The sequence below is a fragment of the Rhodamnia argentea genome, chromosome 4 (genome assembly GCF_020921035.1).
Source record: "Rhodamnia argentea isolate NSW1041297 chromosome 4, ASM2092103v1, whole genome shotgun sequence".
In the NCBI taxonomy this organism is placed as follows: domain Eukaryota; kingdom Viridiplantae; phylum Streptophyta; class Magnoliopsida; order Myrtales; family Myrtaceae; genus Rhodamnia; species Rhodamnia argentea.
The window spans coordinates 5,373,589-5,950,304 of record NC_063153.1 but is presented as its reverse complement, the minus strand read 5'-3'; the positions used below and the strand labels follow the sequence as shown (position 1 = coordinate 5,950,304).

General features: G+C 41.1%; 10 protein-coding genes, 15 long non-coding RNA genes and 1 pseudogene across 27 annotated transcripts; 19 read left to right on the top strand and 7 right to left on the bottom strand.

The window, feature by feature from the left end:
* The first annotated feature begins 10,189 nt into the window (after positions 1 to 10,189).
* LOC115736202 (DNA-directed RNA polymerases II, IV and V subunit 10) lies at positions 10,190 to 11,823 on the top strand. 2 transcript variants are annotated; one of them, XM_030667772.2, is made up of 5 exons: positions 10,190 to 10,365; positions 10,560 to 10,618; positions 11,198 to 11,292; positions 11,393 to 11,455; positions 11,558 to 11,823. In XM_030667772.2, exons 1-4 carry the CDS (start codon positions 10,330 to 10,332, stop codon positions 11,416 to 11,418), a joined length of 216 nt encoding a protein of 71 aa, XP_030523632.1. In that variant the 5' UTR covers positions 10,190 to 10,329; the 3' UTR covers positions 11,419 to 11,455; positions 11,558 to 11,823. The 2 variants fall into 2 exon arrangements, 1 of the variants encoding a protein (XP_030523632.1); XR_004014874.2 differs by having other exon boundaries at positions 10,191 to 10,365; positions 11,393 to 11,522; positions 11,560 to 11,823.
* Positions 11,824 to 19,787: 7,964 nt separating this feature from the next.
* LOC115736201 lies at positions 19,788 to 22,997 on the top strand (annotated as a pseudogene).
* Positions 22,998 to 106,363: 83,366 nt separating this feature from the next.
* Positions 106,364 to 111,282, top strand: LOC115730994 (glutaredoxin-C4). The gene is made up of 5 exons (XM_030661604.2): positions 106,364 to 106,603; positions 108,929 to 109,002; positions 109,328 to 109,426; positions 109,531 to 109,643; positions 111,061 to 111,282. Exons 1-4 carry the CDS (start codon positions 106,446 to 106,448, stop codon positions 109,605 to 109,607), a joined length of 408 nt encoding a protein of 135 aa, XP_030517464.1. The 5' UTR covers positions 106,364 to 106,445; the 3' UTR covers positions 109,608 to 109,643; positions 111,061 to 111,282.
* Positions 111,283 to 118,645: 7,363 nt separating this feature from the next.
* On the top strand, positions 118,646 to 119,240 carry LOC125314674 (disease resistance protein Roq1-like). The gene has a single exon (XM_048277533.1). It carries the CDS (start codon positions 118,680 to 118,682, stop codon positions 119,238 to 119,240), a length of 561 nt encoding a protein of 186 aa, XP_048133490.1. The 5' UTR covers positions 118,646 to 118,679.
* Positions 119,241 to 120,203: 963 nt separating this feature from the next.
* LOC115733716 (disease resistance protein RUN1-like) lies at positions 120,204 to 121,493 on the top strand. Its single transcript, XM_048277532.1, has 2 exons — positions 120,204 to 121,148; positions 121,259 to 121,493. Exons 1-2 carry the CDS (start codon positions 120,204 to 120,206, stop codon positions 121,304 to 121,306), a joined length of 993 nt encoding a protein of 330 aa, XP_048133489.1. The 3' UTR covers positions 121,307 to 121,493.
* An 8,535-nt stretch (positions 121,494 to 130,028) lies between these two features.
* LOC125314673 (TMV resistance protein N-like) lies at positions 130,029 to 546,324 on the top strand. The gene is made up of 5 exons (XM_048277530.1): positions 130,029 to 130,705; positions 131,445 to 132,556; positions 132,677 to 132,949; positions 133,035 to 133,925; positions 545,453 to 546,324. The coding sequence occupies exons 1-5, from the start codon at positions 130,252 to 130,254 to the stop codon at positions 546,008 to 546,010; spliced, it is 3,288 nt and encodes a 1,095-aa protein (XP_048133487.1). The 5' UTR covers positions 130,029 to 130,251; the 3' UTR covers positions 546,011 to 546,324.
* Positions 134,461 to 135,421, top strand: LOC125314523. The gene is made up of 2 exons (XR_007197984.1): positions 134,461 to 134,709; positions 135,029 to 135,421. It is a non-coding gene; the product is annotated as an uncharacterized LOC125314523 (long non-coding RNA).
* Positions 163,469 to 174,859, bottom strand: LOC125314532. The gene is made up of 3 exons (XR_007197993.1): positions 174,848 to 174,859; positions 172,319 to 172,320; positions 163,469 to 163,601 (listed from the first exon to the last, which is right to left on the bottom strand). It is a non-coding gene; the product is annotated as an uncharacterized LOC125314532 (long non-coding RNA).
* LOC125314518 (disease resistance protein Roq1-like) lies at positions 182,083 to 307,562 on the top strand. Its single transcript, XM_048276980.1, has 7 exons — positions 182,083 to 182,127; positions 182,164 to 182,204; positions 215,531 to 215,538; positions 232,038 to 232,341; positions 240,702 to 240,849; positions 259,595 to 259,671; positions 306,934 to 307,562. The coding sequence occupies exons 2-7, from the start codon at positions 182,182 to 182,184 to the stop codon at positions 307,424 to 307,426; spliced, it is 1,053 nt and encodes a 350-aa protein (XP_048132937.1). The 5' UTR covers positions 182,083 to 182,127; positions 182,164 to 182,181; the 3' UTR covers positions 307,427 to 307,562.
* Positions 185,895 to 190,093, top strand: LOC115732907. Its single transcript, XM_030663592.2, has 2 exons — positions 185,895 to 186,055; positions 189,318 to 190,093. Exons 1-2 carry the CDS (start codon positions 185,906 to 185,908, stop codon positions 189,735 to 189,737), a joined length of 570 nt encoding a protein of 189 aa, XP_030519452.2. The 5' UTR covers positions 185,895 to 185,905; the 3' UTR covers positions 189,738 to 190,093.
* LOC125314524 lies at positions 192,705 to 212,519 on the top strand. Its single transcript, XR_007197985.1, has 3 exons — positions 192,705 to 192,714; positions 193,238 to 193,239; positions 211,974 to 212,519. It is a non-coding gene; the product is annotated as an uncharacterized LOC125314524 (long non-coding RNA).
* On the bottom strand, positions 213,904 to 232,169 carry LOC125314529. The gene is made up of 3 exons (XR_007197990.1): positions 232,053 to 232,169; positions 216,228 to 216,236; positions 213,904 to 213,996 (listed from the first exon to the last, which is right to left on the bottom strand). It is a non-coding gene; the product is annotated as an uncharacterized LOC125314529 (long non-coding RNA).
* On the top strand, positions 220,205 to 228,450 carry LOC125314520. Its single transcript, XR_007197981.1, has 3 exons — positions 220,205 to 220,216; positions 223,143 to 223,147; positions 228,114 to 228,450. It is a non-coding gene; the product is annotated as an uncharacterized LOC125314520 (long non-coding RNA).
* On the bottom strand, positions 233,941 to 242,071 carry LOC125314528. Its single transcript, XR_007197989.1, has 2 exons — positions 241,991 to 242,071; positions 233,941 to 234,069 (listed from the first exon to the last, which is right to left on the bottom strand). It is a non-coding gene; the product is annotated as an uncharacterized LOC125314528 (long non-coding RNA).
* Positions 290,415 to 306,237, bottom strand: LOC125314530. The gene is made up of 2 exons (XR_007197991.1): positions 306,124 to 306,237; positions 290,415 to 290,447 (listed from the first exon to the last, which is right to left on the bottom strand). It is a non-coding gene; the product is annotated as an uncharacterized LOC125314530 (long non-coding RNA).
* LOC125314536 lies at positions 383,884 to 398,062 on the bottom strand. The gene is made up of 3 exons (XR_007197997.1): positions 397,935 to 398,062; positions 392,321 to 392,328; positions 383,884 to 383,894 (listed from the first exon to the last, which is right to left on the bottom strand). It is a non-coding gene; the product is annotated as an uncharacterized LOC125314536 (long non-coding RNA).
* On the top strand, positions 395,387 to 408,655 carry LOC125314533. Its single transcript, XR_007197994.1, has 3 exons — positions 395,387 to 395,518; positions 405,315 to 405,322; positions 408,638 to 408,655. It is a non-coding gene; the product is annotated as an uncharacterized LOC125314533 (long non-coding RNA).
* LOC125314526 lies at positions 409,251 to 423,321 on the bottom strand. Its single transcript, XR_007197987.1, has 3 exons — positions 423,310 to 423,321; positions 420,781 to 420,782; positions 409,251 to 409,383 (listed from the first exon to the last, which is right to left on the bottom strand). It is a non-coding gene; the product is annotated as an uncharacterized LOC125314526 (long non-coding RNA).
* Positions 410,244 to 432,982, top strand: LOC125314521. The gene is made up of 3 exons (XR_007197982.1): positions 410,244 to 410,370; positions 425,867 to 425,874; positions 432,789 to 432,982. It is a non-coding gene; the product is annotated as an uncharacterized LOC125314521 (long non-coding RNA).
* LOC125314519 (disease resistance protein RPP2B-like) lies at positions 431,992 to 432,795 on the top strand. Its single transcript, XM_048276981.1, has 3 exons — positions 431,992 to 432,135; positions 432,256 to 432,528; positions 432,614 to 432,795. Exons 1-3 carry the CDS (start codon positions 432,013 to 432,015, stop codon positions 432,683 to 432,685), a joined length of 468 nt encoding a protein of 155 aa, XP_048132938.1. The 5' UTR covers positions 431,992 to 432,012; the 3' UTR covers positions 432,686 to 432,795.
* LOC125314531 lies at positions 433,774 to 439,603 on the top strand. The gene is made up of 3 exons (XR_007197992.1): positions 433,774 to 433,903; positions 438,132 to 438,138; positions 439,592 to 439,603. It is a non-coding gene; the product is annotated as an uncharacterized LOC125314531 (long non-coding RNA).
* Positions 481,464 to 532,769, bottom strand: LOC125314522. Its single transcript, XR_007197983.1, has 2 exons — positions 532,677 to 532,769; positions 481,464 to 481,607 (listed from the first exon to the last, which is right to left on the bottom strand). It is a non-coding gene; the product is annotated as an uncharacterized LOC125314522 (long non-coding RNA).
* Positions 496,326 to 544,293, top strand: LOC115727572 (TMV resistance protein N-like). 2 transcript variants are annotated; one of them, XM_048276979.1, is made up of 3 exons: positions 496,326 to 496,853; positions 542,847 to 543,948; positions 544,059 to 544,293. In XM_048276979.1, exons 1-3 carry the CDS (start codon positions 496,363 to 496,365, stop codon positions 544,104 to 544,106), a joined length of 1,641 nt encoding a protein of 546 aa, XP_048132936.1. In that variant the 5' UTR covers positions 496,326 to 496,362; the 3' UTR covers positions 544,107 to 544,293. The 2 variants fall into 2 exon arrangements, with proteins under 2 accessions (XP_048132936.1, XP_048132935.1); XM_048276978.1 differs by lacking the exon at positions 544,059 to 544,293 and having other exon boundaries at positions 542,847 to 544,051.
* On the top strand, positions 512,139 to 521,562 carry LOC125314534. Its single transcript, XR_007197995.1, has 2 exons — positions 512,139 to 512,256; positions 521,533 to 521,562. It is a non-coding gene; the product is annotated as an uncharacterized LOC125314534 (long non-coding RNA).
* LOC125314525 lies at positions 521,746 to 522,065 on the top strand. Its single transcript, XR_007197986.1, has 2 exons — positions 521,746 to 521,825; positions 521,903 to 522,065. It is a non-coding gene; the product is annotated as an uncharacterized LOC125314525 (long non-coding RNA).
* Positions 546,325 to 562,233: 15,909 nt separating the features above from the next.
* On the top strand, positions 562,234 to 566,712 carry LOC125314517 (disease resistance protein RUN1-like). Its single transcript, XM_048276976.1, has 5 exons — positions 562,234 to 562,889; positions 563,329 to 564,430; positions 564,551 to 564,823; positions 564,909 to 565,066; positions 565,888 to 566,712. Exons 1-5 carry the CDS (start codon positions 562,393 to 562,395, stop codon positions 565,922 to 565,924), a joined length of 2,067 nt encoding a protein of 688 aa, XP_048132933.1. The 5' UTR covers positions 562,234 to 562,392; the 3' UTR covers positions 565,925 to 566,712.
* The last annotated feature ends 10,004 nt before the right edge of the window (positions 566,713 to 576,716 follow it).

Sequence of the window (576,716 nt, the reverse complement as noted above, 5' to 3'; positions counted from 1 at the left end):
GCTTGTTGTGTATCTTGTCATCTGTATGCTTTGTTGCATAACTCGAAGGGGCTAGTGGTCTAGTATAGGATTTGGGTTTACTTGCTAAGATGTGAATCTCACCCCGTAGCGGGACCTTTATTTTCGGACCCTAGGTTATAGAATTGCTGCCGATGTGATTGGGAGATCCGAAAGAGATGACAAGCGTATGGGATGAATTCCCGGCTAACTTAGGAATAGTTTTTGTAAGAAAATGTACTACGGTTTGGGTAGATGTAGGTGGAGAAGATCCGCAACCGCATCGTTATGAAGTGTGGTTCCGTAAAATAGGGAACAGTGGTTTGTTCGGGCCTCTGCAGCCATCCGATGTACCCTGCGATGTAGTTCCGGGATGGTGCCACCCGTCCCGTCAAGATATCGAGGGTGTGGTTCAAGTGTCAGCAGTTGCTTCTAGGAACATAAGGGAGAAGACCCTGACGGCGGAGGAGGATCACAAGGTGATCGTGATATCCGATTCGGAGAAGGATGAGTTGGAAGACGAGATCTTGGAGACAAGCTCCAATACTTTCTCTAAGTACGTTCCGACGGGAGACGAGGCTGATGACATGACTATTAGTTCCTCCGAGTAGTCCGGTTGCTCTTGATAAGTTTCTTTTGGGGTAGATTCGGAGGAATTTGGATGTTCGGTTTTTTTGGGTTGGCTCATATTGTACATGTTATTCTACTAGTATGCATGTGACCACCGTCTTTGTATATATTTGTTGTTGTGTGTTAGTGCCCGTTTTGTTCGTATCTTTATTCTCAAGGTTGGAGTATTCCTTCCGCATGCACATTTCATTTTATGTGTTCGTCGTAGATGTAGTATCCCGGGTTTAAATTATACGGCTTGGGCAGATGTGCGTTCTCAAAGGACGACGGGACGTTACATCCTCGTTTTGGTGGTATCGGAGCGAGGTTAGCTCGATCCAAGGTGATTGAGTATTGGAGTGATAAGGAATAGGGAAATGCGAATGAAGGGGTAGTGAGACCTTAGGAGTAATTTATGGAGCTAGGCACGAAATGCATATCATATGAATTGGCGCTTGTGGTCGACATATTGTGATAGCTGGAATGATCAAGCTTCGTATTTAGCATTGTGTACTGTTTGAGACAATGACTTGATAAGGACTTAATTATTTTTACTTAAACTAAGTCTGCGAAGCATCTAAACCAGAGGTACGAATGAAATTTTCCTTGTTGTGAAATCTCTGGTTGCTTGAATTGCAATGATCGAAATAGTTGTGTATGTTGAAGTAATAAGTAACTTGGAATCACTAGGCTAAGTAAGTGATTGAAGTTCCTAATTCCTTGGTTGAAATTTAGGGTCTCCGAGAATCAGAAAGAATGAGTCAACGTGGTAGAGGTGCTAGATAAGCATCTAGCTCAGGGGCAGGTAGAGGTACTAGATGAGCATCTTGCTCAAGGGCAAGAGTTGTACAGGATCCACGAGTTGATGGAATTCTTAGGGCGCTGGAGCAAATTGGGGAGTTATTGGGAAGGCAAGCTTAGGAAAGAACTACTACCGTTGCTCAACAAGGCGAGGAAAGAGCTGCAATCGTTGCCTAGACTATTGAAGCCGTGGTCGCTGCTATCAATGTGGCCCAAGGGAATAATGCTCCGGGAATTAGAGGTGAAAATGTACATGGTCGGGAGAATCGAGTGATGGGTCGGTTTGTAGAATAATTCATGAAACTAAAGCGGCCAAAGTTTGATGGCAGAGGAGATCTTGAGCATCCCGAGAATGCTCCTAGATGGATCGAAGAATTAGAAAAAGTTTTGCGGTTTTAGGATATATTGAAGTTAAGAAGGTGACCTTGGCGACTTACCAACTTCAAGGAACAGCAAATGATTGGTGGAAGGCTACTAAGGGAACGGTTTTTACCGAAAGGGTTGAGCCGATTTGGAGGATTTTTACCAAGGTCTTCAATGCAAAATATTTTTCTGAGGTTGCCCAAGAACAGAAACCGACCGAGTTCCAAAGCTTGCATCAAAATCATATGACGGTTGATCAATATGAAGCTGAATTTTCAAGGTTGTCGAAATATGCACCTAGAATGGTGGAGAACCCGTGGGATCGGGCGAGAAGGTTCCGAGATGGGTTGAGATCCGATATCCGCAATCAAATGATATCGTTGAATCTAAGAGATTACAATGAGATTTATAGGCGAAGCCCTGTTCCAGCGCTCTAAGGACCCCATCTACTCTTGGGTCTTCAACTATTTGTGCTCTCGAGCTAGACGCTCCTCCGGTACCTCTACCACAATTGCTCATCCTTGCTAGACTCACTGCCCCTCACCCATATAATTCCGTCCGGGAATTAAAGACCGAAGTCATCTACTCAAGTCTAACAATTCTATGCTATCCATACAAGCAGCAATCATAGTCAAAACAATCAATTCACCATAACCAACCAGGAGCACCACACTCAAGAGTTCTCATTCGTACCTCAAGTCCGGACACATACGCAACTTAGTACGATTACCACAACAAGTCGTTCAACAATCAATCATCAGCCAAACGTCACTCATTGTTAAGTACGAAGATTTGTTACCCTTATTCACAACTAGTAATACAAAGCAAGTGTGCCAATCACAAGCGCCAATTCACATGTCATGCAATTCATGCCTAATTCTAGCGAATCCCTAAGTTCTAGCGAATCCCTAAGGTCTCGCTACCCGGTCATCCCAAAGTCATCACTCCTTATTACTCCAAACCTCAATCAACTTGGATTGAGCCGACCTTGCTCTGATACCACTTCAACGAGGATGTCACGTCCCGATTTCCTCTTCGGGCTCGACAACATCCCACTACGATCGTTCGCATATATTAAACCCAGGATTCGTGTATAACTTAACGTGGTATGATATGCACAAGCAGAAGCATAAAACCAAAAATCCAAACAAGTTAAAACAAGATGACTCAAGGAAAGCAACATAACATAGCACATAGTGTTTTACAATACGAGAAATCAAACAAAAGACTAAGGGTTCGGCGAAGACAAGACGGACCTAAAGGGTTTTAGTACCAAACCCAAGGAACATCAAAAGCTAGGTACTGCAACTATACCTAGAGGTCGGGCTCGCTATCCTCAGATAGGTCCTTGTCAGCTCTTGGGTCGTACTCTGCTGAAGCGTCTGACTCGGAGTCCATTGGAACATAATCCTCTTCTTCCTCTTCCACATGCTCGAGATCTGGATGTGACGCCCTAGGATTTTTATGAGCTCAAGACAAGGAAATTCATTAAAATGGAACCCACCTTATCTCTTTAGTCCAAAAATCAGCCGGCCAACCCTATCTCTTTCTTCTCTCTCTTTCTCTCTTTCCCCCACGTAAACCTCATTCTCTGCCGACTCTTCCCCCTCTTTTCTTCTTCTTTCTTCTTCGTTTTTCTTGCGGAAATGCCCCCACCCGAGCCACCACACTATACTACCATCACCATAGAACTCCATCATCACCTTCGAACCACCGTCGCGCCGCCGGAGTCGCCGGAAAACTAGCCAAGACAACCTCGAGCAGCCTCGCCCTTTTTTGGGCCGGGACTACTGTTGCTGTTGTTTCTGAGTTGCCGCCGCCATACTAACCCCACCTCAACCTCCAGCCATCTTCTCCGACCTCCTTCCTTCGCCACCAGCCATCGCCGGGCGTCGGAGTAACCTCGGGAGCCGCCGGTTCTCTTTTTGTCTCTCGGATGCTTTGTTTTCTACCGGTTACGCTCAAGCCGGCCCATTCGAGCCGCCGTGTCGCCTCCGCCCGCCGAGCCGCCGTCCCTCGACCCGGTCCCGACCCCCTCCCATTGCTTCCAAGTCATCTCGCCACCTAAGTCCCACCGTCGCCGTTCGGAGAAGCCGGAGGAAACCCGAAGTCCCCGACGCCCCTGTTTTGGGCTTAGTGCCCTGTTTCACGTCGAGATCCGTTTCTGACGCCCTCCACCGCCTCCCTCGGCTATCAACAACCACCACTGCGATCCTTAGACCCCCACGAACCTCCACCATCAACCCCACAAAGCCCCGACACCGGTGGGGTCTCGAGCAACAACCCAAGAACCTCGATCGGCCCCTATTCCGCATTGCTAATGCCCTGTTTTTGGCAATTGCAGTTGCTGTTCGCGACTGCCGGCGCCTGCTCCGGCCACCACAAGCCACCTCCGGCCACCACAAGCCACCTCCGGCCACCCATTTTCTTCCGATCTTGTCTCACTCCTCCACCTTCAATGCCGGAGTAGGCCGCCGCCTGTAGGCCACCGGAAAGGGCCACAACAGCCCCGACCAGCCAATATTTCCCCTGTTTTTGGGTCGGGACAGATTCTATTGGGCCTAATTGGGCCTATTTTGTGGGCCGGCAAGTTAGGCCAAGGTCCAACCTATTTTTGGCCGTGTAATTGGACCTTATATCGGGCCGTGGACTCATTAAACCGGAGGTTTGGGCTATAGTTCGAGGATTTTGGTTCGCGATCCGTTCAAGCCCAAAGTTCGTGGTAAGGATTTTTCGGAGGATCGTCATTGGCCTAACCTCGCACAATTAACGGTGAGTCGACCTCTAATCCTTGGCTAGGTCGTTAATTACGTTTGGATTAGTTTGATTAGATTATTAGAATGTTTTGGTATGTTAATTAGGGCCGATTTAGGCTAGAGACTCGGTTTAGGTTAAATGGCCCTAATTAATTGGATTAATTTGATTGTGCTAGTTTGGACGGAATAACCGACTAATTGATTGGCATTGGCTGATCGTGAGCGAATAATAGGTCAAGAATGAGCGTATGGTCGATTGATGATTTGGATTTAATTACGTACGATTGGATTGAATGTTTATCATTGAATTATTGATCTACGTTCGATTATAATTTATATGGATTAATTGATGAAATGCCTTAACGGATGGCTAGTCAAATTGATTGATTGGTTGGAGTTCGATCACTCGATTTATGGATGCGAGGTCGCATGGATAACATATGCATTTGTGTGATTACTCAAGAGTTTTGCTGTATGAGCATATCGCGTGAGCATTTGACTAAATGCGGATTATAAATTAGCTATTTGCTGAGTATGCTTGAGTGGTCACAAGATGGATTATTCCTGTCAAGTTCGTACCGTGTCGGGCGTACGGAACTATACGACTTGTCGGATGCACGTCAATTCGTGCCATGCCAGCCGTACGGATTACGGGATTGTCGGATGCCGGTCGCGACTTGTGGATGACCAAAGCCCTTACAGGGATTCCCGATAGTACCGTGTCGTGCTAGTCGTACGAGTCACACGGGCTATCGGATGCCGTCGCCGGAAGTAAGCGACGAAGCCTGGTCTTGCCGATAGACACCGCCAATCGTAGTGTAAAGTCACACCGGTCGTGTGCAATTGGGCCGGATGGCCGTTTATAATCGAACCACGTGTGGTGTCTGCGTATGCGATTAACATGATATCTATGGTTATTATGTGTAGCATATTATATTGAGTATTGCATACCGTGTGATTTTTAACGGATGAGCTGCATGTGATTGGGATATTTATATATCAATATGTGATTGACTGATAAAACCCTCCGGACGAATCAACGCATTAGCCGGGCTTAGGCGTTGACTCACCGAGATTTATACCTCACCCTATCGTTGTTAAACTATTTTCAGATTCTAAGTGATTGAGCTAGTAATTCTTGAAAAACCGATAAGAATGAAAGTGACGTAACCCTATTTGAAGTAGGTGCGAAGTTGATCCTAACTCGTCCCGAAGTATGGGACCAATTAGCGTGTCATTTCGGTTGACTCACGACGTGACAGTGAGTAAGATTATGTTTTTAAATTAATGCGTTTTCCTACTTGATCTATCTCTACCGATCTATCTCTATCTTATATTTTTGTCCGGGAATATTGTATGTTTCCGCATGCGTAGTTAACCTCATAGGTTGGTAGCGTGCTTGGGACGCTATCTTTTTAACCCGAGGGACGAGATGGCGGGGATGCCGCGCGCTCGAGGATTGGGGCGTGACACTGGATCCAGCGGTAAGTTGATATCATCTTCGTCCATGGGCTCCAACTCATGAGGTTCTCCCGGTTCGCCTTCGACATCAGATGGCTCCACGATCTCAACATCGGCGGAAGGGCCCGGAGGATGCGGCTGGCTAGCTACAGGCTCGGTGATGGGGTCAAACACTTCGCCATCGGGAGGCATCGGGTCGCACCACCCGGGAATCACACTCCTCGGTATGTCGTAGCTCCTCGGCGGCCTATAAGTCGTATCGTCATCTCGGTAAAACCATGCCTCATAGAGATGAGGTTCCAATTGTCGCCCCCTTCATGTTCCTAAACTATACTTCCTTTCTTAATATAAACTTTATTCTCTCCCACGGGATACTCGGCGGCCGTCATCGTGATGCCCATCGGCTCCCCAAAACGGATAGGCGGCATGGTCGGGGTTTGCGGTCTGAAAAGGGTGTCCCACAACGGGGTGAGAATATATCTCGATAAGCTAATCCTAAACCTAAACTAGGTTAAGAGTACCTCCAAACACTTACATCATGCAATCCTACTCAATAAAGATACGAGGCAAAAGATACTTTCACAAAAAATCATAACATGCTAGCACTTCATAAATCACAGGCAAATCCACAAAACATGAGTCGAACATCGCAGTCAAACTAAACCAAGCTTCGTACTTCAATAAATTTATAAACCACAAGCTTATAAGGTATCATTCGAATCATCATAGTGGTACTCAATTCATGAGTTCTCAATTCCAATGGCCATGCCCGCATTAATACGCATCAGGCTAATATATTACGTTGCACCTGCGTTAGAACGCATCAGGTTACAATTTGCCATTCATAGACTCGCATTAGTACGCCTCGGGTCGGACCCGCGTTAATACGCCTCGGGTCAAATCCCGCATTAATACGCATCGGCATGTCATAACCCCGCGATTATTGCGTCGGGGCATAATGTGCATATATACTCATATCATGACATTTAGTCGACTATAGACCCCCCGTCAACACGCCTCGGGGTATTCCCATGCACATTATCACATTTCAGCCAATCGGCCAACCAAGCACATAACAATATCAATGGGCATAATTCAATCCCAATTTCACAAATTGGACGCTTAGCCCTTATTTCCTCATTTACGGCCAAATGCCACATTTCAAGTTCAAATTAACCAATTTCATCATATTAGATCACTCATGACTGAACATGCAAGGCTTAACTCACAACTCAAGTACTTGATTCACACGTTCTTCACAAAGTCAAACTTGCATGGATATTGACCTAGCATGCTCATCATCTCCAATAATACTCAAGTCCTCAACTTGGGCTCAAACAAGCAAATAGTTGACTTGATCGTAAGGGTACCATAATAGGTCACATACACATGCTTTCGGCCCCCCTAGGGCAACTCGAAGTCCAAACAACTCAGCATACATCAAGGCCCGACGAAAGTCCATATCGAGCTTACAAGCCATAAAGAACCAATCAAGTCTATGTACACAAAGAATACATGCACGACATGTCATGTAACATTCAAGCTAAACCATACTCTCCATAATAGCCCGAGTGTCATCACAATAGCCCTCAACAAATTGAGCACAAAGTACACAAGTCATGTATTCTCGGGTTTGGAGCAATATCCACTAAAACAGCCCATTAATTCATGCCAAATCACATCCACACTTGGTCTATTAGTAACCTCAAGTCCTAATATGAGTTTAGGGCTAACTCACCACTTAAAATGAGCTTTCCAAGCCCTTGGAACAGCAGCAACTTCCGGCGACCAGAATTAGGGTTTAAGGCAACTGTTTCGATTTTCAACAAAATATCACAAGTTTAGCCACTAATCCACCCTTAAACCTTAGTTAAACGCTAAACCAAGACCTCACAAGATCTAAACCAAGCTTAGAGGATCACATACCTCAAGGATGAGCCAAAACAGCCCACAAAACCGGTGACTAGTCCAAAAAACCGGTGATGGGACGGCGGTTCGCGGCAATTCAAGCCGTGGAAAGGGCGGTGGTTTGTGGCTTTTCGGTGGTGGTGTGATGGTGGTCGGAGTAGCTCACGGTGGTGACGGAAAAGCGGCGTTTGGGGGAGTGAGCAACCGGTGAGAGGGAGAGTGAGGACGGGGAGAGTATGCTTCGGTCAAGAAAATGAAGAAGGAGAGGGAGAGAAAACCGAGAGGGAGAGTGGGGAGAGGGAGAGTATGCTTCGGTCAAGAAAATGAAGAAGGAGAGGGAGAGAGAAGCTTCACAAATTCAAAGTGGTGAGTGGATGAGTTGGTGATGGGATGTACTTGATGAACAAGTGAAAGACAAGCTTGAATGACATGGTGATGGGTTGGTAGAAGTGAATAGTAGGAGTTTTTGGTGGGGTTCTCATGGGTCATTCCTTGTCTCTAGTCAACTCACAAAGATTTCAAGAGCACTTGGGATAACTTTGCCCTTGCTAATCCTAGAGGAATGAGTATTAACACTAGGGATAAACGGCAACTCCAATTTACGGTCCCGATTTTTATTTTCTAACTTTTATCCCCTAATTTCAAATTTCTGACTTCTTGAGAACAATCCTAGAATTTAATTAACCTCGATGAGGCGATGTCCGAACCTTGATTGTTGGAATTCTCGAATCCCAATTCACGTCCGAATTCCGTCGATCTCGATTCCGGTTTATCTCAAACTAACGGGCGGCTCATTAGGTATTACGCGTATTGACCTTGTGATTCTTACCACATTTAAGATTCTCAAGTCGTGGCGACTTTGATTGTCATGTAACTGCGAGGGCTTATCACTAGTTCCGACGGTCGCAATCATCAAGATTCGATTTAAGAAAGTCTTGCGAATTACACATTGGTTAGGCGGTACCACCCACGATCCAATTGTATAACGCTAGCAATGTATTCCATAATCGTTCTTAGATCGGCCTTTAATGGCTCAAGATAATCCCTCGACAATCCTTATGGTTAAAGCCCCATTTCTTATTCGAGTTCCTAGGTCCACGTATCAATTTCCTTATTAGTCTTCCCCCTTTGGTTAGTTAACCCATGAGTGATCAATTTAGGGCGAGATACAACTGAAATACATTATCGAACATTCATTCATTTATAAGTCTCTCGGAATTCAGAATGTCACACCCTTAATATCAATGGATAAGGCATCCTCAAGGTAGTAACACGTGTTTTCGTTGGTTTGAACCGTAACTTATTCAATGAGTTGGGTTGGGCTTTGGCCGTTCCTCAAACCATCTTGCATAACTGAAATTAATACTCTACTGCAATCACTACTTCTAGTTAATTTCTTAGTTAACTTTTCAGTAAAAAAGTCAACTAGTTAGACAAAAAGTATCACACTCAAACATTTAATACTCTTTCCGCCCCCCCTCCTAAGTAAAATTACCATGAAACTATAGAAATCACGGGTCTTCGATTTATTTCTCTGCTTTCATACATCTTATTTTCTTTGCTTAACGCCTCTCCTCTCCACCGATGACAGACTCACGACTCATTGCACGGTCACCAAGAATGACATTCCGACCGCCACAAGTGAAGATTCGAAACATCACAAGCACAATTTTTGCATCGGACTACCGTGGTTTGGATTTTTTTTTCATTTAAAAGAATCCGCTTTTTCATGATGTAATCTTACTAATAATTGAGTTCTTGAGAAGAGATTTTGCTAAATCTCGGTGTGTGTTGGTACTACTCTTCGGCGAGATGTAATTTGTTTTTGGTTAAACAATATTATGTGAAAACAGTTGGCCCTTCTTTCTCAAAGTAAAGAACTTAAAATTAAAGTGAAATGGAAAAAAATTGATATAGCAATTCAACAAATAGATTATTTATAGACGAAATTACGACTTGTTTTACTTTATAGTACGACCTATAAAAAACTCCATCGTATAAATTTTTAACAAGTGCAACAAATGAAATTGCACTAACCCGAAAAAATAATTGATTTAATGGAAGAAAAAAATAAATAAAACAAGGAATCAGTCTGTCTATGAGTGAAATTAATTTGTCATATCATGAGATGCTGTAGAAAGAAGATGGAAGAAGGGGGAGTAGATCAAGTAGTTCGGGCCACAATTGAGAATGAACCCAGGCCCGGCCCGGCCCGGCCGGGAACTAAACGGATGAACCCTAACCCCTTTGTCCTTCTTTCTCTCTCTTGTTTTTTATCGGACGAGGTTTTTGAAAACCTCGTCACACAGGGTCGTCGGACAAACAAGCAGCAGAAGCACGCTTTCGGCTCTCAAATCGCACGCGGTCGCAAGCCGACGAACCCCGGAGAGAGAGAGAGACCGAGAGAGACGGACGAGGGGTGTCGCCGGCGAAGATGATTATCCCCGTCCGCTGCTTCACCTGCGGCAAGGTTTTTGCTGCTGTCTGTTGCAATTTCGCGTTCATTCCTTACTCGCCAGTTCTGTTTCGTTTCTTGTTTTTGCTGGATGATTTTACAAAGTTAGTGTTTTCGACACTCTGTTTTGTGTGGACTTTTGAGGGTTTCTGTTTTCTTGCTGTGATTTGCTCGAGAGGTTATGTGCTTATGATTGCTGCTGGTTTCAGGTGATCGGAAACAAGTGGGACCAGTATCTCGATCTCCTCCAGGCTGATTATCCAGAAGGGTGATGCTCTCATCGTCTGATGTCTTCTTATTTTTTTCTTTTTTGCATGTTATCGAAGGTAAAAAGTTATGGAGGGGGTTGTTCATATTCTTTGTGCCTATTTGATTCTTGATCGTACAATTCATGAAGCTGTGGAAGCAGAAAATATAGATTGAACGCAGGACCAGAGGTGACGCTTAAAAATTTGTGGACTCTTTCTTCGTTAGGCTCCATGATCTGTTTGGTTAGCATGATACTTTGGTTTCCTTGCTGTTTTTATTCAGCAAGGTTGTCCGGATTTCACGGTGTTTGCCAACGGATTTAGAAGGGTAATAGCTATTGTTAAGATATCAAAGAAAGGAACTTGATTTGGTCAGATTGGCCATTTGTTGTTGGCATTTGGTAAAAATGCTGTTAGAAGTGGTTTCGAGTTGGGAGTGGGTGGGACTTCTCTATTTCTGGTTTGTATCTGTATTTGCTTTTGTGCTGACAGTTTTGTTGCCTGATTTCGCTATGAGTTTTGAATGCTTGTAGTGAATGCAGCAATAAATTTTGCGAAGAATTCACCAGTCTTGAAAGTTTGATGTTCGTGGCGTGCAGGGATGCTCTTGATGCATTGGGATTGGTCCGATATTGTTGTAGGCGAATGCTGATGACTCATGTTGACCTCATTGAGAAGCTTTTGAACTACAATAGTAATATTTCTCTGTCTCTCTTAGGCACATTTTTTTTTTTTGTTGCTTCTTTAGATGTTAATTCTGTCTTTATATGTATCTTTTTTCTTTTTTGATGCAGCCCTGGAGAAGTCTGAAACCAGTTGACATGGAATTACCAGTGAAGGATGTTCTGCAGCATGTCGCTTGAACTGTTGGGCTCATGTGTTTCTGCCTAGAAATGCTTTGGTATCTTCTAATTGAATGATATCTTGACAACTAATGTATGAGGTGCATTAGAACTTTTAGTTGAGATGTAGATGTGGTGTTGACATATTCTGGACTGAGTTTCATGCGGTCTTGTGCTTTCTCCTATTGTTCTTTGAAGCGGCACTCGGTATATCATTTGGGTTATTACCCTTTTGTATAAATCCAGTAGCCTGAAAGATGTCCTCATTTTGATTTGTGTAGAAGCTTTAAAGGACCGAGAAGCAGAATATTGAGACAATTTGTGGCATCAAGCAGTCATCTAAAGATTCGAGTCATTAAGGAGGATATGTAGTATGCTTTATTTTTTTGCTTGTAGTTCCAAGCATCGGCAAATAGGCACGTTATATTTGGCATTAAGCAGTCATCTAAAGGTTGCAGTCATTAAGGAGGATATGGAGTATGCTTTTTTTTTTTTTTTTCCTTGTAGTTCCAAGCATCAGCAATAGGCGCGTTATATGGTGATTAATCTGTCTAGGAGTTTTTTAAAACTTAAGGTTGGAACGATTTGACTTGCAACATGCAAAATCCAAGAAGCTTATCCATGATTGGAATTTCATGGTATCATTTGATCTGGCGACATGAACATCATTATCAACCAATCCATTATTTCTGGATAATAGAATTTGCTGCGTTATGTGTTTCCTCTTATAAATGTGTTTGGAATTCAAGGAAGCCTTTTAGAGAGTGCCTTTATATGGTTATGTTCTTTTTGTAGTGTGAAATGCCACAGGTTCCAATTTAAGCTGCCCAATAACCAATTTGGTACTAAAACAAGAAACAGTCCTTAGACATGAGGGGGGTTTTTGAAATATTTTGTTGTTGAGATTGCCTTTAATATCAATTGAGCCAAAGTCAAAAGCAAAGCTGCTAAGCCTCTTCTTTCCTCAAATTATGGCCGCCACTCGATAGATGAGAAATTTTTTGGCGACAATTTGGCTCGCTAGATCCAAGAAATGTGATGTGCAGTTGAATCAGCTGTTCGCCTTGGCTAGAATAGAACCTTACGGATACTGCATTTACGTATGTATGTCATGTCACATCCATTTTTAATGCAATGGATGTTATGGTGCTGCAGTCGCCTGAGCCGGAGGAGATCTGCAGAAATATGCAATTGAGTTCCATAAAGCACTGTAAATTTTTTGACTTAAACTTCCGGTTGGAATAATTGGACTTGCAACATGCAAAATCCAAGAAGCTAACGATGCCATGATGGGAATTTCATGGTCTCAATAATCTCTTGTGCCATGAACATCATTCATCAACGAATTAATTATTGTTGGACGAAAAAAGATTTGTTGCAATATGTGTTTCCTTAGATAAATGTATTGGGAACTCAAAGAAGCCTTTGAGAAAGCATCTTTGCTTGGTTATATTCTTTTTTATAAGGTGAAATGCCACATGGTCCATTTATCATTGCCCAATGACTGATTTGGCACTAAGATAAGAAAGAGTTCTAAGCCACATGTTCCATGATTGGTTAAGTAACGCAAAACTTACGAGCAAAGCAGAGAAGCCTCTTCCTAAGAACTGTGGAAATATGCAGCTGAGTTCCATGAACTACTGTAATGTTGGTTGTGTGGATTTTTTAGCTTCTTTTGGAATCTGAAACTTGTGGAGAGCATTTAAATTTTAGTTCTTCGACTCTTTGTTGAGACAGCCAGATGTGCAATATCGACACCTTAACGGCATAATGCCATATGCATGTAAATGTGCAGATTGCCTTTCAGTAATCTATGTCTCCTGGTACTTGATATTCTCGTTTGAAAGATGTCATTTTATGCATGTTTCTTAGAAATTGATATTTTTCTGCTGCTTGGTGATCGTCTTCTGCCTCTAATATGTTTTATAGCATGTTCACATTAGCATTCTCTTAGTTAATTGCTCGTTTACTAGAATGAGTAGCTTTCATATTCCCTATCCAATAGATGGCGATTGTGCCTTTTTTTGGCTTCAAAATTATCGGGTTCAAACCCCTTGCCAAAGGAGAGTCAATTGGACACACGTTTGTCTATTGGGTTTACTTAATCTTGGTGGACTCTGTTTCGGATCCAAGGCTGCTGGCTTTGTCCTTGCGCTCTTGTTTCGCGGTTTTTTCTTTTACTGAGGTCGTTTAGGTGCTTCTGTTTCTGTGTTCTCCGTGGTATTGAGATAGTTCGTTGGAAAGAGGTTAAGAAAGGGTGTGGTTTGCTGGAAGTTTCGGATCGTCGGCGTTCTTTGTCCTTTGTCATTTTTTATGGCATAGCTGCGAATTTCATGCCTATCTGATTTAATCGTATGTCTTTGTTTAAACTTTTGTTTTTGTAGCTTTGATGTCAGTTTTAGGTGTTGCAAATGCATACTGATTCAAAAGTTTGTCTCTTCGATTCCTTATTATGAAGTTTTTCTTGGACAGCGAATCATAGTTTCTTGCATGGTATGTTCGCTGCTGCTATGGTCAATTGATCTTTTGATCAGGCCGTGCTCACCATGTGCTGTTTGCTTTCCAAAGACCTGCTTCTTCTGCCCTATAGTTTGCGTTTGCTCATTTCTTGATGTTCATACTTAGTCTTTAGAGTGTCCATTTTTTATGATATCCTTTCTTTCTTAGCTAGAATTCCAGTGTTTTCTGTCTATAAACTCTGGAGAAGTGGGCACTGTGTTCTCTGGTGCCCAGGGAGTCATTCCTAATAATATCAGATAGCCAGATGCCCTTTAATAGTTCTTCCGAAATTGAAACAGAATTTAATGCTTGTAGTCCTTTCCTTTGTGCTGCAAGTTTGGCGTTTCTGTAACATTTTTCTGCATTAGAAACAATGTCTCGTGTGCAGATAGAACTCTCTCTCTCTCTCACAGACACTTATCGAACTAGTTCGTTTTGCCTCCCCACGTTTCAATTTTGCAATTTGCCTCCTGAATTTTAGAAAATGGTTTCTGCTTGGAATTTTGTCTTGTATACATATGAATTTACGTGCAGAAAAGGTAGAAGAACAGCTCAGGATTATATTGGATTAAGAGCATGCGACTAAAGTTCCAACAATAAGTTGATGGGATTCAATGCCAAATGTGAGTCGATATAGAATACACTTACTAGTAGTCTTTATATTTTGCCTCACATGAATGAATGATATACGACCAGGTTGCCTTTGGTGGCTAGTTACATGGCCAGATGCGTGAGAGAAAAGTTAGGTTGGAGTCAGCGCGGATATCAGCTAAGATTGTCCTTGGTTGCTTGGTGTTCACGCCTGCTCCAGCCGCAGATTTTGGACCGGTTTGGTCCTTAACTTGGTCTCCAATTTGGGCCTCTTTCAACTCACGTCTTCTGGTTCATTTAGGATTTGGATATGGCTGATTCTTAAGGGCTTAATGATGTGCAATGAGTGGGTCATTAGAGTGATGAAAATGGAAGACGTGCATCTCGAGTCTGGTAGGAGCATACTGCGCAGTCGCGCAGAAGCGGCGGCTACGCGCTCGTTGTTCGTCCAATTGAGCTGAAATTTCGTGGTGAATTGAGTTAACATAGCAGCCTAGCATGCGTTAAAATGTCGCGCCGAAATGGATATTAGGAAGTCCACTTTCAAAGCCCATACAGTCACCGGTTTTCGTCTAGGGGCGTTGGCCGACACCAGATTGGTAAAAGGAAAACCTGGGAAGCTATGCTTAGAGCAGCACACGGGCCATAAATCATTGGAAAATGCACTCGAAGATGCTCGTCGCGACACTTGGTTTGCAATTTTCCGGGTTAGATGGGTCAAATTTATCGTAGAGAAGATTTGAGTCTCTCGAGAAGCACGGATGGGCTACACGACATGAACCCAAGCTATTAATGAACTATCATGCTTATAATATATATACGTGCAGAAGGACGCGGCGAGAACAAAGAATGCAGGGCCATAAATAAGTTGACTGTTTTTCCTTTTTCACATGGGTCAACTCCTATCGTTACGGGCAAACTTGATTCGCGGAATGTTTTGTCTTCGGAAAATGCATGAGAACTCGTCAGCGAAACTTAGGTGTCTTTTTTTTATCGGATGTCTCCGAAGAGACGGTGAAATTTAGGTGTCAAACAGCCATATAAGAGAAAATTATGGACCGTCACAATAATCACGGAACGCATTTCAAAAGTTTGCTCTTCAATCCGATCATAAGTTGCACATTCCTCCAACAAAGAAACATTAAATACGGCGAATCGAAACAAATTTGAATTCTTGGTTCTTTGCGCCCTTCGGTGGATAAAACTTGTTCAGGTACAAACAAATCGTAATGATTTTTGTATCCATTTTCAGTCACCCGTTGATGTCTTGCAATGAATTTGTCCAAACTAGTCATGGCGACATAGGGGCTTACTCTAGTCTTATGAACTGATGTAATATGTTGAGTTTGATACGTTACAAATTGTCCACCATTGGTAGCTTGACGAGTTAAATCCTTTTCAATTATCAGAATATCTAAACTCATTTCTCTCTCTAATAGTGGATACAACATTCAGTCTAAGCAAGAGATAATAGACTTTGGTATTATAGATCGTTCTTTGATTTAATGAATCATCTCATCTCAATTGAAAAAGTAACTACCTTATTAGGAAGAAATCAAAATCTTCTTCTGTGTAACTCTTATATTACTTTTTATTTTTACGTTTTTTTCATATCCGAGCTTGCATAATCTTCTTCGATATATTTTTCTTGGTTTGAGAGAAGTGATCCAAATCCAAGATTCGCTTAATTTTATGCATCTACTCAAGATTGTCTCAACTTGTGGATTCTTTTTCTTCTTAATTATTCTCTAATTCAATCAATTTTTTTTTTTAAAGTTAGACAATTGAAAAAGATCCCTTTTGTTCTTTCAAGTTATGTTTATTTTCGCTAACATTTTCGTTAAAAAACTTCAATCGACATTTCCAACCTCACATTGCATGCATCTAGGAAATTATCGATTAGAATGTGTTCAAGCATCACTTGGAACTTTTCCACTACGACGCTAAGGGTGCGTTTGGCAACGATTTTGATCCAAAAAAATCAATTATGCTCAAAATTGATTTTTTTTTTTTTGTTCTGTTCCCTAGAAGAGTTTTAGAAAATTCGAACGTGTTTGGGGTGCGCATGATAACTATTCGGTTAGTAGAATCAATTTCCAGCTAGAAATAGATTTTTCTATTTTTTGTTTCTAAATGAGTTTTTGATGAAAAAAATGCATTTGATAATGACTTAAAATTTCTATCCTTAGAACAAAATACATTTTTTATTTTTTTAAAATTTATTTAAAAAATAATTTTTATTATTAGAAAATATTATTTACTATTTAAAAATGAAAAAATATTATTTATTTTCTACTCCGGTGGTGGTAGTGGTTGCAGCGGCTGATGATGGTGGGTGGCGAAGGTCGGTGGCGGTTGACGGTGGCAGGCGGTGGTTGTGGCGGTAGGCGGCAAAGGTTGGTAATGGGCGAAGGTTAGCGGCGGGGGGCAGGAGAGGCGGGGTCTACGATTGGCCACGGTGGGATCGACGGTGGGTGGCGGTGGCCGATGGTCGGCGACGGTGGGCGACATAGGGTAGTGTTTTGCAACTAGGGGTGGTTGGCAGGTGGTTGTCGGTGGTGGCGGCCGACTGTGCCCAATGGAGGTGGCAACGGTGGGGATTGTGGCAGTGGCGGCTGGTGGTGGTTGCTGTGATGGTCAGCGGCTGGTGGCAAGGGTCGGTGATAGTCGGCGATGGGCGGGGACGGCTGGCCGAGGTTGGTAGGGGGCATGGTTAACGGCGGTGGGTGACGCACAAAATTTCTGTTCCCGAAAACTGTTTTTCTTCCTAATTCATTTTTCATGTAAATGAAATAATTACGTCTTGTCACTATATAGTCAACCTATATAGTATCACTAATAAAATGAATACAAATCATGCATAATCCATCATTTGTCTATTTACTTCGTGGAACATGAAGACATATGCGGGATCCTCAATAAAGAATATAAGCTCAATAGGTAACTTGCACTCAAATTTTTACCACGAATTTTCACTTAAATTATTTTATGAAAGAACTTTGAACAACCCATGGACTGCTCCACGATGATACTGATCATGTAGAGGCGGATGGAAATGAACATAGTCTTTTATAGTCTAGATCCAAGCACTCTCATTCTCTGACTGAGCTACTCCTTTTGGTCATCGAGCACTATTTTGGGACACTGGATTGATGGGCCAATTACAAGAAAGGCTGACCACATCCTTATAATTGCAGGATGCATTTGAAGCGGGAACAGACACTACCTACACTACCTACACTGTCCCCCACCCCGGCCAAAAACAGATGATTCACATTGGTCGGTGTGATGTTCTCTTGAAAGGCGTGGACAGTCAGAGGGTTATTCAAGTTCCAAGTACAACCACTTCCTTAATTTATGATGTCCTGGTGCAGGTTTTCGATCAATTATCTCGACACCCTAAGAGGTAGGGACAGAGGTATAAACCACCCCACATTATCATAACGAAGAAAGCAAACTAGCCTTAGGATAAAGCTTACATGACGGGAAGCAAACAAAGAGGCAACTCCAATGGCAAGGTGTTTAGCCAGAAATGTCCTTATAATCCAAACAACTCATCTGGATTCTCATCCAAATTCGACTTATGTCACTTTATATAATCAGATAGAGTTAACGGAAGAACTTGATTGAATCAACTTGACAAGTTTAGAACTAGATTACTCTTTTTACAAACTTTAGAATTCAATTGCTATTTCACGATAAGTTGTAAGATTTTTAGTGTACTTATCCTTAACCCTCTCGGTGGAGCTCAAAAGAAGAAAGGGGTGAGGATGATGACGATGACAAGCCATTGTCTCCCCACTTGATTGCCTCACCGCCCATTGGGAAAGTGGATTAGTTGGGGGTCTGAAATGGACATTTGTCCTGGGAATAATGCTTAGTTTAATATGAGCAAATGGTGGCGTGGTGGGGGTTAAGTGTCAAAGTCGGCGAAGGTAGGAAGACGATGTGGGTGACTCCAACTCAGTCGTCACACGACTCCTAAAAGCACTCGATTTGAGGGCAATGCCGCTTGCGGTTTGCTAAAGTGTCGTCCAATCCTCGTTTTTGCTTCGAACGCCGCCTGGGTGGGGGGAAGGTTGCGGGAGAGACGTGAGGAAGCTTCCACCTCTCCTTCCTCGCCCTCCCCCCACCCCCAATTTGCTTAATGTGCGGGTAAAGAAAAAAATCAATAGCTCAAGTCTTTGTTTATATTATCACTTACTCTATGTCTTGGAATTTAATATCTTCGGAATTGAGATACGAAAGTACTATTGATCTTCCGAAGAAAAGAGTGCGTGACAGCCCCAGTTTTGTACAATCGCGATTGGAGGAGCATCTGATCAGTGGATCGGAGCTTACGGCCATTGTTCACATTCGAACTCAATGAGAGAGTGATGTCGATATCCGTCACAAATGCGATTGGAGAGTTGTATTATATGGAGTGGGACAGTGTGATACTCGTGGATGAGAGGGAATTGTATATCAAAGAAACAAGCCGTTGCCATGCCATGCCATGCCATGCCATGCCATGCCTTTCTTGGTTCTAGAGTCAACATATTATTGGATAAGAAAAAAGGGAATTAATTATGGAATATTCGGGCTCAACTCTTTAATTACATTTGGGAGCAGCAATCGCATGTTCCACTTGGCACAAGGAGGGCTTCCAACAACGCGCATGACAATACTTTTGGAGCAGAAATCCATTTGGTAACTCAATTTTTAAAGCAGAAATCCGTTTGGTTACGCAATTTCTTTTTTTCCACTTTTAGAGCATTTATTTGCTCAAGAACTAGTTTTATAGCCACTTGAAGAAGTAAAAACAAAAAATTACTTTTCACCAAAAGTAGGAAAATCAACTTCCGTTCAGAAGCAGAAGTAAAAAGAAATCAACTTTTGATAAAAATAGATTTCTAGAGCAAAAGTATTGCCATGCGTGCCCTAAGATGACCCCGAAAAACTAAATGTGTATTTGGTTTCTAATGAAACATAAATACATGCAGGAATTGGAAGTTGGCCACTGGTCCGGTGGTGGCTGACAGTTTTTTACGAAGTCTAAAGTTCACTTAATATCTAATGATAATTAATTAGCTTATCCTTCCTAAGTCAGAATTCATTAAAGAGAGAGAGAGAGAGAGAGAGAGAGAGAGAGAGAGAGATTACCAATACATTGTGTAATATTAATTGAAATTGATTCTTCTTTAAAATGCAATAGTTACACTTAAAGATAAATATGTATATGAGAAGGTTAACTTAATAAGGGAGGATGGAAAGTTGGTGGGGAGTGCTGTAGCGCTGCTTTCTGGAAACCGACTCCCGGGATCTCCTCAGATTTTTTCTGCCGAGAATCATGGAGCAGAACAACCACCTCAACCCGATGAGTGTCGCCATTGGCGAATCCCGACGCGACCTCCTCTCTCCTCTCCCCGACGATCCTCCTCCTTCCTCCATGGACGTCTTCCGCCGCCACCGGGACGACTCCTCCGCCCCTCCCTCATGGCGTCTCAGCCTCACCGAGTTCCACCTCCCTCCCCGCGATCATCGCCATCCCTCTCGCTTCTCCTGCCGCCACGGTACGCCCTCTTCTCTGTTTGAACTGAAACTGCCTCCGTCGTAGCGTTAAGAATCATTTGTTCGTGTTCTCTGGGCATTCTTATTTTGGCTTGTCACTGCTCAGATTGTATCCAATGATTTAAATTTTAGGCAAAGAGCGCAAGATAGCAGAGTATTACCAGAAACAGGAAAGCCTCCTTGAAGGGTACAATGAGATGGAGGCCATGACTGAATCAGGGTGTTTTCCAGGAAGCCTAACTGAGGTTGTGTAGATTCTTCTCAGCTCATATCTTCCCACGTTTTCATTAGTTTCAGTCCTGGAAAAAAGCAGATTCTTCAGCACAATGAAATGCTTCTCCACTCGGTAGCTCTTGAAGCAAGATAAACAATCGCGAAGACAATTTAGACATTGGATTTCGAGTTTTCTAAGAGGACATCGCCTTATGTTGCTTCTGATCGATGAACTGCGTGCATTTCTGCAGGACGAGTTGAAGCAGCTGGCGAAGGGCGAGAGGTTCGCTGTCCGTATTTCAAACATAGCGAACATGGTGCTTTTTGTCGCCAAGGTCTACGCCTCTGCTGAGAGCAGATCGCTGGCGGTTATCGCCTCAACCTTGGATTCATTCCTAGATCTGTTATCAGGGTTTATATTGTGGTTCACGGCGAAAGCTATGAGGAACCCAAACCATTACCATTATCCCATTGGCAAGAAGCGGATGCAACCAGTGGTATGCTCCCCCTGCTTCCTCGGTTAAACAATTGATTACGATGGAGTGCTCATCATTCGATCGCTTTAGCTACGGTCATAACGCATGTGTCATTCTTAGATAACAGCTGGCTTAGTTGAATTACATCACCAAATTATACTCAATTTACCTTAGTCTCTATGATTAGCTCACCAAAGAAGATAGTGTCAGATATAGTATTTGTATAGCAGCGCTATTGAAGTACAGTGGAATGAAGCGTGATACTGATGATAGGAACCAAATAGCAATGCAGACCAGGGGTATCAAAAACACGATAAGAGTAGAATATTTTTGGTTTAATTTGGCTTCAGGTCGAGATTGTATTGGTGGTGTCGAATGTATCCATTGTTGGGTCACTGTGGTTCGTTACTTACAAAAGCCTGATCAACCTCAAGCTTAAGTCATAGTTAATCCGTCTGTGATATTGATTAACCATGTGAAGTACTTAATACTAAATAGCATCAAAGCTAAGTGAAATTTGGGATGATGCAGTTTTAGTTTCAAATCGGGTTATGGAGTGATAAGATGAATAAAGAGTAGGAAGACAAGGTTTTGGTCATCGAAGTGATGAGGCGATTCAAGCCTTAGACTAGACTAGATAAATTTAGTCTTCAGTGACCACAATGTTACTACCAATAAGAAATTACTCAAAATTTTCTCGATCAGAATAATATGTGCTGACTAATCACACTTTGCTATTAAGCTGTGACTGCAATGGTATCGATGGTTTGAAAATGCAGGGTATCATTGTATTTGCTTCAGTGATGGCAACTCTTGGCTTACAAATCCTGTTGGAGTCTGTTCGAGAAATCATCTCCAAGGCAAGTTATCTTTATGTTGTTTGCTTATTCATGTCACTTGCAAAACAAATTCATACACAGAGCCTGGAATAGACTAGTCTACAGAACAGTTAGAATGGGAGTAGTTAGGTTTCTAGTGATCTAACAATAATGGAAAGAAGGCTTGGAGTCTCCTCTGGGGACTTCGATATTCTAGTCTTACTTAAAACTTTTAGAACTTACCTTAAAAGATATCAACTTCTTCTGATTTTTTCGTCTAGATACTTTAGAAATTTGTGGAAATAAAGATGTTGCTTCATCACAGATTGACGTAGTGGTTCACCCAGTTTTTCTGCCACCTTCCAATAACCAATTGGTTTTAACCAAGCAGGCTTAGGATACCGTTACTAAAGTTTAGACTGTCATCTTATATTCCTCCAGTTCACTGATCTTATTTCATTATATTTCGATCAAATCTACATGCAGTCACGCCCAGACACTGACCGTGAGAAGGAGAAGTGGATGATCGGGATTATGGTTTCTGTTACAGTAGTGAAGTTTGCCCTTATGGTTTATTGTCGAAGATTCAAGAATGGAATTGTCAGAGCCTATGCTCAAGATCATTTCTTTGATGTTATAACAAATTCCGTCGGTCTGGTGACGGCTGTCCTATCTATCCAATTCTACTGGTGGATAGACCCAATTGGAGCTATAATGGTAAGTTCATCTTGAGCAGTCCAACTTAGTTTTTCAAGTGTGTTTTTTGAATGCTATAGATTTACTGCCGCCCCCCGCCACCCACCCCCCCCAAACCCACCCGCCTTTCTTCTTATCCATAGATTTATGTTGCGCACTGCTATTCTTAGCCAAATTATTACATACTCTGCAGATAGCAATATATACCATAGGCACGTGGGCAAAAACGGTGATTGAGAATGTCTGGTCGCTTATTGGAAGAACAGCCCCACCTGAATTTATAGCGAAGTTAACATATCTCATTTGGAACCACCATGAAGAGATCAAGCACATCGACACAGTGAGAGCTTACACTTTTGGTTCACATTACTTTGTGGAGGTCGACATAGTATTGCCTGAAGACATGCTCTTGAACCAAGCCCACAATATCGGGGAAACACTTCAGGAGAAGCTTGAGCAATTGCCCGAAGTTGAGCGAGCTTTCGTCCATATTGATTTTGAGTTCACGCACGCGCCTGAGCACAAGAATAAAGTATGAAGCCGATGATCATATCTGACCATTTAGAATCGGGCGGCTACTCCCTTTCCTTATTCTGTTCATTCGAATGCTTTTACTTGCATTAGGAAGAGAAGCACACGCAAAAGCATTTTATCCTCACTGATATGTGCTGAAAGATCACTGTTTGGTTGAAACAATGTTCTCATTATAAGTAGTAACTGCTTTTGAAATAATGCTTCATTTCATCTTGTTCTTTCATCGTGAGGACTGAACTATTTTTAGAGAGAGATGCTTGAATCTTCGTTTGTCGCGTCGAAGGAAGTGATTGGCTTTTTAAGACCTTAGGTTTTTTTCCTCCAGGTAAGCATTCTTCCCCAGATTAACACTTCCTCGTAATAACTCTACAAACGTCAAAAGAGTTCGAGCCCTTTCGTGGTACAAACGGTCCTGTTGGGCGTACGTTGCTGGCTAGAATGAACCTCGTACCAAATTTGAATGGAATTGTAAAATGAGGAAGAAGATTCTTTTCATTCTCGACGATGCCGTTCCTACTCGAAATGCGACTGCTTGGTCTGGTGACCTCTCCTTTGAATTGAACATGAAGAAAGCATATTTAGACATATCCCTGACTGGGCAATGACCGAGCTCCTGAGGCATCCAAATGCAGTGCGACGAGCACAAGCTGAGGTCAGAAGGATTGCCGGCGACAAACAGATTTTGCGCGGCGCCATTTGGTGTTCTCAATTGTGAACTCCTGATTAACAGTGATGCATCTTTTTATATTTATCTCCATGAAGAGTGGGGGACGGATATTGCCTTGTCAATTTTGCTCGTATAGATGGTTGAGCATCACAACAATGCAGAAGCATTACGAAATATACGCCAATCTGGGGATAAGAATAAATGTTGATTAAGGTGAGTAGACTTGGGCATCCAAAGTCATATAACCAGCATGCCAACCTGCTTACGTTGAATACATAAATGTTTCCCCTCCTACGATAAACATAAATGGCGCAAAATATTTAAAATACAAGATTACAAAAGTCGGACACACAAAGTCACGGAATTTAAGGCATATTGTTATCCCTTGAAATTTTATTTGCGATATTTTTCCTAAGCATATTTATCTCAGCTGCCCCCTCATACGATATATCACATGCAACATCTTCTTGTATAGGTCCAAACGAGTGGGATTGAACGACGAAATGAAACTCACCAGAGTTGTGCAATGAGGGCGGCGATCGACGGTGGTGGAGCCGGCTGGTCGAGCGACATAACTAAGGCTTCAGTCTTTTTCTTTTTTAGGTCGAGGGAACAAAGTGAGAGCCTTCTCTGAGCCTCCTCACTTTGTTGGTCTTATTTCTTAAAAGTGATTCGGGAATAAAAAATTAATTTTTTATTTTTGTTTATGCTCTAAATCAATTCTTGGGAACATAATCATAGAATTGAGAATCAGAATCATTTATATTACCAAACATATTTCTCACCCTTTTGTTTCGGAGAACAGAATAATCAGCATCATTACCAAATAGGCCCAAACTCATAAGAAGATTGTGATTCTTTTTATCATATTGGCATGTACAGTTAAAATGTGGACTCGATTCAAGTAGAGTAGAATCCATCATCCAGTTTTTTTATTTGGTTTTATCAGGATAATTACTAAAAAACTTCATAAATCTATTGTAGAAATGCCAATTCGGTCATAAACCTTTTAATTTAGCTAATTTAACCCTAAACTTTTTGATAATTTGCAAATGTAATATTTCTAGCCAATTTTTGGTGAAAATCGCTCATATGAACGCCGAGTCTCATACGTGGTAATTGAGAAAAGCATAAAAAAAGTCATAAACCTTTTGCATTGATATCAATTCAGTCCTAAATCTTTCAATTGAGCCAATTTAGTCCTTTGCTTTGGTATCAATTCAGTCCTTTCAGCCACACTTAATCGGAAAAGTTTGATGTGGATTCAACTCGGCGTTGGCTAGTGCTACCGGCCCTACCAACGCCGACATGGACACTGAAAATAGAAAACGATGTCATTCCCTCAAAACAAATTGATTGAAAAAATTTCTTACCTAAACAACTCTCTTCAACCCACACGATTCTTCTTCTGCTCCCTTTCGTGCCAAAATCAATTCCTCCCTTTCCGCCCAAATCCATCTTCCGCCAAATCAATCTTTGCCAATACGGCTTGTGCAAATCGATCTTCACCCAAAACCTTCATATGGAGACATACCATTTCATTGCAATCTGTTTTGCTCATGAATGAAGTATGACATGAGGAAAAAAAGAGTAAGATATGAGAAAAAAACAATACAATCTCACTACTTCATGAACAAACAACCACAAACCAATTTCATTTCAATAAGAGAGGGTTTCCAACTACTATACAAGCAGACATCTAAGAAGGATTATCAAAACGTTACATCAACACAACTTTAGTGAAACATCATTACAAAAAAGGAAAAAAAAAAGGATAGAAAGAAATGAGCTACAACATGTCAACACTAAACCCATCCCCACTCTCTTCGAGCAACTTTTAGCACTCGCACCTTTGCCCGTAGGATTCACACCAGTGGGGCCACCATCACTACCACTTGCACCTTTGCGTATATGTCTTTGAACCTGCAAAGAGTATATTTATCTATAGTCTTATTATTAACAAAGCAAGCATGACACAAGGGAAATATGTAAGCACTAACCGAATTTTTTCCTTGACAATCGTGTTTGAGAGGATGTAGACTCATTCTTTTTAATTGGACAAACCAAACTGTTGTGCCCTATCTTGAAGCAAGTTCGACATGTCATTTTCATTCCATATCCTCGGCATCCTAGTTCCAATTGCCACCTCACTTTCCTCCCATGATTTTTTCTATTTACGTCTTCCGGGCTTCACGCTGGCCGGAAGTAGTTCAGGTGGCTCCCTATTAGTTTGTTTCCAAAAAATTTCTCCTCGAACTGGCATTATCATGTTTTGATATGTAGCTAAGAACTTGGCCTTCTTATAACAATCATCAATATGGTCATATGCATCCTCTTGCCTATGATTTATAGCTGAAATGGCATGGGACAAGGGATGCCGGTAACCTACCATCTTCTATAAGAGCAGTCTTTTTTGAACACATCCATCACGTATTTCTCACTCTTATTCTTCACCTCACATCCAATCTAACCATTCCATATCGCATGGCAGTACGTCGCACCAACTCTATTTTCTTCTAACTTTCTTATGATTCTTAGACCACAATCCCTTCTCCACCTAGCACATGCATCCTTTTGTTATTATCATTATTCGCATTTCCTCCAATATACTATAAATGGCGCCTAACATGTATGATTCTTCCATTGAATGCCTCATATAAGTGGTTGTTAATAATGTCACATTTTACATTAGTGGTGAAGAATGCCCTAGACCAATGCTTTGGCTTTGTTTGAATCAAGTCATGATATACAGCAGGACTGATTTTCTTAATGCCCGAGAGTGTTTATCATACTCCATCATAGTACTACCCCTAGCACATGTCAAAACAATCTTTCCATCTGTATCCCCTAGTACTTCTTGCCCCAGTTGGCATAGATATATCTCGCACACATCCTATGCTCAGCCCTAGGCAATAAGTCGGCCAGAGCTTACACAAGGCCCCGCAAAAGATGATTGCAATATAAAGCATAAGTTACAAGTGCGACAACCTAATATGCATAATAACTAAAAGAACAACTAATAAACTTACCTTTTGTTTGTCACTAATTATGACCCGTCCTTGTCCACGTGTGATAAAAATGTTGAGATCGTACATCAAATTTGTTAAGGACCACATCCATGTGACAACTCTCAACTCGGACAACCGCCCAAGCAATTGGGAACATTTGATCGTTTGCATCCTTTCCAATAGCACACAAGATCCGACCTTGACAAATTCCCTTTAAAAAGCAATCATCTAACCCCATAACTTTCCTACTTCCACCAATGAACCCTTTATTGTAAGTAACAAAACAAATGTACATTCTCTCAAATAACGCCTTAGATTGTATACTAGGCTTTTTTTCAACCTTCAATGTAATAGTACTCCCAGGATTTCTCCCTAAGCTCCTCCGTATAATCCCACGGCTTTGCATATTCCTTCTTATAGTTTCCCATCAACACTTGATAAGCAAATAACTTAACCTTTTTGCACTGAATTATACTTCCATCTAAGCCCAACTGCTCCTTGATAAGCTCCTTGAAAACAATAGTTTTATTGGTTGGTATTGCTCTTATTGTAGGAAGAAAGTGATTTGCCAACCAAGAACCCATCACCCTGCTATTTTTTAAGCTAATGCTACATTTATGTTCCAAATGGTAGGATTTCACACAAGATGATCCAGAACGTAGATCCAAAAATCTTCCAGGGACGATTTTTATGAGCACATTTTGCTCTGAAAAATTTCTTATTATTCTTTATGAATTTTATCTCTCTACGCTTAGCCTCTGAATATTTTTTCAAAGCATCTTTGAATTGCATACTACTATCAAATGTCATAGAACCAATAAACACAAGCACAACACAATTAGGATCATATCTTGGAAACCTACTTCTCCCGCTAATAATCGTCATCTTCTCCCCCTTAATCGGACCCCAAACTCTCATCTCTATTTGTTTCGTAATATTCTGTCTCATAACTAGCTTCAACATCAATTACATTATCCACTCCAATCGTCGGGATAGTACCAATCCCGTGGATGATTCCCCTATAATCGGATCCTTTGCGGCTCTCCCGTGGAACTCTATCACGTTGTTCCTTACTTCTAGATGCTCCTCATTGTCACGATCATCATTAGTCATGAATCTTACATCGACAGGGAAGTTTATCCCATCGTCATCGTCATCATCCACAATACAATCATCTTCATCAACTAAGTCATTAGGATTTAAATCACCCTCGAGTTCAACCACTCTCTCATTACCTAAACCAACATTAGCACGAGCACTCTCATCGACCCCCGGACTAGCACCTTCACCCTTACCTACACCCACACCGGCACCTTAACCATCTCCCTCATCGGCTGCAAAATTTTCTCCATATACCTCAATGAGCCCACAGTGCAAATAACTAAAAACTAGATCGACAATATTGCTTTCATTCCGTATGTATGTTAACCCATCTTCTAGAGACTTTCCGGGAATCTTGAAATAAAGCTTTTCGAATTTACTATTTACTCCATTTTCGATGTCTCCGATGAAACTTTCATAGCTCGTTAACCGATATTAACTTTTACTAGATCAAACTTCCCTCCAACATATTCAAGCATTGGGGGACAGAAAAAATTTCCACCATGGAAAAGGCAGACTCATGCTGACTTGTCGCTCATCTCGACCCTACACAAAAAATACAAGGTTCATTTTATAGTCGTGCTCATTCATTTTATAAAAGGAAGCTTGTGGTACACTACGCTCATCGATGCAGAATGCAAAGAGGACATAAAGTTTGCTTTAGATACTAGGAAGGAAATGGTTAAAAAGGAAACGGGGACTTTCCTCCAAAGTTTGCTAGCTAAAGCAAGACAACTTAACGGTTTATTCATCTTAGTCTCACCGAGCCCTTTTCCTATTTCCTTGTAACATCGCCAATAAATACAGCAGACCAAGCATACTGTTCACGCATTGACCTTTCGTATATAGACTAGACATCACAAACCGACATTTCCTTCCAATGTCACAAATAAATTCAGCATCGCAAGAATCCTCAAATTTGACAAGGTTTCATAAAGAGAAAGAAAACTGACCTTCCTTAGAGGAAATTGAAACAGTAAGAAGATGAGGGTGATTGGACAAAGGCACAAGCATCGGGCGATGAATGAAGGAGTCCGGCGAAAGGAGGCTCGAGTAACATTTTGGGTGTGGGGTAACCGGACGAAGGCAACCGGCGATTTGGGCGAAGATCGATTTGCACGAGCCGTCTTGGGCGAAGATCAATTTGGGCATAAGGAAGCGATTGATTTTGGCTCGAAAGGGAGCCGATGAGCGATCATATTAGTAGAATAGAGCTATTTTGGTTTTAAAAAAATTCATTTCCAATTTTTTTAAGGGAAAGTTGTTGTTTTCCCTTTCTGGTGTCTACGTGAGCACGGTCGGCGCCGTCCAGTGCCGACTTGGAATTCACATTAGACTTTTCCTGTTAAGTTTGGCTGAAAGGACTAAATTGTTATTAAAGTAAAAGGTTTAGAACTGAATTAGGTCAATTGAAAAGTTTATGACTGAATTTATACCTATACAAAAAGGTTTAGGACTTTTTTGGTATTTTTCCCCATGGTAATTCCATATGTGAACAATCTTTTCAAAATTTAATAATTTTTTGAATTTATAAATATTTTCTTTTTTTTGGTTTTTTTTTTCTTTTCTTGTGTTTTTCATCTTTCCTCATTGTGGCTAGTGAGAGCGTGCAAGCCTTGCCGTTTGCTGACAAGGATTTGCCGATAACCCTTACCAACCATGATGAAGGAAAAAAGAAAAAGGAAAAAAAAGAATAGAAAAAGAAAATACAAAATGAAAAAATTATTAAAAATAATGAAATATTTTAATTTATGAAAATTGTCCAAGTCAACCCCAGCCATCTTATGTGGCACTGTGACGTCTTGGAATTTCAACGTCTATAAGAAAATCATGGATACCAAATGAGAAAATAATATTGGATTTTCGAGGGTTTAAGGGATAATAACCGGATTGTTTTGAGTCATCGATTCGAAAAAGTCAAGCTAGAATAGTCAAGTCGTAGTACTATGACCCTTTGCACCGGCCCTAGCCTTGATTGCACCCTAGTTGTGAGATTCCCAAAAATGCCATTAGCTTTAGTATTGACAGTTTAATTTACCCCAGGTGAGCCAAATTACTAGAATGCCTGTAGATATTACATATAGGACGAAATGGTTTGACATTGATTTCACTTGGTAGACCCCCCTCCCTTTCTTTTCATGTCAACCATCCCCCCCCCTCTCTCTCGTGCGAGCTCCCCCTTTGTTAATACCTAAATTTTGATTTTTAGAAAATCATTCATAAAAATGAGATTCATAATTCTCACAAAAAATAAATTTTCATGCATTGCATATTTAATTTTCGTCATGTCAGGTAGTCCAGAGATGAGTCAATTGAGCATGATTCCAACGGACGACCGAGTTAAAATCGACCCGAAAGTTATTAGGGAGGGTGCGGAATTTTTTTTATGATTTTGGACTCAAAACAGCCCGTTTGAGATCTTAAAATTGCAAAAAGGCCTTAATTAATTACCCATTTTATTAGTTAAGGTCTAGGTGAGTCCGGAATCACAAAACGAGCCCATAAAACATTGAAAGATAGCCCATTTCACCCTCCTCATTCATTTGGCCGAAAATTGCAAGAGTTTAAGTCCGATAGTACTCCTCAAGATCAGAATTTTCGATCTAACGATCGATATCTAATTGGAGCTTTTGATCTAACGGTTTAAATAAACCCTACAATTCAAAGCCCTAATTTTCTCTATAAATACATCTCTATGCCTAGGGTTAAAGGGGGTTCCAGGCATTAACACATTCGGAAAGTCGGAGTCCCTTGCTCACGTGAAGCTGCGATCCAGGGTCTTCATGTGCGGCAATTTGGCACTTAATTGTCTGCTATTTGGTGCTTGAGTTTGGTCGCTGTCCAGTGCCGTTTCTGCTCCAAATTGGTCCAACTTGTTCTGCTGTCCAGAGGTCAATTCTGCTGCAAATCAGTACTTGAGACAACATTGTTTGGGGTGATTTTCAGGCGAATTTGCAGCTTGTGCGTGCAGATTTTTCTGAGCAATTCAAGGTAACTTCGATACACTTTTTAGGTTAAATTGATGTTGAAAAAACATGCTGTTTTGATGCTGTTGGTGTGCTGTTTTATCCGAATCAAAGCCCATTTTTCATGTTTTATGAGATCTAACCATGCAGAATTTTGCAAAGGCATTAGGGTAAGTTATTACTGCGTTTTTTAATGCTGTTTCGCATGGATCCGTGCTGTTTTGCTTGCTGATTTTGGGCGTGAATCATTGTTTTTTTTCTGAAAATTCGTGCTTGCATTAAAACCCTATTCTGTCATGATTTTCGGAATTTTGGATTATCTTGCATATTCTAAAATTGATTAGATAAAAACGAATTTTGGCAAGATAAGTTAGTGATATTCAATTGAGATTTGGTGGGTCGTTCATGGATAATGATTGATCTTTGCATATCAAATTTGAATTTTTCTGCATATCTTTTGGCTTGTGGATGATTATGCATATCTTGAGCATATTTTCGGATTCTTTAGGGAAAAATATTCGGCGCATCTTATGGATAATCTTTGAATGGTTGGATCTGAATTGTTTCGAAAATCCGAATATTTTGGATAAGATCGCATCCCGATTGAAAATTTCAAACATATCTTTAAAATCTGGGAAATTATCTAAAAATTCGTTCCAAATCTCAAGAGATAATCTTTCCTAAGTTTAAAAGATATGCAATCCCTTGCGGATAGGGCCATATGCCCTTGAAAATTTCGGAATCTCCTAAGGATTTTCAAAAATTCAATAAATATTTGCACGTCTTTAAACAAAATTGCCTATAATGTATGCTTCCCGTGCCTAGTCCCGTCGGAAAATTAAATCACACGCCTTAGCCACGATCTCGTGGAATGGGATGGTGATTTAAATATAGAAACTCGTATTCTGCCCTTTGGCGAGAAGGGATGTTGTATTTCTATATATATTATCCGCATACCGGCTCGAATCTTCGAGGATGTAGCGGATAAAATCTCGCTACGGCCCGGATCTTCGGGAATGAGAAGATTTATCGGAAAATCGGATTTAAAGGTATATTATGGGCATTTTTGTTTAATTTTGTTCAAATTCATCTGTTCAATTCGGAAAATCCGAAAATGAAAAAAAGAAGGGAAAATCCGAAAATAAAAAGAAAGGGAAATCAAAATCACAAATCATCAATCGGGAAAAGGCATTTTCATGAAATTTGGTACCGAAAGGGTGTTAATTAAAAATTAACATAATCAAGTCTCCGAACCCTAAACCTCGGTTAGCGAGAAAATAAAGTATTCTCCCGTACTTTATTTAGGTATCTAATCTACCTATCAAAAAAGATTAGTGGCGGCTCCTAATTTAAAAATCAAACCTAAGTTGCGAATTGGTAGGGCTTGGGAGAGTCCGTATTAGGTTAGTTAATTCATCTAATTAACCTAATAATCCATTAACCTATAAATTAATTTTTAGGTCGCGACACCCTTCCCGTACATCGTCTTCTTCCTTCGTCATCTTCTTCTTTCTTATGTTACCCGGCACCCCCTCCACCCAACCGATGCTATCACCACCTACACACCACTAACAATTGCCACCGTCGCCCTATCCAGAAGAGCCGACCCGGGCCATCACTCGCCGGTAGTCGTTGCTCGCGAGCCACGAAGTCGAGAGCTGTCCTCCCTCTCGGCTAACCACCTCCGACGCCAGCAACCGCTTCTCTCGGCCTGTGCTAGCCGTTGGCCGCCACACCAGCAAGCCCCTAAAGCTATGAGCTCTCTGTTCCGTCGTCGACACCCCCCAAAACCGAGCTCCCGTGCTGCACCCGAGAACCTAGTCTCGGCTATTGCACCATCGGCTCGCCGACCCCCCAGCTTCGCATCATAGCCACCCGATTCCACCTCCTCCTCCTAGTTTATGGGACCCAGCCACCGCAGTCCATGACCCTTCATCTTGCTTAAACCCTAACTATGAGCCGATGACCCTGTTGTAAGCCCAACCCAATCCACAAGACCCTTGACCCATACCCTCCTCCGTGTGAGCCGCGAACTAGCTGCGTCACCATTGCCAAGTTTAACCCTCGATGCCCTACCGTGCTCTGTCTCCGATGCACTCCTCGACCTCCTCCGCCTCATCGTGGTGTCGCCATACTCAGCCGAACCCTTGTTCCGAGACCCACCACTCGGCCACGCCCTGCCCTTTGTTACTTGAGCTCCGCCACTGTCCAACCTCCCCGATGCCGCTACCCATCTCTATCCAGCCCCGACGCCGCCTAAAGCCGCTGCCCCTAGTGAACCGAACCACTCTTCAAGCAGTGGCTGACCCGTGAGCCGCCGTAACTCGAGCCCGACCAAACCGACTCGTTCCGTGTTGGTGAGTTTGTGTCGCTGCGAGTCGTTCCCATGGCTGCGTTCGAGTGGTTGTCGCCCTGGATGCTCGTGAAACCCGTTCGTTATCGTGGTCGTCGTCGACGTGTCCGAGTCGTCTCCAAACGTCGATTAATCTGTGAGTTAACCCCTAACCCTCGGTTAGGTCGTTAATTACATTTAGAGTTAATTTAGTTAGTGCGAATACGGGGTTAGGTAGATAATTGTGGTCGATTTTAGTTAGGGACTCGGGTTAGGGTAAATGACCACAATTAAATAAGTTAGCCTGGTTAGCTAGGCGTGCTGTGGCTAATTGGTGATTAGATTGAATTTGGTGATTGACTGTAATTGTTCGATCGCGAGTGAGTGATTGACTAGAGCCAAGTGGACGATGGATTGTCGCACCGATTGGATAATATAGGCTCGACTATGTGTAATCAGATTAAATAATTGCAATCGGACTAAATAATGGCAATCAAGACAGGTAATTATTGATTAGTTAATTATTACTACTGAGTGACTATTGGGTGTTATCGATTGACTACTGAGTGTTGTGGGTGTATATATATGTATGTATATACATGAAGTGCGATCACCATGTATCGGTTGCAATGCCTTGTGGATGAACTATGCATTCATATGACCATGTGTGAAACTAAACTGGATGTTTTTGCAAGAAAATGGCCTTGGGCCGAGTCTTTAAGCACGTATGTATGAGCATTCGGCTAAACACAAAAGATAAGAATTGACTGGTTGTCAAATGCGCTTGAGTGGTCACAAAGGTTTCCCTAACAAATTGGTGCCATGTCGACCAAAACTACGGGACTTGTCAAATGCATGATAATCCGTGTCGCCGGGTTGATCGGATGCCGGTCGTAGCTTGTGACGAACCAATGCTCCTTATAGGAATGCATGCTATGCCGTGCCGGGTCGATCGGAATGACACGGGCCTAGTAGTCGTTGTCATCGAAGTAATGGGACGATGCCTAGTCACGCCAGCCGAGCACCAACTGTCTAGTGTGCCGGGCCGAGTGCCCTTAATTGGACTGCGTGTGGTGTCCTACATATGCAAGTTGATGTGATGCCTTGCCGGTGGATCGATTGACGTGACTGTCGTGTCGTGTCGTATCAAGCATTGCATTGCGTGTGGTTCTTGACCAGTAAGCTTGCATGTGGTTGAATAAATTGTTGTGGATATATATTGCTTGTTAGATTACTCTGAGCGAATCAATGCCCTAGCCGAGCTTAGGCGTAGACTCACCGAGATTGTATATCTCACCTCGTTATTGTTAACCCCTTTTCGGGCCCTTACCTATGGAGGACTGAAAGTGGACGTGAACTCCAACCTATTATTTTGAGGGAGGTAGGAATTAGCCTTGAAGTGGGGCCTATGTTATAAATGTACTTCCCAGGATTAACAAATAGTCATAAATGAAATAAACTTTTATGGATGTTGATTGTTATGTGTCCCGCTTTACTATTCCTACTTTGATGTGTTGTCTAGGAGTAAATCGTTTCCGCATGTGCTTAATAAGAAGTTAAAAATAAATGGGTCGATAACGTGCCCGGGACGTTATGCTTCGTGATCGTGACGATTTGGTAGGGTTGTCGGGTGCCCGGGGATCGGGGCGTGACATCCCCGCCCCAACGTTCATGTCGGCGATTTCCTGTTAAAATTAATCAGAATAACTAAATTATCAAAACATTTAAGACCAAATTGGTTAAATTGAAAGGTTAATGTTTTGATTGGCCTTCATATAATAGGTTAGGAATTTGTTGGTAATTTTTACCAATTTTATCCTAAGCTAGAAACAAATCACTAAGGCTGCGCATGGTAACCATTCCGTTCGGGAAAACCGATTCCGATTAAAATGACTTTTTTTTATTCTGTTCCTGGATGAGTTTTAGAGAATCAGAACGCGTTTGATAACCGCTCAAAATTTCTGTTCCTGGAATAGAAACGCATTTGATAACTGCACAAAATTTCTATTTCAAAAAAATGTTTCTCTTCCTAATTTTTTTCATTTAAGTCAAATAATTATGTAATTACTTTGTAAAATTTCATTCTAAATTGAAGACTAATTTTCAATGCACACTAAAATAATTTAAAATATATTATTTTTTTAGCATGTCATAAATGAAATACAAATTTTAATACATTACGTTTGAAGTTCGATTGAAGCATAGGAAAGTTCCCATATTAAAAACTCATTTTTTCTTTAAATGTTGTGTTATCCAAAATACATGCAAACATAGCAGCCGAACAATCAAATTATTCACCGACAAAAAAAAAAAAAATTATCCTCCTTGATACGAAGTACAAGTTCTTCACTATCATTTGGCGCCTTCTATCCTAAATCCAAGTGGGTGTTTAGCTCCAGCTCTACGTGCAAATGTTTACATTTTGTGACGCACGATTACGAGTATATATGTTATCATCTACATGTTGGATGCCATCATCTTCCGTGACATTTTTTGCGGAAGAGTGAAATCTATGAAATTTAGGAAATTTAGGCCCAAATTTATGAAAATGAGGTCAAACTAGCCTAATATAAGTTTATTATATTTTTAGGGATTTTCTAAATTTTTGGTGATTTTTTAAAAAATTTCCAATTTTTTTTAAATTTAAAATTTAAAATTTTATTTTTATTAGGTTGAGAAAAAAGTGACGAGAGAACCGAAAGGAAAAAGTGAGATATGTGAGATTTCATTTTGTTTTGTGATTCTCAAAAGTGATTCTTTTTCTAGAACCAACTTTTTTTTTGTTCCGAATTTTGCTTTAAAACCGATTCCGATTCTCTAAAACCGATTCCGGGAACAGGATCACAATCAAATTTATTTGCTTTACCAAACGCGATTCTCATCCTTTTTTGTTCCCAGAATCAGAATCAGAGAATGAAAATGGTTACTATGCAGGCCCTAAGTGAATGCTTTGTTATTTTTTCAATAAATGAAACAAACATTATTTAAAATTTCTTTAAATTTTTTTTAATTGTACTTACACAGCAAGAAGCAGCCTCGTCTTTACACTTCTTTGAGAGAAATTAAAACGTTTCTCGTGCTTTCTTGGTTCGCTGTCTGCCGGTAGCCGTCTCTCTCGCGTCCTGGTCGCTGGGCACCGGATTGCCATCCATCAGGTACCAATTGCTGGTCCTCCGCCCGCCAGTCACCTGTGGTTCGCCGATTGCTGTTTCTCTCACATCCCTATCGCTGGTCCGCCGTCCGCAAATCAGCTGGTCATCGGTCCGCCAGCCACCGGTTTTCGCTAGTCGCCATTCGCGCGTCCGCAGCCGCCCTACCGCCGGCCCCTGGTCACTATTCGTCATTCGTCGGTCACCAATTGCAGTCCGCCGGTTGCCGTCCACCAATGCGCAGGACTGCCGGTCGCCTTAAAATTTTATGCTATTATCTAACGAGAAACTCACCCAGAAATTACCTGTTCGCTGGTTGCCGTTCGCCCATCTGCAATCGCCCTACCGCCGGCCGCCGGCCCGCAAGACCGCCGGCAACGCTAAAATTTTATGCTATTATTTATCGAGAAACTCGTCCAAAAATTGATCCCAAAAACAGAATAGTTATCACTCCCACACTTAGCCTCGCATTCAGTTTCTAGGTTGTCTTGTGGGTTCATCGCATTCAGTTTATAGGTTGCCTTCCAGCATTTTCAATTTCGCCCTTGGACTGACCAGACATAGTTTTCTGTTCAAGGACTGTGAAGAGAAGTTTCACCATTTCTTTTCTTCTTCGTGTTTTTTTTTTGGGGTGGGGGGGGGATTGGGGTGTTTATTTGTTCCGTGGGTACGTACTGGCGTGCTCGTTTGCAGGATGAATTGGTTAATGCTGGAGTTCGTGCAATCTTCTTGATATGAGGCGATGATTTAGTGGATATTATGTAGAACCTGAGGGTTTTGGCTCCCAGAGAAATCAAAGTTTAAAAAAAATGAGAATAATGCGGAAAAGAGGACGGTGTAATTTCCGGATATAATAATAAAGATAATAAGTCAAAAATAATATGAGTTATAATCAATCAGGAGAGATATATGAAATATCCTAATTACCTCTAATATGGGAAAATATCCTAGATGATGTCTATCAAGGAAATTCCAAGGAAATATCCTAACTATCTCTAATATGTATAGCATTCTATAGCTGTGGATTTACAGGCTGCTTTCTCCTTGAGCAACTATTTTTCCTGTAGACATCATCGATGGCTGGATATAGTTCAGATGACGGTGATTATTATTCGGATGGCGGTTGGGGAGAGGAGGACAACGGTGGCTACTATTCAGATGATCCCTCGGAGCAGCAAGTATTTGGCGATTGTAACAATGTTGGTGAGTCCCATGAAGGGATCGGCACGGAAGATAACTATGGAGAGCAGGATGACGATGACATCGATGAGGGGTCTTACGACAAAAATGGAGGCAAGTGCAAATCTATGTTCACTGTGGTCGTCAGGAGCAGCACTGAATATTTGCTTGCTATGTGTCCGCTTGAATTGATGTTTTTCTTCTGTAGTTGTTCATATTTCTGGCTTTCATAGTGACAGGAGCGGTGTCCGAGGAATTGAATGATGGACCAGGACATCAAGCCGGGCGCAATGGGGTGCCAGGAATCGTGATTGTGAATCCGGGGCAGGACGGACCACAACAAACTATGACTGGAAGCATTGGGAAGCAATCGGGAGTTGATGGAGGGCGACATCCCGTGACTAGCTATGAATGGAGTTCAGGAACCAGGCATCAGGATAAGCAAACTGGGGACTATGCGCGAGAGACAGTGAAGCATACTTTCGCAAGTGGTGATACATTCAAGGAGAGATCCACGGGGAGAGTCGGGTTCAAGGATGAATACAAGCAGAGCACCTCCATCGCGGTCGGCAACAAGGGAGGCTACTCTGAGTATCGCCTGGAAGAGAGGTTTCGGACCATCAGGTTTGAGAAAAGCAGCGGCAACTGCAGTGGCGGCAGCAGCAGCTCCGGCTGACCAACAAGAAGAAATGAGGATCATAAATGACCTCATCTGATCTGCCGCTTTATCTAGTGATGTTTGAAGAGTCAGTTTCTGCTTCTAGGGGTTAGTAACAAGACCTGGCATCTGTCTGACATTTGCTTTCGTTTGTGAACTCGCACATTTCACTTTTGGTTTGCTAAACTTCTGAACTTCCTTGTTGGGGCTTTACAACAAGCCATGCGAGCCAATAAGAACACGGAGAACCGAGGCGTTTGTTTTTTGATCTCACTTGTCGATTACTCTTGCCTTTTGGAGCGATGGATCATATGCGTGTTTCTCTGCTCTCTGCAATCGCTCGGCATCGCATTTTTTATTGAAGTTCGTGGCGATACAATCATAGAGCCAAAGGTTCTGAAATTCCGATCCTGAACATGGATCTCGAGCTTGTTCCTCGAATTGGGTGTTTCAGCTTGCCACATTTGAATCGTCATTTCCTTTTGTTTGAGAAGATTAAGTAAATAGACTCATTTGATAATATTCCTGAAGAGCTCGTATAATCAATGGAAAGAGTGGCCTTCTCAATACCAATCTTAATTCCGTTATGTCAACCTCCGTTCTTTAAGCAATCGGATAAGATATTGAATCGTCTTGCTAGACCCTTTCTCCTCTTTAGAAATTGCCCAATCTAGGCTTAGGCTGATAATACGCTTAGTAGAAAAAAATTGCCTGAGAACAGGTCGTTCAAGCACCTCTTCCTCTATAATAAGTATTTCTCTCGTCTCTAAGTCAATTACCCATTCTCTTTTCATTGCCTTAAGCCTTCAAAGGAAGAGTTAGAACTCAAAAATCACCGTCAAAAGAGGTTTTTTCCGTGGCTGACCTACGAGGAAATCTAATCCCAGGGTTAGTTCCTACTGCTTTATTGTGCCTTGTTATGGAGCTTTCACTTCTATTCATGGGAGATGGTCTAATTCAAGTTGTTGAAAAGGAAGAATTTTCATAGCTTAGGCAGTCCTTAATTTTGTTCCCCAATTGGTAGTTTCGAACATTTTGGTCTATCCCTTGATAGTTAATATACGTAGTTAGGTTCATTCCGTGGACTAGAGTTGACACCCTAATAGCTCTACGGTAGAGCAGATGGCGCGTACTTAAGAGACTGGAGGTAGGTTCAAATCCCGATCCATTAATAGTGATTAGTATGTCCCGCCATCGCTAAGGGAGGCTAGGCGGGACCTGAAGACCGTAGCAAGCAGCCATAGGAAATCCGAAGGTTAGCCTCACATGTATGAGGAAACATAGAACTCTATGGTACAGCGAAAAAATAAATAACAAAATAAACAAAACTTCTGAGATTCCTCTGCAAAATGACTTTAAAAACATCGGTTGTTCAATTTGTTATTCAAAATAGATAATTATGTTCTATAACTATGATTTTAGAATAGATAGTTGATTGTATTTCACATTTTACATTGTAGTTAAGTTATAATAATTAATCCTTTGTTAGTCATATGATTTTATTCAAAAGTAGTCCTTTCAAGAAAATGAAAGGAATTGTGATTCCCCCCATTCCATTCCAAATGTCTAAACAAACAAAGGAAAGCAGGAATTTATTGAACGTTACAAAAATAACCAAAGGCGATTCCTAAAATTTCTGGCAATGAATATTCCCGTTTTAAAAAAAAGCTAAATCTACTTCTCTTAAAATAGATCAGATATTCATACTTATCTCTTTCTTTACTTATTTGAAACTTCTTTTACTAGTTTCCTTACACGGAAGAAGTGTGATGTTTTGGTAGCCACATACGATAAGAACATGGGTTTCGCGTTTTCGATTTTAAGGAGAAGTAACCCCTCTAGGTTCCATTTTTAACCTTGGTTAATCGACATTTTGCTAACAATCTATAGGAATTTGAGGACAAACAATATAAATTTCTACTAATAAAAAGTTAGCTATAGTTCACAATTCAAACAAACAAGACCTAATTTTAGATCTCCAATTACTTTTTCTAAGCATTTCCCAACTTATATAGTTGCAACTATCTTTTGTAAACTTAGGAGAAGTCCATTTACTGCGTGATTAAATATCTTTATCGATTCAGGTAATTATGAACAACTCATTATCGTTTCAAAATGGTGGACTACACTTAGCTGGTGAAAGCCGTGCAACCTTTCATGTTTCCATTCATGTTTCTCTAAAGTCCCATCATTAAGGTTTTTGTGGCTGGCAAGTTGGCGAGGGCGGCTCTCACCCAGCCCTCATCGGCCATTGCCAGTGGCAGGATACCGCCTGAGACGGGCCACCGGCAAAAAGAAAAAGGAAAACAGTAAAAGGAATGACTTTCATAAAAAAAAAAATAGAACAAAAATTGAGAAAAACTTTAAAATGTTATTCACGCCAATGTCGGTATGGCACACGGGATGACCAAGATCGATTGGACTGCCACGTCTAACCTTTTCGGTCAAAATTGGTAGGACAGACTCAATTGGCAAAATGTGAGAAGGTTTTGAATTCAATTGATACAATTAAAAGGTTCATGATTGAATTATGCAATAGATTCAGGACTTTTTTTTGGATAATTTTCCCCTCAATTTTGCTTTGGAATTTCTTATCGAAGATTTGCTTCGTTTCTTTAGGCAGGAATGGTTGCGCGCGACTTTGGCCACATGAGAAAATTACTCGTCCCCTCACTGTTCTTGACTTCTATATAAAACCTTAAGCCCCCCCCCTTCCTTCTCTTGCGAGGTGGTTCGCAGAAACAAGTAAGGGTGAGCATGGGCTGGGTGGGCCGGGTCCGCACCTAGACCCCGAAACCGACCTCGTTATAACCGGTTCCCAGCTTTTGGAATCGAGAACCGACCCTGTTTGTCTTGGAACCTGTTTTGGAACCGACCTTATTTTTCGGTCCGGTTTCGAGGTCTACCCGAAAACATGTTTTACTTTTTTTTTTTTCATCAAAATAATATGAGCATTGATGAAATGAGCAACAAAAATTATAATACACCAAAAGCAACAATCCAAAAAATAATAATAAATAATAGTATGATCCACCAAAAGTAACAAACCTTGATATAAAAAATAAAAGTTGCAATCCACCAAAAGCAACAATGATCCTCCAAAACGCTGAATTAACATAGTGCAAGTCTTTCTATCACACTTCAATTTTCGTTGTATCCATTAAAAAAGAATTGAAATTGTAGGATCCAAATAACATGCTAAAAGACATCACATTAAGTGCGCATGAACCAGCACCAGAAAAATTCCAACACCATGTGCATAAAACCAAAATTATAGTTATTTGGACACTACATTAGGGTTTTTTTTTTAAGTAACTAAAAACCGGTTCTAAAACCGGTCCGGGTGGGTCTTCACTTAGAACTGGGAACCGGACCGGTTTCAACCGGTTCCCAAAAATTGGAATCGAAACCCCGATCGGTTTGAGCAAGAATTGATTCCCGACCCTGTTTTTTGGGTGGGCCGATCCGGGTTCCGGGTAAACCCGGTCCGGTTGCACACCCCTAGAAACAAGTTTAGTTTTCGACTTCTTCTTCCGAGACTCGGGAAGCAAGTTTCGTGATCCCATTGCATTTAGACTCCAAAAGCATTTAGGGTATGTTTGTTTCCTTGAATATTCCCATTTGAGTCATGGAAAATGTTTTTGTGTATCAGTTTTCGTCATCCAAACACTGGAAAGTTAGAAATGAAGCAGTTTTTCTTCGAACAAACGGACCCTTAGTTGAAATCTCACAACCCTAATCTGTTTTTTTTTTTTTTTTTTTTTTGGATACATTGTGATTTTTTTTTTTTTTTGGTCTGTGATACATTGTGAATTTGAATGCTGCGTTCGTTGTGCGCAGTTTCATAAACAGTCGTTCAACTTTGATTGAGCATTCTTGGTTTCGGCTGTTTTCGCCTGTTAGACTTCCTGTTGTTTGCGGAGAATTGTCAAATTTCGGTTTTCTCTCTCTCTCCTTAATTGTCGGGTTGAATATGAGCATGCTTGTTTGTACTTTGTAAGATGAATGGTTAATACTCGTAGAATAAGATCTTCATGGTGTGACCATATCTAGAAGGAATTTGTTGATCAAATATTTTCCTGATGATAATGCCTTTGTTTTTTTTTTTTTTTGTGAGAGATGCCATGGGAAGCAATGCTTCATGTCTCGATCCCGAGCCAATTGAACTCTTCCTGCAATGCAAATGCTGGACTGCATTTCTAGATAACTTTTTGCTTCGACATGTTCATTGTAGATGCGGGAGCACCGTGCTTTAGTTGGAGGATTCCTACCTTCTTCTAGATCAGTGATTTCATGCAATATAACTCGAAAATTAGCTCCGGGATAAACGGTTTTATGTGCATGAGGAGAAATATTAAACCCGGGTTTAACTATCCGTGTAGGCTCATATTAAATCATTTTGTCATGGTGTCTTGGCATGCTTTGTTCTTCTTCGGATGAACAATTTGACGACATAATTTCCCTATCGTTGTTGTCCTGGTTTCTGGTACTTGTTAGGGTAATTGATGCCTTCTCGTCAAGTAGAAGAGCCCCGTGTAATTTGTATCGGGTAAGTTGAGTGCAGGTTCAGCGTAGGAAAATTGTGATTCTTCTCCTTAAGCTCTATAGAGTGTTCATGCCTAGCTTTTTCCATGAACAAGTACGTTTTGTACAGCATCATTGATAGCTGGATATTGTTCCATCGAGGACTGGGAGGATCAGGATGACGGTTATTGCTATTCAGATGGTGGTTGCAGTGACAACGAGCAAGATGCCGGCAATTACTATTCTGACAATCACGTTGTGCAGCAAGATTGCGATGGCTATGACAATGCCGGTGGTGAACATTGCTACGAAGAGCAGGATGGTGACGAGATACCCTATGATCACTTGGAGGAGGATCTGGATAATGTTGGTGGATCTTACGAAGGGATTGGCGGTGAAAATTCTTACTACGAAGAGAGGGATGACAATAACGAGAGATCTTATGAAGGATATTACGAAGGGACAGACAGGAATGATTATCGCTATTAAGAGCAGAGTGGCGATAGCCCTGGCAAGACATATGATGATGAATATCAACGCAAGATCCGGATGAATATTAACCATTGTCATCGCGAGAAGCACTGGAGTTCTGGTTGCTATGTGTCTAGTTGTCTGCTTGAAGTCGTCTTCTGTGTTACTACTTACAAATCTTTAGCATTCTTATTGGCAGGGGCGGAACCAGAGGAATTAGATGACGAACCTGAAGTTCATGTTGGTGGCTATGGGGCTACTCATTATCCAAAGCAAACAATGACTAGAGGCATTGCGAACAGTCAGGATGATGGAGGAGGACGCTCGGTTCCTAGCTATGAATGGAATTCCAGGATCAGGCACCAGGATAAGCAGACAGGCCAGTACGAACTTAGAAACACCAAACTTACCTTCTTCAGCGGCGACACGTTCAAGGAGAGATCGACAGGGCGAATTGGCTTCAAGGACGAGCATAGGCGCAGCGACATCATCAGTATCATGGACAGGAGCGAGTATTGGGAGCATCAGATTGAAGAGAGGTTTCGAAACGTCAGGTTCGGCAAGAGCAGCTGGAGCGGCAGCACTGGCAACGGCCAGAGGCTGACTTGCAACAACTACAGCAAGTATTGACATTCGCAATTCCATCTCCTTGGGTCCGCTTCTCGCTTTACTTACCGATATTCGAGCAGTCTCCCGCTTACGTGCATTTTTTGTCGGTCTACGTTGTATTTTCTCCATTTTAGGGTTCGCTAGACTTGCTTTGTTGTTGAGAATTTCAAACAAGCTATGTGAAGGCTTCATGAACAGCAGCAGATAATAGATTTGGAAGTTTACCAACTCTTTTGTGATTACTTCGCCTTTTTCAGAGTGAATGATGATATTTAAGTTCTTTTTTCTATTCTATGCCAAGAGCTCGACGATGATTAATTAGCATTGAAATCTTACTACGGGTTTTTTTTTTTTCAGAAAATAAACAATTTGAATTTTTTTTTAAAATGATCGTTTTTTTCCCTTGAATCCATAATAATTTTTATCTAAAATTTTACTTGAACGATAAGAGATATAGACCATCATTTTTTGAAAAAGATGTTTTAAATTATTAATTTTTTTTGCGAGATAAACAAAGCCTTAAATTATGTATATACAGAGTGGTGCCGCTGTTACTAAAATATTGGGGGTTTGTTATTTGACGAAACAAGATGGAGCACGACGATCCTAGTAAATAATATGCGTTTTTGTTTTTTGGCTTAATTTCAGATTAAATGTGTTAATAATATGTTTAAACATCGACGAAGTTGAATTAAAGCGGAAACTATTCCCCTCCATTATCCAATGTCTTATTATAGTTTTATTTTTTCTGATCGAAATAGCGTATATGTAGGCTACGTTGGACTTTTCATGATGGATGCGAAATTAAAATCTTGGTTTTATTTATACTGGTTTTTTTGCGCACCCTCATTAATTTCTATTAATTATTCAACATTATATGTTAACAATAAAGTCCACAATTTTATTGCACAGAGAAATGAAAAACTTGACATTATTTTGTTTTGTAGCACTATAGAAATCCTAAGCTAGAAATAAATCATAAAATGAACTTTTTGCTGTTTTTTTTTTTTCAATAAATAGCAACAAACATACATTCATTCATTTTAACCCACCCATGGGAGGGTCAGTTGGTTATGGCACATTTGGGATTGTGTGGTTAGGCACACCGGTCCCAGGTTCGATTCTCCAGCTGAACACATGTGATTTAAGTGGGGGGTCATGATGGTGAGTTGTTATGCTAGTCTCCCTCGATGAATAGTAGAGGTGTGCGTAAGATGGCCCGGACACCTCGATTATCAAAAAAATAAAAAACATACATTCATTTAAAATTTAGACTATAAAATGCAATAAAAGAAGCATTCTAAAAAAATTCTCACAAAGCAAATGTAAGAATGAGGTTGATAATTGTAGTATAAGCACAATCAACAAATTTTATCAAGTGCGTTTTCTTAATAGAAAAAAGGATAGTTAGCTTTTTTGTTTTACCTTTTTGTCCTTTTTCTCCGTTCAATTTTACATTTTCCCTCTTCGCTTTACTGATAGAATCATAAGTTTCTAAGAGTTAAATGGGAACACAAAAGTGAGACAAATGACACTTTTGAGGTAAAAATACAGAAAATACCGATAGATATGTGAATAATATCTAGCTTAGCGTGAATCCAAAGTGATAGAAAAAAATGTTAAATCAAAAGTTAGATGTTACGAGGAGCTAATTTCTTTTAAAAAAAATGTATAACTTTAGCCAATCTCAATTTTATCCTAATTTTTTTTAGAAAAATATCTCAAATCTAGCTACGTGGCCAAATTCGCCATTGATTTCCTAAGAGTGAGAAAATCAATGAAGATGCTAATGTTTTATACGGAGGTGCGGATATTGATGAAAATGCGGGGTTTTGATAAAAAAATATCTAACTATTTTGTTGTTGATAATTTTGAAAAAAATAGTGATAATTTTTAGATAGGTGACAGATTTGAGATAAGAGTGAAAGTTTATTTTTTGAGAAAAATAATGTAGGATAAAATTGAGATTAGTTTTGAAATTGCGGATTTTTTGGGGAATTACGCCTGCCATGGAGCCTCTCTCAGAACATTCTCCTTTTTCTATTCTGTTCAAGTGACTCTTCCCTGACCAAAAAGAAAAAAAAAAGGTGACTCTTCATCTTCCCTCCACATGAACAAGCGTTTCTGAAGCCATGGTCATTCCCTAATTTGCGATCAATCTCAGTGTTCTCGACTTCTCTCAAAACCCTAAATTCCAAACACTTCCTTCTTCCCTGGCCGGTCGATTTCTGGAGAATCAGGTAACGAAGCAGGTCACATTACCCAGTTGACGAACAACCACGTAGTGTCCCGTTCGGTTCGTAGGTTGACTTGCGCGTTCATTGTGCTTGGTTACGTCTGAATTCACGGAACTTCTTCCCAGCAATTTCCATATCGCTCATTAGACTTACTTAGGCATAGTTTTCTGTTCATCGACCGGGAAGAGTTATTCATCTGGTTTGCGGGTACGTGGCATGCTTGCTTGTTGGAAGAACTTGTTAATGCTGGAGTTTGTGAAGTCTTCTTTGCTATGAGGAGATGATTTAGCAGAGTATTCTTTGTGTTAGAAATTGAAGTTTTGGTTCGTAGAGAAATCGAAATTTCGATGAAGAATTAGGAGGTTAATGTTGGTCGAATCGAATCAAAAGTCGCATTTCTTTGCCTTCGAAAGCGCAATCTCCATGTCTGATAATACTATGCTACTGTAATTTCTTTCGTAATGGGAAACCACTTTAATCCCTTAATTTTCCCTGGTTCCTAAGTTGGTGTATTTGCCTCCCTTGGTCTGATCCTTTTGTAGAAGGAACTGTTGCTCTCACCTTTTGGTTTTGTGTAACAAAAACTGTGAAGGAGCCGGTGTAGCGATAACTTTAGATACTTTCTTCATTTAATATTGTAAATAATGTTTAAATGGTCCGTGCCACGTGAGTGTAAACTTTAAGAGCCTTTTACTTCAGGTGAAGGGGTGAATACATTCCCTGAATTAATGAATTGAAATGTGCTATAACTCAAGATTTCTTCCAATTCACGGTCTATAAGCTTGTGGAGCTATACTAAATTCGGGCTCAAATATGTTAATGAATTTCAGTATTTTATTTCCTTTCCTTTCTTTGTTTTTTCTCGTTTTAGTTGCGTTGGGTACCAGCATGCGTGTTTGCACTTGTAGGATGGATGGTTAATACTCGAAGTACAAGATCTTCTTGGTGTGACCATGGATACAAGGAATTTATTCGTTGAATGTTTTCGTGATCATATTGCCTTAGTTGTCGGGTTATGAGTGATGTGATGCGAAGCAGTGCTTGCAAATGCTGGAATTCATTTCAAAAAAGGTTTTGCTTTGCCATGTGATCATGGACGTGGAGCTTCTTGATTTAGTTGGAGGATGGCTACCTTCTTTGAATCAGTGAATAATATGTTCGTGCAATATAACTCAATACACCTGCGAAATAAATGCTTTTATGCGCTCTGGGAGAAATGTTAGGTCCGAGTTAAACTATTTTGTGTAAGCTCAGATTAAATCATTTTGTCATGATCTCTCGACCTACTTGATTCTCCTTTGTTGTGAGGACATAATATGCTCATCATTGTTGTCCTGCTTTGTGATACTTGTAAGGGTAAGTGATGCATTCCGTCTGAGCGGAAGAGAGTCATTCTTAGTAATTTGCTTCGGGTATGTTGAGTGCAGGTATAGTGTAGGAAAATTGTGAACCTTTTCCTCCTTAACATCAATTAATTTTCATGTATTATTGTACTTTAAACTACAGGTCTCACTAGTTGGGCATTCATGCCTCGCTTTCTTCTTGAATAATTATGTTTCACTAGTTGGCCATTCACGCCTAGTTTTCTCCTTGAACAACCATGTTTTCAACAGCATCACTGATGGCTGGATATGGTTCGAGCGAGGACTGGGATTACTACTCAGATGGTGGTTGGGGCAGTGAGCAAGATGACGGCGATTACCATTCTGACAATCACTGGGATTGGAATGATTTCACTGATAATGACGATGTCGATGGTGAACATTGCTACGGAGAGCAGGACAATGGCAAAGTGCCCTTTGATCACTTGGATCACGATGACCGTGATTACAATTCAGATGGCGGTTGTGGCAGTGAGCAAGATGATGGCAAGTCCTATTCTGACAATCACTGCGATTGGAATGATTTTGCTGATTATGACAATGTCAATGGTGAACATTGCTACGGAGAGCAAGACGACGACGAGATTTCCTTTGATCACTTGGAGGACCTAGACAATGTTATTGGATCTTACGAAGGGACAGACAGTGAACATTCTTACTATGAAGAGCGGGATGATGATGATGATGAGATACGTTATGAAGGATATTATGAAGGGACAGACAGCGATGATTATTACTACGAAGAGGGGGCTGACAACGACGACAGGACATCTGACGATGAATATCAAGGCAAGTTCCTGATGAATACTAACCCCTGTCATTAGGAGAAGCACTGAAGTTTGGTTGCTATATGTCTGTCTTTTGAAGTCATCTTCTGTGTTACCACTAACACATGTATAGCTTTGTTAACACATTGGCAGGGGCAGAGTTGGAGGAATCGGATGGCGAGCAAGAAAGTCATCACGTTGGCGATGGTGCAGCTCATTATCCACAGCAAACAATGACTAGAGGCATTGCGAACAACCAGGAAGATGGAGGAGGACGCTTGGTTACTGGCTATCAGTGGAGTTCAAGGGTCAGGCATCAGGATAAGCAAACAGGCAGCTGCGAACTTAGAAACACAAAGCATACCTTTTCCAGCGGCGACATATTCAAGGAGAGATCGACAGGGAGAGTTGGTTTCAAGGATGAGCACAAGCGGAGCTCCACTGTCAGGATTGGTGACAGGAGCGGGTATTTGGAGCATCAGCTTGAAGAGAGGTTTCGGAACATCAGGTTCGGCGAGAGCAGCGGGAACGGGAGCAATGGTGATGGCCACAGGCTGACCTACAACAACCACAAGAAGTATTGAAGATCGCAATTTCATCTCGTTCGGTCCACTTCTTGCTCTACCTAGTCATATTCGAGCAGTCTCCTACTTTTACTCAAGAGTAGTGCACTTTATTAGTTTGCTATAGTTGATTTCATTTGCCAACTCCCTCGCGCTTCATTTCAGGTTTGGTCTTGATAGACCAAATCCACGTAGTACTTCTCCCAATATAAGGGTTGCAGACTTGCTTTTCTGTTGAGACTTTCAAACAAGAAGTTTCCCTTATTATTTTTTCTGTCCCAAGAGCTTGACAATGATCAAGTAGCATTGAAGTTCTACTTGGAATAAGTTTGTTTTGCAGACTTTCTGAAGTGAATGGATCCCATAAACATACGCAGCGGATTACACTGAATTAACAAGCCCTAGAATCAATCTTGAATCACCGATCAGAGGAATGCATCACAAAACGAACGCACCTCGGGTTTTCACAGATTAAATGCACACAATGCAGGCTCGGGAGAGTCCTTCGTCCGTTTGACAATCGAGAGAGATTTATTGACGTTTTCTTCTTCTCTTGTTCATTGAGCGTCCGAAGCAACTCTACCCAACAGAATGAAGAAACGTGATTCTTATTCACGTTCAAAATATGAGTAACTGCCTTTAGCAGTTATCTAATGTTATAAGGGGTGTGGTAGCCTACATGGGCGGACCACGAAAAGTGCAGCGGAAAAGGTGGAGCTTGAAGTAACTTCTTCGCAACCACTTCAGTTGTCTACCGATAATATTAAGATTGAAGAACCAGAAGATAAGCATTATTCTATTGCCCAAGATAGATTGATAAGGACATTAAATCCTCCACAAAAGTATGGGTACTTAGATGTTGCTTATGCTATTTTAGCTACAGAGCCAATAGAATATAGTAAGCCTAAAACTGAAAAGAAATCTATTTCTTCAAAAGATTCAGCAAAGTGGTTAGTTGCTATGAGTGAAGAGATGGAATCTCTTGAAATGAATCAAACTTGGGAGCTTGTCAAGCCACCAAAAGAAAAAAACTTGTGGGCTGCCAGTGGGTCTTCAAAGAAAAGGAAGGCATTCATGGAGTTAAAGACATCCGATTTAAAGCTCGTTTAGTTGCTATGGGCTATAGTCGGATTGAGGGAGTTGATTTTAATGATGTGTTTTCACCTGTCATTAAACACAGCTTCATTCGGGTTTTTCTTACGCTAGTTGCTATGCATGATTTAAAGTTGGAACAACTCGATGTGAAAATAACTTTCTGGCATGGTAAACTTGAAGAGAAATTTATACGAGTCAACCAAAGTGTTTTCAGTTTAAAGGTAAGGAAGATCATGTTTGTTTATTGAAAAAATTCTATATATGGCTTAAAGCAATTACCCAGACAGTGGTATAAAAGGTTTGATTTGTTTATGGTGCAACTTGGCTATTATAGAAGCAAATATTACAATTATGTATATGTGTGCAAACATTCTAATAGCTCTTATATTTACTTCTATTATATGTTGATGATATATTGATTGCAACAAAAGATAAATCTGATATACAGAATTTGAAGACACGGTGAGCGTTGAATTTGAAATGAAGGGTTTACGTGCAGCGAAAAAAATCTTGGGCATGGAAATTCAGTGAGATCGAAAAAAGAGAAAACTGTATCTTTCATAGAAAAGCTACATTGAGGAAGTGTTAGATCATTTTGGCATGAAAGATGCCAAACCGGTCGATGCTCCTCTTGCTGTTCACTTTAGATTAGTAGCTAGTTTACGTCCACAAACAGATAAGGAGATAAAATATATGTCTCATGTTCCATACTCTAGTGCAATTGGTAGCCTTATAAATGCTATGGTCTGCACCCAACGCGATATTTCACATGTTGCTAGCATGGTAATAAATATTTATCATGCCCATGCAAAATTCATTGGCAACTTGTGAAGTGGATTTTGAGATATTTGAAGGATACTTCATATTATGGTTTAGAGTTTAGGAAAACTTGTGGAACTCTTATCGGATATACTGATTTTGATTGTGCCAAGAACCTTGATAAGGGGAGGTCTTTGACCGAGTATATCTTTACCAGTGGAGGTTGTGCGATCGGTTGGAAAGCTTCTTTGCAGCATATTGTTGCTTTGTCTACTACAGAGGCAAAGTACGTGGCTATTACAGATGCGCTTAAAGAGCCCATATGGTGAAGATGCTTATTTGGAGAGCTTAGTGTGGATTATGGTATGACTATTATCCATTGTGATAGCCAGAGTGCCATATATCTTACCAAAGATCAGATGTATTATGAGAGTACAAAACACATTTATGTGCGGTATCATTATATTAGAGACATTCTTGCTGATGGCTATATTAAGGTCTTGAAGATTGGTTGTGACATCCACAATTGTAGCGGTTAATAAATCGAATATCTAATAGATTATTAACTAACCATTAAAATTAAGTAAACGTAACAAGATGGTCTAAAAAGAGCGATTGGGTTGAAATGAAAAATAAAGGATTTGGAATCCGCATTACACAATCTCCAAGATCTTTTGTTTTTTTTTTTTTTTGAAAAAAAATAGATATCTTACAACTAGAATCCCTCTTTTTTTCGATCCAGTTCCTCCACTACCGCAAACCCTAGTTAGATTTAGGCATGATGTGGTTTTCAAGATCGAAGCCATCAACCACTTGGCCATCTCTTCGAAGTTATTGGTCTGACCAAGATACGACTTATTTGAAATTAATTGAATGAACACAATGTAAAAAAAGTCGGTGCTGGTTATCCGGTTGAAGAGTGACCCCATAGGATTTCGCCAATTTGCTTCTCGCATCGACGAATTAGAAGAGATGTCAACTGGCAACCGAATCTGGAAACAACGATGCCTAGCCTAGCTAGTGTGGTGGCGGGCTATTCGGCCCGAACCACCCACGACTGTCTACTTGGTCAGCAACGACCGTCCGATCATGCTGCCGAGGCCTCATCTTCGCCTCGATACTCCAAAGTCAAAGGTTGTAAGTAGAAAGTAAGTTAATGATAAGTCAATGCATGAGACAATGGTAAGTCAATGCATAAGTCAATTGGTAAGTCAATGTTTAAGTCAATACAAAGTCAATTAGATAAGTATAAGATCAATGTTACTTTCAATACTAAAGTCAAGAAACCATAAATGCATTCACATGGGTAGAAAAAAAACTTAACGAGGAAGTTCATTTATGAAACTTCGGGAAGAAGTTAGAAAAATTTAAGATTCATAAATGCATTCACATGGATAGTAAGAACTTAACGAGCAAGTGCATTAATGAAGAAACTTGGGAAAGAAGTTAGAAAATGTCAAGATTCATAAATTCATTCACATGGATAGTAAGAACTTAATGAGCAAGTTCATTAATGAAGAAACGTGGGGAAGAAATTGGAAAACTACTATAAATTGGGGTAATGTCTCTTCAATTCCCATAATCCATCAATTCTCTCTTTCTTTTCCCTCTTCCTCTCTCTTTCACGCCTATTTCCCCATCTCTCTCTCTCTCTCTCTCTCTCTCTCTCTCTCTCTCTCTCGCCTCCTTCACGTATCCTTATTTTTCAAGTTACGATATCACTCGTCTCTCATGTGTTTGTGGGTAATTCTACGTCAAAAAGGTAGGGGATTGCTAGTTTTGAAATAGGGATTTTAATTCAATGCTTGTTGAAGTGGATGCATAGTTATTCTTTATAAATGAAATGAAATATCTGCCGGAACGTGTGTATAAACTTGCTAAATATAGATTGAGAAAACAAGTCATTCTCGTGTGTTTAAGTGTTTATTACATGCGGTATATAAAATTTCTTAGAACGTGTGAATGGTATGATAATCATAATCAAAGATAATGAAGGAGTCATGCATATGCAAGTATGTGATTGTCATTAAAAGATGGTGATTGCCACCATTAGCGAGAAAAGCAATAGTGTAGGGGTTCGGGGATAGCGACGTATTTCTTCCTCCGACCGTTACTTGCGACAACGGATGTATCGTCATTTGCTAAAAATTTTACTTGAGGAGATGGCATAAACGTCATTTACCAAATAATGATATGAAATGAATATGCCGCCGTACACGTGCATTGATGATGTTACCCTATATCGGAAGTCTCGATGAGATGCTCGAGAAAAGGATGCCCAAAAGTGAAAAGAAAAAATCTTTTTTGCATTTATTAAGTTTATGATTGATAGTGTGACCAACGTCGTACAAAGTTGTTATGAATGATGAAAGATTCAGGAAATAAGAATCCAAAAGTGGAAAAGAAAAGTATGTTGCATTCATAAGTTTATGATTGACATTATGACTAATGTTGTACTTGATGAATTTGAGTAATGAATCACAGGATAGTTTTGTGGTTCACAACATTAGGTGTTATAATTTCTATTTTATCTTGAAACTAAAGTTTTTTCCTATTGGGATGTGTGCTCATCCATTCATTTTTCAGGGAACTAACATGGCTTATTCAATCCTGCACATCGGCATGGTTAAAAGAGTGAACATTCAAGAAAGGAACCTTGAGTGGATTGGTTCTATTGTTGTATTTACTAGAATAAAATCTATTGTATGACTTAATGTTGGTAGGATAGAGTGAGTCCCAGTGCAGTTCGTGGCTTGGTTTCCGAATTACAATGGCAAAAAAGTCAAACCTATCCCGATGGACCCCCGAATTTCCAAGAAGGACGATCGCATGCTCATGATTGAGCTACCATGGAGTTCCAGCCTAAGTAATCTAATAATAGGTTTGAACAGGAGTGGTTGCAAGCCGACCCCTTTCTTTTCTCCACAAACTTGATTTGATGTAAATGTATAGGGAAAATTATATGATATATGCATAGTTAATGCAATATAGCAAATAAAAAGGATTGTCCGACTCGAATGAAAAATTTATTACCCGATGTTTTGGTTGCTCCTTATCCGCACGCTAAAGTTGCGGGGAGTTTTCCATCACGAAAATAGTGGGTGCATGAGTTAATAATGATAAATTAGTAGGGGATCATTATAGGACGTCACATTGGTACAGAAAACAATCCAAATGATACGTTGACGAAATCCTTGTCTACTGCTAAATTAAAGCATTGCTTGGATTTGGTTAATGTTTCCTGCAACTAAGTTTACTTTGGTGGGAGGATAAGCTAGTTTATTATTTATATCCATTTGAGGAATTCAAGCCAATGTGGAGATTTGTTGAGTATGTCTTTAATTCCTTACGGGTTTAGGCTAATGTTGGGCTTTGGAAGCAGTAGTATATATATTGTTCTTTCTTAAGTTATTAAGTTAAGAAACAGAGGCTCGAGTTTTTAATTATGAGCATCTCCTTTTATTCCCACAAAGATGTTTATGAAAATTTTTGTGCTCGTTTCTTTTTCTCAATTTTAATTTCGTTGTTATTTTTGTATTAGTCATAATACATAAATTTTGTTAATAAGAAAGATAGAGTGGCGTAAACGAGATATCATACTCCTTAAAGGTCTCTCACTTTTGTTCATTTTTAAGCTCAAGAGTGTTTCAAGAAAGAGAAAACATTCAGTAGTTGTTGAGTTCTACATCAACTGCACATGTGGCACAAAAGAGCAAACATGGACCAATGAAAATGCGACAGGTGGCAACGAGGAGAGAGAATCGAAAAAGGAAAATTTAGCCTACCCAGATTTACCTCTCTCCTTTGCGGTGCCTCTGTTGCTCTGCAAAATCCAATGCAACACTCAAAAAATTAAATGCCATCCTACTCTCCCCCCATCTCTCTCTCTCCTCTTTTCAAATCCCTTTCTCCTTCGAGACATATCCGAACCCGAAACAGAGACTTTGGACTTCAATCCCACCATCCCCAAGCTCGGTCTCTTCCTCTTTCAAAGCGCTCACGCAGACCGAAAGGCGGCGAGGTTACGGAAGAGGACCCTCCCGCTTCTTCTTACCTCTCTTCAAGCTGTCGCCTTCCACCCTACCGTCCTCGAGCTCGATCGCTTCTTCCTCTTTCAAAGCACTCGCGCAGACCGAGATGCAGCGAGGTTGCGGAAGAGGACCCTTCTGCTTCTTCCCGTGGTAGTTCTCTTGACCTTCGTTTGGGGGCCTCGATTCCTTTAAATGGCAATGGCCATTTTGTTCGTTGTCAACTGTACCATTATTTGTATCTGCTGCATGGGAATAATTTGATACGGTCTCCGTTGCAAGTTTTCGGAGGGCGTTTTCTTGAGAAAATTGAAAGTATGATTTCAGTATATCCAATTAGCCAAATATGAATTTTTGTTTCCTATGGTGGAACAAATTTGAAGTCTTTAGAGACTGACATTTTTAGAATTCCACAGCAGAATTTGTGCATCATTAGTCCTTTGAAATGGGTCATTTTATTTGGATGGTTTGAACTATGGAGATTAGAATATAATCTATTGCCTACTTACATCTTGTAACTGCTCTCTTGTAATTGTTTTCCTTCTCAAGGATCACTCTCTTCTGCTTGTACGCAATCGGATCTTCTGGAGCAATTGGCTGCTTCTAGTTCGAGCACAATAGTGAAAGTGAGTAAATTTTTCCCTTTTAAAGGACATTCGGTAATCGTGCATTTGTTGCGAATACTAGAAGGAGAAACCATTGCTAACTCTGAATTCATGTATGGTCACTAGTCTACAAGAGGTAGATAAACTTTAAGCTTAAGCTAGTTTCTATATAGCATTGCTAACCATAATATGTTACACTCCCATTGCATGGATCAATCGGATCATTAGTATGTCAATAATGGGATTTGGGTAATTGAGATAATATTAGATGTCTAAAAATTTGTAAAAGAGTATTGACCGTAAGAAAATGCATGTTAGTTTTGGTTAACTTGGTGGAAAGCTTGTAATCAGCTGATTCTTTGTAAAATTAGCATTCTCCAATTAAATATAGTAAAACCATGCCCATTCCTATTAAGCTTATTGTCAGAGCCACAAGGCTATTTGTATATTTTACATAGTGTTTCTTTTGCAACTGTTTGGTAAGAGTTGGGTCTTTCTCCTTTTGAAGAATACATGTTCTTATATTCTCCACTAATTATGCTTCTAATTAGAATGTTGTGCTTGATTATCTAATCTAAATTTGATTATATGATATTATTGTTTCAGTATGACATCATGAGGATCTTCAAATTGGTCGATTGACTTTCCATCGAAGATATGTCCATGTCCACAAGGGAAATTATGCATGGTTAAAAAAGTGCAAAAGAATCCGATTAATCGAGGAAGATTATATTATGCCTCGACTTGTAATGTAAGTGTATTGATTTACTATGTTCTGCATGTAGTGACATATGTAATACTTGATATTGATTACCCTAGTTATTTTTTGTTCGGACATATAATTGTCGCGGGTTTTTGCAATGGGTTGAAGATTATATTGAGGAATGCAGGATCTATTCACCTAAAAATCTAGACGTGGTCAATTCTGGAGAGGCATCGATCCAAAACGAAGAATGGACAATCATGAAAGGAGAATTGAAGAAAGTTAGAGGAAAAATAGGCTTTATTATTGTTGACGCCTAAATTTTGACTAATCTATTTTTTGCATAAAAATTAGAGCTAATTTTAGTTCTAAATAAAAATCATCTCACATATTTATTTTTAGCGTACATTGCATTGGCATATAATTGGGCAAGCAGAACACTTAATTTAGCATGCGTCTAGACCAGGCACGGGATGGAAAAATACACCGAGAAGATTTGAAACTTCGGGGACTGTATTGCAAATACTTAAAATTTCGGGGACTGCATTGCAAATACTTGGAACTTCATGGACTCTAGTGCAAATACCAAAAGAAGATGAAGAATGGAAGATGATGAAGGGAAGGTGATAAAGGGAAGATGAAAATGGAAGGTGAAGAAATGAAGATGAAGAAGGGAAGATGAAAATGGAAGGTGAAGAAATGAAGATGAAGAAGGGAAGATGAAAATGGAAGGTGAAGAAATGAAGATGAAGAATGAAGGGTGGAGAAATTTGGCTATAAAAGAGGGAGAGTTCTTGAGAATTGAGGAGGAGAATTTTTGTGATAGAGCATTTAGAGAGCTCTTGAGAGGAGTTTTAGAGAGAAAATTAGGAGGGGGGAGAGTGGAAGAGAATTGAGAGAGTTTTGAGAGAGTTTTTGAGAGGAATTTTTAGAGAGGAAAAAGAGAGTTCTTGAGAAAAATTAGAAGAGAAAATTCGAGAGTGAAGAAAAGAGTTTTAGTCGAGCATCATCTTCGACGAGTCCCGACACATATTTCGCCTCTCGCCACCCAACAACGCCATTGCTTGCCATTTTCGAAGACAGCCGCGTTCTTCCAGCTCCGAGATCTTAAAGGGAACTATAACGTGTATGTGAGTAAGATTTTGTGTAATAGAAGGTAATCCTTTCCATCTCGATCTACAAAAATGTAATCGTTTGGTTTGAACATTTGTTTGTTTATTTTAGACATGTCACGTGTTCCAAATTTTAGCATTATTACATGTTAATTTATTTTTATAAATACTCGTGATCGGCTGCGTTTTCTTTCTTTCTAAATCACCCATGGTGTATATCGTACAAAGTTCAATGTTTTACATCCCCATAAAAAAGAAGAAAAAACAAAAAAAATGCATCTTTGAATTTCAAGTAAAATCCATCAAAATTGCCAAATCAAATATTTTTCATGAAAATGGTACCGAAAGGGCGTTAGAGAAATCTGACGTAACCAAATCCCCGAATTCAAAATCTCCGGTTCGCGGAAATAAGATAGTTTTCTCCCGCTATTTTATTTAGGTTTCTAATCAACCTACCGAAAATGATTAGTGGCGACTCCAAATTCAAAACACGTTGCATGTTAATTATTTGAACCTTAAGTTGCGATTTGGTATGGACTTGGGAGAGTCCGAGTTAGGTTAGTTAATTAATTAACCTGATAATCCATTAGCCCGAAAATTAACCCGTTTATTTTTCTAGGTCGCGACAGCTTGGCGACTCCACCGGGGATTTGAAGAGGACTTAGGCCAGATAATTTCATGAAAAAGAAATCACTTGATTTGGTAAACTTTGGTTGAATTCTCATTCTTAGGTGTTAAATGTTTTTGCAGATTGGGAGTTATAAGGGGAGGAGTGATCGGCTAACCCTTTGTTTTGCGAGCTTGGTGAATTGAAATTGTGATTTAACTTTTGAATCATTGAAGCGGTGTTTGCCTTTAATTGTTGTGCATGATTTATCGTATTTGCACTACACTACACACAACCCGTGACCGGACATGGGTCACACTAATAGTTTTAAGCTGGTATTTAGATGGTTCTTTAACCTTGGTGGTAAGGTTTCGCTAAAGGTTATCCCATCTGGATCCCGAAAATTTTTCCAAAAAATGGCTCAAGGGTCGTTCTCATACACGTGAGGCTACGATGCATGAGAATTGCCCTTGTCGACCGAACCAAGCCGAAGTGATTGGACCCGACTAGTCATGACTATTGTACGCGAGGTTGCGACTAGTCATGATGACTGTGCGCGAGGTTGCGACATGTCGTTTCGTTCATCATTTCACTTTGCAAAAGCCTTTTGGATAGATAGAATAAGATTTAAACACACAATTCATGCGCATGTCTTTGTGATTGGCATTTTCTTCGTATGAGAGGTAATTTCTTGTCTCTTGTACCCTGTTATCTCATTTTTATTTTGGGCCGGTCCATGGTTTAGGTTGATTGTTTAGAAGTTTCATTGTCTTATTTCCAATTTTGCACTTTGCTTCCGCAGCTTTTACAATTTCATCGCTTGTCCTCAATTCCGATTTGGCTTATTCCTGTTGTGCGATTTTTACTAAATTCTACGATCGAGCTTTGAGTAAGTACCAAACATGAAAGTTGTAGACCTATATTTCAAATAATATCTTACAAAATTTCAGAATTAAATTCATAATTTAAGATGGCCCTTCGTTTTTTCAACAACATGCGGTTATAACAGTTTTCTGAACATGATTTTTTTGGAAAGACACATTAAACTGATTTGATCCGCGCATTTCTAGTCCGATTGGCCAACATAAAAGTTGTTCATCATCTTCTCAACTACAAGCTCGTAAAATTTGGACATGTTTTGATCAACGTACGAATTAATACGAATTTTTTCGTAAAAGCGTTCAAACTGAAAATTACATGTTTCAATCCTTTGGTCATAATCACTTTGTTCGTTTGAGTCTAGAGGGATGCCATGGGCCGGCTCGCTATTCTTGCTTCCTGTACTCATTTTGGGTTTGTTACTGCGTACAGGTAATTTATCACGGATCCTCCACATATTACTCGATCGGTCGCAAAGAGGATGGCCGACATTAACGCCGCCGTTAGTGCTGCCCTAGACGAGAAACTTGGCTCCTTGACTTAGCGCTTTGAAGGGATGATGTCCCGAAAGATGGAGGAAATGATGGCCGCATTCACCACCAAACTGCAATCATCCACCTCCAGCCCGCCGCTAATCATTCCTACTCGAATTCCTCCTGCGGATAACTCCGGTAAAGCCCCGGAAGCTACTCCCTATCGAGTAATGATGCTAGAAGATGTGATCATCACAGGCATGAACTCGAGCACGCCACCCGTAGTCCCAATCCCTCAAGCCAGCCCCGTGACCCCCGGATTGAATGGTGATGCGGCCAAGCTGTTGGCCCAAATGGAACAGAGGATCCGAGAGGTTGAGGGGACTCACAACATACCCCAGATTGACCTATCTATCTTTTCAAAGGTCACAGTGCCAGAGAAGTTCAAGATGCCCGACTTCGAGAAGTATGATGGGACTTCCAACCCGGTTTAACATGTCCGGAGTTATCACAAATGTCAGATTCATGGTGACAAGATTAATGTCCCTCCGAACGAGTTGCATCGATTATCCGAACCATGGCCGTTTTTGATGTGGGGCATTGATGTTATCGGACCTATCAATCCTAAAGCATCCAATGGGCATCGATTCATCTTGGTAGCAATTGACTATTTCTCTAAATGGATCGAAGCCGCATCTTATTTAGCGGTCACAGCACGAAATATCGTGAAATTTATCCGTCGAGATATCATCGCTCGATATGGTTCACCTAAAGCCATAATCACCGACAATGGCTCAAACTTGAACAACAAGCTAATGGACGAATTGTTCAAGGAATTCAAGATCAAGCATCCGAACTCTTCCCCATATCGTCCTCGGATGAATGGAGCAAGAGAAGCCGCCAATAAGAACATTAAGAAAATCTTAGCAAAGACGGCTGAAAATTATCGCGATTGGCATGAGAGGTTGCCATTTGCACTTATGGCGTATCGGACCTCGATCCGGACATCTACGGGGGCAACCCCGTATTCTCTTGTATATGGAATGGAGGCTGTTCTACCGGTTGAAGTGGAAATTCCTTCCTTACGTATACTATCTCAAGCTATCTTGACGGAAGCTGAATGGATCCAGTAGAGGGCGAGCCAATTGAATCTGATCGATGAAAAGAGACTTAAGGTTATATGTCATGGCCGGTGTTATCAGCAGAGGGTTGCTAATTCATTCAACAAAAAAGTTCGGCCTCGATATTTTCGGATCAATGACCTGGTCTTGCGAAAATTGCTGCCAATAGTCCCGCTCCTAGAAGGGAAGTTTGCTCCAAACTATGGTGGTCCATATATAGTAAAGAAGGTGCTCCCTGGTGGTGCTTTGATTCTAGCCGAGATGGATGGTCGTGTCTTTACCAACCCGATCGGTTCTGATGCTGTAAAAAAAATATTATACTTGATTTACTCTCATGATTTCATAATCGAGTTATAATATGAAGACAGATTCACGAGTTGTTCACATTCGGGCATTTGTTTGCTGAGAGATTGTTTCAAATGGGGGTTTCTCCGGCCCAACCGAATTGACCATCGGGAGCGTGAGATTTACATATCCACAAAGTAAAGAGGTTATCTTGCAAAAAAAATATATGACGACCAAGATAAAATCCGTCGGCATATGGAAGAAGGAATAATGCGAAAGCAAAACGCAAATGAGCAAAAACTTGCATCCATTTCATTTAGCGGGAAACCTTACAAACAGATTATCGGGGTGGGAACGTAAAGCCAAACCGAGCCCTAATGAGCATCACAAAGGAGTTCAACCGACTCTCCATACGGTTGATACTCCGCCTACACCGATCGCTCCGAGAATCGAGATCCGCCAGCTTAAAGAGGAGGAGCTCACATTTCTCTTTAAGCTTGGCTACCTTGTCCTCGTGATACTCGACAGCAAATTCCAGGTCATGGATCAGCATTCTCCCGCGAGCTATATCCAGGGTCAGATCGTCCATCCTTTCTTCCAGCCATGTGCATTGGAATTTCAAAACAATATTGAGCGGATCACGCTCAAAGATGGTCCGGGACATGGCCAAACGTTCCACCAAGTTCCCCCTCTCGCGAATCAGCAGTAAGACTTGATCATTACCATAGTCAAGGGCCTTCTTATGATTGTCGGCTATAAGACCGGCCAACATCAAGTTGTCCGACCGATCCTGATAGCGTGCCCTCACAAGATGGGCCAAAGTAACATCTTGATGAGCATGATTGTAAGCCTCCAGGAAGTTAGTGAAGAGGGTAGGGAAGATCCTATATTCCTCTTCTAACTTGGTACCTTGAATAGAAACGGTGTCCATATCCGTAAACATAAGACGGATTTCGGTTTCGACCTCCGGATAGTTGGCTATATAAGAGTAGCCCTGGCCTAGGAGATTATAAAGTTTCTCCCATTGGGCTAAAACCTCAGCCGAGAAGACGCGTGCAGAGAGGGAGGCCATTGTTCTTGAAGTTGCTGAAAAAGAGTGGATGCGAAAGAGTGCTTAGAAGATTGGAGATGAAGATATGGAAGCGATAATCGTTTCGGCGTTAAACCCTAATTTAAAGGGCAGAAAAAGTCATAGCAATAATTATTGTGGGGGCCGAGTTAATTATCCGGGTAAAACTACGGACGTTTCGTCCGTGAATCGCGGATCTACCATCTCGTGGCTCACGAATTCGAAAAAGTTACGAAATGACTTAAAGGTCTTGCCATATTAAAAGAGGGACAGGCATATTGCAAAAAAGATTTGAGGGTCCCACCATGTCGGAGGGAAATGAAGAAGACAAAGCGGGAACCACGAAATCTTGGGAGAAGCACCGGCTTGGTGGTTTTCATCCACGTTAAAAGGGAGGCTCTGGAACATACATGTTTACTCAAAAGAATTTGGAGAGAGTAAGCATACAGCGGAGAGTAAAGTGAACAAAAGGCGATAAGAGGTATTTCAATCCAACATGTTTGGAGGCTACCAAGCACTTACCGGGAGGCAACCAACCTAGACATCCCCGAGAATGAACTCGCTGAATTTCGAGGCCGGATCCAGCCGAGAGCCGTAAAACCCAACTCCCTTGGCGGTGAAGTTCAAGATCTCGATAACAAGAACAACAATAGCAGCAGCAACAGCCGTAGTCAACCCCAGAAAAGAAAACATCAAATCAAAGAGCTCGAAGCTGCCTTCAAGGAGTGCCCTTACGTGAACGGGAAACGAAAAAATGAGTTGAGCCGGAAGCTAGGAATGGAGCCCTTGAAGGTCGGGTTTTGGTTTCAAAACAAGCGGGCCCGAGTGAAGGTTCAAAGTGAAAGTCATGAACTTGCGTCTCTAAAGGAAGAAAATGAAGAGCTTCGCGCAGAGATCAAGAGGTATAGGGATGCTCTTAACATCGCTATTTGCCATGTCTGCAGCAACCCCATCACCTTTGGTGGCATGTTCCTTGATGAGCCACATCCGAGCATTGAAAATGCTCATTTATCGATTCATCCCCCCGAGCAAGTTCTCGCATAATCGGATTTCGTTGGGGATACATCCCAGAAAGTCGGCCTTGCGGAGGCGTAACCGATGCCCTTCGAGGGAAGTGACATGCATCACTACAATTGGAGTTTCCACGATGTCACGATCGGCCAATTCAACACCGATGAAACTCCGAATCAGTAGCCTACATGAAGCTTGAGTTTTTATTATGGGCTTTCAAAATATCACTCTTTTGAGCATTACTAGCTAGCCCTTATGAATTCTCAAGAGAAGTAGAGACATGCGTGAATGAATGTACTGTTTGTTACAAAGTCCCCATGTGAGACATTCTTCCTTTTACGCCTAGAGTTAATCAAGGGGCAAAGAACAGTACTATCCGCAAATATCATCATGCTTAAATGCGTGAATTCTTTGTCAGATTTGACTGAACGCCGAAAGGAAAAGCATTAAAAGCCTTCACATAGGTAGATGCAAAAAGATTTGAGAAAAAAAATAGCTGCCTCGTTAATAGAGAAAGCAAATAGATTCGAGGAAATAATTGCCTCGGGAGGAAGTGAAAAGATTTGAGGAGGGAAATAATCGCCTCGTTCGTAGGGGGAACCGAAAAGATCCGAGGAGGGAAATAACCGCCTCGTTCATAGAGAAAGCGAAAAGATTTGAGGGCTCCTATATATCAGAAAAGGAAAAAGATGACAGATTGAGTGAGAGGCAAGAGTTATTACGAAATGGATCCAAGGCACTAAGACCGGAAAGGAAAGAAAAAGTTGTCCTCTTTCGTAGAAAAAGCGAGAACCTATATGCGAGACAAACAAATCAGAAAAAGTTTATAAATGACCACCGAACTCGTCACGAAAGACCACCATCACTTTTGTGATTTTCGGGCATTGTTTTGCAAGTCCGAAAACATCTAAAGCTCGATCTCGGTCGAAACAGCCATTTTCGATCTACATATGGAAGGTTTTAAAAGAAAAACACATTCATTCCAAGCGGAAGTATGGGAACCTTCCTATCCTGAAGATCTCATGAGTCATGGTCATTGATGGCAACCCCGTTTCCCTCTCAATCCTCGTTGCTATCTTTGAGAAGTTGCATGTACGGGATTTTTGCTTATGCGAAAGCAACGGATGCCTTACAAGTACCGAGGCAAGTACAAATATGATTTTGACATCGTCGTCACAGGCCGTGGTAGGGATCGACATGGACGGTTTCAGTCTCTTAAAGATCATTGATTCCGAGTTGGACATATAGGTCATCGTAGTATCGGCAAGTAATGATCGGCAGCTCATAACGAGGGCCATATCGCATGGTGCTCGAGACGTCCCTACGAAGCCGGTCTGCGTTCGAGTGCTCCAAAACATTTGGCAGCATGCTGTAAGGAAGCAATTACTCGTACAAAAAAACCATGACCAAGGCGACGACGACGATTTTGTCCAAAAAAAAAGGCCCATTTGGTCCGCCAAGCTTCATTCTATATTCATTGAGGCGGTTCGACAGCCTAGGAATCAATTCAAGACGACCAACGGCTGTACACAAAATGATGAATATAGACGGACTCACCATGCAAAGTGTCACAAATCACCTTCAAAGGGTTAGAGATAAGGCGAGGAAGCACGATGCAGCTTGGGACCAAGGCGACCGGACCAGAGTTGATTGGAAGATCAATTCCGGGAAAACCTACAGAGCAAAAGGTACCCGGTCACTTCCCAATCAAGAATACAGGTTATACCAACCTTCCGCTGGTGGTTCTAGTAGCGGACAGGTTGATCATCCCTACAAGTTCCCGAGCAACGACGGAGGCTCAAGCTTAAGGAGTCCGATTGCTCACAACAATCTGTCACCAGTGTTAGCAAGTAACAATGCCCAATTCGAGTATCAATTGCTCGAAAAATCAGAAGATTACTTTGATGATGAGCTTGCTACTTTGATGAGCCTGTTTGGAAATGAAGGACCTCCGTAGCCGTGATCCGAAACAAGTTATTATGGGTCTTCAAACAACGATTGTTGGTGTTTAGTCCAAGACAGAATCGGTTGATCGTTGAAGTGGCCAGCAAGAGAGGTGGAACCAATCTCGCATGAATACTCCTTTAATTCCATGTATAGTTTCCCTACGTGGGATATTTTTTACTTTCTAACTGTCTAGAATTTGCCTAGAGTTAAAGGACGAATTTTCTCCTCTCTTGTCAAATGCGTAAGTTCCTTACTAAGCTAGGCCTGTAGCAAATCAATTTGTGGACGACGCCCCTGAACATCCGTAAAGAGAGATTCCGAATAGCCTTACTTGGGAGAATACGAGTAAAAGACCAAGCGGGCTCAAAGATGGGTAACTCCGTATCGTCCCAATTGGCTCTTAGTCGTTTCAAACTCTAATTTAATCTTATTTCATTCTCAACAGGGGATTGCCAACTGTTTCGAGAACAATATAGCAAAAAGCGAACCAACCATGGACGCCAACATCACCATAGCCTAGTGGTTGGGGGAATGACAGTGGTCCGAGGCGTCCCGAGTTCGATCCCGGGATTTGGCATCAATGTACAAAGATTAATAAAAACCTTTTTGCTTCGCAGTTCAATGCCAATTGAAGCTCAGCCCAGATGGTTACAAAACCGGAGAGATAACATCCCGGACATACAATCCGATCCAGATGAGTTAATCTTTTCAATTCAAAGTTCACAAGAAATTCGTACAAGGGTAAAGCGGTATCGTTTCAACTCGTTTAGAACATGAGAACGTACATTGATGCTTTCCCTTTTGATTTTTACAGGGTTCACTGCCTTTCCGGATAGGGAAGTATCCATTCTCCCCGAAAAATTAATAAGAAATTCCTGGAGCCTTTGACAATCTCATGTCTCGAACCAGATAAAGAAGTTTTGCAACTCATTTGCATGAGCAGGGGCAACTCTCAATCCACGCCCCTAAGAAGTTTCTTATGTGCTTGCGAATTCTGTCCACCAAGATAAAAAGTTGCTGCATTTTATATGCTCGAAAACACTCATACATTGCATAGTTTATGCATGACTGTTCCTCATGTTTAATTTACCAACTCTGAATAAGGAACATGAACTACATAAGATACATCGAATGTATGGAATGGGGCAGGGCAGAATGATGAAAGGCAATCCTTTCCCAAACACGTCCCATTTTTTCGGGAGAGTTGAACGGTGGCTAAGTTCCGCATTTCACAAGGTAAAAGGTTTTCTCGCAAAAGGTACGATAGCCGAAATGACAGAGGCATTCAGTTCTCTATCCCAAACACTACAGGTGATCCATTGATTACCCCTTTTGAGCGGTGGTTTCATTTCTTTACCCCTGTCAAGAACCACCCCACATCGGGGTCCGGACGAGTTAATTCCAGCAGCAACACGAGGTAAATGGTTAGAAATTTTTTTGCTCGGACTAACATTAATCTTCGGGTGTTTCTTTGCATTTATACTCGAATTTTAATTCAAGTGCCTTAGGATGATGAAGAGCATTCATTTCTCTATCCTATACACTTCATTCTTTGCATAGCCCACTTGAGCCCGCAAATTAATTTCTTAAACCCCCGTTGGTGATCATTTGCTCATTCCAAAGACGAAGATAGCATTTTCCCAAGGATTAGAATTGGAGATGGTCTGGTCAACAGAGAATTCCCGAATGGACTCATTTCTTGTATGCTAGATTTTTTATGTTTACATAATTTTCTTTGTAAATGTTTATGTTTGTTGTAATTCCTGGTTCAAAATCATGGGATTGTAAAAAAAAAAGGAGAGGCAAACTCAGCTTAAAGGAGAAGGGCCCGCTCTCGAAAAAAAAAAAAAAAAAAAAAAGCAAAATAAAGAGATGTCGAAGAGCTCTCAAAGAAAAAGGAAAAGAAATCTCTTCTCGAAAAAAGAAAAAAAAAAGAAAAATGAGAGTCGGGAGTAAGAAAAGCAAAGGCCGATCTTATATGAAAATTTCAAGCATAAGAAAAGCAAAGTGCCTACCAAAAGTAAGGCCAATGCACATTCATTTGTAAAGTACTTCTGAATTTTGAATGTACATTTTTGCATGTTAAATTGTAAATTCCATGTACATGTTTGCATTGTGTCTCTTGCAAATCCTTGACAGACACTTGTTGTGAAGAAAACTCCCCAAGAAATCAGTTTGCAAAGTGCAATTTTCAGTAGAAAACTACCATCCCTCATTCAATGATGGTATTCTTTACGAAGACATTTCCAGAAGACCAAGATCGGTGACTAGTCGACGATGATCACCAACGTCAAGCCCCTTCTCATTTAATTTCTGAGCTAAAACGAGCCTTTTCGTTCCTCGGTCCCCAATCCTAGCCTACGTTATAACCCTCCAAAGTCTCTTCTGATTATGGCACTTGAGTTAACGTAGAGTTAAATGATTTTAAGCATCACTCGAAGAAGTTCGAGCAAGATTATTTCTCTCTCATTTTTGCAGGATTCTTGACTTGTAAATCCGGAGCAGATGATGAAGAAATTCATTTCAACAGCCTTGACTCAATTAGAGTCTCCTTTGTAAACCTTTGACCTAGCCCTCATTACGGTCCTAATCAAGACCTCCCGATCGGCTCGGTCGTATCAATTGCGAGATTACTTGGATCCTTATCGAATGCGATGATGGAAAGATTGAGTGATTTCTCTTGAATCCTGCAAACAGGATAAATAACTTTTCTCGAGAGTGAGAGAAAGCCCTTTCGGACTGAAGTCCCCCCATTCAGCTCACATTCGAGGTATTCGTAATGTGAGAACCTCCCTGGACAAAATTGGTAATGCAAACTTGACAGAATGGTTATGCATGAACCATAGTATGAGTGATTGCATTATACTCATTGTTGAATATGTTTGTGTGTGTTACCTCTGACATTCTATGATAGGTAATACATTCCCGATGTTCGAGTTCCCTCCCAAGGTCTCGAAATTCATCCAAGGATTATTGAATGAGCAAGTTTTGCTGGCAAATGCCTACTAGGTACGATACGAGCAATCTGTTTCGTTCCTTGATTAATCGTTTGGAGAACCCGGGTAAGTTTTCCGAACCCCTTTTCAAATTAACAACTATTCTGATGATAGTTGTTATGATTCAATTCAGGCAATATGCCCCTTTTGTACTTATCGATTCCATTCGATGGTGCTCCTATCAAATATTGTTCAATTCGGGCAATATGCCTCTTTTCTCGGGACGTGAAGACATATGCACTGGCGATCTTGACATCTTATCAAATCATAACGACGTAGCTCTTATGGTTTCAATCTCGGGACGTAAAGACATATGCACTGGCGATCTTGACATCTTATCAAATCATAACGACGTAGCTCTTATGGTTTCAATCTCGGGACGTGAAGACATATGCACTGGCGATCTTGACATCTCATCAAATCATAACGACGTAGCTCTTATGATTTCGGTTTCAGATCACGAAGACGTATGCACTGGTGATTTTGACCTTTAGTCGGCTCATAATGACATAGCTCTTATGATTTTCGGCTCCTTTATCAAATCATGAAGACATAAGCACCCATGATTTTGATCCAAACCAAATCATAACGACGTAGCTCTTATGATTTTGGTTCCCCTTTGTCGAATCGTGAAGACATATGCACTGGCGATTTCAACATTTAATCAACTCACAACGACGTAGCTCTTGTGAACTTGATTTCACTTCTTTCGACTCACAACGACGTAGCTCTTGTGATCTCAAACGACACACATATCTTGCGCTGTCTTGCATTAGGGAGAAGTCTCCGATAACAGATAGGCCAAATACCTTAAAATCCTTACATCTGCAAAAAGAAGCTTGGAAATTAAGAGAACCATTAGCTTACGAGAAATTTGGTAAAACAAGTATTCTTGTATGCGATCCATGTGCAGGTCTCTCTAACATGAAAAAGGGAAATTATGACACATGTTATTTACAGTCTTGCATATCATGCATCACTTCATTACATAAAAAATGGGATTAAAACTCCCGCCAAAAAGTTCATCCATAATTTGCACTGTCAAAATTTAGGATTCAATTTTGTCTTTGAGCGGAACCTCTACGAGCCTCCACTCAAAGAGGGGCAGCTGTTGACACCTAAATTTTGACTAATCTATTTTTTGCATAAAAATTAGAGCTAATTTTAGTTCTAAATAAAAATCATCTCACATATTTATTTTTAGCGTACATTGCATTGGCATATAATTGGGCAAGCAGAACACTTAATTTAGCATGCGTCTAGACCAGGCACGGGATGGAAAAATACACCGAGAAGATTTGAAACTTCAGGGACTGTATTGAAAATACTTAAAATTTCAGGGACTGCATTGCAAATACTTAGAACTTCGGGGACCGTATTGCAAATACCAAAAGAAGATGAAGAAGGGAAGATGAAGAAGGGAAGATGATGAAGGGAAGGTGATGAAGGGAAGATGAAAATGGAAGGTGAAGAAATGAAGATGAAGAAGGGAAGATAAAAATGGAAGGTGAAGAAATGAAGATGAAGAATGAAGGGTGGAGAAATTTGGCTATAAAAGAGGGAGAGTTCTTGAGAATTGAGGAGGAGAATTTTTGTGATAGAGCATTTAGAGAGCTCTTGAGAGGAGTTTTAGAGAGAAAATTAAGAGGGGGGAGAGTGGAAGAGAATTGAGAGAGTTTTGAGAGAGTTTTTGAGAGGAATTTTTAAAGAGGAAAAAGAGAGTTCTTGAGAAAAATTAAAAGAGAAAATTCGAAAGTGAAGAAAAGAGTTTTAGTCGAGCATCATCTTCGACGAGTCCCGACACATATTTCGCCTCTCGCCACCCAACAACGCCATTGCTTGCCATTTTCGAAGACAGCCGCGTTCTTCCAGCTCCGAGATCTTAAAGGGAACTATAATGTGTATGTAAGTAAGATTTTGTGTAATAGAAGGTAATCCTTTCCATCTCGATCTACAAAAATGTAATCGTTTGGTTTGAACATTTGTTTGTTTATTTTAGACATGTCACGTGTTCCAAATTTTAGCATTATTACATGTTAATTTATTTTTATAAATACTCGTGATTGGCTGCGTTTTCTTTCTTTCTAAATCACCCATGGTGTATATCGTACAAAGTTCAATGTTTTACATCCCCATAAAAAAGAAGAAAAAACAAAAAAAATGCATCTTTGAATTTCAAGTAAAATCCATCAAAATTGCCAAATCAAATATTTTTCATGAAAATGGTACCGAAAGGGCGTTAGAGAAATCTGACGTAACCAAATCCCCGAATTCAAAATCTACGGTTCGCGGAAATAAGATAGTTTTCTCCCGCTATTTTATTTAGGTTTCTAATCAACCTACCGAAAATGATTAGTGGCGACTCCAAATTCAAAACACGTTGCATGTTAATTATTTGAACCTTAAGTTGCGATTTGGTATGGACTTGGGAGAGTCCGAGTTAGGTTAGTTAATTAATTAACCCGATAATCCATTAGCCCGAAAATTAACCCGTTTATTTTTCTAGGTCGCGACAATTATGCCACTACCGATAATATATGGAGTCATCTTATCTTTCCTTCTTGGAATTGTGATTTCTATGTTACTATATACAGGTAATTACAATAGTCAATCTTGGTGGTTATGTAGAACTCGGGGATAAGTACACCATGAGTGCCATAACTTGTATACGATGTTCACTTAAGTGCTATAACTTTCAAAACGTTTACTTAAGTGCCATAACTTTTAAAAATCGTTCACTTGAGTGCCATGTTGGAGCAAAATCATTCACTTGAGTGCTACGGTAACTTTTTTGGTATGCCACGTCGGCTTTCCGGCGTGCCATGTCATCTTTCCGGCGTGCCATGTCATCTTTCCGGCAAGCCACGTCAGCTTTCCGGGTGCCACGTCGCCTTTTCTGGCGTCCACGTCAATATGGCGCTCAAGTGAATGCTTTTTAAAGTTATGGCACTTAAGTGAACATTTTGAAAGTTATGACACTCAAGTGAATGCCGTACAAAAGTTATGATACTTCTAGTGTACTTTTCCCTAAAACTCGTTTTACTATGATCTCAAAGCGAATTAGAGGATAATGAATTTTTTCCTTCTTGATTCCATAATCTAGTTGAATTGAATTCACGTTCGATATTGGTACTATGTCGACTCAATTCAATTTGATTATCTTATCACCACTATGCACAACAAGAGGACTTGAAACTAAGCCCTTGAATAATGCTCCCAATAACGATCACCACTCTGCCTCAGACTTCGCTATCAAGCCCTACTTTCGGTCATTAGACGGATACTATAAACTGGATGCTAACTTCAACCACTTGTTCAACAAATTTATCTGCAGCCATGAACTAATAACCTTCTAAATTCACATTGATACATCAAATTATGCAGTATTATGTAGACATCAATGGGGTCGCATATGTAAATCTTTCTACTCTAAAATAGACATCAATAGGCTATCTCGTAATTCTTTCTACCCCAACATTATCATCTCCCAAAAGCAAAGCGGAACCAAGTTTCTGCAACATTAGAAAAATGTAAGATGACAAGGCAAGTTATAGCCAAAAATCCCTCTTCTTGACAAATGAAGAAGGCATGTTTTCCTCATTTCTTCCCGCCAAAGAGTTGAATGTATGCAGAGTGATCCGTGCTTCATCTTGATTACGGCAAGAACCAGCATAAATTGTTGCTTCCGTATCACAAAAATAGCATTAAGTCTAAATTGTTTCTTCCTGCCTTTTGTTGATGTCCTCCCATTAACACATGCTCGTCTTCATCGGGGAAAAAAAAAAAAGAAATTAGTTGCTAAACAAAATAGAACCATTTTCAAAGTAAATTGCAGCTGGCAAATTTGAATACGCTTTCATGGTAAATAGCATCAAGCAATACTAGGCAAAAGAAAAACTAATGATGGTTTAATCATAAAAAGAAAAACATAATCCAACAACAAATAATTACACATCAACGAACCACAAATAGAAAGAAAGGATTTTTCTCACATCATGCGCCCGGGGTCAAGTCCCTCCTCTTGATGAAGATTCTTTTCTCTTTTGCTTCTCACTAGCGCCCTTCAATCGAGTGTTTGGTACGCCTTGTGACCTTCTTCAAAAGGGATCGAGTATTTCAATCCCACAATTTTCTGCATATTCAAATTCATCATTTTCCTACAAGAAATGAACATCATCTTTTCCTGTGAGAGATCGCATTTTATTCGTAATACGGGAGCGGAGATGTAACAAGTTTGATGTTGGCATCTTCTCCATAATATCATGATTAGCACCGATGCTCATAACACCGAAAGACAATTGCATCAACCTCTTCAAGCGCAATGTCTTTGACTTCATCGCATCATGAAAGCTTTCCCCAACATCATCACAAAGACTAACTTCTTTTGCAGCTTTTGTCTACCTCTTCAAAATGTATTGTGATGGAATGCACGTAACATTTACAACGTGTGTCAATATACATAAAGCGTGCCTGCATAACCATCCTTGTATCTCAAATAACTTGCAGCTACAAGTAATGGTAGAATCGCTTGGAAAAAAATGGGCAATATGCTTTCTTTCACTAATTTCAGCTCCCAAGATATAAGTGTGCAACGGCCCATCAATATTTGATCTCAGAATATGTTCGGACATGGCATGCAAGAACTCAGCCTAGAATTTTCTATAAATGACATGACTATACACATGTGCAGCATGTTTCAATATTCCACTATTTGCAACCATAATCTGCGGCCTTCCTCGAGCACACTCAAAATCATCAGTAACTTCAGCATTGCGCATTTTTTCTGCTTGCTTTTCATAATGACTAACAAGTTCGGACAAAGTCATGGTCTTACATGCTATATCTTGAAAAACACTATTAGTGCTCTCACTTTTTTGCGTGGATCTAATACCCGCAGAAAAAGTATCACGACCAAATGCGGGACGCCATTTATGACGCAAGCAATACAAATTATCCAATCACTTGTTATCCCCCAAGTTCCACTCGTGACACATAGCCTTCCAAATATTCTCCATTTCAAGTTCAAATTCGCATTGATATAGAAGCTTATACCAATACTTATCACGAAAGCCCGGCGATCTCGGAAGATGTGCTATATGATGTGTAGCATTTTTCCAAATATGCCATATACATAGATGATGATTAGTGTTCGGAAGAACAATGTTAATGGCATTTGCCATTGCATGATCTTGATCGATGAAAATAGTCTCGGGTGCCTTATTACCCATTGCCTTTAGAAAGGATTGAAATGCCCACACAAAAGAAGCAATAGTTTCATCCAATAGAAATGCACATCCAAATAGAACATTTTTCCAATGATGATTCAAGCCAACAAAAGGTGCACATATTATATTGTATTTATTTATATGGTAAGTAGTATCAAATACCACAACATCTCCAAAAGTTTCATAATCTAGCTTGGATACACCATTAGACCAAAAAAATTGGTCAATCTTTCGTCCTCATCTAATTGAAAAGTATAAGAAAAATTGCTTCCATCTGTTTGTAAGCAAATAAAATGATTGATGAGCCTTTGACAATCACTCGCACTAATAAGGTCCCTTCTCTTTGATTGGTAGAAATTTTGACAATCACGAGAAGTAAAGCCAACATTCTCTTGTCCCCCCGCTTCAACACTAAGGTATGAATACGCTTTCGTAGCCCTTATACTAGCCCCAGCCAAAGAAGTCAAAGTACTTTTATCACTATCTGTTATATGCCGATATGATCATATGAGATTTTTTTGTTTATCATCAATGAATGGATGATTATGAACCTCCTCAAACTTAGTAACTACCCAAACTCTATCTTCAATTTTGAATTTTATGCAAGCTTTACATCCGGTTCTTTTCACAGTCCTATAAACATCTCTTTGTTCATGAGGTAAGATTGGTGGAGAGTATCCTTCACAATTACACAAAAATGTGCATATTTGCAATATTCCTTTGCTATTGTTTGATTTTTTTCCTTTTCGCACTCCAAATCCCTTGCAAATTGCATATGCATTGTATGCATTATAAGCTTCATCCTCATTAGCAAATTTCATGCCAATTCTAAACTCAAATTCTTTATCAACGTTATGCGCGATGATATCATCCTCAGCAGAATCTACAAGTTTTTTTAAAATATATATAAAATCATTTTAAGAAGAAAGATAAACTCTAGACAAACTTAAAATGAAAATAGATAAGTCATACCCATTTTTCTCGAGAACAAGTCGAATTAGCTACCGACGACTAAAGATTATCTGCTGAATAATAGTAAAAATGTAAGTTAGTGTAGAAGTTTTTGTTTGTCCATAATTTATTCCAATTATGATAGATCAAGAGCGGATTTCGTGAAAACAATAGACGTAAAACAGTATTCGCACCTTGTGAACATGCACTTATAAACTAGGCACACATGTGGACCTCAACGTTGCTGCCTTTCAAAACCTGAGGCAAAAAAAAAAAAAAAAAGTTGAGCTAAGACGAATTAAAGCAGCCCACAATTTTAGAGTACAAAATAAACTGAAGTTATTTGTTTTGACAATAAACTTAATAGGAATAGCTCAGCGTAACATATTATGGTTAGCAATGTTATACAGAAACCGGCTTAAGCTTAAATTTATCTACCTCTTATAGCCTAGTGCCCATACATGAATTCAGAGTTAGCAATGGTTACTCCTTCCAGTTTTCGCAACAAATGCACAAGTACCGAATGTCCTTTAAAAGGGAAAATTTTACTTACCTTCACCGTTGTGCTCGAACTAGAAGTAGCCGCTTGCTCCGGAAGATCCAGTTGTGTACGAGCGTAAGAGAGTGATCCTTGAGAACGAAAACAATTACAAGAGAACAGTTACAAGATGTAAGTAGGCAATAGATTATATTCTAATCTCCATAGTTCAAACCATCCAGATAAAATAACCCATTTCAAAGGACTAATGATGCACAAATTCTGATGTGAATTCTGAAAATGCCAGTCTCTATAGACTTCAAATTTGTTCCACCATAGGAAACAAAAATGCAGATTTGGCTACTTGGATATAGTGATCACATACTTTCAATTTTCTCAAGAAAACGCCCTCCGAAAACTTGCAACAGAGACCGTATCAAATTATTCCCAAGTAGCAGGTACAAATAATGGTACAGTTGATAATGAACAAAAGGGCCATTGCCATTTCAAGAAATTGAAGCCCCCAAACGAAGGTCAAGAGAACTATCGGAGGAAGAAGCAAGAGGGTCCTCTTTCGCAACCACGCTACACCTTGGTCCGTGCGAGTGCTTTGAAAGAGGAATAAGGGACCAAACTTGGGGACGGTGGAGCGGAAAGCGAGAGCTTGAAGAGAGGTAAGAAGAAGCGGGAGGGTCCTCTTCTGCAACCTCGCTGCCTCTCGGCCTACGCAAGTGCTTTGAAAGAGGAAGAGACCGAGCTCGGGGACGGTGGGGTTGAATGCCAGAGTCTCTGTTTCGGGTTGAGATATGTCTCAAAGGAGAAAGGGATTTGAAAAGAGGAGAGAGAGAGATGGGGGGAAGAGGAGGATGGCATTTAATTTTTTGAGTGTTGTAGTGGATTTTGCGGAGCAGCAAAGGCGCTGCAGAGGAGAGAGGTAAATTTGGGCAGGCTAAATTTTCTTTTCGATTCTCTCTCCTCTCCGCCACGTGTCGCATTTTCAATGGTCCACGTTTGCTCTTTTGTGCCACATGTGCAGTTGACATGGAACTCAACAACTACGGAATATTTTCTCATAAAGAAGAGATTGGATTGGCCAAGAAGGGACCACCAAAACTCAGGCCCAAGTTCCCCTCTGCTCCGCCCACCTGCTGCAGTTTTTGTGTCCATTTCTCTTCCATCTACTGTCTTTGTCCTATTGCCCGACGCGATCAGCTCGTTTTTTGCCTAGTTGTTTTTTCCTTCTTAGTTCCAGCTTTTGAGCCCGAATCGTCACATCAAATCAGCCACAATCGCACTTCAATCAAGCAGCTGCAGCCCTCTTCACTCCATGTTGCTTTCTATTCACGCTTGCTCCAAATGCGGGTTTTGGACCGGTTTGCTCATCTAATTTGGGCCGCTTTCAACTCGAGTCTTCTAGTTCATTTAGGATTGGATATGGCTAATTCTTATGGGCTTAATGATGTGAAAAATGGGTCGGATTAAGCGGGCAATTAGAGTGATGAAAATGAAAGATGTGCATCTCGGGTTTGGTAGGTGCATATAGAGGTGGCCATTTGGAACCGTGGGCCCGGAACCGGCCCAGCATTGGCCCGTTGACCGGGCCCACGATTCCAACCCGGAACCGGAATCGGCCCTTGAGGGCTGGAACCGCCGGTTCCGGGCCGGTTCCGACCCGTCATTTAGTATTATAAAAAAAAATTAAATTGAGGGGGTGTTGGGCTCTTCCCCCTCCCCCCCGCGCGGGCCACAACGGCTCTTTGGGCCATTTGGCCGAAGAGCCGTTGCACATGCAAGTGATGCAACGGCCAATTTGGCCGTTGCCTTAATTTAATAAAAATGATAAAATTGTTAATTCTTGCCTATAAATACATATCATCTCCCTTTCATTTTTCTCACAAATCCTCTGAACAATTTTCTCAAATCCTCTAAATTCACTCAAATTCTCTCAATTCGCTCAATTCTCTCAATTGGATTTCCGATCAATTCTCTCAAAAATGGCAAGTGGAAGCAGAAATACCGACAAGGGCAAGATGACTATGAGAGATTCCGAGAATCTCATTCCTGAATATGATCTTCGTGAGTATGCATGTTAGGAAGACAATGATGATAATATCAACTATGTCCCGATTCCGAACGTCGAGTACATCCCAACACAAGAAAATCTTCATCCTCTCACCGGTGTTGAAGAAACGTCAACGGCAAATGAGCCGAAACGGAAGGGCCGAGATAATACATCCGACTTGTGGCCACACTTCGACAAGGTACGTGATGAAGGCGAAGGTAAGTATAATATAAAATGTAAATATTGTTCGCAAACATATAAATTTACGAAAGGAGACGGCTACGGAACATTCCGTAGGCATCCGACGAAAAAACATCCAACGCAAGCGGGGATCGACAATACGCAACAACAAATTTCCGGGTACGCCACTTCTAATCCTCATCCTATATTCCGTTGCACTTATACACTTTATAAACAAACATTAGCTGAATATGTTGCCCCCGATCATGCTCCGTTTAATACCGGTGAAAATTTTAATATGAAATATTTGATAAATATTGCATTGGTTCCACAAGCACCAACTATTCCAAAAAATACTCTTAAACTCGAAGTTTTTCATTTTTATAAAAAAGGAAAAAAATATTTAGTAAAATTTTTTGCGGAATTCAATGGACGTGTGCATATAGGTAGCGATATTTGGAGTGATCCTTGGCAAATTCATTCTTATATGGGTGTCACGTGTCATTGGATAGGTGACGATTGGACCATTCAAAAAAGACTTATTGCATTTCAAGTTTTTGATAAAAAACATTCGGCTCATAATATTTATAGAATAATTAGGCAAGTTTTAGAAAAATATAATTTGATAAATAAAGTATTTTCAATTGGTTTTGATAATGCCGCCGCAAATACCGCTTCTATTCCCGAATTAGAAAATATTTGCAAACCCACTTTTGGCGGACAATTTTTTCACATTAGATGTGCTTGCCATGTTTTAAATTTATGTGTACAAGATGGTTTACGAACTCTTGATACTTCTCTCACCCCAATAAAGGGTGCAATTAAATTTTTATGGAGTCGTCCCCATTTTATGAAATCATGGGGAAAATTTTCTAAACAACATAGGAGAAGGGCAAGAAGATTTTCAAAAGATATTCCGACTCATTGGAATTCTACGTACGAGTTGCTTCGGTAAATTTTTGATTACAAAGATTTATTATGTATGTTTATTTCATAAAATATTCTCGAAATTACTTTACTTCTGCAACATTGGGACATTTGCAAAAAAAATTTAGATTTTTTGAAAATTTTTAATGATGCTACTAAGACTTTATTTGGTATTTATTATCCTACTACGCATTTATTTTTAATAGAGTGTGTTAATATTGGTAGTGTTTTTAGTGAATATGAAAATGATACTGAATTAGCTCGAACTATTTTCGTAATGCGAGAAAAATGGTTGTATTATTATTTGCAAATTCCTCTTGTCTATTTAGTTGGTATAGTTTTTTATCGGCGTATTAAATTAGACAGTTTACTAGATTATTTGAATGTGTATTATCATGATTGTTTACATTTGGAAAATTCAATAGATATTTCAAATATACAAGGAGATGTTAAAGAATCTATAGTAGTATTATATGGAAAATTTTGTAGTAAATATGGTTTAAGTGATTCCGGATCTTTATAATCTACCGCCTCACGTAGCGAAGGTGGTAGTTCACTTAGTAGAGGGTATAATATGCTCAAGAGTAGGCAAAAAAAAAAAAAAAAAAAGGGGCAATAGGTAGTATTTCTGAATTAGAAAAATATTTAACCACTCAATTTGAGTTTCGTGATGCAGAACATAGTACAGATTTCGAAATCCTAAAGTGGTGGAAGAGTCACCAAATCAATTACCCGGTTCTCGCCCTCATCGCTCGCCGGATATTAACAACCCCTTCTTCAACGGTTGCGGTTGAACAAGCATTTAGCGCTGGAGGATTAGTTTTGGACTCTCGCGTTCAAGATTAAGCCCGGAGTCCGTGGAAGCTCAAGCTTGTGTCGACGATTGGACGAGGGTGAAATTTCGACACCAAGAGCTGGATCGAGAACACGAATTTTTTAGCGAGGATTGTGGAGATACCACCGCCACGGGTACCATAACAGGTAGCGACGATTGACGATAAGATAAGTTAGGGTTATCAAAGATAAAAGAACTACATGGTCTTTGATTATTCTACCCCAAGAAGATATGTAGGCGCTTAATGATAATTCATTAAATTCAAGTCCATTCCTCCTCTCTCTTTTTTTTTCCCCACATTTTATTACAATGTACAATTTGATTATATTTTATAATTTATAATTTATTATGTTTATTTTATTATTTATTATTTTAAAAATTAAAATTTAAAAAGGAACTTGAATGAAGCGGCCCGGGAACCGGCCCGGAACCAGGATTTTCAACGGCCGGTTCCCGAACCGGAACCGGCCATCTCTAGGTGCATACAGCAGAGTCGGGCGGGAATGGCGACTGCGCTCGTTGTTCGTCCGATTGGGCTATAACTTTGAGGAGAATGAGTTAACATATCAGCCTGGCTTGAGTTAAAATTTGGTGCCGAACAGATGTAGTTTGCTTTCAAAGCTCATACATCACTGGATTTTGTCTAGGGGCATCAGCCGACGCAGAAAAAGGCGAACTTGGGAAGCTACACTTAGAGCAAGCGCGTTGGCCATATATCATTGAAAAATACACTCAAAGACGCTGGTCGTGACACCTGGTTTGCAATTTTCGGGGTTCATTTCGGCCTTTAATCGATCAGGGAAAGACGGGTCATATTTGTCGGAGAGAAAATTGAGTCTAATTGTAAATCGGGGCGGTCGAGGCTCTCTGGAGTTGCCGTTGACCCAAATTTTCACTGTTGGGCTCGAGTTGCTTAAAAGTGTAGAAGAAATGCACGTAGATTATATGATAGGGCCGTTGTTTTATTAGGGGTTGAATTGTGCGTAATTCGATCGCTAATCTTCACGAGATGCATGGATGGCCTACACAAAATGAACCCCCAGCTGGTAATGAACTATCTTGCTTACAATATGTACGTGTACAAGGAACGCAGCTGAAGCAAGGAATGCATGGCCATATATAAATTCACTGTTTTTCACAGTGGTCGACTCCTGTCATTACCGGCTAACTTGATTCCCGAAAATCATTTCTTTGGAAAATGCATGATGAACTTGTTAGTACAAAAGATTGAGAAGAAAGGAATCAAGCTTTGTGGCTAGGCGAGACTTGAAAGGCTGGGACGGCCAACTATCGAACAGATGGTTTTTCGGGAAAGAAAACCCGAAGGTTACGCTCACATGAATTAGGTAACATGGAACTCCGCTAAAAAAAAATCATTAAAACAACTCAAATTTCCTTGCAAAATGCATGGGGTGTGCGGTGTTTTGTCCTAGTAGTGTCCCTACATTCTTGATAAAATCTTTATTATTTTACGTACACAGTTGAGAAAATGTGAAAAATATTTAATCCTCAATTAATAAAATTAAAAAATTTAGGATTGAATCAATAAAAACATAACAAATCGAACAATTCCCCCCAATAAAAGTCCAGACTTGCCTTAATTGGCGTACCTTTACCCTATCTCGCTTTGAATCTTTCCTCGTTTTCTGAGATTTTGTCAGTTACATAAAGTTATCCATAGCAAAATTTGAAAAAACTAAATCTTCAGAAAATATCCGTCCTCCTTCATTTAAAATGACTTTCCTTTATTTACCCACTTACTGGCCTATTAAAAGCGTGATCACGGTCATCTTATACTGGTCGCTCACAGTCGCAGCGCTGCATCTCCTCTCGAAAACCCTAAAGCCAAAAAAAATTTCTCTCGCGAAGCCAGTCGTAGAAACAGGTAAATTTCATCAAAATTCCCTGCCCTCTTCTGAGATTTCAGACACAGCAGTAATAATTTCACTTCTATATCCATGCATTCGTTTTGGTTTATTGAATGGATGACTTATGATGTATGTTCTAGGGAATGATCATGAACTAGGGTGGCTGTGTTTGCTTGTTGGTCTTAATGATAGGAAAATATTTTTGGTGGCTTTCGTTCTTCATTTGTCTGGTGGTTTCGAGAAATTGTTTTTCTTCTTGGCAGAAGCAGGAGTGGGAAGTCCTTTTCCCGCCATCTAAGTTCGTTGTTTTCAGTATTTGGAAAACGATCAAAAGGTCGAAAGAAAATAGTTTTCCTTCGAACAAGCGATCCTAGTAGGAGACAGAGAGTTTGTCTTGTTTTAGTTGGATGATTCATGTCCTCCTTTATTTAGTCAAACAAACCATGAACGGATTAAGTACTTTTAACCCAAAAAAGCTGGCAACCAGAATGGGTGTCTTTTGAGTTAATATAAAATTTAATTTGCTTAACCAAATTTGGATAATTATTTATCACTGAATTTGACAATGTGAAGAAATCCGTGGGCACAAGAATTTCTTATCATGCTATAAAGTTGATTTTGATAAGGAAAGATGTCATTCCATTAATTTAATTTCTAGTTTTGGCTAGGATGAGTTCAGACTCAGAGGGATTTGACTATGATTTACTGACCGGGTTCGAGCTAGTGGTGGAGCCGGTAAAAGAATCCACAAATCAATCGGGAGTCGGCTCAGAGGGATTCGACTATGATTTGCCGACCGGGTTCGAGCTGGTGGCGGAGCCAGTAAATGAATCCACGAAGCAATTGGGAATTGGCTCAGAGGGATTCAACTATGATTTACCGACCGGGTTCGAGCTGGTGGTGGACGGCTTAGAGGGATTCGACTATGATTTACCGACAGGATTTGAGCTGGTGGTAGAGCCGGTAAAAGAATCCATGAAGCAATTAGTAGTCGGCTCAGAGGGATTTGACTATGATTTACCGACCGGGTTTGAGATGGTTGTGAAGCCAGTAAAAGAATCCAAGAAGCAATTGGGAGTCAGCGGCGGGCATTCGGCTAGTAGCTACAAGTGGACCTCAAGGGCTGGGCAACAGGACAAGCGGACCGGGGACTACACCCGCACGACCACCAAGCACACTTTCTCCAGCGGGGACATGTTCAAGGAGCAGTCCACGGGGAGGGTTGGGTACAAGGACGAGTGCAAGGAGACATCCACGGTCAAGGTTGGAAACAAGGGCGGCTACTCCGAGTATCAGATCCAAGAGAGGCTCCGGACCATCAAGTATGGCGAGGGCAGTGGGCGCGTCGGCAAGGGTTATAACAACAGCCTGACCCAGAAGAAGTATTGAAGTATTAACTATGTGAGCACAAATGGATCTAGTTACCGCTCTAGGAGTTTCTTACGTATGAAATAATTCGGACATCGTTTTCATTTTTCATTTTGTGAGTTTTTACATTGGCGTGGTTCATTTGGAGTTTCTAGTTCTTTCCCGTTCTTTTTAGACAAAGCACAAAAGCTATAAAGGACGCGACAGGAATGGTTCTACGTCAAATTTCTTTGCTCTAGGTTTTCCAATATTGTTCTAAATGATATAAGTTTTTGGTATCCTTGGATTAAGATTGGAAGTTAATCTTGGAAATCGTTTTATTCCGGCTGCCAAAATCCCACGGTGTGTTTCTTGTTGGTAGGTCGGATCCCAAACTAAAATTTGTGACTTCTTGGTTATATTTGTCTAGAAGAATGTCACACAATCTTTTCTCGGAGAGATCGACGGGGGGAGTTCGGATTCAAGGATGAGCGCAAGGCGGAGCTCAACCATCAGGATTAGCAACAGGAATGGGTATTCGGACTATCAACATGAAGAGAGGTTTCGGAACGTCAGGTTTGGCGAGAGCAGTGGGAGCGGGAGCAATGGTAATGGCCACAGGCTGAACTACAACAACTACAAGAAGTATAGGTTGTATAAGCTCTACCTAGTCATATTCGTGAAGTCTCCTACCTTTATCTCAGAGTAACTAGGTGCACTTCATTAGTTTGCTATAGTTTCTTTCATTTGCCAACTCCCTCGCGCGTTTCATTTCAGGGGTTGGTCTTGATAACAAGGAATTAATTATATATCCAAAGATACTTTACCTTTATATTTCATACTCTAAATCATTAAGTGGAGAAAGATGCTTGAGAAGGATTATCTAAATTTTATTTCAAGATACTTTGCCTTTACCTTGATTAATTTTATATTTAGAAAACATTAAGAATGCCTTTAATCTATTATTGATTTTGAACTTAATGAGTCATAGATATTGGACAAAGAAATAGCACGAGACTTATGCTAATTGGACGAAAGTGGACTATACCGCATTCGCGGTAATCACTACATGACAAGCACAGGATTGAACATTCTCTCAATTCCGATTCTAATTATTTATGATGAATCGAGGAAAGAACTAAAGTGGTCTATCATTTAAAGTGAGAAACTGGCACTTGACTTTTGGCAAATTAGAACTGAAATTGTAGAACTTGACACTATATGCCCACACAATCAGGTCTATTCCATAAGTTGGATATAAATGCATACTTGTCCTCCCCCTTAAAACCAAGGGAGCACGTCTCTGTTTAAATTCCAACTTGAACGAGCCTTTCTGTAGCTAGAAGCCTAGAAGGAATTGTTTCGTAACAAATCGCTTTCTTGTGAGCCGCGTGATGTCTGTTTGATTCGTCATTTCCTTTTGTTTGGGGAAAGTAAGTAAGGAGACTCATTAAATAGTATCTCTAAAGAGTTTGCCTAGTCACTAGAAAGAGCAGCGTTCCAATAGTAGTGAAGGATTTGAACTAAGAATCTCCTATTCCGACACCATGTGAGGTTTTGCGGGACTATCGCCATTGTTCTAAAAGTTTAAACTATTAGATAAAAATGTAGTTTAATATTTCAGTTATTCTATCATCTAATCTATGAATAAAAGGACATTCAAATTGCAGCGACGTGGAATGTGTTCGAGCAAAATTACTAACTAAGAGCTGGCATTCTTATTCATAAAAGGAAAATTGTCAAAAAAGTTCTAAACCTATTATATTTTTTGGCTGGCCAATGCTAATGTGTATGCTAGCTAACACCGATGTGGATAATTTTTACTAATAGTTTAATATTTTTAAAAAATTTTAATTTTTTTAATATTCTTTTTTTCTCATTTCCTTCAATTTTCCTTCTTCTTCCTCCAATCGGTTGCGGCCAGCAAGGGCGACCTCACCCAGTGCAAGCCGTAGCGAGCTTCTCTTCCAAGTTTCGATATTTTGTCAATCTGATCGACAACCATTGCGTTCTCACATAGTTTGAAAACGATAATGTCCAAGTAAGCAAGCTGATTTTAACCACGTTTAGGGTCGCTTTTAAAACGTTCCGTCTTGGGTTCCAATAACTATATGATAGAGCAATTTTCACTTGTACACACAGGATATTTTCTTCTGTTTTTTGTTAGCTTATACGATAAGAACACGGGTTTCACGTTTTCAGTTTTAAGGAGAAGTAACCCCTCTAGGTTTCATTTTTTTAACCTTAGTTAACCGATATTTTACTAACAATCTATAGGAATTTTAGGACAAAAATATAAATTCCTACCAATGAAAAGTTAGCTATAGTTCACAATTCAAACAAACATGACCAAATTTTATTATCTCCAATCACTTTTTTTTAATCATTTCCCAACTTATTTGTTGCAACTATCTTTTGCAAACTTAGAAGAAGTCCATTTATATTGGCATTATATCTCTTTATTGATTCCGGTAATTTTGATTACTTCATTATCGCAATTCAACATGGTGGAATAACCTTTGCTGGTGAAAGCAAAGCAAATCGTTCATGTTTCTATTCATACTTCTCTAAAGTCCCATCAAAACGGTTTTAGTGGCTGGTGAGGCGACCTTTGTCTAACCCTCTTCGGCCAAGCCATCGTTTGAGACCGGCCAACGACAAAAAGAAAATTTGAAAAAAATAGAAAAAGAAATTCGAAAAAAATTCATAGAAATTTTAAAAGTTGTCCACCTCAACCTCGGAGCGGCACACAGGACGACCCGCGGTGACCGGACCGCCTCATGAGCACTTTCCGGTCAAAATAGGTTGGACGTACTCAATTAACAAAACGTAAGAAAGTTTAGGATTCAATTGACACAATTGAAATATTTAGAACTGAGTCGTGCAATAGATTTAAGAATTTTTTTTGATAATTTTCCACCTAATTTCGCTTTGAAATTTCGAAATCTCTTATCCAAGATTGCTTCGCTTCTTCAGGCGGGAACGGTTGCATGCGGCTTTGGCCACAAGAGGACCACTATCGCCTACGACTTGCAGAAGCATCGCGCACGATCACGCAATTGTGCGAAAATTACTCGTCCCACTCACAGTTCTCTTCACTTGAAGCCCTAAAGTTCCCTCCTCCCCACGTTTCAATTTTCGCAATCCAGTACGATTATGGAGGGCCATTTGTCTTATACGTATTACGTACACATAAAATAGGTAAAAGAAATAACTCAGAAATATATTAAATTAAGAGCATGCGAGTGCGACTAATGTTCCAACAAGAAATTGATAGGATGCAATGCCAAATGTACGTCAATATACAATTGAGAATACATTTATTAGTAGTATTTGCATTTTTATTGGCAGATTTACATATGATGTACGATGAAGTTGCCTTTCAATTTCATTGCTATTTTTTGGACAATACGGATGACAACCTCAAAAAATGAGGGGCCAAATTGCAAAAATTGAATGGCAACCTTGAGGAGGATACGAAATTTGGTTTGTCGTTGATGACATCATGTAGCACCTACGGCTCCGAAGATGGTGTACAGTGACAAAGTATATTTTGTGGCCGTAGGTTTTCTAAAGCCGGCGAAGGACAATTTCGTTTCAGTTGGATGTGTATGACAATGGAAATGTTCTTGCTGTGTTAACTTACAGTGATTAAGGGTGGGTGTGGCAGCGATTCTGATCCATTCAGATTCTTTGTTTTTTTTTTTTTTCTGATTCTATTCCTGGAATGAATTTTAGAGAATTAGGACACGTTTGGTAGCTGTACAAAATTTATGTTCCCAGAACAAAATTGCATTTAGTGACTGCGTAAAATTTTTTGTTCCTAGCATAATTTATCTTCCTAAATTTTTTCATGTAAGTCAAATAATTACGTCTTGTCACTATAAAGTCAACCTATATAGAACAATGTGACATGAGAGGGATGGGCTGGATGCATAATTGGACGATATCGGCATGGAGTTGGAGGCCTTTGTGGAGTGAGCTCGAGCGGGTTATGGAGAGGAGGAGGTCACGGACGTTTCTGTAGTTGAGCTCGAAGGTTTGATGATGGTTGAAGATATCGTGTGAGGGCTTTAGGATTTTGTCAGTTACGTAAAGTTTTCCACAGCAAAATTCTACAAAAAAAAAAAAAAATTCTCAATCTTGGGAAAATATGCCTCCTCTTTCATTCAAAGTGACTTTCCTTCATCTACCTACTTTCTGGCCTATTAAAAGTGTGGTCGCGCTCTTTTTATGTTTGGTCACTCACAGTATCGGCGCTTCATTTCCTCTGGAAAACCCTAGAAGCCGAAGTATTCTTCTCCTGCGAAGCAAGTCGCAGAGACAGGTAAATTTCATCAATCCCCAGCCTCTTCTGAGACTTCAAACAAGGCACTAATCCCCTTTTTTTTTTTCTCTTCTTCATGCATTGCTTCGTTGCGATTGATTGAAAAGATGACTTATGATGTTTGTTCTAGAGGATGATTATGAACTAGTGTGGCTGTGTTTGCTTGTTGATCTTAACCCCGGGACGCAATTTTAGGTGCGTTTCTCTTATGGAAACCTTCGTTATGGTGAAAAATATTTGATTATGGGGAAGTTGGTTCGTTTTGAATTGTTTGCTGGTTTAGGGAGAGTGTTCTTCTTATTGCTAGAAGTGGGAAGTCAGATCTTGTTTTCAATTCATGGAAAAACGTTTTTCGCAGACCAATTAATTTTTCAACACCGGAAAGTTGGAAAATAATTGCCCGAAAAGTTTCCTTCAAACATACGGACGCTTAATGTAGTCGGAGCCGGAGAGCCTCTTGTCCTTGATTTGGTCAATCAAACCATGAACGGATCAAGGCTGCCTTTGGGAAAGGCTTTCCCAAAGGGGTTTTGCACCTCTAAAGCCGGGTCTAAATATGGGTGTTTGGGAACATTTTTAGAAACTCCGGTCAACAAAAGTCAGTTTCGAGAAAGCTGAAAGCCTCAAGGCAGATGCAAGGCTAGGGTTTAATTTTTTTTTTCATCCAAAACTATCCTCACTAATTTTTTGGTTGCAGTCGTTTATGACTGTTCATCTTCTCTGTTGAGGTCCCACGCTGTCGTCACTGTTCATCATCTTCTCTGTTGAGGTCGTGGGACCTCAGCCGAAGGTCGGCCCCAGATTTGGGTCGCCGGTGGCCGTGGCAAATGGTTTGAATTTTTAATTTTTTTTTGCTAAAATAATAAGAATAGTCATTGCAAGAATAATTTTTCCAAACATATTTTACCCAAAAATGCTTTGCAATGGACATTTAAGTTACAATTTAACGAACACAATTTGCATTTCGAAAATCTTTTTAACTTATTAAAAAGTCCTTTACATTTTTTCAAAAACTTTTCCCAAAAGTTCAACTAAATGCAGCTTAGGTACTCTTTAACCCGAAAAATCTGCGACCAGAGTGGGTATCTTTTAGATACTATAAAATTTTATTTGCTTAACCAAATATGGATGGTTGCTCATTGCTTTTTTTTTTTTTTTTTTTTTTTTTTTTTGGTCAGATGGCTGCTCATTGTTGAATCGGTGACAAGTGAACGAATTTTTTTTATCATGCTGTTCATTTGATTTTGATAAAAGAAATGTCATTCCATCAATTTAATTCTCTTAGCTTTGGTAATTACAAGATGAGTTCAGACTCGGAGGGAGGCAAAGATCTACCGGTGGTTAACCTGACCGGGATCATGGGGTTGGAGCCAAACGAACCCCCAAAGCAATTGGGAGTCGACGGAGGGCGTCCGGCGAGTGGCAACGAGTTGACCTTGAGGGCCGGGCATCAGGACAAGCAGACCGGGGACAAGACACGCGCAAGGACCAAGCAGACCTTCTCCAGCGGGGATATCTGCTTGTGCTCGTCCACGGGGAAGGTTGGTTCCAAGGACGAGCAGAAGGAGACGTCCACCGTCAGCGTCGGGAACAAGGGTGGCTACTCCGAGTATGAGATCCAGGAGAGGATCCGGACCATCTCGTTCGACGAGGGCAGCGGATGCAACAGCAAGGGTTACAACAACAGTCTAACCCAGAAGAAGTAATCTAAGTATTCACTATGTGAGTGCAAATGGGTCTCAGTAACTGCTCTAGGAGTTTCTTATGGCAATATTATGGAATAATTCGGATACCGTGCTCGTTTTCATTTTGTGAGTTGCTGTAATGGCCGGTTCATTTGGGATTTTGAAGATTTTATTTGAACTTGTGGTCTTTATTGCTTCGTGGTTCTTTCCCCTTCTTTATTGCTAAAATTCAGATTATTATTGATGCTATATTATCGTGCTTTAAGTTTATCAGAATTAACAATTTTGTGATGTATATTACAATCATGCACATTTTCTATGAGGGGTCTCATCTAATATCACCCATGAAACAAATTCATGCGAGATCTTCGATTACTTACATGAATTGCAATTCATCCAACCGATTTGTCTCATTTTATATCTTTTGAAACCAATAGCGATAGAATTTTTCTGTCTTTCCTTCAAAATAATTCTTCTTATGCTATTGCTACGTGGACTTGATGTCATCTTGTGCGAATAGATTTGTATAAATATTAAGTTATTGAACTAATCTAAATTATTCATTTCCGGTTAGCATAAATGCTCTTCTTTTACTAATTTCTCTTAGTTAGAGATTGCAACGAGTAAGATTTGAGAGGACCAACCCTACTTTAAACTTGAAACTAATTTCTCCTTACCCTTTTTGCTCTTCCTCAATTTGAGCTACCTCTTCAGATTTTCTCCTCCAAACTGGATTCCTAGGTCCATACTTTTTATGTTTATAAGCTGTGTTAAAGTCGGCTTCACTTGTATGATGTGAAAATGACCAACCAGCCGATGCAGTTCATGCATCTCCTTCTTTCTTGGAATCCTCCTAATCCTCCTTTTCTAAGTCCTTGATGTGTTGCCCCCGATCTTGAAGCTTCCCTAGCTTCAAACCATTGATTCTTCGTGGATTGTGAGGTATCTTCAATGTCCTTCTTCAATTATACATTATTGCGTGAAAGCAAGCAATCAAACAATAAAATAGTCAGAACAAGAAAATAAGTCGAATACTAAATTTACGTGGTTCGGTCATATAGACCTGTCACAAGAGAGTAGCAACGAAGTCCACTATAGAGCAAACGATACAATGGAGATTACAATCAAACTGGAGTCTCTCAAACATCTCGGTGTTGCCCAGCCCTAATTTCATCAAATACTTGCAAGTGTTTAGCCTTGCAATTTCTCACAAAATAATCTCTTAATCTCAAGAAGGAATTATAAACAATTTGAGATACATCTGAGTTCAACTTGGAGATGGAAGTCCTCTTTTGTTTCTGGACGGTGAAGTAAAACCAAGCTCATGAGCTTATTATCCTAGGTCGGAACAAGTTGATAGGATCCCCTTTTTGACGTCCCATGCCCCTCCCGCGTGGCGACATGGGGGCGAAAAAGGGAAAGAGGGGGATGGGGTTTTTCTCGCTTTTGACATAGCGGGCCCTGGCGGGAGGCCCGCACGACGGGAGATTTAATTGGTTTTAACATTCTATAGCTATTCACAAGCAGAAGCTCTTCTTTGATACTCTTCACAAAAAACATCCACTTCTAATTTATAGGGAAGGGTTGGATCCAAAATAAGAAATCTTCTCCAACTAGAATTAGGAAACCTATTCAAAATATGAAATATCATACTAATTGTCGCGACCTAAAATTAGGATGATGGATTACTAAATTAATTAAATTGACTAATCTAGTTTGAGTTCTCCCTAACTCTACTAATCCGTAACTTAGATTCAAGTATTTAACATGCAAAGGTTTTCAATAAATGTAGCCACTAATCATAAAATAGCGAGAGAAACTATTTTATTTCTACGAACCAAAGATTATGAGCCTAGGGACTTAATCACGTAAAATTACTCTAACGCCCTTTCGGTACCATTTTCTTTCATGAAAAAAGTTTGATCATGCAATTTTAATTGATTTTAACCTAAGTTAATAACATAGGTTATCATACGGATGGATAATTAATTAAGTTAAAAATTAGCAATTAAGGTAATTACAAGGAGCATGTGCTACAGAATTATTTTTATGATTTTTATTTTTGAAAAAGTGAATGACTAACCTACATGCGATGACAGGGCATGAGTATTTATTTATTTATTTTTTGCATTTTGAAATTAATTATGACCCTAAATAAAACTATGCCAAAACACCTTTTATCTTACATATTTTAATATTCAAATCGCCCTAAACTCTAAATTAGTAAAGATTGGGTATTTTTTTAGGTAGGATTGCATTTAGAGATGCAATTTTATTTACAAGTGAATTCAAATATTCAAATCATCTACATTGTTTTACTTTAAATATGCAATCTATCTAAACATGGCAATCAATGAATGCAATATCTTTTAGATTTTTTTTAAAGCATTAACGGGATATATTCTAAAAGATAGGATTTGACAATCAAATATTTCAAACTTGAAAAGCAATCAATCAAGTATGGCAATTATCTAGACCAAAAAAAAAAAGTATGGCAATTATCAATCAAATATGCTCACAAACTTTAAATTTGACCATAATATGCAATCTTACATATTAACTTGTCCAATTTGAACTCCCGCCTAGTCAAATAATTCTATTTGTAATCTTACAGATAGACTTACCCAATTATATGACTTTGCATATTAGGAAATTTCCTAATCGGATATATACTTTGAATTGGCAATTTATGCAAAATATTTCAAATAGATTATTCTAATTTACCAAGATAGGAAACATACCTAATATGTGGAGATTGCTTTCCTAATTTAAACTTGGACCAACTTTTTAACCAAGTTTGCGGATTGGATCAATGGGTAGATTCGTGCACGGCCGAATTGAGGCGAGGCAGGAACGACACCGTTGTTGACTTCTGATCGGTGAGGCTATTGCAATGAGCACGGTGGCCGCACCAACCTCACGAGTCCAGGTTCACGTCTAGTCTCGGGTCAAACCAACGATAATGGTAAGGGGAAACAGCGGCAGCATGTAGACGATGGGGCAACAACTACAGTAGCGGTTTCTTGGGTTCTCGAGCTTGCTATTGTTCAACCTTTAAAGCAGCAGGGCGGGGGTGACAACAACAATTTGAGTAGGAGTAGCGATGTTGCTCCTTGGTACAGCAACAGCAGCGAGCTCAAGCAGGTGGCAATGCAGCAAGCGCCAAGGATGAGTAGTGGTATTGGCATAGCAGGAACTCGATGGTCAGAGGCTGATAGAGGCATCGAGGGTGCTGCGATCGGTGAGTTGAATGGCGGGATGCCTAGAACTTCATCATAACCGAGGACCTTATCAATACACCAACTACACATGCACTTTTAACCGCTCCACAAGAACTTTTAAACACAATCTTCTTTACCATAGATAAAACAAAATCATTGTTGCATCCATATCCATTAGGAGACCGAAGACGTACATTGTTAATATTCGCAGCTACAACAACTGTTGGTACAACAGGCTCTACCTCACTACAAGTACCGTCTGTGTTGATTACTTTGCTGATATCCACTACCTTAGGAGTTTCTAGTTGCAATTCCACTTCAAGCTGCTCATCGTTCGTATTCGTATGAATACTACTGTAACCTCTCCTAATAAGAAGTTCTGGAGACTCGTCAAATGTAACTTACTTATTGATAATAGGTAAACTTAAATTCCATACACCACGATTGATAACCCCACTCACCTTGTGTATAACCTAAGAACACACACTTTCTTGCCCTCTTGTCGAGCTTACCATCATTAACTTGGACATAACATGAGCAACCATATATTTTAAGAACATAATAATCAGGAATGATACTTGACCACACTTCTTCAGGAGTCTAACATCTAATTACGGTTGGTAGAGATCTATTCTTCAAGTAGCTAGCAATACTAAGCGCATCAATTAGGAATCTCCTAACCATACCAGCACAAGAGAACATTTTATAAGCCCATCTCTAGTAACGTTTTGCTTACCACTTTTACAACATGTGGTTCATTGGCGACAATGCGGTGTCTCTTTATGCCTTTCTTCATGCAGAATTCGTTTAATAGCTTCGAGTAGAATTTCACATTTTTGTTAATCCGCAAATGCTTGATTATTTTACCAATTTCAATCAAAGCTTTTAACCGCCTAATCCTAACAACAATATCAAACTTGTGCCTTAGCACAAACAATCGAGTCTTTCTCGAATAATCATCAACAACTATAAGCATAAATTTGACGCTCTTTCTCGAAGAAAACTGCGATAGCTTACGAATATCTAAGTGAATTAATTCTACGATTATATTGGTTTCTCTAACAATCACACTAAACTACAGCTTACGCCATTGATCTAAATCACAGTACATGTATACATTCAGTTCGTCAACAATATAACTACACAGTAAATTTCTTTCACTTAGAACTTTCATATTTCTCTCGCTAATATACCCCAAACGTATATGCCACAATTCGGACTCTCGAATAGATGCATCCGACGTCTCCACAGAAAATTCTGTCGCTATTTCACCTTGAAGCTCAAATAGGCCATTGTGCTTTATTCCTTTTATTTTCACCAAGGCACCTCGAAGAATTTTTAGAATTTCCCATCATGACGAATACCGACACCCAACTGAATCCGGGGCACTCAAGAAAATTAGATTTTTCTTCAACTTCGGAATATGCCTCACTCCAATCAATGTTCTCACAATACCATCACGCATTATGATTCTAACAACAAAATCGCACTTAGCATTGTTCTCCAATTGCAGTTTACTACTATTTATGCATTCATAAGTAATAAACTAGTTTATATTTGGGGTAGTATGAAATGAACAACCAAAATCCACAATCCGTATGTCAAACGATGGATCATCAGTAATATAAGATAAAATCAGTGTTATCTGAATTATTGTCACATATAACTGCAACATTATTAGTAGACTCAAACTAATTCCCTTACCCTTCTCATTATCTATCTTAAGGCAATCCCTTTTAAGATGCTCTATCTTGCTACAACTCCAACAGATAGCACCAATAGTCCTAGACCGACTACATCTGCTCAGCTTTATACTCTTCTGTTAACACGAGTATTAATTCTTTCTCTGTTTACATCTATTAATGTGGTAGATACAGATTCACCAGATTCTCTTTTGCGAATGTCCTCACTCAGAATTAAATCTTGAATCCCACCAAACATCATACTTGTTGACCCAAAGGAATTACCAATAGCAATAGACTAGTATTCCAACTATCAAGCAATGATGATAATAAAATCAAAGCACATACCTTATATTCAAAGTCAATATCAAGTGAATTCAATTGACTAACGAACATATTGCATTCATTGATATGATTAGCAATTGATGAACGTTTGCTCATCTTTAAATTCAATGGATGTCGCATCAAATAGACTTTGTTAATGGTTTTTCGTACATATCCGGCAAGGTTTTTATCAAATCCGTAGTAGTCTCCTCTTTCATGATATTAAACGCGACATGATAATCCAACGTCAGCCGAATAACACCCATCGATCGTCCATCTAGCAATTACCGATCGGCTTGCTTCATCATTTTTGGTTTCTCCCCAAATAAGGGTAAGTGTAGTTTCATCCGATATAGATAACCTTCAATTTGTATCTTTCAGAAACCAAAATCCTTCTCCTCAAATCTATCGATTTTTACTTTACCTCTTTTTGTCGTCATCAATTCATTTCAACAAGCAAGTCTAGCTCTGATACCAATTATTGCGCGAAAGCAAGCGATCAAACAATAAAATAGTTATAACAAGAAAATAAATCGGACATCGAATTTACGTAGTTCGATCGTAGAGACCTACATCCAAGAGAATAACAGCAACGAATTCTACTATAAATCAAGCGATACAATGAAGATTACAATCACACCCAAGTCTTTCAAACATCTCAGTGTTTCCTAGCCCCAATTATATCCAATAACTCACAAGTATTTAGTCCCGCAATTACTCACGAAGTAATCTCTCAATCTCAAGAAAGAATTATAAACAAGTCTTAAACTCACAAGATTTAACCGGCTTCAACACTTTACAGCTTCAAGGTGTAATTCACATGCAAAAGTTCCTCTTTGATGCTCTTCACAAAGAACATCCGCTTCTAATTTATAGGCAAGAGTTGAATTCAAAAAAGAAAATCTTCTCCAACTATGATTAGAAAACCTATTCAAAATAAGAAATATCACACCGATTTCACCAAGGATAGATTTTAGTGAGATTCATAATAAATTTTTACCCAATGCAAAATTCAAGTTTGGTCAACCCACTTTCATATTATACTTTCTTTGATTTTTTTTTATCGACTCTAAAAGCCAAAAGAAAATTGCATGCTCCTTTTTCTTATCTTTAATTTTGCAATCAAGATATATTTATTCTTCAAAATTGAGATTTCTAATTTTAGACTCAAACTCGACACATATTTTTAACATACACTACCGAAGGGCCGACACCTTTGTAAAACAAGTTACTAAATCATCTGCCATGTTTACGAGGCAAATGACCTTACTTGACAGTTTTGTGTATCCTCTTGGATAGATCATCCGGCTAAACACATTGGGGAGATTTTGCTGATTAACCATACCGAAATAGTCATTATCATATTGGCAGTTCCTTCTAGCATTTTGCGTCGTGGCCCGTCCTCGCGATAGATTTCCCTTGGGTGGAAAAATAAAGAACCTGACTGATTTCTTGCTTATGTTGAGAACAAGGGCTTGGTATTCATGGCTCTTTGGGTTTGAACTTTATCATTGCCAAGTGGGTCATAACATATTGCTAATTTGATCAATTAGTACAGTGAAATTTCTTAAGCCTACCTCGCTGCTTTGGTACATCAATACCGCTAATAAGGTTTGATTTAGGATTGCTCTTACTTCATTCAATAAACATTGATTGATAATCTTTAACGATCTCTCGTTTGCAGGGAGAACAAAATTTTAGTTAATGTAGTTGCTTTTCCTTTGATCTTATCGATATCACCCTCGTGATTACAAGAAACTGGTCTATAGTGACTTTCATAAGAGTTTTTTCTTTCTCATTTGTAATGGACAGTGTTATGGCCTCATGAATGATTTGTAAGATGGTCAGATACGCGAGAAATGTCGGTTGGAACTTGAGTGGGAAGATGTAATTCTCCTCTTGGCCAAGCCGCAAAAATTTACTTGATTAACCTTGAGAAGGGTTTTGACAAAAACTAAAGAAAAACCTTGACGAGGTACGCCTAAGCTCCCTTATGCTCTGCACAGCTGCTGGTGTTTTTGTGTCCATTTCCCTGTCATCATCGTACCCTCTGGGTCCTATTGTATCGCACGACCAGTTCCCTCGACCAGTTCCCTTTGAGCCCAGCTGTTTTTTTCCTCCTTAGTTCTAGCGAGAAAATATTGGGTAACATAAGATATTTCAAATCAGCAAAATAACACTCTATTCATTGACCGACACGTGTCTAGTGGACCCGCATTTCATATTTTCCACGTGCCCCCTTCTCACTCATATTCTATCTTCCACGAACACTCCCAGCTCCTCCCCACGTTGTCTCTCCTCCGTTCTCTCTTCTACGGTCTCTCTTCCCCAAGCCTCGAAAAACCCTAATGAGAAATCAAGTAGGGCAAAAATGAAGCGCGCACGATACAAAAGGAAGACCACAAGGAAACAATAATTCTGAGTGTGAAGCTATGCATGGAGAGCACGAATCATTCGTTGAAAATGGGACGCAACGAACATCCCCTTTCTACGGGCTTCTTCTTTTTCAAACAACACTCCTTTCTCTTCTCTCTTGGTTTTGGGAGACTTCTTCAGTCGAAAAAGATAGACCCTGTCTTTGCTTCCTTTCAGATTTAATGGTTTTTTGTCCAGAAGCTTTATCACACTTCAAATATATTAAAAAAAGAACTTCCAATTAGAATTTCTATTCCAATGCCGACACTGACGCAATTTCACATATATGTCAACAGCATCATCACCACCATAGCCGATTCCTCCGAGCAAGGCGTAGGTGTTTCCGAAAGAAAGAAGGTGACGGAGAACGGGATCTGTGGAAAATTTTGAAATGCGGGCCGCACCGGATACGTGTCGTTTATTGAATGAAGCGTTATTTTGCTGACTCGATAAAAAAAAGGAAATATCTCGTATACCCAAATATATTCTCCAGCTCTAACTTAGATCCGCCAGCTTTTGAGCGTGAATTGTCACGTCAAATCTGCCACAATCAGAATTCAATCAATCCCGAGTCAAATCCAGCAGCTGCAGCCCTCCCCCTCCACGTTTTCTCTGCGCATTTCCAGCTGAAAATCAGCTGACATTGTCCTTTGTTGCTTGCTGTTCACGCCTGCTCCAGTTGCGGGTTTCATATTTCAACCCAAAAAAAAAAAAAAACACAACTCAAGTCTACCAGTTTATTTAGGATTGGCTATGGATGATCCGCAAGGGTTTAATGATGTGCAAAAAGGGTGTGATTAAGCGGGTTATTAGAGTGATGAAAATGGAAGGTGTGCATCGGTTTAGAGAGTGCCATTTGGGCTCATGGGCCTGGAACCGGCCTGTTGACCGGGCCCACGATTCCACTTCGAAACCAGAACCGGCCCTCACGGGCCGGTTCCAAACCGTGAAACGAAAAAAAAAAAAAAGTGGGGGGCCCGTGGGGCAGAGAGCCATTGGGCTCTTCGCCCCCGGGCCGCGCCACCGCCCCCCTCCTTTGGGCATTTGCAGAAGCAACGACCAATTTGGCCGTTGGGAAAAAAAATTAAAAATAATTCTTACCTATAAATACATATGCTCCCCCTTTCATTTTTGTCACAAATTTTCTGAACAATCTTTCGAATTCTCTCCGAAATCCTCTCAAATCGCTCAAATTCTCCCAATTCTCTCAATCCCGACTCAATTCTCTTAATCGAATTTCTGATCAATTCTCTCAAAAATGGCAAGTGGAAGTAGAAATGTTGACAAGGGCAAGATGACTATGGGAGATTCCGAGTATCCCATTCCCGAATATGATCATCGTGAGTATACATCTTGGAAAGACGACGACGATAATATCAATTATGTCCCGATTCCGAACGTCGAGCACATCCCAACACAAGAAAGTTTTCATCCTCCCACCGGTGTCGAAGAAACGTCAACGGCAAATGAGCCGGAACGGAAGGGCCGAGATAATACATCCGACTTGTGGCTACACTTCGACAAGGTACGTGATGAAGGCGAAGGTAAGTATAATATAAAATGTAAATATTGTTCGCAAATATATAAATTTACGAAATGAGACGGCTACGGAACATTCCGTCGGCATTTGACGAAAAAACATCCAACGCAAGCGGGGATCTACAATACACAACAACAAATTTCCGGGTACGCCACTTCTAATCCTCATCCTATATTTCGTTTCACCGATGCACTTTATAAACAAACATTAGCTGAATATGTTGCCCTTGATCATTCTCCGTTTAATACCGGTGAAAATTTTAATATGAAATATTTGATAAATATTGCGTTGGTTCCGCAAGCGCCAACTATTCCAAAAAATACTCTTAAACGCGAAGTTTTTCATCTTTATAAAAAAGGAAAAAAATATTTAGCAAAATTTTTTGCGGAATTCAATGGACGTGTGCATATAGGTAGCGATATTTGGAGTGATTCTTGGCAAATTCATTCTTATATGGGTGTCACGTGTCATTGGATAGGTGACGATTGGACGATTCAAAAAAAACTTATTGCATTCCGAGTTTTTGATGAAAGACATTCGGCTCATAATATTTATAGAATAATTAGGCAAGTTTTAGAAGAATATCATTTAATAAATAAAGTATTTTCAATTGGTTTTGATAATGCCGCCGCAAATACCACTTCTATTCCCGAATTAGAAAATATTTGCAAACCCACTTTTGGCGGACAATTTTTTCACGTTAGATGTGTTTGTCATGTTTTAAATTTATGTGTACAAGATGGTTTACGAACTCTTGACACTTCTCTCGCCCCAATAAAGAGTGCAATTAAATTTTTATGGAGTCGTCCCCATTTTATGAAATCATGGGGAAAATTTTGTAAACAAAATGGGAGAAGGGCAAGAAAATTTTCAAAAGATATTTCGACTCGTTGGAATTCTACGTACGAGTTGTTTCGGCAAACTTTTGAATATAAAGATTTATTATGTATGTTTATTTCACAAAATATTCCCGAAATTACTTTACTTCCTCAATATTGGGACGTTTGCAAGAAAATTTTAGATTTTTTGAAAATTTTTAATGATGCTACTAAGACTTTATCTGGTATTTATTATCCTACTACGCATTTATTTTTAATAGAGTGTGTTAATATTAGTAGTGTTTTTAGTGAATATGAAAATGATACCGAATTGGGTCGAACTATTTTAGTAATGCGAGAAAAATGGTTGCATTATTATTTGCAAATTCCTCTTGTCTATTTAGTTGGTATTGTTTTTGATCCACGTATTAAATTAGACGATTTACAAGATTATTTGAATGCGTATTATCATGATTGTTTACATTTGGAAGATTCAATAGATATTTCAAATATACTAGGAGATGTTAAAGAATCTATAGTAGCATTATATGGAGAATTTTGTAGTAGATATGGTTTAAGTGATTCCGGATCTTTACAATCTACCGCCTCACGTAGCGAAGGTGGTAGTTCACTTAGTAGAGGGTATAATATGCTTAAGAGTAGGCAAAAAAATAAAAAAATAAAAAAGAGCAACTGATAGTATTTCCGAATTAGAAAAATATTTAACCACTCAATTTGAGTTTCGTGATGCAGAATATAGTACAGATTTCGAAATCCTGAAGTGGTGGAAGAGTCACCAAATTGATTATCCAGTTCTCGCCCTCATCGCTCGTTAGATATTAGCAACTCCTTCTTCAACGGTTGCGGTTGAACAAACATTTATTGCTGGAGGATTAATTTTGGACTCTCGCCGTTCAAGATTAAGCCTGGATTCTGTGGAAGCTCAAGCTTGTGTCGGCGATTGGACGAGGGCGAAATATCGACACCAAGAGTTAGATCGTGAACACGAATTTTTTAGCGATGATGTTGGAGATACCACCGCTACGGGTACCACAACGGGTAGCGACGATTGACGATGAGGTAAGTTGGGGTTCTCAAAGGTAAAAGAACTACATGGGTTTTGATTCTTCTATCCCCGAGAAGATATGTAGGCGCTTAATGATAATTCATTAAGTTCAAGCCCATTCCTCCTCTCTCTTTTTTTTCCCCATATTTTATTACAATGTACAATTTAATTGTATTTTATAATTTATAATTTATTATGTTTATTTTATTATTTATTATTTTAAAAATTAATATTAAAAAAGGAATCGGAATGAACCGCCGGTTCCGGTTCGGAACCGGAACCGGAAGTATACACGGCCGGTTCCTGAACCGGAACCGGTGGTTCCACCGAACCGGCCGTGTATACGTCGGGTAATGCCCCCAGACGAAAACCGGTTATGTATGGGATTTGAAAGTGGACTTCTCTATAGCCGTTCGGCCGGAAAAGGCAAACCAGGGAAGCTACGCTTAGAGCTAGCGCACAGGCCATATCATTGGAAAATACATTCGAAGATGCTCACCGTGACGCCAGGTTTGCAATTTTCTTAGGTTCATTTGGATCTTTAATTGATGGGGGAAAGACGGATCAAATTCATCGGAGAGAACATTGAGACTCTCTGGGATTGCCATTGACCCAAATTTTAGCTGTCAAGCTTGAGTTGCTTAGAAGTGTATAAGAAACCCACGTAGAATGATGTAATACAGACGTACTTTATTAGCGGTTGAATTGCCCCAAATTTGGTCGCTAATCTTCTCAAGATGCATGGATGGCCTACACGAAATGAACTCTAGCCATTAATGAACTATCATGCTTACATTATATACATGTGGAAGGAAAAAAAAAAAATGCAGGGTCATATACATAAATTGGCTATTTTTCCTGAAGGTCCATTATAGGCGAACTTGATTCTTGAAATGTTTTTCTTTAGAAAATGCAAATGAACTTATTAGTGAAAACGATTGAGATGAACATAATTAGACTTTGAGAATAGGCAACACTTAAAGTATGTAGCGAACTATCACCCGATATGAAATTTTTTTTTATAAAGAAATCCCAAATATTAGCCTCGCATGAATTAGATAACATAAAACTCTGCATGACATCCCGAAAAGAATTAGTCAAACTGCCCAAATTCCATTGTAGAATGCATGACGTGCGTTTAAGTCCCTGTGTTTTGTCCTAGCAGTTTCCTTGAATTCTTAATAAAATCGTTCATTACTCAAGATACATGGTTAAGAAAACATGAAAAGATTTAGTCGTTAATTGATCAAATTAAAAAAATTCGGATCTGAATTGAAAAATACTCGATAAATTTAAGACTTTGTAAACAATTTCCCTGAAACAAAAACTAGAGTTGCCTTAATCTGCGCTACCTTCGCCTTATCTCGCTTTGAATCTTTCCTCGTTTTCTGAGATTTTGTCGGTTAGATGAAGTTTTCCATAGCAAAATATAAATAAGTAAATCTTCACAAAATATGTCGTCCTCTTTCATTCAAAATGACTTTCCTTTATCTACCTCCTTTCTGGCCTATTAAAAGCGTGATCACCGCTCCTTTTATATCGGTCGCTTACGGTCACGGCGCTTCATTTCCTCTCGAAAGTCCTAAAGCAAAAAATAAATAAAATAAAATAAAATAAAATAAAAATCTCTTTCGAAGCAAGTTGCAGAAACAGGTGGGTACCATGAATTCCCCGGCTCTTCTGAGATTTCGAACCCAGCAGTAGTGATTTATGATGTATGTGTTATAGGATGATCATGAACTGGTGTGGCTGTGTTTGCTTGTTGGTCCTAATTCTGTGGCACAATTTTTAGGGTGCCTGAAAATATTTTGTCTTAAGATTTCATTTGTTTAGTGCGCTAGAGAAAGTGATTTTCTTGCTAGAAGCGGGAGCGGGAAGTCGTTTCACTGCCATCCAAGCCTGTTGTTTTCAGTATCTGGAAAAGGTTCGGAAGGTCGGAAGACAATCTCCTGAAAACAGTTTTCGCTCAAACAAACGAGTGGGAGACGGAGAGGATCTTGTTTTAGTTGGATGATTCATATCTTCCTTGATTTAGTCGATCAAACCGTGAACGGGTTGAGTAATTTTAACCCGAAAAGATCTGCAACCAGGATGTTTTGTCTTTTGAGTTAGTACAGAACTTTATTTGCTTGACCAAATGTGGATTATTATTCATCATTGGATCGTTGACATGTGAAAAAATTCCTGGGCACGAGAATTTTTTGTCATGCTATAAAGTTGATTTTGATAAGAAAAAATGTCATTCGATCAATTTCATTTTCTAGTTTTGGTAATTTTAGGATGAGTTCAGACTCAGAGGGATTCGACTATGATTTACCGTCCGTGTTCGTCTGGGAGGAGGAGCCGGTAAAAGAATCCACGAAACAATCGGGAATAGTCAGTGGAGGGCGTTCGGCGAGTAGCTACGAGTGGACCTCGAGGGCCAGGCAGCAGGACAAGCGGACCGGGGACTACGCCCGTGCAACCACCAAGCACACTTTCTCCAGTGGGGACATGTTCAAGGAGCGGTCCACGGGAAGGGTCGGGTACAAGGACGAGTACAAGGAGACGTCCACGGTCAGGGTCGGGAACAAGGGCGGCTACTCCGAGTATCAGGTCCAGGAGAGGCTCCGGACCGTCACGTACGACGAGGGCAGCAGGCGCAACGGCAAGGGCTATAACAACAGCCTGACCTGGAAGAAGTATTGAGTATTTCACTACGTGAGTACAAATGCATCTAGTACAGCTCTTAGGAGTTTCTTATGACAATGTTATGGAATAATTCGGACACCGTCTTCGTTTTTCTGTTTGTGTGTTGTTAGAATGGCTGGTTGATTCGGGATTTCGAAGATTTTATCTCAACTTGTGGTCTTTATTGCTTCCTGGTTCTTTCCCCTCCTTTCAGACAGATTATTGCAGTAGTAACTAGCACATTCCACTTCACATTTTGACACGGCCAAGGATCAATCAGTTCTGTTCTTAATAACCCAATAAGACTAGGAAAAATAGTCCCACCATGTCATGTGACACTTCCACATATTACAATGTCATTCTTGTCTTGGAGAGTGACGGTCTGCTATGGGTCTGCTATTGATCTGGTTACAAATGGGTATTAGTAACCGCTCTTAGGAGTTTCTTATGACAATATTATGGAATAATTCGGATCTCGTTCTTGTTCTCGGTCTCGTGCTCGATTCATCTTGTGAGTTGTTGGAATGGTTGGTTCATTTGGAATTTTCGAAACAGATTTTATCTAAACTTGTGGTCTTTTATTGCTTTTGGTTCTAAGCTCCCACATAGGATGTGACCGAGATGTCTCATCTTATATGGCGGATGAACCAAATTTATGCGGAATCATCATTTACTAATTGCAATTCTTGCGACCGATTTATCGCAATTTATATCTTTTGAAACTATTAGTTATAGAATTCTTCTGTCTTGCCCTTCAAAACGATTCTTTCAGATAGATTTGTTTAAATATTAAGTTATTGAATTAATCTAAAATTATTCACTTCCTCCTAGCATAAAATGCTTGCAATCTTTTGCTAATTTCCCATACTTAGAGATTGCTACGATGTAGATTTGGAAGGAGCGACCCTACTTCAAACTCGAAACTGATTTTAAAATTTTGGATAAACCACGCATATCAACTCAAAAAAGTATTTATTACCAAAATAATTTAGTGCCCTATAATCAACATGTGAAAAAATATACATATTTTTATAAATGTATGTACATAGGCTGCGTTTAGCTAAGCCTTTCCCTTTTGACCTCCAAAGCCTTTTGGAAAAAAGTTGGATGTTTGGCAAGCCTTTCTAAGGGGCTTTCGGCCAAATGATGTCCTAGTCCACCAGCCTTTGAGCTTTAAGCATTACGAAAATGGTGAAGCCATAAATCTATGAAACTTGGCTAGTTTCCTTTTTCGCCCTAAAAAACTTATTAAAAGCAAAACGAAACCCTACTTGTCGCTCGCTGCTGCTCCTTGCTCCCTCGTGATTGCTCCACTCCACTGCTCTCTCTCTCTCTCTCTCTCTCTCTCTCTCTCTCTCTGTGAATGACTTTGGTATCTTTCTCCGCCATCATATAAGCTTTTTGAGAGGATGGTATGTATACATGCATTTTTATATGTTCTACAGCGATACCACATTCTGTTAGGGAAATCAAATCAGACCAAGTTGGGAATTTACAGTTTTGGACCCCTTGATTCCGATGAAGTCCCGCAATTACATGCAATACATAGAACTGAAACTAAATTATTTGCAAAAGCGTCTTGTTTGCGGTTGTGGGAACGGCCATCCTTATCTTCTGTTGCTGGCCTTGGGTTTTGCTGGCTGAATTAGGGTTTGTTTGTGCTCTTTTTTGTTGTTTAACTAGGATCCTTTTGAATTTTAGCTCGAGATAATGACCATCATTATCTTCTATTGTTGGCCTTGCGCTTTTACTTCATTTATGCCCTGGTTTATGGTGTCAATCTGTAGAAATTTTAGACGGCATATTCCTGTTGTGTGCTTTACTAGCGTTTTTTCTTCATTTGTTAGCTTCAAAAGTTGATAGGTTGGATGAGTTCAGTGAGAAAAAAAAATTCGTATTTACCTCGTGGGATCTTGTGTAGAAAGATTTAAGAGACCTTTACTTCTTGGTAATAGAAAAATAATCGACTTTACCTTCATGGTTAATCTGGTTTATATGTGGCATGTACCACTCAGATTTGTTCATGTCACATTACTAGTAAATGGCAAGTTCATCAAAGCAAAATGTATTATGAAGCTCAGAAGATGTAGAGACCTTTTGTAAGTCTTGCGTTGAACAAATTGAAAAAGGTAATCGTCTTGCAAACAACAAAAGGGATGGATGGACAACCGTAAGTTAGACTATGGACGACTTGCGTTTACCTAAAAAAGAATATTGCTAATTCTTGTAACACAAAATGATTGGCATCATTTTATGCACTGTGTGAACCTACTTGACTACAAACGGGTACGTCATAATTCACAAATGGGTACGTCAATGGAATTCATCATACGTCACATATACAAGTACACATACATAGTAACCAACAACTTCACTTGTTAAGATCCTCATTAATTTGCACATATAAGCAACTCATTTACTTTTTGATAAAAATAAATCCCATTTAAGGCATGTGAAAATAAGATAGCAATACACATGAGTGAGATGCATTAATGGATATTGATATTTCTCGATATGCATCTATATTTTTTCCCTAGAATCTAGTGCATAAGAAGATACCAACTTGAAATCAATGGGAATCATATTTCAAAGTGAATTGGTTGGTTACTGTCTATGTTTACTTGTATGAATTACATGGACGTAGTGTTTTGTAGTCAAGTAGGTTCACACAGTGCATAAAATGCCACTAATCATTTTGTGCTATAAAAATTAGCAACATCCTTTTGTGAAGCCTTCAACGAGAGCGCCGGTATGGTCTTGGCTTATGGAAGCTATTGCGACGTTCGTCGACCCCCTCCCCAAGCCAACCATCAACATTTAATTTCAGTTTTCCTCTCTCCGGCGCAACCCCGGTAAGCGGGATTCTACCTCGCTCTTTGCTATTGTTTTCTGAAGACTCCAACTTTTATAATTATCTTGCATCATATGTGCCGATCCTACTATTTCCTTTGCATTCAATTAGATTATAAGCAAGGAATCAAAGCATGAATATCGGGTTTTGTAGATAGAAAGATCATTCATAGTAGATCAAACTCGGATTAGATTATGTCCAAAGTTTGAACTTGAAATTCGAACTGGTTTAGATATTCTAATTCAATGTTACCCTCTATTATAAAAGGCTTTTCATTCGTGTTTGGCGAGGATTTTTTTTTTTTTTTTACACTGTCTTCTCACATTTGAGCCCATCAACTGTTCAAACTATCGATCAAGCATGTCCTCCAGGCATGCAAGTTAGTAGTTTTGATTCAATAAAGTTTCATACGACTTCCTTGTGGTTTTCAATTATTTGTCTGCGCATCGTCAAGTAATTTGAGTTTCACAAAGTCTTTGAGGCTTTTCAAGGCATATTAAAACTCATTCTCTTCGATTGGGAGTTGCCTTTGATCACCAATTAGACTTTAACAATTGAAATTGTTGAGTTTCTGGCGACAACAACTTGATAATATTACACTCAACATCCAATATATGGACTTATGCTTGCTCATAGTTTTTCATAAAGAGTAATTCTACGCTTTTTTTTTTGGTAACCGAGGATCCGCCAGGCCTCCTTTCGCTTACGCTATTCGAGGTCCCAAGGCCCTACGGTGTGCGATGCACCTAGTACTAACGACTATACCTCGGGGGAGACTAGCACGGGACTCCACTACCATGGCCCCCCACTTAAGACGCTAGCAATTGCGGATTTTGAACTCTCGACCTCGGCGATGAAGGAGGAACTCTCAATCAACACGACTACCTACGGGTGGGTGAGAGAAATTCTATGTTAGCACTTAGTAGTTAAAAAAAATCGTACTTGTTAGATGGAATTAAGTCTACATTTTGCAAAATCAGTACAAGAATTATTTCGAAAGAAAAAAAAAATAAAGGGAAGATTTTGAATTGCAAGCAAGAGTAGATGGAGGTAAAAATATCGTTCATAAGAAAGGTGGGTAAGGAAAGGGGGAAAAAAAGAAGGAAAAAAAAATATTTTGACCAAAAATAAAAAAAGAGAGAAAAGGGAAAAATTAAAGTTGGGGAAAATTTTAAAAAAGGGCTCGAAGTGCTCTCATTTTTTCAAATAAGGGCCTGAAGTGGACTTTGTTTCAATTAAGGGCCCGAAGTGCCTAAATTGTTTCAAAGAAGGGCCTAGCCGAAGGGCATTTTCGCCATTTACTCTTTTAATTTTTTTTTCCTTTTATGTTGTCGTTTTCTTTCCTTTCCTTATATTTTTTTTTGTTTTTGTTTTTCCCCACCCCTCCCCTCCCCAGGCCGTCACCTTCCGCAAGACCTCCTCCCTCCTCGAGAACTCCATCGGCGACACCTCCACGTCTACGCTCCGGTCGACGAGTGCGCCGACGGTGCCTACCTCGGCGCCCCCCCCCTGCGTTTCCGCCAACAAGCCCATCCTTTGCCTCATCTAGGAGCAAATTGCCATACTCCACACCGGTGGCTTTGACGAGCATTCCGACGCCGCCTCCCTCATCTCCCTTACCGGGGACAACGACCGCTATGGCAAGTTCATCCTCGAGGAAGGCACGTCGGCCCCCTCCTACGGCTCCTTAAGGAGGGCAAGTCCGAGGGCCAGGAGAAAGTCGCGCGCCGTCGGCCTCCTCGGCCACAAACCCAAGAGTGTCGAGCACACGATCCACGCCGATGTCCGTCAAGTGTTCGCCAAAATCCTCGAGGAGGGACCCATGAAGGTCCAGGCCATCACCGCCCGGGCCGTCTCCGAGCTCGCCGCCCACTAACTTAAGTGCCGGGACCTCTTCGTCTCGCAGAACATCATTCGTTGCCTCGTCGCCCACCTCACTTTTGAGACCATCGAAGAGCACAGCAAGTACTCCATGCCGTTGCTCTGTGAAGAGAGTTCTACATGCGTTTGGTGGCCACGAGAGTTAGCTAAAAAAACGGTGTGTAAATAAAGAATTCAAACATAACTTCAGTTCCTTTAGATGGTTGAAGAACCATGGATACAGATGTAACAAAGGGAATTGGCCTTGAGTGTGGCGATGGTATACTTGCGCCGTGGAGGCACATGAAACAATCTGATGATGTCAAGTCCGGCATACACCGTGCAAATGCGTATAGCTGCTCCGACCTCGTGAAGTTTGCCGTCGCCACCGCGGCCTTCTTCCCAAAGCGATTGTGGCAACGTCGTTCAAGTTTTCCGGAGAAGCCGCATGGACCGGTTTAGGTCGGTGACATTCCCGACATCGAACCATATCGGATTATGGCGGAGGATGGGCTCGTTGGCGGCGATGGGGAGAGGCCGAGGTAGGTGTTGTCGGCGCGGTCGTCGGCAGGGGCGGAGAAGCGGAGGAGCCTAGACATCGCCCATGGAGTTCTCGAGGAGGGAGGAGGTCTTGCGAAAGGCGATGGCCTGGGGAGGGGAGAGGAGGGGAGGGGAAAAGAAAAAAAGAAAAACGTAACTGAGAAGGAAAAAACAAAAACAAAAAGAGAAAAAAAAATCAAAATAGTAAAGGTCGAAAATGCCCTCCGATTAGGCCCTTTTTTGAAACAATTTAAGCACTTCGGACCCTTATTTGAAACAAAGTTCACTTCAAGCCCTTATCTGAGAAAATGAGAAGACTTCGACCCCTTTTTTGAAATTTTCCCTTAAAGTTGGGAGGAAAAAAATTACAACCAGAACTTCATTTAGCAGAAATCACAAGGTCAACGATTACTTCTCAGCAAACTCGTGAGGAAAAGCTTGCGTCGGACGGCCATGGCGGCAGCGGTGAGGAGGTGCATCCTGTACACGGCATTGTCGCTGCTGGTCTTGGGATCTTCTTTGGGATCTTCGGCCGGAAGCCCCGAAGCATCTTTCGTGAAGAAGACCATCTCTTCGCACAAGATCGTCATCTTCTCCAAGTCCTATTGCCCGTACGTCCCTCCTCCTCCCTCTCTCTCTTTCTCTGTCTCACTTGATTTTTGTTGAGTTTCCTGGTTTGTAGTGTTCTGATTCCACGCAGCGACAGGGATAGTGATGCGATTGTTCATAGATTTCACGTCGATTCCTGCGAATGCATGTTCTCCGCCGTGGAATCGATTGGTTTTGCGTGCCTTGATTTGGTCCCGTGCTATTAAGGTTTCAGTTCTAGGAGCATAGACTGACGCCACCGCGCCTTGTGCGAGCTGGATCATGCCCGATCTTGTGAATCGAGCTCAAAGGCACTCGAATGCTAACCCCTAAAGCTCGATTTTTGTTCGATTTTACTCGAATTACTCTGTTGAATCCTTCTATTTCGAGATTGCGGGGTCCATGAATCCTTTCCAGTTCCATTCTGATTTACCTGGAGGATTGGAGGATGAAATTGCTTAACTTCAGTTACTGGAAATCCATCTATGTGTTGCTTTTCCCATGCGGTACCTGGTCACAGCCGGTTATGGAGGTTAAAACTTTGGGAGAATATCCTGATGGATAATGTTGACTGTGGGGATTCTTGATTAGTCAACCCCTATGAATGGGGAGCTGTCTGATGTTTCTAGTTCATCCTCTCCTCAATTGTCTTACTATGAGCCCGTACAATATTGACGAATGTTGTTTGTTACTGTTAAAATCCCTCGGAAAATTGTACTAGATGATAAGGCTCTTTGGTGCAACTGTTTGGTTGGTCAAATTATTGGCAAACCTATCAATCTGGGTCATATTTGAGCTATTGCAAATATGTTATGGGGAAGAAATGGTTCGATTGATGGGCATAGGTGGAATGTGGCTTATTCATCATTAAATTCCCTGATGCTAGTACTTGTGTGTGGATTTTAGCTGGTAACCCCTGGCAGATTAATCACCAACACTTATTTCTGTCAATGGCAGTTAAATCTTTAAGCTGAGATGATAAGTTTTGTTCCAGTTTGAGTTAAACTTTTTTATCTAAACTGCAGCTAACAACAAATGAAACTCTAAGCTAGTTGGCAGTGCAATAGGTATCCATTTGTATATGGATGAATCCCCGCTATTGATCCAGACATTGGATTTTGCCAGAATATGTATGGAGGTTCCTCTTGATTCCCAGTTGGTTGATTCAATTCCGTTCATGAGAATGGTACTTCCTTTGAGTTAAACCTCAGTACTTTAGGAACCCTATCACTTCTAAGAGATGTAATGCGATTGGGCATGGTGAAGTTGTCTGTAGAAAGAAGAAATTTGACATTGGCAAATCCAAAAGGCTTGGAATGCAGTTTGCTGATATAACTGATCTGGTTCTAACTTCTGTCACTTCTAAGTTGCCATGTTCTGCTGGAGAGTGGTACAAAGAACAGCTAATTACCTACTGTGATCTTATAGATTAAACATGTAGCTAATTCCTCTGCTTTTTAAATCTTTAAGCGACCAAGGCCCCAGGAATAGAACATGCTTGAGGTAGTTTATGGCCTTTGTTGTTTAAAGTGAAATTTCATGTGGTTATTTGTAATTATGCTGAACTTTCGAACTTCTGAATTGCTCTGGGTGAGACTAGTTTAGGGAAACAAGATTAACATCTTTAACTGTACTTTATTCTTGTTTCTTTTTCTTCTTCCTGTAGTTGTAATTGGTGGTGCTTACAGTGAAGCTGTGTTATGTGCCTGCTATCCTCGGTTATGTATCCTTAGAGAGATTGAAGAATCCAATTAATCTTTCAGTTATCCTATTTCAGTCATATAGATGACATATACCAGAAACCAGAATATATTTACTTGTAATTGTGTCATCATTTAGGTGCTATTAGTATTCGGGAAAGTCTTGAACAAAAGTTGAGGGCCATTCTAAAGGAAGAACTTCCCATTCTAAGATAGTTTAGCTCCTTTTTGGTTAAATGCTTAATATTGTGATTTTTGGAGCTTCCAAATGACAATATTCGTTATAATTGTGCTCATTTTGCTTCCATTAGTAGTTGGGAAAGTTTAGAGCATGAGTTTTGAGGGCCATAACTCATTCTAAAGGATGGACTTCCTGGACAAATATATGATATCTATTATCCATTTGTGATATGCAGCCTCCAATTGAAACCAATAAATTGCGGTAGATCTGATGACCTCTTGGGAGGATCTCCAATAGGTTTTATTGTTATCATATGATAGATTCAAGTAACTGCTCGCTTATTCATCACACTGACTGGGTTTAGTTCGATGCTTATGCTGGATTGTCTTTTCTTTACATATCTACTGGAGCTAATGGACATATTAGACAAACTTTGGATTTGTAACACCTTTCATGGATAAATGCAGATACTGCAGGAAGGCAAAGGCTGTATTCAAGGAATTAAACCAGATACCTCATGTTGTTGAGCTTGATGAGAGAGGTTTGTTCGCAAATGGCTATTTATTTGATGATTTCTTCAGTGTTGGTAGGCCAACTGAGTAGTGGCCTTTGGTCACTATTACAAAAATCGATGAGAAGCATTTTACAAGAGAAGCCGGGGATTGATGTATGTCTGATGTAAAGTCTAACGTTTTCACGATTGAACTGAAATAAATGTAGGTTTTGCCAACCTTGCAATCCTCCAAAGTTCTTGGCAGAAAACTTGCAGATCATGCTTTATGCTGCATCGGTGTAACTGAAATGTGGTTGAATATGTCAAAATATACCTTGTGAATAATTGATAGGAGCTCACTTTATGTCCACAGATGATGGATCGGAAATTCAGGATGCCTTAAGTCAAAGAATAGGGAGGCGTACTGTACCCCAGGTGTTTATAAATGGCAAGCACATTGGAGGTTCCGATGGTAAACTGATTGTGTAGCTCCTAAATTGCTTTTTTTATTTTTATTATTATTTTTTATGATAGCAAGTCCAACAAAGAATTGTTTATTGTTGGTCATTGTTGCAGATACAGTCGAAGCGTATGAAAGTGGGGAATTAAGTAAGCTCCTAGGAATTGATGGAAAACAGGAGGAGGAACTGTGAGGAAGTGTGTTGTGGATAACTGAGCATCAGTTCCAGGTAATCTTCGTGTAGGCTTTGACATGAAGAATTCACTCCTAGTTTAATATTTTCCTTGCAGTTCATGTTTGCCAAGTTGTGTGTGTCCGATCATATGAGTAATTTGATCACAAATGATATCATGCAATTCTTTTTGCAATCACTGTCGTGACTAATGGCAGAACTATTAGCTTAAATATCTAAAACAGGTCCTTATTTTAAATCGAGCAAATATACTCATATTCGTATATATAAATGGTCTTACAGACATTGTTGAAAATCTACAAGATAAGCATTCTCTGTTTTTGGCCTTTCCCTGTTATGTTACCCCATGTAAATGCAGTCCCTGCGAATCACCAGTTGAGAAGTCCCATATCAAGACAAAATCCATTTACAACTCTCAATTGAGCTACTTTCCTCCCGATGTCTGTTCTTTTTGTTACTCCATCACATGAGTTAGAAATGGCTTACTATTATCATAGAGGGTCTTCGGTGGACTTTCACCTCTTTATTGATGTCCCTCTAAAAATATCTGGTAGATGTTGGTCTTGGTGGCCCATAAATGGCATGAAACAACAGAGTTTACTCGTTGGAACCAGAGTCTTGAGTGGCTGAAAACCATGCCACTAGCCTTGCCGCTTTAACAATAAGAATCTTCATTTCAGACCTAAGCTGGTCGTCTGGTTTGAATTCTCATCCAGAACCTTAACTGAAAAGCTTTGGACTTGTCACTCGATCCTGGACAATTCCCCAAAACCGCAATCATGGCAATGACATGCAAAATGGCGACCATGAGAGCATCAACAGATATTACGGGGCCAAAGCAGCAATTAGCTGGGCTGACACCCAAAGACATTATTACTGTGTATTCTAGCGCATTAACTAAGTATGAGGCTACCTGAAGGTGACAAGGTTCATTTTAATCTCCAGTTGTTGTGGGATTTTCCAATTTCCTTTCCTTCTGCTGACTTTGCCTTGCTTGCTGTGGGCTTGAAGAAGGGTTTGGTATGAAAACTGTTGGCGTCGTGCTAATACGGTGGAAATATGTTGACTGAGGAGATATAATTAGGTAACTGAGGTGTTGATTAGCATCTAAAAGATTTGGGAAATTAGTCACCAAAGAAAATTGTATCCTTGATTGCACATTTGTCAGCTTCTAGAGGTCTCATATTCTTCTCAAGCCAGTCTGGATAGTCGATATCTGCTGAACTTGTAGCAATTTTATTTTAACCCAACCTACTGTTGAAATGTTTACAAAACGCTTACCAGATTGAGTCATAGTTTATGAAATACTGTGCAGGATTGAGTCCTGTTGTATTCATTGCATTTGTTATATTTTCATCTTACTGGGCATTCATTTCCTCATTTATTTTGAAGTTAATGTGAAGAGTGCCTAAACTGCACTGACTATGGTCTGATGGGATTATTTTTCTTGCAGTACTGGGCTTGGTTTGCCATGAAGGAAAATTCTGCCCAATATATGGATAAGTAGACCTGGCTCGAAATACATGGACTCTTTGAGTGTTCTATGTTTCAATTGTAGCAAGTGCTAAATTATGTGAGCATCTTCTATGGAGCATTTTGGATTTTTTTTCCTTTTCTGGGAAGGGAGTTACCCTTGTGCAATTTCATCCATCTAAGGTGTTTCTTGTTTCAATCAGTTTGATGGCGGTATGGTTATATGCAACGGTCACACTCATTGTCTTACATTTACTTCGGCTCAGGCCTCTAAGGGAAACCTTGGTCACGTCTATTAACTGTTTAGCTTCTATGTAACATGTCAAATCCAAGAGCGGTCGAATTGTAATGCCCAAAGTGGAGCGTAAATGAAAACTGTAGTCCTTGATGATTCTGTTGGCCGTGATGGAGGTTGTGGTAACGTGCTGGCGGAGGCAATGCTGGTGGGAGCTGTGGAGCGTACAATCTGCGTCGAACAAGGGTTGATGATTATTGAGATTGTAGCATTGGTGGTTATGGTAAGTGGACCTGTTAAACCGGTTTTGGTGTGAGTCGAAAGTAAGCGCCAAAATGAATTATGAGATCAAAGCCTTTAGGAAGAAAATTGAAATTGGTCCCTTATACCTACAAGGCTACACCAATTCCCCAAGACGAGAAAAATAGTGGGTACTCCTCATATGTCACATGTGATTTAGGCAAATTCGTTCGTCGATTACCAGTGTGTAGATCCTGATCAGCTCGTGGTTTTAGTTAGTTGAACCTGACGAGGAAGCTGCTGTACAAGGATGAGCCCGACATCTGACTTCATAAAAAATTGGGAAAACATTTCCAATTTCTTTTTAATTTCCACATTACCACCTTCACTTTCATCTTCTCCCTTTACACACACTCTCTCTCTCTAGACGCGGCCGGTTCGGTGGAACCGCCGGTTCCGGTTCAGGAACCGGCGGTTCCGGTTCCACGAAAAGGTGGAACCGGAACCGGCCGTGAAAAATGGTGGTTCCGGTTCGGAACCGCCGGTTCATTCCGATTCATTTTTAATAATAATTTTTAAAATAATAAATAATAAAATAAATATAATAAATTATAAATTATAAAATACAATTAAATTGTACATTGTAATAAAATATGGGAAAAAAAAAAAGAAGGAATGGGCTTGAACTTAATGAATTATCATTAAGCGACCTACATATCTTCTTGGGGATAGAAGAATCAAAGCCCATGTAGTTCTTTTTACCTTTGAGAACCCCAACTTACCTCATCGTCAATCGTCGCTACCCGTTGTGGTACCCGTGGCGGTGGTATCTCCAACATCATCGCTAAAAAATTCGTGTTCACGATCTAACTCTTGGTGTCGATATTTCGCCCTCGTCCAATCGCCGACACAAGCTTGAGCTTCCACGTAGTCCGGGCTTAATCTTGAACGGCGAGAATCCAAAATTAATCCTCCGAACTAAATGCTTGTTCAACCGCAACCGTTGAAGAAGGGGTTGCTAATATTTGACGAGCGATGAGGGCGAGAACCGGATACTCGATTTGGTGACTCTTCCACCACTTCGGGATTTCGAAATCGTACTATGTTCCGCATCACGAAACTCAAATTGAGTGGTTAAATATTTTTCTAATTCAGAAATATTACCTGTTGCCCCTTTTTGTTTTTTTTGCCTACTCTTAAGCATATTATACCCTCTACTAAGTGAACTACCACCTTCGCTACGTGAGGCAGTAGATTGTAAAGATCCAAAATCACTTAAACCATATCTACTACAAAATTCTCCATATAATGCTACTATAGATTCTTTAACATGTCCTAATATATTTAAAATATCTATTGAATCATCCAAATGTAAACAATCATGATAATACACATTCAAATAATCTTGTAAACCGTCTAATTTAATACGTGGATCAAAAACAATACCAACTAAATAGACAAGAGGAATTTGCAAATAATAATGCAACCATTTTTCTCGCATTACTAAAATAGTTTGACCTAATTCGGTATCTTTTTCATATTCACTAAAAACACTACTAATATTAACACACTCTATTAAAAATAAATGCGTTGTAGGATAATAAATACCAGATAAAGTCTTAGTAGCATCATTAAAAATTTTCAAAATATCTAAAATTTTCTTGCAAACGTCCCAATGTTGAGGAAGTAAAGTAATTTCGGGAATATTTTGTGAAATAAACATACATAATAAATCTTTATATTCAAAAGTTTGCCGAAGCAACTCGTACGTAGAATTCCAACGAGTCGGAATATCTTTTGGAAATCTTCTTGGCCTTCTCCCATTTTGTTTACAAAATTTTCCCCATGATTTCATACATTGGGGACGACTCCATAAAAATTTAATTGCACTTTTTATTGGGGCGAGAGAAGTGTCAAGAGTTCGTAAACCATTTTGTACACATAAATTTAAAACATGACAAGCACATCTAATGTGAAAAAATTGTCCGCCAAAAGTGGGTTTGCAAATATTTTCTAATTCGGGAATAGAAGCGGTATTTGCGGCGGCATTATCAAAACCAATTGAAAATACTTTATTTATTAAATTATATTCTTCTAAAACTTGCCTAATTATTCTATAAATATTATGAGCCGAATGGCTTTCATCAAAAACTCGGAATGCAATAAGTCTTTTTTGAATCATCCAATTGTCATCTATCCAATGACACGTGACACCCATATAACAATGAATTTGCCAAGGATCACTCCAAATATCGCTACCTATATGCACACGTCCATTGAATTCCGCAAAAAATTTTGCTAAAGATTTTTTTCCTTTTTTATAAAGATGAAAAACTTCGCGTTTAAGAGTATTTTTTGGAATAGTTGGCGCTTATGGAACCAACGCAGTATTTATCAAATATTTCATATTAAAATTTTCACCAAGTATTAAACGGAGCATGATCAAAGGCAACATATTCACCTAATGTTTGTTTATAAAGTGCTTCAAGTGAAACGAAATAAAGGATGAGGCTTAGAAGTGGCGTACCCGGAAATTTGTTGTTGCGTATTGTCGATCCCCGCTTGCGTTGGATGTTTTTTCGTCAAATGCCGACGGAATGTTCCGTAGCCGTCTCCTTTCGTGAATTTATAAGTTTGCGAACAATATTTACATTTTACATTATACTTACCTTCGACTTCATCACGTACCTTGTCGAAGTGTAGCCACAAGTCCAATGTATTATCTCGGCCCTTCCGTTCCGGCTCATTTGCCGTTGACGTTTCTTCGACACCGGTGGGAGGATGAAGACTTTCTTGTGTTGGGATGTGCTCGACGTTCGGAATCGGGACATAGTTGATATTATCGTCGTCGTCTTCCCAACTTGCATACTCACGAGGATCGTATTCATGAATGGGATACTCGGAATCTCCCATAGCCATCTTGCCCTTGTCAGCATTTCCGCTTCCACTTGCCATTTTTTGAGAGAATTGATCGGGATTGAGAGAATTGGGAGAATTTGAGCGATTTGAGAGGATTTCAGAGAGAATTCGAGAGATTGTTCGGAGAATTTGTGACAAAAATGAAAGGGGAAGCATATGTATTTATAGGCAAGAATCATTTTTTTTTTATTATTATTTTTTTTTAAAAATAAAAAGCAACGGCCAAATTGGCCGTTGCACGTTGGCAACGGCCCAAAGCGGGCCCGGGGGCCGGGCGAGAGCCCAACGGCTCTGCCCCGGGCCCACCTTTTTTTTTTTTTTCGGTTGAACCGGCCCGGAACCGCCGGTTCCGGGCCGGTTCCCACGTTTCCGGAACCGTGGGCCCGGTCAACGGGCCGGTTCCGGGCTGGTCAACGGGCCGGTTCCGGGCCCACGGGCCCAAATGGCACTCACTATCTCTCTCTCTCCCCTCGCTTTCCTTTCTTATTCTTCCTCTTCTTCAAATCCCTAAATCCAAACTCCAAAAGAAAAATTCATAAAAACAACAACAGCAGACCACCACATCGCTATTGTAGCCATCCGGGTCGTGGCCGTGGCTGGTCGTTGTTAGAGTGTCATCACGAGTTGTAGTTGTGATAGGTTGTCACTTGCGAGTCGTCCATAGTGAGATCGCGTGGGATGCTTCTTGTGGGCGTTTATTGTGCTTTCAGCACACACCCTCCTCGTCGTCGTTTGTGAAACAGAGCCCGCGTGCTTTTCATATGTTATGGGGCGAAGCCCCCCTTTTGTTTTCTTTTTTGCAAGTCCTTGTTTAATGTTTAGTTTTGGTCTTGAGTTAAGAGATAGAAAAGGCTCCGGCTTACTTGGAATCAATTTTAGTTTGGTTTAAATACGCAATCCCATCATTTCATGTTTATTTTCCTTGGGGCGCTGGGGCTTCCATTATCTGCGGTGGATTCCTCAATGCCGTACTCCTATGCTGTGGATACCTTGTAAAATCATCGAACAGCAGTTCTTGTCTTTTTAAGTTTGGTTAGACAAAAACCATGGAATTTAGTTTGCACCGTGCCAACTAATTGCTCCCCGAAGCATGCTCTTCCAACTCAAAACCCAAACTAAACTTGATTCCGCGTGAGCCCAACCCCTTTTCTGTCCCTGAACTCAAAACTCAAAACTTGAATATCAACATAAATAATAAATAATGGCTCGCGCTATATCCATCCAATTATTGGCTTCCGACACTTCCTATCTCATTGAATTGATTAGATTTTCTTTTGGGCTCACTTTTGATTTTGAATTATTTCTTACCTTTTCTTCTTCTTTGTTTTAATTTTACCACATGAAAAACTTACTAACATCCCTTCCAAACAACTTTTTTTCACCCAGCTTTCTAGGGGTCCACCTCGTCCTTCAAGCATTTTAGGGTCAGCTCTCTCCTCGAGTGATGTGATTCAATAAGATCAATCAAATCACGACAAGAAAAGTATCTAGGAGATCGATCGAATCATTTAGGGCCTGTATGAGAACCATTCCGGTTCTCTAATTCTGTTCCCTAAAACAAAAAAAAGAAAGATGAAAATCCTGTTTGGTAACGTAAATAATTTTGATTCTAATTTTGTTCCCAAAATCAGTTTTAGAGAATTAAAATCAGTTTTAGAGTAAAATCTAGAACAAAAAAAAAAGTTAGTTCTCGAAAAAAGAATCACTTTTGAGAATTACAAAACAGAATAAAGTTTCACATCTCTTATTTTTTCCTTTCGGTTCTCTCATCATTTTTCCCTCAACCTAATAAAAATAAAATAAAATAAAAATAAAAAATTTTGAAAAAAATTGGAAATTTTTAAAAAAATACAAAAAATTTTGAAAATCCCTAAAAATAGAAGAAGCTTAGATTAGGCTAGTTTAATCTCATTTTCATAAATTTGGGCCTAAATTTCCTAGATTTCACTCTTCTATAAAAAATATTGCAGAAGATTAGGGCATCCAACATGCGGATAATAACATATATACTCGTAGTCGTGCGTTAAAAATGTGACTAGCCGCACGTGGAGCTGGAGCCAAACACCCACTTGGATTTAGGATAGAAGCTTCAAAATGACAATAAAGGACTTGTACTTCGTATCAATGAGAATAATTTTTTTTTTTGTCAGTTGATAATTTGGTTATTTGGTCGTTATGTTTGTATGTATTTTGGGCAATGCAATATTTAAAGAAAAAAATGAGTTCTTAATGTAGGAACTGTCCCATACTTCAATCGAACTTCAAATATTAAATATTAAAGTTTGTATTTCATTTATGACATACTAAAAAAATAAAGTATTTTAAATTATTTAAGTGTGCATTGAAAATTAGTCTTCAATTTAGGATGAAATTTTACAAAATAACTATATAGTTTAGGAAGAGAAATAGTTTTTTGAAATAAAAATTTTATATAGTTACAAAATAACTATATAGTTATAAAATAACGCAAAGTGTTTATAAATAAATAATTCAAATATAAAAGAACTCGCGTCATCGCGACTTGGCCTTTCTGCATGTCATGCGGCGGCAGTTAGGGGTGTGCATGGTCCGGGCAGGTCCGGTCCCGGCATGGAACCGGGGACCGGACCATAGTCCCGGTCCCCATATTTTCGGGACCAAGGATCGGACCGGGACCGCCGGTCCTGGTCCGGGCCGGTCCCGGTCCGGTCTCGGTCCCGCCCGAGGAGGACCGCTAACTATTGATAATCTAGTCAACTTAATAAAATATGCCATGGTAAAAACATAGCGACTCACTATGACTTTTATGATCGACGAACTTGACCAAAATGTTCGAATTCAATACAAAATCCATCCATTATATGATAAAAACATCACCAACCGTACTCAAAAAAGCCTGCAAAGAGAAAAGATGACCAAAAACAAGATGGAAAATAAGACTAAAAAAAAAGTCTTGAGGAGGAGAGTGCAACCGTGCAAGGTTGGGAAAAAAATGGGCAATGGACTTTTATTATTCTGTTTTGTTTTCAATTTTTTTTTGCAATTGTATATATTTATATATAAATAATAATATATTATTGGCGGTCCGGTTCGGGCCGGGCCGGGCCGGTCCGGTCCCAATACAAGAAACCCGAGGACCGGACCGCCTACTCACCGGTCCCATTTATTGGGACCGGGGACCGGACCATCCACCTCAAGGACCGGACCAACCCGGCCGGTCCGGGCCGGTCCCGGGTCGGTCCGGGCCGGTCCGGTCTAGTTTGCACACCCTAGTTGCAGCAGGCGCGTCGGCGAAGAAAACCAGCAGGAAGCAAAACGCCTTCTTTATTTTCTTTCCTGTAATTTATTCGGGGGCCCCACAAGCTTTCTTTTTCTCATCAAAAAGACCAGTAATCCAAAGTTGACCGTGCATATAGAAATATAATAAAATAGGTGTGCCCCTCTTTTTCGTCTTGTAGCGTCCACTGCACGCCAATTAAAAGGATTTTTCTTTTAACAAGATTTAACAAATCGATATATATATATTATAAATCATTTAAACTCGAAACATATTTAATAATATATATATGTGTGTGATATGATTTCACATTAGCGGCAGTAATCCATGAGCCAGAGGGTGCTGGAAAAGCTTCATATAGTTTTACCGTGATCTTCATCCTAACTATGTTCGTATCATGCACATCTATTTAGTGTTAATTATTAGCCATTAAAAATCATATGGAATCTTCTTCTCATGTGAAGCGGGTCGCGATGTTATGGTCCTTAGTTTGGCCATTGAAATTGCCAAACCCGAAAAGAAATATGGTGTCGCTGAAATCCTAGGAATTGATTTTCTTAGATAGTAATTTTACCAAAAACAAAGGGATCAACACTTGTTTTTATCCAACAAACACACTCTACTGTCTAGAAGATGCTATCGATGGTCTTTTCCTTTTTTTGCAATTCTATAAATGGTAGGCAATATAAATATTCAAGAGAGGAAAATGCTTCGCTAATAATATTATCAGGAACCGTATAATCTATCGTATTCGCACAGTAACAAGACTGATCGCAACAAAATCACCACCATTCCAGCTCTACCGAAATTTCCAGGAAAATCCAATTTCACCCGCGAAAGAGAAACAGGAAAAGAAACAAAAAATAATTAAAGCCAAAGGGAAGAGATGGCATCCACCAACCCACGCGATTCCAGAAAGTCTTAAGTCCAAGAACAAATAAATAAGTACATGAGAGCAGGAGTTGGGAACCCATTCATTCAGATAGTAAACATTCTGCGGAAGCACGCGCATCAACCATCAGCGCTTTCGATGGCCGCTTCTTCTTCGAATCTGAAAAGAAATTACCATGTGTTCCTGAGCTTCAGAGGCACGGATGTGCGTAACTGCTTCGTCGGTCATCTCTATGCCGGTCTAGACCATACAGGAATACACACTTTTGTGGACAGCGAGGAGCTCAGAAAAGGAGAGCAAATATCGCCGGCGCTTATGAAGGCGATCGAGGGGTCGCGCGCTGCGATCATCGTTTTCTCCGAGAACTATGCTTCCTCACCGTGGTGTTTGGAAGAGTTGGCCAGAATTATGGAGTGCCAGGAGCAAAGAGACCTCAAGGTCTTTCCCGTGTTTTACAAAGTTGAACCCAGAGAAGTGAGAACACCAAGAGGGAGTTACAGAGAAGCTATGGCTGAATATGAATTAAAGTTCGGAAAGGGTTCGGACATAGTGAAGAGATGGAAGAAGGCTCTCTCCAACGCTGGTAGCTTGTCTGGGTGGAATTTCCATGAGGGGTAAGCATGCCTTTTTTCCTTTTGATGAACTGATCTCATTCTCATGCTTTTCTTTTTCATCTCGTATTTTACCCTACTCACGGACTATCGGATCTATCCTAAAGTCATCGTCTTCGGCCTTGGCCCGCCAGCACCGTAGGGCCGATCGCCCGTTCTTGTCTGGCCGGGTGCGTGGCCAACAGCCATTGCAGGCTAGTGGTTGGCAGTCTGGCCCGCTTTAGAGACCAGGCACCTCGGATCCCGCCACGAAAGCCTTATATTGTCCAACTGATCCTCCGGGTTGCAAACCTTTCACAAACCTATTTGCACATATTTGCTCTTGCCAAAAATTCGAGACACAACATCTTTCATGCCCCTAAATGTTGATTTTAGATACTAATTACAGATGCTATAATTAACTTAATTACCCAAGAATAGAAAAGAGACAGATATTGCCAAAGCGGTCTCTTGATTGAAGACACGGAGCTGAGACACACTTGACAGTAGAGACAAAAATCGAATAACCAAAACTTCAAGCCAGCAGATTCTTTGAATTCGATTCTTGCTGTCTTGCTGTCGTAGATAATGGGAAATCTTGTCTTAGATAAAAAAGTGTGGTTCATAATACTCGAGTTATCATTGTGTTGAGGCGCAGGTTCTTCGCAATTTTCCTTTTACGTATCCAGCCGCGAGTTCACCCAAATGTGGCATTTCTTTTGATCTCATTATTAGCTTATCCTCTTGTAATATTTTCCTTATGACGTTAGAGGTCGATGTCCTGCCATGGCTTTGACATGCTAAAACATTTTTCTCTTTCTTTTGAGTGCTTATCGGAGATGAAGCGGAGCTAGTAAAGTGCATCGTAAAGGAACTATTAATTCATCTACGGCGTAAACCCTTACAAGTCGCTACGTATCCGGTCGGAATAGATTTCCGAGTCCAGCAAGTGATATCATTGTCGAAAAATGAGACGGGTGATGATGTTCTCATGGTAGGTCTATGGGGACCTGGAGGCATAGGGAAGACCACAATTGCTAAAGCCCTATATAATTGTATTGAGAAAGATTTTCAGGATACCTGTTTTTTGGGGAAAGTAAGAGAAACTTCGAACGAAAGCAATGGTCTAGTTTCTTTGCAACAAAAACTTCTATCACGCATCTTTCCTCGTGAAAACTGGACGGTATATAGTGTGGATGGAGGAATTCCTTTGATATGGGAAAGACTTTGTTGCAAGAGGGTTCTTCCGGTTCTTGATGATGTGGACAAGTTGGATCAACCGAATGCGTTAGCTGGAGAAGGCCGTTGGTTTGGCAAAGGAAGTAGAATCATTGTTACATCAAGAGATAAACATTTGCTAACTTCTCATGGCATCAATTTTGTGTATAAAGTTAAAACTTTAGATGACAATGAAGCACGAGACCTTTTTGGTCGGCATGCCTTTCGAAGTAGCAAGAAAGTTGAGATAAGAAGGGATCTCATAGATAGAGCAGTGCGTTACGCTAACGGCCTGCCGTTAGCCCTTGAAGTGTTGGGCTCGTTCTTATGTGGAAGAGAGGAGCCTGCATGGGAAAGTACACTGGATAAACTCTCTAGAAGTCCCGACCAAACTATCAATCGAATTCTTAAGATAAGCTTCAACGGATTGGATAACAACGAAAGGGAGATTTTCCTCGATATTGCTTGCTTCTTTAAGGGGAAAGGAATAAAATACATCAAGGAAGTACTTGACAGCTGCGATTTTGCTACAACTATAGGAATAGAAGTTCTCATCGAGCGGTCCTTGATAACAAATGACCATGGGACCCTGCAAATGCATGATTTAATTCAGTTGATGGGTAAGGATATTGTTAATCAAGAATGCCCCAATGATCCTGGGCAGCGCAGCAGATTATGGATTTTTAAAGATGTTCTGGACATTCTATGTGGAGATACGGTAAAATTTGTTTTTGTCAATGTTGCTACATCTCATTTTTCATATTACACTAATCTGAAAATCTCAATGGAAATTTTCTGTGACCATTGAATTTGCTTTGTTATGGATAGGGAACGAATGCAATGAAGGCCATAGTATTGGACTCACCCGAAGCGTAAGAGATAACTATTAGTCCTCATGCTTTCACAAACATGAAAAGGTTGAGAATTCTCATTTTGTCTATAGTGCATATCTCTTCAGAAGGTCCTATACGTCTCCATAACGAGCTAAGATGGCTTAAATGGCCCAATGCACCGGATCTAGAATTTGGCTCTGGTCCAAAGGAACTTGTTGTAATTGATGTCCCGCGAAGTCATATCAAACAATTAGGAGGCAAAATTATGGTAAGCCCTTGTGATGATTGGCTTTCCCTTTTATATCTATAACTACATGCAGAACTTAATGACTACACTGGTATGTTTTTGCAGAATTCTAAAAATTTGACGTCCATAAATTTCAGTGAATGTGAGTCCCTGGCTAGTGTTCCGGACCTATCGTCGGTTCCAAATCTGGAGAGCTTGAATCTTGATGGGTGCAAAAGCTTGGTGGAGGTTCACCAATCCGTCGGGTATCTTGACAAGTTAAAATTTTTGTCGCTAGAATTGTGCTACAATCTTAGTATCTTTCCCAACAAACTCAAGACAAAATCTCTTCAAACCTTTTGTCTCCGGGGTTGCTCTAAACTTGAGGAGTTCCCCGATATTCCAGGAAAGATGGAACATCTAGAAAAACTTGAACCGCAAGGGACGGCTATTAGAGAACTCCCGACATCAATTGAAAATCTTGTCTCTGTGAAGTGGATGGATTTAGGTGATTGCAAAAACCTTGCGAGGCTTCCGTCGAGTATTTATAAATTGCACAATCTCCGGTTTTTAGATCTTGGAGGCTGCTCGACTTTCGTCTCATTCCCAAAGAACTTGGAGGAGTCAACCGACCCCGATGGCCATTTAGGATTCCAAATCTAGGGACGCTAGGACTCGGTGGCTGCAATCTATCAGAAGTAGACTTCCTTGAGAGCTCTTCCAGTTTTCCCAACTTGCATACCCTATATCTTTCAGAAAACAAGTTTACTCATCTACCAACATCCATCAACAAATACCATGCTTTAGATTGGTTGGATGTGGAGAAATGCCAGCAACTACAAGAGATTCCTCTGCTTCCATCAAGTATGCGTATCCTAAAAGCAAATGGTTGCAAATCCCTACAAAAACTCCCAGATTTGTCGAGACTCTCGTGCGACTACCTTAAGGTCGACCTGTCTTCATGTGGTGAATTATTCCGCAAGGGGGTCAAGATGGCTGATGTATCATTACTCGAGGTCGGACTCTCTCTCTCTCTCTCTCTCTCTCTCTCTCTCTCTAACTTTAAATGCTTGACATGATAGGGCCTCCCGAAGAAGAGTAGTGTCCAAATGATCCTAACTGGAGGAGAGATTCCGGAATGTTTTCTGCACAGTAAAGATGGGTCCATGTGTTTCTGGGTTCCCAAGGACTTGTATGACAAGTTTTTAGGACTAGCACTCTGTATTGCTCCCGGCCCGGAGGAAGGAAAAGAGGTCTCTGCTGTAGGTGAGATCCAAATATTTGTTAATGGCGAAAGGGTGATTGTAGAAACGTGTGGCTTTGGGGAAACGTCTTACTTTGGTCCACCGGAATCCAATTTTGTGTGGCTTCAATATTTCCCACTCGGTCAGCTGTGGGAATTACGTAACCATCTCCGAGATGAATGGAGCCAATTCCAAGTTCGCGTCGGACATAGGGAAGGAAGCTTTAAAAAGTGTGGATTCCGTCTAATATGCGAGAAACAGGAGGATAATCGCGGGGTTGTGCTCCAACACCATCACCCGATTGAAACAAATTGGATTCCCGAGGAAACAGACTCAGATGAAGGCAACCCAATAAACACCGTGGATGTATATAGTCCAAGCGAAAGAGATGCAGAGGAAAGCAGATCAACTTTGACAAAGAAGAGAAGATTGTCTTAACTATGGCGAGAGTATGGGATCCACTCGCACCGACCTATTATGTGTGTTGGCTTGCCAAACGTTCCTTTCGAATCGGTCACAACTTGCTGAGGAAGTGATTCTAGAAGAAGCGAACCTGGTGATTTCGATTTCAATGCCGTTTGCTTTTCCCCATTTTCCATCTCTACTAGAAATTTTCAAATGTCTGCACCTTCAATTGAAATTCAGGACTTTCCATCTCTACCGACATGGTTGAGTAACTTTTCCTTCTCCTCTCCTTCCTTTTGATTTGTGATGCAGAGTGTGTTAATCCAAAATGATGTGGATTCTTGTTGAATGGCCATGGGTCTTCCAAGTTGCTATGTGAAATTTATCAGATAGGCCTCTCTTACCGCTCTTAGTCAAATTAATGACGCCAATGCTTCCTACCCTAAAATTTGGAGAAAGTAAGTTCTGCTGCATCTAATATAATCTATATCCTTAGGGTAGTATTAATCTAATTGTTTCAAAGATCAAAAGGTCTATGCGGGGAAGATGACTTGATGTCTCTGCTGTTGCTATTCAGATTGCATCGGGTGGGTACAAACTATCGTGTCATAACTGGTGGCTTCTTCAACTGTAATGTTTTGAGCTTGCAGCAGGTTGCTCACCCGTTTTTGTGCCATTAACAAAATTTATAGGGGGATGTCGACAACTAAATTTTTTGCCCTAAAGTACTCATTCGAGGGCTTGATTTAGATGGATAAACTGTACAGTACATGGAAATAGCGATTGTATTTAATGTTGCGCGAAACGAGGATCTGTCCTCAAGCTCAACAACGAGGCATTATATTAATATTGTCCAATATGGATCAGGTTTTTGTATATTTGCTTCAACTATGTACAGAACAAGAAAAATAAATTGAACACCGGATGTACGTAGTTGGGTCGTAGAGACATTATTTTTATTTTTGTTTTTATGGGAGACAAATGATCTCCTTTTGATCTTTTCAATGCGCATCTCGGCATTCTTTCTTTCCAAAAGGACATTATTTTCAGAAGAATATTAAACTTAATTGAAAAGCCCATAAATTATTAGCTGGAATTACTGTGTTAAATATTAACATTTGTATAAATTGCATAGCGGATATGGAATTTCAATATAAAGATTTGATTGGATAATCTTGAATTCAAACTGATTCTATCGTTCAACACAACATTTCAAAGGGATTCCATTATTAAAGTCATTATTAGCAGCTTATTCTGCATGGTCCAATGAGTTTTCAATAATGCAGTGAAAGCCCATTAGAGGTAACTTTTAAAAAGTTGTTCATGATTTTCTTGCCAATACAAAAATGTTATTTCGAAATCCTTAAAAAGCAAAAAAAAAAAAAATACAATTTTTTTAAATTTGATGCTCTTAGAATTTTAACCATTTATTCATGCTTCGTATTAAGGAAAAATACATAAAAAATCCTAAATTATGCCTATCGTAACATATTTATCCAAAATCTTTTTTTGTGACGTGAAAAACCCAAAACTTGTTCTCATGTGGCCCATTTACCCAGACTTGTACCCGGTGACATATTTACTCTAAATTTTTTTTATTAAGAAAAAAAAATTCTAAACTCATATATTTATCTTAAAATTTAGGGTCAATGTATCACATGCCTACACGTTTGGGATTTTTGGTGTCACAAGAAAATAAAATGAGGTTAAATGTGTCACATGGGTATAAGTTTGAGGTTTTTAGTGTTTCGAGAAAAAATTTGGGGTGAATGTGTCACGCGTATACAAGCTCGAGGCTTTTCACGTTACAAAAATAGTTTAGGATAAACGTGACATGATGGATATAGTTTAGGATTTTTGGTGATTTTTTTTCTAAATTAAATAAAAAGTAAAAGTTCAAAGACTGAAAATTTCATGATAAGAGAAAATATCTTTTTAGTTTCTATGAAAATCATTTTCAAGGAAGATGCTTAGTGTGACATCCCGAATTCCGACTCACTTTCGAAGCTTTGAATAAATGAAATGTCTCATTGATGTATTTCAGTCTAATCTCACTCGGAGTTAATCTCTCTCGAGCAGACTAACCAAATGGGAATGGCTAGCTAGGAAAATCAAGTACGTGGACCTAAGAACTTGATCATGGATTGACTCTTTGGCCATGAAAATTGTCGAGGGAATATTCTGGACCAATATAGATCGATCCTAGAATGATTAAGGAACGATTTGGATAATACCCTACGCTTGGATCACGGGTGATTCCGTTTGACCTCGTATGGGTTCCGAACGTCCCTAAATTATTTTCTAACGATTGTGTCCATCGGGACTAGTGATTGACCCTCGCAATTGAATGACAACCAAGGTCGCCATGGCTCGAGTAATTCTTAAACGTGATTTTTATCACGGGTCGATACGCATAACTCCTAAAAGCCACCCGTTAGTTTGAGATACGCTGAAAATTCTATCGATCGAGATTGATCGCGAATCGAGCTTCAGAATTTGACGTCGGACCTTCAGGGGTTCCAATAAATAAAAATTTTGGACGTTTCCTCCTCCCGAGTGCAATTCCTTCGCGGTTCGTCCCAAAGAGGTTCAGGAAAAGTAGATTTGGACTGGGTATGGGAAAGGACCTATTTGCCCTCGAAAAATACCCCATTTTTCACTTGGAACGAAGGGTATTTTGGTCATTTTTCCTTTTGGCCGAGATTGACTAGTCAATGTGGGGAGAAAATTATTTTTCCCTCTTGGCTTTGTGGGCATAATTAATTATTCTCAACTTATATTATTTATTATTTGGTCTTCTTCCTCCTCATTATTTTCAAGAAACCACTCTCTCTCTAGCTCACTTTCTCTCTCTTGCTCACTCCCTCTCTTGGCCGAACTCACCCTTGCTCACTCTCTCCCTCACCGAAAATTCTTCAAACAACCGCCGGTGTCGCCTTGAACTGCTGGAGCTCGATTACCGCCGTGAGCTACTCGTAGTCGCCGGATTTCCGTGGGTTAAGGCCGGTCACGAGGAGTCGCCGGAGCCGCCGGTTGGAACCAAGATTCTCCACCCGTTTTCTCCCCAGAAAACTTGCTAAAATAGTGGTAAGTTGCTCCCTAACCTTAGATTAGGTATCTAGGTTGCTAATAGACTATAGATTGAGTGATTTTGGTGAAAAATGGGTTGGTTTTGTGCTAGTTCATGGAGTTGGCCGAAAATGCAAATGAAGGAAGGAGAGAGAAATGTGTTCTTGCATGAATAGTGAGGTCAAGAGAATAATTGTTTGGTCAAAGTTGGACCATGGTTACTTTATGCTTAACTAGAGTTACTTTATGCTATTATTTAATCATGGTTAGGTTAGTTATTGACTCTAGTTAATTTTTGAACCATGGTTAGATTATACTTTAACTATAGTTACTTTTTATGTGACAAAATGTTGTTATGCCATGGTGCTAATTAAATATGGCATTATTATAGTTTAGTACTGTAGTCATGAATTAATTGCACGTTAGAAAATTATTATTGTTCGGCCCCGATAAATTCTCACGTTAGTATAATTTTTAATCGTACATTATTTATATATTGCTACGTTAGCATAATATGGTCGCTTGGCGTGGATTGGATACTATGGTAGTATTAATTGATCGGATAGTCTGGATTAGTCCTAGGATTAGTGTGAATTAATCGGGTGATCCCGAATTACTAATTCTCTAACGTGAGTGAATCACGTGGTGCCGAATTATTCTGGGAAAATATGAAGGTCGTATTCAATCAAGTCGTCTGAGGCCAAAGTGAGCCGTATTCGTCCGATTGTCCGAGACCGAGAAAATATGAAGGTCGTATTCAATCAAGTCGTCCGAGGCCAAAGTGAGCCGTATTCGTCCGATTGTCCGAGACCGAGAAAATGTGAGGGTCGTATTCAATCAAGTCGTCCGAGGCCAAAGTGAGCCGTATTCGTCCGATTGTCCGAGACCGAGAAAGTGTGAAAGTCGTGTTCAATTAAGTCGTCCGAGACCAAAGTGAGTCGTGTTCGACTAATTGTCCGAGACTTAATCCGGTCGTGTTCCTATGTGTCCGAGACCGAGATTTATGGGTCGTATTCCTCTGTATCCGAGACCCCGGTATATATATATATATATAGAGCCGTGTTCTATAAATGTCCGAGGCTCAAGGTTGTGAACTTGTATGATGTCAGTGGAGTAACGTGGAATATTTTCGGAGTAACGTGGAATATTTCTGGAGTAATGTGGAATTTTCGGAGTAACGTGGAATCTTTCTGGAGTAACGTGGAATATTCCGGAGTAACGTGGAATATTTTAGAGTAGCATGGAATGTTTTCGGAGTAACGTGAAATTTTCGGAGTAATGTGGATAATTATATTATGGCCCGATGCGTTAAACGCGGGCCCCGGAGCATGTGGAACATTTTATTGTTAGATGGAGGCGTGGAACGCCGAAACGGGAGTAACGTAGAATATTTGAGAAGGTGTGGGAATTTTTGGAGAAAGAACGGAATTTTCTGGAATTAAATTGTGGAATTTTTAGTAAGAAAGAAAAGTTGTTGAAAATTGTCCACCGAAAATGTGTCTGGAGGCACTAGAGCCCTAATCTAAGATTAGGGGCTAGCTTACTGAGATTTTATGTCACCCCGTCGTGGGTTCGTTGTTTTTCAGACCCTCCGTCACAACAATGAACGACCCGCCTCAAAGGTTCGGGATCCCGCGGGACATGGAAACCGTGGTGACAGAGTACCCAGTTGGATGAGGACGAGCTGGCAGCCTTAGACAAGATTGTGCCGGATAGCGAGGACGAGGCCTATGATAGTTGGCCTCTCAACTTTTGTAGAGTGCTGTATTTTGGTTGTGTAGCGGGCTTTGACCACGTCTCTTTTTGTTATAGGTGGTCACGAGCTTGTACAGTGGCCCCCGAAGCCCTAGGCTGATGAGTTTGTAGCAGTTATGTATATATGTACATAAGTTTGTTTTACCGTCCCAAGTCATTGAGATGTTAATTGTTTATGTACGAGGATTCGTTTTTGCTTCCGCATGAATTTGTTGGCCTTTGGATCCTGGAGAACTGTACATAAGCGTGGCCGGGTGGGATGTCGACGAGCTTGCGGGGTTCGGGTCGTGACACTTAGTTATCATTCTTTTGGTAATTTACTTATGTAACCGAAGTTACAATGCCAAAGGATGCCATTACATCAATAGGCACATTTTGCGAATTAATTCTAATTTCACGTATGAAATTTCGGGACTTACTCTCCTCCTATTTCGTGAGTGATCCGGCTCGCCACTCCACAAGCATGCTCGAAGTCGCTCCACCGTTCAGAGCTTTCCGTCCCTCGTTGGACCGGGTCGTTTCGTCCTCGGAGGAGCAATTACCTGCTGGTTGCCCATTCTACCCTCGGAATAAAAATAATAGCAAGAATCCAAAGCTTTGCTATTAGGGGGAATAAAATATGGGCACCGGCGATGGAAAGAAAGAATGCCGGGATGCGCATTGAAAAGATCAAAAGGAGATCATTGACTTATGAAGGTCCCCTCTCTGTTCACTTACTTTCGGAGATCCACCAAATCCTTCACGCGTTTTAGGGTCGGTTCTCGACAGTGTTAATCATTAAAAAATCGAGCTTTTAAACTATCGATGAGATCAATAGAATCGTTTAGCATTTTTTTATTTGATGAGTTAAATCCTTCAGCGTCTTGCTTTCGCGAGCCATCTGCTGCTCCGCAACTGTCGGTAGCCCCCACATAAAAGCGGAGAGGTCCCCAAATGATGGAGGAATGGACCCACGTATGTACACGTATGGGCATAATTAACCTTTTTCATTTAACCGGCCATGGGTGCATGAACAAGTCAAAGTCCCCTCTTCGTTCATTTGCTTCTAGGGGTCCGCCTCCTCCTTCACGCGTTTTAGGGTCGGCTCTTTCCTCGGCGAGTGATGCGAAGCTACCACGCAATTGACAAAAGATGTTCATTAGGTTTTTGGGAAAAGTTGGGAGTCCGCTGGGTGCGAAATGATAAAAGAAGGAACGCAAATTCCACATACGCGTACAAACATCACGTGATCGATAAAGAATCCAAGGACGATAAATGAAAGAAAAATTATCTGAAAAAAAAATCTTAAATTTATTGAAATTATGCTAATTCAATTTTGAATTTATTGGTTTCGTATTAATTCAGTCCTTTCGATCAACTTTGATTGTCTAGGACTGACGTGGATAATTTTTAATAGATGAATGCAGCATTTGACCAATGGCGAGCAAGAATCCATGAGCGAGTGGATGCTAGGAAAACTCCATATAATTTTAGTGTTGATTATTAGCCATTAGAAATCATATGGAATCTTCTTCTTGTGTGCCCCCGCTGGGTCCTTAATTTGGCCTTTGACATTGCAAGACACGAAATGAAATATGAAGTTGCGGAAATTATAGGAATTGGTTTATTGAGGTAATAATTTTACTAATAACGAAAGGATCAACACTTGTTTTATCCAACAAACACACTATAGTATCCAGAAGATGCTATCGTTGGTCTTTTTTTTTTTTTTTTTTTGCAATTTTATAAATATTAGGCGCTATAGATATTCAGAAAGCGTTAGAAAAGTCATAAATAGTATTCGTACCAATTTAGTCCTAAATTTTTTAATTGTGTCAATTTAGTCGCGTGAGTCGCTACCCTAATCGTCTGACAAGACCGTCGGTTATTTCTGACTACACGATTTTTCAATCAATGAGTGTTTTATCCCAAACATGCAGTTATGATGTATGGATCTACGATTGAGATTGTACAGTCTCAGATGGCACTGTCATAAAAACATTTTCTTTTAGAACAGATACTTGGTATTCGCATCGCAACAAAACTCATCCCAATGAAATCACCACCATTCCAGCTATACCGAAATTTCCAGGAAAAATCCAAGTTTACCCGCGAAAGAGAGAAACAGGAAAAGGAACAAAAAGTAATTAAAGCAAAAGGGGAGTGAGATGGCATCCACCAAATGGCCCACGTGATTCCAGAAAGTCTTTATGTCCAAGAACAAATAAATACGTACATGAGAGCTAGAGTTGGGAACCCCGGTCAGAGAGTAAACATTCTGCGGAAGCACATCAACCACTAGCGCTTTCGATGGCTTCTTCTTCTTCTTCTTCTTCAAATCTGAAAAGGTATTACCATGTGTTCCTGAGCTTCAGAGGCACGGATGTCCGTGACAGCTTTCTCAGTCATCTCTATGCGGGTCTCGATCAAAGAGGAATACACACTTTCATGGACAACGAGGAGCTCAGGAAAGGAGAGCAAATATCCCCGGCGCTTATGAAAGCGATCGAGGAATCGCGCATTGCGGTCATCGTTTTCACCAAGAACTACGCTTCCTCGACATGGTGCTTGGAAGAGTTAGCCAAAATTATGGAGTGCAAGGAGCAAAGAGACCTTGAGGTCTTTCCCCTGTTTTACAAAGTGGAACCCAGAGAAGTGAGAACACCAAGAAAGAGTTATGAAAAAGCCATGGATAAGCATGAGTCAAAGTTCAGAAAGGGTTCGGGGAAAGTGAAGAGATGGAAGAAGGCTCTCCTCGATGCTGGTAGCTTGTCTGGGTGGGAATTTCATAAGGGGTAAGCATGTTTTTTCCTTTTGATGAACTCAATATATCCCTTTTAACTGGTCTCATGCTTGTCTGGCTGGGTGCGAGGCCAGTAGCCATTACAGGCCAGTGGTTGGCAATCTGGCCTGGTCTAGAGACCAGGCACCTCTAATCCCGCCACGAAAGCCTTGTATTGTCCAACTGATCCTCCCGGTTCCAAACTTTTCACAAACCTATTTGCACATATTTGCTCTTGCCAAAAATTCGAGACATCAACATCTTTCATGCCCATAAATGTTGATTTTAGAAAGTAATTACAGATGCTACAATTAACTTAATTGCCCGAGAATAGAAAAGACATGGATATTGCCAAACCGGTCTCTTGATTGAAGACACGAAGCGGAGACACACTTGGCAGTAGACACAAAAATCGAATAACTAAAACTTCAAGCCAACAGATTCTTTGAATTCGATTCTTGCTGTCTTGCTGTCGTAGATAATGGGAAATTTTGTCTTAGATAAAAAAAGTGTGGTTCATAGTACTCGAGTTATTGTTGTCTTGAGGCGCAGGTTCTTCGCAATTTTCCTTTTACGGATCTAGCCGCAGGTTCACCCAAATGTGGCAGTTCTTTTCATGTCATTATTAGCTTATCCTCTTGTAATATTTTCGTTATGACGTTAGAGGTCGATGTCCTGCCATGGCTTTGACATGCTAAAACATATTTCTCTTTCTTTTGAGTGCTTATCGTAGATGAAGCGGAGCTCATACAACGCATCGTAGAGGAACTATCAATTCATCTACAGCGTGCACCCTTACATGTTGCTAAGTATCCGGTCGGAGTAGATTCCCAAGTTCAGGAAGTGATATCATTGTTAGAAAAAGAGACGGGTGATGATGATGTTCTCATGGTAGGTCTATGGGGACCTGGAGGCATAGGGAAGACCACAATTGCTAAAGCCCTATATAATTATATTGAGAAATATTTTCAGGGTACCTGTTTTTTGGGGCAAGTAAGAGAAACTTCGAACGAAAGCAATGGTCTAGTTTCTTTGCAACAAAAACTTCTTTCACAGATCTTTCCTCGTGGAAACCGGACGGTATATATTGTGGACGGAGGAATTCCTTTGATACGGGAAAGACTTTGTTGCAAGAAGGTTCTTCTAGTTCTTGATGATGTGGACAAGTTGGATCAACCGAATGCGTTAGCTGGAGATGGCCATTGGTTTGGCAAAGGAAGTAGAATCATTGTTACATCAAGAGATAAACATGTGCTAACTTCTCACGGCATAAATTGTGTTTATGAAGTTGAAACTTTAGATGACGATGAAGCACGGGACCTTTTTGGTCGGCATGCCTTTCGAAGTAGCAAGAAAGTTGAGATACCAGGGGATCTCATAAATAGAGCAATGCGTTATGCTAACGGCCCGCCGTTAGCCCTTGAAGTGTTGGGCTCGTTCTTATGTGGAAGAGAGGAGCTTGCATGGGAAAGTACACTGGATAAACTCTCCAGAAGTCCTGACCAAACTATCAATCGAATTCTCAAGATAAGCTTCGATGGATTGGATAACAACGAAAGGGAGATTTTCCTTGATATTGCATGCTTCTTCAAGGGGAAAAGTATAGAACACGTCACAGAAGTTCTTGACAGCTGCGATTTTGCTACAACTATAGGAATAGAAGTTCTCATCGAGCGGTCCTTGATAATAAAAGAGCATGGGACCCTGCAAATGCATGATTTAATTCAGTTGATGGGTAAGGATGTTGTTAATCAAGAATGCCCCGATGATCCCGGGAAACGCAGTAGATTATGGATTTTTGAAGATGTCGTGGAAATTCTACGTGAAGACACGGTAAATTTTGTTTATGTAAAGTTTGCTATATCACACATTTTAGATTACTCTGATTTGAACAGTCAATGTAAATCTCATTGAAATTTTTTGTGACCACTACATTTTCTCCATTATGAATAGGGAACGAATGCAATAAAGGCCATAGTATTGGACTTCCCCAAGTTGGAAGACATAACTATCAGCGCTGATGCTTTCACAAACATGAAAAGATTGAGAATGCTCATTTTGCTTGAAGTGCATATCTCTTCACAAGGTCCCGTACGTCTCCCTAACGAGCTAAGATGGCTTAAATGGCCCAATGCGCCAAATCTAGAATTTGGCTCTGGTCCTAGGAAGCTTGTGCGACTTGATCTTCACAGAAGTCGTATCAAACAATTAGGAGGCCCGCTTAACGTAAGCCCTTGTGATGAATAGCTTTCCATTTTTATAGCTATAAGTTTTTGCGGAGCTTAATGACTGCACCGGTATGTTTTTGCAGAATTTTAGAAAGTTGAAGTCCATAAATTTCAGTGAATGCGAGTCCCTGGCTAGTGTTCCGGACCTATCATCGGTTCCAAATCTGGAGAGCTTGAATCTTGATGGGTGCAAAAGCTTGGTGGAGGTTCACCAATCCGTCGGGTATCTTGACAAGTTAAAATTTTTGTCGCTAATGTGGTGCTCTAATCTTAGAATCTTTCCCAACAGACTCAAGACAAAATCTCTTCAAACCTTTAGTCTCTGGGGTTGCTCTAAACTTGAGGAGTTCCCCGATATTCTAGGAAAGATGGAACATCTAGAAAGACTTGACCTGGTAGGGACGGCTATTAGAGAACTCCCGACATCAATTGAAAATCTTGTCTCTGTGAAGATGATGTTTTTATGCTATTGCAAAAACCTTGCAAGGCTTCCGTCGAGTATTTGTAAGTTGCACAATCTCGAGATTTTAAGTCTTGGAGGCTGCTCGAATTTGGTCACGTTCCCAAAGAACTTGGAGGAGTCAACCGACCCCGATGGCCATTTAGGATTTCCAAATCTAAAGACGCTAGGACTCTGGGGCTGCAACCTATCAGAAGTAGACTTCCTCGAGAGCTCTTCCAGTTTTCCCAAATTGAAAACCCTATATCTTTCGAAAAACAAGTTTACTCATCTACCAACATCCATAAAAAAATACCATGCTTTAGATTGGTTGGATGTGAGGAAATGCCAGCAACTACAAGAGATTCCTCAGCTTCCATCAACTATGCGTATCCTAAAAGCAAATGGTTGCAAATCCCTACAAAAACTCCCAGATTTGTCGAGTCTCTCGTCCAACCGCCTTGAAGTCGACTTGTCTTCATGTGGTGAATTATTCCGCAGGGGGGTCAAGATGGCTGATGTATCATTACTCGAGGTCAGACTCTCTCTCTCTCTCTCTCTCTCTCTCTCTCTCTCTAACTTTAAATGCTTGATATGATAGGGCCTCCCGAAGAAGAGTAGTGTCGAAATGTTCCTAACTGGAGGAGAGGTTCCACAATGTTTTCTGCACAGTAAAGATGGGTCCATGCGTTTCTGGGTTCCCAAGGACTTGTATGACAAGTTTTTAGGACTAGCACTCTGCATTGTTCTTGGCCTGGAGGAAGGAAAAGAGGTCGATGTTTCATGTGAGATCCAAATGTTTGTTAATGGCAAAATGGTGATTGGGGAACCGTTTCGTTTTGGTTCACTGGAATCCAATTTTAAGCGGCGAACGCATGGCTTTTTTTCAGTGGAATCCGATCGTGTGTGGCTTCAATATTTCCCACGCGGTCGGCTGCAAAGAATACAGGAGCTTCTGCGAGATGAATGGAGCCAATTCCAAGTTTGCGCCAGACCTTGGCGAGGAAGCATTAAAAAGTGTGGATTCCGTCTAATATTCGAGAAACAGGAGGATGATCGCAGGGTTGAAACAAATTGGCTTCCCGAGGAAACAGACTCAAACGAAGGCGACTCAATAGACACCGTGGATGAATATAGTTCAAACGAAACAGATGCAGAGGAAAGCAGATCAACTTTGACAAAGAAGAGAAGATTGTCTTAACTATGGCGAGAGTATGGGATCCACTCGCACCGACCTATTATGTGTGTTGGCTTGTCAAACATTCCTTTCGAATCGGTCACAACTTGCTGAGGAAGTGATTCTAGAAGAAGCGAACGTGGTGATTTCGATTTCAATGCCGTTTGCTTTTCCCCATTTTCCATCTCTACTAGAAATTTTCAAATGTCTGCACCTTCAATTGAAATTCAGAAGCACTTTCGAAAACAGGTTTCTCATCATGTTACCGACATGGTTGAGTAACTTTTCCTTCTCCTCTCCTTCCTTTTGATTTGTGATGCAGGGTGCGTTAATCCAAAATGATGTGGATTCTTGTTGAACGGCCATGGTCTTCCAAGTTGAAATTTATGATGCCAATGCTTCATACTCTAAAATTTTGAGAAAGTAAGTTTTGCTGAATCTAATATAATCTATATCCTTAGGTAGTATTAATCTAATTGTCTCAAAGATCAAAAGGTCTATATAGGGAAGATGACTTAATGTCTCTGCTGTTGTTATTCAGATTGAATTGGGTGGGTACAAAGTCTCGTGTCATAACTGGTGGCTTCTTTGAACAGTAATGTTTTGAGCTTGCAGCAGGCTGCTCACCGGTTTTTGTGCCATTAACAAAATTTATAGAGGGATGTCTACAACTAAATTTTTTTGCCTCGAAGGACTCATTCGAGGGCTTCATTTAGATGGATAAATCGTACGGTTCATGGAAATAGGGATCGTATTTAATGTTGCGCGAAACAGGGATCTGTCCTGGAGCGCAACAACAAGGCATTATATTAATATTGTCCAATATGGATCAGGTTTTTGCACGTTTGCCTCAACTATATGTTTATTATTACGAAGTGCTTTTATTGTTTGCACACACTTATGCCTGGCCATATGGATTTGCATGTTTAGCAATAAATATCGGAAAAGATTGCAGGAACTCAGCGTTTACTAAAAGAAAAAAGGTACTAATTTATGGGGCTTAGTTTAATGAAATGAAATGTAACCGAGTCCATGTATCCAATGCTCTGGACCGTAGAGGCAAAGTGAGCTGCCACGCTTTCCCGGCCTCTTGACTGGCCCGGTAAAAGGTTTAGTGGCAATTTTAGTGTCATTCAATCAATAATAAGTGACAATCTAAGTTGTTGTCAGTATGGCCAGGAAGAGTCCATGCGAAGTGTAAGTGCCACCTCGCAAGAGGACTATTTACGGCGGTCTAGCAATCCATCAGCTCTCTGAAGTTTCACGTTGAGATGATCGCCACAAGGCAATAGAAAAAAAAAAGTAGTTAGAATGGAATTTTACCATTGAACGACAATATGACAAAGCCCCATTCCCTCTCCGTTAACATCAATCGGACACGTTACATAGTTTTTGCAGCGAAGTGTCTGATCATGGCCACGTTAATTCTCAAGTTTCAGAAACTGTTTTAAGTTGCTCCCTGCTGAGGAGTACTCCACACTTTCATGGCTTCATATCGCCTGAACAACAAAGTTACCAGGATTAACTTTCTGTTCCCGATTCGGACCAGGAGGAGGAAAAGAGGTTGACCGATGGTCCAGATCCTACTGCACATCAATGGCAAGAAGGGGAGAGAGAGGGCTCTATCACCGCATACTTTCTGGTGATAGTGGTGATTGACAACCGGGTATTGATGGTGAGGCCACATCTGTGATTAGATGAGGAAAGGCCAGTTAGCCGTGCCACTGCTTAGAGGCTCCACTTTTTCTCACAATTGGATCAAAGGTAATCCATTTTCTTACATTGGTAGGGGAGGGGATTGGATTAGGGCAAGGATATTGCCGGAAAATGACTTCCTGCTGTCGGAATTGTGCCTTTCTAATGGGTGGTGACTTCGACCAAAAAGGAAAAAAAAAAAAAAAGGTTAGCGACAAATGGGTCGGGTCAGGTCAAGTCAGGTCTGTCGATCATAGTGCTTTGGACCAAATTGACCCATTTTCATTATTTCATCCAATTGGCTCATTTCCAACCTACTCCCATCAAACTATATCCAAATATATCGAAATGAGCTTTACTTTAAATATAATAAAGCAATTAAAAATTAGGTCTGAATGGTATTTATTCTCCTATGCCTAGCCGAAGCAGATGAGGCCTACTTAGTCGGGGTTTAATCTATTTGGGCGTCTGGGGTGAATAGTATAATTGCACATTTATTCAAGTCGTGCTGTCTTTATTTTGGAGGATGAAAATGTCCACATTATATTAGGAATTGAAACCCATAACATTATTTCTGATGGTCCAGTTTCATAAACGATCTAAGAAATTGTAAACCCATTTAGATTGTTTCGTGACGTAGATTAATGTGTCAACGGGTGCAACAAAATACAGAATATTAAAGATAAGATTAACTTTTATGAAATGAGTGAAATTAATTAAAAAATTGTGCAATTTCAGGCAAAACTATCGGACACTCTAAATATTTTGTTTATACATGAGGGATAAGAACACCACAGGTACCATAACATTGAACGACGCTCTCTTGAATGTCATAATTTTTTTTCCAATCACTAGAGTGCCATCATTTTTGTTCTACACTCACTTGAGTGTCATAACTTTTTTTCTGTCCAATTAAATGTCATATAACATTTTAATCGATCACTTGAATGATATAACTTTTCAAAAATATTCAACAGAAATGCTATGCCACGTCAAATTTTTGGCACTTGAGTGAATGTTCTTAAAAAAAATTTGCACCTAAGTGATCGATTGAAAATCATGGCACTTAAGTGAAGGTTTGCTAGAAATTATGAATCTTGTGGATGGTTGGGCAAGAATCGACAGAGATCTAGGTAGGAATGGGCAACAAAGCAGGAGCATTAGAGGAGTTTAGCCAAGCGGTTGAAGACGATGAATGCAATGAACAGTTCTTCACAAAGTATTGAAGAAGATGATGAACAATGCAATTGTTTTCTTCTTTTCGTCTTTTTCCCGAGATGGCGTTTGCGTGGCACCACATTAGAGCCACTTGTCCTCAAAAGTGCCATGTTAGATCCACGTCATCTTTTTAACGGTGAATTTGGATGGAATTGTAATGGAGGGTAAATTTATCACAATGGGTATAGTTTGAAGTTTTTAGTGTAAAAAAAAAAAAGGTTAAATGTGCTAAAGTTGGACACAATTAACCTTTTTATGGTTTTTTTTTCCTTTAATCACCAATGAGCTAATGATATTTGGGGGCTATGTTCAGAGTCTTTTTTTCATTTAAATGAACAAGGCAAAGTCAAGCACTACAACGCAAATGGCACGCATTGGATCAGGAAGCTCCCCTCTCTGTTCACTTACTTCCAGGGATCCACCAAATCCTTCACGCGTTTTGGGGTCGATTCTTGACAGTGTTAATCATTCAAAAATCGAGCTCTTAAAGTATCGATGAGATGAATCGAATCGTTTAGCATTTTTTTATTTGATGAGTTAAATCCTTCAGTGTCTTGCTTTCGCGAGCTACCTGCTGCTCCGCAATTGTCGATAGCCCCCACATAAAAGTGGAAGAGGAATGGACCCACGAATGTACATTAGGTTTTGGGATCAGATGGAGTCCGCCGAGTACGAAATGATAAAAAGATGAATCACAAATCCCACAAACGAGTACAGACATCACGTGGTTGATGAAGAATTTCAAGGACAATATATGATGCAAAAATTATATATATGTAAAAAGAAGAAGTCATAAGCTTATCATAATTATGTTAATTTAGTCTTAAATCTTTTTTTTCTTACATATTCAGTCCTAAACATTCTTTATTTGTGCCAATTCAGTCTTTTTCGTCTGGCCGATTGGTGCTAACGTGGACAATTTCTAATAAAATTTTAACCAGTCAATTCCTATATTTTCGAAGGAAGGAGGAGAAGAAACAAAAAAGAGAAAAAAAGAAAGAAATAAAAATAATTCGGAATTATATTAGAATATCATTAAGAATTGGCCAGAGTTGATCAGAAGGATTGAATTAACACAATTACAAAAAATTTATGACTGAATTGGCAAGAAAAAGAAGATTTAAGATTGAATTGACACAATTACAATTTTAGAACTATTTTTTTTTAATTTTCTCGATAAGTGAATGCAGCATCAACTAGCGATGAGCAAGTATTTCCGAATCTATTACATAAACTAATCTCAATCGATCGTCAGATCTTATTAGCCAGATCCACATAGAACTCATTAGTTTTTAGTACCCAAATTCAGTTTAGCAGCAATAATCCACGAGCCGAGGGATGCTAGAAAAACTACATATAATTTTATCTTGATATTCGATCCAAGTATGTTCATATCATGCATATCTATGTAGTGTCGATTGTTGGCCATTATAAATCATATGGAACCTTCTTCCCATGCGAAGGGGGTTGCGCTGCTGTGGTCCTTGATTTGCCCACTGACATTATGAGACACGGGATGAAATATGAAGTTGCTCAAGTTACAGGAATTGGTTTACTTAGGTAATAATTTTACCAATAACGAAGGAATCAACACTTGTTTTTATCCAACAAACACTGGAAAATATCATTATTTTCTTGAAAAATGACTTTCCGGGAAAAAATTTCTGTAAACGTCGTATTTTTTTGGGAAACAAACGGAGCCTGTCTCTCCACTTTTTCTCAGGATTGGATCAAAGGTAAGCCCATAGTTCCTCCATTTTCTTAGATTTGTTGGAGAGGAAGTAGGATTCGGGCGACGATCTTGCTGGAAAATGACTTGCTGCTGTCGAAATTGCGCCTTTCCAATCTATCCCAATCGAACTATCATTAACTTGATAGACTAAAAATTGCAAAATATTCGATCCCCGTACAACTCTATCATTATCTTGATAAGTCCTGTGGGGCTATTAAATCGTCCACCGACAGTGAACTTCAAAGTCGAACAATTTCAAATAAGGGTTTTAAAGTGTAAGGGCTTAATGTTAATCTTATTTCAATTAAGGCATGAAGTGCTGCTACTTTCTCAAAATAAGGGCTTAAAGCGGACAATGTTTCAAGGATCACACTGTACATTGGGTTAAAGTTATATTGGTCATATTAAAAGTTCATGGACTACATTGCATATTGAGTCAAAATTTAGGGATCATTTGTGTCATTTTGCCATTTTCTATCTACTTCCTTTCCTCTCGTTAAAAGCAGGCGTGTATGGATTGAAGAGAGAGAGAGAGAGAGAGAGAGAGCAAGTTTGAGTAAGGACGACCAAAACGGAGAACCAGAAAGCTCACTTATAGGCGGGAAAATATTCAATGCGTATTAATACTTGTGGTTGAAATAATTAATTCATCAAGGGAGATGGGTGGATGAACTCATCCGGTTGACCTAATGTGAAGAAAGGGAAGGTTTCAGCTTGTTAAATGCGGATTTTCGTGTTAATTGCATCCCCTTGCATTTGCGTACTTGCCGATTGAGACTTGCCCATACGTGAAGGAGGGGGAGTGAGCAGGCGTTCCCACATGTGATGTTCTGGCACACTTGAGTAACGAAAAATTAGATTTAACTTTTTAAGAATGTTAACTACAAGTGCTATATCACGTCTGATTTTCAGCACTTGAGTCAATATTTTTTAAAAAATTTGGCACTTAAGTGATCGATTGAAAGTTATGGTACTCAAGTGAACATTTTTTAGAAGTTATGAAACTCGTAAATGGTTGGGCAAGCACCGATGAAGGTCCAGGTAGTAGTGGGCAATGAAGCAAGAACGTTGGAGAAGTTTAGCCAAGCGATTGAAGACGATGAATGCGGCGAACAGTTCTTCAAGAAGTACTAGAGAAGACAAAAAACAATGTAACTGTTTTCTTTCTTCATTTTCTTTTGCAATGTGGCGCTCGCGTGGTGCCACATTAGAGCCACTTGTGGTCAAAAGTGCCACGTTGGATCCAAGTCAACATTTTTATGGTGATTTTGGATGAAATTATAATAGAGTGTAAATGTGTCACAACAAGTATAATTTGAAGTCTTAGTGCTAAAAAAAAAAAAGTTTGGAGCGAATGTACCATAATGGGCATAATTAACCTCTTTCATTTAACCGGCCATGGGTGCATGAACAAGTCAAAGTCCCCTCTTCGTTCATTTGCTTCTACGGGTCCGCCTTGTCCTTCACGCGTTTAAGGGTCGGCTCTTTCCTCGACGAGTGATGCGAAGCTACTACGCAATTGACAGAAGTGGAAGAGGTGCCCAAATAATGGAGGAGTGGGCCCACGGATGTTCACTAGGTTTTGAGAAAAGTTGGGAGTCCGCTGGGTACGACATGACAAAAGATGGAGCGCAAATTCCACAGACGCGTACAAACATCACGCGATCGATAAAGAATCCAAGGATGATAAATGAAAGAAAAATTATCTGAAAAAAATTTAAATTTATTGAAATTTCGCTAATTCAATTTTGAATTTATTGGATTCGTATTAATTCAGTCCTTTCGATCAATTTTGATTGTCCAGCACCGACATGGATAATTTTTAATAGATGAATGCAACATTTGACTAATGGCGAGCAAGAATCCATGAGCGAGTGGATGCTAGAAAAACTCCATATAATTTTAGTGTTGATTATTAGCCATTAGAAATCATATGGAATGTTCTTCTTGTGTGAGGGGGGTCGGGCTGCTGGGGTCCTTCATTTGGCCGTTGACATTGCGAGACACGGAATGAAATATGAAGTTGCCGAAATTATAGGAATTGGTTTACTGAGGTAATAATTTTACCAATAACGAAAGGATCAACACTTGTTTTTATCCAACACACACACTATAGTATCCATAAGATGCTAACGTTGGTGTTTTTCTTTTTTGCAATTTTATAATTATTAGGCGCTATAGATATTCATAAAGGGTTAGAAAAGTCATAAAGAGTATTGGTATCGATTTAGTTCTAAACTTTTTAATTACGTCAATTTAGTCCCGTGAGCTACTACCCTAACCATTTGACAAGATCGTCATTTATTTCTAACCACACGATTTTTCAATCAATGAGTGCTTTATTCCAAACATGTAATTACGATGTGTGGATTTACAGTTGAGATTGTGCAGTCTCTAATGGTACTGTCAGAGAAATATTTTCTTTTAGTGCTAAACCTACCGAGAAGATGCCATCGTCGGTCTTTACCCTTTTTTGCAATGTTTTGAATATGAGGGCGCCACAGATACTTGGTATTCGCTTCGCAACAAAACTCATCCCAACGAAATCACCACCATTCCATCTATACCGAAATTTCCAGGAAAAATCCAATTTCACCCGCGAAAGAGAGAAACAGCAAAAGGGCCAAAAAGTAATTAAAGCAAAAGGGTCGTGAGCTGGCATCCACCAAATGGCCCACGTGATTCCAGAAAGTCTTTAAGTCCAAGAACAAATAAATACGTACATGAGAGGTGGAGTCGGGAACCCATTCATTCAGATAGTAAACATCCTGCGAAAGCAAGCACATCAACCATCAGCTCTTTCGATGGCTTCTTCTTCTTCTCCTTCTTCAAATCTGAAAAGGTATTACCATGTGTTCCTGAGCTTCAGAGGCCCGAATGTCCGTGACAGCTTTCTCAGTCATTTCTATGCCGGCTCGATCAAAGAGGAATACACACTTTTGTGGACAGCGAGGAGCTCAGGAAAGGAGAACAAATATCCCCGGTACTTATGAAAGCGATCGAGGAATCGCGCATTGCGGTCATCGTTTTCACCAAGAACTACGCTTCCTCGCCATGGTGCTTGGAAGAGTTAGCCAAAATTATGGAGTGCAAGGAGCAAAGAGATCTTAAGGTCTTTCCCCTGTTTTATAAAGTGGAACCCAGAGAAGTGAGAACACCAAGAAAGAGTTATAGAAAAGCCATGGCTACGCATGAGACCAAGTTTGGGAAGGGTTCGGAGAAAGTGAAGAGATGGGAGAAGGCTCTCTTCGATGCTGGTAGCTTGTCTGGGTGGGAATTCCATAAGGGGTAAGCATGTTTTTTTCCTTTTGATGAACTCAATATATCCCTTTTAACTGGTCTCATTCTCATGCCTTCTTTTTATTTCGTTTTTTTTTTTGTCGTCTCCGGCCTTATCTGGCTGGGTACGAGGCCAGTAGCCATTACGGGCAGTGGTTGGCAATCTGGCCTGGTCTAGAGACCAGGCACCTCTAATCCCGCCCCGAAAGCCTTGTATTGTCCAACTGATCCTCCGGGTTCCAAACTTTTCACAAACCTATTTGCACATAAATGTTGATTTTAGAAACTAATTACAGATTGTTGACACTTAAAATAATCCAAACTTTTCACAAACCTTCGAGGGGACAGCTTGGAGTAGTCGTATGCCAAGCTTCAAAGGAACCATGTTAGGGTTGAAGGAAGGGACGCTCTCAAACATGAAAGGGAAGTAGAATGCGACCCAGGCTTGGAGAATCCAGAGCGGACCTGACAGTACACCATCCTCTTCGGAATTCGACATTAGTCGAGCAGCGTAAGAAATACTCCTGTACAGAGACGCCATAACAAGAGGGCCAAGGGCAACAAGATTCCCTTTTGCTAGAAGCAAGGCAAGGTCGTAATAGTCCTTAGACACTTTGAGTGTTGGGCTAAAGAATAGATATTTCGACAGCCAAAAAAGAAGGAAAGCTGTTCGTTCTTCGAAGGAAACATCCCCAGACGTTTTACTATGGGCATCGATGAACTTTCCATAAGCAAGAGAATCGTCAGAAATGGGGCAGTCCTTAGTTTTTCCCAGATTCTTGACCGAGGCCCCATAGGGGGAGATGTCACGCCCCAAACCCGTCGAGCTCGTGAACATCCCATCTAGCCATTTCTGTTTTAGATTGGCTTCCAGGATCCTTTGGCCCACAATTTCAAAGAAAAATCCATAAAACAGGCGGAAGCGGGTAAACATCTCCATACATCAATTCAAATGAATGACTTAGGACAAAAGTGGTATACATCATACATCTACGTATTACACTTCAATTGATAGGGCGGTCAAATACCAATAGTTCAATCTTAATCCATAAAATCCAACATAATCCATAAGGCCACAAAATATCTTATATTCATTCGACCCACATATTTCTCGAATGCTAATCCTTAGCAGACTTGATGTCCCATCACCCGATACCTGAAAAATAGGTCCCACGACGGGGTGAGATTTACATCTCAGCAAGCTCACCCTAAATCTAGACTAGGCAGTTAGTACCTCCAAACAACTTCTCAAATCAAAGACGTCTAAAGACGTCCATAAAACCAGTGTAAACGGGATGCGGGCGCAAGCATAGGCATTGTCAATCAAACAATTACAACAACCAGGCATTCAATATTTCAAACCAAGCTTCACATACTAGCACAATAATCCCATTTCTCGATACCAGGCCCGCGTAACAACGCATCGGGCTATTTGACGTACTTGGCAACACCAGTGTAATATCGCATCAGGTATATATATATAATTACCAAGACCCACGTAATAACGCATCAAGTCAAATCTCGCATTTAATGCCTCGGGATAATATCAAAACCCCGTGTCATAACGCATCATGGTACAAATACTCTCATAACCCGCGTCATAACGCCTCAGGTTACCATAGTTCGGGCCCGCGTCAAAACGCATCGGGCTCATCATTCAATTTCCAATGGCCAAGCCCGCGTCAATACGCCTCAGGCTCATGTCAATGTTAACTTCCAATGGCCAAGCCCGCGTCAATACGCCTTAGGCTCATAAAATTACATTGCACCCGCATTAATATGTCTCGGGTTACAATTGTCATTCACAAACCCGCGTTAGTACACCTCAGGTCATATCCCGCGTTAACACGCCTCAGGATATTCTTAACCCCGCGTTAGTACACCTCAAGGTATAACTGCCACTCTCGGACCCGCGTTAATACGCCTCGGGTCATTTAAAAGCACAAGAGCGCTCTAACCATTTAAAAGCACAGGACACAACATGGCAGATTATCAAGTTAGTCAATCTCGTGCCAATACAAGTATAAATCATGCACAATGGCTAATCGAGACCCACACAATCACATAGTCAATCGAGGCTACATATACGTCGAATATCCATACCACAATTGCAGCCACATAAGTCATAAATTCATCTCAATTCAGCCAAGCATAAATTCGATTCCTATGATCACAATTGACATTACTTCATATAAACACGATTTGACTAGCAAAATCATCATTTGAAGCTCAAGCTTATCTCTTAGTACCCTAACTTCCTAGTAAAGGTTTAGAGGTTACTTACCCGTAGGTCCAGTTAGCACAATTTCCAATCCAAATGAGCCACTCAACTCAGCCCACTCAAAGCCAAAAGGGCAACTTGCGCGTACCTAAGAAAATTGCATCAAAACTCATTCATTTCTCACATCCCTTGTGCCAATACTTCGTCGATGCATCAATTAACATCATAAGGTGCCTTAACAATGAATTTAAGACAAAGCGACACCATCCACAGCCCTTAGTAGGTTCGGTTTACTCAGTCCCAAAACAGGGCAAATTCTGTTCTGCCTTATACCATACCAATCAATCCATAAATCACTCCTAAACTCCAATTTATCATGAAATTAATTTTCCAAAATCTCAATCCACATGTCCAGAATACTCACCGAAAATTTGAAGCCAATATAACACCTCTAAGACCTCCAATCAATCCGATTTCCTCAGGTGTGCAGGCAGTCAGAATCTGCCTCCCAGAAATCACCTCAAATTCAGCCATGAGAACCCATCCTAACTCAATTAAAACCGTAACCCTAGCCCATCCATCTCATGTACTATGAGTCAAGAGAGCCTCACCGAAAATTTGGAGCCATTTGAAGTCCTGAACCCCACGAAACAGCTCCTCCCCCAAAACCGGTCTGATTCTGCCTCAATCTGACCTTTGCCCATTCAAACAGATCTACCGGAAAACCTACCGGGCCAAATCGAGCTTATAATATGTTCCTGGAAAGCTAAGACAATAAGCTTTCAGATGGAGGTGACCTTACCTCAAAGCGACATCGGACGAAGGAGATATGGCCGGAACAGTGAAGGGCATCGGGCTGGTCGGGCGAGCAGGTTCTGCTCGTGAAGAAAAAGGAAGAAGGGGAAGAAGGAAACGTGGAGAGGGAGAGAGAAAGTGGGCAGCTGATCCAAGGAGAGAGAGAGAGAGACTTGTCCTCCAATTTTGCTTGGTCAATAAGTAAATAGTGAGCACATGGGTCAAATGGAGTCAAAATATCCCATTTCTCTTATCCATCAATTTTGTTCTAGAACCTTTGACCCTCATTGACTCTCTCTCCAACAAATTTTCGGCAGCCCTAGGGTAGAAAAGACCAAAATACCCTTTGGATCACTTAGGGCAAAATTACCGCTTGAGGGGTAAAACGGTCATTTTACACTTGTCGTCCGAAATTTTGATTTTCTTTCCAAATCAAATTACTATTGATGAGACGACGTCCAATTCCTATCCAAAGTTAGAATTTTTCATTTCTATGCTTCCAATTTCGAGATTCCATCTCAAGTCAATAGTCTCAAGGGGTCGGAATTCAGAATGTCACAGGAGAGACCAGCTATGGCGAAGGTATCTAGAAGGGTTACAGACATGGGACCCCACGGGAAGAAGAAGCAATTGATAGAGGAGGACCAGAAGCTTGTAACGGACCCCGGTAGACCTTTATTCAAATCGTGGGACAACATGCTGACCTCAATTGTTGTCCCGATTTGCGCCGTTTCCAAGAGACGGACTGTTGGAATATCCTCTTGAAGCCTTTGGAACCAGGTATAAGCCCTATCATCAAATGAAGGAAAACTCCTAAATCGCTAAGCCGGCATGGACCAAATGTCCTTCAGTGAAGAGGCTTGAATGGGAAGCTGCTCATCGGCCCGCATTGGGAAGCAAGACCGAAGAGATGATGGAATGTGGTGGTGATCATGGAGACCGGGCCCAAGAATGAGACCGGCGTGCTCTCGTTGAGTGTTCAACAACTTGAGGAAGCAGTGATCAGCATCGTCACTATTGATGATTCCATCGAAGCGAGCGATGAAATGGTGAGGAAGGAACTCGGGGGTTTCGGTCGCCATGAAAGCTTGGAATGCTCAGAAAAAGGGGTTTAGGGTTTAAGGAAAAACGTTGATGAAGAAAGACGACAATTGGGAGCTTTTTCAAGACCCTTAAAAGCGAGACGAAAAAGGCCGGTGCACGGTACGAAGTCGAAAAGGTTGCGTTTTGGGAAAAGAGATCAAAGGGAAAGCGTAATCATCATTTGTACAGCTGGAGATCACCAAACCGGAGGAAGATATTTTAAAAGAGGTAAATCTTCGATTTACATCTTTTAAGGGGGCATATGTTGACACTTAAAATAATCCAAGAAAGACTCATGATAAGCACGTGAGGAAGCGATGATCGGCTACGGGAAGGAACACCGAAGCAAGGCACGTACCAATCAGAAAGGTGCCACGTGTCGGGGTAAACTCGCGCGCCACTTCCTTCTAGAACAAGAAAAAGCGCGCGGAGAGAGGCCACGATCGAGGCGGTTGGCGGTAATCCCCACGAGGTAAAAAGAAAAGGCGCGAAGAATGGAAAACCGTCATCCACGTGGCTTATGGAAAAGAGCAAAGCGTGGGGCCAAAGGAAGAAACCGCTCAGCGGTTACCAAAGAGCTTGCCTATAAATACCTCGCAAGAGTAAGATACACACACACACAACAAATCCAAAACACTTGCATTTTCAAACTAGCTCTTAGCATTTAGCCTTTAGCCTAGCCTAGCTATAGTTTTTAGATCCCCGTCGTCGATTCAATTCCGGCGAGTATCATATCCAGAGTTAGGTGTCGTCGATTAGATTTCGGCGTCTACTCGTTAGGTTCAGATCCGTTGATTAAATTCCGGTGTTGCACCCTTCACCCATCTTGTCTAGTACCGTCGATTCAATTCCGGTATTGTGTCCTACAATCCCTCGTCCAAGTCTGTTGATTAAGTTCCAGCATTGTGTCCTATATCATCTCCCGATCCCGTCGATTCAATTCCAGGGTCGCATTGAAGTTTGTCACATACTGTTACTATTGCACACGTTGGGCCGTCGAAGTTGTCGAAAGCCCGTTTGTAACGCGCCCTTTTGTGTAAATCTACTGCATTTGACACTCTCTCTCCAAAATCGACCCAGAACTCCTTTTCGGAAAACGAACGGATTAAGTTCGATAAAAGATTCTCGCGTAAGTAACCCTCTTTGGGCCATAGTCAATTTGGGCCTAGAATCCATAACTAGCAAAGCCCCGTCGAAGGATTTCAACGCGCAACAATCTTTTTTGGCACGCCCAATGGGACCTTTGGTGTCGGTTCGAGAGAAGTGCTATGCCACACACACGAGGACGTAATAACTTAGACGGTGGTGGAGAAGAACCCCAGGAAGAAATACAACGAATGGAGTCATCCACGGCCCATCAAGAGGACGTCGAGGTCTCCCGACGTAACGTTGAGGAGCCAAGGAGAAATCCGGAAATGACGCCTGTCATGTTAACATCGATAAGGCGTACCATCGAAGAAGTACAGAACGAGTTTGCTGATCACATGGTCCAACGGATGACCGAGGTTGTCGGGCCGTTAATCATCAACATGTATCACGAATGTGCTGCAGGACAACATGGGATTACAATTAACCCACCTCATACTCAAGAAGGGAATGGTTTCGTACCAGCAGCAAGCGGCGGTTTACCGGTAGCGACACCGCCAAATACTCGGCCTTTAGCACCCGCACGGATTCTGCAACGAGGGGAGGCGTTATCGGCCAACGAACCTAGACCTCCGGTAAATGCAGACACATGTATGTTCCCTAGACATCCTATTCGACAAGATATACCTGCGGATACCGTTATGTTTCCGGGACACCATGTTTGACAAGACGAGAATATTGCTCGTCAGGAGGTTGTTGCCCAGCATAACCCTGTCCCTATCAATGAACAACCGGTACCCATGATCATCGAAAATCAGGGGGCAATACCCTTTATGGGGCAATGGCAGGCTAAGGGGCAGGATCAATTACCCCAAGCCAGGGGACAAGGACAAGATGGACACCGGGCCATACGACCTGGATATCAGCAGATGAATCAGGCTTTACAACCACCAGGTCCCGAGCCAATGTTTCAGCGTGTTGTGCAACCCATGTATCATCCGCCACAACCTGGATATCAAATGCCATATCAACCGCAGTACCATCAGCCGGTGTTCGACCAGGCACCCGTATACATTGACCCAATGGTAGGATACCAGGCTAATGTTTACCGAAAACCGTACCCAGATTGGATGGATACGATCCCGTATCCAAGAGGGTTTAAAATACCCGAGTTCACACTTTTTTATGGCGAGGATGATCAGTCCACGTATGAACATATCAATCGTTTTCTAGCACTATGTGGAGATGCTACACATGCGGATCACTGGAAATTAAGGCTCTTTCCATATCCTTGTCGAAAACAGCCTTTACTTAGTATACCGCACTACTACCCAATTCGGTGTTGACATGGGAGCAGATGGAACGTTTGTTTCATGGCCGGTTTCAAAGGGCGGTGTCGAACTTGTCAGTAGCGGATTTGTCAACAATGAAGCAAATGACAAACGAGACAATCGACTAGTTTATTGCAAGGTTTAAACGAGCTAGGAACAAATGCTTAGTTCCTTTACCGAAAAAGACGTTCGGCGAGTTCGCTTTCAACGGATTGAAATTCGAAATACGAGATAGGATGGTGGGGCATCCATATGCAGATCTGTTCGAATTATCCACGATGGCAACAAAGCACGAAAGTCTGCTCAAGGAAAAAGACAAAAGACATACCCGAAGAGGAGATGTAAGTTTTGTCGAGCCACCCGATTTCGACGAAGAATTAGCGGATCCCGTCGAAGTAGCCGTCGCCCGATTAACCATCGACAAGCCATACACGTGCCAAGCACCGAAGCCAGCAAGGATGAAAGAAAAGTCAGCTATAATGGCCATACACGTGTACTATTCATTCGATGCGAATCGGGCGTAAGAAATTTTCGACATATTGCTGGCCGACGGACAAATCAGGCGACGAGAAGGACGTAAGATACCGTCCAAAGAAGAATTAGCAGGGAAGAAGTATTGCAAATGGCACCACTCATGGAGCCATAACACATCGGATTGTTTAGTCCTTAAAAAGAACATTCAAGAAGCGATTCGACAAGGAAAGATCAAATTCGCTGAAGACAAAGGGAAACCCCCGATGGATGTGGACATCGATCCTTTTCCGAGAATGACTGGAATGGTGTCTTTAAAGCGATCGAGTAAAGGGCATACGTCAACAAATTTATGCACTCATTGCAGGCGAAAATTGGGAAACATGAGTACACCCGAGGAAGGGTACCAAAAGAGCGGTCGAACTAGTCAGAGGGACAAGACGCCTTTTCACATCGAAAGTGCCGGACCTCGAAGAAATCCCAACCATCGGAGAATTTATAAGTCATTTAAGTAGAGATACGATGAAGGGGACCCTACAATTGGTACTTTAGGTGAGCCAAGTGGCAAGTTTGATTATTACGTGAGTTATGGTCCACCACCCCCACATCCTCAAGAAAGAGTCCACTATGGATGGGGAAAGGAGTTCGACAGAAATTTTCGACAAGGCATCCACGAGCCACATCGTCGACGCACTCTTAAGATACCAAGCAACCCCGTAGAGGGATCGTGGTATGAGGTGACAGAGGACCAAGAAAAGGAGAAAATCTTGACCCGAACTCAGAAGAGAAGGGTGCAAAGAAAGAACAGGGTCCGCATACTACGGCAACAGGAGATTCCAGTCAGTCATAGCTCAATGGTAACAGCTCCTAACCACACCAAATTGCGGAGGCCAAGAAATCTGGTTTGGCGGCGACGACCGGAAGAGACACCCCCAGCTCAAGAAAAAGAGGACAAGGATACAAAGCCACGAAAACATCTCGCGTCTAAATCCCGCTTTAAAACCCCCGTTAGCAGGTCAGTATCCCCCCTAAGCTCTTGTATGGTACGAGTTAAATTACCACACGAGTTTCGACTTGAGTCGGCCTCACCTGACGGCGGTGACAAGGAAACGACGCAAGAAAAGGAAGGGGCTTAGTTTTGCTTCAGCGATGAAGAAACCATAGAATTCAGGAAATCCATGGAAGATCTCTCAAATCATTTGAGGTCGCTCAATATAAATGCCAAGATCAACGGGCGGCCGGTAATGAAAGTACTTGTGAATGGAGGTTCAACATTAAATCTCATTCCATACCGCTTCTTCAAGAAAATAGGAAGGAATGACGACGAAATAATCCCATCGAATATACGGTTGTCCGATTTCACTGGCGAGATTACCGAAGTAAAGGGAGTATATGTCGCCGACCCGACCGTCGGATCTAAAACATCGAGGACGTCCTTCCAAGTCGTCGACGCCGACGGATCTTATAACTTGCTGTTGGGGCGGGATTGGATACATGAAAACCAATGTGTCCCATCAACACTTCACCAGATCTTGGCATTCTGGAATGGGGATAAAGTGGAATATGTAAAAGCAAATCCCCGGACTTGTGTTACCTGGACCCGTATATCCGACTGGGACAAAGTGATGCCGGATAATTGCCTTCGCATATCTAAGCCGCCCGAAGTGGACTCAAAAGATATTGCATTCTGCCGTTTCGACAAAGGGAGCACCGAATGGATCCCAAGAAAGGAACCGGTGGAACCAATCGACCGGTTTTTCGATGGAAAGTCGGTCATTTGTGCAAAACCTCGCTAAGAGGTATGCGGCCTACTGGGCCGAGCAAAGTGATCGAGCTAGACAGCTTGCAGACAGCATTTTAGATTTTGAAGAATCCCCAATTAAGGAGGACGACAAGGTAATTCAAGCTCAAGACCCATTGGAAGAAGTCAATCTCGGAGACGAAGTTTCCCCTCAACCTACTTATGTGAGCCAACTACTCGATCAGCGATACAAGGATCAAATGGTAAACTTATTGAGAAAATATAAGGATTGTTTTGCCTGGAATTACCATGAGATGCCCGGCCTTTCGAGGAGCATAGTTGAGCATCGATTGCTAATTAAGAGGGGATTTCGACCACACCAACAGTCTGCCGGACGGTTCGCTCCCGAAGTAATCCTTAAAATTAAGAAGGAAATTGAGCGTCTCATTTTGGCCGGATTCATAAGATCAGCAAGATATGTCGAATGGTTGTCGAATATTGTGCCTGTCAAGAAGAAGAATGGCAAACTCCGAGTGTGTGTTGATTTTCGCGACCTTAATGCGGCCACCCCGAAAGACGGGTACCAGATGCCCATGGCCGATATGTTGTTCGATTCGGCATCCAATAACGAAATAATGTCCCTCATGGACGGATATTCTGGGTATAACCAGATATTTATAGCAGCGGAGGATGTTCACAAGACAAGTTCGAGATGCCCCGGGGCCATTGGTACGTTCGAATGGGTCGTCATGCCTTTCGAATTGAAGAATGCCGGCGCTACGTACCAAAGGGCAATGAATTGCATTTTCCACGATATGATTGGGGAATTCATGGAGGTCTATATTGACGACGTCATCGTCAAGACAGACCAGGTAAGTCATCCGGACCACCTAGAGCAAACTTTTGAGAGAATGCGCAAATTTAAACTAAAGATGAATCCTTTGAAATGTGCTTTCGGGATAAAAGCTGGCAATTTCCTTGGTTTTTTGGTTCATCAAAGAGGTATAGAAGTAGACATGAATAAAGCCGGGGCTATTTTAGAATTGCCATCTCCTGATAATAAAAAACAGCTGCAAATGTTAATCGGGAAATTAAATTTCTTGCGGCGTTTTATAGCTAACTTGTCGGGAAAAATTGAAGTTTTCTCCCCGTTGCTCAAATTGAAGAATGAGCAAGAGTTTGTGTGGGAAGAGAAGCATCAAGTGGCTTTTGACAAGTTAAAAGAGTATCTCATTAAACCATCGGTGTTGATGCTACCAAAGCGGGACGGCCATTGAAGTTGTACTTATCGGCCGGCGATACAACGATCGGGTATGCTGGCTCAAGAAAACGACGAAGGGAAAGAGCATGCCGTGTACTACCCGAGTAGGATGCTCAACGATGCCGAGACGAGATATACGTCCATCGAAAAACTATGTTTATCACCGTACTACGCCCGTACAAAATTACGACATTATATGTTGCCGACTACGGTACATGTAATTTGTAAAACAGACGTGATTAAGTACATGTTGTCCAGGCCGATCATTAGGGGCCGGATCGCAAAATGGGCGTTTACTCTGATAGAAATTGATCTGATTTATGTGCCGCTCAAAGCAGTAAAAGGGCAGGCAATATCCGATTTCATTACCGAATACCCATTAGGCTTAAAAGTCGAGGATGATGAAAATTATCTTGGTATTGCACCTTGGATATTATATTTCGATGGATCGGTGGCATCCGGTTCAGCAGGCGCGGGAATCATGGTTATATCACCTTTTCGACAGAAAACAAAACTCATATTCAGGCTTGACTTTGAATGCTCAAATAACCAAGCCGAATATGAAGCCCCGATTGTGGGATCGAATGTTTTAATTGACATGGGGATCGGGTCAATTAAAGTGAAGGGCGATTCTCAACTGGTGATCAAACAACTAAACGGTGAGTATCAATGTTTGAATGAAAACATTATTAGACATCATCACCTGGCGAAAGAATTGTTGTCGAAGTTCGTCGAATACGAGCTAATCCATGTCAAGAGGAGTGAAAATTCAGAAGCCAATGAATTGGCTCAAATGGCATCGGGATATCGTATATCGAAGGAACTAGCGGACCACATCGTTACTCGGGTAATGATCTTACCATCGATAGATGCTCGGATAATGATGATTGAGCAATCCGAAAGCTTAGGAGAAACCAACGGCCTACAAGATTGGAGAACCCCTCCGGTAAACTACTTGAAAAACCCGGGTTACGGCAGTAAAGACTTCAAAAGAAAAGCCCTAAAATATCTGTTGATCGACACCGAGTTGTATCGAAAGACAATCGACGGATTGCTTCTCAAGTGCTTGGGGCGGGAGGAAGCGATGCTAGTCATGACGGAAGTCCATGAAGGGATTTGTGGTGCGCATCGAGCTGGATTGAAAACGAAGTGGTTGTTAAGGCGACATGGATATTTTTGGCCAACAATCACCCAAGACCGCATTGACTACGCGAAAGGGTGTCAATCATGCCAAAGGCATGGACCAATCCAGCAAGTACCTGCCGCACCGATGAACCCAATTATCAAGCCGTGGCCTTTTCGGGGTTGGGCAATGGACATAATAGGGAAAATTTATCCTCGCTCATCGAAGAAGCACGGTTTCATTTTAGTGGCCACGGATTACTTCACAAAATGGGTCGAAGCGGCGTCGTACAAAAGCGTGACACAAAAAACAGTTAGGGAGTTCATTGAAGAGCGAATTATTCATCGATTTGGGATTCCAGAAACTATCACCGCCGACCAAGGGACAGTCTTCACAGGCCAAGAGATACTGGATTTTACTAAGTCGAGGGGTATCAAGATGATTCATTCGACACCCTACTACGCTCAAGCTAATGGCCAAGCATAAGCTTCCAATAAAATAATCATCGGATTGATTAAAAAGCATTTGGAGGACAACCCAAGGGAATGGGACTCATTGTTGTCGACGGTGTTATGGGCTTATCGAACTTCCAAAAGATCAAGCACTGGAGTCACTCCTTACATGCTAACATATGGACAAGAGGCCGTGTTACCCCTGGAGATTACGGTGCAATCATTAAGAGTAAAACTCCAAGATGGTATGGCTAAAGAACAAGACGATGAAATGATGTACGCCAACATTGATGAACTGGGAGAGAACCGAGTCATAGCACTTGGAAAAATTAATGGCTCAGAAGCGAAGGGTTGCCAAGGCTTACAACAAACACGTGAAAGCTAAGCGTTTCGACGTGGGAGACTTGGTGTGGAAGACTATTTTGCCTATGAACCTCGATAGCGAGAAGTTTGGCAAGTGGTCGTCAAAATGGGAAAGACCATATTTGATAACAGATGCCTTCCCAGGGAATGCATATCGAGTCATGGAAATCGATGGAAAGGAACTACAACGTTCGATTAACGGGAAGTATTTGAAAAAATTCTATCCATCGATGTGGGAAATGCGAGGAAAGTCGGAAAACGAGGAGTAAGAAAGTTCAATTCCATTCATTCAAAAAAACCTTTTTACATTCTTCCTTTCTTTCTCTCTCTTTCCCTCTTTCTCTCTTTCGTTTTCTTTCCTTCTTCCTCTCTCTCTTTTCCTTTTGCTCGCTCACCCCAGCAGACCCTTACTGGAAGTGCTCCTTGAAACGAACCACGAAGCCCTACAACCGGCACTCTAACTTGGCGTTCTCTTCCCTCGCGCGATGATGAGCTTCACCCAACTCCTCCAGTGCCGCATCCAGCTTGTCCTTTTCGTTCTCCAGCCGCTGAAGGTGCTCCTTCCGACCCCGCAGAAGACCATTGGTAGAGTCCAACATGGCCTTCGGACCCTCCAAAGGGGCCCCAATGGAAGCCAAGGAGCGGGTCTCGCAGGCTTCAGCCGATTCATGTTCCCGCTGCTCGGATTCCTTCGGAGGATCGCGCAGATGTCGCTGGCCGGGAGTCAAACGGTCGGAAACAATGTTCCGAAGTTGGAGGACACTAGCATGAGAGGCATGGAGGGCTTCTTGGACGTTGCAGAGTTCCTTGTGCACCACCTTTCCGTTCTCAATCTCTTCAATCTTACACCAAACTTCATGCTCGGTGAGATCGTGCTGAGACATGGTCGCCAGATTCCGGCGAAACTTCTCCAGTCCATAGTCGAAGAGTGTGATGAACTCTTCGTAGTCCGACTAGAACGGGTGGTCGGAGGGAAGATTTTGGGGCGCAGAGCGGTTAAGCAGGGCGTGTAGCTTCTCAAGGGCCCGTGGTTTCACCACCAACATGGTATAGGTGTAACTCGGAAGGGAGATAATCTCCCTCAAGATAGCCGAGAACTCACGGCTGAAGTATGTAGGGGGAGATGAAGCCGTAGAAGAAGACGCACGCTCCATTAAGGCTTTGAGAAGTTTTCTCTAAGAATGAAAGGCAGAGGGGTTTGGATGAAGACGCACTCCGAGCAAGTGATCCTATTTATAGATAAAGGCCAAGGAATGGTTCGTCCCACGATGTCGAGTATCCGCCCACGACCTTCCGATGATCGAGGCGGTAAAAGTTAGTGGACGGTTATCGAGGCAATGAGGTATATCGCGATTGGTGAAGCACGTAAGTAACCATAATGACGCGAGTGGCGGGTTTCCCGCCGGCTATTAACCACGTCGAACCGTCAAGACGATTTGAATTCGGAAGGAGAATCGGAAACGACGTCTTTCATTAAATGCCGCATGGAAAAAGGATGATCTTGAGAAGATCATGTCATGATGAACTTTGGAGAATTGACACTAAGACCGGCAGTTCAATGATAGAATAAGACGATAAGGACAAGTGGCATTAATGTGGGACTAGCAACAGCGGACTACAATATGTGCCGTCCAAGACTCAAGACGAAACTATAAAGTTGCATTTCACTGTTGCAATTGGCGTCAACAATTGCCTCCTTTCGATGATTGGCCTGCATCATATCAAGGTGCAGTGATTCGCAAATTGCTTCTTGTTGTTTGATTGCCTTCAATTGTGCCGATAGTACTTGCGGGGTGGTACAACCGTCACTTTCCAGGGTATCGAGAACACTGCGTTGATAAGCCAGCTCATTCTCAGCAAGGAGAGAATCCACTTCCAACTTATCGATGATCGCTAGTTCACGTTGTCTTGCCCCGAAGGACTTTAAAGTCGAGCCAAATGTGAGGAAGAGTTCAATAATGGCAAATCCAAGGGCACGACATTGGATCGAATAGGGCAAGTGAGCCAAAAAAGTAAGGAGAGCTTTGATCTCGTCCTCAACAGATGCTTTGCTACATATATCGGCATATCCTCCTCCTAGTAAGTCGCGCAGGCGTAACCATTTGCCGCGAAGATATGGATAGTCGCAATGAAGAGTTTTCGATGGGCCTCGCGAGGCACTCGCCATGTTCATATGAACAACCCACGATTTGTTAGGTAAGTCATCCGTGCGGCCGTCAGAAGCCAATGAATCATCCGGGAAGGAAGTCAGATCAATACTTACATCAAACGAGAATACATAGAAGTACCCACTTTCATTATCAGATTGTTTATATCGACAAAGGGTTTACCTTCATCGATTGGTTGCTCAAATATAATGCTCGGTATAAGGAAAGAAGCAGGTCTTCTTAGAGGATGCAGCAAGCCCAATGAGTTTCGACAGACTTTCGAAAGAACGTCCATTGCACCGGTTGAGAACAAAGAGGAGCGATAGGAGAGCCACCACTTGTCGAAAAATGAGGTGCTACAAGGATGGTCAGAGAAGCCGACAAATACAAAGCGGCCGAGAATAGCATGTACAACTTCGATATGGCCCATCATGTCGCTTACCTCTTCCTTGCAACCAGGAAAGGGGAAATTCATGGAATACACCACCGGCATTGGAATCCCCTGAGTAAGCCCAAATTGGCGAGCACAATAATGAGGGTTATAAATCTCGAATCCTAATGAGAATTTGCCGCCACCGGACAAATTCATGGCTAAGTCACTTGGGACTAACACGCTCATCCAGAAAAGACGAGAATCGGGATCTGCGCTGGAAGAGCTATAGATATCATTATCGACAGGCAGCCTGGAAAAATCAAAACCGGTGAGAGACAACGGTTTAATAAGGAAGTCGTCGAAAGGAGTAAGGTTGTCGGGAGCACAAAGAAGGATCCGATTGAACGCCATGGGTACATCATTCCTTTTAATTTCGATGATTCGGTTGTCGAAGTGAGCGCTTGATCAAGAAACATATGAGGAAAGTACACTCGGAGCCAATGGTGCGTAATCCACAAAGGACCCGAAAAGGGGGCGGGATGTTTGTCCATCAGCAAAGATTGAGCATCCGACAATCCCCGATATAATGCGATCAGGAACATCCGGCCTAGGCCAATATCAACACCACATGCCAGTTCATAGGCCATATCAAGGAATTCCGAGGAAATTCGACATGTGGGGAGACAAAAGACATATTTGCAAAGCCAACACAGAAGAAAGGCTGTATGTTCCCCGAGAAAAATGGGTCCTGAAGGTTTAGCATGGCGATCCATGAATTCGCCATATGGCGGGTCAAAGCAGCAGGACATATCAAGGAAAAATTGGTCGTCCGGAGGTCGAGAGTCACCGTCGATAAATGGAGAAAGACCGGTCAGAAATCAAATATCAAGAAGGGTAGGGGTCACTGGACCAATAGGCAAAAAGAAACAGTTCGATGATGGTGACCAAAAGCAACACAAACTACCAACGATGCCATACTACGAGGGATCAATAGATGTACCGCAGAAGGACAACATGACATCTATCTTGGCCTGTGCCCGGATGGTAGTCGCTTCTCCTTCTAGTCGTTTGTACCGGTTGTAAACCTGATGGTCGAAGGTTGGATATGAAGAAAATCTATAATTACTCGACAACCAAGCAGAGGTACAAATGATAGACTGCTCAAAGGGTAAGACTTCTTCAGAGCAGCGGGGAAAGCAATTAATCAGCAAAGAAGGAGGTGGCAAACTTGTGAGATGCGGACCCAAAATTATGTGACCATTGTTGGGTTGGTGATCCATGAAGGATAAGGAAAGTTCCCTTTTGGCCTCATTGTGAGAGAAAGCGTCGAAGCGCGACAAGCAAGGAGCTGCGCGAGTACTCATGTGAACTCTATAGCAAAGTTCGTATGGACCGGCATTTGGGGGCAATCATTATTTATAAGGGATTCCGAAGTAACCGACTCGGGATTGTGATGGCAGTTACTCGGGCGTGGGCAATTACATGGATCATGGCGTAATGCAATACGGAAAATAAGGAGGAAAAAAGGGGAGATTTCATTAACCAATATCGGGATACAAAGCCGTCTTGATCCCCTCAAGCAACTCACAGAGTAAACGTTCAAACTTCCTATTTTTATCTATATACACATTCCTAGTATGACGTCGGTTTATTTCTGCCCGCACAACCCGAGCGCAATCAGCTCGTTTCTTCTCTTCTAAGGAAGCTGCGAACGTTTTCAGTTGATCTTCTATGGAGGATCGACGGGAAAGTATTGTCGATCGCTGACTTCGAGTCTCCTCTAGTTCTCTCTCTATCGCTAGCCTCTGTTGCTCCAGGGTAGCCTCCTTCTTATCCAAAGCAACGAGCTCGTCGACGCGAGATTGAAGGGACCGTTCTCCTTGAGTTACAAGTTGCCTCGCTTCTTGGGTCTCGGAGCTAGGAGAAAAGAGCCGATCAGGAAAATTCGATAGAGCAAGCATCTTGTGCCGACACCGTCGAAAATGCATAAAGGGAGTAGGAAAGTGCTCCAAGAATGTTTTCAGCCGGCGGATTAGAGCTTCAGGAAGTTTCGCATCGACTTCCTCTTTGACCGACCACTCCATCACAGATTAGATGTTTTGAATATTCGATGGGTTGTCGACAAAGGAGGCTACCCCCGAATGAACAAGGTCCAGGGAGCAAGATAGCATGATTCCCAGGTTGCTGAAAATCTCTGAGTCAGGCGAGCCGCTTGATTCGGGCATACTCGGGTGATCCCAAGAGCGAGAAGATCCAGCAAGATGAGTTTGAACGTCTTCGATGGGCGACGTAAGAAGAGAAGCAGCAGGAAGATCCCGGATAACATCGGCAGATGAAGGGTCTTCAAGTGTTGAGGAACCTTCAGCTATTAAAGGAACTTCGACCATCGGGGTCGGGACAATGGCAAGGATCGGCGAAGAAGGTTCCCCTTGAGGCTCAGTAGGCGAAGGAGCCGCAAGTTCAGACGAACCACCAGCAATGGTAATGTTGCTGGACCCCCCAACAGTTGGATCAAGATCCACCAAAGGATCTTCAAGACGAGCGGTTGGATACGCTTCGATTTGCTGAGGGACTATTGGAGATTCCACCGAAGATCCGCTCTTCTTCGCTACCATCTTTCGCCGTTTAAGAGAAGTGAGCGTCTCCTCATCGGCTCCATCGTCAGAATCGTTACCTAACAGCGAAAGTAAAGCAAAAATCACTCCGGGCCAGTAATATTGAGAAAATTAGGAAGAAAGAGACTCACCGAAAACAATCGTCGGACGTTTGCGACCACCAATAGAGAGAGCTTTGGTTGCACCCTTTTTCCCCGTTTTCTTCAAGGCGGGACCAAAGGGCTATATCCGACTACTTTGAAGAATGGATGAGATGGCATCTTCGAAAGGGCTTTCGAAGGCGAAGGACGTCCACCAGGTCGTAAACTCAGAAGTCACGCCGGGACTAGAACGAAGTGCTGATGGGATGTCCCCCGAAAACCGCCGATACATCATGGTTGTAATTTCGGCACAGCAGGTGAACGGTCCATCGAGCTTGATGTTATAGATCTTCTTGTCCATCGATGGGAAATCCATGAGATAAGGGATGGGCATAGGCACCGCTTGTCGAAGGCCGAATTGCCTGGCGCAGTATTGAGGAGAATATGGTTCAAAGCCAGGATAGAACCTTCCCTTAAGACATAGCTGGATTGGAAGGTCTCGAGGGAATAGGACAAAGGTCCAAAAGTCGCGGTGGTTGAACCATTTTAAGGTTCGAGAGTTGAAACAAGAGTTGAATTCTCCCGAGCGGTAAGGAAAGAAATCTATTCGATCGGCCTCATGAGACAGAAGTTGTCGAAGAAAGAACCGAAAAGGTTGAACATCACCAGGGACCTTCGAGGGTATAGCTTGGAGTAGTCGTATGCCAAGCTTCAAAGGAACCATGTTAGGGTTGAAGGAAGGGACGCTCTCAAACATGAAAGGGAAGTAGAATGCGACCCAGGCTTGGAGAATCTAGAGCGGACTCGACAAGACACCATCCTCTTCGGAATTCGACATTAGTCGAGCAGCGTAAGAAATACTCCTATACAGAGACGCCGGAACAAGAGGGCCAAGGGCAACAAGATTCCCTTTTGCTAGAAGCAAGGCAAGGTCGTAATAGTCCTTGGACACTTTGAGTGTTGGGCTAAAGAATAGACATTTCGACAGCCAAAAAAGAAGGAAAGCTGTTCATTCTTCGAAGGAAACATCCCCGGACGTTTTACTATGGGCATCGATGAACTTTCCATAAGCAAGAGAATCGTCAGAAATGGGGCAATCCTTAGTTTTTCCCAGATTCTTGACCGAGGCCCCATAGGGGGAGAGACCAGCTATGGCGAAGGTATCTAGAAGGGTTACGGACATGGGACCCCACGAGAAGAAGAAGCAATTGATAGAGGAGGACTAGAAGCTTGTAACGGACCCCAGTAGACCTTTATTCAAATCGTGGGACAACATGCTGACCTCAATTGCTGTCCCGATTTGCGCCGTTTCCCAGAGACGGACTGTTGGAATATCCTCTTGAAGCCTTTGGAACCAGGTATAAGCCCTATCATCAAATGACGGAAAACTCCTAAATCGCTGAGCCGGCATGGACCAAATGTCCTTTAGTAAAGAGGCTTGAATGGGAAGCCGCTCATCGGCCCGCATTGGGAAGCAAGACCGAAGAGATGATGGAATGTGGTGGTGATCATGGAGACTGGGCCCAAGAATGAGACCGGCGTGCTCTCGTTGAGTGTTCAACAACTTGAGGAAGCAAGTGATCGAATCGTCACTATTGATGATTCCATCGAAGCGGGCGATGAAATGGTGAGGAAGGAACTCGGGGGTTTCGGTCGCCATGAAAGCTTGGAATGCTCAGAAAAAGGGGTTTAGGGTTTAAGGAAAAACGTTGATGAAGAAAGACGACAATTGAGAGCTTTTTCAAGACCCTTAAAAGCGAGACAAAAAAGGCCAGTGCACGGTACGAAGTCGAAAAGGTTGCGTTTTGGGAAAAGAGATCAAAGGGAAAGCGTAATCATCATTTGTACAGTTGGAGATCACCAAACCGGAGGAAGATATTTTAAAAGAGGTAAATCTTCGATTTACATCTTTTAAGGGGGCATATGTTGACATTTAAAATAATCCAAGAAAGACTCATGACGAGCACATGAGGAAGCGATGATCGCTACAGGGAAGGAACACCGAAGCAAGGCACGTACCAATCAGAAAGGTGCCACGTGTCGGGGCAAACTCTGGCGCCACTTCCTTCTAGAACAAGAAAAAGCGCGCGGAGAGAGGCCACGATCTAGCAAAGCGTGGGGCCAAAGGAAGAAACCGCTCAGCGGTTACCAAAGAGCTTGCCTATAAATACCTCGCAGTAGCAAGATACACACACACACACAACAAATCCAAAACACTTGCATTTTCAAACTAGCTCTTAGCATTTAGCCTTTAGCCTAGCCTAGCTATAGTTTTTAGATCCCCGTCGTCGATTCAATTCCGGCGAGTATCATATCCAGAGTTAGGTGTCGTCGATTAGATTCCGGCGTCTACTCGTTAGGTTCAGCACCGTTGATTAAATTCCGGTGTTGCACCCTTCACCCATCTTGTTCAAGACAGTCACGATTCAATTCCGGTATTGTGTCCTACAATCCCCCGTCCAATGCTATTGATTAAGTTCCAGCATTGTGTCCTATATCATCTCCCGATCCTGTCGATTCAATTCCAGGGTCGCATCGAAGTTTGTCACATACGCTTACTATTGCGCACATTGGGCCGTCGAAGTTGTCGAAAGCCTGTTTATAACGCGCCCTTTTGTGTAAATCTACCGCATTTGACACTCTCTCGTCCAAAATTGACCCGAACTCCTTTTCGGAAAACGAACGGACTAAGTTCGATAAAAGATTCTCGCGTAAGTAACCCTCTTTGGGCCATAGTCAATTTGGGCCTAGAACCCATAACCAAGAAAGCCCCGTCGAAGGATTTCAACGCGCAACACGTATGCTATAATTAACTTAATTGCCCGAGAATAGAAAAGACATGGATATTGCCAAACCGATCTCTTGATTGAAGACACGAAGCGGAGACACACTTGACAGTAGACACAAAAATCGAATAACCAAAACTTCAGGCTAGCAGATTCTTCGAATTCGATTCTTGCTTTCGCAGATAATGAGAAATTTTGTCATAGACAAGGAAGTGTGGTTCATGGTACTAGAGTTATCATTGTCTTGAGGCGCGGGTTCTTCGTAATTTTCCTTGTACGGATCTTGGCGCAGGTTCACCCAAATGTGGCATTTCTTTTCATCTCATTATTAGCTTATCCTCTTGTAATATTTTCCTTATGACGTTAGAGGTCGAATTCCCGCCATTGCTTTGACATGCTAAAACATATTTCTCTTTCTTTTGAGTGCTTATCAGAAATGAAGCAGAGCTCATACAACGCATCGTAACGGAACTATCAATTCATCTACAGCGTGCACCCTTACATGTCGCTAAGTATCCGGTCGGAATAGATTCCCGAGTTCGGGAAGTGATATCATTGTCAGAAAAAGAGACGGGTGATGATGATGTTCGCATGGTAGGTCTATGGGGACCTGGAGGCATAGGGAAGACCACAATTGCTAAAGCCCTATATAATTATATTGAGAAAGATTTTCAGGGTACCTGTTTTTTTTTGGAGCAAGTAAGAGAAACTTCGAACAAAAGCAATGGTCTAGTTTCTTTGCACCAAACACTTCTGTCACAGATTTTTCCTCATGGAAACTTAACGGTATATAGTGTGGACGGAGGAATTCCTTTGATATGGGAAAGACTTTGTTGCAAGAAGGTTCTTCCGGTTCTTGATGATGTAGACCGGTTGGATCAACCGAGTGCGTTAGTTGGAGAAGGCCATTGGTTTGGCCAAGGAAGTAGAATTATTGTTACATCAAGAGACAAACATTTGCTGACTTCTCATGGCATAAATTGTGTTTATGAAGTTAAAACTTTATATGATGATGAAGCACAGGACCTTTTTGGTCGGTATGCCTTCAAAAATAGCAAGAAAGTTGAGATAAGAAGGGATCTCAAAGATAGAGCAGTGCATTACGCGAAAGGCCTTCCGTTAGCCCTTGAAGTGTTCGGCTCATTCTTATGTGGAAGACAGGAACCTGCATGGGAAAGTGCACTGCGCGAGTTCGCCAAAAGTCCCCACCAGGACATCAATGGAGTTCTCAAGATAAGTTTCGATGGATTGAACCACAAGACGCAGGAGATTTTCCTCGATATTGCTTGCTTCTTTAAGGGGAAAAGAATAGAATACATCAAGGAAGTCCTTGACAGCTGCGGTTTTGAATCAACTATAGGAATAGAAATTCTCATCGAGCGATCCTTGATAAAAAATGAGAATGGGTACCTGCAAATGCATGATTTAATTCAGTTGATGGGTAAGGATATTGTTATTCAGGAATGCCCCGATGATCCACGGAAGCGCAGTAGATTATGGCTTTTCGAAGATGTTTCGGACATTCTAAGAGATGAAACGGTAAATTTTACTTATGCCACTGTTTCTACAGGTCAGTTTTTTGTTTTACTCTAATTTGAACGGTTATGGAAGTTTTTTGTGACCGCTCAATTTGCTTTCTTATGGATAGGAAACAAATGAAGTAAAGGCCATAGTATTGGACTCGCCCGATCCGGAAGAGATAATTATTAGCCCTCTTGCTTTTACGAACTTGAAAAGGTTGAGAATGCTCATTTTGCTTGAAGTTCGTATCTCTTCACATGACCCTATACATCTCCCTTACGAACTAAGATGCCTTGAATGGGCCAATGCCCCGGATCTGGATTTTGGCTCTTGTCCAAAACTTGTTAGACTTGATTTGCAGAAAAGTCGTATCAAACAAGTTGGATGCAAAATTATGGTAAGCTCTTGTGATGATTGGCTTTCCCTTTTATATCTATAACTACATGCAGAACTTAATGACTACACTGGTATGTTTTTGCAGAATTCTAAAAATTTGACGTCCATAAATTTCAGTGGATGTGAGTCCCCGGCTAGTGTTCCGCACCTATCATCGGTTCCAAATCTGGAGAGCTTGAATCTTGATGGGTGCAAAAGCTTGGTGGAGGTTCACCAATCCGTCGGGTATCTTGACAAGTTAAAATTTTTGTCGCTAGTATTGTGCTCCAATCTTAGTATCTTTCCCAACAAACTCAAGACAAAATCTCTTCAAACCCTTGGTCTCGGGGGTTGCTCTAAACTTGAGAAGTTTCCCGATATTCTTGGAAAGATGGAACATCTAGAAGGACTTGATCTGCCATGGACGGCTATTAGAGAACTCCCGACATCAATTGAAAATCTTGTCTCCGTGAAGTGGATGTATCTAGGCGATTGCAAAAACCTTGCGAGGCTTCCGTCGAGTATTTATAAGTTGCACAAGCTCAAGTCTCTAAGTCTTATAGGCTGCTCGAATTTCGTCACGTTCCCAAAGAACTTGGAGGAGTCAACCGACCCCGATGGCCATTTAGGATTTCCAAATCTAGAGACGTTAGACCTCGGTGGCTGCAATCTATCAGAAGTAGACTTCCTTGAGAGCTCTTCCAGTTTTCCCAAATTGCAGTCCCTATCTCTTGCAGAAAACAAGTTTACTCATCTACCAACATCCATCAACGAATACCATGCTTTAGATGCGTTGTATGTGTCAAAATGCCAGCAACTACAAGAGATTCCTCAGCTTCCATCAACTGTGTGTTACCTAACAGCAAATGGTTGTAAATCCCTACAAAAACTCCCAGATTTGTCGAGACTCTCGCCTAACTACCTTCACGTCGAACTGTCTTCATGTGGTGAATTATTCCGCAAGGGGGTCGAGATGGCTGATGTATCATTACTCGAGGTCAGACTCTCTCTCTCTCTCTCACTCTCTCTCTCTCTCTCTCTCTCTCTCTCTCTCTCTCTCTCTCTCTCACTCTCTCTCACTAACTTTAAATGCTTGATATGATAGGGCCTCCCGAAGAAGAGTAGGGTCAACATGTTCCTAACTGGAGGAGAGATTCCAGAATGTTTTCTGCACAAGAAAGATGGGTCCATGCGTTTCCGGGTTCCCAAGGACTTGTATGACAAGTTTTTAGGACTAGCACTCTGTATTGTTCCAGGCCTGGAGGAAGGAAAAGAGGTCGAAGCTTTCTGTGACATCCAAATGTTTGTTAATGGCGAAGAGGTGATTGGGGAAACGTCTCACTCTGGGGAATCGTCTAATTATGCGAGGCTTGAATATTTCCCACGCGGTCACCTGCCAAGAATACAGGGGCTTCTGCGAGATGAATGGAGCCAATTCCAAGTTTGCGTCAGACGTCGGGGAGGAAGCGTTAAAAACTGTGGATTCCGTCTAATATTCGAGAAACAGGAGGATGATCGCAGGGTTGTGCTCCAACACCATCACCCGACCGAAACAAATTGGATTCCCGAGGAAGCGGACTCAGACGAAGGCGACTCAATAGACACCGTGGATGAATATAGCTCAAGCGAAACAGATGCAGAGGAAAGCGGATCAACTTTGACAAAGAAGAGAAGATTGTCTTAACTATGGCGAGACTATGGGATCCACTCGCACCGACCTATCATGTGTGTTGGCATGCCAAACATTCCTTTCGAATCGGTCACAACTTGCTGAGGAAGTGATTCTAGAAGAAGCGAACGTGGTGATTTCGATTTCAATGCCGTTTGCTTTTCCCCATTTTCCATCTCTACTAGAAATTTTCAAATGTCTGCACCTTCAATTGAAATTCAGAAGCACTTTCGAAAACAGGTTTCTCATCATGTTACCGACATGGTTGAGTAATTTTTCCTTCTCCTCTCCTTCCTTTTGATTTGTGATGCAGAGTGCGTTTATCCAAAATGATGTGGATTCTTGTTGAATGGCCATGGGTCTTCCAAGTTGCTCAGTGAAATTTATCAGATAGGCCTTTGTTACCGCTCTTAGTCAAATTAATGATGCCAATGCTTCCTACCCTAAAATTTTGTCCCGAAGGACTCATTCGAGGGCTTGATTTAGATGGATTAACCGTACGGTACATGGAAATAACGATTGTATTTAATGTTGCGCGAAATGGGGATCTATCCTCAAGCTCAACAACGACGCATTATATTAATATTGTCCAATATGGATCAGGTTTTTGCACATTTGCTTCAACTATGTACGTAACAAGAAAAATAAATCGAACGTTGTACGTAGTTTGGTCATAGAGACCTACGTCCACGGGGAGAGCAGAAACGAATTCCACTGCAGATCAAGCGATACTTGGAGATTACAAACCACACTCGAGTCACTCAAACACACAAGAACTTAGTCAGCTTCGACACTTGAACCTTTGATGTAATATCATGAACAAAATCCACAGAGACAACCCTCCCAAACACTCGAAGACGAGACGGCGCTTCAACATCTCTTCATACGGTTGAGTGAAACCCCAAAACTCACGTATGAGTTTATTCGGCTTAAGTACACCCCAAGTGCCATAAGTTGTGTACGGCGCTCACTTTAGTGCCAAAACTTTCAAATCGATCACTTTATTGCTAAGTTTTTGTAACTTCGATCACGTCGGTACCAACTTCTTTTAAAAACGATCACTTTAGTGCCAGAGCTAACGTGGCTTGCCGAAAATTCGACACGTGGTATTTTTTATTAATATTTGAGATGACGTGGCTCGGTGAATTTGATACTAAAGTGATCATTTTTTAAAAACATTAACACTTAAATGATCGTTTTTAAAAAAAGTTGGCACTTAAGTGATCGATTTGAAAGTTTTGGCACCGAAGTGATCGAAGTTACAAAAACTTAGCACTAAAGTGATCGATTTGAAAGTTTTGGCACTAAAGTGAGCGCCGTACATAACTTATGGCGATTAGGGTGTACTTAAGCCGAGTTTATTCTGTATATCAACTTCGCATCCGGGCAAATCAACAATCCATGATAATGTGTATATATATATACAAGTCCATGTGAAGCCCCTTTCCGAATCCAAGTGAAGATTTGATATCTTTCAGTTTCCTTTTCGATATCTCTTGGACCGACTAACAAGAATTAATTTCCTTTTATCGTTTCTGACCCAAAGTCAGACTTGAAGGAAAGATCCCAAGTTCAACATGGCATATTCAAATATGCTAGAAAATATGACTCGGATATCGATGTTGGACTTTCGTTCTTTTCTTTAATAATCCGGACATTCTTGCAATACATATCTTGAGTCGGGTTTCGTTCAAGACATATTTTAACAGTTTGCACACACTTATTCCTGGAGGTACTAATTTACGGGTGTTACTTTAATGAAATGTAACCAAGTCCATGGATCCAATGCTCCGGATAGCTGAGGTAAAGTGAGCTCTAGCGCTTACTTAGGCTCCTAACTGGCCTAGTAAAAGATTAGTGCAATTCTAGTCTCATTCAATCAAATTATAAATGAAAATTCTAAGTTGTTGTCCATAGGGAAAGAGTCCTCACGAAATGTAAGTGCCACCTCCCGAGTGCACTATTTGCACCCGCCTAACAATCCATTAGCATTCTCTAGTTTCACGTCGAGAGGGTAGCCACATGCGAAAAGAAAAAAAATGAAGTAGCATTACAACAAAGCCCCATTCCCTCCCAGTCAACATCAATCGGACACGATTGCTTTAAAAACTGTTTTAGAAGCGTCGGATCATGTCCGCGTTAATTCTCAAGTTTTAGAAACTGTTTTAAGTTGCTCCTTGCTGAGGAGTACTCCATACTTTCATGGCTTCATATCGCTTAAACGACAAATTACCAAGATTAAAATTTCTGTTCCCGATTCAAACCAGGAGGAGGAGAAGAGGTTGACCACCGGTCCAGATCCTACTGCATATCAATGGCAAAAAGGGGAGAGGGAGGGCTCTATCACCGCATTGACCTGAACCGAAAATGGGTAGGGTGTCAATGGGTGATAGTGGTGAGGGGTGTCAATGGGTAAGGTAGGGGTGTTTGTTGCCCGCATCAACATTGACCTGAACTGAAAATGAACTAAACAAAACAAACGGGTCAGGTCGGTTCGGGTCAGGTCTATTTTTTTTAAAAAAAATTTTAATGGGTTAGGTAAAAAATTTGATAAATAATAAGCGAACTTTTTTGAGAAAAGTTAGTAATTTAAAAGAACAAACTTTGGTGGCTAATTCAAATAAGAGTTAGTAATGTGAAATTAGTTGGTGACTTATTGTACATAAACAGTTGGGAATTTAGGTTAGATAATACGAGCTTGATTATACCGGATGCATCAATCACTCCCTGTTTTCAAGCACAATCAAACAGATAATGCACTTTAAATTAATACCAGACAAAGGAGACATTTGGCATCGGGGAATATATATCATAAACACTCTTAAATGAATTCAGACAAGGCTCAATTCACAATTTGCAATGACTCTCAATACAATAACTAAACGAGACAGCTCTACTTCAATCACACATGAGAATAAGGTGCTCCACAAATTCCGATTTGTCACACAATGCACATCAAGTGGATGAACGGATCCTTCTTCGGTATACATTTACGTAACGAGTTGTCAAAGGAAATGTTCTATTGTTGGGGAACAATCAATCTCCCACCGACATGGAAATTCTCATCTACGGAAATTCCAACAGCCACAATTGAATCGGCCATGCTGTTCAACTTGGACTTGCTCAATGACTCATTTACCATCAACCATCTCAAATTCAATATACCTTTTGACTTGCAATCTCTTAGTCCCAAATTCTTCATAAAGATAAACTAGCCTCAGCCATTCCCCCAGATCTTGTGCACTGTGACTTTTTTGTGGGTACTTGCAGAAGAGATCATCTGACAGAGAACTCAATATGTTGCGACCGCAAATGTATTCCGTCATTCATCCATCTCTGTTCAGCATTTTTTACACGAGCATCTTTTTTTAATAGCTTCCTCTATTGTAGGGAGACCACACCTCAAAGCTGACCACTGGTTTTTTGTTAAGCTAATTCCTAGAATGCATTAGAACAAGCATAAATATTTGCATAAACACGCTTGATGGCAAGAAAGGGAAAACTACAGATCCAGGAAAAGCATGGACAAAAAAGCTTATAAAATTCAGGAAAAAAAAAATTCTAGTGTGACAAAAGAAAAGTGAGCCATCAATGTCAGCAATAACATTTATGACTAGGCAGTAGAACAAAGAAGCAAAAACCGTTCTTGCACCTAAAGATAAGCTACAGTAATCTTCTCAGATTGTTCTCGGATGTGTCATCCTTCCATATAGGCTTGAAACAGAGGAAATGGACGTTGGAGGAGCACAGAGAGAGAGACCCATCCGTGTAACAGTGCTCTAATGCTTGCAGGATCTGCACTAATTGGAATATAAAAAGACCACACTGTCGAGCGAAGTGTGTATGGCAGCACCACATTCTTCCAGGAAGATACTAGAACAGTAAGAAAGCAATTATCGTATTCAGAGCACCCAAGAAAGACAGATCAAAACACCAGACCGCATTGCGTCAATGAATAGATAAATAAACACCAAAGACATCATGTCAGACAGCAATTTGGAGTAACACGAATTGGACTGTTAAGTACCTAAAATCACACCATAAACAAAGTCATATGGACTCAGTTTCCTTTAAAAGACAGGCACATGCAAAGCCAAGGTCAAACCATTCCCTAATTTCAGGCAGGAAGGACGAGCATCAGGACGCGAAAGCAGATAGCATCACTACTAGGCATACGATTTGGCCAGTCAGCCTGCAAAGATTCAAGGCCCATGTCAGATTCATAAGACTTTGATTGAAGCACTGCATCAGATCACAAGCTTCAACTTAAACAGCTACTAGATTATCTCAACTTCAAATTAAAGAACATGTATGGACAATTTTTTATGTGAAATTCTACTGGTCAATGCACAACTCCTTAATTGAAACCACCTTATCTTTCGGAAAAGGAGCAAAATGAGTTCATCGCGGACAGAAGAAATCGAAATTTCAAACACTTACGCCGCCCACGCGTTCACACACAAATACAGAGGAAACGGAGAGGAGAGAGATGCGAGCAGGAAAACAAGTGAATGGTCTCACGAGAAAAGAACAAACCAAAATTTTGTGAATCAGAACTGAGTTGGACAATTAACATCCCTTTTCGTCGTTTTCTCATCATAAGCCAAAAGAACGTGAACAGTAACGACATCAAATTCGCCAAGTCGCGCTTACCATATAAACCTGGCGTCGACTCCACCCCAGCGCGCAAGAACACAGCAGGCCCGAAGCCCTAGCCGCGACCTCGCCAGCCAATACCGATCCAACCCCGGAATCCGACAGAAGGACGATCAAGTCGATGATCTGGCAAGCAATCGGCTCGTCGTCGGAGGCCGAGAGTGCATGGGCGAGAGGTGAGATGAGGAGGTGGGCGTGGAAGGCGAGGAGAGATCGCAGATTAAGGCGCTAGGTTATTGAGGGACGGGCATTGATGGTGAGGCCACATCTGTGATTTAGGTGAGGAAATGCCAGTTAGCCGTGCTTAGTGGCTCCACTCTTTCTCACAATTTGATCAAAGGTAATCCATTTTCTTAGATTGGTAGGAACCCATGACATTATTTCTGATGGTCCAGTTTCATATACGATCTAAGAAATTGTAAACCCATTTAGATTGTTTCGCAACGTAGATTAATGTGTCAGCGGGTGCAACAAAATACAAAATATTAAAGATAAGATTAACTTTTATTAAATGAGTGAAATTATTTAAAAAATTCTGCAATTTAATGCAAAACTGTCATACACTCTAAATATATTATTTATACATGAGGGGTAAAAACACCACAAGTATCGTAACATTCGATGGCGCTCTCTTGAATGTCATATTTTTTTTTCAATCACTAGAGTGACATAATTTTTGTTCTACACTTACTTGAGTATCATAACTTTTTTTTTTCCGTTCAATTAAGTGTCGTATAACATTCTAATCGATCTCTTGAGTGGTATAACTTTTAAAAATTGTTCACCACAAATGCTATGCCACGTCAAATATTTGGCACTTGAGTTCTTAAAAAAAATTTGCACCTAAGTAATCGATTGAAAATTATGGCACTTAAGTAAATGTTTGCTAGAAATTATGAAACTCGTGGATGGTTGGGAAAGAACCGACGGAGGTCTAGGTAGGAATGGGCAACAAAGCAAGAGCATTAGAGGAGTTTAGCCAAGCGATTGAAGACGATCAATGCAATGAGCAGTTTTTCACAAATTATTGAAGAAGATGATGAACAGTGCAATTTTTTTTCCTTTTTTCGATTTTTTTTTCCGAGATGGTGCTCGCATCGTGCCACGTTAGAGCCACTTGTCCTCAAAAGCGCCACGTTGGATCCGCATCATCTTTTTAATGTAATGGAAGATAAATGTAACATAATGGGTATAGTTTAGAGTTTTAATGTCACAAAAAAATAAGGTTAAATGTGCCAAATTGGGCATAATTAAGGTTTTTTTATGGTTTTTCTTTTTCCTTTACTGTATCACCAATGAGTTAATGATATTTGGGAGCTATGTTCGGAGTCTTTATTTCATTTAAATGAACAAGTCAAAGTCAAGCACTGCAACGCAAATAGCACGCATTGAATCATGAAGCTCCCCTCTCTGTTCACTTACTTCCGGGGATCCACCAAATCCTTCACGCGTTTTGGGGTCGGTTCTTGATAGTGTTAATCATTGAAAAATCGAGCTCTTAAAGTATGGATGAGATCTATCGAATCGTTTACTATTTTGACATTAAAGTTTGGTGGAGTGGTATACACGTGACTGATGAACTATTTCTTATTAATAGTGAGTTATTTCTTGTAAATGAAGAATAAAAACAAAAATTAAAGAGAAAATAGAAGTGAGGTACCATCAAATGGGCGTGCACTTCTATAAAGCTATCCATGGAGCATTAAAGTACTACAATAGTACTATAATATATATCGGTTTCTTCTCTAGACATCTTTTTTGCAAGTGGGTGCATTATCAAGTAATTAAGGTCCTTAAGATTTGAGCCAGTCTGAGCTTTTTTGCGTTTTTTCTGGTCAGAGAGCCCGAGATCGTGTATGGGGCTCCTAAACTCGAAAAAAGAAAAAAGATACTAGTTGGGAGAATGTGAGCCACGTGATTCGAGAAAATCGAAGTCCAGACTGATAATATACATGAGCGCTGGAGGTCGGAACTCTGGTCAGATAGCAAACATTCTGCGGAAGCACATCAACCATCAGCTGTTGTAATGGCTGCTTCTTCGAATCTGAGAAGGTATTATCATGCGTTCATGAGTTTCAGAGGCACGGACGTGCGCAACAACTTCCTCGGCCATCTCTACACAGCTTTGGACCAGAAAGGAATACACAGTTTCCTCGATAGCGAGGAGCTCCGGAAAGGCGAGCAAATATCGCTGACCCTCATGAAAGTGATCGAAGAGTCACACGTTGCAATCATCGTTTTCTCCAAGGACTACGCTTCTTCGACGTGGTGCTTGGAAGAGCTGGCGAAGATAATGGAGTGCAAGGAGCAAAGAGACCTCAAGGTCTTTCCGGTGTTTTATAAAGTGCAACCCAGAGAAGTGAGAACACCAAGAGAAAGCTACAAAGAGCCTATGCTTAAGCACGAGTTTAAGTTCGGGAAGGATTCGGAGGAAGTGAAGAGATGGAAAAAGGCTCTCTTGGAGGCAGGTGGCTTGTCTGGGTGGGATTTCCAATAGGGGTAAGCATGTCTCATTCTGGTTTTGACAAAAGCTATGATCTCTATTTTTACTGGTCTCAATCTCATGCTTCTTTTTAATCTTGTTTTTGGGCCTCCTCTTGCTAGTTGCATGCATGAACTAGAAGGGAGATGCAATAGTTAAATTAGTTAAAAGTGTGGTTCATAGTACCCGAGTCATCACTCTCTTCAGGTGCAGGTTCTTTGTAATTTTCCTTGCCCAGATGTTGGTGCAGGTTCACCCGAATGCGTTATTTCTTTTCATCTCATCATTAGCTAATCTACTTGTGAGATTTTCCTTATGACATTAGAAGTTAAATTCCTGCCGTGGCTTTGAAATGCTAAAACATGTTTCTCATTCTTTTGAGTGCTGATCAGAGATGAGGCGCATCTCATTCAAAGCATTGTAAAGGAATTATCAATTTATCTAGAGCGGACACCCTTACATGTCGCTAAGTATCCATTCGGAATAGAATCCCGAGTTCAAGAACTGATATCATTGTCACAAAAAGAGTCAGATGATGATGATGTTCTCATGATAGGTCTATGGGGACTTGGAGGCATAGGGAAGACAACGATTGCTAAAGCTATATATAATGCTATTGAGAGACAATTCCACGGTTCCAGTTTTTTTGTTCTAATGATATCGTTGTACCTGTTACATTCCGATTATGTGTTCATCAATCACAAAAAAGATTGGTCGATCGAAATTCCCAACATACGCATTTTACACACGCTGGATTCTCACTAGCGTCTCATGAAAATGCAACGCAGTTAATTTTGTAGTTGGGGTTATGCAGTTAATGGATGTGGTAAGTCAACGAGTATTCTTAGGCAAGAAAGGGAAGGGAAGGACCAAGTCAACTCAGACAACCTCAATCCTCCAAAATTCTCATGAAAGACGGGATGCCACATGTTACATCAGGAGCAACCAATGGAGATTCTCAGCTTTCTTGAACGGCTCTCATATGTTCTATATAGTCCCAAAAATAACCGCGGCCCCTCTTTTGTGTAGCACTCAAATCTCTGACCCCAAAGATTAAGGAACGCTCATACGATGCCCCAATCTGCTGGTGGTTATGAAAGTTTTCTGTGACCACTGAATTTGCTTTCTTATGGATAGGGAACAGATGCAGTAAAGGCCATAGTATTGTACTTGCCCGAACCAGAAGAGATAACTATTAACCCTCATGCTTTTACAAACATGAAAAGGTTGAGAATGCTCGTTTTGCTTGAAGTACATATCTCTTCACAATGTCCTATACGTCTACCTAACGAGCTAAGATGGCTTCAATGGCCCAATGCCCCGGATCTAGAATTTGGCTCTGGTCCAAAGAAACTCGTTGGAATTGATGTCCAGAAAAGCCGCATCAAACAACTTGGAGGCAAATTTACGGTAAGCCCTTGTGAGGATTAGCTTTCCGTTTTATAGCTATAAGTATTTGCAGAGCTTAATGACTGCACTGGTTATGTTTTTGCAGAATTTTAGAAAGTTGAAGTTCATCAATTTTAGTAAATGTGAGTCCTTGGCTAGTGTTCCTGACCTTTCATTGGTTCCAAATCTAGAGAGCTTGAATCTTTATGGGTGCGAAAGCTTAGTGGAGGTTCACCAATCCGTTGGATATCTTGACAAGTTAAAATTTTTGTCTCTAGAATTGTGCTCCAATCTGAGTATCTTTCCCAACAAACTCAAGACAAGATCTCTTCAAACCCTTAATCTCTCTGGTTGCTCTAAACTTGAGAAGTTCCCTAATATTCTAGGAAAGATGGAACATCTAGAAAGACTTGATCTGCAAAGGACGGCTATTAGAGAACTCCCGACATCAATTGAAAATCTTGTCTCTATAAAGGTGATGAGTTTAGAATATTGCGAAAACCTCACAAGGCTTCCATCAAGCATTTATAAGTTGCACAATCTCGAGTCTCTAAATCTTCAAGGCTGTTCGAATTTCGTCATGTTTCCAAAGAACATGGAGGATTCAACCGATGATGGCCATTTAGGATTTCCAAATTTATACAATCTAGGACTTAATGGCTGCAATCTATCAGAAGTAGACTTCCTTGAGAGCTCTTCTAGTTTTCCCAAATTATCTTTCGGAAAACAAGTTTACTCATCTACCAACATCGATCAACAAATTCCGTGCTTTAGATTGGTTGGATGTGGAGAAATGCCAGCAACTACAAGAGATTCCTCTGCTTCCACCAAATATGCGCACCCTAAGAGCAAATGGTTGCAAATCCCCGAAAAAAAACCCCAGATTTGTCGAGTCTCTCCTCGGACTACCTTGAAGTCGACTTGTCTTCATGTTGTGAATTATTCCGCCACGGGGTCAAGATGGCTGATGAATCATTACTCGAGGTCAGACACTCTCTCTCTCTCTCTCTCTCTCTCTCTCTCTCTCTAACTTTGATTGCTTGATATGCCTACCCTCTTTATGACAGGGACTCCCGAAGATGAGTACTGTTGAAATTCTCCTAAATGGAGGAGAGATGCCGTAATGGTTTCTCCACCGTAAAGATGGTTGCATAACTTTCATGGTTCCCCAGGACCCGTATGACAAGTTCTTAGGACTAGCACTATGTGCCGTTCTTGGCCTGGAGGAAGGAAAAGTGGTTGATGATTCATGTGAGATCCAAATATTTGTCAATGGTGAAAGGGTGTTTTGGCGATCAACAGGCTTGCATTCATTGGAATCCGACCATGTGTGGCTTACTTATGTCCCACGCCGAATGCTGTTTGAAGTAAAGGAGCTTCTACGAAACGATTGGAGCCAATTCCAAGTATGCCTCAAACCATCGGAAGGAAACTTAAGAAAGTGTGGATTCCGTCTAATATGCAAGCAACCGGAGGACGATCTAAGGGTCGTGCTCCAACACCATCAGCCGATTGAAACAAATTGGATTCCCGAGGAAAGAGACTCAGAAGAAGACAGATCAATAGCCACCCGAGGAAGAAGACAATCCAAGTGGAACAGATGTGGAGGAAAGCTGATCAAATCTTTAACAAAGAAGAGAAGATGCTCTTTAACTATGGTGAAACTATCATGAGTGTTGGCTCGCCAGCATGCCCGGACACAACTTGCTGAGGAATTGATTCTAGGGGAACCGAATAGGGTGATTTCGATTTCAGCGCCTTTTTGTTTTCCCCTTTTTCGGCTCTACGAAAAATTGTCAAATGTCTGCACCTTCAATTAAAATTCAAAATCACTACTAAATACAGATTTCGCACCATGCTATCGACATGGTCGAGGAACTTTTCTTTTTCCTCTCCTTTATGATTTGTGATAGAGGATGCATTACCTCTCTTAATCCAATTAATGATGCCAATGTTTCATAGTAAAAAATGTTGAGATAGTAAGTTGATGATCTGTAAGCCAATTAATGATCTGTAATCTTTTGAGCTTGTAGCAGGTTGCTCACCGGTTTTTGTGCCATTAACAAAACTTATAGAGGGAAGTTGATGTCTAACTTTTTTGCCCCAAAACGACTCATTCGAGCATTTGATTTAGATTTATAAATCGTACGGTTCACAAAAATAGGGATTGTATTAATTTTGCGCGTCACAGGGATTTGTCCTAAAGGAGAGCCACAAGGTTTTATACTTGTGCCCGGCCATATTGATTTGTTTAATGTAATGTAACCCAGTTCCCGTATCCAATTCTCCGGACCGCAGAGGTAAAGCGAGCTCCCACGCTTTCCTAGGCTCTATACTAGCCTGGTAGAAAATTAGTAGCAACTCTAGTCTCATTCAATCACTAACAAACGAAAATCTAAGTCGTTGGTCGGGCTTGAAAGATTCCGTGCGAACCGTAAGTGGCCCCTCGCGAGAGGACTATTTGCGACTGCCTAGCAATCTATTAGCTCTCCAAGTTTCATGTCGAGAGGGTCGCCACAAGGCAAAGTAAACGAACATGAAAGTGTGTAGAATGGAATTTTATGATTGAAACGCATTATTACAAAGCCCCATTCCTTCCCAGTTAAGATTATCTGGACACATTACTTACATAGTTTTTGCAGCAAAAGTGTCTGACCATGTCTGTGTTAATTCTCAAGTTTCAGCAGTAGTTTTAACTTGCTCCCTGGTGAGGAGAACCCCATAATTTAGTAGCTTCACACTGCTTGAATGACAAGTTACTAGGATTAGCTTTCTCTACCGGATTCGGATCAGGAGGAGGAAAAAGAGGTTGGCCGCGGGTCCGGTTCCTACCGCACATCAATCGCAAGAAGGGGAGAGGTAGGGCTCTAGATGCACCATATGGTCAGATGAGTTTTTCCGGTGATAGAGGTGACTGAGGACCGGGAATTGTGATGTTGAGGCCACATCTGTGTTTAGGAGAGGAAAGGCCAGATAGCCTTGCTTGGTCAGCACTTTTTCTCACAATTGGATCAAATGTAAGCCCATAGTTCCTCCATTTTCTTAGATTGGTCAGGGAGGGGGTTGGATTCGGGTGAAGATATTGCTGGAAAATGACTTCCGGCTATCGAAATCGTGCCTTTCTAATGGGTGGTGACAAATGGGTCGGGTCAGTTCCGTCAATCACATATTTGTTTGGACCAGATTGATCCATTTTCGATTTTTTGTCCTAATTGGCTCATACGCAACCCAGCCCAACCAAACTATATTCAAATCTATCAAAATGAGCTTTATTTCAAATATAATAGAGTAATTAAAAATTAGATCAGTACGGTATCTATTCTCATGTGCCTGGCCGAAGCAGACGAGGCCAACTTAGTCGGGTATAAATCTATTTTGGGGTTTGGGGGGGATAGTTTAATTGCACATTTATTCAAGTCCTAGTGCCTTTATTTTAGCAGATGAAAATATCCACGTCATATTATTATTTCTGATGGTCCAGTTTCATATGACCTAAGAAGTTGTAAGCCCATTTAGATTGCTTTGTAACATAGACTAACGTGTCATGGCTGAAACAAAGTACAGAATATTAAAGATAAGATTGACTTTTCTCGGAAATAAATCAAATTATTTTAAAAGAATTGTGCAATTTCAAGCAAAACTCCGAGAAAATCGGAATATATTGATTATACATCAAGAATAAATGTATAACAAGTGTCATAACTTTTGTATGACGTTCCCTTTGAGTGCCCTATCTCTTTTTCTTCGGCTATTTGAGTGCCATAACTTTTTTTCTTCGATCACTTGAAGTCATAAAAAAAAATTTCCGTTCACTTGAGCACGACATAGCGTTTTAATCGATCACCTGAGTGACATAGCTTTTTAAAAATGTTCACCATAAGTTCTATGTTACGTTAGATTTTTGGCACTTAAGTGAACTTTTTTAACAAAATTTCTCACATAAATGATATATTAAAAGTTGTGGCATTTAAGTGAATGTTTTTTAGAAGTTGTTGTGTATGGTTGGGCAAGCACCAACGGAGATCTAGGTGGCAATGGGCAATGACGCAATATCATCGAGGAGTTTAGCCTAGCTAATGAAGACGACGAATGCGAAGAACAGTTTTTCACGAAGTACTAAAGAAGATAATAAACAGTGTAATTGTTTTCTTTTTTCATTTTTTTTTCAATATGGCGACCGCTTGGCACCACATTAGAGCCACTTGTTGTCAAAAATGCCACATTGGATCCAAGTTAGCTTTTTTACAACTATTTTGGATGGAATTGTTGCGGAATGTAACTATGTCACAATGGATATAGTTTGAAGTTTTTAGTACCACAATGACGATTGTGCCATAGTGGGAAGCTATATTCGGAATCTTTATTTCATTTAACCAGCCATGATTGCATGAACAATTCATAGTTCCCTCTTGGTTCATTTGCTTTCTAGGGGTCTATCTCGTCCTTCACACATTTTAGGGTCGGGTCTCTCCTCGAGTGATGTGATCCGATCGAATCACGGCTAGAAAAGTATTGAGGAGATCGATCGAATCATTTAGGGCATGCATGAGAACTATTCGGGTTCTCTGATTCTATTCCCTAAAAAAAAAAAAGATGAAAATCCTGTTTGGTAACGTAAATAATTTTAATTCTGATTCTGTTCCCAAAATTAGTTTTAGATAATCAAAATCGCTTTTAAAGCAAAATCTAGAATAAAAAAAAAAGTTGGTTTTAGAAAAAAGAATCACTTCTGATAATCACGAAACAGAATAAAATTTCACATCTCTCACTTTTTCCTTTCGCTTCTCTCGCCATTTTCCCCTCAACCTAATAAAAATAATATAAAATAAAAATAAAAAATTTTGAAAAAAAAATGGAAACTTTTTAAGAAATCACAAAAAAATTAGAAAATCCCTAAAAATAGAATAAGCTTGATTAGGCTAGTTTAATCTCATTTTCATAAATTTGAGCCTAAATTTCCTAAATTTCACTCTTTTGTAAAAAAATATCGCAGAAGATGAGGGCATCCAACATGCGGATGATAACATATATACTTGTAGTCGTGCGTCACAAAATGTGACCGGCTGCACGTGGAGCCGGAGCCAAACACCCACTTGGATTTAGGACGAAAGCCGTAAAATGACAAGAAAGGACTTGTACTTCGTATCATGGAAGATAATTTTTTTTTTGTCGGTGGATAATTTGATTATTCGGCTGCTATGTTTATATGTATTTTGGGCAATGCAATATTTAAAGAAAAAAATGAGTTCTTAATATGCGAATTGTCCCATGCTTCAATCGAACTTAAAAAATTATGTATTAACATTTGTGTTTCATTTAAGACATGTTAAAAATAATAATGCATTTTAAATTATTTTAGTATGCATTGAAAATTAGTCTTCAATTTAGGATGAAATTTTACAAAATAACTACATAGTTATTTGACTTAAAGGAAAAAAAATTAGGAAGAGAAATAGTTTTTCAAAACAGAAATTTTGTGCGATTATCAAACGCATTTTTATTTCAAGAACATAAATTTCGGGCAGTTATCATGCGTGTTCTGATTCTCTAAAACTCATTCAAAAATAAAATCACAAAAAATCATTTTAATTCGAATCAATTTTTCGGAACAGTATTTATCATGCGCAATCCTAGTATTTTAATATTAGATGAGTTAAATCCTTCCAGCGTCTTTTGCTTTCGCGAGCTTATCTGCTCTGCAATTGTCGGTCGCCCCCCGCTGATAGAAGTGGGAAGAGGTCGGTCCATAAATGATGATGAGGCATGGGCCCACGTGTCCTCATTAGGATTTTAGGAAAAGTCGCAGCCCCGCTGGCGCTAGGTATGAAACGATAAGAGATGAACCTCAAATTCCGCAAACGAGTACGAACATCACGTGATAGAAAAAGAATACAATGACGATAAATGAAAGAAAAACTGTCAGAAATAAAATCTTAAATTTATTATATTTTTACTAATTCAATCTTAAATTTATTATATTTATATTAACTCAGTCCTCCAGATTAATTTTGACTGATTAACGCTAACGTGAATAATTTTTAATAAACGAATGGAACATCAACCAATGACTAGCAAGTATTTCAATTACTTATCACATCAACGAACCTCAATCGGGCCATTAGATCTTATTAGCCAAGTACGTGTACGTGTACGTGTATGTGTATGTGTATGTGTGTGTGTGTTGTAATATTAATGTGGAATAACATGGTCTTACAAATTAAGTCAATGTGAAAAATTCAGAGAAATAAATGAGAAACGGTAAAGGATACCGAAAATTTACGTGGTTCGATTGGAATGTCGATACCTATATTTACGAAGAGAACTAGTAAGAATAATATAATATAATTGAAAATCTATACTTAAATTATATCCAAACACAAAGTTTTCATAAATAAATAATTAAAAAATATATAAAAAAAAATGAAATCGCGTCATTGCGACTTAGGCTTTCTTCGTTGTTCGTCTCTTTCTTGGAGTCCCACCGGAGCAGAGCACGGTCTGCGTGTCACGCGGCTGCAGCAGGCGTGTCGGGGAAGAAAACCAGCAGAGAACAAAATGCCTTCTTTATTTTCTTTCCTGTAATTTCTTCGGGGGCCCCACAAGCTTTTCTTTTTCACATCAGAAAGAGATCCCCACAATCCGCTTATAGAAATATAATAAAACAGGTGTTCCCCTCTTTTTCGTCTTGTAGCGCCAGAAGTCGTCCGCCGCCCGCCAATTAGAAGGGTTTCTCTTTCAACAAGCCGATTTAACAAATCGATGGTAAATCATTTAAACTCGAGCCATATTTGATTTTATATATATATATATGTGCGTAATATGATTTCACATTAGCAATAGTAATTCATGAGCCAGAGGATGCTGGAAAAGCTCCATATAATTTTATCGTGACATTCGATCCGTACTCTAGTATCTAGAAGATGCTATCGTTGGTTTTTTCCTTTTTTTGCAATTTTATAAATGGTAGGCAATATGAATATTCAGAAAAGGGAAATGATTCACTGATAAGATCGTTAGGAGCGGTATAATCTACCGTAGAAGCACTCATCAATTGGAATATCGTGTGATCAGAAATAATCGACAATGCTATGAAACTGTCAGGATAGCGCTTTTCTTCGAAAAAATTATTAGAAAAGTCTTCAAACACTTGCATTGACACCAATTTAATTCTAGACTTTTTAATTATGCTAATTTAGTCTTGTGAGCTACTACCCCGACGGTCTAACTATACCGTTAGTTTTTTTTTTTACCAGATAATTTTTCAATCAACGAGTGCTTTATGCAAAACATGCATCGATGAGTGCTTTATGCGAAATAGGCAGTAATAATGTGTGCATATATACTATGTTCTTGACGGTACTAGTATTTTCCTTTGGTCGTAAACCTATCAAGAAGATGCTGTCGTCGATCTTTACCTTTTTTGCAATGTTTTGATTATTAGGGCGCCGCAGATACTTGGTATTCGCACAGCGGCAAGACTCATCCCAACAAAATCACCACCATTCCAGCTCTACCGAAATTTCCAGGAAAAATCCAATTTCACCCGCGAAAGAGAGAAACAGCAAAAGGGCCAAAAAGTAATTAAAGCAAAAGGGGAGTGAGATGGCATCCACCAAATGGCCCACGTGATTCCAGAAAGTCTTTAAGTCCAAGAACAAATAAATACGTACATGAGAGCTAGAGTTGGGAACCCCTATCGGACAGTAAACAATCTGCGGAAGGATATCAACCATAAGCTCTTTCGATGGCTTCTTCTTCGTCTTCTTCTTCTTCAAATCTGAAAAGGTATTACCATGTGTTCCTGAGCTTCAGAGGCACGGATGTCCGCAAAGGCTTCCTCGGTCATCTCTATGCCGGTCTGGACCAAAGAGGATTACACACTTTTGTAGATAGGGAGGAGCTCAGGAAAGGAGAGCAAATATGGCTGGCACTTATGAAGGCGATCGAGGGGTCGCGTGCTGCAATCATCGTTTTCTCCAAGAACTATGCTTCCTCGCGGTGGTGCTTGGAAGAGTTGGCCAGAATTATGGAGTGCAAGGAGCAAAGAGACCTTAAGGTCTTTCCCGTGTTTTACAAAGTCGAACCCAGAGAAGTGAGAACACCGAGAGGGACTTATAGAGAAGCTATGGCTGAACATGAGTCCAAATTCGGGAAGGATTCGCAGGAAGTGAAGAGATGGAAGAAGGCGCTCTGCGACGCCAGTAGCCTGTCCGGGTGGGATTTCCTTGAGGGGTAAGCCTGTTTTTCGTTTTGATAAACGCTATAATATCTCTTTTAACTAGACTCAATCTCACGCTTTTTTGTATCTTGTTTTTTACGCTCCCCTTGCTACTTGCACACATGAATTAGAAGGGTGTGCGCTTACTTTGCCCGCACCCTGGACACATGTATTGTCCCATCCGACGGACTGTGGGATCTGTCCCACAGTGCCCACCGGAGATCCAACCATATCTAAAATTGAGAATGTCTTGGGGTAGGCTTTTACCTTCAAGCTTTCCGTTAAGACTTTTAAGGACATACTCGGGTCCAAAAGGTTCACCCAATTGTCTTTTTTCTTTTCATCTCATTATTAGCTAATATTCTTGTGAGATTTTCCTTATCCGTGGTTGAAATCCTTCCACGGCTTTGAAATGCTAAAACACGTTTCTCTTTCTTTCGAGTGCTTATCAGAGATGAAGTGAAGCTCATACAATGCATCGTGAAGGAATTATCAATTCATCTAGTGCGTGCACCCTTACATGTTGCCAAGTATCCGGTCGGAATAGATTCCCGAGTCCAAAAACTGAAATGGTTGTTACAAAAGAAGTGGGGTGATGAAGATGTTCTCATGATAGGTCTATGGGGACTTGGAGGAACAGGGAAGACAACAATTGCTAAAGCCATATATAATGCTATTGAGAGCCAATTTCAGGGTTGTAGTTTTTTGGCGCGAGTTAGAGAAAGTTCGGACAAAAGCAATGGTCTAGTTGCTTTGCAAGAAAAACTTCTATATGAGATACTATCTCGAGGAGATTTAACAGTATATAGTGTTGATGGAGGAATCAATTTGATACAAGAAAGACTTCGTTGCAAAAAGGTTCTCCTGGTTCTTGATGATATTGACCGCTTGGATCAACTGAATGCATTAGCTGGAGAAGCCCATTGGTTTGGCAATGGAAGTAGAATCATTGTTACATCAAGAGATAAACATGTGTTTACTTCTCATGGCATAAATTTTGTGTATAAAGTTGAAACTCTAGATGACAATGAAGCACGAGACCTTTTTGGTCGGCATGCCTTTCGAAGTAGCAAGAAAGTTGAGATAACAAGGGATCTCATAAATAGAGCAGTGCGTTATGCTAATGGCCCGCCGTTAGCCCTTGAAGTGTTGGGCTCGTTCTTATGTGGAAGAGAGGAGCCCGCATGGGAAAGTACACTGGATAAACTCTCCAGAAGTCCCGACCAAACTATCAATCGAATTCTCAAGATAAGCTTCGATGGATTGGATAACAACGAAAGGGAGATTTTCCTTGATATCGCATGCCTCTTGAAGGGGAAAAGTATAGAACACGTCACAACAGTTCTTGATAGCTGTGATTTTGCTACAACTATAGGAATAGAAGTTCTCATCGAGCGGTCCTTGATAATAGAAGAGCATGGGACCCTACAAATGCATGATTTAATTCAGTTGATGGGTAAGGATGTTGTTAATCAAGAATGCCTCGATGATCCTGGGAAATGCAGTAGATTATGGATTTTTGAAGATGTTGTGGAAATTCTATGTGAAGACACGGTAAATTTTGTTTATGTAAAGTTTGCTACATCTCAAATTTTAGATTACTCTGATTTGAACAATCAATGTAAATCTCAGTGAAATTTTTTGTGACCACCGCATTTGCTCCATTATGAATAGGGAAGGAATGCAATAAAGGCCATAGTATTGGACTTCCCCATGTCGGAAGACATAACTATTAGCCCCGATGCTTTCACAAACATGAAAGGATTGAGAATGCTCATTTTGCTTGAAGTGCATATCTCTTCAGAAGGTCCCGTAATTCTCCCTAACGAGCTAAGATGGCTTAAATGGCCCAATGCGCCAAATCTAGAATTTGGCTCTGATCCTAAGAAGCTTGTGCAACTTGATGTCCACAGAAGTCGTATCACACAATTAGGTGGCCAGCTTAAGGTAAGCCCTTGTGATGAATAGCTTTCCATTTTTATGGTTATAAGTTTTTGCGGAGCTTAATGACCGCACCGGTATGTTTTTGCAGAATTTTGGAAAATTGAAGTCCATAAATTTCAGTGAATGCAAGTCCCTCGCTAGCGTTCCTAGTATGTAAAAAACATGGAAACTCTCTTTGGGGAATAACGTTTGCAGATTATAAGCTCTTTAGGGAGTAACGTTTGCGGATCGATCCAATTTCGTGGTCGGTCCCGAAACCGCTGATTTAATTTTTAATTTTTAATTTTTTTATTTCTTCTATTCCTTATAAATGGGAGTTTCTTAACATTAATCAAAGATAACAGTTTACAAATTAGAATTTTCTTCAATATAAAAAAATAGAAAATCTTGGTACATCGTTGGTTCAATCCGGGAGGTCCAATTCCTTTTATGGAACCGGGAGTTGTACCGGTTATTCCCAATTCCCAATATCGAAACCCGGCGGGTCCCTCGGAAACTACTCGAAACAGGCAAGCTCTATGTTGTCCGGTTCCTGAGCGAACCAAGATTGATGCACACCCCTACCCCAAATCTGGAGAGCTTGAATCTTGATGGGTGCAAAAGCTTGGTGGAGGTTCATCAAATCAGTCGGATATCTTAACAAGTTAAGGTTTTTGTCGCTGGAATTGTGCTCTAATCTTAGTATCTTTCCCAATCCACTCATGACAAAATCTCTTCAAACCCTCAAACTCTCTGGTTGCTCTAAACTTGAGAGGTTTCCCGATATTCTGGGAAAGATGGAACATCCAGAAAAACTTGATCTAGAAAGGACCGCCATCAAAGAATTCCCCGCATCAATTGAAAATCTTGTCTCTGTGAAGGTGATAGGTTTACAATATCTGCGAAACCTCGCAGGGCTTCCATCGAGCATTTATAAGTTGCACAATCTCGAGTCCTTGAATCTTCATGGCTGCTTGAATTTCGTCTTGTTTCCAAAGAACTTGGCAGATTCAACTGACCACGATGACCATCCGGGATTCTCAAATCTATACCGGCTAGAACTTAATGGCTGCAATCTATCGGAAGTAGATTTCCTTGAGAGTTCTTCCAGTTTTCCCAAATTGGAAATCCTATGTCTTTCGGATAACAAGTTCACTTATTTACCAACATGCATCGACAAGTACGATTATTTAAGTTGGTTGGAAGTGACGAGATGCCGGCAACTACAAGAAATTCCTCGGCTTCCATCAATTATGCGTACCCTAAGAGCAAATGGTTGCGAATCACTACAAAAACTCCCAGATTTGTCGAGTCTCTCCTCCTACCAGCTTGAAGTTGACTTGCCTTCATGTTGTGAATTATCCCGCAAAGGAGTCAAAGTTGCTGATGTGTCATTACTCGAGGTTTCTCTCTCTCTCTCTCTCTCTCTCTCTCTCTCTCTCTCTCTCTCTCTCTCACACACACACACAAGTCACAACCCGAACCCCGCGAGCCCGAAAACATCGACCCGAATCCCGCGAGCCCGAAAATATCCCACCCGGCCACGCTATGTACAATTCTCCAGGATCCAAAAGGCCAACAATAATAAACAACATATGTGGAAGCGAAACAACTCCCCGTACGTAAAACTAACAATGTTACGATAACTTGGGATGGTAAAAACAAACTTATGTACATATATACATAGTTGTTGCAAACTTCCAAACCTATGGCTTCAGAGGCCACCGTACAAGCCTGTGATCACCTATAATAAAAAGATTACGTGGTTGAAGCCCGCTACACTTCCAAAACAAAACGCTCTACAAAAGTCGAGAGGCCAACTACTCTAGGCCTCGTCCTCACTATCAGGCTCTATCTCATCTATGGTCGCTAGCTCGTCCTCGTCCATCTTGGGCGGCCGCTCCGCATCCAAAGGTTGCACAACTTCTCCATCCTCTTCCGGCTCCACGACCTCTGCGCTGGGCTCCAAGTCACGGGGCCAGCGGCTGGGTGCACCACTACGCCATCCGGAGGTAGAGTGCTAATGGGGTCCCATTCTCCAACACCGTCGTAGGGAATATCGAAGCCCGTCAGCGGACCCACCGTCAAGTCCCCATAGCAAGACGTCCACGCTACGTACGTGTGAGTCTTCCAAAAGAGTTCTCCGGTGTCTACCCAAATGGTAGTAACGTGCCTATAGTACACCTTGTCTTCCCCCACTAGGTACTCTATCACTACGGTTTCCATATCCCGGGGGATCCCAAATCATTGAGGCGGGTCGTTCATTGTTGAGGCGGAAGGTCCGAAAAAGAGAGCCCACGACGGGGTGAGAATAAATCTCAGCAAGAAAGCCCCTAATCTTAGGTTAGGGCTCTAGTGCCTCCAGACACGTCCTAGGTAGGCAATTTCCAACCAATCCTTCTTCAGTAAAAAATTCCTTAAATAAATTTCAGAATATTCCATTCTTTCTCCGAAAATTTCCATACCTTCTCAAATATTCTATGTTACTCCCATATCGGCGTTCCACGCCGCAAACCGTCAATAAAATACTCCACATACTCCAGAGCCCACGTTTAACGCCTTAGGCTAATATATAAATATTCCACGTGGATCCAAAGACCCCGTTTAACGCATCATGCTATCTTATAAAATTCCACGTTGGTCCAGAGCCCGCGTTCAATGCATCGAGCTATATTATAACCGGACAGACCCACGTAATAATGCCTCGCACCATCATATAGTTCGGACCCGCGTCATAACGCCTCAAGTCACTATCCCGCGTTTAACGCCTCAGGATAATATAATAAGCACAACCCCGCATTTAATGCCTCGGGGTAAAATAATAATAACCGAGCCCGTGTCATAATGCCTCGGGCAAAATATTGTCTTATAAAATACGAACCCCGCGTCGTAACGCTTCAGGGTAAAATTCCACATTTCCTCTCAATTATTCCACTTAAGACCATATAGCAACAATAATTCATCGATCGCTCATCCGATACCACACGATCACTTAAATCCTTCCGATCAATCAATCTTCGCCACGTGATCTTGCTAAATTTCCTGATTAGCAAATCGAGACCATCCGGTCTCACCAATTTTTTTCTCCAAATAAAAATCGGGACCACACGATCTTTCTAATTTTTTTCAACTGCTCAATCGAGACCGCTCGATTTAATTATACTGAATAAATACTCCACCGGGACCACGTGATTCACTCACGTTAGAGAATTAATAAATCGGGACCACCTGATTAGGTCACACAAGACCAATAGCCAATCGGACCACATAATTAATTCCGACTACCACAAAAATTTATATATGCCACCCAATATTAATTCTACCAATGTGGCAATTAATAACTACTTGTACGATCGAATTATACTAACGTACAATCAATACGTACCTTACAAATTATACTGTACTAACGTGGCATTTAATACGTACTATACAATTGTACTATACTAACGTACAATTAATCTCCAGCATACAATATATCTACACTATAGTAGAATTTAATCCTGGCCATCAGATTAATCTTCCTAAGCAAGATTCAACGTGGGCCGTCCAAGTAAAGCAAGATCAAGCTAGATTAAATTCTAGTCATCCATTATTAATCATTGCATTTCACTATTCATGCAAGAACACCATTTTTTCTCTCTCCTCTCCTTCATTCTCCATTTTCGGCCAACACCATTTTCTTGAGCAAAACCAACAAGTTTTTCTTCAAAACTACACAATCTTTGGTCTATTAGCAACATAGGTACCTAATCCAAGGTTAGAGACTAACTTACAACAATTTTAGCAAGTTTTCCGGCAAGAAATCGAGAGAAGTTTTGACCCCAATCCGGCGGCTCCGGCGACTCCCTTTGATCGGCTAAAACCCACAAGATCCGGCAGGTTCCGGTAGTGCATGGCAATAGTTGAGCTTTGGCGGTTCAAGGCGACACCAGCAGCGGTTTGAAAAAATTTCGGTGAGGGAGAGTGAGGGAGAGAGGATTTTCGGCTAAGAGAGGGAATAGGGTAGAGAGAGAAAGTTGTCTTGAAATTTATGAGCAAGAAGACTAAAAATTTTATTAATAAAAGGGTAGGGTAATTTTTTTGGGCATTGATGTTTTAGGTCTTCAAAGTCAAGAAGGGTAGAATGGTAATTTCCTCACCCTTGACTATTCAAAATTTTGGCCAAGAGGGGTGATGACCAAAATGCCCTTCGCTTCCACTGAGCCACTTTGTAAGATATTGTCCGCTTTGGACACACAGTCTTCATGGTTTTGTTCTTCACGGCCCGGGCCCCACGCTCGTGCTGCGCCACTTTGTAAGATATTGTCCGTTTTGGACACACAATCCTCACGGTTTTGTTCCTCCGAGCATCGCCCATACAACGCCCGGAAAACGTGTCTTGCAAGTTAAGAGGGCCCATTGCCATATAAACAAGCCCAAGACTCCCCTCCTAAGCAATGTGGGACAAGGGGATGTCACACACGTACTTGATTTTTCCTAGCTAGCCATTTCTATTTGGTTAGTCTCGCTCAAAATAGACCATTTCGAGTGAGATTAAACCGAAATACATCAATGAGACTTTTCATTTATTCAAAGCTTCAAAACGAGTCGGAATACGGGATGTCACACACACGCACACACCCAAAAAAATATTAATGCTTGATATGCCTACCACCTGTATGATAGGGACTCCCGAAGATGGGTAGTGTAGAAATTCTCCTAATTGGAGGAGAGATGCCAGAATGGTTTCTCCCCTGTGAAAATGGCTTCTTATATTTCGTGGTTCCCCAAGACTTGTCTGACAAGTTCAGAGGACTAGTACTCTGTGTCGTTCTTGGCGTGGAGAAAGGAAAAGTGGCCAATGATTCATGTGAGATCCAAATATCTGTTAATGGCCAAAGTGTCATTTGGCAACGGAAACACTTTTATTCATCGGAATCGGATCATCTACGCCTTCTATATTTCCCGCGAAGTATGCTGAATGTGACATCCAAATGTCGGAACCAATTCGAAATTTGCCTCAGCACATCGGAAGGAACCTTTAAAAAGTGTGGATTCCGCCCAATATGTGAGCAACAGGAGGATGATCTGAGGGTTGTGCTCTAGCACCATAAGCCGAATGGATACCTGAGGACAGACTTAGAAGAAGGCAACTCAATAGAAACTGAAGAAGAATATAGTCCCAGTGAAACAGATGCAGAGGAAAGCTGATCAACTTTAACAAAGAAGAGAAGATGGTCTTAACCACGGCAAGACTATGGGATCCACTCGCACCAACCTATCATGAGTGTTGGCTTGTGAAACATACCTGTTGAATTGGCCACAACTTGCTGAGGAAGTGATTCTCGGAGAAGAGAGCTAGGTGATTTCGATTCCACTGACTTTTGCTTTTCCCCTTTTTTCCGTCTCTACTAGAAACTTTCGAATGTTTGCACCTTCAATTGAAATTCAAAATCACTATCGAAAACAGGTTTCGCATCATGCTACCGACATGGTTGAGGAACTTTTCTTTCTCCTCTCCTTCTTTATGAACTGTGATGCGGATAGTGCATTGATCCAAAATTATGTGGATTCTTGTTGAATGGCCATGGTCTTCCAAGTTGCTCTGTGATATTTACCGGATAGACCTCTGTTACCTCTCTTAACCCAACTAATCACGCCAATGCTTCATACTCTAAAATTTTGAGATAGTAAGTTCTGCTGAATCTAATATAATGTATATCATTAGGGAAGTGTTTGTTCTAATTGTTTGAAAGATCAAAAGGTCTATATAGGGAAGAGTAGTTGATGTCTCTGCTGTTGCTAGGCAGATTGCATTGGATGGATACAAGTCTTGTGCCATAACTGGTGACTTCTTTGAACTGTAGTGTTTTGAGGTTGTAGCAGGTTGCTCACCGGATTTTGTGCCATTAACCTAATTTGTAGAGTGACGTTGGTACCTAAATTTTTTGCCCCAAAGGACTCATTTGAGGGCTTCATGCAGATGGATAAATTGTACAGTTCATGAAAATAAGGATTGCAGTAATCGTTGAAAATATGTCTCGAGTTTGAGCTCAAAGCGAAAGTCTGAATTTCGAAAATAAGTACATCTTGATTATGAAATTAAAGATAAGATAAAGGAGCAGGAGCATGCATTCTTCTTTTGTCAACATTTATTGGAAGCATTACTTACATAGTTTTTGCAGCAAAATATCTGACCATGTCTGTGCTAATTCTCAAGTTTGAGCAACAATTTTAAGTTGCTCCCTGTGAAGGAGAACTCCATACTTTCATGGCTTCACATCGCTTGAATGACAAGTTACTAAGATTATCTTTTTGTTCCGAATTCGGAACAGGAAGAGGAAAAAAGGTTGGCCGCCGTTCCAGATCCTACTTCACATCAATGGCAAGAAGGGGAGAGGGAGGGCTCTAGATGCAGCGTATGATCAGGTGAGTTTTTCCTGTGACAGAAGTGACTGAGGACGGGGTATTGTGTTGGTGAGGCCACATCTGTGATTAGGCGAGGAAAGGCCAGTTTAACCATGCTTAGTCTCCACTTTTTCTCACAATTGGATCAAAGGTAAGCCCATAGTTCCTCCATTTTCTTAGATTGGTCAGGTAGGGGTTTGGATTAGGGTGAAGATATTGCCGGAAAATGACTTCCGGCTGTCGAAATCGTGCCTTTCTAATAGGTCGGGCCAGGTCCGTCTATCACATATTTGTTTGGACCATATTGACACATTTTCTTTTTTTTGTCCTAATTGGATCATACTCAACCTTCCCCAACCAAATTATATTCAAATAACTGAAATGAGCTTTAGATCTGAACGGTGTTTATTCCCATATGCGTAGCCGAAGCAGACGAGGCCCACTTAGTCGAGCTTAATCTATTTGAGGGTTGGGGGGGAATAGTTTAACGGCACACTTATTCAAGTCCTAATGACTTTATTTTAGCAGATGAAAATGTCCACGTCATATTATTTCTGATTGTCCAGTTTTATATGACCTAAGAAGTTGTAAACCCATTTAGATTGTTCCGTAATATAGACTAATGTGTCGTGGGTGAAACAAAGTACAGAATATTAAAGATAAGACTGACTTTTCTTAGAAACGAGTGAAATTATTTTAAAAAAAACTGTGCAATTTCAAGCAAAACTACGAGAAGCTCGGAATATATTGATTATACATGAAGGATAAGGATATCATAGGTGCCACAACTTTCGTACGATGTACCCTTTGAGTGCCATAACTTTTTTCTTTGACCACTTGAGTACCATAACTTTTTTTATTCGATCATTTGAATGTCATAACTTTTTTTTTTTCCGTTCACTTGAATGCGATATAGCATTTTAATCAATCACTTGAGTGACATAGCTTTTTAAGAATATTCACCAGAAGTGCTATGCGGCGTCATATTTTTGGCACTTGTGTGAACGTTTTTAACAAAATTTGCTACTTAAGTGATCGATTAAAAATTATGGCGCACGATGTAATGTTCTTTAGAAGTTATGAAACTCGTGGATGGGTGGGCAAGCACCCATGGAGGTGTAGGTAGCAATGGGGAACGAAGCAAGAGCGGCGGAGATTTTTAGCTGAGCGATTGAAGATGATGAATGCGATGAACAGTTCTTCACGAAGTATTGAAGAAGACAACAAACAGTGCACTTGTTTTTTTTTGCTTTTTCTTTTTCGTTTTCTTTTTCAATATGGTGCTCGCCTAGCGCCACATTAGAGCCAATTGTCGTCAAAAGTGCCACGTTGGATCCTCATTAGGTTTTTTAACGGTGATTGTGGATGGAATTGTAATGCAAGGTAAATGTGTTACAATGAGTATAGTTTAGAGTTTGTAGTGTTAACAAAAAAACAAATGTGCCATAGTGAGCATAATTAACGTTTTTTATGGTTTTTTTTTAATCCTTTACTGACCACTGAGTTAATGATATTTGGGAAGCTATGTTCCAAGTCTGTATTTCATTTAAGCGGCCACGGGTCACAGCATGAACAAGTCAAAGTCAAGCAATTCAACCCAAACGACACGCTTGATTCGGGAAGGGAACCTCCCCTCTTTTTTCGTTTGCTTTCCAGGAGTCCAGTCCACGTCGTCGTCCTTCATGCGTTTTGGGGTCGGCACTACACACAGACATGTGTGAAGATCGATAGAGGTAGGTCGGAATCCCTCTATGTATAATTCCAACTGAACTCCTTGCAAGCACTGCGTCATTTGGTCCCGGGCCAAACGATGAAGGGAGCTAAAATAAGGATTTGAAGAGGGGTCTTCCTTACGCAAAGCATTCATCCGGATTTATTCATTCCAAAAAAGAAAAAAAGAAAACAAAGGTCATTAGCAATTTTTTTTTTTTTTTTGGGTCGAATGTCATTAGCAATTTTATGTAAGCAGTCAAGGTGGTCCTTTATCTATTCCCAGCCAAAGTTCAAAGAGAGGTCTTTTTTTTTTTTTTGGCTCCAAATCAGCGCTCCCAGTCTCAGTCACGACTCACGAGCTAGAGCGGGGATTTCTCAGTCAGCTCGAGTTCACTGGATTGTGTTAGGATTGAGCGCACCATCACGACAGAATAAAGAGTAAACGCAAGAAAGAGAAATTAAGACATAATTAATTTGGTTTCGAGTGGTGAGAAATTGGAGTCTTTGGGACAAGGAAAAGAATCTCGTCCTCTGCAAACTTGGGCGTTGTTTTCTAGTCGGAAAGGCTACAAAAGACGAGCACGAGAGTCCCAATCAACAACCCCCCTACGTTGGCTTCAACCGTCAAATTGGTCATGTTACAGCAAAAAAAAAAAAGCCTGAACAACGAAACGGTACCATCCAACCGAACAGACAGCACGGATACGATCCAACCCGTACGTAACGTGTAGTCTAGTCACTGCCCCGGCCTTGTCTTCGGACCCCTGTCAATGCAAACCCAGGAAGAAGGCCCGAGAGAAAAAGAGCGACAGCGACGTGTAAGGAAGACCCCTCTTCAAATCCTCATTTTAGCTCCCTTCATCGTTTGGCCCGGGACCAAATGACGCAGTGCTTGCAAGGAGTTCAGTTGGAATTATACATAGGGGGTCGCGCTGCTGAGGTCCTTAATTTGGCTATTGACATTGCGAGACACTGAATGAAATATGAAGTTACGGAAATTGTAGGAATTGGTTTACTAAGGTAATAATTTTATCAAAAATGAAGGGATCAACACTTGTTTTTATCCAACAAACACACTTTAGTATCCAAAAGATGCTATTGTTGGTCTTTACCTTTGTTTTTTTTTTTTTTTTTGCAATTTTATGAATATTATGCGTTGTAGATATTCGGGAAAAGTTTTAGAAAAGTCTTAAATCACTTGCATTGGTGTCAATTTAATCCTAAAATTTTTAATTGTGCTAATTTAGTCATGTAAGCTACTACCCCGATAGTCCGACAATACCATCGGTTATTTCTGACCACACGATTTTTCAATCAATGAGCACTTTAGTGATAATGTGTGGATCTATGGTTGAAATTGTACAGTCTTTGACGGTACTATTAGACAAACATTTCTTTAATCCTAAACCTATCGAGAAGATGCTATCGAAATTCGTCGGTCTATGTTTTGATATTAGTGCGCCACAGATGCTTGGTATTCGCATCGCAACAAGACTCATCCCAACAAAATCACCACCATTCTAGCTCTACCAAAATTTCCAGGAAAAATCGAATTTTACCTGCGAAAGAGAGAAACAGGATAAGGGACAAAAAGTAATTAAAGGTAAAGGGAAGTGAGATGGCATCCACCAGATGGCCCATGTGATTCCAAAAAGTCTTAAGTCCAAGAGCAAATAAATACGATGTAAAAAAGGCTTTTCTAAATAGTTTCCTCGAGTAGGACATTTATATGGAACGATCACGAGGTTTTGAATCTAGTGGTAAAAATCAGAAGGTGTGCAGGCTTAAGATATCCATTTATGGACGCAAATAAGCCTCTAGAAGTTGGAACATCCGTTAGAGGGTCAGTGGAAGCGCAATTGCGTTTCTAGTTCCGTACGTCTATGATATATAAGAAGATCGGTGGAAGGTCAAATCATTTGGCTTCATTAAAAATCCAGATGAACCATGTGTATATAAAAAGGTCGGTGGAAGGGCAATTGCGTTTCTAATTCCGTACATTGATGATATACTCTTGATTGGGAATGGTATACTGATGATATCATCGATCAAACTATTCTTGTCACGTAAATCCTCCATAAAAGATTTAGGAGAGACAACCTATATTTTAGGTGTCACGACCTGAACCCTACGAGCCGTCGACATCCCACTTGGCCACGACCGTCTACAGTTCTCTAGGATCCAAAGGCCAACAAAATAAATTTTTGCGGAAGCAACAAAAATCTCCGTACAGAAAACCAATAACACTACAATAACTTGGGATGGTAAAAACAAAACACACATATGTACATATATACATAGTTGTTACAAACTGTCAAACCTAGGGCTTTAGGGGCCATTGTACAAGCCCGTGATCACCTATAACAAAGAGGCACGTGGTCGAAGCCCGCTACACAACCAAAATACAACACTCTACAAAAACTAAGAGGCCAACTATCCTAATCCTCGTCCTCGCTATTCAGCACAAACCCGTATCGGGCTGCCACCTCGTCCTCATCCAACTTTGGAGACTGCTCGGCATCCGAAGGCTCCACAACTTCGCCATCTTCTTCTCGCAGTACCGTAGTTACGGGGTCGGGCGCCAAAACTTCAGGTGCAGCATCGGGATTCACCACTTCTCCATCCGGAGGTGCAGGATTCACGGGATCGTACTCCCCAACTCCATTAAAGGGAACATTGAAACCGCTTAATGGTCCCACGGTTAGGTCCCCGTGGCGATAAGTCCATGCCACGTATATTTGAGGCTTCCAGTATAGTCTCCGGTGTCTACCCAAACTGTAGTTGCATATCTATAATAAACTTGATTCTCCCCGACAGGATACTCTGTCACCTGCGTATCCATGTCCCGAGGAATATCGAACTTCGGGGGCGAAACACTCATGGCTGAGGCGGAGGGTTTGAAAAACAACGAACCCACGATGGGGTGAGATAAAATCTCGATAGGAAAATCTCTAACCCTAGATCAGGTCGCTAATGCCTCCACAATTTCCAACAACTCTTTCCTTTTTACCAAAAATTCCACAATTAAATTCCAGAAAATTCCGTTATTTCTCCGAAAATTCTCACACCTTCCCAAATATTCTACGTTACTCCCGTTTCGGCGTTCCACGCCTCAGTCTAACAATAAAATATTCTACGTGCTCCGGGGCCCGTGTTTAACGCACCAGGCCATAATATAAATATCCACATTACTCCAAAAATTTCCATGTTACTCCGAAAATATTCCACGCTACTCCAGAAATATTCCACGTTACTCCAAAATATTCCACGTTACGCCACCGCAATCATATAAGTTCATAACATTGAGCCTCGGACCTTTATGGAACACGGCTCTATACCAGGGTCTCAGACACAGAGGAACACGACCCACAAATCTCGGTCTCGGACACATAGGAACACGACCGAATTAAGTCTCGGACAATTAGTCAAACACGACTCACTTTGGTCTCGGACGACTTAATTGAACACGACTTTCATACCTTCTCGGTCTCGGACAATCGGACGAATACGGCTCACTTTGGCCTCAGACGACTTGATTGAATACGACCTTCATATTTTCTCGGTCTCGAACAATCGGACGAATACGGCTCACTTTGGCCTCAGACGACTTGATTGAATACGACCTTCATATTTTCTCGGTCTCAGACAATCGGACGAATACGGCTCACTTTGGCCTCGAACGACTTGATTGAATACGATCCTCACATTTTCTGAGAATAGTTCGGGACCACATGATTCACTCATGTTAAAGAATTAATAAATCGGGACCATCCGATTAATTTATACTACCATAGAATTTAATCAATGTCATACGACCATATTATGCTAACGTAGCAATATATAAATAACGTACGATTAACATTATACTAACATGGGAATTTATCGGGGCCGAACAATAATAATTTTCTAACATGCAATTAATTTACGACTATAGTACTAAACTATAGTAATGCCATATTTAATTAACACCATGGCATAACAACATTGTGTCACATAAAATTAACTATAATTAAAATATAATCTAACCATGGTTTAAAAATTAACTAGAGTCAACAACTAATCTAACCATGATTAAATGATAGCATAAAGTAACTAGAGTTAGGCATAAAGTAACTAGAGTTAGTAAAGTAACCATGGTCCAACTTTGACCAAACAATTATCCTCTTGAATTTACTATTCATTTCAAGAACAAGTTTTCTCTCTCCTCCTTCATGCAATTTTCGGCCACCTCCATTCAAGCTCAATCTCAACAATTTCTTCATCAAAAATTCGCAAATACAAGGTCTCTTAGCAACCTAACCGCCTAATTTAGGTTTAGAAATAATCCTACCTCAAAAACTAGCAAAAACCTCCGTTGAACGGTTGATAAAAGCTTGAATTAAGCGGTGATTCCGGCGGTCCTTGCACGGCCGGCGACTTGACGATGATCTAGCAACTCCAAGCGATCCAAAGCGACTCCGGTGAGAGCTCAAAGAATTTTAGGTGAGAATGATGGTGAAGTAGAGAATTCGGCCAAGAGAGAAAGAGAGAGAAAAAGTGAGCTAAAGAGAGAAAGTTCTTGAAATATAAGGAGGAAGAAGACCAAAATAATAATTAATATAGGTTAGAATAATTATTGGGTGGGATATTCTTGGTGTCTTGAAAGTCAAGAGGGGTAAAAATAATTTTCCTCCCCACAAAGATTAGTCAATCTCGGCCAAGGGGAAAATTGACCAAAATACCCTTCGTTCCAAGTGAAAAATGGGGTATTTTTCAAGGGCAAATGGGTCCTTTCCCATTCCCAGTCCAAATCTATTTGTCCCGAACCTCTTTGGGGCGAACCGCGAAAGAATTGCACACTGGATGAGGAAACGTCCAAAAATTTATTTATTGAGACCCCCGAAGGTCCGACGTCAATTTTGAAGCTCGATTCGCGATCAATCTCGATCAATAGAATTTTCAGCGTATCTCAAACTAACGGGCGGCTTTTAGGAGTTACGCGTATCGACCCGTGATTAAAATCACGTTTAAGAATTGCTCGAGCCATGACGACCTTGGTTGTCATTCAATTGCAAGGGTCAATCACTAGTCCCGATGGACACGATCGTTAGAAAATAATTCGGGGACGTTCGGAACCCATACGAGGTCGAACGGAATCACCCGTGATCCAAGCGTAGGGTATTATCCAAATCGTTCCTAAATTATTCTAGGATCGGCCTATATTGGTCCAAAATATTCCCTCGACAATTTTCATGGCCAAAGAGTTAGTCCATGACCAAGTTCTTAGGTCCACGTACTTGATTTTCCTAGCTAACCATTCCCATTTGGTTAGTCTGCTCAAGATGGACCATTCATGAGTGAGATTAAACTGAAATACATCAATGAGACTTTTCATTTATTCAAGGCTTCAAAACGAGCCGGATTACAGGATGCCACATTAGGTATCAAGATCTATTGAGATAGATCGAAAAGATTGATTGGCCTTTCACAATCAACATACATAGATAAAGTGTTAACACGGTTTAACATGCAATGTTCCAAAAGAGGATTATTGCCTTTTAGGCATGGAAGCCGTCTTTCCAAGGAAATGTGTCCTACCACTCCCGAAGAAAGAGAGTAGATGGCAAAAGTACCTTACGCATCTGCTATTAGAAGCCTAATGTATGCTATGCTATGTACACAACCTGATATTGTGCATGCTGTAAGTTTTACTATCGGATATCGATCTGATTTAGGGGAAGAGCACTGGATAGTAGTCAATAATATCTTTAAGTACTTGCGAATAACTAAGGATTTATACTTTGATATATGGAGAAGGAGAATTTAAAGTTGAAGCTTACACTGATTTCGATTTTCAATCGGATCCGAATGACTATAAGTCTACATCCGGGTTTGTCTTTACACTCAATGGTGGTGCGGTTAGTTGGAAGAGTTCCAAACAGAGCATAGTTGTTGATTCCACCACCGAGGCAGAGTATGTAGCCGCTTCTGAAGCAACAAATGAATTAGCTTGGATGAAGAAGGTCATTTCTAAACTTGGAGTAGTTCTTCCCATTGAGCAGCCGATTACATTGTTTTGTGACAATGATGGGGCAATATCTCAACCTAAGGAATTGAGGTCTCACAAAAAATCCAAGCACAATGAGAGACGCTTCCATCTCATCGGAGAAATAGTTGGTAGAGGTGATATCGCCTTGTAGAAAAATTGCCTCAGCAGAAAACGTGGCGCATCCCTTTACTAAGGCATTATGTGACATCCTCGTAATCCGACAGTCGGACCTTCAGGGGTTTAAAAAAAAAATAAAAATTTTGGACGTTTCCTCATCCTGGGTGCAATTCCTTCGCGGTTCGCCCCAAAGAGGTTCAGGAAAAATAGATTTGACCTGAATATGGGAAAGGACCCATTTACCCTCGAAAAATACCCCATTTTTAACTTGGAACGAAGGGTATTTTGGTCATTTTACCCCTTGGCCGAATTTTGACTATTTTTGGTGGAGAAAATCACCAATTTGTCCCTCTTGACTTTCAAGACACCAAAATATCCCACCCAATAATTATTTTAAGCTATATTAATTATTTTGGCTTTCTTCTTCTTCATTTTTCAAGACCCCTTTCTCTCTCTAGCTCACTCCCTCTCTTGGCCGAACTCACCCTTGCTCATTCTCTCCCTCATCGAAAATTCTTCAAACAACCGCCGGTGTCGCCTTGAACCGCCGGGAGCTCGACTACCGCTGTGAGCTACTCGGAGTCGCCGGATTTCCGTGGGTTAAAGCCGGTCAAGAGGAGTTGCCGGAGCCGCCGGATTAGGGTCAAAATTTTTCTTGGTTTCTCGCCGGAAAACTTGCTAAAATAGTGGTAAGTTGGTCCCTAACCTTATATTAGGTATCTAGGATGCTAATGGACTTGAGATTTGGTAGATTTGGGTGAAAAATTGGTTGTTTTTGGCCATTTTTATGCCTTGGCCGAGAATGAATATTTGGAGGAGAGAGAAAGCTTGTTCTTGCATGAATAGTAAAGTCAAGAAGATAATAGTGGTCAAAGTTTAACTATGGTTACTTTATGCCCTAACTAGAGTTACTTTATGCTATTGTTTAACCAAGGTTAGGTTAGTATTTGACTCTAGTTAATTTTTGAACCATGGTTAGTTAATATATTAACTAGGGTTACTTTTATGTGATATAAAGTTGTTATGCCATGGTACTAAATAAATGTGGCATTAGTACTATAGTTTAGTACTATAGTAGAATTATTTTATATGTTAGAAAATTATTATTGTTCGGCCGTGATAAATTTCCACGTTAGTATAATTTTAATGGTACGTGATTTATAAATTGCTACGTTAGCGTAATATGGTTGCATGACGTGGATTGGATACTATGGTAGTGTTAATTGATCGGGTAGTATGAATTAATATTTGGTTTAGTGTGGATTAATCGGGTGATCCCGAATTATTAATTCTCTAACGTGAGTGAATCACGTGGTCCCGAACTATTCTAAGAAAATGATAAGGTCGTATTCAATCAAGTCGTCTGAGGCCAAAGTGAGCCGTATTCGTCCGATTGTCCGAGACCGAGGAAATGTGAGGGTCGTATTCAATCAAGTCGCCTGAGGCCAAAGTGAGCCGTATTCGTCCGATTGTCCGAGACCGAGAAAGTAAGAAAGTCGCGTTCAATTAAGTCGTCCGAGACCAAAGTGAGTCGTGTTCGACTAATTGTCCGAGACTTGATCCGGTCGTGTTCCTATGTGTCCGAGACCGAGATCCGTGGGTCGTATTCCTATGTGTCCGAGACCCTGGTATATATATAGAGCCGTGTTCCATAAAGGTCCGAGGCTCAATGTTATGAACTTATTTGATGGCGGTGGAGTAACGTGGAATATTTCGGGAGTAACGTGGAATATTCTGGTATAACGTGGAATATTTCCGGAGTAACGTGGAATATTCCGGAGCGACGTGAAATACTTCCGGAGTAACGTGGAATATTTTCGGAGTGCCGTGGAATATTTTCGGGGTAACGTGGAAATTTTTGGAGTAAGGTGGACATTTATATTATGGCCTGGTGTGCTAAAAACGGGCCCTGGGAGCACGTAGAATATTTTATTGTTAGGCCGAGGCGTGGAACGCCGAAACGGGAGTAACGTAGAATATTGGAGAAGGTGTGAGAATTTTCAGAGAAAGAACGGAATTTTCTGGAATTAAATTGTGGAATTTTTGGGAAGAAAGAAGAATTATTGGAAATTGTTCACTGAAAAATGTGTCTGGAGGCACTAGAGCCCTAATCTAGGATTAGGGGCTAGCTTACTGAGATTTTATCTCACCCCGTCGTGGGTTCGTTGTTTTTTCGAGACCACCCGCCTCGGCCATGAGTGTTACGCCCAGAGATTCAGTATTCCCTAATGTCATGGTACCGGGAGAAGATGGGAGGTTGTAGAGCCATCGGATGCGGAACAGCCCACCGAGCTTGACGAGGATGAGCTGGAGGCGAGAGATGATATAGTACCGGATAGCGAGAACGATGCCTAGGGTAGTTGGCCTCTTGACTTTTGCTGGCTGTTTTATTTGGGATGTATAGTAGGCTTCGACCACGTAATCTTTTTGTTTTAGTGGTCATAGGCTTGTACAAAGGCCTCCGAAGCCGTAGATTTGGAAAATTGTATAGAACGTGTGGATATGTATATAAGTTTGTTTTTACCGTCCCAAGTCATCGTGATGTTAATTGTTTCTGTACGGGGATTTGTTTTTGCTTCCACATGAATTTGTTGGCCTTTGGATCCTGGAGAACTGTACATAAGTGTGGCCAGGTGGGATGTCGATGAGCTCGCGGGGTTCGGGTCGTAACATCCCCGTTTGGAGTGGTATCGAGCAAGGTCTCGCTCGATCAAATGAGATTGAGACTTGGAGTAATAAGGAGTGATGACTTGAGGACGATTAGATATTGGGACCCTTAGGATAAGACATTGATTTCTCAATCTTGAGGATTATAGGCTTGAACTTGTATTGTATTCGAATGGTTCTAGTATCGTTTTATTTTATTAGTAAACTTGGGTGATGATATTATTGAGGTTTATAAGCGAGAAAGCAGGAAATTGAAGAGTCCTAAGTATGGATTTTGAGGTTGTACATGTAGTTGAGGTTAATAGATGATTGCTTTTGAATAAAGAGTCGGTTGGATTATATGACTATGATTATGGTTTGTCGATAACTCAACTTGAAGAATATGCTAGAACGTAAGCAATGGATCTATGAGATGTGGCAGTCATTGGTGGAATTAGAGATCTTCCGTAGATAAGAATTGATCTGGAAACTACTATGGTACGTCGAGTAACGAGGACAATCGGGTGGTGCTTGTATTTGTGGCATTAAAATGAAAGTCGAGGGATGTGCACGCGTGAGCTTATCACTATCAGACCTAATAAACTGTTGCTTGGTATGGGACAAGTTGACGGGATACCTATAAACCGTAATGAAGCATGGTATGGGACATGTGGAACGGGACTTTCTCCGTAGATGTATGACTTGGGACAACCCGCAACGACCGTGTCCGATGAGGGCGGGGAGTGATCGCCGGGACGAGAGGTCCGGACAAGGAGCGGCTCCCGACGGGCTTCTAAGATATCAAGGAGGCGAGAATGACCCGGGCCATAAATTGAAAAGGAAAGTCTAGGTATCGGGTTAAGTCTGATCTTGATTAAGAGACGTATTGCACTAAGTTGATCCTCAAGGTGAAATTTCAAAATTTGCTTGGCATTTGTGATGGCGCTTGGGATTGGCATGATTAAAGGCTTCGTCTTTGGGCGGTGGATGCCGTTATGTAGTTGGCATCATGTGATTGTTATGGTAAAGGTCTAACCGAGAGATTAGACGGCGTGTGAGGTTCATACCTCGTTGAACTGGTATCTTCTAAAAGTGTGACAGTCTATTGTGTTCGTATTAGAGGAACATGTGCCTTTATAGTTAAAGTATGAGCGATTGACTCATTGAAGTAATGTCTTGAATAATTGCTTGATGTTGGCCTAGTTGAGGCATGCCTAGTAATTGGTGGTTAATTGAGAAATTGCCTCGTTGAGGCTGACTTGATAGATAGTCACCGGTTAAGGGTGACTTGGAACCCTTGGATAATTGGCCAGTAGCCGAGAGTTACCTAAGAACCACTGGGTGGTTGATTGCTGGTGACAGATAATGAGAGGAGCATCCTGGAATTGCTAGACTCGAGTAGATGACTTAAGTCTTTAATTCCTAGAGGGAATTGTAGTGGTTCAAGTGCCATAAGAACCTAATGAGGTCGAACGACCGCAGTATGGTCACTAGATGAGCATTTTGCTCGAGTATGAAAAATATGAGAAGATTCAAGAACTGAAAGGAATCATGATAAGTGAGCAAAGATGAACCACGAGAGTATGAGCGCTGGAAGAGCGTGTGGCTCGAGCTTGTAAGTTGTGCGAGACCCTAGAGTTGAAGGGGTCAAGAGAACCTTGAGAGGAATTTGAAATTCGATGGGTAGGCGACTCAAGAAGGAGCTGCCGTTGTTGCCCAAAGCGAGATAAGACCGCTACGTTGATTGTGTTGTTAGCAAAGTGAGCTCGTGGGAAAGACGATAGAGAATGGAAAAGAAAATTGTTTGAAAGAAAGCTGCGGAAGGATGCATAAGAGTGAGATTGATTAAGTTTGATGGAGAGAGAGTGAATTGAAATTGCCTCCCTTTGGATTGAGGGTTTCGTGAGAAAACCTTAGAAGTTTTGGGTGCACTAAAGAAAGAAAGTGACCCTGGCGGTGATTAGCCTTAAGAGGCTATTGATGATTGGTGAAATGTCACCAAATGAAGAGTTTTCCTTGCGGGCATCGTACTGTCTAGATCGCCTTTCTTGAGTTGTTTAATGGAAGTACCTTCCCGGGATTGCTTGAGAGCAAAGGTTGTGGGGATCCTAATAATCTTGCAAGGATCCGAGGACAATCGACCAATGTGAGACAGAGTTCTCAAAGTCGTTTAAGCATATGTTAAATGTGGTCAAGGATCCTTTGAATAAAACCTGAAGTCCCCGAGTAGATTTGAATTCGGGAGCCTTATGGCTAGTTGTTATTCCCGAGTCCGAGGAATTGTAATAGATTTTAATGAAGGGAGCGGATGATTGGAAGACATATGAATAAGAGAACCCTTGCTCATGGATTTCGAGCAAATAAATGTTCATTATGGAACATGGAGTGTGCCTGCGAGAAACGGCTATTGCCTTGGCGTAAGACTCGTAATGAGAGATTGATGTTTTGTTTCTTCCGTCGTGAGGAAAATTAAGGAAGAAGTTATGTCAATTGTTTGATCTTGTTGAATAAAATAGGATTAATTAAGGATGAATCGGGACCACTGGAAGTGACATTGTGTGTTATTACCCTAAAGAGTAGGGTGTCGTTCTTAAAGGGGTGATTGGACCATGAGATGGTCGTGGAGGGAAAGGAAAGTGAATGGACTTGATAGTCCTGGTTATTTGTAATTTTATTGATTGGTTGAGCAAGCGAAAAGAGTGTCTAGAGTGTAATTACAAAGTGACTTGAGGAAGTCAAGTTGCATGTTCAAGTGTGGATTTATGGTGATTAAGGAGGAACCTCGATTCCTTGAAACCTTGTCACCCGAGGTGATTGAGTCTCCGGAAGAAGAATATCGAGTATGGTGGCATCTAAATCCTGAAGTACAAACTCTGTAGTTGACATAGACTCCAAGATTGACGTCCCGTGGAATGGGAAAGACGAGGGGGATTCGAAGTAAGAGAATGCCACCGAAGTGTATATTTTCCTTCATGGGGAAAGAGCCTTAGTGTGGAAGGAAGAGAAAATACTAACTGTCTTAATATTAAGATTGAGTGTCAGAACCGAGAAAGAGGACACAAAACTTGGATGATTCCTAAAAGTGAAGTTCGAGAAACTGTCTTGTAGATGGCATTGAATCTTAGGACATGTCGATGTCCAGTTGAATGAATGAAATCAAGATAGGGTTGCATTAGTTGGTTGTGAAACCAAGAGGCCAAGGCAATAATGCTTCCTAAGGAAAGAATGACGAAAATGAACAAAATGTTGTATGGTCCAAGTGGAGACCCTTGACAACAGAGGGCCAAGGTTTGAGCTCTTAAGTAAGATGTATGAAGAGCAGTTTGAATGTTCTACGTCTAGTGATAAGAAACTGATGATAGTCAACTTGAGTATCCAAGGAATAATTGGATTGGTTGTTATCGTCTTGAGAGACGATGGAGGGACTCATTTAAGGAGTCATAAGAAACATGGACAGCTTTTAAGAGTATCTTATGGACTCTAAGGAGATGCTCGTTGTATGCTAAATGAGAAGAGAACAAATTGTAGACCTGATGTGGCAAGATTCCTCGGTTATGAAATTTGTGGGAAATGAAATCCCTGTGGAGCCTTTGAGGATTGGAATGAGTGATGAATCGACTAGGGTCGATTTGAGTTGCCGAAACTTAAAGTTTCTTGGGATTGATGGATTGTTATAGACAGATTGTGGAAGGATTCCCCATGGGAGCTGTCCCATTGATGAAATGGGCTAAGGACGAGATGTAACGTGTGAATGAACGTGAAAAGAGTCTTTGAGGACTTGAGTCAAGTTGATGACTAAGCTGTTAATGGCATTATTGTTTGAATCAAAGGGATCAAGAGAATCATAATGATGTGATGTGGAAGGGAGAAATTGAGGCGTAACAAGGCAATCCGAAGATGGTTGTGCGAATAGGGTGTGACAATAAGACCTTACGAGTTGGAATGCTCGAGTGTATGACCGGAGTTGGTTTGCTAATGTCCTCCGGACAAAGTTTGGGAAACATGGTTTGGTTGGAAAAAGATTTTGAATCTATATCTACCACAAGAAAATAAGGTAGTAGTTTCCCGAGAGGAATTGAACGAGAGGCAACGCTAATGTTTGAAATTACTTATGGATATGAGAGCGTTGCTTGTATAAAGAAAAACCTCAACGTTATGTGAACTATAGGAGGTTGAGAGCACCGACGCGTAAAAGGGAATTGAAGGAAAGTCACGTGGAACAAAGAGATTACCCAAGTATTATTACTGCGATGCCCATATCGCTAAGGAGGGACGGATTAATTAGCGGATGCTTATAATTGAGAATTGAGCAATGTGTAATTGGTGATAGAGGGACAGATCTTCCCTCGAGAAATAAGAGATTAAACTTCTAAATTGGAAGTTTTCCAATTGGCTAGTTTGATGGCTACTTGAAGCATCAAGCCCGAAGGTCGAAAGGAATTGAGATGTGGCGATGAATGGACTCGGACTTCTAAGGGTCGTGGAAACGAATAGAATAAGGAGGAAATCCAGACTTCTGAGTACTTGGAAAAGAAACCTCGAAGTTGAGGATAGAAACCTTGAAGCTCAATAGACGAGTGTACGAGTTCAATAGTGGAGAGGAATCTAAAGATATGACCTCATCGAAATTTGAGGGGAGAATTACGGTGTCCAATGAAATGGACTGAATGTTGGATCGATCTTACATGTGGTCAAGGATGAGACATGCCGGCTAAGAAGAGGCATGACCTTGAAAATCGAAAGATTACTATGATCGTTGAAGGTTTTCAAATGGAATTAAGAGCAGATTACTATGAAAGTAATCTTGAACTTACTTAAGGAGTCGAGAAGGTTACGACTCGATTTGAATAATAGAGGGCAAGTTGATAAAGGCCATGAGTCTTATGCAATGCTTTGGAAAGACCTTCATCCGAATTAGAAAAGCTGGATTGTAGTGAGGTATGCATGTTATTCTTGGACCAATAGACAATTGAAGAGGTGATTTGAATACTCAAGGGCATGCTACCAACAGATTTTGCGAATGTCAAAAGGGAAGAGGAAGGTGAACATAGTGGAGGACCAAAGAAAACGAGTTCAAAGGATGAAAACCATTGCTGTTGAGGACGTTGTCGAAGTGTCAAATGACGACAATGACTACTTTGGAAAGCATGGTAGCGATGAGGCATCAGTACCCCCTAAAACGAGATGATTGGAGAATTGCAAATTTCGAGGACGAAATTTTTGTAAGGAGGGAAGAATTGTGACATCCTGTAATCCGGCAGGTCGGACCTTCGGGGGTTTAAAAAAAAAATAAAAATTTTGGACGTTTCCTCATCCCGGGTGCAATTCCTTCGCGGTTCGCCCCAAAGAGGTTCAGGAAAAATAGATTTGGACTGGATATGGGAAAGGACCCATTTACCCTCGAAAAATACCCCATTTTTAACTTGGAACGAAGGGTATTTTGGTCATTTTACCCCTTGGCCGAATTTTGACTATTTTTGGTGGAGAAAATCACCAATTTGTCCCTCTTGACTTTCAAGACACCAAAATATCCCACCCAATAATTATTTTAAGCTATATTAATTATTTTGGCTTTCTTCTTCTTCATTTTTCAAGACCCCTTTCTCTCTCTAGCTCACTCCCTCTCTTGGCCGAACTCACCCTTGCTCATTCTCTCCCTCATCGAAAATTCTTCAAACAACCGCCGGTGTCGCCTTGAACCGCCGGAGCTCGACTACCGCCGTGAGCTACTCGGAGTCGCCGGATTTCCGTGGGTTAAAGCCGGTCAAGAGGAGTTGCCGGAGCCGCCGGATTAGGGTCAAAATTTTTCTTGGTTTCTCGCCGGAAAACTTGCTAAAATAGTGGTAAGTTGGTCCCTAATCTTATATTAGGTATCTAGGATGCTAATGGACTTGAGATTTGGTAGATTTGGGTGAAAAATTGGTTGTTTTTGGCCATTTTTATGCCTTGGCCGAGAATGAATATTTAGAGGAGAGAGAAAGCTTGTTCTTGCATGAATAGTAAAGTCAAGAAGATAATAGTGGTCAAAGTTTAACTATGGTTACTTTATGCCCTAACTAGAGTTACTTTATGCTATTGTTTAACCAAGGTTAGGTTAGTATTTGACTCTAGTTAATTTTTGAACCATGGTTAGTTAATATATTAACTAGGGTTACTTTTATGTGATATAAAGTTGTTATGCCATGGTACTAAATAAATGTGGCATTAGTACTATAGTTTAGTACTATAGTAGAATTATTTTATATGTTAGAAAATTATTATTGTTCGGCCGTGATAAATTTCCACGTTAGTATAATTTTAATGGTACGTGATTTATAAATTGCTACGTTAGCGTAATATGGTTGCATGACGTGGATTGGATACTATGGTAGTGTTAATTGATCAGGTAGTATGAATTAATATTTGGTTTAGTGTGGATTAATCGGGTGATCCCGAATTATTAATTCTCTAACGTGAGTGAATCACGTGGTCCCGAACTATTCTAAGAAAATGATAAGGTCGTATTCAATCAAGTCGTCTGAGGCCAAAGTGAGCCGTATTCGTCTGATTGTCCGAGACCGAGGAAATGTGAGGGTCGTATTCAATCAAGTCGTCTGAGGCCAAAGTGAGCCGTATTCGTCCGATTGTCCGAGACCGAGAAAGTAAGAAAGTCGTGTTCAATTAAGTCGTCCGAGACCAAAGTGAGTCGTGGTTCGACTAATTGTCCGAGACTTGATCCGGTCGTGTTCCTATGTGTCCGAGACCGAGATCCGTGGGTCGTATTCCTATGTGTCCGAGACCCTGGTATATATATAGAGCCGTGTTCCATAAAGGTCCGAGGCTCAATGTTATGAACTTATTTGATGGCGGTGGAGTAACGTGGAATATTTCTGGAGTAACGTGGAATATTCTGGTATAACGTGGAATATTTCCGGAGTAACGTGGAATATTCTGGAGCGACGTGAAATACTTCCGGAGTAACGTGGAATATTTTCGGAGTGCCGTGGAATATTTTCGGGGTAACGTGGAAATTTTTGGAGTAAGGTGGACATTTATATTATGGCCTGGTGTGCTAAAAACGGGCCCTGGGAGCACGTAGAATATTTTATTGTTAGACCGAGGCGTGGAACGCCGAAACGGGAGTAACGTAGAATATTGGAGAAGGTGTGAGAATTTTCGGAGAAAGAACGGAATTTTCTGGAATTAAATTGTGGAATTTTTGGGAAGAAAGAAGAATTATTGGAAATTGTTCACTCGAGAAATGTGTCTCGGGAGGCACTAGAGCCCTAATCTAGTATTAGGGGCTAGCTTATCGAGATTTTATCTCACCCCGTCATGGGTTCGTTGTTTTTCGGACCACCCGCCTCAGCCATGAGTGTTCTCGCCCAGGAGATTCGGTATTCCCTAATGTCATGGTACCGGGAGAAGATGGGAGGTTGTAGAGCCATCGGATGCGGAACAGCCACCCGAGCTTGACGAGGATGAGCTGGAGGCGAGAGATGATATAGTACCGGATAGCGAGAACGATGCCTAGGGTAGTTGGCCTCTTGACTTTTGCTGGCTGTTTTATTTGGGATGTATAGTAGGCTTCGACCACGTAATCTTTTTGTTTTAGTGGTCATAGGCTTGTACAGTGGCCTCCGAAGCCGTAGATTGGGAAAATTGTATAGAACGTGTGGATATGTATATAAGTTTGTTTTTACCGTCCCAAGTCATCGTGATGTTAATTGTTTCTGTACGGGGATTTGTTTTTGCTTCCGCATGAATTTGTTGGCCTTTGGATCCTGGAGAACTGTACATAAGTGTGGCCGGGTGGGATGTCGATGAGCTCGCAGGGTTCGGGTCGTGACACATTACCTCGGTCTTCTTTTGAAAGACACCTTGATAAAATGGGTTTGAGGTACCGGACTAGTTGGCTTTAGTGCAAATGGGAGATTGTTAGAGATATGTCCTAAAACAACTATGTAATAGTTACATGTTGGGAATTTCAGTTGTATTTCAATTAATGACAAAGACGTATTTATTCATTTGTCCAATTATTTAAATATATGAATAAATTTCTTAAGATCAGTTTGACTAGACCTATTCTTAAGACGTTGAGAATATGTATGATAGGTTAACAGTTAAATTGAATCTTTAAATTGTTCCCGGTCAATGGATCATTGATTGGATATCAATGATCATGTTGAGACCGGTGTGTTCTTAACTTCATCATTGAGCATTAGACACTTAAGGGAATGACAAGTCACGAGTCATTGGGTATTACGATGCCCGAGTTAGAACACGGGCGCTTATCTCAAACAAGTTCGCTGAATGTGACACGTATTGAACGATTAGCGATATGGAAGTGTTTAGTGTGGTCAATGTCTAATCGTTCATGCTTTAGTCTTGTGTAAATAATCTTTTGACCCGAGGCATAGTTTTGACTTGTGTGTTGGATAGCTGTGGTTCGCAAGTGTGCATATTGGCGATTCGTTGATCCATCTCTATACTTGATGGTCATAGTTCATGCATATGCGAAGTCACACGTGTGCGCAAAATGGAATCTGTCTTCATGTTAGATGCAAGGTATGATATCCTATGTGATCTAGTTATGACAATGCATTGAAATCCTCGGTCGGAGTTGTAACAGAGAATGAAATATTCATGTTTCATATTAATGCATGTCGATTAGATTTGTGTATATGATCGAATTGGTGTCTTGACAATTATTCCATAGTCTTTGTTCGATCGAGATATAGTAAGAAAAAGGGATTGAATTACACTGTAACCAAAGCCGGCATGTTCATTATGTTCTTAAAGAATTCACATTATCCGGATAGTCATGACATATTGCTAGATGTCACTCATGGCATATAGGACCTACAAGTTAATCGGGACAATCAATTTTCTTGAAAGTACTAATGTGTCGGTGCATGTCTTATTGCCAGCTCAAGAATGAACTTAGGATGTCAATACATAACGACGTTGAACGTGGAAGATAATATTGCAAATATGTTTGCAATGATGGCTACCAAATTAAGTCGGGCGGAAATTAAATTAAATCTGATTTAATTTTAATTTTATTTTTGGTCATAGGCACTCGTGCATAAGATGCATGCTCAAAGTGAATGTATACTAATATGTCCATGTTACATATATTCTTAAGGGATTTTTTTTCTTTATAATAATAATAATTGTTATTGTTAATTATAAAGAAAAAAAAGGATATGCGCATGGTCAGCAACGACTGATCGTGGGTTTTTTTATTAAAAAAAAATTGCAGATTTGAAGAGACCAAAAAGGCATGCCATTAGAGCTTGTGGGTTCATTGAAGTATATGTGCAATTTTGAGAGTGAACGTAAGATAAAAACTCTCTCACTTTTGTTCTTACTGTGACCAAACTATTGAGAGCACGGAGAGTTCCCTTCACACGATTGCTAGCACAATTGTTATGGTGATTATCCGCATTGTCTTTTCCTGTTTGTCGTACAATTGGTGGTGTATCTGAACTAGAGACCCGACACTTGTGGAGCTCGAATCAAAGAATATCTGAACCTTCTCGTTTCAAGCATGCTTCAAGAGGTTACCCGTTAACGCCTTTCGTTAAATATGATTTTTGATTGAAACGCACAAACAACGCTTCTAGAGATACATATATGGGTTTATTTATTTCTGCAGCGTTTTATATTTTACTTGCCTATGCATGTTTCGTGTATCCCAACAACAAGGCATTATAATAATATTGCCCAATAAGGATCATGTCTTTGCACATTTGCTTCAACTATATGTTTATAATTTATTATTACAAAGTGCTTTTATTGTTTGCGCACACTTATGCCTGGCAACATGGATTTGCATGTTTAGCAATAAATATCGGAAAAGATTGCATGAACTTAGTGTTTACTAAACGAAAAAAGGTGCTAATTTTTGGGCGTTAGTTTAATGAAACGTAACCAAGTCCATGTATCCAATACTCTGGACCGCTGAGGTAAAGTGATCTCTAACGCTTTCTTAGGCTCTTAATTGGCCTAGTAAAAGATTGGTGCAATTCTAGTCTCATTCAATCAAATCGTAAATGAAAATTCTAAGTTGTTGTCCATAGGGCTTAGAAGAGTCCCCGCGAAATGTAAGTGCCACCTCCCGAGAGCACTATTTGCGCCTGCCTAACAATCCATTAGCTCTCTCTGGCTTCACGTCAAGAGGGCAGCCACAAGGGAAAGGGAAAAAAATGAAAGCAGAAATAACGGAATTTTACCGCGGAACAGCATTATAACAAAGCCCTATTCTCTCCTGGTTAACATTAATCGGACACATTACATAGCTTTTGCAGCGAAATGTCGGAAAAGAGGTCGATGCTTCATGTGAGATCCAAATATTAGACAATGGCCAAAAGATGTTTTGGTGATCGTCAGGCTTGTATTCATTGCAATCGGATCATGTGTGTCTTACGTATTTCCCCTGCAGAAAGCTGTTTAAAGTAGGGGAGCTTCTACGAAACGATTGGAGCCATTTCCAAGTTTGCCTTAGACCATCGAAAGGAAGCTTAAAAAAGTGTGGATTCTGTCTAATATGCGAGTAACAGGAGGATGATCTGAGGATCGTGCTACAACACCATCAGCCTATCGAAGAAACAAATTGGAAGATCAAGGAAAGAGACTGGGAAGAAGACAACTCAATACACACCGCGGTAGAGGAAAGCAGATCGACTTCAACAAAGAAGAGCAGATTGTCTTAACTATGGCGAGACTATGGGTTCCACTTGCCAACGGAAGCGTATCGAATTGGTGACGACTTGCTGCGGAAGTTATCTAGGGGGAGCAGACCGAGGGATGCGATTCCGATGCCTTTTGAATTTTCCCTATTTCCGTCTCTACTAGAAATTTTCCCTCTCCTTCTTTATGAACGGTGATGCAGAGTGCAATAACACAAGATTAGATGGATTCTTGTTGAATGGCCACGGTATTCCAAGTTGCTCTGTGAAATTTATCGGATAGACCTCTTTTACCTCTCTTAATCCAATCAATGCTTCCTTCTCTATAGTGTTGAGATAGTATGCTCACCGGTTTTTGTGCCGCCAACAAAATTAAAATTTTATGGACGTTATTACCTAAACTTTTTTCCCTGAAGGAGTCATTGGTGGGATTGATTTAGATCGATAAATTGTACGGTGCATGAAAATAGGGGTTGCAGTAACGTTGTGCTACACAGGGATCTATCTCGGAGCATAATATCAAGGCTTTGTATCAATATTGTCCGATATGGATCAGGTTTTTGCAATTGTTCTCTAAATATATGTTCATTATTATGAAGTGATTCTTATTGTTTGCGCACTTAGGTCTGGCCATATGGATTTGCATGTTTAGGAATAAAAACCGGGAAAAGAATGCATGAAATTAGCTTTTTTTCTAAAATAAAAAAAAAAGATACCAATTCACAGGCGTTAGCTTAATATAACGAAACCAAGTCCTCTTATCTATTGCTATGGACCATAGATGCAAAGTGAGCTCCCACGCTTTCCTAGGCTCTTAACTGGCCTGGTAAAAATGTTTAGTGGCAACTCTAGGGTCATTCAATCAATAATAGGCGACAATCTAAGTTGTTGTCGGAATGACTAGGAAGAGTCCATGCGAAGTGTAAGTGCCACCTCGCAAGAAGACTATTTGCGCCTGTTTAGCAATCCATTAGCTCTCTGAAGTTTCACGTTGAGATGACCCCCACAAGGCAAAAGGAAAAAAGAGTAGTTAGAATGGAGTTTTACCATTGAACGACATTATAACAAAACCCCATTCCCTTCCCGTTAACATTAATTGGACACATTCACTTTTGGTAGGAAATTAGTTGGCCACAACAAGGGAGCGTCCAAAGAAGGCAAATCCCAAAGGGCTTGTGGAGGGGAAAAAAACCAATTTTGTGGAAGACAATCTTTAGCGTTTGAGCTGCATTAGAGGCTCTGGGGCAATGGGCCAGACGGATGCTCGGATGGACTAATAAGAGCTCCAAGTAGTTCATAAAAGGTAGTCTTTCTTCCAAGCTAAACTGATCTGGCTTATGCTTATCAAAGCTTCAACTATACCAAGCCGATCAGTTTCAATGAAGATAAGATGGAACTTGAAATTACATCCGGAAACAAAGAGGACGGCTTTGTACATTGCGCGGGCTTCGATCTGTGTAGTGGACGGCGCGTTTGCCGATCTAGCAAGGCCAGCGATGAGGGTGCCCAAATGGTCTCTGCAAATGCACGCAAAGGCCCCGTCGACTCAGGCTTCTTCCAGCGAGCTTTAGGTGCCTTTTTCCGGCAGATTCCAGAGATGAGGTCCAGTAAGGGAGAACCCGTTTGCTTTCTTCGTGTTTTGGATATTCTACATTCTCAAGTTTGCTAGCTGAAAATTTACAGGTACTTACATAGTTTTTGCAGTGAAGTGTCTGACCATGTCCGTGTTAATTCTCAAGTTTCGGCAACAGTTTTAAGTTGTCTCCGATCGAGGAGAACTCTATACTTTCATGGCTTCGCATCGCTTGAACGACAAGTTACTAGGATTAGCATTTTGTTCCGGACTCAGATCGGGAGGAGAAAAAGAGATTGCGGCCGGCCCAGATCCAACCACACATTAATAAGGGGGCTATCGGAGCACAACGATCGAAAAGCGAGGGACTCTACCTTACAGCCAGACGCTATAGGGGGCTATCGGAGCACTCCGAATAAATAGTGCAAGAAATTGCGATAAGAGGGACGACATCCAGGGGCAGAGCCTAACAGCCATTAGGAGGGATCTCACCAAGGATTGATGTTGCCTGTGCTCGCATGTCCAGTCTCATGAGTTTCATGTACATCAGAAGTTTCGACAAGATGTGGATGAAATATTTCTTTCCTTCGTCACATTTGAGTAATTCATTATTGTGAAAATGACATGGAACTAACCGATCTTGCAATTTAAGTCTAATGCGAAATGAAGGAATTATCATAAAAATCAACGAGAAACAATAAATAACACCAAAAATTTATGTTGTTCAGTATGAGTGTCAGTACCTACTGCACAAAAAAAGCTAGTCACCAAGAAATCTACAATAAACTCGAAGAGTAAAACTACCACTCAATCGTTCAAATGTTTGCCTTCTCTAAATTACACCCAAAGCAAAACTCACAAGTAGTATCTCACAATCTCTCACAGAGAACTCACTTAGAAAAACTCATAGATAGAAAATCCAAACACTCTTTGTGTTTGTTCTTGTGTGTTATGGCTATGACGCCTTGGAAATTCGACATCTGTTTAATAGTAAAATCTAGTCTGTGGAATAATTATGAATTCCAGTTTGTTGCTCGAGATCGAATATTAAGGGATTGGAAATCGGAAATTGGAAATTTCGCGGATCGTTGATCGGATTGGATTAAGTTTCAATTAATTGAGTAGTCGCGATCTAGAACTAGAAATAGAAATTTCGTATCACGCCTCATTTTGTCGGTTTTGGCTTAAATTACCCTCTGTCGGATTTTCGGATGCCCGAATTACCTTTAGATGTGAAATTACCAAAATGCCCCAGGCCAACTTTTGAAATTACGAAAATACCCCTAGGGCTTTATGAACTAAAGGACAAGACCATTAGTGTTGTGGGCCCCACTTTATCACTTCAGGCCCCTTTTACTCAAAATTTCCAGATATCTCTCTCTCTCTCTCTCTCTCTCTCTCTCTCTCTCTCTCTCTCTCTCTCTCTCTCTCTCTCTCGTCCATGATTCCCCCCCTAAACCGACCTTTGTTCCCTCTTCTTCCCCTCCTTTCTTCATTTTTCACGCGATAACTCCTTCTAACCAAGCCACCACGCCGTAGTACGACCACCACATAACACCACCATCACCATTGGACCATCGCCATACCGCCGTAGTCGTCGTAAAGCCCGCTAGAAGAAGCCCGAGCAACCCGCCCTGTTTTTGCCGGGTTGCTGCCGTTCTTGCCCTTCCGTTTCTATTCCGTCGAAGCCCGGCTACCGCCACCACAGTCGACCACCCTCAGCCATCCCTCGACGTCACCAAGCCCCCACAGCTCGTTCGGCCACCGCCGGACGCCCCAACAAAGCCCCAGGACCACGGGACTCCTCCGTCGCCCTGTTTTGACCCCCAGTTGCGCGTGGTTCTATTCTCAGCCACCATCCGCCACCATGTCACTTTTCTCCGCCTATCTCCAGCTACGACATACTCCCCGACAACCCCTCGGACCTTTGCCACCAGCCCCACGAAGCTCTGACGCCACTAGAGCCTCAGAATAGCCCCAACCAGCTTGCCTTATTTCTACTCCCCTACTTTGTTCTACTTGCTGCAGCTTCTGTTAGCTGTTGTCGGTGCAAGATCCGGCCATCACAAGCCACCACCGTTCACCTCCAACTACCTCGAGGTCCCCTCAAGCCTCCCGCCACTCACCGCAGCCTTATTGCCCGTCGAAAGTTTTGCCCCACCCACGAATAGCTAGCCCTACCGCCTGCCCTATTATGGCCGCTTCCCCTGTTTTGGGCCGGGCCCGTTCTGTTGGGCCTGTTTCGTGGGCCTACATTTTGGGCCGAGGCCCAATCTGTTGTGGGCTGTGAAGTTGGGCCTTGCCTTAGGCCCGTGGACCCATTAAGCCGGGAGTTTGGGCCCGTTGTCCGTAGTTTTGGATTCGCGATCCAATCGAGCCCGTCGTTCGCGCCCCGATCGAGCCCGTCGTTCGCGCCAAAGGTTGTCAAATACCACCACCACATGCGCCTTGCTCAATTGATGGTGAGTTGACCTCTAACTCCTAGTTAGGACGCTAATTGCGTTCGGAGTTAGTTTAATTAGATTATTACGGTGTTTAGGCAGATTAAGTAGGGCCAAGTTAGGTTAGAGACTTGGTTTAGGTTAAATGGCCCTAGTTAGTTAGGTTAGTTCGATCGTGGCTAGTTGGGACTAGATTGATTGATTGATTGATTGATTGATTGGAGGATTACGTTCGATCGTGAGCAAGCAATAGGTTAGGGACAAGCGTACGATCGAGTGGAAATGTGGATTTAATTATGTGCAATTGAATTGATTATTTGTTGCCGGGTTATTATTTGCGCTTGGTTTATGGTTTATATAGATTATTTGATTAATTACCTTGATGGATGACCGATTGAATTGATTGATTGGTTGAGGGTTGACCACCCTAGTTATAGGTGCAGAGTCCGGTGGATAATATGCATGTTTGGGTGACTACATGTGGGCATGTGTCGCATGGATTGCATAAAAGAGGTTGTGGCCCAATCTTGAGTATGTTTGTATGACATTTGGCTAAACGCAAGATAAAATGGGTTGATTGCTGATTGTGCTTGAATGGCCACACAAAGGAATTTTCTTGACAATGTCACGTCATGTCTATCAAAATTCCACGACTTGTCGAGTGCACGCCTTTCCGTGTCGTCGGATTGAGCGGATGCCGATTGTAGCTTATGATGGACCGAACCCCTTACGGGGATTCTTGGTAGATCCGTGCTATGTCGATCGGAATCACACGGACTATCATGTCGTCGCCAGAAGTAAGGGACGAAGCCTGGTCCCGCCAGCAAACACTACTAGTTGTAGTGTAAAGTCACACTGATAGTGCGCAATTGGGCCAAATAGTCATTAATATTTGGACCACGTGCGGTGTTCCGTGTATGTGATTGATGCGATGGCCATTGATTGTTATGTTTGGCATATTGAGTCGAGTATTTCATATCGTGTGATTTCAACAGGTGAGCTGCATGTGATTGAGATATTTGTATTTTAATATATGATTGATTGATAGGACCCTATGGATGAATCAATGCCCTAGTCGGGCTTAGACGTTGACTCACGAAGATTTTTATCTCACCCCGTGTTAACCATTTTAGGTCCATAGTAATGCAACGACACGTCAAGTTAGGGGTCCCGGTCGACCGGTCCTACGATATCGTGTATCGTCCGGAACCGGGTACGAATAGGACTTGGGAACTTCACATCACCACGGTGCGGGTGGACGAAGGCTTGCTACATCGAGTGGCACATGTCTTCAAAGCCTGGTTCTTGGATGATGGGGTGGAAACTTGGGGCCCACTCCGTGGACTCGAGGGGCCACCCGATGCTGTTCCACCTGTTCCATCATGGGTTCCGATGGAACTCGATACGCCGGACGATAAGACCCCGAGCATGACTCTGACCCCGACCACGACCCCGACCCAATTGAGGAAAATATCGTTGAGCCATCATCAGAGCGTTCGTTGGCTTCTGATCGTGACCCTTCACCATGACTTCGAGGGTTCGTAGTTTTTTTTTATAGATATTGACATGGATCTTTTTGGAATAGATGGGAACTTAACCCTACCTAACCCTTTCACCCTTTTGTTGGTCTTAGAGAGCCGCCCCGAAGAATGGGGTTGTATTTGAAGGTAGCCCCGTAGGGTTAATAATCATATGCTTTTGATACTGTATTGACAATTGTTGTATATGAATGATGTTGTTGATCTTATTTCTACCCCTACTATTTTCCTTGATTTGGGAAAATCTGCATTTTCGCATGCGCACTATAGTATCGTTGGTCAATAGCGTACTTGGGACATTATCTTTTATGACCCGAGGTGTTTTGGTAGGGATGCCGAGTACTCGAGAGTCGAGGTGTGACAATGGTTGAGGAACAAGTGAGCGACAATTAACTCTGTACTATTCGGATTCATAGTGAACTTCTTGGCGATTGGCTCTTCCCACAAAGTAAGTACTGACACTTAGACCGAACTACTTTAATTTTTTGGTAGTTTTTATCATTCCTCATTGATTTCTCTAGTGATTTCTTTCGCATTAGACTTAAATTGCAAGATCCATTGTCTTCCTTTTCATTTTCATAATAATTTGCATCAAAGTCAATGGTTGATTGGTGATGCACTCCTAAGGTGTATCGGTATTTGCTCTTTATCATTCCTCGCTGATTTCTCTAGTAATTTCATTCGCATTAGATTTAAATTGCAAGATCCGTTAACTTCCGTGTCATTTTCATAATACTTTGGATCAAAGTCGATTGTCGATTGGTGACGCACTCCTAACTCCTACGGTGTATCGGTGTTTGGTGACTATTTCAAAAGAGGAATCTTACACTGACATGGTTTCGGGCATGCTTCATGGTTTGATCCGGTGAAAGAGCCCTAGGGTGAAGGTGAACATTATGGTGTAACAATGAGGTCATGATGATTGCCTTCACGATTCGGTCTCAAAAGGAGACCGGGGATGCAGGTGGAGCCATTGGTCTTGTCCTCACATGGAATAAAATAGATATTCAAGTTGAGACATATTGATATATAAGGGTACTTGAATGAAGGGAGAGCAGCTCTACTATTGAGCTCACATATTAGAGAAAGATTGTTGAAAAGCACTATTCTTTATGCTTGCAAGTCTTAAATATGATAATTGGTGTAGCGTGGAGTAGTAATATATTATAGTTAGCTCATAATTCATTAGCTTGAAATCTTGTGTGAAAATGGGTAGGGCAAGCGCAGGTAGATTACAAAGGCGCCGTGAATGGAAGCTCTTTGCCGAGAGAAATGGGCGTGCCATAGAAAATGAAACATTCGTTATAGTGAAATTGCTGAAAGTGTCGGGATGAAATCGATGCCTTCATTTACACTTTATATAAATGAAAGTGGTCCTACTTTGCTCGTAATTACTTTCTTCTTCCTCAAAATTTACTAGATTGTTAATCAACAAAGACCTAAATCAATAATTCTATTTCATCTCTCATGTAATTCTATTTGAGTTTTTTCTATCTTACAAGTTATTCTACTAAAATAATTTTCAAATCTTGAAATAATTGTATCTTTAGTGTTTCATTTTCATACTATGTCAATAATTTTTTTTGTTTATTCTAGTATTTTTCTTTTTGGGTTAATACCCAAATTGGTACCATTTTGACAAATTTACTCAAATCTAATTTTTTACTATCAAAAATCTCAAATTGGTACACTTGTGATAAATCTACTCCCCGTTGATTTCCGTTGAATTTTATCATCAAATTGCCGAGTTACATAACACGTGGGAGTTGACAGGTATACCAGGTTGTGATTTTTACACTTCGTTTGTCGTAAGTGTACTAGTTTGTGGTATTAACCCAATTTAATAGAAATATACGGATAGTAAATTTTTTGCAAGTGTATTAATTTGAGATTATTAACTCCATTCTGGCTGGCGAAATCGTGCCTTTCTAATCGTCGGCCATCGAAAAAAATTGGTGGCGACAAATGGGTCGGGTTAGGTTCGTCGATCCCATATTTGTCTGGACCAGATTGGTCCATTTTTCTTTTTTCCTTTTTTGTCCTCATTGGCTCATACTCAACCTACCCCACCAAACCATATTCAAATCTACTGAAATGAGCTTTAGATCTGAACGGTATTTATTCTTATACGCGTAGCCGAAGCAGACAAGGCCCACTTAGTCGGGTTTAATCTATTTGGGGGTTTGGGGGGAATAGTTTAACTGCACATTTATTCAAGTCCTAATGCCTCTTTTATTTTAGCAGATGAAAATGTCCACGTCATACTAGGAATTGGTATCCAAAACATTATTCCTGATGGCCCAATTTCATGTATGACCTAAGAAGTTGTCAACCCATTTACATTGTTTCGTACTGTATACCAATATGTCATGGGTGAAACAAAGTGCAAAATATTAAAGATAAGATTAACTTTTCTGGGAAATGAGTGAAATTATTAGAAAAAAAATTGTGCAATTTCAAGCAAAACTACGAGAAACTCGCAATATATTGATTATACGTGGGGGATAAGAATATCACAAGTGCCATAACTTTCGTATGACGCTCTCTTTGAGTGCCATAACTTTTTTTCTTCGACCACTTGTGTGCCATAATTTTTTTCTTCAATCACTTGAATGTCATAATCCTTTTTTTTCCGTTATATAGCATTTTAATCAATCACTTGAGTGACATGACTTTTTAAGAATGTTCACCACAAGTGCTATGCTACGTTATATTTTCAGCACATGAGTGAACGTTTTTAACAAAATTTGCCACTTAAGTGATCGACTAAAAATTATGGCACTCGAGATAACGTTCTTTAGAAGTTATGAAACTCATGAATGGTTGGTCAAGCACCAATGGAGGTCTAGGTAGCAATGGGCAATGAAACAAGAGCGTTGGAGATTTTTAGCCGAGCGATTGAAGATGATGAATGCGATGAATAGTTCTTCATGAAGTACTGAAGAAGACAATAAACAATGGAATTGTTTTCTTTGTAAATATGGCGTTTGCCTGGCGCCACATTAGAGCCAATTATCGTCAAAAGTGCCACGTTGGATCCACGTTAGTTTTTTTAACAGTGATTGTGGATGGAATTGTAACGAAAGATAAATGTGTTACAATGGGTATAGTTTGGAGTTTTTAGTGTTAACAAAAGAAAAATTAGAGTAAATGTGAGCATAGTTAACGTTTTTTTATTGTTTTTTTCCCCCTTTATTGACCACTGAGTTCGTAGTACTTGGGAGCTTCGTCCCAAGTCTTTATTTCGTTTAACCGGTCACGTCACAGCATGAACAAGTCAAAGTCAAGCAATGCAACCCAAAAGACACGCTTGGCTCGGGAAGCTTCCCTCTTATTTCGTTTGCTTTCTAGGGGTCCACCTCGTCGTCCTTGACGCATTTTGGGTCGGCTCCCTCCTCCACAAGTGATGTGAAGCTACAAAACAGACACAGACATAGCCATGGGACCTATGTAGCACGGACACACCTTTGAAGAGATTTTTTGCGTGTCGGACACATCGCCATGTCCGACACGCTCCGGATGCGACTGGACACGCGGTCAACGCATGTCCGAGCGTGGACACTGATCAACGTAACGAACACGCGAGGGACGGGGATAAGATAGGAAAGATTTTAGTGATGTCAAAGAAAAACCCAAATCTGACCTAATTTTCTTGAATTGTCGCTTGTATTTTATCTTACTACAAGCATTTTTTAAGTCCCCAAAGCAGTGAGGGTAGGAATTCCCATATGTTTCCGTTATGTTCTCTGCATCTTATGATCCAACATATATTAAGAACTCAATGCTGAACATATTTTTTCAAGTTCTTTTTGAAATTTTGAAGTTTGGCAATTGTGGATTGTTGGAGCAGCGTGATTTTGCTAGGAACAAAATTTGGACAGTTGATGACAATCCTCCACCCCTGTGATGCTTTCTTCTTCTTCTTCTTCTTCTTCTTTCTAGTTTTTGACTAACATTTTTCATCAACATTTTTTTGGAATGTGTTGTGATCTTATGAGTTTGAAGCTACTATCCGGGGTCACCGAGTAGTTTTATAGCAAAGCAACCGACTGTCAAATATGAAATAGCTATGACATTTAGACATATTGTGATTTTTTTTTTTTTTAACCGAGGTTTTCCACTTGCAATGGGCTATTCCTTGGGGGTGGTGGGGGTATGCCAATGCCACCGAGTAAGTCCCCAAGATGCGACGCGATCGCCGAGTGTCAAATGTGGGACCTCATCGGTTTAACATATTGTGATGTTTTGGAGTTGATAAAAATGATAATTTATTATGTATATATAAAAATATATATTTAATATATAATGTGTCCCACGTGTCGGAATTCTCTATTTTTTGAGAAATAACGTGTCGGCGTGTTGTGTCGTATCGTGTCCCATGTCACACATCGTGTCGGTGCTACATAGCATGTGATTCGACTAGATCGACCGAATCACGACCAGGAAATGATAAAAGATTGAACCGCAAATTCCATACACAGAGTACAAACATCACGTGATGGATAAAGAATCCAAGGACGGCAAATGAAAAAATATATATATAAAAAAAAGTCTTAAATTTATTATAATAGTGTTAATTCAGTCCTAAATTATTACATTCATGCTAACTCGGTTATTTCGATCAACTTTGATCGCCAATCGCTGACGTGGATAATGTTTAATAAATGAATGCAGCATCAACCAACGATGAGCAAGCATTTCATATACTTATTACATCAACTAACCTCACTCACGCCATCCAATATATATATATATATATATATATATATATATATATATAGGAATCTTCTTCTCATGTGAAGGGGGTCGGGCTATAGTCCTTAATTTGGCCATTGACATTGAGAGACACAGAATGAAATATAAAGTTGTAGAAATTATAGGAATTGGTTTATCGAGGTAATAATTGGGCTTTTTTCAAATATGGGTCCAAAAAAATTTTACCAAATTAGATCAATTTTTTTTATTTACCGATTTGGGCCCAAGGCGGCAATTTGGCTGCCGCACGAGGCCCTTACAGCAGCCCAAGTGCCGCACGGGCCCGGGCCTACACCCGTGCAGCAGTATTTTTTAAAATTTATTTTTTTAATTAATTAATTCAATTAATTCATAAATAATTTAGTATTTAATGGCGGAATGAATGTAATGATTCCGCGTCCTCTGTATCGCTACTATAATCAAATGGAAATGGAAGATTTCGCGTAATCAATTGGCAAGTTCGCTGCAAATGGAAGATTTCGCTACTGTAATCAATTGGAAGTTTTTTTTTTTTTTTTTTGGTAAGGTAAGTGTGTATTGGACTTTTCAAAGGGCTAGGTACAAGAGAGAAACCCGGAACAAAAAAACCAAGAACCATGGGTGACACCATGAGTGCCAGAGATGGTTCAAGGGTGAACCGGTTGCAAAATACATATGAACAAGAAGGTCGCATTAGCCTAAAGCATCAATTGGAAGATTTCGTTCTTTTAATTTCAATTTTTTTAAATTTCCTTCAATGGCAAGTTCGCTGCAAATGGAAGATTTCGTTTTTTAAATTTCTTAATAAAAATTTCAATTAATTGTTGATAATTATGTTATCAATATAAATGTTATAAATATAAAATACAAAATTAAAAAATATGAAATAAAAAAATAAATGCCGCATGGACTCCCGGGCTTGTGTGGCAGTGTGACTACTGCACGGACCTCGTCCGGCGGTCAAATTGCCTCCCGATGCACAAATCGGTAAATAAAAAAAATTGACATAATTTGGTAAATTTTTTTTTACCTATTTTCGAAAAAAAAAACCCGTAATAATTTTACCAAAAATGAAGGGATCAACACTTTTTTTTATCCAACAAACACACTCTAGTATCCAGAAGATGCTATCGTTGGTCTTTTCCTTCTTCTTTTTTTGGCAATTTTATGAATATTAGGCACTATAGATATTCGGAAAAAGTTTTAGAAAAATCGTAAACCACTTGCATTGATGTCAATTTAGTCCTAAACTTTTAACTGTGCTAACTTAGTTCCGTGAGTTGCTACTTTGACAGTTCGATAATACTGTCAATTATTTCTGATAGCATATGATTTTTCAATCAACGAGTGCTTTATGCGAAATACGCAGTAATAATGTGTGGATCTACGGTTGATGGTATTGTCAGAGAAGTATTTCTTTTTAATCCTAAACCTATCGAGAAGATGCTATGGTCGGTCTTTACATTTTTTGCAATGTGTTGAATATTAGGGCGCCACAGGTACTTGGTATTCGCATCGCAACAACAAGGCTCATCCCAACAAAATCACCACCATTCCAGCTCTACCGAAATTTCCAGGAAAAATCCTATTTTTTACCCGCGAAAGAGAGAAACAGGAAAAGTGACAAAAAGTAATTAAAGCAAAAGGGACGTGAGCTGGCATCCACCAAATGGCCCACGTGATTCCAGAAAGTCTTTTAAGTCCAAGAACAAATAAATACCCATTCATTCAGATGGGAAACACTCTGTGGAAGCAAGCACATCAACCATCAGCGCTTTCGATGGCTTCTTCTTCTTCTTCTTCTTCTTCTTCTTCGAATCTGAAAAGAAATTGCCATGTGTTCCTGAGCTTCAGAGGCACGGACGTCCGTAACAATTTCCTCGGCCATCTTTATGCGGCTTTGGACCAGAAAGGAGTACACACTTTCATGGACAGCGAAGAGCTTAGGATAGGAGAGCAAATATCGCCGGCGCTTATGGAGGCGATCAAGGGATCGCGCGTCGCAATAATCGTTTTCTCCAAGAACTATGCTGCCTCGCGGTGGTGCTTGGAAGAGTTGGCCAGAATTATGGAGTGCAAGGAGCAAAGAGACCTTAAGGTCTTTCCCGTGTTTTACAAAGTTGAACCCAGAGAAGTGAGAACACCAAGAAAGAGTTATAGAAAAGCCATGGCTACGCATGAGTCAAAATTTGGGAAGGATTCGCAGGAAGTGAAGAGATGGGAGAAGGCTCTCCGCGATGCCGGTAGCTTGTCTGGGCTGGAATTCCATGAGGGGTAGGCATGTTTTTCGTTTTGATAAACGCTATAATATCTCTTTTAACTAGACTCAATCTTGCTGTCGTAAATAATGAGACATTTTTGCTGTCGTAGATAAAAAAGTGTGGTTCACACTTCACAGTACTCGAGTTATCGTTGTCTTGAGGCGCAGGTTCTTCGCAATTTTCCTTGTACAGATCTAAGCGCACGTTCACCCAAATGTGGCATTTCTTTTCGTCTCATTATTAGCTTATCCTCTTGTAAGATTTTCCTTATGACGTTAGAGGTCGAATTCCTGCCATTGCTTTGACATGCTAAAACATATTTCTCTTTCTTTTGAGTGCTTATAAGAGATGAAGCGGAGCTCGTAAAACGCATCGGAAATGAACTATCAATTCATCTACAGCGTGCACACTTAGAAGTCGCTCCGTATCCGGTCGGAATAGATTCCCGAGTTCAGCAAGTGATGTCATTGTCAGCAAAAGAGACGGGTGATGATGATGTTCTCATGGTAGGTCTATGGGGTCCTGGAGGCATAGGGAAGACCACAATTGCTAAAGCCCTATATAATTATTATACTGAGAATGAGAAAGATTTTCAGGGTACCTGTTTTTTGGAGCGAGTAAGAGAAACTTCGAACAAAAGCGGTCTAGTTTCTTTGCGACAAAATCTTCTATCACAGATCTTTCCTCGTGGAAACTTGACGGTATATACTGTGGACGGAGGAATTCCTTTGATACGGGAAAGACTTTGTTGCAAGAAGGTTCTTCTGGTTCTTGATGATGTGGACCACTTGGATCAACTGAATGCGTTAGCTCGAGAAGGCCGTTGGTTTGGCAAAGGAAGTAGAATTATTGTTACATCAAGAGATAAACATGTGCTGACTTCTCATGGCATAAATTGTGTTTATAAAGTTAAAACTTTATATGATGGTGAAGCACGGGACCTTTTTGGTCGGCATGCCTTTCGAAGTAGCAAGAAAGTTGAGATAACAGGGGATCTCATAAATAGAGCAGTGCGTTATGCTAACGGCCTGCCGTTAGCCCTTGAAGTGTTGGGCTCGTTCTTATGTGGAAGAGAGAAGCCTGCATGGGAAAGTACATTGGATAAACTCTCCAGACGTCCCAACCAAACTATCAATCAAATTCTCAAGATAACCTTCGATGGATTGGACCCCAATACGAAGGAGATTTTCCTCCATATTGCTTGCTTCTTTAAGGGGAAAGGAATAAAATACATCAAGGAAGTCCTTGACAGCTGCGGTTTTGAATCAACTATAGAAATAGAAGTTCTCATCGAGCGGTCCTTGATAACAAATCAGCATGGGACCCCGCAAATGCATGATTTAATTCGGTTGATGGGTAAGGATATTGTTAATCAAGAATGCCCCGATGATCCCGGGCAGCGCAGCAGATTATGGATTTTTAAAGATGTTCTGGACATTCTATGTGGAGATACGGTAAAATTTGTTTATGTCAATGTTGCTACATCTCATTTTTCATATTACACTAATCTGAAAATCTCAATGGAAATTTTCTGTGACCATTGAATTTGCTTTGTTATGGATAGGGAACGAATGCGGTGAAGGCCATAGTATTGGACTCACCCAAAGCAGAAGAGATAACTATTAGTCCTCATGCTTTCACAAACATGAAAAGGTTGAGAATTGTCATTTTGTCTAAAGTGCATATATCTTCAGAAGGTCCCGTACGTCTCCATAACGAGCTAAGATGGCTTAAATGGCCCAATGCACCGGATCTAGAATTTGGCTCGGGTCCAAAGGAACTTGTTGTAATTGATGTCCCGCGAAGTCATATCAAACAATTAGGGGGCAAAATTATGGTAAGCCCTTGTGATGATTGGCTTTCCCTTTTATATCTATAACTACATGCGAAACTTAATGACTACACTGGTATGTTTTTGCAGAATTCGAAAAATTTGACGTCCATAAATTTCGGTGAATGCGAGTCCCCGGCTAGTGTTCCGGACCTATCGTCGGTTCCAAATCTGGAGAGCTTGAATCTTGATGGGTGCAAAAGCTTGGTGGAGGTTCACCAATCCGTCGGGTATCTTGACAAGTTAAAATTTTTGTCGCTAAATAGGTGCTCTAATCTTAGAATCTTTCCCAACAAACTCAAGACAAAATCTCTTCAAACCCTTAGTCTCCGGGATTGCTCTAAACTTGAGGAGTTCCCCGATATTCTAGGAAAGATGGAACATCTAGAAATACTTGACCCGCGACGGACGGCTATTAGAGAACTCCCGACATCAATTGAAAATCTTGTCTCTGTGAAGGGGATGATTTTAGACAATTGCAAAAACCTTGCAAGGCTTCCGTTGAGTATTTATAAGTTGCACAATCTTGAGTTTTTACATCTTTTACACTGCCCGAATTTCGTCACGTTCCCAAAGAACTTGGAGGAGTCAACCGACCACGATGGCCATTTAGGATTTCCAAATCTACACACCCTAATACTCCATGGCTGCAATCTATCAGAAGTAGACTTCCTTGAGAGCTCTTCCAGTTTTCCCAAATTGCGTACCCTATATCTTTCGGAAAACAAGTTTACTCATCTACCAACATCCATAAAAAAATACCATGCTTTAGGTTGGTTGGATGTGGAGAAATGCCAGCAACTACAAGAGATTCCTCAGCTTCCATCAAGTATGCGTATCCTAAGAGCAAATGGTTGCAAATCCCTACAAAATCTCCCAGATTTGTCGAGTCTCTCGTCCGACGACCTTGTAGTCGAACTGTCTTCATGTGGTGAATTACTCGAGGTCGGACTCACTCTCTCTCTCTCTCTCTCTCTCTCTCTCTCTCTCTCTCTCTCTCTCTCTCTCTCTCTAACTTTTAAATGCTTGATATGATAGGGCCTCCCGAAGAAGAGTAGTGTCGAAATGTTCCTAACTGGAGGAGAGATTCCAGAATGTTTTCTGCACGGTAAAGATGGGTCCATGCGTTTCTGGGTTCCCAAGGACTTGTATGACAAGTTTTTAGGACTAGCACTCTGTATTGTTCCCGGCCCGGAGGAAGGAGAAGTGTTCGGTGCCGAATGTGAGATCCAATTGTTTGTTAATGGCGAAGAGGTGATTGAGCAAAGGCATCGCTTTCGTTCACTGGAATCCAATTATGTGTGGCTTCAATATTTCCCACGCGATATGCTGAATGGAGCAGAGGAGCTTCTGCGAGATGAATGGAGCCAATTCCAAGTTTGCCTTAGTCCAGTACAAGGAAGCTTTAAAAAGTGTGGATTCCGTCTAATATGCGAGAAACAGGAGGATGATCGCGGGGTTGTGCTCCAACACCATCACCCGATTAAAACAAATTGGATTCCCGAGGAAACAGACTCAGACGAAGACAACTCATTGGACACCGTGGATGAATATAGTCCAAGCGAAACAGATGCAGAGGAAAGCGGATCAACTTTGACAAAGAAGAGAAGATTGTCTTAACTATGGCGAAAGTATGAGATCCACTCGCACCAACCTATTATGTGTGTTAGCTTGCGAAACATACCTGTCGAATCGGTCACAACTTGCTGAGGAAGTGATTCTAGAAGAAGCGAACGTGGTGATTTCGATTCCAATGCCTTTTGCTTTTCCCCTTTTTCCTTCTCAACTAGATATTTCCAAATGTCCGCACCTTCAATTGAAATTTAGAATCACTATCAAAAGCGGGTTTGGCATCATATGCTACCGACATGGTTGAGGAACTTTTCTTTCTCCTCTCCTTCCTTTTGATTTGTGATGCAAGGTGCGTTAATCCAAAAGGATGTGGATTCTTGTTGAATGGCCATGGGTCTTCCAAGTTGCTCTGTGAAATTTATCAGATAGGCCTCTGTTACCGCTCTTAGTCAAATTAATGATGCCAATGCTTCCTACCCTAAAATTTTGAGAAAGTAAGTTCTGCTGCATCTAATATAATCTATATCCTTAGGGTAGTATTAATCTAATTGTTTCAAAGATCAAAAGGTCTATGCGGGGAAGATGACTTGATGTCTCTGCTGTTGCTATTCAGATTGCATCGGATGGGTACAAAGTCTTGTGTCATAACCGGTGGCTTCTTCAACCGTAATGTTTTGAGCTTGCAGCAGGTTGCTCACCCGTTTTTGTGCCATTAACAAAATTTATGGGGGGATGTCGACAACTAAATTTTTTGCCCTAGAGGACTCATACGAGGGCTAGATTTAGATGGATAAACTGTATAGTACATGGAAATAGCGATTGTATTTAATGTTGCGCGAAATCGGGATCTGTCCTCAAGCTCAACAACGAGGCATTATATTAATATTGTCCAATATGGATCCGGTTTTTGCATATTTGCTTCAACTATGTACGGAACAAGAAAAATAAATTAAATACCATATGTACGTAGTTGTGTCGTAGAGACATTATTTTTATTTTTGTTTTTATGGGAGACAAATGATCTCCTTTTGATCTTTTCAATGCGCATCCCGGCATTCTTTCTTTCCAAAAGGACATTATTTTCAGAAGAATATTAATCTTAATTGAAAAGCCCATAAATTATTAGCTGGAATTACTGTGTTAAATATTAACATTTGTATAAATTGCATAGCGGATATGGAATTTCAATATAAAGATTTGATTGGATAATCTTGAATTCAAACCGATTCTATCGTTCGACACAACATTTCAAAGGGATTCCATTATTAAAGTCATTATTAGCAACTTATTCTGCATGGTCCAATGAGTTTTCAACAATGCAGTGAAAGCCCATTAGAGGTAACTTTTAAAAAGTTGTTCATGATTTTCTTGCCAATACAAAAATGTTATTTCGAAATCCTTAAAAAGCAAAAAAAAAAAAATACAATTTTTTTTTAATTTGATGCTCTTAGAATTTTAACCATTTATTCATGCTTCGTATTAAGGAAAAATACATCAAAAATCCTAAATTATGCCCATCCTAACATATTTATCTAAAATCTTTTTTTGTGACGTGAAAAACCCAAAACTTGTTCTCACGTGGCCCATTTACCCGGACTTGTACCCGATAACATATTTACTCTAAATTTTTTTTATTAAGACAAAAAAACTCTAAACTCATATATTTATCTTAAAATTTAGGGTCAATGTATCACATGCCTACACATTTGGGATTTTTGGTGTCACAAGAAAATAAAATGAGGTTAAATGTGTCAAATGGGTATAAGTTTGAGGTTTTTAGTGTCGCGAGAAAAAATTCGGAGTGAATGTGTCACACGTATACAAGCTTGAGGCTTTTCACATCACAAAAATAGTTTAGGATAAACGTGACATGATGGATATAGTTTAGGATTTTTGGTGATTTTTTTTTAAATTAAATAAAAAGTAAAAGTTCAAAGACTGAAAATTTCATGATAAGAGAAAATATCTTTTTAGTTTTTATGAAAATCATTTTCAAGGAAGATGCTTAGTTATCATTCTTCTGGTAATTTACTTATGTAACCGAAGTTACAATGCCAAAGGATGCCATTACATCAATAGGCACATTTTGCGAATTAATTCTAATTTCACGTACGAAATTTCGGGACTTACTCTCCTCCTATTTCGCGAGTGATCCGGCTCGCCACTCTGCAAGCACGCTCGAAGTCGCTCCACCGTTCAGAGCTTTCCGTCCCTCGTCGGACCGGGTCGGTTCGTCCTCGAAGGAGCAATTACCTGCTGGTTGCCCATTCTACCCTCGGAATAAAAATAATAGCAAGAATCCAAAGCTTTGCTATTAGGGGGAATAAAATATGGGCACCGAAGATGGAAAGAAAGAATGCCGGAGATGCGCATTTAAAAGATCAAAAGGAGATCATTGACTTATGAAGCTCCCCTCTCTGTTCACTTACTTCCGAAGATCCACCAAATCCTTCACGCGTTTTAGGGTCGATTCTTGACAGTGTTAATCATTGAAAAATCGAGCTCTTAAAGCATCGATGAGATCAATCGAATCGTTTAGCATTTTTTTTATTTGATGAGTTAAATCCTTCAGCGTCCTTCACGCGTTTTAGGGTCGGCTCTTTCCTCGACGAGGGATGCGAAGCTACGACGCAATTGACAGAAGTGGAAGAGGTGCACAAATAACGGAGGAGTGGGCCCACGGATGTTCATTAGGTTTTTGGGAAAAGTTGGGAGTCCGCTGGGTGCGAAATGACAAAAGAAGGAACGCAAATTCCACATACGCGTACAAACATCACGTGATCCATAAAGAATCCAAGGACGATAAATGAAAGAAAAATTATCTGAAAAAAAATCTTAAATTTATTGAAATTATGCTAATTCAATTTTGAATTTATTGGATTCGTATTAATTCAATCCTTTTGATCAACTTTGATTATCCAGCACCGACATGGATAATTTTTAATAGACGAATGCAGCATTTGACCAATGACAAGCAGTAATCCATGAGCGAATGGATGCTAGAAAAACTCCATATAATTTTAGTGTTGATTATTAGCCATTAGAAATCATATGGAATGTTCTTCTTGTGTGAGTGGGGTCGGGCTGCTGGGGTCCTTAATTTGGCCATTAACATTGCGAGACACGGAATGAAATATGAAGTTGCGGAAATTATAGGAATTGGTTTACTAAGGTAGTAATTTTACCAATAACGAAAGGATCAACACTTGTTTTTATCCAACAAACACACTATAGTATCCAAAAGATGCTATCGTTGGTCTTTTCCTTTTTTTTTTCTTTTTGTAATTTTATAAATATAAGGTGCTATAGATATTCAAAAAGTATTAGAAAAGTCATAAATAGTATTGGTACTAATTTAGTTCTAAACTTTTTAATTACGTCAATTTAGTCCCATGAGTTGCTACCCTAACCGTCTGACGGTACGTCGATTATTTCTAACCACACGATTTTTCAATCAATGAGTACTTTATCCCAAACATGTAATTACGATGTGTGGATTTACGGTTGATATTGTCCGGTCTCTAATGGTACTGTCGGAGAAATATTTCCTTTTAATCCTAAACCTATCAAGAAGATGCTATCGTCGATCTTTACCTTTTTTGCAATGTTTTGAATGTTAGGGCGCCACAGATACTTGGTATTCGCTTCGCAACAAAACTCATCCCAACGAAATCACCACCATTCCATCTATACCGAAATTTCCAGGAAAAATCCAATTTCACCCGCGAAAGAGAGAAACAGCAAAAGGGTCAAAAAGTAATCAAAGCAAAAGGGATGTGAGCTGGCACCACCAAATGGCCCACGTGATTCCAGAAAGTCTTTAAGTCCGAGAACGAATAAAACGTACATGAGAGCTAGAGTTGGGAACATCGATCAGATGGTAAACATTCTGCGGAAGCACATCAACCATTAGCTCTTTCGATGGCTTCTTCTTCTTCTTCTTCTTCAAATCTGAAAAGGTATTACCATGTGTTCCTGAGCTTCAGAGGCCCGGATGTCCGTGACAGCTTTCTCAGTCATTTCTATGCCGGTCTCGATCAAAGAGGAATACACACTTTTGTGGACAGCGAGGAGCTCAGGAAAGGAGAACAAATATCCCCGGCGCTTATGAAAGCGATCGAGGAATCGCGCATTGCGGTCATCGTTTTCACCAAGAACTACGCTTCCTCGCCATGGTGCTTGGAAGAGTTAGCCAAAATTATGGAGTGCAAGGAGCAAAGAGATCTTAAGGTCTTTCCCCTGTTTTACAAAGTGGAACCCAGAGAAGTGAGAACACCAAGAAAGAGTTATCGAAAAGCCATGGCTAAGCATGAGTCAAAGTTCAGAAAGGGTTCGGAGAAAGTGAAGAGATGGGAGAAGGCTCTCTTCGATGCTGGTAGCTTGTCTGGGTGGGAATTCCATAAGGGGTAAGCATGTTTTTTCCTTTTGATGAACTCGATATATCCCTTTTAACTGGTCTCATTCTCATGCCTTCTTTTTATTTCGTTATTTTTTTTATCGTCTCCGGCCTTGTCTGGCTGCGTGCGAGGCCAGTAGCCATTACAGGCCGGTGGTTGGCAATCCGGCCTGGTCTAGAGACCAGGCAAGAGGCACCTCTAATCCCGCCACGAAAGCCTTGTATTGTCCAACTGATCCTCCGGGTTCCAAACTTTTCACAAACCTATTTGCACATATTTGCTCATGCCAAAAATTCGAGACATCAACATCTTTCATGCCCCTAAATGTTGATTTTAGATACTAATTACAGATGCTATAATTAACTTAATTGCCCGAGAATAGAAAAGACACGGATATTGCCAAACCGGTCTCTTGATTGAAGACACGAAGCGGAGACACACTTGGCAGTAGACACAAAAATCGAATAACCAAAACTTCAAGCCAGCAGATTCTTTGAATTCGATTCTTGCTGTCTTGCTGTCGCAGATAATGAGAAATTTTGTCTTAGATAAAAAAGTGTGGTTCATAATACTCGAGTTATCATTGGGTTGAGGCGCAGGTTCTTCGCAATTTTCCTTTTACAGATCTAGCCGCAGATTCACCCAAATGGGGCATTTCTTTTCATCTCATTATTAGCTTATCCTCTTGTAATATTGTCGTTATGACGTTGGAGGTCGATGTCATGCCATGGCTTTGACATGCTAAAACATATTTCTCTTTCTTTTGAGTGCTTATCAGAGATGAAGCGGAGTTCATAAAACGCATCGTAAAGGAACTATCAATTCATCTACAGCGTGCACCATTACATATCGCTAAGTATCCGGTCGGAATAGATTCCCAAGTTCAGGAAGTGATATCATTGTCAGAAAAAGAGACGGGTGATGATGATGTTCGCATGGTAGGTCTATGGGGACCTGGAGGCATAGGGAAGACCACAATTGCTAAAGCCCTATATAATTATATTGAGAAAGATTTTCGTGGTACCTGTTTTTTGGAGCAAGTAAGAGAAACTTCGAACAAAAGCAATGGTCTAGTTTCTTTGCAACAAAAACTTCTATCACAGATCTTTCCTCGTGGAAACTTGACGGTAGATATTGCGGACGGAGGAATTCGTTTGATAGGGGAAAGACTTTGTTGCAAGAAGGTTCTTCCGGTTCTTGATGATGTGGACAAGTTGGATCAACTGAATGCGTTAGCTGGAGAAGGCTGTTGGTTTGGCAAAGGAAGTAGAATCATTATTACATCAAGAGATAAACATGTGCTAACTTCTCATGGCATAAATTTTGTGTATAAAGTTGAAACTTTAGATGACAATGAAGCACGAGACCTTTTTGTTCGGCATGCCTTTCGAAGTAGCAAGAAAGTTGAGATAAGAAGGGATCTCATAGATAGAGCGGTGCGTTATGCTAACGGCCTGCCGTTAGCCCTTGAAGTGTTGGGCTCGTTCTTATGTGGAAGAGAGGAGCCTGCATGGGAAAGTACACTAGATAAACTCTCCGGAAGTCCCGACCAAACTATCAATCGAATTCTCAAGATAAGCTTCGATGGATTGGATAACAACGAAAGGGAGATTTTCCTCGATATTGCTTGCTTCTTTAAGGGGAAAGGAATAAAATACATCAAGGAAGTACTTGACAGCTGCGATTTTGCTACAACTATAGGAATAGAAGTTCTCATCGAGCGGTCCTTGATAACAAATGACCATGGGACCTTGCAAATGCATGATTTAATTCAGTTGATGGGTAAGGATATTGTTAATCAAGAATGCCCCAATGATCCTGGGCAGCGCAGCAGATTATGGATTTTTAAAGATGTTCTGGACATTCTATGTGGAGATACGGTAAAATTTGTTTATGTCAATGTTGCTACATCTCATTTTTCATATTACACTAATCTGAAAATCTCAATGGAAATTTTCTGTGACCATTGAATTTGCTTTGTTATGGATAGGGAACGAATGCGGTGAAGGCCATAGTATTGGACTCACCCGAAGCGTAAGAGATAACTATTAGTCCTCATGCTTTCACAAACATGAAAAGGTTGAGAATTCTCATTTTGTCTAAAGTGCATATCTCTTGGGAAGGTCCCGTACGTCTCCATAACGAGCTAAGATGGCTTAACCGGCCCAATGCACCGGATCTAGAATTTGGCTCTGGTCCAAAGGAACTTGTTGTAATTGATGTCCCGCGAAGTCATATCAAACAATTAGGAGGCAAAATTATGGTACGGCCTTGTGATGATTGGCTTTCCCTTTTATATCTATAACTACATGCAGAATTTAATGACTATGCTGGTATGTTTTTTCAGAATTCTAAAAATTTGACGTCCATAAATTTCAGTGGATGTGAGTCCCTGGCTAGTGTTCCGGACCTATCATCGGTTCCAAATCTGGAGAGCTTGAATCTTGATGGGTGCAAAAGCTTGGTGGAGGTTCACCAATCCGTCGGGTATCTTGACAAGTTAAAATTTTTGTCGCTAGAATTGTGCTACAATCTTAGTATCTTTCCCAACAAACTCAAGACAAAATCTCTTCAAACCTTTTGTCTCCGGGGTTGCTCTAAACTTGAGGAGTTCCCCGATATTCTAGGAAAGATGGAACATCTAGAAAAACTTGAATTGCAAGGGACGGCTATTAGAGAACTCCCGACATCAATTGAAAATCTTGTCTCTGTGAAGTGGATGGATTTAGGTGATTGTAAAAACCTTGCGAGGCTTCCGTCGAGTATTTATAAGTTGCACAATCTCGAGTTTTTAGATCTTGGAGGCTGCTCGACTTTCGTCACGTTCCCAAAGAACTTGGAGGAGTCAAACGACCCCGATGGCTATTTAGGATTTCCAAATCTAGAGACGCTAGGACTCGGTGGCTGCAATCTATCAGAAGTAGACTTCCTTGAGAGCTCTTCCAGTTTTCCCAGATTGCATACCCTATATCTTTCAGAAAACAAGTTTACTCATCTACCAACATCCATCAACAAATACCATGCTTTAGATTGGTTGGATGTGGAGAAATGCCAGCAACTACAAGAGATTCCTCGGCTTCCATCAAGTATGCGTATCCTAAAAGCAAATGGTTGCAAATCCCTACAAAAACTCCCAGATTTGTCGAGACTCTCGTCCGACTACCTTAAGGTCGACCTGTCTTCATGTGGTGAATTATTCCACAAGGGGGTCAAGATGGCTGATGTATCATTACTCGAGGTCAGACTCTCTCTCTCTTTCTCTCTCTCTCTCTCTCTCTCTCTCTCTCTCTCTCTCTCTCTCTCTCTCTCTCTCTCTCTCTCTCTCTCTCTCTCTCTCACTAACTTTAAATGCTTGACATGATAGGGCCTCCCGAAGAAGAGTAGTGTGAAAATGATGCTAACTGGAGGAGAGATTCCAGAATGTTTTCTGCACGGTAAAGATGGGTCCATGCGTTTCTGGGTTCCCAAGGACTTGTATGACAAGTTTTTAGGACTAGCACTCAGTATTGCTCCCGGCCCGGAGGAAGGAAAAGAGGTCTCTGCTGTAGGTGAGATCCAAATATTTGTTAATGGCGAAAGGGTGATTGTAGAAACGTGTGGCTTTCGGGAAACGTCTTACTTTGGTCCACCGGAATCCAATTTTGTGTGGCTTCAATATTTCCCACGCGATGAGCTGTATGGAGTACGAGAGGCTTCGAGAGATGAATGGAGCCAATTCCGAGTTTGCCTCGGACATAGGGAAGGAAGCTTTAAAAAGTGTGGATTCCGTCTAATATGCGAGAAACAGGAGGATGATGGCGGGGTTGTGCTCCAACACCATCACCCGATTGAAACAAATTGGATTCCCGAGGAAACAGACTCAGACGAAGGCGACCCAATATACACCGTGGATGTATATAGTCCAAGCGAAAGAGATGCGGAGGAAAGCGGATCAACTTTGACAAAGAAGAGAAGATTGTCTTAACTATGGCGAGAGTATGGGATCCACTCGCACCGGCCTATTATGTGTGTTGGCTTGCCAAACGTTCCTTTCGAATCGGTCACAACTTGCTGAGGAAGTGATTCTAGAAGAAGCGAACGTGGTGATTTCGATTTCAATGCCGTTTGCTTTTCCCCATTTTCCATCTCTACTAGAAATTTTCAAATGTCTGCACCCTCAATTGAAATTCAGAAGCACTTTCGAAAACAGGTTTCTCATCATGTTACCGACATGGTTGAGTAACTTTTCCTTCTCCTCTCCTTCCTTTTGATTTGTGATGCAGAGTGCGTTAATCCAAAATGATGTGGATTCTTGTTGAATGGCCATGGGTCTTCCAAGTTGCTCTGTGAAATTTATCGGATAGGCCTCTCTTACCGCTCTTAGTCAAATTAATGATGCCAATGCTTCCTACCCTAAAATTTTGAGAAAGTAAGTTCTGCTGCATCTAATATAATCTATATCCTTAGGGTAGTATTAATGTAATTGTTTCAAAGATCAAAAGGTCTATGCAGGGAAGATGACTTGATGTCTCTGCTGTTGCTATTCGGATTGCATCGGGTGGGTACAAAGTCTCGTGTCATAACTGGTGGCTTCTTTAATCGTAATGTTTTGAGCTTGCAGCGGGTTGCTCACCCGTTTTTGTGCCATTAACAAAATTTATAGGGGGATGTCGACAACTAAATTTTTTGCCCCAAAGGACTCATTCGAGGACCTGATTTAGATGGATAAACCGTACGGTACATGGAAATAGCGATTGTATTTAATGTTGCACGAAACGGGGATCTGTCCTCAAGCTCAACAACGAGGCATTCTATTAATATTGTCCAATATGGATTAGGTTTTTGCATATTTGCTTCAAACAAGAAAAATAAATTGAACACCGGATGTACGTAGTTGGGTCGTAAAGACATTATTTTTATTTTTGTTTTTATGGGAGACAAATGATCTCCTTTTGATCTTTTCAATGCGCATCCCGACATTCTTTCTTTCCAAAAGGACATTATTTTCAGAAGAATATTAAACTTAATTGAAAAGCCCATAAATCATTAGCTGGAATTACTGTGTTAAATATTAACATTTGTATAAATTGCATAGCGGATATGGAATTTCAATATAAAGATTTGATTGGATAATCTTGAATTCAAACCGATTACGTCGTTCAACACAACATTTCAAAGGGATTCCATTATTAAAGTCATTATTAGCAACTTATTCTGCATGGTCCAATGAGTTTTCAATAATGCAATGAAAGCCCATTAGAGGCAAATTTTAAAAAGTTGTTCATGATTTTCTTGCCAATACAAAAATGTTATTTCGAAATCCTTAAAAGGAAAAAAAAATACAATTTTTTTTTAATTTGATGCTCTTAGAATTTTAACCATTTATTCATGCTTCGTATTAAGGAAAAATACATCAAAAATCCTAAATTATGCCCATCGTAACATATTTATCCAAAATCTTTTTTTGTGACGTGAAAAACCCAAAACTTGTTCTCACGTGGCCCATTTACCCATACTTATACCCGGCGACATATTTACTCTAAATTTTTTTATTAAGACAAAAAACTCTAAACTCATATATTTATCTTAAAATTTAGGGTCAATGTATCACATGCCTACACGTTTTGGATTTTTGGTGTCACAAGAAAATAAAATGAGGTTAAATGTGTCACATGGGTATAAGTTTGAGATTTTTAGTGTCGCGAGAAAAAATTCGGGGTGAATGTGTCACGCGTATACAAGCTCGAGGCTTTTCACGTCACAAAAATAGTTTAGGATAAACGTGACATGATGGATATAGTTTAGGATTTTTGATGATTTTTTTTCTAAATTAAATAAAAAGTAAAAGTTCAAAGACTGAAAATTTCATGATAAGAGAAAATATCTTTTTAGTTTTTATGAAAATCATTTTCAAGGAAGATGCTTAGTTATCATTCTTTTGGTAATTTACTTATGTAACCGAAGTTACAATGCCAAAGGATGCCATTACATCAATAGGCACATTTTGCGAATTAATTCTAATTTCACGTACGAAATTTCAGGACTTACTCTCCTCCTATTTCGCGAGTGATCCGGCTCGCCACACCACAACCACGCTCGAAGTCGCTCCACCGTTCAAAGCTTTCCGTCCCTCGTCGTCGGACCGGGTCATTTCGTCCTCGGAGGAGCAATTACCTGCTGGTTGCCCATTCTACCCTCGGAATAAAAATAATAGCAAGAATCCAAAGCTTTGCTATTAGGGGGAATAAAATATGGGCACCGACGATGGAAAGAAAGAATGCCGGAGATGCGCATTTAAAAGATCAAAAGGAGATCATTGACTTATGAAGCTCCCCTCTCTGTTCACTTACTTCCGGAGATCCACCAAATCCTTCACGCGTTTTAGGGTCAATTCTTGACAGTGTTAATCATTGAAAAATCGAGCTCTTAAATTATCGATGAGATCAATCGAATCGTTTAGCATTTTTTTATTTGATGAGTTAAACCCTTCAGCGTCTTGCTTTCGCGAGCCACCTGCTGCTCCGCAATTGTCGGTAGCCCCCACATAAAAGTGGAAGAGGTCCCCAAATGATGGAGGAATGGACCCACGTATGTACACGTATGGGCATAATTAACCTTTTTCATTTAACCGGCCATGGTGCATGAACAAGTCAAAGTCCCCTCTTCGTTCATTTGCTTCTAGGAGGTCGCGTTTTAGGGTCGGCTCTTTCCTAGACGGAACGCAAATTCCACAGACGCGTACAAACATCACGTGATCGATAAAGAATCCAAGGACGATAAATGAAAGAAAAATTATCTGAAAAAAAAATCTTAAATTTATTGAAATTATGCTAATTCAATTTTGAATTTATTGGATTCGTATTAATTCAATCCTTTCTATCAACTTTGACCGTCCAGCATTGACACGGATAATTTTTAATAGATGAATGCAGCATTTGACCAATGGTGAGCAAGTATTTCAAATACTTATTACATCGACTAACGACGAGCAATAATCCATGAGCTAGTGGATGCTAGAAAAACTCCATATAATTTTAGTGTTGATTATTAGCACATTAGAAATCATATGGAATCTACTTCTTGTGTGAGGGGGGTCGCGCTGCTGTGGACCTTAATTTGGCCATTGACATTGCAAGACACGGAATGAAATATGAAGTTGCGGAAATTATAGGAATTGGTTTACTGAGGTAATAATTTTACCAATAACGAAAGGATCAACACTTGTTTTTATCCAACAAACATACTATAGTATCCAAAAGATGCTATCGTTGGTCTTTTCCTTTTTTTTTTTTTTGCAATTTTATAGATATTAGGCACTATAGATATTCATAAAGCGTTAGAAAAGTCATAAATAGTATTCGTACCAATTTAATCCTAAGCTTTTTAATTGTGTTAATTTAGTCTTGTGAGTCGCTATCCTAACCGTCCGACAATGCCGTCGGTAATTTCTAACCACACGATTTTTCAATCAATGAGTGCTTTATCCCAAATATGCGATTACGATGTGTTGATTTACGGTTGAGATTGTATAACCTCTGATAGTACTGTCCGAGAAATATTTCCTTTTAGTCCAAAACCTATAGAGAAGATGCTATTGTCGGTCTTTACATTTTTTGCATCGCAACAAAACTCATCCCAACAAAAGCACCACCATTCCACCTATACCGAAATTTCCAGGAAAAATCCAAGTGTACCGGCGAAAGAGAGAAACAGGAAAAGGGACAAAAAGTAATTAAAGCAAAAGGGAAGTGAGCTGGCATACACCAAATGGCCGACGTGATTCCAGAAATTCTTTAAGTCCAAGAACAAATAAATACGTACATGAGAGGTGGAGTCGGGAACCCACTCATTCAGATAGTAAACATCCTGCGAAAGCAAGCACATCAACCATCAGCTCTTTCGATGGCTTCTTCTTCTTCTTCTTCTTCTTCGAATCTGAAAAGAAATTACCATGTGTTCCTGAGCTTCAGAGGCTCGGACGTCCGTTACTGCTTCGTCAGTCATCTCTATGCCAGTTTAGTCGAAACAGGAATACACACTTTCAGGGATAGCGAAGAGCTTAGGATAGGAGAGCAAATATCGCCGGCACTTATGGAAGCGATCGAGCAATCGCGCGTCGCAATAAACGTTTTCTCCAAGAACTATGCTGCCTCATGGTGGTGCTTGGAAGAGTTGGCCAGAATTATGGAGTGCAAGGAGCAAAGAGACCTTAAGGTCTTTCCCGTGTTTTACAAAGTTGAACCCAGAGAAGTGAGAACACCAAGAGGGATTTATAAAACAGCTATGGCCGAACATGAGTCAAAATTTGGGAAGGATTCGCAGGAAGTGAAGAGATGGGAGAAGGCTCTCTGCGATGCTGGTAACTTGTCTGGGCGGGAATTCCATGAGGGGTAAGCATGTTTTTCGTTTTGATAAACGCTATAATATCTCTTTTAACTAGACTCAATCTTGCTGTCGTAGATAATGAGACATTTTTGCTGTCGTAGATAAAAAAGTGTGGTTCATAGTCCTCGAGTTATCTTTGTCTTGCGGCGCAGGTTCTTCACAATTTTCCTTGTACAGATCTAGGCGCACGTCCACCCAAATGTGGCATTTCTTTTCATCTCATTATTAGCTTATCCTCTTGTAAGATTTTCCTTATGACGTTGGAGGTCGAATTCCTGCCACGGCTTTGACATGTTAAAAACATATTTCTCTTTCTTTTGAGTGCTTATTAGAGATGAAGCGGAGCTCATACGATGCATCAGAAAAGAACTATCAAATCATCTACAGCTTAAACATTTACATGTCGCTCCGCATCTGGTCGGAATAGATTCCCGAGTTCAGGAAGTGATATCATTGTTAGAAAATGAGACGGCTGATGATGGTGTTCGCATGGTAGGTCTATGGGGTCCTGGAGGCATAGGGAAGACCACAACTGCTAAAGCCCTATATAATTATTATATTGAGAAAGGTTTTGAGGATACCTGTTTTTTGGAGCGAGCAAAAGAAACTTCGAACGAAAGAAATGGTCTAGTTTCTTTGCAACGGGAACTTCTATCACAGATCTTTCCTCGTGAAAATATGACGGTATATAATGTGGCCGGAGGAATTACTTTGATACAGGAAAGACTTTGTTGCAAGAAAGTTCTTCTGGTTCTTGATGATGTGGACCAGTTCGAACATCTGGATGCGTTAGCTGGAGGATTCCATTGGTTTGGCCAAGGAAGTAGAATTATTGTTACATCAAGAGATAAACATTTGCTGACTTCTCATGGCATAAATTGTGTTTATAAAGTTAAAACTTTATATGATGATGAAGCATGGGACCTTTTTGGTCAGTATGCCTTCAAAAATAGCAAGAAAGTCGAGATAAGAAGGGATCTCATAGATAGAGCAGTGCATTACGCGAATGGTCTTCCGTTAGCCCTCCGAATGTTTGGCTCATTCTTATGTGGAAGAGAGGAACCTGCATGGGAAAGTGCACTGCGCGAGTTCGCCAAAAGTCCCCACCAGGACATCAATGGAGTTCTCAAGATAAGTGTCGATGGATTGGACCGCAATGCAAAGGAGATTTTCCTCGATATTGCTTGCTTCTTTAAGGGGAAAAGAATAGAATACATCAAGGAAGTCGTTGACAGCTGCGGTTTTGAATCAACTATAGAAATAGAAGTTCTCATCGAGCGGTCCTTGATAACAAATGAGAATGGGTACCTGCAAATGCATGATTTAATTCAGTTGATGGGTAAGGATATTGTTATTTAGGAATTCCCCCATGATCCAGAGAAGCGCAGTAGATTATGGCTTGTTGACGATGTTCGAGACATTCTACGTGGAGAAACGGTAAATTTTACTTATGCCACTGTTTCTATAGCTCAGTTTTTTGTTTTACTCTAATTTTAACGGTTATGGAAGTTTTTTGTGACCGCTCAATTTGCTTTCTTATGGATAGGAAACAAATGAAGTAAAGGCCATAGTATTGGACTCGCCCGATCCAGAAGAGATAATTATTAGCCCTCTTGCTTTTACGACCATGAAAAGGTTGAGAATGCTCATTTTGCTTGGAGTTCGTATCTCTTCACATGACCCTATACATCTCCCTTACGAACTAAGATGCCTTGAATGGCACAATGCCCCGGATCTGGATTTTGGCTCTTGTCCAAAACACGTATGTACACATATGGGCATAATTAACCTTTTTCATTTAACCGGCCATGGGTGCATGAACAAGTCAAAGTCCCCTCTTCGTTCATTTGCTTCTAGGGGTCCGCCTCCTCCTTCACGCGTTTTAGGGTTGGCTCTTTCCTGGACGAGTGATGCGAAGCTACTACGCAATTGACAGAAGTGGAAGAGGTGCACAAATAACGGAGGAATGGGCCCACGGATATTCACTAGGTTTTTGGAAAAAGTTGGGAGTCCGCTGGGTATGAAATGACAGAAGATGGAACGCAAATTCCACAAACGACAACAGACATCACGTGATCGATAAAGAATCCAAGGACAATAAATGAAAGAAAAATTATTCGAATTTTTTTTAAACTTATTGAAATTATGCTAATCCAATTTTAAATTTATTAGATTCGTGTTAATTCAGTTATTTCGATCAACTTTGATCCGTCGATGCTGACGTAGATAATTTTTTATAGATGAATGCAGCAATTACCAATGGCGAGCAAGTATTTCGGATACTTATTACATCGACCAACGGCGAGCAGTAATCCATGAACTAGTGGATGCTAGAAAAACTCCATATAATTTTAGTGTTGATTATTAGCCATTAGAAATCATATGGAACCTTCTTCTTGTGTGAGGGGGGTCGCGCTGCTGGGGTCTTTAATTTGGCCATTGACATTGCGAGACATGAAATGAAATATGAAGTTGCGGAAGTTATAGGAATTGGTTTACTGAGGTAATAATTTTACCAATAACGAAAGAATCAACACTTGCTTTTATCCAACAAACACACTACAGTATCCAAAAGATGCTATCGTTGGTCTTTTCCTTTTTTTCTTTTTTCTTTTTGTAATTTTATAAATATTAGGCGCTCTAGATATTCAGAAAGCGTTAGAAAAGCCAAAAATAGTATTGGTACCAATTTAGTCATAAACTTTTTAATTGTGTCAATTTAGTCCCGTGAGCTACTACCTTAACCGTCCGACGGTACCATAAGTTATTTCTAACTGCACAATTTTTAATCGATGAGTGCTTTATGCCAAACATGCATTTATGATGTGTGAATCTACGATTGAGATTATACGATCTCTAATGGTACGGTCATAGAAACATTTCCTCTTAGTCCTAAACCTATCGAGAAGATGCTATCGTCGGTCTTTACCTTTATCGCAATGTTTTGAATATTAGGGCGCCACATATACTTGGTATTCGCATCGCAACAAAACTCATCCCAACGAAATCACCACCATTCCAGCTATACCGAAATTTCCAGGAAAAATCCAAGTTTACCCGCGAAAGAGAGAAACAGGAAAAGGGCCAAAAAGTAATTAAAGGAAAAGGGAAGTGAGCTGGCATCCACCAAATGGCCCACGTGATTCCAGAAAGTCTTTAAGTCCAAGAACAAATAAATAAGTACATGAGAGCTGGAGTCGGGAACCCCCATCAGACAGTAAACATTCTGTGGAGGCACATCAACCATTAGCTCTTTCGATGGCTTCTTCTTCTTCTTCTTCTTCAAATCTGAAAAGGTATTACCATGTGTTCCTGAGCTTCAGAGGCCCGGATGTCCGTGACAGCTTTCTCAGTCATTTCTATGCCGGTCTCGATCAAAGAGGAATACACACTTTTTTGGACAGCGAGGAGCTCAGGAAAGGAGAACAAATATCCCCGGCGCTTATGAAAGCGATCGAGGAATCGCGCATTGCGGTCATCGTTTTCACCAAGGACTACGCTTCCTCGCCATGGTGCTTGGAAGAGTTAGCCAAAATTATGGAGTGCAAGGAGCAAAGAGATCTTAAGGTCTTTCCCCTGTTTTACAAAGTGGAACCCAGAGAAGTGAGAACACCAAGAAAGAGTTATAGAAAAGCCTTGGATAAGCATGAGTCAAAGTTCAGAAAGGGTTCGGAGAAAGTGAAGAGATGGGAGAAGGCTCTCTTCGATGCTGGTAGCTTGTCTGGGTGGGAATTCCATAATGGGTAAGCATGTTTTTTTTCCTTTTGATGAACTCAATATATCCCTTTTAACTGGTCTCATTCTCATGCCTTCTTTTTATTTCGTTTTTTTTTTTGTCGTCTCCGGCCTTGTCTGGCTGGGTGCGAGGCCAGTAGCCATTACAGGCCAGTGGTTGGCAATCTGGCCTGGTCTAGAGACCATGCACCTCTAATCCCGACACGAAAGCCTTGTAATGTCTAACTGATCCTTCGGGTTCCAAACTTTTCACAAACCTATTTGCACATATTTGCTCTTGCCAAAAATTCGAGACATCAACATCTTTCATGCCCCTAAATGTTGATTTTAGAAACTAATTACAGATGCTATAATTAACTTAATTGCCCGAGAATAGAAAAGACACGGATATTGCCAAACCGGTCTCTTGATTGAAGACACGAAGCGGAGACACACTTGGCAGTAGACACAAAAATCGAATAACCAAAACTTCAAGCCAGCAGATTCTTTGAATTCGATTCTTGCTGTCTTGCTGTCGTAGATAATGGGAAATTTTGTCTTAGATAAAAAAGTGAGGTTCATAGTACTCGAGTTATTGTTGTCTTGAGGCGCAGGTTCTTCGCAATTTTCCTTTTACAGATCTAGCCGCAGGTTCACCCGAATGTGGTAGTTCTTTTCATCTCATTATTAGCTTATCCTCTTGTAATATTTTCGTTATGACGTTAGAGGTCGATGTCCTGCCATGGCTTTGACATGCTAAAACATATTTCTCTTTCTTTTGAGTGCTTATCAGAGATGAAGCGGATTTCGTTAAACGTATCGGAAATGAACTATCAATTCATCTACAGCGTGCACACTTAGAAGTCGCTCCGTATCCGGTCGGAATAGATTTCCGAGTTCAGCAAGTGCTATCATTGTCAGCAAAAGAGACGGGTGATGATGATGTTCTCATGGTAGGTCTATGGGGTCCTGGAGGCATAGGGAAGACCACAATTGCTAAAGCCCTATATAATTATATTGAGAAAGATTTTCAAGGTACCTGTTTTTTGAAGCAAGTAAGAGAAACTTCGAACAAAAGAAATGGTCTAGTTTCTTTGCAACAGGAACTTCTTTCACAGATCTTTCCTCGTGGAAACCGGACGGTATATAATGTGGATGGAGGAATTCCTTTGATACGGGAAAGACTTGGTTGCAAGAAGGTTCTTCCGGTTCTTGATGATGTGGACCGGTTGGATCAACCGAATGCGTTAGCTGGAGAAGGCCATTGGTTTGGCAAAGGAAGTAGAATTATTGTTACATCAAGAGATAAACATTTGCTGACTTCTCATGGCGTAAATTGTGTTTATGAAGTTGAAACTTTATATGGTAATGAAACACGGGACCTTTTTGGTCGGTATGCCTTCAAAAATAGCAAGAAAGTTGAGATAAGAAGGGATCTCATAGATAGAGCAGTGCATTACGCGAACGGCCTTCCGTTAGCTCTCCGAGTGTTGGGCTCATTCTTATGTGGAAGAGAGGAACTTGCATGGGAAAGTGCACTGCGCAAGCTCTCCGAAAGTCCCCACCAGGACATCAATAGAGTTCTCAAGATAAGCTTCGATGGATTGGACCCCAATACGAAGGAGATTTTCCTCGATATTGCTTGCCTCTTTAAGGGGAAAGGAATAGAATACATCAAGGAAGTCCTTGACAGCTGCGGCTTTGAATCAACTATAGAAATAGAAGTTCTCATCGAGCGGTCCTTGATAACAAATGACCATGGGACCCTGCAAATGCATGATTTAATTCGGTTGATGGGTAAGGATATTGTTAATCAAGAATGCCCCAATGATCCTGGGCAGCGCAGCAGATTATGGATTTTTAAAGATGTTCTGGACATTCTATGTGGAGATACGGTAAAATTTGTTTATGTCAATGTTGCTACATCTCATTTTTCATATTACACTAATCTGAAAATCTCAATGGAAATTTTCTGTGACCATTGAATTTGCTTTGTTATGGATAGGGAACGAATGCGGTGAAGGCCATAGTATTGGACTCACCCAAAGCAGAAGAGATAACTATTAGTCCTCATGCTTTCACAAACATGAAAAGGTTGAGAATTCTCATTTTGTCTAAAGTGCATATCTCTTCAGAAGGACCCGTACGTCTCCCTAACGAACTAAGTCGGCTTAAATGGCCCAATGCACCGGATCTAGAATTTGGCTCTGGTCCAAAGAAACTTGTTGTAATTGATGTCCCGCGAAGTCATATCAAACAATTAGGAGGCAAAATTATGGTAAGCCCTTGTGATGATTGGCTTTCCCTTTTATATCTATAACTACATGCAGAACTTAATGACTACACCGGTATGTTTTTGCGGAATTCTAAAAATTTGACGTCCATAAATTGCGGTGGATGTGAGTCCCTGGCTAGTGTTCCGGACCTATCATCGGTTCCAAATCCGGAGAGATTGAATCTTGATGGGTGCAAAAGCTTGGTGGAGGTTCACCAATCCGTCGGGTATCTTGACAAGTTAAAATTTTTGTCGCTAGTATTGTGCTCCAATCTTAGTATCTTTCCCAACAAACTCAAGACAAAATCTCTTCAAACCCTTGGTCTCGTGGGTTGCTCTAAACTTGAGGAGTTCCCCGATATTCTAGGAAAGATGGAACATCTAGAAACACTTGATCTGCAAAGGACAGCTATTAAAGAACTCCCGAAATCAATTGAAAATCTTGTTTCTGTGAAGTTGATGCATTTAGAAAATTGCAAAAACCTTGCAAGGCTTCCGTCGAGTATTTATAAGTTGCACAATCTCCAGTTTTTAAGTCTTGGAGGCTGCTCGAATTTCGTCACGTTCCCAAAGAACTTGGAGGAGTCAACCGACCCCGATGGCCATTTAGGATTTCCAAATCTAGAGACGCTAGGACTCAATGGCTGCAATCTATCAGAAGTAGACTTCCTTGAGAGCTCTTCCAGTTTTCCCAAATTGAGGGTGCTACGTCTTTCGGAAAACAAGTTTACTCATCTACCAAAATCCATCAACAAATACCATGCTTTAGATTGGTTGGAAGTGGAGAAATGCCAGCAACTACAAGAGATTCCTCGGCTTCCATCAAATATGCGTATCCTATTAGCAAATGGTTGCAAATCCCTACAAAAACTCCCAGATTTGTCGAGTCACTCGTCCAACTACTTTGACGTCGACTTGTCTTCGTGTTGTGAATTATTCCGCAAGGGGGTCAAGAATCAAGATGAATATAGTTGAAGCGAAACAGATGCTGTGATATCCCGTAATCCGGCTCGTTTTGAAGCCTTGAATAAATGAAAAGTCTCATCGATGTATTTCAGTCGAATCTCACTCGGAATTGATCCCTCTCGAGCAGACTAACCAAATGAGAATGACTACCTAGGAAAATTAAGTACGTGGACCTAAGAACTTGGTCCTGGACCTACTCTTTGGCCATGAAAATTGTCGAGGGAATATTTTGGATCAATATAGGCCAATCCTAGAATAATAAAGGAATGATTTGGGTAATACCCTACGCTTGGATCACGAGTGATTCCGTTTGACCTCGTGTGGGTTCCGAACGTCCCCGAATTATTTTCTAACGATCGCGACCATCGGGACTAGTGATTGACCCTCGCAATTGAATGACAACCAAGGTCGCCATGGCTCGAGTAATTCTTAAACGTGATTTTAATCACGGGTCGATACGCGTAACTCCTAAAAGCCGCCCGTTAGTTTGAGATACGCTGAAAATTCTATTGATCGAGATTGATCGCGAATCGAGCTTCAGAATTTGACGTCGGACCTTCGGGGGTTTCAATAAATAAAATTTTGGACGTTTCCTCATCCCGTGTGAAATTCTTTCGCGGATCGCCCCAAAGAGGTTCGGGAAAAGTAGATTTGGACTGTGTATGGGAAAGGACCCATTTGCCCTTGAAAAATACCCCATTTTTCACTTGGAACGAAGGGTATTTTGGTCATTTCCCCTTTTGGCCGAGATTGACTAGTCAATGAGGGGAGATAATTATTTTTTTTCTTTCTCTTGATTTTGTGGGCATAATTAATTATTATTAACCTATAGTAATTATTATATTGGCCTTCTTCTTCTTCATTATCCAAGAACCCTCTCTCTCTATAGCTCACTTTCTCTCTACCTCACTCTCTCTCTCCCTCTCCCTCACTTGGCCGAACACCCTCTCTCTCACCCTCCATTGCCGAAAATTCTTCGAGCTCTCCCTAGAGTCGCTTTGGCTAGCTTGAGGTTCCTAGATCGTCGACAAATCGCCGGCCGTGCAAAGATCGCCGGAACCGCCGCTTGGTTCGATCTTTTCCTCAACCGTTCAACGGACGTTTTGCGAGTTTTTGAGGTAAGATTGTTTCTAAACCTAAATTAGGTAGTTATGTTGCTAAAAGACCATGAAATTGTGAATTTTTGATGAAGAAAATTGTTGGATTTAAGCTTGAGGAGGGGTTGGCCGAAAATTCCATGGAGGAGAAGAGAGAAAGCTTGTTCTTGCATGAATAGTAAAGTCAAGAAGATAATAGTGGTCAAAGTTTAACTATGGTTACTTTATGCCCTAACTAGAGTTACTTTATGCTATTGTTTAATTATGGTTAGGTTAGTATTTGACTCTAGTTAGTTTTTGAACCATGGTTAGTTAATATATTAACTAGGGTTACTTTTATGTGACATAAAGTTGTTATGCCACGGTGCTAATTAAATGTGACATTATTATAGTATAGTACTATGGTCGTGAATTAATTATATGTTAGAAAATTATTATTGTTCGGCCGTGATAAATTTCCACGTTAGTATAATTTTAGTGGCGCGTGATTTATAAATTACTACGTTAGCGTAATATGGTCGCATGACGTGGATTGGATACTATGGTAGTATTAATTGATTGGGTAGTCTGAATTAATATTTGGATTAGTGTGAATTAATCGGGTGATCCCGAATTATTAATTCTCTAACGTGAATGAATCACGTGGTACCGAACTATTCTAAGAAAATGAGAATGTCGTATTCAATCAAGTCGTTCGAGGCCAAAGTGAGCCGTATTCGTCCGATTGTCCGAGACCGAGGAAATGTGAGGGTCGTATTCAATCAAGTCGTCTGAGGCCAAAGTGAGCCGTATTCGTCTGATTGTCCGAGACCGAGGAAATGTGAGGGTCGTATTCAATCAAGTCGTCTGAGGCCAAAGTGAGTCGTATTCGTCCGATTGTCCGACACCGAGAAAGCAAGAAAGTCGTGTTCAATTAAGTCTTCCGAGACCAAAGTGAGTCGTGTTCGACTAATTGTCCGAGACTTGATCCGGTCATGTTCCTATGTGTCCAAGACCGAAATCTGTGGGTCGTATTCCTATGTGTCCGAGATCCTGATATATATATAGAGCCGTGTTCCATAAAGGTCCGAGGCTCAATGTTATGAACTTATTTGATGGCGGTGGAGTGACGTGGAATATTCTGGATTGACGTGGAATATTTTTGGAGTAACGTGGAATAGTCCGGAGGAACGTGGAATAATTTTTGGAGCAACGTGGAATATTTTGGAGTAACGTGGAATATTCTGGAGTAACGTGAAATATTTCCGCAGTAACGTGGAATATTCTGAAGCAACGTGGAATATTTCCGAAGTAACGTGGAATATTCTGGAGCAACGTGGAATATTTTTGGAGTGCCGTGGAATATTTTCGGAGTAACGTGAAATTTTGGAGTAATGTGGACATTTATATTATGGCCTGATGCGTTAAACGCAGGCCCTGGAGCACGTAGAATATTTTATTGTCGGACCGAGGCGTGGAACGCCAAGACGGGAGTAACGTAGAATATTTGAGAAGGTGTGAGAATTTTCGGAGAAAGAATGGAATTTTCTAGATTTTAATTGTGAATTTTTGGGTAAGGAAGAGGGATTGTCGGAAATTTTAAAATGAAAATGTGTCTGGAGGCACTAGCGACCTAATCTAGGGTTAGAGATTTTCCTACTGAGATTTTATCTCACCCGTCATGGGTTCGTTGTTTTTCGGACCCTCCGCCTTGGCCGTGAGTGTTCTCGCCCCGGAGTTCGGGATTCCCTACGACATGGATACGCAAGTGACAGAGTATCCTGTCGGGGAGAATCAAGTTTATTATAGATATGCAACTACGGTTTGGGTAGATATCAGAGAGCTATACTGGAAGCCTCGGACTTATGTGGCATGGACCTATTGCCACGGGGACTTGACCGTGGGACCATTGAGAGGTTTTGATGTTCCCTTTAATGGAGTCGGGGAGTATGATCCTGTGAATGCTGCACCCCCAGATGGAGAGGTGGTGAACCCCGATGCTGCACCCGAAGTTTTGGCGCCCGACCCCGTAGCCGTGGTACCCGTAGAAGCAGATGGTGAAGTTGTGGAGCCTTCGGACGCCGAACAGTCTCCAGAGTTAAATGAGGCCGAGCTGGCAGCCCGATATGGAATTGTACTGAGTAGCGAGGACGAGGACGAGGATTAGATAGTTGGTCTCATAGTTTTTTTTTTATATGGCGCGTTGTATTTTGGTTGTGTAGCGGGCTTTGACCACGTGCCTTTTTGTTATAAGTGGTCACGGGCTTGTACAGTGCCCCCCTGAAGCCCTAGGTTTGACAGTTTGTAACAACTATGTATATATGTACATATATGTGTTGGTACCATCCCAAATTATCGTAATTTTGTTGGCTTTCTGTACGGGGGTTGTCGTTGCTTCCGCATGTGTTTCTTAATTTTGTTGGCCCGAGGATCCCGGAGAACAGATGCGCGGCGCGGCCAGGTGGGATGTCGACGGTTCATAGGGTTCCGGTCGTGACAGATGCAGAGGAAAGCAGATCAACTTTGACAAAGAAGAGAAGATTGTCTTAACTATGGCGAGAGTATGGAATCCACTCGTACTGACCTATTAATCGGTCACAACTTGCTGAGGAAGTGATTCTAGAAGAAGCGAACGTGGTGATTTCGATTTCAATGCCGTTTGCTTTTCCCCATTTTCCATCTCTACTAGAAATTTTCAAATGTCTGCACCTTCAATTGAAATTCAGAATCACTTTCGAAAACAGGTTTCTCATCATGTTACCGACATGGTTGAGTAACGTTCCCTTCTCCTCTCCTTCCTTTTGATTTGTGATGCAGAGTGCGTTAATCCAAAATGATGTGGATTCTTGTTGAATGGCCATGGGTCTTCCAAGTTGCTCTGTGAAATTTAATGATGCCAATGCTTCATCTAATATAATATATATCCTTAGGGCAGTATTAATCTAATTGTCTCAAAAATCAAAAGGTCTATGCAGGGAAGATGACTTAATGTCTCTGCTGTTGCTATTCGGATTGCATCGGGTGGGTACAAAGTCTTGTGTCATAACTGGTGGCTTCTTTAACTGTAATGTTTTGAGCTTGCAGCAGGCGGCTCACTCGTTTTTGTGCCATTAACAAAATTTATGGGGGGATGTTGACAACTAAATTTTTTGCCCCAAAGGACTCATTCGAGGGCTTGATTTAGATGGATAAACCGTACGGTACATGGAAATAGCGATTGTATTTAATGTTGCGCGAAACGGGATCTGTCCTCAAGCGCAACAACAAGGCATTATAATAATATTGTCCAATATGGACAAGGTTTTTGCACATTTGCTTCAACTATGTATAGAATAACTAAAATAAATCGAACACCGGATATACGTAGCTCGGTCGTAGAGACCTACGTTCACGGGGAGAGCAGCAACGAATTCCACTGCAGATCTAGCGATATTTGGAAATTACAAATCACACTCGAGTCACTCAAACACACAAGAAATTTTCAAATGTTTGCACCTTCATGTCCGCATTAATTCTCAAGTTTTAGAAACTGTTTTAAGTTGCTCCCTACTGAGGAGTACTCCATACTTTCATGGCTTCATATCGCTTGAACGATAAGTTACAAGGATTAAAATTTCTGTTCCCGATTCAGACCAGGAGGAGGAGAAGAGGTTGACCACCGGTCCAGATCCTACTGCATATCAATGGCAAGAAGGAGAGAGGTAGGGCTCTATCACCGCATACTTTCCCGTGATAGTGGTAAGAAGTGTTAATGGGTATGGTAGGGTAGGGGTTTTTGTTGCCCACCCCGACACTGGCCCGAACGGAAAATGACCTAAACAAAACAAAATGGGTCGATCAGGTCGGCTCGGTTCGGGTCGGGTCCATTTTTTTTTAATTTTTTTTTGAAGGGTCAGGCAATAAATTTGATAAATAATAAGAGAAATTTTCTAAGAAAAGTTAGTAATTTAAAAGAACAAACTTTGGTGGCTAATTCAAATAAGAGTTAGTAATGTGAAATTAGTTGGTGACTTATTGTACATAAACAGTGAGGAATTTAGGTTAGATAATACGAGCTTGATTACACCGGATGCATCAATCACTCCCTGTTTTCAAGCACAATCAAACAGATAATGCACCTTAAATTAATACCAGACAAAGGAGACGTTTGGCATCAGGGAATATATATCATAAACACTCTTAAATGAATTCAGAGAAGGCTCAATTCACAATTTTCAATGACTCTCAATACAATAACTAAACGAGACAGCTCTACTTCAATCACACATGAGAATAAGGTCCTCCACAGATTCAGATTTGTCACACAATGCACATCAAGTGGATGAACGGATCCTTCTTCGGTATACATTTACAGAATAGAGTTGTCAAAGAAAATGTTCTATTGTTGGGGGACAATCAATCTCCCACTGACATGGAAATTCTCATCTACGGAAATTCCAGCAGCCACAATTGAATCCGCCATGCTGTTCAACTTGGACTTGCTCAATGACTGATTTACCATCAACCATCTCAAATTCTATATACCTTTTCACTTGCAATCTCTTAGTCCCAAATTCTTCATAAAGATAAACTAGCCTCAGCCGTTCCCCCAGATCTTTTGCACTGTGACTTTCTTGTGGGTACTTGCAGAAGAGATCATCTGACCGAGAACTCAATATGTTGCGACTGCAAATGTATTCCATCATTCATCCATCTCTGTCCAGAATTTTTTACACGAGCATCTTTTTTAACTAGCTTCCTCTATTGTAGGGAGACCACACCTCAAAGCTGACCGCTGGTCTTTTGTTAAGCTAATTCCTAGAATGCATTATAACAGGCATAAATATTTGCATAAACACGCTTGAGGGCAAGAAAAGGAAAACTACAGATCCAGCAAAAGCATGGACAGAAAAGCTTATAAAATTCAGGAAAAACAAATTCTAGTGTGACAAAATAAAAGTGAGCCATCAGTGTCAGCAATAACATTTATGACTAGGCAGTAGAACAAAGAAGCAAAAACCGTTCTTGCACCTAAAGATAAGTTACAGTAATCTTCTCAGATTGTTCTCGGATGTGTCATCCCTCCATATAGGCTTGAAACAGAGGAAACGGATGTCGGAGGAGCAGAGAGAGAGAGAGAGAGAGACCCATCCGTGTAACATTGCTCTAATGCTTACAGGATCTGCACTAATTGGAATATAAAAAGACCACACTGTCTAGCGAAGTGTGTATGGCAACACCACATTCTTACATGAAGATACTAGAACAGTAAGAAAGCAATTATCGTATTCAGAGCTCCCAAGAAGGACAGATCAAAGCACCAGACCGCATTGCGCCAAGGAATAGATAAAACAAACACCAAAGACATCATGTCAGACAGCAATTTGGAGTAACACGAATTGGACTGTTAGTACCTAAAATCACCCCATCAACAAAGTCATATGGACTCGGTTTCCTTTAAAAGACAGGCACATGCAAAGCCAAGGTCAAACCATTCCCTAATTTCAGGCAAGAAGGACAAGCATCAGGACGCGAAAGCAGATAGCATCACTACTAGGCATACAATTTGGCCAGTCAGCCTGCAAAGATTCAAGGCCCATGTCAAATTCATAAGACTTTAATTGAATCACTGCATCAGATCACAAGCTTCAACTTAAACAGCTACTAGATTATCTCAACTTCAAACTAAAGAACTTGTACGGACAATTTTTTTATGTGAAATTCTATCGCCCAATGCACAACTCCTTAATTGAAACCACCTTATCTTTCGGAAAAGGAGCAAAATGAGTTCATCGCGGACAGAAGGAATCAAATTTCAAACACTTACGCCGCCCACGCGTTCACACACAAACACAGAGGAAACGGAGAGGAGAGAGATGCGAGTAGGAAAACAAGTGAATGGTCTCATGAGAAAAGAACAAACCAAAATTTTGTGAATCAGAACTGAGTTGGACAATCAACATCCCTTTTCGTCGTTTTCTCATCACAAGCCAAAAGAACCCGAACAGTAACGACATCAAATTCACCAAGTCGCGCTTACCACATAAACCTGGCGTCGACTCCACCCCAGCCCGCGAGAACACAGCAAGCCCAAAGCCCTAGCCGCGACCTCACCAGCCAATGCCGATCCGACGCCGGAATCCGACAGAAGGACGATTAGGTCGATGATCTGGCAAGCAATCGGCTCGTCATCGGAGGCCGAGAGTGCATGGGCAAGAGGTGAGACGAGGAGGTGGGCGTGGAACGCCAATTAGCCGTGCTTAGTGGCTCCACTCTTTCTCACAATTGGATCAAAGGTAATCCATTTTCTTAGATTGGTAGGAACCCATGACATTATGTCTAATGGTCCAGTTGCATATACGATCTAAGAAATTGCAAACCCATTTAGATTGTTTCGCAACGTAGATTAATGTATTAGCAGGTGCAACAAAATATAGAATATTAAAGATAAGATTAACTTTTATTAAATGAGTGAAATTATTTAAAAAATTGTGCAATTTAAGGCAAAATTGTCGTACACTCTAAATATATTATTTACACATGAGGGATGAAAACACCATAAGTACTATAACATTCGACGGCGCTCTCTTGAATGTTATAATATTTTTTCAATCACTAGAGTGACATAATTTTTGTTCTACACCTACTTGAGTATCATAACTTTTTTTTTCCCGTTCAATTAAGTGTCATATAACATTCTAATCAATCACTTGAGTGGCATAACTTTTAGAAAATGTTCACCACAAATGCTATGCCATGTCAAAATTTTGGCACTTGAGTGCATGTTCTTAAAAAAATTTTGCACCTAAGTGATCGATTGAAAATTATGGCACTTAAGTAAACATTTGCTAAAAATTATGAAACTCGTGGATGGTGGGAAAGAACCGATGGAGGTCTAGGTAGGAATGGGCAGCAAAGCAAGAGCATTAGAGGAGTTTGGCCAAGCAATTGAAGACGATCAATGCAATGAGCAGTTCTTCACGAAGTATTGAAGAAGATGATGAATAGTGCGATTATTTCTTTTTACGGTTTTTCTTTTCGACATGGCGTTCGCGTCGCGCCATAGTAGAGCCACTTGTCCTCAAAAGTGCCACGTTGGATCCATATCATCTTTTTAACGATGAATTCGGATGGAATTGTAAAGAAGGGTAAATATGTCACAATGGGTATAATTTGAAGTTTTTAGTTTAAAAAAAAAAGGGAAAATGTGCTGAAGTTGGACATAATTAACCTTTTTCATGGTTTTGTTTTTTGCCTTTATTGTATCGCCAATGAGTTAATGATATTAGGGAGCTAATGTTCGGAGTCTTTATTTCATTTAAATGAACAAGTCAAAGTCAAGCGCTGCAACGCAAATGGCACGCATTGACTCAGGAAGCTCCCCTCTCTGTCACTTACTGCCGGGGATCCACCAAATCCTTCATGCATTTTGGGGTCGGTTCTTCACAGTGTTAATCATTGACAATTCGAGCTCTTAAAAGTATGGATGAGATCAATCGAATCGTTTAGTTTTTGGACATAACGAGTTAAATCCTTTAGCGTCTTGCTTTTGCGAGCTATCTGCTGCTCCACAATTGTCGGTAGCCCCCACATAAAAGTGGAAGAGGTCTACAAATGATGGAGGAATGGGCTTACGTATGTTCATTAGGTTTTGGAATCAGTTGGAGTCCGCCGGGTACGAAATGATAAAAGAAGAATCAGAAATTCCACAAATGAATACAAACATCACGTGATTGATGAAGAATTTCGAGGACGATATATGATGCGAAAATTATCAAAAAGAGAAGAAGAAGTCATACGCTTATCATAATTGTGCTACTTTAGTTATAAATCTTTCTTTCTTGCAAAGTTAGTCCTAAGCCTTTTTTATTTTTGCTAATTCAATCCTTCTAGTATTTGGTCTGCCGGCACCGACGTGGACAATTTGTAATAAAATTTTGAACAACCAATTTCTATATTTTCAACCTCGCAGGCCGGAGGAAGGTGGGGAAGAACCAAAAAAATTAAAAAAGAAATAAATAAAAACAATTTGAAAATATATTAGAATATCATTAAGAATTGGCCGGAGTTAACCGGAAGGACTGAATCGACACAATGAAAAGGGTTTAAGACCGAATGGCAAGAAAAAGAAGGTTTAAGATTGAATTGACACAATTGCGCTTTTAGAACCGCTTTGTTAATTTTCCCGATAAATGAATGTAGCATCAACTAGCGACGAGCAAGTATTTCGGGATCTATTACATCAACTAATCTCAATTGGGCCGCCAAACTTTATTAGCCGGATCCATATTGCACCCATTAGTTTTTAGTACCCAAATTCAGTTTAGCAGCAGTAATCCACGAGCCAGAGGATGCTAAAGAAACTACATATAATTTTATCATGATATTCGATCCAAGTATGTTCGTATCATGCATATCTATGTAGTGTCGATCGTTGGCCATTAGAAATCATATGGAATCTTCTTCCCATGCGAAGGGGGTTGCGTTGCTGTGGTCCTTGATTTGCCCACTGACATTATGAGACACGGGATGAAATATGAAGTTGCTCAAGTTACAGGAATTGATTTACTTAGGTAGTAATTTTACCAATAAAGAAGGAATCAACACTTGTTTTTATCCAACAAACACCAGAAAATATCATTGTTTTCTTGGAAAATGACTTTCCGAAAAACATTTTCCGTAAACGTCATATTTTTTTTGTGAAACAAACGGAACCTGTCTCTCCACTTTTTCTTGCAATTGGATCAAAGTTAAGCCCATAGTTCCTCCATTTTCTTAGATTGGTTGGAGAGGAAGTAGGATTAGGGCGAATATCTTGCTGGAAAATGACTTGCTGCTGTTGAAATTGCTTTCCAATCTATCCCAATCGAACTATATCTAAATCTACTGAAATGAGCATTGCTTTGAATATAATAGAGTAATGAAAAATTAGATTTAACTTTTTAAGAATGTTAACTACAAGTGTTATGCCACGTTTTATTTTCGGCACTTGAGTCAATATTTTAAAAAAAAAATTGACACTAAAGTGATCGATTGAAAGTTATGACACTCAAGTGGCACTGACGGAGGTCTAAGTAGTAGTGGGCAATAAAGCAAGGGCGTTGGAGAAGTTTAGCCAAGCGATTGAAGACGATGAATGCGACGAATAGTTCTTCACGATGTACTAGAGAAGACAATAAATATTGTAACTGTTTTCTTTTTTCTTTTTCTTTTGCAATGCAGTGCTCGCGTGGCGCCACATTAAAGCCACTTGTGGTCAAAAGTGCCACGTTGGATTCAAGTCAACATTTTTATAGCGATTTTGGATGGAATTATAACGGAGCGTAAATATGTCACAATGAGCATAATTTGAAGTCTTAGTGTTACAAAAAAAAGTTTGGAGCGAATGTACCGTAACGGGGCATAATTAACCTCTTTCATTTAACTGGCCATGGGTGCATGAACAAGTCAAAGTCCTCTCTTCGTTCATTTGCTCCTAGGGGTCCACCTCGTCCTTCACGCGTTTTAGGGTCGGATCTTTCCTCGACGAGTGATGCGAAGCTACTACGCAATTGACAGCAGCGGAAGAGGTGCACAAATAATGGAGGATTGGGCCCACGGATGTTCATTAGGTTCTTGGGAAAAGTTGGGAGTCTGCTGGGTACAAAATGACAAAAGATGGAACGCAAATTCCACAAACGCGTACAAACATCACGTGATCGATAAAGACTCCAAGGACGATAAATGAAAGAAAAATTATCCGAAAAAGAAAATCCTAAACTTATTAAAATTATGCTAATCTAGTTTTAAATTTATTGGATTCATGTTGATTCAGTCATTTCGATCAACTTTGATCGTCCAGTATCGACGTAGATAATTTTTAGTAGATAAATACAGCACCGACCAACGGCAAGAAATAATCCATGAGCCAATGGATGCTAGAAAAACTCCATATAATTTTACTGTTGATTATTAGCCATTAGAAATCATATGGAATCTTCTTCTTGTGCGAGGGGGTTTGCGATGCTGGGGTCTTTAATTTGGCCATTGACATTGCGAGACACGAAATGAAATATGAAGTTGCGGAAGTTATAGGAATTGGTTTATTGAGGTAATAATTTTACCAATAACGAAAGGATCAACACTTGCTTTTATCCAACAAACACACTATAGTATCCAAAAGAAGTTATTAAATCAAGAGAGCTAGAGTTGGGAACCCCCATCAGACAGTAAACATTCTGTGGAAGCACATCAACCATTAGCTCTTTCGATGGCTTCTTCTTCTTCTTCTTCTTCAAATCTGAAAAGGTATTACCATGTGTTCCTGAGCTTCAGAGGCACGGATGTCCGTGATGGCTTTCTCAGTCATGTCTATGCGGGTCTCGATCAAAGAGGAATACACACTTTCGTGGACAACGAGGAGCTCAGGAAAGGAGAGCAAATATCCCCGGCGCTTATGAAAGCGATTGAGGAATCGCGCATCGCGGTTATCATTTTCACCGAGAACTACGCTTCCTCGCCATGGTGCTTGGAAGAGTTAGCCAAAACTATGGAGTGCAAGGAGCAAAGAGATCTTACGGTCTTTCCCCTGTTTTACAAAGTGGAACCCAGAGAAGTGAGAACACCAAGAGAGAGTTATAGAAAAGCCATGGATAAGCATGAGTCCAAATTCGGGAAGGATTCGGAGAAAGTGAAGAGATGGGAGAAGGCTCTCTTCGATGCTGGTAGCTTGTCTGGGTGGGAATTCCATAATGGGTAAGCATGTTTTTTTCCTTTTGATGAACTCAATATATCCCTTTTAACTGGTCTCATTCTCATGCCTTCTTTTTATTTCGTTTTTTTTTTTATCGTCTCCGGCCTTGTCTGGCTGGGTGCGAGGCCAGTAGCCATTACAGGCCAGTGGTTGGTAATCTGGCCTGGTCTAGAGACCAGGTACCTCTAATCCCACCACAAAAGCCTTGTATTGTCTAACTGATCCTCCGGGTTCCAAACTTTTCACTTACCTATTTGCACATATTTGCTCTTGCCAAAAATTCGAGACATCAACATCTTTCATGCCCCTAAATGTTGATTTTAGATACTAATTACAGATGCTATAATTAACTTAATTGCCCGAGAATAGAAAAGACGCGGATATTGCCAAACCGGTCTCTTGATTGAAGACACGAAGCGGAGACACACTTGGCACTAGACACAAAAATCGAATAACCAAAACTCAAGCCAGCAGATTCTTTGAATTCGATTCTTGCTGTCTTGCTGTCGTAGATAATGGGAAATTTTGTCTTAGATAAAAAAAGTGTGGTTCATAGTACTCGAGTTATCGTTGTCTTGAGGCGCAGGTTCTTCGCAATTTTCCGTTTACGGATCTAGCCGTAGGTTCACCCAAATGTGGCATTTCTTTTCATCTCATTATTAGCTTATCCTCTTGTAATATTTTCCTTATGACGTTAGAGGTCGATATCCTGCCATGGCTTTGACATGCTAAAACATATTTCTCTTTCTTTTGAGTGCTTATCAGAGATGAAGCGGAGCTCATTCAACGCATCGTAAAGGAACTATCAATTCATCTACAGCGTGCACCCTTACCTGTCGCTAAGTATCCGGTCGGAATAGATTCCCGAGTTCAGGAAGTGATATCATTGTCGAAAAATGAGACGGCTATTGATGGTGTTCTCATGGTAGGTCTATGGGGACCTGGAGGCATGGGGAAGACCACAATTGCTAAAGCCCTATATAATTATATTGAGAAAGATTTTCAGGGTACCTGTTTTTTGGAGCGAGTAAGAGAAACTTCGAACCAAAGCAATGGTCTAGTTTCTTTGCAACAGGAACTTCTATCACAGATCTTTCCTCGTGGAAACCGGACGGTGTACAATTTTGGCAGAGGAATTACTTTGATACGGGAAAGACTTTGTTGCAAGAAGGTTCTTCTGATTCTTGATGATGTGGACCAGTTGGTTCAACTGAATGCGTTCTTTGGAGAAGGACATTGGTTTGGCCGAGGAAGTAGAATTATTGTTACATCAAGAGATAAACATTTGCTGACTTCTCACGGCATAACTTGTGTTTATGAAGTTAAAACTTTATGTGACGATGAAGCACGCGACCTTTTTCTTTGGCACGCCTTACTAGTTAGAAAGAAAATTGAGATAACAGGGGATCTCATAAATAGAGCGGTGCGTTATGCTAACGGCCTGCCATTAGCCCTTCAAGTGTTGGGCTCGTTCTTACGTGGAAGAGAGGAGCTTGCATGGGAAAGTACACTTGGATGAACTCTCCGAAATCCCGACCAAACTATCAATCGAATTCTTTTTTTTTGACGCAATCAATCGAATTCTCAAGATAAGCTTCGATGGATTGCAAAACAACGAAAGGAGATTTTCCTCGATATTGCATGCTTCTTCAAGGGGAAAAGTATAGAACACGTCACAGAAGTTCTTGACAGCTGCGATTTTGCTACAACTATAGGAATAGAAGTTCTCATCGAGCGGTCCTTGATAACAAAAGAGAATGGGTACCTGCAAATGCATGATTTAATTCGGTTGTTGGGGCAGGATATTGTTAATCAAGAAGGCTCCAATGATCCCGAGAAGCGCAGTAGATTATGGAGTTTTGAAGATGTTCGAGACATTTTACGTGGAGAAACGGTAAATTTTACTTATACCACTGTTTCTACAGCCCAGTTTTTTGTCTTACTCTAATTTTAACGGTCATGGAAGTTTTCGGCGACCACTGAATTTGTTTTCTTATGCATAGGGAACAAATGCAATAAAGGCCATAGTATTGGACTTGCCCGAACCAAAAGAGATGACTATTAGCCCTCATGCTTTTACAAACATGAAAAGGTTGAGGATGCTCGGTTTGCCTGGACTGCATATCTCTTCACATGGTCCCGTATGTCTCCCTAACCAGCTAAGATGGCTTGAATGGCCCAATGCCCCGGTTCTGGATTTTGGCTCTTGTCCAAAACTTGTTAGACTTGATGTGCAGAAAAGTCGTTTCAAACAAGTTGGATGCATGGTAAGCGCTTGTGATGATTGGCTTTCCCTTTTATATCTATAACTACATGCAGAACTTAATGACTACACTGGTATCTTTTTGCAGAATTCTAAAAATTTGACGTCCATAAATTTCGGTGGATGTGAGTCCCTGGCTAGTGTTCCGGACCTATCATCGGTTCCAAATCTAGAGATGCTAGGACTCAATGGCTGCAATCTATCAGAAGTAGACTTCCTTGAGAGCTCTTCCGGTTTTCCCAAATTGAGGGTGCTACGTCTTTCAGAAAACAAGTTTACTCATCTACCAACATCCATCAACAAATACCATGCTTTAGATTGGTTGGAAGTGGAGAAATGCCAGCAACTACAAGAGATTCCTCAGCTTCCATCAAATATGCGTATCCTATTAGCAAATGGTTGCAAATCCCTACAAAAACTCCCAGATTTGTCGAGTCTCTCGTCCAACGACGTTGAAGTTGACTTGTCTTCATGTTGTGAATTATTTCGCAAGGGGGTCAAGATGGCTGATCTATCACTACTCGAGGTCGAGCTCTCTCTCTCGCACTCTCTCTCTCTCTCTCTCTCTCTCTCTCTCTCTCTCTCTCTCTCTCTCTCTCTCTCTCTCTCTCTCTCTCTCTCTCTCTCTCACTCACTCACTTTAATTGCTTGACATGATAGGGCCTCCCGAAGAAGAGTAGTGTCAAAATGTTCCTACCTGGAGGAGAGATTCCAGAATGTTTTCTGCACGGTAAAGATGGGTCCATGCGTTTACGGGTTCCCGAGGACTTGTGTGACAAGTTTTTAGGACTAGCACTCTGTATTGTTCCCGGCCTGGAGGAACAAGTGGTCGTTGCTGGATGTGAGATCCGAATATTTGTTAATGGCAAAGAGGTGATTGAGCAAACGCATCACTTTCGTCCACTGGGATCCAATTATGTGTGGCTTCAATATTTCCCACGCGGTCACCTGCAAAGAATACAGGAGCTTCTGCGAGATGAATGGAGCCAATTCCAAGTTTGCGTCGGACCTTGGGGAGGAAGCTTTAAAAAGTGTGGATTCCGTCTAATATGTGAGAAACGGGAGGATGATCGCGGGGTTGCGCTCCAACACCATCACCCGATGGAAACAAGTTGGATTCCCGAGGAAAGAAACTCGGACGAAGGCGACTCAATAGACACCGTGGATGAATATAGTTCAAGCGAAACAGATGCAGAGGAAAGCGGATCAACTTTGACAAAGGAGAAGATTGTCTTAACTATGGCGAGAGTATGGGATCCACTCGCACCGATCTATTATGTGTGTTGGCTTGCCAAACATTTCTTTCGAATCGGTCACAACTTGCTGAGGAAGTGATTCTAGAAGAAGCGAACGTGGTGATTTCGATTTCAATGCCGTTTGCTTTTCCCCATTTTCCATCTCTACTAGAAATTTTCAAATGTCCGCACCTTCAATTGAAATTCAGAAGCACTTTTGAAAACAGGTTTCTCATCATGTTACCGACATGGTTGAGTAATTTTCCTTCTCCTCTCCTTCCTTTTGATTTGTGATGCAGAGTGCGTTAATCCAAAATGATGTGGATTCTTGTTGAATGGCCATGGGTCTTCCAAGTTGCTCTGTGAAATTTATCAGATAGGCCTCAGTTACAGCTCTTAGTCAAATTAATGATGCCAATGCTTCCTACCCTTAAAATTTTTAGAAAGTAAATTCTGCTGCATCTAATATAATCTATATCCTTAAGGTAGTATTAATCTAATTGTCTCAAAGATCAAAAGGTCTATGCGGGGAAGATGACTTAATGTCTCTCTTGTTGCTATTCAGATTGCATCGGGTGGGTACAAAGTCTTGTGTCATAACCGGTGCCTTCTTTAATCGTAATGTTTTGAGCTTGCAGCGGGTTGCTCACCCGTTTTTGTGCCATTAACAAAATTTATAGGGGGATGTCGACAACTAAATTTTTTTCCCCAAAGGACTCATTTGAGGGCTTGATTTAGATGGATAAACCGTACGGTAAATGGAAATAGCGATTGTATTTAATGTTGCGCGAAACAGGGGTCCTCAAGCGCAACAACAAGGCATTATATTAATATTGTCCAATATGGATCAGGTTTTTGCACATTTGCTTCAACTATGTATAGAACAAGAAAAATAAATCGATCACCGGATGTACGTAGTTCGGTCGTAGAGACCTACGTTCACGGGGAGAGCAGCAACGAATTTCACTACGGATCAAGCGATACTTGGAGATTACAAACCATACTCGAGTCACTCAAACACACAAGAATTTAATCAGCTTCGACACTTGAACCTTTGATGTAATAACACGAACAAAATCCACAGAGATAACCCTCTCAAGCACTCGAAGACGAGACCGCGCTTCAAGATCTCTTCATGCAGTTGAGTGAAACCCCAAAACTCACGAATGAGTTTATTCTGTATATCAACTTCGCATCTGCGCAAATCAACAAGCCATGAGACTATATATATATGTACATACACAAGCCCATGTGAAGCCCCTTTCCGAATCCAAGTGAAGGTTTGATATCTTTCAGTTTCCTTTACGATATCTCTTGGACCGACTAAAAAGAATTTATTTCCTTTGATCGTTTCTGACCCAAAGTCAGACTTGAAGGAAAGATCCCAAGTTCAACGTGGAATATTCAACTATGCTAGAAAATATGAGTCAGATATCGATGTTGGACTTTCGTTCTTTTCTTTAATAATCTGGACATTCTTGCAATATATATCTCGAGTCGGGTTTCGTTCAAGACATATTTTAACATTTTGCACACACTTATTCCTGGCCATGTGGATTTGCATGTTTAGTAATAAATATCGGAAAAGATTGCATGAACTTAGCGTTTACTAAAAGAAAAAAGGTACTAATTTACGGGCGTTAGTTTAATGAATGTAACCAAGTCCATGGATCCAATGCTCTGGATAGCTGAGGTAAAGTGAGCTCTAATGTTTACTTAGGCTCCTAACTGGCCTAGTAAAAGATTAGTGCAATTCTAGTCTCATTCAATCAAATTATAAATGAAAATTCTAAATTGTTGTCCATAATGCTGGGAAGAGTCCTCGCGAAATGTGAGTGCCACCTCCCGAGTGCACTATTTGCACCTGCCTAACAATCCGTTAGCTCTCTCTAGTTTCACGTCGAGAGGGTAGCCACAAGGGAAAGAGAAAAAATGAAGCAGCATTATAACAAAGCCCCATTCCCTCCCAGTTAACATCAATCGGACACGTTAAATAGTTTTTGCAGTGAAGCGTCGGATCATGTCTGCGTTAATTCTCAAGTTTTAGAAACTGTTTTAAGTTGCTCCCTGCTAAGTACTCCATACTTTCATGGCTTCATATCGCTTAAACAACAAGTTACCAGGATTAAAATTTCTGTTCCCGATTCAGACCAGGAGGAGGACAAGAGGTTGACCACTGGTCCAGATCCTACTGCATATCAATGGCAAGAAGGGGAGAGGGAGGGCTCTATCACCGCATACTTTCCGGTGATAGTGGTGAGGAGTGTCAATGGGTAGGATAGGGTAGGGGTGTTTATTGCCCGCCCTGACACCGACCCGAATGGAAAATGAACTAACCAAAACAAACGGGTCGGGTCGGTTCGGTTCGGTTCGGGTCGAGTCTATTTTAAAAAAAAAAAATTTAAAGGGCCGGACAATAAATTTGATCAATAATAAGAAAAATTTTTCTAAAAAAAGTTAGTAATTTTAAAGAACAAACTTTGGTGGCTAATTCAAATAAGAGTTAGTAATGTGAAATTAGTTGGTGACTTATTGTACATAAACAGTGGGGAATTTAGGTTAGATAATACGAGCTTGATTACATCGGATGCATCAATCACTCCTTGTTTTCAAGCACAATCAAACAGATAATGCACTTTAAATTAATACCAGACAAAGGAGACATTTGGCATCGGGGAATATATATCATAAACACTCTTAAATGAATTCGGACAAGGCTCAATTCACAATTTGCAATGACTCTCAATACAATAACTAAACGAGACAGCTCTACTTCAATCACACATGAGAATAAGGTGCTCCACAGATTCAGATTTGTCACACAATGCACATCAAGTGGATGAACGGATCCTTCTTCGGTATACATTTACGAAACAGAGTTGTCAAAGGAAATGTTCTATTGTTGGGGGACAATCAATCTCCCACCGACATGGAAATTCTCATCTACGGAAATTCCAGCAGCTACAATTGAATCCGCCATGCTGTTCAACTTGGACTTGCTCAATGACCGATTTACCATCAACCATCTCAAATTCAATATACCTTTTGACTTGCAATCTCTTAGTCCCAAATTCTTCATAAAGATAAACTAGCCTCAGCCGTTCCCCCGGATCTTTTGCACCGTGACTTTTCTATGGGTACTTGCGGGAGAGATCATCTGACAGAGAACTCAATAAGTTGCGACTGCAAATGTATTTCGTCATTCATCCATCTCTGTTCAGCATTTTTTACATGAGCATCTTTTTTTAAATCAAAGAGAATAAATTGATTGATGTGTCGGGTGTGCTGTATGGTCATATGAAGGAACGATTATGGGTTTTCCTGGCAAGTTCGTACTGTACACATAGTACACACCGTACCATTTTTATGGAACCACACGACTTGCCAGAAGCACGATAATTCATGCCCCGTATGGTACGTACGGTTTTAAGGGATTATCGGATGCCGGTCGCAGCTTGTGATGGACCGAAGCCCCGTATAGGGATGCCTACTTGCTGTGCCGTGTAGGGTGCACTGGATACACTTCTTGTAGTAGCCGTTGCCGAGAGGGAAAAGGAACGTAGCCCGGTCCTGCCGGAAGAATGCGGGATCGCATTAATTGTGAGAGTCGATTACGCCGATCGCGTGGATCCTCATCATTGTGGCGCCATGAGCGCGATCATCGTTAATAAATGGACTTGTGTGGTGTCCAGTGCATACTTGTGAGTGTGATGCGTGTTCGATTGGTTGTCCGATGTGGCTGTTGAGTGGAGTCAAGCATTACATTATGTGTAGTCGAAGGCTGGTAAGTATGCATGTGGATGATTATTGCCATGTTGTATGATTGCTGGATATGAGTTTATATCGTGGCTTTATAATCCTTGTGTTTAGGATGTTTTAGGTGAATCATCGTCCTAACCGAGCTTAGGCTTGATTCACCGAGATATATATCTCACCCCGTTGTGGGAACCACTTTCGGGTCCCAAGTGATGGAGCTTTGCGGACACCAAGGCCAGGTTATGAGGGTAGTCTTTTGGAGTAGATGAGAAGTTAACCTTATCCGACCTAGTAAACTTTTGAGGTCTTAGTGAGCCGCCCCGAAGTATGGGGTTGTATATCTTTCTATAGCTCGGTAGGGTTAAGACTCATCCGCTGTCCGGTGACCGTATATGTTACCTTTTGATTATCTGCCTTAGTATGTATTTCCCGCTATGCTATCCCCGCTTGTTTATGTGTTGTTTGAGAGTAAACCGTTTCCGCATGCGTGTATAGTTGATAGGTCGATAACGCGCCCGGGACGTTATCCTTCGTGACCTCGTGGCGATTTGGTAGGGATGTCGTGGGCTCAAGAGTCGAGGCGTGACATCCCCGCCCAAGGTGGTATCAGAGCCGAGTCGGCCTGATCTATCCGGTTATTGGCCTGGAGTAATAAGGAGCGATGGGATATGGGATAGTTAGTAGGACTTTTATCGCTATGCATGTGATTGTTATTGTGCATTAAGTTTTGGGGTCGCCTTACGATTGCGTTTTGCTTTGGGGTTAGCAGAACTCCGCATCATTTCTGCATAATGAGCGGGCGCGGTAGAAGAGCACCTCGAGCACCCCGAAGGAGGCCTTTGAGGCCGGTAGATGAGATCGCTGATGTTGGAGCAGCACCTCTCGTTATACCTCCCGTAGCCGGTCCCGCTCGACAAGAGCCGACTATGGCAAAAGTTATGCAAACTTTAGGAGCTATGGGGGAGTTGATAGGGCAGCAGATAAGGACTCAAAACGCTGCTGCGGCCGCTGCTATTGGAGCCCCACTTGTAGTTCCACTCGCAATTCCGCTAGCGGATGTGCCACATGTAGCCGTAGTTGAGGATCGTAGGGCTCAAAAGATGGTGGAACAGTTTCTCAAGTTGAAGCCACCGCAGTTCACCGGAAGCGAAGACCCTGAAGCGGCCACCCAATGGATTGAAGGATTGGACAAAGTGTTCAACTTGCTTAGATGCTCGAATGAGGATAAGGTGGTCCTGGCCGTTTATCAACTAGAGGGTAACGCTAGTACTTAGTGGAGAGCAGTCAAGGATAGAATTTTCCCGGAAGGTACGGTCCTGGTGTGGGATACCTTTGTGAAGGCTTTTAATAACAAGTATTTCTCGAGGACAGCTAGAGTGCAGAAGATGGCTGAGTTCTTCCGCCTCCGTCAGAATCGGATAACTGTCGATCAGTATGAAGCCAAGTTCTCGGAATTGTCTAAGTATGCCCCGAGATTGATTGAGGACCCCGAGGATAGGGCTAGAAGGTTCGGGGACGGACCGAAGCCCGAGATTAAGAGTATTATAGCGCCGTTCAACCTTCAAGACTATGATGACCTTTATGAGAGGGCGCCGATAGTGGAGCAGGACTTGGGCGAGAGGACCGCCGCATCTGGATTGCGGTTTACGTCCTCAAGTAGATTTGAGAAGAGGCAAGGGAAGAAGCCTATGTATGGAGGCGGACATCACATCCCACCCAATCGCAGAGGAACGATCAATAAACCTATTTTCCGCCGTAGTGAGGTGTGCAATCTGTGTCACCAGAGACATGGACCTGGTTCGTGCCCGTATAGGAGTGGAGCACGCTTTGGATGTAGCCGGTTGGGCCATCAGGTGAAGGATCGCCCGCAGAGGCAGCGGGGAAGGCAGGCGCCGCAACCGAGAGAACCATTAAGGGGAGCCGCGCTACAAAACTTCCAGAATCGTCCACAGGCTCAAGGAAGGGTGTTTGTTATCACCCGTGAGGAGGCGAAGGATTCACCGACCATTACAGGTACGGTCCTCTTGCATAATCAAGTCGCCTATGCTTTGTTTGATCCGGGTGCTACGCATTCCTTTGTTGCCGATAAATTTGTTAAACCGGCTGATTTGAGTGTAGTACCATTAGATGTTGTTTTTAAGGTTTCTACACCTTTAAAGGATAGCGTAGTGGTTGCAAATGGATGTCCTAACTGTAGGCTAGTTATAGATGGACATGAGGGTAGAATAGACTTAATTGTGCTAGAAATGTATGACTTTGATATGATCGTGGGGATGGATTGGTTGATGAAACAAAAGGCTGTAGTGGATTGTTATCGTAAGGCCATCCAGTTTAACCCGTTGGATGGAATAGGTTTTGAATTTGTTGGGAGTCGAGATGGAACCTCAACCTTGTTGATTTCGTCGTTGGAAACGACGCGTCCGTTGGAAAGTGGATGCCAAGGGTATTTGGCGACTATATTGGATGTATCGGTTGAGGAACCGAAGATTGAGGACATCGCAATGGTTCGCGAGTTTCCGGATGTCTTTCCTCGAGAACTGCCTGGTTTACCGCCGGAAAGGGCGATAGAATTTGTAATAGAGTTAGCTCCTGGGACGGAGCCGATCTCTAAAGCGTCGTATAGGATGGCGTTGTCGGAACTCAAGAAATTGAAGGTCCGGATGCAAGAACCGTTGGATAAAGGATTTATCCGCCCCAGCCCGTCGCCATGGGGAGCACCGGTATTGTTTCTCAAGAAGAAAGATGGATCGATGAGGTTGTGTATAGACTATCGGCGGTTGAATCAAATGACGATAAAGAATAAATACCCACTGCCTAGGATTGATGATCTGTTCGATCGGTTGCGGGGAGCATCGGTGTTTTCTAAGATTGATCTACGGACGGGCTACCATCGCTTGAGGATAAGGAAAGAAGATATACCGAAGACGGCGTTCGGGACACGCTATGGACACTATGAGTTCACAGTGATGCCGTTTAGTCTTACAAATGCTCCTGCTGCTTTTATGGATCCGATGAACAGGGTGTTCAAAGAGTTCTTGGATCTCTTTGTGATTGTATTTATAGACGACATTCTAGTGTACTCGAAGAGCCTAGAGGAGCACGAGCAACATTTGAGGGTAGTTTTAGAAACTCTAAGGGTACATCAGCTTTATGCGAAGTTTAGCAAGTGTGAGTTTTGGTTAACTCGTGTGGCGTTCCTAGGCCACGTGGTTTCTGGAGAAGGAATTGAAGTAGATCCATCGAAGATCGAGGCGATTATGGATTGGCCAAAACCGAAGACAGTGACGGAGATCAGAAGCTTTTTGGGTTTGGCAGGCAATTATAGACGTTTCGTGGAAAGATTTTTAGCTATAGCCTCGCCTTTAACTAAACTATTGAAGAAGGGCATGAAGTTTGAATGGACGGACAAGTGTGAGCGTAGTTTTCAAGAGCTTAAGCATAAGCTAACTACGGCTCCAGTGTTGACGATTCCGTTCGCCTCCGGAGGTTTCGAGATTTACAGTGACGCGTCTCTCGTAGGTGCAGGTTGTGTGTCGATGCAACATGGAAGGGTAGTAGCGTATGCGTCTCGCCGATTGAGACCCCATGAGTTGAACTATCCGACGCACGACACGGAGTTGGCTGCGGTCGTGCTCGCCTTGAAGATCTGGAGGCATTATTTGATCGGAGAAAGTTTTCAGGTGTATACCGATCATCAGAGCTTGAAGTACCTGTTCTCTCGAAAAGAGTTGAACATGAGACAGCGTCGATGGATGGAGCCGCTTAAGGATTTTGATTGCGAAATCTTATATCACCCGGGCAAGACGAATAAGGTTGCAGATGCCCCGAGTAGAAAATCGGTGATTGCTCAATTATGTGTACATGAATGGCGTTTGCTTGAGCAAGTGAGAGACTCGGACTTTAAGTTGGAGATAAGTCGTCTGTCGAGTCTTGTAGCTACATTGAGAATTGAGCTAGAAGTGCAAACTAGAATTAAGACCCTGCAATCGACGGACCCTACTATTCGGAAGATCCTTCAAGAAGATACAGCTAAGCGAAGGGTCGATTTTCAAGTGGCCAAGGATGGGATACTCAAGTGTAGAGGACGTCTAGTTGTGCCGATCGATGAAAGTTTAAGGGAGGATATCTTATCGGAGGCACATCGTAGCAGTTATAGTATCCATCCTGGAAGTACGAAAATATATCAGAATCTGAAGCAACACTACTGGTGGAATGGCATGAAAGCGGACATAGCCAAGCATGTGGCTAAGTGTTTGACCAGTCACGGAGTTAAGGCGCAACCTTGTAAACCTGGAGGTTTGTTGCAGCCTTTGGAGATTCCGGAGTGGAAATGGGAGCATTTCACGATGGACTTCGTGATGGGATTGCCAAGAAGTCAAAGAGGACATGATTCAATCCGGGTTGTGGTAGACAGATTGACGAAGTCGGCACACTTCATCCCAGTAAGAAAAGACTTCGCTTTAGATAGATATGCAGAGCTTTATGTGAGGCACATTGTGAAATCGCATGGAGTGCCGATGACGATCACCTCAAATTGTGATCCCAAGTTCACTGCCACATTTTGGAAGAGTCTGCAGATCGCTTTGGGAACGAAGCTGCGGTTTAGTATGGCCTATCACCCGCAGACAGATGGTCGGTCCGAAAGGACAATACAGACACTAGTGGACATGTTGTGAGCATGTGTTTTAGATTTCCAAGGCATTTGGGAAGAGTAGTTGCATTTGGTTGAGTTCGCCTACAATAATGATTATCAACAAAGCATAAAGATGGCGCCATTCGAGGCATTGTATGGTAGAGCGTGCGGGACGCCAATCTGTTGGGATGAAGTAGGAGAAAGAAAAATCACTGGTCCCGAGTTAGTACAACAGCCTATGGAAGCTGTCAAGATTATCAGAGACGGAGCGAGGACCGCTCGTAGTCGCCGTAAGAGCTATGCAGATAGGAGGCGTAGGCCTCTTGAATTCCAAGTGGGCGATCATGTTTTTCTGAAGATGTCGCCTACGAGAGGGACATCCCGTTTTGGCAAAAAAGGAAAGTTGAGCCCTAGGTATGTCGGGCATTTTGAGATTTTGGAGCGGATGGGAAATCTGGCATATCGTCTTGCATTGCCGCCAAGATCGGCTCAAGTGCATAATGTATTTCACGTGTCGATGTTAAGAAAGTACAAACCGGACCCCGTTCATGTCCCGAGTTATGAAGAAATTGAGCTAGATGAGCGAGCTGCGTACATAGAACGGCCGGTCAGAATCGTGGATAGGAAAGAGCAAGTACTCCGGAGCAAGACGATTAAGTTAGTTAATGTGGTTTGGCAACACCATGGAACCGAAGGAGCTACTTGGGAGAACGAAGAAATTATGAAGAGTAGCTACCTGTATCTTTTTGAAGAATCGTGACTGTACCGTAATTTCGGGGACGAAATTTCCTAAGGTAGGGAGAGTTGTGACGCCTGGGAAATTTGGACTATGTAAATTTGCCCGAATTCAATAAAAAGAAGAAATTGAATTTTAGTCGGTGCAAATTTTTGGGATCGCAAGGACATAAGTGACGATTTTTGGACGAGTCCCGAAATGTCGTTCGATTTCGATTTGGTCTCGAAATCGCGATTGCCGCAACTTAGGATTTTTAATCCTCGCACCTAAAACTTTTTTCGGACCGAACCTAGCCCGTGAAAATCCAAATTTTATTCCCAATCGGTTGAGCTAAATGTCCAACCAGTCATGTATTATCTGATATTCGATTTATCCTTCAGATATTTATGCACAAAAAGTCAAAAAAATTTAATGGTGATAGGACATCAATAGTCCTATCACCACTCACCCCCATCAACTCTCTCTCATGTCACCCTCTCTCTCTCTTTTTCCCCCTTTTTTTCCTCTCTTTCTGCCTTGATCAGAGCCCCCCACGTGCTCCCTCTCTTCTCTTCTCCTTCTTCTTCTTCTTCCTCTTCTTCTTTTTCCACTTTTCTTCTCTAGTTTGCGACACTGCCCCCCTCCACCCGAAGCTTTTCTTTGCTGCTTCTTTGACCGATCGCTCACCCATCGCCGTGCTACCACCGCTCCACCTCGCGCCGCCGCCGCTGCAAGCTCGCTACTCGTCCACCAGCTCCGCTCAACCCCTCCAGTCGCGCCTTGCGGCCCCAACCCCACGCCTCCAGTCGAGCCACCTCCGTCGTCCGTCACTCCCCGAGCCAGCCGCCACCGCACTGCCTCGCCACCGCCGCGCCACCGCACCTCGGCCACTCGTCATCGCGTCACCGCCGCAGCTGCGAGATCCGAGGACCCGAGATCTCAGGCCGTGCCGCCCGACCCGAGCCCTTTTCTTACCCGACCCCTCAGCCGCCACCCGAGACCCACTAGATCTGGGTGTCCCGGTCACCGGAATCGCAGCCCCATCGTCGTCCCGAGAGCGTGGAGCCGAGATTTTCCGTTCGGATGAACAGTGCCGTGAACAGTGTTCGGATGAACAGTAACGAGTAAACAGTGTTCTGTGAACAGTACCGGGTGAACAGTGATCGGTGAACAGTGCTCGTGAATAGTAACAGCGTGAATAGTGCCGCCGGCCGGCCATGAACAGTAATCGGTGGTGAACAGTATTTTTCGACATCGGTCTCAAAGATCGTGCCGAGGAATTTTCAAGGATCGCCAATAATTGTCGCGGGCTAGGCCGAGTTCGTGTCACCGCCGCTCGAGTTGAGACCGCCCGAGCTAGTTAAAATTGTGAGTTGACCCTAATCCTTGGTTAGGGTGCTAATTGCGCCTAGAATTAGTTAGCTAGTCGGTATGGCATTTAGGTAGATTTGATTAAGGTCGGATTAGTTAGAAACCCGGTTTAGGGTAAATGACCATAATCGATTAAATTAGAATTGTTTGTGGCTAATTGGTGTTAGACGAATTTGACTATATATTGTGATTTGATCGCGAGCGAGCGATAGGTTAAGGACGAGCGATCGATTGGCGATTTTAAATCAAACCGGCTAATTAATGACTCTGGCACGAAATTGAGCCTTTATGTGGCCTAATCGAATTGGTTTATTCGTGTTGAATTGATGACTTTGTTTGGGCGGATCGCCGCGTTGAAATGTTGATTTGAGTATCTTGGATGCTCGTTGAGTGAATTGGTGTCCGCTTGGGAATTAATTGTTCTATGTGTCTTTGCGGTGTCTATTTGGTAGTCTGCATATGCATATGACCGTGTGCAAGATCAAAGACATATTTTAGCATGAAAATGGCCTTGGGCCGAGTCTTTGAGCACGTACGTGTGAGCATCCGGCCTAAATCAAAGAGAATAAATTGATTGATGTGTCGGGTGTGCTGTATGGTCATATGAAGGAACGATTATGGGTTTTCCTGGCAAGTTAAATCTTGTACACATAGTACACACCGTACCATTTTTATGGAACACACGACTTGCCCGAAGCACGATAATTCATGCCCCGTATGGTACGTATGGTTTTAAGGGATTATCGGATGCCGGTCGCAGCTTGTGATGGACCGAAGCCCCGTATAGGGATGCCTACTTGCTGTGCCGTGTAGGGTGCACTGGATACACTTCTTGTAGTAGCCGTTGCCGAGAGGGAAAAGGAACGTAGCCCGGTCTATAGGAAGAATGCGGGATCGCATTAATTGTGAGAGTCGATTACGCCGATCGCGTGGATCCTCATCATTGTGGCGCCATGAGCGCGATCATCGTTAATAAATGGACTTGTGTGGTGTCCAATGCATACTTGTGAGTGTGATGCGTGTTCGATTGGTTGTCCGATGTGGCTGTTGAGTGGAGTCAAGCATTACATTATGTGTAGTCGAAGGCTGGTAAGTATGCATGTGGATGATTATTGCCATGTTGTATGATTGCTGGATATGAGTTTATATCGTGGCTTTATAATCCTTGTGTTTAGGATGTTTTAGGTGAATCATCGTCCTAACCGAGCTTAGGCTTGATTCACCGAGATATATATCTCACCCCGTTGTGGGAACCACTTTCGGGTCCCAAGTGATAGAGCTTTGCGGACACCAAGGCCAGGTTATGAGGGTAGTCTTTTGGAGTAGATGAGAAGTTAACCTTATCCGACCTAGTAAACTTTTGAGGTCTTAGTGAGCCGCCCCGAAGTATGGGGTTGTATATCTTTTTATAGCTCGGTAGGGTTAAGACTCATCTGCTGTCCGGTGATTGTATATGTTACCTTTTGATTATCCGCCTTGGTATGTATTTCCTGCTATCCTATCCCTACTTGTTTATATGTTGTTTGGGAGTAAACCGTTTCCGTATGCGTATATAGTTGATAGGTCGATAACGTGCCTAGGATGTTATCTTTCGTGACCTCGTGGCGATTTGGTAGGGATGTCGCGGGTTCCAGAGTCGGGGCGTGACAAACATCCATGGGTTACTCCATGCTGCCAACATCACAGCTTAGCTACGCTAATCTGAAAAATAGCTATCCCATGAGAGGTGAGCTTGACCGCTTCGCGAATGAATGTATAACCCAATAGAATGCAAGCACTGAAATTAGAACATAGCATCAACAATTCATGAGTCCAAATGCACAAATAAGAAGCGATTCGTGTATGAGATTCTTTTTGTAAATTCATAAATTTAGTATGCAATGCACTCTGGCTCCTCGTAGATAAACTATGACTGATTTACCATCAACCATCTCAAATTCAATATACCTTTTGACTTGCAATCTCTTAATCCCAAATTCTTCATAAAGATAAACTAGCCTCAGCCATTCCCCCAGATCTTGTGCACTGTGACTTTTCTGTGGGTACTTGCAGAAGAGATCATCTGATAGAGAACTCAATATGTTGCGACCGCAAATGTATTCCGTCATTCATCCATCTCTGTTCAGAAAAGTGAGCCATCAATGTCAGCAATAACATTTATGACTAGGCAGTAGAACAAAGAAGCAAAAACCGTTCTTGCACCTAAAGATAAGTTACAGTAATCTTCTCAGATTGTTCTCGGATGTGTCATCCTTCCATATAGGCTTGAAACGGAGGAAATGGACGTTGGAGGAGCAGAGAGAGAGAGACCCATCCGTGTAACAGTGCTCTAATGCTTGCAGGATCTGCACTAATTGGAATATAAAAAGACCACAATGTCGAGCGAAGTGTGTATGGCAGCACCACATTCTTCCATGAAGATACTAGAACAGTAAGAAAGCAATTATCGTATTCAGAGCACCCAAGAAGGACAGATCAAAGCACCAGACCGCATTGCGACAAGGAATAGATAAATAAACACCAAAGACATCATGTCAGACAGCAATTTGGAGTAACACGAATTGGACTGTTAGTACCTAAAATCACACCATCAACAAAGTCATATGGACTCGGTTTCCTTTAAAAGACAGGCACATGCAACGCCAAGGTCAAACCATTCCCTAATTCCAGGCAGGAAGGACAAGCATCAGGACACGAAAGCAGATAGCATCACTACTAGGCATACAATTTGGCCAGTCAGCTTGCAAAGATTCAAGGCCCATGTCAGATTCATTAGACTTAAATTGAATTACTGGATCAGATCACAAGCTTCAACTTAAACAGCTACTAGATTATCTCAACTTCAAATTAAAGAACATGTACGGACAATTTTTATGTGAAATTCTATCGCCCAATGCACAACTCCTTAATTGAAACCACCATATCTTTCGGAAAAGGAGCAAAATGAGTTCATCGCGGACAGAAGGAATCGCAATTTCAAACACTTACGCCACCCACGCGTTCACACACAAACACAGAGGAAACGGAGAGGAGAGAGATGCACGCAGGAAAACAAGTGAATGGTCTCACGAGAAAAGAACAAACCAAAATTTTGTGAATCAAAATTGAGTTGGACAATCAACATCCCTTTTCGTCGTTTTCTCATCACAAGCCAAAAGAACCCGAACAATAACGACATCAAATTCGCCAAGCTGCACTTACCACATAAACCCGGCGTCGACTCCACCCCAGCACGCGAGAACACAGCAGTCCCGAAGCCCTAGCCGTGACCTCACCAACCAATGCGGATCCGACCCCGGAATCCGAAAGAAGGACGATCGGGTCGATGATCCGGCAAGCAATTGGCTCGTCGTCGGAACGCACCTGTTGAATCGGTCACAACTTGCTGAGGAAGTGATTCCGGGAGAAGAGAGCTAGGTGATTTCGATTCCACTGACTTTTGCTTTTCCCCTTTTTCCGTCTCTACTAGAAACTTTCGAATGTCTGCAACTTCAATTGAAATTCAAAATCACTATCGAAAACAGGTTTCGCATCATGCTACCGACATGGTTGAGGAACTTTTCTTTCTCCTCTCCTTCTTTATGAACTGTGATGCGGAGAGTGCATTGATCCAAAATTATGTGGATTCTTGTTGAATGGCCATGGTCTTCCAAGTCGCTCTGTGATATTTACCGGATAGACCTCTGTTACCTCTCTTAACCCAACTAATCACGCCAATGCTTCATACTCTAAAATTTTGAGATAGTAAGTTCTGCTGAATCTAATATAATGTATATCCTTAGGGAAGTGTTTATTCTAATTGTTTCAAAGATCAAAAGGTCTATATAGGGAAGAGTGGTTGATGTCTCTGCTGTTGCTAGGCAGATTGCATTGGATGGATACAAGTCTTGTGCCATAACTGGTGACTTCTTTGAACTGTAGTGTTTTGAGCTTGTAGCAGGTTGCTCACCGGATTTTGTGCCATTAACCTAATTTGTAGAGTGACGTTGGTACCTAAATTTTTTGCCCCAAAGGACTCACTTGAGCGCTTCTTCATTCAGATGGATAAATTGTACGGTTCATGAAAATAAGGATTGGAGTAATCGTTGAAAATATGTCTCGAGTTTGAGCCCAAAGCGAAAATCTGAATTTCGAAAATAAGTACATCTTGATTATGAAATTAAAGATAAGATAAAGGAGCATGCATTCTTCTTTTGTCAACATTAATTGGAAGCATTACATACATAGTTTTTGCAGCAAAATATCTGAACGTGTCCGTGCTAATTCTCAAGTTTGAGCAACAATTTTAAGTTGCTCCCTGCGAAGGAGAACTCCATACTTTCATGGCTTCACATCGCTTGAATGACAAGTTACTAAGATTGTCTTTTTGTTCCGAATTCGGAACAGGAAGAGGAAAAAAGGTTGGCCGCCGTTCCAGATCCTCCTTCACATCAATGGCAAGAAGGGGAGAGGGAGGGATCTAGATGCACCGTATGATCAGGTGAGTTTTTCCTGTGATAGAAGGGATTGAGGACGGGGTATTGCGTTGGTGGGGCCACATCTGTGATTAGGTGAGGAAAGGCCAGTTTAGCCGTGCTTAGTCTCCACTTTTTCTCACAATTGGATCAAAGGTAAGCCCATAGTTCCTCCATTTTCTTAGATTGGTCAGGGAGGGGTTTGGATTAGGGCGAAGATATTGCCGGAAAATGACTCCCGGCTGTCGAAATCGTGCCTTTCTATTGGGTTGGGCCAGGTCCGTCGATCACATATTTGTTTGGACCATGTTGACACATTTTCTATTTTTTGTCCTAATTGGATCATACTCAACCTACCCCAACCAAACTATATTCAAATCACTGAAATGAGCTTTAGATCTGAACGGTATTTCTTCTCATATGCATAGCCGAAGCAGACGAGGCCCACTTAGTGGAGCTTAATCTATTTGAGGGTTGGGGGGGAATAGTTTAACGGCACACTTATTCAAGTCCTAATGCCTTTATTTTAGAAGATGAAAATGTCCACGTCATATTATTTTTGATTGTCTAGTTTCATATGACCTAAGAAGTTGTAAACCCATTTAGGTTGTTCCATAAGATAGACTAATGTGTCATGGGTGAAACAAAGTACAGAATATTAAAGATAAGATTGACTTTTCTCATAAATGAGTGAAATTATTTTAAAAAACTTGTGCAATTTCAAGCAAAACTACGAGAAGCTCGGAATATATTGATTATACATGAAGGATAAGGATATCATAGGTGCCACAACTTTCGTACGACGTTCCCTTTAAGTGCCCTAACTTTTTTCTTTGACCACTTGAGTACCGTAACTTTTTTTATTTGATCATTTGAATGTTATAACTTTTTTTTTTCCTTTCACTTGAGTGCGATATAGCATTTTAATCAATCACTTGAGTGACATAGCATTTTAAGAATGTTCACCAGAAGTGCTATGTGACGTCATATTTTTAGCACTTGTGTGAACGTTTTTAACAAAATTTGCTACTTAAGTGATCGATTAAAAGTTATGGCTCACGAGGTAATGTTCTTTAGAAGTTATGAAACTCGTGGATGGGTGGGCAAGCACCCATGGAGGTCTAGGTAGCAATGGGGAACGAAGCAAGAGCAGCGGAGATTTTTAGCCGAGCGATTGAAGATGATGAATTGAAGAAGACAACAAAGAGTGCACTTGTTTTCTTTTTTTTTTTCTTTTTTGTTTTCTTTTTCAATATGGTGCTCGCCTGGCACCACATTAGAGCCAATTGTCGTCAAAAGTGCCACGTTGGATCCTCATTAGGTTTTTTAACGGTGATTGTGGATGAAATTGTAATGCAAGGGAAATGTGTTACAATGAGTACAGTTTAGAGTTTTTAGTATTAACAAAAAAAAAAAGTGCTATGGTGAGCATAATTAACGTTTTTTTATGGGTTTTTGTTTAGTCCTTTACTGACCACTGAGTTAATGATATTTGGGAAGCTATGTTCCAAGTCTTTATTTCATTTAACCGGCCACGGGTCACAGCATGAACAAGTCAAAGTCAAGCAATGCAACCCAAACGACACGCTTGGTTCGGGAAGGGAACCTCCCCTCTTTTTTCGTTTGCTTTCCAGGAGTCCAGTCCACGTCGTCGTCCTTCACGCGTTTTGGGGTCGGCACTCTCCTCCACAAGTGATGTAAAGCTACAACACACACAGACATGTGATTCGACTAGATCGATTGAATCACGACCAGGAAATGATAAAACATGAACCGCAAATTCCACATACACGGAGTACAAACTCTATATATATATATATGGAATCTTCTTCTCATGTGAATGGGGTCGCGTTGTTGTGGTCCTTAATTTGGCCATTGACATTGCGAGACATTGAATGAAATATGAAGTTGCGGAAATTGTAGGAATTGGTTTACTAAGGTAATAATTTTACCAAAAATGAAGGGATCAACACTTGTTTTTATCCAACAAACACACTCTAGTATCCAAAAGATGCCATTGTTGGTCATTTCCATTTTTTTTTCAATTTTATGAATATTATGCGCTATAGATATTCGGGAAAAGTATTAGAAAAGTCTTAAACCACTTGCATTGGTGTCAATTTAATCCTAAAATTTTTAATTGTGTCAATTTAGTCCCGTGAGCTAATACCATAATAGTCTGACATTACCGTCGGTCATTTCTGACCACACGATTTTTCAATCAATAAGTACTTTAGTGATAATATGTGGATCTACGGTTGAAATTGTACAGTCTTCGACGGTACTATTAGAAAAACATTTTCTTTTAGTCCTAAACCTATCGAGAAGATGCTATTGTAATTTGTCGGTCTATGTTTTGAATATTAGGGCACCACATATACTTGGAATTCGCATCGCAATAAGACTCATCCCAACAAAATCACCACCATTCCAGCTCTACCAAAATTTCCTGGAAAAATCGAATTTTACCCGCCAAAGAGAGAAATAGGATAAGGGACAAAAAGTAATTAAAGCTAAAGGGAAGTGAGATGGCATCCATCAGATGGCCCACATGATTCCAAAAAGTCTTAAGTCCCATGGCAAATAAATACGATGTAAAAACGACTTTTCTAAATAGTTTTCTCGAGCAGGACATTTATATGGAACAATCGCGAGGTTTTGAATCTAGTGGTGAAAGTCAGAAGGTATGTAGGCTTAAGAGATCCATTTATGGACTCAAACAAGCCTCTACAAGTTGAAACATCCGTTAGAGGGTCGGTGGAAGCGTAATTGCGTTTTTAGTTACGTACGTAGATGATATATAAGAAGGTTAGTTGAAGGTCAAATCATTTGACTTCATTAAAAATCCAGATGAACCATGTGTATATAAGAAGGTCAGTGGAAGCGTAATTGCATTTCTAGTTATGTACGTTGATGATATACTCTTGATCGGGAATGATATATCGATGATATCATCGATCAAACTATTCTTGTCACAAAAATCCTCCATGAAAGATTTAGGAGAGGCAACCTATATTTTAGGTATCAAGATCTATCGAGATAGATCGAAAAGATTGATTGGCCTTTCACAGTCAACATACACAGATAAAGTGTTAACACGGTTTAACATGCAATGTTCCAAAAGAGGATTATTGCCTTTTAGGCATGGAATCCTTCTTTCCAAGGAGATGTGTCCTAACACTCCCGAAAAAAGAGAGCAAATGGCAAAAGTACTGTACACATATGCTATTAGAAGCATAATGTATGCTAAGCCATGCACACGACCTGATATTGCACATGCTGTAAGTTTTACCAGCAGATATCGGCCTAACTCGGGGGAAGAGCACTGGATAGCAATCAAGAATATCCTTAAGTACTTGCAAAGAACTAAAGATTTATTCTTGATATATGGAGAATGAGAGTTTAAAGTTGAAGCTTCACTGATTTCGATTTTCAATCGGATCCGAATGACTATAAGTCTACATCCGGGTTTGTCTTTACAATCAATAGTGGTGCGGTTAGTTGGAAGAGTTCCAAACAGAGCATAACCGCTGATTCCACCACCGAGGCAGAGCATGTAGCCGCTTCTAAAGCAGCAAAGGAAGCAACTTGGATAAAGAAGTTTATTTCTGAACTTGGAATAGTTCTTTCCATTGGGCAGGTGATTACATTGTTTTGTGACATAATAGGGCAATAACTCAAGCTAAGGAACCGAGGTCTCACCAAAAGTCCAAGTACATTGAGAGACGCTTTCATCTCATCGGAGAAATAGTTAATAGATGTGATATCGCCTTACGAAAAATTGCATTAGCGAAAAATGTAGTAGATCCATTTATTAAGGCCTTACCTCGGTCTTCTTTTGAAAGACATCTTGACAAAATGGATTTGAGGTACCAAACCGGTTGGCTTTAGTGCAAATAGGAGATTGTTGGAGATATGCCCTAAAACAACTATATAATAGTTACATGTTAGGGATTTCAGTTGTATTTCAATTAATGGCAAAGATGTATTTATTCATTTGTCTAATTATTTAAATATATGAATAAATTTCATAAGATCAATTTGACTAAACCTATTCTTGAGAATATGTATGATAGGTTAACAGTTAAACTGAATCTTTAAATTGTTCCCCGATCGATGGATCATTAATTGGATATCAATGATACTGTTGAGACCGATGTGTTCTAACTTCACCATTGAGCATTAGATACTTAAGGGAATGGCGAGTTACAAGTCATTGGGTATTACGATGCCCGAGTTAGAATATAGGCGTTTGTACCGGACATGTTTACTGAACGTGACACGCATTGAACGATTGGCGATATGGAAGCGTTTAGCGTGGTCAACGTCTAATCGTTCATGCTTTGGTCTTGTGTAAATAATCCTTAAACCTGAGGCACAATGTTGACTTGTGTGTTGGATGGCTGTGGTTTACAAGTGCACATATTGGCGGTTCGTTGATCCATATCTGTACTTGATGGTTATAGTTCATGCATATGCGAAGTCACATGTGTGTGCAAAATGGAATCTTTCTCCTTGTTACATACAAGGTATGATATCCTATGTAATCTAGTTATGATAATGCATTGAAATCCTCGGCTAGGGTTGTAATCAAGAATAAAATATTCATGTCTCGTATAAATACATGTCGATTAGATTTGTGCATATAAACGAATTGGTGTCTTGACAATTATTTCATGGTCTTTGTTCGATCGGGATATAGTAAGAAAAAGGGATTGAATTACATTGTAACCAAAGCTGACATGTTCATTATGTTTTTAAAAAATTCACATTGTTTGGGTAGTCATGACACTCATGGCTTATTGGACCTAGAGGTTAATCGGGATAATCAATTTTCTTGAAAGTACTAATGTGTCGGTGCATATCTTACTGCTGTTGACACCTAAATTTTGACGTTCCTTTTTTTGTTATTTTTGCATAAAAATTAGAGCTAATTTTAGTTCTAAAAAAAAAACAAATCAATTTTTTATGCATTGCATTAGTACTCATTTGCGCGAATTGCAAAAAAAAAATAATAAAATAAAAAATCATAAAGGCCAAGAAAAGGTAATATGAGACAAATATATTCTTGGGCAAGACAAAAAGGAAACATGGGCATGAAGAATTCAAATCACAAGGGAAATCGGCGCAATATTGAGCTAATATTATACGTGCTGCTGAAGAAGGAAGAGGGCTAAAAAAAGTAAACAAAAAAAGAGAGAGAAGAGATATCATTACAAAAGGACAATATCCTGGTGTATATTCGGCTGAGTGCAGCTTGCAATAAAGAAGATATACATTTGCATGGTTGAATAATAGTGGAGAATCCACTTGTAATATTCATGGGGAGGAAAGATACGAAGGAGAAGATGGTTTGACTATTCAACCCTTTTTCTTATAACCCTAACTTCACCTATAAAAGGGGGACTCACGTTAGAATTGAGGGGGGGATTCTTGTTATTTTTAAGCACACGTAGAGCTAGCATAACGTGAGAAAATCTAAGAGTTTGATTGTCTCCCCCACCGGTCGAGACAATCCTCTTCGATTCGAGCTAGATTTGGGCTCTTCGATCTCTCCTCTTTTCACCGAACGCATCGCTGCCGACCTCTCTTCCGTTGTGAAACAACCACGATCCTCGCCGACCAGTAGCCCTTGTGCATATCGGCCGCTTATCCCCGAAGTCTCCAACCATTGCCATTCGGTTCCGCACAAGTCTTTGGGCGTGGATCCTAGTTTGAAAGTTTGCTGAAAATTTGCTAAAGAGGTAATTTTTCTGGACTTTTAATTGCTAATCTATGCATATTTGCTTGGAAATTTGCATTGTCATTCTTGGATCCCTTTGAACACGTGTGATTTGCAATTAAAGCAAAGGAAAAATTAAACCTTTTTATTGAATTCTTGCTTGAACCGGAAGTTGATTTTTTTTTTTATATACAAGAACCTGTTTGTTTTCTTTAGATGAATTGATCCATGAATTGAATTCTATGGGTGATAGATTGAACTTGAAAATATGTCTTTCCTCCAAATAATAAGCTATTCAATCGGCCCAACACAAAAAAAAGAGACAAAACTTTGGTAAAACAGATTCTTGGCGTGCATATATCCTCATGATCAAATTTGTTATGTGTAACAGAGATAATTCTTGCCTTGAGCCATCATGTTCGTTTGGATTATATTATCTCGTAGTTGTTTCATGTTATCTCATGTGCTATGGATGTGCTCTCTGATCTTAAGGATTATCTCTAACATGTGATTTATTGCGGATATTTATCTATTGGTCGAACAAGTTTCATCTTGTGATTTTTTTTTTTTGACACTTGATTGTTAGAGATAAAGTTTGAGCTCATTGAATATTTGCCCAATTTTTTTGAGAATTATCTGAAAATTAATTTTTCCGATCCTCAAAGATAATTTTCTAAAATTAAAATTGAATAAATTTTGGATGAGGAAAGGTGGGCTCTCACTTCACAATTTCGCCCACCCCTCTTTGAATTTTCGAAAATTCAAGCTCAATGGACTTATTTTTACTTTATTTTTGTCGTGTTGTTTTTTTTTTTTTTACTGTTATAAAGTTTGCACATCTTTAAACAAACTTGCCCATAACACATGCTCCCCAATTGTGCCTTGTCCCTCGGAAAACGTACATTAAAGGCAACATATGACTTCGATCTCGAAGTACGATCGTGCCCGTACGTGTGAATTAGATATCAAATCCTCGATCTCGAGGAGCGGATCGCTAATTCCTAAATAGAATTTCAAGGTTTGCCCTATGTATATAGGGACGACGGTAATTCTATAATATATTCACTTGCTAACCCTAATCTCGGGGGATGTTGTGAATAAAAATCGGAATTTCGGATTTAAAGGTGTTTTATGGGCAATATTGTTTATTTTTGTTCAAATTTCACTGTTTTCATGGTTTAAATAATTTCTTAAAAAATCCCAAAAAAGATGTCACGTTTTCTTAAGCTAAATCACATTTCTCTTCACTTCTTGCATGAAAATAATGTCTAATAAAATTAGAACTTTGAGAAATCAATTTCTTAAGTTAAATTAGATGTTACTTCACATTAGAGTAGTTTTTACCTTTATTTTTTCATGAATCCGAAAATACACAAAAATATACCAAAAAATACCATCCACGTTGCATAGCATTATAGTTTAGTTTGCATTATTATATTTTCTTTGTCATGCATATTTGCCACGTCATTATGCCATATCACGTATTTTTGCCATGTCATTACATCTCACATGTCATATAGGTAGATTGCATTAGCATTGCATTTAATAAAAGAAAACCCCAAAAAGAAATTTAATTCAAATCATCAAACTAAGGTTTTTTCATGAAAATCGGGTACCGAAAGGGCATTAATTAAAAAGTTAATGTAACCAAATCCCCGAATCCATTTAATCTCTGGTTCGTATGAAATAAAGTATTTTCTCCCGAATACTTTATTTAGGTTTCTAATCTACCCACCATAAAAGATTAGTGGCGGCTCCAATTTAAAATCTTGGCGTGTAATTGAACCTAAGTTGCGATTCGGTAGGATTTGGGAGAGTTTGAATTAGGTTAGTTAATCTAATTAACCTAATAATCCGTTAACCCGAAAAAAAACCAATTTTTAGGTCGCGACAACTGCCAGCTCAATGAAGAACTTAGGGGTGTCAACACATGATGACTTGAATGTGGAAGATAATATTGCAAATATGTTTGCAATGACGGCAACCGAATTAAGTCGGGCTGAAATTAAATTAAATATGATTTAATTTTAAGTTTATTTTTGGTCATAGGCACTCGTGCATGTGATGCACACGTACGCTCAAAGTGAACGTATACTAATATGTCCATGTTGCATATATTTTTAAGGGATTTTTTTTCTTTATAATAATAACAATAATAATTGTTATTGTTAATTATAAAGAAACAAAAAAAAAAATAACAGGATATGCGCATGGTCAGGAACCATTGCTGACCATGCGCATGTGAATGCCCACGATCAGATCGTGGGCATTCATGGACATGGTCAGCAACGATCAGCGTTGCTGATCGTGGGTTTTTTTATTAAAAAAAAATTGCAGATTTGAAGAGAGCAAAAGGTTATGCCATTAGAGCTTGTGGGTTCATTGAAGTGTACATGCAATTTTGAGAGTGAACGTAAGACAAAAACTCTCTCACTTTTGTTCTTACTGGGAGCAAAATATTGAGAGCGCGGAGAGTTCCCTTCACACGATTGCTAGCACAATCACACGATTGCTAGCACAATTGTTATGGTGATTATCCGCGTTGTCTTTTCCCGTTTGTCGTACGATTGGTGGTATGTCTGAACTAGAAACCCGATACTTGTGGAGCTCAAATCGAAGAATATCCGAACCTTCTCGTTTCAAGCACGCTTCAAGAGGTAACCCGTTGACTCCCTTTGTTAAATATGATTTTTGATTGAAACGCACAAACAACACTTCTAAAGATATATGTATGGGTTTATTTATTTGTTTTACTTGCCTATGCATGTTTCGTGTATCCCAACAACAAGAAGGCATTATAATAATATTGTCCAATATGGATCATGTTTTTGCACATTTGCTTCAACTATATGTTTTTTTTTTTTATAATCCAGGATCCGCCAGCCGTAATCGGGTCAACTCACCACCACCCGAAGGGCGGCGAAGTCCGACGGCGACTATACTTGGAGGGAGGCTAGCCCCGCAGCCCACCAGCAAGGGTCCCCCACTTAAGTCCGAGAAACGCGTTGGGAGGGTTTTGAACTTTCGACCAGCTTACGCCTTAAGGCCAAAGAGCTCAAAGCTCACCAAACGCGCCATGCCCGTGGTGGGTTGCTTCAACTATATGTTTATTATTACGAAGTGCTTTTATTGTTTGCGCACACTTATGCCTGGCCACATGGATTTGCATGTTTAGCAATAAATATCGGAAAAGATTGCATGAACTTAGTGTTTGCTAAACGAAAAAAGGTACTAATTTATGGGCGTTAGTTTGATGAAACATAACCAAGTCCATGTATCCAATACTCTGAACCGCTGAGGTAAAGTGATCTCTAACGCTTTCTTAGGCTCTTAACTGGCCTAGTAAAAGATTAGTGCAATTCTAGTCTCATTCAATCAAATCGTAAATGAAAATTCTAAGTTGTTGTCCACAGAGCTTAGAAGAGTCCCCGCGAAATGTAAGTGCCACCTCCCGAGAGCACTATTTGCGCCTGCCTAACAATCCGTTAGCTCTCTCTGGTTTCACGTCGAGAGGGTAGCCACAAGGGAAAATGAAAAAAATGAAAGCAGAAAGAATGGAATTTTACCACGGAACAGCATTATAACAAAGCCCTATTCTCTCCCGGTTAACATTAATCGGACACGTTACATAGCTTTTGCAGCGAAATGTCGGAAAAGAGGTCGAACCTTCATGTGAGATCCAAATATTAGACAATGGCCGAAAGATGTTTTGGTGATCGTCAGGCTTGTATTCATTGCAATCGGATCATGTGTCTTACGTATTTCCCATGCAGAATGCTGTTTAAAGTAGGGGAGCTTCTACGAAACGATTGGAGCCATTTCCAAGTTTGCCTTAGACCATCGAAAGGAAGCTTAAAAAAGTGTGGATTCTGTCTAATATTCGAGCAACAGGAGGATGATCTGAGGATCGTGCTACAACACCATCAGCCTATCGAAGAAACAAATTGGAAGATCAAGGAAAGAGACTCGGAAGAAGACAACTCAATACACACCGCGGCAGAGGAAAGCAGATCGACTTCAACAAAGAAGAGCAGATTGTCTTAACTATGGCGAGACTATGGGTTCCACTTGCCAACGTAAGCGTATCGAATTGGTGACGACTTGCCGCGGAAGTTATCTAGGGGGAGCGGACCGGGGGATGCGATTCCGATGCCTTTTGAATTTCCCCTTTTTCCGTCTCTACTAGAAATTTTCCCTCTCCTTCTTTATGCACGGTGATGTAGAGTGCAATAACACAAGATTAGATGGATTCTTGTTGAATGGCCACGGTCTTCCAAGTTGCTCTGTGAAACCTAAAACCGTTTATCCCTAATTTTTATTCACAAAAAAAATTAAAGGTAAATGTGCTAAAGTGGGCATAATTAATCTTTTTTATGGTTTTTTTTTTCTTTTACTGTATCACCAATGAGTTAATGATATTTGGGAGCTATGTTCGGAGTCTTTTTTCATTCAAATGACCATGGGTTTTGGGGTCAAGCAACGCAATGCAAATGACACGCATGACTCAGGAATCTTTCCCTCTTTGTTCATTTACTCTGGTGGATCCACCTCATCCTTCACGCGTTTTGGGGTCGGCTCTCTCCTTGACGAGTGATGTGAAACTACACAGACACAAACACTTGATTTGATTAGATCCATCGAATCACGAACAGGGAGTAATTAACCTTTTTCATTTAACCGGCCATGGGTGCATGAACAAGTCAAAGTCCCCTCTTCGTTCATTTGCTTCTAGGGGTCCGCCTCCTCCTTCACGCGTTTTAGGGTCGGCTCTTTCCTCGACGAGGGATGCGAAGCTACCACGCAATTGACAGAAGTGGAAGAGTTGCACAAATAATGGAGGAATGGGCCCACAGATGTTCACTAGGTTTTGGAAAAAGTTGGGAGTCCGCTGGGTACGAAATGACAAAAGATGGAACGCAAATTCCACAAACGACAACAGACATCACGTGATCGATAAAGAATCCAAGGACGATAAATGAAAGAAAAATTATCCGAATTTTTTTTTAAACTTATTAAAATTATGCTAATCCAAATTTAAATTTATTAGATTCGTGTTAATTCAATCATTTAGATCAACTTTGATTGGCCGGAACTGACGTAGATAATGTTTGATAGATGAATGCAGCATTGACCAATGGCGAGCAAGTATTTCAGATTCTTATTACATCGACCAACGGCGAACAATAATCCATGATCTAGTGGATGCTAGAAAAACTCCATATAATTTTAGTGTTTATTATTAGCCATTAGAAATCATATGGAACCTTCTTCTTGTGTGAGGGGGGTCGCGCTGCTGGGGTCTTTAATTTGGCCATTGACATTGCGAGACACGAAATGAAATATGAAGTTGCGGAAGTTATAGGAATTGGTTTACTGAGGTAATAATTTTACCAATAACGAAAAAATCAACACTTGCTTTTATCCAACAAACACACTATAGTATCCAAAAGATGCTATCGTTGGTCTTTTCCTTTTTTTTTTTTTTTTTTGTAATTTTATAAATATTAGGTGCTATAGATATTCAGAAAGCGTTAGAAAAGTCAAAAATAGTATTGGTACCAATTTAGTCCTAAACTTTTTAATTGTGTTAATTTAGTCTTGTGAGTTGCTACCTTCCATAAGTTATTTCTAACCGCACGATTTTTAATCGATGAGTGCTTTATGCCAAACATGTAGTTATGATGTGTGGATCTACGATTGAGATTGTATAGTCTCTGATGGTACTATCATAAAAACATTTCCTTTTAGTCCTAAACTTATCGAGAAGATGCTATTATCGGTCTTTACCTTTTTCGCAATGTTTTGACTATTAGGGCGCCACAGATACTTGGTATTCGCATCGCAACAAAACTCATCCCAACGAAATCACCACCATTTCAGCTATACCGAAATTTCCAGGAAAAATCCAAGTTTACCCGCGAAAGAGTGAAACAGGAAAAGGGAGAAAAAGTAATTAAAGCAAAAGGAAAGTGAGCTGGCATCCACCAAATGGCCCACGTGATTCCAGAAAGTCTTTAAGTCCAAGAACGAGTTGGGAACCCCCATCAGACAGTAAACATTCTGTGGAAGCACATCAACCATTAGCTCTTTCGATGGCTTCTTCTTCTTCTTCTTCTTCTTCTTCTTCTTCAAATCTGAAAAGGTATTACAATGTGTTCCTGAGCTTCAGAGGCACGGATGTCCGTGACAGCTTTCTCAGTCATCTCTATGTGGGTCTCAATCAAAGCGGAATACACACTTTCATGGACAACGAGGAGCTCAGGAAAGGAGAGCAAATATCCCCAGCGCTTATGAAAGCGATTGAGGAATCGCGCATTGCGGTTATCGTTTTCACCGAGAACTACGCTTCCTCGCCATGGTGCTTGGAAGAGTTAATAAAAATTATGGAGTGCAAGGAGCAAAGAGATCTTAAGGTCTTTCCCCTGTTTTACAAAGTGGAACCCAGAGAAGTGAGAACACCAAGAAAGAGTTATAGAAAAGCCATGGCTACACATGAGTCCAAGTCTGGCAAGGATTCGAGGAAAGTGAAGAGATGGAAGAAGGCTCTCCTCGATGCTGGTAGCTTGTCTGGGTGGAAATTCCGTAACGGGTAAGCATTCCTTTTGATGAACTCAATATATCCCTTTTAACTGGTCTCATTCTCATGCCTTCTTTTTATTTCGTTTTTTTTTTTATCGTCTCCGGCCTTGTCTGGCTGGGTGCGAGGCCAGTAGCCATTACAGGCCAGTGGTTGGCAATCTGGCCTGGTCCAGAGACCAGGCACCTCTAATCCCGCCACGAAAGCCTTGTAATGTCCAACTGATCCTCTGGGTTCCAAACTTTTCACCAACCTATTTGCACGTATTTGCTCTTGCCAAAAATTCGAGACATCAACATCTTTCATGCTCCTAAATGTTGATTTTAGAAACTAATTACAGATGCTATAATTAACTTAATTGCCCGAGAATAGAAAAGACACGGATATTGCCAAACCGGTCTCTTGATTGAAGACACGAAGCGGAGACACACTTGGCAATAGACACAAAAATCGAATAACCAAAACTTCAAGCCAGCAGATTCTTTGAATTCGATTCTTGCTGTCTTGCTGTCGTAGATAATGGGAAATTTTGTCTTAGATAAAAAAGTGAGGTTTATAGTACTCGAGTTATTGTTGTCTTGAGGTGCAGGTTCTTCGCAATTTTCCTTTTACAGATCTAGCCGCAGGTTCACCCAAATGTGGTAGTTCTTTTCATCTCATTATTAGCTTATCCTCTTGTAATATTTTCGTTATGACGTTAGAGGTCGATGTCCTGCCATGGCTTTGACATGCTAAAACATATTTCTCTTTCTTTTGAGTGCTTATCGGAGATGAAGCAGAGCTCATACAACTCATCGTAAAGGAACTATCAATTCATCTCCAGCGTGCACCCTTACAAGTCGCTCCGTATCCGGTTGGAATAGATTCCCGAGTCCAGCAAGTGATATCATTGTCAGAAAATGAGACGGGTGATGATGATGTTCTCATGGTAGGTCTATGGGGACCTGGAGGCATAGGGAAGACCACAATTGCTAAAGCCCTATATAATTATATTGAGAAAGATTTTCAGGGTACCTGTTTTTTGGGGCAAGTAAGAGAAACTTCGAACGAAAGCAATGGTCTAGTTTCTTTGCAACAAAAACTTCTATCACAGATCTTTCCTCGTGGAAACCGGACGATATATAGTGTGGACAGAGGAATTCCTTTGATACGAGAAAGACTTTGTTGCAAGAAGGTTCTTCCGGTTCTTGATGATGTGGACAAGTTGGATCAACCGAATGCATTAGGCGGAGAAGGTCGTTGGTTTGGCAAAGGAAGTAGAATCATTGTTACATCAAGAGATAAACATGTGCTAACTTCTCATGGCATAAATTTTGTGTATAAAGTTGAAACTTTGGATGACAATGAAGCACGAGACCTTTTTGGTCGGCATGCCTTTCGAAGTAGCAAGAAAGTTGAGATAACAGGGGATCTCATAAATAGAGCAGTGCGTTATGCTGACGGCCTGCCGTTAGCCCTTCAAGTGTTGGGCTCGTTCTTATGTGGAAGAGAGGAGCCCGCATGGGAAAGTACACTGGATAAACTCTCCAGAAATCCCGACCAAACTATCAATCAAATTCTGAAGATAAGCTTCGATGGATTGGATAACAACGAAAGGGAGATTTTCCTTGATATTGCATGCTTCTTCAAGGGGAAAAGTATAGAACACATCACAAAAGTTCTTGACAAACGCGATTTTGCTACAACTATAGGAATAGAAGTTCTCATCGAGCGGTCCTTGATAATAGATGAGCATGGGACCCCGCAAATGCATGATTTAATTCGGTCGATGGGTAAGGATGTTGTTAATCAAGAATGCCCCGATGATCCTGGGAAACGCAAGAGATTATGGATTTTTGAAGATGTCATGGAAATTCTATGTGAAGACACGGTAAATTTTGTTTATGTAAAGTTTGCTATATCACACATTTTAGATTACTCTGATTTGAACAATCAATGTAAATCTCAATGGAAATTTTATGTGACCACTGCATTTGCTCCATTATGAATAGGTAACGAATGCGGTGAAGGCCATAGTTTTGGACTCACCCGAAGCGTAAGAGATAACTATTAGTCCTCGTGCTTTTGCAAACTTGAAAAGGTTGAGAATGGTCATTTTGTCCGGAGTGCATATCTCTTCACAAGGTCCCGTACGTCTCCCTAACGAGCTAAGATTGCTTAAATGGCCCAATGCACCGGATCTAGGATTTGGCTCTGGTCCAAAGAAACTTGTTGTAATTGATGTCCCGCGAAGTCATATCAAACAATTTGGAGGCAAAATTATGGTAAGCCCTTGTGATGATTGGCTTTCCCTTTTATATCTATAACTACATGCAGAACTTAATGACTACACTGGTATGTTTTTGCGGAATTCTAAAAATTTGACGTCCATAAATTTCGGTGGATGTGAGTCCCTGGCTAGTGTTGCAGACCTATCATCGGCTCCAAATCTGGAGAGATTGGATCTTTATGGGTGCGAAAGCTTGGTGGAGGTTCACCAATCCGTCGGGTATCTTGACAAGTTAAAATTTTTGTCACTAGAATGGTGCTCTAATCCGAGAATCTTTCCCAACAAACTCAAGACAAGATCTCTTCAAACCCTTAATCTCTCTAGTTGCTCTAAACTTGAGGAGTTCCCCGACATTCTAGGGAAGATGGAACATCTAGAAACACTTTATCCGCAAAGGACGGCTATTAAAGAACTCCCGACATCAATTGAAAATCTTGTTTCTGTGAAGTGGATGGATTTAGAAAATTGCGAAAACCTTGCAAAGCTTCCGTCGAGTATTTATAAGTTGCACAATCTCAAGTTTTTATTTCTTGGAGGTTGCTCGAATTTCGTCACGTTCCCAAAGAACTTGGAGGAGTCAACCCACCCCGATGGCCATTTAGGATTTCTAAATCTAGAGACGCTAGGACTCGATGGTCGCAATCTATCAGAAGTAGACTTCCTTGAGAGCTCTTCCAGTTTTCCAAAATTGCATGCCCTATATCTTTCGGAAAACAACTTTACTCATCTACCGACATCCATCAACGAATACCATGCTTTAGATTGGTTGGATGTGAGGAAATGCCAGCAACTACAAGAGATTCCTCGGCTTCCATCAAATATGCAAACCCTAAGAGCAAATGGTTGCAAATCCCTACAAAATCTCCCGGATTTGTCGAGTCTCTCATCCGACGACCTTAGTTTCAACCTGTCTTCATGTGGTCAATTATTCCGCAAGGGGGTCAAGTTGGGCGATGTATCATTACTCGAGGTCAGACTCTCTCTCTCTCTCTCTCTCTCTCTCTCTCTCTCTCTCTCTCTCTCACTTTAAATGCTTGATATGATAGGGCCTCCCGAAGAAGAGTAGTGTCAAAATGTTCCTAACTGGAGGAGAGATTCCAGAATATAGTTCAAGCGAAACAGATGCAGAGGAAAGCATATCAACTTTGACAAAGAAGAGAAGATTGTCTTAACTATGGCGAGAGTATGGGATCCACTCGCACCGACCTATTATGTGTGTTGGCTTGCCAAACATTCCTTTCGAATCGGTCACAACTTGCTGAGGAAGTGATTCTAGAAGAAGCGAACGTGGTGATTTCGATTTCAATGCCATTTGCTTTTCCCCATTTTCCATCTCTACTAGAAATTTTCAAATGTCCGCACTTCAATTGAAATTCAGAATCACTTTCGAAAACAGGTTTCTCATCATGTTTCTCACATGGTTGAGTAACTTTCCCTTCTCCTCTCCTTCCTTTTGATTTGTGATGCAGAGTGTGTTAATCCAAAATGATGTGGATTCTTGTTGAACGGCCATGGTCTTCCAAGTTGCTCTGTGAAATTTAATGATGCCAATGCTTCCTACCCTAAAATTTTGAGAAAGTAAGTTCTGCTGCATCTAATATAATCTATATCCTTAGGGTAGTATTAATCTAATTGTCTCAAAGATCAAAAGGTCTATGCGGGGAAGATGACTTAATGTCTCTGCTGTTGCTATTCGGATTGCATCGGGTGGGTACAAAGTCTTGTGTCATAACCGGTGGCTTCTTTAATCGTAATGTTTTGAGCTTGCAACAGGTTGCTCACCCATTTTTGTGCCATTAACAAAATTTATAGGGGGATGTCGACAACTAAATTTTTTGGCCCGAAGGACTCATTCGAGGGCTTGATTTAGATGGACAAACCGTACGGCACATGGAAATAGTGATTGTATTTAATGTTGCGCGAAACGGGGATCCGTCCTCAAGCGCAACAACAAGGCATTATATTAATATCGTCCGGTATGGATCGGGTTTTTGTACATTTGCTTCAACTATGTACGAAACAAGAAAAATAAATCGAACACCGGATGAACGTAGTTCGGTTATTGAGACCTACGTCCACGGGGAGAGCAGCAACGAATTCCACTGCAGATTAAGCGATACTTGGAAATTACAAACCACACTCGAGTCACTCAAACACACAAGAATTTAATCAGCTTCGACATTTAAACCTTTGATGTAATATCACGAACAAAATCCACAGAGATAACCCTCCCAAGCACTCGAAGACGAGACCGCGCTTCAAGATCTCTTCATGCGGTTGAGTGAAACCCCAAAACTCACGAATGAGTTTATTACGTATATCAACTTCGCATCTGTGCAAATCAACAACCCATGAGAATATATATACAAGTCCATGTGAGGCCCCTTTCCGAATCCAAGTGAAGATTTGATATCTTTCGCTTTCCTTTTCGATATCTCTTGGACCGACTCACAATAATTTATTTCCTTTTATCGTTTCTGACCCAAAGTCAGACTTGAAGGAAAGATCCCAAGTTCATCATGACATATTCAAATATGCTAGAAAATATGAGTCAGATATCGATGTTCGACTTTCACTCTTTTCTTTAATAATCTGGACATTCTTGCAATATATATCTCGAGCCGGGTTTCGTTTACCACATATTTTAACGGTTTGCACACACTTATTCCTGGAGGTACTAATTTACGGGCGTTAGTTTAATGAAATGTAACCAAGTCCATAGATCCAATGCTCTGGATAGTTGAGGTAAAGTGAGCTCTAACGCTTACTTAGGCTCCTAACCGGCCTAGTAAAAGATTAGTGCAATTCTAGTCTCATTCAATCAAATTATAAATGAAAATTCTAAGTTGTTGTCCATAGGGCTGGGAAGAGTCCTCGCGAAATGTGAGTGCCACCTCCCGAGTGCACTATTTGTGTCATGCCCCGACTCTCAAGCTCGCGACATCCCTACCTTACTCGCCTCGGGTCATGAATGATAGCGTCCTAGGTAGGCTACCGACCTATGAAATTAAGACGCATGCGGAACGTGCAACACTTCCAAACGACAAAATCAGCGGGGATAGTTCAAGAGGAAAAACACCACAGTCATTTCACAAAAGGCAATTTCATTAAATAGCCGTAGCATATGAAATTTAACCCTACTGAACTACGGTAAATATATACAACCCCATACTTCGGGGCGGCTCACTAGGACCTCAAAAAGACACAAGGTCGGGTAAGGTTAAACCTTCATCTACTCCCAAAAATTCTACAACAATCCTTGCCTTAACGTTCACGGCCTCCATCACCGCCCGAAAATTGTTAACCACGATGGGATGAGAAATTAATCGCAAGAAGCTAACGCCTAAGCCCGGTTAGGACGTTGATTCGCTCAGACACCCTAACAATCAATCACATCAGCATAAAGCAGATATTTCAACCACATGCAAACTTACCCTCCAGGCCGCACATAATGCAATGCGGACTCGACTTAACAATCAACCAACCAAGCCAATTCCACCCATTGCAAAGCATCACATCACTTTCATGCACAGGACACCACACATAGTCTATTTATTATTAGATCCAACCCGTAGGTCCAGCACACTAGTTAGTTGGTGCCAGCACACTAATCGGTTGGTGCTCTTCCGGCGGGGCCGGGCATCGTCCCTTACTTCCGGCGACGGCTTCTGAAAGTCCATGTGACTCCGCTTGACCAACCGTAAGACAATGATTGTCGACACGGCACGGAGCTAACAGGAATCCTTAAAAGGCTTCGGCCCATCGGAGGCAGCGGCCGGCAAACGTACGGCCCGAAGACAATGATCGACGCGCATCCAAGAAACCGAAGATAATGATTGCTAGGACCGATCGACCGGAAGACAATGATCGTCGGAATTATCCCATTATGTGACCACTTAAGCACTTCGATAACCAGCTAGTTCATTTATTAGAATTAGGTCGAATGCTCATACTCGCATGTTCAAATACTTGACCCAAAACCGTTTTCGTGCAAAACCATGCAATTTTATCTCATATGTGGTCACATGAATATGCAATTAAATCGACCGACAAATCAAGTAATTTTGGGCGATTAACCTCTAATCGGACCCCCACGGCAATGAATAGGCAAATCTGGCATTCACAACCAACAATTCAAGAATCAATTAATCAATTGCAGCCGGTCGATTATTAATTCCAATTTCAATTTCAATTGCGCACTCGTCTCTGACCTATCGCTCGCTCGCGATCAACCAACACAATCAGTCACATCAATCGGTTCTACTCACCAATTAGCCATAGACAACCTAGCTAATTAACTAATCTTAACTAATTACGATCATTTAGCCTAAACCACATTTCTATCTCGCCCGACCGTAATTAATCTACCTAAACACCCCAATTAACTAATTAAACTAATTCGAACGCAATTAGCATCCTAACTAAGAGTTAGATACTAACTCACAATTTAAAATAGCTCGGGCACTAGACTTTCGGATCGAGTCGATACTGTTCACAGTTGTACTGTTCATCGAACACTGTTCACCAGGTATTGTTCACAGAAACACTGTTCACCCGAACTGAAATCTCAACTGCAGGCTCACGTGTCGGCGGCGGGGCTGCGATTCCGGCGGCTAGAACACCTAGATCTGGTGGGTCTTGAGACACGAGGGTGGACTAGTCGGGTGAGTAGAGGGCTCGGGTCGCGGTGCTGGATGAGGTGCGGATCTGGGTGGTCGCGCGGCTGAAGGTGCGGTGGTCGACTAGGTCCTTGCAGCTGGCGTTGGGCCGAGCTCAGCGAGTGGCGACTAGCGACGAAGGCAAGTCGATGTGGTGGTGCAGGTGGCGGTTGGCTGGCGGAGCTGTGGCTTTGGGTCTTGGGGGAGGCGTCGCAAAACAGAAACTAGAGAAGGAAAGGAAGAAGGGGAAGAAGAAGGAAGAAGAAGAAAGAAGAAGTCATGTTGGGGGGTTCGATCGTGGGGTTGGGGGAAGAGAGAGAGAGAGAGAGAGTGAGTGGGAATTAATGGAAGAAAAGATGGGATGGGATGGTGGCTGTTGGGGTGGTCGGCTGAAGAGACTTGGGGGGCCCACTAGGTTTGAAAGTTTTGTCTTCTAGCACATAAAGTTGGGGTAAAAGGATAATCTAATAAATTAGGAGTGAACGGAGTTTTGGCCCAACCGATTGGGAATGAAATTTGGATTTTCATGGGCTAGGCTCGGTCTAGAAAAAGTCTAGGCGCGAAGATTAAAAATCCTAAGTCGCGGTGACCACGATTTCGAGACCTAATCGAAATCGAACGATATTTTGGGAATCGTCCAAAATTCATCACGTATGTCCTTTCGATTCGAAATTTTATACCGACTAAAGTCCAATAATATTCCTTTTTATTGAACTCGGTCTCTGTACATGGGGCCTAATTTCCAGGACGTCACAATTTGCACCCGCCTAACAATCCGTTAGCTCTCTCTAGTTTCATGTCGAGAGGGTAGCCACAAGGGAAAGAGAAAAAATAAAGCTGCATTATAACAAAGCCCCATTCACTCCCAGTTAACATCAATCGGACACATTACAAAGTTTTTGCAGTGAAGCGTCAGATCATGTCCGCGTTAATTCTCAAGTTTTAGAAACTGTTTTAAGTTGCTCCATGCTGAGGAGTACTCCATACTTTCATGGCTTCATATCGCTTGAACAACAAGTTACCAGGATTAAAATTTCTGTTCCCGATTCAGACCAGGAGGAGGAGAAGAGGTTGACCACTTGTCCAGATCCTACTGCATATCAATGGCAAGAAGGAGAGAGGTAGGGCTCTATCACCGCATACTTTCCAGTGATAGTAGTGAGGGGTGTCAATGGGTAGGGTCGAGTAGGGGTTTTTGTTGCCCGCCCCAACACTGACCCGAACCGAAAATGAACTAAACAAAACAAAACGGGTTGGGTCAGGTTAGGTCGGTTCGGTTCGGGTCGGGTCTATTTTTTTTTTTTTTAAATTTAAAGGGTCAGGCAATAAATTTGATAAATAATAAGAGAACTTTTCTAAGAAAAGTTAGTAATTTAAAACAACAAACTTAGGTGGCTAATTCAAATAAGAGTTAGTAATGTGAAATTAGTTGGTGACTTATTGTACATAAACAGTGGGGAATTTAGGTTAGATAATACGAGCTTGATTACACCGGATGCATCAATCACTCCATGTTTTCAAGCACAATCAAACAGATAATGCACTTTAAATTAATACCGGACAAAGGAGACATTTGGCATCGGGGAATATATATCATAAACACTCTTAAATGAATTCGGAGAAGGCTCAATTCACAATTTGCAATGACTCTCAATACAATAACTAAACGAGACAGCTCTACTTCAATCACACATGAGAATAAGGTGCTCCACAGATTCGGATTTGTCACACAATGCACAACAAGTGGATGAACGGATCCTTCTTCGATATACATTTACGTAACAGAGTTGTCAAAGGAAATGTTCTATTGTTGGGGGACAATCAATCTCCCAATGACATGGAAATTCTCATCTATGGAAATTCCAGCAGCCACAATTGAATCCGCCATGCTGTTCAACTTGGACTTGCTTAATGACTGATTTACCATCAACCATCTCAAATTCAATATACCTTTTGACTTGCAATCTCTTAGTCCCAAATTCTTCATAAAGATAAACTAGCCTCAGCCGTTCCCCCAGATCTTGTACACTGTGACTTTTCTGTGGGTACTTGCAGAAGAGTTCATCTGACAAAGAACTCAATATGTTGCGATTGCAAATGTATTCCGTCATTCATCCATCTCTGTTCAGCATTTTTTACACGAGCATCTTTTTTAATAGCTTCCTCTATTGTAGGGAGACCACACCTCAAAGCTGACCACTGGTCTTTTGTTAAGCTAATTCCTATAATGCATTAGAACCGGCATAAATATTTGCATAAACACGCTTGATGACAAGAAAGGGAAAACTACAGATCCAGCAAAAGCATGGACAAAAAAGCTTATAAAATTCAGGAAAAAAGAAAATCTAGTGTGACAAAAGAAAAGTGAGCCATCAATGTCAGCAATAACATTTATGACTAGGCAGTAGAACAAAGAAGCAAAAACCCTTCTTGCACCTAAAGATAAGTTACAGTAATCTTCTCAGATTGTTCTCGGATGTGTCATCCTTCCATATAGGCTTGAAACAGAGGAAATGGACATTGGAGGAGCAGAGAGAGAGAGAGAGCCATCCGTGTAATAGTGCTCTAATGCTTGCAGGATCTGCACTAATTGGAATATAAAAAGACAACACTGTCGAGCGAAGTGTGTTTGGCAGCACCACATTCTTCCATGAAGAAACTAGAACAGTAAGAAAGCAATTATCGTATTCAGAGCACCCAAGAAGGACAGATCAAAGCACCAGACCGCATTGCACCAAGGAATAGATAAAATAAACACCAAAGACATCATGTCAGACAGCAATTTGGAGTAACAAGAATTGGACTGTTAGTATCTAAAATCACACCATCAACAAAGTCATATGGACTCGGTTTCCTTTAAAAGACAGACACATGTAAAGCCAAGGTCAAACCATTCCCTAATTTCAAGTAGGAAGGACAAGCATTAGGACGCGAAAGCAGATAGCATCACTACTAGGCATACAATTTGGCCAGTCAGCCTGCAAAGATTCAAGGCCCATGTCAGATTCAAAAGACTTTAATTGAAGCACAGCATCATATCACAAGCTTCAACTTAAACAGCTACTAGAGTATGTCAACTTCAAATTAAAGAACATGTACGAACAATTTTTTTATGTGAAATTCTATCCAGTTGCTACCCTATTGTCCAATGCACAACTCCTTAATTGAAACCACCTTATCTTTCGGAAAAGAAGCAAAATAAGTTCATCACGAACAGAAGGAATCAAAATTTCAAACACTTACGCCGCCCACGCGTTCACACACAAAAACAGAGGAAACGGAGAGGAGAGAGATGCGAGCAGGAAAACAAGTGAATGGTCTCACGAGAAAAGAACAAACCAAAATTTTGTGAATCAGAACTGAGTTGGACAATCAACATCCCTTTTTGTCGTTTTCTCATCACAAGCCAAAAGAACCTGAACAGCAACAACATCAAATTCGCCCAGTCGCGCTTACCACACAATCCTGGTGTTGACTCCACCCCAGCACGCGAGAACACAGCAGGCCCGAAGCCCTAGCCGCGACCTGACCAGCCAATGTCGATCCGACCCCGGAATCCGACAGAAGGACAATCAGGTCGATGATCTGGCAAGCAATCGGCTCGTCGTCGGAGGCTGAGAGTGCATGGGCGAGAGGTGAGATGAGGAGGTGGGCATGGAATGAGAGGAGAGATCGCAGATTAAGGCGCGTATTGGGTCGGATAGGGTCGGGTAGGGTTGAGTACTGGTGATTGAGGACCGGGTATTGATGGTGAGGCAACATCTGTGATTAGAGTGAGGAAAGGCCAGTTAGCCGTGCTTAGTGGTTCCATTTTTTCTCACAATTGGATCAAAGGTAATCCATTTTCTTAGATTGGTAGGAACCCTTAACATTATTTCTGATGGTCCAGTTTCATATACGATCTAAGAAATTGCAAACCCATTTAAATTGTTTCGTAACGTAGATTAATATGTCAGTAGGTGCAACAAAATACAGAATATTAAAGATAAGATTAACTTTTATTAAATGAGTGAAATTATTTAAAAAATTATGCAATTTAAGGAGAAATTGTCGTACACTCAAAATATATTATTTATACATGAGGGATAAAAACACCACAAGTACCATAACATTCGACGGCGCTCTCTTGAATGTTATAATTTTTTTTTCAATCACTAGAGTGACATAATTTTTGTTCTACACTTACTTGAGTATCATAACTTTTTTTTCCGTTCAATTAAGTGTCATATAACATTCTAATCGATCACTTGAGTGGCATAACTTTTAAAAAATGTTCACCACAAATGCTATGCCATGTCAAATTTTTGGCACTTGAGTGCACGTTCTTAAAAAAATTTTGCACCTAAGTGATTGATTGAAAATTATGGCACTTAAGTAAACGTTTATTAAAAATTATGAAACTCGTGGATGGTGGGAAAGAACCGATGGGCGTCTAGGAAGGAATGGGCAACAAAGCAAGAGCATTAGAGGAGTTTAGCCAAGCAATTGAAGACGATCAATGCAATGAGCAGTTCTTCACGAAGTATTGAAGAAGATGATGAACAGGGCAATGGTTTTCTTTTTTCGATTTTTCTTTTCAAGATGGCGCTCGCGTCGCGCTTCATTAGAGCCACTTGTCCTCAAAAGTGCCATGTTGGATCCGCGAATTCGGATGGAATTGTAATGAAGGGTAAATATGTCACAATGGGTATAGTTTGGAGTTTTTAGTGTAAAAAAAAGGTAAGGGAAAATGTGCTGAAGTTGGACATAATTAACCTTTTTCATGGTTTTTTTTTTTGCCTTTACTGTATCACCAATGAGTTAATGGTATTTGGGAGCTAATGTTCGGAGTCTTTATTTCACTTAAATGAACAAGTCAAAGTCAAGCGCCGCAACGCAAATGGCACACATTGACTCGGGAAGCTCCCCTCTCTGTTCACTTACTGCCGGGGATCCACCAAATCCTTCATGTGTTTTGGGGTCGGTTCTTGACAGTGTTAATCATTGAAAAATCGAGCTCTTAAAGTATCGATAAGATCAATCGAATCGTTTAGTGTTTGGACATTAGACGAGTTAAATCCTTTAGCGTCTTACTTTCGCGAGCTATCTGCTGCTCCGCAATTGTCGGTAGCCCCCACATAAAAGTGGAAGAGGTCTACAAATGATGGAGGAATGGGCTTACGTATGTTCATTAGGTTTTGGAATCAGTTGGAGTCCGTCGAGTACGAAATGATAAAAAGATGAATCAGAAATTCCACAAATGAATACAAACATCACGTGATTGATGAAGAATTTCAAGGACGATATATGATGCGAAAATTATAAAAAGAAAGAAGAAGTCATAAGCTTATCATAATTGTGCTACTTTAGTCATAAATCTTTCTTCCTTGCAAATTCAGTCCTAAGCCTTTTTTATTTGTGTTAATTCAATCCTTCTAGTATTTGGTCGGCCGACACCGATGTGGACAATTTATAATAAAATTTTGAACAACCAATTTCTATATTTTCGACCTCATTGGCCGGAGGAAGGTGGGGAAGAACCAAAAAATGAAAAAAGAAATAAATAAAAACAATTTGAAAATATATTAGAATATCATTGAGAATTGGCCAGAGTTAATCAGAAGGATTGAATTGACACAATGAAAAGGGTTTAAGACTGAATGGCAAGAAAAAGAAGGTTTAAGATTGAATTGACACAATTGCAATTTTAGAACCGCTTTGTTAATTTTCCCAATAAATGAATGCAGCATCGACTAGCGACAAGCAAGTATTTCGGGATCTATTACATCAACTAATCTCAATTGCTCCGCCAAATCTTATTAGCCAGATCCACATTGCACCCATTAGTTTTTAGTACCCAAATTCGGTTTAGCGACGGTAATCCACGAGCCAGAGGATGCTAGAAAAACTACATATAATTTTATCATGATATTCGATAGAAGTATGTTCGTATCATGAATATCTATGTAGTGTCGATTGTTGGCCATTAGAAATCATATGGAATCTTCTTCCCATGCGAAGGGGGTTGCGCTGCTGTGGTCCTTGATTTGCCCACTAACATTATGAGACACGGGATGAAATATGAAGTTGCTCAAGTTGCGGGAATTGATTTACTTAGGTAGTAATTTTACCAATAAAGAAGGAATCAACACTTGTTTTTATCCAACAAATATCAGAAAATATCATTGTTTTCTTGGAAAATGACTTTCCGAAAAACATTTTCCGTAAACGTCATATTTTTTTGTGAAACAAATGTAGCCTATCTCTCCACTTTTTCTCGCGATTGGATCAAAGTTAAGCCCATAGTTCCTCCATTTTCTTAGATTGGTTGGAGAGGAAGTAGGATTAGGGCGAAGATCTTGGTGGAAAATGACTTACTCCTGTTGAAATTGCTTTTCAATCTATCCCGATCGAACTATATCTAAATCTACCGAAATGAGCTTTGCTTTGAATATAATAGAGTAATGAAAAATTAGATTTAACTTTTTAAGAATGTTAACTACAAGTGTTATCCCACGTTTGATTTTTGGCACTTGAGTCAATATTTTTTTAAAAAAATTGACACTTAAGTGATCGATTGAAAGTTATGACACTCAAGTGGCACCGACGCAGGTCTAAGTAGTAGTGGGCAATGAAGCAAGAGCGTTGGAGAAGTTTAGCCAAGCGATTGAAGACGATGAATGCGACGAACAGTTCTTCACGAAGTACTAGAGAAGACAATAATCAGTGTAACTGTTTTCTTTTTTCTTTTTCTTTTGCAATGTGGCGCTCGCATGGCGCCACATTAGTGCCACTTGTGGTCAAAAGTGCCACGTTGGATCCAAGTCAATATTTTTATGGCAATTTTGAATGGAATTATAACGGAGCATAAATGTGTCATAATGAGTATAGTTTGAAGTCTTAGTGCTAAAAAAAAAAAAGTTTGGAGCGAATGTACCATAACGGGCATAATTAACCTTTTTCATTTAACCGGCCATGGGTGCATGAACAAGTCAAAGTCCCCTCTTCGTTCATTTGCTTCTAGGGGTTCGCCTCGTCGTTCACGCATTTTAGGGTCGGCTCTTTCTTCGACGAGTGATGCGAAGCTACTACGCAATTGACAGAAGTGGAAGAGGTGCACAAATAATGGAGGAATGGGCCCACGGATGTTCATTAGGTTTTGGGAAAAGTTGGGAGTCCGCTGGGTACGTAATGACAAAAGATGGAACGCAAATTCCACAAACGAGAACAAACATCACGTGATCGATAAAGAATCCAAGGACGACAAATGAAAGAAAAATTATCCGTCAAAAAATCTTAGATTTATTGAAATTCTGCTAATCCAGTTTTAAATTTATTATATTCGTGTTAATTCAGTCATTTTGATCAATTTTGATTGGCTAGTACTGACGTACAAAATTTTTAATAGATAAATGCAGCATTGGCCAATGGCGAGCAAGTATTTCATATACTTATTACATCGACCAACGGTGAGCAAGAATCCATGAGCTAGTGGATGCTAGAAAAACTCCATATAATTTTAGTGTTGATTATTAGCACATTAGATATCATATGGAATCTACTTCTTGTGTGAGGGGGGCCGCGCCGCTGTGGTTCTTAATTTGGCCATTGACATTGCATGACACGGAATGAAATATGAAGTTGCGGAAATTATAGGAATTCGTTTACTGAGGTAATGATTTTAGCAATAACGAAGGGATCAACACTTGTTCTATCCAACAAACACACTCTAGTACCCAGAAGATGCTAAGGTTAGTCTTTTCCTTTTTTTTGCAATTTTATAACTATTAGACGCTATAGATATTCGGAAAAAGTGTTAGAAAAGTCATAACTAATTTGTATTTGTACCAATTTAGTTTTAAACTTTTTAATTGTACCAATTTAATCATGTGAGCTGTTATCTCGATAGTTTGATAGTACCGTCAGTTATTTTTTATAACACGATTTTTTAATTAATGAGTATTTTATACGAAATACGTAATGATAATGTGTGAATATACGATTGGGAGAATAATACTTCCCTTTAATCCTAAACTTGTCGGGAAATGCTATCGTCGGTCTTTACCTTTTTCGCAATGTTTTGAATATTAGAGGGCCACAGACACTTGCAGTGAAACAGGAAAAGGGACAAAAAGTAATTAAAGCAAAAGGGACGTGAGCTGGCATCCACCAAATGGCCCACGTGATTCCAGAAAGTCTTTAAGTCCAAGAACAAATAAATACGTACATCAGAGCTGGAGTCGGGAACCCATTCGTTCAGATAGTAAACATCCTGCGGAAGCAAGCACATCAACCATCAGCGCTTTCGATGGCTTCTTCTTCTTCTTCTCCTTCGAATCTGAAAAGAAATTACCATGTGTTCCTGAGCTCCAGAGGCACGGACGTCCGTGACTGCTTCGTCAGTCATCTCTATGCCCATCTAGTCGAAAAAGGAATTAACACTTTCAGGGATAGCGAAGAGCTTAGGATAGGAGAGCAAATATCGCCGGCGCTTATGAAGGCGATCGAGGGATTGCGCGTCGCAATAATCGTTTTCTCCAAAGACTACGCCTCCTCGCCGTGGTGCTTGGAAGAGTTGGCCAGGATCATGGAGTGTAAGGAGCAAAGAGATCTCAAGGTCTTTCCCTTGTTTTACAAAGTGAAACCCAGAGAAGTGAGAACACCAAGAGAGAGTTACAGAGAAGCTATGGCTAAGCATGAGTCAAAGTTCGGAAAGGGTTCGGAGAAAGTGAAGAGATGGGAGAAGGCTCTCTTCAACGCTGGTAGCTTGTCTGGGTGGAATTTCCAAGTGGGGTAAGCATGTTTTTTTCCTTTTGATGAACTGGTCTCATTCTCATGCTTTCTTTTTATCTCGTATTTTACCCAACCCTTAATAGTTGAATGTACTGCCCCATCTCACGGACTGCCGGATCTATCCTAAAGTCATCGTCTCCGGCCTTGGCCCGCCAGCACTGTAGGGCCGATCGTCCATTCTTGTCTGGCCGGGTGCAAGGCCAATAGCCATTACAGGCCAGTGGCCAGCAGTTTGGCCCGGTCTGCAGACCAGGCACCTCTAACCCAGCCACGAAAGCCTTGCATTGTCCAACTGATCCTCTGGGTTCCAACCCTTTCACAAACCTATTTGCACATGTTTGCTCCTGCCAAAAATTCGAGACATCAACATCTTTCATGCCCCTAAATGTTGATTTTAGATACTAATTACATATGCTATAATTGACTTAATTGCCCGAGAATAGAAAAGACACGGATATTGACAAACCGGTCACTTGATTGAAGACACGAAGCGGAGACACACTTGGCAGTAGACACAAAAATCGAATAACCAAAACTTCAAGCCAGCAGATTCTTTGAATTTGATTCTTGCTGCCTTGCTGTCGTAGATAATGGGAAATTTTGTCTTAGATAAAAAAGTGTGGTTCATAGTACTCGAGTTATTGTTATCTTGAAGCGCAGGTTCTTCGCAATTTTCCTTTTACAGATCTAGCCGCACGTTCACTCAAATGTGGCAGTTCTTTTCATCTCATTATTAGCTTATCCTCTTGTAATATTTTCGTTATGACGTTAGACTTCGGTGTCCTGCCATGGCATTGGCATGCTAAAACATATTTATCTTTCTTTTGAGTGCTTATCAGAGATGAGGCGGAGCTCATACAACGCATCGTAAAGGAACTATCAATTCATCTACAACGTAAACACTTTCATGTCGCTAAGTATCCTATCGGAATAGATTCTCGAGTTCAGCAAGTGATATCATTGTCGGAAAATGAGACAGGTGATGATGATGTTCTCATGGTAGGTATATGGGGTCAGGGAGGCATAGGGAAAACAACAATTGCTAAAGCCCTATATAATTATATTGAGAAAGATTTTCAGGGTACCTGTTTTTTGGAGCGAGTAAGAGAAACTTCGAACAAAAGCAATTGTCTAGTTTCTTTGCAAGAAGCACTTCATCACGAGATCTTATCTCATAGAAACTTGACGGTGTATAATGTGGACAGAGGAATTCATTTGATACGGGAAAGACTTTGTTCCAAGAAGGTTCTTCCGGTTCTTGATGATGTGGACCCAGTTGGATCAACCGAATGCATTAGCTGGAGAAGGCCATTGGTTTGGCCGAGGAAGTAGAATTATTGTTACATCAAGGGATAAATATTTGCTGACTTCTCATGGCATAAATTGTGTTTATGAAGTTAAAACTTTATGTGATGATGAAGCACGAGACCTTTTTGGTCGGCATGCCTTCCGAAATAGCAAGAAATTTGAGATAAGAAGGGATCTCGTAGAAAGAGCAGTGCATTACGCGAATGGCCTTCCGTTAGCCCTCCAAGTGTTGGGCTCATTCCTCCGTGGAAGAAATGAACTTGCATGGAAAAGTGCACTGCGCAACCTCTCCAAAAGTCCCAACAAGACCATCTATCGGGTTCTCAAGATAAGTTTTGATGGATTGGAGGACCCCAATACGAAGGAGATTTTCCTCGATATTGCTTGCTTCTTTAAGGGGAAAAGAATAGAATACATCAAGGAAGTCCTTGACAACTGCGGTTTTGAATCAACTATAGGAATAGAAGTTCTCATCGAGCGGTCCTTGATAACAAATGAGAATGGGCACCCGCAAATGCATGATTTAATTCGGTTGATGGGTAAGGATATTGTTAATCAAGAATGCCCCGATGATCCTGGGCAGCGCAGCAGATTATGGATTTTTGAAGATGTTCTGGACACTCTATGTGCAGAGACGGTAAAATTTGTTTATGTCAATGTTGCTACATCTCATTTTTCATATTACACTAATCCGAAAATCTCAATGGAAATTTTCCGTGACCATTGAATTTGCTTTGTTATGGATAGGGAACGAATGCGGTGAAGGCCATAGTATTGGATTCACCCAAAGCAGAAGAGATAACTATTAGTCCTCATGCTTTCACAAACATGAAAAGGTTGAGAATTCTCATTTTGCCTAAAGTGCATATCTCTTTAGAAGGTCCTCTACGTCTCCCTAACGAGCTAAGATGGCTTAAATGGCCCAATGCACCGGATCTAGAATTTGGCTCTGGTCCAAAGAAACTTGTTGTAATTGATGTCCCGCGAAGTCATATCAAACAATTAGGAGGCAAAATTATGGTAAGCCCTCGTGATGATTGGCTTTCCCTTTTATATCTATAACTACATGCAGAACTTAATGACTACACCGGTATGTTTTTGCGAAATTCTAAAAATTTGACGTCCATAAATTTCGGTGAATGCGAGTCCCCGGCTAGTATTCCGGACCTATCATCGGTTCCAAATTCGGAGAGCTTGAATCTCAATGGGTGCAAAAGCTTGGTGGAGGTTCACCAATCCGTCGGGTATCTTGACAAGTTAAAATTTTTGTCGCTAAAGAGGTGCTCTAATCTTAGAATCTTTCCCAACAAACTCAAGACAAAATCTCTTCAAACCTTTAGTCTCCGGCATTGCTCTAAACTTGAGGAGTTCCCCGATATTCTAGGAAAGATGGAACATCTAGAAAGACTTTATCTACAAGGGACGGCTATTAGAGAACTCCCGACATCAATTGAAAATCTTGTCTCTGTGAAGGAGATGATTTTAGATAATTGCAAAAACCTTGCAAGGCTTCCGTCGAGTATTTATAAGTTGCACAATCTCAAGTTTTTATTTCGTGGAGGCTGCTCGAATTTCGTCACGTTCCCAAAGAACTTGGAGGAGTCAACCCACCCCGATGGCCATTTAGGATTTCTAAATCTAGAGACGCTAGGACTCGATGGTCGCAATCTATCAGAAGTAGACTTCCTTGAGAGCTCTTCCAGTTTTCCCAAATTGCATGCTCTATATCTTTCAGAAAATAACTTTACTCATCTACCGACATCCATCAACGAATACCATGCTTTAGATTGGTTGGATGTGAGGAAATGCCAAGAACTACAAGAGATTCCTCGCCTTCCATCAAATATGCATACCCTAAGAGCAAATGGTTGCAAATCCCTACAAAATCTCCCAGATTTGTCGAGTCTCTCATCCGACGACCTTAGTTTCGACTTGTCTTCATGTGGTGAATTATTCCGCAAGGGGGTCAAGTTGGCTGATGTATCATTACTCGAGGTCAGACTCTCTCTCTCTCTCTCTCTCTCTCTCTCTCTCTCTCTCTCTCTCTCTCTCTCTCACTAACTTTAAATGCTTGATATGATAGGGCCTCCCGAAGAAGAGTAGTGTCAAAATGTTCCTAACTGGAGGAGAGATTCCAGAATATAGTTCAAGCGAAACAGATGCAGAGGAAAGCGGATCAACTTTGACAAAGAAGAGAAGATTGTCTTAACTATGGCGAGAGTATGGGATCCACTCGCACCAACCTATTATGTGTGTTGGCTTGCCAAACATTCCTTTCGAATCGGTCACAACTTGCTGAGGAAGTGATTCTAGAAGAAGCGAACGTGGTGATTTCGATTTCAATGCCGTTTGCTTTTCCCCATTTTCCATCTCTACTAGAAATTTTCAAATGTCTGCACCTTCAATTGAAATTCAGAATCACTTTCGAAAACAGGTTTCTCATCATGTTACTCACATGGTTGAGTAACTTTTCTTCTCCTCTCCTTCCTTTTGATTTGTGATGCGGTGTGCGTTAATCCAAAATGATGTGGATTCTTGTTGAATGGCCATGGGTCTTCCAAGTTGCTCTGTGAAATTTATCAGATAGGCCTCTATTACCGCTCTTAGTCAAATTAATGATGCCAATGCTTCCTACCCTAAAATTTTGAGAAAGTAAGTTCTGCTGCATCTAACATAATCTATATCCTTAGGGTAGTATTAATCTAATTGTCTCAAAGATCAGAAGGTCTATGCGGGGAAGATGACTTAATGTCTCTCATTGTTGCTATTCAGATTGCATCGGGTGGGTACAAAGTCTTGTGTCATAACCGGTGGCTTCTTTAATCGTAATGTTTTGAGCTTGCGACAAGTTGCTCACCCGTTTTTGTGCCATTAACAAAATTTATAGGGGGATGTCGACAACTAAATTTTAAGCCCCGAAGGACTCATTCGGGGGCTTGATTTAGATGGATAAACCGTACGGTACATGGAAATAGCGATTGTATTTAATGTTGCGCGAAACGGGGATCTGTCCTCAAGCTCAACAACGAGGCATTATATTAATATTGTTCAATATGGATCGGGTTTTTGCATATTTGCTTCAACTATGTACAGAACAAGAAAAATGAATCGAACACCGGATGTACGTAGTTGAGTCGTAGAGACATTATTTTTATTTTTGTTTTTATGGGAGACAAATGATCTCCTTTTGATCTTTTCAATGCGCATCCCGGCATTCTTTCTTTCCAAAAGGACATTATTTTCGGAAGAATATTAAACTTAATTGAAAAGCCCATAAATTATTAGCTGGAATTACTGTGTTAAATATTAACATTTGTATAAATTGCATAGTGGATATGGAATTTCAATATAAAGATTTGATTGGATAATCTTGAATTCAAACTGATTCTATCGTTCAACACAACATTTCAAAGGGATTCCATTATTAAAGTCATTATTAGCAACTTATTCTGCATGGTCCAATGAGTTTTCAATAATGCAGTGAAAGCCCATTAGAGGTAACTTTTAAAAAGTTGTTCATGATTTTCTTGCCAATACAAAAATGTTATTTCGGAATCCTTAAAAAGTAAAAAAAAAAATACAATTTTTTTTAATTTGATGCTCTTAGAATTTTAACCATTTATTCTTGCTTTGTATTAAGGAAAAATACATCAAAAATCCGAAATTATGCCCATCGTAACATATTTATCCAAAATCTTTTTTTGTGACGTGAAAAACCCAAAACTTGTTCTCACGTGGCCCATTTACCCAGACTTGTACCCGGCGACATATTTACTCTAAATTTTTTTAATTAAGACAAAAAACTCTAAACTCATATATTTATCTTAAAATTTAGGGTCAATGTATCACATGCCCACACGTTTGGGATTTTTGGTGTCACAAGAAAATAAAATGAGATTAAATGTGTCACATGGGTATAAATTTGACATGATGGATATGGTTTAAGATTTTTGGTGATTTTTTTTCTAAATTAAATAAATAGTAAAAGTTCAAAGACTGAAAATTTCATGATAAGAGAAAATATCTTTTTAGTTTTTATGAAAATCATTTTCAAGGAAGATGCTTAGTTATCATTCTTTTGGTAATTTACTTATGTAACCGAAGTTACAATGCCAAAGGATGCCATTACATCAATAGGCACAGTTTACGAATTAATTCTAATTTCACGTACGAAATTTCGGGACTTACTCTCCTCCTATTTCGCGAGTGATCCGGCTCGCCACTCCACAAGCACGCTCGAAGTCGCTCCACCATTCAGAGCTTTCCGTCCCTCGTTGGACCGGGTTTTTTTCGTCCTCGGAGGAGCAATTACCTGCTGGTTGCCCATTCTACCCTCGGAATAAAAATAATAGCAAGAATTCAAAGCTTTGCTATTAGGGGAATAAAATATGGGCACCGACGATGGAAAGAAAGAATGCTGGAGATGCGCATTTAAAAGATCAAAAGGAGATCATTGACTTATGAAGCTCCCCTCTCTGTTCACTTACTTTCGGAGATCCACCAAATCCTTCACGCGTTTTAGGGTCGATTCTTGACAGTGTTAATCATTGAAAAATCAAGCTCTTAAAGTATCGATGAGATCAATCGAATCGTTTAGCATTTTTTTATTTGATGAGTTAAACCCTTCAGCGTCTTGCTTTCGCGAGTAACCTGCTGCTCCGCAATTGTCGGTAGCCCCCACATAAAAGTGGAAGAGGGCCCCAAATGATGGAGGAATGGACCCACGTATGTACACGTATGGGCATAATTAACCTTTTTCATTTAACCGGCCATGGGTGCATGAACAAGTCAAAGTCCCCTCTTCGTTGATTTGCGTCTTGGGGTCCGCCTCCTCCTTCACGCGTTTTAGGGTTGGCTCTTTCCTGGACGAGTGATGCGAAGGTACTACGCAATTGACAGAAGTGGAAGAGGTGCACAAATAACGGAGGAATGGGCCCACCGATATTCACTAGGTTTTTGGAAAAAGTTGGGAGTCCGCTGGGTATGAAATGACAGAAGATGGAACGCAAATTCCACAAACTACAACAGACATCACGTGATCGATAAAGAATCCAAGGACGATAAATGAAAGAAAAATTATTCGAATTTTTTTTAAACTTATTGAAATTATGCTAATCCAATTTTAAATTTATTAGATTCGTGTTAATTCGGTCATTTCGATCAACTTTGATCGGTCAAGATCGACGTAGATAATTTTTTATAGATGAATGCAGCAATTACCAATGGCGAGCAAGTATTTCACATACTTAATACATCGGCCAACGGCGAGCAGTAATCCATGAACTAGTGGATGCTAGAAAAACTCCATATAATTTCAGTGTTGATTATTAGCCATTAGAAATCATATGGAACCTTCTTCTTGCGTGAGGGGGGTCGCGCTGCTGGGGTCTTTAATTTGGCCATTGACATTGCGAGACACGAAATGAAATATAAAGTTGTGGAAGTTATAGGAATTGGTTTGCTGAGGTAATAATTTTACCAATAACGAAAGAATCAACACTTGCTTTTATCCATTGGTAGAGTTTGCCTGGCGCCACATTAGAGCCAATTATCGTCAAAAGTGCCACGTTGGATCCATGTTAGTTTTTTTAACAGTGATTGTGGATGGAATTGTAACGAAAGATAAATATGTTACAATGGGTATAGTTTGGAGTTTTTAGTATTAAGAAAAGAAAAATTAGAGTAAATGTGAGCATAATTAACGTTTTTTTATTGTTTTTTTTCCCCTTTATTGATCACTGAGTTCATAGTACTTGAGAGCTTCGTTCCAAGTCTTTATTTCGTTTAACCGGCCACGGGTCACGTCACGGCATGAACAAGTCAAAGTCAAGCAATGCAACCCAAAAGACACGCTTGACTCGGGAAGCTTCCCTCTTATTTCGTTTGCTTTCTAGGGGTCCACCTCGTCGTCCTTCACGCATTTTGGGTGGGCTCTCTCCTCGACAAGTGATGTGAAGCTACAAAACAGACACAGACACAGACATGTGATCCATGTAGCACGGACACTCCTTCGAAGAGATTTTTATGCGTGTTGGACACGTCACCGTGTCCAACACGCTCCGGACACGACCGGACATGCGGTCAACACATGTCCGAGCGTGGACACCTGATCAACGTAACGAACACGTGAGGGACGGGGATAAGATAGGATAGATTTTAGTGATGTCAAAGAAAAACCCAAATCTGACCTAATTTTCTTGAATTGTTGCTTGTATTTTATCTTACTACAGGCATTTTTTAAGCCCCCAAAGCAGTGAGGGTAGGAATTCCCATATGTTTCCGTTATGTGCTCTGCATCTTATGATCCAACATATATTAAGAACTCAATGTTGAACATATTTTTTCAAGTTCTTTTTGAAATTTTGAAGTTTAGCAATTGTGGATTGCTAGAGCAGCGTGGTTTTGCTAGGAACAAAATTTGGACAGTTGTTGACAATCCTCCACCCCTGTGATGCTTTCTTCTTCTTCTTCTTCTTTTTCTAGTTTTTGACTAACATTTTTCATCAACATTTTTCTGGAATATGTTTTGATCTTATGAGTTTGAAGCTACTATCTGGGATCACCAAGTAGTTTTATAGCAAAGCAACTGACTGTCAAATATGAAATAGCTATGACATTTAGACATATTATGATGTTTTTTTTTATAACCAATGTTTTCCACGTGCAATAGACTATTCCTCGGGGTGATGGAAGTATGCCAATGCCACCGGGTAAGTCCCTAAGACGTGGTCGCTGGGAGTCGACCATGAAACCTCATCGCTTTAACGTATTGTGATGTTTTGGAGTTGATAAAAATGATAATTTATTATGTATATATAAAAATATACATTTAATATATAATGTGTCCCACGTGTCGGAATTCTCTATTTTTTTAGAAATAATGTGTCGGCGTGTCATATCGTGTCCCATGTCACGCGTCATGTCGGTGCTACATAGCATGTGATTCGACTAGATCGACCGAATCACGACTAGGAAATGATAAAAGATGAACCGCAAATTCCACACACAGAGTACAAACATCACGTGATGGATAAAGAATCCAAGGAAGACAAATGAAAAATATATATAATTTAAAATTTATTATAGTAGTGTTAATTCAGTCCTTAATTATTACATTCATGCTAACTCGCTTCTTTCGATCAACTTTGATCGGCCAGCCCTGACGTGGATAATTTTTAATAAATGAATGCGGCATCAACCAACGATGAGCAAGCATTTCAGATACTTATTACATCAACTAACCTCGGTTGCGCCATCCTCTCTCTCTCTCTCTCTCTCTCTATATATATATATATATATATATATATATATCGGGCTATGGTCCTTAATTTGGCCATTGACATTGTGAGACACGGAATGAAATATAAAGTTGTGGAAATTATAGGAATTGGTTTACAGAGGTAATAATTGGGCTTTTTTCAAAAATGGGTCAAAATTTTTTTTACCAAATTAGATCAATTTTTTTTTATTTACCGATTTAGGTCCCAGGCGGCGGTTTGGCTTCCGCACGAGGCCCTTGCGGCGGCCCAAGTGTCGCACGGGCCCGAGCCTAAACCCGTGCGGCAGTATTTTTTTTTTAAATTTCATTTTTTTAATTAATTCATTCACTTAATTCATAAATAATTTAGTATTTAATGGCGGAATGAATATAATGATTCCGCGTCCTCTGTATCGCTACTATAATCAAACGGAAATGGAAGATTTCGCGTAATCAATTGGCAAGCTCGCTGCAAATGGAAGATTTCGCTATTGTAATCAACTGAAAGGTTTCATTTTTTTAATTTCATTTTTTTAATTTCCTTCACTGGAAAGTTCGCTGCAAATGGAAGATTACGTTTTTTTTTTTTAATTTATTAATAAAAATTTCAATTAATTATTGATAATTATGTTATCAATATAAATGTTATAAATATTAAATACGAAATTAAAAAATGTGAAATAAAAATAAAATAATGCCACATGGGCTCCCGGGCCTGTACGACAGTGTGACTACCGCACTAACCCCGTCCGGCAGTAAAAGCGCCTCCCGAGGCACAAATTAGTAATTAAAAAAATTGACATAATTTGATAAAAAAAAATTTACCTATTTTCGAAAAAAAGCCCGTAATAATTTTATCAAAAATGAAGGGATCAACACTTGTTTTTATCCAACAAACACACTCTAGTATCCAGAAGATGCTATCGTTGGTCTTTTCCTTCTTCTTTTTTTTGGCAATTTTATGAATATTAGGCGCTATAGATATTCGGGAAAAGTTTTAGAAAAATCTTAAACTACTTGCATTGGTGCAAATTTAATCCTAAATTTTTAATTGTACCAACTTAGTCATGTGAGTTGCTACTTCGACGGTCTGATAGTACCGTCGGTTATTTCTGATAGTATATGATTTTCTAATCAACGAATGCTTTATCGAATACGTAGTGATGACGTGTGGATCTACTGTTGATGGTACTATCGAAAAAGTATTTCCTTTTAATCCTAAACCTATAGAAAAGATGCTATGGTCGGTCTTTACATTTTTCGCAATGTGTTGACTATTAGGGCGCCACAGATACATGGTATTCGCATCGCAACAACAAGGCTCATCCCAACAAAATCACCACCATTCCAGCTCTACCGAAATTTCCATGAAAAATCTTATTTTTTACCCGCGAAAGAGAGAAACAGGAAAAGTGACAAAAAGTAATTAAAGCAAAAGGGTAGTGAGATGGCATCCATCAGATGGCCCACGTGACTCTAGAAAGTCTTAAGTCCAAGAACAAACAAATACGTACAAAGACTAGATGATTCGATTGACCTCATCCACACCTTTAAAAGATTCGATTGTTGAATGAGAACGCTGTTAAGAACCGAGTCGACATTTACTCCCTGTTCGTGATTCGATCGATCTAATCGAATCAAGTGTTTGTGCCTATGTAGTTTCACATCACTTGTCGAGGAGAGAGCCGACCCCAAAACGCGTGAAGGATGAGGTGGATCCATGGGAGTAAATGAACAAAGAGGGAAAGATTCTCGAGTCATGCGTGTCATTTTATGGTATTTTATCCTTTACTATATCACCAATGAGTTAATGATATTTGGGAGCTATGTTTGGAGTCTTTTTTCATTCAAATGACCATGGGTTTTGGGGTCGAGCAACACAATGCAAATGACACGCATGACTTGGGAATCTTTCCCTCTTTGTTCATTTACTCTGGTGGATCCACCTCGTCCTTCACGCGTTTTGGGGTCGGCTCTCTCCTTGATGAGTGATGTGAAACTACACAGACACAAACACTTGATTTGATTAGATCCATCGAATCACGAACAGGGAGTAATTAACCTTTTTCATTTAATCGGCCATGGGTGCATGAACAAGTCAAAGTCCCCTCTTCGTTCATTTGCTTCTAGGGGTCCGCCTCGTCCTTCACGCGTTTTAGGGTTGGCTCTTTCCTAGACGAGGGATGCGAAGCTACCACGCAATTGACCCACGCATGTTCATTAGGTTTTGGAATCAGTTAGAGTCCGCCGGGTACGAAATGATAAAAAGATGAACCACAAATTCCACAAACGAGTACAGACATCACGTGGTTGATGAAGAATTTCAAGGACAATATATGATGCAAAAATTATATATATATAAAAGAAGTCATAAGCTTATCATAATTATGCTAATTTAGTTCTAAATCTTTTTTTTTTTTTGCATATTCAGTCCTAAACATTTTTCATTTGTGCCAATTCAGTCTTTTTCGTCCGGCCGACCGGTTCTACGTGGACAATTTCTAATAAAATTTTGACCAACCAATTCTTATATTTTCGAAGGAAGGAGGAGAAGAAACAAAAAGAGAAAAAAAAGAAAGAAATAAAAAATAATTCGAAAATATATTAGAATGTCATTAAGAATTTATCAGAGTTGATCGGAAGGGCTGAATTGACTCAATTGCAAAAGATTTATGACTAAATTGGCAAAAAAAGAAAAAGTTCAAGATTAAATTGACACAATTACAATTTGAGGACTGTTTTTAAAATTTTCTCGATAAATGAATGCGGCATCAACTAGCGATAAGCAAGTATTTCCGAATCTATTACACAAACTAATCTCAATCGGCTGTCGGATCTTATTAGCCGGATCCACATTGAACCCATTTGTTTTTAGTACCCAAATTCAATTTAGTAGCAGGAATCCACGAGCCGGAGGATGCTAGAAAAACTGCATATAATTTTATCATGATATTCGATCCAAGTATGTTCATATCATGCATATCTATGTATTGTCGATTGTTGGCCATTAGAAATCATATAGAATCTTCTTCCCATGCGAAGGGGGTTGCGCTGCTGTGGTCCTTGATTTGCCCACTGACATTATGAGACGCGGGATGAAATATGAAGTTGCTCAAGTTACGGGAATTGAATTACTTAGGTAATAATTTTACCAATAACGAAGGAATCAACACTTGTTTTTATCCAACAAACACCAGAAAATATCATTATTTTCTTGGAAAATGACTTTCCGGAAAACATTTTATGTAAACGTCATTTTTTTTTTCATGAAACAAACCGAGCCTGTCTCTCCACTTTTTCTCACGATTGGATCAAAGGTAAGCCCATAGTTCCTCCATTTTCTTAGATTGGTTGGAGGGTGTCGCGACCTCGCCTTCGGCCTCCCACGGAGAGGGTCCGGCGGGGTTTAGAGGTATTGTCATAGGTCAATGGCATAGACTCTCCCAAGTCCTACCTCGCGTGACATTGGATTTCTTTTTACCGATTAGCAAATTAAAATGCCATTAAGAGTCGCCACTAGCCTGTTGGGGTCGGCTAGAAACCAATCGAGATACGGGAGGGTTATCTCGATTCCTACGCAACCAGAGCTTCTAGGTTCGGAGACTTGTTTACGCTAACTAGATAATTAGCGCCCTTTCGATACCTAACCGGTCGATATTTCCTAAGGTGACCACACATTCTGCATATCATTTTAAACTTATCGGGTATCTAACCGGTACTAAATGATCATGCATAATGTATTTCTGTCATTTCGTGCAATTACCTATTTATCCTTAACCTAGCATATAGGGAAAGCGATTAACATGCAATTTTTCAAAAGACAGTGTTTTTAAACACTGAATCGGATAAATATGCCAAATAAAGATCGGGATAAGCACATGCAGACCAAATCTATAATGGTGATATTTAAACAAACAACTTCGACTCGAAAGTCGAATTACAACGATTATCAGCCAGGATTGGACATCGGTTTTCAATCAACGCCAATTTAAGGCTTGAAAATTCACATTAGGGGTAAAAAGGTCAAAGAAAACATTTTTCTAATTTTGTGAAATTTTTCTGATTTTTTTTTTCGAATTTTTATTATTTTTTATTTTTTATTATTATTTTTTTATTTTTTTATTAAAGGGAACCGGGTCCGGGTTCTCAGATCCGGGCCCGGATCGGGCCGTCGGACCTAATCGGGCACGAGAGAGAGGACCCGAACCGAGCCTAATTGACACAAAGAAATTCAAGTCCATTTTGCTTTTATTCTTAAACGAACCGGGCTTCAGCCCTACTTCTGGCCCAGCTCCTCTTCTCCTTTTATTTTATTTTTTTTCACGCCGGCCCAATCCTCCTTCTCCAATCCAGCTCTTCTTCTTCTTCTCATTTTTTACCTTTCTCAGCCCGTCCGATCAGCCCAAATGGCCCACGACCAACTCCTTTTTTGAACAAAACAGCCCGGCCTAGACCCTTTCTTTTTCTCTTCAGCAGCCCATTCAAGTTCCTTCTCCTTTTCTTCAATCCACCAGCCCAGCCTCCTGTTTCTTTTTAATCCCAGCCCAACCGACCAACCCACACACCCAATAAAAACGTGAATCAACCCCCCATCATTACTGTTCATCGTCTCCTTCGTGCGGCTTCTTCTTCATGCGCCGCGACGTCTTCTTTCTCTGCAACACCGACTTCACTTACGGCCATGACTAAAACCGACGCCGCCGGTCCGAGTCGCCACCCGCGTTGTCACTTGGTTCGAGCTTGCGGTCGTCTCCGGACCTCACGTGGCCTTCGTTCGGACTCGCGTCGCCTAAGTTTGAGACTTGCGTCGCCTAAGCCTGAGCTCGAGTCGCTTCTGTTCGCCTCGCGTCACCTCACCTCAACCCCGTTCGGGCTCGCGTCGCTTCACCCAAACTCGCAGTCACCTCCGGCTCTCACGCGCGAACACTAGTTCGCGTCGTCTCTGCTCACGTTCTCGATACTACTGATACGGGCTCGCGTCACCTCCGCCCCTATTCACCCTCGCGTCGCCTTCGGTTCTTGTTTACATCGCACCTGCCCAAGCTTGTATCACTTCGGCACCTACCTTCCAACGGCGTCCGAGCCCGCATCGCCATCGGGAACTTTCGATTGCAGCCAAAGTCGTCCAAGGCGGGTCGCAAACATCGTCGGACTTCTAGCCCTCAACAACTCATCACGAACATGTAGGACGCCCGCCACCACCTCGGGCCCGAACTCGCATCTCCACGCCAGCTCGGTCAATCTCGTTCACAGCACTAAAAAAAACGTCGCCTTTTTCCTTTGCCATGCCAAACGGCAACACCGCATTCTCGGCACCACCGGACTTCGTTCACTTCGGCGCCGCACCTCCCGTACTTGTTTGCCGTAACCAACACCAAGCCACGCTCCAACAAATTCTTGACCGTCCGAAGGACCGACGACCCCCTGCGACGGACTCGACCAACGACCACCAACGAAGGACTTGACGGAAGCTCAAACTTTCATTAACTCCCCCGCCTCGCAAGGTGGAGCCTCGCCGAGTGGTTGATCACTCAAATAAAAATCACCCATAGTTGAATACTAAACCGAAACAAGAAGCTAACAGGCAAACGAGTATGACCACGCGACAAAATAAGAGAAGGGGTCGAAAGTTCGCGACCGGATATGAGTATTCCAACTAAGGCAAACAAAGAACTCAACAGTAGGACCTATAGCGGCCAAGACAAAGCGGCGACCCGAGGCTCGCCGGTCCGAGAAACGGAAGCTCTCGGGTCGGCGAGCTGCGGGAATGAAACGAGACCACCAAACTCGAGAGAAGAGGCCGACCTTTACGAACGAAGTCACGGGTTTGCGGGTGGATGTTCGGAGCTCGGCGGCTGCACTCTTCTTCTCTCTAAGCTTCCTCCGAGCCCTCTCTGTTTTTTCTTTTTCTTTCTTCAACGCACCGATTCTTCTTGATGTCCGAACCAACCCGGGGCCTGCCCTCTCCCCTTCCTTTTATCTTCTTCTTGACTCCTTCCCCAAGCTTTCATGTGTGGACGAGAGTAAAATCCGGCTGATGTGGACGTGGATTAATGAGAGACTACGTGAGGCGTGCGGTGAGTGACGTGAGTAGTGATGGTACAGAGTGATGTGGGGGGGATGAATGTGGGCTGATAGAAAAACCAATGAGAGATGTGGGCTGTGGGGAAATAAAAAAGGGAGATGGGCTGACCGAAAATAGAAAGGGAAGGTGGGCTGAGGAGGAAAAGAGAAGGAAATGGGTTGAAGGAGAAAAAGAAAGGAAGATGGGCTGTGGGAAATAAAAAGGAGGAGGTAGGCTCTCTGCTTGGGGGGAAAAGAAAGCCCGGTTGGGGCTGGCCCACATGGGCCTACTCCGCACAAGAAAAAGGAATACGTGGGCTGGGTCTCGCCCACATAGAGTGGGTTGACCCGACCCGATCCGATATTTTTTTTCTTTTTTCTTAAAAAAAAAGCGAAATAAAGTAATAAAATAAAATTTGATTTTTTTATTATTATTTTTATTCTATAGTACAATAAGAAAATATGCATATTCAATAACTTATCATTTTATTTTATTTTTGCTCTTTCTCTTTCTTTCTTTTTTTTAAGTTATATATATTTTTTATTTTTCTATTTTGCAATAAGACGAAAATAAATTAGACGTGTTCTTATTTAACAAATAATAATAATAATAATAATAATATGGGATCGCCAAAATTAGGTGTCAACAGATGCCCCTCTTGGAATGGGAGCTCGAAGAGGTTCCATTCCAAGACAAAAGGACACCTAATTTTGTCGATAAACTAACCCGACAGTGCTTGGGAAGAGCCGCCAAAGCAAATATCGAGACCAAAATGAGAAGACTCACTCAGAGAATATGCTCCGGGGCTCCACGCCTCTCAATACCTGCGCATGCAAGGTTAACTGAAACAAACAAAATTCGGGGACGACCGTATAAACGATACGGGCTTGGTCTTCACTTGGCAATGCGTTTGCTCCGGGCTTGAAGGCTCACCAGACTTGAGGGGACTTGCTCGGGGAACCGGCTCCAAGGCTCATGCCTCTCCGTACCTGTTCGAGCAAGGTTAGCTCAAACAAACACACCTCCGGGACGACCATAAAAACGATACGGGCTTGGCCCCAAAGGGAACGACACGGTTCACGGTATTCTGACCCGTGAAAAGGCAATTGAAAAAGTCACGAGTTCACGGTATTCGACCCGCGAAAAAGCTATTGAAAAAGTCACAATTCACGGTATTCTGACCCACGAAAAGGCTATTTTGAAAAAGTCACGGTTCACGGTATTTTGACCCGTGAGAAGACGATTGAAAAAGTCACGATTCAGGATCTTTGACCCGTGAAAAGGCTGTTGAAAAGTCACGGTTCAGAGTCTTTGACTCGTGAAAAGGCTATTTTGAAAAGTCTCATAGTGGGCTTAGCATTGTATCATGCTCACTAGAATGAGGAAACCCGCTTATAGAATAGGCATTGGGAAGCTAAAGTTCACCTTACCTATCCAAAAAAGGTTAGCTCTAACAAATAATATGCCAATGGGGAGAGAGTGCTACTTGGGGCTGAACTTACACTTCGGCCTCTGGAGTACATTCTCTGGATTGCACGGGATAAGCTCTCGACCTTAGCGCTTGCATGTCGATCGGAACTCCGCCAATGAACATCCGTGATATGTTCGCTTCATAGCTTGGAACTTGTCGCCAATAACCGAATCGCTCAAGCCGAGTCCCTATGCAACTTAGGACTTTCGAAACAATTTTAGAATGATGCACAGATGACATTAAATGCATGGGAAGATAGAGCTACATCTACTTGCTGGGGAAGCCACTTGGCACAACGTGATACCGAAAGCTTCTCACTCGGTTAGATGACATCGCTGACTATTAGACTCCATAGGGAAAATTAATTGAAGGGAGAATTGTCGTTCCCGAAAATGATGAATTGTTTTTTGTTTGTTTGTTTTTTTTTTTTGAAAACTTTGGTTCATGAAAAACAACAATTTTGCTTCATGAAAAGGGTTTATTGAGCATGCCAAGCCAAAATCCTTAGTCCGAAAGGGCTTCTCACACATTCTCGCTAGGGGATATTCTGTTGATCCCAATCGTTCACTTAAGAGTTTTGGGACAAATATTCTCGAGACCTCGCGCTCTTCTCGTGTCTAAGGTTTCGGACATATTCGCAACGCATACATTATTGATCAATCTGAAAGGTCTTTCGGGGACCGTAATGTTGGCTTGGTCACGGGCTTACACAAGGGGCTTCTCCCGCTTTGAGGCCACACTTGGGAGATATTTGAAATTACTACCTTCATCGGGTTTACAAGTTAAGAACCCGGAAGATAAGACAAGAAATGATTGACTCCACTCCTTCAAACGGCCGCTTCTTTGTAAAGTTTTCATGTCAACTCGAAACATCTCAATCGGAAGAGTCTTCGGATGGGTTGTAATGTCGGTTTGGGAAGGTTTATAAGGCTCTGTTTTTTTTTTTCAATGGGGTTTATGAGTTGGTGACCATCCCGGTGTCTTTACCAATCTCGCTCCATTTGGGGAAAGCGTCTGACTCTAGGGATTACAACCCGCCTCGAGAGTCCAATGAGCCGTCTGTTTTTGCTTGGCAAGAAAAGAGTTTTTCTCTATTTTCTACATTTGTTTCTGCTCGAGGTAAGCTCAATGCTTTTCTGCATTTGGCCTTTTCCTCTCTGGGCTTTGGCCTTGCTTTTACTAGGCACTTTGCTTTTTTAGCCCTTTGATTTTCATTTTCCTTTTCTTCTCTTCTTTGCTATTTTTATGAGCTCCCTAGACTCTCGAGACATTTGACATCGTTACCGATTTTCCGGTAAATCACATGTCTTGCCCCAATTTGGGGAAATGATCACCACTCTGGTTTAGAAATTAATGATTTCGGGCTCAACTTGGCTAGCAAAGGATATTGGTGTTTGGGTAGAGAAAGAAATGCTCTTCTTCATTTTGGGACGCTTCGAGCCTCCATAAAGATTCACCCGAAGTTACACACAAAGGTTAATGCAAGTGAATGCAATTAAATCTTTCTTACCTTTCTTCAACTAATTTTCAACTATAATCTCCTGCATTTGCCCCGATGTAGGGTGGTTCTTAACGAGGGTATTTTGAATTTCTCCTTTCTCAAGCTCAAAGTGGCTAGTAAGGGATATATTGTGTATGGGGAAAAGAAGGAATTGCCTTTCATCACTTCGACCCATGTATACATTGCGAATGGATCCTCTGTCCCAAGACACGAATTTTGTTTTCACTTCACTCGGTCTCGGAGTGTATCGGGGGTATGTTTAGGTGGGGCTTGCCTTTCATCCTAAACACTCTCACTTGGCAAACTCAATACTTTCGCTTCATTTGGTAAAAATCATCTTATCGGATGAACTTGCGGGGAATTTCAATGCAAGATGCATGTATGCATGAATGGATGCACCGGTTCGGTGGACGTAAATTTTAAATTAATTTTTTTGTTAGAATGAGCCGAAGCATGAACTCCAACTGTACTAAGGATGAGGTTTTTTTTTTTTCGCTTCTTTTTTTTTTAATGATTTACAAATTGAACATTTATTATAATCCAAATGGGGATGAAACATTTGAACAGTCATGCTTCTTGCAAAATTTTTAGGAGAGGGATACATACACGGGCTGCAAAGACCAGTTGACCCTTTGTATTCACTCTTCGAGGATCTCGTACTAATAGAGCATCTTGGTATTTTACAAACTGTCCCATTCCTGCAAGTTATCAAATGAGTTTGGCGCATCGGAGTAGTAACCGATGTGGCAAGGGCACTTCTCAATATGGATAGCGACACGGTTCCTCGGTGCTCTAGTCATCCCGATTTCATTCCGGGAGAAATGCTCCCCTCTTTTTGCAAAAAATAAAAGAGGTGCAAAAAGTTTTTATTATCGCAAAAAATGAAGCGAGTGCAAAAAAAAATTTCTTTCTTTTTTTATTTTATTTACAAGGGAGCCCCCCCATTTTTACAATGGGGCTCACTGGGATGCCATCTCGGGGGTTCGAACCCCGGTCGCGTCCGGATCGCCTTCATTCCCCAACCACCGGGCTACGGCGCATTTGGCGTCAAACGGGGATTTCGTTTTTATTTAAGCGTTCCCACCGAGGCAGGGTACGGCTTTCCATGCAGCCTCGGGCGTCGGTTACTTGCCGGTTTCCTTTACCTAAGGCGCTCCAGATTAAGTTAATCCAGTGATTTGGCTCGGATTCGTTGAGTATCACCCCTAAATCTGCAACACAGATATGATATGCATGTATGCATGATACGCATGATGTTTGCAATTACGGTGACTCGGATCTACACAGGAAATGGCCATCAGAGCCTTTGATTTTATTCATGGGAAATACTTCTTCACCATATCGGCGTTTACGGGGCTCGACCAAACCCGGCCGTCCATCTCGGCTAAAATCAACACGCCACCGGGGAGGACTTTCTTGATCAGATATGGCCCTTCATAGTTTGGCGTGAACTTGCCTCCGGGGTGCGGTATAAATGCCAATCTCTTCTTCAGCACCAAGTCACCGATCTCGAAAAGCCGAGGACGAACTTTACAATTGAACGAATTTGCCACACGTTTACGGTAACACCGACCATGACAGATAGCTCGCGATCTTTTATCGTCGATCATATTCAACTGTTCATATCTCTGTTGAATCCACTACGCTTCGATAGTTTCAATCGTGATGAATCCCGAGTGATGGAATCTCTGTTTCCACCGGTAGCACCGCTTCCATACCATATACCAACGAGAAAGGAGTTGCCCCGGTTGAAGTGCGGATCGACGTCCGGTATGCCTTTAGTGTATAGGGGAGCCTCTCATGCCAATCCCGATAGTTCTCTGCTGTCTTGGACAGAATCTTCTTGATGTTCTTATTCGCCGCTTCTACTGCACCATTCATCTCCGGGCGGTAAGGCGAAGAATTCAAATGCTGGACGCGAAACTCCCCAAGAACCTCGTCAACCACCTTGTTATTGAGGTTTGAATCGTTGTCAATGAATATAGCCTCCGGCGCTCCATATCGAGCAAAGATATCTCGACGCAAAAACACGGCTACGTTCTTGGTCGTGACATTGGCATACGAATTCGCTTCAATCCACTTTGAGAAATAATCAATTGCCACAAGTATAAAACGATGTCCGTTTGAAGCTTTGGGATTAATTGGCCCTATGACGTCGATCCCCCACATTGAGAAAGGCCACGCCTCGGACATCCGGTGCAACTCATTGGGAGGAGCAGCGATTCTATCTCCATAGACCCGACACCGATGGCAGGAACGAACATGCTGAATACAATCGGCTTCCAAGGTGAGCCAGTAATATCCCAATCTCATGATCTTCTTACTCAACAAGTGGCCATTCATATGGGGACCACATTCACCCTCATGGAATTCGGTCATCAACCGATTGGCTTCCTTGGTATCAACGCACCTCGGGAGAACGGAGTCATATGACCTCTTGTACAACGTATCGCCGTTGAGGAAAAACTTTGAAGACAGTTTCATCAAATATTTCCTGTCGGCTCCTTCACTGCTCTCGGGAAATTTTCTAGTCTGCAGGTAGACCTTAATATCTTGATACCATGGTTCTCCATCTGCTTCTTCTTCTATTAGCATGGAGTAAGCGGAATGCTTCAAGATTTCGATTCTCAATGGCTCGATGTCCGAACCAGCGATCGGTTGGAACATTGAGGATAGGGTGGCCAACGCGTCTGCAACCTGGTTCTGGGCTCTAGGAAGATACTCGAACGCTATCTCATCAAACTCTTCGATTATATCTTCCGAAAACTCGTGATACGGGATCAACTTTGGGTCACGAGTTTTCCACTTGCCTTAAGTCTGAAGGATAATGAGGGCAGAGTCGCCATAAACTTGCGATCTCCGAATTTTCATCTCTACGGCAGCCTGTAGCCCGAGAATGCAGGCCTCGTATTCAGCGATGTTGTTGGTGCACGGAAACAATAACTTAGCGGCTACTGGATAGTGCTGGCCATCCGGGGAGATAAGGATCGCCCCGTGCCGCATCCGGATAAGTTAACGGCTCCGTCGAAGTACATGATCCACTTTTACGTAGTTATCGGTAAAACACGATCATCGAGAGGATCTATCCCATCTTCGATCTGTGATCCTGCGGCGCTCTCTGCTAACATGTCTGCTATAGCTTGACCTTTCACCGACTTACGTGTCATGGTCCGCACATCGAACTCAGAAATAAGAATCTGCCACTTGGCCAATTTGCCAACCAACGACGGCTTTTCTAGCAGATATTTGATGGGATCACATTCGGTGGTTAACATAATCCGATGGTGAAGGGTATACTGCCGCAGTCTGTGTAATACCCAAACTAAAGCTACGCAAGTCTTCTCGATATCCGAGTAATTAGCTTCAGAATCAGAGAATTTCTTGCTGAGATAGTATATCGCGCATTCCCTTCCATCCGATGGTCTTTTACGTACCAATACAGCTCCCAAGGACTCCTTGTAGATAGTCGGATAAAGGATCAAAGGTACCCCGGGAATAGGTGGAACCGGAACGGGGGAATGAGTCAGATAATGCTGGATCTTCAAGAAAGCGGTCTGACATTCGATATCCCATACAATCTTTGCATTCTTTTTGAGAAGCTTGAAAAATGGCTTGGCAGTCTCCGACAACCGAAATATGAATCTTGCCACATAATTCGGTCTCCCCAGCAACCTGCGAACTTCTTTTACAGAAGACGGGGGTCGCGGCTCGCATATGGCCTTCACCTTGGACGGATCAATCTCAATGCCCCTACTACCGACCATGAAGCCCAATAATTTCCCGGACCTTGCCCCAAATACGCACTTTACGGGATTGAGACGTAGCTGGTATTTACGTAGGCGCTCAAATAGCTTGCGGAGAATCGCAACATGGTCTTCGCCCGATCTTGACTTCGCGATCATGTCATCAACGTATACTTCTATTTCATTGTGCATCATATCATGGAATAAGGCCACCATGGCTCTTTGATATGTGGCCCCCGCATTTTTCAGGCCAAAAGGCATAACTCTATAGCAAAAAGTTCCCCATGGGGTTATAAAAGAAGTTTTGCTTATGTCTTCTTCTTTCATCCGAATCTGGTTATAACCGGAAAAACCATCCATGAAGGAGAAAAGCCCAAACCAGCCGTCTTGTCAACTAGCATATCGATATGCGGGAGTGGGAAGTCATCTTTGGGGCTGGCCTTATTCGGATCACGGTAGTCAACGCACATCCCGACTCTCCCGTCTTTCTTCATCACTGGGACGATATTCACTATCCAATCCGGGTAATGAGCAACTTCAATGAAATCAACTTTCGGGAGCTTCATTACTTCCTCCTCAATCTTTTTAGACAACTCAGGCTTTGTCTTTCTCAACCGTTGTTTCTTCGGTGGTATATCTGGGTTAGTCGGTAGTGCATGTTGCACGATATCTAGATCCAATCCCGGCATGTCGGTGTACGACCAGGCAAATACATCCCGAAACTCTTGAAGAAGGCTGACCAATCTGGCGGCTTCTGTTTCTCGTAACCCCGCCCCGATTTTGGTCTCTCGGATATTGTCTTCGGTACCCAAATTCACGATCACGGTTGGTTCAGGTGTCAACGGCTCTGACTCCTCGTGGTGACTCCATTCGATCTCAATCCCTTTCGGATCGTCACTATCGCTGCCCGAGTCCGAAGAATCGTCGCCCGGCGAATCCGAGTCACATGTGCTCTTATCATGAATATGAAGAATGCTATGCCCGAGACATGATGCGAAAAGGTTAATTCATTTCAATGACATATAAACAAAAAGAAGAAAAGTGTGTTTTTGAAAGCAGATTTACAAAAACATTTTTCAAATGGGTAAGCCCCGGGAAATACCCTCATATCATCGGGTCATCCGGATTTTTTTTGAAAAAGCCAAAACTAGGAAGCGTGTGAAAGTCCGGTCCTCAGGCTTATACTTAGGCTCATAATTGCATCGTCATGGGACCGGCGGTATACTTTCACACGTCCTTAATAAACATGTGCTCGTTTTATTTAACTGGGAGCCGCATTACAACATGTACTTCCCCCAAGCCAACGGCTCGAGACCTGGGGGTATCCAAAAAACGGTTAGCACATTAGAAACACGGTCCTTGGCGGGAGCGGGAAAAACATATGTACATGACAAAAAACAGACAAACCCATGATCCTACTGCGGAGAGTTGGGGGAACCGCCTGACGACTCCACCTCCTCGGATGCTGGAGGCTCATCTAGAATAATCTTCTGAGAATCGGTAGGCTCACCCTTGGGAGTCTGTTCTTCAAAGAAGGCGTCAACATCAGCAGGTGTGATGATGGTATCGGTACCAAGTTCTTCAAACGGTTGTGCTATCCCTTCTAAGTTAGAGAGGCTCGTGTCATCTAACATTTTGGGCGGACGGGAAAAAAACAACTTAAGGGGATTTCCAATGGGCAAGCTACCCAGACTCTCACCCACCACCAGGCAAGCGGCATTATCCGTGCGACCCTCCCGGTTGCCCCGACTTCCTCGACCATAACGACTACACCAGGTGGGAGATGGGTAAGGATTAGTTGCATTACGACGCCTACGTCAAAACAGACGAGCTGTGGGGCCGTCGGATCGGTTCCGGCTTCCCGAATAACCAAGTCCGAAAGGACCATTATCCGGCTCTGCGCGAATGGGTTCAGTGGTGCCACGACCATACAATCCCAAACCTTCTCCGGGGATATGCCCGTTTTGAAGCAACACTCTGCTAGACATAAGGGCGGGGCCGGATAGCGATGGGGGTTGAGTGACAGCATCTTCCGGGACATGTATTGTTGATACCGGTTCGAATGTATGATAACCGGCCTCTTCTTCAGCCTTAGGCGGAATGTATGAGACGACAACTCCCTCGGGAAGTCGCATGTCCATTTCTCCATTAACCGTTATCATTTGACCGTCATCAATAAATCGAACCTTCTGATGGAGGCTTGAAGGGACGGCCCTAGCTATATGAATCCACGGTCTACCCAGCAGCATGTTGAAGGAAGATGGAATGTCCAGGACTTGAAACGTCATTGAAAACTTGGAAGGCCCAATTAACACTTCCAGTTTAGCCTCACCGAGGGCATTCTTGCTCATACCATCGAAAGCCCTCACATTCGACCTAGATGGATGCATCTGCGACTCTTCAAATCCCAATAGACGGTATGTACTCGGGGGGCAAATGTTCACCGCAGACCCATTGTCAATAAGGACTCGTGAAATCATTCCGCCTCGGCACTTAATGGAGATGTGGAGAGCATTGCAATGCGAAGGACTACCAGACGGAAGATCCTCATCAGAAAATGATATTTGATCATTCAGCAGAATAGAGCCAACGAATTCCTCCAACTGGAGTGCGCCGGTAGTATCGGGAACATGCACCTCGTTGAGCACCTTTAGAAGGGCTTCTTTATGCTTTTCCGACGATTGGAATAACTCGAGGATGGAAATACGGGCCGGCATTTTTCTAAGCTGATCCACCATAGAGAATTCACTAGTTTTTACAACGGCTAGAAGATGTTCAGCCTCCGCTTCCATCACGAATTTCTTCTGAGACAGCCCTGGAGGTGCATAAGAACGACCCGTCCGGGTGACCGAATCAAGCGCCTCGATCCCGTAGTCCCGGGCCACTTCCTTATTGTCGATGGCAACAGGTGCGCCTTCACTTGCAACCGCCGATGGTGTATCAACCGTGATTGGGCATAGGCTACTTCCCACGATGCCTAAGCTAGCATCCAACCGAGCCTCCATACGGATGAATTCTTCGGAAGTGAGATCAATAACCATATGGCCCTCATCTTCAAGTTTGTAATCGCCTAGATCCTCTACGACGGTGAGGTCTATTACCACGAGCTCTACCATAGCGATGAGTGTCTCATTCAGATCCGGTACTATTTCAGGGGCAACCGTATCATCAAGAGCGACCTCTTCCGTGCCGACACGCTGTTCTACTTCAATTAGTGAGATCGCTTTGTCGGTGGGCTCTAATGCATCGAACTCATCTCCCCATCATTCCAATACGTTCGTGTTTTAGGGATGGGCTCCTCAAAGAACCAAGACGGTGGTGAATATTTTACTAGAAAATCATATCTACCACTGGGCTGTCCTAAAGTATCAACGATCTCCCCTGCAGCGTATGCACTTCGTAGAAATTCTTGATCCCAATAGTGCGAGTTGTACGAGGCATCAGCTATTAGATCGTGATTCTCGCCTGGCCGGGCCAATGCCACCTCGGGTACATTCACGTTTTCCGGCTCGACAAAGGCGTTTTTAGGCTCGATTGCGGCCATCTCCGATTTTGGCTCGACAGGGGCGGTTTCGGGAATACCAATCACATGAGGGGTTGAAGAGCCAATGACTTCATTTGGGGTAGCCCGAATTACTCGGGTTCGGACCATCTCGGCAATGCACATACGCTTCTCTTGGATGGGGATTAAATCCGTACCACTATAGTGTCCAGCCGACACGAGTGCCCGATACATTTCCACGACATCTATTCGAAATCTCTTCTTGGTGACGCTCCTCACCTCTTCAATGATCGCCACATTTGGGGTATGGCCCGGTAGCGGGTTCCTCTGCACATTCGGCTCGAAGTCCTTAAACGACAAACGATTTCCATCTAGAAGATCCTGTACTTTATGCTTGAGGACGTAGCAACCGTCAACGTCATGCCCTCTTTCTCCCGTGTGGAAAGCACGGGATTTGGAAAGGTCGAACCCACGATACTTCGGGGGGTTAGCTTGAGCAGCTTCTTTAGTCACAAGCTGTTTGCCTAACAAAACGGGTAAAAGTTGTGACAATGGCCTCGGCGGTGGAGTAAACTGTTTTGGCTTTACGAGTGAAGTATTCTGATATCCACTATTCTGATAATTTCCGGATGCAGACGCCATCCGATTGGGGGTAGGTTGGGAAGTTGGCGTCGATCGGGTAACTGGAGCTTGAACAAAGGATACCTCGACCTCCTTTTCCTTTCGATTGGTGCCCTTCTGCTTGGTACCTTTCGCTATTCTTCCTTCGTGCATTCCACCCTCAATTCTCTCTCCAGCTTCGACGAGCAAGGGAAAATTTTGAAATCTTGCTCCAATGAGCTTTTGATAAAACTCATTTGGAAGAGTTTTTACAAACATGCTGATCATCTCGGGTTCCTCGAGAGGTGGGTAAACTTCAGCGACCAAAGCGCGCCATCTATGTGCAAAAACCCTAAACGACTCGTCTCTCTTCTTGATCGTACGAGACAACACTTCCCTTGTTGGGGCCATCTCAGTGTTGTATTGGTATTATTCTACGAATGTCTTAGCCAAATCTTCCCATCTTACAACTTTATCCGGCTTCGGATCCAAGAACCAGCGAAGCGCTGCGTCCTCCAAACTGTGCTGGAAAGTCTGTATCGGCAAAGGAACATTCTTGACGTACCGACCCATCTGATTGGTGTAATAAACTAAGTGTGCTCTCGGATCGCCCTTGCCAGAATACTTCGTGAAGTATGGAACTTTAAACTTATCGGGAAAGTCGATCTTGTCATATCGGGACGGATCCCCGACATTTTCGAGTCCATGTTTATCCTTGAGTTGCTGCTCCGGATCAGCAAATCGCTTTTTAGTTTCCTCCTCTAATCGGGCCGAGATGGCTGCTGAAATGGGATCAAGAGGAGCGGGCGTAAGGACTTGAGTTATCGCCTCTTCAACAACTGGATTTGCTGGGAGGTCATCAACAAGACCAAGCATCTCAATCGGCGGCGGAAGTTGCACTTGATTCCGATTTCGCTCTACTGAAAGCGCTCTGACTTCGGTAGATAACTGGATCAACATAGCCCTTAAATCTTGGATCTCCGCGAAGTCGGCAGCTCCTAGATTTCGATTCTGCGCTTCATCATCCGTACGGGCTTCCATACGTGCCGTTACGGACCTAGTGCGAATGGGTGAACGCGTAAAGCCCGCAATATCTACTTGAAGAAAGTGAAATTCATCGGTGACTTCGAATAAAAATGTACGCGATTTCCTTTGAAAATATAAACTTTTGCAACGAACTCGGGACATGTAAATTCTCCAGCAAATCTAAATTGAGAGAATAGACTCGATCACGGGTCGTTTAGAAAAGAATACATTCTCAAACGGAAAAACACGTAATAATTAAATTAATAAGAATGTCGGTAAGGAAATAAAGGCTTCATATAATAAGCTTAAGAAGGGTTTTCACAAAAGATTACAAAAATACTAGCTCGAAAAACACCCAAAATATGACATAAACTCGATGGGTAACGGTTCCATCGATATCAAAATGTCCGCTCCCTTGACCACAAAATGGGAGTTTCGGGCGACCTATCCCTATTTTTTAGCTTATTGACCATCTTCTCGCTGCGGCCCGGGATGAATGATTTCTGGGGGGATGACGGGTAAAACGATTCGGCAATTAGGATCTTTGGGGCGGTGAATGTACGCCCATGATGCTTGATGGAGTCCCATCTCGCCCTCTAGTTCGGGAGCTTGAACAATGGTCCGCTTAAAGCAACTCTCCCAGGCATTCTTGATATTGTCAATGTCCACTTGTCGAAGGGCGATTTCCTGCTCATCCATCTGCTTGTGCGGGAGGTTAAACTCGAATAATTGCCCTCTCGGTGGCAGCGGGATATCTTGGAGAGCCCCATATTGTCTGAATGTCCTCAATGGGTAACAGGTAGTGCCCCGAGTGAATCCCAATAAGGGTGTGGGATCGGTGTGGGCGGCAGCAAGGCGGATGCTTTGGAATTGGGAACCCCTGAATTTCCATCGGATTTGGTCGGGGGCTAAGCTCCTCAAAAAATGAAACCAAGTGTGGTATGACCGTGTATAAGGTTGCATCTGCAATTGTATAAGCTTTTCAAGTGGGTGAGTGCGATGCTTGAGATCAGAATATATCATGTGGAAAGATGTTTCATGAATATGAGAGATAAACCAAGTATACAAAAGTCCGAAGGGCGCATGAAACACTTTCTTCCCATTGGTATCGGCTTTAAAATTGTTGAGGGACAAGAAAGATTCAGCAAGGATCATAGGGATGAAGTCCCATTTGATGCAGACCGGTCTCACAACATGGGCAAGGAGAGGGTTCATAGCAACCGTAGACACGGGAAAAATTATGAAACCAAAGAAAGCTAAAAGAAAAGCTCGAGCGGATTTGGTGCCATCTTTTTTTGGCAGCTTCGAGAATTTCCCAAATAAAAAGGTTAGAGGACAATGGCCAGCATTGCTTTTGAGTACTTTGGTGATCTCGACTTTGGGTGTATCGAGGAATTCAGCGAGGGTGCTTGCGGGATCACGACCTAAAGGGGGTTCAATCAGTCTTTCTTACGGGCGGACACCACTTATGAGGTAGTATTCTTCGATGGTGGGAGTTAATTCATGGCCATTGAAGATGAAGGTGGTTGTGATCGGATTCCAAAAATGTGCCATGGCTTGGATGGCATGGGCCTGACAACGAACCCAGAGTAGATGTATCGGGTAGCCAACCCGTTCTTTGACATATCGCTGATTGTGACGATCCATACCCTCCCACCATGTCATCAAAAGTCTTTCGGGGATAGGGATAATGGTAATATCATGCTTTCCCATCGAGTCTATATCATATATAAGTACTTGAGTCGATCAATGGACATAACAAAAATATAACCGAAAGAGACATAGGAAAAATTGGGATAAAATAGAGATTATACTTACAGTGGTTGGTGAATGATATCCGTTAATGGCATAAACACACGCATGCTAACAAGGAGGTTTGACACATAGAGGGTAGGGTAGACTAATGGCTAAAAGCTCCCACCACAACGAAATGATGTACCGCCCCCAAAAATGCTGACAGCATAATCGAGTCGGGGCACACATTTCGAGGTGATGAGCGGGATCAGAAATGATCGTGCCATTTGCGGACTTGCGTATGGCCCAATTTATTTCCGACACCTCCTAAGGATTTCCTAGGGTCGCGATCCGGGTTTGACCACTAGATGTGTGTGCAAAAAGTTGTGTATGAAAAACATGCATAGCGGGGTATATCAAACATCGCTTCTATATACATCTAGAAAACATACATTCCTACGACTCCTCGCAAAATAGACATGTCAACAATCACTTCGCCCCTTATAACTCCCAACCTGCAAGAACAACTAATCAAAAAATTAGCAGATTAACCTGATTTTTCTACCAACACAACAAAATGGTGATCAAGTTAGGAAATAATCAACTGGTTATTAAGGCCTAAGTCTTTAGAAGTTTTTATCCTATTGTCCCCAACGGAGTCGCCAAGTCGTCGCGACCTCGCCTTCGGCCTCCCACGAAGAGGGTCCGGCGGGGTTTAGAGGTAATGTCATAGGTCAATGGTATAGACTCTCCCAAGTCCCGCCTCGCGTGACATTGGATTTCTTTTTACTGATTAGCAAATTAAAATGCCATTAGGAGTCGCCACTAGCCTATTGGGGTAGGCTAGAAACCAATCTAGATACGGGAGGGTTATCTCGATTCCTATGCAACCAGAGCTTCTAGGTTCGGAGACTTGTTTACGCTAACTAGATAATTAGCGCCCTTTCGGTACCTAACCGGTCGATATTTCCTAAGGTGACCACACATTCTGCATATCATTTTAAACTTATCGGGTATCTAACCGGTACTAAATGATCATGCATAATGTATTTTTGTCATTTCGTGCAATTACCTATTTATCCTTAACCTAGCATATAGGGAAAGCAATTAACATGCAATTTTTCAAAAGACAGTGTTTTTAAACACTCAATCAGATAAATCTGCCAAATAAAGATCGGGATAAGCACATGCAGACCAAATCTATAATGGTGATATTTAAACAAACAACTTCGACTTGAAAGTCGAATTACAACGATTATCGACCGGGATTGGACATCGGTTTTCAATCAACGCCAATTTAAGGCTTGAAAATTCACATTAGGGGTAAAAAGGTCAAAGAAAACATTTTTCTAATTTTCTAAAATTTTTCTGATTTTTTTTTATTTTTTGAATTTTTATTATTTATTATTTATTATTTTTATTTTTTTATTTTTTTATTAAAGGGAATCGGGTCCGGGTTCTCAGATCCGGGCCCGGATTAGGCCGTTAGACCTGATCGGGCTCGAGAGAGAGGACCCGAACCGGGCCTAATTGACAAAGAAATTCAAGTCCATTTTGCTTTTATTCTTAAACGAACTAGGCTTCAGCCCTACTTCTGGCCCAGCTCCTCTTCTCCTTTTATTTTATTTTTTTTCACGCCGGCCCAATCCTCCTTCTTCAGCCCAGCTCTTCTTCTTCTTCTCATTTTTTACCTTTCTCAGCCCGTCCGATCGCCCCAAATGGCTCACGACCAACTCCTTTTTTGAACAAAACAGCCCGGCCCAGACCCCTTTCTTTTTCTCTTCAGCAACCCATTCAAGTTCCTTCTCCTTTTCTTCAATCCACCAGCCCGACCTCCTGTTTCTTTTTAATCCCAGCCCAACCGACCAACCCACACACCCAATAAAAACGTGAATCAACCCCCCATCATTACTGTTCATCGTCTCCTTCGTGCGGCTTCTTCTTCATGCGCCGCGACGTCCTCTTTCTCTGCAACACCGACTTCACTTACGGCCATGACTAAAACCGACGCCGCTGGTCCGAGTCGCCACCCGCGTTGTCACTTGGTTCGAGCTTGTAGTCATCTCCGGACCTCACGTGGCCTTCGTTCGGACTCGCGTCGCCTAAGTTCGAGACTCGCGTCGCCTAAGTCCGAGCTCAAGTCGCTTCCGTTCGCCTCGCGTCGCCTCACCTCAACCCCGTTCGGGCTCGTGTCGCTTCACCCAAACTCGCAATCACCTCCGGCTCTCACGCGCGAACACTAGTTCGCGTCGTCTCTGCTCACGTTCTCGATACTGCCGATATAGGCTCGCGTCACCTCCGCCCCTATTCACCCTCGCGTCGCCTTCGGTTCTTGTTTACATCGCACCCGCCCAAGCTTGTATCACTTCGGCACCTACCTTCGAACAGCGTCTGAGCCCACATCGCCATCGGGAACTTTCGATTGCAGCCAAAGTCGTCCAAGGCGGGTCGCAAACATCGTCGGACTTCTAGCCCTCAACAACTCATCACGAACATGTAGGACGCCCGCCACCACCTCGAGCCCGAACTCGCATCTCCACGCCCGCTCGGTCGGTCTCGTTCACGGCGCTAAAAAAAACGTCGCCTTTTTCCTTTGCCACGCTAAACGGCAACACCGCATTCTCGGCACCACCATACTTCGTTCACTTCGGCGCCGCACCTCCCGTACTTGTTTGCCGTAACCAACACCAAGCCACGCTCCAACAAATTCTTGACCGTCCGAAGGACCGACGACCCCGAGCGACGGACTCGACCAACGACCACCAACGAAGGACTCGACGGAAGCTCAAACTTTCATTAACTTCCTCGCCTCGCAAGGTGGATCCTCGCCGAGTGGTTGATCACTCAAATAAAAATCACCCATAGTTGAATACTAAACCGAAACAGTAAGCTAACAGGCAAACGAGTATGACCACGCGACAAAATAAGAGAAGGGGTCGAAAGTTCGCGACCGGATATGAGTATTCCAACTAAGGCAAACAAAGAACTCAACAGTAGGACCTCTAGCGCCCAAGACAAAGCGGCGACCCGAGGCTGGCCGGTCCGAGAAACGGAAGCTCTCGGGCCGGCGAGCCGCGGGAATGAAACGAGACCACCAAACCGGAGAGAAGAGGCCGACCTTTACGAATGAAGTCACGGGTTTGCGGGTGGATGTTCGGAGCTCAGCGGCTGCACTCTTCTTCTCTCTAAGCTTCCTCCGAAACTCCCTCCGAGCCCCTCTCTTTTTTTCTTTTTCTTTCTTCAACGCACCCGTTCTTCTTGATGTCCGAACCAACCCGTGGCCTGCCCTCTCCCCTTCCTTTTATCTTCTTCTTGACTCCTTCCCCAAGCTTTCATGTGTGGACGAGAGTAAAATCCGGGCGATGTGGACGTGGATTAATGAGAGACCACGTGAGGCGTGCAGTGAGTGACGTGAGTAGTGATGGTACAGAGTGATGTGGGGGGGATGAATGTGGGCTGATAGAAAAACCAATGAGAGATGTGGGCTGTGGGGAAATAAAAAAGGGAGATGGGCTGACCGAAAATAGAAAGGGAAGGTGGGCTGAGGAGGAAAAGAGAAGGAAATGGGTTGAAGGAGAAAAAGAAAGGAAGATGGGCTGCGGGAAATAAAAAGGAGGAGGTGGGTTGTCTGCTTGGGGGAAAAGAAAGCCCAGGTTGGGGCTGGCCCGCATGGGCCTACTCCGCACAAGAAAAAGGAATACGTGGGCCGGCTCTCGCCCACATAGGGTGCGTTGACCCGACCCGATCCGATATTTTTTTCTTTTTTCTTAAAAAAAAAAACGAAATAAAATAATAAAATAAAATTTGATTTTTTATTATTTTTTTTATTCTATAGTACAATAAGAAAATATGCATATTCAATAACTTATCATTTCAATTTTTTTTTTGCTCTTTCTCTTTCTTTCTTTTTTTTTTAAGTTATATATATTTTTTTATTTTTCTATTTTGCAATAAGACGAAAATAAATTAGACGTGTTCTTATTTAACAAATAATAATAATAATAATAATAATAATAATAATAATAATAATAATAATATGGGATCGCCAAAATTAGGTGTCAACAGAGGGGAAGTAGGATTAGGGCGAAGATCTTGCTGGAAAATGACTTGCTGCTATCGAAATTGCGCCTTTCCAATCTAACCCGATCGAACTATCATTATCTTGATAGACTAAAAATTGGAAAATATTCGATCCCCGTACAACTCTATCATTATCTTGATAAGTTCTATGGGGCTATTATGTCGTCCACCGACAGTGAACTTCAAACTCGAACAATTTCAAATAAGAGTTTTAAAGTGTAAGGGCTTAAAGTTAATCTTATTTCAATTAAGGCATGAAGTGCCGCCACTTTCTCAAAATAAGGGCTTAAAGTGGATAATGTTTCAAGGACCACACTGTACATTGAGTTAAAGTTATATTGGTCAAATTAAAAGTTCGGGGACTACATTATATATTGAGTCAAAATTTAGGCATCATTTGTGTCATTTTGCCATTTTCTATCTACTTCCTTTCCTCTCGTTAAAAGCGGGCGCGTATGGGTTGGAAAGAGAGAGAGAGAGAGAGTTTGAGTAAGGACGACCAAAACGAAGAACCAAAAAGCTCACTTATAGGTGGGGAAATATTCAATGCGTATTGACACTTGCGGTTGAAATAATTAATTCATCAAGGGAGATGGGTGGATGAATTTATCCGGTTGACCTAATGTGAAGAAAGGGAAGGTTTCAGCTTGTTAAATGCGGATTTTCGTGTTAATTGCATCCACTTGCATTTGCGTGCTTGCCGATTGAGACTTGCCCATACGTGAAGGAGGGGGAGTGAGCAGGCGTTCCCACGTGTGATGTTCTGGCACACTTGAGTAATGAAATATTAGATTTAACTTTATAAGAATGTTAACTACAAGTGCTATACCGCGTCTGATTTTCGGCACTTGAGTCAATATTTTTTTAAAAGAACATTGATACTTAAGTGATCGATTGAAAGTTATGGCACTCAAATGAACATTTTTTACAAGTTATGAAACTCGTGAGTGGTTGGGCAAGCACCGACGAAGGTCCAGGTAGTAGTGGGCAATGAAGCAAGAGCGTTGGAGAAGTTTAGCCAAGCGATTGAAGATGATGAATGCGACGAACAATTCTTCACGAAGTACTAGAGAAGGCAATAAATAGTGTAACTGTTTTCTTTCTTCGTTTTCTTTTGCAATGTGGCGCTCGCGTGGTGCCACATTAAAGCCACTTGTGGTCAAAAGTACCACGTTGGATCCAAGTCAACATTTTTTATGGCGATTTTCGATGGAATTGTAATGGAGCGTAAATGTGTCATAATGGGTATAATTTGATGTCTTAGTGTTATAAAAAAAAGTTTGGAGCAAATGTACTATAGCGGGCATAATTAACCTCTTTCATTTAACCGGCCATGGGTGCATGAACAAGTCAAAGTCCCCTCTTCGTTCATTTGCTTCTAGGGGTCCGCCTCGTCCTTCACGCGTTTTAGGGTCGGCTCTTTCCCGGACGAGGGATGCGAAGCTACTACACAATTGACAGAAGTGGAAGAGGTGCACAAATAATGGAGGAGTGGGCCCACGGATGTTCATTAGGTTTTTGGGAAAAGTTGGGAGTCCGCTGGGTACGAAATGACAAAAGATGGAACGCAAATTCCACAGACGCGTTCAAGCATCACATGATCGATAAAGAATCCAAGGACGATAAATGAAAGAACAATTATCTGAAAAAAAAATCTTAAATTTATTGAAATTATGCTAATTCAATTTTGAATTTATTGGATTCGTATTAATTCAATCCTTTCGATCAACTTTGATCGTCCAACATTGACATGGATAATTTTTAATAGATGAATGTAGCATTTGACCAATGGTGAGCAAGTATTTCAGATACTTATTACATCGACCACCGGCGAGTAGTAATCCATGAGCTAGTGGATGCTAGAAAAACTCCACATAATTTTAGTGTTGATTATTAGCACATTAGAAATCATATGGAATCTACATCTTGTGTGAGGGGGGTCGGGCTGCTGGGGTCCTTAATTTGGCCATTGACATTGCGAGACACGGAATGAAATATGAAGTTGCGGAAATTATAGGAATTGGTTTACTGAGGTAATAATTTTACCAATAACGAAAGGATCAACACTTGTTTTTATCCAACAAACACACTATCGTATCCAAAAGATGCTATCGTTAGTCTTTTCCTTTTTTTTTTGGTTGTTGCAATTTTATAGATATTAGGCACTATAGATATTCAGAAAGCGTTAGAAAAGTCATAAATAGTATTCGTACCAATTTAGTCATAAATTTTTTAATTGTGTCAATTTAGTCCCATGAGTTCGTGAGCTGCTACCCTAATTGTCCGACGGTGTCGTCGGTTATTTCTAACCACACAATTTTTCAATCAATGAGTGTTTTATCCCAAATATGCAATTGTGATGTATGGATCTACGATTGAGATTATATAATCTGTGATGATACTGTCCGAGAAATATTTTCTTTTAGTCCTAAACCTATCGAGAAGATGCTATCGTCGGTTTTTACCCATTTTCGCAATGTTTTGAATATTAGGGCGCCACAGATGCTGGGTATTCGCATCGCAACAAAACTCATCCCAACGAAATCACCACCATTCCAGCTATACCGAAATTTCCAGGAAAAATCCAATTTCACCCGCGAAAGAGAGAAACAGCAAAAGGGCCAAAAAGTAATTAAAGCAAAAGGGGCGTGAGCTGGCATCCACCAAATGGCCCACGTGATTCTAGAAAGTCTTTTAAGTCCAAGAACAAATAAATACGTACATGAGAGCTAGAGCCGGGAACCCATTCATTCAGTTGGGAAACACCCTGCGGAAGCAAGCACATCAACCATCAGCGCTTTCGATGGCTTCTTCTGCTTCTTCTTCTTCAAACCTGAAAAGAAATTACCATGTGTTCCTGAGCTTCAGAGGCACGGACGTCCGTGACTGCTTCGTCAGTCATCTCTATGCGGGTCTAGTCGAAACAGGAATGCACACTTTCAGGGATAGTGAAGAGCTTAGGATAGGAGAGCAAATATCGCCAGCGCTTATGGAAGCGATCGGGGGATCGTGCATCGCATTAATCGTTTTCTCCAATAACTATGCTGCCTCGCAGTGGTGCTTGGAAGAGTTGGCCAGAATTATGGAGTGCAAGGAGAAAAGAGACCTTAAGGTCTTTCCGGTATTTTACAAAGTTGAACCCAGAGAAGTGAGAACACCAAGAAAGAGCTACAAAGAAGCCATGGCTGAACATGAGTCCAAGTTCGGGAAGAATTCGGAGAAAGTGAAGAGATGGAAGAAGGCTCTCCGCGATGCCGGTAACTTGTCTGGCCGGGAATTCCATGAGGGGTAAGCATGTTTTTCGTTTTGATAAACGCTATAATATCTCTTTTAACTAGACTCAATCTTGCTGTCGTAGATAATGAGACATTTTTGCTGTCGTAGATAAAAAAGTGTGGTTCATATTACTAGAGTTATCGTTGTCTTGAGGCGCAGGTTCTTCTCAATTTTCCTTGTACAGATCTGGGCGCACGTTCACCCAAATGTGGCATTTCTTTTCATCTCATTATTAGCTTATCCTCTTGTAAGATTTTCCTTATGACGTTAGAGGTCGAATTCCTGCCACGGCTTTGACATGTTAAAACATATTTCTCTTTCTTTTGAGTGCTTATCAGAGATGAAGCGGAGCTCATACGATGCATCAGAAAAGAACTATCAAATCATCTACAGCTTAAACAATTACATGTCGCTCCGCATCCGGTCGGAATAGCCTCCCGAGTTCAGGAAGTGATATCATTGTTAGAAAATGAGACGGCTGATGATGGTGTTCGCATGGTAGGTCTATGGGGACCTAGAGGCATAGGGAAGACCACAACTGCTAAAGCCCTATATAATTATTATATTGAGAAAGGTTTTGAGGATACCTGTTTTTTGGAGCGAGTAAAAGAAACTTCGAACGAAAGAAATGGTCTAGTTTCTTTGCAACGGGAACTTCTATCACAGATCTTTCCTCGTGAAAATATGATGGTATATAATGTGGACGGAGGAATTACTTTGATACAGGAAAGACTTTGTTGCCAGAAAGTTCTTCTAGTTCTTGATGATGTGGACCAGTTCGAACAACTGGATGCGTTAGCTGGAGGATTCCATTGGTTTGGCCAAGGAAGTAGAATTATTGTTACATCAAGAGATAAACATTTGCTGACTTCTCATGGCATAAATTGTGTTTATAAAGTTAAAACTTTATATGATGATGAAGCATGGGACCTTTTTGGTCAGTATGCCTTCAAAAATAGCAAGAAAGTTGAGATAAGAAGGGGTCTCATAGATAGTGTAGTGCATTACGCGAACGGTCTTCCGTTAGCCCTCGAAGTGCTCGGCTCATTCTTTTGTGGAAGACAGGAACCTGCATGGGAAAGTGCACTGCGTGAGTTCGCCAAAAGTCCCCACCAGGACATCAATGGAGTTCTCAAGATAAGTTTCGATGGATTCGACCACAATACGAAGGAGATTTTCCTCCATATTGCTTGCTTCTTTAAGGGGAAAGGTATAGAATACATCAAGGAAGTCCTTAACAGTTGCGGTTTTGAATCAAATATAGGAATAGAAGTTCTCATCGAGCGGGCCTTGATAACAAATGAGCATGGGACCCTACAAATGCATGATTTAATTCAGTTGATGGGTAAGGATATTGTTAATCAAGAATGCCTCTACGATCCTGGGAAGCGCAGCAGATTATGGGCTTTTGAAGATGTTCAATACGTTCTATGTGAAGACATAGTAAATGTCATTTATGTCAATTTTGCTACATCTCATATTTTATAGTACTATGATTGAACAGTTAATACATATCTCAATTGAAATTTTCTGTGACCAATGAATTTACTTTGTTATGGATAGGGAACAAATGAAGTAAAGGCCATAGTGTTGGACTTGCCCGCATCGAAAGAGATAACCATTTGTCCTGATGCTTTCACAAACATGAAAAGATTGAGAATGCTCATTTTGCTTGAAGTGAATATCTCTTCACAAGGTCCTAGACGTCTACCTAACCAGCTAAGATGGCTTAAATGGCCCAATGCCCCGGATCTAGAATTTGGCTCTGGTCCTAAGGAACTTGTTGGACTTGATGTATAGAAAAGCCATACCAAACAATTAGGAGGCAAACTTAAGGTAAGCCCTTGTGATGAATAGCTTTCCCTTTTTATAGCTGTATATATCTGCGGAACTTAATGACTACAACGGTATGTTTTTGCAGAACTTTATAAATTTGAAGTTCATCAATTTCAGCGAATGCAAGTCCCTAGCTAGTGTTCTCGACCTTTCATCGATTCCAAATCTGGAGAGCTTGAATCTTTATGGGTGCGAAAGCTTGGTGGAGGTTCACCAATCCGTCGGATATCTTGACAAGTTAAAATTTTTGTCGCTAGAATTGTGCTCTAATCTTAGTATCTTTCCCAGTGAGCTCAAGATAAAATCTCTTCAAACCCTTAATCTCTCTGGTTGCTCTAAACTTGAGAAGTTCCCCGACATTCGGGGAATGATGGAACGTCTAGAAGAACTTGATCTAGATAGGACGGCTATTAAAGAACTCCCCACGTCAATTGAAAATCTTGTCTCCGTGAAGGTCGTGAGTTTAGAATTCTGCGAAAACCTCGCAAGGCTTCCATCAAGCATTTATAAGTGGCAGAATCTTGAGTCTCTAAGTCTTAAAGGGTGCTCGAATTTCGTCATGTTTCCAAAGAATTTGGAGGATTCAACCGACCACGATGGCCATTTGGGATTTCCAAATCTATACTGGCTAGAACTCAATGGCTGCAATCTATCAGAAGTAGACTTCCTTGAGAGCTCTTCCGGTTTTCCCAAATTGCGTGAGCTACGTCTTTCAAAAAACAAGTTTACTCATCTACCAACATCCATAAAAAAATACCATGCTTTATATTGGTTGGATGTGGAGAAATGCCAGCAACTACAAGAGATTCCTCAGCTTCCACCAAATATGCGTATCCTAAGAGCAAATGGTTGCAAATCCCTATAAAAACTCCCAGATTTGTCGAGTCTCTCGTCCAACCGCCTTGAAGTCGACCTGTCTTCATGTTGTGAATTATTCCACAAGGGGGTCAAGATGGCTTATGTATCATTACTCGAGGTCAGACTCTCTCTCACACACACACACACACACACACACACACACACACACACACACACAGAGACTAACTTTAAATGCTTGATATGATAGGGCCTCCCGAAGAAGAGTAGTGTCAAACTGTTCCTAACTGGAGGAGAGATTTCAGAATGTTTTCTGCACAGGAAAGATGGGTCCATGTGTTTTTGGGTTCCCAAGGACTTGTATGACAAGTTTTTAGGACTAGCACTCTGTATTATTCCCGGCCTGGAGGAAGGAAAAGAGGTCGAAGCTTTATGTGAGATCCGAATGTTTGTTAATGGCAAAAGGGTGATTCAGCATACGCATCGCTTTTTTTCACTGGAATCCGATCATGTGTGGCTTCAATATTTCCCACGCCGTCGGCTGTGAAGAATACAGAAGCTTCTGCGAGATGAATGGAGCCAATTCCAAGTTTGCCTCAGACAAGTGGGAGGAAGCTTTAAAAAGTGTGGATTCCGTCTAATATGCGAGAAACAGGGGGATGATCGCGGGGTTGTGCTCCAACAGCATCAGCCGATCGAAACAAATTGGCTTTCCAAAGAAAAACAGACTCAGACGGAGGCCACTCAATAGACACCGTGGATGAATATAGTCCAAGCGAAGCGGATGCAGAGGAAAGCAGGTCAACTTTGACAAAGAAGAGAAGATTGTCTTAACTATGGGGAGACTATGAGATCCACTCGCACCCGTCTATTATGTGTGTTAGCTTGCCAAACATACCTGTCGAATCGGTCACAACTTTGTTGACACCTAAATTTTGATTTTTAGCAAATCATTTATTTAAGCATAAAATGAGAATTAGTCATAATTCTCACAAAAAATAATCTTCATGCATTGCATTTTTATTTTTTGTCGGTCGCATCATCTGCATTTAGGGTCATAGGTGAATCAATTGAGTTTGACTTGACAGGTGGTTGGATCGGACTCGATCTAAGATTTTTAACTGAACCCGCAAGATGTGCCAAAAGGACCTATTTCTTGAGCACAATTCTATTCGTTCGAGCTTGTTTCAATCATTAAGGCTTTCGATTAAATGTTCGTTATTTAGAAAAAGCCTTAGTTTTAGCTTGAGAATTCAAAATGAGCCCATAATTTGAATGGAAAATTCGAATGGGACATAGACACATGGCTGCCGAAAGTTACATGCAGGTTTGGACCTTGATTCAAGTTCAATTTGATTTATTTTATAAGGCCTTTAGATGATCATTTAACCAATTGAAGGCCAATCACAATCAAGACCACATATTAAGCCCACGAATGAGGATATGCTCGGCCACTTCCATCATCACATGCCTTACCCAAAAATCTGATGAAGTTTAGATAGGTTGAGCGCTTCAAATTTCAAAATATATATATATATATATATATATATATATATATATTAAATTAGGACTCTTACTTTGGGTAGAGTTTTCGTAGATGCGGAAAGTCAAAATCCAGTGGACAAAAAGCAATCCTACTTACATTAGGAATACTAATCCTATGGTCACAATTATTCCCTATCTCGACTAGGGTTAGCACGCCAAAGTCTATATAAGAAGCTCGTCATACAAGGCATTAAGGAGGGGGTATGAGAATTTGGCAATCCAAAGAGCAAGAGAGGTCAACGGCTGAATTCCTTGTGCAAGTTCACAGAAGTACTTGATGTTCGTCCATGGTGTGAAGGAAACTGGAAAAAAGATCTTTCAGAATATTTTGGCAACGAAACAGGCTTGAAGGCGGACTGTTTTGGACGTGATTCACAGCTTGGATAGGTGCTGGAAATTTGACTTTGAAAAGGTAATTGTTCTGAACTTGTGGTTGCTAATCTATGCATATTTGCTTGGAAATTTGCATTGATGTTCTTACAATGTCTTGAACATACTTGATTAGCAATCGAAAGTAAAGGAAGGTTGAACTTTTTTAATCAAATTCATGATAGTACCAAAAATTGAATTGATGATGCAAAAATCTTTTTACTACTTCACAATCATCTTTTGGACGAATCATGGTAGATGAGTATTGTCTTGATCTTTATCTTTTTATGAGGATTATCTAAAATTAAATTTTCAAATCTCAAAGATAATTTCTCAAATTAAAAATGGATTGAATTTTTGGATGAGGAAAGGTGGATCCCCAATCTCATAATTTCAGCCACCCCTCTTTTAATTTTCGAAATTTCAAGCTCAATTGATTTTCATTTTCATTTTATTTTTGCCGTGCTTGTTTGTTTTGACTTGTTATAAAATTTGCACATCTTTAAACAAACATGCCCATAATATATGCTCCCCTTTGTGCCTAGACCCGTCGGGAAAATAAATCACACGCCTTAGCCACGATCTCGTGGAATGGGACGGTGATTTAGTATAGAAATTCGTGTTCTGCCCTTTGGCAAAAGGGATGTTGTTTTTCTATACGCGTATCCGCATACTGGCTCGAATCCTCGAGGATGTAGCGGATAAAATCTCGCTCTAGCCCAGATCTTTGGGAATGAGAGGATTTTCGAAAAAATCGGAAATTAAAAGGTATATTATGGGCATTTTTGTTTATTTTTGTTCAGATTTTTGAATGCTTTTGAATGTTTTCTTTTATTGCCGAAAATACCAAAAAATAATCCTCCGGGCGCTTAATATATGGTCTTCATGTCACATTTTTCCAATTAATCAAATTCACATCGATCAATCGGAAAGGCTTTTTTCATGAAATTGGTACCGAAAGGGCGTTAATTTTTTCAATTAGCATAACCAAGTCCCCGGACTCATTCTCTCCGGTTCGTAGAGATAAAATAGTTCTCCCGCTATTTTATATAGGTTTCTAATCAACCTACCGTAAATGATTAGTGGCGGCTCCGATTAAATATTTTCTCATGAATAAACCTAAGTTGCGATTCGGTAGGACTTGGGAGGGTCCGAATTAGGTTAGTTGATTTAATTAACTTGATAATCCGTTAACCTGAATTTTAGGTCGCGACAGCTTGGCGACTCCACCGGGGAACATTTGAATTTTAATTTTTTGAAATGAAAGGGGTTAACCGAAATTTTAATTAATTTTCTAAAATTAAATTTGATTTTTCGAAATTAAAATTAATTTTCAAATTTTAAGGTTGATTTTCGGAATTTCCACCCAATTCCCCTTAATTTTCGAAAAAATTAAAATTTTGTGGACTTAAGCCGTTCATTTTCATGATCTATGCCTTGATTGATTGTGATTTGCCTTGAATGTGATTGATTTTGGGAACGACTGGTTAGGGTTTGATTGATTTTTATTTGATTATATCTTGCATTATCTTACTCCATTGTGCTTCATTTTTCTGATGATTTTCTATAGGTCTACTTGATTTTTGGCATTTAATTCAGTTGTCTTATTTTATTATAGAATGCCATGATTGAGTGGATTGTACCTGTCGTGCATGGATGACATTGCATTAGACCCTAAAATGCTAGTTGAACCTAGGATGGTGTCCGGGTAAGGATCTGCCTAGCCTCGGGATGGAGGAATGGATGACCTTGCCCTCGACCCCGATCATGTTGAGAATTCCCCGCTCCGGCCTGAATCTACGGGCATGAGAGGACTTCTTGACATCCCCCAAGCTCAAGAGGTGTTGGATACGGCTTAAATCGTTGAGTCCGATCCGCCCTCAAGAGTTCTTTAAAAACTTGGCTAATAAAGCATGCATATATCATTCCGCTTGTCTTTGAATCCATAAGCATCATATTTGCATACGTGTGTTTTGAGTCGATCCATGGTTGTTAGGTGCGTCGTTATTGATCTATCACTTCATGGGGCACGGCAACATTCGCACCGTAGAGATCACTAAGGATGATCTGATCGACCGGCTTCCCCAACCGGACGAGGTCGCCCGTCACTATGTAGAGAGCAGACGGGGGAAGCTCATTTTGTTACTGGATATTAAGGTCCGTATAGGGATGATTCGGGGTCTCGCTCACCGCTGGGTTCCTCAGACCGCCACATTTCTGCTTGGTAAGCACGAGCTCACCCCTACCTTGGAAGAGTATAGCGTGCTCATTGGGAAGTCCATCGATTCTGAGCTCATCAATCCATACCTAAAGGAGGATGCCTCTGGGGTTTTAGCTGATTTCTTAAAAGTTGAATTACTGATCGTTCAAAGGGTTACGAAAGGAAACTATGGGCATTGTTCTTTTACTTTTCTCATCGATTGTTTTAACAAAGCTCGATCCTTGCAAAAGGGAAAAATCTTTTTATTGGCCTTTTTTGGATTAATCGTTTTTCCTCATCATAAGAATTCTATCAATCCTCACATGGCTCACTTTGTTCAACAAGTTTGTGAAGGAAGAAATTTTGTGAATGCTATTTTGGCCGAAACTATTATTTCATTGAACAAGTATCGACGGGGCAAGGATAAGGTCTTGCGAGCCCCTGCTGAGCTTTTGCAAGTATGGTTTTTATCTCATGTCAAAGAATGTCAAAACCTTGTGTCAACAGACACACCGAGAAATTTTGCCCCGCCATTGGTCATCTTCAAAGAAAAACAAAGTAAATGCCCGGATTATCATTTTTCTGAATGGCTAAAACTCGTGAGGAACCCCTCCGCCAAGTCTCTCCAATGGCACGCTAGCTGGTTCCAATGTAAGGAGGCTCGTCTCACCTCTGGCCGATCCGAACCGGTCCCTCTCTTGGGTTTTACTGGAGCAGCTGAGTATTATCCGCCTCGAGTCATTCGACGGTTCGGGTGCGTTCAGAAGATGCCTCCACCTCTGCCATCCGATCAGATCCAGCTGAACTTTGAGAACCTTATCCCGGAGCACGAAGAAACGGTCGTTACCGCTCAATACCTATGGGCTGCTTCTCAGCCGAACAAACTTTCTTTCCCGAGGAAACTGCTGGAGCCCGCCGAGGAGGCCTATCGATCCACCAAGGAGTACCGATCGAAGCACTCCATCCCCGAGGAATGGCGTCCAAAGCTCCCAGATATTACTCCATCCCGATCCCTCAACAACGAGCTTAGGCGTTTGCTGGTCGAAGCTGATGAAGAGATTGCCATGGCGAAGAAAGTCATCAAGCGGTTGAAGGCACAAGCTGGTCCTCAAGTCAAGAGATCCGGGAATGGAGCCGGGCCCTCGAAGTGATAGACATTTGTTGAGTCATGTCGTCGTGTTTGTTTTTCTTGCTTTCCTAGGCCTCATGTTAGGAGTTTTCGTCGGATTTTAGGGATCTCGTGTCTTATTACACTTTCAGATTAATAAAACAGTTCTGTTTTCACTCCTACCTTGCTGTCTTGTACGAATTTTTACGCCCCTTTCTTGTTGGATTCAATTTCCTCACTTCAAACAAAAAATGTTCATAAGATCTTGATCCATTGTCTCAAAAAAATTTCGTGGTAATCCAGTGTGTTTTCTATTTATCATGGAATTAATGGCCGGGGTTGAGCAGGCTGAAATTTGACATGTTCTCAGACTACAGATTCATTTTGCAATTTACTACTAGAAAACGTGCCGTATTGCTAAATTGCCAAACATGAAAGTTGTAGATCTGTGTTTCAACTAATAGCATGAAAAATTTCAGAATTAAATTCACAATTTAAAGGGGTCCTTCGTTCTTTTAACAACAGGTGGACGAAACAGTTTTCTGAACGTAATTTTTCACAAAGATGCATTAAACTGATTTGATTTGATCCATTTAGATCTAGCTCGATCGTCCAACACAAAAGTTGTTAATCAGCCTCTTGGCTATAAGCTGGTAAATTTTCACACCATTTTCACAATCGGATGATTTTTCATGAATAAATTCCCGAAACCCGACGAGGCTGGAACCTGCAGATCAAGGTCACGAGTCAGGTGCTCATGAGTCTAGTACAGCCATGGATCGACTCGACGTCTTTCACGCATTATACTCATCATATGACTCTCCTTTGCAGGTAATTTATCACGGATCCTCCACACATTACCCGATCGGTGACTAAGAAAATGGCGGACAAGGCTGAAATCAACAACGTGATCCAGGAAGCTCTGCAAGAGCAATTCGAGGCTATCAATCAGAGGTTTGAGGGTATGATGAGCCAGATGATGGAACGTATGATGGCTGCTACTGTTGCCTCTGCTAAGCACCCGACTGGTCCAACACCTCAGAACGTCGTCTCTCCGACCCTTCCCGCAAACAATCCCGTGAAGGCTTCCGAGCATGTCCCCGGTTACACCATGCCGCTAGAGGATGTTGTCATTACGGGCGCTAGCTCGGGCGCCCCATCACCAGCTCTCATCTCCCAAGCCAGCCCCGTGACTATGGGACCATCCGGTGAAATGGCCAAGTTATTGGCCCAAATGGAGCAAAGGATCCGAGAAGTAGAAGGTACCCACAACATTCCCCAGGTCGATTTCTCCGCGTTCTCGAAGGTCAATGTGCCCGAGAAGTTTAAAATGCCCGACTTCGAAAAGTACGACGGCACTTCCAACCCAGTGCAACATGTCCAAATGTACCAAGCTAGGATGAGTAAGTATGTGGCTAACGGCCCTCCGATGATTCAGACTTTCCAGGCCGGTCCGAAAGATGCAGCTATGAGATGGTACACGGACTATGAAATCTACAACATGGAGAACTGGGAGAAGGCGGCTAATGCTTTTGTTAAGCATTTTAGTTTCAACTTGGATGTTCTCATTTCTAGGGAAGATCAAGAACATGCAGAGATGAAGAAAGGCGAGACGATTAAACAATACGCCACTAGGTGGAGGAATGTGGCATCTCGGCCGAAGCCGGTACCCCCTGAGCGAGAGCTCATGAAATTGTTTGTCTCCACTTTACCTCGGACGATGCGACCACGAATCCTTGGATCTGCTGCGACGTCATTTAGCCACCTCATTGCGATGGCTGAGGAGATTGAGAGCAGCATAAAGAAAGGTTGGTACGGAGATGTTGCCACCAGTATCAAGAGATTCGCGGCAAAGAAAGACAAAGAGCCCGTCTCACAGGTTAACATGACTTATGCCCAAAAACCCATGGCCCGGGTGCCGGTCGTGCAAATCCCTAACCAGCAGCGGGGCAACTTTAGTGCACAACGGCAAAAAGGAAATTTACGTCCTCCTCGGCAATTTACTCCTCTACACGGGACCCCGTCACAGGTGCTTGCGGTCTTACGTAAGAAAGGGCTTCTGACTTCCGAACCTCTACGACTTGGCAACACGAACTCACCAAGGTATGACCCGTCAAAGAAGTGTGACTACCATTGTGGTGAGCCCGGACATGATACAGATGGCTGTTATGTGTTGAAACACCGCATTCAAGACTTGCTTGATTCCAAAGCATTTTCATTTCAAGACAATAGTCAGCCAAATACCAAGAATAATCCTTTGCCGGATCACTCGGGCAAGGTTAATGCTGTCTTTAGTTACGAAGGCGGACGAAGAGGTGTTTTTAAGATTCGAGTGGTTGACATTTTCAATGCTCTGGTTAGAGCAGGCTATTATCAGGTTGGAGAAATAGTATCATTCGGCCAGCTGGAAGAAAGAATCTCAACTCTTATGGAGAACGGGTTGATAGTCCGGGCGAATCAGATTGAGGTAGTAGCCACTGTATCTCGGATTGTAATTGACTGGGATCAAGAATTTGCTGCTTTGGCTCTATCTCAATCTGAATCTTCTCCAAAGGTTAAAGCAAGAGAAGGCGACGTGGCTAGTCTAATTAAGAGTGATCCGGAGTTAGCCGATATGCCCGCCTTGGAGGACGCAATAGATGATGAACTCGGAATTGTTATACCCGAGACTACGGTGATTACTTCCCCCCAGCCTTTTCCTTATAAAGATGGCAAGGCGGTTCCTTGGTCCTATGACCTTGCCCCGATAACAAGGTCCGGACGTGCTTATAATGATGATCGGCACAAGCAAAGGGCTGAAAAGGATGCAAAAGAGTTTTTGGCGGTGATCAAGACAAGTGAGTACAACATTGTTGATCGATTACGAAAGTTGCCGGCTCAGGTTTCTCTACTTGAGCTCTTACGGTCATCCGAAAAACATCGGGATTCCCTGATGAAGGTGTTGGGCCAAATTCATGTGCCTGAAAACATTGATCAAGATAGGTTGGAGAATTTTGTTGGGGCCATCCTTCTAAAAGATCGGGTCGCATTTGCCGACGATGAGATCCCCGCCGAAGGACGAGGCCACAACAAGACTTTACACATAACGATCAAGCATAAACAGACTTATGTGGCTCGGGTGCTCATTGATAATGGGTCGGCATTGAATATTTGTCCCCTAGCTACACCGAACCGCCCGGGAGTTGACTTGGCCAGGATGCAGGCAGCCAAAACCTCGCTCAGATCTTTTGACGGTATGAAAAAGAACGTTATGGGGCAAATTAATCTCGAGATCCAGATTGGACCATCTCTGTTTGATGTCTTGTTCCAAGTGTTAGACATCCCATCTGCATTCAACCTCTTGCTAGGACGTCCGTGGATTCACAATGCGGGTGCTGTTCCATCAAGTCTTCATCGGAAGATCAAGTTCGTGGTCGAGCGAAAGTTAGTGATTGTCCATGCCGAGGAAGATCATCGAATCTTCAACGAAACGGCTATCCCCTACATCGAGCCGGCTCATAATGAAGAAGATTCTTACCATGCTTTTGAGCTAGTACGGACCATTCATGCGTCGCGGGAAAGTCCCTTACCCGTTCTCGAAATATCAACTACCTCTCTTATGGTAGCTAAGGTAATGATCGGTAATGGTTTTGAGCCTGGCAAGGGTTTGGGTCGGCATGGCCAAGGGATCCGCAACCCAATTCAACTTAAAGGCCGATCCCATACAGCTGGTTTGGGGTTCCAAGGACGTGGCCGTCCTAGACATGGTAAGCGACGAGCGATGGGTCGCGGTAGGCTGGAACGTAGTCTTTTGCCACCACCTTTGTACACCACCTTCCGATCAGCTGGAGTAGTCGCCGGTTACAATGAGACAGCTCAATTTGAAGATGACCTAGGGATTGTCTTCCCTGACTCGTTGAAGGACCAAGATGTTGTGGTTGAACCGATGGACCCGGACGACGATTAAGGTGATGATGGAGTCCCCGATCTTGCTGGATGGTTTGATGATTTAACCATTGCTGCCGTATTTGAGGATCCCATGCAAGTTGATGGAACACCCGAAGAGGAGCCTTACATGCTACCTAGACCCCTAAGGCCATCCGTCAATGCCATATTCGACGATCCACTGGAGGGTTTAGATTCAGAGTAACACCTTTACATTTATGCAATCCCCTGCGTGGGATATTCTAGTTTTTAGGAGTCTAGGTTGCATCACTTTCTTAGGATTCTCGTTTCAGTTTTATGTCGCACTTTTCAATTTCTTTTTCAATAAGATGTAATTTATTGATTTTATTATCAATAAAATTACGGATGTTCTTCATTAAATTCTTTGAATCTTGTCGAAGTATCCCCAAACCAACCCGATGACGATAACCAGCGATCGAACAATCTGTTATCTATGGTAAGCACCGAGGGTTGGGCTCCGTCAAGAATTCTCGCCCCGAGGTCTTTGAAAACAAAAATTCTTCAAAGGAAACACCCAATTTTTGAAAAAATGAACGAATGATTAAGCCCCGTTTGTCCTTCTGATTTTGCTACTTTATGTTTCGGGGGCACATATGAGGAGGGAAAACTAGTGGATTCAGAAATATATGACTTAGATGAGTCCAATCCAGATTATGAGGAAATTCGTCGGGATTTCGAGCGACACGAGGAGATCAAGCCCTTGACCGGTGAACAAACTATCTCGATCAACCTGGGCGATGCGAAAAACCCTAAAGAAGTTAAGATCGGGGCAAACCTTCCTAAGGACGTAGCTGAACGTCCGACCAACCTCTTGAGGGATTACCAAGACATCTTCGCCTGGTCCTATGCAGATATGCCCGGTCTTGACCGTTCCATTGTCGAACATTGCTTGCCGGTCGATCCTTCGGCTAAGCCGGTGGTGCAAAAATCGCGGAGGGCCGGACCAGCACTGGTACGGAAGATCAAAGAGGAGGTCATGAAGCTTCTCGACGTAGGATTCGTCGAGACTATAGAGTATTTTGATTGGGTCGCTAACATAGTCCCCGTCATGAAGAAAGACGGCCGTATTCGGGTTTGTGTCGATTATCGAGATTTGAACAAAGCTAGTCCTAAAGATGATTTTCCTCTCCCGCATATCGACGTACTCGTTGACAAGATCGCGGGGTTTGAATTGTTTTCATTCATGGATGGTTTCTCCGGGTACAATCGGATCCCGATGAATGTCAATGATAAGTTGAAAACCACTTTCACCACACCATGGGGAATGTTCCATTACCGGGTGATGCCGTTCGGTCTCAGAAACGCTGGAGCCAATTACCAACGAGCTATGGTTGCCCTTTTCCACGACATGATGCATAATGAGATTGAGGTTTACGTCGATGACATGATAGCGAAGACAAGGCATGGAGAAGATCACGTTGAAACGCTGAAGAAATTGTTCGACAGACTCCGAAAGTTCAAGTTACGCCTCAACCCCGCCAAGTGTGTCTTTGGGACCAGCTCGGGCAAGCTGCTCGGATTCGTGGTAAGCGGTAAGGGTATTGAAGTCGACCCTTCTAAAGTCAAGGCTATTCGTGAGCTTAAGCCGCCGGCAACGGTTAAAGAAGTGCGGAGTTTGATGGGTAGACTAAACTATATCGCTCGTTTCATCTCTCGGTTATCAGAGACCGCTAAGCCGTTCCTCAAGTTGTTAAAGAAGAATGCGCTAGTCGAATGGGATAGCGAATGTGAAGAAGCTTTTGAAAAGCTAAAGCAACATCTCACGAATCCACCCGTGCTTGTTCCTCCAACATCGAGGCAACCTTTAATCCTCTACCTCACAATCCATAGTGAGTCTTTGGGCGCTATGTTAGCCCAAGAAAGGCAGGAGGATGGAAAAGAACAAGCCATTTATTATCCGAGCAAGAAATTCACAGCTTCAGAAATGAAGTACTCCGAAACAGAGAAAACATGTGCGGCGTTAGTTTGGGTGCTGCACAGGCTTCGGCAATATACCTTGCATTACCAGGTGCTTCTGGTAATAGAGTGCGATCCTATCAAATACTTGCTAAATCAACCCACCTTAATTGGTAGACTTGCCAAATGGCAAATCCTCATTTCCGAGTTTGATGTTCAATATTTGTCCCAAAAGTCAATCAAGGGACGGGTTATAGCGGATGTCCTAGCTGAAAATCCGGGGCGAGATGATGATGCCTATCATTATGAGGATCGAATCATGTCGGTGGAGGATTACATCCGGACCATGTATTTTGACGGAGCTGTAAATTTATCCGGATCAGGAACCGGAGCTGTCCTAATATCCCCCGGTGGTCGGCATTATCCCGTGGCAGCGAAGTTGGTATTTCCATGCACAAATAATATAGCAGAATATGAGGCGTGTATCCTCGGCTTGCGGGCCGCGATCGAGATGGGAGTTACTCGACTCAAGGTATTTGGGGATTCGACGTTGATTATCCTCCAAACAGTTGGAAAATGGAAAACCCGGGATGCCAAACTGCTGCCATACCACGAGTATCTAGATGAATTAGTAGAGGAGTTTCACGATATCTCGTTCGAGTATTTGCCTAGAACTCACAATCGGTTTGCCGATGCTTTGGCTACCCCGTCCTCAATGTTACAAGTCACTAATGGGCTTCGAGTTGAGCCGTTGAAGATCGAGGTACTAAGGAAGCCAGCATATTGTATGGCTATGACCAACGAACCCGACGGCAAGCCATGGTACCACGATATCAAGACTTACATTCGAAACGGGGAGTTTCCGGAGAAACGTACCGCGTCCGACCAAAGGTACATAAAGAAGATGGCCTCGAAATTTTTTCTGAGCGGAGAGAGTTTATACAAACGGTCGTTCGATTCGGTCCTTCTAAAGTGTATAGATTCCACCGAAGCGATCCGCCCGATGATGGAAGTGCATGAAGGAATTTGTGGTCCGCACATGAACGGACACATGCTAGCCAAGAAGATCATGAGGTTGGGCTATTACTGGCTCACCTTAGAGAGTGATTGTATTCAACATGTCCGGAGCTGTCACAAATGCCATATTCATGGTGATAGGATTAACGTTCCTCCGAACGAGCTGCATCGGTTATTCGAACCATGGCCATTTTCTATGTGGGGCATTGACGTGATCGGTCCTATTAATCCTAAAACATCTAACGGACATCGATTTATTCTTGTCGCTATTGACTATTTTTCTAAATGGATTGAAGCTACATCATACACGGCGATCACATTTCGCAATGTCGTAAAATTCATCCGTCGTGACATTATCGCGCGATACGGTTCGCCTAAAGCCATAATCACCGACAATGGTTCAAACTCGAACAACAAACAGGTCGATGATCCGTTCAAGGAATTCAAGATCAAGCATCTGAACTCTTCTCCATACCGTCCCCGGATGAACGGGGCGTGGGAAGCAGCCAACAAGAATATTAAAAAGATCTTAGCTAAGACAGCTGAGAATTATCACGACCGGCATGAAAGGTTGCCGTTTGCCCTCATGGCGTATCGGACTTCGATTCGAACATCTATCGGGGCAACCCCGTACTCTCTTGTATACGGGATGGAAGCAGTGTTACCGGTCGAGGTGGAGATTCCTTCTTTGCGGGTCCTATCTCAAGTCAAGCGGATCGAGGCTGATTGTGTCCAACAGAGGATGGACCGGTTAAATTTGATCGATGAAAAACGGCTTAGGGCCGTATGTCACGGCCAATGCTATCAGCAAAGGGTTGCTAAATCCTTCAACAAAAAGGTTCGGCCTCGACACTTCCAGGTTGGCGACCTTGTCCCGAGAAAATTGTTGCCCGTTGTTCCACTTCCCGAAGGGAAGTTCGCTCCAAACTATGGTGGTCCATATGTTGTGAAGAAGGTACTCCCGGGAGGCGCTCTGATTTTGATTGAGATGGATGGTCGTGTTTTTACCAACCCCGTCAATTCTGATGCTTGTAAAGAAATATTATGCTTGATGTACTCTGACATTTTAATCAAGTTACAATTCATCAAATGAGTTCACATGCATTTGAATTGTTCCTGTTCGCATTGTTAATTTTCAATGTGGGAGTTTTCGATGAGGAAATTTCTTTGATTCTGCTGAATTGATCATTTTGAATGAGGAATTTCAGGACGATGAAAGGCAAGCCATTTCCTATACACGTCTATATCATAACCTCCAGTGAAAAGAGAGAGTTTCCATACTGACAAGGTAAAGGGTTATCTCGCGAGAAGTATGACGACCAAGATGATACGAGGCATTCATTTCTTCGCCAAACACTACAAGTTGCCCTTTGCTTAACCCCTTTGAACGGCGATTCATTTCATACCCCGGTCGGGAACAACCCCACACCGGGGCAATTCTCAAATCAAGGAATGAGTAAAATTTTCTTGCTCTCACTTGCATCAATCTTTGAGTGTATTTATTGCATGCAAATTCTGTATTAGTCCAAGTGCCTTAGACATGACGAAGAGCATTTCATTCTCTACATCATACACATTTATCCCTTTGCAAACCCAATTTGAGCGGCGGATTCATTTCTCGTAACCCAATTGGTGATCATCCTAGCAAGGAATCATTTCAGATCATCTAACAAATGAGCAAAATGCCTTGGGGCAAACTCGAACTCGAAAGATTTGCCAGCAAAATATGCGGGGCTCGAACAAGACCCCTTCCTTCCTTTTGAAAAAAAGAGAGGCGAGAGAAGGGAGTAAGAAAAGCAAAGGCTTACCACTAAAAAAAAGAGGAGGAAATAGTGGGCGAAATTTTGAGCATCCCAAAATCCCAAAAATGAGAAATGCGGCCCAAAAAAAAAACAAAAAAACAAAAAAAAAACAACAAAAAAAGAAAAGGGGCCATTTCTCGTAAAAGAAAAGAGAAAAAAACTCTCGGGAAAATCTCTGCAATGAAGGGGTGTCTCGGTTTGGACACATTCGAATGTTCCCCAAGGAGTCTGCAAGAATACCATTCTAAGCAAAGAGATGGTTACCAATCCCACCATTATGCACCATTTGTTGCAAATAAGCCTTTCATTTCTAGGCCTACCCCGAACCTACATTACAACCGTTACCAAAAGTCTCTTCAGATTAGGGCACTTGGGATAATGTAGGATTCTGAATTGCTTATAAATATCGCTCGAAGAAGTGCGAGCAAGATCATTTTTACTTCATTTTGCGGGGTTCCCGACTTGTAAAACCGATGCAGGTGACAAAAATCTCATTTCATTCCAGAGCCAAAATGACTCATACGAGTCCCCTTTGATAAACCATTTGGCCAAACCTGAATTACAGTCCTTGCAAAAGACCTCATAGATTGGTCTGGTCATACGGATTGCGAGAATACCCGGACCCTTGTCAAGTGTGATGATGGTAGTTCTGAGTGTTTTCTCTTACCCGTATCAACGGTCGGGTTTCAAAACCTTTTTCATGAGGGTGAGTGAAAGTCCTTTTTGACTGCAGTTCCTCATTCGATTTGATCAAACTCGTCAAAAGGATCGGATCGATTTCCTTATTGACAAATCCCCATGGAGCTTTGCAATGTAAAAAATAATTCAAGAATTTGTGGACGTATCATGTTGTGTTAACAATTGATCATGTTCATCTCAAGTGATTAAACAGGTACGATACAAGCAATCCACCTCGTTTCGTGATTATTCGTTCGGAGAACCGAGGTAAGTTTTCTGAACTTCTTTTCAAATTAACAACTCTTCGGATGATAGTTGTTATCTTTCAATTCGAGCAATATGCCTCTTTCGTACCTATCGATTCCATTCGGTGGTACTCCTTTCAAATATTGTTTAAATCGGGCAATATGCCTCTCCTGTCAAGTCGTGTAGACATATGCACCGGCGATCTTGACATCTTATCAAATCATAACGACGTAACTCTTATGATTCCGGTCTCGGGTCGTGTAGACATATGCACTAGCGATCTTGACATCTTATCAAATCATAACGACGTAGCTCTTATGGTTTCGGTCTCGAATCACGTAGACATATGCACTGGTGATCTTGACCTTTAGTCGGCTCATAATGACATAGCTCTTATGATTCTCGGCCCTTTTATCAAATCATGACAACATAAGCACCCATGATTTTGATCCAAACCAAATCATAACGACGTAGCTCTTATGATTTTGGTTCCCCTTTGTCAAATCGTGAAGACATATGCACTGGCGATTTTGACATTTTGTCAACTCACAACGACGTAGCTCTTGTGAATTTGATTTCACTTCTTTCGACTTACAACGACGTAGCTCTTGTGATCTCGAAGGATACACATATCTCGCGCTGTCCCGCGTCGAGGGGTGAAACCTCCGGTAACGGATAAGGCCCTAGTACCTTAAGATCCTCTTGTGATCTTGGTCTTTTTTTCGATTCACGACGACGTAGCTCTCGTGATCTCGGAAAGCATATGTTCAACTTCACACATATCTTGCGCTGTCTCGCATTAGGGAAAAGTCTCCAAGAATAGATAGGCATAGTACCTTAAAATTCTCGCATCCGTAAGGAGCTTGGAACTTGAGGGAACCACTAGCATTATGAGGTATTTGGTAAAACAGGTATTTTCATATGCGACCCATGTGCGATTTTCTTTAACCCATTCATGGAGGAAGGGAGCTTTGGCACATGTTATTTACAGTCTTGCATATCACGTGTCATTTCCTTTTGCATAGAAAATGGGATTAAAACTCCCGCAAAAAAAAGAGAAAACAAAAAATTACTTACAAAATTTAGGTTTCAATTTTGGGTCTTTGAATGAAACCTCTGCGAGCTTCCACTCAAAGAGGGGCAGCTGTTGACACCTAAATTTTGATTTTTAGCAAATCATTTATTTAAGCATAAAATGAGAATTAGTCATAATTCTCACAAAAAATAATCTTCATGCATTGTATTTTTATTTTTTGTCGGTCGCATCATCTGCATTTAGGGTCATAGGTGAATCAATTGAGTTTGACTTGACAGGTGGTTGGATCGGACTCGGTCTAAGATTTTTAACTGAACCTGCAAGATGTGCCAAAAGGACCTATTTCTTGAGCACAATTCTTTTCGTTCGAGCTTGTTTCAATCATTAAGGCTTTCGATTAAATGTTCGTTATTTAGAAAAAGCCTTAGTTTTAGCTTGAGAATTCAAAATGAGCCCATAATTTGAATGGAAAATTCGAATGGGACATAGACACATGGCTGCCGAAAGTTACATGCAGGTTTGGACCTTGATTCAAGTTCAATTTGATTTATTTTATAAGGCCTTTAGATGATCATTTAACCAATTGAAGGCCAATCACAATCAAGACCACATATTAAGCCCACGAATGAGGATATGCTCGGCCACTTCCATCATCACATGCCTTACCCAAAAATCTGATGAAGTTTAGATAGGTTGAGCACTTCAAATTTCAAAATATATATATATATATATCTATATATATATTAAATTAGGACTCTTACTTTGGGTAGAGTTTTCGTAGATGCGGAAAGTCAAAATCCAGTGGACAAAAAGCAATCCTACTTACATTAGGAATACTAATCCTATGGTTACAATTATTCCCTATCTCGACTAGGGTTAGCACGCCAAAGTCTATATAAGAAGCTCGTCATACAAGGCATTAAGGAGGGGGTATGAGAATTTGGCAATCCAAAGAGCAAGAGAGGTCAACGGCTGAATTCCTTGTGCAAGTTCACAGAAGTACTTGATGTTCATCCATGGTGTGAAGGAAACTGGAAAAAAGATCTTTCAGAATATTTTGGCAACGAAACAGGCTTGAAGGCGGACTGTTTTGGACGTGATTCACAGCTTGGATAGGTGCTGGAAATTTGACTTTGAAAAGGTAATTGTTCTGAACTTGTGGTTGCTAATCTATGCATATTTGCTTGGAAATTTGCATTGATGTTCTTACAATGTCTTGAACATACTTGATTAGCAATCGAAAGTAAAGGAAGGTTGAACTTTTTTAATCAAATTCATGATAGCACCAAAAATTGAATTGATGATGCAAAAATCTTTTTACTACTTCACAATCATCTTTTGGACGAATCATGGTAGATGAGTATTGTCTTGATCTTTATCTTGCTTAGTGGAATTGAATTTGTCCTTGACCACTTTGGCCTCATCTAAAGCCGTGAATAACAACCATAGAAATTGGACTAAATAAAAAATCAAGTAAGAACTTTTGTGGGCAACATAGGGTTTCGGCACACCTTTATTTATGGCTAGGTTTGATGTGCGAATGAGATTCATTACAATGGTTATCTCTGGATATGTTGGGTTAATCCGTTTGGGTGTTTAATATTATCTCATGTTGCGGATAAAGATTGGATCAAGTCGAATTTCATCTAATTGCTTAGATTTTCTGGATCTAATAATATTTGTCTTGTTATGGATAATCTTTTGCTTCGGGCGTTCATCTCTAACTTAGGAGTTAGTTGTAACGATTATTTGATCTTATCCCTTGTAATTTCGTTTGAACTTGTTTGATTAGAGATAAGGTTTGGTTGGATTGAATGTCTATCTATTTTTTTATGAGGATTATCTAAAATTAAATTTTCAAATCTCAAAGATAATTTCTCAAATTAAAAATGGATTGAATTTTTGGATGAGGAAAGGTGGATCCCCAATCTCATAATTTCAGCCACCCCTCTTTTAATTTTCGAAATTTCAAGCTCAATTGATTTTCATTTTCATTTTATTTTTGCTGTGCTTGTTTGTTTTGACTTGTTATAAAATTTGCACATCTTTAAACAAACATGCCCATAATATATGCTCCCCTTTGTGCCTAGACCCGTCGGGAAAATAAATCACACGCCTTAGCCACGATCTTTGGGAATGAGAGGATTTTCGAAAAAATCGGAAATTAAAAGGTATATTATGGGCATTTTTGTTTATTTTTGTTCAGATTTTTGAATGCTTTTGAATTTTTTCTTTTATTGCCGAAAATACCAAAAAATCATCCTCTGGGCGCTTAATATATGGTCTTCATGTCACATTTTTCCAATTAATCAAATTCACATCGATCAATCGGAAAGGCTTTTTTCATGAAATTGGTACCGAAAGGGCGTTAATTTTTTCAATTAGCGTAACCAAGTCCCCGGACTCATTCTCTCTGGTTCGTAGAGATAAAATAGTTCTCCCGCTATTTTATATAGGTTTCTAATCAACCTACCGTAAATGATTAGTGGCGGCTCCGATTAAATATTTTCTCATGAATAAATCTAAGTTGCGATTCGGTAGGACTTGGGAGGGTCCGAATTAGGTTAGTTGATTTAATTAACTTGATAATCCGTTAACCTGAATTTTAGGTCGCGACAAACTTGCCGAGGAAGTGATTTCGATTCCAATGCCTTTTGCTTTTCCCCTTTTTCCGTCTCAACTAGATATTTCCAAATGCCTGCACCTTCAATTGAAATTCAGAATCACTATCAAAAACAGGTTTGGCCTCATGCTACTGACATGGATGAGGAACATTTCTTTCTCCTCTCCTTCCTTTTGATTTGTGATACAGAGTGTATTATTCCAAAATTACGTGCATTCTTGTTGAATGGCCATGGTCCTCCAAGTTGCTCCGTGAAATTTATCGATAGGCCTCTCATTACCGCTCTTAGTCAAATTAATGATGCCAATGCTTCCTACCCTTAAAATTTTTAGAAAGTAAGTTCTGCTGCATCTAATATAATCTATATCCTTAGGGTAGAATTAATCTAATTGTCTCAAAGATCAAAAGGTCTATGCAGGGAAGATGACTTAATGTCTCTGCTGTTGCTATTCAGATTGTATCGGGTGGGTACAAAGTCTTGTGTCATAACTGGTGGCTTCTTTAACTGCAATGTTTTGAGTTGCAGCAGGTTGCTCACCCGTTTTTGTGCCATTAACAAAATTTATAGAGGGATGTCAGCAACTAAATTTTTTGCCGCGAAGGACTTGTTCAAAGGCTTGATTTAGATGGATAAATCGTATGGAAATGGGGATTGTATTTAATGTTGCGCGAAACGGGGATCTGTTCTAGACCGTAACAACAAGGCATTATATTACTATTGTCCACTATGGATCAGATTTTTGCACATTTGCTTCAACTATATACAGAATAACAAGAATAAATCGAACATCAGATGTACGTAGTTCGGTCATAAAGACCTGCGTCTATGAGGAGAGCAACAACGAATTCCACTGCAGATCAAACGATACTTGAGATTACAAACCACACTCGAGTCACTCAAACACACAAGAACACTTCAACCTTTGATGTAATATCATGAACAAAATCCACAGAGACAACCCTCCCAAGCACTCGAAGATGAGGCGGCGCTTCAACATCTCTTCATGCAGTTGAGTGAAACCCCAAAACTCACGAACGAGTTTATTCTGTATATCAACCTCGCATCTGGGCAAATCAACAACCCATGAGAATATATATATATATATATATATATATATATATAGACACACACACAAGTCCATGTGAAGCCCCTTTCCGAATCCAAGTGAAGATTTGATGTCTTTCAGTTTCCTTTTCGATATCCCTTGGACCGACTAACAACAATTTATTTCCTTTTATCGTTTCTGACCCAAAGTCAGACTTGAAGGAAAGATCCCAAGTTCAACATGGAATATTCAAATATGCTAGAAAATATGAGTCATATCGATGTTGGACTTTCGTTCTTTTCTTTAATAATCTGGATATTCTTGCAATATATATCTCGAGTCGAGTCGGGTTTCGTTCAAGACATATTTTAACAGTTTGCACACACTTATTCTTGGCCACATGAATTTGCATGTTTAGTAATAAATGTCGGAAAAGATTGCATGAACTTAGCGTTTACTAAAAGAAAAAAGGCACTAATTTACGGGCATTAGTTTAATGAAATGTAACCAAGTCCATGTATCCAATGCTCTGGATAGCTGAGGTAAAGTGAGCTTGAAGGCTTACTTAGGCTCCTAACTGGCCTAGTAAAAGATTAGTGCAATTCTAGTCTCATTCAATCACATTATAAATGAAAATTCTAAGTTGTTGTCCATAGGGCTGGGAAGAGTCCTCGCAAAATGTGAGTGCCACCTCCCGAGTGCACTATTTGCACCCGCCTAGCAATCCGTTAGCTCTCTCTAGTTTCACGTCGAGAGGGTAGCCACAAGGGAAAAGAAAAAAAATGAAGCAGCATTATAACAAGGCCCCATTCCCTCCCAGTTAACATCAATCGGACACGTTACATAGTTTTTGCAGTGAAGCGTCGGATCATGTCCGCGTTAATTCTCAAGTTTTAGAAACTGTTTTAAGTTGCTCCCTGCTGAGTACTCCATACTTTCATGGCTTCATATCGCCGGAACAACAAGTTAGCAGGATTAAAATTTAGGTTCCCGATTCAGATCAGGAGGAGGAGAAGAGGTTGACCACCGGTCCAGATCCTACTGCATATCAATGGCAAGAAGGAGAGAGGTAGGGCTCTATCACCGCATACTTTCCAGTGATAGTGGTGAGGGGTGTCAATGGGTAGGGTAGGGTAGGGTAGGGCTTTTTGTTGCCCCCCCCCGACACTGACACGAATCGAAAATGAACTAAACAAAACAAAACGGGTCGGGTCAGGTCGGTTCAGTTCAGGTCTATTTTTCTTTTTTTAAAGGGTCAGGCAATAAATTTGATAAATAATAAGAGAACTTTTCTAAAAAAAGTTAGTAATTTAAAAGAACAAACTCTGGTGGCTAATTCAAATAAGAGATAGTAATGTGAAATTAGTTGGTGACTTATTGTACATAAACAGTGGGGAATTTAGATTAGATAATACGAGCTTGATTATACCGGATGCATCAATCACTCCCTGTTTTCAAGCACAATCAAACAGATAATGCACTTTAAATTAATACCAGACAAAGGAGACATTTGGCATCAGGGAATATATATCATAAACACTCTTAAATGAATTCAGACAAGCTCAATTCACAATTTGCAATGACTCTCAATACAATAACTAAACGAGACAGCTCTACTTCAATCACACATGAGAATAAGGTGCTCCACAAATTCCGATTTGTCACACAATGCACATCAAGTGGATGAACGGATCCTTCTTCGGTATACATTTACAGAACAGAGTTGTCAAAGGAAATGTTCTATTGTTGGGGAACAATCAATCTCCCACTGACATGGAAATTCTCATCTACGGAAATTCCAGCAGCCACAATTGAATTCGCCATGCTGTTCAACTTGGACTTGCTCAATGACTCATTTACCATCAACCATCTCAAATTCAATATACCTTTTGACTTGCAATCTCTTAGTCCCAAATTCTTCATAAAGATAAACTAGCCTCAGCCATTCCCCCAGATCTTGTGCACTGTGACTTTTCTGTGGGTACTTGCAGAAGAGATCATCTGACAGAGAACTCAATATGTTGCGACCGCAAATGTATTCCGTCGTTCATCCATCTCTGTTCAACATTTTTTACACGAGCATCTTTTTTTAATAGCTTCCTCTATTGTAGGGAGACCACAACTCAAAGCTGACCACTTGTCTTTTGTTAAGCTAATTCCTAGAATGCATTAGAACAGGCATAAATATTTGCATAAACACGCTTGATGGAAAGAAAGGGAAAACTACAAATCCAGCAAAAGCATGGACAAAAAAGCTTATAAAATTCAGGAAAAAAAAAATTCTAGTGTGACAAAAGAAAAGTGAGCCATCAATGTCAGCAATAACATTTATGACTAGGCAATAGAACAAAGAAGCAAAAACCGTTCTTGCACCTAAAGATAAGTTACAGTAATCTTCTCAGATTGTTCTCGGATGTGTCATCCTTCCATATAGGCTTGAAACAGAGGAAATGGATGTTGGAGGAGCAGTGAGAGAGAGACCCATCCGTGTAACAGTGCTCTAATGCTTGCAGGATCTGCACTAATTGGAATATAAAAAGACCACAATGTCGAGCGAAGTGTGTATGGCAGCACCACATTCTTCCATGAAGATACTAGAACAGTAAGAAAGCAATTATCGTATTCAGACCACCCAAGAAGGACAGATCAAAGCACCAGACTGCATTACGCCAAGGAATAGATAAAACAAACACCAAAGACATCATGTCAGACAGCAATTTGGAGTAACACGAATTGGACTGTTAGTACCTAAAATCACACCATCAACAAAGTCATATGGACTCGGTTTCCTTTAAAAGACAGGCACATGCAAAGCCAAGGTCAAACCATTCCCTAATTTCAGGCAGGAAGGACAAGCAGCAGGACGCGAAAGGAGATAGCATCACTACTAGGCATACAATTTGGCCAGTTAGCCTGCAAAGATTCAAGGCTCATGTCAGATTCATAAGACTTTAATTGAAGCACCGCATCATATCACAAGCTTCAACTTAAACAGCTACTAGATTATCTCAACTTCAAATTAAAGAACATGTACAGACAATTTTTTACGTGAAATTCTACTGTCCAATGCACAACTCCTTAATTGAAACCACCTTATCTTTCGAAAAAGGAGTAAAATGAGTTCATCGCGGACAGAAGGAATTGAAATTTCAAACACTTACGCCGCCCACGTGTTCACACACAAACACAGAGGAAACAGAGAGGAGAGAGATGCGAGCAGGACAACAAGTGAATGGTCTCACGAGAAAAGAACAAACCAAAATTTTGTGAATCAGAACCGAGTTGGACAATCAATATCCCTTTCCGTCGTTTTCTCATCACAAGCCAAAAGAACCCGAACAATAACGACATCAAATTCGCCAAGTCGCGCTTACCACATAAACCCGGCATCGACTCCACCCCGGCAGCGAGAACACAGCAGTCCCGAAGCCCTAGCCGCGAACTCACCAGCCAATGCCGATCCGACCCCGGAATCCGACGGAAGGACGATCGGGTCGATGATCCGGCAAGCAATTGGCTTGTCGTCGGAGGCCGAGAGTGCATGGGCGAGAGGTGAGACGAGGAGGTAGGTAGTGAGTGCCATTTGGGCCCGTGGGCCCGGAACCGGCCCGGAACCGGCCCGTTGACCGGCCCGGAACCGGCCCGTTGACCGGGCCCACGGTTCCGGAAACGCGGGAACCGGCCCGGAACCGGCGGTTCCGGGCCGGTTCCGAACCGCAAAAAAAAAAAAAATTTTGGTGGGCCCGGGGGAGAGCCGTTGGGCTCTCGCCCGGGCCCCCTCCCCCCCCCCCCCCTTTGGGCCGTTGGCAACGGCCCAAAGAGCCGTTGGCAACGGCTCTTTGGCCGTTGCCAACGTGCAACGGCCAAATTGGCCGTTGCTTTGTGCAACGGCCAATTTGGCCGTTGCTTTTCTTTTTTTTTAAAAAAAAATAATAAAAAAAAAAAAATGATTCTTGCCTATAAATACATATGCTTCCCCTTTCATTTTTGTCACAAATTCTCTGAACAATCTCTCGAATTCTCTCTAAAAATCCTCTCAAATCGTTCAAATTCTCCCAATTCTCTCAATCCCGATCAATTCTCTCAAAAAATGGCAAGTGGAAGCAGAAATGCTGACAAGGGCAAGATGGCTATGGGAGATTCCGACTATCCCTTTCATGAATACGATCCTCGTGAGTATGCAAGTTGGGAAGACGACGACGATAATATCAACTATGTCCCGATTCCGAACGTCGAGCACATCCCAACACAAGAAAGTCTTCATCCTCCCACTGGTGTCGAAGAAACGTCAACGGCAAATGAGCCGGAACGGAAGGGCCGAGATAATACATCGGACTTGTGGCTACACTTCGACAAGGTACGTGATGAAGTCGAAGGTAAGTATAATGTAAAATGTAAATATTGTTCGCAAACTTATAAATTCACGAAAGGAGACGGTTACGGAACATTCCGTCGGCATTTGACGAAAAAACATCCAACGCAAGCGGGGATCGACAATACGCAACAACAAATTTCCGGGTACGCCACTTCTAAGCCTCATCCTTTATTTCGTTTCACTGAAGCACTTTATAAACAAACATTAGGTGAATATGTTGCCCTTGATCATGCTCCGTTTAATACTTGGTGAAAATTTTAATATGAAATATTTGATAAATACTGCGTTGGTTCCCATAGCGCCAACTATTCCAAAAAATACTCTTAAACGGGAAGTTTTTCATCTTTATAAAAAAGGAAAAAAATCTTTAGCAAAATTTTTTGCGGAATTCAATGGACGTGTGCATATAGGTAGCGATATTTGGAGTGATCCTTGGCAAATTCATTCTTATATGGGTGTCACGTGTCATTGGATAGATGACAATTGGATGATTCAAAAAAGACTTATTGCATTCCGAGTTTTTGATGAAAGCCATTCGGCTCATAATATTTATAGAATAATTAGGCAAGTTTTAGAAGAATATAATTTAATAAATAAAGTATTTTCAATTGGTTTTGATAATGCCGCCGCAAATACCGCTTCTATTCCCGAATTAGAAAATATTTGCAAACCCACTTTTGGCGGACAATTTTTTCACATTAGATGTGCTTGTCATGTTTTAAATTTATGTGTACAAAATGGTTTACGAACTCTTGACACTTCTCTCGCCCCAATAAAAAGTGCAATTAAATTTTTATGGAGTCGTCCCCAATGTATGAAATCATGGGGAAAATTTTGTAAACAAAATGGGAGAAGGCCAAGAAGATTTCCAAAAGATATTCCGACTCGTTGGAATTCTACGTACGAGTTGCTTCGGCAAACTTTTTGAATATAAAGATTTATTATGTATGTTTATTTCACAAAATATTCCCGAAATTACTTTACTTCCTCAACATTGGGACGTTTGCAAGAAAATTTTAGATATTTTGAAAATTTTTAATGATGCTACTAAGACTTTATCTGGTATTTATTATCCTACAACGCATTTATTTTTAATAGAGTGTGTTAATATTAGTAGTGTTTTTAGTGAATATGAAAAAGATACCGAATTAGGTCAAACTATTTTAGTAATGCGAGAAAAATGGTTGCATTATTATTTGCAAATTCCTCTTGTCTATTTAGTTGGTATTGTTTTTGATCCACGTATTAAATTAGACGGTTTACAAGATTATTTGAATGTGTATTATCATGATTGTTTACATTTGGATGATTCAATAGATATTTTAAATATATTAGGACATGTTAAAGAATCTATAGTAGCATTATATGGAGAATTTTGTAGTAGATATGGTTTAAGTGATTACGGATCTTTACAATCTACTGCCTCACGTAGCGAAGGTGGTAGTTCACTTAGTAGAGGGTATAATATGCTTAAGAGTAGGCAAAAAAAACAAAAAGGGGCAACAGGTAATATTTCTGAATTAGAAAAATATTTAACCACTCAATTTGAGTTTCGTGATGCGTAACATAGTACAGATTTCGAAATCCCGAAGTGGTGGAAGAGTCACCAAATCGAGTATCCAGTTCTCGCCCTCATCGCTCGTCAAATATTAGCAACCCCTTCTTCAACGGTTGCGGTTGAACAAGCATTTAGTTCCGGAGGATTAATTTTGGACTCTCGCCGTTCAAGATTAAGCCCGGACTCTGTGGAAGCTCAAGCTTGTGTCGGCGATTGGACGAGGGCGAAATATCGACACCAAGAGTTAGATCGTGAACACGAATTTTTTAGCGATGATGTTGGAGATACCACCGCCACGGGTACCACAACGGGTAGCGACGATTGACGATGAGGTAAGTTGGGGTTCTCAAAGGTAAAAAGAACTACATGGGCTTTGATTCTTCTATCCCCAAGAAGATATGTAGGTCGCTTAATGATAATTCATTAAGTTCAAGCCCATTCCTTCTTTTTTTTTTTCCCATATTTTATTACAATGTACAATTTAATTGTATTTTATAATTTATAATTTATTATATTTATTTTATTATTTATTATTTTAAAAATTATTATTAAAAATGAATCGGAATGAACCGGCGGTTCCGAACCGGAACCGCCGGTTCCGAAGCGGAACCGGAACCGGCCCGAGAACCGGCCCGGAACCGCCGGTTCCGGTTCGGAACCGGAACCGCCATTTTTCACGGCCGGTTCCGGTTCCACCTTTTCGTGGAACCGGAACCGCCGGTTCCTGAACCGGAACCGGCGGTTCCACCGAACCGGCCGCGTCTAGAGGTAGGCGTGGAAGGCGAAGAGAGATCGCAGATTAAGGCGCTAGGTTATTGAGGGACGGGCATTGATGGTGAGGCCACATCTGTGATTTAGGTGAGGAAAGGCCAGCTAGCCGTGCTCAGTGGCTCCACTTTGTCTCACAATTGGATTAAAGGTAATCCATTTTCTTAGATTGGTAGGAACCCATAACATTATTTCCGATGGTCCAGTTTCATATACGATCTAAGAAATTGCAAACCCATTTAATTTGTTTCGTAACGTAGATTAATGTGTCAGCGGCTGCAACAAAATACACAATATTAAAGATAAGATTAACTTTTATTACATGAGTGAAATTATTTAAAAAATTGTGCAATTTAAGGCAAAACTGTCGTACACTCTAAATATATTATTTATACATGAGGGATAAAAACACTACAAGTATCATAACATTCGATGGCGCTCTCTTGAATGCCATAATTTTTTTTCAATCACTAGAGTGACATAAGTTTTGTTCTACACTTACTTGAGTATCATAATTTTTTTTTCCGTTCAATTAAGTGTCATATAACATTCTAATCGATCACTTGAGTGATATAACTTTTAAAAAATGTTCACCACAAATGCTATGCCATGTCAAATTTTTGGCACTTGAGTGCACGTTCTTAAAAAAAATTTGCACCTAAGTGATCGATTGAAAATTATGGCACTTAAGTAAACGTTTGCTAGAAATTATGAAACTCGTGGATGGTTGGGAAAGAACCGACGGAGGTCTAGGTAGGAATGGGCAACAAAGCAAGAGCATTAGAGGAGTTTAGCCAAGCGATTGAAGATGATCAATGCAATGAGCAGTTCTTCATGAAGTATTGAAGAGCTGATGAACAGTGCAATTGTTTTCTTTTTTCGGTTTTTTTTTCCGAGATGGTGCTCGCGTCGCACCACGTTAGAGCCACTTGTCCTCAAAAGTGCCACGTTGGATCCGCATCATCTTTTTAACGATGAATTTGGATGGAATTATTATGGAGGGTAAATATGTCACAATCAGTATAGTTTGGAGTTTTTAGTGTAAAAAAAAATAAAATAAAGGAAAATGTGCTAAAGTTGGACATAATTAACCTTTTATGGGTTTTTTTCCCTTTAATGTATCACCAATGAGTTAATGATATTTGGGAGCTATGTTTGGAGTCTTTATTTCATGTAAATGAATAAGTCAAAGTCAAGCACTGCAACGCAAATTACACGCATTGACTCATGAATCTCCCCTCTCTGTTCACTTACTTCCGGAGATGCACCAAATCCTTCACGCGTTTTAGGGTCGATTCTTGACAGTGTTAATCATTGAAAAATCGAGCTCTTAAAGTGTGGATGAGATCAATCGAATCGTTTAGTATTTTTTTATTTGATGAGTTAAATCCTTCAGCGTCTTGCTTTCGCGAGCTACATGCTGCTCTGCAATTGTCGGTAGTGGAAGAGGTCCCCAAATGATGGAGGAATGGACACACGTATGTACATTAGGTTTTGGGATCAGTTGGAGTCTGCCGGATACGAAATGATAAAAAGATTAATCACAAATTCCACAAACGAGTACAGGCATCACATGGTTGATGAAGAATTTCAAAGACAATATATGATGCAAAAATTATAAAAAAGAAAGTTATAAACTTATCATAATTGTGCTACTTTAGTCATAAATCTTTCTTCCTTGCAAATGTAGTCTCAAGCTTTTTTTATTTGTGCTAATTCAATCCTTTTAGTATTTGGTCGGCCGGCACCGACGTGGACAATTTGTAATAAAATTTTGAACAACCAATTTCTATATTTTCGACCTCGCTGGCCGGAGGAAGGTGGGGAAGAACCAAAAAATGAACAAAGAAATAAATAAAAACAATTTGAAAATATATTAGAATATCATTAAGAATTGGCCAGAGTTAATCAAAAGAACTGAACCGACACAATGAAAATGGTTTAAGACCGAATGGCAAGAAAAAGAAGGTTCAAGATTGAATTGACACAATTGCAATTTTAGAATTGCTTTGTTAATTTTCCCGATAAATGAATGCAGCATCGACTACCGATGAGCAAGTATTTTTGGATTATTACATCAACTAATCTCAATTGCTCCGCCAAATCTTATTAGCCAGATCCACATTGCACCCATTAGTTTTTAGTACCCAAATTCAGTTTAGCAGCGGTAATCCATGAGCCGGAGGATGCTAGAAAAACTACATATAATTTTATCATGATATTCGATCCAAGTATGTTCGTATCATGCATATCTATGTATTGTCGATTGTTGGCCATTAGAAATCATATGGAATCTTCTTCCCATGCAAAGGGGGTTGCGCTGCTGTGGTCCTTGATTTGCCCACTGACATTATGAGACACAGGATGAAATATGAAGTTGCTCAAGTTGCAGGAATTGATTTACTTAGGTAGTAATTTTACCAATAAAGAAGGAATCAACACTTGTTTTTTATCCAACAAACACCGACAAATATCATTGTTTTCTTGGAAAATGACTTTCCGAAAAACATTTTCCGTAAACGTCATATTTTTTTTGTGAAACAAACGGAGCCTGTCTCTCCACTTTTTCTCGCGATTGGATCAAAGTTAAGCCCATAGTTCCTCCATTTTCTTAGATTGGTTGGAGAGGAAGTAGGATTAGGGCGAAGATCTTGCTGGAAAATGACTTGCTGCTGTTGAAATTGCTTTCCAATCTATCCCGATCGAACCGTATCTAAATCTACCGAAATGAGCTTTGCTTTGAATATAATAGAGTAATGAAAAATTAGATTTAACTTTTTAAGAATGTTAACTACAAGTGTTATGCCACATTTGATTTTCGGCACTTGAGTAAATATTTTTAAAAAAAAAATTGACACTTAAGTGATCGATTGAAAGTTATGACACTCAAGTGGCACCGACGGAGGTCTAAGTAGTAGTGGGCAATGAAGCAAGAGCGTTGGAGAAGTTTAGCCAAGCGATTGAAGACGATGAATGCGACGAACAGTTCTTCACGAAGTACTAGAGAAGACAATAAACGGTGTAATTGTTTCCTTTTTTCCTTTTCTTTTGCAATGCGGCGCTCGCGTGGCGCCACATTAGAGCCACTTGTGGTCAAAAGTGCCACGTTAGATCCAAGTCAACATTTTTATAGCGATTTTGGATAGAATTGTAATGGAGTATAAATGTGTCATAATGAGTATAATTTGAAGTCTTAGTGTTACAAAAAAAAGTTTGGAGCGAATGTACCGTAACGGGGCATAATTAACCTCTTTCATGGGTGCATGAACAAGTCAAAGTCCTCTCTTCGTTCATTTGCTTCTACGGGTCCACCTCGTCCTTCAAGCGTTTTAGGGTCGGCTCTTTCCTGGACGAGTGATGCGAATATCGGAGGAATGGGCCCACGGATGTTCATTAGGTTTTTGGGAAAAGTCGGGAGTCCAAAGATGGAACGCAAATTCCACAAACGCGTACAAACATCACGTGATCGATAAAGACTCCAAGGACTATAAATGAAACAAAAATTATCCGAAAAAGAAAATCCTAAACTTATTAAAATTATGCTAATCTAGTTTTAAATTTATTGGATTCGTGTTTATTCGGTCGTTTCGATCAACTTTGATCGTCCAGCATCGACGTAGATAATTTTTAATAGATAAATACAGCACCGATCAACGGCGAGCAATAATCCATGAGCCAATGGATGCTAGAAAAACTCCATATAATTTTACTGTTGATTATTAGCCATTAGAAATCATATGGAATATTCTTCTTGTGCGAGGGGGGTCGCCTTGCTGGGGTCTTTAATTTGGTCATTGACATTGCGAGACACGAAATGAAATATGAAGTTGCGGAAGTTATAGGAATTGGTTTACTGAGGTAATAATTTTACCAATAACGAAAGGATCAACACTTGTTTTTATCCAACAAACACACTATAGTATCCGGAAGATGCTATCGTTGGTCTTTTTTTTTTTTTTTGCAATTTTATAAATATTAGGCGCTAAAGATATTCAGAAAGCGTTAGAAAAGTCATAAATAGTATTGGTACCAATTTAGTTCTAAACTTTTTAATTGTGTGTGTCGAAATGCCAGCAACTACAAGAGATTCCTCGGCTTCAATCAACTATGAGTTACCTAACAGCAAATGGTTGCAAATCCCTACAAAAATGCCCAGATTTGTCGAGACTCTCGTCCAACCACCTTCACGTCGAACCGACTTCATGTGGTGAATTATTCCGCAAGGGGGTCGAGATGGCTGATGTATCATTACTCGAGGTCGGACTCTCTCTCTCTCTCTCTCTCTCTCTCTCTCTCACTAACTTTAAATGCTTGATATGATAGGGCCTCCCGAAGAAGAGTAGTGTCACAATGTACCTAACTGGAGGAGAGATTCCAGAATGTTTTCTGCACAGTAAAGATGGGTCCATGCGTTTCCGGGTTCCCAAGGACTTGTATGACAAGTTTTTAGGACTAGCACTCTGTATTGTTCTAAGCCGGGAGGAAGGAAAAGATGGGTCCATGCGTTTCCGTGACAAAGCTTTCTGTGACATCCAAATGTTTGTGAATGGCGAAGAGGTGATTAAGCAAACGTTTACCTATGGGGAATCGTCTAATTATGCGTGGCTTGAATATTTCCCACGCGATCAGCTGCCAAGAATACGGGAGCTTCTGCGAGGTGAATGGAGCCAATTCCAAGTTTGCCTCGGACCTTCGAGAGGAAGCGTTAAAAAGTGTGGATTCCGTCTAATATGCGAGAAACAGGAGGATGATCGCGGGGTTGTCCTCCAACACCATCAGCCGATTGAAACAAATTGGATTCCCGAGGAAACAGACTCGGTCGAAGGGGACTCAATGGACACCGTGGATGAATATAGCTCAAGCGAAACAGATGCAGAGGAAAGCGGATCAACTTTGACAAAGAAGAGAAGATTGTCTTAACTATGGCGAGACTGTGGGATCCACTCGCACCAACCTATTATGTGTGTTGGCTTGCCAAACATTCCTTTCGAATCGGTCACAACTTGCTGAGGAAGTGATTCAAGAAGAAGCGAACGTGGTGATTTCGATTTCAATGCCGTTTGCTTTTCCCCATTTTCCATCTCTACTAGAAATTTTCAAATGTCCGCACCTTCAATTGAAATTCAGAAGCACTTTCGAAAACAGGTTTCTCATCATGTTACTGACATGGTTGAGTAATTTTTCCTTCTCCTCTCCTTCCTTTTGATTTGTGATGCAGAGTGCGTTAATCCAAAATGATGTGGATTCTTGTTGAATGGCCATGGGTCTTCCAAGTTGCTCTGTGAAATTTATCAGATAGGCCTCTGTTACCGCTCTTAGTCAAATTAATGATGCCAATGCTTCCTACCCTAAAATTTTGCCCCGAAGGACTCATTCGGGGGCTTGATTTAGATGGATTAACCGTACGGTACATGGAAATAACGATTGTATTTAATGTTGCGCGAAATGGGGATCTGTCCTCAAGCTCAACAACGAGGCATTATATTAATATTGTCCAATATGGATCAAGTTTTTGCACATTTGCTTCAACTATGTACAGAACAAGAAAAATAAATCGAACATCAGCTATACGTAGTTCGGTCATAGAGACCAACGTCCACGGGAGAGCAGCAACGAATTCCACTGCAAATCAAGCGATACTTGGAGATTACAAACCACACTCGAGTCACTCAAACACACAAGAACTTAGTTAGCTTCGACACTTGAACCTTTGATGTAATATCATGAACAAAATCCACAGAGACAACCCTCCCAAACACTCGAGGATGAGACGGCGCTTCAACATCTCTTCATACAGTTGAGTGAAACCCCAAAACTCACGTATGAGTTTATTCTGTATATCAACTTCGCATATGGGCAAATCAACAATCCATGAGAATGTGTATATATATACACAAGTCCATGTGAAGCCCCTTTCCGAATCCAAGTGAAGATTTGATATCTTTCAGTTTCCTTTTCGATATCTCTTGGACCGACTAACAAGAATTAATTTCCTTTTATCGTTTCTGACCCAAAGTCAGACTTGAAGGAAAGATCCCAAGTTCAACATGGCATATTCAAATATGCTAGAAAATATGACTCAGACATCGATGTTGGACTTTCGTTCTTTTCTTTAAAAATCTGGACATTCTTGCAATACATATCTCGAGTCGGGTTTCGTTCAAGACATATTTTAACAGTTTGCACACACTTATTCCTGGAGGTACTAATTTATGGGTGTTACTTTAATGAAATGTAACCAAGTCCATGGATCCAATGCTCCGGATAGCTGAGGTAAAGCGAGCTCTAGCGCTTACTTAGGCTCCTAACTGGCCTAGTAAAAGATTAGTGCAATTCTAGTCTCATTCAATCAAATTATAAATGAAAATTCTAAGTTGTTGTCCATAGGGAAAGAGTCCTCACGAAATGTAAGTGCCTCCTCCCGAGTGCACTATTTGCACCCGCCTAACAATCCATTAGCAATCTCTAGTTTCACGTCGAGAGGGTAGACACAAGCGAAAAGAAAAAAAATGAAGTAGCATTACAACAAAGCCCCATTCCCTCCCAGTCAACATCAATCGGACACGTTACATAGTTTTTGCAGTGAAGCGTCGGATCATGTCCGCGTTAATTCTCAAGTTTTAGAAATTGTTTTAAGTTGCTCCTTGCTGAGGAGTACTCCATACTTTCATGGCTTCATATCGCTTAAACGACAAGTTACCAGGATTAAAATTTCTGTTCCCGATTCAAACCAGGAGGAGGAGAAGAGGTTGACCACCGGTCCAGATCCTACTGCATATCAATGGCAAAAAGGGGAGAGGGAGGGCTCTATCACCGCATTGACCTGAACCGAAAATGGGAAGGGTGTCAATGGGTGATAGTGGTGAGGGGTGTCAATGGGTAAGGTAGGGGTGTTTGTTGCCCGCATCGACATTGACCTGAACTGAAAATGAACTAAACAAAACAAACGGGTCAGGTCGGTTCGGGTCAGGTCTATTTTTTTAAAATTTTTTTTAATGGGTTAGGTAAAAAATTTGATAAATAATAAGAGAACTTTTCTGAGAAAAGTTAGTAATTTAAAAGAACAAACTTTGGTGGCTAATTCAAATAAGAGTTAGTAATGTGAAATTAGTTGGTGACTTATTGTACATAAACAGTGGGGAATTTAGATTAGATAATACGAGCTTGATTATACCGGATGCATCAATCACTCCCTGTTTTCAAGCACAATCAAACAGATAATGCACTTTAAATTAATACCAGACAAAGGAGACATTTGGCATCAGGGAATATATATCATAAACACTCTTAAATGAATTTAGAGAAGGCTCAATTCACATTTTGCAATGACTCTCAACACAATAACTAAACGAGACAGCTCTACTTCAATCACACATGAGAATAAGGTGCTCCACAGATTCAGATTTGTCACACAAAGCACATCAAGTGGATGAACGGATCCTTCTAAGGTATACATTTACAGAACAGAGTTGTCGAAGGAAATGTTCTATTGTTGGGGGACAATCAATCTCCCACTGACATGGAAATTCTCATCTACGGAAATTCCAGCAGCCACAATTGAATTCGCCATCCTGTTCAACTTGGACTTGCTCAATGACTGATTTACCATCAACCATCTCAAATTCAATATACCTTTTGACTTGCAATCTCTTAGTCCCAAATTCTTCATAAAGATAAACTAGCCTCAGCCGTTCCCCCAGATCTTTTGCACTGTGACTTTTCCGTGGGTACTTGTAGAAGAGATCATCTGACAAAGAACTCAATATGTTGCAACTGCAAATGTATTCGTCATTCATCCATCTCTGTTTAGCATTTTTTACACGAGCATCTTTTTTTAATAGCTTCCTCTATTGTAGGGAGACCACACCTCAAAGCTGACCGCTAGTCTTTTGTTAAGCTAATTCCTAGAATGCATTAGAACAGGCATAAATATTTGCATAAACACGCTTGATGGCAAGAAAGGGAAAACTACAGATCCAGCAAAGGCATGGACAAAAATGCTTATAAAATTCAGGAAAAAAAAAATTCTAGTGTGACAAAAGAAAAGCGAGCCATCAATGTCAGCAATAACATTTATGACTAGGCAGTAGAACAAAGAAGCAAAAACCGTTCTTGCACCTAAAGATAAGTTACAGTAATCTTCTCAGATTGTTCTCGGATGTGTCATCCTTCCATATACACTTGAAACAGAGGAAATGGATGTTGGAGGAGCAGAGAGAGAGAGAGAGAGAGACCCATCCGTGTAATAGTGTTCTAATGCTTGTAGGATCTGCACTAATTTGAATATAAAAAGGCCACACTGTCCAGCGAAGTGTGTATGGCAGCACCACATTCTTCCATGAAGATACTAGAACAGTAAGAAAGCAATTATGGTATGCAAAGCACCCAAGAAAGACAGATCAAAACACCAGATCGCATTGCGCCAATGAATAGATAAATAAACACCAAAGACATCATGTCAGACAGCAATTTGGAGTAACACGAATTGGAATGTTAGTCCCTAAAATCACACCATCAACAAAGTCATATGGACTCAGTTTCCTTTAAAAGACAGGCACATGCAAAGCCAAGGTCAAACCATTCCCTAATTTCAGGCAGGAAGGACAAGCATCAGGACGCGAAAGCAGATAGCATCACTACTAGGCATACAATTTGGCCAGTCAGCCTGCAAAGATTCAAGGCCCATGTCAGATTCACAAGACTTTAATTGAAGCACTGCATCAGATCACAAGCTTCAACTCAGCTACTAGTTTATCTCAACTTCAAATTAAAGAACATGTACGGACAATTTTTTTTATGTGAAATTCTATTGCCCAATGCACAACTCCTTAATTGAAACCACCTTATCTTTCGGAAAAGGCGCAAAATGAGTTCATCGCTGACAGAAGGAATCGAAATTTCAAACACTTACGCCGCCCACATGTTCACACACAAACACAGAGGAAACGGAGAGGAGAGAGATGCGAGCAGGAAAACAAGTGAATGGTCTCACGAAATAAGAACAAACCAAAATTTTGTGAATCAGAACTGAGTTGGACAATCGACATCCCTTTTCGTCGTTTTCTCATCACAAGCCAAAAGAAACCCGAACAGTAACGACATCAAATTTGCCAAGTCGCGCTTACCACATAAACCTGGCGTCGACTCCACCCCAGCACGCGAGAACACAACAGTCCCGAACAGACATGGCCAAAATAAACCGGGGCCCGGAACCGGCCCGTTGATTGGGCCCACGGTTCCGACCCGGAACTGGAACCGGCTCTCAAGGGCTAGTTCCGGTTCCATAATTGTTGGAACGAGCGGTTCCGAAAAAAAAAGGGAGGAGGCTCGGGGAAAAATAACCATTGGGCCTAGGAACCGGTGGTTTTGAACCGGAACTGGAACCGGCGGTTCCAAACCCGGAACTGGAACCATCGGTTCCTGACCGGAACCGGCCACGTCTAGTCCCGAAGCCCTAGCCGCGACCTCACCAGCCAATGGCGATCCGACCTCGGAATCCGACAGAAGGACGATCAGGTCGATGATCTGGCAAGCAATCGGCTCGTTGTCGGAGGCCGAGAGTGTATGGAAGGCGAGAAGAGACCGCAGATTAAGGCGCTAGGTTGTTGACGGACGAGCATTGATGGTGAGGCCACATCTGTCATTTTGGTGAGGAAAGGCCAGTTAGCCGTGCTTAGTGGCTCCACTTTTTCTCACAATTGGATCAAAGGTAATCCATTTTCTTAGATCGGTAGGAACCCATAACATTATGTCTGATGGTCCAGTTTCATATACAATCTAAGAAATTGCAAACCCATTTAGTTTGTTTCCTAACGTAGATTAATGTGTCCTTGGGTGCAACAAAATACAGAATATTAAAGATAAGATTAACTTTTATTAAATGAGTGAAATTATTTAAAAAATTGTGCAATTTAAGGTAAAACTGTCGTACACTCTAAATATATTATTTATACATGAGGGATAAAAACACCACAAGTTCCATAACATTCGACGGCGCTCTCTTGAATGTTAAATTTTTTTTTCAATCACTAGAGTGACATAAGTTTTGTTCTACACTTACTTAAGTATCATAACTTTTTTTTTTCCTTTTAATTAAGTGTCATATAACATTCTAATCAATCACTTGAGTGATATAATTTTTAAAAATTGTTCACCACAAATGTTATGCCACGTCAAATTTTTGGCACTTGAGTGCACGTCTTTCTTAAAAAAAATTTGCATCTAAGTGATCGATTAAAAATTATGGCACTTAAGTAAACGTTTGCTAGAAATTATGAAACTCGTGGACGGTTGGTGTCGCGACCTAGAAAAAATAAACGAGTTAATTTTCGGGCTAATGGATTATCGGGTTAATTAATTAACTAACCTAACTCGGACTCTCCCAAGTCCATACCAAATCGCAACTTAAGGTTCAAATAATTAACATGCAACGTATTTTGAATTTGGAGTAGCCACTAATCATTTTCGGTAGGTTGATTAGAAACCTAAATAAAATAGCGGAAGAAAACTATCTTATTTCTGCGAACCGCAGATTTTGAATTCGGGGATTTGGTTACGTAGATTACTCTAACGCCCTTTCGGTACCATTTTCATGAAAAATATTTGATTTGGCAATTTTGATGGATTTTACTTGAAATTCAAAGATGCAATTTTTTTTTGGTTTTTTCTTCTTTTTTATGGGGATGTAAAACATTGAACTTTGTGCGATATACACCATGGATGATTTAGAAAGAAAGAAAACGCAGTCAAGCACGAGTATTTACAGAAATAAATTAACATGTAATAATGCTAAAATTTGGAACACGTGGCATGTCTAAAATAAACAAACAAATGTTCAAACCAAACGATTACATTTTTATAGATCGAGATGGAAATGATTACCTTCTATTACACAAAATCTTACTCACATACATGTTATAGTTCCCTTCAAGATCTCGGAGCTGGAAGAACGCGGCTGTCGTCGAAAATGGCAAGCAATGGCGTTGTTGGGTTGCGAGGGGCGAAATATGTGTCGGGACTCGTCGAAGATGATGCTTGACTAAAACTCGAATTTTCTCTTCTGATTTTTCTCAAGAACTCTCTTTTTCCTCTCTAAAAATTCCTCTCAAAAACTCTCTCAAAACTCTCTCAATTCTCTTCCACTCCCCCCTCAAACTCTCTCAATTCTCCTCCTCTTTTATAGGCAAAGTTCTCCATCCTTCATTCTTCATCTTCACTTCTTCACCTTCCATGTTCATCTTCTCTTCTTCATCTTCATTTCTTCACCTTCCATTTTCATCTTCCCTTCTTCATATTCATCTTCTCTTCTTCATCTTCCCTTCACCATCTTCCTTTCATTATCTTCTCTTCTTTATCTTCTCTTCACCATCTTCCTTTCATTATCTTCTCTTCACCATCTTCCTTTCTCCATCTTCTTTTGGTATTTGCAATGCGGTCCCTGAAGTTTCAAGTATTTGCAATACAGTCCCCGAAGTTTTAAGTATTTGCAATACAATCCCCGAAGTTTCAAATCTTCTCGGTGTATTTTTCCATCCCGTACCTAGTCTAGACGCATGCTAAATTAAGTGTTCTACTTGCCAAATTATATGCCAATGCAATGTATGCTCAAAATAAATATGTGAGATAATTTTTATAATTTTTATGCAAAAAATAGATTAGTTAAAATTTAGGCGTCAACAGCTGCCCCTCTTTGAGTGGAGGCTCGTAGAGGTTCCGCTCAAAGACAAAATTGAATCCTAAATTTTGACAGTGCAAATTATGGATGAACTTTTTGGTGGGAGTTTTAATCCCATTTTTTATGTAATGAAGTGATGCATGATATGCAAGACTGTAAATAACATGTGTCATAATTTCCCTTTTTCATGTTAGAGAAACTCGCACATGGATCGCATACAAGAATACCTGTTTTACCAAATTTCTCGTAAGCTAATGGTTCTCTTAATTTCCAAGCTTCTTTTTGCAGATGCAAGGATTTTAAGGTATTTGACCTATATGTTATCAGAGACTTCTCCCTAATGCAAGACAGCGCATGATATGTGTGTCGTTTGAGATCACAAGAGCTACGTCGTTGTGAGTCGAAAGAAGTGAAATCAAGTTCACAAGAGCTACGTCGTTGTGAGTTGATTAAATGTTGAAATCGCCAGTGCATATGTCTTCACGATTCGACAAAGGGGAAACAAAATCATAAGAGTTACGTCGTTATGATTTGGTTTGGATCAAAACCATGGGTGCTTATGTCTTCATGATTTGATAAAGGAGCCGAAAAACATAAGAGCTATGTCATTATGAGCCGACTAAAGGTCAAGATCACCGGTGCATACGTCTTCTTGATTCGAGACCGAAATCATAAGAGCTACGTCGTTATGATTTGATAAGATGTCAAGATCGCCAGTGCATATGTCTTCACGACCTGATAGAAGAGGCATATTGCCCGAATTGAACAATATTTGATAGGAGCACCATTGAATGGAATCGATAAGTACAAAAGGAGCATATTGCCTGAATTGAATCATAACAACTATCATCAGAAGAGTTGTTAATTTGAAAAGGGGTTCAGAAAACTTACCCGGGTTCTCCAAACAATTAATCAAGGAACGAAACAGATTGCTGTATCGTACCTGGTAGGCATTTGCCAGCAAAACTTGTTCATTCAATAATCCTTGGATGAATTTCGAGACCTTGGGAGGGAACTCGAACATCGGGAATGTATTACTTATCATAGGATGTCGGAGGTAACACACACAAACATATTCAACAATGAGTATAATGCAATCACTCATACTATGGTTCATGCATAACCATTCTGTCAAGTTTGCATTACCAATTTTGTCCAGGGAGGTTCTCACATTACGAATACCTCGATTGTGAGCTGAATGGGGGGACTTCGGTCCGAAAGGGCTTTCTCTCACTCTCGAGAAAAGCTATTTATCCTGTCTGCAGGATTCAAGAGAAATCACTCAATCTTTCCATCATCGCATTCAATAAGGATCCAAGTAATCTCGCAATTGATACGATCGAGCCGATCTGGAGGTCTTGATTAGGACCGTAATGAGAGCTAGGTCAAAGGTTTACAAAGGGGACTCTAGTTGAGTCAAGGTCGCTTGAAATGAATTTCTTCATCATCTGCTCCGGATTTACAAGTCAAGAATCCTGCAAAAATGAGAGAGAAATAATCTTGCTCGAACTTCTTCGAGCGATGCTTAAAATCATTTAACTCTACGTTAACTCAAGTGTTCTAATCAAAGAGACTTTGGAGGGTTATAACGTAGGCTAGGATTGGGGACCGAGGAACGAAAATGCTCGTTTTGGCTCAGAAATTAAATGAGAAGGGGCTTGACGTTGGTGATCATCGCCGACTAGTCACCGATCTTGGTCTTCCGGAAATGTCTTGAGAAAGAATACCATCATTGAATGAGGGATGGTAGTTTTCTACTGAAAATTGTACTTTGCAACCTGACTTCTTGGGGAGTCTTTTTCACAACAAGTGTCTGTCGAGGATTTGCAAGAGACACAATGCAAACATGTACATGGAATTTACAACTTAACATGCAAAAATGTACATTCAAAATTCAGAAGTACTTTACAAATGAATGTGCATTGGCCTTACTTTTGGTAGGCACTTTGCTTTTCCTATGCTTGAAATTTTCATATGAGATCGGCCTTTGCTTTTCTTACTCCCGACTCTCATTTTTCTTTTTTTTTCTTTTTTTCGAGAAGAGATTTCTTTTCCTTTTTCTTTGAGAGCTCTTCGACATCTCTTTATTTTGCTTTTTTTTTTTTTTTTTTTTTAGAGCGGGCCCTTCTCCTTTAAGTTGAGTTTGCCTCTCCTTTTTTTTTTTTACAATCCCATGATTTTGAACTAGGAATTACAACAAACATAAACATTTACAAAGAAAAATTATGTAAACATAAAAAATCTAGCATACAAGAAATGAGTCCATTCGGGAATTCTCTGTTGACCCGACCATCTCCAATTCTAATCCTTGGGAAAATGCTATCTTCGTCTTTGGAATGAGCAAATGATCACCAACGGGGGTTTAAGAAATGAATCGATATATGAGCATTTTCAATGCTCGGATGTGGCTCATCGAGGTACATGTCACCAAAGGTGATCGGGCTGCTACAGACATGGCAAACAACGGTGTTAAGAGCATCCCTATACCTCTTGTTCTCTGCTCAAAGCTTTTCGTTTTCTTCCTTCAGAAACGCGAGTTCATGACTTTCATTTTGAACCTTCAATCGGGCCCGCTTGTTTTGAAACCAAAACTTGACCTTTAAGGGCTCAATTCCTAGCTTCCGGCTCAATTCATTTTTTCGTTTCTTGTTTATATATGGGTACTCCTTGAAGGCAGCTTCGAGCTCTCTGATTTGATTTTTTTTTTCTTGGGGTTGATTGCAGCTTCTGCTGCTATTGTTGTTGCGGTCGAGATCTTGAATTTCACCGCCAAGGGAGTTGGGTTTTCTTGCTTCAATGCCGGATCGGCCTCGGAATCCAGCCAGTTCGCTCTCGGGGATGTCTAAGTTGGTTGCCCCGGTAAGTGCTTGGTAGCCTCTAAACATGTTGGATTGAAATACCTCTTACGCCTTTTGTTCACTCTACTCTCCGCTGTATGCTTACTCTCTCCAAATTCTTTTGAGTAAACATGTATGTTCCAGAGCCTCCCTTTTAACGTGGATGAAAACCACCAAGCTAGTGCTTCTCCCAAGATTTCGTGTTTCCCGCTTTGTCTTCTTCATTTCCTTCTGACATGGTGGGACCCTCAAATCTTTTCTGCGGTATGCTTATCCCTCTTTTAATATGGCGGGATCTTTAAGTCATTCCGCAACTTTTTCGAATTCGTGAGCCTCGAGATGGTAGATCCGTGATTCACGGACGAAACGTCTGTAGTTTTACCCGGATAATTAACTCGGCCCCCACAATAATTATTGCTATGACTTTTTCTGCCCTTTAAATTAGGATTTAACGCCGAGAAGATTATCGCTTTCATATCTTCATCTCCAACCTTCTAAGCACTCTTTCGCATCCACTCTTTTTCGGTTGCTTCAACAACAATGGCCTCCCTCCATGCACATGTCTTCTCGGCCGAGGTTTTAGCCAAATGGGAGAAACTTTATAATCTCCTGGGCCGGGGCTACTCTTATATAGCCAACCATCCGGAGGCCGAAACCGAAATCCGTCTCATGTTTACAGATATGGACACCGTTTCTATTCAAGGTACCAAGTTAGAAGAGGAATATAGAATCTTCCCTACCCTCTTTACTAACTTCCTGGAGGCTTACCATCTTGCTCATCAAGATGTTACTTTGGCTCATCTTGTGAGAGCTCGCTATCGGGATCGGTCGGACAACTTGATGTTGGCCGGTCTTGTAGCCGACAATTATAAGAAGGCCCTTAACTACGGTAATGATCAAGTCTCACTGCTGATTCGTGAGAGGGGGAACTTGGTGGAACGTTTGGCCATGTCCCGGACCATCTTTGAGCGCGATCCGCTCAATATTGTTTTGAAATTCCAATGCACATGGCTGGAAGAAAGGCTGGACGATCCGACCCTGGATATAGCCCGCGGGAGAATGCTGATCCATGAATTGGAATTTGCTGTCGAGTATCACGAGGACAAGGTAGCCAAGCTTAAAGAGAAATGTGAGCTCCTCCTCTTTAAGGCGGCGGATCTCGATTCTCGGAGCGATCGGTGTAGGCGGAGTATCAACTGTATGGAGAGTCGGTTGAACTCCTTTGTGATGCTCATTAGGGCTCGGTTTGGCTTTACGTTCCCACCCCGATGATCTGTTTGTAAGGTTTCCCGCTGAATGAAATGGATGCAAGTTTTTGCTCATTTGCGTTTTGCTTTCGCATTATTCCTTCTTCCATATCTTGACAGATTTTATCTTGGTCGTCATATTTTTTTTTTGCAAGATAACCCCTTTACTTTGTGGATATGTAAATCTCACGCTCCCGATGGTCAATTCAATTGGGCTAGAGAAACCCCCATTTGAAACAATCTCTCAGCAAACGAATGCCCGAATGTGAACAACTCGTGAATCTATCTTAATATTATAACTCGATTATGAAAACATGAGAGTAAATCAAGTATAATATTTTTTTACAAAGATCGAACCGACTGGGTTGGTAAGGACACGACCATCCATCTCGGCCATAATCAAAGCACCACCGGGGAGCACCTTCTTTACTATATATGGACCACCATAGTTTGGAGCGAATTTCCCTTACGGGAGTGGGACTATTGGCAATAATTTTCTCAAGACCAGGTCATTGATTTGAAAATATCGAGGCCGAACTTTTTTGTTGAATGAATTAGCAACCCTCTGCTGATAACACCGGCCATGACATATAACCTTAAGTCTCTTTTCATCGATCGGATTCAATTGGCTCGCCCTCTCTGTGGATCCATTCAGCTTCCGTCAAGATAGCTTGAGACAATATACGTAAGGAAGGAATTTCCACTTCAACCGGTAGAACAACCTCCATTCCATATACAAGAGAATACGGGGTTGCCCCCGTAGATGTCCGGATCGAGGTCCGATACGCCAAAAGTGCAAATGGCAACCTCTCATGCCAATCACGATAATTTTCAGCCGTCTTTGCTAAGATTTTCTTAATGTTCTTATTGGCGGCTTCTCTTGCTCCATTCATCCGATGACGATATGGGGAAGAGTTCGGATGCTTGATCTTGAATTCCTTGAACAATTCGTCCATTAGCTTGTTGTTCAAGTTTGAGCCATTGTTAGTGATTATGGCTTCGGGTGAACCGTATCGAGCAATGATATCTCGACGGATAAATTTCACGATATTTCGTGCTGTGACCGCTAAATAAGATGCGGCTTCGATCCATTTAGAGAAATAGTCAATTGCTACCAAGATGAATCGATGCCCATTAGATGCTTTAGGATTGATAGGGCCGATAACATCAATGCCCCACATAGAAAACGGCCATGGTTCGGATAAGCGATGCAACTCGTTCGGAGGGACATTAATCTTGTCACCATGAATCTGACATTTGTGACAACTCCGAACATGATGAATACGATCTCTTTCGAGCGTGAGTCAATAATAACCCAACCTCATAATCTTCTTAGCTAACAAGTAGCCGTTCATGTGTGGACCACAGATCCCTTCATGTACTTCCATCATCAGACGAACCGCTTCGGTTAAGTCAATGCATCTTAGCAAGACAGAATCAAATGACCGCTTGTACAAATTCTCTCCGTTCAAGAAGAACTTCGAGGCCATCTTCCTTATGTACTTTTGGTCGGATACGGTATTTTTTGAGGAACTCCCGCTTCTGAATATAAGTCTTGATGTCATGGTACCACGGCTTACCATCGGGTTCATCGATTACGGCCATACAATATGCCGTCTTTTTTTTAATACCTCGATCTTCAGTGGGTCAACCTCAAGTCCATTGGCGACTTGTAACATTGAAGACAAGGTAGCCAATGCATCGCCGAATCGATTATGAGTCCCGGACAGATACTCAAATGAGATATCCTCAAATTCCTCCACCAGTTCATCCAGATACTCATGGTAGGACAGCAATTTACCGTAGCATCTCTCGTCTTCCACTTTCCTTATCGCAAACCTCTTAGTCGTCGTGGCGATAATACCGTACCAACCTGTCTTCATGCCGTTCTCGATTTCTTCAGCCATTGCGATGAGATGGCTGAATGACGTAGCGGCAGATCCCAAAATTCGAGTTCTCATAACCGGTGGCGGGGTGGAAACAAACAATTTCATGAGTTCCCTTTCGGGAGGGACTGGTTTCAATTGAGATGCCACATTCCTCCACCTGGTGGCATACTGCTTGATTGTTTCTCCCTTCTTCATCTCAAGCTGCTTAAGGTCTTCTCTAGTGGTGACACGTCCAAGTTAAAGCTAAAATGTTTGATGAAAGCATTAGCTGCCTTCTCCCAATCATCCATCCGGTAGATCTTGTAGTACGTATACCATCTCATGGCAGCTTCTTTTAAACTAGCTTGGAAAGTCTGAACCATTAAGGGGCCGTTGGTCGCATGTTTATTCATTCTTGTCCGGTACATATGAACGTGCTGAACCGGGTTGGAAGTTCCATCATATTTCTCAAAGTCGGGCATCTTGTACTTCTCCGGCACCGTGACCTTTGAAAAGACAGACAAGTCAATCTGGGGTATGTTGTGAGTCCCCTCAACCTCTCGGATCCTCTATTCCATTTGGGCCAACAGCTTGGCCGTGTCACCATTCAATCCGGGGGCCACGGGGCTGGCTTGAGGGATTGGGACTACGGGCGGCGTGCTCGAGCTCACGCCCGTGATGATCACATCCTCTAGCGGCATTGTCGGATAGGGAGCAGTTTCCGGGGCTTTACCGGAGTTGTCCATAGGAGGAATTAGAGCGGGAATGGTTAGCGGCGGGCTGGCGGTGGATGATTGAAGTTTGGCGGCGAAGGCAGCCATCATTTCTTCCATCTTTCAGGACATCATCCCTTCGAAGCGCTCGGTCAAGGAGCCAAGTTTCTCGTCCGGGGCAGCACCGATAGTGGCGTTAATATCGGCCATCCTCTTTGCGGCCGATCGAGTAATATGTGGAGGATCCGTGATAAATTACCTGTACACAGTAACAAACCCAAAATTAGTACAGGAAGCAAGAATAGCGAGCCGGCCCATGGCATCCCTCTAGACTCAAATGAACAAAGTGATTATGACCAAAGGATTGAAACATGTAATTTTCAGTTTGTCCGCTTTTACGAAAAAATTCTTATTAATTCGTACGTTGATCAAAACATGTCCAAATTTTACGAGCTTGTAGTTGAGAAGATGATGAACAACTTTTATGTTGGCCAATCAGACTAGAAATGCGCGGATCAAATCAGTTTAATGTGTCTTTCCAAAAAAATCATGTTCAGAAAACTGTTATAACCGCATGTTGTTGAAAAAACGAAGGGCCATCTTAAATTATGAATTTAATTCTGAAATTTTGTAAGATATTAGTTGAAACATAGGTCTACAACTTTCATGTTTGGCACTTACTCAAAGCTCGATCGTAGAATTTAGTAAAAATCGCACAACAGAAATAAGCCAAATCAGAATTGAGGACAACCGATGAAATTGTAAAAGTTGCGGAAGCAAAGTGCGAAATTGGAAATAAGACAATGAAACTTCTAAACAATCAACCTAAACCATGGACCGGCCCAAAATAAAAATGAGATAACAGGGTACAAGAGACAAGAAATTACCTCTCATACGAAGAAAATGTCAATCACAAAGACATGCGCATGAATCATGAGTTTAAATCTTATTCTATCTATCCAAAAGGCTTTTGCAAAGTGAAATGATGAACGAAACGACATGTCGCAGCCTCGCGCACAATCATCATGACTAGTCGCAATCTCGCGTACAATAGTCATGACTAGTCGGGTCCAATCACTTCGACTTGGTTCGGTCGACAAGGGCAATTATCATGCATCGTAGCCTCACGTGCATGAGAACAACCCTTGAGCCATTTTTTGAAAAAATTTTCGGGATCCGGATGGGATAACCTTTAGCGAAACCTTACCGCCAAGGTTAAAGAACCATCTAAATACCATCTTAAAACTATTAGTGTGACCCAGGTCCGGTCACGGGTTGTGTGCGGTGTAGTGCAAATACGATAAATCATGCACAACAATTAAAGGCAAACACCGCTTCAATGATTCAAAAGTTAAATCACAATTCCAATTCACCAAGCACACCAAAACAAAGGGTTAGCCGATCACTCCTCCCCTTATAACTCCCAATCTGCAAAAACATTTAACACCTAAGAATGAGAATTCAACCAAAGTTTACCAAATCAAGTGATTTCTTTTTCATGAAATTATCTGGCCTAAGTCCTCTTTGAGTCCCCGGTGGAGTCGCCAAGCTGTCGCGACCTAGAAAAAATAAACGAGTTAATTTTCGGGCTAATGGATTATCAAGTTAATTAATTAACTAACCTAACTCGGACACTCCCAAGTCCATACCAAATCGCAACTTAAGGTTCAAATAATTAACATGCAACGTATTTTGAATTTGGAGTCGCCACTAATCATTTTCGGTAGGTTGATTAGAAACCTAAATAAAATAGCGGGAGAAAACTATCTCATTTCTGCGAACCGCAGATTTTGAATTCGGGGATTTGGTTATGCTAGATTACTCTAACGCCTTTTCGGTACCATTTTCATGAAAAATATTTGATTTGGCAATTTTGATGGATTTTACTTGAAATTCAAAGATGCAATTTTTTTTTGGTTTTTTCTTCTTTTTTATGGGGATGTAAAACATTGAACTTTGTGCGATATACACCATGGATGATTTAGAAAGAAAGAAAACGCAGTCAAGCACGAGTATTTACAGAAATAAATTAACATGTAATAATGCTAAAATTTGGAACACGTGGCATGTCTAAAATAAACAAACAAATGTTCAAACCAAACGATTACATTTTTATAGATCGAGATGGAAAGGATTACCTTCTATTACACAAAATCTTACTCACATACACGTTATAGTTCCCTTCAAGATCTCGGAGCTGGAAGAACGCGGCTGTCGTCGAAAATGGCAAGCAATGGCGTTGTTGGGTTGCGAGGGGCGAAATATGTGTCGGGACTCGTCGAAGATGATGCTTGACTAAAACTCGAATTTTCTCTTCCGATTTTTCTCAAGAACTCTCTTTTTCCTCTCTAAAAATTCCTCTCAAAAACTCTCTCAAAACTCTCTCAATTCTCTTCCACTCTCCCCTCAAACTCTCTCAATTCTCCTCCTCTTTTATAGGCAAAGTTCTCCATCCTTCATTCTTCATCTTCACTTCTTCACCTTCCATGTTCATCTTCTCTTCTTCATCTTCATTTCTTCACCTTCCATTTTCATCTTCCCTTCTTCATATTCATCTTCTCTTCTTCATCTTCCCTTCACCATCTTCCTTTCATTATCTTCTCTTCACCATCTTCCTTTCATTATCTTCTCTTCACCATCTTCCTTTCTCCATCTTCTTTTGGTATTTGCAATGCGATCCCCGAAGTTTCAAGTATTTGCAATACAGTCCACGAATTTTTAAGTATTTGCAATACAATCCCCGAAGTTTCAAATCTTTTCGGTGTATTTTTCCATCCCGTGCCTAGTCTAGACGCATGCTAAATTAAGTGTTCTACTTGCCAAATTATATGCCAATGCAATGTATGCTCAAAATAAATATGTGAGATAATTTTTATAATTTTTATGCAAAAAATAGATTAGTTAAAATTTAGGCGTCAACGGTTGGAAAAGAACCGACGGAGGTCTAGGTAGGAATGGCCAACAAAGCAAGAGCATTAGAGGAGTTTAGCCAAGCGATTGAAGATGATCAATGCAATGAGCAGTTCTTCATGAACTATTAAAGAGGATGATGAACAGTGCAATTGTTTTCTTTTTTTCGATTTTTTTGCCAAGATGGTGCTCTCGTCATGCCACATTAGAGCAACCTATCCTCAAAAGTACACTTTGGATCCGCGTCATCTTTTTAACGATGAATTCAGATTAGGGGTGTCAAAACTAAACTGAAAATTGAACCAAAACCTAAATCGAACCGAACCGAACTGAAATTTCATACATTTCCAGTTTAGTTCGGTTTTGGTTCGGTTAATAGTAAAAAAAATTGGATAGTTTCACAAGTCAATTCGGTTCAGATCAATTCGGTTCGGATCACGGTCTCTCTTCCTTTGTACGTGCTCTCTCTCCTCTCTCACTGTGCACTCTCCCTCCCCCTTTTCTACTTTATTCTCTATCTTCCTCTGTCTTTGTGCTCTCTCTCTCCTACTTTTTCTGCTTTAATCTCTCTCTCCCTTCGCTATCTCTCTCCCCATTTTTGCGTACTTCCCCTCCCCCCCCCCCTTTTCTTCTTCTCTCTCATCGGAGCAGTGGACGGCTTCTTTCCTTTTCTTCCATCTCCCCCTTTTCATCTTCATGCTCTCTCTCATCAAAGCAGTGGATAGTTTCTCTCTCCCCTTTCCATCATGCTCTCTCTCATCGGAGCAGTGGATGATTTCTCTCGCCGCTTTCTCATCTTCCACACGATTCGGCAAAACCCGACTCTTTCAATCCATGGATATTCTGTTGAGTGGTGGAAGAAGAGACCAACTTCAGCCATGGATGAGTTCCGACCAAATCCAGTCCCTTGGCGACAGATCTGGAAGTGAGGCACCGGGCGGAGTAGAGCGCCAAGCTGGAGAAATGGGGGGCCGCGACTCCAGTGGCAATGGCAGAACGAAGCGTTGAGGTTGGGCTCGTGGTCGCCGACGAAGGGAAGGCTGGCTTTCATCTTAACCATCATTAGCATTTTTTTCTTGGAGAAATCGAACCAACGCACAAAAGCAGTATAGATCTCAAACAAAAGAAAAGAAAAGGAAAGAAGAAAAAGGGAAAAATATAAAAATAAAAATTAGAAACTCGAGTCGAAAATCGAACCGCACCGAACCGAACCGAACCGAGTTTTTTAGTTCGGTTTGGTTCGATTCGAAACAAGTTTTGGTTCGGCTCGAGCAAATTTCTTAATGATTCGGTTCGGTTCGATTTTCTAAAAAACCGAACCGAATTGAACCACCGACACCCCTAATTCGGATGGACTTGTAATGGAGGGTAAATATGTATAGTTTGGAGTTTTTAGTGTAAAAAAAAAATAAGGGAAAATGTGCTAAAGTTGGACATAATTAACCTTTTTATGGGTTTTTTGTTTCTTTTAATGTATCAACAATGAGTTAATAATATTTGGGAGCTACGTTCGGAGTCTTTATTTCATTTAAATGAATAAGTCAAAGTCAAGCACTACAACGCAAATTACACGTATTGACTTATGAAGCTCCCCCTCTTGTTCACTTACTTCCGGGGATCCACCAAATCCTTCACGCGTTTTGGGGTCGATTCTTGACAGTGTTAATCATTGAAAAATCGAGCTCTTAAAGTATCGATGAGATCAATCGAATCGTTTATCATTTTTTTATTTGATGAGTTAAATCCTTCAGCGTCTTGCTTTCACGAGCCACCTGCTGCTCCGCAATTGTAGGTAGCCCCCACATAAAAGTGGAAGAGGTCCCCAAATGATGGAGGAATGGACCCACGGATGTACACGTATGGGCATAATTAACCTTTTTCATTTAACCGGCCATGGGTTTGCTTCTAGGGGTCCGCCTCGTGCTTCACGCATTTTAGGGTCGGCTCCTTCCTGGACGAGCGATGCGAAGCTACCACGCAATTGACAGAAGTGGAAGAGGTGCACAAATAATGGAGGAGTGGGCCCACGGATGTTCATCAGGTTTTTGGGAAAAGTTGGGAGTCCGCTGGGTACAAAATGACAAAAGATGGAACGCAAATTCCACGTACGCGTACAAACATCACGTGATCGATAAAGAATCCAAGGACGATAAATGAATGAAAAATTATTTGAAATTTTTTTTTAAATTTATTGAAATTATGCTAATTCAATTTTGAATTTATTGGATTCATATTAATTCAATCCTTTCGATCAACTTTGATTGTCCAACACCGATATGGATAATTTTTAATAGATGAATGCAGCATTTGACCAATGGCGAGCAGGAATCCATGAGCGAGTGGATGCTAGAAAAACTCCATATAATTTTAGTGTTGATTATTAGCCATTAGAAATCATATGGAATGTTCTTCTTATGTGAGGGGGGTCAGGCTGCTGGGGTCCTTAATTTGGCCATTGACATTGCGAGACACGGAATGAAATATGAAGTGGTGGAAATTATAGGAATTGGTTTACTGTGGTAATAATTTTACCAATAACGACAGGATCAACACTTGTTTTTATCCAACAAACACACTAATAATATCCGGAAGATGCTATCGTTGGTCTTTTCCCCCTTTTTTTTTTTTGCAATTTTATGAATATTAGGCGCTATAGATATTCAGAAAGCGTTAGAAAAGTCATAAAGAGTATTGGTACCGATTTAGTCCCAAACTTTTTAATTGTGTCAATTTAATTGCGTGAGTCAATACCCTAACTATCCGACAGTAGCATCGGTTATTTCCAGCCACACGATTTTTCAATCAATGAGTGTTTTATCCCAAACATGCGGTTATGATGTATGGATCTACGATTGAGATTGTATAGTCTTTGATGGTATTGTCATAGAAACATTTCCTTTTAGTCCTAAACTTATCGAGAAGATGCTATTATCGGTCTTTACCTTTTTAGCAATGTTTTGACTATTAGGGCGCCACATACTTGGTATTCGCATCGCAACAAAACTCATCCCAACGAAATCACCACCATTCCAGCTATACCGAAATTTCCAGGAAAAATCCAAGTTTACCCGCGAAAGAGAGAAACAGGAAAAGGGACAAAAAGTAATTAAAGCAAAATGGGAGTGAGATGGCATCCACCAAATGGCCCACGTGATTCCAGAAAGTCTTTAAGTCCAAGAACAAATAAATACTTACAGGAGAGCTAGAGTTGGGAACCCCCCTCAGACAGTAAACATTCTGTGGAAGCACATCAACCATTAGCTCTTTCGATGGCTTCTTCTTCTTCTTCAAATCTGAAAAGGTATTACCATGTGTTCCTGAGCTTCAGAGGCCCGGATGTCCATGACAGCTTTCTCAGTCATTTCTATGCCGGTCTAGATCAAAGAGGAATACACACTTTTGTGGACAGGGAGGAGCTCAGGAAAGGAGAACAAATATCTCCGGCGCTTATGAAAGCGATTGAGGAATCGCGCATTGCGGTCATCGTTTTCACCAAGAACTACGCTTCCTCGCCATGGTGCTTGGAAGAGTTAGCCAAAATTATGGAGTGCAAGGAGCAAAGAGATCTTAAGGTCTTTCCCCTGTTTTACAAAGTGGAACCCAGAGAAGTGAGAACACCAAGAAAGAGTTATAGAAAAGCCATGGATAAGCATGAGTCAAAGTTCAGAAAGGGTTCGGAGAAAGTGAAGAGATGGGAGAAGGCTCTCTTCGATGCTGGTAGCTTGTCTGGGTGGGAATTCCATAAGGGGTAAGCATGTTTTTTCCTTTTGATGAACTCAATATATCCCTTTTAACTGGTCTCATTCTCATGCCTTCTTTTTATTTCGTTTTTTTTATCGTCTCCGGCCTTGTCTGGCTGGGTACGAGGCCAGTAGCCATTACAAGCCAGGGGTTGGCAATCTCTAGACCAGGCACCTCTAATCCCGCCACGAAAGCCTTGTATTGTCCAACTGATCCTCCGGGTTCCAAACTTTTCACAAACCTATTTGCACATATTTGCTCTGCCAAAAATTCGAGACATCAACATCTTTCATGCCCCTAAATGTTGATTTTAGAAACTAATTACAGATGCTATAATTAACTTAATTGCCCGAGAATAGAAAAGACACGGATATTGCCAAACCGGTCTCTTGATTGAAGACACGAAGCGGAGACACACTTGGCAGTAGACACAAAAATCGAATAACCTAAACTTCAAGCCAGCAGATTCTTTGAATTCGATTCTTGCTGTCTTGCTGTCGTAGATAATGGGAAATTTTGTCTTAGATAAAAAAGTGTGGTTCATAGTACTCGAGTTATCATTGTCTTGAGGCGCAGGTTCTTCGCAATTTTCCTTTTACAGATCTAGCCGCAGGTTCACCCAAATGTGGCATTTCTTTTCATCTCATTATTAGCTTATCCTCTTGTAATATTTTCCTTATGACGTTAGAGGTCGATGTCCTGCCATTGCTTTGACATGCTAAAACATATTTCTCTTTCTTTTGAGTGCTTATCAGAGATGAAGCGGGGCTCATACAACGCATTGTAAAGGAACTATCAATTCATCTACAGCGTGCACACTTACATGTCGCTAAGTATCCGGTCGGAATAGATTCCCGAGTTCGGGAAGTGATATCATTGTTAGAAAATGAGACGGCTGATGATGGTGTTCGCATGGTAGGTATAGTGGGATTTGGAGGCATAGGGAAGACCACAATTGCTAAAGCCCTATATAATTACATTGAGAAAGATTTTCAGGGTACCTGTTTTTTGGAGCAAGTAAGAGAAACTTCGAACAAAAGCAATGGTCTAGTTTCTTTGCAACAAAAACTTCTATCACAAATCTTTCCTCGTGGAAACTGGACGGTATATAATGTGGACGGAGGAATTCCTTTGATACGGGAAAGACTTTGTTGCAAGAAGGTTCTTCCGGTTCTTGATGGTGTGGACCAGTTGGATCAACCGAATGCGTTAGCCGGAGAAGGCCGTTGGTTTGGCAAAGGAAGTAGAATTATTGTTACATCAAGAGATAAATGTTTGCTGACTTCTCATGGCATAAATTGTGTCTATGTAGTTAAACCTTTATATGATGATGAAGCATGGGACCTTTTTGGTCGGTATGCCTTCAAATATAGCAAGAAAGTTGAGATAAGAAGGCATCTCATAGATAGAGCAATGCATTACGTGCACGGCCTTCCGTTAGCCCTCCGTGTGTTAGGCTCATTCTTTTGTGGAAGAGAGGAACCTGCATGGGAAAGTGCACTGTGCAGCCACTCCAAAAGTCCCGACCGGACAATCAATCAAGTTCTCAAGATAAGCTTCAATGGATTGGACCACAATACGAAGGAGATTTTCCTCGATATTGCTTGCTTCTTTAAGGGGAAAGGTATAGAATACATCAAGGAAGTCCTTGACGGCTGCGGTTTTGAATCAACTATAGGAATAGAAGTTCTCATTGAGCGGTCCTTGATAACAAATAAGCATGGGACCCTGCAAATGTATGATTTAATTCAGTTGATGGGTAAGGATATTGTTAATCAACAAGGCCGCGATGATCCCGAGAAGTGCAGTAGATTATGGCATTTTGAAGATGTTCGACACATTCTACTTGGAGAAACGGTAAATTTTACTTATGCCACTGTTTCTACAGCTCGGTTTTTTGTTTTACTCTAATTTTAACGGTTATGGAAGTTTTCTGTGACCACTAAATTTGCTTTCTTATGGATAGGAAACAAATGAAGTAAAGGCCATATTATTGGACTCGCCCTCTCCCGAAGAGATAATTATTAGCCCTCTTGCTTTTACGAACATGAAAAAGTTGAGAATGCTCATTTTGCATGAAGTTCATATCTCTTCGCAAGGCCCTATACATCTCCCTAGCGAGCTAAGATGGCTTGAATGGCACAATGCCCCGGATCTAGATTTTGGCTCTTGTCCAAAACTTGTTAGACTTGATTTGCGTAAAAGTCGTATCAAACAAGTTGGATGCAAAATTATGGTAAGCTCTTGTGATGATTGGCTTTCCCTTTTATATCTATAACTACATGCAGAACTTAATGACTACACTGGTATGTTTTTGCAGAATTCTAAAAATTTGACGTCCATAAATTTCGGTCGATGTGAGTCCCTGGCTAGTGTTCCGGACCTATCATCGGTTCCAAATCCGGAGAGCTTGAATCTTCAACGGTGCGAAAGCTTGGTGGAGGTTCACCAATCCGTCGGGTATCTTGACAAGTTAAAATTTTTGTTGCTAGACTGGTGCTCTAATCTCAGTATCTTTCCCAACAAACTCAAGACAAAATCTCTTCAAACCTTTAGTCTCCGGGATTGCTCTAAACTTGAGGAGTTCCCAGATATTCTAGGAAAGATGGAACATCTAGAAACACTTGAACTGCGAGGGACGGCTATTAGAGAACTCCCGACATCAATTGAAAATCTTGTCTCCGTGAAGTGGATGAATTTAGGCGAATGCAAAAACCTTGCGAGGCTTCCGTCGAGTATTTATAAGTTGCACAATCTCGAGTGTTTATATCTTGGAGGCTGCTCAAATTTCGTCACGTTCCCAAAGAACTTGGAGGAGTCAACCGACCCCGATGGCCATTTAGGATTTCCAAATCTATGGACGCTAGGACTCTCGGGCTGCAATCTATCAGAAGTAGACTTCCTTGAGAGCTCTTCCAGTTTTCCCAAATTGAAATTCCTATATCTTTCGGAAAACAAGTTTACTCATCTACCAACATCCATCAAAAAATACCATGCTTTATATTGGTTGGATGTGGAGAAATGCCAGCAACTACAAGAGATTCCTCTGCTTCCATCAACTATGCGTGTCCTAAAAGCAAATGGTTGCAAATCCCTACAAAAACTCCCAGATTTGTCGAGACTCTCGTCCGACTACCTTGAAGTCGAACTGTCTTCATGTGGTGAATTATTCCGCAAGGGGGTCAAGATGGCTGATGTATCATTACTCGAGGTCAGACTCTCTCTCTCTCTCTCTCTCTCTCTCTCTCTCTCTCACTAACTTTATATGCTTGATATGATAGGGCCTCCCGAAGAAGAGTATTGTCAAAATGTTCCTAACTGGAGGAGAGATTCCAGAACGTTTTCTGCACAGTGAAGATGGTTCCATGTGTTTCTGGGTTCCCAAGGACTTGTATGACAAGTTTTTAGGACTAGCACTCTGTATTGTTCCCGGCCTGGAGGAAGGAGAAGAGGTCGAAGATGACTGTAATATCCAAATGTTTGTTAATGGCGAAGAGGTGATTTGGGAAAGGTGTAGCTTTGGTTCACTGGAATCCGATCGTCTGTGTCTTCAATATTTCCCACGCGGTCGGCCGGATGGAGTAGAGGAACTTCTGCGAGGTAAATGGAGCCAATTCCAAGTTTGCGTAAGACATTGGGGAGGAAGCTTAAAAACGTGTGGATTCCGTCTAATATGCGAGAAACAGGAGGATGATCGCATGGTTGTGCACCAACACCATCACCCGATTAAAACAAATTGGATTCCCGAGGAAACAGACTCAGATGAAGGCAACTCAATGGACACCGTGGATGAATATAGTCCAAGCGAAACAGATGCAGAGGAAAGCGGATCAACTTTGACAAAGAGGAGAAGATTGTCTTAACTATGGCGAGAGTATGGGATCCACTCGCACCGACCTATTATGTGTGTTGGCTTACCAAACATTCCTTTCAAATCGGTCACAACTTGCCGAGGAAGTGATTCCGGAAGAAGCGAACGTGGTGATTTCGATTTCAATGCCGTCTGCTTTTCCCCATTTTCCATCTCTACTAGAAATTTTTAAATGTCTGCAGCTTCAATTGAAATTCAGAAGCACTTTCGAAAACAGGTTTCTCATCATGTTACTGACATGGTTGAGTAATTTTTCCTTCTCCTCTCCTTCCTTTTGATTTGTGATGCAGAGTGCGTTAATCCAAAATGATGAGGATTTTTGTTGAATGGCCATGGGTCTTCCAAGTTGCTCTGTGAAATTTATCAAATAGGCCTCCGTTACCGCTCTTAGTCAAATTAATGATGCCAATGCTTCCTACCCTAAATTTTTGCCCTGAAGGACTCATTCGAGGGCTTGATTTAGATGGATTAAGCGTACGGTACATGGAAATAGCGATTGTATTTAATGTTGCGCGAAATGGGGATCTGTCCTCAAGCTCAACAACGAGGCATTATATTAATATTGTCCAATATGGATCAGGTTTTTGCACATTTGCCTCAACTATGTACAGAACAAGAAAAATAAATCGAACATCGGATGTACGTAGTTCGGTCTTAGAGACCTATGTCCACGGGGAGAGCAGCAACAAATTCCAGTGCAGATCAAGCGATACTTGGAGATTACAAACCACACTCGAGTCACTCAAACACACAAGAACTTAGTCAGCTTCGACACTTGAACCTTTGATGTAATATCACGAACAAAATCCACAGAGACAACCCTCCCAAACACTCGAAGATGAGACGGGGCTTCAACATCTCTTCATACAGTTGAGTGAAACCCCAAAATTGACGTATGAGTTTATTCTGTATATCAACTTCGCATCTGGGCAAATCAACAACCCAAGAGAATATATATATACAAGTCCATGTGAAGCCCCTTTACGAATCCAAGTGAAGATTTGATATCTTTCAGTTTCCTTTACGATATCTCTTGGACCGACTAACAAGAATTTATTTTCTTCTATCGTTACTGACCCAAAGTCAGACTAAGGAAAGATTCCAAGTTCAACATGGAATATTTAAATATGCTAGAAAATATGAGTCAGATATCGATGTTCGACTTTCGTTCTTTTCTTTAATAATTTGGACATTCTTGTAATATATATCTCGAGTCGGGTTTCGTTCAAGACATATTTTAACAGTTTGCACACACTTATTCCTGGCTATATGGATTTGCATGTTTAGTAATAAATATTGGAAAAGATTGCATGAACTTAGCGTTTACTAAAAGAAAAAAGGTACTAATTTATGGGCGTTAGTTTAGTGAAATGTAACCAAGTCCATGGATCCAATGCTCTGGATAGCTGAGGTAAAGTGAGCTCTAATGCTTACTTGGGCTCCTAACTGGCCTAGTAAAAGATCAGTGCAATTCTAGTCTCATTCAGTCAAATTATAAATGAAAATTCAAGTTGTTGTCCATAGGGCTGGGAAGAGTCCTCACGAAATGTAAGTGCCACCTCCTGAGTGCACTATTTGCACTCGCCTAACAATCCGTTAGCTTTCTCTAGTTTCACGTCGAGAGGGTAGCCACAAGGGAAAGAGAAAAAATGAAGCAGCATTATAACAAAGCCCCATTCCCTCCCAGTTAACATCAATTGGACACGTTACATAGTTTTTGCAGTGAAGCGTCGGATCATGTCCGCGTTAATTCTCAAGTTTTAGAAAATGTTTTAAGTTGCTCCTTGTTGAGGAGTACTCCATACTTTCATGGCTTCATATCGCTTGAACAACAAGTTACCAGGATTCAAATTTCTGTTCCCGATTCAAACCAAGAGGAGGAGAAGAGGTTGACCATCGGTCCAGATCCTACTGCATATCAATGGCAAGAAGGAGAGAGGTAGGGCTCTATCGCCGCATACTTTCCAATGATAGTGGTGAGGGGTGTCAATGGATAGGGTAGGGTAGGGGTTTTTGTTGCCTGCCCCGACACTGACCCGAACCGAAAATGAACTAAACAAAACAAAATGGGTCGGGTCGGGTCGATTCGGGTCTATTTTTTTTTTTAAAATTTTTTAAAGGGTCAAGCAATAAATTTGATAAATAATAAGAGAACTTTTCTAAGAAAAGTTAGTAATTTAAAAGAACAAACTTTGGTGGCTAATTCAAATAAGAGTTAGTAATGTGAAATTAGTTGGTGACTTATTGTACATAAACAGTGGGGAATTTAGGTTAGATAATACGAGCTTGATTACACTGGATGCATCGATCACTCCCTATTTTCAAGCGCAATCAAACAGATAATGCACATTAAATTAATACCAAACAAAGGAGACATTTGGCATCAGGGAATATATATTATAAACACTCTTAAATGAATTCAGAGAAGGCTCAACTCCCAATTTGCAATGACTCTCAATACAATAACTAAACGAGATAGCTCTACTTCAATCACACATGAGAATAAGGTGCCCCACAGATTCAAATTTGTCACACAATGCACATCAAGTGGATGAACGGATCCTTCTTTGGTATACATTTACGTAACAGAGTTGTCAAAGGAAATGTTCTATTGTTGGGGGACAATCAATCTCCCACCGACATGGAAATTCTCATATACGGAAATTCCAGCAGCCACAATTGAATCCGCCATGCTGTTCAACTTGGACTTGCTCAATGACTGATTTATCATCAACCATCTCAAATTCAATATACCTTTTGACTTGCAATCTCTTAGTCCCAAATTCTTCACAAAGATAAACTAGCCTCAGCCGTTCCCCCAGATCTTTTGCACTGTGACTTTTCTGTGGGTACTTGCAGAAGAGATCATCTGACAGAGAAGTCAATATGTTGTGACTGCAAATGTATTCTGTCATTCATCCATCTCTGTTCAGCATTTTTTACACGAGCATCTTTTTTCAATAGCTTCCTCTATTGCAGGGAGACCACACCTCAAAGCTGACCACTGGTCTTTTGTTAAGCTAATTCCTAGAATGCATTAGAACAGGCATAAATATTTGCATAAACACGCTTGATGGCAAGAAATGGAAAACTACGGATCCAGCAAAAGCATGGACAAAAAAGCTTATAAAATTCAGGAAAAAAGAAATTCTAGTGTGACAAAAGAAAAGTGAGCCATCAACGTCAGCAATAACATTTATGACTAGGCAGTAGAACAAAGAAGCAAAAACCGTTCTTGCACCTGAAGATAAGTTACATTAATCTTCTCAGATTGTTCTCGGATGTGTCATCCTTCCATATAGGCTTGAAACAGAGGAAATGGACGTTGGAGGAGAAGAGAGAGAGAGACCCATCCGCGTAACAGTGCTCTAATGCTTGCAGGATCTGCACTAATTGGAATATGAAAAGACCACACTGTTAAGCGAAGTGTGTATGGCAGCACCACATTCTTCCATGAAGATACTAGAACAGTAAGAAAGCAATTATCGTATTCAGAGCACCCAAGAAGGACATATCAAAGCACCAGACCGCATTGCGCCAAGGAGTAGATGAAATAAACACCAAAGACATCATGTCACACAGCAATTTGGAGTAACACGAATTGGACTATTAGTACCTAAAATCACACCGTCAACAAAGTCATATGGACTCAATTTCCTTTAAAAGACAGGCACATGCAAAGCCAAGGTCAAATTATTCCCTAATTTCAGGCAGGAAGGACAAGCATCATGACGTGAAAGCAGATAGCATCACTACTACGCAAACAATTTGGCCAGTCAGCCTGCAAAGATTCAAGGCCCATGTCAGATTCACAAGACTTTAATTGAAGCACTGCATCAGATCACAAGCTTCAACTTAAACAGCTACTAGATTATCTCAACTTCAAATTAAAGAACATGTACGGACAATTTTTTATGTGAAATTCTATTGCCCAATGCACAACTCCTTAATTGAAACCACCTTATCTTTTTGAAAAGGAGCAAAATGAGTTCATCGCGTACAGAAGGAATCAAAATTTCAAACACTTACGCCGCCCACGCGTTCACACACAAACACAGAGGAAACAGAGAGAGGAGAGATGCGAGCAGGAAAACAAGTGAATGGTCTCACGAGAAAAAAACAAACCAAAATTTTGTGAATCGGAACTGAGTTGGACAATCAACATCCCTTTTCGTCATTTTCTCATCACAAGCCAAAAGAACCCGAATAGTAATGACATCAAATTCGCCAAGTTGCGCTTACCACATAAACCTGGCGTCGACTCCACCCCAGCACGCGAGAACACAGCGATCCCGAAGCCCTAACCACGACTTCACTAGCCAATGCCGATCCGACCCCGGAATCCGACGGAAGGACGATCAGGTCAATGATCCGGCAAGCAATCGGCTCGTCGTCGGAGGCCGAGAGTGCATGGGCTAGAGGTGCGACGAGGAGGTGGGCGTGGAAGGCGAGGAGAGATCGCAGATTAAGGCGCGTATTGGGTCGGATAGGGTCGGGTAGGGTCGGGCGGGGTCGGGCACCGGTGATCGAGGATCGGGTATTGATGGTGAGGCCACATCTGTGATTTAGGTGAGGAAATGCCAATTAGCCGTGCTTAGTGGCTCCACTCTTTCTCACAATTGGATCAAAGGTAATCCATTTTCTTAGATTGGTAGGAACCCATAACATTATTTCTGATGGTCCAATTTCATATACGATCTAAGAAATTGCAAACCCATTTAGATTGTTTCCTAACGTAGATTAATGTGTCAGTGGGTGCAACAAAATACAGAATATTAAAGATAAGATTCACTTTTGTTAAATGAGTGAAATTATTTAAAAAATTGTGCAATTTTAGGCAAAACTATCGGACACTCTAAATATATTATTTATACATGAGGGATAAAAACACCACAAGTACCACAACACTTGACGGTGCTCTATTGAATGTCATAATTTTTTTTCAATCACTAAAGTGACATAATTTTTGTTCTATACTTATTTGAGTATTATAACTTTTTTTTTCCGTTCAATTAAGTGTCATATAACATTCTAATCGATCACTTGAGTGATATAACTTTTGAAAAATGTTCACCACAAATGCTATGCCATGTCAAATTTTTGGCACTTGAGTGCACGTTCTTAAAAAAATTTTGCACCTAAGTGATCGATTGAAAATTATGGCACTTAAGTAAACGTTTGCTAGAAGTTATGAAACTCGTGGATGGTTGGGAAAGAACCGATGGAGGTCTAGGTAGGAATGGGCAACAAAGCAAGAGCATTAGAGAAGTTTAGCCAAACGATTGAAGACGATCAATGCAATGAGCAGTTCTTCACGAAGTATTGAAGAAGATGATGAACAATGCAATTGTTTTCTTTTTTGATTTTTTTTTTTTCCGAGATGGTGCTCATGTCGCGCCACGTTAGAGCCACTCGTCCTCAAAAGTACATGTTGGATCCGCTTCATCTTTTTAACGATGAATTCGGATGGAATTGTAATGGAGGGTAAATATGTCACAATGGGTATAGTTTGGAGTTTTTAGTGTAAAAAAAAATAAGGGAAAATGTGCTAAAGTTGGACATAATTAACCTTTTTATGGTTTTTTTTCCTTTACTGTATTACCAATGAGTTAATGATATTTGGGAGCTATGTTCGGAGTCTTTATTTCAATTAAATGAATAAGTCAAAGTCAAGCATTGCAACGCAAATTACACGAATTGACTTATGAAGCTCCCTTCTCTGTTCACTTACTTCCGGAGATCCACCAAATCCTTCACGCGTTTTAGGGTCGATTCTTGACAGTGTTAATCATTGAAAAATCGAGCTCTTAAAGTATCGATGAGATCAATCGAATCGCTTAGCATTTTTTTATTTGATGAGTTAAATCCTTCAGCGTCTTGCTTTCGCGAGCCACCTGCTGCTCCGCAAGTGTCGGTAGCCCCCACATAAAAGTGGAAGAGGTCCCCAAATGATGGAGGAATGGACCCACCTATGTACACGTATGGGCATAATTAACCTTTTTCCTTTAACCGGCCATGGGCGCACGAACAAGTCAAAGTCCCCTCTTCGTTCATTTGCTTCTAGGGGTCCGCCTCCTCCTTCACGCGTTTAAGGGTCGGATCTTTCCTCGACAAGTGATGCGAAGCTACCACGCAATTGACAGAAGTGGAAGAGGTGCACAAATAACGGAGGAGTGGGCCCACGGATGTTCATTAGGTTTTTGGGAAAAGTTGGGAGTCCGCTGGGTACAAAATGACAAAAGATGGAACGCAAATTCCACAAACGCGTACAAACATTGCGTGATCGATAAAGACTCCAAGGACGATAAATGAAAGAAAAATTATCCGAAAAAGAAAATCCTAAACTTATTAAAATTATGCTAATCTAGTTTTAAATTTATTGGATTCGTGTTGATTCGGTCATTTCGATCAACTTTGATCGTCCAGCATCGACCTAGATAATTTTTAATAGATAAATACAGCACCGACCAACGGCGATCAATAATCCATGAGCCAATGGATGCTAGAAAAACTCCATATAATTTTACTGTTGATTATTAGCCATTAGAAATCACATGGAATCTTCTTCTTGTGCGAGGGGGTTCGTGTTGCTGGGGTCTTTAATTTGGCCATTGACATTGCGAGACACGAAATGAAATAAGAAGTTGCGGAAGTTATATGAATTGGTTTGCTGAGGTAATAATTTTACCAATAACGAAAGGATCAACACTTGTTTTTATCCAACAAACACACTATAGTATCCAAAAGATACTATCGTTGGTCTTTTCCTTTTTTTTGTTGTTGCAATTTTATAAATATTAGGCACTATAGATATTCAGAAAGTGTTAGATAAGTCATAAATAGTATTGGTACCAATTTAGTCCTAAACTTTTAAATTATGTCAATTTAATCCTGTGAGTCGTTACCCTAACTGTCTGACAGTGTCGTCGATTATTTCTAATCACACGATTTTTTAATCAATGAGTGCTTTATCCCAAATATGCGATTACGATGTATGCATTTACGGTTAAGATTGTATAATCTCCGATAGTCTTGTCCGAGAAATATTTCCTTTTAGTCCTAAACCTATCGAGAAGATGCTATTGTCGGTCTTTACATTTTTCGCATCGCAACAAAACTCATCCCAACGAAATCACCACCAAATGGCCGACGTGACCAAACCATTCTCTAGCGCATTGAAATCGTGTCTCGTCTACGAGAGAGAGAGAGAGAGAGAGACTTGGGCAAACTTGAGAATTGCCACCTGGCTTTCACTTTATCTAACTAGCTTTCTTTGTAGGCAAGGGAGAGGAGCCAAAGTCAACAGCGTGAAATTGACTCTACAAAGTCGGTTGGGCCTGCCACGTGTGAGCATGGGTGATATGGGAAATAAAGGACCGAGGTGGGGGCAAAATGGTCATGCGAGTCCCCGATAAAAGCCTTAGCAGCCTGCAGATAGGGATATGCTTGGAACGGTAATAAATGCCGAAAGTCCCTCTCGGTCAAAGCGTAAAGGGCGATGGCACGCGTTGCCCGGGCACCCCTATTCTTGGTACTCACCAGTCACGTGCAATTTGGCCTTTTTCCCTTTCAAATTTTTTTTCGATTACATCCATTTAACCTAGTCATCTATGATTAATTATGTTCAAAATTATATTCGACAAAATTATCCGATGTGAAGAAAAAGGAAGCATCAAAAGAAGCGAATGGCCGCGAGATTACCCCGCATCCGGTGGCGGATGATAGACTCGGCAAGAGCCCGACAACCGTGGCCAAGCTCGAGCGACGAGTGTCACGTCCCACTTCATCCGTCCGCATGCACATATGCTGGAGAGAGAGAGAGAGAGAGAGAGAGAGAGAGAGAGAGAGAGTCATCGCTCTTAGCCAGAGATCAAGCAGGGTCCGCTACCCCTTGCCACGACTTAGCCGGAATTCAGGGGCCGAAAGGCTAAGCATGATGGTCAGATTGCGATCCCTAGCCTTATTAAGCTTTTTAATCGTGTGATAACTATTACATAGATCCCGAGAGTAAAATACAATTCCCGTATTAAAAACTCTATGAATTGACATTTTATTTTCGAAGTCGATTTTCGACGGCAAAGGCACAATCAGATCGAAGTTACTATTCTCGATTATATCTCGCGATATAAACCTAAATGACAAACCCCGAGTCGAAACGATAAAGCTTAGCAAGATTTGTTCAAAAGTGAAATAAATGTGCTACAATTGAATTCTAATGAAATAAAGAGAGAAACAGGAAAAGGGACAAAAAGTAATTAAAGCAAAAGGGGAGAGAGCTGGCATCCACCAAATGGCCGACGTGATTCCAGAAAGTCTTTAAGTCCAAGAACAAATAAATACGTACTTGAGAGGTGGAGTCGGGAACCCATTCATTCAGAAGGGAAACATCCTGTGAAAGCAAGCACATCAACCATCAGCTCTTTCGATGGCTTCTTCTTCTTCTTCTTCGAATCTGAAAAGAAATTACCATGTGTTCCTGAGCTTCAGAGGCTCGGACGTCCGTTACTGCTTCGTCAGTCATCTCTATGCCGGTTTAGTCGAAACAGGAATACACACTTTCAGGGATAGCGAAGAGCTTAGGATAGGAGAGCAAATATCGCCGGCGCTTATGGAAGCGATCGAGGAATCGCGCGTCGCAATAATCGTTTTCTCCAAGAACTATGCTGCCTCGTGGTGGTGCTTGGAAGAGTTGGCCAGAATTATGGAGTGCAAGGAGCAAAGAGACCTTAAGGTCTTTCCCGTGTTTTACAAAGTTGAACCCAGAGAAGTGAGAACACCAAGAGGGATTTATAAAGCAGCTATGGCCGAACATGAGTCAAAATTTGGGAAGGATTCGCAGGAAGTGAAGAGATGGGAGAAGGCTCTCTGCGATGCTGGTAACTTGTCTGGGCGGGAATTCCATGAGGGGTAAGCATGTTTTTCGTTTTGATAAACGCTATAATATCTATTTTAACCTATAATATCTATTTTAACTAGACTTAATCTTGCTGTCGTAGATAATGAGACATTTTTGCTGTCGTAGATAAAGAAGTGTGGTTCATAGTACTCGAGTTATCTTTGTCTTGAGGCGCAGGTTCTTCGCAATTTTCCTTGTACAGATCTTAGGCGCACGTCCACCCAAATGTGGCATTTCTTTTCATCTCATTATTAGCTTATCCTCTTGTAAGATTTTCCTCATGACGTTAGAGGTCTAATTCCTGCCACGGCTTTGACATGTTAAAACATATTTCCCTTTCTTTTGAGTGCTTATCAGAGATGAAGCGGAGCTCATACGATGCATCAGAAAAGAACTATCAAATCATCGACAGCCTAAACATTTACGTGTCGCTTCGCATCCGGTCGGAATAGATTCCCGAGTTCAGGAAGTGATATCATTGTCAGAAAATGAGACGGCTGATGATGGTGTTCGCATGGTAGGTCTATGGGGACCTGGAGGCATAGGGAAGACCACAATTGCTAAAGCCCTATATAATTATTATATTGAGAAATATTTTCAGGGTACATGTTTTTTGGAGCAAGTAAGAGAAACTTCGAACAAAAGCAATGGTCTAGTTTCTTTGCAACAAAATCTTCTATCACAGATCTTTCCTCGTGGAAACTTGATGGTATATACTGTGGACGGAGGAATTCCTTTGATACGGGAAAGACTTTGTTGCAAGAAGGTTCTTCCGGTTCTTGATGATGTGGACCACTTGGGTCAACCGAATGCGTTAGCTGGAGAAGGCCGTTGGTTTGGCAAAGGAAGTAGAATTATTGTTACATCAAGAGATAAACATGTGCTGACTTCTCATGGCATAAATTGTGTTTATGAAGTTAAAACTTTATATGATAATGAAGCACAGGACCTTTTTGGTCGGTATGCCTTCAAAAATAGCAAGAAAGTTGAGATAAGAAGGGATCTCATAGATAGAGCAGTGCGTTACGCGAAAAGCCTTCCGTTAGCCCTCAAAGTGTTCGGCTCATTCTTATGTGGAAGACAGGAACCCGCATGGGAAAGTGCACTGCGCGAGTTTGCCAAACGTCCCCATCAAGACATCAATGGAGTTCTCAAGATAAGTGTTGATGGATTGGACCACGATGCAAAGAAGATTTTCCTCGATATTGCTTGCTTCTTTAAGGGGAAAAGAATAGAATACATCGAGGAAGTCCTTGACAGCTGCGGTTTTGAATCAACTATAGGAATAGATGTTCTCATCGAGCGGTCCTTGATAAAAAATGAGAATGGGTACCTGCAAATGCATGATTTAATTCGGTTGATGGGTAAGGATATTGTTATTCGGGAATGCCCCGATGATCCATGGAAGCGCAGTAGATTATGGCTTTTCGAAGATGTTTCGGACATTCTAAGAGATGAAACGGTAAATTTTACTTATGCCACTGTTTCTACAGGTCGATTTTTTGTTTTACTCTAATTTTAACGGTTATGGAAGTTTTTTGTGACCGCTCAATTTGCTTTCTTATGGATAGGAAACAAATGAAGTAAAGGCTATAGTATTGGACTCGCCCGATCCAGAAGAGATAATTATTAGCCCTCTTGCTTTTACGAGCATGAAAAGGTTGAGAATGCTCATTTTGCTTGAAGTTCGTATCTCTTCACATGACCCTATACATCTCCCTAACGACCTAAGATGCCTTGAATGGCCCAATGCCCCGGACCTGGATTTTGGCTCTTGTCCAAAACTTGTTAGACTTGATTTGCAGAAAAGTCGTTTCAAACAAGTTGGATGCAAAATTATGGTAAGCGCTTGTGATGATTGGCTTTCCCTTTTATATCTATAACTACCTGCAGAACTTAATGACTACCTTGGTATGTTTTTGCAGAATTCTAAAAATTTGACGTCCATAAATTTCGGTGAATGCGAGTCCCTGGTTAGTGTTCCGGACCTATCATCGGTTCCAAATCTGGAGAGCTTGGATCTTCATTTGTGCGAAAGCTTGGTGGAGGTTCACCAATCCGTCGGGTATCTTGACAAGTTAAAATTTTTGTTGTTGTCTTGGTGCCCTAATCTCAGTATCTTTCCCAACAAACTCAAGACAAAATCTCTTCAAACCTTACGTCTCTGGGATTGCTCTAAACTTGAGGAGTTCCCCGATATTCTAGGAAAGATGGAACATCTAGAAGCACTTGATCCGGGAAGGACGGGTATTAGAGAACTCCCGACATCAATTGAAAATCTTGTCTCTGTGAAGATAATGAATTTAAACAATTGCAAAAACCTTGCAAGGCTTCCGTCGAGTATTTATAAGTTGCACAATCTCGAGGATTTATATCTTACAGGCAGCTCGAATTTGGTCATGTTCCCAAAGAACTTGGAGGAGTCAACCAACCCCGATGGCCATTTAGGATTTCCAAATCTAGAGATGCTAGACCTCACAGGCTGCAATCTATCAAAAGTAGACTTCCTTGAGAGCTCTTCCAGTTTTCCCAAATTGCATAAACTATATCTTTCGGAAAACAAGTTTACTCATCTACCAACATCCATAAAAAAAATACCATGCTTTAGAGTGGTTGGATGTGGAGAAATGCCAGCAACTACAAGAGATTCCTCGGCTTCCATCAAGTATGCGTATCCTAAGAGCAAATGGTTGCAAATCCCTACAAAAACTGTTGCGCGGAAACAAGCGATCGAACAATAAATAGACAGAACAAGAAAATAAATCGGACACCGGATGTACGTGGTTCGGTCGTAGAGACCTACGTCCACGGGAAGAGTAGCAACGAATTCCACTATAGAACGAGCGATACACGGAGATTACGGACCACACTCGAGTCACTCAAACACTCTCGGTGTTTCCCAAACCCCAATTACATCCAATAACTCACACAGTGTTTAGCCTCCAATTCCTAGCGATATTCTCGCAAAGGAATTAACACAAATCTAATCTCAAGATTTAATCGGCTTCGACACATGAATTCTTGATGTAATTCCACGAACAAAAACCCACGAATGAAACCCTTGCAGAGCACTCAATGAATGGCTCTCCTGGACTCTTTTTCAAGAGTCATCTCTAAAGCAAACTTGAGAAGCATTTTATATTAAACCCACCACCAAAGAGTGTGCAGATTTCCACCGTGAAGATAGGGACAACAAAGTCTCAAACTTGGACTTTCTTACTCCCGCATGCAACTTTTTCAACAACCAAGAAAGCATATCTTTTCTTCTTTGTTGTTGTCTTCAAGGAGTCCACTTTGAACCAAATATCCTCATTATTTGGCCAAAGTCAAAGATTGCACTTTTCCTTTTTCTCATCCTTTCACGTGAACACATATCCACCGGCAAATATATGTGCCAATCTTTTTTTTCGTTCTTTCACGTGCTGGAGCATCCACACAATACATCGTCGGATTTCGTTCGAACTCAAACTCGAGACATATATTTTAACAATCTCCACCTTGGCTCGACGTTTGAGCCAAGTCTCAATCGCTTCGCCGATAATCCAAACATCATCTGCTACTCTCCCAACAGCCCAAATGGGCTCAACCGCCACAGATATCATCCAAGTCCAAGCCGCGCTTGAACTTCGCCGTAATCGTGGACCTCATCAGAATACCAACCGAACATGCACCTTTAATCGCTCTACAAGGACATTCTGACACAAGCTCCTTAATCGCAGATAAAGCAAAATCATCGTTGCATCCATATCTGTCGGGAGATCGAACACGTACCTTATCAATATCAGCAGTTACAGCAACCGTTGGCTCTACGGGCTCCACCTCGCTACAAGCACCATCCGTGTCGTTTATCACGCTAGTACTCGCTACCTCGGGAGTTTCTGGTTGCAACTCCACCTCAAGCCGAACACCGTTTAGATCTCGTATTTATCTCGCCACGAACACTCCTACCCCGAAGTACTGGAGACTCGTCAAAGGTAACTTTTCTGTTGCAAACAGGTGAATTTATATTCGAGCACCACAACCGATAGCCCCGCTCACCTCATGCATAGCCATGGAATATGCACCTTGCCCTCACATCGAGCTTACCATCACTTACTCGATAATAACACGGGCAACCAAACATTCTAAAAGTAGAATAATTAGCAACGTTACTCGACCACACTTCTTCGGGAGTCCGAAATCCGATCGCAATCGATGGAGATCCGTTCACCAGGTAGCTCACCATACTAAGCGCATCCGCTAGAACTCTTCTAGCCATACCACAGCTAGAGATCATTTTTCGGGTCATCTCTAGTAATGTTCTGCTCATCAATTCCGCAAACTGTTGTGGTTTACTGGCACTAGTGCGGTGTTTCACTATGCCCTTTGTCATGCAGAATTTATTTACCAGCTTCGAGCAAAACTCCATGCTACTGTCGGTTCGCACATGCTTGATCGACTTAGCAGTCTCCACCTCGATCAAAGCTCTCGACCGCGTGTTCCCGACAACAGCATCAAACTTGTGCTTCAACACACTCACCCAAGTCTTCCTCGAGCGGTTGTTAGACTCTCGAACGTATACCGACGTCTCCGGAGCGAAACCCGTCAATGTCTCACCTTGAAGTTCATACAGGCTACCGTGCTTGATTCCTTTCATTATCACCAAGGCACCTCGAACAACCTTCAGAACTCCACCTTGTGAAGAATACCCGCATCCAAATGAATCTAGGGCACCCAAGGAAATTAAGTTCTTTTTCAATTCTGGAACGTGTCTTACTTCAGTCGGTGTCCTCACAATACCATCATGCATCCCGATTTTAACATCACCAACACCCACAACATCGCATTCGGCGTTGTTCCCCAACCGCACTTTACTACTATCCGTGCACCGATAAGTAGCAAACCAGTTTCTATTTGGTGTAGCATGAAAAGAACAACCAGAATCCATAATCCATCCGTCAAATGACGAATTCTCGATGTGAGACAAGACACTATTGACACCATCGGAATTTTCTCGCTACTGTAGCAACATCATCTCGTAGATTCAACTCTAATTCCCTTACCCGTTTCGTTTTTCAGCTTTAAGCAATTCCTTCTAAGATGCCCTCTCTTGCCACAATTCCAACAGACAAGACCACCAGTCCTAGACCGATCGTGTCTATTCGAGTTCATACTACTTCTACTACCACGAGTATCGGTTCTTCCTCTATTTTCACCTACTAAAGCAGTAGATACATATTCGCCGCATTCTCTTCTACGGATGTCCTCACTTAGAATCAAATCTCGAATACCATCAAACGTCAAACTTGTTGACCCGGAGGAATTACTAACAGCGATAACAGTAGTATTCCAGCTATCGTGCAATGAGGATAATAGAATCAAAGCACATACCTCATCTTCAAAGTCAATATCAACCGAACTCAATTGACTAACGATCACATTGAATTCATTGATATGATTAGCAACGGACGCACCTTCGCTCATCTTCAAATTAAACAGACGCCGCATCAAATAGACCTTGTTGATCGCAGAGGGCTTCTCGTACATATCCGACAGGGCTTTCATCAAACCCGCAGTGGTCTTCTCTTTAACGATATTAAACGCGACGTTACGAGCCAACGTCGGCCGAATAACACCCAACGCTCGTCTATCCAGCAGTTCCCAATCGGCTTGCTTCATCGTCTCTGGTTTCTCCCCCGATAGGGGCAAGTGCGGCTTCATCTCGATATAGATAATCCTCAATCTGCATCTTCCAGAAACCAAAGTCCTTCCCCTCAAATCTGTCGATTTTCACTTTTACTTCTTCCGTCGCCATCGATTCGCTTCAACTCGACAAGCCTGGCTCTGATACCAATTGTTGCGCGGAAACAAGCGATCGAACAATAAATAGACAGAACAAGAAAATAAATCGGACACCGGATGTACGTGGTTCGGTCGTAGAGACCTACGTCCACGGGAAGAGTAGCAACGAATTCCACTATAGAACGAGCGATACACGGAGATTACAGACCACACTCGAGTCACTCAAACACTCTCGGTGTTTCCCAAACCCCAATTACATCCAATAACTCACACAGTGTTTAGCCTCCAATTCCTAGCGATATTCTCGCAAAGGAATTAACACAAATCTAATCTCAAGATTTAATCGGCTTCGACACATGAATTCTTGATGTAATTCCACGAACAAAAACCCACGAATGAAACCCTTGCAGAGCACTCAATGAATGGCTCTCCTGGACTCTTTTTCAAGAGTCATCTCTAAAGCAAACTTGAGAAGCATTTTATATTAAACCCACCACCAAAGAGTGTGCAGATTTCCACCGTGAAGATAGGGACAACAAAGTCTCAAACTTGGACTTTCTTACTCCCGCATGCAACTTTTTCAACAACCAAGAAAGCATATCTTTTCTTCTTTGTTGTTGTCTTCAAGGAGTCCACTTTGAACCAAATATCCTCATTATTTGGCCAAAGTCAAAGATTGCACTTTTCCCTTTTCTCATCCTTTCACGTGAACACATATCCACCGGCAAATATATGTGCCAATCCTTTTTTTCGTTCTTTCACGTGCTGGAGCATCCACACAATACATCGTCGGATTTCGTTCGAACTCAAACTCGAGACATATATTTTAACAAAAACTCCCAGATTTGTCGAGTCTCTCGTCCGACGACCTTGATTTGGAGCTGTCTTCATGTGGTGGATTATTCCGCAAGGGGGTCAAGATGGCTGATGTATCATTACTCGAGGTCAGACTCTCTCTCTCTCTCTCTCTCTCTCTCTCTCTCTCTCTTTATATGCTTGATATGATAGGGCCTCCCGAAGAAGAGTATTGTCAAAATGTTCCTACCTGGAGGAGAGATTCCAGAACGTTTTCTGCACAATGAAGATGGTTCCATGTGTTTCTGGGTTCCCAAGGACTTGTATGACAAGTTTTTAGGACTAGCACTCTGTGTTGTTCCTGGCCTGGAGGAAGGAGAAGAGGTCAAAGATGACTGTCTTATCCAAATATTTGTTAATGGCGAAGAGGTGATTTTTGAAAGGTGTCCCTGCGGTTCACTGGAATCCGATCATCTGTGTCTTCAATATTTCCCACGCGGTCGGCTGGATGGAGTAGAGGAACTTATGCGAGGTGAATGGAGCCAATTCCAAGTTTGCGTCATAGGTAGGAAAGGAAGCTTTAAAAAGTGTGGATTCCGTCTAATATGCGAGAAACAGGAGGATGATCGCATGGTTGAGCTCCGACACCATCACCCGACCGAAACAAATTGGATTTCCGAGGAAGCGGACTCGGACGAAGGCGACTCAATGGACACCGTGGATGAATATAGTTCAAGCGAAGCAGATGCAGAGGAAAGCAGATCAACTTTGACAAAGAAGAGAAGACTCGGACGAAGGCGACTCAATGGGATCCACTTGCACCGACCTATTATGTGTGTTGGCTTGCCAAAACATTCCTTTCGAATCGGTCACAACTTGCTGAGGAAGTGATTCTAGAAGAAGCGAACGTGGTGATTTCGATTTCAATGCCGTTTGCTTTTCCCCATTTTCCATCTCTACTAGAAATTTTCAAATGTCTGCATCTTCAATTGAAATTCAGAAGCACTTTCGAAAACTGGTTTCTCATCATGTTACCGACATGGTTGAGTAACTTTTCCTTCTCCTCTCCTTCCTTTTGATTTGTGATGCAGAGTGCGTTAATCCAAAATGATATGGATTCTTGTTGAACGGCCATGGTCTTCCAAGTTGCTCTGTGAAATTTAATAATGCCAATGCTTCATACTCTAAAATTTTGAGAAAGTAAGTTTGCTGAATCTAATATAATCTATATCTTTAAGGTAGTATTAATCTAATTGTCTCAAAGATCAAAAGGTCTATACGGGGAAGATGACTTAATGTCTCTGCTGTTGCTATTCGGATTGCATTGGGCGGGTACAAAGTCTTGTGACATCACCGGTGGCTTCTTGCGATATATATCTCGAGTCGGGTTTCGTTCAAGACATATTTTAACAGTTTGCACACACTTATTGCTGGCCATATTTGCATGTTTAGTAATAAATATCGGAAAAGATTGCATGAACTTAGCATTTACTAAAAGAAAAAAGGTACTAATTTACGGGCATTAGTTTAATGAAATGTAACCAAGTCCATGGATCTAATGCTCTAGATAGCTGAGGTAAAGTGAGCTCTAACGCTTACTTAAGCTCCTAACCGGCCTAGTAAAAGATTGGTGCAACTCTAGTCTCATTCAATCAAATTATAAATGAAAATTCTAAGTTGTTGTCCATAGGGCTGGGAAGAGTCCTCACGAAATGTAAGGGCCACCTCCCGAGTGCACTATTTGCACCTGCCTAGCAATCCGTCAGCTCTCTCTAGTTTCACGTCGAGAGGATAGCCACAAGGGAATGAGAAAAAATGAAGCAGCATTATAACAAAGCCTCGTTCCCTCCCAGTTAACATCAATCGGACATGTTACATAGTTTTTGCAGTGAAGCGTCGGATCATGTCCGCGTTAATTCTCAAGTTTTAGAAACTGTTTTAAGGTGCTCCCTGCTGAGGAGTACTCCATACTTTCATGGCTTCATATCGCTTGAACAACAAGTTACCAGGATTAAAATTTCTATTCCCGATTCAAACCAGGAGGAGGAGAAGAGGTTGACCACCGGTCCAGATCTTACTGCATATCAGGGGCAAGAAGGGGAGAGGTAGGGCTCTATCACCGTATACTTTCCAGCGATAGTGATGAGGGGTGTCAATAATGGGTAGGGTAGGGTAGGGGCGTTTGTTGCCCGCCCCGACACTAACTCAAACCGAAAAATGAATTAAACAAAACAAAACGGGTCGGGTCAGGTCGGTTCGGTTCGAGTCTATTTTTAAAAAAAAAATTTAAAGGGTCAGGCAATAAATTTGATAAATAATAAAAGAACTTTTCTAAGAAAAGTTAGTAATTTAAAAGAACAAACTTTGGTGGCTAATTCAAATAAGAGTTAGGAATGTGAAATTAGTTGGTGACTTATTGTACATAAACAGTTGGGAATTTAGGTTAGATAATACGAGCTTGATTACACCGGATGCATCAATCACTCCCTGTTTTCAAGCACAATCAAATAGATAATGCACTTTAAATTAATACCAGACAAAGGAGACATTTGGCATCGGGGTATATATATCATAAACACTCTTAAATGAATTCAGACAAGGCTCAATTCACAATTTGCAATGACTCTCAATACAATAACTAAACGAGACAGCTCTACTTCAATCACACATGAGAATAAGGTGCTCCACAGATTCAGATTTGTCACACAATGCACATCAAGTGGATGAACGGATCCTTCTTCGATATACATTTACAGAACAGAGTTGTCAAAGGAAATGTTCTATTGTTGGGGGACAATCAATCTCCCACTGACATGGAAATTCTCATCTACGGAAATTCCAGCAGCCACAATTGAATCTGCCATGCTGTTCAACTTGGACTTGCTCAATGACTGATTTACCATCAACCATCTCAAATTCAATATACCTTTTGACTTGCAATCTCTTAGTCCCAAATTCTTCACAAAGATAAACTAGCCTCAGCTGTTCCCCCGGATCTTTTGCACTGTGACTTCTCTGTGGGTACTTGCAGAAGAGATCATCTGATAGAGAACTCAATATGTTGCGACTGCAAATGTATTCCGTCATTCAACCATCTCTGTTCATCCAGCAAAAGCATGACAAAAAAGCTTATAAAATTCAGGAAAAAAGAAATTCTAGTGTGACAAAAGAAAAGTGAGCCATCAATGTCAGCAATAACATTTATGACTAGGCAGTAGAACAAAGAAGCAAAAACCGTTCTTGCACCTAAAGATAAGTTACAGTAATCTTCTCAGATTGTTCTCGGATGTGTCATCTTTCCATATAGGCTTGAAACAGAGGAAACGGATGTTGGAGGAGCAGAGAGAGAGAGAGACCCATCCGCGTAACAGTGCTCTAATGCTTGCAGGATCTGCACTAATTGGAATATAAAAAGACCACAATGTCGAGCGAAGTGTGTATGGCAGCACCACATTCTTCGATGAAGATACTAGAACAGTAAGAAAGCAATTATCGTATTCAGAGCACCCAAGAAGGACAGATCAAAGCACCAGACCGCATTGCGCCAAGAAATAGATAAAATAAACACCAAAGACATCATGTCAGACAACAATTTGGAGTAACACGAATTGGACTGCTAGTACCTAAAATCACACCATCAACAAAGTCATATGGACTTAGTTTCCTTTAAAAGATAGGCACATGAAAAGCCAAGGTCAAACCATTCCCTAATTTTAGGCAGGAAGGACAAGCATCAGGACGCGAAAGCAGACAGCATCACTACTAGGCAGACAATTTGGCAGTCAGCCTGCAAAGATTCAAGGCCCATGTCAGATTCATAAGACTTTAATTGAAGCACTGCATCAGATCACAAGCTTCAACTTAAACAGCTACTAGATTATCTCAACTTCAAATTAAAGAACATGTACGGACAATTTTTTATGTGAAATTCTATTGCCCAATGCACAACTCCTTAATTGAAACCACCTTATCTTTCGGAAAAGGAGCAAAATGAGTTCATCGCAGACAGAAGGAATCAAAATTTCAAACACTGACGCCGCCCACGCGTTCACACACAAACACAGAGGAAACGGAGAGGACAGAGATGCGAGCAGGAACACAAGTGAATGGTCTCACGAGAAAAGAACAAACCAAAATTTTGTGAATCAGAACTGAGTTGGACAATCAACATCCCTCTCCGTCGTTTTCTCATCACAAGCCAAAAGAACCGGAACAGTAACAACATCAAATTCGCCAAGTCGTGCTTACCACATAAACCTGGCGTCGACTCCACCCCAGGGCGCGAGAACACAGCAGGCCCGAAGCCCTAGCCGCGAACTCACCAGCCAATGCCGATCCGACCCCGGAATCCAACAGAAGGACGATCAGGTCGATGATCTGGCAAGCAATCGGCTTGTCGTCGGAGGCCGAGAGTGCATGGGCGAGAGGTGAGATGAGGAGGTGGGCGTGAATGGCGAAGAGAGATCGCAGATTAAGGCGCTAGGTTATTGAGGGACGGGCATTGATGGTGAGGCCACATCTGTGATTTAGGTGAGGAAATGCCAGTTAGCCGTGCTTAGTGGCTCCACTCTTTCTCACAATTTGATCAAAGGTAATCCATTTTCTTAGATTGGTAGGAACCCATGACATTATTTCTGATGGTCTAGTTTCATATACGATCCAAGAAATTGTAAACCCATTTAGATTGTTTCGCAACGTAGATTAATGTGTCAGCGGATGCAACAAAATACAAAATATTAAAGATAAGATTAACTTTTATTAAATGAGTGAAATTATTTAAAAAATTCTGCAATTTAATGCAAAACTGTCGTACACTCTAAATATATTATTTATACATGAGGGGTAAAAATACCACAAGTATCGTAACATTCGATGGCGCTCTCTTGAATGTCATATTTTTTTTTCAATCACTAGAGTGACATAATTTTTGTTCTACACTTACTTGAGTATCATAACTTTTTTTTTCTGTTCAATTAAGTGTCGTATAACATTCTAATCGATCTCTTGAGTGGTATAACTTTTAAAAATTGTTCACCACAAATGCGATGCCACGTCAAATATTTGGCACTTGAGTTCTTAAAAAAAATTTGCACCTAAGTAATCGATTGAAAATTATGGCACTTAAGTAAACGTTTGCTAGAAATTATGGAACTCGTGGATGGTTGGGAAAGAACCGACGGAGGTCTAGGTAGGAATGGGCAACAAAGCAAGAGCATTAGAGGAGTTTAGCCAAGTGATTGAAGACGATCAATGCAATGAGCAATTTTTCACAAATTATTGAAGAAGATGATGAACAGTGCAATTTTTTTCTTTTTTTGATTTTTTTTTCCAAGATGGTGCTCGTGTCGTGCCACGTTAGAGCCACTTGTCCTCAAAAGCGCTACGTTGGATCCGCATCATCTTTTTAATGTAATGGAAGATAAATGTATCATAATGGGTATAGTTTAGAGTTTTAATGTCACAAAAAAATAAGGTTAAATGTGCCAAATTGGGCATAATTAAGGTTTTTTTATGGTTTTTCTTTTTCCTTTACTGTATCACCAATGAGTTAATGATATTTGGGAGCTATGTTCGGAGTCTTTATTTCATTTAAATGAACAAGTCAAAGTCAAGCACTGCAACGCAAATGGCACGCATTGAATCATGAAGCTCCCCTCTCTGTTCACTTACTTCCGGGGATCCACCAAATCCTTCACGCGTTTTGGGGTCGGTTCTTGATAGTGTTAATCATTGAAAAATCGAGCTCTTAAAGTGTGGATGAGATCTATCGAATCGTTTACTATTTTGACATTAAAGTTTGGTGGAGTGGTATACACGTGACTGATGAACTATTTGTTATTAATAGTGAGTTATTTCTTGTAAATGAAGAATAAAAACAAAAATTAAAGAGAAAATAGAAGTGAGGTACCATCAAATGGGCGTCCACTTCTATAAAGCTGTCCATGGAGCATTAACGTACTACAATAGTACTATAACATAGATCGGTTTCTTCTCTAGACATCTTTTTTGCAAGTGGGTGCATTATCAAGTAATTAAGGTCCTTAAGATTTGAGCCAGTCTGGGCTTTTTTGCGTTTTTTCTGGTCAGAGAGCCCGAGATCGTGTATGGGGCTCCTAAACTCGAAAAAAGAAAAAAGATACTAGTTGGGAGAATGTGAGCCACGTGATTCGAGAAAATCGAAGTCCAGACTGATAATATACATGAGCGCTGGAGGTCGGAACTCTGGTCAGATAGCAAACATTCTGCGGGAGCACATCAACCATCAGCTGTTGTAATGGCTGCTTCTTCGAATCTGAGAAGGTATTATCATGCGTTCATGAGTTTCAGAGGCACGGACGTGCGCAACAACTTCCTCGGCCATCTCTACACAGCTTTGGACCAGAAAGGAATACACAGTTTCCTCGATAGCGAGGAGCTCCGGAAAGGTGAGCAAATATCGCTGAACCTCATGAAAGTGATCGAAGAGTCACGCGTTGCAATCATCGTTTTCTGCAAGGACTACGCTTCTTCGACGTGGTGCTTGGAAGAGCTGGCGAAGATAATGGAGTGCAAGGAGCAAAGAGACCTCAAGGTCTTTCCGGTGTTTTATAAAGTGCAACCCAGAGAAGTGAGAACACCAAGAGAAAGCTACAAAGAGTCTATGCTTAAGCACGAGTTTAAGTTCGGGAAGGATTCGGAGGGAGTGAAGAGATGGAAGAAGGCTCTCTTGGAGGCAGGTGGCTTGTCTGGGTGGGATTTCCAAGAGGGGTAAGCATGTCTTGTTCTGGTTTTGACAAAAGCTATGATCTCTATTTTAACTGGTCTCAATCTCATGCTTCTTTTTAATCTTGTTTTTGGGCCTCCTCTTGCTAGTTGCATGCATGAACTAGAAGGGAGATGCAATAGTTAAATTAGTTAAAAGTGTGGTTCATAGTACCCGAGTCATCACTCTCTTCAGGTGCAGGTTCTTTGTAACTTTCCTTGCCCAGATGTTGGCGCAGGTTCACCCGAATGCGTTATTTCTTTTCATCTCATCATTAGCTAATCTACTTGTGAGATTTTCCTTATGACATTAGAAGTTAAATTCCTGCCGTGGCTTTGAAATGCTAAAACACGTTTCTCATTCTTTTGAGTGCTGATCAGAGATGAGGCTCAGCTCATTCAAAGCATTGTAAAGGAATTATCAATTTATCTAGAGCGGACACCCTTACATGTCGCTAAGTATCCATTCGGAATAGAATCCCGAGTTCAAGAACTGATATCATTGTCACAAAAAGAGTCGGATGATGATGATGTTCTCATGATAGGTCTATGGGGACTTGGAGGCATAGGGAAGACAACGATTGCTAAAGCTATATATAATGCTATTGAGAGACAATTCCGCGGTTCCAGTTTTTTTGTTCTAATGATATCGTTGTACCTGTTACATTCCGATTATGTGTTCATCAATCACAAAAAAGATTGGTCGATCAAAATTCCCAACATACGCATTTAACACACGCTGGATTCTCACTAGCGTCTCATGAAAATGCAACGCAGTTAATTTTGTAGTTAGGGTTATGCAGTTAATGGATGTGGTAAGTCAACGAGTATTCTTAGGCAAGAAAGGGAAGAGAAGGACCAAGTCAACTCAGACAACCTCAATCCTCCAAAATTCTCATGAAAGACGGGATGCCACATGTTACATCAGGAGCAACCAATGGAGATTCTCAGCTTTCTTGAACGGCTCTCATATGTTCTATATAGTCCCAAAAATAACCGCGGCCCCTCTTTTGTGTAGCACTCAAATCTCTGACCCCAAAGATTAAGGAACGCTCATACGATGCCCCAATCTGCTGGTGGTTATGAAAGTTTTCTGTGACCACTGAATTTGCTTTCTTATGGATAGGGAACAAATGCAGTAAAGGCCATAGTATTGTACTTGCCCGAACCAGAAGAGATAACTATTAACCCTCATGCTTTTACAAACATGAAAAGGTTGAGAATGCTCGTTTTGCTTGAAGTACATATCTCTTCACAATGTCCTATACGTCTACCTAACAAGCTAAGATGGCTTCAATGGCCCAATGCCCCGGATCTAGAATTTGGCTCTGGTCCAAAGAAACTCGTTGGAATTGATGTCCAGAAAAGCCGTATCAAATAACTTGGAGGCAAATTTACGGTAAGCCCTTGTGAGGATTAGCTTTCCCTTTTATAGCTATAAGTATTTGCAGAGCTTAATGACTGCACTGGTTATGTCTTTGCAGAATTTTAGAAAGTTGAAGTTCATCAATTTTAGTAAATGTGAGTCCTTGGCTAGTGTTCCTGACCTTTCATTGGTTCCAAATCTAGAGAGCTTGAATCTTTATGGGTGCGAAAGCTTAGTGGAGGTTCACCAATCCGTTGGATATCTTGACAAGTTAAAATTTTTGTCTCTAGAATTGTGCTCCAATCTGAGTATCTTTCCCAACAAACTCAAGACAAGATCTCTTCAAACCCTTAATCTCTCTGGTTGCTCTAAACTTGAGAAGTTCCCTAATATTCTAGGAAAGATGGAACATCTAGAAAGACTTGATCCGCAAAGGACGGCTATTAGAGAACTCCCGACATCAATTGAAAATCTTGTCTCTATAAAGGTGATGAGTTTAGAATATTGCGAAAACCTCACAAGGCTTCCATCGAGCATTTATAAGTTGCACAATCTCGAGTCTCTAAATGTTCAAGGCTGTTCGAATTTCGTCATGTTTCCAAAGAACATGGAGGATTCAACCGATGATGGCCATTTAGGATTTCCAAATTTATACAATCCAGGACTTAATGGCTGCAATCTATCAGAAGTAGACTTCCTTGAGAGCTCTTCTAGTTTTCCCAAATTATCTTTCGGAAAACAAGTTTACTCATCTACCAACATCGATCAACAAATACCATGCTTTAGATTGGTTGGATGTGGAGAAATGCCAGCAACTACAAGAGATTCCTCTGCTTCCACCAAATATGCGCACCCTAAGAGCAAATGGTTGCAAATCCCCGAAAAAAAACCCCAGATTTGTCGAGTCTCTCCTCGGACTACCTTGAAGTCGACTTGTCCGAATAGGGTGATTTGGTGAAACTATCATGAGTGTTGGCTTGCCAGCATGCCCGGTCACAACTTGCTGAGGAATTGATTCTAGGGGAACCGAATAGGGTGATTTCGATTCCAGCGCCTTTTGGTTTTCCCCTTTTTCGGCTCTACGAGAAATTGTCAAATGTCTGCACTTTCAATTAAAATTCAAAATCACTACTAAATACAGATTTCGCACCATGCTACTGACATGGTCGAGGAACTTTTCTTTTTCCTCTCCTTTATGATTTGTGATGCAGGATGCATTACCTCTCTTAATCCAATGAATGATGCCAATGTTTCATAGTCAAAAATATTGAGATAGTAAGTTTTGATGAATCTAATATAATCTATACAGTGAAGATTAGTTGATGGTTCTGCTGTTGCAAGCCAGATTGCATTGGATGGATATAGAGTGTTGTGTCATAATTGGCGGCTTCTTTGATTTGTAATCTTTTGAGCTTGTAGCAGGTTGCTCACCGGTTTTTGTGCCATTAACAAAACTTATAGAGGGATGTTGATGTCTAACTTTTTTACCCCAAAACGACTCATTCGAGCATTTGATTTAGATTGATAAATCGTACGGTTCACAAAAATAGGGATTATATTAATTTTGCACGTCACGGGGATTTGTCCTAGAATAGAGCAACAAGGTTTTATACTTGTGCCTGGCCATATTGATTTGTTTAATGTAATGTAACCTAGTTCCCGTATCCAATTCTCCGGACCGCAGAGGAGAGCAACAAGGTTTTATACTAGCCTGGTAGAAAATTAGTGGCAACTCATAGTCTCATTCAATCACTAACAAACGAAAATCTAAGTGGTTGGTCGGGCTTGAAAGATTCCGTGCGAAGCATAAGTGGCCCCTTGCGAGAGGACTCTTTGTGGCCGCCTAACAATCTATTAGCTCTCCAAGTTTCACGTCGAGAGGGTCGCCACTAGGCAAAGTAAACAAACATGAAAGTGTATAGAATGGAAGTTTACGATTGAACCGCATTATTACAAAGCCCCATTCCTTCCCAGTTAAGATTATCTGGACACATTACTTACATAGTTTTTGCAGCGAAAGTGTCTGACCATGTCTGTGTTAATTCTCAAGTTTCAGCAGTAGTTTCAACTTGCTCCCTGGTGAGGAGAACCCCATAATTTAGTAGCTTCACACTGCTTGAATGACATGTTACTAGGATTAGCTTTCTGTTCCGGATTCGGATCAGGAGGAGGAAAAAGAGGTTGGCCGCCGGTCCGGTTCCTACCGCACATCAATCGCAAGAAGGGGAGAGGGAGGGCTCTAGATTCACCATATGATCAGGTGAGATTTTCCGGTGATAGAGGTGACTGAGGACCGGGTATTGTGATGTTGAGGCCACATCTGTGTTTAGGAGAGGAAAGGCCAGATAGCCTTGCTTGGTCAGCACTTTTTCTCACAATTGGATCAAATGTAAGCCCATAGTTCCTCCATTTTCTTAGATTGGTCAGGGAGGGGGTTGGATTCGGGTGAAGATATTGCTGGAAAATGACTTCCGGCTATCGAAATCGTGCCTTTCTAATGGGTGGTGACAAATGGGTCGGGTCAGTTCCGTCAATTACATATTTGTTTGGACCAGATTGATCCATTTTCGATTTTTTGTCCTAATTGGCTCATACGCAACCCAGCCCAACCAAACTATATTCAAATCTATCAAAATGAGCTTTATTTCAAATATAATAGAGTAATTAAAAATTAGATCAGTACGGTATCTATTCTCATGTGCCTGGCCGAAGCAGACGAGGCCCACTTAGTCGGGTTTAAATCTATTTTGGGGTTTGGGGGGGATAGTTTAATTGCACATTTATTCAAGTCCTAGTGTCTTTATTTTAGCAGATGAAAATATCCACGTCATATTATTATTTCTGATGGTCCAGTTTCATATGACCTAAGAAGTTGTAAGCCCATTTAGATTGCTTCGTAACATAGACTAACGTGTCATGGCTGAAACAAAGTACAAAATATTAAAGATAAGATTGACTTTTCTCGGAAATAAATCAAATTATTTTAAAAGAATTGTGCAATTTCAAGCAAAACTCCGAGAAAATCGGAATATATTGATTATACATCAAGAATAAATGTATACCAAGTGTCATAACTTTCGTATGACGTTCCCTTTGAGTGCCCTATCTCTTTTTCTTCGGCTATTTGAGTGCCATAACTTTTTTTCTTCGATCACTTGAAGTCACAAAAAAAAAATTCCGTTCACTTGAGCACGACATAGCGTTTTAATTGATCACTTGAGTGACATAGCTTTTTAAAAATGTTCACCACAAGTTCTATGTTACATTAGATTTTTGGCACTTGAGTGAACTTTTTTAACAAACTTTCTCACATAAATGATATATTAAAAGTTGTGGCATTTAAGTGAATGTTTTTTAGAAGTTCTTGTGTATGGTTGGGCAAGCATCGATGGAGATCTAGATGGCAATGGGCAATGAAGCAATATCATCAAGGAGTTTAGCCAAGCTAATGAAGACGACGAATGCGAAGAACAGTTTTTCACGAAGTACTAAAGAAGACAATAAACAGTGTAATTGTTTTCTTTTTTCATTTTTTTTTTCAATATGACGTTCGCTTGGCGCCACATTAGAGCCACTTGTTGTCAAAAATGCCACATTGGATCCAAGTTAGCTTTTTTACAACTATTTTGGATGGAATTGTTGCGGAATGTAACTATGTCACAATGGGTATAGTTTGAAATTTTTAGTGCCACAATGACGATTGTGCCATAGTGGGAAGCTATATTCGGAATCTTTATTTCATTTAACCAGCCATGATTGCATGAACAATTCATAGTTCCCTCTTGGTTCATTTGCTTTCTAGGGGTCTATCTCATCCTTCACGAATTTTAGGGTCGGGTCTCTCCTCGAGTGATGTGATTCGATCGGATCGATCGAATCACGGCAAGAAAAGTATCGAGGAGATCGATCGAATCATTTAGGGCCCGCATAAGAACCATTCTAGTTCTTTGATTCTGTTCCCTAAAAAAAAAAAAAGATGAAAATCTTGTTTGGTAACGTAAATAATTTTAATTCTAATTGCTTTCCCAAAATCGGTTTTAGATAATCAGTTTTAGAGCAAAATCTAGAATAAAAGAAAGTTGGTTCTAAAAAAAAGAATCACTTTTGATAATCACGAAACAAAATAAAATTTCACATCTCTCACTTTTTCCTTTCGGTTCTCTCACAATTTTCCCCTCAACCTAATAAAAATAATATAAAATAAAAATAAAAAATTTCCAAAAAAAATGGAAAATTTTTAAGAAATCACAAAGAAATTAGAAAATCCCTAAAAATAAAATAAGCTTGATTAGGCTAGTTTAATCTCATTTTCATAAATTTGGGCCTAAATTTCCTAGATTTCACTCTTCTGTAAAAAATATCGCAGAAGATGAGGGCATCCAATATGCGGATGATAACATATATACTTGTAGTTGTGCATCACAAAATGTGACCGGCTGCACGTGGAGCCGGAGTGAAACACCCATTTGGATTTAGGACAGAAGTTGTAAAATGATAGTAAAGGACTTGTACTTCATATTAGGAAGGATAATTTTTTTTTTGGTCAATGAATAATTTGATTATTCGGCTGCTATGTTTATATGTATTTTGGGCAATGTAATATTTAAAGAAAAAAAATGAGTTTTTGATATGCGAACTGTCCCATGCTTTAGTCGAACTTAAAAAATTATGTATTAAAATTTGTGTTTCATTTAAGACATGCTAAAAAAATAATGCATTTTAAATTATTTTAGTATGCATTGAAAATTAGTCTTCAATTTAGGATGAAATTTTACAAAATAACTACATAGTCATTTGACTTAAAGGAAAAAAAATTAGGAAGAGAAACAGTTTTTCAAAACAGAAATTTTGTGCGGTTATCAAACGCATTTTTATTTCAAGAACATAAATTTCGGGCGGTTATCATGCGTGTTCCGATTCTCTAAAACTCATTCAAAAATAAAATCACAAAAAATTATTTTAATTGGAATCAATTTTTCAGAACAGTATTTATCATGCGCAATCTTAGTATTTTAATATTAGATGAGTTAAATCCTTCCAGCGTCTTTTGCTTTCGCGAGCTTATCTGCTCCGCAATTGTCGGTCGCCCCCCGCTGATAGGAGTGGGAAGAGGTCGGTCCATAAATGACGATGGAGGCATGGGCCCACGTGTACTCATTAGGATTTTAGGAAAAGTCGCAGCCCCGCTGGCGCTAGGTATGAAACGATAAGAGGTGAACCTCAAATTCCGCAAACGAGTACGAACATCACGTGATAGATAAAGAATACAATGACGATAAATGAAAGAAAAACTGTCAGAAATAAAATCTTAAATTTATTATATTTTTACTAATTCAATCTTAAATTTATTATATTTATATTAACTCAGTCCTCCAGATTAATTTTGACTGATTAACGCTAACGTGGATAATTTTTAATAAACGAATGGAACATCAACCAATGACTAGCAAGTATTTCAATTACTTATCACATCAACGAACCTCAATCGGGCCATTAGATCTTATTAGCCAAGTACGTGTACGTGTACGTGTATGTGTGTGTGTGTGTGTTGTAATATTAACGTGGAATAACATGGTCTTACAAATTAAGTCAATGTGAAAAATTCAGAGAAATAAATGAGGAACGGTAAAGGATACTGAAAATTTACGTGGTTCGATTCGAATGTCGATACCTATATTTACGGAGAGAGCTAGCAAGAATAATATAATATAATTGAAAATCTATACTTAAATTATATCCAAACACAAAGTGTTTATAAATAAATAATTAAAATATATATAAAAAAAATGAAATCGCGTCATTGCGACTTAGGCTTTCTTCGTTGTTCGTCTCTTTCTTGGAGTCACACCGAGCAGAGCACGGTCTGCGTGTCACGCGGCTGCAGCAGGCGTGTCGGGGAAGAAAACCAGCAGAGAACAAAATGCCTTCTTTATTTTCTTTCCTGTAATTTCTTCGGGGGCCCCACAAGCTTTTCTTTTTCACATCAGAAAGAGATCCCCACAATCCGCTTATAGAAATACAATAAAACAGGTGTGCCCCTCTTTTTCGTCTTGTAGCGCCAGAAGTCGTCCACTGCCCGCCAATTAAAAGGATTTTTCTTTCAACAAGCCGATTTAACAAATCGACGGTAAATCATTTAAACTCGAGATATATTTGATAATATATATATATATATATATATGTGCGCAATATGATTTCACATTCGCAGTAGTAATTCATGAGCCAGAAGATGCTGGAAAAGCTCCATATAATTTTATCGTGACATTCGATCCGTACTCTAGTATCTAGAAGATGCTATCGTTGGTCTTTTCCTTTTTTTGCAATTTTATAAATGGTAGGGAATATAAATATTCAGAAAAGGGAAATGCTTCACCGACAAGATTGTCGGGAGCGGTATAATCTATCGTAAAAGCACTCATCGATTGGAATATCGTGTGATCAGAAATAACCGATAGTACTATAAAACTGTCGGGATGATAGCTTCCTTCGAAAAAATTGTTAGAAAAGTCTTCAAACACTTGCATTGGCGCCAATTTAATTCTAGACCTTTTAATCGTGCTAATTTAGTCTTGTGAGCTACTATCATAATAGTCTGATTATACGCTTAGTTTTTTTTTACCACACAATTTTTTAATCAATGAGTGCTTTATACAAAACACGCATCGATGAGTGTTTTATGCGAAACACGCAAAGAATGGTGTGTGCGTATATATAGTTGAGATTGTCTTCGTCCCCGACAAGATTAATATTTTCCTTTGGTCCAAAATCTATCAAGAAGATGTTATCATTGGTCTTCACCTTTTCCGAAACGTTTTGAACACGAGGGCACCACAGATACCTGGTGTTCGCACAGCAGCAAGACTCATCCCAACAAAATCACCAGTATTCCAGCTCTACCGAAATTTCCAGGAAAAATCCAATTACACCCCGCGAAAGAGAAACACGAAAAGAAACAAAAAGTAATTAAGGCCAAAGGGAAGTGAGATGGCATCCACCAAATGGCCCACGTGATTCCAGAAAGTCTTTTAAGTCCAAGAACAAATAAATACGTACATGAGAGCTAGAGTTGGGAACCCCGATCAGAGAGTAAACAATCTGCGGAAGGATATCAACCATTAGCTCTTTCGATGGCTTCTTCTTCTTCTTCTTCTTCTTCTTCCTCTTCAAATCTGAAAAGGTATTACCATGTGTTCCTGAGCTTCAGAGGCACGGATGTCCGCAAGGGCTTCCTTGGTCATCTCTATGCCGGTCTGGAACAAAGAGGATTACACACTTTTGTAGACAGGGAGGAGCTCAGGAAAGGAGAGCAAATATCGCCGGCACTTAAGAAGGCGATCGAGGGGTCGCGTGCTGCGATCATCGTTTTCTCCAAGAACTATGCTTCCTCGCGGTGGTGCTTGGAAGAGTTGGCCAGAATTATGGAGTGCAAGGAGCAAAGAGACCTCAAGGTCTTTCCCGTGTTTTACAAAGTCGAACCCAGAGAAGTGAGAACACCGAGAGGGACTTATAGAGAAGCTATGGCTGAACATGAGTCCAAATTCGGGAAGGATTCGCAGGAAGTGAAGAGATGGAAGAAGGCGCTCTGCGACGCCGGTAGCCTGTCCGGGTGGGATTTCCTTGAGGGGTAAGCCTGTTTTTCGTTTTGATAAACGCTATAATATCTCTTTTAACTAGACTCAATCTCACGCTTTTTTGTATCTTGTTTTTTACGCTCCCCTTGCTACTTGCACACATGAATTAGAAGGGTGTGCGCTTACTTTGCCCGCACCCTGGACACATGTATTGTCCCATCCGACGGACTGTGGGATATGTCCCACAGTGCCCACCGGAGATCCAACCATATCTAAAATTGAGAATGTCTTGGGGTAGGCTTTTACCTTCAAGCTTTCCGTTAAGACTTTTAAGGACATACTCGGGTCCAAAAGGTTCACCCAATTGTCTTTTTTTCTTTTCATCTCATCATTAGCTAATATTCTTGTGAGATTTTCCTTATCCGTGGTTGAAATCCTTCCCCGGCTTTGAAATGCTAAAACACGTTTCTCTTTCTTTCGAGTGCTTATCGGAGATGAAGCGAAGCTCATACAATGCATCGTGAAGGAATTATCAATTCATCTAGTGCGTGCACCCTTACATGTCGCCAAGTATCCGGTCGGAATAGATTCCCGAGTCCAAAAACTGAAATGGTTGTTACAAAAGAAGTGGGGTGATGAAGATGTTCTCATGATAGGTCTATGGGGACTTGGAGGAATAGGGAAGACAACAATTGCTAAAGCCATATATAATGCTATTGAGAGTCAATTTCAGGGTTGTAGTTTTTTGGCGCGAGTTAGAGAAAGTCCGGACAAAAGCAATGGTCTGGTTGCTTTGCAAGAAAAACTTCTATATGAGATACTATCTCGAGGAGATTTAACAGTATATAGTGTTGATGGAGGAATCAATTTGATACAAGAAAGACTTTGTTGCAAAAAGGTTCTCCTGGTTCTTGATGATATTGACCACCTGGATCAACCGAATGCGTTAGCTGGAGAAGCCCATTGGTTTGGCAAAGGAAGTAGAATCATTGTTACATCAAGAGATAAACATGTGCTAACTTCTCATGGCATAAATTTTGTGTATAAAGTTGAAACTTTAGATGACAATGAAGCACGAGACCTTTTTGGTCGGCATGCCTTTCGAAGTAGCAAGAAAGTTGAGAAAGTTGAGATAACAGGGGATCTCATAAATAGAGCAGTGCGTTATGCTAATGGCCCGCCATTAGCCCTTGAAGTGTTGGGCTCGTTCTTATGTGGAAGAGAGGAGCCCGCATGGGAAAGTACACTGCATAAACTCTCCAGAAGTCCCGACCAAACTATCAATCGAATTCTCAAGATAAGCTTCGATGGATTGGATAGCAACGAAAGGGAGATTTTCCTTGACATTGCATGCTTCTTCAAGGGGAAAAGTATAGAACACGTCACAGAAGTTCTTGATAGCTGTGATTTTGCTACAACTATAGGAATAGAAGTTCTCATCGAGCGCTCCTTGATAATAAAAGAGCATGGGACCCCGCAAATGCATGATTTAATTCGGTTGATGGGTAAGGATGTTGTTAATCAAGAATGCCCCGATGATCCTGGGAAACGCAGTAGATTATGGATTTTTGAAGATGTCGTGGAAATTCTATGTGAAGACACGATAAATTTTGTTTATGTAAAGTTTGCTATATCACACATTTTAGATTACTCTGATATGAACAATCAATGTAAATCTCACTGAAATTTTTTGTGACCACCGCATTTGCTCCATTATGAATAGGGAACGAATGCAATAAAGGCCATAGTATTGGACTTCCCAAAGTCAGAAGACATAACTATCAGCCCCGATGCTTTCACAAACATGAAAAGATTGAGAATGCTCATTTTGCCCGAAGTGCATATCTCTTCACAAGGTCCCGTACGTCTCCCTAACGAGCTAAGATGGCTTAAATGGCCCAATGCGCCAAATCTAGAATTTGGCTCTGGTCCTAAGAAGCTTGCACGACTTGATGTTCACGTAAGTCGTATCAAACAATTAGGTGGCCAGCTTAAGGTAAGCCCTTGTGATGAATAGCTTTCCATTTTTATAGCTATAAGTTTTTGCGGAGCTTAATGACTGCACCGGTATGTTTTTGCAGAATTTTAGAAAGTTGAAGTCCATAAATTTCGGTGAATGCAAGTCCCTCGCTAGCGTTCCCGACCTTTCGTAGGCTCCAAATCCGGAGAGCTTGAATCTTGATGGGTGCAAAAGCTTGGTGGAGGTTCATCAATCGGTCGGATATCTTAACAAGTTAAGGTTTTTCTCGCTGGAAGTGTGCTCTAATCTTAGTATCTTTCCCAATCCACTCATGACAAAATCTCTTCAAACCCTCAGTCTCTCTGGTTGCTCTAAACTTGAGAAGTTTCCTGATATTCCGGGAAAGATGGAACATCTAGAAAAACTTGATCTAGAAAGGACCGCCATCAAAGAACTCCCCGCATCAATTGAAAATCTTGTCTCTCGTGAAGGTGATAGGTTTACAATATCGCGAAAACCTCGCAGGGCTTCCGTCGAGCATTTATAAGTTGCACAATCTTGAGTCCCCGAATCTTCATGGCTGCTCGAATTTCGTCTTGTTTCCAAAGAACTTGGCGGATTCAACCGACCCCGATGACCATCCGGGATTCTCAAATCTATACTGGCTAGAACTTAATGGCTGCAATCTATCGGAAATAGATTTCCTTGAGAGTTCTTCTAGTTTTCCCAAATTGGAAATCCTATGTCTTTCGGATAACAAGTTCACTTATCTACCAACATGCATCGACAAGTACGATTGTTTAAGTTGGTTGGAAGTGACGAGATGCCAAAGAACTACAAGAAATTCCTCGGCTTCCATCAAATATGCGTACCCTAAGAGCAAATGGTTGCGAATCACCGCAAAAACTCCCAGATTTGTCGAGTCTCTCCTCCTACCAGCTTGAAGTTGACTTGTCTTCATGTTGTGAATTATCCCGCAAAGGAGTCAAAGTGGCTGATGCGTCATTACTCGAGGTCTCTCCCTCTCTCTCTCTCTCTCACTCGCGCGCACACACCCAAAAAAATATATTAATGCTTGATATGCCTACCACCTGTATGACAGGGACTCCCGAAGATGGGTAGTGTTGAAATTCTCCTAATTGGAGGAGAGATGCCAGAATGGTTTCTCCCCTGTGAAAAAGGCTGCTCATCTTTTGTGGTTCCCAAAAACTTGTCTCACAAGTTCAAAGGACTAGCACTCTGTGTCGTTCTTGGCGTGGAGAAAGGAAAAGTGGTCAATGATTCATGTGAGATCCAACTATCATTAATGGCCAAAGGGTCATTTGGCAACGGAAACACTTCTATTCATTGGAATCGGATCATGTACGCCTTCTATATTTCCCGCGAAGTATGCTGAATGTGACATCCAAACGTCGAAACCAATTCGAAATTTGCCTCAGTCCATCGGAAGGAACCTTTGAAAAGTGTGGATTCCGCCCAATATGCGAGCAACGTAAAGATGATCCGAGGGTTGTGCTCCGGCACCATCAGCCGAATGGATGCCCGAGGACAGACTTAGAAGAAGACAACTCAATAGAAACCGAAGAAGAATATAGTCCTAGTGAAACAGATGCAGAGGAAAGCCGATCAACTTTAAGAAAGAAGAGAAGATGGTCTTAACTATGGCGAGACTATGGGATCCACTCAACACCAACCTATCATGAGTGTTGGCTTGTGAAACATACCTGTTGAATCGGTCACAACTTGCCGAGGAAGTGATTCTCGGAGAAGAGAGCTAGGTGATTTCGATTCCACCGACTTTTGCTTTTCCCCTTTTTCCGTCTTTACTAGAAACTTTCGAATGTCCGCACCTTCAATTGAAATTCAAAATCACTATCAAAAACAAGTTTCGCATCATGCAACCGACATGGTTGAGGAACTTTTCTTTCTCCTCTCCTTCTTTATGAACCGTGATGCGGAGAGTGCATTGATCCAAAATTATGTGGATTCTTGTTGAATGGCCATGGTCTTCCAAGTCGCTCCGTGATATTTACCGGATAGACCTCTGTTTCCTCTCTTAACCCAACTAATCACGCCAATGCTTCATACTCTAAAATTTTGAGATAGTAAGTTCTGCTGAATCTAATATAATGTATATCCTTAGGGAAGTGTTTGTTCTAATTGTTTCAAAGATCAAAAGGTCTATATAGGGAAGAGTAGTTGATGTCTCTGCTGTTGCTAGGCGGATTGCATTGGATGGATACAAGTCTTGTGCCATAACCGGTGACTTCTTTGAACTGTAGTGTTTTGAGCTTGTAGCAGGTTGCTCACGGGATTTTGTGCCATTAACCTAATTTGTAGAGTGACGTTGGTACCTAAATTTTTTGCCCCAAAGGACTCATTTGAGGGCTTCATTTAGATGGATAAATTGTACGGTTCATGAAAATAAGGATTGGAGTAATCGTTGAAAATATGTCTCGAGTTTGAGCCCAAAGTGAAAATCTGAATTTCGAAAATAAGTACATCTTGATTATGAAATTAAAGATAAGATAAAGGAGCATGCATTCTTCTTTTGTCAACATTAATTGGAAGCATTACTTACATAGTTTTTGCAGCAAAATATCTGACCGTGTCCGTGCTAATTCTCAAGTTTGAGCAACAATTTTAAGTTGCTCCCTGTGAAGGAGAACTCCATACTTCCATGGCTTCACATCGCTTGAATGACGAGTTACTAAGATTATCTTTTTGTTCCGAATTTGGAACAGGAAGAGGAAAAAAGGTTGGTCGCCGTTCCAGATCCTACTTCACATCAATGGCAAGAAGGGAGAGGGAGGGCTCTAGATGCACCGCATGATCGTGTGAGTTTTTCCCGTGATAGAAGTGATTGAGGACGGGGTACTGTGTTGGTGAGGCCACATCCGTGATTAGGCGAGGAAAGGCCGGTTTAGCCGTGCTTAGTCTCCACTTTTTCTAACAATTGGATCAAAGGTAAGCCCATAGTTCCTCCATTTTCTTAGATTGGTCGGGGAGGGGTTTGGATTAGGGTGAAAATATTGCCGGAAAATGACTTCCAATTGCCGAAATCGTGCCTTTCTAATAGGTCGGGCCAGGTCCGTCGATCACATATTTGTTTGGACCATATTGACACATTTTCTTTTTTTTTTTTGTCCTAATTGGATCATACTCAACCTTCCCCAACCAAATTATATTCAAATCACCGAAATGAGCTTTAGATCCGAACGGTATTTATTCTCATATGCGTAGCCGAAGCAGACGAGGCCCACTTTGTCATGCCCCGACTCTCGAGCTCGCGACATCCCTACCTTACTCGCCACAGGTCATGAAGGATAGCGTCCTAGGTAGCTATCGACCTACGAAATTACGGTGCATGCGGAACGTGCAATTCTCCTAGACAACAAGATCGGCGGGGATAGTATAGCAGGAAAATCAATGCAATCAATTCATCAAAACATAACTTCATTCAAAAGCCAAAGTAGACGAATCTTAACCCTACTGAGCTACAGAAAATATATACAACCCCATACTTCGGGGCGGCTCACTAGGACCTCAAAAAGACACGGGGTCGGGTAAGGTTAAACCTTCGTCTACTCCCAAAAATCCTACCACAATCCTCTCGGTTCAACGTGCACGGCTTCCGTCATTGCCCGAAAAATTGTTAACCACGACGGGGTGAGAAATTAATCTCGGTGAGCCAACGCCTAAGCTCGGTTAGGACGTTGATTCGCTCGTACACCCTAAAAAGCAATCACATCAAGACGTAACGTATATTTCAATCACAGGCAACTTACCCTCCAAGCCACACGTAATGCAATGCGGACTCGACTAAACAATCAATCAACCAAATCAATTCACCACCGCAAAGTATCACAGCACTTGCATGCACAGGACACCACACGTAGTCCATTTATTATCGAGTCCGACCCGTAGGTCCAAAGACACTAGTCGGTTGGTGCTCTCCTGGGGGGACCGGGCATCGTACCTTACTTCCGGCGACGGCGTCTGATAGTCCATGTGACTCCGCTCGACCAACCGTAAGACAATGATTGTCGATACGGCATGGAGCTAACAGGAATCCTAAAAAGGCTTCGGCCCATCACAAGCTGCGACCGGCAAACGTACGACCAGAAGACAATGATCGACGCGCATCCAGCAACCGTAAGACAATGATTGCCAGGACCGAACGACCGTAAGACAATGATCGTCGGAATTATCCCATTATGTGCCCACTCGGGCACTTCGACAACCACCCGGTTCATTTCTTGGATTTAGGTCGAATGCTCACACTCGCATGTTCAAATACTTGGCCCAAGGCCGTTTTCGTGCAAAAACATGCAATTTTATCTCATACGTGGTCACATGAATGCGCAATTTATATTGACCGACGCATCAAACAATTTGGGGCGATTCAGCTCTATTCGGACTCCCACGGTAATCAACAGCCAAACCGGCACTCACGGCCAATAATTCAATAATTCAATTAATCAATTGCGATCACTCAATTATTAATCCCAATTTCAATTTCAATTCCAATTGCGCACTCGTCTTCGACCTATCGCTCGCTCGCGATCAATCAATGCAAACAATCAAATCAATCAATCAATCTAATCTAATTAGGCATGAAATCCTAACTAATTAGACTAACTTAACCAATTAGGGCCATTGAACCTAAACCAAGTTTCTAACCTATACCGGCCCTAATCGAGCTACCCGAATACCTAATAATCTAATTAATCTAATCCGAACGCAATTAGCGTCCTAACCAAGAGTTAGGGGTTAACTCACAAATTTTAAATGCTCGGGCGGTCTCAACTCGAGCAATGGCGACGCGAACTCGGCCCGGCCCGACGACGATTAAAGGCGGCCCGCGACCTAACTTGAACTTCGACTTCAACCCGGTCCGGGATGGCCCGAACGACTTGGCGACACTTCGGGAAGGTGGCACAGGACACGGGGGTGGCGGCCGGAGCTGGCTGGAACAGTGGCCAACCGGCGTGAACGGTGCTCGGCCGTAGCGTGGGCAGCAGCAAAACAGAGGTGTTCGGGGCTGTTTTTGGGGTTTTCGAGCGTCCGAAGGCCGGGGGAAAGGTTGGGCTCCGGTCGGGGGTGTCCGGGGAAGCTGTGGGTGGCGGCGACGGCGCCGGTGGATGGCCGGAGGCGGCCGAACCACGGCTGGACAGAATCGGCGCCGAAACAGGGAAATTTTGGGCAAAACAGGGGAGGGCGAAACCGGGCTCAATCCGAGCTCTACGGGCGACGATCGGCTCCCAACGACTTCATGGAGCTGTGAGAGGTCGAGGGTGATCGTTTAGGGTGGTCGACGGGCAGTGGGTCACGGCGGAGGAGGCCGAAACAGCGGCGCGAACCGGAGACGCGAAAACAGGGGATGTTGGGCGACGGTTCTGCTCGGGGCTGAATCGGGACGGCACGGGCGGCACACGGCGGTAGGACGGCTTCGGGGGGTTGAGGGGGAGGTAGAGTGGCGGTGGGTGACGGTCGGAAGCGGCTCGGGGCGGCCGGAGCGGCTCAAAACGCTCACGGACGCGAAACAGGGCGGGGAGATGGTCTGGGCTCTGCGGGCTGCTCGCGGCGGCGTACGGCGGCCGAGGCGGAGACGGAGCGGCGGGCGGAGGTGGCTGGAGGTCTGTGGTGGTGGTTGGGGTGTTAGTCGGGGTGTTGGTCGCACAAAAATGACCAAGGAAGGAGAGGATGTCTTCGGTTCTAGAGGGGGTCGCGCACAACACAGAGGAGAGAGAGGCAAACGGGAAAGAGAGGAGGGGAGGAGAGAGAGAGAAAAAGTCGCGTGGGTTTGACTAGGGGGCTGATCAGATTTGAATGGGTGGGGCCCATAGGTCACTCAATTATAATGATTTTTGTCTTATATGTATAATATCTAAGGGCGGTTTCGTAATTCGACAAATCGGGATCGATTGGATTTTTGGCTCAACCAATTGGAAAATAAAATTTGGATTTTCACGGGTTAGGTTTTGTCCGGAAAATTTTAAGCGCGAGGATTAAAAATCCTAAGTCGCGGTGACCACGGTTTCGAGACCCAATCGAAACCGAACAAAATTTCGGGACTCGTCCAAATTCATCACTTTCGCCCTTTCGATCCAAAAATTTGCACCGACTAAAATTCAATTCTCTTCCTTTTTTGAATTCGGGCAAATTACATAGGCCAAATTTCCCGGGCGTCACACACTTAGTCGAGCTTAATCTATTTGAGGGTTGGGGGAGAATAGTTTAACGGCACACTTATTCAAGTCCTAATGCCTTTATTTTAGCATATGAAAATGTCCATGTCATATTATTTCTGATTGTCCAGTTTCATATGACCTAAGAAGTTGTAAACCCATTTAGATTGTTCCGTAATATAGACTAATGTGTCACAAAGTACATAATATTAAAGATAAGATTGACTTTTCTTAGAAATGAGTGAAATTATTTTAAAAAAATTGTGCAATTTCAAGCAAAACTATGAGAAGCTCGGAATATATTGATTATACATGAATGATAAGGATATCATAGGTGCCACAACTTTCGTACGACGTTCCCTTTAAGTGCCATAACTTTTTTCTTTGACCACTTGAGTACCATAACTTTTTTTATTTGATTATTTGAATGTCATAAATTTTTTTTTCCATTCACTTGAGTGCGATACAACATTTTAATCAATCAATTGAGTGACATAGCTTTTTAAGAATATTCACCAGAAGTGCTATGCGATGTCATATTTTTGGCACTTGTGTGAATGTCTTTAACAAAATTTGCTACTTAAATGATTGATTAAAAATTATGGCGCACGAGGTAATGTTCTTTAGAAGTCATGAAACTCGTGGATGGGTGGGCAAGCACCCATGAAGGTCTAGGTGTCGCGACCCTCCTCCGGTCCGGATTGGTACGCGGCGGGGTGAGTAGGGTTAACGAGCCGATCCCCCTCTTTATATTTTTTATGGGATCGCGGGTCCCTCCCAAGACCCATTACTCGAATCGCGATGTCGGATAAAGTTTTTTAAAATATCGAAATTGACCTTGTGTGGTCGTGTGGCATGTGCGAAGTGTACATGCAATTTGGAGTCGCCACCGATCGATTTATTGGAAGGTACGATCGGAAAACCTTACCGAGCGGTCGGGAGAAACCGTTCGGTTCCGCGAAAACCGTAGATTTTGGGTCCGGGGACTTGGTTACGCCAAATTTCAAATTGACGCCCTTTCGGTTACCGATGTTGAGTGTTTTTCTAACCTAAGAATTCATGCGGATGCGATATCAGGTGAGGTAGGCCCTAACAGTTCTAAGTTTTCATGCGGATGGGAATTTTACTATCCTAACCAATCACAATCAAGAAATTTAATGCGCAATCAAAATCGATACAAACAATCAAATCGATACGTCAAGGTTTGATGTGCCTAAAAATGGCCCTATCGGCCCACGCAGAAATCAAATTTGGGTATCGGGGTGATTTGGTGAAAATTTGGGGCGAAAGGCCCGGAAGGGTAGAATGGTCATTTTTGGGGTTCGGGACCCGAAAATCACAAAATTGGGGTCGGACTAGTTGAATGTGGCCTTTTCCCATTTTTTGTGATTTTTCATAATTTTTCTAATTTTTCTAATTTTTTTGAATTTTTATTTATTTTTCAAAAAGATTGGGAATTATCCGGATCAACATAGATCGACCCTCGAAGTCTCCAAAAATTTCGATCCAGACTTTATGAGTCCCGAATCGATCTACAAATTTTTAGAAATTTTTTTATGAAAATTTGGAAATTTTTATGAATTTTCTAAGTATTTTTGCAATTTTTTTTGGATTTTTTTGGAATTTTCTTTTATTTTTTTTTATTTTTTATTAATAAACCGGACCGGGTCAACCTAGTCAACGACCGGTCAACCCGGTCCGACCGCCCACAGATCCGACCAAAACCCTATACGGTACCGTATATGTACATATACTATTTATTTTTGATTTTCTAATACTATTTTCTAATATTTGAATATACTAAAACAAAACGGACGGCCGAGATCAAATCTGGAATCCATCTCGACCGTCAACTTCGTCTAACTAAAACGACGCCGCACTCTAACAAAAGATGGACGGCCACGATTACACACTCAGACATAATCTCACCCGTCGGCTCGCTATTAAACAAAACGGCATCGCATCGAACGTAAACATGGACGGCTACGATTAAACCTAAAACACGATCCGGACCGTCCATTCCTTCACATGCCTAAACGACGACGCACTCACACGTTCTAATGCAAACGACACCGCATCTGCTCTAACTCTGAACGGCCGCGATCATTCCTAGACTCAATCCTAACCGTTCGTTCCTCATATAGCAAAAACGACGACGTAACTCCTAGGCTAAACGACGTCGCTTTTCGTATTTTCTATTTTCTAACAAATAAACCGATTATCTAAAATTCAAAAATTCTAATCTAACGGTCTAAAATCAAACTAATCTAATTATTTCGGCCGTCGGATCAAAGCCGAGTCAGACTACCGCGCCAACGGCCATGCCAACTCGGACTCGAACCGGACCTATTAAGACTTGACACCTCGGCTTCGTTGACCCCTTGACCGCCACATCAGCATCGTCTTCTCCATCGCGACGACAACTAATGGACGGTCAAGAACGTTCCGGCGAGATCCAACGGCGAGATCTCGCCGGATCGACATGAAACCACCACCGCTCGACTCGCCCTAACCTCTAGTTTAACATATCCAAGAATCAAGCAATTTCATCCGCAGGATCAACACTATTCTAGCTCGCACAGAGTCAATAACGCAAAGCTCGATCACGCAAGACAGGGCAATATAGACGAATTAAATCATAGGAAACACTCAAATAGAGTTCGGAAGCCTTACCCGCAGGTCAGATTGACCTGGTTTGGTCTAGGTTTACCTAGACAAGCTTCAACAGGAAACGGCAATGGAGGTTGGATCTCGCGGAATCGATTGGAAGTATTTATGCAAAATCGAAGTAAACAGGATATGGAGAAGTGGTCAGCAACGTTCAAGAGCCAAAACGCACACAACAATTGCAATGATCGTGTCCAGAACGGTGAGATGCCATGAACGTGCCGAGCTAAGTTTAGAAGTTCAGCTTACCGCTTTTGAGGATCTAGAGGCAATTGAATGAATGCGATCGCTTCTCCTAGATGCCTGGGAGCTTATGGAAGTGATTTGGCAGCTCGAAGTGGCTCGAGATGACCGGGCGACCGGCTCACGGTTTGAACTCCGGCGGACGACGACGAAGCTCTCGACAGCCTCTCTCACTACTCGCTCTCTCTTTCTCTCTCTAGTACTTTGCGAGAATGAGCAGAATGAGCCTCGCTTGCTTTGCGAATGTTCCCCACTATTTATACTAAGTTTTCGAAAAAATGGCGCGTCGGACGAGCTTGGTTGAACTTCTTTCGCACGTGCCCGAGCGTGCCAAAAGGTCCAAACGGCGTCGAGAACGGAATGCCATTCCGTTGGACTCCGTTTGGTACTCCGGCGATCGCAAATGAACAAGTATTCAACCAATTTTGTGAAAGTTTGACTTTTTGGGCTTCGGACGTTTGACCGGCCGTCCCGCCGTGCTCCGGCGACGATTGATCGCGCCACCGGAGGCAAAAGATACAGCTTGACCCGCAAAATAAAAACCCCACGTCAATTAGATTAATTAAGCACGAATTAATCCCCAATTTGGTCGTTGAATCTCACCATTCAGACCTGCACTCCGCGTAAACCCGTGAAGGAGACGACATCAGCCGGGACCGGTTCGGCCCGGTCCGACCGGGCGAATCGACCGGTCCGAACCGGCTTGCATGCAAGAAAATTCATAGAATTTTCAAAATTAATCAAAATTGAGTGGGAATTTTTGCAATTAAACCTCAAAATTGAATTCAGGAGCCTGAATATTATCTAGAAATGCAATTTTGCCCAAAATTTCTTATCAATTTGCACGAAAGCCCCAAATTTTTCTAAATTCCCAATTTGGGGAAAAGTTCAATTGGATGTCAATTTGATCAAATTGGACCACGAGACCCATGCCAATTGATTCAGAATGTGTGAAAACATAGGGGGACAGTCCAATTTTACTATGATAGTCCCTCAATTAAAAGTAATTTCAAAATTGGGCAAATTGAGAGACTAAATTGCAAACATTTTTGAGGATTTGGCCTAATTCATGCAATTCATGCAATTGTGGGTGCAATTGATCAAATTGAAGTTCAAAGGGACTGTAATTGAATGTCTAGACTCTAAATGTGCAAAAATTGCAAATAAAAAGACTCAATCGGTATTTTTTATGCAAATTCAACCTTAAGTGTTATAAAGGAACACCTAAAATTGAACTTAATTTTTGATTTTTCTTGAGGTCAATATGAAAAGGGAATTAAAAGAAAAATATTGGACATTTTTGTGTATTTTTGTGACCTCGAAAAGTATTTTTTATGATTTTTCAAGTATTTTCCTATTTTCCTAAAATATTAAAAAAAATGTGAAAAATATGAAAAATTATTTTTTGTTCCAAATTGGTTCCTTAAGCTTGGCCAAGGCTTCCAATGTTGATTTTTCAATTTTTATTTTTTTTTTGTGAATTTTAATGAATTTTGGAAAATAAAACTAAAGGAAAACTTGATTAAAAATCAGGTGTCAACAGTTGCCCCTCTTTGAAAGTAATCTCGGTTAGAGGTTGCTTTCAAAGACAAGGTGACACCTGGATCCTTAATCGACTCTGCTGGGGAAAAATCTAAAGAAAATAAGTCTTGACATCCAACCGCTTTACCTTTGCTATTAAAGCTCCGACTCCGTGAGGAATTATTTCAATTCATGCTCGTCTTATGTGAAAGAGAGATAAGAGAGAGAGACTTACCTGTGGTTCACCCGTATATGATCCGTGATTTGTCGATCCGAGGTTGAAAAATTGAGTGTACGGAATTACCCGTGAATGGGGTGACGAGATTTGCAATGGTCGGCGTCCGTATGATGTCGAGTGGTGGTTTGAAGATTTGGAAGGAAGGTTCACCCTTGTAACAAAGGGGTTTCACCTATTCAAAATGGGTTAGACTATCCACTGGGGATTCATCATTTAAAAGAGGGCAGATCGGCTTTCGTTTCTCCAAATACTCACCGTCTGAAGGGGAGGTTCACCCTTGTAACAAAGGGGTTTCACCTATTTAAAAGAGATTGGCTATCCTCCATGCGGGGACTCACCATCTAAAAAGCGGATCGGCTTTCGTCTCTCCAACTACTCACCGTCCGAGAGGGTGCCATCCGAGGACCTAGGTTGACTAGTGTACCTACAGAGCTCAAACCCTATTTCAAATTTTCAAATAAGCGGATCGGTTTTCGTCTCTCCAACCTACTAACCGTTCGAGGGGGGAGGTTCACCCTTGTAACAAAGGGGTTTCACCTATTTAAAAGAGATTGGCTATCCTCCATGCGGGGACTCACCATCTAAAAAGCGGATCGGCTTTCGTCTCTCCAAATTACTAACCGTCCGAGAGGGTGCCATCCGAGGACCTAGGTTGACTAATGTACCTACGGAGCTCAAACCCTATTTCAAATTTTCAAATAAGCGGATCGGTTTTCGTCTCTCCAGCTACTAACCGTGCGAGAGGGAGGTTCACCCTTGTAACAAAGGGGTTTCACCTATTTAAAAGAGATTGGCTATCCTCCATGCGGGGACTCACCATCTAAAAAGCGGATCGGCTTTCGTCTCTCCATCTACTCACCGTCCGAGAGGGTGCCATCCGAGGACCTAGGTTGACTAGTGTACCTACGCAGCTCAAACCCTATTTCAAATTTTCAAATAAGCAGATCGGTTTTCGTCTCTCCAACTTACTAACCGTCCGAGAGGGTGCCATCCGAGGACCTAGGTTGACTAGTGTACCTACGAGCTCAAACCCTATTTCAAATTTTCAAATAAGCGAGATCGGTTTTCGTCTCTCCAAATTTACTAACCGTCCGAGAGGGTGCCATCCGAGGACCTAGGTTGACTAGTGTACCTACGAGCTCAAACCCTATTTCAAATTTTCAAATAAGCGAGATCGGTTTTCGTCTCTCCAGCTACTAACCGTCCGAGAGGGTGCCATATGAGGACCTAGGTTGACTAGTGTACCTACGTAGCTCAAACCCTATTTCAAATTTTCAAATAAGCGGATCGGTTTTCGTCTCTCCAGCTACTAACCGTCCGAGAGGGTGCCATCTCGAGGACCTAGGTTGACTAGTGTACCTACGTAGCTCAAACCCTATTTCAAATTTTCAAATAAGCGAGATCGGTTTTCGTCTCTCCAGCTACTAACCGTCCGAGAGGGTGCCATCCGAGGACCTAGGTTGACTAGTGTACCTACATAGCTCAAACCCTATTTCAAATTTTCTAAAAAGCAGAGGATCCGAGGACCCGGGGACTCCGGAAGACCCGCAGAAAATCCAAGTTAATCAAATCTTTAAAATGTAACTTTTCCGAGGATTTGGGATCACCAGGGAACCCGCAGAAAGTTCAATCAAACATCATTAGAATGACAATTCTAAGTTCTGGGGAGAAACTTAAGAATTCTTAGACAAATTTTCAAAGTGTATTTGCAAAGGAAATGTATCCAATCACAAATTCAAATTTCCTTGGGGATGGATTTTGAATGACACATCCCGAGTGTTTTACAAAAAGGTTGCTTTAAAAATTTTTCAAAAGGGTTTTCCTTCATCCAAGAGGGCTTCTCACCATTTGGGAAGGCTTTCCTTAAAATTCAAATCTGCTCACGAAAAACCTAACCTTGAGGTTTCGGGATCATTCGAGATGCATACAATCTGACTAATCGGAGAAGGCATTTTAAAAGGGACCGTAATTCGGGCCAGGTCAAAGGCTTATCAAAGGATATTCAATTTAAGGTTTAGAAATGAATTTTGATCAACAATAACTTCTTCGGGTCTACAAGTCAAGAACCCCGAAGTCATGATAAGACAGGATTGTACTTACCTCTTTAAGCGGTAGCTTCCTGTATGATTTCTTGCATCAACCTGAAACACCTCTTAGATCCGAAAAGTTTTGGTGACAGGTTGTATCTTGGCTTAAGGTGGGCTCTTTAAGAATGGCCATATTTTCAAAAGAGGGGTGAACTTTGGTGATCATCTTGACATTTTTCAGCTTTCATTTGCTTTCGCGATAGATTCATGATCATTCTTTCTTCAATCGATTTTGAGGATTTTCCTCTTTTCATCTTGATGATTTTTCTTTGGGAATTGCCCCTTTTCGGGATGCTCTTTTCATGGGCTTTGGCCTTGCTTTTACCAGGCACTTTGCTTTTTCTAGCCCTTTCATTCTTCATCATTTTCGCACCGATCGGCTCTTTTGAGACTAGTATCAAAATTCTTCCGATCATGCTTTTTGACTCATTGCTGGTAATTCCTTTGTTTGCCCCAGTGTAAGGAGGTGATCACCATCAAGGGTTTAGAAATGAATATTCAAAGGCTCAAATTGGCTTTTCAAGGGGTAAGTGTTTGGGGATATAGAAATGAAATGCTTTTCTTCACTTTGAGGTGTTCCAAGTCTCTGCCAGAAATCACCCGAAGCTATCACAAAAAGATTGATGCAGGTCAGTACAATAAAGTCTTACCTGATCTTTTCTCCAAGGAATCATCTAATGAACCTCCAAATATGCCCCAGTGTGGAGTGGTTCTTGACAGGGTTATATTCATAAAATTCTCCCTTTTTGGCTCAGAGTGGTTATCAAGGGATATAAATGTGTATGGATGATTTTGAAATGAAAATGCCTTTCATCATCTCAATCCATGTAATCACCGCGAATGATCCCTACGTCCCGAGGTTAAGCTTTTTTTGCTCTGTCATTCTCATTCATCACTCAAGTGTATCGGGGACGTGTTTAAGGACAAAGCTTGCCTCTTTTCATTTGAAGGATCATTCTTTTGAAAAGCTTTCAAAACATGCCCTTTTGTAGAAACTCGGAGCATTTTCATCAAAAATTCATCATTTTCAAAAATTTTCATCAAAAGGTTTATTCAAAAGATGTTTCTGTAATTTGTAAGGAATGTCTCTTTGAAAGGGCCTTGTTGCTTTGTCGATCCAAATTTTTTACTTTTTCAAGCACGACGGCGTATGGAAATTCTTTGTAAAGGAAGAGAACCTCAAACCTGTCTTCTTCAAATATTGATTCCTGTTCCCTGTAAAAGCAAAAGGAAACAATCACTCCAAGATATTCAAAATTTTTTAAGTTCCGGAGCGACTCCTTCTTGTTTCCTCCGGATGTTGACTCCCGTTTCCCGTAAAAACAAAAGGAATCAATCAGTTCAAGATATTCAAAATTTCAAATCCCGAAGCGACTTCCTCCTGTCTTCTTCGGATGTTGACTCCCGTTTCCCGTAAAAACAAAAGGAATCAATCAGTTCAAGATATTCAAAATTTCAAATCCCGAAGCGACTTCCTCCCGTCTTCTTCGGATGTTGACTCCCGTTTCTCGTAAAAACAAAAGGAAACGATCGATTAAAGATATTCAAAATTCCAAATCCCGAGGCGATTTCTTCTTGTTTCCTTCGGATGTTGACTCCCGTCTCCCGTAAAAACAAAAGGAAACAATCAGTTCAAGATATTCAAAATTTTCAAATCCCGAAGTGATTTCTTCTCATCTCCTTCGGATGTTGACTCCTGTCTCCCGTAAAAACAAAAGGAAACAATAAGTTCAAGATATTCAAAATTTTCAAATCCCGAAGTGATTTCTTCTCATCTCCTTCGGATGTTGACTCCTGTTTCCAAAAAAAACAAAAGGAAACAATTAGTTTAAGATATTCAAAATTTTCAAATCCCGAAGTGATTTCTTCTCATCTCCTTCGGATGTTGACTCCTGTCTCCCGTAAAAACAAAAGGAAACAATCAGTTCAAGATATTCAAAATTTTCAAATCCCGAAGTGATTTCTTCTCATCTCCTTCGGATGTTGACTCCTGTTTCCAGTAAAAACAAAAGGAAACAATTAGTTTAAGATATTCAAAATTTCCAATTCCAAAGGGGACTTCCCTGTTTGATCCATGGCTCAGTAGGATTCTTCATGACTCCCAGTCTACCCGCAAAATACAAACGTATGCAAACGCATGTGTGCAAATGTCATGCGAATGCAAAATTTTATGTGACTCGGATCCGCTCATCACAAACCCTAGCAGCTTTCCGGATCTCACGCCAAATATGCATTTTGCCGGATTCAACTTGAGCTTATACTTTCTCAATCGATCAAATAACTTCTTCAGCATTTTAACATGGTCTTCTCCAGGCTTGGACTTGGCAATCATATCATCCACATAGACCTCAATCTCCTTATGTATCATGTCATGAAAAAGAGTCACCATAGCCCTTTGATATGTTGCCCCCGCATTTTTCAATCCGAATGGCATTACCTTGTAGCAGAAAGTTCCCCATTGTGTAGTGAATGAGGTCTTGATCTTATCTTCTTCCTTCAAGATGATCCGATTATATCCCGAGAATCCATCCATAAAGGAGAATAATTCAAAGCCCGCAAGATCGTCGATGAGCACATCAATGTGCGGTAGGGGAAAATCATCCTTGGGACTAGCTTTGTTCAAGTCCCGATAATCTACGCATATTCTAATTCTCCCATCCTTTTTCTTAACTGGTACGATATTGGCGACCCAATCAGCATATGGGACAACCTCGATAAATCCAACTTTAAGGAGCTTCATGACCTCTTCCTTGATCTTATCTCGCGATTCGGGATTCATCCTTCCGGGTGATTGATTTACTGGTGTACAAGAAGGATTGGTGGGCAGAGCATGCTCCACAATTTCACGATCTAAACCCGGCATGTCGGCATATGACCAGGCGAAAATATCTTGATATTCCTTGAGTAACGCCGTCATTCTTAAAACATCCGCTGCGGACAGGTGTCCTCCTATTTTCACTTCCTTGACGCAATCGAATCTCCCCGGATCAATAGTGATGGGTTCTTCAGAGATAGGGGGCTTAGATTCTTCAAAACAATCCCATTCTCTCTTGATATCGCTCACATCAACCTCGTCTACGTCAACTTCGCATGCATAGTCATCGAGCTGATCCGAGTCACATATTAACCTGTTATGTATGGGTGGGATGACATGCCCGAAATGCACCATGAAAGGTTAGTATTCAAAGATGATAAAATTGAAGGATGCATGATTTCTATCATGAAAACATTTTTCAAATTTCAATTTTCTTAGACAAGGAAAGGAGAACTAGTCCACGATCTTCCGGACATCCTGGTTCTCAAAAGTTATTTAAAACCCAAGATCATATGGCGGATCGGGCCTCAAGTTTCACGGTAGAATCAATTGTCATCATCGGACCAATCCGTTGCTCCACATGTCTGTAATCAAATTTGAAATGTTTTTCATTAATAGATGCAACTAAGAACAATACAAGATCGCACTTCCCTGGATCACGGCATGTGACCCAAAGGGTGCTAAAACATCAAAAAGCTTTAAAGCAAATGCAGTAATCAAAATGCATTAAAAGATAAAGTTCGAAAAGAGCCTTTTACTCGGGGGTGGGGAAATCATCGTCCAGCCACTCAATTATCACGTTCACCCGATTATCCAGGAACGGGTTGAATAAGTCCGGCTCTGCATCCTCGTAGATGTCCTCATCTTCCAGCCATTTGCCTCCTTTAGAGAATACCTCGAATAAGGGGTTTAGGAACATCTTCCCTTTGGCCTTCCATGTATCGGTGCCTATAAAATGGCCATCTCGGCGTCCATGGCGTCCACGGTCTCCATAACATTTGTTTCGACCTCGGCCTCGACCTGCGTTATTCTTTACCATTCCATTATAACCCGCACCAACCTTGTGGTCATTTGAGCCCAAATTTAAAGGGTTACGGATTCCCCGACCATATTTCCCTAATCCGGCACCTGGAATAAATCCATTCGAGAGTAACACTTTTCCCGCCATAGTTGCGGGTCTCGAAAGCTCTGGTATAGCCACCTTTGCATCCGGTGATACATGCATGATAGACACAATGTCGAAGGTGTGATAACTCAGCTCCTCCTCTTTTGAGGGTTCAATGTAAGGGACCATCCCTTTTAAAGCGGCTCGATGCCCTGTCTCGCCATGGACGGTGATCAACCGACCCTTGACCACAAATTTTAACTTTTGATGCAGAGAGGAAGGTACCGCTCCGGACACATGAATCCACGGTCTTCCCAGGAGCAAAGTGAAGGCGCTTGGAATGTCCAAGACTTGGAACGGTATAGAGAAAGTTACCGGTCCAATGTCAATGTCCAACTCAATCTCTCCTACAACATTCTTGGAGACTCCATCAAATGATCGGATGGTGGCCTTGGATGTCTTCATAAAATCTTCATTGATCCCCAAGCTTCTCAAAGTGCTTAGTGGACACAGGTTGAAAGCGGAACCATTATCAATCAAGACGTGAGGCACCTCTTTTCCATGACACCTCACAGCTACGTAGAGGGCCCCGTTGTGGACTCGCCCTTCTTTCGGGAAATCTTCGTCCGAAAAAGATATCTGGTCCTTCGGAAGGATAGCACCCACAAAGTCTCCCAATTGCACTTCGTTAATTGTCTACTGGAACATGCACCTCATCCAGCACCTTCAAAAGGGCGTCTTTGTGCTTTTCGAATTTCGAAGAGATCCAAGAAGGAAATCCGTGCGGGCATCTTCCGTAGTTGGTCAACGACCTCATATTCACCGGTCCTCACAACCGATTGCAACTTTTCAACCTCTTCCACAGTTGGGACTCTCTTTTGAGAATCCGCTTCTCTCGGGGGATAACATCTTCCCGATCTCATTATGGCGTCAATCTCGCCCGTTCCATAATCCCAGTGAATCGCCCTTGAATTATACTCCTCCACAGGCGGCAGCTTAATCTTCACCGGTATGATCTTTTCCGGTGGTGATTCGGATGTTGATGGTTTCTCCGAACTAGAAGCTTCCAACTCCCAGCTATCAACTTTGTCTAAATCAATCACGAAACGAATCGGGGTATCTACCATCCCGATCATTTCGTCCTCATGAACATCTTCGGGGTTATGTTACGGACCTGGCCTCATCAACGCGGCATTCTCTTCATCTAGATCCCTCTGCCTTTCCTTTCTGACTCTTAGGATAATCCCCTCAATTCTCATACCAATTTCCACCATATGTTGGAATGAGGAGTAGGTATATGCATACATACGGTCAAAGTATTCCGCCGGAAGTGACTTCAAGATGAACTCCAACATTTCTCTCTTTGACAGCTGCGGTTGCACCATCACAGCATGTTTCTTCCATCTCCTTGCGAAGAGTTCAAAACTCTCGTCTTCACCTTTCCCGATATTCAGCAAATTGGCATTAGTGAAATAACCCCTAATTCCAGCTTCAAAGTGGCGTGTGAAATGCTCCGATAAATCTTCCCAAATCGGGACCCGGTCTAGGTCAATTAATCGAAACCATGCTAGTGCGGGGCCCGTTAAACTATGTCCGAAATTCCGGATCAATGTTTCATCATCTTCATGGTGGCCAACCATTTGGCGGAGATAGTATGAGATATGCGCCGGAGGACACCCGGCGCCATTATACTTCGTGCGGAAGGTCACTCTCGGGTTCGTGCCCCGAGGCGGAACATTCCTCGTTTGGGTGAGTGGCGTAATCAGCTCCTTCAACTCATCCATTTTCCTCGACACGTCACCTCCTTGCTCTTGCGGTAGAGCGATCTTTCGATTCTGTGTCTCCATGGTCCGCCGTATCTCCAGAATCTGCATATTCTCTTCTATTCTTGTGGCGTTGTTCCCGGCCATCAATTGCGATAATTCTGCTACCATAGTCATCAAATGACGCATGTGCGTCTCCAGATTAGAAAGTCGCATATCAACCTTTTGGTTCTTCTGTTCATCCCGAGGAGCCGCTTGGTCCTTAACTTCATCGACCGTTCCCACAAATTCATCACTTGCGGGGTCATCCATTCCACCCCATCCATCGGGGACTACATCTCCAGAATCGACAAAGAAACTTGGGGGTGCCGAATATAACACTTTAAAGTTGTAACCACCACTATCTTCCCCCAGGTTATCAACTATTTCGCCCCTCTCTAGGGCTTTCCGCAAAAATCTTCTATCGCCTCGGCGGGCCTTATCCAGATGGACTTCATATTCGTCTATCTCTTCAATTTCTTGACCATCTTTGATGCTCATCAAATATCCCGAGGGTATTTTCAGAATAGCTCCCCTCGTAGGTCTCATCGCGAACTCCTCGGACAGCATGTTTACCGCCATGTAGGTCCCCTTAAAAGCGACATTTTCCATTCTTCCTATGACGCCTAAGCTAATCAATTTTTCCAAGCAAGCCTCTTTTTGCTCCCGGGAAATACTCTCTCCTTCCGGGTATTGCGAGGCCAATGTCAAGACATCCCGCATTTTACCCATATCCGCTATGAATTCCAGAGCCTCATCCTCTTCACCTCCAAAAATCGCGTTCACCTCGCGATGCTCGAGTAGCGGGTTCCGCTGCACATTCGGTTCGGCTTTATCAAACTCTAGAACTTTTCCATCGATCAATGCTTGCACCTTGAACTTCAAAGCGAGACAGTTGTCCGCGTTATGCCCCCTTTCTCCCATATGGTATACGCACGTCCGGGTATCATCATACCCAGGAAATCTTGGCGGGTGAGCTCTAGGTGGCTCTTTTGCAACTAAACGGTTCTCCAACAACATGGGCAATAATTTGGATAAGGGTCGGGGTAGTGGAGTGAAAACAACTCGGGTTCTTTTTCTGAATTCCGGTGGTTTGGAAGTGGTCCAGGAGGACGTTCCTTGGGTAGGAATTGAAGGCGAGAAATTTCTGGGCTTTGGCGGGTTAGGGACAAAAGCTACTTCTCCGGTTTGCTCCCTAATATCCCTTCTCAAGGGGTATTGGCGTTTGAAAGGCGCCTCGGGTATCTTCTTTTCTCTTAATGCCCACTCGTGGCGCTCTGCCACCTTGATCGGGTGCGCGAATGTCCGACACCCAGAAGTGTTCAGCTTGTCGAAAAATTCAAATGGAAGGGCCTTGAGAAAAAGGTCTATTAGTTCTTCTTCCGGGACGGGCGGCTTTACCCGCACGCCAACGCTCTCCATCTGCGGGCGTAGGCGCGAACGGCCTCGCTCTTTCCTTTTACGGTCCTTAAAAGGTCCTCTCTAGTTAGGGCGGTCAAAGTGTTAAACTTGTATTGCCGAAGGAATTCATCCGCCAACTTGTCCCAATCGGCGAGCCTCTCTGGCTCCAATTCAATGAACCACGCCAGGGCTGCCCCGGATAGGCTCTCCCGGAAGGTGTTAACCAAGAGTGGGATGTTGTCGGAGAATTGCGACATTCGGCGCAAGTAATACTTCAAGTGCGCCTTGGGACACCCGGTCCCGTTATATCTCCTCACAAAGTCCGGTTCCTTGTAATCGCGAGGAACTTCTATCTTTTCGAATGGCGCAACCTTGTCGAACCTCGAGAGCTCATAACCCCGACTCGCCAAACACTCTTCGACCTTAGCGAGTCTCCTAATTTCCTCTTCCATTTTGAGGACTTGCTTCTCCTTTTTCTCCGGGTCAATCACAATGGGAGGATCCTTAGTCGGTCTCTCCGGATTCGTAGTTGGATTAGCGGCGGGCGCCGGATTAGCGTTCGCCCCATCGGATGGCCCCGCAGGAGCTTGAGAATTAAGGTCGGCGGGGTATCTCCCCCGGCTTGCAATCATCATTGCTTTCATCTCCGCCACCATTGTGGCGATCACATTCATTTGATTCTCCAAATTACCCACACGAGGTGCGAGCTCCTCTTGTTTCATTCTTAATTTGCGCGTTTTGCTACGAGTCCTCGTATTTGTCACTCACCTGTTTTCAAAATATCAAATTAGTATGGGAAATATTAAAGGATTGGAAACATTGATCCGTGGTAATTGACTTTTCTATATGTATGCGTGAAATGCTCATAAGAAATAATATGTATCTATTACAAACCAAATTGTTCAAAAGTACCTAAAAGATAACAAATATGTAAAATCTAAATGGGGGAATGGATCTATCCAAGTCGGGGACGCTTCCACTCTTCTTGCTCTTCCGATTCATCGGAATCCAACAAGTATGGGTCTTCTCCTTCTTCTGACATCCACCGCTCCGGATCCTCGGGAATGTACGGTTCTACTCCCGGTACATATGGTACTATGTACTCCGGCTCATACGACTCCACTTCTTCAATCCGAGGAGATACGCACTCGGGTACATACGGCTCGACCGTTGATTGACGATATTCCTTAAACTTCTGGATATACTCCTTGGAGGCCCCGTGAACGTTCATCTCATCGTCCAAATAGTCCGGCCATTCAACTTGTTGTAGTGGGGAATTCTTCAAAGCGTGAAGAATAAGCTTGATCCGGGCCCGATACAACTCCTTTGTTTCCTTAGTGAGCTTTCCTCGTGTCATATCAAATGAGAAAATCCCGGGACAAACATCCGGTGGTATTTCTTGTAGAACTCCAAATTGCCTCACCACTCGAATGGGGTAATACGCCACAACGCCGGTATATCCCAATAAGGGAATAGGGTTATCTTCAACACCCGAAATGCGAGCTTCCATGATCTTGGGCCAAGTCAAACGCCATCTAATATGCTCGGGTTTTAAATTGTCCAATAGCTCAACCCACTTTTTGAATGAGTATTTGGGTACAAGGGATTGACACTTAAGGAAGGATCTAAGAGGGTGAACGTGCTCATTGATCTCATAACACCCCACTCGGAGTTGGAAAGTTTTTATATGAGAGGTGAACCACAAGTGGAGTAATCCGCTAGACGCTTGGAAAACGGCCTTTTTTGAAGATTTGGAACGATTCAAGGAGAGAAAAGTCTCAGCTAAGATCATGTACGAATAATCCCAAAGACAACACGCTTGTCCGGCTATATGGGTTATGGAGGGGTCAAAAGTAGTTCTAGAAGTCGGGAATAGAACGAATGCAAAGAAAGCCAAGATGAACACCTTTCCCGATTTATGACCGGTTTCGGTGGGTAGAGAGGAATAGTTATCGAAAAGGAACGAGAATGTGAATTTGTTGGAATTGGATTTGTAAACTTTTTCAATCTCGGAAGTTTTAAGGCGAAGGAAACTCGATAACGAACGAGTGGAGTCCATGTCTAAAGGGGGTTGAGCTATACGTTCTTCAAATTTGGCCCCGATAATAGCGGTATACTCCTCAAGCGTAGGGGTCAATTCCAATCCTCGAAAGTTGAATGTCATTGTTCGCGCGTCCCATGCCTTGGCTAGTGCTTGAATGAGCGCCGGTTGGTATTCCACTTTGATCAAATCTACAAGTCGTCCCAAACGTCCTTCCACATAGGCTTTATTGACGATGTCGAGGCGATCCCACCATATAGCGAGTTCCTTACGCGGTATTGGGATGACTTTGATGTCTCCATTCCCCATGATCTAAGAATGCAAAAATGATGATCCTAAAGTCAATTACCACGCTTTAATATGCATATGTATGTAATGTGATGCAAATGTGTTAACCAAATTCCATGTCATCTTTTGGTAATATGAGGGTCAACTACTCCCACTTGACCCAAATAAGCCAAATAGGGTAATTATGGACCAAATCTCACCCAGGGATGGCATGTAATTTGATTAGGATCGTTTAAGCGTAATTGGGGTAAAAAGTCGTTCACAAATTGACAACTCATGAAACTTACAAGTCTAACACAATAAAGTCGAAAGAGATAGAACATGATAGTATCTAGAGATGTTCGGACAATAAATGTCGATGAAAGTACATAATAGACTCAAAATACAATAAAATCTAGAAAAATGCCCCAAAGTCGTACTAATCTAGACAATCGGAACGGTATCCTCATCGGATGAAATCTCCACTATCTCGGGAAGCTTGACATCTTCTTCGTCATCGGAGGATATGGTGATGACTTCCTTCTTCTTGATCGGGGAATGTTTTGGGGCCGTCTTGGTAGCACGAGGCTTCCTCGCCAATTTCATGTACAACTTCCAGATTCTTTCTTTCTCGCGCTCGAGTTCCAAATATCGTCCACATCGGGTATAATCGCAACTCTCGCTACGGATGCGGTTCCGTCCATTGAGCTCTCGTCCGTGAACAAATCCAAAGACTCGGAATGTAGCGGGTACTCGGTCTTCGCGTCGAATGGTCCTCCGCTCCCATGTGAATACATCGGGTACATCAACACGACTTTGGGGCGCCATCTATCCTAAAAAGGAAAATTTGACTTTCAACCCCGATCACTTAAACGATCTTACAAATTGTGATGATATGTCGTGAAAATGCATGATATGCAAAATTTAAATTTACAAGTTCAAAAATAAAGAGGGTAGAAAGCCTTACCAACCGATGTTACTCTTTTTTTGGGTTTTTGGTTTTAGGTATACCAACCGTCCATTTCACATGCGCATGCGACAAGTGAGGTTCAACTCTAAAGAAATCAAAAAGGCTCGGGTATGGACCTAAAAAGGCTCCCGCTATACAAATCGATGGGCCGCCCACAAGCGCAATCAAACAACAAGTGGGTAGGACCATCAATCTTATATAGCGAGCGGGATCAAATATGGTCAACCCAAGTGCAATCAAACACAAGAGCTTCACATACCGATCCCTATCTATGGCGACCTAAAAGGTGATTTCGCGGCTCGGGTTTAGGCGCTTGTGTGTGCGGTGTCGTGATCCTCGAAATATGCAAGACATGCACCACGACTTATATTCAAAACACCGCTTCAAAATTTGCATAAATAAACAAACAATCCAAAACTCCATATCTGCATCAAAAATGGTTAGCACGAACGCCACCCCTTATAACTCCCATCTGCATCAACATTTAACACTTTTTGTTATTAGACGTACCTCACCTTCAAGAGCATCTCATGAAAACGAGGTTAGAAAACAATCAACATTTTTATCGGCTTAAGTCCTCTTGTATCTACTCCCCAGCGGAGTCGCCGGTCTGTCGCGACCCTCCTCCGGTCCGGATCGGTACGCGGCGGGGTGAGTAGGGTTAACGAGCCGATCCCCCTCTTTATATTTTTTATGGGATCGCGGGTCCCTCCCAAGACCCATTACTCGAATCGCGATGTCGGATAAAGTTTTTTAAAATATCGAAATTGACCTTGTGTGGTCGTGTGGCATGTGCGAAGTGTACATGCAATTTGGAGTCGCCACCGATCGATTTATTGGAAGGTACGATCGGAAAACCTTACCGAACGGTCGGGAGAAACCGTTCGGTTCTGCGAAAACCGCAGATTTTGGGTCCGGGGACTTGGTTACGCCAAATTTCAAATTGACGCCCTTTCGGTTACCGATGTTGAGTGTTTTTCTAACCTAAGAATTCATGCAGATGCGATATCGGGTGAGGTAGGCCCTAACGGTTCTAAGTTTTCATGCGGATGGGAATTTTACTATCCTAACCAATCACAATCAAGAAATTTAATGCGCAATCAAAATCGATACAAACAATCAAATCAGACAATCAAGGTTTGATGTGCCTAAAAATGGCACTATCGGCCCACGCAGAAATCAAATTTGGGTATCGGGATGATTTGGTGAAAATTTGGGGCGAAAGGCCCGGAAGGGTAGAATGGTCATTTTTGGGGTTCGGGACCCGAAAATCACAAAATTGGGGTCGGGCTAGTTGAATGTGGCCTTTTCCCATTTTTTGTGATTTTTCAGAATTTTTCTAATTTTTTTGAATTTTTATTTATTTTTCAAAAAGATTGGGAATTATCCGGATCAACATAGATCGACCCTCGAAGTCTCCAAAAATTTCGATCCAGACTTTATGAGTCCCGAATCGATCTACAAATTTTTAGAAATTTTTTTATGAAAATTTGGGAATTTTTGTGAATTTTCTAAGTATTTTTGCAATTTTTTTTGGATTTTTTTGGAATTTTTTTTTTTTTTTTTATTAATAAACCGGACCGGGTCAACCCGGTCAACGACCGGTCAACCCGGTCCGACCGCCTACAGATCCGACCAAAACCCTATACGGTACCGTATATGTACATATACTATTTATTTTTGATTTTCTAATACTATTTTCTAATATTTGAATATACTAAAACAAAACGGACGGCCGAGATCAAATCTGGAATCCATCTCGACCGTCAACTTCGTCTAACTAAAACGACGCCGCACTCTAACAAAAGATGGACGGCCACGATTACACACTCGGACATAATCTCAGCCGTCGGCTCGCTATTAAACAAAACGGCATCGCATCGAACGTAAACATGGACGGCTACGATTAAACCTAAAACACGATCCAGACCGTCCATTCCTTCACATGCCTAAACGACGACGCACTCACACGTTCTAATGCAAACGACACCGCATCTGCTCTAACTCCGAACGGCTGCGATCATTCCTAGACTCAATCCTAACCGTTCGTTCCTCATATAGCAAAAACGACGACGTAACTCCTAGGCTAAACGACGTCGCTTTTCGTATTTTCTATTTTCTAACAAATAAACCGATTATCTAAAATTCGAAAATTCTAATCTAACGGTCTAAAATCAAACTAATCTAATTATTTCGGCCGTCGGATCAAAGCCGAGTCGGACTACCGCGCCAACGGCCATGCCAACTCGGACTCGAACCGGACCTATCAAGACTTGACACCTCGGCTTCGTTGACCCCTTGACCGCCACATCAGCATCGTCTTCTCCATTGCGACGACAACTAATGGACGGTCAAGAACGTTCCGGCGAGATCCAACGGCGAGATCTCGCCGGATCGACATGAAACCACCACCGCTCGACTCGCCCTAACCTCTAGTTTAACATATCCAAGAATCAAGCAATTTCATCCGCAGGATCAACACTATTCTAGCTCGCACAGAGTCAATAACGCGAAGCTCGATCACGCGATGCAGGGCAATATAGACGAATTAAATCATAGGAAACACTCAAATAGAGTTCGGAAGCCTTACCCGCAGGTCGGATTGACCTGGTTTGGTCTAGGTTTACCTATACAAGCTTCAACAGGAAACGGCAATGGAGGTTGGATCTCGCGGACTCGATTGGAAGTATTTATGCAAAATCGAAGTAAACAGGATATGGAGAAGTGGTCAGCAACGTTCAAGAGCCAAAACGCACACAACAATTGCAATGATCGTGTCCAGAACGTGAGATGCCATGAACGTGCCGAGCTAAGTTTAGAAGTTCGGCTTACCGGGTTTTGAGGATCTAGAGGCAATTGAATGAATGCGATCGCTTCTCCTAGATGCCTGGGAGCTTATGGAAGTGATTTGGCAGCTCGAAGTGGCTCGAGATGACCGGGCGACCGGCTCACGGTTTGAACTCCGGCGGACGACGACGAAGCTCTCGACGACCTCTCTCACTACTCGCTCTCTCTTTCTCTCTCTAGTACATTGCGAGAATGAGCGAAATGAGCCTCGCTTGCTTCGCGAATGTTCCCCACTATTTATACTAAGTTTTCGAAAAAATGGCGCGTCGGACGAGCTTGGTTGAACTTCTTTCGCACGTGCCCGAGCGTGCCAAAGGTCCAAACGGCGTCGAGAACGGAATGCCATTCCGTTGGACTCCGTTTGGTACTCCGGCGATCGCAAATGAACAAGTATTCAACCAATTTTGTGAAAGTTTGACTTTTTGGGCTTCGGACGTTTGACCGGCCGTCCCGCCGTGCTCCGGCGACGATTGATCGCGCCGCCGGAGGCAAAAGATACAGCTTGACCTGCAAAATAAAAACCCCACGTCAATTAGATTAATTAAGCACGAATTAATCCCCAATTTGGCCGTTGAATCTCACCGTTCAGACCTGCAATTCGCGCAAACCTGTGAAGGAGACGACACTGTTCTGGACCGGTTCAGCCGGTCCGACCGGCGATCAGACCGGTCTGAACCGGTTCAGCAAGTAAAATTCATAGAATTTTCAAAATTAATCAAAATTGAGTGGGAATTTTTGCAATTAAACCTCAAAATTGAATTCAGGAGCCTGAATATTATCTAGAAATGCAATTTTGCCCAAAATTTCTTATCAATTTGCACGAAAGCCCCAAATTTTTCTAAATTCCCAATTTGGGGAAAAGTTCAATTGGATGTCAATTTGATCAAATTGGACCACGAGACCCATGCCAATTGATTCAGAATGTGTGAAAACATAGGGGGACAGTCCAATTTTACTATGATAGTCCCTCAATTAAAAGTAATTTCAAAATTGGGCAAATTGAGAGACTAAATTGCAAACATTTTTGAGGATTTGGCCTAATTCATGCAATTCATGCAATTGTGGGTGCAATTGATCAAATTGAAGTTCAAAGGGACTGTAATTGAATGTCTAGACTCTAAATGTGCAAAAATTGCAAATAAAAAGACTCAATCGGTATTTTTTATGCAAATTCAACCTTAAGTGTTATAAAGGAACACCTAAAATTGAACTTAATTTTTGATTTTTCTTGAGGTCAATATGAAAAGGGAATTAAAAGAAAAATATTGGACATTTTTGTGTATTTTTGTGACCTCGAAAAGTATTTTTTATGATTTTTCAAGTATTTTTCTATTTTCCTAAAATATTAAAAAAAGTGAAAAATATGAAAAATTATTTTTTGTTCCAAATTGGTTCCTTAAGCTTGGCCAAGGCTTCCAATGTTGATTTTTCAATTTTTATTTTTTTTTGTGAATTTTAATGAATTTTGGAAAATAAAACTAAAGGAAAACTTGATTAAAAATCGAGTGTCAACACTAGGTAGCATTGGGCAACGAAGCAAGAGCGGCGGAGATTTTTAGCCGAGAGATTGAAGATGATGAATGCAATGAACAGTTCTTCACGAAGTATTGAAGAAGACAACAAATAGTGCACTTATTTTCTTTTTCTTTTTCGTTTTCATTTTCTTTCTCAATATGGTGCTCGCCTAGCACCACATTAGAGCCAATTGTCGTCAAAAGTGCCACGTTCGATCCTCATTAGGTTTTTTAACGGTGATTACGGATGGAATTGTAATGCAAGGTAAATGTGTTACAATGAGTATAATTTAAAGTTTTTAGTGTTAACAAAAAAAAAAATGCACCATAGTGAGCATAATTAACATTTTTTATGGTTTTTTTAATCCTTTACCGACCACTGAGTTTATGATATTTGGGAAGCTATGTTCCAAGTCTTTATTTCATTTACCCGGCCACGGGTCACAGCATAAACAAGTCAAAGTCAAGCAATGCAACCCAAACAAAACGCTTGATTGGGCCGGGGACTCCCCTCTTTTTTCGTTTGCTTTCCAGGAGTCCAGTCCACGTCATCGTCCTTCACGCGTTTTGGGGTCGGCACTCTCCTCGACAAGTGATGTGAAGCTACAACACACAGATATGTGATTCGACTAGATCGATCGAATCACGACCAGGAAATGATAAAAGATGAACCGCAAATTCCACACACACGGAGTACAAACTTCACGTGATGTATAAAGAACCAAAGGACTGCAAATGAAAAAAAAAATATAATAATGTCAATTCAGTAATAAATTATTATATTCATACTAATTAAGTTCAATTTTGATTGGCCGGCTCTGACGTAGATAATTATTAATAAATGAATGCGGCATCGACCAACGACAAGCAAGTATTTCAAATACTTATTACATCAACTAACCTCAATCACGCCATCATTTATATATATATATATGTATATATGTATATATGGAATCTTCTTCTAATGTGAAGGAGTTTGCGCCGCTTTGGTCCTTAATTTGGCCATTGACATTGCGAGACAGTGAATGAAATATGAAGTTGCGGAAATTGTAGGAATTGGTTTACTAAGGTAATAATTTTACCAAAAACGAAGGGATCAACACCCAACAAACACACTCTAGTATCCAAAAGATGTTATCGTTGGTCTTTTCCTTTTTTTTTTTTTTTGCAATTTTATGAATATTATGCGCTATAGATATTCGGGAAAAGTTTTACAAAAGTCTTAAACCACTTGCATTGGTGTCAATTTAATCCTAAAATTTTTAATTGTACTAATTTAGTCTTGTAAGCTACTACCTTGATAGTTTGACGATACCATCGGTTATTTCTGACTACACGATTTTCCAATCAATGAGTACTTTAGTGATAATGTGTGGATCTACGATTGAAATAATACTTTCTTCGACAGTACTAATAGAAAAACATTTTCTTTTAGTCCTAAACCTATCGAGAAGATACTATCATAATTCGTCGGTCTACGTTTTGAATATTAGGGCGCCACAGATACTTGGTATTCGCATCGCAACAAGACTCATCCCAACAAAATCACCACCATTCCAGCTCTACCAAAATTTCCAGGAAAAATCAAATTTTACCTGCGAAAGAGAGAAACAGAATAAGAGACAAAAAGTAATTAAAGCTAAAGGGGAGTGAGATGGCATCCACCGGATGGCCCACGTGATTCCAGAAAGTCTTAAGTCCAAGAGCAAATAAATATGATGTAAAAATGGCTTTTCCAAATGGTTTACTCGAGCATGACATTTATATGAAACAATCACGAGGTTTTGAATCTAGTGGTAAAAGTCAGAATGTGTGTAAGCTTAAGAGATCCATTTATGGACTCAAACAAACCTCTAGAAGTTGAAACATCCGTTAGATGGTCGGTGGAAGCGCAATTGCGTTTCTTGTTCTGTACGTCGATGATATATAAGAAGGTCAGTAGAAGGTCAAATAATTTGGCTTCATTAAAAATCTAGATGAACCATGTGTATATAAAAAGGTCGGTGGAAGCGCAATTACATTTTTAGTTCTATACGTTGATGATATACTCTTGATCGGGAATGATATACCGATGATATCATCAATCAAACTATTCTTGTCACATAAATCCTCCATGAAAGATTTAGAAGGTACAACCTATATTTTAGGTATCAAGATCTATCGAGATATATCAAAAAGATTGATTGGCCTTTCACAGTTAACATACATAGATAAAGTGTGGCTTAAGTACATTAGAAGTGCCAAAACTTATGTACGGCGATCACTTTAGTGCTAAAACTTTCAAAACAATTACTTAAGTGCCAAATTTTTTTAAAAATGATCACTTCAGTACCAAAACTTTCAAAACGATCACTTAAGTGCCAACTTTTTTTTTAAAATGATCATTTAAGTGCCAATTTTTTTTAAAAAATGATCACTTCAATGTTAACTCCATCGAGCCACGTCGGCTCAAATATTAATAAAAAAAATAGCACGTGTCGAATTTCCGGCAAGCCACGTCAACTCAAATTGAAATTGGTACTGAAGTAATTATTTTTAAAAGAAGTTGGGACTTAAATGATCGTTTTTTAAAAAAGTTGTCACTTAAGTGATAATTTTGAAAGTTTTGGCACTAAAGTGAGCATTATACACAAGTTTTGGCACTTCTAGTGTTCTTTAGTCGATAAAGTGTTAACACAGTTTAACATGCAATGTTCCAAAAGAGGATTATTGCCTTTTAGGCATGAAATCCGTCTTTCCAAGGAGATGTGTCCTAACACTCCTAAACAAAGAGAGCAGATGGCAAAAGTACCTTACGCATCCGCTATTAGAAGCATAATATATGCTATGCTATGTACACAACCTGATATTGCGCATGCGGTAAGTTTTACCAGCAGATATCAATTTGATTCGGGGGAAGAGCACTGGATAACAATCAAGAATGTCCTTAAGTACTTGCGAAGAACTAATGATTTATTCTTGATATATGGAGAAGGAGAGTTTAAAGTTGAAGGTTATACTGATTACGATTTTCAATTGAATCCGAATGACTATAAGTCTACATCCGGGTTTGTTTTTACACTCAATGATGGTGCGCTTAGTTGGAAGAGTTCCAAACAGAGCACGATCGCTGATTCTACTACTGAAGCGGAATATGTAGCCGCTTCCGAAGCAGCAAAGGAAGCGGCTTGGATGAAGAAGTTCATTTGTGAACTTGGAGTAGTTCTTTCCATTGAGCAGCCGATTACATTGTTTTGTGACAACAATGGGGCAATAGCTCAAGCTAAGGAACCGAGGTCTCATTAAAAGTCCAAGCACATTGAGAGACACTTCCATCTCATCGGGGAAATAGATGGTAGAGGTGTTATCGCCTTGCAGAAAATTGCCTCGGCGGAAAACGTGGCAAATCCCTTTACTCAGACCTTACCTCGCCTTTCTTTTGAAAGACACCTTGACAAAGTGGGTTTGAGGTACCGGACCGGTTGGCTTTAGTGCAAATGGGAGATTGTTAGAGATATGCCCTAAAACAACTATGTAATAGTTACATGTTAGGGATTTCAGTTGTATTTCAATTAATGGCAAAGACGTATTTATTCATTTGCCCAATTATTTTACTCAGACCTTACCTCGCTCTTCTTTTGAAAGACACCTTGACAAAGTGGGTTTGAGGTACCGCACCGATTGGCTTTAGTGCAAATGGGAGATTGTTAGAGATATGCCCTAAAACAACTATGTAATAGTTACATGTTAGGGATTTCGGTTGTATTTCAATTAATGGCAAAGACGTATTTATTCATTTGCCCAATTATTTAAATATATGAATAAATTTCATAAGATCAGTTTGATTAGACCTATTCTTGAGATGTTGAGAATATGTATGATAGGTTAACAGCTAAACTGGACCTTTAAACTGTTCCCGATCGATGGATCATTAATTAGATATCAATGATCCTGTTGAGACCAATGTGTTCTTAACTTCATCATTGAGCATTAGATACTTAAGGGAATGACGAGTCACAAGTCATTGGGTATTACGATGCCCGAGTTAGAACACAAGCGCTTGTATTAGACAAGTTCACTGAATGTGATACGCATTGAACGATTAGCGATATGGAAGCATTTAGCGTTGTCAATGTCTAATCGTTCATGCTTTGGTCTTATATAAATAATCCTTAGACCTAAGACAGAGTGTTGACTTGCGTGTTGGATGGCCGTGGTTCACAAGTGCACATATTGGCGGTTCATTGATCCATCTCTATACTTGATGGTCATAGTTCATCCATATGCGAAGTCACACATGTGCACAAAATGGAATCTGTCTCCTTGTTACATGCAAGGTATGATATCCTATGTGATCTAGTTATGACAATGTATTGAAATTCTCGGCCGGGGTTGTAACCGAGAATGAAATATTCATGTCTCGTATAAATGCATGTCGATTAGATTTGTGCATATGATCGAATTGGTGTTGACAATTATTTCATGGTCTTTGTTCGATCAAGTTATAGTAAGAAAAAAGGATTGAATTACACTATACCAAAGCTAGCATGTTCATTATGTTCTTAAAGAATTTATATTTCCTGGGTAGTCATGACATATTAGTAGATGTCACTTATGGCTTATAGGACCTAGAGGTTAATCAAGACAATCAATTTTCTTGAAAGTACTAATGTGTCGGTGCATGTCTTACTTCCACTTCGGTGATAAATTTAGGGATGTCAATACACTACAAAAAAGCAAGGTTTTAGCCACGAAATTTGCCACGAAAATTTTGGCAAAATTCTTCGCTAATGGATTTTGCCACGAAAAAAAATTCGTGGCTAATACGGCGTCGCAAAAAATTAGCGACAAAAAAATGAAATTTCGTCGCTAATTTGTGACGAAATTCATTCATCGCCAATTTGCGACGAAATCCTGTCGTCAACGATTTGCAACGAAATTTGAGACGAATTTAATTCGTCGCAAATTTGCCACGAAATGGAGTTCGTCGCAAAATTCGTCACAAAATTAGTGACGAACTTTAATTGTTCATCGCTAAATTGCGATGACGAATTGGCGATGAATTATTTATTTGTCGCAAAGTTCGTCGCAAATTTGTGATGGAAAACTTAATTTTGTTGCAAATTAGCGACGGAAAAAATTCGTGGCAAAAATTAGCAACGGAAATTAGTTTGTCGCAAATGTGCCGTGAAAGTTGTCATGGAAAAGTCATCGCAGATTGGCGACAAAAAATTTCGATGCCAATTTCATCACTAATTAGCGACGAATTTTGGTTTAGCAATGACATTTGCCTCGGAATTTTTCGTCGCTAAATCTGGTTGACATGAAAATAGCAACAAAAGAATTTTTGTGGACAAAATCATCGCAAATTATTTGGAATAATTTGGCGATGAAATTAGCAATGACATTTTTTTTTTACGATGTACTCATTAATATGTCTTTAACAACGAACTTTGCCACAAACTTTGTTATTTAGCGACGAACTTTTATTAATTCTTTAGCGGCGGACTCTGCAACGAATATTATTTAGGGACAAATTTAACGACGAAATTTTATTTTTGCAACGAACTTTTATAATTTGTGATCATACGCTAAAATCATTTCTTTTATTTTTCAATCTAATTAAAAGCAAAATTAAATTGTAGAATTTATATTTAACATTGATTAAGCAATTAATAACATCAAAATATTATAATAATATGAAAATGAAATATATTCATTTAAATTAAGAATGAGACGTCATCATCGTATTGTTTCCCGGATGGTGTATGCAATGCCAAAGTCTAAGAGCATAATGAACAAAATGCACAAGGCCGACGAGAAAAGCCAAGTAAAGCATTAACCAAAGCTAGAACTTGGAACTTTTAGCAGGCAGTCCTTGTGGTGTGCTGAAATCACCCTACATAACTCCAACCAGTAACCAAGGGAGCCGGAGTATACTTAAGGAACAATTTACCCCTAACTGACCTTGAATATCCCAGGTGTTTTACAACATTATACTGCAACAAGGAATTGTTGAAAAAGTGGAAAAAATATCTACACACTATACGGTTAACTAAAATGTTCAAGAGCAACCATAGCAGCCAAGGTTTTGGATGCCTCGTTAAGGATATCAACAGCCGTGATAATCACAATGATAAATCACACTCCAATTTCATTGATGACCCTGTCCACTGTAATCAACATCTCTGTTGAAAACATAAGAAAACTCTACAAATTAGTATCTTCAAAGTTTTAATGCAAGAACCACATGCAATTTCTCTACAGTCTCCGTTGCAGGCTATCAGCAGCTATTTGAAAGGAGAAAATGAATATATACGAAAAAATGCTGAAATGAGGAACCAATGTCCTCTTGGATAACATCTTTTTATTATTTTAACTTAACTTCAATCTTATCTTATACTTTTTCCGATTGTATTTGGCAAGAAGTCAAAAGAGCTATGCATGGCAGGCTATATAAGCAATCAACTAGTAGTGCATGAGACATAATTTATCAACTGTAGCAAAGACAGACATAAAGTATGTTAGGAACTAGGACCCTTTCCACCTGTAAGGAGAATAGAATGTGAACTCAGAATGAGCAACTAATTGAGATGCCACGTGAGTAGTTTGCAATTCTATTTCAGTGGCATCTTTCAAGATCTCCTGCGTGTATAGCAATTGAATGCAGTCAATCTAATACAGTGGGCTATGCAATAAGAAATTGTCAACTGTAGCAAAGACAGACATAAAGTATGTTAGGAACTAGGACCCTTTCCACCTGTAAGGAGAATAGGATGTGAACTCAGAATGAGCAACTAATTGAGATGCCACGTGAGTAGTTTGCAATTCTATTTCAGTGGCATCTTTCAAGATCTCCTGCGTGTATAGCAATTGAATGCAGTCAATCTAATACAGTGGGCGATGCAATAAGAAATTGTTAACTATACGACAAATATTTCAACTCCCTCAATGAGAATATTACCTTTAAAGAATTTGTGAATGAATCAGTTTCATGAGTAGTTTGCAGTTCTATTTCAATGGCATCTTTCAAGATCTCTTGCATGTACAGCAATTGAATGCAATCAATCTTATATAGTGGGTGATGCAATAAGAAATTGTTAATTGTACAACAAATATTTCAACTCCCTCAATGAGAATAACCTTTAAAGAATTTGTTAATGAATCAATGGCCAAAACAGGATTAAGAGAAGCAAGAGAGGGGAACCTGAACGATAACCATCGTTATAGTCCCGAGACTTCCAGAGAAGCCTTCCAAAAGTCAAAAATCAGAGAATAAACAAATCCATTTCTTGCTTTTTGCATTCCAAATCAAACATAGCTTTACAAAACAAATCCAGATGTATTAGCTGATGTGAATATAAAACTAGCATAAAAAGCAATTCCATTCACCCCTCCAAATTGCTGCAGTACCATCAACCCAACTCCAACCGACACGTCAAAGTTATCAATTTTCACACTCGTCCCTCCAAAACAAAGTCAAGTTGCAAGACTTAAACTAATGTAGAATACCGACAATAAGTGAGTAGGCATATTTCCTATGAAACAAGTCTGATATCCTGGCTTCTGAAAGCTGTCGAAGGGTTTCTGTGTATTCCTGTAAAATATTTCAACCCCCATCAGGATCTATTACCTCCAAGACAACACGTATAATGATTCCATCCCAAAGAGCTATTTCCAAGAATTTAAAAGAGCGACCCAAATCTCAACTGCTTCCTGAGAGGTATCCGCATTCTTCCCTCTCAAGCGAAGTATGACGGCTTCACAATCTTTACTCCAGCCTCTCTTTGCCTGAAAGACATCATCGTTTTGTTAAATATAATATTTTTGGGACACTTCAAATGTGGTTGTTAAATTCTTCTCCTTAATTGTTGAAAAATGTGAAAAAAACAAAAATTGTGGGTCATCTAGAAGGAAGGTCATTGGAGAAAAGAACTTTCACAACTCACCAGCCATCAAGGAGATTCCGGAACGAAAGCCAATCCGATGACCTGTACAAGACATGGAATAATGCCTGAAATGAAATACATAGAATATTGTAACACTGTTCTGATGAGATTAATAGAGCATCACCAGGTAACAAACTCACCTATGAGAGCCCATGCTCACCAAGCAACAAATGCACCGATAAGGCAAGTCATAGACACATCACAACAGATCATTAACTGTGGAAAATTTAAATGTTCACGATTGAGTTAGGTGCAGGAAAAGCAAGAGTGTAAAGGTATTGCTAGTATCTATAAGCGATTTTGCATTACCTGATGTACTGCTGTAAATCCTCCACGAAGGTCTTTTGGGGTAATTTCTACCACATATATGGGGACCTGTTTCATCAAGTGAGAGAGATTAACTATTACAATAAGAGAAGAAGTAATACTGAATTCTAAATTTCAACTATCATTACCACGTATGAGAGGAGCCTTCACAAAAATAGAACAGACGAACCCAGAGGCAAGACTACTTGCAAATTCTACCTTCACAAAAATTAATAAATGGCTAAAAACAATCCAACAAAGCTCTAGACTTGGGAGGTAGAAGCAGGGAAGAGACGAACACGATGGTTTGGTGGTTCGGGTGGGCGTCGGGTTCACGAGCAGAGAGCTCAGATCGTCGTCGCGGCGGGCTCGGCCTCAGATCTGTAGGTCTCGGCCTCAGATCTGTGGGTCTCGGCCTCAGATTTGTGGGTTTCGGCCAGCTCAGGTGGTCGGAGGTGGCTGGTAGTGGTGCTCGGTGGCGGCGGACCCTGGGTGGAAGAGGATCGTGGGGCGAAGGTCCCGGGTTTACGGCGACCAGGCGACTACGCTACTGGATGGTTGCAGCAAGCGACTCAGCTGGTTGCGGCTCGCGCGAGGCCGGCTGGCAGTGAGGCGTAGCCGGCGATGGGAGTAGACGGAGGGTGGTGGTGGAGGCTGTAGTGGTTGGTAGATGTGGGTCGCTCGGCTGGACCAATAAAAGAAAGCCAGAACAAGAAGCAAGGGGGAAATGAAGGAGAAGCAGAAGCGACGAAGACGGTCAAAGAGTGAGAAGTAACATAGGATGAGGCAATAAGTTACTCTGGAGCTCAATTTTGCGACGATAGATTTTTCGTGGCTCAATTTTGCGACAACATATTTTTCGTTGCTATAGCGACGAAAATGTCTGCTCATCGCCAACTCTTTTTTTTTTTTTTTTTATCAAAGGCACGTGTTATTAGAAACAAACATTAAGTCAAGTTACAAGAGAAGTGGGCCTCCGAGCAAAGGAGGACCTTAAGTACAGGGGGTGGGTACAAGAGCCAGTTGCAAGGTAAAACGCCGTGCCTCTGGGCCTGGCCCAGCCAATGCGCGGCCTGATTTGCAGTGCGTGGGCATTGCCCAAACGACACTGAGGTCATAACCCGGTCCAATAGCAGAATACATTCCTGCAGAATAGGAGATGACGTACACGCTGTCTGAAGAGAGAGGGCGTCATCGATGGAACGAGGCGATCGTTGAAGATGTCGAAGAGCAGCAACCACATTACTACAATCAGATTCGACAACAACCGGATCACGAAGTTGGCGGTTAACGCATAGACGAAGAGCCTCACGGCAGGCAATAGCCTCAATTTCTTCTGGATCTAAAGCAGCTACTGTTAGAGCAAATCCATCCAAACAACGACCTTGCGAATCTCGTAGGAGGCCAGCCACCGCGCCAGTTTTCTCACCAAGAACGAGCGATCCATCCACATTCAATTTCTTCGTTCCCGCTGGAGGAGGAATCCACAAAATAGGTAAATCAGAACACCTCTGTCCCTTATTCGTTGGATTGCTCTGTCCGTCATTCACTCGAGTAGCTTGAGTGTGCCATCGCAAGAAGCTGAGATTATTCGCGTTTGCTGCTTGTAGAACATGCCATTGATTGGGAGGCTGTTGTCGGAAAATGAATTGGTTCCGTGCCTTCCAAATTTGCCAGAGGGTGTGGGCAATGATAGCGTTAGAAGGCCGAGATGACTGAGAGCACCCATACAACATCTGTAAAAGCCAGTCTTCAATTCTTGTGATTGTTCGTGGGATAATTTTTAGATTAAGTTGCTGATCCTGCCACACCTTTTTTGTCCAAGGGCATAGGAGCAGGAGATGCTCGAGGGTTTCAGGAGCTCGACGGCATATGGCACAAGAAGAATCTGGTAAGATCTTCCTCTTCATTAAGTTCACAGCAGTAGGCAATGCATCTTGGGAAACTCGCCAAAGAAAATGCTTGATTTTTGGGGGGATGGGTAGTTTCCAAAGAGTTGACCATAAAGTGGGGGGTCGTTGATAGGAAGAAGATGGTGCAGTTGATGGTTGACATGGGGAGGCTGAGTAGGATTGCTTGTAGGAAGACTTAACTGTATAGAGGCCGGTGTGATGTAACGTCCAGATGAGTTTATCTTCGGGCAATAATGGGTTTAGGGGAATAGCGAGAATCTCAGTAGCAGTTGCGGGAGGAAATAAACATGAAATTAGGGTAGTATCCCATTGTGCCGATGAAGTAATAAGGGCTGCAACCAAAGAAGGAACTCCTGATTGCGGCTGTCCCTGAATGAAACCCGAGGGTAGCCACCTATCGGAATAGATACGAATGTGTTGGCCATTACCAACTTGCCAACGGACATGGGGGGCGATTAGGTCCCGACCTGCGAGAATGCTTTGCCAACCCCATGAAGGACGGTTACCCTTACGTGCCTCCCAAAAGGATGTCTGAGGAAAGTATAAACCTTTAAATAAAATTGCCCATAAGTTAGAAGAAGCTGAGTGTAGCCTCCATGCAGTTTTACTTAACATTGCCTTGTTAAAGTGAATAAGATCACGAAACCCCAATCCTCCCTCTTTCTTATCCCGAGTGAGGAGATCCCAGCTTTTCCAGTGAAGGCCAGATTTAGCTTCGCTGTTTTTCCACCAAAAAAGGCTAATCCGTCTTTGAATGACTGCTTTAATTAATATTTCCTTTCCAGCCATTGAGAACAATTTTTCTTTCCACCCTTCAAGCTTGCTATGGACTTTGGCCAATATCCAAGAGAAAAGCTGTTTTTTAGTCTGACCCCAATCTGAAGGCAAGCCCAAATACTTTCCTGTATGAGTAATCTCTGGGACCCGTAATTCAGCCACCAATGTAGAACGTAAGGACGGTGGGCAGCCCAAGCTGAAGAAAATGCCTGATTTATTGAGGTTGATCTCCTGGCCCGACGCGTAGCAATATTGATGCAAGATATGAGCCAAACTCTGGCACTCAGAGAGTTTCCCATCTAGAAAGAATATTGCATCATCAGCGAAGAGGAGATGTGAAAGAGTGGGACAATGGCGATTGAAGGTAATGCCTGTGAAACTACCATCCTGTACTGCTTGAGTTAACATAGAAGAAAGGATGTTGGAGACCAAGATGAAAAGATACGGTGAAAGCGGATCTCCTTGGCGCAAGCCTCTTGTTGGTTGGAAGTAAGGAAGCTGAGTGCCGTTCAATTTAATACTGAAAGTGACTGTACGAACGCATTCCATAATCCAAGAAACCCATCGAGAGGAAAAGCCCATAGTAAGTAGACAGTCCTCTAGAAAATCTCATTCAACACGATCGTAGGCCTTAGACATATCTAGTTTTAGTACAGCTTGGAATTTTTTCATCCTATGACGTACCCGAAGTTGATGGAGCACCTCCTGCACAATAAGGATGTTATCCTGAATCTGGCGACCAGTGACGAAGGCACTCTGCTCGGGGGCCACTATCTGAGGCAAAAGAGGTTTCAATCGATTTGCAAGCACCTTGGAGCATAATTTGTAGGAGAAATTGCAGAGGCTGATAGGGCGATACTGGTCTAGGCTCTCAGGATGTAGCACCTTAGGAATCAGCATGATGTGGGTACGATTTAAATGCTCCGATAAGACACCTGTAGTTAGAAAAGCATTTACCATGGCAAGGATATCATACTGAATTGTCTCCCAATGATGATGATAAAACTGACCACTCAAACCGTCAGGACCAGGTGCCTTGGATTTGCCTAATTGAAAAACGGCTGCATGGACCTCTTCCAAAGTAGCAGGCTGAAGCAATGAATGGTTCATAGAGTCAGTAATGACGGCAGGGCAATACCTTAGAATAGGATCATACCGACGAGAACCTCGAGTTTGATATACATCGTTAAAGAAGGAATGGATATAAGCCTGAAGCCGTGGCCCATCTCGAATCCAAGTACCGTTAGCAGTTTTAATGACAGAAAGCTGGTTGCGGTGTCTCCGTTGAATTGTCGTGGCATGGAAAAAACGAGTATTTCGGTCCCCAAATGCAAGCCACTGAATCCTTGAACGTAAGCCCCAATATTGCTCTTCCTGACGCCACAATTCATCTAACCAACCCTCGATATAAGCTACTCGAGCTAGTGCCTCAGGGGAGCCATCAGTCTTATTAGTAAGACTTTGAAGTTCCTCCTTAAGCTGCGCAATGGCAAGACGAGCATTAGGAAATCTAGATCGACTCCATCGGGCAAGTTGATGAGCAGTGCGCTGAAGTTTAAGCGGGCAAGACTCTGGAACAGAAGAGCGGGCTTGCCAAGCCTGTTTCACTACACGAACACAATCTGGGTCATCATTCCAGAAGGCCTCGTACTTGAACTGGCGAAGACGAGGTCCTAGATGTGGCAAGAGATTAATAAGTAGAGGGCTATGGTCCGAGCCTACTGCAGGAAGCGTATAAACTTCAGCCTGTAAGCATTGTAGGCACCAGTCGAGGGAACAAAAAGCCCGATCAAGTTTTTCTTTTATGAGTTCCGATCCATTCCGGTTGTTTGACCAGGTGTACGCACATCCCTGGCACTCCGCCTCCATAAGGGAACAAGCCGTGATGAAATCTCGAAAAGCAGACAGACGAAAATTCTCCGGAGCCCGGCCTCCAACCTTTTCCCAGCCATATAGTATTTCATTAAAATCACCCACACAAAGCCACGGAAGTTGGACCGATTCATGGATTCGTTGTAGTTCTCTCCAGAGCATTAAACGAGCTGAGAAAGAGTTGGGGGCATGTACAAAAGTGATCTCCATAGGCAGCTGGCTATCATGATCCACATAAGAAAGATGAATATACATATCGGATGCGGATATAATATGTACAGAGGCCGTATCCGACCAAAAAACTGCAAGACCTCCCGCCATGCCAAGGGGGGCCACAGTAAAACCATTCAAAAAATGGAGTCTTCTCCTGTGATGAGATAGAATCGCATCCGGCTGCTTCGTCTCCATGAGAAAAACCATGTTAGGCCTATCCCGGGCCACCAAAGCCCGCAGCTCATGAACCGTCAAGGGATTGCCCAGCCCTTGACAGTTCCAACACAAAATAGTCATGAGGTACTTGGTAGCTTATTAGGGCTAGCTACCAAAGCCCGTGAGAAGTCCACCTCCTGAGTAACAGGAGTGTCGATCAAGTGAGACTGGTCCTCCAGAGAACCGGGGAAGTGAGCAGCCCCGTAGGGAGCATAACGACGAGGTTTTTTGGAGGAGGCACCTGCAATACTCTTCCCTTTCTGTTTCCTGGTAGGTTTCTTCACTGTTATAGGGTGGCATGTGGATGGGAGCTCAGCTATCGCTGAAATGGCAGGAAAGCTAGGCGGTGAGTGAGGCGAAAATGAAGGAGAGGGACAATCACTTAGTGTAGTGAGTGCCATTTGGGCCCGTGGGCCCGGAACCGCCCGTTGACCGGCCCGGAACCGGCCCGTTGACCGGACCCACGGTTCCGAACCGCAAAAAAAAAAAAAAAAAAAAAAGTGGGCCGGGGCGAGAGCCGTTGGGCTCTCTGCCCGGGCCCACCCCCCCCCCCGGGCGGCTTTGGGCCGTTGGCAACGGCTCTTTGGCCGTTGCTTTTCATTTTTAAAAAAAAAAAATAATAATAAAAAAATGATTCTTGCCTATAAATACATATACTTCCCCTTTCATTTTTGTCACAAATTCTCCGAACAATCTCTCGAATTCTCTCTGAAATCCTCTCAAATCGCTCAAATTCTCCCAATTCTCTCAATCCCGATCAATTTTCTCAAAAAATGGCAAGTGGAAGCAGAAATGCCGACAAGGGCAAGATGGCTATGGGAGATTCCGACTATCCCTTTCATGAATACGATCCTCGTGAGTATGCAAGTTGGGAAGACGACGACGATAATATCAACTATGTCCCGATTCCGAACGTCGAGCACATCCCAACACAAGAAAGTCTTCATCCTCCCACCGGTGTCGAAGAAACGTCAACGGCAAATGAGCCCAGAACGGAAGGGCCGAGATAATACATCGGACTTGTGGCTACACTTCGACAAGGTACGTGATGAAGTCGAAGGTAAAGTATAATGTAAAATGTAAATATTGTTCGCAAACTTATAAATTCACGAAAGGAGACGGCTACGGAACATTCCGTCGGCATTTGACGAAAAAACATCCAACGCAAGCGGGGATCGACAATACGCAACAACAAATTTCCGGGTACGCCACTTCTAAGCCTCATCCTTTATTTCGTTTCACCGAAGCACTTTATAAACAAACATTAGGTGAATATGTTGCCCTTGATCATGCTCCGTTTAATACTTGGTGAAAATTTTAATATGAAATATTTGATAAATCTTGCGTTGGTTCCGAAGCGCCAACTATTCCAAAAAATACTCTTAAACGCGAAGTTTTTCATCTTTATAAAAAAGGAAAAAAATCTTTAGCAAAATTTTTTGCGAATTCAATGGACGTGTGCATATAGGTAGCGATATTTGGAGTGATCCTTGGCAAATTCATTGTTATATGGGTGTCACGTGTCATTGGATAGATGACAATTGGATGATTCAAAAAAGACTTATTGCATTCCGAGTTTTTGATGAAAGCCATTCGGCTCATAATATTTATAGAATAATTAGGCAAGTTTTAGAAGAATATAATTTAATAAATAAAGTATTTTCAATTGGTTTTGATAATGCCGCCGCAAATACCGCTTCTATTCCCGAATTAGAAAATATTTGCAAACCCACTTTTGGCGGACAATTTTTTCACATTAGATGTGTTTGTCATGTTTTAAATTTATGTGTACAATATGGTTTACAAACTCTTGACACTTCTCTCGCCCCAATAAAAAGTACAATTAAATTTTTATGAAGTCGTCCCCAATGTATGAAATCATGGGGAAAATTTTGTAAACAAAATGGGAGAAGGCCAAGAAGATTTCCAAAAGATATTCCGACTCGTTGGAATTCTACGTACGAGTTGCTTCGGCAAACTTTTGAATATAAAGATTTATTATGTATGTTTATTTCACAAAATATTCCCGAAATTACTTTACTTCCTCAACATTGGGACGTTTGCAAGAAAATTTTAGATATTTTGAAAATTTTTAATGATGCTACTAAGACTTTATCTCGTATTTATTATCCTACAACGCATTTATTTTTAATAGAGTGTGTTGATATTAGTAGTGTTTTTAGTGAATATGAAAAAGATACCGAATTATGTCAAACTATTTTAGTAATGCGAGAAAAATGGTTGCATTATTATTTGCAAATTCCTCTTGTCTATTTAGTTGGTATTGTTTTTGATCCACGTATTAAATTAGACGGTTTACAAGATTATTTGAATGTGTATTATCATGATTGTTTACATTTGGATGATTCAATATATATTTTAAATATATTAGGACATGTTAAAGAATCTATAGTAGCATTATATGGAGAATTTTGTAGTAGATATGGTTTAAATGATTACGGATCTTTACAATCTACCGCCTCACGTAGCGAAGGTGGTAGTTCACTTAGTAGAGGGTATAATATGCTTAAGAGTAGGCAAAAAAAAAAAAAAGGGGCAACAGGTAATATTTCGAATTAGAAAAATATTTAACCACTCAATTTGAGTTTCGTGATGCGAACATAGTACAGATTTCGAAATCTGAAGTGGTGGAAGAGTCACCAAATCGAGTATCCAGTTCTCGCCCTCATCGCTCGTCAAATATTAACAACCCCTTCTTCAACGGTTGCAGTTGAACAAGCATTTAGTTCTGGAGGATTAATTTTGGACTCTCGCCGTTCAAGATTAAGCCCGGACTGTGGGAAGCTCAAGCTTGTGCCGGCGATTGGACGAGGGCGAAATATCGACACCAAGAGTTAGATCGTGAACACGAATTTTTTAGCGATGATGTTGGAGATACCACCGCCACGGGTACCACAACGGGTAGCGACGATTGACGATGAGGTAAGTTGGGGTTCTCAAAGGTAAAAAAGAACTACATGGGCTTTGATTCTTCTATCCCCAAGAAGATATGTAGGTCGCTTAATGATAATTCATTAAGTTCAAGCCCATTCCTTCTTTTTTTTTTTTCCCATATTTTATTACAATGTACAATTTAATTGTATTTTATAATTTATAATTTATTATATTTATTTTATTATTTATTATTTTAAAAATTATTATTAAAAATGAATCGGAATGAACCGGCGGTTCCGAACCGGAACCGCCGGTTCCGAAGCGGAACCGGAACCGGCCCGGAACCGCCGGTTCCGGTTCGGAACCGGAACCGCCATTTTTCACGGCCGGTTCCCGAACCGGAACCGGCGGTTCCACCGAACCGGCCGTGACTAGGATAAGGGGTTATAGGATGTTCAGTACATAGGGGTTGGGCTGGTGGGGGAATAGAGGTGGATAGCTGCGTGGGAATTGGAACAGTGTTTGTGGGACCTACCAGCTGTGGAAACATAGAATCTGAAGGAGATTGGGACCTCACTGGCTGAGTTGGTTGAGATGATGCCTGCTGGATATTATAAAAAGCTTTCCAAAAAGGACTATGGTCGTCTGATTCAACCTTCATCCAACTTCCATAGCAACTAGATGTAAAGTTGGAAAAACGATCATCGTCATATGGGATAAATGGACAGAAGGAGGCGTAATGCCCTATGTGACCACAGGAGTAGCAATATGTCGGAAGACGATCATATTTAAAATCCAACCATCGCTGTAGACCATGATAGGAGGCTAGTATGCCAACTTGAAGTTCTGCATCGAGAGACAGAACCACTCGAGCCTTGATTGTGAGAGGAGATGAGGGGGATCGAGGCTCCAATTTAACCTGGAGAACTTGCCCCACATTGCCCATTATGCGTTCCACGATGCTATGAGACTGCCATCCTAGGGGTAATCCAAGAATACGGATCCAAAATGCACAGGTTTTAAACTCATAGCCTAGGGGTGGAGTATGAGGATTACTCTTCTGTAGCAACAGCAAATGGTTGGCAAAGGACCAAGGTCCAGTTGCTAAAATCCGCTCCATTTCTTGCTCCATATCAAAGGCAAAACTGTATAGTCCATTCTCTTGCGGAGTAATGGTAACCCTATCCGTCCTCCAAGCCTTTTTCAGGGCTGTTTGGAAGGCAGTAAAATTCACAGACGGATTGTTGAACAGTTTGCCAACTAGGGTAGCTGGTGACAATTCAATAACTTCCTCTGAGATATTGGCCTTATCCTTTTTTGTCATTAATTTGCCTAGCTGTGTGCAGATGTTTGCAAGCCGGGTCGCAGCGTCGTCAGAGTCAGCCATTAGCTTAAAGGAGAAAGAAGCAGCTAGCCGAGTTGAAGAAGCAGCTGTCTGTGTTGAAGAAGCTGCTGGCAGTGTGGAAGATGCAGGTGGATCAGAACACAAGAGATGGCTCAAAACGTAAGAGAGTAGATGGCAAGCAGGCTATCACAACTTAGTTTCATAGATGATATAGAATAAGTGGCTTGAAGTAGGCTGGAAGATGGACAGAATCTATCAAAGCTGCAGGTAAGGTTGCATCTGATAAGGCTATTAAAGCACTTTCCCGGAGCAGAATACAGAGTGATTGGGAAGACAATAATAGTTTCAGGTGATGTCGCATGAGAAGCGAGTCAGCAGCTGATGGAAAGTGGGGCTGGCCATCGTGAAATTGGAAGTAGGGAGGAAGGAGCGAAGGATGAAGAAGCAGCTGGAAAGAGGTGGCCTACTGCGATCAGTAGAGAGAAAACCCTCGTGGTAGGGAAAGATTCAACAAGATGCCTATATTCAATTTGACCTGCTCGTCGCCAACTTTAAGAAGACAATTTGCGACGAAAAACATGGTTCGTCACCAAATGCTTAGCAACAAATTTGCGACGAAATTTGATTTTCGTCACTAAATGCTCAATAGGAGGTTTGCGACGAAAAACATTGTTCGTCGCTAATTATTTTTTTTATTTTTATTTTTATTTTTATTTAAATTGCATTAGCGACGAATAATGCATTTCGTCGCTAAATTAGCGACGAAAATAGTGATTTGTCACTAAATTGAACATTTTCTTTGTTATTTTTATTTCTATCGTATTAGTGACGAATAATAGATTTCATCGCTAAATTAGCGATGAAAATAGCGATTCGTCGCTAATTTTAATATTTTCTTTTTTATTTTTGTTCATAGTGCTAATTTTTCGATGAAAATAACAGTTGGTCGCTAAATTAAATATTTTCTTTTTTTATATTTCTATCATATTAGCGACGAAAACCATGATTCATCACTACGTATTGCAAATTTTGCGACAAAATAGGTTTTCGTTGCTAAATGCTTAGCAACAAATTTGCAACGAAATTTGCTTTTCGTCACTAAATGCTCAATGGGAGTATTAGCGACGAAAATAGTGATTTGTCGCTAAATTTAACATTTTCTTCGTTATTTTTATTCATAGTTCTAATTTTGTGACAATAATAAAAGTTCGTCGCTAAATTGAATATTTTATTTTTTATTTATATTTCTATCGTATTAGCAACGAAAACCATGATTCGTCGCTACATAGTTCTAATTTTGCGACGAAATTAACGTTCGTCTGTAACTTTTAAGAAAAGAATTTACGACGAAAAAAGACATTTGTCGCTAATTAGCGACGAAACGTGGCCTTTCGTCGCTAATTGGCGACGAATCCTATTTTCGTCACAAAGGATATAGCAACGAAAATATTTTCGTGGCCATTTTCGTCGCTAATATGCGACGAATTTTTTTTTGTGGCCATTTTCATCGCAAATTAGCGACAAAATACTTTTCGTGGCTATTTTCATTGCAAATTAGCCACGAAACTCTTTCGTGGCTATTTTCGTCGCAAATTAGCCACGAAAACTATTTTGTGGCTATTTTCGTCGTAAATTAGCCACGAAAATTTTTTCCGTCGCTATATTCATCTCTAATTAGCTACAAATTGTTTCGTTACTAATTTCATCGTAAATAGCAACGAATCTGATTTTTGTCGCTATTTTCGTCGGAAATTAGCGACGAATTTTTTTCGTCACAAATTGTTCATGGCTAAATATGTGTTTTTTTGTAGTGATACATGACGACGTCCAAAAAATAATATTGCAAATATGTTTGCAATGACGGCTACCGAATTAAGTCGGGCTGAAATTAAATTAAATCTGATTTAATTTTAATTTTAATTTTCGTCATAGGCACTCATGCATGTGATGCACACGTACGCCCAAAGTGAACGTGTACTAATTTGTCCATGTTGCATATATTCCTAAGGGATTTTTTTTTCTTTATAATAATAATAATTGGTATTGTTAATTATAAAGAAACAAAAAATAAATAAATAAATAACAGGATATGCGCATGGTCAGGAACCATTGCTGACCATGCACATGTGAATGCCCGTGATCAGATCTTGGGCATTCATGGACACGGTCAGCAACGATCAGCGTTGCTGATCGTGGGTTTTTTTATAAAAAAAAAAATTGCAGATTTGAAGAGAGCAAAAGCCATGCCATTAGAGTTTGTGGGTTCACTGAAGTGTACGTGCAATTTTGAGAGTGAACGTAAGACAAAAACTCTCTCACTTTTGTTCTTACTGTGACCAAACTATTGAGAGCACGGAGAGTTCCCTTCACATGATTGCTAGCACAATTGTTATGGTGATTATCCATGTTGTCTTTTCCTGTTTGTCATATGATTGGTGGTGTGTCTAAACTAAGATCCGATGCTTGTGGGACTCGAATTGAAGAATATATAAACCTTCTCGTTTCAAGCACACTTCAAAAGGTAACCCGTTAACTCTCTTTGTTAAATGATTTTTGATTGAAACGTACAAACAACGCTTCTAGAGATACATGTATGGGTTTATTTATTTTTACAGCATTTTATGTTTTACTTGCCTATGCATGTTTCGCGTATTCCAACAACAACAAGGCATTACAATAATATTGTCCAATATGGATCATGTTTTTGCACATTTGCTTCAACTACATGTTTATTATTACGGAGTGCTTTTATTGTTTGCGCACACTTATGCCTGGCCACATGGATTTGCATGTTTAGCAATAAATATCGGAAAAGATTGCATGAACTTAGTGTTTACTAAACGAAAAAAGGCACTAATTTATGGGCGTTAGTTTAATGAAACGTAACCAAGTCCATGTATCCAATACTCTGGACCGCTGAGGCAAAGTGATCTCTAACGCTTTCTTAGGCTTTTAACTGGCCTAGTAAAAGATTAGTGCAATTCTAGTCTCATTCAATCAAATCGTAAATGAAAATTCTAAGTTGTTGTCCATAGGGCTTAGAAGAGTCCCCGCGAAATGTAAGTGCCACCTCCCCATAGCACTATTTGCGCCTGCCTAACAATCCATTGGCTCTCTCTGGTTTCACGTCGAGAGGGAAGCCACAAGGGAAAAGGAAAAAAAAAATGAAGGCAGAAAGAATGGAATTTTACCACGGAACAGCATTATAACAAAGCCCTATTCTCTCCCGGTTAACATTAATCGGACACGTTACATAGCTTTTGCAGCGAAATGTCGGAAAAGAGGTCGATGCTTCATGTGAGATCCAAATATTAGACAATGGCCAAAAGATCTTTTGGTGATCGTCAGGCTTGTATTCATTGCAATCGGATCATGTGTGTCTTACGTATTTCCCATGCAGAAAGCTGTTTAAAGTAGGGGAGCTTCTACAGAACGATTGGAGCCATTTCCAAGTTTGCCTTAGACCATCGAAAGGAAGCTTAAAAAAGTGAGGATTCTGTCTAATATGCGAGTAACAGGAGGATGATCTGAGGATCGTGCTACAACACCATCAGCCTATCGAAGAAACAAATTGGAAGATCAAGGAAAGAGACTCGGAAGAAGACAACTCAGTGCACACCGCGGTAGAGGAAAGCAGATCGACTTCAACAAAGAAGAGCAGATTGTCTTAACTATGACGAGACTATGGGTTCCACTTGCCAACGGAAGCGTATCGAATTGGTGACGACTTGCTGCGGAAGTTATCTAGGGGGAGCAGACCGAGGGATGCGATTCCGATGCCTTTTGAATTTTCCCTATTTCCGTCTCTACTAGAAATTTTCCCTCTCCTTCTTTATGAACGGTGATGCAGAGTGCAATAACACAAGATTAGATGGATTCTTGTTGAATGGCCACGGTATTCCAAGTTGCTCTGTGAAATTTATCGGATAGACCTCTTTTACCTCTCTTAATCCAATCAATGCTTCCTTCTCTATAGTGTTGAGATAGTATGCTCACCGGTTTTTGTGCCGCCAACAAAATTAAAATTTTATGGACGTTATTACCTAAACTTTTTTCCCTGAAGGAGTCATTGGTGGGATTGATTTAGATCGATAAATTGTACGGTGCATGAAAATAGGGGTTGCAGTAACGTTGTGCTACACAGGGATCTATCTCGGAGCATAATATCAAGGCTTTGTATCAATATTGTCCGATATGGATCAGGTTTTTGCAATTGTTCTCTAAATATATGTTCATTATTATGAAGTGATTCTTATTGTTTGCGCACTTAGGTCTGGCCATATGGATTTGCATGTTTAGGAATAAAAACCGGGAAAAGAATGCATGAAATTAGCTTTTTTTCTAAAATAAAAAAAAGATACCAATTCACAGGCGTTAGCTTAATATAACGAAACCAAGTCCTCTTATCTATTGCTATGGACCATAGATGCAAAGTGAGCTCCCACGCTTTCCTAGGCTCTTAACTGGCCTGGTAAAAATGTTTAGTGGCAACTCTAGGGTCATTCAATCAATAATAGGCGACAATCTAAGTTGTTGTCGGAATGACTAGGAAGAGTCCATGCGAAGTGTAAGTGCCACCTCGCAAGAAGACTATTTGCGCCTGTTTAGCAATCCATTAGCTCTCTGAAGTTTCACGTTGAGATGACCCCCACAAGGCAAAAGGAAAAAAGAGTAGTTAGAATGGAGTTTTACCATTGAACGACATTATAACAAAACCCCATTCCTTTCCCGTGACGCCTTGGAAATTAGGCCCTCGGTACAGAGACCAAGTTCAATAAAAAGGATTATTATTGAACTTTAGTTGGTATTAAATTTTGGATCAAAATGACGTACGTAACTAATTTTGAACAATTCCCGAAATATCGTTCGATTTCGATTGGGTCTCGAAATCGTGGTCACCGTGACTTAGAATTTTTAATCCTCGCGCCTAAGCTTTTCCCAGACCGAACCTAGCCCGTGAAAATCCACATTTTATTCCCAATCGGTTGAGCCAAAAATCCAATCAGTCCCGATTTGTCAAATTACGAAACCGTCCTTAGATATTATTCATGTGAGACAAAAATCATTATTTGGATGAGATGTGTGGGCCCCACTTTCAGTCAAATTTGGTCAAATCTTAAGCAGCCCACGTGCTCCTCTCTCTTCTCTTTCTCTCCCTCACGTCTGCAGCCCCCCTGTTTTCCTTCGCGCGACTTTCTCCCCCTCCATCACCGAACCATCTTCTTCCTTGGCGATTTTTGCCAAAACACCACCTCCATCCACCACCCTACTCCTCAATCCACCACTCCTCGCCACCACCACCGTCATCTCGGCCGCCGTTCGCCGCCGGAAAGCCCAGAACAGCCCCGGCGAAATCCTGCCCTGTTTCGCGTTCACGGGCCACCCGAGCTGCTCCGGCCGTCCCGAGCTCCTTCCGACCACCACCCACCACCACATCACCTTCCCTTCGACCTCCACACTTTGACCCACCGCCGTGCACCGCCTCGAACCGCCGCGAACAGCCCCGGAACAGATTTGAAACCCGTCTGCCCTGTTTCCGTCGCCTGAGTTGCAGCTGCTGTTCCGGCCGTCTCCGCCGCCTTCCGCCGCTCACCACTGCCACCGACGACCTCCTTAGAGTCCTGTCTCGTCCCTCGGAGCTTGTGGTGGTCGGACGCCGCCCGTAGAGCCCGATTTGAGCCCCAATCAGACCTCCCCTGTTCTGCCGTTTCCTCTGTTTTCTGCACTGCAGTTCTGTACAGCTGCTGTTCCGCCGCTTCCAGCCGCTGTCCGCCGCCCCCAGCTGGTCCCGAAGGTCGTCCTCGACCTGTAGGTGAGTCCCCCAGCCTTCCCTAGCCTCGCCTCAGCCCGCGAGATCGTTTTTCCCCCAAATTCAGCCCGGTTTCCCCTGTTTTTACCTCTGTCGGTTCTGTTTTTCAGCTTCCGTCGCTCGCCGGACCTCCAATCGCTGAGCTGCTACCATTTGCAGCGATTTCACAGCCGAACTTGTCACTGTTGTCGGCCGTGAACAGTGTCGCCGGAACAGTGCCGCCGGTGAACAGTATTTCCGGCGTGAACAATGTTTTCCGGCGTGAATAGTGATTTTCGGCCCCGGTCTCAAAAATCGTGCCCGACCCGACCTCGACCACCGTTTTTGGTGAGTTGACCCTAATCCTTGATTAGGGCGCTAATTGCGCCTAGAATTAGTTAGCTAGTCGATAGGGCATTTAGGTAGATTCGATTATGGTCGGAGTAGTTAGAAACCCGGTTTATGATAGATGACCATAATCAATTAATTTAGAATTGCCTGTGGCTAATTGTTGTTAAATGAATTTGACTGTATGTTGTGATTGGATCGCGAGCGAGCGATAGGTTAAGGACGAGCGATCGATTGGCGATTTTAAATCAAACTGGCTAAATTAATGACTCTGGCACGAAATTGAGCCTTTATGTGGCCTAATCGAATTGGTTTATTCGTGTTGAATTGATGACTTTGTTTGGGCGGAGCGCCGCGTTGAAATATTGAATTGAGCACCTTGAATGCTCATTGAGTGAATTGGCGTCCACTTGGGGAATTAATTATTCTATGTGGCTTTGCGGTGTCTCTTTGGTAGTCTGCATATGCATATGACCGTGTGCAAGATCAAAGACATATTTTAGCATGAAAATGGCATTGGGCCGAGTCTTTGAGCACGTTTGTGTGAGCATCCGGCCTAAATCAAAGAGAATAAATTGATTGATGTGTCGGGTGTGCTGTATGGTCATATGAAGGAACGATGATGGGTTTTCCTGGCAAGTTCGTCATGTACACATAGTACACACCGTACCATTTTTATGGAACCACACGACTTGCCAGAAGCACGGTAATTCATGCCCCGTATGGTACGTACGGTTTTAAGAGATTATCGGATGCCGGTCGCGACTTGTGATGGACCGAAGCCCCGTATAGGGATGCCTACTTGCCATGCCGTGCAGGGTGCACTGGATACACCGCTTGTAGTAGCCGTTGCCGAGAGGGAAAAGGAATGTAGCCCGGTCTCGCCGGAAGAATGCGGGATCGCATTAATTGTGAGAGTCGATCACGCCGATCGCGTGGATCCTCATCATTGTGGCGCCATGAGCGCGATCATCGTTAATAAATGAACTTGTGTGGTGTCCAGTGCATACTTGTGAGTGTGATGCGTGTTCGGATGGTTGTCTGATGTGGCTGTTGAGTGGAGTCAAGCATTGCATTATGTGTGGCTCAAGGTCGGTAAGTATGCATGTGGATGATTATTGCCATGTGATATGATTGTTGGATATATGGTTATATCGTGGTGTTATAATCCTCGTGGTTAGGATGTTTTAGGTGAATCGGTGTCCTAACCGAGCTTAGGCTTGATTCACCGAGATTTATATCTCACCCCGTTGTGGGAACCACTTTCGGGTCCCAAGTAATGGAGCTTTGCGGACACCAAGGCCAAGTTATGAAGGTAGTCTTTTGGAGTAGATGAAAAGTTAACCTTATCCGACCTAGTAACCTTTTGAGGTCTTAGTGAGCCCCCCCGAAGTATGGGGTTGTATATCTTTCTGTAGCTCAGTAGGGTTAAGGCTCATTTGCTGTCTGGTGACTGTATATGTTACCTTTTGATTATCCGCCTTGGTATGTATTTCCTGCTATGCTATCCCTATTTGTTTATATGTTGTTTGGGAGTAAACCGTTTCCGCATGCGTATATAGTGAAAGGTCGATAACGCGCTTGGGACGTTATCCTTCGTGACCTCGTGGCGATTTGGTAGGGATGTCGCGGGCTCGAAAGCCGGGGCGTGACACTTCCCGTTAACATTAATTGGACACATTCACTTTTGGTAGGAAATTAGTTGGCCACAACAAGGGAGCGTCCAAAGAAGGCAAATCCCAAAGGGCTTGTGGAGGGGAAAAAAACCAATTTTGTGGAAGACAATCTTTAGCGTTTGAGCTGCATTAGAGGCTCTGGGGCAATGGGCCAGACGGATGCTCGGATGGACTAATAAGAGCTCCAAGTAGTTCATAAAAGGTAGTCTTTCTTCCAAGCTAAACTGATCTAGCTTATGCTTATCAAAGCTTCAACTATACCAAGCCAATCAGTTTCAATGAAGATAAGATGGAACTTGAAATTACATCTGGAAACAAAGAGGACGGCTTTGTACATTGTGCGGGCTTCGATCTGTGTAGTGGACGGCGCGTTTGCCGATCTAGCAAGGCCAGCGATGAGGGTGCCCAAATGGTCTCTGCAAATGCACGCAAAGGCCCCGTCGACTCAAGCTTCTTCTAGCGAGCTTTAGGTGGCCTTTTTCCGGCGGATTCCAGAAATGAGGTCCAGTAAGGGAGAACCCGTTTGCTTTCTTCGTATTTTGGATATTCTACTTTCTCAAGTCTCCTCGCTGAAAATTTACAGGTACTTACATAGTTTTTGCAGCGAAGTGTCTAACCATGCCCGTGCTAATTCTCAAGTTTCGGCAACAGTTTTAAGTTGTCTCCTATCGAGGAGAACTCCATACTTTCATGGCTTTGCATCGCTTGAACGACAAGTTACTAGGATTAACATTTTGTTCCGGACTCAGATCGGGAGGAGGAACAGGGATTGCGGCCGGCCCAGATCCAACCGCACATTAATAAGGGGGTTATCGGAGCACAACGATCGAAAAGCAAGGGACTCTACCTTACAGCCAGACGCTATAGGGGGCTATCGGAGCACTCCGAATAAATAGTGCAAGAAATTGCGTTAAGAGGGACGACATCCAGGGGCAGAGCCTAATAGCCATAAGGAGAGATCTCACCAAGGATTGATGTTGCCTGTGCTCGCATGTCCAGTCTCTTGAGTTTCATGTACATTAGAAGTTTCGACAAGATGTGGATGAAATATTTTCTTTCCTCCGTCACATTTGAGTAATTCATTATTGTGAAAATGACATGGAACTAACTGATCGTGCAATTTAAGTCTAATGCGAAATGAAGGAATTATCATAAAAATCAACGAGAAACAATAAATAACACCAAAAATTTATGTTGTTCAGTATGAGTGTCAGTACCTACTGCACAAAAAAAGCTAGTCACCAAGAAATCTACAATAAACTCGAAGAGTAAAACTACCACTCAATCGTTCAAATGTTTACCTTCTCTAAATTATACCCAAAGCAAAACTCACAAGTAGTATCTCACAATCTCTCACAGAGAACTCACTTAGAAAAACTCATAGATAGAAAATCCAAACACTCTTTGTGTTTGTTCTTGTGTGTTATGGTTATGACGCCTTGGAAATTCGACATCCGTTTAATAGTAAAATCTAGTCTATGGAATAATTATGAATTCCAGTTTGTTGCTCGAGATCGAATATTAAGGGATTGGAAATTTCCCGGATCGTTGATCGGATTGGATTAAGTTTCAATTAATTGAGTAGTCGCGATCTAGAACTAGAAATAGAAATTTCGTATCACGCCTCATTCTGTCGGTTTTGGCTTAAATTACCCTCTATCGGATTTCCGGATGCCCGAATTACCTTTAGATGTGAAATTACCAAAATGCCCCAGGCCAACTTTTGAAATTACGAAAATACCCCTAGGGCTTTATGAACTAAAGGACAAGACCATTAGTGTTGTGGGCCCCACTTTATCACTTCAGGCCCCTTTTAGTCAAAATTTCCAGATCTCTCTCTCTCTCTCTCTCTCTCTCTCTCTCTCTCTCTCTCTCTCGTCCATGATTCCCCCCCTAAACCGACCTTTGTTCCCTCTTCTTCCCCTCCTTTCTTCATTTTTATGGCGATAACTCTTTCTAACCAAGCCACCACGCCGTAGTACGACCACCACATAACACCACCATCACCATCGGACCATCGCCATACCGCCGGAGTCGTCGTAAAGCCCGCTAGAAGAAGCCCGAGCAACCCGCCCTGTTTTTGCCGGGGTTCTTCTGTTGTTGCCCTTCCGTTTCTATTCTCTTGAAGCCCAGCTACCGCCACCACGATCGACCACCCTCGGCCATCCCCGGACGTCACCAAGCCCCCACGGCTCGTTCAGCCACCGCCGGACAGCCCAACAAAGCCCCAGGACCACGGGACTCCTCTCTTCGCCTGTTTTGACCCCATGTTGCGCGTGGTTCTATTCTCGGCCACCATCCGCCACCATGTCACTTTTCTCCGCCTATCTCCAGCTACGACATACTCCCCGACAACCCCTCGGACCTTTGCCACCAGCCCCACGAAGCTCTGACGCCACTAGAGCCTCAAAATAGCCCCAACCAGCTTGCCTTGTTTCTACTCCCCTACTTTGTTCTACTTGCTGCAGCTTTCGTTAGCTGCTGTCGGTGCCAGATCCGGCCATCACAAGCCACCACCGTTCACCTCCAACTACCTCGAGGTCCCCTCAAGCCTCCTACCACTCACCGCAGCCTTATTGCCCGTCGAAAGTTTTGCCCCGACCACGAATAGCTAGCCCCGCCGCTTGCCCTATTATGGTCGCTTCCCTTGTTTTGGGCCGGGCCGGTTCAGTTGGGCCTGTTTCGTGGGCCTACATTTTGGGCCGAGGCCCAATCTGTTGTGGGCTGTGAAGTTGGGCCTTGCCTTAGGCCTGTGGACCCATTAAGCCGGGAGTTTGGGCCCGTTGTCCGTAGTTTTGGATTCGCGATCCGATCGAGCCCGTCGTTCGCGCCAAAGGTTGTCAAATACCACCACCACATTCGCCTTGCTCAATTGATGGTGAGTTGTCCTCTAACTCCTAGTTAGGACGCTAATTGCGTTCGGAGTTAGTTTAATTAGATTATTACGGTGTTTAGGCAGATTAAGTAGGGCCAAGTTAGGTTAGAGACTTGGTTTAGGTTAAATGGCCCTAGTTAGTTAGGTTAGTTCGACCGTGGCTAGTTGGGACTAGATTGATTGATTGATTGATTGATTGATTGGAGGATTCCGTTCGATCGTGAGCAAGCAATAGGTTAGGGACAAGCGTAAGATCGAGTGGAAATGTGGATTTAATTATGTGCAATTGAATTGATTATTTGTTGCCAGGTTATTATTTGCGCTTGGTTTATGGTTTATATAGATTATTTGATTAATTACCTTGATGGATGACCGATTGAATTGATTGATTGGTTGAGGGTTGACCACCCTAGTTATAGGTGCGTAGTCCGGTGGATAATATGCATGTTTGGGTGACTACATGTGGGCATGTGTCGCATGGATTGCATAAAAGAGGTTGTGGCCCAATCTTGAGTACGTTTGTATGACATTTGGCTAAACGCAAGATAAAATGGGTTGATTGCTGATTGTGCTTGAATGGCCACACAAAGGAATTTTCTTGACAATGTCACGTCATGTCTATCAAAATTCCACGACTTGTCAGATGCACGCCTTTCCGTGTCGTCGGATTGAGCGGATGCCGATTGTAGCTTATGATGGACCGAACCCCTTACAGGGATTCTTGGTAGATTCGTGCTATGTCGATCGGAATCACACGGACTATTATGTCGTCGCCAGAAGTAAGGGACGAAGCCCGGTCCTCCCAGCAAACACTACCGGTCGTAGTGTAAAGTCACACCAGTAGTGCGTAATTGGGCCAAATAGTCATTAATAATTGGACCACGTGCGGTGTTCTGTGTATGTGATTGATGCGATGGCCATTGATTGTTATGTTTGGCATATTGAGTCGAGTATTTCATATCGTGTGATTTCAAGCAGTGAGCTGCATGTGATTGGGATATTTGTATTTTAATATATGATTGATTGATAGGACCCTATGGATGAATCAATGCCCTAGTCGGGCTTAGACGTTGACTCACGAAGATTTTTATCTCACCCCGTGTTAACCATTTCAGGTCCACAAGAATGCAGCGACCTGTCGGGTTGGGGGTCCCGGTCGACCAGTCCTACGATATCGTGTATCGTCCGGAACCGGGTACGAATAGGACTTGGGAACTTCACATCACCACGGTGCGGGTGGACGAAGGCTTGCTACATCGAGTGGCACATGTCTTCAAAGCCTGGTTCTTGGATGATGGGGTGGAAACTTGGGGCCCACTCCGTGGACTCGAGAGGCCACCTCCGTGGACTCGAGGGGCCACCCGATGCTGTTCCACCTGTTCCATCATGGGTTCCGATGGAACTCGATACGCCCGACGATAAGACCCCGAGCATGACTTTGACCCCGACCCCGACCCGATTGAGGAAAATATCGTTGAGCCATCATCGGAGCGTTCGTTGGCTTCCGACCGTGACCCTTCACCATGACTTCGAGGTTCGTAGTTTTTTTTTATAGATATTGACATGGATCTTTTTGGAATAGATGGGAACTTAACCCTACCCGACCCTTTCACCCTTTTGTTGGTCTTAGAGAGCCGCCCCGAAGAATGGGGTTGGATTTGATGGTAGCCCCGTAGGGTTAATAATCATCCGCTTTTGAAACTGTATTGACAATTGTTCTTGTATATGACTGATGTTGTTGATCTTATTTCTACCCCTCTTGTTTTCCTTGATTTTGGAGAATCTACATTTCCGCATGCGTATTGTAGTATCGTTGGTCGATAGCGTACCTGGGACGTTAACTTTTATGACCCGAGGCGTTTTGCTAGAGTTGCTGCGTACTCAAAAGTCGGGACATGACAATGGTTGAAGAACAATTGAGTGACAATTAACTCTGTACTATTCAGATTCATAGTGAATTTCTTGGCTATTAGCTCTTCCCATAAAGTAAGTATTGACACTTAGACCGAACTACTTTAATTTTTTGGTGCTTTTTATCATTCCTCATTGATTTCTCTAGTGATTTCATTCGCATTAGACTTAAATTGCAAGATCCGTTATCTTCCTTTTCATTATCATAATAAGTTGCATCAAAGTCAATGGTTGATTGGTGATGCACTCCTAAGGTGTATTGGTATTTGCTCTTTTATCATTCCTCACTGATTTCTCTAGTAATTTCATTCGCATTAGACTTAAATTGCAAGAACCGTTAACTTCCGTGTCATTTTCATAATATTTTGGATCAAAGTCGATTGTTGATTGGTAGTGCACTCCTAACTCCTACGGTGTATCGGTGTTTGGTGAATATTTCAAAAGAGAAATCTTGCACTGACATGGTTTCGGGCATGCTTCATGGTTTGATCTCGTGAAAGAGCCCTAGGGTGAAGGTGAACATTATGGTGTAACAATGAGGTCATGATGATTGCCTTCACGATTCGGTCTCAAAAGGAGACCGAGGATGCCGGTGGAGCCATTGGTCTTGTCCTCACATGCAATAAAGTGGATATTCAAGTTGAGACATATTGATACATAAGATTACTTGAATGAAGGGGGAGTAGTTCTACCATTGAGCTCACATATTAGAGAAAGATTGTTCAAATGCACTGTTCTTTGCGCTTGAAAGTCTTAAATATGATAATTGGTGTAGCGTGGAGTAGGAATATATTATAGTTAGCTCATAATTCATTAGCTTGAAATCTTGTGTGAAAATGGGTAGGGCAAGCGCAGGTAGATTACAAAGGCGCCGTGAATGGAAGCTCTTTGCCGAGAGAAATGGGCGTGCCATAGAAAATGAAACATTCGTTATAGTGAAATTGCTGAAAGTGTCGGGATGAAATCGATGCCTTCATTTACACTTTATATAAATGAAAGTGGTCCTACTTTGCTCGTAATTACTTTCTTCTTCCTGAAAATTTACTAGATTGTTAATCAACAAAGACCTAAATCAATAATTCTATTTCATCTCTCATGTAATTCTATTTGAGTTTTTTCTATCTTACAAGTTATTCTACTAAAATAATTTTCAAATCTTGAAATAATTGTATCTTTAGTGTTTCATTTTCATACTATGTCAATAATTTTTTTTGTTTATTCTAGTATTTTTCTTTTTGGGTTAATACCCAAATTGGTACCATTTTGACAAATTTACTCAAATCTAATTTTTTACTATCAAAAATCTCAAATTGGTACACTTGTGATAAATCTACTCCCCGTTGATTTCCGTTGAATTTTATCATCAAATTGCCGAGTTACATAACACGTGGGAGTTGACAGGTATACTAGTTTGTGATTTTTACACTTCGTTTGTCGTAAGTGTACTAGTTTGTGGTATTAACCCAATTTAATAGAAATATACGGATAGTAAATTTTTTGCAAGTGTATTAATTTGAGATTATTAACCCCATTCCGGCTGGCGAAATCGTGCCTTTCTAATCGTCGGCCATCGAAAAAAATTGGTGGCGACAAATGGGTCGGGTTAGGTCCGTCGATCCCATATTTGTCTGGACCAGATTGATCCATTTTTCTTTTTTTCTTTTTTGTCCTCATTGGCTCATACTCAACCTACCCCACCAAACCATATTCAAATCTACTGAAATGAGCTTTAGATCTGAACGGTATTTATTCTTATACGCGTAGCCGAAGCAGACAAGGCCCACTTAGTCGGGTTTAATCTATTTGGGGGTTTGGGGGGAATAGTTTAACTGCACATTTATTCAAGTCCTAATGCCTCTTTTATTTTAGCAGATGAAAATGTCCACGTCATACTAGGAATTGGTATCCAAAACATTATTCCTGATGGCCCAATTTCATGTATGACCTAAGAAGTTGTCAACCCATTTACATTGTTTCGTACTGTATACCAATATGCCATGGGTGAAACAAAGTGCAAAATATTAAAGATAAGATTAACTTTTCTGGGAAATGAGTGAAATTATTAGAAAAAAAATTGTGCAATTTCAAGCAAAACTACGAGAAACTCGCAATAAATTGATTATACGTGGGGGATAAGAATATCACAAGTGCCATAACTTTCGTATGACGCTCTCTTTGAGTGCCATAACTTTTTTTCTTCGACCACTTGTGTGCCATAATTTTTTTTCTTCAATCACTTGAATGTCATAATCTTTTTTTTCCGTTATATAGCATTTTAATCAATCACTTGAGTGACATGACTTTTTAAGAATGTTCACCACAAGTGCTATGCTACGTTATATTTTCGACACATGAGTGAACGTTTTTAACAAAATTTGCCACTTAAGTGATCGACTAAAAATTATGGCACTCGAGATAACGTTCTTTAGAAGTTATGAAACTCATGAATGGTTGGTCAAGCACCAATGGAGGTCTAGGTAGCAATGGGCAATGAAACAAGAGCGTTGGAGATTTTTAGCCGAGCCATTGAAGATATGAATGCGATGAATAGTTCTTCATGAAGTATTGAAGAAGACAATAAACAATGGAATTGTTTTCTTTGTAAATATGGCGTTTGGCTGGCGCCACATTAGAGCCAATTATCGTCAAAAGTGCCACGTTGGATCCACGTTAGTTTTTTTAACAGTGATTGTGGATGGAATTGTAACGAAAGATAAATGTGTTACAATGGGTATAGTTTGGAGTTTTTAGTGTTAACAAAAGAAAAATTAGAGTAAATGTGAGCATAGTTAACGTTTTTTTATTGTTTTTTTCCCCTTTATTGACCACTGAGTTCGTAGTACTTGGGAGCTTCGTCCCAAGTTTTTATTTCGTTTAACCGGTCACGTCACAGCATGAACAAGTCAAAGTCAAGCAATGCAACCCAAAAGACACGCTTGGCTCGGGAAGCTTCCCTCTTATTTCGTTTGCTTTCTAGGGGTCCACCTCGTCGTCCTTGACGCATTTTGGGTCGGCTCCCTCCGCCACAAGTGATGTGAAGCTACAAAACAGACACAGACATAGACATGGGACCTATGTAGCATGGACACACCTTTGAAGAGATTTTTTGCGTGTCGGACACATCGCCATGTCCGACACGCTCCGGATGCGACTGGACACGCGGTCAACGCATGTCCGAGCGTGGACACTGATCAACGTAACGAACACGCGAGGGACGGGGATAAGATAGGAAAGATTTTAGTGATGTCAAAGAAAAACCCAAATATGACCTAATTTTCTTGAATTGTCGCTTGTATTTTATCTTACTACAAGCATTTTTTAAGCCCCCAAAGCAGTGAGGGTAGGAATTCCCATATGTTTCCGTTATGTTCTCTGCATCTTATGATCCAACATATATTAAGAACTCAATGCTGAACATATTTTTTCAAGTTCTTTTTGAAATTTTGAAGTTTGGCAATTGTGGATTGCTGGAGCAGCGTGATTTTGCTAGGAACAAAATTTGGACAGTTAATGACAATCCTCCACCCCTGTGATGCTTTCTTCTTCTTCTTCTTCTTCTTTCTAGTTTTTGACTAACATTTTTCATCAACAGTTTTTTGGAATGTGTTGTGATCTTATGAGTTTGAAGCTACTATCTGGGGTCACCGAGTAGTTTTATAGCAAAGCAACCGACTGTCAAATATGAAATAGCTATGACATTTAGACATATTGTGATGTTTTTTTTTTTTTTATAACCGAGGTTTTCCACTTGCAATGGGCTATTCCTTGGGGGTGGTGGGGGTATGCCAATGCCACCAAGTAAGTCCCCAAGATGCGACGCAGTCGCCGAGTGTCAAATGTGGGACCTCATCGGTTTAACATATTGTGATGTTTTGGAGTTGATAAAAATGATAATTTATTATGTATATATAAAAATATATATTTAATATATAATGTGTCCCACGTGTCGGAATTCTCTATTTTTTGAGAAATAACGTGTCGGCGTGTTGTGTCGTATCGTGTCCCATGTCACGCATCATGTCGGTGCTACATAGCCTGTGATTCGACTAGATCGACCGAATCACGACCAGGAAATGATAAAAGATTGAACCGCAAATTCCATACACAGAGTACAAACATCACGTGATGGATAAAGAATCCAAGGACGGCAAATGAAAAAAAATATATATAAAAAAAAGTCTTAAATTTATTATAATAGTGTTAATTCAGTCCTAAATTATTACATTCATGCTAACTCGCTTATTTCGATCAACTTTGATCGGCCAGCGCTGACGTGGATAATGTTTAATAAATGAATGCAGCATCAACCAACGATGAGCAAGCATTTCAGATACTTATTACATCAACTAACCTCACTCACGCCATCCAATATATATATAGGAATCTTCTTCTCATGTGAAGGGGGTCGGGCTATAGTCCTTAATTTGGCCATTGACATTGAGAGACACAGAATGAAATATAAAGTTGTAGAAATTATAGGAATTGGTTTACTGGCTTTTTTCAAATATGGGTCCAAAAAATTTTTACCAAATTAGATCAATTTTTTTTATTTACCGATTTGGGCCCAAGGCGGCAATTTGGCTGCCGCATGAGGCCCTTACGGCGGCCCAAGTGCCGCACGGGCCCGGGCCTACACTCGTGCAGCAGTATTTTTTAAAATTTATTTTTTTAATTAATTAATTCAATTAATTCATAAATAATTTAGTATTTAATGGCGGAATGAATGTAATGATTCCGCGTCCTCTGTATCTCTACTGTAATCAAATGGAAATGGAAGATTTCGCGTAATCAATTGGCAAGTTCGCTGCAAATGGAAGATTTCGCTACCGTAATCAATTGGAAGATTTTTTTTTTTTTTTGGTAAGGTAAGTGTGTATTGGACTTTTCAAAGGGCTAGGTACAAGAGAGAAACCCGAACACAAAAAACCAAGAACCATGGGTGACACCATGAGTGCCGTAGATGGTTCAAGGGTGAACCGGTTGCAAAATACATATGAACAAGAAGGTCGCATTAGCCTAAAGCATCAATTGGAAGATTTCGTTCTTTTAATTTCGATTTTTTTAAATTTCCTTCAATGGCAAGTTCGCTGCAAATGGAAGATTTCGTTTTTTAAATTTCTTAATAAAAATTTCAATTAATTGTTGATAATTATGTTATCAATATAAATGTTATAAATATAAAATACAAAATTAAAAAATATGAAATAAAAAAAATAAATGCCGCATGGACTCCCGGGCTTGTGCGGCAAAGTGACTACAGCACGGACCTCGTCCGGCAATAAAACCGCCTCCCGATGCACAAATCGGTAAATAAAAAAATTGACATAATTTGGTAAATTTTTTTTACCTATTTTCGAAAAAAAAAACCCGTAATAATTTTACCAAAAATGAAGGGATCAACACTTTTTTTTATCCAACAAACACACTCTAGTATCCAGAAGATGCTATCGTTGGTCTTTTCCTTCTTCTTTTTTTGGCAATTTTATGAATATTAGGCACTATAGATATTCGGAAAAAGTTTTAGAAAAATCGTAAACCACTTGCATTGATGTCAATTTAGTCCTAAACTTTTAACTGTGCTAACTAAGTTACGTGAGTTGCTACTTTGACAGTTCGATAATCTTGTCAATTATTTCTGATAGCATATGATTTTTCAATCAACGAGTGCTTTATGCGAAATACGCAGTAATAATGTGTGGATCTACGGTTGATGGTACTTGTCAGAGAAGTATTTCTTTTTAATCCTAAGCCTATCGAGAAGATGCTATGGTCGGTCTTTACATTTTTTGCAATGTGTTGAATATTAGGGCGCCACAGGTACTTGGTATTCGCATCGCAACAACAAGGCTCATCCCAACAAAATCACCACCATTCCAGCTCTACCGAAATTTCCAGGAAAAATCCTATTTTTTACCCGCGAAAGAGAGAAACAGGAAAAGTGACAAAAAGTAATTAAAGCAAAAGGGACGTGAGCTGGCATCCACCAAATGGCCCACGTGATTCCAGAAAGTCTTTTAAGTCCAAGAACAAATAAATACCCATTCATTCAGATGGGAAACACTCTGTGGAAGCAAGCACATCAACCATCAGCGCTTTCGATGGCTTCTTCTTCTTCCTCTTCTTCTTCTTCGAATCTGAAAAGAAATTGCCATGTGTTCCTGAGCTTCAGAGGCACGGACGTCCGTAACAATTTCCTCGGCCATCTTTATGCGGCTTTGGACCAGAAAGGAGTACACACTTTCATGGACAGCGAAGAGCTTAGGATAGGAGAGCAAATATCGCCGGCGCTTATGGAGGCGATCAAGGGATCGCGCGTCGCAATAATCGTTTTCTCCAAGAACTATGCTGCCTCGCGGTGGTGCTTGGAAGAGTTGGCCAGAATTATGGAGTGCAAGGAGCAAAGAGACCTTAAGGTCTTTCCCGTGTTTTACAAAGTTGAACCCAGAGAAGTGAGAACACCAAGAAAGAGTTATAGAAAAGCCATGGCTACGCATGAGTCAAAATTTGGGAAGGATTCGCAGGAAGTGAAGAGATGGGAGAAGGCTCTCCGCGATGCCGGTAGCTTGTCTGGGCTGGAATTCCATGAGGGGTAGGCATGTTTTTCGTTTTGATAAACGCTATAATATCTCTTTTAACTAGACTCAATCTTGCTGTCGTAGATAATGAGACATTTTTGCTGTCGTAGATAAAAGAGTGTGGTTCACACTTCACAGTACTCGAGTTATCGTTGTCTTGAGGCGCAGGTTCTTCGCAATTTTCCTTGTACAGATCTAAGCGCACGTTCACCCAAATGTGGCATTTCTTTTCGTCTCATTATTAGCTTATCCTCTTGTAAGATTTTCCTTATGACGTTAGAGGTCGAATTCCTGCCATTGCTTTGACATGCTAAAACATATTTCTCTCTCTTTTGAGTGCTTATAAGAGATGAAGCGGAGCTCGTAAAACGCATCGGAAATGAACTATCAATTCATCTACAGCGTGCACACTTAGAAGTCGCTCCGTATCCGGTCGGAATAGATTCCCGAGTTCAGCAAGTGATATCATTGTCAGCAAAAGAGACGGGTGATGATGATGTTCTCATGGTAGGTCTATGGGGTCCTGGAGGCATAGGGAAGACCACAATTGCTAAAGCCCTATATAATTATTATACTGAGAATGAGAAAGATTTTCAGGGTACCTGTTTTTTGGAACGAGTAAGAGAAACTTCGAACAAAAGCGGTCTAGTTTCTTTGCAACAAAATCTTCTATCACAGATCTTTCCTCGTGGAAACTTGACGGTATATACTGTGGACGGAGGAATTCCTTTGATACGGGAAAGACTTTGTTGCAAGAAGGTTCTTCTGGTTCTTGATGATGTGGACCACTTGGATCAACCGAATGCGTTAGCTCGAGAAGGCCGTTGGTTTGGCAAAGGAAGTAGAATTATTGTTACATCAAGAGATAAACATGTGCTGACTTCTCATGGCATAAATTGTGTTTATAAAGTTAAAACTTTATATGATGGTGAAGCACGGGACCTTTTTGGTCGGCATGCCTTTCGAAGTAGCAAGAAAGTTGAGATAACAGGGGATCTCATAAATAGAGCAAGTGCGTTATGCTAACGGCCTGCCGTTAGCCCTTGAAGTGTTGGGCTCGTTCTTATGTGGAAGAGAGAAGCCTGCATGGGAAAGTACATTGGATAAACTCTCCAGACGTCCCAACCAAACTATCAATCAAATTCTCAAGATAACCTTCGATGGATTGGACCCCAAGACGAAGGAGATTTTCCTCCATATTGCTTGCTTCTTTAAGGGGAAAGGAATAAAATATATCAAGGAAGTCCTTGACAGCTGCGGTTTTGAATCAACTATAGAAATAGAAGTTCTCATCGAGCGGTCCTTGATAACAAATCAGCATGGGACCCCGCAAATGCATGATTTAATTCGGTTGATGGGTAAGGATATTGTTAATCAAGAATGCCCCGATGATCCCGGGCGGCGCAGCAGATTATGGATTTTTAAAGATGTTCTGGACATTCTATGTGGAGATACGGTAAAATTTGTTTATGTCAATGTTGCTACATCTCATTTTTCATATTACACTAATCTGAAAATCTCAATGGAAATTTTCTGTGACCATTGAATTTGCTTTGTTATGGATAGGGAACGAATGCGGTGAAGGCCATAGTATTGGACTCACCCGAAGCGGAAGAGATAACTATTAGTCCTCATGCTTTCACAAACATGAAAAGGTTGAGAATTCTCATTTTGTCTAAAGTGCATATCTCTTCGGAAGGTCCCGTACGTCTCCATAACGAGCTAAGATGGCTTAAATGGCCCAATGCACCGGATCTAGAATTTGGCTCCGGTCCAAAGGAACTTGTTGTAATTGATGTCCCGCGAAGTCATATCAAACAATTAGGGGGCAAAATTATGGTAAGCCCTTGTGATGATTGGCTTTCCCTTTTATATCTATAACTACATGCGGAACTTAATGACTACACTGGTATGTTTTTGCAGAATTCTAAAAATTTGACGTCCATAAATTTCGGTGAATGCGAGTCCCTGGCTAGTGTTCCGGACCTATCGTCGGTTCCAAATCTGGAGAGCTTGAATCTTGATGGGTGCAAAAGCTTGGTGGAGGTTCACCAATCCGTCGGGTATCTTGACAAGTTAAAATTTTTGTCGCTAAATAGGTGCTCTAATCTTAGAATCTTTCCCAACAAACTCAAGACAAAATCTCTTCAAACCCTTAGTCTCCGGGATTGCTCTAAACTTGAGGAGTTCCCCGATATTCTAGGAAAGATGGAACATCTAGAAATACTTGACCTGCGGCGGACGGCTATTAGAGAACTCCCGACATCAATTGAAAATCTTGTCTCTGTGAAGGGGATGATTTTAGACGATTGCAAAAACCTTGCAAGGCTTCCGTTGAGTATTTATAAGTTGCACAACCTTGAGTTTTTACATCTTTTACACTGCCCGAATTTCGTCACGTTCCCAAAGAACTTGGAGGAGTCAACCGACCTTGATGGCCATTTAGGATTTCCAAATCTACACACCCTAATACTCCATGGCTGCAATCTATCAGAAGTAGACTTCCTTGAGAGCTCTTCTAGTTTTCCCAAATTGGGTACCCTATATCTTTCGGAAAACAAGTTTACTCATCTACCAACATCCATAAAAAAATACCATGCTTTAGGTTGGTTGGATGTGGAGAAATGCCAGCAACTACAAGAGATTCCTCAGCTTCCATCAAGTATGCGTATCCTAAGAGCAAATGGTTGCAAATCCCTACAAAAACTCCCAGATTTGTCGAGTCTCTCGTCCGACGACCTTGTAGTCGAACTGTCTTCATGTGGTGAATTACTCGAGGTCAGACTCTCTCTCTCTCTCTCTCTCTCTCTCTCTCTCTCTCTCTCTCTCTCTCTCTCACTAACTTTAAATGCTTGATATGATAGGGCCTCCCGAAGAAGAGTAGTGTCGAAATGTTCCTAACTGGAGGAGAGATTCCGGAATGTTTTCTGCACAGTAAAGATGGGTCCATGCGTTTCTGGATTCCCAAGGACTTGTATGACAAGTTTTTAGGACTAGCACTCTGTATTGTTCCCGGCCCGGAGGAAGGAGAAGTGTTCGGTGCCGAATGTGAGATCCAATTGTTTGTTAATGGCGAAGAGGTGATTGAGCAAAGGCATCGCTTTCGTTCACTGGGATCCAATTATGTGTGGCTTCAATATTTCCCACGCGATATGCTGAATGGAGCAGAGGAGCTTCAGCGAGATGAATGGACCCAATTCCAAGTTTGCCTTAGTCCAGGTCGAGGAAGCTTTAAAAAGTGTGGATTCCGTCTAATATGCGAGAAACAGGAGGATGATCGCAGGGTTGTGCTCCAACACCATCACCCGATTAAAACAAATTGGATTCCCGAGGAAACAGACTCAGGCGAAGACAACTCAATGGACACCGTGGATGAATATAGTCCAAGCGAAACAGAAGCAGAGGAAAGCAGATCAACTTTGACAAAGAAGAGAAGATTGTCTTAACTATGGCGAGAGTATGGGATCCACTCGCACCGATCTATTATGTGTGTTGGCTTGCCAAACATTTCTTTCGAATCGGTCACAACTTGCTGAGGAAGTGATTCTAGAAGAAGCGAACGTGGTGATTTCGATTTCAATGCCGTTTGCTTTTCCCCATTTTCCATCTCTACTAGAAATTTTCAAATGTCCGCACCTTCAATTGAAATTCGGAAGCACTTTCGAAAACAGGTTTCTCATCATGTTACTCACATGGTTGAGTAACTTTTCTTTCTCCTCTCCTTCCTTTTGATTTGTGATGCAGAGTGCGTTAATCCAAAATTATGTGGATTCTCGTTGAATGGCCATGGTCTTCCAAGTTGCTTTGTGAAATTTATCAGATAGACCTCTGTTACCGCTCTTAGTCAAATTAATGATGCCAATGCTTCCTACCCTAAAATTTTTAGAAAGTAAGTTCTGCTGCATCTAATATAATCTATATCCTTAGGGTAGTATTAATCTAATTGTCTCAAAGATCAAAAGGTCTATGCAGGGAAGATGACTTAATGTCTCTGCTGTTGCTATTCGGATTGCATCGGGTGGGTACGAAGTCTTGTGTCATAACTGGTGGCTTCTTCAATCGTAATGTTTTGAGCTTGCAGCAGGTTGCTCACCCGTTTTTGTGCCATTAACAAAATTTATGGGGGGATGTCGACAACTAAATTTTTTGCCCTAGAGGACTCATTCGAGGGCTTGATTTAGATGGATAAACCGTATGGTACATGGAAATAGCAATTGTATTTAATGTTGCGCGAAACGGGGATCTGTCCTCAAGCTCAACAACGAGGCATTATATTAATATTGTCCAATATGGATTAGGTTTTTGCATATTTGCTTCAATTATGTACAGAACAAGAAAAATAAATCGAATATCGGATGTACGTAGTTGGGTCGTAGAGGCATTATTTTTATTTTTGTTTTTATGGGAGACAAATTATCTCCTTTTGATCTTTTCAATGCGCATCCCAGCATTCTTTCTTTCCAAAAAGACATTATTTTCAGAAGAATATTAAACTTAATTGAAAAGCCCATAAATTATTAGCTGGAATTACTGTGTTAAATATTAACATTTGTATAAATTGCATAGCGGATATGGAATTTCAATATAAAGATTTGATTGGATAATCTTGAATTCAAACCGATTCTATCGTTCAACACAACATTTCAAAGGGATTCCATTATTAAAGTCATTATTAGCAACTTATTCTGCATGGTCCAATGAGTTTTCAATAATGCAATGAAAGCCCATTAGAGGTAACTTTTAAAAAGTTGTTCATGATTTTCTTGCCAATACAAAAATGTTATTTCGAAATCCTTAAAAAGCAAAAAAAGAAAAATACAATTTTTTTTAGTTTGATGCTCTTAGAATTTTAACCATTTATTCATGATTCTTATTAAGGAAAAATACATCAAAAATCCTAAATTATGCCTATCGTAACATATTTATCCAAAATCTTTTTTTGTGACGTGAAAAACCCAAAACTTGTTCTCACGTGGCCCATTTACCCGGACTTGTACCCGGCGACATATTTACTCTAAATTTTTTTTTTAAGACAAAAAACTCTAAACTCATATGTTTATCTTAAAATTTAGGGTCAATGTATCACATGCCTACACGTTTGGGATTTTTGGTGTCACAAGAAAATAAAATGAGGTTAAATGTGTCACATGGGTATAAGTTTGAGATTTTTAGTGTTGCGAGAAAAAATTCGGAGTGAATGTGTCACGCGTATACAAGCTCGAGGCTTTTCACATCACAAAAATAGTTTAGGATAAACGTGACATGATGGATATAGTTTAGGATTTTTGGTGATTTTTTTTTTTAATTAAATAAAAAGTAAAAGTTCAAAGACTGAAAATTTCATGATAAGAGAAAATACCTTTTTAGTTTTTATGAAAATCATTTTCAAGGAAGATGCTTAGTTATCATTCTTTTGGTAATTTACTTATGTAACCGAAGTTACAATGCCAAAGGATGCCATTACATCAATAGGCACATTTCGTGAATTAATTCTAATTTCGCGTACGAAATTTCGGGACTTACTCTCCTCCTATTTCGCGAGTGATCCGGCTCGCCACTCCACAAGCATGCTCGAAGTCGCTCCACCGTTTAGAGCTTTCCGTCCCTCGTCGGACCGGGTCGGTTCGTCCTCGGAGGAGCAATTATCTGCTGGTTGCCCATTCTACCCTCGGAATAAAAATAATAGCAAGAATCCAAAGCTTTGCTATTAGGGGGAATAAAATATGGGCACCGACCATGGAAAGAAAGAATGCCGGAGATGCGCATTTAAAAGATCAAAAGGAGATCATTGACTTGTGAAGCTCCCCTCTCTGTTCACTTACTTCCGGAGATCCACCAAATCCTTCACGCGTTTTAGGGTCGGTTATCGACAGTGTTAATCATTAAAAAATCGAGCTTTTAAACTATCGATGAGATCAATAGAATCGTTTAGCATTTTTTTATTTGATGAGTTAAATCCTTCAGCGTCTTGCTTTCGCGAGCCATCTGCTGCTCCGCAACTGTCGGTAACCCCCACATAAAAGTGGAAGAGGTTCCAAATGATGGAGGAATGGACCCACGTATGTACACGTATGGGCATAATTAACCTCTTTCATTTAACCGGCCATGGGTGCATGAACAAGTCAAAGTCCCCTCTTCGTTCATTTGCTTCTAGGGGTCCGCCTCCTCCTTCACGCGTTTTAGGGTTGGCTCTTTCCTGGACGAGTGATGCGAAGCTACTACGCAATTGACAGAAGTGGAAGAGGTGCACAAATAACGGAGGAATGGGCCCACGGATATTCACTAGGTTTTTGGAAAAAGTTGGGAGTCCGCTGGGTATATGAAATGACAGAAGATGGAACGCAAATTCCACAAACGACAACAGACATCACGTGATCGATAAAGAATCCAAGGATAATAAATGAAAGAAAAATTATTCGAATTTTTTTTAAACTTATTGAAATTATGCTAATCCAATTTTAAATTTATTAGATTCGTGTTAATTCAGTCATTTCGATCAACTTTGATCGGTCGGTACTGACGTAGATAATTTTTTATAGATGAATGCAGCAATTACCAATGGCGAGCAAGTATTTCGGATACTTATTACATCGACCAACGGCGAGCAGTAATCCATGAACTAGTGGATGCTAGAAAAACTCCATATAATTTTGGTATTGATTATTAGCCATTAGAAATCATATGGAACCTTCTTCTTGTGTGAGGGGGGTCGCGCTGCTGGGGTCTTTAATTTGGCCATTGACATTGCGAGACACGAAATGAAATATGAAGTTGCGGAAGTTATAGGAATTGGTTTGCTGAGGTAATAATTTTACCAATAACGAAAGAATCAACACTTGCTTTTATCCATTGGTAGAGTTTGCCTAGTGCCACATTAGAGCCAATTATCGTCAAAAGTGCCACGTTGGATCCATGTTAGTTTTTTTAACAGTGATTGTGGATGGAATTGTAACGAAAGATAAATATGTTACAATGGGTATAGTTTGGAGTTTTTAGTGTTAAGAAAAGAAAAATTAGAGTAAATGTGAGCATAATTAACGTTTTTTTATTGTTTGTTTTTTCCCCTTTATTGACCACTGAGGTCATAGTACTTGGGAGCTTCGTTCCAAGTCTTTATTTCGTTTAACCGGCCACGGGTCACGTCACGGCATGAACAAGTCAAAGTCTGTAAGATTTTATAGAACCAGTTGGTATAGAACCATAACCAACTGCTCTAAAAGCTTAAGCTTATAGAAGAAGGCGTGGTTTAATATTTATATATTCCAACACTCCCCCTCACGGTTAGTCCGGTCTTTTTGCCTAGTACTAAGCGTGGAAATATTCATTTGGGGAGGCAAATAGGGGCCTGGAAAGATTTGAACTCGGGACCACCCGCTCCGATACCATGTAAGATTTTATAGAACCATAACTAACTGCTCTAAAAGCTTAAGCTTATAGAAGAAGGCGTGGTTTAATATTTATATATTCCAACAAAGTCAAGCAATGCAACCCAAAAGACACGCTTGACTCGGGAAGCTTCCCTCTTATTTCGTTTGCTTTCTAGGGGTCCACCTCGTCGTCCTTCACGCATTTTGGGTCGGCTCTCTCCTCGACAAGTGATGTGAAGCTACAAAACAGACAGACATAGACATGTGATCTATGTAGCACGGACACACCTACGAAGAGATTTTTTGCGTGTCGGACACGTCCCCATGTCCGACACTCTCCCGATGCGACCGGACACACGGTCAACGCATGTCCAAGCGTGGACACCTGATCAAAGTAACGAACACGTGAGGGACGGGGATAAGATAGGAAAGATTTTAGTGATGTCAAAGAAAAACCAAAATCTGACCTAATTTTCTTGAATTGTTGCTTGTATTTTATCTTACTACAGGCATTTTTTAAGCCCCCAAAGCAGTGAGGGTAGGAATTCCCATATGTTTCCGTTATATGCTCTGCATCTTATGATCCAACATATATTAAGAACTCAATGTTGAACATATTTTTTCAAGTTCTTTTTGAAATTTTGAAGTTTAGCAATTGTGGATTGCTAGAGCAGCGTGGTTTTGCTAGGAACAAAATTTGGACAGTTGTTGACAATCCTCCACCCCCGTGATGCTTTCTTCTTCTTCTTCTTCTTCTTTTTCTAGTTTTTGACTAACATTTTTCATCACCATTTTTCTGGAATATGTTGTGATCTTATGAGTTTGAAGCTACTATCCGGGATCACCGAGTAGTTTTATAGCAAAGCAACTGACTCACAAATATGAAATAGCTATGACATTTAGACATATTGTGATGTTCTTTTTTTTTTTTATTTTTATAACCAAGGTTTCCCACGTGTAATAGACTATTCCTCGGGGTGATGGAAGTATGTCAATGCCACCGGGTAAGTCCCTAAGACGTGGTCGCCGAGAGTCGAACATGAAACCTCATCGCTTTAACGTATTGTGATGTTTTGGAGTTCATAAAAATGATAATTTATTATGTATATATAAAAATATACATTTAATATATAATGTGTCTCATGTGTCGGAATTCTCTATTTTTTTAGAAATAATATGTTGGCGTGTCGTATCGTGTCCCATGTCACGCGTCGTGTCAGTGCTACATAGCATGTGATTCGACTAGATCGACCGAATCACGACTAGGAAATGATAAAAGATGAACCGCAAATTCCACACACAGAGTACAAACATCACGTGATGGATAAAGAATCCAAGGAAGACAAATGAAAAATATATGTAATTTAAAATTTATTATAGCAGTGTTAATTCAGTCCTTAATTATTACATTCATGCTAACTCAGTTCTTTCGATCAACTTTGATCGGCCAACGCTGGCGTGGATAATTTTTAATAAATGAATGCGGCATCAACCAACGATGAGCAAGCATTTCAGATACTTATTACATCAACTAACCTCGCTTGCACCATCCCCCCCCCTCTCTCTCTCTCTCTCTCTCTCTCTCTCTATATATATATATATATATATATATATCGGGCTATGGTCCTTAATTTGGCCATTGACATTGTGAGACACGGAATGAAATATAAAGTTGTGGAAATTATAGGAATTGGTTTACAAAGGTAATAATTGGGCTTTTTTCAAAAAGGGGGTCAAAAAATTTTTTAGTTGGCCATTGACATTGTGAGACATGGAATGAAATATAAAGTTGTCAGATCTTATTAGCCGCATCCACATTGAACCCATTAGTTTTTAGTACCCAAATTCAATTTAGTAGCGGGAATCCACGAGCCAGAGGATGCTCGAAAAACTGCATATAATTTTATCATGATATTCGATCCAAGTATGTTCATATCATGCATATCTATGTAGTGTCGATTGTTGGCCATTAGAAATCATATAGAATCTTCTTCCCATGCGAAGGGGGTTGCGCTGCTGTGGTCCTTGATTTGCCTACTGACATTATGAGACGCGGGATGAAATATGAAGTTGCTCAAGTTACAGGAATTGAATTACTTAGGTAATAATTTTACCAATAACGAAGGAATCAACACTTGTTTTTATCCAACAAACACCGGAAAATATCATTATTTTCTTGGAAAATGACTTTCCGGAAAACATTTTCCGTAAACGTCATTTTTTTTTTCATGAAACAAACCGAGCCTGTCTCTCCACTTTTTCTCACGATTGGATCAAAGGTAAGCCCATAGTTCCTCCATTTTCTTAGATTGGTTGGAGGGGAAGTAGGATTAGGGCGAAGATCTTGCTGGAAAATGACTTGCTGCTATCGAAATTGCGCCTTTCCAATCTAACCCGATCGAACTATCATTATCTTGATAGACTAAAAATTGCAAAATATTCGATCCCCGTACAACTCTATCATTATCTTGATAAGTTCTATGGGGCTATTATATCGTCCACCGACAGTGAACTTCAAACTCGAACAATTTCAAATAAGGGTTTTAAAGTGTAAGGGCTTAAAGTTAATCTTATTTCAATTAAGGCATGAAGTGCCGCCACTTTCTCAAAATAAGGGCTTAAAGCGGATAATGTTTCAAGGACCACGCTGTACATTGAGTTAAAGTTATATTGGTCAAATTAAAAGTTCGCAGACTACATTATATAATGAGTCAAAATTTAGGCATCATTTGTGTCATTTTGCCATTTTCTATCTACTTCCTTTCCTCTCGTTAAAAGCGGGCGCGTATGGGTTGGAAAGAGAGAGAGAGAGAGAGTTTGAGTAAGGACGACCAAAACGAAGAACCAAAAAGCTCACTTATAGGTGGGGAAATATTCAATGCGTATTGACACGTGCGGTTGAAATAATTAATTCATCAAGGGAGATGGGTGGATGAATTTATCCGGTTGACCTAATGTGAAGAAAGGGAAGGTTTCAGCTTGTTAAATGCGGATTTCCGTGTTAATTGCATCCACTTGCATTTGCGTGCTTGCCGATTGAGACTTGCCCATACGTGAAGGAGGGGGAGCGAGCAGGCGTTCCCACATGTGATGTTCTGGCACACTTGAGTAATGAAATATTAGATTTAACTTTATAAGAATGTTAACTACATGTGCTATACCGCGTCTGATTTTCAGCACTTGAGTCAATATTTTTTTAAAAGAACATTGATACTTAAGTGATCGATTGAAAGTTATGGTACTCAAATGAACATTTTTTACAAGTTATGAAACTCGTGAGTGGTTGGGCAAGCACCGACGAAGGTCCAGGTAGTAGTAGGCAATGAAGCAAGAGCGTTGGAGAAGTTTAGCCAAGCGATTGAAGATGATGAATGCGACGAACATTTCTTCACGAAGTACTAGAGAAGGCAATAAACAGTGTAACTGTTTTCTTTCTTCGTTTTCTTTTGCAATGTGGCGCTCGCGTGGTGCCACATTAAAGCCACTTGTGGTCAAAAGTACCACGTTGGATCCAAGTCAACATTTTTATGGCGATTTTCGATGGAATTGTAATGGAGCGTAAATGTGTCATAATGGGTATAATTTGATGTCTTAGTGTTACAAAAAAAAGGTTTGGAGCAAATGTACTATAGCGGGCATAATTAACCTCTTTCATTTAACCGGCCATGGGTGCATGAACAAGTCAAAGTCCCCTCTTCATTCATTTGCTTCTAGGGGTCCGCCTCGTCCTTCACGCGTTTTAGGGTCGGCTCTTTCCCGGACGAGGGATGCGAAGCTACTACACAATTGACAGAAGTGGAAGAGGTGCACAAATAATGGAGGAGTGGGCCCACGGATGTTCATTAGGTTTTTGGGAAAAGTTGGGAGTCCGCTGGGTACGAAATGACAAAAGATGGAACGCAAATTCCACAGACGCGTTTAAACATCACATGATCGATAAAGAATCCAAGGACGATAAATGAAAGAACAATTATCTGAAAAAAAAATCTTAAATTTATTGAAATTACGCTAATTCAATTTTGAATTTATTGGATTCGTATTAATTCAATCCTTTCGATCAATTTTGATCGTCCAGCATTGACATGGATAATTTTTAATAGATGAATGTAGCATTTGACCAATGGTGAGCAAGTATTTCGGATACTTATTACATCGACTAACGGCGAGCAGTAATCCATGAGCTAGTGGATACTAGAAAAACTCCATATAATTTTAGTGTTGATTATTAGCACATTAGAAATCATATGGAATCTACTTCCCGCGTGAGGAGGGTCGCTACTTTGTGGACCTTAATTTGGCCATTGACATTGCGAAACATGAAATGAAATATGAAGTTGTAGAAATTATAGGAATTGGTTTACTGAGGTAATAATTTTACCAATAACGAAAGGATCAACACTTGTTTTTATCCAACAAACACACTATAGTATCCAAAAGATGCTATCGTTGGTCTTTTCCTTTTTTTTGTTTTTGCAATTTTATAGATATTAGGCACTATAGATATCCGGAAAGCGTTAGTAAAGTCATAAATAGTATTCGTACCGATTTAGTTCTAAAATTTTTAATTGTGTCAATTTAGTCCTGTAGTGCTACCCTAACTGTCCGACAAGACCGTCACTTATTTCTAACCACATGATTTTTCAATCAATGAGTGCTTTATCCCAAATATGCAGTTACGATGTGTGGATTTACGATTGAGATTGTGTAATCTCTGAAAGTACTGTCCGAGAAATATTTCCTTTTAATCCTAAACCTATCGAGAAGATGCTATTGTCAGTCTTTACATTTTTCGCATCGCAACAAAACTCATCCCAACGAAATCACCACCATTCCAGCTATACCGAAATTTCCAGGGAAAATCCGAGTTTACCCGCGAAAGAGAGAAACAGGCAAAGGGACAAAAAGTAATTAAAGCAAAAGGGCAGTGAGCTGGCATCCACCAAATGGCCCACGTGATTCCAGGAAGTTTTTAAGTCCAAGAACAAATAAATACGTACATGAGAGCTAGAGTCGGGAACCCATTCATTCAGATGGGAAACATCCTGCGAAAGCAAGCACATCAACTATCAGCTCTTTCGATGGCTTCTTCTTCTTCTTCTTCTTCGAATCTGAAAAGAAATTACCATGTGTTCCTGAGCTTCAGAGGCACGGACGTCCGTGACTGCTTCGTCAGTCATCTCTATGCCGGTTTAGTCGAAACAGGAATACACACTTTCAGGGATAGCGAAGAGCTTAGGATAGGAGAGCAAATATCGCCGGCGCTTATGGAAGCGATCGAGGGATCGCGCGTCGCAATAATCGTTTTCTCCAAGAACTATGCTGCCTCGCGGTGGTGCTTGGAAGAGTTGGCCAGAATTATGGAGTGCAAGGAGCAAAGAGACCTTAAGGTCTTTCCCCTGTTTTACAAAGTTGAACCCAGAGAAGTGAGAACACCAAGAGGGATTTATAAAGCAGCTATGGCTGAACATGAGTCCAAGTTCGGGAAGAATTCGGATAAAGTGAAGAGATGGAAGAAGGCTCTCCGCGATGCCGGTAACTTGTCTGGGCGGGACTTCCATGAGGGGTAAGCATGTTTTTCGTTTTGATAAACGCTATAATATCTCTTTTAACTAGACTCAATCTTGCTGTCGTAGATAATGAGACATTTTTGCTGTCGTAGATAAAAAAGTGAGGTTCATAGTCCTCGAGTTATCTTTGTCTTGAGGCGCAGGTTCTTCGCAATTTTCCTTGTACAGATCTAGGCGCACGTCCACCCAAATGTGGCATTTCTTTTCATCTCATTATTAGCTTATCCTCTTGTAAGATTTTCCTCATGACGTTAGAGGTCGAATTCCTGCCACGGCTTTGACATGTTAAAACATATTTCTCTTTCTTTTGAGTGCTTATCAGAGATGAAGCGGAGCTCATACGATGCATCAGAAAAGAGCTATCAAATCATCTACAGCTTAAACATTTACGTGTCGCTCTGCATCCTGTCGGAATAGATTCCCGAGTTCAAGAAGTGATATCATTGTCAGAAAATCAGACGGCTGATGATGGTGTTCGCATGGTAGGTCTATGGGGAGGCATAGGGAAGACCACAATTGCAAAAGCCCTATATAATTATTGTATTGAGAAAGGTTTTGAGGATACCTGTTTTTTGGAGCGAGTAAAAGAAACTTCGAACGAAAGAAATGGTCTAGTTTCTTTGCAACAAAAACTTCTATCACAGATCTTTCCTTGTGGAAACTTGACGGTATATAATGTGGACGGAGGAAGCCCTTTGATACAGGAAAGACTTTGTTGCAAGAAGGTTCTTCTAGTTCTTGATGATGTGGACCACTTGGATCAACTGAATGCGTTAGCTGGAGAAGGCCGTTGGTTTGGCAAAGGAAGTAGAATTATTGTTACATCAAGAGATAAACATGTGCTGACTTCTCATGGCATAAATTGTGTTTATAAAGTTAAAACTTTATATTATGGTGAAGCACGGGACCTTTTTGGTTGGCATGCCTTTCGAAGTAGCAAGAAAGTTGAGATAACAGGGGATCTCATAAATAGAGCAGTGCGTTATGCTAACGGCCTGCCGTTAGCCCTTCAAGTGTTGGGCTCATTTTTATGTGGAAGAGAGGAGCTTGCATGGGAAAGTACACTTGGATAAACTCTCCGAAGTCCCGACCAAACTATCAATCGAATTCTCAAGATAAGTGTCGATGGATTGGACCCCGATACGAAGGAGATTTTCCTCCATATTGCTTGCTTCTTTAAGGGGAAAAGAATAGAATACATCAAGGAAGTCGTTGACAGCTGCGGTTTTGAATCAACTATAGGAATAGAAGTTCTCATCGAGCGGTCCTTGATAACAAATGAGAATGGGTACCTGCAAATGCATGATTTAATTCAGTTGATGGGTAAGGATATTGTTATTCAGGAATTCCCCCATGATCCAGAGAAGCGCAGTAGATTATGGCTTGTTGACGATGTTCGAGACATTATACGTGGAGAAACGGTAAATTTTACTTATGCCGCTGTTTCTACAGCTCAGTTTTTTGTTTTACTCTAATTTTAACGGTTATGGAAGTTTTTTGTGACCGCTCAATTTGCTTTCTTATGGATAGGAAACAAATGAAGTAAAGGCCATAGTATTGGACTCGCCCGATCTAGAAGAGATAATTATCAGCCCTCTTGCTTTTACGAACATGAAAAGGTTGAGAATGCTCATTTTGCTTGGAGTTCGTATCTCTTCACATGACCCTATACATCTCCCTTACGAACTAAGATGCCTTGAATGGCCCAATGCCCCGGATCTGGATTTTGGCTCTTGTCCAAAACTTGTTAGACTTGATTTGCAGAAAAGTCGTATCAAACAAGTTGGATGCAAAATTAGGGTAAGCTCTTGTGATGATTGGCTTTCCCTTTTATATCTATAACTACATGCAGAGATTAATGACTGCACCGGTTATGTTTTTGCAGAATTTTAGAAAGTTGAAGTTCATCAATTTTAGTAAATGTGAGTCCTTGGCTAGTGTTCCGGACCTATCATCGGTTCCAAATCCGGAGAGCTTGAATCTTGATGATTGCAAAAGCTTGGTGGAGGTTCACCAATCTGTCGGGTATCTTGACAAGTTAAAAGTTTTGTCGGTAAAGAGGTGCTCCAATCTCGGTATCATTCCCAAAAAACTCAAGACAAGATCTCTTCAAACCCTTGGTCTCTTTGGTTGCTCTAAACTTGAGGAGTTCCCCGATATTCTAGGAAAGATGGAACATCTAGAAGAACTTAACCTGCGACGGACGGCTATTAGAGAACTCCCGACATCAATTGAAAATCTTGTCTCCGTGAAGAAGATGGAGTTAGGCGATTGCAAAAACCTTGCGAGGCTTCCGTCAAGTATTTATAAGTTGCACAAGCTCGAGCTTTTATTTCTTGGAGGCTGCTCGAATTTGGTCACGTTCCCAAAGAACTTGGAGGATTCAACCAACCCCGATGGCCATTTAGGATTTCCAAATCTAGAGATGCTAGAACTCGAGGGCTGCAATCTATCAGAAGTAGACTTCCTTGAGAGCCCTTCCAGTTTTCCCAAATTGCGTGATCTACGTCTTTCAGGAAACAAGTTTACTCATCTACCAACTTCCATCAACAAATACCATGCTTTAGTGTGGTTGTTTGTGGAGAAATGCCAGCAACTACAAGAGATTCCTCTGCTTCCACCAACTTTGCAAAACCTAAGAGCAAATGGTTGCAAATCCCTGCAAAAACTCCCAGATTTGTCGAGTCTCTCGTACGACTACCTTGATGTCGACTTGTCTTCATGTGGTGAATTATTCCGCAAGGGGGTCAAGATGGCTGATCTATCACTACTCGAGGTCAGACTCTCTCTCTCTCTCTCTCTCTCTCTCTCTCTCTCTCTCTCTCTCTCTCTCTCTCTCTCTCTCGAGAACTTTAAATGCTTGATATGATAGGAACTCCCGAAGATGCGTCATGTCGACATTCTCCTAATTGGAGGAGAGATTCCAGAATGGTTTATGCACAAAGAAGATGGTTCCATGTGTTTCTTGGTTCCCCAAGACTTGTATGACAAGTTTTTAGGACTAGCACTCTGTGTTGTTTTTGGCCTGGAGGAAGGAAAAGAGGTCAGTGCTTCATGTAAGATCGAAATGTTTGTTAATGGCGAAGAGGCGTTTGGCCGAGTGGATTGCTTTTATAGAATGGAATCCGATCATGTGTGGCTTGAATATTTCCCTTTCTATCACTCGCTTGGAATAAAGGGGCGTATGCGAGGTGAATGGAGCCAATTCCAAGTTTGCCTCGGACCTTATGGAGGAAGCATAAAAAAGTGTGGATTCCGTCTAATATGCGAGAGCCCAGAGGATGATCGCAGGGTTGTGCTCCCACACCATCACCCGATTGAAACATATTGGATTCCCGAGGGAATAGACTCAGACGAAGGCGACTCAATGGACACCGTGGATGAATATAGTCCAAGCGAAGCGTATGCAGAGGAAAGCGGATCAACTTTGACAAAGAAGAGAAGATTGTCTTAACTATGGCGAGAGTATGGGATCCACTCGCACCGACCTATCATGTGTGTTGGCTTGCCAAACATTCCTTTCGAATCGGTCACAACTTGCTGAGGAAGTGATTCTAGAAGAAGCGAACTTGGTGATTTCGATTCCAATGCCTTTTGCTTTTCCACTTTTTCCGTCTCAACTAGATATTTCCAAATGCCCGCACCTTCAATTGAAATTCAGAATCACTTTCGAAAACAAGTTTCTCATCATGCTACCGACATGGTTGAGTAACTTTTCCTTCTCCTCTCCTTCCTTTTGACTTGTGATGCAGAGTGCGTTAATCCAAAATTACGTGCATTCTTGTTGAATGGCCATGGTCTTCCAAGTTGCTCATGGAAATTTATGATGCCGATGCTTCATATTCTAAAATTTTGAGAAAGTAAGTTCTGCTGCATCTAATATAATCTATATCCTTAGGGTAGTATTAATCTAATTGTCTCAAAGATCAAAAGGTCTATACAGGGAAGATGACTTAATGTCTCTGCTGTTGCTATCTACATCACTGGTGGCTTCTTTGAACTGTAATGTTTTGAGCTTGCAGCAGGTTGCTCACCGGTTTTTGCGACATTAACAAAATTTATAGAAAATATGAGTCAGATATCGATGTTGGACTTTCGTTCTTTTCTTTAATAATCTGGACATTCTTGCAATATATATCTCAAGTCGGGTTTCGTTCAAGACATATTTTAACAGTTTGCACACACTTATTCCTGGCCACATGGATTTGCATGTTTAGTAATAAATATCGGAAAAGATTGCATGAACTTAGCGTTTACTAAAAGAAAAAAGGTACTAATTTACGGGCGTTAGTTTAATGAAATGTAACCAAGTCCATGTATCCAATGCTCTGGATAGCTGAGGTAAAGTGAGCTCTAATGCTTACTTAGGCTCCTAACCGACCTAGTAAAAGATTAGTGCAATTATAGTCTCATTCAATCAAATTATAAATGAAAATTCTAAGTTGTTGTCCATAGGGCTGGGAAGAGTCCTCACGAAATGTGAGTGCCACCTCCCGAGTGCACTATTTGCACCCACGTAACAATCCGTTAGCTCTCTCTAGTTTCACGCCGAGAGGGTAGCCACAAGGGAAAGAGAAAAAATGAAGCAGCATTATAACAAAGCCCCATTCCCTCCCAGCTAACATCAATCTGACACGTTAAATAGTATTTGCAGTGAAGCGTCGGATCACGTCCGCATTAATTCTCAAGTTTTAGAAACTGTTTTAAGTTGCTCCCTGCTGAGGAGTACTCCATACTTTCATGGCTTCATATCGCTTGAACGACAAGTTACCAGGATTAAAATTTCTGTTCCCGATTCAAACCAGGAGGAGAAGAGGTTGACCACCGGTCCAGATCCTACTGCATATCAATGGCAAAAAGGGGAGAGGGAGGGCTCTATCACCGCATTGACCTGAACCGAAAATGGGTAGGGTGTCAATGGGTGATAGTGGTGAGGGGTGTCAATGGGTAAGGTAGGGATGTTTGTTGCCCGCATCAACATTGACCTGAACTGAAAATGAACTAAACAAAACAAACAGGTCAGGTCGGTTCGGGTCAGGTCTATTTTTTTTAAATTTTTTTTAATGGGTTAGGTAAAAAATTTGATAAATAATAAGAGAACTTTTCTGAGAAAAGTTAGTAATTTAAAAGAACAAACTTTGGTGGCTAATTCAAATAAGAGTTAGTAATGTGAAATTAGTTGGTGACTTATTGTACATAAACAGTTGGGAATTTAGGTTAGATAATACGAGCTTGATTATACCGGATGCGTCAATCACTCCCTGTTTTCAAGCACAATCAAACAGATAATGCACTTTAAATTAATACCAGACAAAGGAGACATTTGGCATCAGGGAATATATATCATAAACACTCTTAAATGATTCAGACAAGGCTCAATTCACAATTTGCAATGACTCTCAATACAATAACTAAATGAGACAGCTCTACTTCAATCACACATGAGAATAAGGTGCTCCACAAATTCCGATTTGTCACACAATGCACATCAAGTGGATGAACGGATCCTTCTTCGGTATCCATTTACAGAACAGAGTTGTCAAAGGAAATGTTCTATTGTTGGGGAACAATCAATCTCCCACCGACATGGAAATTCTCATCTACGGAAATTCCAGTAGCCACAATTGAATCCGCCATGCTGTTCAACTTGGACTTGCTCAATGACTCATTTACCATCAACCATCTCAAATTCAATAAACCTTTTGACTTGCAATCTCTTAGTCCCAAATTCTTCACAAAGATAAACTAGCCTCAGCCATTCCCCCAGATCTTGTGCATTGTGACTTTTCTGTGGGTACTTGCAGAAGAGATCATCTGACAGAGAACTCAATATGTTGCGACCGCAAATGTATTCCGTCATTCATCCATCTCTGTTCAGCATTTTTTACACGAGCATCTTTTTTTAATAGCTTCCTCTATTGTAGGAGACCACACCTCAAAGCTGGCCACTGGTCTTTTGTTAAGCTAATTCCTAGAATGCATTAGAACAGGCATAAATATTTGCATAAACACGCTTGATGGCAAGAAAGGGAAAACTACAGATCCAGCAAAAGCATGGACAAAAAAGCTTATAAAATTCAGAAAAAAAAAATTCTAGTGTGACAAAAGAAAAGTGAGCCATCAATGTCAGCAATAACATTTATGACTAGGCAGTAGAACAAAGAAGCAAAAACCGTTCTTGCACCTAAAGATAAGTTACAGTAATCTTCTCAGATTGTTCTCGGATGTGTCATCCTTCCATATAGGCTTGAAACAGAGGAAATGGACGTTGGAGGAGCAGAGAGAGAGAGACCCATCCGTGTAACAGTGCTCTAATGCTTCCAGGATCTGCACTAATTGGAATATAAAAAGACCACAATGTCGAGCGAAGTGTGTATGGCAGCACCACATTCTTCCATGAAGATACTAGAACAGTAAGAAAGCAATTATCGTATTTAGACCACCCAAGAAGGACAGATCAAAGCACCAGACTGCATTGCGCCAAGGAATAGATAAAACACACACCAAAGACATCATGTCAGACAGCAATTTGGAGTAACACGAATTGGACTGTTAGTACCTAAAATCACACCATCAACAAAGTCATATGGACTCGGTTTCCTTTAAAAGACAGGCACATGCAAAGCCAAGGTCAAACCATTCCCTAATTTTAGGCAGGAAGGACAAGCATCAGGACGCGAAAGCAGATAGCATCATTACTAGGCATACAATTTGGCCAGTTAGCCTGCAAAGATTCAAGGCTCATGTCAGATTCATAAGACTTTAATTGAAGCACTGCATCAGATCACAAGCTTCAACTTAAACAGCTACTAGATTATCTCAACTTCAAATTAAAGAACATGTACGGACAATTTTTTATGTGAAATTCTACTGCCCAATGCACAACTCCTTAATTGAAACCACCTTATCTTTCGGAAAAGGAGTAAAATGAGTTCATTGCGGACAGAAGGAATCGAAATTTCAAACACTTACGCCGCCCACGCGTTCACACACAAACACAGAGGAAACGGAGAGGAGAGAGATGCGAGCAGGACAACAAGTGAATGGTCTCACGAGAAAAGAACAAACCAAAATTTTGCGAATCAGAACTGAGTTGGACAATCAACATCCCTTTCCGTTGTTTTCTCATCACAAGCCAAAAGAACCCGAACAGTAACGACATCAAATTCGCCAAGTCGCGCTTACCACATAAACCTGGCATCGACTCCACCCCAGCGCGCGAGAACACAGCAGTCCCGAAGCCCTAGCCGCGAACTCACCAGCCAATGCCGATCTGACCCCGGAATTCGACAGAAGGACGATCAGGTCGATGATCTGGCAAGCAATCGGCTCGTCGTCGGAGGCCGAGAGTGTATGGGCAAGAGGTGAGACGAGGAGGTGGGCGTGGAAGGCGAGGAGACATCGCAGATTAAGGCGCTAGGTTATTGAGGGACGGGCATTGATGGTGAGGCCACATCTGTGATTTAGGTGAGGAAATGCCAGTTAGCCGTGCTTAGTGGCTCCACTCTTTCTCACAATTTGATCAAAGGTAATCCATTTTCTTAGATTGGTAGGAACCCATGACATTATTTCTGATGGTCCAGTTTCATATACGATCTAAGAAATTGTAAACCCATTTAGATTGTTTCGCAACGTAGATTAATGTGTCAGCGGGTGCAACAAAATACAAAATATTAAAGATAAGATTAACTTTTATTAAATGAGTGAAATTATTTTAAAAATTCTGCAATTTAATGCAAAACTGTCGTACACTCTAAATATATTATTTATACATGAGAGGTAAAAACACCACAAGTATCGTAACATTCGATGGCGCTCTCTTGAATGTCATATTTTTTTTTCAATCACTAGAGTGACATAATTTTTGTTCTACACTTACTTGAGTATCATAACTTTTTTTTTCCGTTCAATTAAGTGTCGTATAACATTCTAATCGATCTCTTGAGTGGTATAACTTTTAAAAATTGTTCACCACAAATGCTATGCCACGTCAAATATTTGGCACTTGAGTTCTTAAAAAAATTTTGCACCTAAGTAATCGATTGAAAATTATGGCACTTAAGTAAACGTTTGCTAGAAATTATGAAACTCGTGGATGGTTGGGAAAGAACCGACGGAGGTCTAGGTAGGAATGGGCAACAAAGCAAGAGCATTAGAGGAGTTTAGCCAAGCGATTGAAGACGATCAATGCAATGAGCAGTTTTTCACAAATTATTGAAGAAGATGATGAACAGTGCAATTTTTTTCTTTTTTCGATTTTTTTTTTCGAGATGGTGCTCGCATCGTGCCACGTTAGAGCCACTTGTCCTCAAAAGCGCCACGTTGGATCCGCATCATCTTTTTAATGTAATGGAAGATAAATGTATCATAATGGGTATAGTTTAGAGTTTTAATGTCACAAAAAAAATAAGGTTAAATGTGCCAAATTGGGCATAATTAAGGTTTTTTTTTATGGTTTTTCTTTTTCCTTTACTGTATCATCAATGAGTTAATGATATTTGGGAGCTATGTTCGGAGTCTTTATTTCATTTAAATGAACAAGTCAAAGTCAAGCATTGCAACGCAAATGGCACGCATTGAATCATGAAGCTCCCCTCTCTGTTCACTTACTTCCGGGGATCCACCAAATCCTTCACGCGTTTTGGGGTCGGTTCTTGATAGTGTTAATCATTGAAAAATCGAGCTCTTAAAGTGTGGATGAGATCTATCGAATCGTTTACTATTTTGACATTAAAGTTTGGTGGAGTGGTATACACGTGACTGATGAACTATTTCTTATTAACAGTGAGTTATTTCTTGTAAATGAAGAATAAAAACAAAAATTAAAGAGAAAATAGAAGTGAGGTACCATCAAATGGGCGTCCACTTCTATAAAGCTGTCCATGGAGCATTAAAGTACTACAATAGTACTATAATATAGATCGGTTTCTTCTCTAGACATCTTTTTTGCAAGTGGGTGCATTATCAAGTAATTAAGGTCCTTAAGATTTGAGCCAGTCTGAGCTTTTTTGCGTTTTTTCTGGTCAGAGAGCCCGAGATCGTGTATGGGGCTCCTAAACTCGAAAAAAAAAAAAAGATACTAGTTGGGAGAATGTGAGCCACGTGATTCGAGAAAATCGAAGTCCAGACTGATAATATACATGAGCGCTGGAGGTCGGAACTCTGGTCAGATAGCAAACATTCTGCGGGAGCACATCAACCATCAGCTGTTGTAATGGCTGCTTCTTCGAATCTGAGAAGGTATTATCATGCGTTCATGAGTTTCAGAGGCACGGACGTGCGCAACAACTTCCTCGGCCATCTCTACACAGCTTTGGACCAGAAAGGAATACACAGTTTCCTTGATAGCGAGGAGCTCCGGAAAGGCGAGCAAATATCGCTGACCCTCATGAAAGTGATCGAAGAGTCACGCGTTGCAATCATCGTTTTCTCCAAGGACTACGCTTCTTCGACGTGGTGCTTGGAAGAGCTGGCGAAGATAATGGAGTGCAAGGAGCAAAGAGACCTCAAGGTCTTTCCGGTGTTTTATAAAGTGCAACCCAGCGAAGTGAGAACACCAAGAGAAAGCTACAAAGAGCCTATGCTTAAGCACGAGTTTAAGTTCGGGAAGGATTCGGAGGAAGTGAAGAGATGGAAAAAGGCTCTCTTGGAGGCAGGTGGCTTGTCTGGGTGGGATTTCCAATAGGGATAAGCATGTCTCATTCTGGTTTTGACAAAAGCTATGATCTCTATTTTTACTGGTCTCAATCTCATGCTTCTTTTTAATCTTGTTTTTGGGCCTCCTCTTGCTAGTTGCATGCATGAACTAGAAGGGAGATGCAATAGTTAAATTAGTTAAAAGTGTGGTTCATAGTACCCGAGTCATCACTCTCTTCAGGTGCAGGTTCTTTGTAATTTTCCTTCCCAGATGTTGGTGCAGGTTCACCCGAATGCGTTATTTCTTTTCATCTCATCATTAGCTAATCTACTTGTGAGATTTTCCTTATGACATTAGAAGTTAAATTCCTGCCGTGGCTTTGAAATGCTAAAACATGTTTCTCATTCTTTTGAGTGCTGATCAGAGATGAGGCGCACTCATTCAAAGCATTGTAAAGGAATTATCAATTTATCTAGAGCGGACACCCTTACATGTCGCTAAGTATCCATTTGGAATAGAATCCCGAGTTCAAGAACTGATATCATTGTCACAAAAAGAGTCGGATGATGATGATGTTCTCATGATAGGTCTATGGGGACTTGGAGGCATAGGGAAGACAACGATTGCTAAAGCTATATATAATGCTATTGAGAGACAATTCTGCGGTTCCAGTTTTTTTGTTCTAATGATATCGTTGTACCTGTTACATTCCGATTATGTGTTCATCAATCACAAAAAAGATTGGTCGATCGAAATTCCCAACATACGCATTTTACACACGCTGGATTCTCACTAGCGTCTCATGAAAATGCAACGCAGTTAATTTTGTAGTTAGGGTTATGCAGTTAATGGATGTGGTAAGTCAACGAGTATTCTTAGGCAAGAAAGGGAAGAGAAGGACCAAGTCAACTCAGACAACCTCAATCCTCCAAAATTCTCATGAAAGACGGGATGCCACATGTTACATCAGGAGCAACCAATGGAGATTCTCAGCTTTCTTGAACGGCTCTCATATGTTCTATATAGTCCCAAAAATAACCGCGGCCCCTCTTTTGTGTAGCACTCAAATCTCTGACCCCAAAGATTAAGGAACGCTCATACGATGCCCCAATCTGCTGGTGGTTATGAAAGTTTTCTGTGACGACTGAATTTGCTTTCTTATGGATAGGGAACAGATGCAGTAAAGGCCATAGTATTGTACTTGCCCGAACCAGAAGAGATAACTATTAACCCTCATGCTTTTACAAACATGAAAAGGTTGAGAATGCTCGTTTTGCTTGAAGTACATATCTCTTCACAATGTCCTATACGTCTACCTAACGAGCTAAGATGGCTTCAATGGCCCAATGCCCCGGATCTAGAATTTGGCTCTGGTCCAAAGAAACTCGTTGGAATTGATGTCCAGAAAAGCCGCATCAAACAACTTGGAGGCAAATTTACGGTAAGCCCTTGTGAGGATTAGCTTTCCCTTTTATAGCTATAAGTATTTGCAGAGCTTAATGACTGCACTGGTTATGTTTTTGCAGAATTTTAGAAAGTTGAAGTTCATCAATTTTAGTAAATGTGAGTCCTTGGCTAGTGTTCCTGACCTTTCATTGGTTCCAAATCTAGAGAGCTTGAATCTTTATGGGTGCGAAAGCTTAGTGGAGGTTCACCAATCCGTTGGATATCTTGACAAGTTAAAATTTTTGTCTCTAGAATTGTGCTCCAATCTGAGTATCTTTCCGAACAAACTCAAGACAAGGTCTCTTCAAACCCTTAATCTCTCTGGTTGCTCTAAACTTGAGAAGTTCCCTAATATTCTAGGAAAGATGGAACATCTAGAAAGACTTGATCTGCAAAGGACGGCTATTAGAGAACTCCCGACATCAATTGAAAATCTTGTCTCTATAAAGGTGATGAGTTTAGAATATTGCGAAAACCTCACAAGGCTTCCATCGAGCATTTATAAGTTGCACAATCTCGAGTCTCTAAATCTTCAAGGCTGTTCGAATTTCGTCATGTTTCCAAAGAACATGGAGGATTCAACCGATGATGGCCATTTAGGATTTCCAAATTTGTACAATCTAGGACTTAATGGCTGCAATCTATCAGAAGTAGACTTCCTTGAGAGCTCTTCTAGTTTTCCCAAATTGAAAACCCTATATCTTTCAGAAAACAAGTTTACTCATCTACCAACATCGATTAACAAACACCGTGCTTTAGATTGGTTGGATGTGGAGAAATGCTAGCAACTACAAGAGATTCCTCTGCTTCCACCAAATATGCGCACCCTAAGAGCAAATGGTTGCAAATCCCTCGAAAAAAAACCCAGATTTGTCGAGTCTCTCCTCGAACTACCTTGAAGTCGACTTGTCTTCATGTTGTGAATTATTCTGCCACGGGGTCAAGATGGCTGATGAATCATGACCCGAGGTCAGACACTCACTCTCTCTCTCTCTCTCTCTCTCTCTAACTTTGATTGCTTGATATGCCTACCCTCTTTATGACAGGGACTCCCGAAGATGAGTACTGTTGAAATTCTCCTAAATGGAGGAGAGATGCCAGAATGGTTTCTCCACTGTAAAGATGGTTGCATAACTTTCATGGTTCCCCAGGACCTGTATGACAAGTTCTTAGGACTAGCACTATGTGTTGTTCTTGGCCTGGAGGAAGGAAAAGTGGTTGATGATTCATGTGAGATCCAAATATTTGTCAATGGTGAAAGGGTGTTTTGGCGATCAACAGGCTTGTATTCAATGGAATCCGACCATGTATGGCTTACTTATGTCCCACGCCGAATGCTGTTTGAAGTAAAGGAGCTTCTACGAAACGATTGGAGCCAATTCCAAGTATGCCTCAAACCATCGGAAGGAAACTTAAGAAAGTGTGGATTCCGTCTAATATGTGAGCAACCGGAGGATGATCTGAGGGTCGTGCTCCAACACCATCAGCCGATTGAAACAAATTGGATTCCCGAGGAAAGAGACTCAGAAGAAGACAGATCGGTAGCCACCCGAGGAAGAAGACAATCCAAGTGGAACAGATGTGGAGGAAAGCTGATCAAATCTTTAACAAAGAAGAGAAGATGCTCTTTAACTATGGTGAAACTATCATGAGTGTTGGCTTGCCAGCATGCCCGGTGTGACGCCCGGGAAATTCGAAGTTTGTAAATTTGCCCGAATTCAATAAAAAGGATGAAAATTGAATTTTAGTCGGTGCAAATTTTGGATCGAAAAGACGAAAGTGACGAATTTGGACGAGTCCCGAAATTTTGTTCGGTTTCGATTGGGTCTCGAAGCCGTGTCGCCGCGACTTAGGATTTTTAGTCCTCGCGCCTATCATTTTTCCGGACCGAACCTAGCCCGTGAAAATCCAAATTTTACTCCCAATCGGTTGAGCCAAAAATCTGTTCGGTACCAATTAATTAGATTACCATTTTGCCCCACCAATAATTCTTGTGAGACAAAGGTTTTAATGGTGAGCTGACCGGTGGGACCCACTTCGATCAAATCCCACCACCAGTCAACTCACCCGCCCACTCTCTCTCTCTCTCTCTCCCGCGTGCTTCCCCCCCCCCTGTTACTGCGCGACCTCCCCCTCTCTCTCTGTTTCACGCCCGCACATCGCCCCTCATCTTCTTCCTCCAGCCTTCTTCGCCCGACCACCAGCCCGAGCAACCACCGCCACCACCTCCCGCCTTCGTCGTCGACCCGCCGACAGCCGCCCGTGTTGGCCGCTATAAACCCGATTGCGGCTATGCCAGGATCACCATAGCTAAAAATGGAACGCTATACAGAGAAAATAAAGAGTTTATGCACCCGATTTCGAATCCATTGTACTTCAGACGGAATCGCAATGATCCGACGCTCTAGATCTTCTCCTCTATTACCCTCCGTATGACCGGCTCGATGAGACGCCCTTCACTTTCTCTCCGAACTTTATGTGAAGTGATTTACGAATCCCTAAGGGCTAGAGGAGGGACCGAGCGCTATTTATAGAGTTTACGGCGGGCCCTCTCATCACGGGCCGGGCCGAACTCGGCCCACACTAGCCAGGCCCATATTAGGCCCATTAAGAATCTTTATATCCAAACTTTATTAGACCAAGTTAATTATTACAATCCCAATTAATATAAGCCCACATTAGGATAACTCTAACATTCTCCCACTTGGGCTATATTAATTGAAAGTGTATGGTAGTGCGCACCTTTATGCTGGTCTAGGGATTATTCCTAATGGCCAATCCGATCCCATAGAGTCTCAAACACCGAATCATGGCAAGAATCGCATAAAATTGTACACAGAGTCATCCATGGTCACGAGTGCCCTTAACTCTACTGATATGGATTCAATATGGTAGTGTGGCAATTGGATGACACTTCATAAACTGGAGATATCTTTTGTGTCATTCCCTTTGTTAGTCACCATTCTCTCACTTTATGTGTCACGAAACTTAATGTGTCACTAGAGAATATCCATATGGTTCCGATGAACCCACATATGTCTTATCTTTATAGTTAACTTTACTTTATGTGTAACAAGACATATTAATACGGCTGGTAACCAAATGCCCATAGCCAATACTCAAGGTTTACACACACCTCGAGATTTTCGTCATATGTATGTACTTATCACAATCATTGTATACAAACTTTAATACATATGAAAATGTTACACTATGTAACAATCACGGATATAATCTTTATTAGAGCAAAGCAAAATGGCTCCCACTAGACAACAGCATCCAACGATGCCACTAAGCCCATGCTAATGACATGTCGTTCAAATACACAAGGGCGAAGACCTTTAGTCGATGGGTCCGCAACCATATCATCTGTGGAAATATACTCTACTGCAACGTCACCATTTTGCACTGATTTCTTTATGGTCAAAAACTTGACCTCCATGTGCTTAGACCCCTTGAGACCTCTGTTGTTGTTAATAAACAACACTGCAGAGTTACTATCACAAGACAACTGTATGGGCCTATCAACAAAATCAAATACGGTCAACTCCCTAATGAGGTTCCGGAGCCAAATAGCCTGAGTAGCAGCTGTATAGCATGCTATAAACTCCGCTTGCATGGTAGAGGATGATACTGTTTTCTGTTTCTCGCTTTTCCATGATATTGCACCGTCTGCTAACATGAAAATGTATCCCGATGTCGACTTTTTGTCATCTTGACAGCCAGCATAATCTGAATCCGAATATCCTACTAGCTGCGGGTCTTGAACGTATACGTAAATCAGCATATAGTCTTTCGTCTTCTTTAAGTACCTCAAAACTTTCTTGGCAGCAATCCGGTGATCGTGTCCTGGATTTGACCGATATCTGCCTAGAAGTCCTGTTGCAAAAGCAATATCTGGTCTTATGCAAACTTGTGCATACATGATACTACCAACTGCTCTTGCATAAGGTACATGCTTCATCTGGGCTTTCTCAATATCTGAATGAGGACACTGTGAAAGACTCAATTTATCACCTTTACAGACAGGAACAATTCCCGGCTTGCAATACTGCATATTGAATCTTTCCAGAATACGATCAATATATGCCCTCCGAGATAAACCCAATACCCGGCGAGAACGATCCCTATGGATCTCAATGCCAAGAACAAAAGACGCATCACCAAGGTCCTTCATATCAAAGTTCTCTGACAACATCCGTTTTGTTTCACGCAGTAATTCAATATCGCTGCTCGCAAGTAGAATGTCGTCCACATAAAGAACGAGAAAAATGAATTTCCTCCCACCGACCTTGCAGTATATACACCGATCCACTCTATTCTCCACAAAACCGAAAGAAGTTACAACGCTATGAAACTTTAAATACCATTGTCTTGAAGCTTGTTTGAGACCATAAATAGACTTTCTCGGTCTACACACAAGCTTACCCGAATCATCATTTGCAAAACCTTCGGGTTGTTCCATATAGATTTCCTCATCAAGATCCCCATTCGAAAAGCGAGTCTTTACATCCATCTGGTGTAACTCCATATCTAAATGAGCTACTAATGCCATGATCACTCTGAAAGAATCTTTAGAAGAGACTGGAGAAAAAGTTGCTTCATAGTCCACTCCTTCTCTCTGAGTGAAACCTTTTGCTACCGGTCTAGCTTTAAGCTTTTCTATCTTTCCTTTAGAGTCTCTTTTTGTCTTATACACCCATTTGCAGCCAATTGATTTATGACCGTTAGGCAATTCAACAAGTTCCCAGACACCATTATGTCTCATAGACCGCAACTCGTCTTTCATCGCATCCATCCACGGATCTGATTGAGGACAAGAAACAACATCCGTATAAGTAACTGGATCAACCACACAGCCGATATCGTAGTCTTGCTCTCCCGGATAGACTATATAGTCCGGTGGAATCGCTGATCTTCTCTGCCTAATAGACCTCCTAAGTGGAGCTACCTCGGCTTGATCCCGCAACCGTGGGGCCCGAATAACTTCATCGGGAATAATTGGATCCCGAAGCCCAACAGGCTCGGCCTGTGGTATAGGAGGCTCCATAATTGTCTGTATTGGTAGAGGAAACGGTACAGTAGTCTCCATCGTACTATTATCTTCTATAGTCTTTGAACAGCTACCCTTTTCGGCTACATCAAATTCCAGAAACTTCATTGTTTGTGACTCCACAATTCTTGTACCTCCATTAGGGTTATAAAACCGATACCCCTTTGAATGATCCGGATAAGACACGAAGTAACATCGAGTAGTTCTGGAGTCCAACTTACTCAATGTTGGATCATATAATTTCACTTCTGCAGGACAACCCCAAACTTTTAAATGATTTAAACTGGGTTTACGTCCGATCCATAACTCAAAAGGAGTCAATGGAACGACTTTAGTGGGAACCCGATTTAAAACATAAAGGGCTGTTTTCAAAGCCTCACCCCAAAGAAAAGGTGGCAAGTTGGTTCTGCTAATCATACTCCTCATCATATCCATAAGGGTGCGATTACGCCTTTCGGCTACACCATTTTGTTCAGGACTCCCAGGCATAGTAAACCGAGCTATTATCCCAGAATCCTCTAAATATATGGCAAATGGCCCTTTAAGGCGTCCAAGATCGCCATGTCGACCATAATATTCGCCACCTCGGTCAGATCTGACAACCTTTATGACTTTTCCCAACTGTTTCTCGACTTCGATCCAAAATATCTTAAATTTTTCAAGAGACTCGGACTTTTCCTTAATCAAGTACAGATAACCATATCGGGAATAGTCATCAATAAAAGTGATGAAATAAAAATTTCTACACAAGGTCGCAGTATAAGGTCCGCTGATATCGGTATGAATGACCTCCAATAGGTCGAAGCTGCGGATCGCTGTCTTCTTCTTTGTCTTAGTCATCTTACCTCTACAACGGTCTACGCAAGTTTCCGGGTCACTTTTAAGAGTAGGTAGGATGTCGGCTTTTATCGACCTTTCCACTCTTTCCCTAGAAATGTGACCAAGACGTTTATGCCACAATGCGTAAGACTGTTCCTTAGGTAGAGTTCTTTTTGAGATAATATTCTGAATAGTATAAGTGACGTATATATCATTGGGAGTTAAACACAATCTGTACAATCCATTGGACATATTGCGATACCCAACTTTATCCGAATTAAAAAACATGGAAACCACATTGTTCTTTATTTCAAAAGAGTAACCACACATGTCCAAACATGATACGGACACTAAGTTCCGTCTAAAGGAAGGTACATAAAAAGTGTTTCTCAACATCAAGTTGAAACCGGATTCTAAAACCAAAATTATATCTCCCACGAACTCAACGTCGACTTTGTTGTTATCTCCCACTTTGAGGTTTGATTCATCCCGATTTGGCTTCCTCCGGTTTATGAATCCCTGCATGGTAAACGCAACATGATTAGTTGCACCACTATCTAACCACCATGAACTGGATGGGGCTTCGGATAGGTTGGATTCACAAACAGATGCCAAAGAATCAATACTTGCATCCTCACGTTTAGACAACCAATTCTTATACTTGAAGCAGTCCTTTTTCTTGTGACCTCTCTTCTTACAGAAGAAGCGGCGGTCATTATCCTTTTTAAAGGACGCTTTCTTATGACCCGTCTTGTCGGATGAACCAGTGGCAAGATGAGTTCCTTTACGAGTACGAAGTTTGAACCCCTTACCTTTCTTAGTGCCGGAACTGGAGGCTACCATAGCGTAATGCCCCCCTTCCTTTTTCATCTTTTCTTCTTCTGCCACCACCTTGGCAATCAAATCATTAATAGACCAAGTTTCATCCTGTGTGTTGAAACCGGTCTTGATCATACCAAACTCAGGGGGAAGGGTGTTTAAGGCTTGATGTACCATAATAGCATCGGGAATTATAATACCCAGGATCTTAAGTTTTGTTTGCAAATCCAGCATTCTCGGGATATAATCCCTAACTCCTCCTGCACCCATATTGTACTTCATGTTAAAAAAGTACCTGGACGAGTGTCCCAACCTTAGCATTAGATGATACTCGGTTTCTGGCCATCAAAACTTCCATCATTTCTTTCGCAGTGCGGTCAACCGCGAGACTACTCTTTAGATGTTCCTATATGGATCGCTTCATTGATAACAAGCAGATCCTGTTGCTCTTTTCCCAAGCAGCAAAACGTGCCATCTCAATTGCTGTCTTGGTCTCAACGAGATTGGCTGGCTTATCTTCATAAAGAGCCACATGAACATCTGCCAACTCCATAGCAAACAGAAAATCCTCTCTCCATTTCTTAAAATTTGAACCATGAAGAACCTCAATCGTAATGGAGTTACCGTTCTGAGAGAAGGTGACTGGAAAAACAAGCAGTGCATATAATCAGCATCCAGTGAGTACTGTGTAACTTAAAAAACATATAAGTACACAACTAGAGAGTTACATGCACCGTCATACAATCACCTTTGGGCGGATTGTATAACGTGCGATTGTAAACTCTCCACATGTCAATGGTCATTAGAATATATTCCAATCTTTGTGAATCACCACCTTTGGGTGTATGAACCACTAGGATTAGTCAATCCTTAACCATATGCTGTACATGTATCCCTCCAAAATTAATACATAATCACCTCCTTTGGGAGTATAACCATGTATTAGAATAGGAGACATCCCACACAATACGAGACTGATATTTCTCAAACTCAATCAAGTGTGCCACTTTGGTGGTCACAACCCAATCAAGTCTTTGAAACTCTCTCATACCAAGGATATAAGCTTTATGTCTCACTTTCATCATATACATGTAATTTTAAACTTAATGACATGGGCAGTTGTCATTAAAATCACAAATGATGCCAATGGCATTGCTTCATTTATTGATGCATGTTAACCTTTATACATGCCAATACTTTAGAATACTCTACACATTCTGTATGTGGTCATACTCATATGAGCTAGCCTTAGTATTTCCAAAACTATATGGAAATACAAGAAAAATGCCAAAAATAGCCCTAAAAATACACATATATATAGGGTTTTTATGCATTTTTCAATCCTTAAAAGCTCCAAATATTTAAAATAAATATACCACAATGTAGAGAATCTTCATACGAGCACGCCGGTACAAAAACCACCCCAAACGGAGCCCGGACGCACCCGCACGCGCCGCCTAAGGCCTCGGCGCGTGGGCTTCACGCGCCGCACGTGCCACGCACGTGCGGCCCTCTCGGCCGGTCCAACAACCGGTCCGACCGGTTTGACCGGTCCAAATAAACCCGGTCCGACCGCTTTCCCGGTCCGACCATTGACCGGTCGAACCGGTCAACGGTCAACGGGTCGGGCGACCTGGGTCAACGGTCAACGGGTTGACCCCGGTCGTGGGTCGGGTCTCCGGATCCGGGTCGGGTTGACCCGGTCCGACCCGCGGCTGCTGAGGCGGTGGCCCGCCGACGTCATCATGACGTCGGCGGCCACGTGGGCGCGCCACGTCGCAGACGCGACACGTGTCGATGACACGTGTCGCGCGCACGTCCGCGCCGCCGCGCGGACGCGTGGCGGCAACCGCTGGCGCGCGCGCGCGTGCGGCGCACGCGCTTGGGGCGTGCCGCGCACGCCGCGCGTGGCGCGCGTGAATTGCGCGCCGGCCGCGCCACGGTGGCGCGTGGCGCGCGTGCGGCGCGCCGTGCGGCCTCTTCCGGCGGCCGGCCACCCCTCAAAACGCTCGGAACGACGAGTAGATTCCGAAAATGTAATAAAATTCAACTTTCATCATTCCAAATTTTCGGAAACAAGCAAAAACCGAATGTTCCAGATTTAGACTATGGATGGCTCTGATACCAACCGTTGGCCGCTATAAACCTGATTGCGGCTATGCCAGGATCACCATAGCTAAAAATGGAACGCTATACAGAGAAAATAAAGAGTTTATGCACCCGATTTCGAATCCATTGTACTTCGGGCGGAATCGCAATGATCCGACGCTCTAGATCTTCTCCTCTATTACCCTCCGTATGACCGACTCGATGAGACGCCCCTCACTTTCTCTCCGAACTTTATGTGAAGTGATTTCCGAATCCCTAAGGGCTAGAGGAGGGACCGAGCGCTATTTATAGAGTTTACGGCGGGCCCTCTCATCACGGGCCGGGTCGAACTCGGCCCACACTAGCCATGCCCATGTTAGGCCCATTAAGAATCTTTATATCCAAACTTTATTAGACCAAGTTAATTATTACAATCCCAATTAATATAAGCCCACATTAGGATAACTCTAACAGCCCGCACCGCCGCGAAGCCGCCGGACAACTCTGTGGAGCCTCGACGCCTCCTCGCTCTGTTTTGGGCGTCGTGGGCTGTTCAAGCTCCGTTGGCCTTGCCGCCGTTCACGACCACCACCGGCCACCTCGTCATCCTACCTCCGACCTCCGGACCTCGTCCCGCCGCTCGTTCCCCCGCTCGACCGCCACGAACAGCCGCCCGAAGCACCCACGGACCACCGCCCCTGTTTCTGCGTCGCACAGCCACCGCGGCTGTTCCGGCCTCCTTCGCCCAGATCCGTTGGTCGCCGGCCACCTCGAGCGACAACCCTCGGTCCCTTGACGTCCCACGAGTTTGTCGGAAGCCGATCGCCACCCGGAGAGCCTCGAAACAGCCCCGGCCAGCCTCCCCTGTTCTAACCCCGAACCTCTCTTGTTTCATGCCCGGTTACGTGCAGCTTGGAACCGCCGCCTCCGGCGCCACCTCCGGCCACCCCGAAGACCCTCAAACCTTGGCCAAGCTTCCCCCCACCTTTGCACAACCCAAAACCCCACAAAACGGCCCCCGACACCCCTATTTTGCTGCTGCCCCTGTTTTGGCCGCCACTGTTCACCGCCGGCCACCGCCGCTCCGGCCACCGGCCGCCACCCCGAAGCCCCGTGCCGCTGCCCCGAGGTGTCACCAAGTCTTCGGGCCACCTTTGGCCGAGTTGGAAACCCGGAACTTAAGTTGGGCCGCGGACCGCCGTTAGTCGTCGCCGATCGTTGTTGGGTCGGGCCAAGTTCGCGTTGCCGCCGCTCGAGTTGAGACCGCCCGAGCTTATTTAATTGGTGAGTTAGCCCCTAACTCTTGGTTAGGACGCTAATTGCGTTCGGATTAGATTAATTAGATTATTAGGTAGCTCGATTAGGGCCGGTATAGGTTAGAAACTTGGTTTAGGTTCAATGGCCCTAATTGGTTAAGTTAGTCTAATTAGTTAGGATTTTATGTCTAATTATATTAGATTGATTGATTGATTTGACTGATTGAATTGTTTGATCGCGAACGAGCGATAGGTCAGAGACGAGTGCACGATTGGAAATTGAAATTGGAATTAATAATTGATTGGCTGCAATTGGCTAATTCACTTATGAGTTGTTGGTTGTGAACGCTGGAATTGAGTGCTGATTGCCTTTGGGGGATCCGATTAGAGGTTAATCGCCCCCAAATTATTTGATCTGTCGATCAATTTAAATTGCGCATTCATGTGACCACGTATGAGATAAAATTGCATGTTTTTGCACGAAAACGGCCTTGGGCCAAGTATTTGAACATGCGAGCGTGAGCATTCGACCTAAATCCAAGAAATGAACTGGCTGGTTGTCGAAGTGCCCGAGTGGTCACATAATGGGATAATTCCGACGATCATTGTCTTCTGGTCGTTCGGTCCTGGCAATCATTGTCTTACGGTTGCTGGATGCGCGTCGATCATTGTCTTCTGGCAGTACGTTTGCCGGTCGCAGCTTGTGATGGGCCGAAGCCTTTTAAGGATTCCTGTTAGCTCCGTGCCGTGTCGACAATCATTGTCTTCTGGTTGATCGAGCGGAGTCACATGGACTATCAGAAGCCGTCGCCGGAAGTAAGGGACGATGCCCGGTCCGCCGGAAGAGCACCAACTGACTAGTGTGCTAGCACCAACCGACTAGTGTGCGAGACCTACGGGTCGAATCTGATAATAAACGGACTACGTGTGGTGTCCTGTGCATGCAAGTGCTGTGATGCTTTGCGGTGATGAATTGATTTGGTTGGTTGACTGTTGAGTCGAGTCCGCATTGCATTACGTGTGGCCTGAATGGTAAGTTTGCCCGTGATTGAAATATTTGTTCCATACTGATGTGTTAATTTTTAGGGTGTACGAACGAATCAACGTCCTAACCGGGCTTAGGCGTTGGCTCACCGAGATTAATTTCTCACCCCGTCGTGGTAACAATTTTCAGGCAGTGATGGAGGCCGTGGACGCTGATCTTGGAGGAGTGTGGTAGGATTTTGGGAGTAGACGAAGGATTAACCTTACCCGATCCCATGTCTTTTTGAGGTCCTAGTGAGCCGCCCCGAAGTATGGGGTTGTGTATATTTTCTATAGCTCAAGAGGGTTAAAATTCGTCTACTTTGGCTTTTGAATGAAGTTATGTTTTGATGAATTGACTGCATTGATTTTCCTGCTATACTATCCCCGCCGATCTTGTTGTCCGGGAGAATTGCACGTTCCGCATGCGCCGTAATTTCGTAGGTCGATAGCTACCCGGGACGCTATCCTTCATGACCTGTGGCGAGTAAGGTAGGGATGTCGCGAGCTCGAGAGTCGGGGCGTGACACCCGGTCACAACTTGCTGAGGAATTGATTCTAGGGGAACCGAATAGGGTGATTTCGATTCCAGCGCCTTTTTGTTTTCCCCTTTTTCGGCTCTACGAGAAATTGTCAAATGTCTGCACCTTCAATTAAAATTCAAAATCACTACTAAATACAGATTTCGCACCATGCTACCGACATGGTCGAGGAACTTTTCTTTTTCCTCTCCTTTATGATTTGTGATAGAGGATGCATTACCTCTCTTAATCCAATTAATGATGCCAATGTTTCATAGTAAAAAATGTTGAGATAGTAAGTTTTGGTGAATCTAATATAATCTATATGATGTTTCTGCTGTTGCAAGCCAGATTGCATTGGATGGATATAAAGTCTTGTGTCATAACTGGCGGCTTCTTTGATCTGTAATCTTTTGAGCTTGTAGCAGGTTGCTCACCGGTTTTTGTGCCATTAACAAAACTTATAGAGGGATGTTGATGTCTAACTTTTTTGCCCCAAAACGACTCATTCGAGCATTTGATTTAGATTTATAAATCGTACGGTTCACAAAAATAGGGATTGTATTAATTTTGCACGTCACAGGGATTTGTCCTAGAGGAGAGCCACAAGGTTTTATACTTGTGCCCGGCCATATTGATTTGTTTAATGTAATGTAACCCAGTTCCCGTATCCAATTCTCCGGACCGCAGAGGTAAAGCGAGCTCCCACGCTTTCCTAGGCTCTATACTAGCCTGGTAGAAAATTAGTAGCAACTCTAGTCTCATTCAATCACTAACAAACGAAAATCTAAGTCGTTGGTCGGGCTTGAAAGATTCCGTGCGAACCGTAAGTGGCCCCTCACGAGAGGACTATTTGCGACCGCCTAGCAATCTATTAGCTCTCCAAGTTTCACGTCGAGAGGGTCGCCACAAGGCAAAGTAAACGAACATGAAAGTGTGTAGAATGGAATTTTATGATTGAAACGCATTATTACAAAGCCCCATTCCTTCCCAGTTAAGATTATCTGGACACATTACTTACATAGTTTTTGCAGCAAAAGTGTCTGACCATGTCTGTGTTAATTCTCAAGTTTCAGCAGTAGTTTTAACTTGCTCCCTGGTGAGGAGAACCCCATAATTTAGTAGCTTCACACTGCTTGAATGACAAGTCACTAGGATTAGCTTTCTCTTCCGGATTCGGATCAGGAGGAGGAAAAAGAGGTTGGCCGCCGGTCCGGTTCCTACCGCACATCAATCGCAAGAAGGGGAGAGGGAGGGCTCTAGATGCACCATATGGTCAGATGAGTTTTTCCGGTGATAGAGGTGACTGAGGACCGGGAATTGTGATGTTGAGGCCACATCTGTGTTTAGGAGAGGAAAGGCCAGATAGCCTTGCTTGGTCAGCACTTTTTCTCACAATTGGATCAAAGGTAAGCCCATAGTTCCTCCATTTTCTTAGATTGGTCAGGGAGGGGGTTGGATTCGGGTGAAGATATTGCTGGAAAATGACTTCCGGCTATCGAAATCTTGCCTTTCTAATGGGTGGTGACAAATGGGTCGGGTCAGTTCCGTCAATCACATATTTGTTTGGACCAGATTGATCCATTTTCGATTTTTTGTCCTAATTGGCTCATACGCAACCTAACCCAACCAAACTATATTCAAATCTATCAAAATGAGCTTTATTCCAAATATAATAGAGTAATTAAAAATTAGATCAGAACGGTGTCTATTCTCTTGTGCCTGGCCGAAGCAGATGAGGCCCACTTAGTTGGGTTTAAATCTATTTACTCGGAGAAAGACGATCAAAAAATTCCCAATCATGGTCCTTGCAGATCGGATCATCCATATAATATACAAAAAGAAACTCCAGATATTTGATATCTTTCTCTTTGAATGAGATCTCAATTCCAGCGACGGTTTCATTAGATATCTTACAACTCGAATCCCTTTTTTTTCCGATCCAGTTCCTCCACCACTGCGAACCCCAGTTAGATTCAGGCATGATACACTTTTTCGTTATTGGGAGAACCCAAGTACTCTCTTTCGGATCCAGGAAACAGCTCTCAGAGATCTTTTTTCCTTTTGGAAGATAGAGGAGCGAAACAATCAACCTATTGATATTGGAAGAACCAAAAGATTCTTCCAATGTATCATTTCTGGGTCCAATGGAATTCATAGGTATAGGAAGAAGCCCCATCAAATAGAGATTTTTTCTTTCGACCATATTTCGATTGTTAATACGATATATAAGGACCGCTACTACAAATAGTACTACACCCTTGATAGTGAAATATCGATTGCTTGTTGAACCCTGTGAATTGCGTGAAAGTAGGATACTCCAAATTCGGGGGTCCAAGAGTTTTATAAAACATTCTTGGTGGAAAAAAATGTGAATGAAAGATCCCACAGAATTGAATTGGGTCCATGAATCTAAGAAATAGTGAGAATTCTTGATCTCTCTCAATATTTCTCTCAATTCGAAAATCTAGGATTTGAATTGGTTAGGTCTAAAATAAGAACATCCTTTTTATATGATCTCCTATAGATATCCACATATAGATAGATTGACTTTACATTTCATACATCCACCTCGATTCCTATCTCTTTGAAAATTGCTATAATTTATTTACCCATATATTTACGCATACATAAGAACTATGTTCGGAGGAAACTGCCATATTCTACTAAATAGATATCTATGTTATCTATATCTAAGTCTTGAAAAAAAATAGATAAGATTCGCACCTATCGAATCTAAAAAATCTTGTTTTTTTTAACATAAAAAGATAAAGAAGCCATTGCAATGGCCGGATATACTAGGCCCACTAAAGGCACAAAGAGAGAAGGTAAGTTGTTAAGAGTTGTCATAAAATGGGTACCTCGATTTAATATTTGTACCTGTTATTGTTAGAAAGATATGTTAGAATAATTATAATTCGTATCTAATTATATTGAGTATATCTAAGTGAGTATATATATTAAATAATAAGTGCAAGGAATGGATAATTAAATAAATGAGACTTATTCTTCTTTATCTTTCTACATGAAATATACGTATGATAATCTATTCTATTATTGTCTTAAAATTCGAATTCAATTCGAATTTTTTTTTCTTTAATAAATAAAGAAATAAAGAGTTTCTTACAAATTCCCGAAGGATTCTTTAGAATTCAATCCAACAACAGGATTCTTAGTCAAAATAGAGATTCTCGGAAGATATAGTCGAAAGAAAATCTATATCTATATTTTCTATTTTTGAATTATATATACCATACATACGAAGCAAGAAGGAAAGATGACCCTCGACATATTATTTCTGATGGTCCACTTTCGGGTTTTTTTTTTCCAATTTATTTTTAAAAAAAAATATTTACAAAATAATTTTTTAAAAATAAATATTTACAAGTTTTGACCTCTCTCGGCAGCCCAACTGCTGAGCGGGGTTGGGCTTCTTCTTTTTTTTTTTGTTAATTTCATTTTTTAAGTATTTTAATTATTTATACTTATAATATTTAGTTTATTTCGTATTTTTGTAACATGTTTATATTTATTGGGCTTCTTCTTTTTTTTTAATTTCATTTTTTTAAGTATTTTAATTATTTATACTTATAATATTTAGTTTATTTCATATTTTTTTAACATGTTTATATTTATTGGGCTTCTTCTTTTTTTTTTAATTTCTTTTTTTTTAAGTATTTTAATTATTTATAATTATAATATTTAGTTTATTTCATATTTTTTTAACATGATTATATTTATTTTATTTATATATTTTTTCTTGGAAAGCTTATTTTTATAACATAATTAGTAATAATTAATATAAAAATTATTAATATCTATAATTAATAAATAATATTGTAATTATGTAATTAATTAAAAATATTCATAAAATAAAATTGGTAAGATATATGAAATTAAGGAACCCCATTCTTAATTCAATATCTTTATAATATAATCAATCGAAAACCCATCTAGACGATCCCGAATAGCAAAAATTGCCATTAATAAATCCCGAAAATACTAAAAAAAATAGGAAAACCCATCTAGACGATCTTGAATTGCAAAAATCCATCGTTCATCATCGCCAACGGCCGAATTTGTTTGGGGAAAGAGGGAAAGGAGGGTTCGTTCGATATCGAGAAGTAGCACCAAAGGGAAAAAATGCAAAATTGATAAGGAAAACGGCGTTTTTTGGGGAAAAAGGCGGGCCAAACAGCCTATGGCAATTTGCCAATGGATTCCTCTCGAAAAATTACGTGAAATAAAAAAAAATCGTCTCAAACGGACGCCCAAGCGATGAGATATGTTCTTCCAAAGTTTTGCCCTTTATTTACTCATTTCCACTCTATTGTTGCGGTTTTTAATCTTTCCATGCGGTTTTTAACCGTTTTGCTGCAGGTTCCCATCTATCTATTATTGCGGTTTCTAACATATTCTTACAGCTATATTACATTATATCACAACAGTATTTATTAATTATAGATCTTAATAAATATTTACATTAATTATTGCTAATAATGTTATAAATATAAGCTTTACAAGAAAAAAATTATAAATAAAATAAATATTCCAAGTATCAACAATTAAAAAAATAACGAAATTTACAATATAGCCGGCCCACTTTTTTTTTGTAAATTTTGTATTTTTTTTTAAATAATTAAAATACTTAAAAAATGAAATTTAAAAAAAAAAAAGAAGCCCAACCCCGCTCGGCACTGGCCGCCGAAAGGTGGGGGTCACCTAGCGACTAGGGCAAGGAGCAAAGCTGCTCGGCAGCCTAACTACTACCGCCGAGCGAGGTCCAAACTTGTAAATATTTATTTTTAAAAAATAATTTTGTAAATATTTTTTTTAAATTAAATTGGAATAAAACCCTCCAGTTTCATATGACCTAAGAAGTTGTAAGCCCATTTAGCTTGCTTTGTAACATAGACTAACATGTCATGGCTGAAACAAAGTACAGAATATTAAAGATAAGATTGACTTTTCTCGGAAATAAATCAAATTATTTTAAAAGAATTGTGCAATTTCAAGCAAAACAACGAGAAAATTGAAATATATTGATTACACATGAAGGATAAATGTATAACAAATGTCATAACTTTCGTACGACGTTCCCTTGGTTACTTGAGTGCCATAACTTTTTTTTCTTTGATCACTTGAATGTCCTAAAAAAAATTTTCCGTTCACTTGAGCACCACATAGCACTTTAACCAATCACTTGAATGACATAACTTTTTAAAATTGTTCACCATAAGTTCTATGCTATGTTAGATTTTTGGCACTTGAGTGAACTTTTTTAACAAAATTTGTCACATAAATGATCTATTAAAAGTTGTGGCATTTAAGTGAATGTTTTTTAGAAGTTCTTGTGGATGGTTGGGTAAGCACCGACGGAGATCTAGGTGGCAATGGGCAATGAAGCAATATCGACAAGGAGTTTAGCCAAGCTAATGAAGACGACGAATGCGAAGAACATTTTTTCACAAAGTACTAAAGAAGACAATAAACAGTGTAATTTTTTTTTTCTTTTTTTTTTTTTTCAATATGGCGTTCGCTTGGCGTCACATTAGAGCCACTTGTTGTCAAAAATGCCACATTGGATCCAAGTTAGCCTTTTTACAACTATTTTGGATGGAATTGTTGCGGAATGTAACTATGTAACAATGAGTATAGTTTGGAGTTTTTAGTGCCACAATGACGATTGTGCCATAGTGAGAAGCTATATTTGGAGTCTTTATTTCATTTCACCAGTCATGGTTGCATGAACAATTCATAGTCCCCTCTTGGTTCATTTGCTTTCTAGGGGTCCACCTTGTCCTTCATGCATTTTAGGGTCGGCTCTCTCCTCAAGTGATTTGATTCGTTCGGATCGATCAAATCACAACAAGAAAAGTAACGAGGAGATCAATCGAATCATTTAGGGTCCGCATGAGAACCATTTTGGTTCTCTGATTCTGTTCCTTAAAATAAAAAAAAATGAAAAAATCATGTTTGGTAACATAAATAATTTTGATTCTAATTTTGTTCCCATAATCAGTTTTAGAGAATTAAAATCAGTTTTAGAGCAAAATCTAGAACAAAAAAAAAGTTGGTTCTAGAAAAAAGAATCACTTTTGAGAATCACAAAACAGAATAAGTTTCATGTCTCTCACTTTTTTCTTTCAGTTCTCTTGTCATTTTTCCCACAACCTAATAAATATAATATAAAATAAAAATAAAAAATTTCAAAAAAATTGAATTTTTTTTAAAAAATCACAAAAATTTTAGAAAATCCCTAAAAATAGAATAAGCTTAGATTAGGCTAGTTTAATCTCATTTTCATAAAATTGGGCCTAAATTTCCTAGATTTCACTCTTACGTAAAAAATATCGCAGAAGATGAGGGTATCCAACATGCGGATAATAACATATATACTCGTAGTCGTGCATCACAAAATGTGACCACCTGCACGTGGAGCCGGAGCCGAACACTCACTTGGATTTAGGATAGAAGCTGCAAAATGACAGTAAATGACTTGTACTTCATATCAAGGAGGATAATTTTTTCTTTTGTCGATGAATAATTTGGTTATTCGATTGCTATGTTTGTATGTATTTTGGACAATGCAACATTTAAAGAAAAAAAATAAGTTCTTAATATAGGAACTGTCACATGTTTCAATCAAACTTCAAATATTGTGTATTGAAATTTGTGTTTCATTTATGACATACTAAAACAATAATGTATTTAAAATTATTTTAGTGTGTATTGAAAATTAGTCTTCAATTTACGATGAAATTTTACAAAATAACTACATAATTATCCGACTAAAATAAAAAAAAATAGGAAAAGAACTAATTTTTCAAAATAGAAATTTTATATAGTTTGAAAATGACGGGTTTTTTTTCAATTTAATTTTTTTTAAAATATTTACGAAATTATTTTTTAAAAAAAATTATTTACAAGTTTGGGCCTTGCTCAAGCGGTGAGTTGCTTAGAGCAACTCGTTGAGCCCATTGACTACTCGGCAGCCTAACTGCCGAGCAGCCCACTTGCTCGATGGCTGGGCTACCGAGCAAGGCCGGGCTCTTTTTTTTTTTTTTTTAAATTTCATTTTTAAGTGTTTTAATTATTTATATTTATAATATTTAGTTTATTTCGTATTTTTTAAACATGTTTATATTTATTTTATTTATAATTTTTTTCTTACGAAGCTTATCTTTATAACATAATTAGTAATAATTAATATAAAAAATTATTAAGATCTATAATTCATAAATAATATTATAATTATGTAATTAATTAAAAATATTCATAAAATAAAATTGGTAAGATATATGAAATTAAGGAGGACGAGGATCTAGATGTTATTTCATAAATTTTTTTTAAAATTAAATTTGAAAAAAACCCTTTTTTTGCCATTTTCCCTACATTTCATAAATGACAAATTTTAGCAGCTTTTGTAGTTTTGCCGGAGTGATGCGAAATGTATTAGTAGTGCGTTTCTAGATTGATTTGACAAACAGAAATCCAATTGGAAGGCGAAACAATGATGTGTTAAGAACCGGCGGATCAGGTCGACGATATCAAATCGGGCTCAAATTTGATCTCGTGAAGTGAAACGGCGTCCTAATCAATATTCACCGCCATTGACGGTGACGAATGATGGATTTTTATGATTCAGGATTGTTTAGATGGGTTTTCTTCTCTTTTTAGTATTTTCGGGATTTATTAATGGTAATTTTTGCGATTCGAGATCGTTTAGGTGGGTTTTTGATTGATTATGTTATAAAGATATTGAATTAAGAAGGGGGTTTCTTAATTTCATATATCTTACCAATTTTATTTTATGAATATTTTTAAAAAAGAAATTAAAAAAAAAAGCCCACCCCCATTCGACGACCAGCTGCTGAGTAGTTGGGGCTGGGCTCGACAAAGTTGCTCGGCGCTTGGGCTGCTGAGCGGGCCTCGCTCGGCAACACAACCGCCGAGCGAGGCCCAAACTTGTAAATACTTTTTTTAAAAATAATTTCGTAAATATTTTTTTAAAAAAATTAAATTGAAAAAAAACCCGAAAATAACTATATAGTCACAAAATAACGTAAAATGTTTACAAATAAATAATTCAAATATAAAAAAACTCACGTCACTGCGACTTAGCCTTTCTGCATGTCATGCGGCTGCAGCAGGCGTGTCGGGGAAGAAAACCAGCAGAGAACAAAACGCCTTCTTTATTTTCTTTCCTGTAATTTGTTCGGGGGCCCCACAAGCTTTCTTTTCACATCGAAAAGAGATCCCCACAATCCGCTCCAAAGTAGACCGGGCACATAGAAATATAACAAAATAGGTGTGCCCCTCGTTTTCGTCTTGTAGCGTCCACTGCACGCCAATTAAAAGGATTTTTCTTTTAACAAGCGGATTTAACAAATCGATATATATATATACTGTAAATCATTTAAATTCGAGATATATTTAATAATATATATGTGTGTGTGATCTTCATTCTAACTATGTTCGTATCATGCACATCTATTTAGTGTTAATTATTAGCCATTAAAAATAATATGGAATCTTCTTCTCATGTGAAGTGGGTCGCGATGTTATGGTCCTTAATTTGGCCATTGAAATTGCCAAACCCCAAAAGAAATATGGTGCCGCTGAAATCCTAGGAATTGATTTTCGTAGATAGTAATTTTACAAAAAACGAAGGGATCAACACTTGTTTTTATCCAACAAACACACTCTACTATCTAGAAGATGCTATCATTGGTCTTTTCCTTTTTTTGCAATTTTATAAATGGTAGGTAATATGAATATTCAAGAAAGGAAAATGCTTCACTAACAATATTATCAGAAGCCGTATAACCTATCGTATTCGCACCGTAGCAAGACTCATCGCAACAAAATCACCACCATTCCAGCTCTACCGAAATTTCCAGGAAAATCCAATTTCACCCGCGAAAGAGAAACGGGAAAAGAAACAAAAAATAATTAAAGCCAAAGGGAAGAGATGGCATCCACCAACCCACGCGACTCCAGAAAGTCTTTAAGTCCAAGAACAAATAAATAAGTACATGAGAGCAGGAGTTGGTAACCCATTCATTCAGATGGTAAACATTCTGCGGAAGCACGCGCATCGACCATCAGCGCTTTCGATGGCCTCTTCTTCTTCTTCTTCTTCTTCGAATCTGAAAAGAAATTACCATGTGTTCCTGAGCTTCAGAGGCACTGATGTCCGTAACTGCTTCGTCGGTCATCTCTATGCCGGTCTAGACCAAACAGGAATACACACTTTTGTGGACAGCGAGGAGCTCAGAAAAGGAGAGCAAATATCGCCGGCGCTTATGAAGGCGATCGAGGGGTCGCGCGCTGCGATCATCGTTTTCTCCAAGAACTATGCTTCCTCACCGTGGTGTTTGGAAGAGTTGGCCAGAATTATGGAGTGCAAGGAGCAAAGAGACCTCAAGGTCTTTCCCTTGTTTTACAAAGTTGAACCCAGAGAAGTGAGAACACCAAGAGGGAGTTACGGAGAAGCTATGGCTGAATATGAATTAAAGTTCGGAAAGGGTTCGTACAAAGTGAAGAGATGGAAGAAGGCTCTCTTCAACGCTGGTAGCTTGTCTGGGTGGAATTTCCATGAGGGGTAAGCATGCTTTTTTTCCTTTTGATGAACTGATCTCATTCTCATGCTTTTCTTTTTTATCTCGTATTTTACCCTACTCACGGACTATCGGATCTATCCTAAAGTCATCGTCTTTGGCGTTGGCCCGCCAGCACTGTAGGGCCGATCGCCCGTTCTTGTCTGGCCGTGTGCGTGCCCAACAGCCATTACAGGCCAGTGGTTGGCAGTCTGGCCCGCTTTAGAGACCAGGCACCTCAGATCCCGCCACGAAAGCCTTATATTGTCCAACTGATCCTCCGGGTTGCAAACCTTTCCCAAACCTATTTGCACATATTTGCTCTTGCCAAAAATTCGAGACACAACATCTTTCATGCCCCTAAATGTTGATTTTAGATACTAATTACATATGCTATAATTAACTTAATTACCTAAGAATAGAAAAGAGACAGATATTGCCAAAGCGGTCTCTTGATTGAACACACGGAGCGGAGACACACTTGACAGTAGACATAAAAATCGAATAACGAAAACTTCAAGCCAGCAGATTCTTTGAATCCATTCTTGCTGTCGTAGATAATGAGAAATTTTTTCTTAGATAAAAAAGTGTGGTTCATATTACTCGAGTTATCAATGTCTTGAGGCGCAGGTTCTTCGTAATTTTCCTTGTACAGATCTTGGCGCAGGTTCACCCAAATGTGGCATCTCTTTTCATCTCATTATTAACTTATCCTCTTGTAAGATTTTCCATATGACGTTAGAGGTTGAATTGCTGCCATGGCTTTGAAATGCTAAAACATGTTTCTCTTTCTTTTGAGTGCTTATCAGAGATGAAGCGGAGCTCATAAAACGCATCATAAAGGAACTATCAATTCATCTAGAGCGTACACCCTTGCATGTCGCTAAGTATCCGGTCGGAATAGATTCCCGAGTTCAGCAAGTGATATCATTGTTAGAAAATGAGACGGGTGATGATGATGTTCTCATGGTAGGTCTATGGGGACCTGGAGGCATAGGGAAGACAACAATTGCTAAAGCCTTATATAATTATATTGAGAAAGATTTTCAGGGTACCTGTTTTTTGGAGCGAGTAAGAGAAACTTCAAACGAAAGCAATGGTCTAGTTTCTTTGCAAGAAAAACTTCTATCACAAATCTTATCTCATAGAAACTTGGCGGTATATAATGTGGACGGAGGAATTACTTTGATACGGGAAAGACTTTGTTGCAAGAAGATTCTTCCGGTTCTCGATGATGTGGATCGCTTGGCTCAACCGGATGCGTTAGCTGGAGGAGGCCATTGGTTTGGCCAAGGAAGTAGAATTATTGTTACATCAAGAGATAAACATTTGCTGACTTCTCATGGCATAACTTGTGTCCATGAAGCTAAAACTTTAAGCGACGATGAAGCACGAGACCTTTTTTGTCGGCATGCCTTCCTAGATAGAAAGAAAATTGAGATAAGAAGGGATCTCATAGATAGAGCAGTGCATTATGCGAACGGCCTTCCATTAGCCCTCCAAGTGTTCGGCTCATTCTTATGTGGAAGAAAGGAACCTGCATGGGAAAGTGCACTACGCAACCTCTCCAAAAGTCCCGACCATACTATCAATAGTGTTCTCAAGACAAGCTTCTATGGATTGGATGACAAGGCGAGGGAAATTTTCCTCGACATCTCTTGCTTCTTTAAGGGGAAACGTATAGAATACATCAAAGAAGTCCTTGACAATTGCGGTTTTGAATCAACTATAGGAATAGAAGTTCTTATCGAGCGGTCCTTGATAACAAATGAGAATGGGTACCTGCAAATGCATGATTTAATTCAGTTGATGGGTAAGGATATTGTTATTCAGGAATGCCGCAATGATCCTGGGCAGCGCAGTAGATTATGGCTTTTCGAAGATGTTTCGGACATCCTATGTGGAGATACGGTAAAATTTGTTTATGTCAATGTTGCTACATATCATTTTTCATATTACACTAATCTGAAAATCTCAATGGAAATTTTCTGTGACCATTGAATTTGCTTTGTTATGGATAGGGAACGAATGCAGTGAAGGCCATAGTATTGGACTCTCGCAAAGCGTAAGAGATAACTATTAGTCCTCATGCTTTCACAAACATGAAAAGGTTGAGAATTCTCATTTTGTCCGAAGTGCATATCTCTTCAGAAGGTCCCGTACGTCTCCCTAACGAGCTAAGATGGCTTAAATGGCCCAATGCACCGGATCTAGAATTTGGCTCTGGTCCAAAGAAACTTGTTGTAATTGATGTCCCGCGAAGTCATATCAAACAATTAGGAGGCAAAATTATGGTAAGCCCTTGTGATGATTAGCTTTCCTTTTTTATAGCTATAAATATTTGCAAAGCTTAATGACCGCACGGGTATGTTTTTGCAGAATTTCAGAAAGCTGAAGTTCATGAATTTCCGGGGATGCGAGTCCCCGACTAATGTTGCTGACCTTTCGTCGGTTCCAAATCTGGAGAGCTTGGATCTCAAGGAGTGCAAAAGCTTGGTAGAAGTTCACCAATCCGTCGGATATCTTGACAAGTTAAAGTTTTTGTCGCTAAAATCATGCTCTAATCTTAGTGTCTTTCCCAACAAACTCGGGGCAAAATCTCTTCAAACCCTTGATCTCTCTTATTGCTCTAAACTTGAGAAGTTCCCCGATATTCCAGGAAAGATGGAACATCTAGAAGATCTTGATCCGAAAGGGACGGCTATTAAAGAGCTCCCAGCATCAATTGAAAATCTTGTCTCTGTGAAGGTCATGAGTTTAAAATTCTGCATACACTTGGCAAAGCTTCCGTCAAGCATTTATAAGTTGCACAATCTCGAGTCTCTAAGTCTTGAAGGCTGCTCGAATTTCGTCATGTTTCCAAAGAACTTGGAGGATTCAACCCACCCCGATGGCCATTTAGGATTTCCAAATCTATTCAACCTAGGACTTAATGGCTGCAATCTATCAGAACTAGACTTCCTTGAGAGTTCTTCCAGTTTTCCCAAGTTGGAGACCCTAAATCTTTCAGGAAACAAGTTTACTCATCTACCAACATGCATCAACAAATACGACGATTTGCATTGGTTGGATGTGGAGAAATGCCAGCAACTACAAGAGATTCCTCGGCTTCCGTCAAATATGCATTCCCTAAAAGCCAATGGCTGCAAATCTCTCGCAAAGCTCCCAGATTTGTGGAGTATCTCCTCCGATCGCCTTGAAGTTGATTTGTCTTCATGTTGTGAATTGTTCCGCAAAGGGGTCAAGATGGCTGATGTGTTATCACTCGAGGTCAATCTCTCTCTCTCTCTCTCTCTCTCTCTCTCTCTCTCTCTATATATATATATATATATATATATATATATATATATATATATATATATATATAACGCACACTAGCTTTGAATGCTTGATATGCGTACCATCCGTATGACAGGGACTTCCGAATATGGGAAGAGTTGATATTCTCCTAATTGGAGGAGAAATGCCAGAATGGTTTCTCAACCGTGAATGGGTTCCCATATCTTTCATGGTTCCCCGGAACTTGGAGTACAAGCTATTGGGACTAGCACTCTGTGTTGTTCTTGGCTTGGAGGAAGGAAAAGAGGTCAATGCTTCATGTGAAATCCAAATGTTTGTTAACAGCAAAAGGATGTTTTGCCAAAGTCATTTCTTTTATTCATTGGAATCCAATCATGTGTGGCTTACGTATTTCCCACGCAGAATGCTGTTTGGAGTAGGGGAGCTTCTACGAAACGATTGGAGCCAAGTCCGAGTTTGCCTCACACCATCGAAAGTAATCTTAAAAAAGTGTGGATTTCGTCTAATATGCAAGCAACCCGAGGATGATCTGAGGGTCGTGCTCCAACACCATCAGCCGGTTGAAGAAAAAAATTGGAAGATCAAGGAAAGAGACTCAGAAGAAGACAACTCAATACACACTATGGTAGAGGAAAGCGGATCAACTTCTACAAAGAAGAGAAGATTGTCATAACTACGGCGACACTATGGGTTCCACTCGCACCGACCGATCTAAGCATGTCGAAGTTGTGACAGACCTGTTGCTCAAGTGATTCTAGGGGAAACAAACGGGGGGATGCAATTCCAATGCCTTTTGCATTTCCCATTTTTCCGTCTCTACTGTAAATTTTCCCCCTCCTTTAGGAATAGTGATGCAGAATGCATTAATACAAAATTAGATGGATTCTTGTTGAATGGCCATGGTCTTCCAACTTGCTTTGTGACATTTATCGGATAGATCTCTGTTACCTCTCTTAATCCAATTAGTGATGCCAACGCTTCATACTTTAAAAATTTTGAGATAGTAAGTTTTTGTTGAGTGGTCTTTGATCTCTCTCATCCCAAAAGTTAATTCAAAGGACAAGGTTTTCCCTCACACTAATAAACCGACCACCAACCTTTTTCACAACCGATGTGAGATAACCCTAACAATCTCTCATTCACACATCGGGCCCTAGGTCGGAGGCACCGACAACCCGTATCTCTCCCGGATACCAGTGTTGGGTGTTCTTGGGCCTCTCTCATCCCAAAAGCTAGCTCAAAGGATAAGGCTTTCCCTCACACTTATAAACCGACCACCAGCCCCTTCCACAACCGATGTGGGATAACCCCAACAGTTTTGGCGAATCGAGTATAATCTATATCTTTAGGGAATTGTTGATCTAATTGTCTCACGGATCAAAAGGTCTATTGTCATGCCCGCGTACCCTAGTGTTCGTCTCATCCCGCTACTATCGTCAATTCCAGGATCCGGACGGTAACAATACTCACATGAAATGCACACGTGGAAGTAAATAAATAACCCGAACAAAATAAAATATGTACTGGGATACCCCACACTTATGAAACATGCACACCAAATGTCTTACGTAAAGATCAGAGTCAAGTACAACAGACGTCCACTTTGGTCTTATCAAAAGTCTCTAGCAAAAGACAACCAAAATCCCAGTTCCTAACACCATTACACTAAACTATTGGTCTCATCTACATCCTCGTCTTAGTCCGCTTCAGGGTCGTAATCAGAAGAACTGTCGGATCGCACCTTAGTGGCATCCTCCTCCTCCTTCGAGTCAGAAATATCAATCACTTCTATGTCCTCCTCAGCTTTATGAGTACTCTCCGGGATGTTTCTCGATCCAACCATACTAATTTCCAGCTCTACGTCATCTCGGATAGGGTGACATCAATTGGACACTACTCCTCTAGGGACCTCTGTTGGCTTCAGGGGACATATTGTAATGTCCCTAACCCGACGATACCACGCCTCATAATGATGAGGTGTTAAATGTTCCTTTCCTTCATCCACCAAGACGGTAGTACACTTCCTAATGTACACAAATCCTCTACCATCGGGGAACTCATCAAAAGTGGAGGTCATCTCCTCGAGGTCTCCTAGGCGAACTAGTAGCATCTTCGAGGTCCGGGGTCTAAAAAAAAAAAGGGATCCCACGACGGGGTGAGAATGAATCTCAATAAATCAACCCTAACCCTAGACTAAGCTACTAGTACCTCCAAACTACTTTTCAAATCAAAGACGTCCGAAGACGTCAATAGAACCAAGATAAACAGGATACGCACACAGGCAAAGGCATTGGCAAATCAAGCAATCACAATCACTAGGCATTCAATATTTCAAACCAAGCTTTACGTACTAGTATAATAATCTCATTCTCGATATCAATGCCCGCATAATAACGCATCGGGCTATCTTGATGTGCTTGGCAATACCCATGTAATAACTCATCGGGTTTATATATAATTGTCGGGACCCGTGTAATAACGCATTAGGTCAAATCACGCGTTTAACGCCTTAGGATTATATCAAAACTCAGCGTTATAACGCATCGGGGTACAAATAATCTCACAACCCACGTCATAACGCCTCGGGTTACCATAATCCATGACTTCGCAATCCAATCGATCGGACTCAAATTCAGTCAAAACCTTCCCATTGGCCAAAGGTTCACAAATACAATTCTCATTTTGTAGACTTCATGATCGAGTATAGCTCGATTTAGCGAACATTTAATCTATCACACGAGAATACACAATGCCACATTACACTAGGCCCGGCACAAATTGCACCACTATACAATCAAGTTAACAAGAATAATTCCCGCCAATTCAAGCATAATTTATTCTCATGTCATACGGATGATTAAATGCCGTATAATCATTCAATGCAATCGATCATGCATAATTTGCCTCATAATTCACCCAATCGGATCACAAATTAGTCCCTTAGTACCTTAATGTCTTAATAAAGGGTTAAGGGCAATTTACCTATTCCAATGAGCTAGTCGCAACCTCCAATTCAAGCTTCCGAATCCAAGATTAATTCTGTCCAAAACAGGACATATCGTCAATTAAGTTCCGTCATGCCGTTTAGTCACAATTCTAGCTCTAATCACCAAACCACTTCACATACTCTTCATTAACACACTAATATACGTCGTAGCATGTCTAAATGACAAGTTCAAGCCAAGGCGACACCCCATTTAGCCCAGAACAGAACCGGACAACACCTCCCCAAGAACAGGGCCAATTTGGTTCTGCTCTAATCCACACTAATCAGTCCATAATTCACTCTAAGCTTCAATTTAATGCGAAACCAACTTTCCAAAACCTTGTTCTATATGTCTAATATGTTCATCGAAAATTTCAAGCCAATTGAACAGCTTGAAGACCTCCAATTAAACCAATCTTTTCAAGTGTGCAAAAGAGTCAAATTCTGCTCTTTAAAACCCATCTCAAAATAGCTATGAACACCCATCAATTCTCAACTACAATTATCATTCCAACTTAGCCAAGTCAAGTACTATATGTATAGAACATCCCACAAAAATTTTGAAGCAAAATGAGCTCTTGAAACCGTTGTAAGAGAGCTCCCTCTCAAACCGGATCAGAACAATCCCGACTAGACCTTTGTCCATTCAATCAGACCTACGGGAAAAACTACCAAGCCAAATTGAGTTCATAATATGTTTCTGGAAAGCTAAGACAACAAGATTTCTGATGGAGGTGATCTCACCTTAAACCGATGTCGGAAGAAGAAGTTACGACCGACATAGTGAAGGGCGTCGGGGCTTGTCGGGCTGAGCGACTTTCTATGGAAGTGCAGAAAATGAAAGAGCAGCAAGGCAGCAACGTGAAGAGCAAGAGTGGCTGGTCAACTGAAGTCAAAGAGTGTGTGAGAAGCTTGGTCTCCATTATTGGCTTGGTCCAAACAAAATAATAGAGCACATAGGTCAAATGAAGTCCAAATATCTTAGTTAACTCTTATCCATAAATCTTTTTCTAGAAGCTTTGACTTCCATTGACCCCTTTCTCATCCAATTTTCGGCAGCCAAGGGGAAAGAAAAACCAAAATGCCCCTTGGATCACTTATGGCAAAAATTAATGCTTGAGGGGTAAAATGGTCATTTTATACTTGTTGTCCAAAAATTCTGATTTTTCCCTATCAAACTACTATAGATGAGACGACGTCCGATTCAAGACCAAAATTGAAAATTTTCATTTCCATTTTTCCTATTTCGAGAATCCATTTCCTGATTCATTTTCCTTCGAACGTAACTTCAGTTCATCTCAAACCGATGGACGGTTTTTGCAGCGACATTACGCGTATTGACTCAGTGATTTTCATCACTCTTAGGCTTACTCAAGTCATGGTCATTTTGGTTGTTATGTAATTGCGAAAGTTTATTACTAGTCCCTTAGGTCACGATCGTCAAGATCCAATTTAGGAAAATGTCGCAAATTATACATTAGTTAAGCAGAATCACCTGCACTCCAATTGTATAACGCTAGCAATGGATTCCATAATCGTTCTTAAATAGACCTTTACTGGCTCTAAAAATTCCCTCAGCAATCCTTATGGTCAAAATGTCAATTCTCATTTGAGTTTCCTAGGTCCACATACATTGTCGTGATTTAGCCTTTCCCTTTTGGTTGGTATACTCCGGATTGATCGGATCCAAGCGAAATAAAACTGAATTACATCGGTAGATAATCTTCATTCAATAGTCTCGAAATGGTATGAAATTCAGAATCTCACAATTCTTCCTCCGTTACAAAAATTTCGTCCTCGAAATTTATTACAACAAACAACTATTCAAACAAATGGGTGTGCTGACGCCTCATTGCTTCTTCACTTTCCCACGTAGAGCCTTCGGTTCCGTGATGTTCCCACACAACCTTGACCGGTGGAATAGTCTTCTTCCTCAACACTTGTTCCTTCCGATCCTAGATTCTGACCGGTTTTTCCACATACGACACTCTGTTGTCCACTTCAACGGTCAAAATCTAGAACATGAGTCGGATCCGGCTCGTATTTCCTCAGCATCGACACATGGAATACATTGTGGACTTGCGATAAACTTGGTAGCAAGGCAAGCCTGTAGGCCAACGTTCCAATCCGTTCCAAAATTTCAAAAGGGCCTACGTACCTCGGACTCGGTTTTCCCTTCTTTCCAAACTGAGATAAACCTCGCATTGGTGGTACCTTAAGGAAAACGTGATCTCCAACTTGAAACTCCAGAGGCTTGCGTTGCTTATTGGTATAACTTTTCTGACGACTTTGGGCTGTTCGCAACCTTTCCCTAAGGATTTTTACAGCATCAATCGATCGTTCTACCAACTCCGGGCCTGTTATGCTTCTTTCTCCAACTTCATCCCAACATACGGGAGTTCTACGGGATCTACCATATAATGCCTCGAATGGTGTCATTTTAATACTCTATTGATCACCGTTGTTATACGCGAATTCTACCAGATGTAGTTGATCCTCCCATCCACCTTTAAAATCTATGACACATGCTCGTAACATATCCTCGAGCGTCCGAATTGTCCTTTACGATTGTCCATCTGTTTGTGGATGATACGCCTTACTAAACCGCAATATAGCGCCCATAGCTCCCCGAAGACTTTTCCATAAATTTGCAGTAAACTTAGGGTCTCTATCCGACGTAATTGTCACGGGCACTCCATGAAATCTTACTATCTATCGCATATACAACTCAACGTATCCGTCCATCGCAAAATCCTTTCGTATAGGTATAAAATGCGCAAACTTAGTCGGTCTATCCACAACTATCCAAATCGAGTCATGTCCTCTCTGATTCCTCGGTAAACCCATAATAAAATCCATAGTAACGTGTTCCTATTTCCATTCAAGGATTTCCAAAGGTTGTAACAATCCACCAAGCTAACAATGTCAGTGCTTTCACCGTTGGCAAGTTAGGCACTTTGCCACATACTTAGCCACGTCCACTTTCATTCCGTTCTACCAATAATGTTGATGTAGATTCTAATACATTTTCGTGCTTCTCGGGTGGATACTGTAATTGCTCCTATAAGCTTCAGATAAAATCCTTTCTTTAAGTTCCTCGTAAGCAGGTACATATAAACGTCCACGAAACTTCAAGATCTTATCTGCTGAGACTTGAAACTCTGGTTTCCTTTTCGCAACATCCATCTCAAGGATCTTTTGAATAACTAGGTCCGTAGACTGCAAGACTTTATCCTTTCTTGGATCCGAGGTTCAATTCTCAAAGTTGCCATTAAACTCGACAGTTGGCAAACTTCCAATTAAACTTGGAATCCCTTAACTCTTCAAACAAGGACCATCCCCTAACCATTAAATGAGCGATGCTTGACTTTCGACTTAGAGCATCCGCAACTCTATTCGCTTTTCCAAGATGGTACAGAATATCGCAATCATAATCCTTAAGTAACTCCATCCATCGACGCTATCTCATATTCAATTCTTTCTGAGAAAACAAATATTTCAGGCTCTGGTGGTCCGTATAAATCAGAAACCTTTCACCACACAGATAATGCCTCCAAATCTTCAAGGCAAAGACAATTGCAACCAGTTCTAAATCGTGCGTCGGATAATTCATCTCATGAGGTCTCGGTTGTCGTGAAGCATAGGCGACAACTCTTCCATGTTGCATTAACATGCAACCCAATCTCTTTAGCGAAGCGTCGCTATAAATCTCATAACCTCCAGTCCTAGAAGGGATCGTTAATACTGGTGCGGTCGTTAAACGATGCTTAAGTTCTTGAAAACTCCTTTCGCACTTATCTGTCCATTCGAACCGCGTATCTTTCTTTGTTTACCTTGTTAAGGGAATAGCTATAGGCGATAACTTTTCCATAAAGCGCCTATAATAACCCGCTAATCCCGAAAAACTTCGAACTTCAGAATCTGTTGTAGGTCTAGACCAATTCATCACTACTTCTATCTTTGAGGGATTCACGGAGATTCCTTCTCCAGATATTACATGTCCAAGAAATGCTACTCGATTCAACCAAAACTCGCATTTGCTAAATTTAGCATAAAGCGAGTGTTCCCTCAAGGTTTGCAAAACAATCCTAAGGTGTCGTTCATGCTCCTCACTATTCCTCAAGTAAATTAAGATATCATCGATAAAGACGATAACAAACCGGTCCAGATACTCCTTAAACACTTGATGCATTAAGTCCATAAATGCAGCTGGGGCGTTAGTTAATCCAAACGGCATGACGGTAAATTCGTAATGCCCATATCTCGTCCTAAACGCCGTTTTCGGGATATCCTCAACTGATGATAACCCGTCCTCGGGTTGATCTTAGAAAACACTAAGGCTCCTTGAATCTGATCAAACAAATCATCAATCCTTGGTAACGGATATTTATTCTTAATAGTCACCTGATTCAGTTGCCTAAAATCAATGCATAGTCGTAACGATCCATCCTTTTTCCTCACAAATAGTACCAGTGCTCCCCAAGGTGACGCGCTTGGCCGAATAAATCCCTTGTCTAACAATTCTTGCATCCGAACCTTAAGTTCCTTCGGTTCGACGAAGGGCATCCTATACGGTGCTTTCGAGATTGACTCCATCCCAGGAGCTAGTTCAATCACGAACTCAATTTCCCTCTCTCGATGGTAATTCGGCAATTCTTGAGGAAAGACATCGGGAAATTCACGTACCACGATAGAACTCTCCAACTTAGGTTCCCCGACTGTCGTATCCACTACCGAAGCCAAATAAGCTTGGCATCCCTCGTTCAATAGCTTTACTACCTCAAGCGACGAGATTAAAGGAATCGAGGTCCCTCCTCGACTTCCTACGAATTCGAATCTAGAGTGATCATCCAGATTGAATCGGATTACCCCGCTACCACAATCAACTACAACCTTTTGCTTACTTAACCAATCCATTCCAATAATCACATCAAAATCATACATAGGCAGCACCACCAAATCTATTCTTTTCTCATTACCACCAATGATTATGTTATAGTCTGCACACCCTAACGAGATTATCACTGTATCCTTTAACGGGATAGTAACGTGCAATATCACATCCAACAATTTCTTTAAAACCCATCTCAAAACAACTATGAACACCCATCAATTCTCAACTACAATTATCATTCCAATATAGCCAAGTCAAGTACTATATGTATAGAACATCCCACAAAAATTTTGAAGCAAAATGAGCTCTTGAAACCGTTGTAAGAGAGCTCCTTCTCAAACCGGATCAGATTCAATCCCGACTAGACCTTTGTCCATTCAATCGGACCTACGAGAAAAACTGCAAGGCCAAATTGAGCTCATAATATGTTCATGGAAAGCTAAGAAAACAAGATTTTCTGATGGAGGTGATCTCACCTTAAACCGTCGTCGGAAGAAGAAGTTACGGTCAAAATAGTGAAGGGTGTCGAGGCTTGTCAGGCTGAGCGACTTTTTGTGGAAGTGCAGAAAATGAAAGAGCAGCAAGGCGGCAACGTGAAGAGCAAGAGTGGCTGGTCAACTGAAGTAAAAGAGTGTGTGAGAAGCTTGGTCTCCATTATTGGCTTGGTCCAAACAAAATAGTAGAGCATATGGGTCAAATGAAGTCCAAATATCTTAGTTAACTCTTATTTATAAATCTTTTTCTAGAAGCTTTGACTTCCATTGACCCCTTTCTCATCCAATTTTCGGCAGCCAAGGGGAAAGAAAGACTAAAATGCCCATTGGATCACTTATGGCAAAAATTAATGCTTGAGGGGTAAAATGGTCATTTTATACTTGTCGTCCAAAGATTCTGATTTTTTCCAATTAAACTACTATCGATGAGGTGACGTCCGATTCAAGACCAAAATTGGAATTCTTCATTTCCATTTTTCCTATTTCGAGAATCCATTTCCTGATTTATTTTCTTTCGAACGTAACTTTAGTTCATCTCAAACCGACGGGTGGCTTTTGCGGCGACATTACACATATTGACTCGGTGATTTTCATCACTCTTAGGCTTACTCAAGTCATGGTCATTTTGGTTATCATGTAATTGCGAAAGTTTATTACTAGTCCCTTAGGTCACGATCGTCATGATCCAATTTAATGAAAATGTCGCAAATTATACATTGGTTAAGCAGAATCACCCGCGCTCCAATCGTATAACGCTAGCAATGGATTCCATAATCATTCTTAGATCGACCTTTACTGGCTCTAAATATTCCCTCAGCAATTCTTATGGTCAAAATGTCAATTCTCATTTGAGTTTCCTAGGTCCACGTACATTGTCGTGCTTTAGCCTTTCCTTTTTGGTCAGTATACTCGGGATTAATCGGATCCAAGGGAAATAAAACTGAATTACATTGGTAGATAATCTTCATTCAATAGTCTCCAAATGGTATGAAATTCAGAATGTCACATCTATATACAGGGGAGATTAGTTGATGGCTTTGTTGTTGCTAGGCAGTGGCTTCTTTGAACTATAATGCTTTGAACTTGTAGAAGGTTGCTCACATTATCCTTTCTGCGGAGGTAAATCGTTGCTGTTTTATAGGGAAAATAGGGATTAAACACCTAAATATTTTTTGAACTTGTAGCAGGTTGCTCACATAATTCTTTGAACTATAATGCATTGAGCTTGTGCATTGATACCTAAATATTTTTGCCAACTCATTCGAGGGCCTGATTTAGATCCATAAGTCATCCAGTTCATGAAAATAGGGATTGTATTGATGTTGCGCGACACAGGGATCTTTCCCAGAGCGTAACAACAAAGTTTTATGTTAATATTGTCCAACATGGATAAGGTTTTTGAATATTTGCGTTAACAATATGTTTATTATTACAAAGTGAATTTTATTGTTTGTGCACTAATGCCTAGCCATATATATTTGCATGTTTAGGAATAAAAATAGGAAAAGATTTACTTTTACTAAAAGAGTAGCTAAAATACACTACAAGTGTCAAAACTTATACACGGAGTTCACTTTAGTGCCAAAACTTTCAATACAAACACTTAAGTATCAATTTTTTTTTTAAACGCTTACTTCGGTGCCAACTTTGATTTGAGTTGTTGTGGCTCACCAAAGTTGGCACCGAAGTGAACGTTTTTCGAAATTTGGAACTTAATTGATCGTTTAAAAAGTTTTGGCACTAAAGTGATCGTTTTTAAAAAAAATTGACACAAGTTTTGATATTTGTAGTGTACTTAAACCCCAAAAGAAGAAAATGTATCAATTTATGGGCGGTAGTACAATGCAACGTAATCCATATCACTGTATCCAATTGTCATGACCTAAAAATAGACTTTTCAGGCTAATGGATTACTAAGCGGCTAAACCTAGCTCGGACTCCCCCAAGTCCACATCAATTCTCGACTTTCAATCATTTCGTGCAAAAGATTTTTATTTGGAGTCGCCACTAATCTGTTTAGAGCAGGTCAATTAGACACTTAAATAAAGCATTGGGAGAACTGCTTTTTCCTATGAACCGAGATATTACAAGCTTGGGGACTTAGTTACACTAGCTTAATGTCACGCCCTTTCGGTACCTTTATCTTTCATTTTTTAAAAATAATTTGCAGCCAGTCTTTGACTATTTCCTTTTAACTTGGCCCCTAACACGAAAAAAAATGTTCATGCAGTTACACAATGAATAATTTAACAACACATAAATCGAAAATGAAAAATGAATTGTGAGAAAATATATATATGTTTGAGTCCCGACATGCAAACTGAATTATGTATGCAAGAATGCAATTTCAATTAAACCCTTGTTTTTTTTTTTTTGTGAGGCGAAAGCGCAAGAAGAGAGAAGATCGAAATCGAGAGAGAGAGAGCGCTTTGTCGGTTCTTTTCTCTCTCTGTCTATCTATCAAAAAAGCTGCGCTCTCCGTGCCGTGGAGTCCCAATGTCCGTGTAGCCTCTAATTTTCCAAGAATCGAAACCAAGCAAGATATTTATCGAGAGTTCGGACATAAGATTATGATACAAAAAATACAAAAAAATCTCTCATCTTGCGACGTATTGGGAAAAATTCAAAAAAGGGCCCGAAGTCTTCAGATTTTCTCAATTAAGGGCCCCAAGTGAACATTGTTTCAAAAAAGGGCCCGAAGTCCTTATATTTTTTCAAATAAGGGCCCCAAGTGAACACTGTTTCAAATAAGGGCTTGAAATGACTATAAAATTTCAAAAAAGGGCCCGATTTAAGGGCATTTTAATCTTTTTACTTATTTAATTTTTTTTTATTTTTTATTATTCTATTTGTTATCTGTTTTCTCACCAGAAAAAAAAAAAAGAGGTTAAGCGGACCTTCACGAGCGGGAGGGGCGACCCTCCCGCCTTGTGGCCACCGCCCCACCGCCGGGAGGGCGGTGGCAAAGCTTTGGCGGGGTCGCCGGCGCCTCGGCGAGCGCCGGCGACCCGGCCGACTAGAGGCGAGGGCCTCGACCCTCGCCAAAACCGGGAGAGGGTCGGGACCTCTCCCGGATCTGGGTGAGGGCCGGCGGTCCCCGCCCGAGATCGGGGACCGCCGGCCGTCGCCCGGGACCGGGTCGGGGTCGCTTGGTCAAGGTGACCCCCACCAACGATGGGGCGACGGTGGCGGTCCCCGATCCGGGCGGGGACCGCCGGCCCTCACCCAGATCCGGGAGAGGGCCCGACCCTCTCCGGGTTTTGGCGAGGGCCAGAGGCCCTCGCCTTTGACCGGCGGGGTCGCCGGCGACCCCACCGGTCTTCGCCCCGCCCGCCGACCCCCCACCGGCGGTGGGCCGGCGGCTATAGGCGGGACGGGCAGCCCTCCCTTCTGTGGATGTTTTTTTTTATTTTTTTAATACATAAATCAGGAAAAAGAGAAAAAATGAATAAAAAAATTAAAATGTGAAATGACGAAAACAAACTTCGTGTCAGACCCTTTTTTGAAACATTATGATCACTTCGGGCCCTTAATTGAAACATATTATGTCACTTTGAACCCTTATTCGAAGCATAGTTCACTTGGGGCCCTTATTTGAGAAAATCTGAAGACCTCGAGCCCTTTTTTGGATTTTTTCCTAAATTAACGGATATCGTAATCTTAATAAAATATATGATCGCAATAAATTCAAATATAATTAGAAAATGATCTGTTATCTTGCAGCTCAAATTAATAATTTAATTTGAATTTCATGTGATAACTCTTAATCGGAAAATGTCTGGAATCACATCAAATAAAATCAGTCGGAATCAGAAAAAATATGAAATTTAGAATTTGATCGAATAATCATCTAATTCAGAGCAATTTGATTTCCCATTTGGACTAACAGACAACAATTGCAGATGATCCACACTCCAACCAACGATGATCTTGGTCACGGTGGTGGACAGCGAGGGGAATAGCCAACAGGTCCTTTGGCGTGATGGCTCAACAAAAGGAATCTGGAACGTCGAGAAAATATGCAAAAACAAAGAATTCTCCAAATTGCGAAAAGGAGAAAACAGTCCACAGGAAATCAGTAATGTGAATTCTGCCAAGGGAGGTCGCAGCAGGTCGTCGTCGCAGTGCAGCTTCGTCGTTACGGACAGGAACCAGAAACGTGTCCTTACGTGAAGGGATCGTCTCGCAGCAAGGATCAATGACAAGGACAGCAGTTCGGGTCAGCAACAAGCCTCACGGCACAGGGAATTGGATCGAAACTGGAGGCGTCGCAGCGAAACAGAGAAGCCAAACAGGTCCATTGTTGTGTCACTATCGAAGATCACGGTTAAGCTGGAGCAGATGTCACTGACTGGAGCTTTGTCTGGCCATCCATGAAGCTGCAAGAAAAGTAGACGTTGCTGGGTAATTCGACAGAGAGAGCTGCGGCTTCAAGGCTGGACTTGCGTGACCACCAGAAAGAAGAAAACCTTTTGTTTCCTCTCTTTTGCTAGTCCTCTCTCACGTTTTCTTTTCCTCTGTACCACCTTCCAAAATCGCCAATCCTCTTTTTTTTTTTGGCTCGGATGAGCTGCTTTCATAGCAGATATTGCTCGAAATGGCTGTAAATCAGCGGACGAAGGATTTCTTTCTTGTGGGTCCCCATGAATATCCCTTCTTTCAATGACCAGGTACAGTACCATATGCACATTTATTTTAATCTTTCCTTCTTCGTCTTGCACGGATAGACGGAAGGGAGTAATAGATGATCGTTCGAATCAATCAATCAAGCTGCCGATCTATCTATTCCATTGCGAGATTCAATCTTGAAGGTGAAATAGGCATGGAGGCTTTTTTGTCTGATCGTCCTTCTTTTTCTTGAAGAAAGAATTCTTAAAGTGAGAGAAATGGTCTCTTGATTTACAGGATCCACACTACTTTGTTCTCTCCATGCTTCTATCCGACGGTGTTATGGATTGGATACTTTCTGCTCAAGTCCAGGACATGATTCCTTTCTCTCTTTATTGACTTTTCTGATCAAAATTGCCATTGAATCAAATCGTTTTTTTTTTTCTAATTTTTTGCTTGATCAATATCCTCTCATTGGCCATGTAATATCCTCAGAAGACTGCCTCGCGAGCTGGATGACCTTCTACGACAAGCATCTCACAATTCGGTCCGGTTCTTGCCCTTCCCTTAATTCCCCATGTAGCCAAGCACGTAAAGAAAAAAAATACTAGGGACCTCCCAACTTGCTTTCCTTTTCATTTGTTCCCCAAATTGAGTCCTCTCATCTCAAGGGCAAACCAACTCAGCCTTAAAACAAAATATGAAAAATGAATAAAAAATTGATTTTTCTTTTTTTACTAAAATTTTTCTTTCTCTTTGGGTTCATTTTTTTTTTTTTGGCCGAATGTAGTGGGAATCCATGCAAGTTGCTTTCTTTGCCATGTGACCAAAGTCTTAATAATAAAAAGCTTACTGTTTCAAACTTTGATCAATTAAAGGATAACGTGGAGCCAACCTTCTTTCACAGCAAGTTATTTCGACCAAATTCAGAGCATGCGCCGTTCCCTTTGAGTGCCATAACTCTTTTTCTTCGGCTACTTGAGTGCCATAACTTTTTTTCTTCGATATCTTGAATGTCATAAATTTTTTGCTTCCGTTTACTTGAGCGCTACATAGTATTTTAACCGATCGGTTAAGTCACATAACTTTTTAAAAAAGTTCACCACAAGTGCTATGTTACGTTAGATTTTGGCACTTGAGTGAACTTTTTTTTTAACAAAATTTGCTACATAAATGATCGATTAAAAGTTATGGCACTTAAGTGAACGTTTTTTAGAAATTCTTGTGGATGATTGGGCAAGCACCGACGGAGATCTAGGTGGCAATGGGCAATGAAGAAATATCGTCGAGGAGTTTAGCCAAGCTAATGAAGATGACAAATGCGATGAACAATTTTGCACGAAGTACTACAGAAGACAATAAACAGTGTAATTGTTTTCTTTTTTCATTTTTTTTTTCAATATCGCATTCGCTTGGCGCCACATTAGAGTCACTTGTTGTCAAAAATACCACATTGGATCCAAGTTAGCTTTTTTACAACTATTTTGGATAGAATTGTCACGGAATGTAATTGTGTCACAATGGATATAGTTTGAAGTTTTTAGTGTCACAATGGCGATTGTGCCACGGTGGGAAGCTATGTTCGGAGTCTTTATTTCATTTAACCGGCCATGGTTGCATGAACAATTCATAGTCCCGTCTTTGTTCATTTGCGTTCTAGGGGTCCATCTCGTCCTTCACGCATTTTAGGGTCGGCTCTCTCCTTGAGTGATGTGATTCGATAAGATCGATCAAATCACGACAAGAAAAGTATCGAGGAGGCCTATTGAATCATTTAGAGCTCGCATGAGAACCATTACGGTTCTCTGATTACGTTCCCTATAACAAAAAAAAAATATATATGAGAATCCTGTTTGGTAATGTAAATAATTTTGATTTTGATTCTGTTCCCCGAATCGGTTTTAGAGAATCATAATCGGTTTTAAAGCAAAATCTAGAAGCAAAAAAAAAAAAAAGTTGGTTCCGGAAAAAAGAATCACTTTTGAGAATCACAAAACAGAATAAAGTTTCACATCTCTCACTTTTTCCTTTCAGTTCTCTCGACATTTTTCCCTCAACCTAATAAAAATAAAATAAAATAAAAACAAAAAATTTCGAAAAAAATTGGAAATTTTTTTAAAAATCACAAAAAATTAGAAAATCCCTAAAAGTAGAATAAGCTTAGATTAGCCTAATTTGATCTCATTTTCATAAATTTGAGCCTAAATTTCCTAGATTTCACTCTTACGTAAAAAATATTGCAGAAGATGAGGCATTCAACATGCGAATGATAACATATATACTCTTAATCGTGCGTCACAAAATGTGACTAGCCGCACGTGGAGCCGGAGCCAAACATCCACTTGTATTTAAAATAGAATCTGCAAAATGACAGTAAAGGACTTGTACTTCGTATCAAGGAGGATAGTTTTTTTTTTATTAGTGGATAATTTGATTATTCGGCTGCTATGTTTGTATGTATTTTGGGTAATGCAACATTTAAAGAAAAAATGAGTTCTTAATATGGGAACTGTCTCATGCTTCAATCGAACTTTAAACATTATGTATTAAAATTTGTATTTCATTTATGATATGCCAAAAAATAATATATTTTAAATTATTTTAGTGTTTATTAAAAATTAGTCTTTAATTTAGGATGAAACTTTACAAAATAACTACATAGTTATCTGACTTAAAGAAAAAAATATTAGGAAAAGAAATAATCTTTTGAAATAAAATTTTTTATACAGTTACTAAATAACTATATAGTTATAAAATAACGCAAAGTGTTTACAAATAAATAACTCAAATATAAAAGAACTCACGTCACTGTGACATGGCCTTTCTGCATGTCATGCGGCTGCAGCAGGCGTGTCGGGGAAGAAAACCAGCAGAGAACAAAATGCCTTCTTTATTTTCTTTCCTGTAATTTCTTCGGGGGCCCCACAAGCTTTTCTTTTTCACATCAGAAAGAGATCCCCACAATCCGCTTATAGAAATACAATAAAACAGGTGTGCCCCTCTTTTTCGTCTTGTAGCGCCAGAAGTCGTCCACTGCACGCCAATTAAAAGGATTTTTCTTTCAACAAGCCGATTTAACAAATCGACGGTAAATCATTTAAACTCAAGACATATTTGATAATATATATATGTGCGTAATATGATTTCAAATTCGCAGTAGTAATTCATGAGCCAGAGGATGCTGGAAAAGCTCCATATAATTTTATCGGGACATTCGATCCGTACTCTAGTATCTAGAAGATGCTATCGTTGGTCTTTTCCTTTTTTTGCAATTTTATAAATGGTAGGCAATATAAATATTCAGAAAAGGGAAATGCTTCACCGACAAGATTGTCGGGAGCGGTATAATCTACCGTAAAAGCACTCATCGATTGGAATATCATGTGATCAGAAATAACCGACGATCTTATGAAACTGTCGGGATGATAGCTTCCTTCTAAAAAATTGTTAGAAAAGTCTTCAAACACTTGCATTGGCGCCAATTTAATTCTAGACCTTTTAATCGTGCTAATTTAGTCTTGTGAGCTACTATCATAATAGTCCGATTATACGGTTAGTTTTTTTTTACCACACAATTTTTTAATCAATGAGTGCTTTATACAAAACACGCATCGATGAGTGTTTTATGCGAAACACGCAGTAATGGTGTGTGCGTATATATAGTTGAGATTGTACCGTCCCCGACAATACTAATATTTTCCTTTGGTCCAAAATCTATCAAGAAGATGTTATCATTGGTCTTCACCTTTTCCGAAACGTTTTGAACACGAGGGCACCACAGATACCTGGTGTTCGCACAGCAGCAAGACTCATCCCAACAAAATCACCAGTATTCCAGCTCTACCGAAATTTCCAGGAAAAATCCAATTACACCCCGCGAAAGAGAAACACGAAAAGAAACAAAAAGTAATTAAGGCCAAAGGGAAGTGAGATGGCATCCACCAAATGGCCCACGTGATTCCAGAAAGTCTTTAAGTCCAAGAACAAATAAATACGTACATGAGAGCTAGAGTTGGGAACCCCGATCAGATAGTAAACAATCTGCGGAAGGATATCAACCATTAGCTCTTTCGATGGCTTCTTCTTCTTCTTCTTCTTCTTCTTCCTCTTCAAATCTGAAAAGGTATTACCATGTGTTCCTGAGCTTCAGAGGCACGGATGTCCGCAAGGGCTTCCTTGGTCATCTCTATGCCGGTCTGGAACAAAGAGGATTACACACTTTTGTAGACAGGGAGGAGCTCAGGAAAGGAGAGCAAATATCGCCGGCACTTAAGAAGGCGATCGAGGGGTCGCGTGCTGCGATCATCGTTTTCTCCAAGAACTATGCTTCCTCGCGGTGGTGCTTGGAAGAGTTGGCCAGAATTATGGAGTGCAAGGAGCAAAGAGACCTCAAGGTCTTTCCCGTGTTTTACAAAGTCGAACCCAGAGAAGTGAGAACACCGAGAGGGACTTATAGAGAAGCTATGGCTGAACATGAGTCCAAATTCGGGAAGGATTCGCAGGAAGTGAAGAGATGGAAGAAGGCGCTCTGCGACGCCGGTAGCCTGTCCGGGTGGGATTTCCTTGAGGGGTAAGCCTGTTTTTCGTTTTGATAAACGCTATAATATCTCTTTTAACTAGACTCAATCTCACGCTTTTTTGTATCTTGTTTTTTACGCTCCCCTTGCTACTTGCACACATGAATTAGAAGGGTGTGCGCTTACTTTGCCCGCACCCTGGACACATGTATTGTCCCATCCGACGGACTGTGGGATATGTCCCACAGTGCCCACCGGAGATCCAACCATATCTAAAATTGAGAATGTCTTGGGGTAGGCTTTTACCTTCAAGCTTTCCGTTAAGACTTTTAAGGACATACTCGGGTCCAAAAGGTTCACCCAATTGTCTTTTTTTCTTTTCATCTCATCATTAGCTAATATTCTTGTGAGATTTTCCTTATCCGTGGTTGAAATCCTTCCCCGGCTTTGAAATGCTAAAACACGTTTCTCTTTCTTTCGAGTGCTTATCAGAGATGAAGCGAAGCTCATACAATGCATCGTGAAGGAATTATCAATTCATCTAGTGCGTGCACCCTTACATGTCGCCAAGTATCCGGTCGGAATAGATTCCCGAGTCCAAAAACTGAAATGGTTGTTACAAAAGAAGTGGGGTGATGAAGATGTTCTCATGATAGGTCTATGGGGACTTGGAGGAATAGGGAAGACAACAATTGCTAAAGCCATATATAATGCTATTGAGAGTCAATTTCAGGGTTGTAGTTTTTTGGCGCGAGTTAGAGAAAGTCCGGACAAAAGCAATGGTCTGGTTGCTTTGCAAGAAAAACTTCTATATGAGATACTATCTCGAGGAGATTTAACAGTATATAGTGTTGATGGAGGAATCAATTTGATACAAGAAAGACTTTGTTGCAAAAAGGTTCTCCTGGTTCTTGATGATATTGACCACCTGGATCAACTGAATGCGTTAGCTGGAGAAGCCCATTGGTTTGGCAAAGGAAGTAGAATCATTGTTACATCAAGAGATAAACATGTGCTAACTTCTCATGGCATAAATTTTGTGTATAAAGTTGAAACTTTAGATGACAATGAAGCACGAGACCTTTTTGGTCGGCATGCCTTTCGAAGTAGCAAGAAAGTTGAGATAACAAGGGATCTCATAAATAGAGCGGTGCGTTATGCTAACGGCCTGCCGTTAGCCCTTGAAGTGTTGGGCTCGTTCTTATGTGGAAGAGAGGAGCCTGCATGGGAAAGTACACTGGATAAACTCTCCGGAAGTCCCGACCAAACTATCAATCGAATTCTCAAGATAAGCTTCGATGGATTGGATAACAACGAAAGGGAGATTTTCCTTGATATTGCATGCTTCTTCAAGGGGAAAAGTATAGAACACACCACAGAAGTTCTTGACAGCTGTGATTTTGCTACAACTATAGGAATAGAAGTTCTCATCGAGCGGTCCTTGATAATAGAAGAGCATGGGACCCTGCAAATGCATGATTTAATTCAATTGATGGGTAAGGATGTTGTTAATCAAGAATGCCCCGATGATCCTGGGAAACGCAGAAGATTATGGATTTTTGAAGATGTCGTGGAAATTCTATGTGAAGACACGGTAAATTTTGTTTATGTAAAGTTTGCTACATCACACATTTTAGATTGCTCTGATATGAACAATCAATGTAAATCTCATTGAAATTTTTTGTGACCACCGCATTTGCTCCATTATGAATAGGGAACGAATGCAATAAAGGCCATAGTATTGGACTTCCCCAGGTTGGAAGACATAACTATCAGCCCCGATGCTTTCACAAACATGAAAAGATTGAGAATGCTCATTTTGCTTGAAGTGCATGTCTCTTCACAAGGTCCTGTACGTCTCCCTAACGAGCTAAGATGGCTTAAATGGCCCAATGCGCCAAATCTAGAATTTGGCTCTGGTCCTAAGAAGCTTGTGCGACTTGATCTTCACAGAAGTCGTATCAAACAATTAGGAGGCCCGCTTAAGGTAAGCCCTTGTGATGAATAGCTTTCCATTTTTATAGCTATAAGTTTTTGCGGAGCTTAATGACTGCACCGGTATGTTTTTGCAGAATTTTAGAAAGTTGAAGTCCATAGATTTCGGTGAATGCAAGTCCCTCGCTAGCGTTCCCGACCTTTCAGAGGCTCCAAATCTGGAGAGCTTGAATCTTGATGGGTGCAAAAGCTTGGTGGAGGTTCATCAATCTGTCGGATATCTTAACAAGTTAAGGTTTTTGTCGCTGGAAATGTGCTCTAATCTTAGTATCTTTCCCAATCCACTCATGACAAAATCTCTTCAAACCCTCAGCCTCTCTGGTTGCTCTAAACTTGAGAGGTTTCCCGATATTCTGGGAAAGATGGAACATCTAGAAAAACTTGATCTAGAAAGGACCGCCATCAAAGAACTCCCTGCATCAATTGAAAATCTTGTCTCTGTGAAGGTGATAGGTTTACAATCTTGCGAAAACCTCGCGGGGCTTCCGTCGAGCATTTATAAGTTGCACAATCTTGAGTCCCCGAATCTTCATGGCTGCTCGAATTTCGTCTTGTTTCCAAAGAACTTGGCGGATTCAACCGACCACGATGACCATCCGGGATTCTCAAATCTATACTGGCTAGAACTTAATGGCTGCAATCTATCGGAAATAGATTTCCTTGAGAGTTCTTCCAGTTTTCCCAAATTGGAAATCCTATGTCTTTCGGATAACAAGTTCACTTATCTACCAACATGCATCGACAAGTACGATTGTTTAAGTTGGTTGGAAGTGACGAGATGCCAGCAACTACAAGAAATTCCTCAGCTTCCATCAAATATGCGTACCCTAAGAGCAAATGGTTGCGAATCACTGCAAAAACTCCCAGATTTGTCGAGTCTCTCCTCCTACCAGCTTGAAGTTGACTTGTCTTCATGTTGTGAATTATCCCGCAAAGGAGTCAAAGTGGCTGATGCGTCATTACTCGAGGTCTCTCCCTCTCTCTCTCTCTCTCACTCGCGCGCACACACCCAAAAAAATATATTAATGCTTGATATGCCTACCACCTGTATGACAGGGACTCCCGAAGATGGGTAGTGTTGAAATTCTCCTAATTGAAGGAGAGATGCCAGAATGGTTTCTCCCCTGTGAAAAAGGCTGCTCATCTTTTGTGGTTCCCAAAAACTTGTCTCACAAGTTCAAAGGACTAGCACTCTGTGTCGTTCTTGGCGTGGAGAAAGGAAAAGTGGTCAATGATTCATGTGAGATCCAACTATCTGTTAATGGCCAAAGGGTCATTTGGCAACGGAAACACTTCTATTCATTGGAATCGGATCATGTACGCCTTCTATATTTCCCGCGAAGTATGCTGAATGTGACATCCAAACGTCAAAACCAATTCGAAATTTGCCTCAGCCCATCGGAAGGAACCTTTGAAAAGTGTGGATTCCGCCCAATATGCGAGCAACAGAAAGATGATATGAGGGTTGTGCTCTAGCACCATCAGCCGAATGGATGCCTGAGGACAGACTTAGAAGAAGACAACTCAATAGAAACTGAAGAAGAATATAGTCCTAGTGAAACAGATGCAGAGGAAAGCTGATCAACTTAAACAAAGAAGAGAAGATGGTCTTAACTATGGCGAGACTATGGGATCCACTCAGCACCAACCTATCATGAGTGTTGGCTTGCGAAACATACCTGTTGAATCGGTCACAACTTGCTGAGGAAGTGATTCTCGGAGAAGAGAGCTAGGTGATTTCGATTCCACTGACTTTTGCTTTTCCCCTTTTTCCGTCTCTGCTAGAAACTTTCGAATGTCTGCACCTTCAATTGAAATTCAAAATCACTATCGAAAACAGGTTTCGCATCATGCTACTGACATGGTTCAGGAACTTTTCTTTCTCCTCTCCTTCTTTATGAACTGTGATGCGGAGAGTGCATTGATCCAAAATTATGTGGATTCTTGTTGAATGGCCATGGTCTTCCAAGTTGCTCTGTGATATTTAGCGGATAGACCTTTGTTACCTCTCTTAACCCAACTAATCACGCCAATGCTTCATACTCTAAAATTTTGAGATAGTAAGTTCTGCTGAATCTAATATAATGTATATCCTTAGGGAAGTGTTTGTTCTAATTGTTTCAAAGATCAAAAGGTCTATACAGGGAAGAGTGGTTGATGTCTCTGCTGTTACTAGGCAGATTGCATTGGATTGATACAAGTCTTGTGCCATAACTGGTGACTTCTTTGAACTGTAGTGTTTTGAGCTTGTAGCAGGTTGCTCACCGGATTTTGTGCCATTAACCTAATTTGTAGAGTGACGTTGGTACCTAAATTTTTTGCCCCAAAGGACTCCCTTGAGGGCTTCTTCATTCAGATGGATAAATTGTACGGTTCATGAAAATAAGGATTGGAGTAATCGTTGAAAATATGTCTCGAGTTTGAGTCCAAAGCGAAAATCTGAATTTTGAAAATAAGTACATCTTGATTATGAAATTAAAGATTAGATAAAAGAGCATGCATTCTTCTTTTGTCAACATTAATTGGAAGCATTACATACATAGTTTTTGCAGCAAAATATCTGACCGTGTCCGTGCTAATTCTCAAGTTTGAGCAACAATTTTAAGTTGCTCCCTGTGAAGGAGAACTCCATACTTTCATGGCTTCACATCGCTTGAACGACGAGTTACTAAGATTATCTTTTTGTTCCGAATTCGGAACAGGAAGAGGAAAAAAGGTTGGCCGGCGTTCCAGATCCTACTTCACATCAATGGCAAGAAGGGGAGAGGGAGGGCTCTAGATGCACCGTATGATCAGATGAGTTTTTCCTGTGATAGAAGTGATTGAGGACAGCGTATTGTGTTGGTGAGGCCACATCTGTGATTAGGTGAGGAAAGGCCAGTTTAGCCGTGCTTAGTCGCCACTTTTTCTCACAATTGGATCAAAGGTAAGCCCATAGTTCCTCCATTTTCTTAGATTGGTCAGGGAGGGGTTTGGATTAGGGTGAAGATATTGCCGGAAAATGACTTCCGGCTGTCGAAATCGTGCCTTTCTAATGGGTCGGGCCAGAAGTGCTATGCGACGTCATATTTTTGGCACTTGTGTGAACGTTTTTAACAAAATTTGCTACTTAAATGATCGATTAAAAATTATGGCGCATGAGGTAATGTTCTTTAGAAGTCATGAAACTCGTGGATGGGTGGGCAAGCACCCATGAAGATCTAGGTAGTATTGGGCAACAAAGCAAGAGCGGCGGAGACTTTTAGCCGAGCAATTGAAGATGATGCGATGAACAGTTCTTCACGAAGTATTGAAGAAGACAACAAACAGTGCACTTATTTTCTTTTTCTTTTTCTTTTTTTTTTTCGTTTTCGTTTTCGTTTTCTTTTTCAATATGGTTCTCGCCTAGTGCCACATTAGAGCCAATTGTCATCAAAAGTGCCACGTTGGATCCTCATTAGGTTTTTTAACAGTGATTGTTGATGGAATTGTAATGTAAGGTATATGTGTTACAATGAGTATAATTTAAATTTTTTAGTGTTAACAAAAAAAATGCGCCATAGTGAGCATAATTAACATTTTTTTATGATTTTTTTTTAATCCTTTACTGACCACTGAGTTAATGATATTTGGGAAGCTGTGTTCCAAGTCTTTATTTCATTTAACCGGCCACGACACGCTTGATTCGGGAAGGGAACCTCCCCTCTTTTTTCGTTTGCTTTCCATGAGTCCAGTCCACGTCGTCGTCCTTCACGCGTTTTGGGGTCGGCACTCTCCTCGACAAGTGATGTGAAGCTACAACACACACAGACGTGTGATTCGACTAGACCGATCGAATCACGACCAGGAAATGATAAAAGATGAACCGCAAATTCCACACACGGAGTACAAACTTCACGTGATGTATAAAGAACCCAAGGACGACAAATGAAAAAGAAAATTATCAAAAAAAAATCTTAAATTTATTATAATAATGTCAATTCAATCCTAAATTATTATATTCGTACTAATTCTGTCATTTGGATCAACTTTGATTGGTCAAGACCGACGTAGATAATTTTTAACAAATGAATGCGGCATCGACCAATGACAAGCAAGTATTTCAAATACTTATTACATCAACTAACCTCAATCATGTCATCCCATATATATATATATATATATATATGGGGTGGCATGATTGTATATATGGAATCTTCTTCTCATGTGAAAGGGGGTCGCGCTGCTGTGGTCCTTAATTTGGCCATTGACATTGCGAGACACTGAATGAAATATGAAGTTGCGGAAATTGTAGGAATTGGTTTACCAAGGTAATAATTTTACCAAAAACGAAGGAATCAACACTTGTTTTTATCCAACAAACACACTCTAGTATCCAAAAGAAGCTATTGTTGGTCATTTCCTTTTTTTTTTTTTTACAATTTTATGAATATTATGCGCTATAGACGTTCGGGAAAAGTTTTAGAAAAGTCTTAAATCACTTGCATTAGTGTCAATTTAATCCTAAAATTTTTAATTGTGCAATTTAGTTTTGTGAGCTACTACCATAATAGTTTGACAATACCGTTAGTCATTTCTGACCACACAATTTTCCAATCAATGAGTACTTTAGTGATAATATATGAATCTACGATTGAAATTGTACAGTCTTCGACGGTACTATTATAAAAATATTTTCTTTTAGTCCTAAACCTATCGAGAAGATGCTATCGTAATTTGTCGATCTATGTTTTGAATATTAGGGCACCACAAATACTTGGTATTCGCATCGCAATAAGACTCATCCCAACAAAATCACCACCATTCCAGTTCTACCAAAATTTCCAGGAAAAATCGAATTTTACCCACGAAAGAGAGAAATAGGATAAGGGACAAAAAGTAATTAAAGCTAAAGGGAAGTGAGATGGCATCCACCAAATGGCCCACGTGATTCCAAAAAGTCTTAAGTCCCATAAATACTATGTAAAAACGGCTTTTCTAGATAGTTTTCTCGACCAGGACATTTATATGGAACAATCGCGAGGTTTTGAATCTAGTGTTGAAAGTCAGAAGGTGTGTAAGCTTAAGAGATCCATTTATGGACTCAAACAAGCCTCTAGAAGTTGGAACATCCGTTAGAGGGTCGGTGGAAGCGTAATTGCGTTTCTAGTTCTATATGTAGATGATATATAAGAAGGTCGGTTGAAGGTCAAATCATTTGACTTCATTAAAAATCCAGATGAACCATGTGTATATAAGAAGGTCGGTGGAAGCGCAATTGCATTTCTAGTTCCGTACGTTGATGATATACTCTTGATTGGGAATGATATACCGATGATATCATCGATCAAACTATTCTTGTCACAAAAATCCTCCATAAAAGATTTAGGAGAGGCAACCCATATTTTAGGTATCAAGATCTATCGAGATAGATTGAAAAGATTGATTGGCCTTTCACAGTCAACATACATAGATAAAGTGTTAACACGATTTAACATGCAATGTACCAAAAGAGAATTATTGCCTTTTAGGCATGGAATCCTTCTTTCCAAGGAGATGTGTCCTAACACTCTTGAAAAAAGAGAGCAGATGGCAAAAGTACCGTATGCATTTGCTATTAGAAGCATAATGTATGCTATGCCATGTACACGACCTAATATTGCGCATGCTGTAAGTTTTACCAGCAGATATCGGTCTGATTCGGGAGAAGAGCACTGGATAATAGTCAAGAATATCCTTAAGTACTTGCGAAGAACTAAGGATTTATTCTTGATATATGGAGAAGGAGAGTTTAAAAGCTTACATAGATTTTGATTTTCAATCGGATCTAAATGACTATAAGTCTACATTTGGGTTTGTCTTTACACTTAATAGTGGTGCGATTAGTTGGAAGAGTTCCAAACAGAGCATAACTACTGATTCCACCACTAAGGCAGAGTATGTAGCCTCTTCTGAAGTAGCAAAGGAAGCAGCTTGGATGAAGAAGTTTATTTCTGAACTTGGAGTAGTTTTTTCCATTGAGTAGCCGATTACATTGTTTTGTGACAACAATGGGGCAATAGCTCAAGCTAAGGAACCGAGGTCTCACTAAAAGTGCAAGCACATTGAGAAATGCTTCCATCTCATCGGAGAAATAGTTGGTAGAGGTGATATCGCTTTGCGGAAGATTGCCTCAGCAGAAAGACACCTTGACAAAGTAAGTTTGAGGTACCAGACCGGTTGGCTTTAGTGTAAATGGGAGACTGTTAGAGATATGCCCTAAAACAACTATGTAATAGTTACATGTTAGGGATTTCAGTTGTATTTCAATTAATGGCAAAGACGTATTTATTCATTTGCCCAATTATTTAAATGTATGAATAAATTTCATAAGATCAGTTTGACTAGACCTATTCTTGAGACGTTGAGAATATGTATGATAGGTTAATAGTTAAACTAAATCTTTAAACTATTCCCGGTCGATGGATCATTGATTGGATATCAATGTCCTATTGAGACCGGTGTGTTCTTAACTTCACCATTGAGCATTAGATACTTAAGGGAATGATGAGTCACAAGTCATTGGATATTACGATGCTCGAGTTAGAACATAGGCGCTTGTACCGGACAAGTTCACCGAACATGACACGCATTGAACAATAAGTGATATGGAAGCATTTAGCGTGGTCAATGTCTAATCGTTCATGCTTTGGTCTTGTATGAATAATCCTTAGACCTGAAGTAGAGTGTTGACTTGTGTGTTGGATGGCTGTGGTTCACAAGTGCACATATTGGCGGTTCGTTAATCCATCTCTATACTTGATGGTCATAGTTCATGCATATGCGAAGTCATACATGTACGCAAAATGGAATCTGTCTCCTTGTTACATGCAAGGTATGATATCCTATGTGATCTAGTTATGACAATGCATTAAAATTCTCGGCCGGGGTTGTAACCGAGAATGAAATATTCATGTCTCGTATAAATACATGTCGATTAGATTTGCGCATATGATTGAATTGGTGTCTTGACAATTATTCCATGGTTTTTGTTCGATCGGGATATAGTAAGAAAAAGGGATTGAATTACACTGTAACCAAAGCTAGCATGTTCATCATGTTCTTAAAGAATTCACATTCTAGGTAGTCATGATATATTACTAGATGTCGCTCATGGCTTATAGGACCTAGAGATTAATCGGGACAATCAATTTTCTTGAAAGTACTAATGTGTCGGTGCATGTCTTACTGCCAGCTCGGTGATGAACTTAAGGATGTCAATACATGATGACGTTGAACGTGGAAAATAATATTGCAAATATGTTTGCAATGACGGCTATCGAATTAAGTCGGGTTGAAATTAAATTAAATATAATATATTTTTATTTTTATTTTTTGTCATAGGCACTCGTGCATGTGATGCACAAGTTCGCTCAAAGTGAAAGTATACTAATATGTCCATGTTGCATATATTCTTAAGGGATTTTTTTTTCTTTATAATAATAATAATAATTTTTATTGTTAATTATAAAGAAAAATAAATAAATAAGTAAATAACAGGATATGCGCATGGTTAGCAACCATTGCTGATCATGGGTTTTTTTATTAAAAAAAATTACAGATTTGAAGAGAGCAAAAAGGCATGCCATTGGAGCTTGTAGGTTCACTGAAGTGTACGTGCAATTTTTAGAGTGAACGTAAGACAAAAACTCTCTCACTTTTGTTCTTACTGTGTGACCAAAATATTGAGAGCGCGGAGAGTGCCCTTCACACGATTACTAGCACAATTGTTATGGTGATTATCCGCATTGTCTTTTCCCGTTTGTCATACGATTGGTGGTGTGTCCGAACTAGAGACCCGATACTTGTGGGGCTCGAATCGAAGAATATCTGAACCTTCTCGTTTCAAGCACGCTTCAAGAGGTAACCTGTTAACTCTCTTCGTTAAATATGATTTTTGATTGAAACGCACAAACAACGCTTCTAGAGATACATTCATGGGTTTATTTATTTCCGCAACGTTTTATGTTTTACTTGCCTATGCATGTTTCATGTATCCCAACAACAACAAGGCATTATAATAATATTGTCCAACATGGATCATGTTTTTGCACATTTGCTTCAACTATATGTTTATTATTACGAAGTGCTTTTATTGTTTGAGCACACTTATGTCCGGCCACATGGATTTGCATGTTTAGCAATAAATATCGGAAAAGATTGCATGAACCTAGTGTTTACTAAACAAAAAAAGGTACTAATTTATGGGCGATAGTTTAATGAAACGTAACCAAGTCTATGTATCCAATACTCTGGACCGCTGAGGTAAAGTGATCTCTAACACTTTCTAAGGCTCTTAACTGGCCTAGTAAAAGATCAGTGCAATTCTAGTCTCATTCAATCAAATCGTAACTGAAAATTCTAAGTTGTTGTCCATAGGGCTTAGAAGAGTCCCCGCGAAATGTAGGTGCCACCTCCCAAGAGCACTATTTGCGCCTTCCTAACAATCCATTAGCTCTCTCTGGTTTCACGTCGAGAGGGTAGCCACAAGGGAAAAGGGAAAAAATGAAAGCAGAAAGAACGGAATTTTACCACGGAACAGCATTATAACAAAGCCCTATTCTCTCCCGCTTAACATTAATCGGACACGTTACATAGCTTTTGCAGCGAAATGTCGGAAAAGAGGTCGATGCTTCATGTGAGATCCAAATATTAGACAATGGCCAAAAGATGATTTGGTGATCGTCGGGCTTGTATTCATTGCAATCGGATCATGTGTGTCTTACGTATTTCCCATGCAGAATGCTGTTTAAAGTAGGGGAGCTTCTACGAAACGCTTGGAGCCATTTCCAAGTTTGCCTTAGACCATCGAAAGGAAGCTTAAAAAAGTGTGGATTCTGTCTAACATGCGAGCAACAGGAGGATGATCTGAGGATCGTGCTACAACACCATCAGCCGATCGAAGAAACAAATTGGAAGATCCAGGAAAGAGACTTGGAAGAAGAAAACTCAATACACACTGCGGTAGAGGAAAGCAGATCGACATCAACAAAGAAGAGCAGATTGTCTTAACTATGGCGAGACTATGGGTTCCACTTGCCTACGTAAGCGTATCGAATTGGTGATGACTTGCTGCGGAAGTTATCTAGGGGGAGCGGACCGGGGGATGCGATTCCGATGCCTTTTGAATTTCCCCTTTTTCCGTCTCTACTAGAAATTTTCCCTCTCCTTCTTTATGCACGGTGATGCAGAGTGCAGTAACACAAGATTAGATGGATACTTGTTGAATGGCCACGATCTTCCAAGTTGCTCTGTGAAATTTATCGGATAGACCTCTTTTACCTCTCTTAATCCAATCAATGCTTCCTACTCTATAGTGTTGAGATAGTATACTCACCGGTTTTTGTGCCGCCAACAAAATTAAAATTTTATAGACGTTATTACCTAAACTTTTTGCCCTGACGGAGTCATTGGTGGTATTGATTTAGATCGATGAATCGTACAGTGCATGAAAATAGGGGTTGCAGTAATGTTGTGCTACACAGGGATCTATCCCGGAGCATAATATCAAGGCTTTGTATCAATATTGTCCGATATGGATCAGGTTTTTGCACTTGTGCTCTAAATATATGTTCATTATTAGGAAGTGATTCTTATTGTTCACTCACTTAGGTCTGGACACATGGGTTTGCATGTTTAGGAATAAAAAGCGGGAAAAGAATGCATGAAATTGGCCTTTTTTCTAAAAGAAAAAAAGAGATACCAATTTACTGGCGCTAGCTTAATATAACGAAACCAAGTACTCTTATCCAATGCTATGGACCATAGATGCAAAGTGAGCTCCCACGCTTTCCTAGGCTCTTAACTGGCCCGGTAAAAATGTTTAGTGGCAACTCTAGGGTCATTCAATCGATAATAGGCGACAATCTAAGTTGTTATTGGCATAGCTAGGAAGAGTCCATGTAAAGTGTAAGTGCCACCTTGCAAGAGGACTATTTATGCCCGTCTAGCAATCCATTAACTCTCTGAAGTTTCACATTTAGATGATCGACACAAAGCAAAAGGAAAAAAAAAAGTAGTTAGAATGGAATTTTACCATTGAACGACATTATAACAAAACCCCATTCCCTTCCCGTTAACATTAATTGGACACAGTCACTTTTGGTAGGAAATTAGATGGCCACAACAAGGGAGCGTCCAAAGAAGGCAAATCCCAAAGGGCTTGTCGAGGGGAACAAAACCAATTTTGTGGAAGACAATCTTTAGCGTTTGAGCTGCATTAGAGGCTCTGGGGCAATGGGCCAGACGGATGCTCGGATGGACTAATAAGAGCTCCAAGTAGTTCATAAAAAGTAGTCTTTCTTCCAAGCTAAACTGATCTGGCTTCTGCTTATCAAAGCTTCAACTATACCAAGCCGATCAGTTTCAATGAAGATAAGATGGAACTGGAAATTACATCTGGAAACAAAGAGGACGGCTTTGTACATTGCGTGGGCTTCGATCTGTGTAGTGGACGGTGCGTTTGCCGATCTAGCAAGGCCAGAGATGAGCGTGCCCAAATGGTCTCTGCAAACGCACGGAAAGGCCCCATAGATTCAAGCTTCTTCTAGCGAGCTTTAGGTGGCCCTTTTCCGGCGGATTCCAGAAATGAGGTCCAGTAAGGGAGAACCCGTTTGCTTTCTTCGTGTTTTGGATATTCAACTTTCTCAAGTTTGCTAGCTGAAAATTTACAGGTACTTACATAGTTTTTGCAGCGAAGTGTCTGACCATAACCGTGTTAATTCTCAAGTTTCGGCAACAGTTATAAGTTGTCTTCTATCGAGGAGAACTTCATACTTTCATGGCTTCACATCGCTTGAACGACAAGTTACTAGGATTAGCATTTTGTTCCGGACTCAGATCGGGAGGAGGAAAAGAGATTGCGGCCGACCCAGATCCAACCACACATTAATAAGGGGGCTATCGGAGCACAACGATCGAAAAGCGAGGGACTCTACCTTACAGCCAGACGCTACAGGGGGCTATCGGAGGACTCCGAATAAATAGTGCAAGAAATTGCGATAAGAGGGACGACATCCAGGGGCAGAGCCTAATAGCCATTAGGTGGGATCTCACCAAGGATTGATGTTGCCTGTGCTCGCATGTCCAGTCTTTTGAGGTTCATGTACATTAGAAGTTTCCACAAGATGTGGATGAAATATTTTCTTTCCTTCGTCACATTTGAGTAATTCATTATTGTGAAAATGACATGGAACTAACCGATCGTGCAATTTAAGTCTACTGCGAAATGAAGGAATTATCATAAAAATCAACGGGAAACAATAAATAACACCAAAAATTTATGTTGTTCAGTATGAGTGTCAGTACCTACTGCACAAAAAAAGCTAGTCACCAAGAAATCTATTATGAACTCAAAGAGTAAAACTACCACTCAATCGTTCAAATGTTTGCCTTCTCTAAATTATACCCAAAGCAAAACTCACAAGTACTATCTCACAATCTCTCACAGAGAACTCACTTAGAAAAACTCATAGATAGAAAATCCAAACACTCTTTGTATTTGTTCTTGCGTGTTATGGTTGTGACGCCCTGGAAATTCAACCTCTGTTTAATAGTAAAATTCAGTCTATGGAATGACTATGAATTCTAGTTTGTTGCTCGAGATTGAATATGAAGGGATTAGAAATCGAAAATTGGAAATTTCCCGGATCGTTGATTAGATTGGATTAAGTTTCAATTAATTGAGTAATCACGATCTAGAACTAGAATTTTCGTATCACGCCTCGTTCTGTCTAAATTGACTTGATTTAGGCTTAAATTACCCTTCGTCGGATTTCCAGATGCTTGAATTACCTTTAGATGTAAAATTACCAAAATGTCCCCAACCAACTTTTGAAATTACGAAAATACCCCTAGGGCTTTATGAACTAAATGACAAGACCATTAGT

Coding starts and splice junctions, on each gene's coding strand:
- LOC115736202 (XM_030667772.2), top strand. CDS start 10,330: ATGATTATCCCCGTCCGCTGCTTCACCTGCGGCAAG. Junction 10,366..10,559: donor GCTGCTTCACCTGCGGCAAG/GTTTTTGCTGCT, acceptor TGCTGGTTTCAG/GTGATCGGAAACAAGTGGGA. Junction 10,619..11,197: donor CAGGCTGATTATCCAGAAGG/GTGATGCTCTCA, acceptor CGTGGCGTGCAG/GGATGCTCTTGATGCATTGG.
- LOC115730994 (XM_030661604.2), top strand. CDS start 106,446: ATGGCGGCAGCGGTGAGGAGGTGCATCCTGTACACGGCATTGTCGCTG. Junction 106,604..108,928: donor TTCTCCAAGTCCTATTGCCC/GTACGTCCCTCC, acceptor GGATAAATGCAG/ATACTGCAGGAAGGCAAAGG. Junction 109,003..109,327: donor TGTTGAGCTTGATGAGAGAG/GTTTGTTCGCAA, acceptor TTATGTCCACAG/ATGATGGATCGGAAATTCAG.
- LOC125314674 (XM_048277533.1), top strand. CDS start 118,680: ATGAGAGCAGGAGTTGGGAACCCATTCATTCAGATAGTAAACATTCTG.
- LOC115733716 (XM_048277532.1), top strand. CDS start 120,204: ATGGTAGGTCTATGGGGACCTGGAGGCATAGGGAAGACCACAATTGCT. Junction 121,149..121,258: donor ACATTCTATGTGGAGATACG/GTAAAATTTGTT, acceptor TGTTATGGATAG/GGAACGAATGCAATGAAGGC.
- LOC125314673 (XM_048277530.1), top strand. CDS start 130,252: ATGGCTTCTTCTTCTTCTTCTTCTTCAAATCTGAAAAGGTATTACCAT. Junction 132,950..133,034: donor AATTAGGAGGCCCGCTTAAC/GTAAGCCCTTGT, acceptor ATGTTTTTGCAG/AATTTTAGAAAGTTGAAGTC. Junction 133,926..545,452: donor CTGATGTATCATTACTCGAG/GTCAGACTCTCT, acceptor TCCGTATGACAG/GGACTTCCGAATATGGGAAG.
- LOC125314518 (XM_048276980.1), top strand. CDS start 182,182: ATGAGAGCTAGAGTTGGGAACCC. Junction 232,342..240,701: donor AACTACGCTTCCTCGCCATG/GTGCTTGGAAGA, acceptor TGCCTCATGGTG/GTGCTTGGAAGAGTTGGCCA. Junction 259,672..306,933: donor GGGTGGGAATTCCATAATGG/GTAAGCATGTTT, acceptor AGTGCTTATCAG/AGATGAGGCGGAGCTCATAC.
- LOC115732907 (XM_030663592.2), top strand. CDS start 185,906: ATGCGTACCCTAAGAGCAAATGGTTGCGAATCACTACAAAAACTCCCA. Junction 186,056..189,317: donor CTGATGTGTCATTACTCGAG/GTTTCTCTCTCT, acceptor CCTGTATGATAG/GGACTCCCGAAGATGGGTAG.
- LOC125314519 (XM_048276981.1), top strand. CDS start 432,013: ATGCATGATTTAATTCGGTTGATGGGTAAGGATGTTGTTAATCAAGAA. Junction 432,136..432,255: donor AAATTCTATGTGAAGACACG/ATAAATTTTGTT, acceptor CATTATGAATAG/GGAACGAATGCAATAAAGGC. Junction 432,529..432,613: donor AATTAGGTGGCCAGCTTAAG/GTAAGCCCTTGT, acceptor ATGTTTTTGCAG/AATTTTAGAAAGTTGAAGTC.
- LOC115727572 (XM_048276978.1), top strand. CDS start 496,363: ATGGCTTCTTCTTCTTCCTCTTCTTCTTCTTCGAATCTGAAAAGAAAT. Junction 496,854..542,846: donor GGGCTGGAATTCCATGAGGG/GTAGGCATGTTT, acceptor AGTGCTTATCAG/AGATGAAGCGGAGCTCATAA.
- LOC125314517 (XM_048276976.1), top strand. CDS start 562,393: ATGGCTTCTTCTTCTTCTTCTTCTTCTTCTTCCTCTTCAAATCTGAAA. Junction 564,431..564,550: donor AAATTCTATGTGAAGACACG/GTAAATTTTGTT, acceptor CATTATGAATAG/GGAACGAATGCAATAAAGGC. Junction 565,067..565,887: donor GGATATCTTAACAAGTTAAG/GTTTTTGTCGCT, acceptor CCTGTATGACAG/GGACTCCCGAAGATGGGTAG.